The sequence below is a fragment of the Felis catus genome, chromosome X (assembly GCF_018350175.1).
Source record: "Felis catus isolate Fca126 chromosome X, F.catus_Fca126_mat1.0, whole genome shotgun sequence".
NCBI lineage: Eukaryota > Metazoa > Chordata > Mammalia > Carnivora > Felidae > Felis > Felis catus.
The window spans coordinates 18089229-18609561 of record NC_058386.1 but is presented as its reverse complement, the minus strand read 5'-3'; the positions used below and the strand labels follow the sequence as shown (position 1 = coordinate 18609561).

The 520333-nt window shown below is 40.6% G+C and overlaps 4 protein-coding genes, 2 long non-coding RNA genes, 1 other non-coding gene and 2 pseudogenes across 25 annotated transcripts; 3 read left to right on the top strand and 6 right to left on the bottom strand.

Annotated features, from left to right (window-relative positions):
- Positions 1–98920: 98920 nt before the first annotated feature.
- Positions 98921–319885, bottom strand: PHEX (phosphate regulating endopeptidase homolog X-linked). Of its 4 annotated transcripts, XM_045050690.1 has the most exons (23): positions 318831–319884; positions 316160–317980; positions 311408–311476; positions 303303–303464; positions 274926–275012; positions 273643–273869; positions 265468–265536; positions 262761–262877; positions 259409–259492; positions 258041–258186; positions 250900–250993; positions 248332–248460; positions 208261–208362; positions 170008–170085; positions 161504–161607; positions 152432–152490; positions 125422–125476; positions 120038–120105; positions 116404–116534; positions 110626–110691; positions 109521–109625; positions 104795–104871; positions 98921–102252 (listed from the first exon to the last, which is right to left on the bottom strand). In XM_045050690.1, exons 2-23 carry the CDS (start codon positions 316275–316277, stop codon positions 102150–102152), a joined length of 2250 nt encoding a protein of 749 aa, XP_044906625.1. In that variant the 5' UTR covers positions 316278–317980; positions 318831–319884; the 3' UTR covers positions 98921–102149. The 4 variants fall into 4 exon arrangements, with proteins under 4 accessions (XP_044906625.1, XP_044906626.1, XP_044906628.1 ...); XM_045050691.1 differs by lacking the exon at positions 265468–265536 and having other exon boundaries at positions 318831–319885; XM_045050693.1 differs by lacking the exons at positions 311408–311476; positions 316160–317980; positions 318831–319884 and adding an exon at positions 309908–310391.
- Positions 310711–313685, top strand: LOC111558707. The gene is made up of 3 exons (XR_006592950.1): positions 310711–311265; positions 311365–311531; positions 313419–313685. It is a non-coding gene; the product is annotated as an uncharacterized LOC111558707 (long non-coding RNA).
- A 24909-nt stretch (positions 319886–344794) lies between the features above and the next one.
- Positions 344795–399377, bottom strand: SMS (spermine synthase). 2 transcript variants are annotated; one of them, XM_023249206.1, is made up of 11 exons: positions 398981–399377; positions 375047–375167; positions 371255–371345; positions 370654–370718; positions 365277–365452; positions 364338–364492; positions 363253–363342; positions 353687–353801; positions 352378–352457; positions 347169–347284; positions 344795–345320 (listed from the first exon to the last, which is right to left on the bottom strand). In XM_023249206.1, the coding sequence occupies exons 1-11, from the start codon at positions 399360–399362 to the stop codon at positions 345281–345283; spliced, it is 1431 nt and encodes a 476-aa protein (XP_023104974.1). In that variant the 5' UTR covers positions 399363–399377; the 3' UTR covers positions 344795–345280. The 2 variants fall into 2 exon arrangements, with proteins under 2 accessions (XP_023104974.1, XP_044907069.1); XM_045051134.1 differs by lacking the exons at positions 344795–345320; positions 347169–347284 and adding an exon at positions 351969–352050.
- Positions 354074–354159, top strand: LOC111558801 (annotated as a pseudogene).
- Positions 399378–399682: 305 nt separating the features above from the next.
- MBTPS2 (membrane bound transcription factor peptidase, site 2) lies at positions 399683–501482 on the bottom strand. Of its 15 annotated transcripts, XM_045051125.1 has the most exons (21): positions 501259–501479; positions 497784–497932; positions 494769–495018; positions 487851–487954; positions 486048–486175; positions 477580–477698; positions 476494–476674; positions 467313–467407; positions 466754–466949; positions 464313–464388; positions 462802–463020; positions 446282–446431; positions 441455–441677; positions 433964–434198; positions 427862–427937; positions 409585–409676; positions 407644–407800; positions 402173–402274; positions 401526–402031; positions 400278–401163; positions 399683–399962 (listed from the first exon to the last, which is right to left on the bottom strand). In XM_045051125.1, exons 1-12 carry the CDS (start codon positions 501331–501333, stop codon positions 446395–446397), a joined length of 1629 nt encoding a protein of 542 aa, XP_044907060.1. In that variant the 5' UTR covers positions 501334–501479; the 3' UTR covers positions 399683–399962; positions 400278–401163; positions 401526–402031; positions 402173–402274; positions 407644–407800; positions 409585–409676; positions 427862–427937; positions 433964–434198; positions 441455–441677; positions 446282–446394. The 15 variants fall into 15 exon arrangements, with proteins under 15 accessions (XP_044907060.1, XP_044907056.1, XP_044907058.1 ...); XM_045051121.1 differs by having other exon boundaries at positions 400278–402031; positions 433964–434237; XM_045051123.1 differs by having other exon boundaries at positions 400181–402031.
- LOC111558796 lies at positions 439213–439320 on the bottom strand. The gene has a single exon (XR_002739936.1). It is a non-coding gene; the product is annotated as a U6 spliceosomal RNA (small nuclear RNA).
- On the bottom strand, positions 481498–484940 carry YY2 (YY2 transcription factor). The gene has a single exon (XM_019823656.3). It carries the CDS (start codon positions 483868–483870, stop codon positions 482377–482379), a length of 1494 nt encoding a protein of 497 aa, XP_019679215.2. The 5' UTR covers positions 483871–484940; the 3' UTR covers positions 481498–482376.
- On the top strand, positions 501425–519979 carry LOC109496459. The gene is made up of 3 exons (XR_002152473.2): positions 501425–501536; positions 504059–504206; positions 519856–519979. It is a non-coding gene; the product is annotated as an uncharacterized LOC109496459 (long non-coding RNA).
- LOC101084004 lies at positions 515708–517165 on the bottom strand (annotated as a pseudogene).
- Positions 519980–520333: the final 354 nt, after the last annotated feature.

Here is a 520333-nt window from a genome sequence, read left to right as displayed (position 1 = left end):
GACTACCACTGAAAGTAACCAAGTTAAACACAAGAGAAATGTATTAAAAGGAACAGTGGAGTTCCTCTCGGGAGTAAGGAAAACAATTCCAAGAGGTAGGGAATTAGTTATAAACAAGATGACCACTCAAGTTTCCTTAAGTCCTATGAATGAGATTTTATCCAACTAACCATTGTGGGAATTTGAAATATCAGACAAAAAAAATACCAATTTTCCACAGTGATACATGAGCTACAAGAGAGGTTTTGAAAGAGGTTCTGCTATGCCCATGCATCATTAAAATCTTCTGGTATAACGATCACACTTGGATAGAAGGAAGGAAGTGAGAAGGAGCCAAAAGTGAAGCCAAAAATGACTCTTCAGGAGGTCTGCTAATGATGATGCAAAGAAAGGAGTCTCAGGAACGACTGGTTGGTGTGAGCTTTACCACAGGGGTGGTTTCCCAGTGACAGTGAAAGCACGATGGCAAGGCCACCTCTAGGTCCTGGGCCTCAGAGTAGTTATAATGAACAGCACCTGCATAGCTGTAGTTTCAAGGAGGAGCAAGGGTGACTGTGTAAGGAGTTTCAAGGAGGAGAAAGGGAGAAAGGGTGATTGAGGGAAAGTAGGGGATGCATCTTGGTGAGTGAGAAGCAGAGTTTCTGGAGATACAACTACGAGGCTACCAAATGCCCCTCCTCTGCAATTAGTAACTACCCAAGCCTAGAAATGTGTTTCCCAATTTATTTTTTTTTTTAATTTTTTTTTTCAACGTTTTTATTTATTTTTGGGACAGAGAGAGACAGAGCATGAACAGGGGAGGGGCAGAGAGAGAGGGAGACACAGAATCGGAAACAGGCTCCAGGCTCTGAGCCATCAGCCCAGAGCCTGATGCGGGGCTCGAACTCACGGACCGCGAGATCGTGACCTGGCTGAAGTCGGACGCTTAACCGACTGCGCCACCCAGGCGCCCCTGTGTTTCCCAATTTATAAACAGGTGAGGTTATTCCACAAACACAAGCTGAGAGTTGAAAACTTGTCTCAAATATGTCTTTATTAATTCTAGAGGCTTCAGTGTTTACCGTGTAGACCATATCTCCAAAATTGTTCACATCTTAGCCCAAGGAACACATACCCTTATTACTTTTCCACTTCACTGTTTGGGCAGATCCCCTCCCCAAATCTTAAGAGCCATCATCATTGTCATTCATTACTAAAAAGATGGTGATGATGTGAGAGCCTAGAAATCATCATTGTCGGCCTGACCCAGGTTTTGCAGGCATGGCTACAGCCTGTCTCTATCACTTGTGAAATTACTTGTCACTACTCAGTGCAATGTGTAAATTGTGGCAGCTGCACTTGGAGCAAAGACTCTCTTGCTGCTCATCATGAAAATTGTTTGTTCTGAAGCGTGTTCTGCAAGGCAGGTCTTTTCTAAAAGTGGCCCATTATTTCTTGAATTTTAACCATTTTGTTCTAACTTGTCAAAGGAGTAATAGGCCAAGTGTGGGTGTGTACAGAGATGACAACAACCCGGCCCCCTTCCTGTGTCCTTCCGTGCCCTCTCTAGCTCATGAACTGAGCTAACAGCCCAGATGGAAGCTTCTCCTAGGTTCCGACACATACCCAGGTTTGGGATCTACTGGCCCAGACATAATAGCTGAGCTTCCGTGCTGCCACTGGGGTTTCCTTGACCACCAACCATACCTGAGATATTACATCTTTCCCACCAAGCCCGACCCAGGACAATAGGTAAGCACACCTGTAACCTGATCCACAGCTTCCCCGCCATCGCTCTAATTCTCCTAGTGATCCAGTCTGCTTCAGTTGCCTGCCTTAGGTCACCCTCGCAACATCTGCCAGTCGAGAGCAGAAGACCCAGGCCAGGAAAAATACAGCATCTGCACCTGAGAGTGAATGCCTTCTTAAATGGTGCACCCTGAGCACCTCCCTTGCTTTACCCTAGCCCTGGCCCTGAGAAAACCCATCCTGATCTACAGCCCATTTGGCAGGACCTGGACATCCTGTGTATTGTTAGTGGTTGCTGTGTAACCACCTCCCAAATTCAGTGGCTTAAAATACCAACTGTTCGTTTATGATTATGGAGATTGGCAGCTTTGGCTGGGCTCAGTTGGCCAGTTCTTCTGGTCTCAGCTGGGCTCCCTCACGGAACCTTGCTCAGCTGTAGGCGAGCCCTAGCTGTACTTAAGGGGGTGGCTGGCTATTACTAGACTGCCTGCAAATGGCTCCACTAAGTCTCTCATCCTCCAACCAAGGCTCCCATGGGAGGGAAGTAAGGCTCCTAGATAGACACAGCAGAAGTGTACAAAACATTTTGATGCCTAGGCTCAGAGATAACACACAGTTGTTTCTGCTGCATTCTACTGACCAAACAGAATTATGAGGCCAGCACAGATTAAAGTGTGAAAACTTAGGTTTACCTCTTGAAGAAAAGAGCTCCAGAGTCACGTTACAGAAGGCCTAGATACAAAAATTGCAGCCATTTTAGTCATCGCTGACCAGGCCTCTTCCCCAGGACTAGCCCCTGTTTCAAACTCTCAGCCCAATGAGTAATTGTTCCACTGCACGTGGACAGATATCTAATCAATTGGATAACATCCAACCATTTGCCAAGTTTTCAACCACCATCTGGATTCTCAACTACCGTTGAATTCATTGACATCAAAACGTTTAGAAGCCAGACTGGGATTATAACATTCCTTTGTTCTTAGACTGCTATAACCTCTACAAGAGGCCAGCCTTCACATCAATTTCAGTTCTACCCTCCCTGCCCCAACCCTGTCCTGCTTTCTCTTTTTCATGGAACATCTCCTTCCTCTGAAGGACCCTGGTACCAAGAAAACCACAAAGCCTTACACCCCAGTCTGCCTGAATGACAACAGCTGTGAACATTTCTTATTATCAAAATCAGTGGTTCTTTGACAGTAGTCTCTTCGATGAATGATGCTGGGACAACTGGGAATCTACATGCAAAAGATGAAGTTGGACTCCTATGTCATATAAAAAAAAAACCAACTCAAAAAGGATCACAGGCCTAAATGTAAGAGCTAAAACTATACAACTCTCAGAAGAAAACTTAGGGTTAAATCTTCATGACCTTTTTCCTGGGATCTAAGCCTGAGCCTCAAGATGACTCGTGTGTCTGCTTTCTCTTTTGTCTTTTTACCATCACAATGAGAATAACAAACCTAGTTTGACCCACTGATCCCAATAGGAAGATGAGAGACACATAGAGCAAAATCAAATTGCCCAAGCTAGACCCAGCCTAGGTTAGCCAGTCTGTAGTCAACCCCCACAACTGGGAGCCAAATACTCGCTTTTCCTTTGCTGATATTTTCTGGTTGGTTATTATACAGCATCACTGTGGCCATAGTTAACTGATAAACCACCCCAGACCCATCTCACCAGAGTTAACTGTTGTATGGCCAACAGTACCTTCAGATATGCCAGGCTGGGGAGAGCCCTTGCAGTCAGCTTCTTCAAGCTAAGTGTCCTGCTGATTTTCAGGTAAAGCCATATGTGAGCTCCATCCTAGAATCCATGGATGCCCAAGAAGGAAGACAAACATTCCTCCTTGCCAGCTGATTAAGTACACGATGCTGCTAACTGCATCATATTCAAAACCTCATGACTCCTAACACGTTCCACAGAAGCAGCAGATGTCATCTTGACAGGATTTCTTTGTTTTCTCAATAGATGCTACAAGAGCTGCCCATGCTCTCTAGAGCAGGCAATTTATCAAGAGATCAAGATTATTCACTGTGTTTCATTAATACATTTTATGCAGTCATACTGATTTCAAACAAAGGTGTCTTCTATCTAATTGTTTTTACCTCTGATCTGACGGGAGCATTATTTTAGAACAATTGTATCAATCCAAAAGTTATCTTGAGTATAAAATGTAAAGAGACCACACAAAGTGCTTCTACCTATAATGAAGTGTCAAAAACTTCCTAAATCTGACACTTTACTTCGAAATTGAAAATAACGTTTTACCTTCCCCCCCCGTAATATCGTTTTTCTTTTTAAACAGGAAGACATTAGATGCCACAGAATTCTCAGAAGAATTGAGTAAAATCAGCTGCAAATCAGCCCAATCTTTTTAAGCAGGCAAGTGGCATGTTCAGACGTTACCAGTATGACCATCTCTGAATTGCCTTCACCCTTCCATTTCTACCAACAAAAGCCCCTCCCTCTTTGTGAAAGCACTTTCATTTTGTGAAACTTTCACTGTGAACCACTGAATGCCACAAATAGAGGTATAGGTTGGTGGAAAGTCTCAAAGACAAGTTTGAATCATGAACATTATTGCAGTCAATAGAATGAACCTCCCAGGCTTCCATCTACTGGGGGCCTGGCCGGGAGCTGCTGCACTCTGAAAGCCATTGCTGCAGATATGTGGGGCCACATCTCTAATGGGCTGCTCCCAGCCAATGACTGAGCCTGGCAGGGGTAGCAAATGAGGTAGGCTGACTCCTAGGAGACAGGGAATACTTCAGATGGCCAATGTGGGCTGGAGGACACTCTGACATCTTTGCCAAACCTTTACTTGACTGCACCTCAGTCTAGGACATGTCTACCCAACCTCCTGCTCTCTGCTTCACTCTGGGTCACACATGCCGTGGTCTAATGGCTCTCCTAGCCCTGCTTAACGCCCTCCCCATTTTCTGTCACAGGAGTGTGTCTTCATAAAAGCCTTGTACATTTAACTCTGTCTTGACATCTTCTTCTTATAGGACTGGAGACCAACATATACATATGCCTGTCCTATCTTTCAGGCCAACTGCTCAGAGGAGAATGGTCTCTCTGCTCTGAAGAAAAACTACTCTCAAGCAAACCCAATGAATTTTCTGGCCTGCCTGTGTTTATTATAATTGTTCCTTATAATTGACTATAACAATAAAAGAACCTGTCTCCTGGTCGTTATTATAATAATCAAGATAGATACATACATACAGTCATCCCATTTACTTACCGTGTTTATTTTTTTTAATTTTTTAATTTATTTTTGAGACAGAGAGAGACAGAGAATGAGCAGGGGAGGGGCAGAGAGAGAGGGAGACACAGAATCCAAAGATGGCTCCAGGCTCTGCAGAGCCTGACATGTGGCTCGAACTCACAGACTGTGAGATCATGACCTGAACTGAAGTCGGACACTCAACCAACTGAGCCACCCAGGCACCCCTACTTACCGTGTTTAAACAAGACCTAAGACTCACTAAGTAGGATTAAATAACTTATTTACTTCAATGTCTCTTTGGTACAGACTATTTCCTGGAGGATGGGTCCTTCTGCTGGTGGAAATGAGTGGGTGAGGGCAGTTCAAGGGTAAATATCTGAATAGGTTGGTAACACTCAGTCATGCCACACCCCAAGTTCAAAACTTTATACTCTCCTCACTTCCAGACCACAAAGCCCAAATTCTGACATGAGAACCAATGTCCTTCATAACTGGTCCCAATTTACCTTCCTAGTCCCTCCCTCATCTCCTGTCACTTTCCAATGCTATCCCAAATAATTAAAATGACATTTGAGGAGTGAGAGCTCCTTCTCTGCTTGATCAAAGTAGTGACGAGATGTAGGGGGGCAGAGGGAGGATAGCATTGATTAGCTGGAAAGGATAAGGAAAGTAGAGTTAGGATCTGAATATGGCCCAACATCTCTGTATTCTCACTCTGCCTTTTTCATTAAGGCAGCTGATCATTTCAACAGTTTTTTTTTTTCCTGACAAAAATAAAAGTTTCCCTGGCTATTGGTCTCCATGTTGACAAATACCCGTTCTGCAAATCATCTTTACTTAGCAACTCACAGTGCAGCATTTTTATCACAGTCCATAGGAGAGTGACTAAAATATGCTAATACTGATTTACCTAAGCAAGTTCAGGAACACTAAATGAAAACTCTTGGTGGGGCCTTATCTGGGACCCTGTCCTAGCCCTGAAACCTTATCTGGGATGACATGTGCAAGCCTATCAGGATTTGGTCGACATAAGACTCTTACTTCTCTGTTGGAATGACATATTCCATGGCTCCCCATTTTCTGATGTCATCACTATCTCTATCCTGAATTTTCAAAGCCATGTTCTTTTTTCTTAATTTTTAAATGTTTATTTATTTTTGAGAGAGAGAGAGAGAGAGAGAGCGCATGAGCACGGGAGGGACAGAGAGAGAAGGAGACACAGAATCCGAAGCAGGCTCCAGGCTCTGAGCTGTCAGCAGGGCTGACAGCCCTGCTGTCCTAGGGCTCGAACCCAGGAACCGTGACATCATGACCTGAGCAGAAGTCTGATGCTTAACCGACTGAGCCACCCAGGTGCCCCTCAAAGCCATGTTCTATTCTGTGCCTCAGTGATAGACTCTTCCTGGCTCTTGTCCAGTTGGTCCTGATTCCTCCCTGGTTCTTGGTCTGTACTATATTTGCCACTCGATCTGTGATTGTTCACCCCTCAGTGTCTAGCACACAGGGTGCCATGGCTCCATTCCACTCACAGGGCCCCAGATCAGGGTGTGAAATAGACAAGAACTAGGCAAGACTGGAAGGAGATTGGAACAAAGGATGTGGTATTATTCCTGGGCCATTTTTCAGCACCATCTCATTCCTTCCACAGAACGTTATTTAGCAAACCAAGAGTATCTCCTGCATCTGTAAGTCTCAAACTCCAGCCAGGTCATCTGTGAATGAAGCCTCAACAGAGAGTGTGGGCCTAGAAAGATCAGAGAATAAAAACAGATTTTAGAGAAGTGTTTCTTCACTAGAGCCTTTACTCAAGAATTATATTTCCCCAGAAGGCAGTCCGTTGAAAAAAACGGTTCCATAAATCATTAAGAGGGGCTGTATAAAAGAAACTTTACTTCCATAATCAAATAAGTCTGGAAAACTATGGCTGAAACAAGGTTAATAATTTTCTTCACTACAGGACTTCTCAGGGATTTTATTGCACTTATAGGAATTATGATCAGCAAGACGTAAATACAGCATAAAGCGGTTCTCAAACTTATTTGGCCATGGAAGCCATGTTTTGTTTTGTTTTGTTTTATTTTTTCAGGGCAGACCCACTGATGTCTTGTATAGCCTAGTTTTTAGAGGACCAAGGTTTGGGAAACAATAATGAAAAATAATATCTCTCAGTCACAGATTACATAGGGGAGTAAAAATGATGAAAGATCCTTTCTGAAAAGCCTGTTCCTCCCCTACCCAAAGTGACCCATGCATTCCTTACCCCACATGGGAAATTGCTATTACTCTGGGTTTCCATGCTTTTGGCAATTCAGTTTGGCTAGACTGACCTTGAGAAAGTTACAAACCCATCTCAGGCATGGTTCCTTCATTTATGACAACTGGCCATAAAGATATATCTTCCCACTCTAGTTCCCAAAGCTATAAGAATTAATGGAGCCTTTCGTAAGGAGCTATGTGAATTCCTTGGAGAAAGTCTCTATGTAAATACAAGGTCTTGTCATCTTAAATGCTGTGGATTTATGCCCTGGACTACATAGTGACAGCCATGCAAGAGAGAGTGCTCCATTATTTTTGAAAGCCACAGTAGTCTGACCAACACATTAGCCTTTCAGCCATCTTCATTTATAAATACTACCCTCCCAAACACATGAAATTCATATTTCTTCCTCTGTAAACTGATAAGATGTGGCAGCAATGTACCCATGGAAGCCAAAACTCTTTAGTATGTGTTAGTATTTCTAAGGGATAGAAAAGGAAAGACTTGCAATGTGGGATGCATGTATATTATAACACTTTCACAATAGAGGGAAGGGCCAACAAGGATAGGATGAATTGAGTTCTTCATTATTTATGTAAATTGACCTTTGAGATCTAATGCTTAAGTGTTTAATCACAGGAAAGGAAAATTGAAGCGAGATTTCAAATTAACTTGGCATAAAGATATATTAAGTACATCAATGAGTGAAAAATGCTTTGGTGATGTGCAAGTGTGGTATTTGAAACACTGGTTCAAATCGACTCAGATAATTTTTACTGCAGACCAGTTGTGTTTTTTAAAAATAGCAGCAATAAAGACAGAAAACACATGATGTTGACTGACGAATGTAAACTTGGCCAATGTTATGTTGGTCGTAGGTGATCACAAGCTAAATAGACACGGAATGTCTGGCTCGGAGAAAACAGCTGGTTACATTTACGTTACAATTTTTCCGGGACTCTTGTGCTTTGTACCTAATTTATTCTTGTGTCTTACCCGCCCCAGGGGATTCTTTGTTAGAGCTGAGTTCCTTTTCTATTTAAATGTATCCTTCCCATCTTGATATCTGCCATCTCTATCACCACAATCTTTCCTCTCTGCCCAAAAGGCTTTTTATCTCCTAACCTATAATTTTCCTTTTGCTCCCACTATGTCTCAAGAAAAGTTTCTCAATCCTTAGGAGATAAAATGACAAGTGAGAAGTTTTCTAAAAAGCTCTCACTGTCCCTTCAATTTTTCTTAGAAACACCCACCCAGTTTAGACTCCACAGAGCTCTGGGACTCTGCCTTGTCACTTCTATAAGTACCCAAAGTATTGATCTTAATCTAAAATTCCAAATTGCCCCTTCAGAAGAAATGGCAGCTTAAAGCATTCATTCTATTGCTCTTGATTCTCTGAAATTCCCGCATTAAAGAGTTGCATAACCTACAAGAACTGTGATATGATGCAGGTGGACATGAATGGTGCTTAGGAAAATGTTAAATTTAATAAATTTCCTGCTGCCATTCACTAACCAAAATTAGCTATTTTACGTGGCAAAAAAAAATCCTCTTGTGTTGTCACTTGATTCAGTGACTGATGTAGAAACGTTCCATCTATTGCTCTAGGAAATTAAGCCTAGTCCTTTCATTATTTTAATATCAATTCCTTATGTAGACATGTAGACATAGAGATCTTCTCAATAACTGGGATGAGACAAGAGTTCCGTAAGATCTATAAAAGCCACTGGCCTTCCCAAAGTACACAGAAAGAAAAAAATCTGCTTTAATGTTTCATTAATGTTTTGGATTTCCTACCATCTTTTGTGATAGTCATTCATTCATTCATTCATTCATTCATTCAATAAATATCTATTGAACATCTACTAGGTACTGCTGCTGGCACCATGCTGACCATGGCTTGCAGTATGGACAGCCAAACCATACAGAATGAATCAGGGATTATAAGGTCCTGACTGTTGTCCCCAAATAGTGCCCTAAGCAGTTTTACTTGTTAGAATATATAGAGCCATACAAGTAGGCTGTGTATACACACACACACACACACACACACACACACACACACACACTCAGGCACATACAAATTTGAATTTGAATTACCTTAGAGCAAGGTATGCACTCCCTAGTTTAGCCACAGACCCTATTCTTTCTACTGTACCATATCTAACAAGATTAAGCTATTTATGTAATCTCTTTTCCCCATAAACATTCAAATACACAACCTGTAGTTCATTAACAATGGCAAAGTGGTGTGATACTAGCAGAGCAGATGCAGAGGCAGAGCTCTCTGGGAACATCCAGAAGGAAGCCAGTCACTTGGCACAAAAAAATCAAAGGAGACCACTGAAAGAAAGTGATGTGTTTATCCCCATTATCAATCTATACACCATGTTTCTGTGCAGTGAAACTCTATTCCAAAATAGTATAAATATATTGTTTTGACCTTACTTTCCGAGTGAAACTTATGCTATCTCTTTAAACTTTCACATCAGAGTTCTATTACTGACTCCCACTTGTCATATAGGGACTTAAAAGGAGAATTGCTCCCATGCTCATAATGAAAAAACAACCAACTTCAAACCTATGACCTTTTTTTGACCCTGTCAGAGAGGTGAAGTCACAGAACAAGCAAATGTCAGTGGTAAAAATGCAGGGCAACCAGAGCTTTCATACATGGCTGGTGGGAGTGCAAAATGGTAGAGCCACTTTGGAAGATGGCTTGACAGCTTCTGATAAAGTTACACATATACCTACCAAATGTAATAGCGGTCACACCCCTAGATATCTACCTGAGAAAGATGACAACTTCTGTTCACACAAAAACCTGTACCAGGATGTTTATAGCAGCTTTATGCACAGTCACCAAAATGTGAAATAACTCATATGAGCTTCAACTGGTGAATGGATAAACGAACTGCGGTATGTTTATACACTGGAATACTACTACAATAAAAAGGAATGAACTATTGATCCACACAGCAACATGGATTAATCTTAAATGCATTTTGCTAAGTGAAAGAAGCCAGAGCCCAAAGGCTACAAGTTGCACGATTCCACTTATATGATATTCCGGAAAAGACAAAACTATAGAAATGGAAAACAGAGTCATGGTTGCCGGGAGTTGAGGGGTGGAGGAGAGGTGACTTTAAAGGGGCAGTCAAAAGGGAATTTTTGGAGTGACAGGACTGTTTCTTAGGGGACCTTGGTGGTAGATACACGACTCTATGCATTTGTTAAAACCCATGGAACTATATGCTACAAAGAGTGAATTTTACTATATGTGAATTAAAAAAAAAAACTTCATCTAAGATGGGGGAGGTGGGGAGACACAATGCAGACAATGACAAACCAAACTGTCTCACGGATGAATCACATCATAGGTGCTAAGGGAAAAAAGAAGAGCTGACCTAAATCACTTGGGAAAACAATGTTTTGACTGGATACAGCAACAGCAAAGGCAAAAGTAGCAGAATACAAACACTATACTCTAATTGGTCAATTTGTTACTCACAGAGTTCTGAGTGAGCAGTTCTGAAGCCATGTGTATTCTGGAGTGAAGTAAAAAAAATTTAGATAATAAGAGCCCATTCTCACTGTGAGAACAAGAAATTACAAATAAACACGGAGAAGGACTAGAATCAATCCTGTGGTTTTATTGAGACTGGAGTCAGAAAGATCAATATGGACTCATGATTTTTTGAAAATATTTATATACAGATAAATAGAACTAGAAATAAACACAGATGGGTGTATATGTATGACACCCAGTAGCAATGGTTGCATCTAAGCACCTAAATCTTGGTTTCTAAATACCATTCTCCAATAAAAGGAACCAGGACTCGTTGAATAACTGACTGATTCCAGGACTTTGGCAAGGAAAATACAAGATGAACGTGGGGCATGTTTTGGTGCCAGAAAGTAAAGAAGTGCTCAAAAATAATTACAAATAAGAAAAGGATGAGAGCATGTTGAAAGTGCATAGGAGCCAACCTGAAAGAGCTCCTAATGGCCAGAGTTGGACCACTTGAGAAACAAAATAAATAGGGATAGTATTAGAATAAAAACCTAAGGATGTATAAACATCCATGAGTCCATGCTGATATAAATAACTAATTGGATAAATAAAGGGGAGATAGTAATTCAGGGGAGAAGGGACAGCTCTCCTATAGAGAAGAATTCTAATGACGTAAAACAGAAGGAATGAGGAAAATAGAAAATAACCATTAGAACACCACAGTAGTCACTGCTACAGCCAAGACCCATCAATGGATGCTAACATTTGTTTGTAAAAGTTTGAGTAGAAACAAGATATATGCTTAGTCTCAAAGGATCTCTCCGAAATATTTAGTAATTACAAAGAGGAAAATAGTAAACTCATAGTCAAAATACCATAGAAACCACTTGGCAGATTAACCAAATGTTCAAGATTAACATCACCAGTAATACCTAGGAACATCATGTACCCTCTCATATGATGTACTGTAAAGGGCACATCACTTTTGTGTTATTCTTCCCAAGAATGCATAACTCTAATGTAATCATGAGAAAACATCAGGCAAACCCAAACTGGAGGACCTCTACAAAATGACCGACCAGTACTCTTCAAAAGTATCAAGGTCATGAAAGACAACTAAGCACTGTGAAATGTCGCAGATTGGAGATGACTGAGGAGACACAACTAAACGCAGCATCGAATCATGGGTTATATCTTGGAAGAGAAAAGGGATATTAGGGGGGGAAATTGGTGAAATCCAAATTATTTCTGTAGTTTAGTTAATAATATTGTGCCAAGGCTAACTTCTTAGTTTTTATCCCTGAGTGAAGGGTATTTGGGAACTCTGCACTAATTTTACAATTTGTCTGTAAGCCTATAATTATTTCAAAACACAGTTAAAAACAACAATAGAAAAAATCAGAGGTGTGATTCTTAAGCTTCTGTGACTATCTTTTCCAACAATAGCCCCACTTGCTCTTCTAGACCTTTGCCACTCTCCTGTTATGAGGTGCAGTCTTTCCCCCCTCCCCTAAAACCTGGGCAGGACTTGTGACAACTTCAGTGAATAGAAGAGGCACTTCATGGGGCACCTGTGTGGCTCACTTGGTTAAGCATCCAACTTTGGCTCAGGTCATGATCGCGCAGTTCATGTGTTCAAACCCCATGTCGGGCTCTGTGCTGACTGCTCAGAGCCTGGAGTCTGTTTCAGATTCCGTGTCTCCCTCTCTCTCTCTCTGCCCCATGCCTGCTCGCTCTCTCTCTCTCTCTCTCTCTCTCAAAAGTAAATAAGCATTAAAAAATTATAAAAAAAAAAAAAAGACTAGGCACTTCCCGACTTCTTTATCTGAGTAATAAAAGGTGACGCAACTTCTACCTGTCTCTCTCTCCCTTGGAAATAAGGCACAATTTTGTGAGGAAGCCCGACCATATGAAGACTTCACATGGAGATGTGTCAACCAAAAGCCCCAGCTAATAGCTAACCCAACAGCCGGACCCATGAGTGCACCTCCAGATAATTCTAGCCCACAGCCTTCAAGCCGTCTCATCAGTCACTGAGTGGAGCAGTAATAGGTATCCCACTGGACACTGCCCAAACTGCAGATGCGTGAGCATAATTGTTGTTATTACTGTTTTAAGCTACTACGGCTTAGAGTGATTCCCTAGACAGCAAAAGATAACTGGAAGAGCTGCCCTAAACTGATATGAGTAATTGCTACTGGAAGATACTGGATTATATCAACTCCATCCCTTAAAACAAAGCTTGACTTACAGTGGTAAAAAGAGAACTCAAAAGTGGTATGAGTTCGATAGGTTTCTGTGGGTTTTTTTTTCCTGCCATTTTGTTTCTACAGTGATTTATTTCCCAACACAGTATTCCTTTCTGAAGGAGATCAACATGACATAGTTATTAGGGTATATCTCTTTTCTAACTTTCTACTTTAATTCCAGTTAGTTAACGCACCATGTTATATAAGTTTCAGGTGTACAATATAGTGATTCAACACTTCCATACATCACTATTGGGATATACCTTAAGGGTATATTAGGCTTGTATTTTGCTAGGCCTCATTTGAAGCACATCCATATTAATGTCTACCTGTTCACTTTTAGAACTAAGTCATCCTATTTGTCAGTGAATAAGAAGCAATGTGATTAGTGTCCCCATTTCTCCCTTCTGTGCTCTGTACTTACCCTTTAAGTATAAACCTATAATCTCCTGGTTGATATAGATTCTTGCCTTCTAAACAGAGATGGAACCACACAAATAACTATCCTTTAGTTGAAGAGGGATGTTTTAATGGTCTTTAATTGGATTTTGCTTAAATTTGTCAACTTGCACACTAAAACTCATGCTTTAAGTAGAAAAGCAAGTCACATCAACTTATCAGAATATGCTGATATCAAAGATACTAAATAACAGATCAATAATCATCTTAGGAATATTAAGAACCTCTTTTACTTATATAAACTCCTAACTCTTAATTTTCATAATCAAGCTAAATTACTACCTTGATCTTAAAGAAACTGCAAAATAAATTGTACCATCATTGAGATACTAACATAGAGAAATAAAGCAGGGAATTATCAATGCTTATTTTTCTTCTTGATATAATTAAGGAACAGACTAATATTCTAGAAATGTACATTACAAAATTATTTTGTTCTTATCTATTAGATTAAAGTAAAGCATGTTTCAACATAACCTCTTTGAAGTCACTGTTACCATCTGAGCTCATGTCAATCTCTGCTTCTTTCTACTTTGAAAGCAAGGGAAACATCATCAAAAGACACTGAGTTTTCAGTCAGAAACATCTGAGTTTGAATCCTGGTTCTCTGTCAACCTCCTGGTTATGTCAGTGGTTCTCAAACTTTTAACATGCATCAAAATCACCTGAAGGGCTTGCTAAACCACAAATTATTAGGGCCCAGCCCAAAGGTTTCTGATTGACTAGGTGCAGGACTGGACCTGAAATTTGTATTTCTTTTAAGTTTTCAAATGATGCTGAGTTGTACACGTTTGAGCAAATTACTCCTTGTTTTGAGCCTGAGATTGTATGGCTGAAGAAACTGGGAAGTTTCTACCTATACTATAAATATTCATTTCCTTTTCCCTGTATCACTCAACACCCATGAAACAGGTTTAAGAGCCCTTTCACAATTCTGAAACCCAAGCATTTGAGAACACAGAACTTCTGGGTTTTTTTCTCTTAAATTTGGTTCAAATTCATTTGACAACAAACATATTCTATTAACAATCTTCATGTCTTACATATTGTTTTATTTTCAAATATTTCATTATATATATAATTTAGTTATTGGGTGCTGTGGCCCTACGCCACTAGAGTTGTATTCTATAGGCTACGACCATAGTACCTTTCTAGAAAGAGGGACAATGTCTGAATTGTGAAGTCCTGGCTCTGAAAGTTTTGGATAAGGAAGTGGGGATCTGTGTTTAGCACTTCAACATATTTATATATTTTCCTTGACTTATTTGACTTCTCATCTTTCTCAACCTGATTATAAACCCCTCAAGAGCAGAATTTTGCCTTATGTGGCCACACCCACATCACCTAGTATAAATGAATGTGAAGTATATGCTAAATAAATAACCAGTGGTTTGAATTTCTTGACCCTAGTAAGATTCAACTAAAAGAGTGACATGATTCCATAGTGCGAGATTAGGGAAAGAAAGACAAATCAAAAACATTACAAGACTCTCAAAATTGCAATTCTGACTATAATCCCCATAATCTCAAATGACTCTAATAAGAAGAAAATGTAACAATGACATTCCTGCTCCTCTTTGTACTTGTCACACATTATATCTGAAACTGGACCTCATTTCCTCTCACTTTATTAAGATCCTGTGACCTACTTCCATATTTCTATCTGACCTCTCTTTTCTGGTGACTCCTTTCTGTAAGCTTTTATGTACGGTCAAACCTTTTTGTGTCTTAAAAAGTTAAAGAGCCTTTTTAGTAAATAATGTGGGAATAACTGGACATCCATAGAAAAAAACAAAAAACATAAACCTCTACCTAAACCTCACACCTCATACAAAAAATTAACTCAAAATGGGTCATGGATTTAATTATAAAACATAAAACTATGAAACATTTGGAAAGTTCCTAGGATAAAATCTTTGGGCCCTAAGGCCAGGTGAAGAGGTTTTAGCACTGACACCAAAAGCACGATCCATCAAAAGAAAAAGTGATAAATTGGACGTCACTGAAATTAAAATTTTTTGCTATGTGAAAACATTGTGAAAAGGATGAAAAGACAAGCTACAGACTAAGGTAAAATATTTGCAAGCCTTATTCCCGTAATTGGGGCCAGAAACTATAACACAAAAAGAACTCTCAAAACTCAACAGTAAAAAAAAAAAAAAGAAAAGAAAAAAAAATCTAACTAGAGAATGGGCAAAAGACTTAAATAAAATTTCACCAGAAAGGATATATAAATGGCAACTAATCACATGAAAAGGTCATTAGTCTTTAAGGGAATGAAAATTAAAACCACAGTGACATATTATTACATGCCTATCAGAATGGCTAAAACAAAAATTAGTGAAAGCACCAAATGCTGGTGAAGATATGGAGAAGCTGAATCATTCATACAATGCTGATGGGAATGTAAAACGGTATAGTCACTCTGGAAAACAGTTTGGCAGTTTCTTAGAAAACTGAACTTTATTTGTCAGAGGGAAAAACTGGAAACAATCTAGATTCCCTTTAGTAGGTGAATGATTAGACAAACTGTGGTACATCCACACCATGGAATATTCAGCAATAAAAAGGAAGGGACTATCAATACTCAGAATAACTTGGGTGAATCTCCAGGGAACTTTCCTGGGTGGAAATGCCAATTCCAAAGTGTTATATACTTTACAATTCCATTTATATAACATTTTTTAAATGATGAAATTATAGAAATGGGGAACAGATTAGTGGTTGCTGGGGGTCAAGTTCAGGGTGGCAGAAAGGTGAATGCAGTTATAAAACAGCAACATGAGGGATCCTTGTGATGATGGAAATGCTCTGTATTTTGACTATGGTGGTAGATACACAAACCTACATGTGCGACAAAACTGTACAGAACTAAACATAAACAAGTACAAGTAAAACTGGAAAAATTTGAATAAGCTCAGTGGATTGCGTCAGTGTCACTATCTTGGTTGTGATAATATAGTATTGCAGATGTTACCATTGAGAGGAAAATGGGCAAAAGGCAAATGTATCTCCCTGCCTTATTTCTTACAATTACATGTGAATCTACAATTATCCCAAAATAAAGTTTAATTTTTAAAAAATGAAAAAAAAGATAAAATCCCTCAACCCCACCTGATTCTGTTTCTACCAACCTATATCTCTTCCTTTTATCAGCAAAATTTCTTTAAGAATGGTTCAGACTCTGCTTTTACTTCAGGACCTTCCAATCACCACTCAACTAACCTCAGTGTGTCTTTGAACCCCAATACTCAACTGAGATGGCTAGTGCCAAGCTGATCGACCATTTCCTGGACACTAATTCTAGGGCACACTCCTCAATACTTATTCTGACTGACCTGTAGCAGCATTTGACTTGGTTAAATGCCTCTGCTCCTTCTAGGTCTCTCACCTTGCCTTCCATGATACCCTAGTCTTCTGCTTTTCCTCTTACCTCTCTCATAACTCCTTCTGAGATCCTTTTGCACATTTTTCTTCTTTCTTAAATGTTAATTACCTTCATGTTCTTTCTGCCCCAAACCCTCTTTCCTTCTCCCTTTACTCATTCTCACTGATCGTCATCTGTATGCCAATAAATCCCAAGTCTAAATCTCCAGGCCAAATCTTTGGGGCCATTATTATAACTTTGGAGCTATTATTATAACTGCCTGCTACTGTCCTTCCAGAATTCATTCAAATCAACACGTCCAAAACTGAACTGTGACCACTCTTTCACTAACCATTGATATCTGCTCCTTTTCCTATCTTCCCTTTTGAGGTTACCCAAGCCCAAATCCTAGAAGTTATCATCACCTAGTCCGGTGGTTCTCGGCTGAAGGTGATTTTTTTCCTCTGCCCCAAAGGACATTTGGCAATGTCTGGAGGCATTTTTGGTTCTCAGAACTTGGGGATGGGGAACTACATGTTATTGGCATCTCATGGGCAGAGGTCGGGGATGCTGCTAAACATCTTACAATGCACAGGACAGGTCCCCACAGTAAAAATGGCCCAGCCAAGTGTGCTATGTCAACAGTGCCAAGGTTGAAAAAGCCAGAAGTAATCCCTCCCCCTGATCACCCATGTCCAATAATTGCCCATCTCTTGAATCCTAAACATCTCTTTAATCCATCCAGTGATCTCCAGTCCTATTACCATCACTCCAGGGCTGGCCACCATCATTTCTTACCAAGATTACTAATAGTCTCCTACCTCACCCCCCTACCCATTCTCAGTCTTATCCATTCTCCTCCCTATTATCAAAATGAGCCTTTGAAAATTCTCATCTAATCTTATCTTTCCCACAGATAAAATCTTTCAGGGTCTTCCCACTGTATTGCTCTTAGAATAAAGCCCAGACATGGACAATTTTCAAAGGAAATGCAAATGGCAAGTACATATACAAAAGAGTTCAGTTTTTCTAGAAATCACCAATGTGCAAATTTGAGTAAGATTTTTTTTCCCAAACAAATCTGGGGTAAATTTGGAAAAACAAGTGACTTTTTATACTGATGATGAAAAAATAAATTGACACAAACTTTTTCTAGGAAATAGTTTGGAAATATATGTCGAGAGCTTTGACTAAGGTCATACCCTCCTACCCAGTAATACAATTTCTGCAAATTTATTCTAACAAAATAATGAGGGATATATTACAAGACGTATCTAGAACAAAGTCTACTGCTGTATCATTTATAATTTACAAACTAGTGGAAATAGGTAATTAATAATATAAGAATAAATAAACCATACATGTATATGTATACATGCACACTGACACACATACACATACATATATATATATATATATATATATATATATATACACACACACACACACACACACCATGGAATACCATGCATATATTTAAAAGCATCTTTCCAAAGAATATTCATTGATAGGAAAATGCTCTAAGATGATTTTAAGTGAGTAGATTATATTATAACATTTTATACAGTATAACCCCAATGCAATATGTATGCATTAAAACATTATAAGAACATGCACTAATAAGTAAAATAAGTCAGACAGAGAAAGACAAATACCATATGATTTCACTTATTTGTCAAATCTAAAAACAAAACAAAAACAAAAACGAATAAACAAATAAAAAGCAGAAATAGACCCATAAATATAGAGAACAAACTGATGGTTGCTGGGGGGGGGGTGGGCAAAATGGGTGAAGGAGAATGGGAGGTAGAGGCTTCCAGTTGTGGAATGACTAAGTCATAGGGATAAAAAGTACATCATAGAGAATATAGTCAATGGTATTGTAATAGTGCCGTATGGTGACAGACGGTAGCTATACTTGTGGTGAGCACAGTATAATTTGTAGACTTGTTGAATCACTGTGTTATACACCTGAACCTAATGTAGTATTGTGTGTAAACTATAGTTCAATTTTAAAAAAAATAACATGCACTAAAATGTTAATAGTGTTTATTTTGGAGTAGTAATAATTATAATTTTCTTTTCTATTCTTTCCTGTATTGTCCAAATTATGACAACAGGCCAATGTAATGTGTAAAATATAAACTGCTAACATTATTGCTGTATGAACTACGTGCAAATGCACACATATATGTGTTTAAGGGATAAAGAGAAGACGAAAGAGAGAGAAAGCATATAATTCACAGAGGAACAAAGGTGTTGTGTCTTGAGGTGTAATATCCATGCAAAGGTGACAGATTTCATTTGTGATCCAGGAAACAAAAGTGAGGTTGGCAAGCAGGATAAGGACAGTCAACAAGGTCCACTGACAGAGGTTCACAAAGATGCTGCAAGGGCCCGAGCTCTCATCTAGAAGGCAAGCTTTTAAGAAAACTGGATACCAGACACCTGGATCATCAGTGGGCCAGGACGGCAAGCTTGTCCATCCAGGTTTGCCTCATTGGTCGGTACATACGTAAGGATTTTTACACCCCATGCTAGTCAAGGTCACCCCCCCTTTTAACAATCCCTCTAATCCTGCACCCCTACACCAAGAAAAGTCCCCTTGAATCTGAGAGCCCAAATAAAGGAAAAAGCAATATTTTTCACATGCAGGAACAGTGGCACAAACTAATTAACATTCTCATCAGAGCTGGTCCATTCGGTTTCACATGCCGGTGCTTAAGCTGTTCCACAGGACCTTCCCTCCAGATATGTGAAGTGCATCAGTGGGTTTTCAAATTACCACTTATTGAAATGTGAAACTCTTCTTTTTCTTAATTTTTTCCCAGTAATATCTATTGACCTTCACAGCTGGATAATACACATGTGCTTGCCAGGACAAAAAAAAAAAAAAAAAAAAAAACTAGAGAGTGGAGCCATGAAAAGAGAGTGAGAGAGAGACATGGAGAAAAGGGGGCTGGGAGAAGAAGGACATACAGAAAAGACTAGGATTTTCTATAAGAAATTGCCAGTATTCTCATTGCTTAATGTACAAAAATGGTAATTTCATATGGTTCATGTTTTTATAAGAAAAGAAAAAAAAGAAAGAAACAAAGAGGGAAAAGAAAGGCATTATACATAAGAGTGGCCTGCATGTATATGGGTCCTACATCTCCACAATGCTAATTCTGATCATTCACTTTTGGAGATTAAAAACAAAAAATAAGCGGCCATTGTGTACCAGGTCACGATTGAGAGACCCACATGAATGGAAGGAAGGCCTTAAAAAGAACCACATCAAAATGAATGGCTAGCAGGTCAAATGCTAGACCCATGGCTTCTGGTTGCCATTCTCCTTTTAGGTTGTTGGCTTGATAGACTGTTGATTGCCTGCTTTCTTGGAGACTGCTAAAATCAGTCACTGAGACAGGGAGCATTTATTCTTAGTGCAAAAGGCCTGAGTCTCCCCTGTGGGATGAGTCAGAGTGCCCAGGTGCCCACAGACTGAGAAAAGCACACACTTCCATCTCTGTTTATTTCTTGCTTTCACGGGTGAAGCTAGACTGCTTTCTGATTTTGTCACTTGACAACGTGGCTTTTGCCAGTGTCAGGTCTCTCCCCTCAGGGAGAGGGAAAAGAGAAAGGGAAGTGACGGTAACTTCTTTTCTGCCTTCTTCCTCCAAATGCATATTTTTGGACACTCCACTTTCAGTTAGTTACAAACTGGATCCCTGCCAGGACCTCAGCATGAGGAACACAGTGTCATCACCGGGGAGAATAAACTGGCCAGTGGTTCTCACCTCCGGCTGATTATTGCACTTACCTGGAATAGAGCTAAGTTGGATGCTCATCTTTTTTCAGACTCCTATAGCTCATGACTTTTCTCCTTACATGCATGTTCACTTGGGGAAATTTTATGTAAAAAGGAGATAGTAACTGGAGCCTTATTTCTCCATCCATCCATTCATCCATCCATCCACTTACTATTTGCACATCTAGTATTGCTTGAGAGTCTACCAGGCCAGGCAGGCACTGTTGTCGATGCTGAGGCTACAGCAGTGAATGGACAATCAAGACCCCGCTCTCATAGAAGTTACACTTTGCTGGGGGTGGTGCACACAGAAAAACCAAACAGCTACTCTAGATATAACATGCCAGGTAGGGATAAGTGATACAGGGAGAGGTGAAGCAGGGAAAGGAGAAAAGGGAGCATTGTAGGCAGAAGTTAGAAAGCCATTTTTGAGCGGATTGTCAATGATGGCCTCTGTGAAGATGAGACATTTGGGTAGAGAGCTGAAGGAAGCAAGGGAACAGGGCTAGCCAAGTGGTTACCTCGGGGGAGGAGCCCACATGGCCATGGAACAGCAAGTGCAAAGGCCGCGGGGTAAAGATGCCCATGAAAATCAGAGACTAAGTACCTGTCTAGTGGACCTGACTGTCCTCAAAACTTTGACATTTGTTTTATGGGCTTCTGGGGAGTTTGTAAAGCTTACTTGGTTACTGCAATTCTATTCACTCCTTTTCTCCCTACCTGAATATAAAAAACAATCAACTAAGGTCAAATAACTATGCAGTTTGCACAAAAGAGAGGAAGTTGTGCTTTACATCTATTTCCAAAAGGAAAGCAGAATATGGCCCATGGCTGGGGAAGCACTGTGCTTCTTGGGAAATGGAGTAGCAAGCAAGATAATGTAGATTTTACTTTGGGAATGACTAAGGGTTTAGGAAAGAGGAAAAGGAGAGCTGAGTCCAAAGCTTGGTCCAAAAAACACAGGTGGATAAACAGAGACAGTAACCAGGACATGTGGCTAGTTCCACAGATGGAGGGTCAGCATCCCTGGAAGATTATTCACACTTGGGTGAGAATCAAAACCCAGTGGAGATACTATTAAAATGAGGGGGGTGCTCAAGGCCTGTGAACTGTCTTCATTAAAACATACAGACACTTGTCCAAGGTGGATCAATGAGCAGGCACCGTGGAGGTCCTTGGAGAGCTAGATAAAAAGCAGGCATCAAGAAAAGGGCTCTCATTAAGAGGTCTCCTATGAGGGGATGCCAAAAGGTGCCAGGAGAGCTGAAGAAAGCTAGTTCTAGCCCTTTGAAAACTCAAAACAGGAGCAAAGCCTGACCTCTCCCTGGTACGTTATCCATGTCTGCAGATATGGTCTTTACATCTTCAAAGCCCCAAGCAAACTCTGTCACCTTATGGCCTGGAGATGTCACCAAAAAGAGCCATGATTTTGTTTGTTTTCTTTTTTTAGTAGCAGATTCTCTCTGAGATTCACACATTGTCCAAAGGCTTCTGACTTTCTGGGACTGTTTGAGCAAAAAAGAAAAAGCCTAACTATTCAAATGTCTGGGTCAGTGGCTCTTAAGCTTACATCTACAGAAGGATGCCCTGGGAGTTTGATAAAATGTCAGCGTTGGGCCCCACCCTGCAGAGCTGGTAAGTTAGGTCTAGGAGAGGGGCCCCAGAATATGCATGTGTACACACATCCAATGCCATTCTGAGGCTAGTAGATCAAAGGACTTTGCTTGGAAAACCGTTGGCCTACCCCTTTCTCTTCTACCAAAATATCCTTTTCCTCACTGATAAAATGTGGTTGTTTGGGGAGAGGTGAGAAAGAGAAACAAGACATGGAAATTGCCCAAAGTGCCCTGAAATTGTCTCTGATTTTGACTCCTGATTGCAGAAAGTTTGTGTTTATGCTCTTCTCCATCCCCACATTCAGACACTTCTTGACCCAGTACATAGCAGGCTACATGGCATTAAGATAAGGAGACATGACCAGTCTGCCTACCCAAAGTTGCTGTTCCTAACGACCTGCCTAGGGATGCATTTCCTTCATCAAGTCATGGCACTCCCCCTAAGAGGACAGGAAGGTGCATCAGCCATACCTTGTAGCTGGCACTCTGCAGAGAGCAACAGACAGTGCAATCCAGAAAAAAAAAAAAAACAAATTGGGAAGCACATTGCTGTCCCTACTTTAATGAGATGAATAAATCTGGTTCCTGTCCTTACCTAGGCAGTTAACTTGTATTTCTTTTATTTGACCAAGGGAAGCGAGTAGAAGGAGAAGAAAGTTGGGCATTGGGACCCCTTTCACAGCCTCCTGAGTAACTGTGAGACCTCAGCGAAGTCACCTCTCTTCCTTTCCTCTGAAGAATTAGAAGGTGGTTTGAAAAACTTCTGAAGGCCCTTCCTGCTCCCAGTAGCCAAGACTCCATGAACCAAAGAGGGGTCATGGATAGTTTTCAACATGGAGATTAAAACCAAGCATGCCCTGGGGTGCCTGGGTGGCTCAGTCGGTTAAGCGTGTGCTTCGGCTCATGTCATGATCTCATGGTTCATGAGTTTGAGCCCCACATGGGGCTGTCTGCTGTCAGCATAGAGCCCACTTCAGATCCTCTGACCCCCTCTCTCTCTCTGCCCCTCCTCTCTCTCTCGCTCTCTCTCAAAAATAAATAAACATTAAAAAAAAAAAAAAACAAGAATGCCATTCTCTCCAAGCAGTGGGGAAACATGGTAATTGGGGTCATGGGACACGAATAACAAGATTAGGGTGTGAGGACCTATAGCATCAGGAGATAGGCCAGAGAAAGAAGGGAGAAGAATGAGCAGACCAAGGTTTTTCAACCTCAGCACTGTGGACATTCTGGCCCCAATAATTCTTTGTTGTGGGCTGTCCTGTGCACTTTAGGATATTTAGCAGCATCCCTGGCCTCTATCCACTAGATGCCAGTAGTATCCCTCCTCTCCCACCCCCATTGTGACAATTAAAACTGTCTCCAAGGCATTCTCGAATGTCCCCTTGACAGCAAAATTGCCCCTGGATGACAACCACTAGTTTAAATGAAACTGAACATTATGGCTTTCTCCAGCCTTATCCTCTTAATAATTATTCCACACACTCAGGATTTTCACCACTGTACCCTAAAACTATCATTGCCTGGGTATTTGTCTTGTCAACAATATAAATCTGAAAGGTAAAGACCACCCCCTCCCAGTTCCAGCCTGTAGCATATTAAGATATATATAAATAAAGGGAAATGCCAGGGCGTGAAGGGGCAAAACCCACCGAAGGAATAGAAATGGAGGATAAGAAAAGGCAGAAGACAGGGCAGAACTTGGGATTACTGAGAGTCAGTCTGAGTTGAAGGAATGATGGACCCTTGAGGGTGAAGAGAGAGACCGAGGGTGAGAGGGAAAGAAATTGGAACCTACAAAAGAATGAGGAAACTGGCAAAGCTAGAGACTGGCCATAAGGTTGTGTGTGTGTGTGCGTGCATGTGCGTGTGTGTTAAGCAGGTTTCTCAGGGAGGAGGCAGAGAAGTCTATAGGAACACAGAGTCACCATATTCTGGGGGGAAAGAGACTGGACGGAAACAAGAACTAATACCTGGACACAGGAGCGAAGAGAACCGGGGGCTGGAACCAGAGGAAAGGAAAGCATGGGCAGGGGTGAACCCAGAGCACAGAACAGCAGCAGGCAGTGCTGGCTATGGAAACGGAGACGGCACAGCCACTCAGCCACCACCATGCCCACCGACCCCTCAGGTAATGTCCACTGACCATACGCTGAGAGTCTACTAAATGCCAGGCAGCGTGTTCGCCACTGGAGGTACGAAGTAGCCTTGGCCCTGCCCTTGAGAAGGTTAAGTCTATCTGGTCAAGCTCATGAAAGGTAAAACAGTCCATGATTGCCCCTCTGGGAGGAAACGCTCTGAGACTCTCAGTTCGTGTTCCTCAGAGGATGAAACAGCATAATCGGGAAAGAAAAGCAGCTCCCAGCACACTCCTACCACCTTCAGTTGGCTTGAAAACAGCGATAGGGATAAAAGTCTCATATAAGGTTCCAGAAAACCTCCAGCCACCCCTCCCCTAGAAGAATGAAGCTCTGATTTACAGCACTGATTTTCAGGGAGACCCTCTTACTGTCAAGTCAGCTGAATTTCTGTGAATTTTAGATGCCCAAGGGTTGGGTTGCTGTTTTGAATTAGTTCCTCTTGCCAAGGGATATAAGAAAGGGCTCCCGAAGGAAGCCTGCAAAACCGGCTCATTACTGTGCAATCCATTCCCCCGCCACCTCGCAGAAGATTCAGGCGGAAAAGCTTTGTTGCCACCGTCTGATAACAGAGGTGGTGGCCTGCATACTAACCAGAAAGTCGCAGAGAAGGAAATGTTTTTTGAGAAAATGTGTCTCTTCTTCAGGTAGGAAAACAACAAGACAAAAAAACCAAACAGGTCTCCATTCACAAATCTTAAGGGGGCAAAACTGCCAGTGTCTTGGGAAGGACTGGGAAGGTTAGGTCTGGGGAATCTGGTTTTGCATGCTCACATAACAGTGCAGTCGATTTGCTCAAATGAGCGCAAACAAAGGAATAAATTTGTTTGAAAGGGCAGGCTTCATTATACCCTAATTAATGTAAATCTCGCCCACAGAGAGGAACCAAAATAAATGGCTATCACAATTAAAGTTTAGGGGTTTTGTTTTGTTTTGGGGGGGGGTGTGCATTTCGGGAGTGCCTAAAAAGGATTCAGATTTGATGAAGTTTCAAAAATGGGTTTTTGAATGATAATTTTTCAGAAGAACGAGCTACCTAAAACAGTCGGTGGTTGCCCCTAATCCAGGTGGGCAGAATCCTTAATCCCCCAGAAAGGAATATACCATGTCCCCACAAGGGGATATTGGAAAACAAAGAGACCAGTGGTAAGTACCAGAGCTCCTACAAATGTTAAAGCAAAAGGCCTAAAACAGTGAGGGGGAAGAAAATGAAGTCATTAAGGCACTGTCATTTGAAATAATCAGACCAGCAGAGCTGAAAGACCAAAGCTGAATTTAGAGCTCACCAGGCAAGGGGAAATCATATCATGCCAAAGTGAGTTCAGTGAGTCTCCCCAAGACTCCCCAAGAAGAAGGACTGGATAGGGTCTAGAGAGGGATTTTTGTCAAATAAGACAGGAGTCTGAAAGGCCTTATTTGATTGGTTAAGGGGGTGATTATAAACTCTCTTTGGGGACTGGCCATTGCCTGCTTTATGTCACAAGAGCCCAGGCAGTCTTCTCCAAGTGGTCTAAGGTGTGTCTGATTTAGGGTCATGCAGCAGTCACCCAAATAATAAAATCCCAAGCAATGGCTAGAAATTTCCAGGTTGTACTTTTCAAGTTGCCTCATGATCAAACACAGAGCGTCAGTAAGGCAAGTTCCATGAATACATACAGTTTGTTGACTGACAGAGCAATTAATGCCACGCTTGCTTCCATCTGTGACATAACCACGCTGCCTGGTGGGGGAGCCAAATGTGCACAGATCTCAGATGAGGAAGAATCAGCAAGTGCAGAAGCCCAAGAACTGAACTTGAGCCTGGTGTGTGTGTCAAACAGCAAGAAGGCCAGTGTGGCTAGACCAACATGAGGGAGGAGGAGACAGTCCAGATCAGCCCAGGACATGGTAGGTGGGGCAGAGACCTGTGCTCCAAATGTGATGGAATCCACTGAAGAATTTTGAGCAGGGAAGTGACACGACCTGATTTACAATTTTTAAAAGGTAACCCTGTCTGATGTGTGAAGAATATTCTCTAGGCGGGTAAAAGTGGAAGCAGAAAACCCAGCGTGGAGGCTTATTATGGCAGTCAAGGAAACGATGGGGGCTCAGACTAGGGGGGAATAAGGCATAGGGATCATATCTGTGGTCTGTTTGGAAGGTGGAGCTGATAAGATCTGATGAGGGATACAAGACAGAAAGAAAGAAGGAAATTAACATAATTTCTGGATTTCAAACTTGGACATGTTAAGTTGGAGGTGCTGATGAGGCATTCAAGTGTGTGTGTGTGTGGAGAGACAGAGACAGAGAGAGACAGAGACAGAGAGACAGCGACAGCTGGACACATGAATTTGGAGCATGAATGGAAGGTAGAGGTATAGCTTGAGATTATTAGTATACAGATGTTACATAAAGTCATGGGACTGGCTGAAGCCATTTAGAAGGTAAGCAGGTGAAGGGAGCAGGGAGCAGGAGAGGGGAGGAAAAGAGGAGAGGAGAGGAAAAAGCAGAGGCCTGAGCCACCACAATACGTAGAGATCACCCTGTGGTGGCTTGTTTACACGGAAAATCTTTCAGCATATTTCTAGGTTGTTGGTAGAGTGGAGAGAACGTATTACACACAAGGAAAGGGGAATAAGTGAAGGAACAAATTGCTCAGGTAGTTGAGAGGGGATGGAGGTGCACAAGGGGAAGAGGCTGACCCTAGAGAGGCGTGGGAACAGACTCTCAGTGGTGACAGGAGGGACAGAACTGTGAAGTCACAGGTGCCTACAAACACGTTGGCCGAGTTAATGGTGGTAGGATGAGGCAGTCTGTTTCTGGAGACTTCTATTTTCTCAATGAATTAAGAAACAAGGTCACTGAGAAGCACATTTGAGAGGGAGCAGTACTGCAGTTTCTGAGGACAGAGGAGTAGATCTGAGGGAGTTGTCTCAAAGACTGGGAGAGCAACGTGACCAGGGAAATACCACAGGGTGGAGTGAGGTGAGAACTACAGTCATCAATCTGAAGTGAGGTGGGTAGCAGGGCTGTGTGTGTTTTTCCCCAGGGACGTTCAGCACCTCAGAGGTAAAATGGGCAGAGATCTGAGTTTGCCCTGGGTCAGGAGGATCAAGTAACTTAGAAGACAGAGGTCTGAGTAGATCTTGGATGTCAAAGTTGCAGGAGAGTAATCACCACGGTAGTTGTGGAGGGGGGGAGGGGGGTGGGAGAGAGCTGCAGACTAAAATCCTCATCACAGGAGGAAAGGTGACTGGGAGGTCAGCAAATGCAACAAAAAATCAGCAGTGGAATTCAAAGGCCAGTAAGATGGTGGCAGGTGCTCCAAAGGGGCTTTAGTTTTGGAGGTGGGGGAGAAGCAAGAAAGCCACAATCCCAGCAGACCCAGAAATAAGATGGGTGAGGGAGGGGAGCTGCAGGCAAAGAAGTCTGATCAGTGGTTCTCAACTGGGGCCGTTTGCTCCACACCCCAACCCCTCCCTGATGGATATTGAGCCAAGTCTGGAGACATTTTTGGTTGTCACAACCAGAGGCAGGGGGAGTGCTGATGGCTTCTAGTGAGAGGTCAGAGCTCCTAAACATCCCACAGGGCACAGGACAGCCCCACGACAAAGAATGTTCTGGCCCAAAGTGTCAATAGTGCGGAGGCTGTGACACTGAGTTAGATCAAGAAAGTAAAGGGAAGGGCGTTCTGCAGCAGGCAAAGTGGAAAGGCTTGAGGAGTGAAGCAGCCTTGGGAACTTAGGTGGAAGTAGGAGATAAACAAAGACTTAAGAAGAAAAGGGCTGGGTAGTCAGAGGGACCAGGAAAGACTGGCTACTCAGTGGTGACTGGGGGGTGTCCAGAACCATGGGTTTGGTTCGGAGGAGGAGAAAGAAAAGCCGTTCTATGTACATCCTTCTTTGGAAAGTTGTGGATGGAGGTGAGAAGGGCAGGCCGGAGGTGAAGGGAGTGGGTCCTGGTGTACTGGCCAAGGGCTTCTCTTCTGTCCTGCCGGCAGTCCCCTGGCAACCCAGGAACAGGCGCTCTTAACAGGAGCTTAACCTAAATTTCAAATCTAATCCATGAAAGGAAGACAGAGATTTATTGTAGTGTATCAAGATAGATGTCTATAAATGGGCAAAAACTCAGTCATAAAATCCTGTATTAAAATGTCACATTTTGAAAATGATGGCAACTGAATATGTGTGGTGTGATGAAAAAATTTGTAAAGTGTTACTGTGCCAGATGAATGTCCTTAAATGTGTCATTTACATTTTGACAGTTTCAAATGCTCCCTTTTTATTCCCTCCTTTGTGCTAGGACACTGCAAATTCAGGGGAACTTGTGGCTCTTGATGTTGAAAGACAGCCCTTTCTATTTCCATGGAGTCACCAAGTTGAAGAACAAGCGACAGATTTCCTAGAATGTTTTTTTTCCCAAAACGGATGAATGATTTCACAGAGATTTTTTTTTAATAAAAATAATGTTAATGAAAAACCACTCTGTGCCAAGAATTGTGACCCAAAGGAATACATTACAGCATTGCCAACTATTTCATTACGGTCCATGTTTAATTCTCTCGAGACAAATCAAAAGGCCTAACAGTTTAAGATGATTATTCCAATTCAGTTGTAATGGTTTAAACTTCACAAGGATTTTACAACTTGCCCATGAAGGCCATTTCGCATTTTAAGATGCACCACTTCAAATTAAAAATCCATCCATAATTTAAACCATTGGAAAGGATTTCAATATCAGGTAGTCAAGAGTCAAAACACCATTGACAGCCCTAGATTATTTTATCTCCAGTACCAACATATTAAATCGCATATCGTAAATCCAGATTGCCCAGAGATATCTTCAAGATGAGCAAATGACCAAATGGTATTACTATAGCTGTCTGCCTGTCTGAAAACTGCATCCTGGTGATTTTTAAGCAGTCCTCTCAGCTTCCTTCTGTCCCACCTTGTCAGCACCTAGTTAGCCTTGGTCTCAAGGGGGACTGAGTTGTACCATGTGGATAGATCCACACAAATTCAGCAATACTACTGGGAAAACATCCTACCACTGATAATGAATGGAAGGGAGACAGTTGAAATCTCACTTTAAAATATCATTTAAGTGTCAATAAGGGGTTTGGCTCTGTGTGAATGACAGTGGGTCTGTAAAAAACTGTTTCTGAATAAGTCTATTATGGAGGTTGTTCATAAATTCGGTGTAAGGTAACCTCTTGCTAGGACTGCCCCCAAAAACAGTATCGGCTGTAAGTGAAGTTGTATCCAATGCCACTGCTTCCACCCAGTACGTAAATCCAGATGGAAAGAGATGGAGGTAGGCGAGTTAAAAGGAATAAAGCCATTTATTCCTTTAGAGAGGGAAAAAGGAAAGGGTGTGGGAGGGAATGAGAAAATCACTTTCTCCATCTACCACACCTCACTTAAGATTTGTTTCCTTTCCATTCTATTTTTCTACCCTGTGCAAACAGAAACAAGAAGGACTGAAGGGGCAGGGGGGTGGCAGGGAGAGGGAGACAGAGGGGAGGGGGGAGCAGAGAGAGAGGGAGATGCAGGAGAAAGGAAGGGATCCAGAGAGGAGATGCTGTGTCATTCTCTCCCCTCCCGCCCCCGCAGGGCTCTTTCCCTAGCAGCCTATGAAGACTGAGGCCGAGAGAGAGAGAGAGAGAGAGAGAGAGAGAGAGAGAGAGAGAGAGAAGCGTCCTGTTGTGAATGAAGAAGCTAAGAGGACTTTAAATCAAAGCAAAGTCACAGAGCAGTAAAGGCAGGAGGAGCTCCGTGAGTTCAGCACCACAGTAAGCAGATAAGAAAAAGGAGCCAAAGGTTTCCCTTTCTAAAGATACTGAAGTTAAGGGAGAGGAAGAAAGAGCATTATCCTAGTTATCACATGGTGAACAAAGAAAGCATTTTAACTTTGGCTGGCTAACTTCACAAGCTGCAATCAGTTTTTTAAATGTACCTTTTAAAATAGAGGTTTAATAAAGAGATGTGCATTTCATAATTATAGTGTAGAAAATGCGGTTATTCATTTGCGGGGGGCGGGGCGCAGGTTTAGCCATAAATTACTATCTGAGCTTCAGGAAAACTGTTGTCCCAGCCACATGGAAACTTGAAGGAGGCACTGACACTCACTTGGCACTCAAATGTAAATATTCGTTGAAAGGATCAATAAATGAATTACTAAAGGGTAAAGTGAGTCATATTAAAAAGCTCAAGAGTTTATTTGGACAAAAATCCATTCAAATAAGGCAGCATCTAACCTAGCAGAGATAAAGGAGCTCTGAGGAGCCATATAAAAGAAAAGGCCTTTATAGGCAGAAGGGAGCCCAAAGAAGGAAATTATACTAGGTAAAAAACCAGGCTGATTTTTGCAAAGTCACTTTCCTTTAGGGGATGGCAGGACACTATCAGGCAGATTACCTAACTAGTGCTGACCAGGCGACTTCTGATTCACTGGTTTGAGATTCCATTTCTGGGAAAGATGAAATTGTAATTAAGTTAAAATCTCAGTCGGATGATGTAGTGCTTAGCATAAGCAACCCCATTTTGGGCCTGCTGTCTTGTTTTCAACAAAATGAATGGATGCGCGCAGAAATGAATGAATGAATATGAGCAAGCTAGTCACAGAATCCCTAAATTCTCAAGGAAAGTGCATTAAGACTGAGAAAGCAAACTGGTGAAGAGAAAACAAAAGTTAAAAACTAACAGAAAATGCCTCCTCCTGTGGTCAAGAGCATCACTCAGCTTTTAATGACAGAGTATGTGCATATTTTTATTGAACTAAACACAGGCAGTTGACAGCTGAATTCGGCATGTTTTCCCCTCACCACTTTGTTTCCTCAGAAATCTGCTAAGCAAGAATTAAATGCCCAAATGTATGCAGTGTGGAATTTCCGATGTTAAACGACAATGAACAACCTCTGTGGCACAGTATGATAGACATTTCCTCCCAGGAAAGCTTTCCAGGAGGTAAAACTTGCATCCCATTTGGGGTGCTTAAGATGGAGTGATTTGCCCTCCATTAAACATGCTTTGCAGTTAATCCTCTCAAAAGTGTGTTCGTGAGCCAACCGAAGAGCTCTGCGCGTTAAGAGATTTGGTCAATGGCCGTGCTTTAATGACCATTAGATCACCAGGCAGCGCAGTTCTTTTACCTGCAGTTTCCCACCAACCCCCACCTGAAAGGCCCTGCTTTCATTACGTAGGCGCTGGAAGATGGGCTGGGGAGTCAAGCCAAGAGGAGAGAGAGTGAATCAGAAGTACATCAGAGTCTTAAAAATTGGCAAGCCCACTTTCTAAGTAGAAACGTCCCTCAGCAGAGGCCATCTGTCTCATATTCCATGTTGAGTCTTTTACCTCTTCTTTTAAGCGACAAAATATGGCACAGCAGGAACTTGCTACCCAAAGGACATGTCTTCAAGAGTAAGTTAATGGCTCTATCTAAAAAGCACTGAAAGTATTGGCTATGACTCTGGGGAGCAAGCAGGCTTGGCCTTACCATACTCTTCCAGCCTGACCTAGCACTGCCCTCACCACATGGACGCCCCCCCCCCCCACTCTGCTATAAAATATTCAGGCTCATCTTGGTCTCCTCTGACATCATTTTGTATGTTTTTTTAGTTTTGGTCAAAAAGTCAAAGATCTTGAGTCAAGTGGCTTCTGGATTTGAACCCAACCCTCTCACTTTCTGGCAATGTAATCTTGGAAGAAATAACTTGAGCCTCTCTATGGCTCAGTTTCTTCATCTGCAAAATGGGATAAGACTAGTACCTCTTTCATGGGGTTGTTGTGAGACATGGGATAATGCATGTAAAATGTTTAGCAGAGAGGAGGACACTCACTGGGTGTTCACCATTACTAACAGCAGCTATCTATTATTATAATTATAGCTGTTGTATGGGGTTGTCAAACCTTAGACGTAGTGGAGGTTATAAGAGCATTAAAAATAATGACTTCCTATTAAAATCCACTGTTATTATGGTTTGCTTTGGTTTTTAGCACTCATCCTCCAGGTCCCACCACTATAAATTGTTACTGAATTGATCTGGGTGGGACCTGGGAATTAGGATGCTTTTTAAGGGGCGCCTGGGTGACTCAGTCAGTTAAGCGTCTGACTCTTGATTTCAGCTCAGATCATGATCTCACAGTTCATGAGCTCGAGCCCTGCATTGGGCTCTGCACTGGAAGTATAGAGCCTGCTTGGGATACTCTCTCTCCTCTCTCTCTGCCCCTTCCCCACTTTCATGTGCACACACTCTCTCTCCCTCCCCCTCAAAATAAGTAAACTTAAAAAAAAAGGATGCTTTTTAAGCTTTCCCAGTGATCCCAATGTGTAGCCAGAGTTTAAAATGGCTGATGTACCATAATCCCCCTCTTGACTGAGGTTCCAAAAGCTCAACTGACCTCAAGGTCACATGGCTATTTGGTATTGTCAAAGAGAAAACAGAGCTGGACAGTAATTAAAGGAGTAAAAACAGATTTTTATTCAGGACTACTGCTGTAGGGGAAAGAGACCTCAGTAGAGAGCCAGGCTCAGCTCTGAATACAGCATGGGTCAGTGGAAATTTATAGTCAGGGAGCAGGGTGGGAGTTACTGGAGACAAAATTACTTAGAGGAAACATCAGAGGTAAGGAGGGTTTGGGCTCAACCAACCTAACAGGATTCTGTGAAGACAGGCCAGGGTGATCAGGCATCGCCTGGGGGATAGTGGGGGATGACAAACCTGATGAGATATCAAGGGGAATCAGATTATGGAAGATGGGGCACTCTTGCTAAACTGACTTAGCAGGGCTTTTGCTAATAGTGGATTTTACAAGGAAGTGCCCAGATGGGCCCAGGAGAAGATTTAGGAGCCTGCCTAAAGTTCGGCCAAGCAAAAAAATCTTTGTCAGCATGTCTAAGCCTCAACCCCAATATCGGTATTCCTGCTCCTTGTTAATAACCCTAAAGTGTTTCCTCAGTAAAGTTCTACCTGACAAGACTTTACTTGTCTTCTAAAGTGTGTATTTTTCACATACAAGGAGGCTTTAGAAAAGAAGACAAATGCCCAGTCCTTCGTTGGTAGGTAGCCCCTAAGGGGAAGCACAGTCCTTGGTCTAGAGAATCTAAGAGTTTAGGGATCTAGAACCCAAAGAGAATTTGGGGGCTCTGGCCAGTGAAGCACAGGTGCTTTGGCTGTTTCCACCAAAGGCATGTGTGACCAGGGACAGTCCTGTTGTGGGCTTCCCTACCTGTTGGTCACCGCACAGAGTTAGGGAACGGACAGGAAACAGAGCCTGTTTGATAGTCCGTGGCTATGCCTAGTTTTCTTTCTCTTCATTATGGATTACAGAGGTCTATGTAAGAAATCTACAACTTGAAACAGTAGGAATTCAGTTACACAGCAGCCTCACCCCAGCGCAGGCCCAATCTGGCCTCCAGGTCCTGACTATGCTGCCCTACTCTCCACAATGCTCTCTCTTCTCCTCCTTTCTCTCTCTGAAAAGTTCTACCCATTAACTGAGGTCTGCCTTTGTCTGAACTAGCTCCACCTTCAAACATCTCTCTTCACACAGAGTTGATATCACACAGTCAATATTGAATCTGATGTAGAAACTCAATTATGAGCTCCTAAGGCCAAGGAATTGCAGGAACATTGTTCTGTATCTAATACGACACTAGAATATAGCTGAGCATATATCAGATTCTTGATAAACAACTCTGGTTTGGTTTATTTGAGGCCTATTACTTCTTAAATGGGTGGTCATGGGTAGGACAGCGAAGGAAAAAACATTATGGATAAGCTAGGGCTAAAAAACTGAATAAGCAGATAAACATAAGAATATCCTGAGGAGGAACTAACATAACAAGGAGGAAGCAAACATGTAAAGAATCAAAACTTCTACTCCAGAGAGTGAAAGTGGGCCTCCTAGAGACAAGCATGGAATGGAAGATGATTCTTTAAAAGCCTTGTTCTCAATTCCACAGAAAATTTACAAGGAGACTAGAAAAAATGCTTTCTTTTCTTTTAAATCTGGAGGGAAAGTTTGTGCACCTTCCATAATAGTCTGGATTATTGTTCAGCAAATATTCTTTCTGCTCCTGTCCTCACTGTGGTATAAGCAAGGCCTTAAATGTGCCTGTGTAATTAGACTTGGCTCTCTCCTCCAAAATTTATTCACGAGAAAACCACGGTAGGCAGTGTTCCTTCAGTCTGGGGATCCATAAAATGATACACTGAACATACCTGAATCCAGCCTAAAACTTGGAGCCAAGTCCAGCCAACCTGAAGGTTGAGGAACAGCCACACAGCCTGAACCACTTAAACCACAATCAACTTACATATAGACCTGTGAAGAGGAGAGTACATACTTGTTATAAGCCACTGAGTTTGGGGGATGTTTGTTATGCAGCATTACTGTGGCAGCAGCTGGTTAATACAGCTTACACAGTCTGAAGGGAAACATTAGGTTGAATGTATTGAAAAGTAATAACCGGGATAAATTCATTATCTGAGTCTCACACACCTGGTTTTATAGCTTGTATGACTCATGGCCCTCTAAGTTTGATCCAGCTAGAAACAAAAGGACTATGAGAGAGAAAATATTCCCCTGCTCACACAAGCATTTTCTGTAATAGTGGCTCCAGAAATTCCACATAAAAGGACTTTTGGAGACAGAGATGCAATAAGCTGGAGAGGGTGGGAGCAGATGCAGAGTGCTTAAATCTCTATTTGCATAACACTTAATTGAGAAATGTCAACTGCTCTCCAAGTCAAAGATGGGAAGCGGCCATGGACTATTAGGAGGGAGATCTGAGAAAGTCCTTACGCTATCTTTTGGTTTCATGTTTTTCCCTCCATATAAACCCATGGAGGGAGGGAAGGTAAGCATTCAGAGGTTTGAACAAGACTCGTCTGATTCTAGAACAAGGTATTAAACAAACAATATTCTATTTGGGGGTTTGAAAAAAGCTGAGGGTGCCTGAGTGGCTCAGTCGATTAAGTGTCCGACTTCGGCTCAGGCCATAATCTCACAGTTCATGAGTTTGAGCCCTGCATCGAGCTCTGTGCTGACAGCTCAGAGCCTTCTTGGGATTCTTTCTCTCTCCGTCTCGCTCTGCCTCTTCTCTACATACGCTCTCAATCTCTCACAATAAATAAGTAAACTTAAAAAAAAAAGAAAAAAGCTAAAATTCATAGGCACAGCAAGAGGGAAAGAAAAAGAGAAGGTAAAGATAAAAAGCTCAAGAATTCAGGACCTTAACATCTCTGCTCAATAATATGCCATGGTCTCTTTCAATACACACACATAAACACACACATACACACACACATACATATGTATTTTTTCAAAAATACATTCATGTGACTGAACATTTGTATATGCACATATATTTACATATATGTTAATGTATTTGCATATATGTATAGAGTGAAAACTCTCCTTTCCCACTGTCTCACCTAAGTCTAGTTCCCTACCCCTCTAAAACCCCCAAGTAATTACTTTTGTTAATTTCTCAAGTGTATTTCTGGAATTTCTTTAGGCAAAGAGAAATACAACATTATAATTTTCACATTTTTAACACAAAAGAAAGCATACTATACCCACTGCTCTATACTTTTTTTTTTTAACTTCTTAATATATCCTGGAGACCTTTCCATTTCGGGATACAGAGAATTTCCTCACTCATTCTTTTCTTTTATAGCCACATAATATTCTATTCCTTGATTGTTACTGTTATAAGTTCTAATAAGACTGTGCTATTGCTTGAATGATTTCAAGTTTTATATTTCTTACAGATAAATGGTTTATCACTACATTTATTATAAATGGGATAATAATTATTCAAACTGAAAATGTGGTAATTGCAGGATGAGTTTTACAGTGTCTGAAAACAATCTCTGAGATGTCGGGAAAGTTAATAAAAAGTTTTTAAAGAATCTCCAAGATTTCTTGGCAGAAAATAGGAATTTGGAGTAAGAAACTTCTCTGGAAGAACCATCATTACAGAACAGAAAAGTGGACCCATGTTAACGAAATACTGACAAGTTGAACAGAAAAGTGGACCCATGTTAACGAAATACTGACAAGTTGAGAGCTAAGAGATCTTGTCCTTAGGTGTTCATGTTTTAAATCTTCACCTGGGGGCAAACTAAACTTTGCAAAATAAAGTCCTGCCTTTTGTTTTCTATTAGAATTCTGGGAATTGAACTACTGTTTCCACTTGTCTTTGGGGGCCATGTTTTCTCTTGTTTCTATTCTCTCCCAGGGCACCATATGGGTTTCAATTTAATAGCTGTTCAAACTTTCACTGTTATAAAATCAAATTCTTTGCTTTTCAAATACCTGGAGTTTTAAAAATCTTGGGGCGCCTGGGTGGCTCAGTTGGTTAAGTGTCCGACTTCAGCTCAGGTCAAGATATCACGGTTCATGGGTTCAACCCCACATCGGGCTCTGTGCAGCCTGGAGCCTGCTTTAGATTCTATGTCTCCCTTTCTCTCTGTCCCTTCCCTGCTCGCACTGTCTCTCTCTCTCAATCTCTCTCTCCCTCTCTCTCAATATCTCTCTCAAAAAAAAAAACATTAAAAAATTTAAAAAATCTTCTATAGGGGCACTTGGGTGGCTCAGTCGGTTGAGAATCTGACTTTGGCTCAGGTTACCATCTCACAATTCGTAAGTTTGAGCCCCACATCTGGCTCACTGCTGTCAGTGCAGAGCCTGCTTCAGATCCTCTGTCCCCCTCTCTCTGGCCCTCCCCAACTTGCAGTCTTGCAAAAAATAAAAATAAAAACTTATATAAAGGTCTTCTTCCTTTTGCTGACTAAATCCTAAGCTTAATTTGGTCCTAAATAAATTATATCCATCATGATAGGTGTTTTAGTTATCAACTGCTGCATAACAAACTTCCCCAAAACGTAGTGGCTCAATACAAAACTTTTATTTTCCTCATGACTTTTTAGGAATTCAGGAAAGGCTTGGGAAGGCAGTTCATCTCTGATCCACATGATATCTATAAGAGAGGAGGGCTGGAGGCTCCCTTCCAAGACCTCTTTAGTCACATGTCTGGAGCTTCATGGTATCTGTCTGTCTGTCTCTCTCTTTTCACATATGTTCCCCCAAGACTTCCCATGTGGCCTGTGCTTCTCACAGCATGGCAGTCTAGGGGTTGACCAGACTTCTTATTTGGCAGCTCAAGGCTCTAAGGATGTTCCAAGGGACAGTATGTGGAACTTGCCAGTCTCATCTACCCTAAGCCCAGAAACTACCACAGAATCATTTCCATGGTACTCTTTTGGTCAAATCAGTCACAGAGTATGTCTATATTCAAGGAGAGGGGACATAGAGCTCACCTCTTGACAGAAAAAACATCAAATAATTTGTAAACATATTTAACCTGTCATAGCTGGGTTAACTATGGCATTCCATTTCCTAAAAATTTGCCACCTTTTAAAGTTTCACTCAGGAATAAAAAATCTTCCAAATACTGTATGATCTCATTTATCTATGGAATCTAAAAATTTCCAGGTCACAGAAGCAGAGATCGGAATGGCACTTGCCAGGGGCTCAGGGATAGGGGAAACAGGGAGATGTTGCTTAAAGGCTACACACTTCTTGTTATTAGATAAGTAAGGTCTGGAGATGTAATGTACAGCATGGTGGCTATAATTAACAATATTGTATTTGATACTTGAAATTTGCCAAGAAAGTAGATCTTAAGTGTTCTCACCACACACACACACACACACACACACACACACACACACAAACTATATGAGGTGATGGATGTGTTAATTAGCTCGATTGTGGTAATTATTTCACAATGTACAGGTATATCAAATTAGCACACTGTACACCTTAATTATATGCAATTGTCGACTATAAAAAGAGAATATATTACAAATTAAATTTTTTTTTAATTTTTAAAGGAAATTAATTCTTCATCACACTCCTTTGAATTGGGAGATAATTTTGTTAATTTGTATCTCTATACACTAAAAAAAAGCACAAACCAGCATAGTCTTGCAAAGGACGAAGCAGATCTGCCCCTGTCACATGACAATGTCCTCCCCTTGGGCGTCTCAAAATAAAATCCTCATATAACATTCCAACAGTTCAGACAGGGGAAAAATTATAACCATTTGGAATATGAAGCAGTATGACATGTGAACTCATCTTAAGAAGTTATGAAACCCAAATGGTAGTTGTCTAGTTCTACTTCTACTGGGATAGTATGACAGTGTGCTTAGAAACACGGGTTCCGGAGGTGGACCACCTGAGTATGAGTCCAAGCTCTGTCATTTTCTTCATGTGTGACTTTAGGAAGGCTAGAAAGCTTCTCCATGCCCAGTGTCCTACCTATAAATGTGTGTGTGTGCATATATATATGCAATAGGGATATGATGGGAATTTAAACAGAAAGTGCGTGTAAAAAACTTAGCATGTGGCATATTTTAAGGGTTTCATTTAGTTGAAGCTAAGGTCAGGAAAAAGGGAAACCACAAGTCCCCTATCCTCCCCTTATCCCATAGAGAGACAGGCTGAGACTTGGATGTTCTGCTGGTCATGTAGCATAGGTTTGCGTCCCCCTCAAGCAATCTTCTCAACTGGGGATGAATTGCCCCTCAGGGTCATTTAGCAGAGTCTGGAGACAGTTTCGACTGTTAACACCGTCAGGGTACATTTAGTGGGTAGACACCAGAGATGCTGCCAAACATCCCACAATGGACAGGTCATCCCCCCAAAAAGAAAACATACTTGGGTCCATAATGTCATTAGTGCTGAGGCTGAGACACCCTGTGCCAGAGGGACTCTCCCAATATGGTCATCACTCTACAAGTAGGTTCAGAATTTCAACAGATCTGCTCTGCTACCCTTGCATTCTGCAGCAGGATGGGCTTTGCTTTGGGGGATAATATCAGAAGGTGACAAAATGCCCAAGATAAGGCTCTCATGCAATGGCTTGCATACGGCTGGTTTACTTTGGAATGGGGCCCCTAGGAACAGAAACAGGGGCACAGGGAAGAGTGGAATGGGAAGGATGGAAAGTCAATCTAAGGGCACATTATTAAGCTGTCACCACTGTGAACAGCTGGAGCTTCAATGTTTCTGGAGATCGCTTGGGGAGCCATGTAGAATGCATTTCAGAATTGTCTGCCCTAGGGACGAATATCTATCTATTGACTGCCATTCCCTAGCGGTCAAGGATTTCTTATGGGGGTTAACTTCTTTCAGGTTTGTACGGGCCCTCAGAACACAGAGGCTGCAGGGAAGCCTGGGGTCAGTCAGCTCGTTAGTGTAGTTAAGGTGTTATCAGGCTCCCTCTGCATATAGCTGGTTGCCACCACAGGATATATATGGGCCAAGAGAATATGAGGTTGGGCACAAGATATGTCCGCTACACTCAGTTTAGTGATTTATTTTGCTGTCGGGGGTGGGCGGGGGGGGGGACATATGTTAAACCCTCCCTACTGCCCACCCTTCAGCTTTACAGGAACAAACAATCAAGCCTCTGGCTATTTTTCTAGACAAGGGTGAGGTGCTAGCCTGGAGGGAGCCTGATTTCCTTTTCCAGTAATGTTCCATTTCTATCTATACTGATTTTTTTTCCCCCAAACTACTCCTAGGTGGTATGCTTAGAATGACCCAGCTGCCCAGAGAGCATCCTGGGGGAAGGCCTTTCTCTCCATCCTCTGTCCTCAAGGGGAAGGGCTTTCAGACTCTTGAGGGAAGAAGGTGGGCTGCTTCGACCCCCTGATATCATCCTTTGACACCCAGGATTCTGCTCTCACAGTGGATCTACCACTCTAGGATTTCCAAACGACCAGCTGCTCCCAGCCCTAGTGATCTTGAGATGAACAAAAAAGCCACTGGACCATTGGCCATTCCTAGGCTGAGTGACCTGGGCTGCCTTCTCAAGGGCTGTGGTGACTCAGGATCACCATGGTCATCCAGCAGCCTTCCGTCGTCCCAAACGACTCTGTTCCCCAGCCCTCTAGATACGTTGTCTGTACGCCCAGGGGGATACCCTCTACTTCCAGAATGGCCCACTGAATCCCTTCCTCCTGGACACCAGAAATTCTTCACCTGACGTTCCAGGTGGGTCTATTTGTGGTTATTGCCTCTGGTGTTAAAAGACTCAGAACAGAGGCACCTGGGTGGCTCAGTTGGCGAGGCACCCAGAGCAAGGGCATGGGTTTGCATTCCAGGAAAAAGACTCTGGCCCTTTCACACTCAATCTTAGGGCAAATATAAGGGAAAGTGGCCATGTCAGAAAAGCCACAAGCACACTCCTTGGCACCAAGCTGTCTAGATTTGGATCTCAGCTGTTTGCAGAAGTTGCCTAGGAACACCAACCGGCAGGAATCTAGAGGCCCTACAGGCCTATAGTCCGGGGAGCGCGGACTATAGAAGCCACAGCCACTTTTGTCCAGATATGAGAGCTACTAGTTCCACAGACAGCTAAGTCTGGGAACAGCCACTGTCTCTGGAAGGAATGAGGCAGACTGGGCTGAATCAAAAATTACATTTAAAGAGCACCTGTGTGACTCGGTCCATTGAGTGTCCTACTTCAGTTCAGATCATGATCTCGCAGTTCATGGGTTCGAGCCCCGCGTCGGGCTCTGTGCTGACAGCTCAGAGCCTAGAACCTGCTTCGGATTCTGTGTCTCCCTCTATCTCTGCCCCTCCTCTGCCCGCGCTCTGTCTCTATCTCTCAAAAATAAATACTTTTTAAAAAATTTTTAACAAAAAATTTAATAATGTCACATTCTGTCAGCAATCTGTCTCTCTCCCCCCCATTTCTGAAAAATGTAGTGGCTGATTTCATATATTATATGGCCTGTTTCCATATTTATGAAAATCATATAACTAAGAAACAGATAAGTTGGCTTTTTATTTGGTTGCCACTTAGTTACCTTCATTATTTAGGGACTGTTAAAGCCCATTTGCTTATTAATACATGAGACAACATGATCAGATCTTTTAGAAAATAATTTTACGAGCGAGGACCAAGAAAGGATTAGCAAGTAAATGTTAGGTGCCCAGATACTGCCACTGGGAGAAAGAAGAGCCCCAGCCCAGCCAGGTCACTGACCATGCCACCGAGAGCAAGCCAGCTGGGTCATTGTTGTACAATCCAGCTGCTTGCATCCCAGAACCTGTGCAAAATACAAATGCCTTAGCAATGTCCCTGTGAACTATCTCAGCTAGCAGTTCTAACTGTATTGCTAGCAATGCCCTCACATGCATGTGCACCATTAGTTTCTCCTCCTTACAACATTTTCCTTGCTCTGCATATATACACCAACTAGAAATGTCAGCTAAGCTGATTACACAAAGGAATGTGACTCTAAGTAGACAGATTGCCCAAGCAACTAGCCATGTGACCATCCAATCCCTTGAAAAATAACAAAAATCCAAAATAAATAGATTCACCATCGCTGCACTAAAATTCCAAAGCAGTAGATGTACTTGATTGCTAAAATATGACCTAGAAGAGTCGGAAGGGGCTAATGTGGACTTTTAATATCAGGCTGGGAAAGAGTGGAGTTATAGTGACAAGCAAAACATTGCCTCTGTCCAGATTGTCTCTCTAGCTACTACTGTGTCCATTAATTTTCTGCCCAGATGACAGCATGCCCCCTAATGTTGCCTTGCCACTTTCATTCTTCCCTATCAGCTGCAGCAATCTCCACCCAAAAGAAAGTAAAAATGAGTGCATGGTAAGGAAAACACAAACAAAGCTTCATCGGTCCAGACACGTGCCATCATCAGCTCTGACAGCAGCCTTAGCAAAGGAGCAGTGAATGTTTTCCTTCAGTTCTTTAAAAAAGAGAGAGAAAAAGAAAGATAAAATTAGAATGCATATTGGGGAAATTTCCTCAAATAAAGGAGGTGGTAAAAAAATATGGCCCCTGTGTTTGAACACAATTGATTTCCAGTGTGCTCATAACACAGACAAAATAAACAGGAGGAAGTGCAAGCAAACAAAACCGCAAATGTCATTTGGTCCTGAGGGGTGCAGCGCCTGAACAGCACAGGGAGAGAACCAGTAATCGCATTCTCCTCAGCCTGTGGTTAACAAATCAGACAGCAGCACAGGGCTCTCTAGGTAGAGCGGCGGTCTAAAAATAACCACCTCGCCTCCTTATGTAACCCGGAGGCAATCTCATTCAGTTCCTAAATTTAGAGCCCTCGGCAAAGGCCAGTCTGATGGGGAGGTGGCTGGTGGTGCCAGTTAGCAGAATGACTCATAGAGCTCAGCTAATAACAATTACATTTATCTCTCTCTGGAATAATATAGGAAGGGATACAGGTACGGGAAGCATGTTTAAGAGCCGCAAATAAGATAAATAAGCTCTGTTACTGCAATCAGGGAGGGAGAGGATGACTCAAATTACCTTGTAATAGAAACAAAAATCATATTATGTTTATCTGGTAGTCTTAGGAGGAGGATTTCTGAGAGCATCCACTTGAAGCCAGGGCTTGCAGACTGTTTACATGTGGGGGTCAGCAACCAGGTGTGTGGTGACAATTTCTCAAGCAAAAACAAGATTTATTGACTTTGAAGTTTTCCATTAAATAGACACATGCTCTCCTTCTCTGACCTTCTTCATTGTTCATCTCCTTTTATCAGTTCTAACAGCGAGTTTACAAAGAGAACTACACATGTGCGCACGCATACACACACACACACACACACACACACACACACACACATTACAAAAGCATTTCTCCCTCTTAATATACTAGGATGGTTAAGTAGTAAAATCAGCTTTGTTTCTCATCTCTCATCACACTTTATTATCTTCTCTGGTAAACCTTCCATTTATCTGCATGCACACCACCAGAAAATTCTAATGGCCAGAACTATCTTGCAGAGATGTTCCACAATAATAAAAGCTCACAATGGTGGCTGGATTGTTAGAATATTCTGAAGTATCTTTTGAATTATGATAGACATTTTTTTCTGGTTCGAAGGAAACATACTAAGATTCTTTGAGAAGTGTTTATCTGTAGATGAATGACAGGAATTTTCCATGGGCTTCAGGGACTCAAAATCTGGGTTTGAGTCCAGGCCCGTGGGCTATTCACTTTGGGAGAATTCATTTAAACTTTTCCAAGCCTCAAAAATCCTCACCTGTAAAATGGGGCTAATAATAATATCTTAGTAAAGTGCTGTAAGCATCAAATGCTCTCCATAAAATTATTCAGGTTTGATTCTTACGCTCTAAGGTTAGGTAGGAATATAAAATTTATCAGCATAACACTTTCAATAACTGTTCTAGAGAAATATAAATGTATTGTACTTAAGTTATGCATTTTAACAGTAACAAAATTGGAAACATATCCACAATGGAAAAAAAACAGTTATCAGATTCATAACTTACAATTTTATGTACACATCCATTCCCAAAGCTAATTATTTATTCAAATATGTGCATCTTCCCTAAGTACAGTCTGTAGGGAAATGAGATGCTGGAAAAGAAGGCAACATGATAGTAACAGCTAACACTTAGACTGTCCTTACATTACACCAAACGCTTGTTCCGTACTGTTTGAAGTACTTTTAAGTATCAACCCATTTAATCCTCCTAACAACTCTCTGAGTGGGCACTATGATTGTCTCCGTTTACAGAGCAGGAAACTGAGGCACCAAGAGGTTAACAAAGCACTTTTTCAAGGTATCTCCCCATCAGAGCAGCAGCTGAGGGACTCAAACTCAGAGGGTGCCCCCCTCAAGTCTGGGAGTTAACCACTACACCGCACTTCCTGGACCCAGAATCTTCTTCTCCCTACAGTGAGGATGCAGCTTGCTGACCCTGAGTTTGATTTGGGATCTAGCCTTCCAGGTGCTTGTGAGAATTTCCTTTTAATGGTATACTTGCACTGCCTGTGGAAGTTCTTCTGGAAGGCTCGCATTAGCCAATTATGCAACACGTGGCCACAGCACAAAATGAAGCTCTCCTAGGCCAGCAAGACGAAGCCTTGTCTGAGAATCAAAACTATCTAAAGATGCTCTGCTGCGTTCCCTGTGGCTGCTCTCCTTTCTGCACCTGCAGCCCGCTGCTTCCAGGGAGGATTCCCGTCCTTGACTACACAGGTCAGGGATTCACTGTGTGGGGTGTGGATTCGCAGTGTGGTGAGTGGAGGCCTTCCAACCATTCCAGAGCTGATGAGCTCATCGCAGCAAAGTTGGCCTGCATTCTGCAAGAGTGTTTCTGCCTCCATGACATCTAAAATTCACCAGGAAGCGACAGTGTGATGACAGTGCTAAAAACACGAGATAACAAAACCAATCTGGGGACCCAGTTCTCATCCCTGTCACTAACTAGAGGCTGGAACTTGATTCAATCATTTAATCTCAGAGTTCTTGTGTCACTGTCCGTAAACCATGCTCACTAGGGAAGATGAACTCTGAAGCCTTTTATGTAAAATTCCATCAATCTAAAGATAGATTTGACTTAAAGCAACATAAGAGTAGAAATATACACATAAGAAAAATTATCCATAGATAATTGTAATGGACTTTCTGGTTGAGTCTGAGGGGCCCGTTCACCTCTAGGACCACAGCCTCTTGGAGTTTCTTGCCCAAGAGTAACCTCAAAAAAAAGGCTTGGACCCTGCAGATGAATAGGACCCTCAAACCTAAGCAGAAAGTCCATTACGATCATTTCCTACTTTCAGGTGGGTCCACCAATGCAACAAAGAACATCAGCAAAGTGTTAGCTGGCCCCAGCATACAGTACTCTGTCAACTACCCCCTCTAAAGTTCTAGTCAGAGCCACAGAAGCCACCCATTGAGTGAGCCAGACATGGAGACTTTGGAGAGCGGTAACACTTGAGAGACAAATGCAATGGAGACATAACTTCAGAAGCACCAAAGACATTGCTCTGGTCCCTAAATTCACAAGAAATAATTTATGAGGGAAGTACAAACACACACACACACACACACCCCACAGAATATAGTCTCAATTCTCTTGTCTGTAATTACCTAACTAATTCAATCACACAGAAAATAGGAAATTACAAGGCGAAAAAAACCTCTGGGCAACTGAAATAGATGGTGCCACGTTCACGTGCAAAGCTCATATACTTGACTCATAGAGAAAAGCCTCAGCTCCTCACTCAGATTTATGTGTGCTAACTTTACATGCTGTTCCGACAAACTCAGTTACTTGATTGCCATATTTAAAAAAAAAAAAAGAAGAATTGCTCTAAGTTTGAAGAGGAGATTAGTAAAAACAAACAACTGACTAGGGTAATAGACAGGGAGGGTAAAGACACAGCAACTTAAAAAGGGAAACCCAAGTAGTATTCAGTAATGGCAGCCCATTTAAAGTAATCAAAACCCCTTGATTGCATCGGCAGGGCCTCAAGACTCAGCACAACTGTTGCTACTCATGATGATCCTAAATCATCCAAAACATTTAGGACATGTTCAGAATTTTCAAGTGAAGGAATCAGGAAAGATAGAAATACATTATTACAGGGGCGCCTGGGTGGCGCAGTCGGTTAAGCGTCCGACTTCAGCCAGGTCACTATCTAGCAGTCCGTGAGTTCGAGCCCCGCGTCAGGCTCTGGGCTGATGGCTCAGAGCCTGGAGCCTGTTTCCGATTCTATGTCTCCCTCTCTCTCTGCCCCTCCCCCGTTCATGCTCTGTCTCTCTCTGTCCCAAAAAATAAATAAACGTTGAAAAAAAAAAAAAGAAATACATTATTGCACATCTTTATCAAACAATTAAATGTTGACATACATATAAATTTCTTTAAATTATTATTTTTTTTTAATTTTTTTCAACGTTTATTTATTTTTGGGACAGAGAGAGACAGAGCATGAACGGGGGAGGGGCAGAGAGAGAGGGAGACACAGAATCAGAAACAGGCTCCAGGCTCTGAGCCATCAGCCCAGAGCCCGACGCGAGGCTCGAACTCACGGACCGCGAGATCGTGACCTGGCTGAAGTCGGACGCTTAACCAACTGCGCCACCCAGGCGCCCCCATATAAATTTCTTTAACTGGACCATATTATTTCCTTATAATGTCAGTGTATTTATTGGTGATTATTTTTTTTTAATTTGAGTGAGAGAGAGAGTGGGGGAGAGGGGCAGACAGGAAAGAGAGAGAATCCCAAGTAGGCTGCATACTCAACCTGGAGCCCAATGTGGGGCGCAATCCCATGACCCTGTGATCATGACCTTAGCTGAAGTCAAGAGCCGGACGCTTAACTGACTGAGCCACCCAGGACCCTTACTGGTGATTATCTTGAACAATCTTTGCAATACACCACACTAAGAACTCGAAGCAATGGCATGTGCATGAAGACAGTTGGAGAAAACACAGAAATAGTGTTTAGGATTTGCCCTCCAGGTGAGGTTAAAGGAAAGGCTGAATGTGATGAAGAATATCACAGACGATGAGACAAGAGAGGGAAGAGCATCTACAATAGGAGACAAATTAGCACATTAGATACAAACACCCTGAAGTAATGATAACATTATCCAGGCTCCAAAATCCTTTTTTAAAAAATGTTTTTAGAGAGAGAGCACACATGAGAGGGAGAGTGGCAGAAAGAGAGGAAGAGAGAGAGTCCCCAGCAGGTTCCACACTGTCAGCTCAAACTCCTAATAAAAATCCTTATCATATGGGAAAAAAAGCTATCTCCGAAATTTAAACCCCTGGACCTGTTTGCTTATGGAGTTTTGAGACTGAAGCACTTATACCTAGGTTTTAAAGCGATGTTCAAAGTCTCTGGAAGACAACAATCTTCCAGTTCCATGTGATTTCAGTGTGAAAAAATCCCACGTGGGGGGCTTGCTGCTGTACCAGCACCTTTAAAGGTATGTGAGCAAATGGAACAGCCCGAAGAGTTTTGGGGTGTAGAACTTGGCTGAATGAATCTTTTTACTTTACACTTCAAGCTGGATGTGAAGCACTAAGCAATATGGTGCTTGTTTTGTGCCACCAGGGCCAGGAAGCTCAACAAATCCTAATATATATACACATTTAGCTGAGTCCACAGTATAAATGCTCTTTATTTCCTCCTAGAGGCGCAGAATATTGATTTGACTGTTATCCCTGGGCAGAGAGACAGAATTAAGATTTCATCTATTTTTCTTTGTACAGAAATCCTTTCCATCCAATGGGGCATGGAGGAATGACCTATACAAACAGGAACTGGTATGTTTATCTTTCTTTCTCAGCTATTTGTATTTTCCCATGTATGTGTGTGTATATACCACAGCTTCCCCCATGACTACACTGAACTGAGAGAAGTGGGAATAAGGTGATGGCAAATCCCCTTACAGAAATCCCTACTGTCAAACAGCATCTCTTACTGAGTCATTTACTCCTCTAACTGCCTGGAAAACGGCCTCTTCCAGTGAACTAAATGGCATCTCAAGTTGCTTGAGAAATCTAATGCACCTCCTTCTACCAGGCAATCTGTTCTATTTTCATATGTAGCATTAGTCCTATTACCCTTAATTCCACACCCACACAGGCTGTTACCAAGGCAACAACATCCTCAGATCACGACTGGTCAAGCCAAAGATTCCATCCATCTTTGTGAATCAAATGGGTGGCTAATCTGATCAAATATACCAAAATTAACTTCCAAGCAGTTACAAAAGGAAATTCATAGAAATGGCTAGAATCTCAGAGGTCAAAAGGAAGGTTGATGTGTATAGGGAGGTGTTAGGCAATTGTCAAGGCATAAGGAGAAGGTTTCCACAGAACAGCTTAACCTCCCCAATGATAGTAACAACTGAGAAGATACCAGGGCTTTGGGGGATTACTTTTCTGCTCCTTAGAGGAAAATGTATGATATTGTATCAGTTCAGGATCTCCCAGAAGCAGACCCTGAGTCAAAGATTTGGGTTCGAGTCTTTTACTTGGGAGGGGATCCTAAGCGGGCAGAAAAGGGAAAAAAGCCAACAATGCATTAATGATCTGGTTATTGCTGTAGGCAGTTGGGGCTGTCAAAGAACAAAAAAAATTTACCCAAGTAAATATGAAGATCTAATTGACTTTACTAAGGGATTTATGAATTGGGAAGCATCCCATCTAGCAAGGAGAGAGATGATCTGAGGAGTGGTGCAAACTGGGAGGTTTTTCTAAGCAGGAGGATGGGACAAGGAAGTAATTAGCAAAAAGAAAAGAAAGGATTGTTTCAGGCCAGGCCATCTTCATTTTGTGGGGAAGGGAACCAGCAGGTTTTTTACAGAGCAGAAGACCTCACTGATCAGGAAATTTTAGGTTGATTGTGAAAAAGTCACATTCCTGGGAGAGGTGGAAACTAATTACACCTTGGTTTGCTACTGTGGGAGTAAATGACTCCATTTTGGGCTTGCTGTTTCTTTTTGTACAGGACACAGTCCCATTGGAGACCCTCTAGAAAGAGTCTGGAACACAACAACACAACTCAGAATTGCCTGACAGCAAGGAAGATGAGGTATTTATCCACCTGCCCGCCGGGCCTTCTTGCTTTAAGTTGCTTCTATTCACAAACTCAGTCATTTTGTTAACTTCTCTGTGCTTCATTTTCCTCCTATGTAACATGTGGATAATACGGACACCTACCCTGGGATTGCTGTAGGAGTTCAATGAGATGATCTTTATAATATGGGTATATAATGCCTACCACACCCTAAGCGCTCACTGAATGGGAGCTTGCAGGGAGAGGGAGGCTGGAGTGGGTTTGTAGACTGAGGGTATGGAAGCAGTGGAAAGTGAGATATTTAATGATAAAGTTGGGAAACAACATCCTAGAGACAGAGAGAGAGAATGGAATTGGGAATTCTGTTGGAAATTCTGATAATGATTTATACTGTTGTATTATAATTAATTGTTTACAGCTCTAGGTTACCCATTAGACCAAGTCCTCCATGAACCCATACTTGTTGAGCTCAACCTATGTGTCAGGCCTTGCTATAGGCACTAAAGTAGTGAATTAAACAAAGTGCTGCCCTCATAGGGCTTATAATAGGGTGGGGGGACATGGGCATAAAGACGTAAACAAATATATAAAAGGAAAGTACTCATGAAAGCAGAAAAAAAGAAAATGAGGATGATGCGGAAACAAAGGCAAAAGAAAAACTTAAATTTCCTTACAACTTCCAGCCCACTGACAGGCAGAGTGACCTTCCTCTAGAAACTCAACTGCCTTGATGTTGTTGATACTTTGCTAAGGGCACAAGGCAATCCTAGATTAACATTATCCCAACGTCCAGGATCCTGTAAGTCTACTTTAACATATAAAAAGAAACTTCTTTTATCTCCACCCCCCAAGATACAGGTTGATAATCATCCTCCAAGCATATGGCCCCCTGATATTCATCTGAAGGGTCTCATGACTGAGTTTTTACTGAACAGTAGTAAGTGACCTTTTCCTAACAGCAGCTAGCCCCTCAAGGTTCTAGAAACCTTGTTTCCAAAATACCTTAGAGATTTACACTCTCCCTAATCCCCTCCAGACCTGAAGGTATATAATCAGTCACTCCTCACAACTCCAGTGCAGCTCGTTTTGCCCACAGGTCCTATCCCCATGCTTTAATAAAACGTTCTTTTTGCATCAAGGATGTCTCAAGCGTTCTTGGCTGTCATCTTCGAACCCCAACACTCCAAACCACATCAAAGACACCAGGGTGGAGGGTAAGGATGATCAGTGAAAGCTTTGATGACAAACTGACATTTGAGTGATGTAGGCAGGCAAGGTCTAAGGACCGGGAGAGGGGGTATCACAGGACTAGGTAAGAGCATCCTTGGCTTCACGCAGGATGGAAATTAAACATGAGCCAACAGGAAGTGAAAGCAGAATTGACTGAAGATATATAGAGAGATACAGACAGAGCATCTGAGAGACTCAAAAAAAGAAAGAGCATGAGTCTCATTTTCACCTGGGGCCAGGGGTTTTTATTGGTGATTGTGGTCTGGTATAGTGTCCTCCTAGGCATCCAGGAACTGGTCAGAACAAGGACAGGGTCCAAGTGTCCTCCCTAAGTCACTCATCCCGATGTGAGACTGATCTGGCTGCAACATCTGTCGCCCCATTGATTGCCAGGGTTGGTTCGGTTGATCTGGCTGGTTAGGCGGGTGTCCCCTTCCTCCTTCACCACTCCATATATGTCCCTCCCAAAGCTGCATGCTCAGTCAAAGAGGATGACCTTCCCAGATAGAGGAAGACCATTCTTTGGTCAAGGGTATACAAGTACCTGTGTTCCCATGCTAGAACCTCCAAACAAACTCTCAAGGTCCATAAGTCACTCCTTCGCTGAAGTCAGGGGTCTTGACATCAAGATATTTGGAGCCCGCAGTCTTGGAGACCTCCAGTCACTCCTTAGATGTTACCTATTGTGCTGGAAGTCTCCAAAGATATCATTATCATTTTGTCCCTTACAAGGAGGACATATGTTGTTTGCATTACAAGGCATGTGTAGAGTGGGGTGGGGGTGCAGGTCCTAGTAAGAATAGAAGCCAGGAAAGGAGCAAAAGAAAGAAAAAGGCTGTTTTCTTTCATGGGGTCCCTTCAGTTTCCCTGTCTCCTGAGCAGAGCCCTAATCAAAGTGGAGGAAGGGGTCATGTGGGTATCCTGAAAGGAACATTCCAGGCAGATGGGATAGCAAAAATAAAAGCCTCAAGGCAGTGGAGCATTGCTGAAGGGTATGAGGAAGATTGTGGCAGCCAGTGGGGTGGCCACTGGGCTGGAGTGGAGAAAGCAAGGCGGGAGATGTCTGAGCTTATAAGGTCAAAGATGTAGCAGATGCATGAGGTCAGGTAAGGTAGAGGGTCTCAAACTCTAATGTACAACATAATCACATGGGATGCTTTGAAAAATTCCAAATTCCAGGCCATCAGCATAAACAAGTGTAATCAGAACTAGGGGTGGGACCCAGGCATCAGATCCCCAGGAGATGGGTGTGTAGCAAAATAGAAAAACCACTGATCTAGGTCTTTAAAGGCAGTTTTAAGAATTCTGGCTTTTACTCTGAGAAGGGAAGCTGTTGAGGGTTTTCAGCAGAGAAGGGACATGATTTGTAAATTTTAAAAGGCTCACCTTGGCTCATGCATATAGAACAGACTAGAACAGAGATAGGAGTGACAAAGCTAAACGAGTTAGGAGACAAAACACTATCGTATTGACTTTCTGTATCCTCAGTGCCTAGGACAACTGTAGACATAAAATTAATATACCAAAGACATTTCCTCTACCTGAAACCTCTTTCTCTAGATATGTGTATGCTTTATCACATAGTTCCTTCATAGAGCTGCCAAATAAAATTCAAGATGTCTGGTTAAATTTTAATTGTGGATAAACAATGAATAATTTGCAGTATATCGTGAGACACACTTATACTAAAAAAAATCAGTTGCTTATCAGATATTCAAATTTAACTAGACACCCTATATTTTTATTTGCTAAATCTGGCGGCCCTACCTTTAGGACTTACTCAATGGAGGCTTTCCCTGACTTACAAACATAAAAATGAAGCACTCTCCCTCCAGGATTCTCTAGATCTTTTGCCCGACTTTATTTATTTTCAAGCTCTGATAACTATCTGCCATCATACACATTGATTTCTTTCTCGCTTGTCTCGGCCACTAGACTGTGTGCTACGAGAGAGCAGGAATTCTGTTATCTCCACTGTGGTATCCACAGAACCTGGAACAGTGTCTGGCATATACTAGATACTCAACAGATGCTCATGGAAGGAAAGAGAAAGGTTGGGAGAAAGGAAGAGAAGGAGCAAGCATGGGAGGGAGGGGGAAATGAATACATGTGGAAGAAAGGAAGAAAAGAGCGGGTGATACTATGGATAAGTTTTCTGGAGGAGAAAAGGGAGTTTAAAAAGCTCAATTCTGGATTTTTTTTCTCCCTCAGAGCACAGAAGTTGAGGATATCTGCTAAAAGTAGGGAAGGCAGAGCTGAGCAGAAAATTCAATAAGAGAAACAAATGTTTGGAAAGTCACAGTGGGGAATCACATAAATAAGAGAAAGGATAAGAACCATAGGATCATTTCAATAGAAGAAGAAAAAGCATTTGACAAAGTACAACTTCCATTTGTGATAAAAAAAAAAAAAAAAACCTCAACAAAGGGAGTTTAGAGGGAACATACCTTAACATAAATAAAGGCCATATATGAAAAACCCACAGCTAACATCATCCTCAATGAGGAAAAACTGACAGCCTTTCCTCTAAGGTCAGGAAGAAGACAAGGATGTCCACTCACCATTTTTATTCGACATGGTACTGGAAGTCCTAGCCACAGCAATCAGAAAACAAAAAGAAATAAAAGGCATCCAAATAAGTAAGGAAGAAGCAAAATCTCCCTATTTGCAGATGACATGATACTCTACTTAGAAAACACGAAAAATTCCACCAAAAAACTGCTAAAACCGCAGAACCTGGGTGACTCAGTTGGTTAAGGATCCCACTCTTGGTTTCAGCTCAGGTCATGATCTCACGGTTCATGAGACCAAGCCCTGCATGGGGCTCTGTGCTGACACCTGTGAGCCTGCTTGGAATTCTCTCTCTCCTTCTCGCTCTCTTCCCCTCCCCCACTCACTCACATGCTCTCTCTCAAAATAAATAAATAAACGTAAAAAAACTGCTATAACTGATGAAAAAATTCAGCAAGGTCGCAGGCTACAAAATCAATGTATAGAAATCTGTTGCATTTCTATACACTAATAATGAAGCAGCAGAAAGAGAAATTAAGAAAACAATCCCATTTGCAATTGCACCAAAAATAATTGGATACTTGGAATAAACTTAACCGAAGAGGTGAAAGACCTGTACTCTAAAAACTATAAAACACTTGGCACAAGAACAGACACTCAGATCAATGGAACAGAGTAAAGAACCCAGAAATGGACCCACCAAGGTATGGCCAACTAATCTTTGACAAAGCAGGAAAGAATATCCAATGGAATAAAGACAGTCTCTTCAGCAAGTGGTGCTGGGAACACGGGACAGCAACATGCAGAAGAATGAATCTGGACCACTTTCTTACACCACACACAAAAATAAACTCGAAATGGATGAAAGACCTCAATGTACGGCAGGAAGCCATCAAAATCCCCGAGGAGAAAGCAGGCAAAAACCTCTTTGATCTTGTCCGCAGCAAGTTCTTAATCAACACGTCTCTGGAGGCAAGGGAAACGAAAGCAAAAATGAACTACTGGGACCTCATCAAAATAAAAAGCTTCTGCACAGAGAAGGAAACCATCAGCAAAACTAAAAGGCAACTGACAGAATGGGAGAAGATATTTGCAAATGACATATCAGATAAAGGGTTAGTATCCAAAATCTACAAAGAACTTCTCAAACTCAACACCCAAAAAACAAATAATCCAGTGAAGAAATGGGCGAAAGACATGAATAGACACTTCTCCAAGGAAGACATCCAGATGGCCAACCGACACATGAAAAAATGCTCAACATCACTCATCATCAGGGAAATACAAATCAAAACCACAATGAGATACCACCTCCCACCTGTCAGAATGGCTAACATGAACAACTCAGGCAACAACAGATGTTGGCAAGGATGAGGAGAAAGAGGATCTCTGTTGCACTGTTGGTGGCAATGCAAGCTGGTGCAGCCACCCTGGAAAACAGTATGGAGGTTCCTCAAAAAACTAAAAATAGAACTACCCTATGACCCAGTAATTGCACTACTAGGCATTTATCCACGGGATACAGGTGTGCTGTTTCCAAGGGACACCTGCACCCCCATGTTTACAGCAGCACTATCCACAATAGCCAAAGTATGGAAAGAGCCCAGATGTCTATCGATGGATGAATGGATAAAGAAGATGTGGTATATATATACAATGGAGTATTACTTGGCGATCAAAAAGAATGAAATCTCGCCATTTGCGACTATGTGGATGGAACTGGAGGGTATTATGGTAAGTGAAATTAGTCAGAGAAAGACAAAAATCATATGATTTCACTCATATGAGGACTTTAAGAGACAAAACAGATGAACCTAAGGGAAGGGAAACAAAAATAATATAAAAACAGTGAGGGGGACAAAACAGAAGAGACTCATAAATATGGAGAACAAACTGAGGATTACTGGAGGGGTTGTGGGAGGGGGGATGGGATAAATGGGTAAGGGGCATTAAGGAATCTACTCCTGAAATCATTGTTGCACTATATGCTAACTAGTTTGGATGTCAATTTTTAAAAAATTCAAAATAAAATTTAAAAAAATTGAAGAAACTAGAAAAAATATTATTTCTTTTTTAATAAACTAAGAAGACAAAAAATAAAAAAATAAAAATAAATAAAAACTATAAAACACTGATGAAAGAAATTGAAGGTGACAGAAATAAATGGAAAGACATTCCATGCTTGTGGATTAGAAGAACAAATATTGTTAACATGACTATACTACCCAAAGCAATCTACACATTTAATGCAATCCCTACAAAAATATCACCAGCAATTTTCACAGAGCTAGAACAAGCAATCCTAAAATTGGTATGGAACCACAAAAGACCCCAAATAAGCAAAGCAATCTTGCAAAATAAAAAGCAAAGCTGGAAGCATCAGCATTCCAGACTTCAAGCTATATTATGAAGCTGGAGTAACCAAAACAGTACGGTAGTGGCACAAAAACAGACACATAGATCAACGGAACTGAATAGAACACCCAGAAATAAATCCACAATTATAGGGTCAGTTAATCTTTGACAAAGCAGGAAAGAATACCCAATGGAAAAAGGACAGTGTCTTCAACTAATGGTGTTGGGAAACTGGACAGCAACATGCAAAATAATGAACCTGGGCCACTTTCTTACAACATACACAAAAAAACTCAAAATGGATGAAAGACCTAAATGTGTGATTTGAAACCATAAAATCCTTGAGGAGAACATAGGCAGTAACCTCTTTGACATCAGGCATACCAAGTTCTTTCTAGATATGTCTCCAGAGGCAAGGGAAACAAAAGCAAAAATAAACTATTTGGACTACACCAAGATCAAAAGCTGCTCAACACCCAAAAAACAATAATCTAGTGAAAAAATGAGCAAAAGACATGAACAGACATTTCACCAAAGACATACAAATGGCCAACAGACACATGAAAAGATGTTCAACATCACTTACCATCAGGGAAATGCAAATCAAAAGTATAATGAGACATCACCTCACACCTGTCAGAATGGCTAAAATCAACAACACAAGCAACAACAGTTGTTGTGAGGATGTGTAGAAAAATGAACACTCACACACTGTTGGTGGGAATGCAAACTGGTGCAGCCACTGTGGAAAATAGTATGGAGGCTCCTCAAAAAAGTTAAAAATAGAACTATCTTATGACCCAGCAATTACACTACTGGGTATTTACACAAAGAATACAAGAACACTATTTCAAATGTATATATGCACCCTAATGTTTATAACAGTGTTATTTACAGAAGCCAAAATATGAGGGCAGCCCAAATATCGATTGATAGTTGAATGGATAAAGAAGATGTGGTATACATATACAATGGAATATTATTCAGCCATTAAAAAAAGAACTAAATCTTGCCATTTGTAACAACACAGGTGGAGCTACAGAGTATAATGGTAAGTAAAATAAGTCAGTCTGAGAAAGACAAAATGCCATATGATGTCACTCACATATGGAATTTAAGAAACAAAACAGATGAGCAAAGAGGGAAAAAGAGAGTGAGAGACAAATCAAGAAACAGACTCTACTAACTCTCAAGAACAAACTGATGGTTACAAGAGGGGAAGTGGGGGTATGGATGGATGAAATAGGTGATGGGGATTCAGGAGTGTATTTCTCATGATGAGCACCGGGTAATATATGGAAGTGATAAATCACTAAATTGTACACCTGAAACTAATATAACAGTATATGTTAACTAACTGGAATTTAAATAAAAACTTTAGGGGCACCTGGGTGGCTCAATCAGTTGAGCGTCTGACTTTGGCTCAGGTCGTGATCTCATGGTTCATGAGTTTGGGCCCTGCATTGGGATCTGTGCTGACAGCTCAGAGCCTGGAGCCTGCTTTGAATTCTTTGTCTCCTCTCACTGTGCCTCCCCCTCCCATTCTTTCTCTTTCTCTCTTTCTCTAATAAAATAAAATAAAATAAACACTAAACATTTTTTTAAATAAAAACTTTTAAAAAAAGTTACAGTGGGGAAATGAGGAAGTGCGTACACAGCAGAAAACGTACAGAATTTATTCGAGTTAGGAGGCCCTACCAGTGGTTGACAAGCATAATTTGTAATGAGGCTCATCTAGGTAGGTTTGCAATTCTCTCCAATGGGGCTCAGAGGCTTGGGATTAGGATTAAAAACCCCATAAAGCAGTTTGGGCAAAGGGCTGAGCTTTGAGACAACCGAATGATTTAAGAATCCAGAAAATTCATTCATGACATAAAATAACCTAAGATTCAGGCCAGGTTAGGAAATGAGATAGAGGATCTTGGGGGAACTTACTAGACTTATACCTGAGGAAGGGACTGAAAACACAACCTTGGTGCAGGGATGTGTAAAGTTAGGATATTGGAGTCAGAAAGAGTTTGAGAGTGTAAATCACTGAAAGAGATAAAGTGGTACCAAAAAGATTACTTGTCCAGTAGCCTCTGAAGCTGGACTATTGGAGTTTGAATCCCAACCATGCCACTTATTAACTGTGTAATTTTGAACAAGTTATTTAATATGTCTGTGCCTCAGTTCTGTCATCTATAAAATGGGGCTGACAGTCATACTTACCTCATAAATTATGTCATGGTAATTGAATTAATACATATAAAGTACTTAGAATAGTCCATAGTAGGTAGTTAGTAAGTGTTAGCTACGATAACTATGGGTGTGGGTTTTTTACCATTTTAACAGAGATGAAAGTGATTGTAAGACAGGAGGTCCACAGTGAGACGAATAGATCAGATGTGCCAAATCAGTTTCATCTTCAAAAAACTGCAAAAATAACCCCAAGAAAAAAACTAAAGGAAAGAAAAAGTAGAAATAAAACAGACATATGGACAACAAATTTCAAAACATCATAAGAGAACTGATCAATTCAAGACTTAGTTCTTTGAATAAGAAGTATTGGTGAGGATGTGGAGAAGAGAGAATCCTTGTGCACTGTTGGTGGGGATGTAAACCGGTGCGAACACTGTGGAAAACACTGGGGAGGTTCCTCAAAAAATTAAAAATAGAACTAACATATGATCCAGCAATATCACTTTTGGGGTATATGTATTAAGGAAATGAAATGAGCATTTCACAGAATCTGTATCCCAAGTTCATTGCAGCATTATTCACAATAGCCAAGACATGGAAACAACCTAAGCATCCACTTATAGATGAACAGATTTAAAAATCACACACACACACACACACACACACACACACACACACACACACAGAGAGAGAGAGAGAGAGAGAGAGAGAGATCCAAAGAAGGAAATGTGTCTTTTGTGACAACAGGGATAAACCTTGAGGGCACTATGCTAAGTGAACTAAGTCAGACGAAGATAAAGACTACACGATTTCACTTACAGAGTCTAAAAGAGCTGAATTCATAGAAATAGAGAGTAGACTTATGGTTGCCAGGAGGTCGTGGAGGAATGGGGAGATATTGGACAAAGGGTACAAATCCAGTTACAAGATGAATAGGTTCTGGGGATCAGATGTACAGCAAGCTGATTATCATTAACAATACTGTCTTATACATATGAAAGCTACTGAGAGTAGATCTTAAATGTTCCCACCAAAATAGCCCACAAAAGAGGTAATTATGTGAGGTGATGGATGTTTTAACTAACCTTATTATGGCAAACATTTCACAATGTATGTGTATATCAAATCATGCTGTACACCCTAAACTTACACAGTGTTATATATCAACAATATCTCAAGAATGGAAAAAAGATTTGCTTCTTGGGAAAATAAGCATATCTATTTTTTAAAAGTAAAAGAAAATTAAAAGTAATGCAGGGCATAAAGACCAAGATATTCATATTTTAATCATTACAAACACAGATAAGCCATTAAAGCTGGGATTTTACCTTTTTCTTCTTTGTATCTGTTGTGTATTACACTAGTGTTTCATCAAACATTTATTGGATAAATGAGTAAATGAATGAGTAAATGGAAGGGATGTTTACATTCCTTAACCTTGCTTTTTTAGAAATTTGAATGGTCTTTCAGGTACAACAGAACAATTGACAGCAGATCAAATTTTTGTCAAGGAACACTAGAAAAAACAATTTTTTTCACAAGAGGAAGAAATGAGAGCAAAGAGAGAGAGAGAGAGATCAGAGGGAAAGAAGAAGGAAGGAGAGAAAGTCTGTTTGGAAGCATCAGGGAGCTGCTAAAGCAAACAAAAGCTAAGAGGGGGGGATTTATCCAAAGGACACAAAAATGCTGATTCGAAGGGGCACAAGTACTCCAATATCTGTAACAGTGCTATCAACAACAGCCAAGTTATCAGAAAAGCCCTAATGTCCATCAACTGACGAATGGATAAGGAAGATGTGGTATATATATACAATAGAAAATTGCTCGGCGATGAAAAAGAATGAAATCTTGCCATTTGCAACAATGTGGATGGAACTAGAGGGTATTGTACTAAGGTAAATAAGTCAGTCAGAGAAGGATATATATCATATGATTTCACCCATAGGTGGAATTTAAGAAACAAAACAGATAAACATAGGGGAAGGGAAGGAAAAATAAGAAAAACAGAGAGGGAGGCAAACCGTAGGAGACTCTTAAATACAGAGAACAAACTGAAGATTGATGGGGGATGGGTTAAATGGGTGATGGGCATTGAGGAGGGCACTTTTCGGGATGAGCACTCTTATATATGTAAGAGAATCACTGGATTCTACTTCTGAAGCCAAGGCTACATTGTACGTTAACTAACTTGAGAATAATAAATAAAATAAATATTTAAAAAGTTGGGGGAGAAGTGGCAGAGAAGTGAGCTGGTATTCTGCACATGCTTTTTCCTGAGGGCACCAAGTGATTCTAGCCATGAAGCAATAGGCTGAGAATATAGGCTTTTCCCAGAGAGATGATGCTACTAAGAGGCAGGGAAACAATCAGAGCTTTGATGGCCTAGGATTCCAGTGAAAGGAAGGAGCAGAGATCTGAGTCTTGCACTGGACCAGTTTTCCCCCCAAAACATTTGCTGAATTCTGAAGCTGCACAAGACAGGAGGCAGGATGCTAAGCAGAAGGCCTCTAAAGAGCAGACAGTTGTACTTAGCAGTTTTTCCATGCTGAGGAGACGGGGAGCTTGGGCTCAAGCTCAGTAGAGGAGCCTCCCAGAATCCCTTAGGCTCTCACTTGGAACCTTTCGAGGGCAACACCCCAGCAGCATGAAGCAAATAATTGGTAGACAGACACTTGGGAAAATTCAACTGAACCTTGAATCTGTTTCCCTGATTAAACTGAGGAAACAGCTCCCTCCATCCTTCTAGAAGAGGAGAATATGAAACCTCTCTCAAGAAAAATGGCATCATCCAGCCCCTCTAAAACTGTTTATATATGATGTCTGATATTTAATCAAATAACTACCAGAAGCAACCCAAAACCAAGAACAAAACGGATATTATTCATAGACCCCCCCAGATGATCCAGATTTTAGAAGTAGCCAGAATTTTAAAATGCCTAAGATTAATATCTTCAATAAAAAAGAGCAGAAAATAGAGAATAAATGAAAAGATGGGAAATATCAGAGAAATAGTATCTGTAAAAAAGGATCAAATAGAATTCTAGAACTGAAAAACACAACATTTGAAATTAAGAACTAAACAGTTATGTTTAGCAAGAGGTAAGACATAATAAAAAATATGACTCCTAAATCAAAAGACAAGTCAATAAAAAATATATATACAGACCGAATCACAGAGAGAAGAATGGGGGAAAAGTAAAATATCTAAAGCACAGTTGCAGAGAAAAGGAAAGGTACAATGTGGCAGAAATGATATGTGGAAAGATAGCAGTGTGAAGATTTTCTCAGGAGATGAAAAGCACCAACCCATAAATTCAAGAACTTAGTATACTCCAGGCAAGATGAACGCAAAGAAAACTAAAGCTAGGCATCGAATAGTAAAACTTGTAAACATCAAAAATTAAGAGAGAACTTTAAAAGCAGCCGTAAAAAGATACATGAAGGAAAAAGTAAAACAATAAGATCTAAGGTTGGCTTCTCTGGAGAAGTGCTAGAACCCAGAAGGCAATGGAAATGACAACTTGAAACTGCTGAAAGCAAATAACTGCCAACCTTGAATTCTATACGCGGTAAAATACTCCTCAAAAATGTTAAATGAAATAAACATGCCTTCCGGCAAAAATGGAGAGAGTTCATCACCAGCAGGCCTGTAATACAAGAAAAACTAAAAACGGTTTTTCAGGAAGGAAGAAAATAGTCTCAGAGGGAAACAGGGAAATACAGGAAGGAATGAGGAACAAAAAAATGGTAAATATAAAGTAAATCTAAATGAGTGCTGGATATATAAAATATTTTTCAAAAATGTCTTGTGTTTAAAATCTACTAGGGGCGCCTGGGTGGCACAGTTGGTTAAGCGTCCGACTTCAGCCAGGTCACGATCTCGTGGTCCGTGAGTTCGAGCCCCGCGTCGGGCTCTGGGCTGATGGCTCAGAGCCTGGTGCCTGCTTCCGATTCTGTGTCTCCCTCTCTCTCTGCCCCTCCCCCGTTCATGCTCTGTCTCTCTCTGTCTCAAAAATAAATAAACGTTAAAACAAAAATTTAAAAAAAATAAATAAAATAAAATAAAATCTACATATAATTAAATTGCAGGACAACATCACAAAGGCAGAAAGGGAAGAAATAAAGTTCAACTCTACTAAGATCTAACATTCACAGGGAAGTAAGAAAGTAAAAGCTTATATTAAAATAATAAATTAAGGAAGCATGCTATAGTCTCTAGTGTAACCATTAAATGAATAGTAAAGATATGCAACTAACAAGTTAACCGAAGGGGGACAATGACTAAAAATAAAATACTCATTATCCAAAGAAAGGTAAGAAAGGAGAGAAAAAACAACACAAAACAGGTCAATTAGAAAACACATAGTAATATGGAAGAATATAAACTCAAATATATCAGTAATTACATTAAAAGTGATTTGTCTTAGTGGATTAAAAAATCAAATCCCAAGGATATAATGCCTATAAGAGAAACATCTTGAAGGTAAAAATACAAAAATGTTGAAATAAAATTATGTGAAAAAGAGAATATTGGGATGGGTGGGAGACTCAGTCATTTAAGCATCTGACTCTTGATCTTGGCTCAGGTCATGATCTCACAGTTTGTGAATTCGAGCCCCGAGTTGGACTCTGCACTGACACTGTGGAGCCTGCTTGGGATTCTCTTTCTCTCTCTCTCTCTCTCTCTCTCTCTCTCTCTCTCTCTCTCTCTCTTCCCTCCTCTCTCCTCTCTCTTTCTCAAAATAAATAAACTACAAAAAAGATAATATCATGCAAACAGTAACCAAGAGAAAGTTTGTATGACTATGCTAATATCAGAGAAAGTCCTATAGAGAACAAACTGATGGTTACCAGAGGGGAGGTTGGTGAGGGGATGAAAAAGGTGTTGGGGGTCGAGAGTACACTCATCATGATGAACACTGAGCAATGCACAGAAGTGTTGAGCCACTATATTGTACACTTGAAACTAATATAACAGTGTATGTTAATTATACTGGAATTAAACTTTTAAATAAATTATAACCTAAAAACAAAAGAAACAAAAAGTCAATTTTAAGGCAAAAAAATAACATTTGAGATTAAGAAAGGTATTTTGTAACAATAAAGTGGTCAGTATACCAAGAAGATATTACAAGTGAATAACTATAAATTTAACAATTTTTTTCTAATGTTTATTTATTTTTGAGAGGGGGGTGGGGCAGAAAGACAGGGAGACACAGAATCTGAAGCAGGCTCCAGGCTCCGAGCTGTCAGCACAGAGCCCGACGCGGGGTTCGAACTCACAGACCATGAGATCATGACCTGAGCTGAAGTCGGACGCTTAACTGACTGAGCCACCCAGATGCCCCAAGTCAACGGCTATAAAAACCCAATAAAACAGCTTTAAAATGTGTAAAGTAAAGGGGTGCCTGGGTGGCTCAGTCGGTTAAGTGTCTGACTTTGGCTCAGGTCATGATCTCGCAGTTTGGATTCTGTGTTTCCCTCACTCTCTGCCCCTCCTCTGCTCACACTCTGTCTCACTCTGTCTCTCAAAAATAAATAAATATAATTAAAAAATTTTTTAAACAAAATGTGGAAAGTAAGAACTGACCAAACAAAAGTAGATAGACTCATAGTCACATTAAGAGGTTTAAATTTAATCAGCCATTTACGTAGTATAAAAATTAGACTTTCAAAAGTAGTATTTTACTTTATTTTTTATGTATTTTATTTTTTAATGTTTATTTCTGAGAGAGAGTGTGTGTGTGTGTGCAAGTTGGGGAGGGGCAGAGAAAGCAGGGGACAGAGGCTCCGAAGCAGGCTCTGTGCTGACAGAGCCCCACGTGGAGCTCAAACTCATGAAACGTGAGATATGACTTGAGCCAAAGTTGGACACTTAACTGACTGAGCCACTCCGGCACCCCAGTAATATTGTACTTTAAAGCATTTTCCCAATCTATTCTTTTTCTTTTACTCCACTTATGTATCACTCATACTCTGTCCTTTTTAATAGTTATATGTCAAATGCTACAATTTTAACCTGAAAAATTAAATAATATAAATATATTTAAGTGTCAGGGTAAACACAGAAAAAAAAAATGATGCAATCAAATCAAATGGTAGAGTAGGATAAGAAAGAAGGGTAGTAATTTTATCATTTCTCAAAATAAAAGACCAGTACTTACTAAAAAAAAAAAAAAAATAGAGAAAGCATTATATGGAGTTATAATTATAAGGCCCATCACCATATCAAATATATGAATACTTTTAATTATCAGATTAGACTCACAAAAAAAAAAACAAGAAACAAGACTAGCCAAACAAAAATGGGCATTTTTAAGATATAAAACCAAGCAACTATATTAAACAAACAAACAAAAGACGAGTGGACTTCTGCTTCTGCTAATGACAGATTAGGTAACTGTGATGTACTTACTCTCCCACTAAGAACCACTGGAAAAGCATGATAAAATATATATTTTTTCATGTGCCTGAAGGCCTCACAATGTTAACAGAATAGAGAAGTATGACCTGGACGAGATCCAGGGGAGAATGGATACCCTGAGATACGAATCCTCTCTTTAGAGTCTCTACTCCTCAAAGTATTGCATAATCCTGGAACAGACAGCTGAAAGGCTGAGAGATAATTCAGCCAACATGGTGGAGCTAAAGGAACAGACACTGGGGTCTGGGAGTCACCAAGAAAGCCAGGGGCGGGGAACTCTGGTCAACCTTCCTCACTTTGGATCCGCTCTCCAAAGATCTGCACCCTGAAATTACCATGAACTCAAAGTACACAGATGAACCCATGAGCTGCAGGCCATCTGCTAATCCTCCCAGTCCCTGAAACTGGACAGAGGTGATCAAGAATGCTAGTGCCTCTGGGCATCCGGCAGAAGCAAATGGGAATCCTCTCTGGAAGAAAAGAGCATCATCTGGGGCCGCAAATTATTTCTACGAACAATTTTTCAAATATAATGTCCAACGTGCAAACAAAAGCAGACAGGCTGGAGACATGATGAGCTGAATTAAGACCAGCAGGGAAAAAAAAAAAAAAAAAGGAAATAGAACAACAAGGGAGGATACTGGAGTTACCAGACAAATGCTTTAAAATAAATGTGCTCACCGAATTCAAAGAGGTAAAAAGCAATTTTGAGAATTGCAGCAGGGAAATGGAAACTATACAAAACAATCAAAGTCCTCCTAGCACCAAAAATCTACGTGTCAAGTGAAAATCTTAAAATCTACAACACAAGTGGATATTTTTTGTAGCATTAGCATGTGAAATTATAGATTTATTTATTTAACAGACACATACCGAGCTAGTTTTCTGTATAAGCCATGATTAGATACTGAGAGAGATGGGCAGATAAAGCACTGATACTCTGCTATCAAGGACTTTATAGCTGATGGCCATATTTACCTCACATATTATTCCTAAAAAAAAAAAAAAAAAAAGCACTGATTGGTGATGCCCTGAGGTTCTCTCTAGGTTGTTTTTTAAAGGCGAAGAAAAAGGAATATGTTTTGATGTTCAAATGGCCCAATCCTAAATCTGTTCTGTAGGGAATTTGCTAAAGATGAATAGATGGGAAGCCACCATTACTGTGTGATGTGTACAATGGTTGGTCACCTGAATCTAAAACGTCGAGAGAGGAGCCACAGTCATTCACACCCTGGAGCACAATGGCTCCAGTCTATGTATTACTATCACAGACAACTCCAGGTCAGCACCATTCTTCAGCTCACATAAGAAGCACAAGAAACTTGGTCCCATCTATATTTGAAACTGTATTGATTTGGGGGCTGTTGAAAGCAATATATTTCTTTTCAATTTCTTTAAAACAGAAATCTGCCGGGGCCTCCTGGAGAAAATAACCTATTCTCATTGCTGAGAGGACGCTTGAATTAAAGCATAACTTACTTAACTTCCATGATAAATATATCTCATAGCAACTATGGCCTTGAAAAGTTTCCATTTGGAGCCTAGGAGGGAACAAAGTTATTTCTTAGAAGCGTGAACTCCTCTGAGGCAGATTCGTGAAGAAAGGGGATGAAAGCTGGTCTGTTAAAAGAAAACATACTCTATGAATCCCCTTTATTAAAGGACTGTAGGAATGTGGAATATCAATGTCCTCTTATTTCCCTCTCCCAACCTATGTTCTTATATAGCAGGTGGTCCAAGGGCATGACTCAGGTAACCTTGCCCAGGTGGTCAGGCATATGTTTTGTGTGTGATTAGAGATGCGTCACACTTCCTGAGTGAACCCATAACCACAGCTCCAAAATTCGATAATTATACTCATCTGGGTGATCATTGTTCTAATAACACATGCAAAGTTAGGCCAAAAAGTTATCCAAGATGAGGACAAAACAAGGTATTCTCCTAAAATAAAAGACATATGAGGCAAAGAATTTGGGGCTCTGTGCCTAGACTGGGCCATGTGATTTTCTCTCAACTTCTCTTCCTTTAGTTAAAGAGTCACAGTTCTTGCTATCTCCAACTCACTTAAACTGAAGATCTTGTTCTGGCCAACTTCAGTGGCTAAGGATGCTGTTTGTCAGCTCTTCACATTTTCATGTAAGGTGGTGGTGACTAGAAATGTTAGGTGGCTCATACCTAGTACACACTGTCCTCCTTAACTATATCTCAGGGGAGCCTTCAATTCAGGATTTATAAAGATTTAAAAAATTAAGTATTGAAGGGTGTCTGGGTGGCTCAATTGGTTAAGCGTCTGACTCTTGATTTTGGCTCAGGTCATGATCTCAGTTTGTGGGATCAAGCCCCGTGCTGGGGTCTGAGGATACCCTGCTTGGGATTCTCTCTCTCTTTCTCTCTCTCTCCCTCTCTCTCTCTCTGTCTCTCCCTCTCCCTATTTGCCACTCCTGCTCTCTCTCTCTCCCTCTCCCTCTCTGCTACTCCTCCTGCTCACACACACACTCTCTCTCTCAAAATAAATACACTTAAAAAAATTAAGTACTGAATTCATAGTACAGGATAAACTCAGCTTGATTAATAGTTAATTTAATCATATTCTAAAAACAAAGCAACTATAGATAGAGGGCATGCATAGTCACAGAAAGGTTCAAAACAATTCTGATTTAACTACCAATCCTTTCTCACTAGGAAGTGCATAAAAGTGTTGATTAAGGATAATTAACCATAGCAAGCCTTTTCCAGTTGCAGTTCATTTTCTCTCTTATGTTACTGGTACATTGTCCACAAATACATTCCTGTACTGCCTAGCTCTGGTCCAAACTGGTCCATGTTGGACTGGGCCTGCCCTTATATCAGAGGTGATTCATACTGCATTCAAAAAGTATTCTCAGTTTCCAAATGGTAGCTTATCAAAGTTCAATATTTCAAATTCACAGCCTTCATCAAATGCATTTCTTCTGCTCCATTTCCATCATTATTTTCTAGTGCACAGATCTGTACGAATGACAGACATGAAGGTTATAACTATCCTGCAGTATAAATGGGTTCTATAATACCTTCTGCCAAATATCTACAAGGTAAAAGCCTCCTACAATGTGTCTGCTGGAGTTCCAAACACCTTTCCATCTTCAGGCAGGAAATGAAAACATTACCATTTAAAGGTTGCCTGCAAGAGTTTCCCCATTACTCAGAACACTCTTCTTTTTAAAATTTTTTTAATGTTTATTTATTTTTAAGAGAGAGAGGGAACATGAGTGGGGGAGGGGCAGAGAGAGAGGGAGACACAGAATCCGAAGCAGGCTCCAGGCTCTGAGCTGTCAGCACAGAGGCTAATGCAGGGCTCGAACCCAAGAACTGCAAAATCATGACCTGAGCTGAAGTTGGATGCTTAACCGACTGACACCTAGGTGCCCTCCCTTTTTTTTTAAGTTGATTTATTTATGTTGAGAGAGAGAGGGAGAGAGAGAGAGAGAGAATGAGAACAAGTGGGGGGGGGGCAGAGGAAGAGGGAGAGAGAGAATCACAAGCCGGCTCTGCACTGTCACACTGTCAGCGGAAAGCCTGATGTGGGGCTTGAGTGCATGAACTGTGAGATCATGAACTGAGCCGAAATCAAGAGTCGGAAGCTTAACCGACTGAGCCACCCAGGCAGCCCCAGAACACTCTTATCTGTAATGTTGTTCTTTGTTTCCCCCTCTCAGATAGCTCCCTGGAGGAAGCAGCTAAAGTTACGGGCTGTTCAGATATAGGTGTTTAAAAGTTTTGTGTCTCCTACACTTCTTTATTTAAGTAACTGAAGAGGTAAACACTTTTCTTTGGAAACTGGGGACCCAAGCTTCCCATATGGATGAGACTCTGGAAGCCAGGGTTGGGCGCAAAAGTAAGATAGGGATCACTTTCAACTGGGAAGCATGGAACTGGAGCTGACGACATATTCATGGGTGAGGTGGATCGGAGAACACACAGACAATTCAAGAGAGCCAATGGACCCATGCCAGACAGAGAAGGGAAAACTAACCCAGTGACAAGGCAGCCACTGACCACAATGCTTCAGATGTTTGGTTCAGAATACAGATAAGACACAGACGTGGACAATAACCTTGGTCTCTTGAATACAAGGAACTCTTTTAAAAACACTTCTGGTCTTTGCTGTCAATGGAAAGGGATACCAAGAATAAAAAACTTGGTAAGTTTGATGTAAAACCAGGCTCTTGAGAAAAATTTTAAAAAGCATTCACCGGCTCCTTCTCCAAAGATATATTATTTAATAACACATTACTTCTTTTTTAAATATTTAAAGCATATTTGTTCTGGTTTAATATACAGGCATACTTATTTTTATAGATCTCATGGTCTCTAGTTGCCACCTGGGACATTTTTTTGGGTAACTTTGAGTGAAGCTCAGATTTTACATTCACAACTATAAATCCTTGGGGTGGGGGTCCTTCTTTTCAATAAAATTTTCTAAATCAACACAAAAGTTTCAAACCATTTTCTTCACAAGAATTTACAATGTGAAAAGGGAATCCTAGATCTATCCAAAGAGCCCACCCATTAAGGTAAAAGGCAATATCAATTTTATTTATGTCCCTCAAAGTCAAAAATAAATGTCATGGTAAGTAGAATAATGCCTCTACACCCAAAAGGACACAGGTCCTTAAACGGAAAACAGGGAGGCAGAAGATCAGGACCAGAAAGATGGCATCGTGAGAAAGATTCAGCCAGCCATTGCTATCTTTGAAGATGGATGAAGAGATCACAAGTTGAGGAATGCAAGAAGCTTCTAGAATCTAGAAAAAGTGAGGGAATGGATTCTCCCTTACAACTTCCAGAAGGAACTCAGACCTGCCAACACTGATTTTAGCCAAGTGAGACCCACTTCAGACTTGTGACCTCCAAAGCTGTAAGATAATACATTTTCTTGTCTTAAGCCACTAAATCTGTTAATTCCTTACAGCAGCAAGTTAATACAAGTGTTGAAATGCTTTGGGGCATTTTTGACTTCCTCGCTTCTACCAGCCTCTAAAAAAAGTGGGCATGGAGGACAGTATTTGGGCAATATTCGTGCCTCGTCTTCCAAATAATTCTCATGTTTCTTAGCATGCCAATATGGCTGACCAATCTTCCCCTATCATAAAATATTAAATGATTGCCCCCAACACAATTACTGCATTCCACCTCCAGAGTTCTTGATTGGTGGTAGGGTCAGGGGGAGGCCTAAGAATGCATTTCTAACAAACTCCCAGGTGAAACTGATCCTGCTGGTTAAGGGACCACACTGTGAGAGCCACTAGTCTAGTGGAATAGAAAGGCATGTAAACAAACAATTAAAATATAGTGTGATAACTGGCATGATGTAAACATACAAATGGTACAGTGATCACAGTGCAGAGGCATCAAAATTATGCATTTGGTTGCAGCAAGTTTTGGAAAGAAGTGCTGTTTCTACTGACACTTGAAAAGTGTACTAAAAACAAAAGAAAGAGAGAAATGGGAAAAAACACAAGGAAAGGAATATCTGGCGGAGGAAAACCTGTATGAAAAGAGACACAAAGAAGGAAACAGCTATTTTTTTTAGGAGGACACTGAAAATATATGACTAAAGAAAAGGATGATCATGGGCAAGTGGTGAGAAACGAGGCCAGAGAGGGAGAGGGAGAGACAGGCCTGGTATAGGGGCCTTTCTGTGGTCAGCAAAGGAATCTGGCGTTATCCCAAATGCTAGAGCTGTGCGTCAATGTCTGTAAACAGACTCACACATTACAGGGCTTACTTGGCAGCCTTGGTGGAGGAGCAAGGCTGGTGTTGAGAGCAGAAGCCAGGGAAGAGTTAAGGGGGTCTCTCCCAGCAGTCCCCAGGGAAGCAGTGAACGCCTGCACTGCGGTGAGGGTGGAGCCTACAGAGCCTGGTTACCAATTAAATATGGGCAGTGAGGGATGAGTGTGCAGGACTAAAGAATGACCACTAGGGTTCTGGCTGGTGCATCTGGCTGCTACATGACGTTGGCTCTTGGTTTCCCCAAGAGAGGAAACGCTAGGGGAGCAATCCACCAGCTGCGAGGTGATGATGGAATGATGCATTCACGGGGGTTGAGGGGCCTGGATTGGAGCCAAGGGCAGCGGGCCACATGACGATTGTGTACAACTATGAACTGCTAGTACACCAAAGCACAAAATGAAATTTAACGTTCAAATCAAATAAAAATGTTTACTTATAGACTTTTAAAAATAACAAATGTGGTTTTATTGTCACCAGATACTTTTCATAGAACAGTGTGCCATCTCCTACTCCCTGGCTTAATGTGTGGCCAGCCTCTTTCAGAGTCAATGACACCAGCAAAGACAGAAGATAGGAAAGGATATACTAGTGATTCATTTGTGATAAAATACACTGAATGGTAATTATGCTGACTGAGGTAGGTGCTGTTTCTCAGAGCACTTGTTTTGGAGGCTACTACTTGGCTCTAATCCCCTATAAATACACACAGGCTGTGGATATGTTCTATCTTTGCCCTAAAGAAGCAACCAGGTATACTGATTGCAATGAAACATAGGCAAAGTGTGGGGTAAATTATTGTTTTCAATTTTAAGTGACCATATAGATATTGCATTAAGAACCTAAATAATTTATGTATATTGAGCCCTAAACAAAACACAGCAAATGCTCTTCTATGTTAAAAGACAAACCATGCAGTTTTAAAGATAAGAATTAAAAGTTTGATGGCTCCGTCGGTTAACCGTCTGACTCTTGATTTTGGCTCAGGTCATGATCTCATGGTCCCTGCTTGGGATTCGTTCTCTCCCTCTCCCTCTGCACTGCCCCCACTCACACTCTTTCTCTCTCTCTCAAAGAAAAAAAGGTTAAATAATTATTAATAAAAGGCAAAGATTGTAGAAAAGGTCCATACTGGAAAGTTGGAAACTTTTTTACCAAGTGTCATATATACATATAGAAATATATACAAAAAAATCACCTATAGAATTACAGATTATTTTAATTTTATTTACCTTTTCCTAATATTGCATAGTTAATAATAAGCATGTTTTGCTTTTATAAACTAAAACACAACAATTATTTTAAAGCTATTTTCCCTAATAAAAGATAAAAGTATTGTGAATTGTATTTTTAAGTATATTCTAAACTGAAAACCTAAGATTATGCAATATCTGTCCCTAAAACAGATGTTTGCCCAACTGCTCCTCACTGTTAAAATGCAGCCAAGTGGTATCCAAAGTGATGCCATTCTTGGTGACAGACATCTGGGCTTACACAGAGCTGAGGGGCTAATAGCTTACTCAGATGTAATTGAAATATTAACAGAAAGAGGTGGGAAGGCTGGAACTAAACAGAGAAAAGAAAGTTTGGAGACATCAGCTTAGAAATCTATTTCAGATTATTGAGAACCATGAAAAGATGAGATTAAAAGGAAGGTTGTCCTCCAAGGTAGCCATGCTAACTTGAGCCTCCTTAGATGCAAAGATAAAGAATATGTACCATACTGGCCATAGCTCAATATTCTCCTGAATGCAGATCTGTCAATCATAAAGCATAGATATAAATCTTTAAGGTAAGAATAGGCTTCCATAGACAGCTTGGCTATTGCACAAATGGTTCCCAGAAACTTAGGAGATCCCAAGATACCAATTCAGAAGAGAAAATCTGGAACGAGGGTTTATGCTGATAAGCTTAAGACTTTACATATAGTCGTAAGTAATTTGATCACCAAGACTCTAGGAAACACCAGGCCTATATGTAAGGTCTGCTTAAGCTAAATCCTCCACAGTTTGTTCAAGGTTATTGTGTAGTTTATTGAAGGTTAATAATCATTTGTATAACTTGGACATTAACGAGAAAACTGAAAAATGAATATGTGAAGGGGACAAAACCTGAAGAAAATATTTAGTGTATTAAACCATTCCAAAGATGAATGCTTTCCACGTCCTAATATCAAGTATTTGTAATTCATGTTTTAAAAATACCTTACATTAGGGGCAGCTGGGTGCTCAGTTGGTTAAGTGACCCACTTTGGCTCAGGTCATGATCTCATGGTTCATGAGTTTGAGCTCCGGATCAGGCTCTGTGCTGACAGTGCAGAGCCTGCTTGGAATTTCTCTTTCTCTCTCTCTCTCTCTCTCTCTCTCTCTGTCTCTCTCTCTCTCTCTCTCTCTCCCCCACCCCCCACCTCATGCTTGTGCTCTCTCTCTCTCAAAATAAATAAACTTAAATTTTTTAATTAAAAAAATAAAGACTTTACATTAGAGCAAATTTTAATTGTAAAACTGAAAAGTGTGTAGTTAATTCTCTGATGAAAGAGGGAAAGTGAGGGCAAAAATGACTCATATCAGTTAGCTATTGCTGTGTAACACACCATCCCAAAACTCAGTGACTTAAAACACTAAGCATTTCTATTATTGCTCATAAAACTACAGGTAGTCTGGGTGGTTCTTCTGGTCTCAGATGAGCTCCTGCATAGGTGTGCAGTCTGGTGTGAGCTGGGTTGGTAGCTCTGCTAATTGTGGCTGGGCACTCACATGTTTTGAGTTTGGCTGACTTTAGGCTTGTCTAAGACGGCTTTGGATGAGGAAAAAATGAGCTCTCCTCAATGTGTTCTCTCACCTACCACCAAGGTAGGCCAGATTTGTTCTAATGGTGGTAGGGCTCTGAGAGACAGTAGAAGGACACGAGGCCACCAGACTCAGAACTGGAACACTGACACTTCCACAACATTCTTTTGGCCAAAGCAAATCACGAGACTAGCCCGTGTTCAAGGGGGTGAGAAAATAGACTCTACTTCTTCGTAAGGGGAATGGTGAAGGCACACTGAAGGGGTGTAGATTTAGGAAGGAGTGAAGAATTGAAGCCAATGTGGCCATCAGTCTATCACATGCATAGACCAAATAGAATGTCCAAATCAACTATTATGGGAAAAGTTAAACCACAGTGAGTGATGGCCAATGAAGCAAGCAGTCAAAAGAGCTCTGTACGCCCACTTTGTACCAAGCAAATATGAATTTTATCTGTATCACGTTTTTACCTAGGTCTGATCTTGAAAGATGCTTAAAACATAACTGAGTTCTCCATATTGGAAATGAAATATATCTATTGACTATTTTGTCAAAGAAAAAGGGTATTATTTTATTTAGCATCACGTTATTGGAACTGTAATGAGGTATGCCAAATTCTGACACCTTGCAGAATGATTTCAGATAATAAAACTGTGCCAAGAAAATTCCAATGCCTGATACATTTTTTTTCTGAATTATCCATTTAATCACCTACTTCTTCCCCTTCCTTAGTTTTCGTACACCCAATCTAAGCAGATTGCATTTCCCATGTGGGGTTCCTGAGACACGTGAAAATCAAGAATAATTGGATCCAGAGTAATAATAAAGAGTATTTTTAACCAACACTATGTCATGGGCACTAATTGATCAGAACATAGCCCAGCACTGGATTTTGCTATGCTGTGAGTCCAACCACCACCTCCACACTTAGAAGAAGGGATGAAAGATGCCTCCCCCTTCTTCTCCCAGGAGAGGGTCACTTTGATGAGACCACTGAAAGGGCTAAATATGAGTTCTTGGAGCATTAGCGACACTCCGGACTGCTGTCTGAGAAATCTAAGTTGAAGTAGACAAGCTAATTTCTCTGACAACTGAGTAAGAGGGAGCTGGCAACTCTGGGAATGGCGGACACAGCCAGAGTTTACTGGGGGAAAAGCGAGTATGTTTCTTGTGGGCCAGATAGTGCCACTCACTAAAGGCAGCCACTATGGAGGTGATCTTGGGCCCCAGTACCAGAGAGCCACCTGGAGGGATAAACACAGCTGAAAGCTGTAGGTATTGCCAGATTCTCAGAGGCCAAAGAAGAAATAGAGAACTAACTAGAAGAGAGATAGATACATTCATCTTCCTCAGGGGAACTACCAGGAGAGGTCTGGAGCAATGGAAGCAATTCAACCACAAAATCAACCACAAAAATGCCCAGAAAAGACAGAATCAATTCTTAAAACCTGTGGTCAGGCCCAGAAAACACTAACTCAGTTTCCTATAGTATCAGTCAAGTAAGACCTTTCCTAGTCTCTCGCCTATCCTCCTCGGATCCCTTGCACTTGAACTCTGGAGGGCAAAGATGTCCACTTAAGGAAGCAGAGGAGAAAAAATTTTAAAAAAGACAAATGCAGGCAAGACAGGAAGTTGACCACAACGTTCTCCCCTAATTGCTAGTTTTCCACCAGCCTCAGCTGGAAAAGTGGAAAAGGCCTCACCCTTAAATCAATTCCAAAGTTTGACCATCACATTTGACTGGACATTTTTATTACTAATCTGAAGGCTTTCTATCATCTAAGAGTGTAGAGATAGTCTGAGATGGCCCCATCTTTCACTGGAGGCAGAATAAAATATAATTAAAAAAAAAGAAGAAGAAGAAGAAACAGCAGGAAACAAAAATTGTTCTGTAACTACTTATCAATCTTCATCGGTCTTTGATGGATGAGTACAAAGACCCCACTCTCTTAGAAATGACATTCTCACGGAACAAACAAATAAGAAAGCAATTAGTTATATAATAACAAGTAGTTCTAGTGCCTGGGAGAATAAAGTAGCGTTAGGAGATACAGAGGGATGGTGGGAGGTGGTGCTGTTTTGCACAAAGTAGCAAGGAAGGCATGTGAACCGACCTGAAGTGACTGAATTTATTAGGGAGCTGCTCTCAAGTCACCTTGAGCACTTACTAAACGAACATTACTAAACCCATCCACCCTGCGAACCTACTGAATCAGAATCTTGTGGGAATAAGGCAAAGGCCGCTATTTTCAGCTGACTCTCCAAGAGGCTCTCTCATGCTGTCAGCATCAGGAATCACCGCCCTATATTACACAGTGGCTATTTTATGAGCACCCACAAAAGAACTTTTGCTCAGCATCAGATTTATGTTCTCTGTGAAACGTGCATGTTTTTATCCTGGTTCTTTGCTTTAACCACATTTCATCCATTGTTAATGACGTGCAGGATTTTCTGGTTACAATATTTTTGGTTGCAAATTTAACTCGGGCTTAATTTTACTATGTATTCTACTTTCATTTTCTCTTTTCCTGATTTTTTAGATACTCAATTTTGCAGTATTTATGCATCCATTTTGTTCTTTTTAAGAATTAAATTGCTACCTAAGCAGTTTTCAGAATAATGTAATGCACTATACGAACACTTCATTCAAACTTATGTCCATTATAGCTTCAAAGCCTTCTCTAACATAAGGCAGAATTCACATTATTGTTTTCCTTTAAGGAAAGAAACATTGGGGTACCTGGCTGGCTCAGTCAGTGGAGCATGTGACTCTTGATCTCAGGGTCATGAGTTCAAGCCTCACGTTGGGCATACAGCCTACTTAAAAAAAAAAACAAAACTGGGGGGCGGGGGATGTGCACCTGGGTAGCTCAGTCAGTTGTGCATCTGACTCTTGATTTTAGTTCAGATGATGATCTCACATTTCGTGAGTTCGAGCCCCACATCAGGCTCTGCACTGACAGCACAGAGCCTGCTTAGGATTCTCTTGCTCTCTTGCTCTCTGCCCCTCCTCTGCTTGTGTGCGCGCGCTCTCTCTCTCTCTCTCTCTCTCTCTCTCTCTCTCAAAATAAATAAACAAACTTGAAAAAAATTATGAAAATATTATTTAAATTTGAAAATTAACAAATTAAAAAGAAACACTAACAGTAATTTTCTTATCCTTCTACCCACCACAGACATTCTAAAAATAACTGGATGAGTTCACACCTAATGCCATTTAAAAATTGTGTCTGCTCTAACACATTCATCTGATCTATTCTGCTGCATAACATGTATTTCCTAAACCTAACTGAAAATAAATCATTTTTTAAAAGTCAACCTCTTCTAGGATGTGAAATTTTATCATGATACTGATGTTTCATCCAATACATCACCTAAGTGGTTTCATATCACATTCAACCCTAGTGAATTACGATAAAAGCGGGAAAGCTCTTCACTGGTAGTTAAGAAGGATTTAAGTGAATTTGGCTATTTTCTGATTACAAGAAACAAAGAATGGGATTGTATCTGAACAGTACCGTTTTGACAGTTCCGGAACTCAGGCAAAAAAAGGGAAGCACGTCTGTAGCAGTCTAAGCACCTACAATAATAAGATAGAAGCATTTACCACCACCATTTCACACTATTACACTCTGTGCTTCTAATAACAAGGCTTTCTCACTAGAAATATTGCATTAACACTGGACTCTCAAATTGCTAGGTGTGAAACATCACTGTAGAAAAAAGTCTATTAGTTATTTTAGGCTAGTCAAGGTTAAAATGGCCATTTATATGATTTCTTACTTGGGCTCTAAGCTCAGATATGTGTTTGCAACTGATCAGCCAAAATAAGAATTTGCTTTGCCTATATCCAACAGAATAAAATGATAAATTAGCAATCAGTTTATCCTTTGCCAGAAAGAAATATGTTCTAAACCGATATAGTATAAACTATCTAATAAATTATATCCAAATACTGCACATTTCATGTTTATATTCTATACCACTTAAGGGAGGAAAACCCACAAATGTTTATTCAAATGATATATAATAATATCTTAAAAATGTCAATGCATACATATGAATTCTGTATGAAGGGTAAGTGTTTACCTTGGTAGGAACTTAACACGTCCCTGTGATGCAAAAAAAAAAATGACTTGAAAGTGAAATTCATACAACTTAGTTATGACTTTTTTCCAGTACAAAGTCAGCTGGCAGTCTTCCCTGTTTATTTCACGCTATAATGTTCCAAAGTTTAGAATCCCTTACCAAGAAAAGAAACAGGAAAGAATTAATAGGGGGGTTTTAAGCTCAAGTTAAAAGAAAACACTTATTCCATAATAAAGTCAAGCAAATATGAGTTTGTGACTCTAAGAATACCTATCAATACATTATTCAAATTCCTCCATGGCTCTTAAATTGTGAAAACCCAATAAACAAACAAACAAACAAACAAAACATACGAAAAGGCCCAAACTCTACCATGAAATAGAGAATTATAATAAAATCCATTCATTCCTAAATATTTAGTTAAGAGTAGCACACACTTCACCTAAATAACACCATTTAAATAGTGCTATAAGGGTGCCTGGATGGCTCAGTCGGTTATGTATCTGATTCTTGATTTTCGCTCAGGCCATGATCTCATGGTTTCTGAGTTTGAGCCCCGTGTTGGGCTCTGCACTGATAGCGGAGAGCCTGCTTGGGATAGTCTGTCTCCCCCTCTTTTTCTGCCCTTCCCTGGCACTCCCTCTTTCTCAAAATAAATAAATAAACATTTTTTTTTAAATAGCAAAATAAAGAGTGCCATAATATAATGTTACTTAAGAGTAATAAGTGTGATGCATCGCGTGATTCCGACCATTCTGAGAAAAAGTATTAACAAGTAACAGCATCCCCACCAGCTTGGAGCCTACAGAGTCAATTACTTTGGCCATATCTTTCCAAATGATTTAGTAATGCCTTTTAACATTGCAAACATAAATCTATCATAGTACTGCAATTCCAATGTATTTTGGTGCTTCTGGGGCTGCCTATAAATGAAAAGGCATCCATGTGAAATGCCTTATATTATACCCCAAAATTTCAGTGCCTAAAATGTGAAATAATTCTCTACCATTTAGCAGTCTATCTTATATATATTCTAAGATTTTTACTTATAGGGATTTTACTGCTCTTTGGGAAATTAGTGGTAAAACATGGTTTAAAAAAAAAAACAGTATGCAACTGTGCTTAAATTCACATAACTATAGCATTTTAAAAACTGTATTGAAATGCAATCCTTTTACACAGGTTAACAAAATATATCACAAAAAAAATCTAAACAAAAACAGTACTTTTAGAAGGAGAACAATGCAAATTTATTTCAGGAACTCTTGTTACAAAAGATCACCTCTGGGTCGATTTATAACACTAAGGGAATAAAGTTGTTAAAATACAGCTATGCTCAACTGAGTCATTTATCCATACCACAACATAGGACTTGAAATAAATCCTAAAGTCAAGGTTTAAAACCATTTTTAGAGACAAGATCCTAGGTGTCTTGTTTTGGTTTGTTTTTTGGTGAGCTCTATGCCCAGTGTGGGGCTTGAATTTAGGACCCCAAGATCAAGTCACACGCTCTACCCACTGAGCCAGCTAGGTGCCCCCTAACTGTATTTTTAAGAGGTAATTTTTCCTTCCCAAAACAAAGTTTGATTTTAAGGTTAACTGTAAGGGTTTTTTTTTTTTTTTTTTCATCACGTCTTGCGCTGAAAATACTATTATCATTGTTAATGTGATCTATGTCTTTTTGTCTGATCTGAATGATGTGATCCAGGAAATGGGGTTAGGGAAGGTGGACCTTGCATGGGTGAAGGAGGTAAAAATCCCTATGATATAGCCCATACACCAGGATTTGTCCCATCTGGTTGTGTAAATGGAGGGCTCAGAGTGTCTTGTTCTTCAGTGAACTGGGGTAAAGAGTTAGGATTATTACGGTTAAAAGGGAATTCAGTTACAGGTGGGCCACTGTTTCAGAAAGAGGAGATCCTGGAAGAGGAGAATTCATATAAGGTAGGACCTGAGCAACAATATATCCAGGGGAAGAAGTTAACGGCGATAGATCAGAAGTCATGAGTGGGGGTGGCATTTGACTACAAACCAAGTGAGGAGTACCGGAATCCTGGACAGAATAGGACACTGGCTGGCATAGTGCTGGGGATGGAGGTGGGGTGGTTGCTCTGGAGGCGTCATCTGATAAGGGTGCCATTCCACTGGTTGACTTTGATATTCAGGATGATGATAAGTAGGTGCTGAGGCTCAGTGATGGTTCTTTAGCACAAGAATTTAAGCCATCCTGAATAGGGACAATTATTAAATTGCTGTGTTCTCTTATTCAAATACTAACTTTAAAAAAAATGCTTATTTAGAGAGACAGAGTGAATGAGCATAGAGGAAAGACAGAGAAAAAGGGAGAGAGAATCCCAAGCAGGCTCTGTGCTATCAGTACAGAGCCCGATGTGGGGCTTGAATTCACGAGCCAGTGAGATCATGATCTGAGCCAAAGTCAGATGCTTAACTGACTGAGCCACCCAGGCGCCCCAGAAATACTAACATTTTCTTGGTGGACTGAAGGAAGTAGAGGTGGCTACAACTCTGTGGAAGGAGCACGAAGATTGTCCTGTGGCTGATAATCGTGCTTGTGGGGCCCAAGCTGCACAGGAGGTGGTGACATCATGGTGTGCTGTTATGATGGAATATGGCTGTATGGTCCTTGTCTGGCAGCATCTCATAGATTTCAGTGGTTGGTGAAACAATCCAACGATGAACTTTTTCAAGTGGAGCTAAGCTTTTTTTTTTCTTTCTTTCTTATTTAGCTTTCCTATGGTGGTAGTTGATAGGAGTTTGTAAGTCTTTTCAGACAAATATGTTTTCTGGCATTCTTGGCCAGTGCTACACATGAAGAAAGAACCTCGTATATGGTCCCCAACGAACAGCACAGGAATACTACAGCCTGGATGCATCTTATCTTCATTTTTCATATAAATTAGCTGTTATAGCAAAAAGCATATTTACGTGGAATCATTCACCTATAGATTTTAAGAGGCAAATCACATTTGTTACCGAAATGAACTGATGAATCCTCCTTTTCACCTATGATGTTCATCTTAGAGTCCTGCCAAAGGCATTTGGGAATTTTTTTCTTTACTCGCAACAGCTGCCCTCCTTTACAGTCACAGCATCCTTCTTTGTTATATTCAAATTCTTCACCAACAGGCAGCCCATTCTTAGTCCTTGGAATTTGAGACACAAATTTGGCTTTGCTCATGTGCTTGGAAATGAGCTTTAAAGGAATTTGTCTGTGAACATCAAGGCCACCTGCTGATCCAGAACTCTCAATGCCTGGTAACCCATTATCAGTGTCAGCAGACTCCATGTTCAGCTCAAATTGTACCTGGAAGTGGAAGTCAAGAGCCCAGGAGGTGGAAGTGAAATCACATCCCTCCTCCACACCACGCAGCTTCAACCTCCAGGGTCTTCCTTCTTCTCTCCCCTGCCCTATCTCACCACTCTGGTGAAGGATTCAGGCATAGTTTGGACAGGGGCAGAAAGAGCTTTAGTTGAGTTGTTGAAGTTGCTAAGCCTATTCTTCAGGAGCCACAAGAGAAAGTGGACTTTAACTATGGGAAAAGACTTATGGGGAGGGGGGCACAGTAGTAACCCAAAGAATATGCTTCCGGTAGACCCCATAGACTGTTGCCATCTGGACTGCCTTATTTATTTTTATCCTAATGCATTTCTGTAAACTGCCTTAAATCCCTTGATGGTGTCTATGTGTGTGTATATACATATATACATGCACACTTTCAATATTTTGTCAAGACACAATGAATTTAAAATCATCTTTGTCTGGAGGAAGGGAGCACTGTATTTATCTTATCAAGGAGGTGTTGTGTAGAAATAGTCAACACGGTCATTTCACAGGCTAGACATTTCCCGTTCTTGCCTAAAAAATGATTATGCGTGGGGTGGCTGGGTGGCTCAGTAGATTAAGCATCCAACTTTCGGCTCAGGTTGTGATCTCAAGGTTCGAGAGTTCGAGCCCCTCATGGAGCTCTGCACTGACAGCATGGAGCCTGCTTGGGATCCTATCTCTCTCCCTCTCCCTGCCTCTCCCCTGCTCACTCTCTCTCTCTCTCTCTTGAAATAAATAAATAAAAACTTCATAAAGATGATTGTGAGTATGTAGGCCAGATTTCCACAGGTCTCACCTTCCTGCAGGTATAATCTGGATGACAAAATGAATAACAAACCATTTACTTGGCTCCACCTCTACCCATAAATGTGGCTCCTCTACAGCTCAGGGAGTCTCTCCTGAATGTGCAAACATTCAGACTTTTGGCTTTGCCAGCTATCAAGTCTCCCCCCAAAAAACACCAAAAACAACCCAATAGTGATCAAAGTTTTTTTTAGACTTACTGCAGTATTGGAGAACACTACCTTAACAGAGTCTAAATAGTGTCTCCAAAGGAGGATAGCAGGGTGTGATATTAGGGACTGGGCTGGGTAGTTACAAGATGAACTGGGCAGATTTTATAATATGACAGCAATAGATTGGTAAGCACAGGGAGGTGTGAACATTGAAGCAACTACTTATAAGAACTATGCTATTCTTGTTGAGTAAACAATTTTAGTTGGCTCATAGTTTTAACTTCCAGGAGAAAGTATCTCCTGGAACAAATAGCTAAATTAGCTTATTCTCAGAATTGTTTAACATAGGAACAGAAAACTAGCCCCAGTCCCATCATTGTTTAACATAGGGACAGGTTTTTACACTGGTTTCAGTACTCAGCCACCATTTTGCTTTTCTCTGGCTCTGGCTTGCTGGGGTGTTGATTCTTGGCTACACCAATGGTGAAAACATAGCAATGCCCAGATAGCCACCAAAGGAACCAGTGCCCACCAATGCCTAAAGTCACTGCTTCCCTGGCAAAGAAACAATACTCACTGAATGCGCTGCTAAGTCCAAGAAGATAAATGGACTTCCTTGCCCTCTTTTCTTGCGCTCTATTACGTGGGCTGCAAAGCACTTCAGACCTACTCTCCCTGAAGTTTTAAAGAGATTATTCAGAAACCATCATTTTTACTTGGTCTTAATTACTGCCCCCCCACCCCCAGGCAAGGACTCAGACTGTAAAAGCAAGCTCATGGTAGCTGGTTTAAATTGGAATATACGGTGCCACTTGCCCCTCACACTTTCCCCTAAATCTTGAACTTTTTCAGTGTTCCAGCAATGATATCCTCTCTTAGGATTCATTCACTCCCGGGAGGCAATGTCATCCTTCATGCCAATAACTTCCTTATGGGCCTACCTCATGGAATCTCCAAACACATCTAACTTGCCTAAACATGAAGATGAATGCATGTTATTCTACCAAACCAGGCCTGCTGTTACCTGTTGATTTAAATTTTAGATAATTTGAGGGGTGCCTGGGTGGTTCAGTCAGTTAAGTGTCCTGCTCTTAATTTTAGCTCAGGTTATGATCTCACAGTTTGTGGGTTCCAGCCGCATGTTGGGCTCTATACTGACAGCATGGAGCCTGCTTGGGATTCTCTCTCTCTTTCTGCCCCTCCCCTGCTCATGCTCTCTCTCTCTCAAAAAAAATAAACTTGTAAAAAATGCAAAAAAATTTTTTAGATAATTTGAAATTTTTTGGTTTAAAACGATGTATTTTTTAATAAGTCAAAGTATGGATGTTCTGCCCCTATTATAAACAGTGAACCAGAATTCTGAGCAAAAACTAAAACTTACAGCATTAAGACATATGCACACACACGTTCCTGTTTTATACGTATAATTACTTGCTTGACCCCTCTTTATGAGGATTCAGGTTTTTTTTTTTTAAATTTTTTAGTGATGTGCACATAATTCAAATATCGTGGCTAGAAAAAGAAAAAATTCTGTCAAACATAAATTCCATAACTTATTTTCTCTTCTTTCTTGGAACCAATGTTTCTCTGTCTAAACGGAGACATTTCTCATATGACAGAATTTTGTCCTCACACACAACCCTGAATGAAAAAAAAAAAACCCAGCCCTCTTTCCTACTTGGCTAAATTTGCTTTTGTTGTTCATTGGGTCGACCTCAAATTATTTTAGAAATAAATTCTAACTTCAGGGACGTCTGGGTGGCTAAGTCTGTTAAGCATCCAACTTTGGCTGAGGTCTTGATCTTGCGGTTCCTAGATTTGAGCCCCGCATTGGGCTCTGTGCTGACAGCTGACAGCCTGGAACCTCCTTCTGATTCTCCCTCTCTCTCTGTCTGTCCTTTGCTTGCACTCTCTCTCCCTCCCTCTCTCTCTCAAAATAAGTAAGTAAATAAATGTTAAAAAAAAAAAAAAGGAAGAAACTCTAAGTTCAGCCCTTGAGTCATGAAAGCATGCTTTACCAGAGACAGGCCATGTTAACTTCTAGTCTAGACACTCCACACCCAGAGCTGTTCTGGTTTGGCACTTCCAACAGCTCTGCTTTGAGTGTTTGCTTGTTTATAGCCGAGAAACCTGACCTGAAAGGCCTTAATAAATATTATTTGGTGAAACTGTTGATAAGATAAAGGGTATTGAGCTTCAACTTACGCCCATCAGATTTAAGAAGCTATCTTGCTGCACTTGAAAAGGTGCCTTTACAAACTGATCCTTATTTAGTGCCTTTAAACAAAAAGTTAAATGGGCTTCCATTCAGCAGCCTCCTTTAGGGCATAGAGACTCTGTCTTCAATCTCTTAAAAGTTGCTAGACTCACATTCGATTGACAAAAGAGAAATTCAGTGTCTGTGAGCCTATAATGGTGATTGGATATAAAAAGGTTTTGGGTTTGGAGATTTAAAAGAAATTGGACCTTTTAAAATTGTCTTGAGTCATGGAGGCCTCTTAGAATTCAGCTGCCTCAAAAGAAATCTAAATGAGGTTGACAATGAAGAATTATGGACTGTGCAACGAAAGAGTATCAATGCACACAATTAATGCTAGGAAACAGGTTGAGACATCTCTGTGTAAGCCACATGCCATCTGGCCCAAAAGCCGTCATTCTACCAGAGTGACACCAAAGGTCGACAGGAGCAGGAGCCGTATGTCCCGCTGCCAGGCTCCTGGATTTTATTTTCGTTTAAGGGAATCTGATCTGTCATTCCTGTGGCTCCTGTGGGCTTTAAATTCACATAATCAACATATCACTGCCAGAGACTTAGTAACAGCTGAGGCAGTTTAAAGGTGAGTGGAGAATAATCGTGCTCCCAAGCCAGATGCCGTCAGTTCTGCAAAGAAATAAAAAGTCCATCTCAGGTTCCAAAAAGGCAAATTGCCCTATGTGCAAAAGACCTCAGCTCCCTCCCAAATGTGCTAGTAGCTATCTTTCACATGCTGGAGGGGAGAGAGGAGGTTGGCCCTCTGCAAAAGTTTAGAGCAGTGGTTCTCAAAATGTGGTCCACAGACCTCTAGGGAGGTCCAGGGTCCTTTCTGAGGGGCCATGAGGTCAAAACTATTTCCATAATACTAAGATGTTATTTGCCTCTTTTACCATTTGACATTGGTGATGACGATGCAAAAAGCAATGGTGGATAAAATTGCGGGCATCTTAGCATGAAGCAAGGCAATGCCACCAAACTGTACTAGTAATCACTGTAGTTTTTACTGTCACTCGGTAAAAAAGGAAAGGCCAGTTTCGCTTGAGCGTCCTTAAGTTCTAAAAATTATTAATTTTATTAAATCTCAATTCTTGAGCACGTCTTTTTCATATTTTGTGCAACAAAATGGAAAGCACATATGACGCACTTCTGTGTGCGCAAGTATAATGGCGCCCCAAGGAAACGTATTCAGGCCATCATATGAGTTAAAAGGTGAAATACCTGGGGTTTTTGTGGAACACTGTTTTCACCTGAAAGATCAATTGGCAAACTATGGCTATTCCAACTTGGGTATTTGGTAGATGTTCTCTCAAAAATGAACAAAGTTAGCCTATAACTTCAAGAAAAACAACTGATCATTTGTTGCCAATTATAAAATTCAATCTTTTGCAAATTTTTTAATGTTTATTTTTGAGAGAGAGAGAGAGAGAGAGCAAGCCAGAGTGGGGGAGAGGCAGAGAGACAGGGAGATAAAGAATCCAAAGCAGGCTCCAGACTCTGTGCTGTCAGCATACAGCCCGACACGGGGCTCAAACTCACGGACCGCAAGATCATGACCTGAGCAGAAGTCAGATGCTCAACCGACTGAGCCACCCAGGTGCCCCCAAATTCAACTGTTCAAATGAAAACTAGAATTTTTAAAATCCTTTAACTGCCACCATGATCCTGACAGCTTCCCAGCACTAAAGACTTACCTGATGAGATCAGTGGTGATTAATACTGAACTTAATTTTTTGAAGTTGTATAGTGAAATGTGTCAAAATTTGAAGCTCTGCATGACTCAGTGAACCAATATTTTCCAAATGACCAATGGCTGATGTTCCAAAATCATGCCTGATTAAAAAACCCATTTAAAAATCAAAACAGTAGCAGATTTCAATGTAATATAGCATGAAAATGCATTGATATATTTCAGATTCCTTATTGCAACTAACCCTTAAGAAATTAACACTTGTTCTGGAGTTTCATTTTAATTTCAAAGAATAATATCCACAATTACCTGAAAGGCTATTCTAATATTCCTCCCCTCTCCAACACTGTATCTGTATGAGCCTGGATTTTCTTCCTGTATTTCACCAAACCAAATATCACAAAAGATTGAATGCAGAAGGAGGTATGAAAATCCAGCTGTCCATTAAAGAGATTTTCAAAAATTTAAAACAATGCCACTCTCGTTGTTAACGTTTTTTCTTTGGAAAAATATATTTTTCATAAAAATGTGCTATTTATGTTTATGTGTAATGGTTTATTATTTTAAAATGAAATCATAAATGAGAATTTTAAAGTTTCTCCATAGATACAAAAGCTGTTTATGGTCCTCAGTAATATTGAAGAGAATCCTAAGAGTAAAACATTTGAGAACTGCTCTTGGCGATCTGTCATGCCTTCTCACCCACCCTTTCTGAGACATGGCCTTCCCTCCCCACATTCACTGCCCTAACTTCTGTCCCATCTGAACCAAACTGCACGAAGGCCCCCAGAATGTCTCCGTCTTCAAAATTAGCTTATAGAAACATGGGAAAAGTAAAGAAACATAGAGATCGCTTACATGCCAAGCACGCTATCATGCACCTAATATATGGCATGTACTTAACCCTCACAACAGCCCTAACAGATGACAGTAATAATGATATGTCTCAATAATGGGGCAGCAGGACACAGGGGGAGCCACCATTATTTCAAGGGTCAGCAAAATCACAAGCTCACTAAGAATGATCTGTAGACCAAGTACACAAAAACACCATCTTACAAATATCACGCTATCAACTTTCAAATACATGTAGGCATTGCATACTTAAATGAAACTTCATTGTAAAGCATTCTCAAACTCATAAAAGCTTCTGGGCGTTAAGGTGTTTTTTGTTTTTGTTTTTTTTAATTTCAATCAGTGAATCATGACACACATGCAGGAGATAAAAATTGTTGAAATGAACAGGAAAACAAAGAGGTCCTCATCTTTGAAAAATATTGACAATAACCTCACTGGAGCTTTGTAATCATACTGAATGTGCAGCAAATTCAGTACCTTCAGGACAATGCTGAACTATTTAGAGCAGTGTCCTTATCACTAAAGGCCTACTTTTTGCCATCAAAATATTTAAAACTCTAGACAAGGAATGTAATACACAGATAGTAAAGCCAACACCCCAGTACAGTATAACACAGCATTGGATGGGGGGGGGGTAAATAACAAAAATTCGACCAAATAAATTTTAAAAATCTAAATGGCTTTACCAATTGATAAATGAATCTTGCAGCATCCCATCTAGCAAGCAGGGGGAGCTCCAAAGGGCTACAGAAAAGGAAAGGTTTTTAAAGGTAGAGAGGGAGTGAGGGAAAAAAATTATTAGCAAAGCATCCATGGTTTTAGGCAAGTCTCCCTCAAGGGGAAATGAAGGGGTGTCTGTCAGTAAAGTTCCTAGTGCTGACCAGGAAATTCCCATGCTGACTGGTTAAAGGTTACATTCCTGGGGAGTTCAATCTACAGTTAGGTTAGGTATTAAGGCTGGCTTTACGGCCATGGGGCCTTAACTTAAGTAATGCCATGCGGGGCCTCTGGTTTTCTTTTTCACTAGAGTAATGGGGAAAAAAAAATTCTAGCCAATAGGATCTTGGATGGACTAAGACTGGACCTGCATCTTTAAAGATAGAATTTAAGTGGGCTGAGAGGAATGTAACTGGCCTTCCAAGTCAAGGGAACAGAATGGACAAAGACAGATGTGGAGAGTCCATGTGTTCAAGGGCAAGATGCTCAACTCAATAGAGAACTCATATAAGGAAGCAGTGGGAAAGGTAGTTTGGGAAAACTGGGAGAGGAACCAGAGAGTCTTATTAGGAAGCAAGTTACAGTTCAGGACGGAGATTGTTCAAGTCAGAGTGGGGAAACAGAAGGCAAAAAGAATGAGCACGAAGGAGACACTGAAAGGCCACAGTTTGGGGACAAATTTAATGAGAGCAGGCAATGGAGAGAAGGGAGAGAAAGGACTTGAAGTTTTCAAGTCCGAAGACTACCACATGGCCCAATTAGGGAGGAAACATTTAGCCAGAAGCACATATGCTTACTCAACATCCTTCTACGTTTGGTCCTGGTCCACCAAGGGGTCTGAGGCCTACTTTTAGTGACATGGAAGAATTCTGTCTTAGTCTGAAAAGGTAATGAGAATAGTATCCTGAATTCACTACTGATCAATTCATCAGCTATTTGGGAGATGCCTGCTCATCCCCAGGCCACGACAGTAAGAGGAATTGATTTTAAAGGCTGTAGCTGCACACTCATTACCCAGGCCCACGTCCAGGCTGCTGCTGCCTTCACTAAGCAATTCTGCTGGATTCTCCCTCGACTTCTAGACCATCAAGACCCTTGGACTTGGCTTTTTTTTTTTTTTTTTTTTGAGGATGATACCTGAGATTGGGGGCCTTGGTTTTTGTACTGACATCTTGGCTTTCTGGCCAATGACTCAATTGTATTTGGCTTTACTCCACAGCTATGCATAAGGGGCAGCTGCCTCAACTGCCTCTGCTGCTTTCCCAGACCCTGCCGAACCTTACATTTCCCCCATCGATTGGAGAGCAGGATCGGCTGGGGTTTTCACACAGCAATAGGTCCAGTTCTGAAAAGTGTCTGGCAAGAGTTAAAAGGAAGAGGATCATAGAAATGACAAGGAGAATGACAAGGAACGAGCCCAGGATGAACCTTTTCAGTCTGGAGAAGGGGAAGGAAGGTGGCATGATGAAGAGATAATCGCCTTCAGGTACAGAAAGGGCTCTGCTGGAGAGAGGAAGCCTGGCTGTCCTCCCATCTGGCCAAGGACAGACCAAGGTCTTAGTTACAGCATGAGGGATTTACAGAAGGTAAAAGAATTTCTCAGACAAACGCGGAAATGGGTTTCAGAGGGGTTTTGTGTAATCGCCTTCGCAGGAGATGGCTAAGAACAGCATAGCTCCTCTGGCAGCTGGAAGGTGGACAAGCAGAAGGTGAACTTGGGCCTTTTCTTATTGTCCCTTTCATAACCCGCCCCCCTTCTTTTACTGTCAGAATAGAAATTTCCACACTCCATTCAGGGCCCCATGGAAAAGCTCTGAAACTTTCTCAAGAGCAAAGGCTCTTGGCCAATTCCTGATGTTTTTAGAATAAAATCAGCTAGTAAAGCTGTCGCCCCAGTGGTCACCAGAGCACCACAGTGGTGCTAATTCCAAGAGCGATAGAGGCAATTTCTGACTAAACGATATCCTAGGCTCAGTAAAAATTGTTTCTTTAACTGAAGGACTGCATGGCTGGGTTTTAATTAGAATGGATTAATACAGTGTTCCCATGTATAAAAACCAAAATTGAAAGGAGGGAAGTGCAATGAGGTAATTAAAGTCAGGAAAATAGCATCCAGATCCTACCCCACCCAAACATCACCATTAAAAAGAGAGGTAAAAGTAAATTCAGATTTATGTTACTCTTTCTATACCTAGATAATCTCTGCATCTAAAATCTCAAGGGTATCACCTACTTGTATAAGTTGTTAGTGTGTGTGTATATGTGTGTATGTATGTGTATTTATATATGTGTGTATATTTATTCATACCTTTTTTGCTCCTAATCATACTAACACATGCGTGGATTGTTTTTACAATAGTACACGACAGTGTACGTAGATACCACAAGTTTTCTATTTCCAGAACAGCATTATCAGAGGGCTTCTCAGGAAAATTACCTTTTCCCCCCTGAAGTGACTCATTTGGCCAAACCAAGAAGTTTGCACGCTAGTGCAGATGACTTCCAGGATCCTCCGCTGAAAACACACAAAATGTGTCTCTGAGAGTTCATTCCAAGAAGCAATGGGAAGTAGTTGATAAGCTTTCTCTTATTTATCACAGCAGTGTCCTCTGACTTATGCAACTGTAGAGAGGGATTAAGGGGGAAAAGAAAGACAGGAAGAAGGCTAGATGTGTTTCACAATTTATCAAATTAAAGGTTCTACCATATTTTTTTACTAAAAAAATAAAGCGCCATGGCCACATGTAGGTTCCAAACCCATCTATTACCTAATCCAGTCAGAAGAATTCTGTCTCCTCAATAGCTCTCATACCTGCCCCCACCTCTCCATCCCGTGCCACCAGTGTGTCCTATCCCCTACGGGTTACTACAGTGGTCTCTTAACTGGTGCCCCAGGTTTCAGTCCTCTCCCTCTCCAACTGTTCTCCACACCATCACCAGCTTACTCTTCATTAAACAGAAATTCAGGGTGCCTGGGTGATCAGTCGGTTGAGCATCCGACTTCGGCTCAGGTCATGATCTCACAGTTCGTGAGTTTGAGCCCCGCGTCGGGCTCTGTGCAGACAGCTCAGAGCCTGGAGCCTGCTTCGGATCCTGTGTCTCCCTCTCTCTCTCTCTCTGCCCCTCCCCAGCTTGCACTCTGTCTCTCCCTCTCTCAAGGATAAATAAACGTTAAAAAAAAATTTTTTAAACAAAAACAGAACAGAAATCCAATTGTGTCACTGGTCTGATTTAAATTGTTAAGTGGCTTTGAAATGCCTATCAGATCAAGTCCCAACTCAGCAGCATAACCCTCCAAGGCCCTTCTTGATTTGGCCTCTGCCAAGCTATTTTGTTTATCACTAACCCTTCCTTGGCCACTCTTCAAGCTCCAGCTCTAGCAAGCCATTTCCAGCCCCTCCCAATGGGTTCTATTCTTCCGCACATCTTCATGCTTTCCAGCAGCCTGGCCTTTCTGCCTGGAACTCTCTGTTCTTTGCTTGCTATCTCCAATGGATGCTACAAAAAAATCAAGTACAGTTTTATCTCTTGCAAGAAGGATTCCCAGAAAGACCCCATACTTGGTCTAGTGGCTTACCTGTGTTCCTATAGCAAATGCACAGTTACCCAAGAATAACGACAAAGCAAGAGCTCAAAAACCGGGCAAAGATTTTTGAAGGAGTTTGATATTTTTGCCCTCAAAAAACATAAAAGTAGTTATCGTGGGGGAAAAACTCAGAACTTGTGTGGACTTTCCTGTATTTTATTTATGTTTTTAAATTTTATAGTGAAATATTCACATATAAAAGTACACAAATCATTAACATAAATAGCATCCAGATAAAGAAACCTAATATTACCAGTACCTCAAAAGCCTCCCTTCTGGGAACTTCTAGTCACTAACCCTCAAAGGGCAACCATTCCCTTGACTTCTAATAGCACAGACTAGTTTTACATACTTCTATGTTTCATATAAATGGAATCATGAAGTATGCTTTCTTTTGTGTTTGGTTTCTTTTGTTCAATATTATGTTTCTGATAAATACTTGATAAATACTTGTTGTTTGTTCATTCTTGTTATTGGACACTAATATTTTTTTAAGAGTTGAAAAATAACTTTATGTTCAAAAGAAAGTCAGTGTTTTGTCCATATTATCAATTTAGACTAACGGGTCATTTCAGTATTTTCTTTTCTTTTTTTTTTTTTTGATTTAACTTTATTATTTTTTAAAATTTACATCCAAATTAGTATATAGTGAAACAATGATTTCAGTAGATTCCTTAATGCCCCTTACCCATTTAGCCCATCCCCCTTCCCACAACCCCTCCAGCAACCCTCAGTTTGTTCTCCATATTTATGAGTCTCTTTTGTTTTGTCCCCCTCGCTGTTTTTATTTTTGTTTCCCTTCCCTTATGTTCATCTGTTTTGCCTCTTAAAGTCCTCATATGAGTGAAGTCATATGATTTTTGTCTTTCTCTCACTAATTTCACTCAGCATAAGACCCTCCAGTTCCATCCATGTAGTTGCAAATGGCAAGATTTCATTCTTTTTGATTGCCAAGTAACACTCCACTGTGTGTGTGTGTGTGTGTGTGTGTGTGTGTGTGTGTGTGTGTGTGTGTATATATATATATATATATATATATATATATATATATATATATATACGACATCTTCTTTATCCTTTCATCCATCGATGGACATTTGGGCTCTTTCCATACTTTGGCTATTGTTGATAATGCTGCTATAAACATGGGGGTGCATGGTTAGTGGACACTAACATTCGATTATTTACTTGCTATACTGTTGATGGGCATCTGGATAGCTTCCAGTTTGGGATTATTACAAATACTTCTATGAACATTTTTCTACATGCCTTTTGGTGAACATACTGTGTGCATTTCTATTGCATATACATTAGGTTGAGCAGTATGAAACTGCCAATATTTGACCATTTTCCACCTACTAAGATGGCAACTTAATACGTAGAGGTGGAGTGGCTGAGTCACAGGATATATGTCTATTTAGCCTTAGAAGATTTTGCCTAATAGTTTCCCAAAGTGGCCATGTCAATTTATAATCATACCAGCAGTATATGAGAGTTCTGCCTGTCTAAATCCTTGTTATTTTAGCCATCCTACAGAGAGGACTATATAAATGAATCACAATGTGGTTTTAATTTGCATTTCCTTAATGACTAGTGAAGTTAAGCACCTTTTCATATATCTGTTAGCAATTTGGATATCCTCCTTCATGAACAAGTTCACATCATCCACACAATTTCCTATTGAGTTGTCTGCCTTACTCATTTCTTATTATTATTTTGATTTCACAGCTGAGGGCATTATAATTATTTCACTGCTTAGCTCTATAAATAGTTTTATGCCGTCCGGTTCCCAAAGAACTCTGCGTTCACCTCTATTCTATGATATACTACGCTGTTGAAATTGTTATTTGCCTATCTACTTTTCCTTGTGAATTGTTAAGTAATTTTTTAAATTGTTAAATAATTGGGAGATAAAACTCTTATTCATCATTTTATTCCCAGCTCTAGAATAGTATCTAGCAATTGGTTCAATAAATATTTATTCAGCTAACTAATATGCATTTAACATTGTATTCTTCCTAAATTTGTGTTAACTTTTTTTATATTCCTTTGTATAAAGTTCATCCCAGCAAGGCAAACTGTATGAGGTAGAATATTCTGCCTGTCTCCACTACTACTTAAATAAACAACTACAAATAATAAGCAATAAAACCTCATATAATTGAAAAGAAAAAATCAAGATCTTAATAGCCTAATGGGCAAAGGGTATTGGGTAATTGACATGTGGGTAATTTACATCAAGGGAAGTAGAAACCAAGAAGCTAATTAGTAAAATTAACCATTCACACTTTTATAAATTTGATAGATGTAAAATATTAGTATAGTTGAAATTAATAATACCTAGAGCTGACCACATTTTACTAAATGAGGCACCTTCTTATATTATTCTTCTTTATGCTTGATAATAATTATAGTTGTTGGCTTACCCATCTACCTCCTCCAATATACCAGAATTTTCTTATGGGCAGGACCCATTTCTGATCCAGTTCTGTTGTAAAATGGTGTATGTACCTTCATACACACAACCTTGTTAGCAAGCAATTTGATCAAGCAAATTCACTCTTAAGTATTAGTTCTAAGGAAAAATCAAGAAGAAAGAAAAAAACTACACATTATTTATCCCTATATTATTTACAATAGTTAAAAATGAAATCAATAATACATTTCTAACAATAAAGAAATGACTGAATAAAATATGCCACAGGAACTCTAAATATTATGCTGCCATTAAAATGGAAGATTATGAAGCACCATGGATGTATGCCAATACTATTCAATGAAAAATCACGCATAATCATTATGCTCTGAGTAGAATTATACCATATAATTATGCATGGATCCAGGGAGCAACATGGAAAAAGACCCATAAAAAGAAATCATTGGAAATTTTAAGGTACCAAAATTATGAAGGAGTTTTTTTTTTTTTTTGCTTAAATTTTGTTATTAATGGTGTGGTCACTGCTTCCCCGGCAACTCTCCTGGACATGGCCACCACGCTGCCTCCCGGATGACTGTAACAGCCTCCTAACGGTCTTCCTGCTTCTTCCCTTGTTCATGGACAGTCCATTCTCGACACAGCCAGAAGCACCCTGGAAGTTACGAGTCAGATCTTGTCACTTTTCTGCTTAAAAGCCTCCATTGGCTTCCCATCTTGCACAGAGTGAAAACAAGACTTCCTACAATGGCCCACATGATCATCACCAATCTGAATGCCAGTTTTTATTCTGGCATCATCCTGTTCTACACTTTTCCTCTCCTCCCTCTGCTCCAGCCACACTAAACCTCTTTCTTCTTCCTCAACATCTAAGGGCCGCTCCTGCCTGCATAGCGGTAAGTTTTATTTTATGCAGAAGCTAATCCTACTTTCTCATATTTATTTTAATAAAACAAGCAACATGAACATTGAGTATTTTCTATTTCTCCTAAAAACGTGTAACTTAGTCTCCAGAGAATTCATTTGAGACGAAAGGAATGTATCTCTATCCACCTTCCGAAGTTGCCTAGGAATATGTCTAGGAGAAAGCTAGAGTGCGTTTGTCACAAATGCTCCAGAGAAAATTTTTACTTGTCAATAAGAGCAAGAAAGAAAGAAAGGAAAAGGAGGGGGCAGAGGTGGAGAGGGGGAGGGGGGAAAAGGAAGGGAAGGAAACTGGCAAGTGCAGTTAGATCCAGGGTGGTGTAAGCTCGGTGAGGTGATGGAAGGTAAGGTGAGGGTCCCTGATTGTGGTAAGGTCACATGAAAGACATTTCAGGAAAAGCAGTAAAGGCCCTGAAACTGAGAAGGTAGGAGAAAGCTTAGAAAAGTTGAGAAATGGAAAGAAGACCAGTGTAACTAGGGATAAAGCAACAGAGACAATGGAGAAATGGAGAGCCAGGTCATGCAGGGCCTTTAGGTCAGCACAAGTTGTTTGCATTCTATTGTAAATGCTATGCAGAGATCAATGAAGAGTTTTACAACATAGGAACAACAATGCTGTTATGATAGTATTGTTTGTGAAGTTTGTGGTTAAGGTCACCAAAGCCCTGAATTAATCACAATGCAATATGACAGCGAGGACTGTGCCTCACGTGTGGTTGGTAATACTCAAATGATAGTTTGTCTTTCTTATTCTACAGCAAATATTATTTTGTATGTACCACCAATGCACCTGGGTGACAGAGCACCTTCATTATAGCTAGTACTTGTAGAGTAGTTTTAATATGCTCAATGCTTTAAAGTGATTTTGATTCAATGCTTACAATAAAAGCGAGGCACTCAGCTTTCGGTTCCTAAAGAACCATTTATGCTTAACAAGGCTCTTGATTGATTTCTTCCCAACAAGCTATGTGCATTAACTCCAACTGGTCTGCACTGAGCCTGTATGTGTGTGCAAATGAGAGTTGAAATGTGAATCTCCAGGGACTGAGCTTGGCCCTCATTGATAAGTAAAAATTTCCTCTGGAGCATTTGTGACAACGTACTAGATGTACTCCTAGGCAACTTTGGAAGGTGGACAGAGATACATTCCTTTCATCTCAAATGAATTCTCCATAGACTAAGTCATATGTCTTTAGGAGAAATGGAAAATATCCAATGTTCATGATGCTTGTTTTATTAAAATAACTATGAGAAAATAGGATTGGCTTCCACATAAAACAAAACCTCCCAATATTTAGCAGTTCAAAGGAAGCTTTAGACTCTTTAGTTATCAATATTTCTGGGTAGAGGCAATAATTCAGCATAGAACTCCATATATAGCAACATTTCTTCCAAAATAAATTTTTGTTATATTTTCCTATTAGAAGACAAAATGTAGACTTCCAGTTACTCGGGTATCAATCTACCCTTCCTCTGACAAAAAGGACCCTAAAAATATTAAAAAGGTATAAGCCCACATGGGAAAAAAAAAAAGACCCTCTACTAAAAGCAACCTAAGGAAACCTATTGAATACCACAGGCCTCAAGCCTTGGAAACCCCAAATAACAGCAAATGTCAGTATCCATGATAGTGTTAAAAACAGGGAGAAAGTCTGTAGCTGAAGTCACACGCCCTCAACTACCCACAGGCAGGGTCACAAAGGTTTTGTTCTCTGGAGATAGCGACCAGTGGACATTCTGGTTTTGGAAGACTGAACAGACAAAGCCCAGGCAGTCACAGGACTGAACACAAGTAAATTTAGGGGAAGTCTACCAACTGAAATGAGGGGATATCTCAGCCCAGAAATCCAGGGCTTCAGGTCATCAAAGCTAGATGTCTGCCTAAGGGAGTACTTGGGGATAAAATTGGATTCAAATCTGGCCTTGCTGCTTGCTAGCTGAATACAATCATGGCTAAGTCATTAACTTCTCAGTTCCCTTACCTATAAAATGGGGATTGTAGGTATCAGAATGATTGCAATGATCAGTAAATAAAAATAAATAGGGGTGTCTGCATGGCTCAGTCAGTTAAGCGTCCGACTCTTGGTTTCAGCTCAGGGCACAATCTCACAGTTTGTGGGTTTTAGCCCCACATAGGGCTCCATACTGACAGCTCGGAGCCTGCTTGGGATTCTTTCTCTCTCCATCTCTTTCTGTCCCTCCCCCACTAGCCCTCGGTCTCTCTCAAAATAAATAAACAAAAAAATTTTTTTAAAGACAATGAAGATAAATAAAGCATTTAGTGCATGCCTGGCACATGGTACATGCTCAGTGAATGGCAGCTAGCATTATCAGTGAAGAGCAGATTGTAGAGAGCTTTCTGGAGGACTCCAGATGGAACTACCATCAAGTACAAATACCCGTAAAGTGACTCCTTCCTTCATGTTATTTTCTAACAGATGACTCTGGAACATAATCTGCATTCTTCAGTGCGTCACAAGACAAAATCATGTTTGTGAACACTGTTCCATATGCCCCGGACAGCATCAGAGAATGCGCCTGGAAGTCAGATAAAACTGACTGCATTCCTGGCTCCTCTAATTGCTAATGTGGTCCTGGTGAGTAATGCAAGTATTCCTCACCTGTGAAGTAGAAACAGTAACAAGTCTTCGCAAGAGGGTCATGAGGATTGGCTGTGATGCACCTCAGACTCTACCAGAGTGCCTAGGAGAGGGTGAGTCTCAAGAAATAGAAGCCATTTTCATCACAATCGTTATGAGGCCAAAAAAAAAAAATCACTTATAAATGTCAGTTGAAAATCTGGTCAATTTTAGGGGCACCTGGGTGGCTCAGTCGGTTAAGCATCCAACTTCAGCTCAGGTCATGATCTAACAGTTCATGGGTTCGAGCCCCACATTGGGTTGCTTGCTGACAGCTTGGAGCCTGGAACCTGTTTCGAAATCTGTGTCTCCCTCTCTCTCTGCCCCTCCGCCACTCACATTCTGTCTGTCAAAAATAAACAAACATTTAAAAAAATCTGGTCAATTGTAAAATAAATTTGCTCTGGGCTTATTTTTCATTCATCAATGTCAAAGGGGTGGGAGGGCTGTGTGACAATAACCAAGCTACTGATACCACTGACTTCTAAATCAATTTGGAAATTGACAGCATATGCCTAAATGGTAAACTACACGTGTGTTCTTGCATAGTACATCTGCAGACATTTCAGCCCAACTGCCAGCATAAATGATACTTAATATTTTAGGTAGCTTTTACACCGGGGATTTAAACTTAATCGTTTAGTTCTTCTTCCTCCATAAAATGGAGTCTCAAGCCAGAATTAATTCAGACAGTACTTCTGTGGCTTGTACCTGGACGCTCATCTTTGTTTCTTGGATGCTGAGCATCAATTTATCTTTCAAGTGGAGAAAACAAAAACAAGAATATGATGAGTAATTTCTTATCTCATAATGGAGAAGTTAAAAACAATTTTCATATCAATTCTCTAAAAATACTAAAAGATATAGCACAATATTTCATAGGATATTTTATTTACTGTCTCAATGAGACATATTTTAAAAGGTTAGAACATATTGTATATGTACGGCATAGCCACAGAAACTTACATTCAGTTATCTAATTGAGGCAATTAACAAAACAAAATACACATTCAAATGAAACATGTATCTAAACCATTTAGAAATCATTAAAATTATAGATCAGGTTCTCTTTCACCGATCACAAATTATGGTAATGCTTTTGTGGTACTCATTTCTGAGCTCACTTTGGTGTGTTTATTAAAGCCCAGTATTGTCAGATCACAGGGAGTACCTCCTTTTCATTTGGCTATCTCCAATTCTAAAGGGGATTAAATTATCCAATTAAGCTGGTAATTAAAAAGACTCCTACAGAATAAACTGCAGGCTACCAATGGCATTTTAAAATTGTCATTGTGTTTGCCCCAAAGCACTTTCCCCAAATTCAGAAGACCTCAAAGTTACTGTCCCATATTTCACTTTAGAAGATGTGGCTGGGATTGACAGCTGATAGCCAAACCCACTTCCTCTCCTTTCTGGACGCGCAGCTAGACTATATGTCCCAGACTCCCCTGCAGTTAGGTTTGCCACATGACTGAGCTCTAGCCAATGGAATATGAGCAGAAGTGACACAGATAATTTCTGAACCAGACCAAACCTTCCAGTCAGTATCTTCCATGGCCTCTTCTCCTCCACCAGCTTCTTGTAAGATCAACATGCATTCAATCATGGTGAAAATGGCTGAATCGCAACATGGAAGGAACCCAAGTCCCTAAATCACCAAATGGAAGAGAGAGGCTCAATGACCATCAACACCTATTCTGTATGAAACAAAAACAGGAAATCAACTTAAATTGGCTTAAGCTATTAAGATAATCTGTTTCAACAGCAAGTGTGATCTTAATTAGAAAAAGAACTGGGGGCACCTGGGTGGCTCAATCGGTGGAGGGTCCGACTTCGGCTCAGGTCATGATCTCGCAGTTCGTGGGTTCGAGCCCCGCATCAGGCTCCGTGCTGACTGCTTGCTCAGAGCCTGGAACCTGCTTCAGATTCTGTGTCTCCTTCTCTGTGTGCCCCTCCCCCGCTCACGCTTTGTCTCACTTTGTTTCTCAAAAATAAATAAATGTAAAAAAAAAATTTTTTTTTTTTTAAGAAAAAGAACTGAACTTGAGGGACAGGCAAATAACTTAAACCTAATTGGTAACATTTGCCTCCTTCAAGTTTTGATCAGGTCCACTTATATATCTAACAAATGAATCACACTCAATACTTGTTAGGGATCTTATAAAATCTATCATACAGACCATAGCACAAAAAATTCTAGACTTTTTGCCTCCATTCCCCTAAAGCCTCTCCTTCCTGTCCATGCTCCAGAGATAACTCATAAACTGTCACTTCTATGCATCTTTCCTTCCGCCACTACCCTATACACAAGAATTCTTATTTGGAGGGTCAGCTCAGAAACTAGTGTAAACTCTCTAAGAGGGGCACTAACAGGCCATGCTCAGCCACTTACTACCCACCAGCTCTGTATCCTGTCTGCTCTCTCCTGTACATAGTCCCTATGGCACACCTACTACAAACCAGTACTTTTCTTAGAACCTATCAGTGCCAGAAAGATGATTAAAATTATCAACAGGGGGCTCTATTTGCACTGCCAACATAACCTCAAATATGCGCCGATAGAGAAGTTAGTCTGAATTCTATGATACGCCTCTGGATTTGTCTGGACTCAGGAAAAGCAGACAGGCTTGCATTGTCCAAAGGTCGCCAGGGGCTATAAAATCCCAGGCATTGCCAGTTCTCTGGCGTGCACGGGGCGAAGAGGCTCCAGTAGCATGAGGGTAGTTATCGTGGAGAGCTACAGCCACTTAGAAAAAAAGCAGACTGAAGGTGACGTTAGGGTGCCCAGGAAAAGGGAGCTGCTGGGATTTGGGCAGAGAGAGCACTGACAGCATCCACCAGAGGAGAGTTGAGCAATTCCTTCTCTGTGCACCAAACCAGAACCTAACGTCCTTGAATATCACCACACTTGTCACAAAGCAGGGTGATTCTAACAGTGTACACACCTGTCTCCCATGTAAGACCAGACTGTTCAGCGAGGCCAGGGACAGCATATCATCTGCCCAAATACAGCTAGTTGTGTGATGTAAACAAAACCGCTGTTCACTTATGGTGTGTTGAATGAGTGACAGGTGACAGCACATACAGACTCTGGTCTGATGGCATCATCACTTTAGTAAGATCGGCCCTATCATGGTTGATCATTCCCTCAGAAGCCTCTCCTTTCCTCAATGGAAATATTATTGCATAAGCAATAAACCACACCTGCTGGCTTATACTCTAAAAGAAAATACAACGACCACCTCGTAAATCTCTCAGTGTCTACAAAGTTACTGCATTCAAATCCCACTTTCCTAGACCAAGAAACGTAGTCTACTAGAGCACTTTGCATACTTCTGGGGCAAATAGTATTGTCTAAAACACAACTGAGTATGTTAACAGATACAATAGATTATAAGTTTTTAAAAAAAAATAGAGGAAACAGAAAATCTTCAACTTTTTATTGTCCTTAAAATGATCGTTCACATTGTTTTACAAGTCAGAGAAGAAAATACAATGACCATTTAGATATAAAATGCATAATCCAAGAATACCTTCCTTCAAACCAGCGGGGGCACTGCCACTGGTGAGGAAAATGTTGCTGCATGAAACAATCATGTATTCTTCATTAGCTTAATAGGCAATTGAAACATTATGTTAGAAATATCAAGGAAGAAGCCCCATCAAATGCTAAGCGACTGCACAAATACTGAGAGAATAAATGTATTTAGAAATGGGGTCATCTAAGGGATGAAGGTTAATGCAGAGGTCAGCTGCCCAAAGAACAAAGACTCTGCCTTTCCTGATCCTGGGATACTTGACAAGCAATTTCAAACCTCTCTCCACTTCTCTGGCACGAGCATAACCTGTGCAGCAAGCCGGCATTCCTCGTTGCTTCTTAGCGATGCTCCAGGGCTAAATAAGATAAAATTTATGTGCTATGCTTTAAGCTCCATTGAGGAAAGGCACTGAATAAACTTCAGGATAATTTACGAATCCGAGCTTGCATTAGTCATGTCCAAGTGTGTCTCATAAAAGGAAAAAATGGAAATAGGAAGCCAATGCTGTATGGTTGGTGAAAAGCTCAACAAACTTTAGGCAATGGTGATAAGCTCAAATAATACCACTTTATTTATACAAAATCCTCGACTATTCCGGGAGAATTTCCCAAAACTCCTTCCAACACACAGACAATAGTTCACTGGTAGAACATCTGGTATATGAATCAGCAAAGTCTGTTATGGCAGCCCTAGTATGTGATCCAATATCTAATTTCCTTTTAATTTACCATAATTATTTTTGTAAAACTTGATGGCTCGGCTCCAATGGATATGCTTAGCAAGGATTGCCCAAATCCTGTCTTCTCTTCCTAATCACATTCTGAGGCCAACTTCTCCCTACTTTTTTTTTTTTACCTTTCTTTCCAGTTGGGTTTTCCCTTCTTCCCTCTAGCACTTAATCAGTGTCTGCTTCCTTTAGCAACCTGTATTGAAGAGAAGTAACAAGAGTATAATCGAAAATTTAAACTTGAGCATGTATGTGGAAATCCAATCCTACCAGAAAACTGTTGTAGCTTGCAGCGATGACTTGGTACTCCTGCTTTGGGTTTATCTTGTTTTAATAATGGCCCTCGTATCTACAACTTTCAGTATAACTGAGTTACAGCACATAAAGTTAATCAGGACAAAGTAGCCACATCATTTAGAAACTATAGGGCCCAAACCGATCACTAACTAGTCTTCCTCAACTGACAACTGACTGCATGATTCCCACCTCCAAAGTCATAATTCTAGTCACTTTCTCTGACCTGCAGGAATGTGTTTATTGGGAGTTTAAAAAGAGAAATCTAGAAGGAAAATGCTATTCATACCAGCATAACAAACCTCGGTGGCTTCTAAATGTCCAAGGAGGGGGATGAAACAAGGAGTATCTTGTATGTCTAAAGCAAATCAGAATGGCTCCTCCAGAGAAAACGCCTGTACACTTCCAGCACCCCTAACCCAACAGCACTTGTTTTTAAAAATAAGTCACATTAAGGTCACATTAAGCCTTGGTTAAGAGGAGGAAAAGGTAGCTGCCCTTCCAAAGTTTATTCATTTAGAGAGGAACAAATCAAGGGGAAAATCACTGTCCTCTGACTAACAACACAGGTAATTGTTTTCCTCATGGTGGTGCCCCTGCATTTTTGTCCCTTTGGAAGTTCCCATGTTTACAAAAGGACAAGGCACACACGTACATTTAAAATAAAAAAAAAAAAGAAGGAAAATAAATCACAGGGATGCAAAATGGTCTCCCACGGTTAGTCTGAGTTTGTCATTCTGCTTCTGAGATTTTTCCTTGTGGCCTACTTAACGCCAAACCACATACACAATGAATAATGTAAAGGGAGGATGGCTATTTTAAGAAACTGGAAATGCCAGGTAACCACTGTAAGGCCATTAAGATTTTCCCCTACACACGCTAAAAAGACATGGAGGGGTTCACCCGAAAGGATAAAGTTCTGAGGCTCAAAAACCCAGCACTGCTCTTCCTTACAGACTCTTTAGAAGACTTGGACAGAAAAAAAATTATCTTCCTTTGGACATGTGAGGAATTTTTAAATCAATCAATAGAGTTTAAAATGTCTCCAATCAAGAAATTTTTCAAAACGCTTTTTTCAAAGAGAGGTCATGTTAACTGAGCCAAAAGAGAAGTGGTATCTGGTCGCCTGCACTAAAGGGGGAATGGAAGCCATACATTCTTACTGGAGAATTAGAAAATCATTTTCTCAGTGCCTGCTCATTTCAGAAACAGAAGAATGCACATACATGAGGGTAACAAGATAAACAGGAATTGGACTGAAGAAGTGCCCAGCACACAGACATAATCACTGAGGTTTGGGCAGAATAGATCCAATTTTGGAGATTTCATCTCCTAGTGAGTAGGAGTTTTGACTTCTTCTGGGCCTTAAAAACACATCCATTTTTCTTTTTTCTATTTGAGAAACTGAAATCCTTTCTCAAGTAGCCTTTTCGTCAGCTCTGTTCATGCCGAGTTGAACAGGGCAATCAGCTACGTCAGACAGAAGCTGTGAGAGGCATTTGCAACCCAACAGACCTCAAAGATGAAGGCAAAAATTTCATCAAAAATTGTAAAATGAAGCTCCAACATATTTCTAACCTAACTACCATAGTTAATAATGCTATGAATGATAATACATAAAATCTAGTACTGCATTCTACAGAGCAGTAAGACCAACCAGGTATCCAGGAACATGTCCTCATCATGGGTTACAAAATGCATAGACCGAATTTCTTTTCTGGATACATTCTACTTAGGCTCTCTGCAAACCTGTAGATTAAAATAGTGTGTACCACTTAGCTGTTTACACTGAAATGGACAAAAGCAACAATTCAGCAGGTAATATTTTAACAAAAGTAGCCTAGGGATTTATTTTATTTTATTTTTTGGTTTGGTTTTCTAAAGAAACATACTTGGTTCACTTCTTCTATTCCCTTTTTTTAAGCCCTACAATTTGAATACTGTTCACATCCAAGCAACACCCAAATAATGAAGATGCATTAAAAATAGGAGTCTTCAGGGGAACAGAGGCCGAAAGCGGTGGCGATGAGTGTTCGGTGTGGCCCCTCCTGGCGCTATACGGCTCCCAGGATGGCCTACACCAGCGGCCTGGCTACCAGAGTCGGCAGGAGTCCACGCCTCTGTTCATCGTGGAATTGGATGGACAGTTAAAGGCTTTCTGGAACTCTTCAAAGTTGCTAATTGCACCATTGACCCTGGAAAAGATATGTCACACAGTCCATGTTATTCACTTCTTCCATATCAGTAGGTTCTGGATACAACTGCAGCAGCCATACTGCTCTCAGAGATGCTGCATTCATCTCAGCTGTTTATGGGAGAGACAAATGAAGCCCCAAATGGAGAAGTAAAATTCCAAAGAAATTAACAGAGCTGAGGCTAGAACCAGCACCTCCTGAATGCCAGGCACATGCTCTTACGAATCTTCCCAATACCCTCAAATTTCTATAAACTGTAGGGTTTGCAATTCCTATAAATTGTATATACATACAACTGTATAGCCCTATAAATTTATAGACTCCTAGAAATTTAAGGATATACCAGAAATACTTAGCTTTTCTATTTTTTCCCACTTTTTATGGAAGGTATAACTGATACAAAGTAAAATGTAAAGCTTATCAATTTTGTTCACGTATATATACCCATGTTACTACCACCCAGAGTATTTCCAGCACCTAGAAGGCTCCACTGTGTGCCCTACAAGTAGAACCTCCAAGGAAAACTACTAGTCTGACCTCTATCACCACAGATTCATTTTGCTTGTTTTTGAACTTCATATGAATGGAATCACACAATATGCACTCTTTTGTTCCTGACTTCTTTCACTATTATGTCTGCAAGATTCATCCATGTTCTTACTATCTATAAACTATCTTTAAAGACTTCATTCAATCTACAAAAAAATGCTTTCCTAAATTCCTATTATGTTTGAAAGTTCATATTTACCTAGAATCTGGTCGAGGTAACAAACCAATGAATGGTGTCTACCTGTTATTGATGAGTAATGTCTTACTGAAGTTAGTTCCAAAATCTGGTGTTCTTGCAAGTTCTCTGACTGCAGTAAAGACTGTGGATTCCTACTCAGCACTTTAATTTTAACTGCCTTACGGCATAGGTATTTCCATCGTGTGATTTCTGCTGTACTCAAAATCTATAGTTACCGCAGACATCACTAACAAGCCAGCAAAAACTGCCCCCTCATCTATTTCTTACTCAACTGCATGTTCAAAGGGTTGACTAGAGACTCAGCTTTCTCAGTTATTAACTATTTCTTCCCTAATGACTTTGTTACCTATGGGCATTTGAATGAATATATTGGCCTGTATCCAAACTTCTTGTTTTAACTGGGATGTATGGGTAGGAATGCATATTTCATAGTGTGATTCACCCTGGGCAAATGTTAAAAAGAGAATTTAGCTGATAATTAGTAAGTATACTCTGCAAATTATCAGCTAAAATCCAACGTTACCAGCAACTAGTTACTAAAAGGAAATTAGTTTCTACAATCTTATCTGTTAAGTAATTAATCTACTGTGTGGCTTCCTTTGTACCATTCGCCAGTGGGAGAATATTTTAGTCCATTAGAGAGTGTCAGCATTTTTGACAGTTTAGCCCAGTGGGGGAGAATTTCTAATACAGTGATTAGATTTTTATGCTACTGGGTAATTTATAGTCAATTCCTGAAACATTTCTAAAGCAAACTTTTAGGAATAAGATTTTTAAATACAGGAGAAATTTTAGGCAATTTTCCTGCACTGTGCTGATGGAGTCACTTAAACATCAAGCAAAGATATCCAGATATATGACATGTTCTAGGCAAAGACTCAATAAAAATTATTATGGTTTCTTGGATTTCCCATTATAATTCTCTGACCCCAACTACAGAAAAGCTCCCTCAAACTGTGCAAGAAACCTAGCACAGGGTAAGTATACTAACTTTAATTTTTTCTTATTATTTTTTGTACATTCTGACAAATAAGATTGTAATTCATAATCCTCTTCCCTTCACGTGAAGTAATTGTTTTCAAAAAATGATTCAAACTAAAAGCCAAAATGTAGAGCTTTGACTTTAGATATGAATTCTAATAGCTAAATACCACCATACATCCTCTTTTGTATTCAGAGCTATTAAGAAAGTGGGCATTCATTCATGTCTGCCGGTTGACTGCATGAAAGAACAAGAGGCATTAAATAGGATATCCTAGGACACAAAATAAACCAGAGCTCTACGTGGTTTAAGGCACATAAACTCTCATCCTTGCCTAAGGAGAAAGACATTTTCTGGCCCAGACAAAAAAAAGTAGGGGGCTGGATAAGTCAAATATTCCAGTTTACTGAGCACCCGTGGTGCTTTTGGCACCCGTGGATTGGTACCTTTCAAAACCTGGAAGATAACAAATGGGAATTAATACTAAAGCTATGAATTGGATTCTAAATTATCTTTGGAGTCTTGTACTATCTCACAGATCTCGATACAGCACTAGACTAGAGGTACGAGTAAATGCCTACTACAGAAATTTTTTTTGAAAGTATTCTGACTAAACTAGCTTCCTATTAATGAAAGAAAAGATGCTCGGTTCTGTTTGGCCAGATATTCCTGTCTGCAAAATGGAGATATCGCTGTTCACAATAAGGGCTTTTGTTCAGATCTCCTATGTGGTACAGCACTGGGATGGCTGAGTTGGGGAGGAGGTGGGAGACGCACAGTTAAAAATTAGGACCACCGATTTGCCCATTTACCTAAACTGAGGGGGACTGTGAGCACCAATTTGGACTTGTTCTCGGGCAGCTTCTGGTCTGTAGGAATTGCACCTCACCTAAAAGAGAAGAGAATCCCAGTAATTATGTTTCCATTCCGATTACACATTGCCTACCACCTTAACTGCTCCAAATTATACTGAAGAGTAATTTTAGACTCAGTGGATGACAGTTTTAGTAGATCAGATAAAACCTTCATCAGGAGTAACATCCATTATTCTAATCCCCAGAGTAGAAGGTTTGATTGTTGTGCATAACTCCACAACTTGAGTAAATTAGGAAGGTTTCTAGACAAATCCCTTTAATGTTTATTTATCTTTTTTTTTTGATAGAGAGAGAGAGCACAAGCAGGAGTGGGACAGAGAGAGGGGGGACAGAGGATCCGAAGCGGGCTCCATGCTGATAGCAGCAGCATGCCCGATGGGGGCTCGAACTCACGAACTGCGAGATCATGACCTGAGCCGAAATCAAGAGTCAGACACTTAACCAACTGAGCCACTCAGGCGCCCCTCTAGACAAATTTCTTAAATCAAGAGAATAGTGTATAAGCCTAGAAATCAACCAATGTATTAACTCAAATAATATAATGCTTGGAATAGCCCTTATCAAATTCTACCATACTCATTCGAACAGGAAAAAAAAAATCAATCAATCATCCCTTATTGAGTATGGTCATGAGAAGTTAGTATTTTGCACCCTAAGTGCGTTGCTTGCCTTACCCCTAGTCAGGGCCTCAGATAGGAGGAGAATTCTCCATGGACTTTGAAGTTAGGCAAAGCTAATGTGACTTGCTCTGACCAACCACATGTAAGCAGAGGTGACAGATGTCACATCCTTGTGGAAGCTTTAAAAACCCAGTGCAAGTTTTTAAGAGTCTTCAGAATAATTTAAGATGCTGCATTAAGATCCAGTGGACATTTCCTCATCTCTCTTTCCTACCCCGATGCTGAACATGTGAGCGTGTGTTGAGATAAAGATTCCAAAACCCTGGTCCTTGAGTAATAACTAGGAGCAGAGTCCCACTTTGAACCCCCACTTTCACATGGGACGTGGAGCAGGAACACAAAAGAAAGTGTCTTTGTACTGTTTGTTCCTGCACCATAACCTACTTAATCCTGACTTGAAGTTTGTCTGGAAACATGATATAGCCTTGAAGTATGAAAAGAACTAGGATACATGAAATGATGCGGGGAATTCTAAGTGTGGGAGAAAATGGAAGCAAAGACATATTTGAGAGAAAAGAAAAAGCGAGACATTGAGCAGGGATAATGTGTGGTGGATAACGGGCAGCAGTGGGAGGCCAGCAGGGAGAGAGGATGGTGCTGGATTTCTGAAGTCTTGAGCAACAGGCCAAGGGTTTAAATTGTATTTAAACACTGTTTGTGAGCAGGAAAATGACAAAATCATATTTGTAAAAGAATTATCTGGCAGGGGTGCATAGCAGGAGGAGGAAATTAGAGACTAGTTCCAAGAGTATTTATGGGCCTCAGGAAGGTTCCCAATGAGTGGCCACTAAGTAAGTAGAAACAGGAATGAAGAAAAGTAGAAAGATAAAGAGAATGTCTAAGAAAAGAATTAACAGGTCACAGAAAGTACAAGGATACAGGAAGCAGGAAAGGTGATATGATGCTATTGCTTTTGATGAAGATAAACCATCTGAACATGACTGTGAAGATGCTTTTGTAATGTGATTCCTTAATTTCCTCAGAAGTTAGTTGAGATGAAGTTGTTTCTGGCATTCTCTATTACCTCATTTTTTCTTGTTCTGTTTCTTCTTATATTCTTACATTATTATACAGCATTGTTATAGTATTGTCTTTGCTTCATAAATCATTTAAGAGGCTTCTGAAAACACATTACGGTTGTTACTCTTTTCCAAGTATCTTCTCAGGAGGGAAAATAACTTTACTCCCTATAAGCAGACTTATTCCAATGTGCAAAGGCTGAAAATCTCCTCCTTCTGTCAGTAGGAATACCTCCAAGATAGTAACATAAAGTAGTTTTCCATTTTTCCCTAAATCTCTTTAGTTTAAAATAAATCAGATATGCTTTGGAATTTTATTTGAAGACATCTCAAAATTATGAAGATAATATTGCTACCAGTTGGTTTGCCTTACATCCAAAAAGATATTGTGGACTAGGATGTAACTAAGATGGACTTTAAGTAAGTAAGAACCAATGGACACTGTACTGTGTCCTCGAGATCAAAGGTCAGCAAACTTTTTTCTGTAAAAGGGCAGACATTAAATGGTTTAGGCCTTGCAGACCATAACGTCTCTGCTTCAACTACTCAGTTTGGCCACAGTAACACAAAACCAGCCACCCACTACACATAAAGTAAAGAGCATGACTGTTTTCTAATAAAACAGTTTTTACAAAAATGGACAGCAGGCCATAATTGGCCCATGGGTCCAAGTTTGCCAAACCCTGCTCTAGAAATTTCTAACTACATTGTGTGTGCTTATTTGAGATATCTGACCCAGCACTGACCCCAAAGAAGTCTCTTTAATGGAACTGCTACTTAGTCTTACCTTTTATAAACAATTCATCTAAAAATGTCAAGCATCTTCAACATACCCAGCATCTTTTCTGGGTGCTATGGAGATACATAAGAAATATAAGGACCCAGGGGTGCCTGGGTGGCTCAGTCGCTTAAGTGTCTGACTTTGGCTCAGGTCATGATCTCCAGTTCGTGGGTTCAAGCCCTGCGTCAGGCTCTGTGCTGACAGCCTGGAGCCTGCTTTGGATTCTGTGTCTCCCTCTCTGCCCATGCCCCACTCATGCTCTGTCTCTCTCTCATGCTCTGTCTCTCTCTCAAAAAAAGGTTTTTTTCAAAGAAATATAAGGATCCAGAAGATTAGCTATGGATATAAAACTAAAAGTCTTCAACAGTTTGAGAACAATTAAGGACTCAACTGCATAGTAATGAAGGGAATGTAATGTAAAGGAGTTGGAGATTCAAAAAAGACAGAGAGAGAGTACTGGAGTCCTAGGGAAGTCTGTGGAAAATTTGGAGGAGGTGGAACTCGACGTGGATCCTGAACAATAAAGATGAGACTGAATAATCTCAGGGGGAGGAGTATGAAGAGGGTCACATCATAGAAGGAAAATCAAAAGCAAAGCCACACAGTCAGTAATTGGCATAACAGTGTGGGTTGGAAGTGAGGACACCTGCCTGGCTAAGGGTGAGTCTAGGAGAGTTGCAGGAACTCAGAACTGGTTGGGTACAGTTGAGTAAGACTGAACAGAACTATGAAAGCCAGCTGGACGTGTTTGGCTTTGATGTGGCAGGCACTTGGGAGCCACTGCAGTTCCTTCAGCAGGTCCGTAATGAAATCAAAGTAGTATTCCAGGGTCATGTAAGACAGACAGTGGTGGAAAGATGCCAAAGTTGGAAAAACATGCCATAACGCTGTTGGGATAATCCAGAGTCGAAGAGATCAAGGCTTACTCTACAGATGATGAGACAGGCTAATAGGGAAAAAGAGGTTCAATCTGAAGAGGAGTTAAAACGATGAAACATCCAGCTTTGGGGACCCATGTCATAAAAACGAGGATACACAAATCAAGTAAGACCAAAGAATCTACATTTTCTAACCAGGAAGACCCAGAGACTTGGGGTGTATTGACAACAATGGGAAAACTAAAAAGGAAAGTCATTTTAGTGACTCCAGTTTTACCAATGTCATGTCGATAAATGATTATTTAGTGTTGTCATGTCAGCTTTAAGAAATAAAAGATCCTGTGGGCACCTAGGTGGCTCAGTCAGTTGAGCATCTGACTTTGGCTCAGTTCATGATCTCACCGTTCGTGAATTCAAGCCCCACATCAGGTTTGTGGCTGTCACAGTGCAAAGCCCACTTTAGATCATCTGCCTCCCTCTCTCTCTCTGCCCCTCCCCAGCTCTCTGTCTTAAAAATAAATTAGCATTAAAAAAAGAAATAAAAGATCCCAGAAAGGTGAGAATCCTTTAGCCAGAGTCAGCCAAAGAAGCTGAGAAAATCAAAAAGGAAGAAAAGCCATAGAAGGAAAATCAAAGCAGCTGTGGAATGAATCAGCTTACTGAGGAGCCAATGCAAAGAGCGAAGAAAAGAAGGTTGTGCTGTTAACAACTTTGGTCTAGTTTTGAGCATACAGATCTACATTGCCCACTGTGAAGCCATGCATCAGAACCTTCATCAACCCATCTCTTCTTTGAAAATGAGGCCTACACACTTGTGACATAAGCTTCTATTGTTGTTTTCAGCTCTAGCAGCCTCCACGTACTCTTCTGACTCTTGCGACCAAGGGAACACAGCCTTGTGGGTCCCCCGCAGGTTGAGAGAGGTGGGATACTGTCAGCCCATGAGGCAAAGGAACAGGAGAAACAGAGCAGAGGGCAGGGCCATGAAAGCCAATCACCAGAAAAGGTTATAGGAAGTAGTGCATACTTTAAGAAGTCAGGATATATTAAAGAAATGATAAGTGGTTACCACAGGGCTGGTAACCCACTTGATAAACAATACCAAAATACCCTGACTCAATCAGTTGATTAATTATGTCCCCCAGAATATTAAGAAGATGAAATTTGTCCCGGAAATAAGCAGCAAGATAAAATTTCAGCTCAAATCAAACTTATGCCATTCGACTTTCGTTCCAAACCTTTCACCATGGGAGCAAGCCAAAGTCTCACATTTCACCTCTGATGCCCCTTCCTTGGCCTACTCACATGAGCATAACTCAGGAAGAAGAGCTGGTTGTTGGTGAATGTGATGCCTGGTAGTAGAGGCTCCTCAAGTCCCTGCCTCTTGTCATTTATCCATTTCCGGTAAGCCTGGAGAGAGAAGTAGAATGGATGATCCTCTGCAATGGTGGCTCTTCTCTTGTTTCATCCAGTGCAGAGATACTCAATATATCCTCCACCATGTGCAAAATGCATCCTGTAAAGTTTTCCTTTAACAACACCAACCTCTGGAAATGCAAATCAATGTCGTATTGCTTAACAGTGAGGCAGGTTCACCTGCTAAAAGACCTGATACTCAACAGATACAGAGAAGCTGGGCCAAAGCATTCACACGTTAAATACCTCCCCCCCCCCAAAAAAAGCTATTCTTTCTCTAACAAAATGGCAAGGACTTTGGAAATAAATGTTGGGGTCAACATATTGGGGCCAAATTTTTATTTTTCCAAGTAAAAGGGAAAACTATCATCTGCAATCACCATCACTTTATAAAATATATTTTAATTAGAATACAGGAAGGATGTAACCTCAGAATAACAGCCTGGTCTTTACATTAAATGCATTTACCTTTATGAAAATCTTTCCACATCATCCTTAATGTTTCTTATTTAAGCAAAGACCAGTGGATGATGAAAACCTTACTATGGACTGTTACTGGCCAACTATATGAGAACCACTAGCCTCTGGCCATCATTTAGAAGGTTGGTATTTTAAGAGAAAATTGCAAGATGGGCTATAGAGACCGGGTACTCAAGGAAAACTCATATGAACATAGCCCTGAGGAGATTTCTGGAACATGCTTTGATATTACTGTGAACGCATTTGCTGAAAACCATCCTTTAAATACATGATTCTTCACAACAAATATTATTCTTTAGGGTGACTCTATATCCCATAAAGAAAGAAAAAAAGAAATGCAGCTCTATCCATATAATAGAGTATGACAGAGTCAATGTGGAAATATAATTCTATTTACAGAAATTACAGAAATCTAACTCCTCAAGAATATGTCTGGAGTGTAAATTGAGGTGCACCCACATGGCGTTCCATAGTTTCATTTTAAAAATCACAGCAAATATGTTGCAGTGCATACCCTAAAAGCTTCCCGCAGACCTCCATTATCAGCAATATTTTCTCCCAGGGTCCTCTTCCCCTTCACCTAACAAAAAGAAAAAAAAAAAGAGTGTTTCACAGCCAACTATCATTCAGCAGAAGGCATAAGTACGATAGCAAGAAAAAGTGCCATATTTTCCAGAGAAAATTACATTCAATAAAGCATAGGGTAGTCATAATATATTGTGAGATGACAAACGAACTCCAGCAAGGTGCTGCTGAATACACTAATTTCTATTTATTATGCTATGCATTTCTTTCTCCCCCACCTCTGTATCTTACCAATTTAGCCAGCTCCAATAAAATGTTAACAATACTCTGAGTGACTCGGGTTTAATGGAGAAAAAGTTGAAATGTCAATACACAAATGACTTTCTCTGATTAATTCATATAATTTGAGTCTTTTCCGTGTGCTTCTGTTTCCAAAAATTTACCATCCACAAAGGAACAAAACTTCAAGGCCAACCATCACCATTTTCCCTTCAGCAACTTCCATGAAAAATTAAAAGGAGGGTAGTTCTCATGGGGGACAAAAATCAAACAGAAGTAGCACATTCCACAAGGTCAAGGTTTGCAATATGTATGATAAGCAGCCAAGCACGGGGAAGAAATTCCTCCAAACATTTGAAGATTGTTTCTTAAATCCCTAAATAGGCTAAGATAAAAAAACATTCCAAACCAATACAGCCCACAAGCCAGAATCTAATCTGCCGCTCATTTTTGTACAGACTGTGAGGTAAAACTGGATTTTACATTTCTCAGTGCATAGGGGAAAAAAAATCCAAAGAAGGGGAATATTTTGTGGCATATGAAAATTAGATGAAATTCCAATTCAGTGTCCTTCATTCAGGTTTTATGGGAACACAGCCATGCCCATCTGTGTCCATACGGTCTGGGGCACTCCCCTTGCTACAGTGGCCTAGTTAAGTAGTTGCAAAAGAGACCTATGGCCCACAAAACCTAAATCACTTACTGCCTGGCCCTCTGCAGACCAAGGTTGTCAATCCCTGCCTAAGAGGCAGAATAATGCCCCCTCTCCCCTACCAAAGACGTCTATGTCCTAAATTCCTGGAGCCTGTGAAAATGTTATCTTTTGTGGCAAAAGGAAATTGTAAAATATGATTAAGTAAAGGATCTGGAGAATTAGCCTGCATTATCCAGGTGGGTCTAATGTAACTACAAGGGTCCATATAGATACAGGAAACGGGAGGAGTGATGCAATGTGAGATGTGACCAGCTACTGCTGGTTTAGAAGAAAGGCACCATGAGTGAAGGAATGTGGCCAGCCTCTAAAAACAAGAAACGCCAAGGAAACAGACTCTCCCCCAGAGCAGCTATAAAGGAAAACAGCTCTGTGTCACCCTGATTTCAGCTGAGACCTGAGCGGGACATCGAGGACTGCAAAATAGTGTTTGTGTCGTTTCAAGCCATTAAGTTTGTGGTGATGTGTGATAGCAGCAACAGGAAATGAATACACCCTGCTCTAAACTTTAAAGCCATGGGTCCTACCCATTCTTTACTTTTCGGCTAGCCCAAGCACCCAGGTATCAAGCAATACCAATGGATAAAAACCAATCTTCGGAGAGCATTAATTTCCGTAATCACCCAGGACTCTCCTAGCTTCAGTCCTCTAAGTTCCCACTCTGGCTTCACATATATTCTTCTTTGACAACAATCTTACAAATTAAGTGCTGTTACCACCACCCTTGTTTAACAAATAAGGAAAGAACAGAGTGTGTAGCAGATGCCTACAGATGTCGTTGTTGCAGATGTCGTTGGTGTCACACTAGATCCCCTTTTCCATCAGGACTGTACACCCATTCCTACAACTGCTACCAGCTCAGAAAGATTAAGCTTAGCTTAGGGGACTCACCACACCTGAAGATTCCTGGGAGGGGATACCCCAACTCTCAGTAACTGACTGATGAGCAGTTAGAACTGCCTAGCCCTCTAGCCCCCGGCTGAACAATTCCTATGGTGCGATTCATGCTCCAGAACCTGGATCAGGCTGAGGCTAAACTCATGAAACCAACAGGTTTTCCTTACCCTCGTACAGGTCTCTCCTGAAAATACTTCCTAAATAAATCCCTTACCTAAGAAACCCCTTCTTGGGCTTTGTTTCTGGAGCACCTAAAACAGAGTGATTAAATCAACTGCCCACATTTCACGGGGATTCAAACCCAAAAAGTCTGTGTCTAGAGTTTTTGCCTCCTAACATGCTACCTTCTCAAATCTCAACTGCTCTTGACTCCAGTGCATCTGCTTATACCCACTCATGCCCATATTTAATTTCCTTCGTTGTTTCTCTAAGCTTTATCAAAATTGGAGGTTTGAGGAGTGGCCTCACCCCTCTGGCTCCTCCCCCTCACTCTAGACCACCTCCTTAGACCATATGGCCCTAGGTTTGCCTCTCACCAGCTGGGAATAGTCTGCTTCTGTGGCACTCCCCTGGAGCACTCCCCAGTTCACTGCAATGGACTCAGGCATGGAAGACCAGCATCCATAAATGGAGCCAGAAAATAAACTGTGGCCCTTTATACTCACAAAGGAAGCCGCCCCCTCTCCTCTAGGATAGAGATTGAAGCTGTTTTCTGACAGTTGAGCGGATTTTGCCAGGGCAGGCATCCCCTTTCTATCGTCCTTGTGACAAAGGTACACATTTGCCAGAATTCAGTTTCAGTGTCTGACATTTTAGCCCAAAAGGATGCTGTGGAATAGTCTCCCTCCCAACACACTAGCTAGGAATAAAATGAGCTTAGAATGTGAGAACCACAGCATGATATGGTGAAAAGAATGTGGATCTCAGACTCACTCTAATCTAGACTCTACTGTGGTTTTTCATCTCTTTGAGCCTCAGTTTTCTTATATGTAAAATAAGCTAGCAATATGTACACCTCTCAGGACCAGTATGAGGATTACATTTGTTTCGGCTGGTTGAAAAGTCTACCACCATGCCTGCATATAACAATCATCACGAAATATACATTCCCTTCCTCTAAGAAAACTGTTCTTCTATTGGTTTTTGTTGTTGTTGTTGTTGTTGTTTTCAGTCCCACAAACTTTGGCTTTGTTTTTCTGTAGGATGGGGCACCTATGAGTATGTGACAAAGTATTAGTAATAGTAACAACAATTTACTGAGCACTTACTGCACGTCAGCCATCATGCTGGTGCTTTACATAACGGCAGCCATTTAATTCTTACAACAAATGAATGAGTTCAGGAACAGTGACCCATTTCACAGATGAAGACACTGAGAATCAGGAACATTAAGCAACTTCCCCAAGTTCAAAAAACTTGTAACTGGTTGAATCAAGATTTGAACCTCTAGCTGACTCTAGAACCCCTCCCTCCCCTACACTTTTCTTGAAGCAACATATATTCTAGATGGATTTTCACAATGGGATAACTCCTGAATTGAATACTGATAAACAGAAGCACCCATTTTACATTTTCTCATGACAGAGTTGTAGATATTAAAATACACCCACACACATACACACCCACACACCCATACACCCACACACAGAAATAGCTTTCCAGAACAATGATGAAAGAGCTACAGAAACTATTCAAGAATACAGCCTCTGGTTTCTCTGCCTGGATAAAGAGCAGTGTTCCTTGTGCTGAATATGGTTGAAGAAGTAGAGGACCAAGTCAGTTCTGTGTGGTCTCTTGTTCCTGTTTAGGTGTTGTACCCTTAGCTATACGAATTAGGGGCATACAGGGTGCACATGTGTGTTTTAGAGTGAGGGCTTCCTGCAGATCCATACCCTACCAACAATTCTTCACTATTGGTCTCTTACGGTCAAATACAATGTGAGAAATCTGTTTCTTATAATTATGAAAGCAGGGGTAGAAAACGCAATAAAAAAACTACAAAGAAAAATTCATATAGGGAGCAGAAATGAAAACCTGATCAAACCAGCAAAATAAGGAAAAGGAAAAAGAATTAAAAATAATATACAGGAGATAAACTACAAAGAGAAAACTATAAAACTGTGTTTGAAAATGTAAAATAAGAACCAGACAGAAAGGCATACCATGTTCTTGAACAAGAAGACTGTATAATAAACATGTCAATTCCATACAGTAACTGTGATTTAACTTAGAATCCCAATGGGATTTTCTTTGGGGCACAGGGTAACCTGTGGGTAACATGATCTTGGACCAACTACAGAAGTATATTTGCCTGAGAATGGGCAACCACGTAAAAGAAGAACAGTGAGGGAGAGTTTATATTGACACATACCAGAACAATCCTTATAACAATGGTAATAAGGGCTTGGTAAAGAAATCAACAAATAGACCAGCAGAGTAGGACACATAATCCAAAAATTGATGTCAATATATATAAGATTCTAAAATTTGACAAATAATCAATTCAGTGAGAAAAAAAGTCTTTTAATCAGTGATGGTGGATCAATGGACTATCAGAAGAAAAGTAATCACTCATATTAAATTCCATAAAAAAATAAGTTTTACATGCATCAAGATTTAAATGTAAAATAACACAACAACAAAAATTTTCCCCAAAAGCTGGGAAACTATATATATGACATACAGTGGAAATACAGAAACTATTTTTTAAGAGAAATAGGTATCTTTGGCTATATAGAAATGTGTAATTTTTGTAGGTCAAAGATGCCATATATAAAATCCAATGGATGAGTAATATACTTGAGGGAAAACACTGTAATGTGGATGATAAAATTTTAACATCTGTAATATTTTTTAAAAGTTCTCATATATTGACAAGAAAATAACTGAATAGAGAAATGCTCTTTCATATATCACTGGTGAGAATATGAAATAATATAAGTTGTTGGTGACAGTAGGAACCTATTTTATATGGACAAAAAGAACATGAACCTAATGACAGTGTTTATTACAGCAGCATTTACTGTGGGAAAAGAATTGGAGACAAAGCATAACCTCTCTCAACCAGAAGTTAGTTGAGTACGTTAGACACACTCACAATGTGGACTTCTGGACAGTCACTGAAAACCATGAACTAAAGGGGTGCGTGTATGCATGTCTGTCTCTACATGAGCATGGGAAAAAGTGTACCAGGGTGATTAAGATGAATTACAGGTAGGCAAGCTAAGAGTGATGACAGGGAAAGGGGAAGGGGACGGACATGAAGACAAGAAAGGAGCAGAATCTGACGCACACAAGCAGCATGTATAAAGTCGCATTCTTGTCTTCACGGAAATTTATGTATGTATACCTAAGAAAAAAAGCAGCATTTTAAAAGTACGTTTCTTTTGTTCAAACGTCTGTAATTAACATCTCTTAACCAATTAAGAGTCATTTAATTCAAATCAGTGAGATTTCAACGAATTAAACTAAAGTAGTAGTTTGGAAGGAAAATTTTTTAAATGATATGGAATATAGATTTATAAGAGTTGTACTGTTTGTGTTTGCAACAAGACTTTCTATATTTGTCTGAATCTAGGAAAACAAACTAATGTTTAGGCCTGTAATTCTCAAACTCAAGCTTGAATCAGAGTCAGCAGAGGGTTTGTGAAAAGACAGCCAGCCAGACTGACTATCAGCATTCCCCTCCCTCCAGGATTCTGGGTCAATAGGTCTGTCATAAGACTCAAGAATTTGCATTTCTAACAAGTTCCAAGGAGAGGCTGAGGCTGTTGTTTTGGAAACCACACACCAAGAACCAATGGGCTAAAGGAAGCTAATGTCCAAAAGAGAAAAAATGAGATTCTCCACAAGATGCTCCTTCACCACAGTTGTACTTACATTTAAGCCAGCTTTCCGCCAATAATAGTTGCTATATTGGTTAACCATGCACTTCGTTTTTTCTTTAAACTTTTCTTCTGAGTCAGTAGACCACCAAGGATCCAGGTTTCCATTTTTATCATATTTTCTACCTAGCAGAAAGGAAAATTAAAAGATATTTGTACTACCTGTGTTCTCCTCTAGGATTTTTATGGTTTCACATCTCACATTTAGGTCTTTAATCCATTCTGACGTTATTTCTGTGTATGGTGTAAGCAAGTGGTCCAGTTTCATTTTTGTTTTCCCTGCACATAGATGCCCAGATTTCCCAAAACCATTTGTTGAAGAGATTGCCTTTTTCCCCACTGGATATTCTTAACTGCTATGTCAAAGATTAACTGACTATATAATTGTGGGTTCATTTCTGGGGTCTCTATTGTGTTCCATTGATCTATGTGTCTATTTTTGTGCCAGTACCATACTGTTTTGATGGCTACAGCTTTGTAATATAACTTCGGAAGTCTGGAATTATGATGCTTCCCGCTTAGCTTTTCTTGTTCAAAACTGCTTTGGCTATTCAGAGTCTTTTGTGATTCCATACAAGTTTTAGGATTGTTTGTTCTAGCTCTGTGAGAAAATGCTGTTGGTATTTTCACAGGGATTACATCATTTTCCCAAAGAAGACATCCAGATGGCCAAAAGACGCATGAAAAGATAACTCCACATAGTTCCACATAACTTATCATCAGTGAAATGCACACCAAAACTATAATGAGATCATCTCACACTTGTCATAATGGCTAAAATCAACAAGACAGGAGACAACAGGTATTGGCAAGGATGTAGAGAAAGGGGAACCCTCTTAGACTGTTGGTGGGAATGGAAACTGGTGCAGTCAGTGGAAAACAGTATGGAAGTTCCTCAAAAAGTTAAAAATAGAACTATCTTATGATTCAACAATTGCACTACTAGGTATCTACCCAAAGAATACAAAAATACTAATTCAAAGGGCCACATGCACCCGAATGTTTACAGCAGCATTATCTACAATAGCCAAATTATGGAAACAGCCCAATTGTCCACTGATGGATGAATGGCTGAAGACAGACAGACAGACAGATAAAGATATAGACACAATACACATACACACAGTGGAATCTTATTCGGCCATAAAAAAAAAGAATGAAATCTTGCCATTTGCAATGACATGAATAGAGCTAGAGATTATAACGCTAAGTGAAATAAGTCAGAGAAAGACAAATACTTGTCTGTGGAATTTAAGAAACAAAGCAAACGATCATAAGGAAATAAAAGAGAGAGAGAAGCAAACACCAAGACGAATCTTAACTACAGAGAACAAACTGATGGTTGCCAGAGGGGAGATAGGTGGGGCAGGGGTGAAATAGGTGATAGGGATTAAGAAGGGCACTTGTCTTGATGAGCACCTGGTGATGTACACCTGAAACTATAATATAATGTATGTTAACTAACTGGAATTTAAATAAAAAGAAAAAAAAAGATATTTGTACCATTTATGGAAACTAATTTCTCCATTTCCCCTTTCCCTCAATTCAATAAGCCTTGAGAAAGCAGTCCCAGTAGCACGGAGCACTCCTGGGAGCAGCTCCTACCTTCTCTCCAGTGTCACAGGTTAATTGTAGAAAGGGGGGAAGGAGAAAGAGGAAGTTCTTCCTAAGTAAAAAGAACATTTTAAAAATAAGATTCATCAACTTATGGTATGCACATTCTGAACCAATCTTGAATTCTTTGTTTTCATCTGATGTGACCCAAACTGTTCTCTGGATTATGAAACGAAATGGCTTCATTCAGAAAGTCCATGAAGGGAGACGGAGCACCAGGACCAGTGAAATTCCAAACAGTCCATGGGAACAGTCTAATGAGTCATTCACACTGGGAGACCGTAGCCCCTGACTCAACCCTGTAGGAATGTGTTTCCTCCAAGTTGCTAGGAGCCGAGACACACATAAAACCTCTGCTATGAATCATTCCACAGCCATCAGTGTGCATTGAAGGCCCATCTGTCCTGCTTGGACAAGGAAGGTTGCTCTAAAAAGAGAACTTGGAACAAGAATGGAAATCTCCAAAACATAATGGAAAAAAAGATCAGTTATACATGCTTTTTTGCCATAGGCTCACTCTTCATTTTCTCTACACCCTTCAAAAGAAGTCTGAGTGTATCTAGACTGTCTTCATACTCAAGATTACTATTGGTTTGAATTTAATTATGCAAAGAACTCTTCAGTGGGCTTACAAGAAAGTCCTAGAAACAAAGGTGTTAATTGGAATAATCCAAGGCTCTTCAGCAGGAGTGGATGCCATTACCACCAACCCCTGGAAGGGCACGGAGTCGTTGTCTTCCACACACTATCCAACCAATAATTAAACAGTTACAGGGCATGTAGTTAACTATGTGACTCTCTGTTCTAAGTACTGGTTACAGACTGAAATTGGCATCATTAGATTATGTCCTTGGAGAATGACTTCAGAAGGCCTCCAAAAGATTCACAGCGAGAACTGTACTTAAATTTCCCAGGAAGAAAGGCCCAGAACCAAGAGATCACTTCTGGGTTATGTTTCTTAGCTAAGACACTCCTCTTAGATAAACCAATCATGGAAAGACAGAAAGTGTAGCTCCGGAAATTGAGAGGAGCACAAGGTAGCTATATTTTAACAGGGAGGGGAGAGGCCAGGGGAACCAAAACCCTAGATGATTCAGGAAGGGTTGGTGGGAGCACAGGAAGAATTGCCCAGAAGGAGAACCAGGCTTTCCGGTCAGCATCCAGGAAAGGATGGTGGAGACACCACAGACATGGAAGAAAAAGGTCCTTTCTATACAATGTTGCCTTGTGCCAGTCGGCTCCTTGCATCTGCCTGTCACTGTGCAGATGTGGATATGATTATCATTTGCTACTAATTCATAAATTTCAGAGGTTTCATGTGGCTTTCCAATAATGCTCAAAGGTAAAGGAGAAAGGAGTGCCAATTACAAATGATGACAACCTACAAGGGGCAATAATTTCTTTAGTTTATGCATATTCTGCTCTTGTGCTTAAATCTCATCAGGATACACAGCATATTCTATATTTTGCATTATTAGGAAAGCATAGCCTTTTTAAAAAAATCTAAAGATATGCCAGCATAGAGAAAAACACAGCTTAAGCATTGCATAATCCTTGAAATCATATAAAGGAATCAGGCAGCCAAGCTCTGGAGTCCTAACTGGCTGAATCCTAACTTGGCAGCATGTATAATCATCTTCAGAGCAGAGCTCACACCTCCAGGGAGAGCATCTCAAGATGGTGAATAAAGAAGTGACAGAGGGGAGAGGCTATGAAGCAATTCCTGTAACTATCATGGCAGCTACAGCAATCCTGATCTAAATGCAAAGATAATTTCAGTGAAATTACAAGGTCTTTTTTTTCCATGCTATTCCATCACCAATGGGAACAATTATTTATTTATGGCAAGCTATCACAGCAAGGCATGGGGGAAATTTTTCAATCAGCACTCACACTGCTTTGGATAATCTTCAATCTATGGTGATGCCACTATGCAAAGATAATAGCAACAATTAACATCTGTATCATCAACATTATCATAAAAGCAGCCGCTTATACAATGAATCAGTACTTACCATTATTATCAAATCCATGTGTAAATTCATGTCCAACAATTACTCCTATAGCTCCATAACTCAGAGATCTATGGTATAAATATATAATTTGGAGAAAATTAGAAGCATGAACCTCAGAGCATAATCGTTTGATTTTTCTTAATGAAAAGCCAAGATAATCTGTTTTCTAGTAACCGCAATTTATAACCACACCCTCAAAATTGTAAAAAAAAGAAAAAATCTAAACACACCCTTCTCATTGAAATGGACAAAGAAAATCAATTGTAATACTGCCACAATGACCATGTATGAAATTAGGGATGCAAAAGAGATGGCTTCTAAAGTCCCTTCTAGCCCTAAGGTTTCTATGATTCTGTATCGGCTCTAGCCACTTTATATTTATAAACATCCAAAGCAGCAGCAGGGTTTGAGAAGACCCTGTCTGTAAACATACCATTTATTTTTTATCTGAGAACTGTTGAAAAATCACTATAGGCTTAGAAGTTAAATTGTTTCCCAAATGCAATCATAAAAAAGGAACAGAGCAGAGATTGAAAGAGATCACTGCTTTCAAAGGTAGTCACATTCCCTTGCTTCTGTGAAAGACAAGCTTATGAGTGAATGGCAAAGATCATGAAGACTTAACCAGATTTGGAAATTGCAGAATCATAAGCCAACAGTGGTTGTTTCGTGGTGCTGTTAGGTAGCAGTAGAGAACTGAAACAATATATTAATGATATATGAAGAAATCCATAAGGAGGCTTCTGGATGTTTGTGTGTGTGTGTGTGTGTATGTGTACACACACACGTGCCCTCCCCTCCCTCCAGGATTCTGGGTCAATAGGTCTGTCATAAGACTCAAAAATTTGCATTTCTAACAAGTTCTAAGGAGAGGCTGAGGTGCGTGTGCACGTGCGTGTGTGTGTGTGTGTGTGTGTGTGTGTGTGTGTGTGTCTGGGACCTCTCTCAACTCTAAGTTCCATGAAGGCCAAACCCTTATCAGTTTGATCCACTACTCAATTCTCTGTACCTAGTATACAGTAAAAAAGTAACAATCATTTAATCGGTTAATTAACTTTACCATTTCATGCAAGTGATAGGTCTACAGGTAATTTAGTTATTTACCACGTGGATGAGGATTAAAGACAACTTAAAATCCTTGTTATGAGGATTCTTTCTGAGATTTGCAATTATGCTGGAAATATTTTGCAGTTGCCTCCTGACATGCAACATCAAAGTCATCCAGCAAATGGAAAGGACCCGTAAGTGGAAAGAATGAGAATATTTGAAGCAACATGTTATTACAGGACATTATGATCCTTAACATGTTAATTGTTTGTCTCAACTATAACCAAAGAAGGGCTTTAAGATTTCATTTTTCCCCTTGGTGGCAATTCTTTCCTTTGTTATTTCTTTCCTGCAAGGTAATTTGCATTTGAACAAAAACGCTTCCTACTGTTTTTATATCATTGCAAACCTTCATTAAAGAAGTAAGAGTAAAATTATGCATTTCAATCATGGAGCTATCATGGCAGTGTGGGACAAACTTGTAATTTTACATTGTGCTAGTTTCTGCAGCAGTAGCTGTCACTATGCAGCCTGTGACATTTCGTTTTTTCATACCTCTCAGCCCTGACAACAGGACTCAGTCCTCTACCACCCTTGGTCAATGCTGTTGACCGGAGGAATTTCAGCGATGAACAATGGAAGCTTACAGGAACTGCTCTACAATAAATGTCCCTTAAGAAGGGCTGCTCCAAAGAGCTTCCTCTTTGCAAAGGGTAATAGAGAACTCAGAAAATGACTGAATTATTCCAAGTTCCAATACTCAGTCACATAATCGTGATCCTTTGGACAGGAGACAAGAAAAGGCAATTCTCTATGACTGAGCCTTACAATGATCATATTTCATAATGCTCAGTTCACATCTTCCATTTTATCAACGGCCATAATTATCAACGGCGATATGACATAATTAGCATGTCATAAAAATAAATAAGTAAACTCGCATGCTTTTTGAAATGTGACTGGCTGGCCAGAAACAAGAAGGCTGCTGCAGAGAAAACTCCAGCCTTCCAAAAATGAAATGGCAAAGATGACAATTTTTGCACCTACTCAGTTGCTCTTCTGTTCTTACTGCCCCATGGGTTTAACACATGCACTGGATTTTGCTGTCAAGAAGAGGACAGCCAGACTTCTGTCTGGAGCAACCATGATCTCATGCTGTCAACAAGGAAGGGCCACTTTGCCTGAATCAGAGGCAAGGGCCTACCTAGTCCACAGTCCCATTCCAAAAGTCACAGGACTTCTCCTTGGGCATTTCCAATAAGCAGGGGCTCATGAGGGGGACGTTCGCTCAGGAGGTTCTAAATAAAACAGCTCTCCTTAACACTGAACTGGAATCTTTCCTACAGCTGCTATCTATTGGTCTAGTAGAGTCTCTAGCTGAATACCCTCTGTCCCCCTGAGTACAGCAAGTTGTCTACCACCTTCACTCTCCTTCAGTAATGTAAAGACACTTACAAGGTTCCCCCTCCAGTGTCCTCAAGTTCTTTCAATTGCTTTTCTTTAGTCAGGGATTCTAGACCAGCATTTCCCAAAACATAGGGAAAGGGGGAGTTTAGGAACCGCTGGATTAAACACATTTCAATAGGTTTCCTTCTTGCGGAACTTCTTGGAAATTTTTATGCTGCTGAGTGTTGTAATTCTCCAAAACAAAAGGGAGGATGACCGACCTCTATTACTGCATTGTGGAACACACACTTTGGGATGTTGTCTAGGGCTACTGATAGTCCTGATTCATTCCTCTAAAAACACTTTAGCTTGTTGATATCCCCATAATTAGAGCCAACATTCAGGCAAGGACTAAGCTGACCAGGGTGAACACAAAGGATGCCCATTGGCTGAATCTGGAGGCTATCCATCCAAAACAGATGTATGGAAAGCCATCTCAGTGGACTGCGATTCCCATGTCTCCAGCATCTCGATCTTTCCAATGCCAAATACCCAAAAGACGCTTAATAATTACTCACGGAGCAGATATAGTAATACAGGGTGGAAGGCTTCAGTGAGGACATAGATTCTTTAGGATAAAAAATACAAATCTCTCTCCCACCCAAATACCAAATATGGCTCAGCATAAGGTTGAGCTAACAGACACTAATATTATTTCCCAAGTTCCTATGAGTTTGACTTTTATATCAGAAAACCATGCTTACAGACCCAATAAACAAATTCACTTAATCAGTAACTTCAAAACCTAACCAGATGATTTCCAAGTCTCCAGGTACCTAACAATAATAAGAGAAGTGCACTCAAATTGCTAATGATAAGCAGAATCAAAGAATTTGAGCACATTTTTAGTTTGAAGAGAATTTAGACAATATTTAGCCTAGATATTTATTTTTATAGAAATATCTGCAAATTTTTAATCTTAATAATAGGGAAAATTGATTCCAAATATCTAAACACCAATAAAAACTATGCAGCTGAGGACTGGGATGATATTAATGGATTTGGCTAATACAAACCAAGAATTTTCATTTATCCTAACGCAGTGCTTCCCTATAGTAGTCTTTATTGAAGCCTGCTCCTGTCTCCTCACCACTCGCCAGTTTTGAGCACACAATCCAAAAGCTTCCAACTGCCAACACCTGAAACTACTTGCCTAAGGACTTTTTCTGGCTACTAGGGCCCTCTGGGCCTAGACTGGGCAATGCCAGAGAGTTATTACAGCTGTTGGCAGCCCTCAAATCAGTGAGGGAAGGGGAGTTGATAAATGCCCCAGCTCCCTTGCCCCTGCAGTAGGACTACACTGAAGCAAGTTCTACAGGTCCTTGCCAGGGCTGAGCCCCAGCTGGTCACAGTGGTAACTGGCTTTGTAACACATGTGTGGTAGGTAGAACAATGGCCCCCAAAAGAAGTCCACAGGCTAACGCCCAGAAGTCATGAATATGTTATTATGTAGCAAAGGGGAATTAAGGTTGCTAATCACCTGAGTGAAAAATATGTAGAGTGTCCTAGATTATCTGGGAGCAGCCAATACAATCACAAGGGTCCTTCAAAGTAGAGGAGAAGGCAGAAGAGGAGAGTCAGAAGGAGATGTGAATATGAATCAACAGTCACAGAAATGCAACTCTGCTAGTTTGGAAGACAGAGGAAGGGGCCATGAGCCAAGGAATGTGGGCTGACTCTAAAAGCTAGAAAAGGCAAGAAAAAAGATTCTTCCCTAGAGCTTCCAGAAAGGAATACAGCCCTGCCAACACCTGTTGTTTAGCCCAGTGGGACCGGGGTTGGACTTCTGACCTACAGAACTATAAGCCAGTAAGTTTGGGAAAAATATGGCAGCCACAGTAAACTCCTAAAACATTCATTATTGGCTTCCTTCCCACCCTGTCTCACTTCTCCACTCTTCCGCCACTGTTTCCTGGTGTCACCTCCCATAACAACTCCTTGAACTCAAATCCTTGTCACAGGATCTGCTTTTGAGGAATCACAAATCAAAACATTCCTACCATATTTCTCTTATTTTTATAAGTATGTGATCCCCTATGTTTTTAACCTACAAATAATATTTAAATTGTCATTTATTCAAACCAAGACAGAAAACACTATATGTCTACAATCAAGAATAAATTTTCTGTGTATTAAACCACCAGAACAAAGAAAGGCACATAATAAAAGTGGTAATATTACCAACAATGAATATTATCAGACTTCTCACTATATGTAAATTGTGAATTACCATCTGTTGACCGTAATGACCTTCAATATCTCTAACTTCAGAGAGTATCAGTTTTTGGCCTATTGTATAACTACCAAGGTTTTATTTTTAAAGACAAATTTGATAATCTTTACTTGTTCAAAAACTTCAATATTTTCTATTGCTCATTAATGACGGCTCCTTACCTGGCACTTAGAGCTTTCCAATATAAAACATCAACCTTCTTTTGTAGATGCCCTTTCCACTATTTCCCTTTGTATACTAATTGGACCAACCAAACAAAATCTTTGCTTTCTATAGGTACTTTTCTTTTCTCACATCATTTCTTCCATTTCTTCCATGGTTTTAGACCCATCACCATCAACTCAAATCCCAACAATCCTTTGAGGTCCACATATTTGTCCTATAAGTCAATGCATGAGTGAATAAATGCACAAAGGTTAAAGTCCCCTGTGTGGACTCTGCCTTTGCTGTCCAGTCACACACCCTGGTAAAAAGAATCAGGAAAAAAATTCCTAAAATGAGGAAAGTACGACTGACCCACACCAGGTTCCATGCTCTCCTATTGCTGAACAACCACTGGCATTGGTTTTTGTTTTTGTGACTTTATATTCTACTCTCAGCCAAAGCAGCATGTTCCTCCTTACTTGTCAATAACTGTTTTTTTCATTAATTTACCTACCGAGGATATTCCGTTCCCCAAAAAAAAGGCTTCTGCAGCTCTCCTGCTGGAAATCCTGGGAGAAAGACAGACAAAATTTTAAGAGATATAGAAATTGATTTAACGATGAGTCCTTGGTTCAAGCTTCAGCCTGGAAGTCTCAAAGGCCCATCTGAAAGGTACTCCTCATGAAGCTGGGAGCACTCAAGAGATTCACTGTTTCTAAAATGATATGAATTCAACAGAGTTTGAAACAAGTGCATCACAATAGTTTCAAGGAAACTACTTTGCATGAATACGCTATTGGCATTGTCCACCCTGCCGTGAACTGGGTTCCTCCATAGCATGTGCAGGAAGCTTCTGGCAGTCCAGCAGCTTCCCCTGATACAGGAAGGGCCAGCTACATGGACACTCAACCTGTGGGCCCCATTTGCACACAGCATTCTTGAGGATTCCCAGGAGCACGGAACTCCAGTAGACCCACAATGTGGGGGGATTCCGTGAGACTCAAAGTGAGTACAAGGTAAGCATAATACATCCAGGACTGAGTAGATGGGAGCTCTGACAGCCCCAAGAGGGCTCTTTCTATTGGAACCAGGATTTGCTTTGATCACTAAAAAAAAGGCAGCAGCACTCTAAGAAACATGAATGACCAGGGAACTCTATCAGATCCTTTCTTACTTTTGTTACTTCCCTGTATTAACCAATCACATACACTGAAAATGACACACAAGGAAAGGGAAAGACAGGGCGACCCATAGTGTCTTTTCCTTTTTTAGTCCTTCCTTGCTCATGAATAAACTGAAGGTGGAGAGTGTTAGGAGAATCCATGTGTATTAAGAAATGACATAAAAACAGGTGGGATCAGTTTTGTGCAGCATTTCCATTGTTATGGCAAGAACAGAATACCTATGCATGTATAAGCTGCAAAATAGAAACTGCGTAATTTTAGTGATCCCACATCCAAGTTAAAAGCTCTTATATTTTCATTTAAAATGGGCATTGCACAATATAAAGGTGAACAGTAAAAATATGCTGATGACTTAAAACGTTTTTCTTACAACTTACAATAGCATTGAATAGCAAATAAACCAAGGCAAGTCTAGAGAAAAAGAAGCCACAGAATGCAGGATAAAGCTTCATACTTGAGCACCCTTAATGGCACTCTTTTCCAGCTTTCTGAACAGGGGCCCCCATATTTTCAATTTGCAGTGGGTCGTACAAGCCACGCATCTGGCTTTGTGCAGATGAGTGTGAGAAATGCCTTGCTTTGCAATTCCAACTCTCCACTAAATTTATCACCCTGGGCTGATGCTATGAGCTGCACCTGTAAGTCGTAACTATCGGAAATGCAAAGAATAGTAACAAAAGACACACACACACACACACACACACACACACACACGGAAGGAGGGGGAGAGAGGGGAGGAGAGGGAGAGGGAGAGGGAGAGGGAGAGGGAGAGGGGGAGAGAGAGAGAGAGAGAGAGAGAGAGAGAGAGAGAGAGAGAGAGAGAGAGAGAGAGAGAGAGCGCTCTGCCTTCTGCAATGTCCTTGGCTGTTGCAGAGCCACTGCTTTCGACCCCCTTTGAGACCGAAAACTCTTTTATGAGTTAAAATGTTTTCAGGGCACCTGGGTGGCTCAGCCGTTAAGCATTTATTTGAGTCTTGATTTCTGATCAGGTCATGAGCTCATGGTTCATGGGATTGAGCCCCGTGTCAGACTCTGCGCTGACAGTATGGAGCCTGCTTGGGATTCTCTTTGTCTCTCCCTCTCTTTCTGCCCCTCTCCCACACATGCTCTCTCTCAAACAAACATTAAAAAAATAAATAAATACAATGTTTTCTCTTCACTCTCTCCCTCTCAACATTCTGTCTACCTCCCCATCATGAAAGGACACTACAAAAAGTGAGGGCAAGAAAACAAGTTCTTAATTCAGAAGTGAAATGTTAACCTCATTATAATTATTATAAATGTTAACTATTGTTTCTATTTTCTTAACATCAGTTTGAGATTTCAAGGTCCAAAAACCTCACTGCCAAACAGAGGTGGATCCAGCTAGCAGTTCTCCCTCTTCCTGCAGCTTTCATATAAAGGAAAATGCATCTGACTTTGAAGGGGTGACATCATATTAATCTTCCTAATTTTTACATTTCCTTAAATTTCTTTTTGCATCTTTACATGAATATCCCACCCTCTTTTCTGATGATTACTTTCAGTAAGTCATTCTGAGTTGGAGATATATATGCAAATATATATTACATATATATGCAAATCACAGTGTTCATTTGAAAGTCTCGTCTCCCACTGTAAATCATCAAAAAGCAATGATGGGGTGCCTGGGTGGCTCAGTCTGTTGAGTGTCTGACTTTGCCTCAGGTCATGATCTCACAGCTCGTGAGTTCGAGCCCTGCGTCAGGCTCTGTGCTGACAGCTCGGAGCCTGGAGCCTGCTTGGATTCTGTGTCTTCCTCCCCGCCCCAGCTCCTTCTGGCCCTCCCCTGCTCACGCTTTCTCTCTCTTGCTCTTTCTCTCAAAAATAAATAAACATTCAAAAAAATTTTTTTAAAGCAATGATATCTCCTAATAGGAACAATGATCATAAACCAATGTGATCTAATTAGGAAATCATTATGACTTTCCTGCCTGGTACTGTGCCCAGCTGGAAGCAATTCTGTCCACTGCCAACCTCTTCACAGGAAGACATCTGACATGTGACACCTGCGTGCGCCTCCATTTCTGCGGCTTTTGCTGCGAGGGGCCCCAGACCAGCAGGCCACGGCCATCACGCTCCTCTGAGCAGATGTCCGCTCGGCTTGTCGGGGCCAGGGGACCCTATGCTGACCAACAGGAGAATCTAATGCCCTCAGGGCTGCTTCACTGAAGTGAACGGATTAACAGTGGAAGCTACAGTTTTGGAGGTGTCGACTGGCTCCAGTGAAAGATCAAAGCCGCACAGAGTGAACTGGTATCTTATCTCACGAGGTGGGAAGTTGTAGTTAGCAAAGGTAAAAGTAAAAAATAATTAAACAGAAAGAAAATGCTTTTCTCTTCTCTCCCTTTTTAATAGGCTTTTGTTTTTTGTTTCTTTTGCAAATCCATTTTATTTCCTTTTTTCCCCATCTCAGCACCACTTCACTACCTGTTTTATACTTTCAAAGCTCCTTTTTTCTATCAGTATATTTACGGGAGGCACTTCTCATAATGTCCATGTGTGTGTATGTACATATACATATGCCTACACACGTATCACGTCCCGACACATTATGCATACATACATACAAACATATATAGATATACCTATGAGAGGAGAGAGAGAGGGAGAAGAAGGAAAAAGACATATAACTAGCAGATCGGCAAAAACCAAAAAGTGTGATAACAGGTAATCCTGGCCAGGGTGTGGGATGCATGTTGGTGTGAGAGCCAACTGTTGCAAGCATTTTGATGAGCAGTTTAGTCATCTCCTAAGGCTGTAAATGCCATTTTCAAAAATATGAGTGACTACATGCTGACATTGGAAAAAGTATCTAAAAGATATTATTAAGTGAAAGAAATAGTAAGTGGAAAACCAGCATTCGGTTGTGTATGTGGCCCTTCTATGTGAAAGATATACATATATTTATATATAATTCTGCTATAACACTTACACTGAAAAGGCAAATTTGATCCAAGGTCATTGATATATTGGGACAAAACACTGGGGCGTAACTCCAATTTCACGTTTGCTTATGCACAATTTCGTGCTCAAGAAATGCTAAGTGAAAGCAGAAAAACTCATCAAATGAACCAAACCACACAGGAATACACAAAACGCACACATCTCAACCTGGACCGGTTACCGCGGTTCACCGCGTGTGTTAGAAGCCACAGCCACCCACACCTGGTGTTAAAATTTCCCTTCCAATTTCACATCACCCTCCTTCACACACTGCGAAGCCCTCCAGCACCCGCTTCCACAAGCAAACTTCAGGTCTTTTCGGGGGAAAATGCCGTATGTGCTGTAGTTTTATGTATTTGCTCAACATGTTTAAGACTGTGCTATCCTTTTTCTCTTCCAAATTTTTATTTGAATTCTAGTCTGTGCTATCATTTTTATTAGGATCCTGGCTTTTGTTTTCCTGTGTCACCGATAATGTTTTATTTTTATTTTGTAATTTAATTTTTAGAGACAGGACGCGTGCGAGCGGGTGAGAGAAGAAGAGGGAGAGAAAGAATCTTCAGCACACTGCATGCTCAGCGCAGAGCCCAACGTGAGGCTCGATCCCATAATCCTGGGATCATGACCTGAGCAGAAATCCAGGGCTGGACGCTCAACTGACTGAGCCACCCAGGTGACCCACTGACAACGTTTTTGATTGTTGTGTCCCTAACCCCACTTCTCCCATAAGCCTGTGGCTTTTATTGCACAATCTTGCATAACACAGCAATGCTTAGGAACACACAGGTCACATTATAGAACTAATGTATATGTACATGTATGCATCTATGTGTATATGGACACATATACATTCCTGCCAGTGGTTCTCAAGTTTCATCATGCATCAGGATCACCTAGATGAAATAGGTGGCTTATTGAAAGAGATGGCTGGGCCCCACCCTCAGAGTTTCAGAGTTAGTAGGCCCGGAAAGGAGGCTAAGAATTTGCATCTTTACCAAGTTCTCCTGTGATGCTGAAGCTGCTGGTCTGGGAGGCACACTTTAACAACCATTGCCCAAGCACTGGCTCATGTGCACTTTGCGGTCATGGCTAAATATGTTCACTGCTGCGTTGCTGTAACTGAGAAAAGTGTGCAACAAGCTAAATGTCCAACAGGAGAAAAACGGCTTCAATATGGCATAACCATATTATGGAATGCTTTGAAGCAAATGAAAATAAAGAGGTAGGTCTTAGTATTCTAGCATGGAAAAATCTCCAAGACATGTTGTTGGAAGAAAGCAAGGCACAGATACAAATATATAAATATAATTTCAATTTTTTAAATAAGTGCCATATTAAAATGCACAGAAAAGGTCTATGAAATATGTATCAAAGTGATCATAGTGGCTGCTTCTTGACGGTAACTAGGACTTGGGGTGGTGCGTGGTTAAGGGAGTTTTGGACATGAACGTAATGTTTTAAATATTAACTAGTCAAAGGTAATCAACTCGTGTAATGAAAATTAACTTTTAGAAATAAACGTGTGCATATTATAGAAAATTCTTCTAAAGGTTAGACAAAATCTATTTACAGTTAACTAAGCTTATGCAGTAGTAATTTGGCTCTTGCATTTGTCAACACCAGCAAATTTTATTCCTATTTCAAGCAAAAATACAAATTGTGGTTATGTAATTCAAAAGACTAAAATTCTGACAAAACTTCGCACTCTCTTTGAAAATCAATTGATCATAAATGTAAAGGTTATTTCTGGACTCTCAGTTCTATTCCTATTTTATTCTTTTTGGGACTGTTATAGATTGAATTGATTTCTTAACATCATTTCTGGTTTACTCATTGATACTGTATAGAAATATAATAGATTTTTGTATGAAGATCTTGTATCTTACCGAATTACTGAACACATTTAATAGTCCTAATTTTTTAATGTATTCCTTTGTATTTCTATTCATAAGATCATATCATCGGCACATAGAGATCATGTAATTCCTTTCTTGCAAGTATAGATAACTTTTATTTCATTTTCTTGCTCACTGTAGCCTTTTAAAAATGAAAATGTTCTTAAAATATAAAAAAATAAACTCTGACAAAAGAAAATATTCCTATCTATATGTTATAATCACCTCATTATTTGCTAGAAAAAAATTCTCTCTTTCAAACCTGTACCTAGGAAAACCACTAAATCCTGCTTTTGGTTTCTTACTTGGGTCAAACCTTTCTTTTTTGCTCGAGTGTCTCATAACTCTCACATCAGAAAATACTGACTAACCTCGAGTGCTTCTGTTTAGAACTGCACTGCCAAAGAACTCATCACTTTCAGTGGGCAATTAACCCCAGCAGGAGCAACTAATTGACCTTTAAAGTCATAAAGTTATATTTTAACTGTATTTATAGCTTTCCAAGAAAACTTAAATGCCTCGACATGTTTGGGTTTTGATGTCCATTTTATTACTGGAAAACTGCACTAATTAGGTTCTTTAGTAGAGACAAATAAAGAGAAGAAAACAAAAGAAGCCCATTATCTCATAGCTGACACCCAAGAAAACAAATACATACTTAGAGATAGCAAATTCACACTGTATGAAGAGATATGAACAAAATTAATAATCTCCCTTTCTTCCCACTTCTCTCTCCCCATCCTGAAACTTTCTTTCCACTACTATCTACATAGCTTGCTTCAGATATTTATTCAAATGGCACTTTCTCATCAAGGACTTCCCTAGTGCTTTTTAAAGGAGAGAGGTGTTATCCTATCCGCTTTCTTGCTTTACCTCTCACCGTAATACCATCAGCTGTGATACTGTACATTTTACTTACTCTGCATAAATTATGGTGTTTTTCCCGAACTACAATGCATGCTCCATAACAAAAGAGATTTTTATTTCCACTATTCTTTCACTCCAGAGCCAGAACAACACCTGCCATGTGATAAGCTCTCAGTAACTATCTATTGAGTGAATGGAATCTGCACCTTGTGGAACGTGAAGGTCTAACTGGAGTTAATTAAGCATTACCTATGATTATGAGTATATACTGTGAGCCAAAGTCTAAAACATTACATGCTAACTATTAGTACCACCAGTGTGCTACTTCTTGAAGTTTCTATACTCAATACCAGAGCAAAGGCATGTTCCATTATTCAAGTTCTGTTTTTCATTTTCCTTCTGGATTAAGGACTTTGCTGGTTCCTTCCTCTTGCATTTATGGCAGAAATAGCATAGTTGGTCAGCACTTTTCTTCCCCCAACAAACTCTCAACCAGAATGCAGATTTTAACAAGATGAAAAGCCCTGCCCAGCTCCCTGCAAGTTCCATCACCCCTGTGTACTCTTAGCCCTCCCTACTGCCAAGGAATAAAGGAAAACATTCTCCCTTTTTATGGCTGTGTCATGTGCTGAAAAGAGAAATCAGACAAAACACTGGTTTAGATCAGAGTCCTTCAGTCCTGACAATACTGAATGAATATATTCTCTTTTCCCTATATTATCTTCATGCTTTTATGTATTGCCGTGTTAAGTTCCATGTTCATAAAAGCATATGATTCAAGACAGTAACCATATAGCCAATATTTTGAAAGCATTACTTTCCAAAGTTTTCTGTTTTGTGTAAGTTTGGGGGATTTTTTTTATATCAACACTTACAAATGGTGATTATTTTAAGACAACTGTCATCAGACTCACATCTTTTCCTATTGTTTCCATGTTTGGTCAGATTTAACAAAATAGGAGGCCTCCAACTTTCTCTTGCCAGACTTCAAAGCTCAGATGCACTGCTTCTTCCTTTCCTCTTTAGCAAACTTTTGTAAATACACTTATACAATGCAAAGCAACTCAAATTCAACTAAATTTGGGAGTACATTCTTGAATTCAATCTCTCTTTTGACCCTTTTGAAGGATTAGCGAATTATTGGTGAATTTGTACAGCTAGGATCCCTCCAGCAGCCTCTGGGGCAGAAATGGCACATCCAGGGCCAAATGATGAAGTTCAGTTGAGAAAAGGGTGACTCGGGGGGCTGAATCCTAAAGGAGAATCCCGTGCGCTGGAGAACATGCAGGCCAAAGTACATACTGGCTGGTTTAACTCAATCCATTTCCATACTGGCTGTTGCTGGTTTCTCCAGCGATGTACTTGGATTTTCCATTGAGCGTGTCTGTGTCTGCTTTCTTTTCACTATGGGTGTCTGTGGTATTTTTGCTAAGGGGCTGGCTACATCAATACAATGTATTATATTATTAGTTTTGTGAAATAATAGGATATTTAGTTTTGGCATGGATTTACTGATGTATTAACATGACTTTAGTCCATGCTATGACAGTTATTTTCAAAAGTCTTAAGTGTATGCTTATATTACTGAACTAATCCTCGTATTTCCAAACTTAGTGCTGATCTATCTTAGCAACATTATACTTCTTGGTGAGATTCACTTGTAGTTACTTCTGCTCACTTGATTATTTTACTTATTCTATGCAAAAGCTCCTAGTTCTACCACTAAATGAACATATCTTGTAACCCTAATTTTAGAGGTGTTAATATATTTAAATACCATCATAAAAACTACCGGGTTATGATGATGCAATTTCTATACATAGTCATGGACCACTGACATTTACTAAGCACCTACAATGTTCAAAGCCACAAAAGTAAGCTTTGAACATACGAATGTCCTCAAAAAACCTACTACCTAGTGAAGGAAAAGGGATATAACCAAAAAAAAATTCTATTTTGCGACATCTAAAAAGGCAAACTGATACCAAACCAAAGCTCTTTGAAAGTGTATTTTTAAATGAAAATATGTTCTAAATTCAGTAAAGATGCATAGAAGTGTTTTGGGGAGAGGGGGGTAACTATACACATGTGTACATTAATGAATAAAAGATACAGCTTGTGAAATCACTTGAGGTTTGAGGTAGGAATGGTTTAGGAGAATGGCACTCAACATGTGGTCATGGTCCAGCAGCATCAGCCTCACCTGGACAGGACGCTTGTTAGAGATACAAATTATTGGGCCTGACCCCAGACCTGTCAAATCAGGAACTCCGGGAGCGGGGTCCAGAGTTTTCAGCAGGTCCCCCAGGTTATTCTGGTGCATGCTGGTTGATACGTACTTGTTTAGGTCAGGATAAGGATTCACATCTGCAACTGTACATGAGAATCCCTTGGAGAGCTTGTAAAAAATAGACCCTTGCCAAAGCTCCACCCCACAGTCATCAAGCCACAGTCTCAGATGGAGCCCTGCACATGAGTATGTTTTTAAAAGCCCCTCAGGTAATTCTAATATACCAAGAAATTCAGAACTCTCGACTTAGGAAAAATAAAGCACTGCCTGTATTTAACTTAAATGATATATATCTATAAATAAGCCCTTCTGCCTCATTCTCCTCTCTTCACTGTTTCTCAATACTGTGCATGTAACATACAACTAGATACTTTTCTCATAATTTTGTAGACTACACTTTCAAAAGTAAAACTTTACATGACTAACAAATTATCATTGCACAAAGGACAAAAATAGTTTTAATTGCAACTGCTTTGGAAATCTGGAATGAATGCCCACTCTAAGAGGGAATGAGTGTTCTATCTATCTTATTCAGGATTAGTTCTCATAATCAGATAAGCTGGACACCATTCTCCTAGAATCTAGGGGACCATCAGTTGGGACATGGAAATTACTGCAATTACAAAGCACTTCTGGTTATATTTTGTGCTGTAAAGGGATTTCATTGTCATCACTGCTAAGATTAATAGTGGCTTTTTTTTTCAATTTGGCATCTTGCAATAGTTTGGTGAATGCCAACCTTCCCCTTTCCAGAAAGTATCAAGTGCTAACAGCTGTGACTCATGTCAAGGGATTCAGCAAGATGCCTTAGCCATCTGCTGGCTTCCTACAGGTAACCTCCCGCCACCTTATCTATCAGCCTGAACGGACAAGCAGAAAGCTTCTAAAATCTGTCCTCCATCTTGAAATTTCCTCTTCTGGTGCTTCTATTCTTTATCTGCCATAATTACCTTTAGGCTGCAACAAAGAGAACCTCCTCTCTTTTAGCAGGGTGACCAACCATCCCTGTTTGCCCAGGTCTGAGGGAGCTCCTGGCATCTGGAACTTTCAGTGATAAAATTGGGACAGTCCCAGGCAAGCAGGACAAGTTAGTCCCCCTACCTTTACCCAACCAAATTGACCTCTTTTGCATTTGCTGCATTTTGTATAGCTCAGTAGATCTCAAACTGCGGCATCTAGCAGAGATTTGATGGTTAAAATCTTAAAATATAAACTGCTAGTCCCACAACCCAGAGTTTGATTCCACAGGTCAGAGGTGGGACCAGTTGATGCTCATGTATCACAAGTGATGCTGAGACTGATGATCCAGGGACAACACTTTTGGAACCACTGCTATAGTTCAGTGGGCAGAGAAAACACAAATCTCCTCCCACTATGAAGCTCACTAACTCATATTCTACTATTATTCCAACAGGTCATTTCATACACACAATTGCTGTCCTAGGTATTCAAAACTGACACTAAAGGCAGTGATGATTAGCCCAGGCCTGGAAATAACAGCAGGTTCTCAGAAAATACTTGTCTGGGTTCATTGATCCATATCTGGGTTTAAGATAATAGTCTTAAGAATGAAAATATGACTGAGGCACCTGGGTGGCTGAGTCAGTGAGGCATCTGACTTCAGCTCAGGTCATGATCTCACAGTTTGTGGGTTCAAGCCCCACATCCGGCTCTGTGCTGACAGCTCGGAGCCTGGAGCCTGCTTCAGATGCTGTGTCTTCCTCTCTCTGACCCTCCCCTACTTGTGCGTGCTCTCTTTATTTCTCTCTCTCTCTCAAAAGTAAATAAACATTAAAGAAAAGAATTAACACATGACTAACATTTTCCCTTAGGTCAATTCGACAAAAAAAAAAAAAAAAAAAAAAGTTTCTTTCATCTCCTCCAACAGCATCTTGACAATGAATAACTCAGTAAAAGAAAACCATCTCATCTACTGTTAATGGAAATATAAATTGGTACCACTTTTCTCAAGAGAAGTCAGGTAAGCTATATTTAAAAACCCTTATACTGGACATACCATTTGACTCAGTAATTCCTCCACATCTAGGAATTTACCCTAGAGAAAAAAACTCAGATTTGCACAAAAACAGAGACCCAAAACTTATCAGAGTTTTTTTTTTTAAATAGAGAAACAAACAGCCCACGTGTCTATTAGTAGATAACTAAAGAAATCAAGGTGTTTTCATTTGGTGGAATACTATGTATGATGACTTAAAATTACAAGGAGTAAATGGGGAAAAAAATCATGTTACAATGTTCAGTGAAGGAAAAGCAGTATTTGATGAGTACATATTTAGTTTCAATTTTGAAATGTGTAGATAAATGTAAGTTTGAGAGGTATTCAACAAAATCTTTAAAGGGTGAAACAAACTTTAAAACTTCTTAGCTTAAAAACATGCAAGAGAGACAAGAAAGGATCCGAGAAAATCTTCAGAAACAACCGCAAAACAATAAAATGGCAATAAATACATATCTATCAATAATTACTTTGAATGTAAATGGACTACATGCTCCAATTAAAGGACATAAGGTGATGGAATGGATAAAAAAGCAAGACCCACCTATGTGATACCTACAAAACTCATTTCAGACCTAAAGACACATGTGCATTGAAAATGAAGGGATGGAAAAGCTTTAATCATGCAAATGCAAGTGAAAAGAAAGCCAGGGTAGCAATACTTATATCAGACAGAATAGAGTTTAAAACAAAGACTGTAACAAGAGACAAAAAAAAAGGATACTATCTAATAATAAAGGGGACAATCCAATAAGAAGATGTAACTATTCTAAATATGCACCAAACGTAGGAGCACCCAAATACATAAAACAGTTACTAACATAAAGGAACTAATCGATAATAATACAATAATAGTAGGTAACTTTAACACCCCACTTACAACAATGGACAGATCATCTAAACAGAAAATCAACAAGGAAACGATGACTTTGAATGACACGCTGCACCAGATGGAATTAACAGATATGCTCAGAACATTCCATCCTGAAACAGCAGAATGCATACTCTTTTAAAGTGCACATGGTACGTTCTCCAGAAGAGATCACATGTTAGCCCACAAAACCAGCCTCACCAAATTCAAGAAGAACCAAGTCATACCATGCCTCTTTTCTGATCACAAATACATGGAGTTTAAACAATATGCTACTAAACAATGAATGGGTCAACCAGGCAATCCAGTAAGAAAATTTTAAAAATACATAGCAACAAATGAAAATGAAAACACAAAGGTCCAAAATCTTTGGGATGCAGCAAAAGAGGTTCTAAGAGGGAACTATGTAGTAATACAGGCCAACCTCAAGAAGCAAGGAAAATCTCAAATAAACAACCTAACCTTACACCTAAAATAACTCGAAAAACAACAAAAGACAAAACCTAAAACCAGCAGAAGGAGGGAAATAATATACATCAGAGCAGAAATAAATGACATAGAAACTAAAAAAAAAAAAAAAAAAAAAAAAAAAAAAAAAAAAAAGAATAGATCAATGTAACCAGGAGCTGATTCTTTGAAAAAAAAAAAAAAATCAATAAAACTGATAAATGTCTAGCCACACTTATCAAGAAAGAGAAAGGATTCAAATAAATAAAATCACAAATGAGAGAGGATAGATCATAACCAATACCACAGACATACAATCATGAGAGAATATTATGAAAAACTCTATGCCAACAAATTGGACAATCTAGAAAAAATGGATAAATTCTTAGAAACATATAAACTACCAAAACCGAACAGGAAGAAATATAAAATTTGGACAGACCAATAACCAGCAAACAAATTGAATCCGTAATAATAATAATAATAACAATAATAATAATAATAATAATAATCTCCCAACAAACAAAAGCCCAAAACCAGATGGCTTCACAGGTGAGTTTTACCAAACATTTAAAGAAGAATTAATACCTATTCTTCCCAAACTATTCCAGAAATTACAAGTGGAAGGAAAACTTCCAAATTCATTCTATAAGGCCAGCATTATCCTGATACCAAAACCAGCTGATGAGCCAATATCCCTAAATCAAAGACCTAAATGTGAGACCTGAAACCATAAAAATCCTAGAGAACACAGGCAGTAACCTCTTTGACACTGGCCATAGTAACTTCTTTCTAGATCAGTCTCCTGAGGGAAGGGAAAAAAAAGCAAAAATAGAAAACAGTGTGGAGGTTCCTCAGAAAATTAAAAATAGTTCTACCCTATGACCCAGCAATAGCACTGCTAGGAATTTACCCAAGGGATACAGGAGTACTGATGCATAGGGGCAATTGTACCCCAATGTTTATAGCAGCACTCTCAACAATAGCCAAATTATGGAAAGAGCCTAAATGTCCATCAACTGATGAATGGATAAAGAAATTGTGGTTTATATACACAATGGAGAACTACAGGGCAATGAGAAAGAACGAAATATGGCCCTTTGTAGCAACGTGGATGGAACTGGAGAGTGTTATGCTAAGTGAAATAAGCCATACAGAGAAAGACAGATACCATATGTTTTCACTCTTATGTGGATCCTGAGAAACTTAACAGGAACCCATGGGGGAGGGGAAGAAAAAAAAAAAGAGGTTAGAGTGGGAGAGAGCCAAAGCATAAGAGACTCTTAAAAACTGAGAACATGGCACAAAAACAGACACATAGACCAATGGAATAGAATAGAAACCCCAGAACGAGACCCACAAACGTATGGCCAACCCATCTTTGACAAAGCAGGAAAGAACATCCAATGGAAAAAAGACAGCCTCTTTAACAAATGGTGCTGGGAGAACTGGACAGCAACATGCAGAAGGTTGAAACTAGACCACTTTCTCACACCATTCACAAAAATAAACTCAAAATGGATAAAGGACCTAAATGTGAGATAGGAAACCATCAAAACCTTAGAGGAGAAAGCAGGAAAAGACCTCTCTGACCTCAGCCGTAGCAATCTCTTCCTCGACACATCCCCAAAGGCAAGGGAATTAAAAGCAAAAGTGAATTACTGGGACCTTATGAAGATAAAAAGCTTCTGCACAGCAAAGGAAACAACCAACAAAACTAAAAGGCAACCAACGGAATGGGAAAAGATATTTGCAAATGACCTATCGGACAAAGGGCTAGTATCCAAAATCTATAAAGAGCTCACCAAACTCCACACCCGAAAAACAAATAACCCAGTGAAGAAATGGGCAGAAAACATGAATAGACACTTCTCTAAAGAAGACATCCGGATGGCCAACAGGCACATGAAAAGATGTTCAGCATCGCTCCTCATCAGGGAAATACAAATCAAAACCACACTCAGGTATCACCTCACGCCAGTCAGAGTGGCCAAAATGAACAAATCAGGAGACTATAGATGCTGGAGAGGATGTGGAGAAACGGGAACCCTCTTGCACTGCTGGTGGGAATGCAAATTGGTGCAGCCGCTCTGGAAAGCAGTGTGGAGGTTCCTCAGAAAATTAAAAATAGTTCTACCCTATGACCCAGCAATAGCACTGCTAGGAATTTATCCAAGGGATACAGGAGTACTGATGCATAGGGCCACTTGTACCCCAATGTTCATAGCAGCACTCTCAACAATAGCCAAATTATGGAAAGAGCCTAAATGTCCATCAACTGATGAATGGATAAAGAAATTGTGGTTTATATACACAATGGAGTACTACATGGCAATGAGAAAAAATGAAATATGGCCTTTTGTAGCAACGTGGATGGAACTGGAGAGTGTGATGCTAAGTGAAATAAGCCATACAGAGAAAGACAGATACCATATGGTTTCACTCTTATGTGGATCCTGAGAAACTTAACAGGAACCCATGGGGGAGGGGAAGGAAAAAAAAAAAGAGGTTAGAGTGGGAGAGAGCCAAAGCATAAGAGACTGTTAAAAACTGAGAACAAACTGAGGGTTGATGGGGGGTGGGAGGGAGGAGAGGGTGGGTGATGGGTATTGGAGGGCACCTTTTGGGATGAGCACTGGGTGTTGTATGGAAACCAATTTGTCAGTAAATTTCATATATAAAAAAAAAAAAACTGAGAACAAACTGAGGGTTGATGGGGGGTGGGAGGGAGGGGAGGGGGGGTGATGGGTATTGAGGAGGGCACCTTTTGGGATGAGCGCTGGGTGTTGTATGGAAACCATTTTGACAATAAATTTCACATATTGAAAAAAAAAGCAAAAATAAACTATTGGGACTACATCAAAATAAAAATCTTCTGCGCAGAAAAGGAAACTAAAAGACAACCTACAGAATAGGAGAAGATATGTATAAGTGACATATCTAACAAAGGGTTAATATCCAGAATATATAAAGAACTTATACAACTCAACACCCAAAAAACAAATAATCCAATTAAAAATGGGCAGAAGGAATGTATAGACACTTCTCCAAAGAAGACATACACATGGCCAACAGACACATGAAAAGATTCTCAACATCACTCTTTATCAGGGAAATGCAAATCAAAACTACAATGAGGTATTACCTTACACCTGTCAGAATGATTAAAATCAAAAGCACCAGAAATAATATGTGTTAGGGAAGATGTGGAGAAAAACAAACACTTTTACACTGTTGGTAGGAATGCAAACTGGTACAACCACTGCAGAAAACAGTATGGAATTTCCTCAAAAAGTTAAAAATAGAAGTACCTTACAATCCAGCAATCGCACTCCTGGGTATTTACCCAAAGAACACAAGAACACTAATTCAAAGGGATACATGCATCCTGGTGTTTATAGCAGCATTATTTATAATAGCCAAGATATGGAAGGAGCTCAAGTGTCTACTGAATGATGAAGAAGACACACACACACACACACACACACACTGGAATAGAATATTATTCAGCCATAAGAAGGAATAAAATCTTATCATTTGCAATGACATGGATAGAGCTTGAGAGTATAATGCTTAGGGAAATAAGTCAGTTAGAGAAAGACAAATACCGTATGATTTCACTCATATTTGGAATTTAAAAAAACAAACAAGCAAAGGGAAAAAATAGCAGAAGAGAGAAGCAAAGCAATAAACATACTCTGAACTATAGAGAACAAACTGATGGTTTCTGGGGGCAGGGGCCTGTGGGGAGGGTGAAACAGGTGATGGGCATTAAGGAGGGCACTTGTTATGAGCACCATGTGATGTATGGAGGTGTCCAATCACTATACTGCAAATCTGAAAGGAATAGAACACTGTATTTTAACTGGAATTAAAATTAAAACTTTAAAAAAAGAATACTTTTTGTTGGAAAATTTTTTTTAGCTTAGCTAAAAATTCTCTAGATTTCCTACAATAAATGTTAACTACTTTCGTAATAAGGGTGAAAGATTTACTGACTATTTCAAGGGAGGACCAGTGAGGTTGTGACCATGTACATAAACGAGTGAGCTTTCTCCCTGACTCCCTGTCTCCCATCACCGTGGCTTTCTGCCAGCTTCCTGATGCTCACTTTGCTCTGGCTCACATCCAGGTTACTCCCAGTGAGTGTCCCACTCACACCCCACCTCTTTAATCAGACTGACTGTGATAATCATCCCATGCTTTCTGCTACCAGCCCTGCAGCGAAGCTGCACAGCCCTGTGTCTGGAAACAGCATTTGTCCTGCCCCACGAGTATGTTTTCAGAAGCTCCCTGCAGGTGCCAAATGTATGTCCCTCCAGGCATTGGTCCCCTGGGACTCACCACAGTAATGGGAAGGCCATGAGATGGCAGGGCTTCCCAGCTGAGGGCACCTCTGTCCTCCAGTGACAGTGCCCAGAATGTCATTGTTAGTTGCCTCCTTGGTCAGTCCTCAGAGTCAGGGTGCAGGGGGGATGGGGCAGAGACGGACTGTATTAGGAACTCCAGAGTCCTTGACTAGAGCAGGACAAGAGCGTCTTAAAATAATTCCAACAGGTATCCCACAACCTTGCTAAGTGCATCATCTTGAAATTTTGCAACCTATTCTAAGTTTGTTTATGACAACTTCAGCTCCTTTAACAAAACTTTTTAAATCCCTTAGTCCATCTTATGAAGTAAAACCTTTTGGACAGTACATCTAAATATTCTTTTTAAGGTAGCTTATGGCATCTCTCAAGTAACACCTGTTCCACTCTACCCAAATCCAAGGATGTGTGGAGATTATGGGCACAGCCAAAGGGCCTGCAGAGAACAGCTGTGTTCCAACTGCCAATCATAACCTGCTGGTCCATGCCTCAGCCCCTTGGGACGTGGCATCAGCAGGATCTGGGAACCATCCGACCTTCTGACCCCCAACTCCTATGGGTACCCACATCTTGTAGTGTCTTATTCCCATACCAAATGGAAACAATCTCCCCACCACATGAGTGAGGGTATGACATAACGATGATATATACTCTAACACATATTATGCTCTTCACCTTTTCAGAGTGCACTCACGTGTATCATTTCACGTAATTCTCACTTTCTGATGCAGTAACGAATAGCATAGGATGAAGATTAAAAACATGAAAGCAGAGAAGCTGGGTTATACTCCCAACTCTGCAATATTCTAGTTGTGTGGTCTCGGGGAAGTTACTTAGCCTGTCTGACCCTCAATTTCCTCTTCTATAAAATGGACCCACAATACCAAGTGTATAGAGCTACCGTGAAGATTAGAGATATGTTCAAGTATCTGTTGCAATGCTTGGCATATTAACAGCTCTTGGTGAAGAAGGGCTGCAGAGAACAGTTATCTCCATTTTATGTGCTCCATTTCAAGCCTCAGTGGAAAAGTTAGAAAACTGCCACCTGTATTACCACTGCACAGTTATTTGAAAGCAATCTTTCCGGATTTAATTTATCTGCTCCCTACTCCCTCGGATCACTGCCACTGCCTAAATTAAGACTCTCCCCCATCCCGCTCTTGAACTGTCTGCCAAAATCCTAACTGGTCTGAGCGACCTCAGTCTTCTCCCTCTCCAAGGGATGCCTTGAGCTTTAAGACTAAGAAAGCAGAACTTAAATTTCTTGCCTCCCAAAGAGAACTGTCCTAGCTCCCTGTAGCCTGCTTGTCAATATGGCTTCCAAGGCCCTCATCTACTTGTTCCACATGCCATCTTCCATCATTCCTTCTCCTCCACACGCAACCTGTGCCCCAGCACGTGTGCCCATCTCACCACTCTAGGGATTTTACTTGCCAGCCTCTGCTATCTGTCACCTTTGCACCAGCAGCTTTCCTTCCTGCATGGCCCAACCTCCTTATTTGCCTAGAAAATGTCTTTGTCCTTTCGATGCTGACCCAAACATCACTGTCACCATGAAGCGCATCTCTGCTCCCCAGATTAGTTACCCTTCCTCCATGGCTCTCACGATGCATGGCACACCTTTCTGTTGCACACTCATGATGTCATATAAATGACTGGTCACATTTCTGTCTCTCCCAACTCCTCAAAAGCAAGGACTCTTAATGGCTATGACTTATTGAATACCCACTGAAAACCAGTCTTTCATTTGCTGTATATATATTATCTCCTTTAATCTTCATGACAACTCTATAGGAAAGTCACTACTATTACCTCTACTTTGAGATAATTAAACTGAGGCATAAAGATATTAGGTAACTTACTCAAGGTTCCAAGTTATTAGTGGCCCAGCCAGGATTCAAAATCAAAGCCCACTCTCTTAACTACTACAGTATACTATAGTATACAACCTAGCACCAAACTCAGTATCTATCAAGTTGTAACATCTCTATTGGTTATCTCTTGCTCTGTAACAAAGTATTCCAAAACATAATGGCTCCAAACAGTAAACATTTAATATCTCACACTTTCTCTGACTCAAGAATTCAGAAACATCTTCTATGGGTGGTCTGTCTCAGGGTCTCTCACAAGGTTGCTCTCGAGATGCCAGCCTGGGCTGCTGTCACCAGAAAGCTTGGCTGGACTGAAGAATCTGCTTCCAAGATGGTGTGCTCACATGGTACTGGTTATGGGCAGAAAGCCTCAGGTCCTTCACACGTGGACCTCTCCACCAGCTTCTTGAGTGCCCTCATGACATCCGTGCTGACTTCCTCCCAGAGTGATCAATCCAAGAAAGCAAAGCAGAGGCCACAATGTCTTTTATGACCTAGGCTCAGAAGTCATACTCCATCATTTCCACAGTATCCCATTAGCTACAGGGGTCAGCTTTATTCATTGTTGGAGGGGACCACACAGCGGCGTGAACATTGAGAAATAATCAGAATTATTGGGGGATCCATAAATACTAAGTGACAAAGTAGAAAAAAGTATGAAGAATTACCATGAGTGTCAGAATCTCTTGTAGATAATGAGAAATTTGGATTAGGTAACCACTGCAGTTTCCTCCCTCTTACCTCCAAAACCATGAAAGACTATTCCCAAATTGTCCCCAAATAGAGTGTCAAATGGATGCAGGAATTTAATTTCATTAAATTCCACTAGAGGCCACAGGTGAGTGAGTATTTGCTAACGTGGCTTCTACTTTATGGTTTTAGGCAGAGTCAACAAAGTATGAGAAATTCTCTCAGTTTGAAACATCATCATTTTCTTAACAGCAAAACAAATCTATGTTTGATTTCAGGACTAATACTATAGTTTGATGACAGCCTAAGCCCAGCCTCTGGTCAAAGGCTTATCTTCTTTAGCAGAATATCTGTGATTAAACTCAGGTAACCAAATCTCTTGTGTATTACAACAAAGGTAATAATATCATTGATCTTAGTCCTTAGTCCTTGCTTGTTTTCAAGTCAACATTTTATTTGTTTAAACTAATTCTTTAATATGATTTAAGACATATGAAGATAAAAACTAACATTGAAATGAAGCATTTTAAAGACACACATTGATACTGAGCACACAAAATTCATTTTATTCTAAAGTTCAGTCCATGGTAGTAGAAATGGAAGCCAAATGTGACCTGTATGCCCTACCACCCTCTTGCTCCTGGTACTACCACCTGATCAGACCCAAAGCAGTTTGTAATCTGGGTCAGAACACTCTTCAAGGCCTCTTGGAGCCCATCCGTTTACCATGCTCCACACAAGGGGCTGGAAGACTATGGCCCATGTAAATAGTTTTACTAAAAACACAGCCATGATCATTTGTTTATGAATTGTCTGTGGCTGCAATGGCAAAGTTGCGAATGGACAACAGAGACCAGACGGCTTGCTAAGGCAAAAGTATTTGCTACTTGGCCCTTTACAGAACAAGTGTACCAATCCCTGATCCACATCTCTGGAGGTTGGCCTGATGTAAGTTATTACAAGCCCAAAAAGTGGATGCATGCTATATGCTGTTATAAACAATTTTACGGAGGGGGGGGGAATAGGAGTGTTATTGTTTATGTATTATACACATATAGTAAAAGCATGAATCTTAACAGAACACGATGAGATTTTATACAACTATCACCTGTGCAACCCCCTCATAAATAAAGAAAATGTGTCCTGTGCCCCCTCATAGTCAGTACCCCCAACAAAGGGAGCCATTATTTTAACTGCCATCACTTAGATTCATTCACCTAGCCCTGAACTTTCTACGACTGGAGCCATGCAGTGTTTCGCTAAGCATTAAGTCAGTGGCATGCTTACATAAGGTAGAAAGGGGTTTATTCTTCATTGTTGTATAATATTCAGTTATAGGACTGTACCACAATTTATTTACCTATCTATTCAAGGACAATAGGTTCTTTCAAGGTTTTTGTTCTTATGAACATTCAATGTTCATGTGTTTTGGTGGGCATAAGGATTGACTTACTTTATGAAGAGTGGAACTTCTGGCAATAGGAGATATCAACAAACTGCCAAACACTTTTCCAACTTGGTTGTACTTTTTTTTAATACATAAAAATACTGTCCTAATTTTTAATTCCTTGAAAGTAAAGGTCAAAAATACCCCTCCCCCCCCCCCAAATTCTCACATTCTGCTGTTCACCCTGTGAAGGACTAGCTAGCTATCCTAGGGATTACGGGCAAACTCCAACCTCGACAACGTGCTGGTACTTATCAAATCCATCTTGTTAAGTCCTCACCGAAGACTGCGAGACTAGGTAACCTCAACGTATGGCCTAAGGGGACAAGAGGGGTCAGGAAGGAAAAATGTCTTGGCCAGGGTCATACAACTAAATCAGTGGCACTCAAGGTCCTTACTGTTTTCCTATAAAAAGCAGGAAGACCAGTTTTGTCGTTATCACAAAGCTAGGAAAACATAAGCGGAGGCAACAATAACCTCAGCTCCTTGTTTTCCCCTCTAACCACCTTATCAGTTCAAATATAATTAAATTCTGCCACGGCTCCTCTGTATAACTCCTCACAGAGTAGACTTAAATCATTACTGTCACACTACACTCTGTGTCCAAAGACACTGCTACCCAGCTTGACAATGGTAGAAAAATAAGAAGTACAACCACACTGCAAAATTCTAACATTGAAATATGGCCACAAACCATAAAGTTTTGGACAAAGGCATGAATTTGCAAACAAAAAGCAAAAATAATACAAACAAAAAAACCTATAGGCTTTTGTGTTGTCTACTCAAATCTCTACTGCATGCAGAACTGGACTTAAGTGGCATAAATCAGAAAACGGTAATGGGAACTGAATGAAATTCTCATAAATCACGTTACTAAGTATAGTTACATCTTAGATGTGAAACCCAATTAAACAGATGGCCACATGCTGTCAGAATCAGCCCCTAATCAATAAAGATGTTCATTTCAGAAAATCACCTCAATTTTTCACTTCTTCACTGAAGGAACGAGAAGGCAGTTGGGGGTGAGGGGAACTCCCAGGAAACCCAGTGGGGAATGTCTAAGAAGGAACTCCACCTGTCTTAATTTGTAGTCCAAAAAGTCAGAAAGAAGAAAGAGAAAAAGTCACCCAAAGGACTCCTTGTCATCTTGCCTGGTAATGTAATTTACAATGAGAGCAAGCACTGGTCATTAGGAAAATAGAAACAGCTTGAATCTCTTAATTAAAACACTGCTTCAAATTGTTCATTTCAAACCCCTGTGTTCATAAGCTTTCCAGAAACCACTGGGTTACCCTGAAAGGGCTGCTTCTTCAGTAAACCTGTGATAGGATCACCTCTTCCCAGACAAGAAAAAGGCTGAGCAGGGGTGAATCCCAGAGGCAAAATATTATTAGGCACATTGAAATCCCCAAAGGAGCTGTTAAGCATTCACTGACACTGTTAAGCGAGTGTGGGAACACGGGTGAAGCATCCATCTCAATGCCACTATTGGTGAAAACTAAGTCTACCAATGCCAATAGGCGATGAAAATGAGAGTTGATGAAAACACATCTGTACTCTGTAACATGCTGTTTGGCACCCATTTGATGTTATCTGGTAAAGTTAAGTATTTGCATAACCTGTAGGCCAGTAATTCTACTCTTAGTATATACCCAAAACATCAGGGGACAAGCAGAGGAGTATACAGACTGGCAACACTGTCTGTAATGACAAAAACCTGGAGTGGGAGAACACGTAGGTCTGTCAACAAAGTCTGTAGTCTAGGTAAATAATCTGATGTACAGTCATGCAATGGAATATTATACAGCAAGGAAAATGAAAAACTCACTGCCACGTGCTACAAGGATGAATCCTAAAAACATGTTGATTTAGGGGTGCCTGGTTGGCTTAGTTGGCCAGGTGTCCGACTCTTGATTTTGGCTCAGGTCATGATCTCAGGGTTGTGAGATAGAGACCCGCATAGGCCTGCGCGTGGAGCCTGCTTGGGATCCCCTCTCTCTCTCTCTCTCTCTCTCTCTCTCTCTCTGCCCTCCCCTCCTCAAGCTTGCTTGCTCTCACGCTCTCTCTAAAAAAATAAAATTTTTTAAAAAACAAAGTAGCTTTAAATTGCATGCAGTATACCATTTTTATTATGCTATAAAAATAAGTATCAACAAATGGTTTAAAATTTATTTTGAGAAAAAGACAATGATAAGCACAAAAAGCAGAAAACTAGTTACCTCTATAGTGAGCAAGATGAATGGGATGGGGAGAAGCATGGACAGATGTAATGATATGGAGAATGTTCTAGTTCTTGGGGGGTGGTAGGTTCATAGGAATATAATGTATATGTTTTAATATGTTACACATATTCTTTGGCATGTACCAAATATTACATAGAACACTTTCTTTTATAATGGGTAATCTAGTCCAACTCCAGTTTCTGGATCCGGTCCAACCCCGACGGGTCAGGTTTCTACATTGGAGCCAGCCAGCCTCCCGCCAGTTTCTGGACCCCGTCCGGAAGAAGAAATGCTCAAGTCAAGTCTGAAAACTCCTAACAGAAAAGCTGGGATCCAGGCTAAGCGAGGGACTCATCCACTTGCTCTAAAAACAGAATGCAGGAGCTCAAGGAGCTCGGCAGGCATTTGTTTCAGTTAATGAAAAACAAGTTAAGGAGCACTGTGACGCCAGGATCCAGCGGCAAATCCACAGGATCGCTTCATGGCCAAAGCTAAACACTCTGAGCGATGAAACAGAAAATGATAGCATTGGATAAGAATCCACATAATAAAATAAATATCCATGAGTTCATAAGGCTATAAAAAATATGTGATTGCACAGATAGATGCCCGTGAAAGGACGGTCCCTTCTTTACAATAGAATTCACATTAATATGAATGGAAGGGATGAAATTGAAATTGAGCAATGAGAAAACAGCACAGGGATGCTTGCTGCATACAAGTTTTACTAATGAAGGCTAAAATCAGTGAACGAACAACTGGAGAGATATAGTTATATCTCTGAGATATAGATATATATATAGAGATATCTATATATATATAGATATATAGATATATATATAGATATATAGATATATATATAGATATATAGATAGATATATAGATATATAGATATAGATAGATAGATAGATAGAGATATCTCAGAGATATAGTTCCCAAGATATTTGCCAACTACACTGGCAGGGAGGATAGCAACTTTACAGTGGAACAACCCAGCAGAAATCATCTTCTCCAAGTGAACAAGGGTAGCCTCACATCACCAGCAATAAGACACATAAATAGCACAAACCCAGTGATATGAGGCACCAAGGAGGATACGGCACCACTTCTGTGACATTCATGCCCCAAATGCATTCACCTCAGTCCTAACGTGTGAAAACAGTAGACAGACACAAACTGAGGGACCTTCCACAAAATGACTGACCAGTACTCTTCAAAGGTGTCAAAGTCATGAAGGACAAAGAGAGACTAAAGAACTATCAAACTCTGTAGGAGACTAAGAAGAAATAATGACTAAACGTAACATGGGATCTTGATAGGATTCTGGATCAGAAAAAGAACTTGAGTGGCCAAACTAGTGATATTTCAGTAAGGCCTTAAGTTTAGTTAATGGTGGTATAGCAATGTTCATGTTCTGGTTCTGACTGTTGCATTATAGTTATGTAAGATGGTAACGCTGAGGGAAGTTAGCTAAAGGATACATGGAAACTCTGTGTTCTGGTTTTGTAACTTTTTAGTAATTGTAAAAGTATCTCAAAGTAAAAAGTGTGGTTTTTTTTTTCAACGTTTATTTATTTTTGGGACAGAGAGAGACAGAGCATGAACGGGGGAGGGGCAGAGAGAGAGGGAGACACAGAATCGGAAACAGGCTCCAGGCTTTGAGCCATCAGCCCAGAGCCTGACGCGGGGCTCGAACTCCCGGACCGCGAGATCGTGACCTGGCTGAAGTTGGACGCTTAACTGACTGCGCCACCCAGGCGCCCCAAAAAGTGTGTTTTTTTAAAAAAAAATGGACAATCTAAAGAATTTTCTATTGCCCAATAGGTTATTCCAACTGTTATTATAATTTATATATAATTCATATCATAAGTAGTAATCATTAATATCTCAAAAATCTTAAGTTCCCATGTAACATATGCAGCTTAATTCTCAACTTGGAGCTATATCAAAACACCAAGGTGCACATGTTAACTATATATACTTTTCGTTGATTATACCTCAATAAAGCTGGGGGACAAAAGTTAGCAATGATTTCACGATAACAATGAGTATTTCTATAGTAAGGAGTGACATTCAAAGTATTCAAAATATTTAACAACCGATTTTGTTATACAAATTAGTGCAGAAATCAAATATTACCACCATCTGCTTGTTTTACTTCTGTTCATTAAGCTCTCACACCAGTCCTTCAGAAACTGACATTCCCAAAGGTGACCACACGAGGGCGACTCTCATGAGCTGTCCTCTCTGGCTAGCGAGTCCTGCGGGTACGAGGGCGAGCAGAGAGGGCGAGCAGAGAGGATCTACAGAGGGCAGGTAGGATGCCTCACTGAGAAGTTGGCACTCAAGCAAAGATTTGAAGGAAATGGGAGCATGAACCATGCAGATCACTTGGGGAATTTTCCCAGGCCAAAAGAGTCTCTACTATAAATGCTAGGAGAGAACAGAGTCCCGCGCTCTAGGAACAGGAAGGAGGCCAGTACAGCTGGAACAGAGGGGAGATAAGGCAGCAGTAAGAGGTCTGAGGGCCATCACAACTAATTTGGCTTTTATCCTGAGTGAGATGGGAAAGCGATAAGGGGTGCTGAGCAGAGGAGGGACCTGAGATGATTGTAAAACATCTTAAAATGGCTGCAATATTCTATTTAGAAAAGGCTGAAGGGGGATAAGGACAGAAGTGGGCAGGCCAGTGAGGAAGCTACGTCTCGCGGGGAGGAGGTGGGCCCGTGGCCAAGGGTGGCAAGCATTTGTAAGTTCCATCGCCCACATTCAACAAAGCACACAGAGATGCACTTAAAAGCATGAAATTAGATGTTATCACCAAGCGAGGGAGTGAAGACAAAGACCAGAGGAGGCGCAGAAGGGATGAGAAACCAGCAAGGGCTGAAGCAGGAGCAGCCTCCCCTCCCCACAACAGGTCACTGCCGCCCTGCATTCAGATGTTTGTCATTCTCATGAATGTCTTCCTACTTTCACTACAAAAGGATGTACCTCTAGACAACACATAGGAATGTTTTTGCATGCTTTTCAACTTTTTTATATGGTATCACACTTGATAGTATTTCCCCAGTTGTTTTCCCCCCACAACCAATACTTGTGAACTTTATCCATGTGAATGCATGTTGCTCTAGATCACTCATTATTCACTGCTGTCTGGCATTCCTGTGTGTGAACAGGCCACATTGGGGTCATTTTCCCGCAGACGGACACGTAGGTTATTTCACTATTTCTGCTATGATAAACAACACCGGTACGAGTACTCTCACACAAGCCTCCTCCTGTGAGACTTCTCTAGGGCAGTGGTTCTCAAACTGTGTCAGTCACCTGGAAGCCTTAATACAACAGATTTCTGAGCCCCATGTCCAGAGTTTGCGAACGACAGGTCTAAGGTGGGGCACAAGAACTTGCATTTCTTTTTTTTTTTATCATTTTTATTTATGCATTTGTTAATTTACATGAAAGTTAGTTAGCATATAGTACAACAACGATTTTAGGAGCAGATTCCAGTGATTGATCCCCTATGTATAAAACCCAGTGCTCATCCCAACAAGTGTCTTCCTTAATGCCCCTTACACATTTAGTCCATCCCCCTCCCACAACCCCTCCAGCAACCCTCTGTTTGTTCTCTGTATTTAAGAGTCAAGAATTTGCATTTCTAACCAGTTGCTCCATGAAGCCATTGCTATCCCTCCCAAGATCACACTTGGAGAAACAAAGCACCGGGGCACATGCCAGGAGGGCAGTGATGGTCACAGACATGCATGGACATCTTCAGCCTTTCTAGGTATTGCCAAATTGTTCTGCAAAGTGGGTGAAGCAATTTACACTTCCACCAGTAATAAGTATGTGTCCCTGCTGCCAACACTTGGTACCGTCAGATTTTTTATTTAATCTGACCTTTAGTCATTTTGTAAACTTATCATGGCATTTTTACCTACACAGTATGTGTAAATAAAAGCCACTTAAGACTTTACATCCTAGGGTCAATTAGAACATTTCCAAGCATTTCTATAGACAGGCCCCTCAGGTTCTATCATCTGCCCAGCTACCTGCTTGTTTTCCCCATCAATCCTAGAAATAAACAAAAATGGTGCAAAGTCATTAAGAACATTATGAAAAATGACTACAGTTTTCTTTTCATGGCCAACTGCCCTGTAGTGTTATTTATTGTAGTTCTGTCCTCTTGGGGTTTTTGTTTGTTTTCATTTCGTTTTGTTTTTACTTAATTAGGTGAAGGGAGTGAAGCAAATCGGGCATATGGATACAGAAACTTAAACTTCCTTCACCCACATACCTGATCACTTTTGGAGGGAAATAAAGAAATCACAGTCAGGGAAAAGTTCCTTCCATTTTGTACCATATTAACAAGGAGACCAAGAAGCCAGTACTCACGAATCTGGTTGGTGGATGCACTGTAGAAGGCATTGACGGTCGTGGGATTCGTAAACCACCTGTAGAAAGAGAAGCAAATACCACCAAGAAATCATCATTATCCAGGCGGGAGGGCAACAAGAATGAACACAATGTGGCAAGATTTATTAGCAAATAACCAGCGAGCAATGGGGAAATAGGGCACATGGGGAAATTACCACCTCAGTTTAGGGTTATTGCTCTGTTCAATGAGCAGCCTCATCATAAACTGAACATGGTTCAGTGAGAATATATTAACATGCCTGCTTAGTCACTAGTACTAACTTAACAGAAAAAGTCAGCACCAGTGCTTCTGAAATAGCTTGAATGAGAAATTCTAGAATCTAAAGGGCTCTCCCCATAGATGGAAACAGCAAGAAGCTGATGTTTGGCAGGCCTAGTTCAATGGATCCATGGGACAGCTAACTTTCTATGCTGCATCACTTCTGACCTGTCCATTCGAGGTTTGGCATTGATGACAACACAGAAATCAATGTAAAGAGAGATGGATAAAGTATAACTATGCCACCCAGAGGTTCTCCCTGCTCCAGTGGACAGTTTACAGATGTAAGCACCCAAAGAGCTAATGAGTCATCCTGCCTCTTTTACTAAGTAGCCGGATTGTGTTGCAATAGTTGCCCACCTTCCTGGGGTTTGGTTTCAGCTATAAAATTAAGATACTGCATTAAGAGGCACACCTGAGTGGCTCAGTCAGTTAAGCGTCGAACTCTTGATTTCAGCTCAGGTCATGATCTCATGGCCTGTGAGTTTGAGCCCCACATCGGACTCTGCACTGACAGTGCAGAGCCTGCTTGGGAATCTTGCTCTCCCTCTCTCTCTGCCCTCTCCTGCTCTCTCTCTCAAAAAACAAATAAACTTAAAAAAAAATTTTTTTAAAGATCCTGCATTAAGCAATCAGGCGAGTACCTTCCAGCTATAAAGAGTCTACATTCCAGGGGCGCCTGGGTGGCTCAGTCAGTTAAGTATCTGACTTCTGCTCGGATCATGATCTCACGGTTGGTGAGTTCAGGACCCAGGTCAGGCTCTGGGCTGACAGCTCAGAGCCTGGAACATGCTTTGGATTCTGTGTGTCTGACTTCTGTCTGTCTCTCTCTCAAAAATAATTTTTAAAAACAAGTCTACATTCCACTTTAAATGCATGGACTACTTAGCTCAGGGCTTCGCAAAATTTTTTCTGTAAACAGTCAGATGGTAGACAATTAGGCATTTTGTAGGCAAAGAGGCAAAAATCAAAGATGTTATGTAGGTACTTCTTTCGTAAGAGAAAGGGTTCCACAAAATTTTATTGATAAAGTTAAAAATAGAAAAAGTGAGTACAATTTTTTGTAAGACAGCCTGTTAATGAGAAGAATGGAATTCTTTAGAGGCAAAATAACATTTTGCTTAATTGGGATTCAGAGTTAGTGCTTCATATCATTAGATCGACTACAAACATTTATCTCTAAAAATCACTCTTTGCTCATGGGCCCCACAAAAACAGGCATCAGGCAAGATTTAGCCCACAAGCTGCATCGTGCTGACCCCTGATTTAGAGGCCTGTGAGTTTCTGCCCTTTATGATAAAAACCAAGCAATCTGTCTTAAACTAAATTGCTCAAAATAAACTCATATAGATCCCTTTTCAAAACAATCATCTTACTGATTTATATCTAACAGAAGAATTATGGCAAGCTAATAATTTAAGTCAGACTAATATGAAACTGGTAGGAAATCCAAGGGTTGATTCTAGTTGATCGGCCCACACCTTCTCCCTATAAAGAAGTCCACAAATACATCATTCTATTATCATTAGAAGTAACAGTGGCTGTAGGAAACTTTCACTGAGCGCTCACAATGCCCTAGGCACTTCCTATTCGTAGTCTTCCCCATAGCAACTGTAGGAATCACTAGCCTATCTCACAGATGAGGACAATGAGACTTAAGAAGCATTATGTACTTGTGCACGGTCTGCTGTGACTTCAAACCGGTTCTCTTAAGTGTTACAGTATACCGGAGACGTTACTGGAAATCAAGAGAGTGCCTCCTCTAGTCAAAACTGAAACATGTACTCCTTTCCATAAAATGTGTACTCTTTTCCTTCAGAGTTAGGATTAGTATTTCAATAAGCCCCAATGTTTAGCAAACAAACTTACTGGCTGGTCTACCTTCTTGAGGAAACAAGTGGAGGGGAAAACACTTTCATCGTTCTAAGGTCACTACCTGAGGTAGGTGGAATTATGTTCAGGTCCTAATCCCTGGATCTTGTGAAGAGGTTACATTACATGCCAAAAAGGACACTGCAAATACAATTAAGGTTAAGGAGCTTAAAACATGGACGGTCTCCTGGATATCCAGGTGAGCCCAATCTAATCACTAGTCCTTAAAAGTAGAGAACCTTCTGTGTCTGGAGTCCCAGAGATGCAGGGGAGGAAGTCAGATTCCAAGAGTTAAAAGGATTCCACATGCCGTTGCTGGCTCTGAGATGTAGGGACCATGGTGCAAGGATCAGAGAGAAGCCTTTAGAAGGGAACAGTGGCTCCCAAATGACAGCCAGCAAGGAAGTAGGGATGTTAGTTCTGAAACTGGCAGGTACTGAATCTGCCAACAACTCAATAAGCTTGGAACAAAATTCTTCCCAGAGCCTCCAGCTATGAGCCCAGCCAGCTGACAACTTGATTCCAGTCTTATGAAACCTAGATCTCAGAAACCAGCCAAGGCATCCTGTACTTCTGACCTACAGAACTGTGAGATAATACATTTGTGTTATTTTGAGTTGCTAACGTTGGGTAGTTTGTTACAGCAGCAACAGAAAATTAACACATTACCATACAAAGAACCCAGCACTGGTATGTCTGAAGATTGAGTCAAGTCCTAAATGACAATGGACTGAAGCGTAATAGGTACAAAAGATGATTTATATCCCTAGAGCTCATCCCTTCTCTCCCCTGCCTTCAGCAAAGAATGAACTTGCAAAATGTGAGGATAAGGGCCATGCAGGAAAAATGATTCTAACTGCTGATGAACAAAGGTGGACAAAACAAAGAGATCAAACAATCAGACGGGGCCTGATGGGGCCTCTGAAGCTTCAGCAAGAGTACCTACAACCTCTTATTTCAGGCCCACGATTTCACCTTTCCTGAACTCCCAGAGCTGGTGCTGTCTGTAAAGTATGTTTGGAGCCTTGATTGTACCCAGAGTTGATATTTAGTGGCTGCACCAGTAGATCTTACCACTTGTGGGCGCTACTGCTGCTTCTTATTGGTCACTGCCCATGCCAAACCAGCCATTAAATATTCTGTATATCTCCCTGATTATATCCAAGTGTATTATATATTTAGTTTTACCATTCTCTAGTATAAGGCTACCTATTCTGATTTTAACATGTGTTTGCAATTTTTTTTGCGCTTCTCCCATTAAGAAGTGGAGTCTACATTCCTCTCCTCTGGATTATGGGCTGGCCTTGGTGACTTGGTTTTAAAACATAAAATGCAATGGAAATGACACCACGGGACTGCCTATGCCAGGCAATTAAGGGCAATACAACCTCCCCCTAGTGTGCACACAGGGTTCCTTCCTCCTCTCTTTCTCAGGAACCTGCTCTTTGGAGCTTCTTGCTCAATCAGCACGCTATAAAGAAGCCCAGTATGCAAAGCCAGAGGCAGCCAACAGCCATCATCGGCCACTAGACATGAAAGATGACCCCTCCCCCATGACTCCAGCTCCAGCCACTCTCTGACTGCAATTACATGAAAGCTCATAAACAACAAGCACCCCGCTGAGCCTAGTGGAGTGGTTTGTTAGACTGCAGGAGATAGATAACTGAAACACTGACAAGTGTTGTTCGTAGATGAAGTTGTAACCAATGGGTTGACTTTTCTCATGAAAATGTTTTGTCTGCCCATCACAACGGTTTTTAAAAGGACTGAACTGGAACTCTTTTAAATGAGGTGTACAATGACTAGTTCTCCACGGTCCCCACCGCCCCCCATCAGTTTACATTTGTCTACATCACCATCTGTTAACTGATTGGGCCCTGAAAGCATATGTGTTAACACAACTTGTCTCCCAACAAGATGTTAAGCTCTTTATGGGCTAAGACCATTGTCCCAGTGGCATGTGCTGATCAGAAGATCATTACATCTATTGAAATGAATTTATTGCTATATATACATCTACTTGAATAAACGAAAAGTGTCATTCAAGTGCTTTAAATTCTTCTTACCATGACTTTAGGGTGTTCCTGCTGACTGTGTTTGGGGAAGGATTTAGTGGACAAGGTGGGAAGAGGTCTCGTATAAATTTCAAAAGAAAAATATATGGGGATGAAATTATACTGGACAATGGAATACACAAAAGGAGTGTAATAATGAAATACAGTTGTTTAAAGACAAGGACATTGGTACTCTGATTTTTTGAACCATATAAAATAGATATACATCAGGCTAAAGTTTTACATTTTACCTATCAGCTCTTAAAGATAGTCAAAGAGGGGCGCCTGGGTGGCGCAGTCGGTTAAGCGTCCGACTTCAGCCAGGTCACGATCTCGCGGTCCGTGAGTTCGAGCCCCGCGTCGGGCTCTGGGCTGATGGCTCGGAGCCTGGAGCCTGTTTCCGATTCTGTGTCTCCCTCTCTCTCTGCCCCTCCCCCGTTCATGCTCTGTCTCTCTCTGTCCCAAAAATAAATAAAAAAACGTTGAAAAAAATTTATAAAGATAGTCAAAGGAATAGGGAATGGTCAAACCATAGAATATTTATTACTTTATTTCTAATATCCTGTAGATTATATCCTTCCCATTCCATGCTATAGAGAATGCTTTTACAAACAAAAATTCTGGGAAAAATCATAATTTGTATAGACATTTGATCTATTTTTACCTATTTTTTGAAAAGATAGAGAAAGAAATTCCAGACATGTCTGGTCACAGCAGAGTGAGAGTGAGTTAATAGGGAAGCTGACTTAAAGCCATTTCTGTCAAAGAAAGGGGATCCTAAGGGAAAAAATTACTTTTGACTCAAGCCAAGCAGTAGAGTAAATCCTCTATTTTTAAGTGAGCTGATGAAGTGACAATTCTGAGAACCAACCCCTCAATATGTACCTTCAGGGATGACCACCCAATTAACTCCATTCTTGTTGACATTTCCCATTGCGTTAGAAACTTCTTAATGCACATTAGTTCGGCTAAAATGGATTCCATGAGAATGAAAGAGAAAGGGTATTTATCTCCTATACCCACAAAGAAGCAAAATGTTATTTCAGGGCTTTGTGGAAATATAATCATGATGTGCTATTCAAAGTAAACTAGTGTAGTGGAGCTACTCCAGAATCACTCCCACTAGATTAACTCATCAATTTTCAAAACTAAAAGATGTCGATTAAAGCCAGTGGGTGTCATGAAGCTAAAATTCCCTGCAATGCCTGAAAAGGAGCAGCCCAAAATTTCTTCTAAAAAATGGACTATCCTATCCCTTTACCACACTAAGAGGACCTTCAATTTCTTAATGTTACTTTCCCTGAAATAGACACATAGTTTGAGGAAGCAAGAATTAGTACTATTGCATGTATTTTCATTCATGCATAACTTTTCCAGAAACATTAACCAATTTAATGTCCTTGTGAAAGAGGTATTTGTTTTTGCTGATGGAGAAGAAAACTACACAGAATCATGCGGTTTGCCTAAGCCCACAAAGTCAGCCAGCATTTTTCCAAGGCATGAATGAAATATGAAAAATAGACAAGGCCCTTCGAATCTGAAAGTCCATCAGTATTTTAGGATGATGGTAAAAGGACACATTTAGGAGGTTTTCAATTAGCAGCACAGGCCTTGTCACACACCCAAAAGCATAATGACATTTTGAAACTGAATTAACTTGACAGTATCTCTAATATGGAGAAGCACAAACGCCAAAAATTCAGGAAAATACTGGTGACAAAAATATCTTGAATTATCCACAAACTGCAAGAAGAGTCTGAACCGATCTGAAGTAGATCTGAAAGAGCAGGATGATTCACACAGATCTGTGACTACCATACTACATGGAGATGCTCATCCGGATACTGGAAAACATTTGCTGAGGTTGTCAGATTCAAGGAGCTATCTCTAGAACCCTAAATCTAAAATTTCGTTTTTCTTTTACATCTAAAATTTCAATTGACTGATTGAGGTTAGGAATGAAGCAGGAGAGACGGGCTGAGAGACACTGTGATGAGAGGAGAGAACCAAGGACACTGGAGCACATGGCTTGAAAGCAGTTGCCTGTCATTTCCAAAGAAGTCTGAAAACCTTCTAACCTATGTTCTTTTGACTGGAGTCAGGGATGGGTAGAGCAATGGTTCAGCTTTAGGCCTACTCCTTAAAGTGAGCACTTTGAACTAACTTTGTGGGTGGATGCTGTAGGAAGGCCAGAAGGGCAGAGGGCAGAGATAGGTAGATTGGGAGCCATGGGTAAGAGGGACAGCTAGTATTCACAGCTTAAGCCAAGGGCTGGTACAGAGCCTCAAGTTTCTACAGTCTAGAAAAGAGCAGGGAGTTGAAAGGGAGAGTAACAAGAGACCCAGAGAGCATAAAAAGAGCCAGTCAAATATCCAGAGACCAGAATATCAGCCAAGGTTAAAAAGTAGGCCATAAAAAAAAAAAAAAGTGGGCCATGGAAACCAGGCTTCCAGCTATGATGATATGAAATAGTCAGCAAATTCCTTCCACAAAAATCAAGTATAAAACTGGACACAATGGTCAACAAACAACCATTTTATGGCTCTGGGAATTGATCATCAAATCCAAACAACAAACTGAAAAATGTTTAATTATGAAAAAGTGCTAGAGCTTGGAAGTAAGTAGAACAGGAGTCTGTGGCCTTCTTGCCAGGGACTGCTCCTGCCCTTCCCAGCATGGTCAGTGAGAACTCTGTTCTCTCAGGACAGGTAGGGCGGCTGGCAAATCAGCAGCTTTGTTGCCACAGGGGGTGGACTCAGTTGGAGGTGGAGGTGAAAACCTGCAGCTTTGTCAGCTAAAAGTGGCAAACTTGGTAGAAAACAAATGAAAGGATGCCCACGGCTCTGCCAGCCTGAAGTTACAGTTCCCATTGGGAAGACTGACAGGCGAGCCAGGAATTTTTTTAATATTTATTTATTTATTTTGAGAGAGAGAGAGAGAGAAAGAGAGAGCGAGGGAACACTTGAGGGGGGAGGGGCACAGAGAGAGGGAGAGAGAGAATCCCAAGCAGGCTCTGCACTGTCAGCACAGAGGCCGACACAGGGCTCGATCTAACAGACCATGAGATCATGACCTGAGCCAAAATCAAGAGTCAGATGCTTAACCAACTGACCCACCCAGGCAACCCCAAGCCAGAAATTTAAAAGGGAGATCTTAGAAATAAAATAGTCATAGAAGGGTGAGGTAAGATCTCCGCACACCCCTGGCGGCCTGGGACCCTAGACACACATACAGGAAAGATTCAAGCGAGCCCAGTGGAAAGTGAACTCCAAGGCTAACTGAGAAATGTACTCCCAGCCCATACACAGATCAACTGGTAGAGGACAGAAGCCCTCCCTATTCCAGGTGTTTGAGCACAAGGTCTACCCCAATCCCTGGCAGAGCGCTAAGCTGTGCAGGCACAGGGACAACCTCTAGGAAATGAGGCTCAAAAATAAACATAAGAATTTAAAAGATGAGAAGAGACCTCCATGGCCGCCTACTATATAAGGAGATAGATTCTGCAATCTAAGGAAAGTTATCTTTTTTTAAGCCTCAGAAAAATTAATCAGAATCCATAGTTGTTACAATGTAGTATCCAAAATGTCATTTTCAACGACAAAAAAATTATGCTATACAAAGAGAGAAAAGTGTTAAAAAAAAATGCAGCCAATAAAAACTGAGCAAGGCCAGATTTTGGGTTTAGCAGACTTGAAAGCAGCCATTACAAATTAGCCTACAGAATTAAATTATATTCAAAGAATTAATGGTAAATAATAACAGTGACTGAACAAATAGAAAATCACAACAAAGAGAAACTAAAAAACAACCAAATGGCAATTCTGAAATTGCAAAGTACAATCACCAAAATGAAAAATTTGTTACATGAGTCAAAAGCAAATTTGAAAATGCAGAAGAAACAATCCATGAATTTGAAGACAGATCAACAGAAATTATGCAGTCTGCAGCACAGGGAGAAAAACAGTGGAGAAGTGGGCACCAACAGAACAGTATCTAAAGTACCAGCAGGCAGAACCAACAGTAATCTAAACCTTACAGGAAGCACTGTGTCAAGTGTATTTCAATTAAAAAAAGTAATCTAAACCTCAAGTGAAGATTTCTTAATTGTAAGCCTCTTATTTGATAAGTGGGGATAATAAATAGTACGTACACCTCACAGAAATGACAAGAGGATAAAATTAATTCTAACATGTAAAACACTTCCTGGCACATTGTCAACATAATAATGGTTAGATGCCATCATTAGCATCATACACATGTTGCTAGGGAAGGAAATCATGGCTGGCCTTGGCCCCAAAAGTTCCTAGGGAAACTGCCTACCTATAGGGAAAGTTCCTACAGGCAGCTGGGAGGAAGGGGAATAAATTATAACTGCTATTGGAGAAAAATTATACAGCCATCAGTTCTGTGACACTTACTGCTTCAACAAAATCTTCTAGTTACTTCATAAGTATACAATTACTTCTACATTTGTACCTATAGTTTGTAAGTATTTGTTCTTTTTTAAGATCTTCAAAAGTTTCTGCCTAAGTGTGAAATTCTAGAGCAATTTGTTTTCAATATACATATATTTATAAGTACATCTAGAAATGATTCACACGTTTGTACCCTAATAAGCATTCCTACAGTATGTTTTGATGCCATAATTAGAATTAAAAACTGATTCATATAATATCACAAATAAGACTTATCAACACCTAACACAGATTTTGCCAAACCAAGGTAACTGGACAGCCAGCTACTCTGACTAGAGGAAATTACAAAATTTGACCTAAAGGGACTTCACTTCCCACCACATATTTATCTCTTTCACCTTCTTTTATTTTTTAATTTTTTTTTACTCACTCTGTTTTTGGAACCGCTTTTCTCAGCCAGAAGAAATCAGACTGTGCTAAATACTTGCGGGTTTGCAGGACATTGCCAAAGTAGTCGGATTCTGAAAACTTGATCTGAATAAAACAAACCACAACCATCATTGTTCAAAGTGCAGATAAAAGAGGGCTCTGCCAACGGAGAGGCTGCACTCCTCACATCACCTCCACCAGTTAGCCCAGTATCCACAAAGCCATGAAATTTCATCTCAGTGATTTTCCTTTCAAATAAAAAGCCCCAAAATCAATACAATGGTTTCTGGATCGCAGTAAAAAACAAGAGAAGCTGCAATAATTTATGATGCGTTTCACTTGCTTTATAATTGAAAAATCTACTTTAACCTTTACAGAACCTATTATCCTAGGTTTGAAATTTCTTGGCTCACCTGAGTCCTTCATCTTTTCTAAAATGGGCACGTTATTTACTTGTAACGTAGATTCTTCTAATAATATTCAGTTTAGTCAGCTAAAAAACTTCATTTAGCTTATAGATCATGATTTAGTCAAATGTTAAAATCCAATTTACTGTAATCAGCATTTGTTCATGAAGGGAAAAAAAAATCAAAGTGATTCAGGGACTTACTTCCCATCCTGAGCACAATGGAGCCACTAGGATAATTCCATTATTAACAGATATTTGTCTATTACCACACAAAAAAATTCTCTGGTCACCAAAAACTAATGACATTATAGAGGCAAATCCTAGATTCAGCTTACATAGAAAAACAGGAAGCTGATGTCTCACAACAATTTGTACATTACAATTGGGAAACAGACATCAAGGATTCTTAAGTTCCTTATCTTTTTTTGGAAGGAGAATGGCAAACAATTTCAATTCTATAGCCACTCTCTACAAAACTAGCAGTACTTAACCTAAATATTATTAAATAATATCTGTATAACAGTAAAAGCAATGGTTTGTAGTAACATCTAATACTTTGGTTTTAAAATGTATTACTGGGGTGGGGCACCTGGGTGGCTCAGTCGTTTGAGCATCCAACTCTTGGTTTCAGCTCAGGTCACTATCTTGTGGTTCATGAGTTCAAGCCCTGCATCGGGCTCTGTGCCGACAGTGCGAAGCCAGATTAATATTCTTTCCCCTCTCTCTGCCCCTACCCTGCTTGCTCTCTCTCTCTCTCTCTCTCTCTCTCTCTCTCTCTCTCTCTAAAAATAAATAAATAAATAAACTTTTAATTAATTAATTAAATATATTACTGGGACAAATAAGAAAAATACATGTTTGAATAAGCAAATAACCAACAGTAATCAAATTCTTATCGGCTATATTTTTTGTGTATTTAAACCATATGATTTTAAAAGCAAAAATTAAAATACAGCAAACTCAAGTATATGAAACCCGCAGGCATTACATTATAAATATACACACATGCACACACAACTTGATGGTTATAGATTTGACAGTCACCTATTCGTTGGCCAATGTCTGGCTCTCTTCCCTAACATACAATAGATACTCATTATGTCTGTAGAGTATCTCTGTTAATGATTCATCTTGACCTTTCCAGGGGTCAGGCCAAAATATAAAGGAAGGAGCAAAACAACTGAAGGCACAGGGAGAAATGGAGGAATGAAAGTATCAATTCCTGGCACCTTTGCTGTTCTACTTGACCAACCAATTATAAAGATACGACTTTAAGCTGTCCCTCCATCAAGCCTCTTAGTGAAGTGGCTGATAAACCGTGGTGCAGTCACATAATGGAAAGCAACATGGCACTTTTATTAAAAAGAGTGGCATGTATGCATGAACATGAAATAATCTCAAAAGCGATGCTGAGTGAATAAGGCAAGCTGGATGTATGAGCTAATTTCAAGTTTTAAAACATGTAAACCAATACTGTATGTTGCTTATGGATACATACCTATGTAGCAAAAGCATAAAGAAATGCATGGGAGTGATAAACACTGAAATCCAGATAGAGTTTATATCTAGGGAAGAGGTAGGTAAGAAGAAAGGGCATCATTAGGTCAAGGTGGATTACAGAAAGAATTTCCATGGTATCTATTTTATTCATTTCAAATGTATATGTGCATTACAAAGCTAATGTAGCCATGTTTAATATTTATTAAAGCTGATGTGTTCAAAATTTGATTTTACATACTTTTCCAATGTTTGAGATGCTTCAAAATAAAATCTTATAATTGTTTGTATTTAAAAATAGAAGAAATTTATACTCAAAGTCTCAGAAGACACAGAGTAAGCTCCCTGTTTTAGGAGGCAACCTTAACTAACAATCCTAATGCATTCCCGAGTCATATAGTTAAAAGATGTGTCTGCTGTTCAACCCTTAGCCTTTTTTAGCTTTTGTTCCCAAGACAGCTCTGCCAGAACTTTCAGAATGTGATTGTAACTGATGAAAAATTCAGATACATTCTTGGGTTTCTCAACACTTTCTGGGAAATTCTCTCAAAGGAATTTCGTTCAAAAATAGTAACTTTTCAGTAATATCTGTGGGATCGGTTGTTACTTTTAGAAGAGTTTGCTAATCATGATACTTTCCTGTTCCACTAAAAAAAAAAGCCTTAATATTCAGGTTGTTCTATAGACATTAAACAGAAAACCATCCAAAAATTTCCTTAAAAAGAACAGGCCGAAGTCTAAAAATACTTTTAAATAAATAAGGTCCTACCACTGCCATAAAAATAATCATAGGGAACAAAACTCAGAGGCAAGTAACTACAATTTGTCCATGGCTTATGTATATTTAGAAGGACAATTTTAAAATAGTATTAATTATTAAACGTAATTTTCTGATTTCTTACCCTAGTTTAATCACTCTAGTCCATTTATTTAATGGAAAACACAGGTAACGGGACAAAATTTTACTTTTCTCTGTGACACAAGTGTTTGGGGAGACAGAAGGGCCAGCATGTTATTCCCAAATGATGGATGGGAAAAGAGCTGAAGAGATTATGGAACTTGGCAAGGCCACATGGTCCAAATCATTAGGCTCCTACTTCAATGTTACTTTCATTGGTCTCAATAAGAATGCTGGTGATTCAACAGAAACAGTACAGGGAAGGAGGAGGGGACTGTAAGAACTAAAGGTGGGAGGAGAAGCAGTGAGTAAATACATTATGACAGTTTACTTATCATACAGCTGTGAAAATAATGCTAGTTAAGGCTCTGGAAGACCAGGACAAGAGAATAAGTCATGGTAAAGGTCAGTATACAAAATTATTTGTAAGCATCAATTTCAGCAATACAAAACTAGAAAGAAAACAACACACTGAAACAGAAGTACGCATTATTATGTGCCAGTACCAATATCATGGGTGCTTTTTCATTCCTTTTCTCTATTTCCCAAATTTTCTACCATGTGATAATACTTTGATAATTTCAAATATTTCAGGAGGCCCTTCAATGAAAGGGAAAAAAAACTATGAAACCCAGCAACCACTGGGAAATTTTCACTTGCAGAGATAGCAGCAACAACAATGAATGCACATAAACATTGTAAAGCCACCTATACTCTTCAAAAATAATGTTTAAACTCTGAAAGGGACACTAATTGTTTCAAAAGCCTCCTGTCCTGTTACTGGTGAAAACATAGGTCAAGCTGATAATGATTTTCAATCAATTACATCTGACTTTTCAACTGAGTGATCTTTGGGAAACTATTTGGGGCTCTCATGTCATTTCCTAGGAACAGCCATCCAGATCCGAAAATTCAGGGGAATGTGAATTTCTCTTCTTGGAAATCCTATCCTGGATGCCAAGCATCAAGTATCACAGACTTAAGGGATAAAGAGATAAAGCTATTACCACACCTCAAGGGTGAGGAACATGTAGGAAGGGCAGAACAAGGAAATGTGATCAGCTTCCCTGTAGGATAAGTACATGTTGATAAGACACTACACAAGCCAATAGGATGTACAGATTCTACAACACTTAAGTTAAATCCATGTAAAGATACTCAGATATATCCAAGTGTCTGTAAGAAAGGTTTTATGCTAGGCATCCACAGAATTTTCTAAAACCTTAACGAAATTCAGATTTCATACTTACATTTTCCCTTAGTTATGGCACAGTAATATGCAAGATTGCTGCATTTAGATGGCTTTGTCCGTAAGTGTTATGTGTGTATACATACGTACATACATACATAGAGATAATGTTCAAAATGTTAAACTTACATATATGGAATACTGTGGATGATGGAGTTCCCAAAAGCAGCCACATATGGGTGACTCTCAGGATCGCCAGCTAGCACATCAGCCAGGAACCACATGGAACCAGATACCCTGTAGCCTCCACTGGGGGAAAGAGGAGGTCATGGCCTGCTCTTGCCAGGGGAATACTCAAGATGGAGGCCAGTGTGTGGGAGTTAAGGAAGGCTAGCTGGAAGGTTAGCAGACACCAGGGCACTGCCCTCCAGTGGCAATTCTTGGTTCTTCAGGGCCATGGTGGCCAGAGGTAACTTGCAAGAACTCAGGACAATGTTTTGTTTCTTTATCTACTGTATAGAATTATTTACACCCTGTTTTTCTGGAGCATGTCACCTAAATATCACCTCACTCTTGCATAGCAGCAGTAGCACTCTCTGTCACTGACAAACACACACACACACATGCTCCACTGGCTAGAGAAGACCAAGACCCACCCCCAGAGAATATTGTGTGGGTTCACACATCTGTATATCTCTATATGTGTGTTTATATGTTTATGTATGTGTGTGTTTATCACTCACCAGAAAACCTGATCTCCTCTGAAAAAATTACCTAGATCCAATTCTCCTAAGTAAATAGAGGCCAGCTGGGACTCTGACTTTAGCCCTTACTCTAATTCTCCATTGGCTTTCACAAGAATGAGTGAAATGCCTAGTGGGGCCGACTATTTACCTACTGTGTCTCAGCTTATTCTGTTCTATAATGCTGGGGCTGGGAATCTGAAAACTCTATTTCCCAGGCCCGAGTGCCAGTTGGCTTCCTGCCAATAGGAGGCACTGGGGGAAATCAGCAGGTGGCAGGAGGTGAAAAGCTGCTGTGTTTGTTCTCTTTCATTCTCTCTCCTGTTTCTTATGATGATGCTGGAAGAATCTTCAGCCCCTCTTCCTATTAATTCCCCTCACTCTGAAATGCCTAGTGTGGTTGTGGCTTTCCTGGCTAATAGGCTAATGCGCCAACCCTTCCACAACTGACGCCAACTTGCTCTTGAGTCTGTTTTCATCAAGGATCAATGAAAGCACACTTTGTGAGGCTAATTTGAAAATGGACCTACACCTACATGTTTAAGCTAACTAGTAGGTTTTCCCGCATGCTACTCGGGATTCACACAAAGGGCATCTCCTGCTCTTTGCAAAGACTAAATTACGAGCAGTGTCCAGAAATACTTTGCTGGGTATCTCAGTTTACCTTGTCAACTCACAGAGGGAAAAATTTTTTTCCTCTAATTCTTTACATTTGCCTCTAAGTTCTTTTCCATTTGCTCTTACCTCCACATGAGCCCAACTTCAGACTTCAACCTTTCTCCTTGACCTTCATCGGATCCATTACCTAATCTCTATGCTCTTTCCTTTTGCCTTTCTGCCTGATGAATCGTATCTTTGCTTGCGTCAAATGAAGTAAGCTGTTTTTCATTCCCAACAGCCTCTCAACACTCGGAGCTTGTATTACCAAAAATTTCTCACAGGCCCTAGAGTAGCCCTTACCTACATGTTTCCCAGACCTGAAAACACAGCCTCACTGTACGCCAGCTATTACCTCGGTGACACTATTACTATCACATCTAGCATCCTTTACCTAGTTTCAGGTTGGGGGTTATTCATTTCTTCTATCCATTTCTGAACACAGACGTATTTTTATTTCACTATCTGGATGTTTTCTCACTGCCCATTTTTTAAACTGTTAGCATCTCTTGAGTTCAACTGTGTCTACTCCGGCAATGAGTCAGACGAAAGCCATTTCTTGACAAAAGCGCTTAACATCTTGGTGTGTAATGGCTTCAGTTCAGACCCTAGAGAAACAAGGAAACATACCGAACAGTGCATCCTGTCTGGCATCTGGATTCAGTGCAAGCACTCTCTGCATTCGGTGAGTACTTACATTTTGGGCACTCACCTTAGACAACAGCAGACTGCCAACAAAAGTTGATCAACTCAATATGGACAGTGGGCCCTTGATGCTATCTTATTTGCTTAAAGCTTGAGACTGTTCCATCTGTATAGCCTTTTAAATCAATTTGAGGCACCTGGATACCGCACAAGTCAATTCATAATGAATTTTCCACACCAAAATAACCTATCATAACTACATATTAAAGATGTCCTAACTAACACTTATATTGTGCTTACTGTGTGCCAGGGTAGGTTTTAAATATTCTAAATATGTTAACTTACCTGATCTTCACAGCAGCCGTGTAAGGGAGGGATTATTACTGTCATCGCCATTTTAATATGAGCAATCTGAGGCACAGAGAGGTTATATAAGCTACCCTAGGCCACACAGCTAGTAAATGGCAGACCAGGGATTTAACTCCAGGCACTTTGATTCCAGGGCCTGCGTTCCTAACCACTACACCAAAATGCCTCTCACACCGTCTCATCTACATCTTTGACTTGGAATAGTTGCCAGTCTCACTCAGGCTCTCTTCCTAAGGAGTTTTGTGCCCTGGTGATGCTCTTCTCAGCAGTGACAGTTCTCATTCTGACCCACAAAGTAATAGCTACCCCTCACAGGGAACCTACTTATGCAGCAGAACATTATGCAAGGTGCTTTTACATTTGTATACTTGTCCTTGGAATGTGAGTTCCACTTGCCTTTCCCCGCTCCCAGAGGCGGCTCCAAGGACACGGCCTTGAGATAGTGATGAGGTGTTGAGAACACCTACACAGTATACATGACTGAACCTACTTATAGCCTCTATATAAACTTTTAAGATTTGGCGAGCAGGTGCAGGGATGCACTCGTCTTGCTGCCCTAGTATGTAAGCCCCTTGGCTTATTAAACTACCACCTACCAACCTGGAGTGGCCTGCCTCTTCCTTCACTCCCCACCCGCTGAGCATGGGGCCTGGTTTCGGATTACCCCAGGAAGCTTCTGAGAAGCTTGCAAACCCACAGCCAATAACCAAAGGGAAGCTAACCAAAGCTGCACAAGATCAAACAACTAATAAGTAGAAAAGGCAGAATCACTCCAAGGCCTGTGCTCTTAACCCCTAGACAATATGACACCCCCCCCCATATTCTTCCCCCTTCCCAACCAGCTCTGGGAAGGAGCTCCCATTGATTCTTCAAACCCACAACTCTTCCTCCAGTGCAGGTGCCTGACCAGGACCTTGCAGAGCTTTCTGGGCCCATATGTCAGTCCAGGCTCGGATTCCCCGTAGAACACTGAGGAAATCACTGAACATCTTTGAGGCTCTACGTCCTTTTCTGCAAAATGGGGATAAACACCATCTACTTCATAGGATCACTGTGGAGCTTAAAATATAATGTACAGGAATGTGTCAGGTGGAGCAATATTTTTAATTATCATAGTAATAGTGAGACCATTCAGCATCAAAACAATGTATAAGACGGGCTGAAGCATATGTATTTTCCTGCATAGCAACTGGATCAATATGCTTTGGAAGGCCACATCTTGGAGCCCAATGGGGAAACTTTATCATTAAAGCTTTCTCTCACTTCTGAATAAGCTTATAAAAGTCTGATGTTCATCTACAAAGCTAGGACTTCTTCTAGATATGTGACTTGTCAAACTACAATTTCAGGAAAGACCTGTACCTCAGAACCTTACTTATTTAACAAACTAAAAAACTACTTTTTCAAGAAAATCTAGTAAGTGGTAAAAATAGGGGGTTTTGTGAGGAAGAAAAGTTCTTTATCAGAACTATTTACAGGAAAGGAAGTAACACTGGTTGTGATTAGAAAGCCCTGTGGTGAATATATCTACTGGAAAATACATGTCCCAAAATATCAGAAAATAAAAGAATTATTACTATTCCTCCATCAATAGCTTACTGCAAATATACAGTCCAACTCACAATAAATTATGGAGTCATATGTATGTGCACTTAATCTGCCAAAACACTCATGAAGTTTAATGAAGTTAACTCCCAGCAGGCAGATTTATTACTCGTCATTTAATAGGAGTGAAGCACATAAAGAATGTTTAACAACAAACATCATGCATTTTACATTAGAACATGCTCACTAATTGTAAAATACTCAATTTGCTTAATTCTTTCCTTTATGATCAAATTAGACCGAATCCAGGTCCATTTGCTTTATGGTACCCACTCAGCTATGCATTCTTTCTGACACTTCCTTTAATTTGAATCTGCTCTAAATCTTGTGATACGCCTGGCATATTAAGGCTCATATCTAGCCAAGGAATGAATCAAAAGTTGGTGCTTTCTGGCACTACCCGGTTTAAGTGCTTGGGACTTGGGTTAGTTGAAAGGCACAAGGCCAGTAAAACTTGCCAAAAAAACAAAAACACAGTATATTTAGCACTTACTGCTTTGAGGTCTTCATTAACATAAGTATCATTCATTATAAACTCAGGATAGCCAACTTTTGCCAAAACAGCTCTTGCCTATAAAAATGAAAAAAAAAAATGATGTCAGAGTCTCAGCACTCAAATCATTAATAATCACACAACGTAGGAATGCAACTTTCATCTGAAAATCTCTTTACTGAGTATCTACTACACTATATACAACCCACTGTGAAACGCAGGAAAAAAAATCTACTTTTTTTTTAATTCAGTCCCTACCCTCAATACGTTAACAGTACACTGAATGTAACAAACAAATATATAGTAAGAATAAAATACAGGTTTTAAAACAAAGAAAATATTGTTATCAAAGTCCAGAGCAGAGACTAATTCCTCATGGGAAAAAGGTTTAATGTAGGTGACCAAACTGATCCTTAGAGAATGGTTGGGACTTCAAAATGCAGAAGTGAGATGAAGAACATTCCAGGAGAGCAAACAAAAGGGGCAAAGACAGGGCCCAGGAAAGAAGATCATGGCACAGAGAGGGGGGCGTAGCTTGCTGTAGCTGGACTAGAAAGTACTAGGAGGGGAGAGCAGTAACCAATGCAGGAAAACTGGTTTGGGCCAGTTCACAGGGATTCCTGAATGCCATGCGAAGAGTCTGTATTTTATTTTATAGACAGGAGAGGACAGGGGCGGCTAGGTGGCTCAGTTGGTGAGGTGTCCGACTTTGGCTCAGTTCACAATCTCACGGTTCGTGAGTTCAAGCCCTAAGTCAGGGAGCCTGTTTGGGATTCTCTCTCTCCCTCTCTCTCTCTGCCCCTCCCCTGCTCATGCTCTGTCTCTCTTTCTCTCTCAAAAGTAAATAAAACATTTTTTTAAAAAAGTCAATAGATAGGAGAGAACTAAATATTTTTAGCAGGAGTAAAACAAGAGGAATCACCCTTCAGCAAGATTACCATGCAACACTGAGAATGATGCTGGCCAGAATGCCAGAAAGATTGGAGGTAGAGGGTCCAAACTAACGTAAGATGCGTCACAACCATCCCTTTGATAGACATACTAGTTACTCCCTGTGTTCTGCAGCATAAAGAGAATGAATAGAGGAAAAATCACCTTGGGCCCATACAAGGAACTTGCATATTAGGGACTGGCAAACCATGGGCCAAATCTAGTGTCCCCTCTCTTCCCCACCCCACCTCCATCTGTTTTTATAAAGTTTTATTGGAACAGAACCACACCCACTCATTTACACATAATCTGTGGCTGCTTTTGCACTACGGAGGCAGAGTTGAGTAGCTGGAACAGAAACTCTGAGGCCCACAAAACCTCAAACATTTACTATCCAGCCCTTTGTAGAAAAGGTTTGCCAACTCTTGCTCTAGAGAAACTTTACAATCCCATGTGAAAATATGTCTCTCTCCTCTCCCCAGATTCTAGATTTCATAAAAACCAGAGTGGCTTACTCAAAGAGAAATTAGGGATTTACCCAGATCCCCCTGGGATCCCTTTTATTGCTTCTCCACATCCCTCCCCATATCTAATGTTCTTTTTCTTTTCGTGGCCAGCACATCAGATCTTAGAAGGCCTGCCCTAGGGCTACTGGAGCCCCTGGCCTGTACTCAAAAAGTTCTTTCCTGGGAGTTCATCTACCTTCGGATCCCATCCCCACCCCCCACCTACCCCAGCAGCCTTCAGCCAATGCCTGGCTGTAGCAGGAGTAGGAAAGCCCCGCTATTTTGCCTCAATTTGGGACAAACTGTGAGGTCTAATTTGCACTCCAGAGTTCCCCTGAACAATCAGGCTGTTTGAGACTTCCCCTAAAATCACACCCTTGGCTGTCTCTCACCCTTCTCTGGCTGGCTTCCCCTATTCCTTTGCTGGTTTCTCTTGGGAGCACTTGCAGAATAAATCCTAAATCACTTGCACCCAAATCCTCATCTCCAGCTTTGTCTCCAGAAGACCCAACACTAGACACCAGGCAACCCCAAACACACTGGTTTTATTTGAGCACAGCAAAACCAGTGACCTTTGCATACTGCTCTTGCTAATGAGTTTTTTACCTTTAGTCCCTTTCAATTTTCCTCACCCAAGAAATAAACAGAATAACATGATACATTTTCCTTATCTTCCTTGAGATAATTCAAATATTAAATATCAGTAGAAACTTGAAACTCAAAGACTCAGGAAGGATTTTACAAGTGCCATAGGACACAGTCATAATGGATTTTGTCGTTCCAGCCTCAAATATAGCACAGATCAAATTCCGCCTTCAAAAACCTGTGAGTTACACTGAAAGCCTGATGTGATCTAGAGAACAGATAACTAGAGGTTACAACTCTCCCCCAACGCCACACAATGCCTCCTATGCCTATAAATTCCCTTGTTTCAAGACTGTTGTAGTAGTGTTTCCCTCATTGCATTTAAGTCCTCGTTGCATTTTATGAGCTCGCCACTAGTCACTTGCGTAACATAGAGCAAATAAAGAGCTCCAGATAGTTTCCCCAAAAGTGAAGAGATATATAAGCTGGGTCATCCACAATCGTTTTCTGAACACTGGTCTTCCTGGAGCATGCTGATGAATTATGCATTGTTTTTCAAACCTCGCGTTCTGGGACCCCCACTGCACTATGGAGCTTCACAGAATATATTACCTTCTACACTGTACATGCAGGTCATTGAATCCTTTTTTATTATTTATTTAGCAATACCAAGACTTGAAGAGAGCCAGAAGAGAGCTACAAAGAATCTGTAATTCATCTCCCAAGGACATATAGATAGAATAAGATAATAAGACTAGTAGCAACATTGCCAACAGCTGAACAGAGTGCTCTTCTTTCCAAAATGTGCCCTTTATGTATGCCTCCATTCAAACTCCAATGGTCCCTCTGTCAGACAGTCTGTTGTCAGTTCCACATCATCCCACCCCGCCCCATTCTACATTCTTCTCCGAGAAGCTTCAGAAGTCCATCTCCAGAAATCCCATGGGGCATGGCTCCACGTTAGAATCTGTCAATGAGAACAACTTATAGGACATTGCAAAGGCAGAAGGAGACACTATTTATTCACTTCATTGGGAGCTATGGGCAGACACATAGCCATCTGCGGATGGCAGAGGGAGCGCTGTGCCAGCAGCTTCCAGGCAGTCTCCTGAGAAGACCCCTTCTGTGTGAGGGCAGCAGTTCACTGAGAGATTGTGGCCTTTGCTCTCCAGCCTTCCCAACAGTTGCAGAAGCCTCCAATTCCCTGTATTATACATCTTCTTCCTTGATACACTTTGAAGGGCATTCATGTTCCCGCATGAACTCTGATACACACTTTAAGGCAAACAGTGATTACATCACCTTTTTACTTTTCATGAATGAGATAAATGAATACCAACAGCTTGATGACTTGCTCAAGGGCAAAGTATGGTGAGACAGGCCTGAAATTAGTTACCCCATGGGTTGGTGACAAAGACAAGAAGGAAAGGCAAGTCCCAATGCAAATACTGAGAGAATGGTGGTATAAATAGGTAACAGACTGCATATTATGTTCGACAAGGAATATTTCCTAGGCTGATTGTGACTGATCAAAAACTCCAGAGTTTTCTGTAACCACTGCATGCATTTGCATTCCTTATTCAGACAAAGTTCTGGAAAGGGACTACTGCATGTGACCAGCAAACGTCCTTCCTCAATGGAGTAGGCTCAAGCCACTGCTGATCTTCACCACCTCTGTGACCTTGTGCAAAGTTCTTACTTTTCTGAAGCAAGTACTTCCTGTTGTCTACTGAATATCCATTCTACTTTCCTTCTCTTAGTATCAGACTCCAATTCTGTTCAGGATGACAAAAAAATAGCTGTATCACCTAGCTTCCTTTGCAGCTAGAATTGGCTATGGAATGAGATTCTGGCTAATGGCTGTGTTCCACTTCCAGGAGTCCATTTTTAAAAAGGACAGATTTGGCTGGTTTGTGTTTTCTTCCTTTGGTCCAGGGTTTCTAGATCTCAGCTCTATTGACATTTTTGAGCCAGATAATTGTTGTGGAAGGTGTCCAGTAGACTGTAGGATGTTTAGCAGTGTTGTCAGCTTCTTCTATGCACTAGATGCCAGTATAAACACCCAACCCCAAGTCTGGACAACCGAAATTGTCTCCGGTTATTTCCAAAAATTCCCTAGGGGAAAAACTGCCCTGAAGTGAGAACCACTGCTTTAGCTTTTCCTCTTCTTTCCTATAATGCCAACTCAATGCCAGAAGTAGAGCAGCCATCTTGTAATCACAAGGCATGAAACGTGAAGAAGATCTACATGCTGAAGATGCTGGAATGACGGGTTGATGGCATCTGGAGCCCAGCATATCAGCCCTGAACTTCCTACCTTTCTCCTCCATGACATAAGGAAAGTAAACCCCTTATTTGTTTAAGGCATGGTATACCATGTTTTCCATTAGCTACAGCTGAATGTAACCCTAATATGCTCTCCTTTTCCTCAGATGCAGTCTGAGAAAAATATAGGGCCTACTTCAGAGGGTTGTCTGCAAGGATTCAGAATGACACATCCTGTAAAGCACTTTTTTATGCCTTGGTCCTGAGTAGACGATGAATAAATGCTAACTGCAGGTTACACACAGAAAGTAGAAACGTGACTTCTTCCAGGGATTTAGAGTAATTGTTGTGTGCTTATTTAGAGGGTCCTTCAGGTAAGGCCAGACCAGATCACACTCTTAACCAAATGCCTGAACTCCCCTGAGGAAGACTGTCACTCTCTTTAATCAGAGGTCCAGTTTCAGAGGGCCATGCAAAGTGGGGAGAGAGAAAGGCTGGTGAAGCAAGCCGGTAGTCAACGCGGAGACAGATGTGCCCGTGACATTCTTGGAGCATGGTGGAAGATTTTCCAAGCAAAGCCAAACTCTATGCATGAGCCAGGAGAACCCAGACTATTCACACTTCCAAAAAAGTCTGGGGACTCCTTTGAGGGCCACTGTTCACACACCTTAGAAAATGGACACAAGCATCACTATGAAAGCTAATTCTAGAAAAGATCAAAGAAAAAGGTTGCCTTTCGTATTTGCCATACTGGTTTCTGCCTCCCTCTCCTTTCTGTCTCCTGTATCCATTCCTCCCAACATCTAGCAGGTCCTGGGGGTGTTCATACCACTTGCTCCCTGACCATACCCAAACTGGCCTCTCCTTGGCAATGCACTGGCTCCAAAGTCATCTCCCCTTCCCTCACCATCCATCAAAACTGTTATTCCCTCAAGGCAGCTAATCCATTAGCTGTCACTGAGGCCTCAAACTAATGTTTAATAAAATGTGAGTGACTAATAGCAATCTAATGTATTAACCCTGAAGAAAGATCTGTATTTAAAACAGTACTTCATTAACCAAAGGGATAAATCCAATTATAAAGGAGGCTTTTATAGCTAAGAGAATCTTCTTTCTGCTACTACTCAAATTAAGCCAATGGCCTATTCCATGTAATCACCATTGTGTTCCCCACATGCAACACAATGGCAGGCACACAACAAGTGATAGACGCACACACAATAAATGCTGATTCATATAATGAGTAATTTGGTTGATAAACCACTCTGACCAATGTCAACAACAGTATCAGAAAATATGAAAGGTTACAGTCTGCCACATGACATTTAAGGCTGCTAATATCAAGGCACATTTCCATATTAACTGATCTTACCATAGGAGGAAAAAAGTAGGGGAAAAAGAGACTTTGTCAGAACCAAGGGAACTTTCTGGAAAATGGAGCAATGTTTAAAATCCATTGGAATTGATTCCTGAGGACAACCAAAACTGTCTTAATATAAGCTATTCCAATCAATCAACAAATAACTTATTGATAAAGTACTCTAAGGCCAGGATTTTCCTTGGCTAACGAAACATAAAAATATATAAATGATCCATGGTCTCACTGTATTTGTATAATGGAACTGAGGAAAAATATTCTATGACAACTTGCCATTACTGCTACTACAAAGTAACAGCACTGACTTAATTTTCTGAACCTCTCAGTTTCTCATGTGTAAAATGTGGGTAATTTTACTTCTAATACAAATACAGTAAAACAGAGAGTTGAAAAGAAGTATTTGAATAATAAAGGAGCTGGGAAAAGAAAAGTTGAATCACCTAGATCAAGGGCGAGCAAACTTTTTCCGTAAATGATCAGATAGTAAATATTCTCAGTTTTGCCAGCCATATGGTCTTTATTGCAACTACTCCACTCTGCTATTGTACCTAGGAAAGCAGCTGTAGATGACACACAGATGAACGGCTGTGTCTGTGTTCCACTAAAATTTGAATCTCATATAACTTTTATGTATCATGATATATTCTTATTTTGATTTCTTTAAACCATTTGAAAATGTTAAATCCATTCTTAACTTGTAGACCATACAGAAATAAGCAGCATGCCAAGCACAGCTCAAGAGCCGTAGTTTGCTGGGCTGACATAGACAATTCAATAAGAGTGGAATGTTCATCGAGTCGCCTCAATTGGTGGCACGGGGCCTAGTACACAGTAAGTGCTCAACAATGCCCGCCCAAGTGATTCACACTGAACAGTGCTGCGGGCGGGGGGCGGGGGTATGTGCATCTGCATGCATTTTTAGCTACTTTTTATTTTGTTTTGCTCTTTGCTATTACTAACATGTACATACGACAAATCTTAATTGCTTAGGAGTTTATTCCTTGCCCTAAAGTCTTAGGGCTAGAGCTCTAAAAAATTACAATTAATCCTGTGGAGACAACAGAGAGTTCATAAAGTGAGGATTATTCCATTGAGAGAGAGAGAATAACTATCACAGATGAACTCAGAAAAACTATGAACATCAGAAATTTAAAACACAATGTGATTTAAACACATAAGTCACCCCTCCTTCCCAGAATTTTCCACAAGGTACGCTACAACGTGACAGTGCTGGTGGGAAAAACAGAAACGAACGTAATTCTGCTTTACTTGGCTGTGACAGTGAAACACTGTCTAATTTTGACACAGATGACCAAACTGATTTAAAACTGGTCAGGAGGGGTGCTTTACTCCTGAATTTTCAAAGCCACTTAGTATTAAGCTGATTGGCAGAAAGCAAGATGGAAAGCTCATTTGTTTCAATCCCCACCGACTTGGCTGTTTTGGAGAGTCAGGTAAATTCTCAAACATCTTGCATGTATTACATCAAAGGGATCGCTTTAATCACTTAATTAAACAGCTTTGTGTTTCTGCTTCCTAGTTAAGTCTCTTAGCACATTTTTTTTCTTTTTTATAAATTTAACCAACTTAAAAAAAAAAAAGGAACGCGATGATCAATTGCCCTTTTACAAACAATTTATAGCACGATTTTTTTAAGCTTGCAATGGCTTTGAAAGCTTCAGTCAGGGGGCACCTGGGTGGCTCAGTCGGCTGAGTGTCTGACTTCGGCCCAGGTCATGATCTCACGGTTCGTGGTTCGAGCCCCGCGTCGGGCTCTGTGCTGACACCTTGGAGCCTGGATCCTGCTTTGGATTCTGTGTCTCCCTCTCTCTCTGCCCCTAACGCACTTGCATTCTGTCTCTGTATCTCTCAAAAATAAATAAACATTAAAAAAAAAAAAAAGAAAGCTTCAGTCAGGCTTAACCACACTGAGGCCTCATTCTCTCTGATGAGTTCTGTAATAACGATTAAACATCAATCAAAATTCTGAGCTTTAAGCATCCAAAAGTTCAGGAGACCGTACATGAATTACACTATCCTTCAAAACAATGGCAGTTTTCATAATACCAAACAAATGATGGACTAGTGTAGATGCCTTGGCGGAAGATATTATCCTAAACAGAGCTGACGGTATTGATGAAAATTAGCCTGGGGAACAGGCTTTAATATCCTCTGGGGCTATCTGGATCCCACAAATAATAACAATGCATTTATCTGAAAAATCAAATTTTATCTTCTCAGTAAGAATGGCACTGATTTATTAGGAGTCTTCGAAAACTTTAATTCTGCAAATTGCTTTTGGGTGTGGTTCACAGGCTCATGCATCATGCTGGGGTGGAAGATAAGTTCAGCGCCCCCCTAAATCAGAGGGCTTTATAGGCGCAAGTCACAGTTGTGATTTTACAAGAGCTGGAAGCCAGGAAGGCTCAGATTTCGGCTCTTCCATCCTAAACCCTGCCTGAGTCATGTCCCAGTGGAGCAGACAATACCCATTTCTCGTGAAACACAGACAACATTCTAGGAAGTATTCCACATTGCAAACCAGCTCCATCCATCCCTCCTCTTGTTTTGAAAACTCCAACTCCATGTGTCTTGGAGGTGGGCAGTTTTTCCAGTCTGAAAAAGGAAAACTACACACGCACGGGTAAGCTATAGTGTAGCCAAACTGGTGCTGAACATTTCCCGGATGTCTTTGTGATGGTCCCCTCACTTGGATGAGTACTGCACCCAACAGAGTTAAAGAAACAAAAATTTGGATGTTCTTAGTAAATAAATGGAGCAGGTAACAGTGATAGAGTTAAGAACCCAAAACTATCCAAGGATTAATGCATAAAACAACATATCCCCCTGAGGGTAGATAGGGGCAATATTACCTTAAAAACAGAGGGAAGTCTCATACACTCCCTTTAAAACTGAACAGGAAGAGTGACAAGATCATACAATTTTTTAAAAAATCAGTGTCTTTTTATTACTTTCAATCACATATAGTCAATTGCTAACAAACTTTTTGCAAACACACAACAGCTGCTAAACCTTCTCAAATGAATATCCTAAGCTTCAATTAGCTAAATCCATTTGTCCAGACATAGCCAAGATGTGAAAAGCCCAAGAGCTGGAACAGTCCTATATTGTAGCCAGGCTTTTATATGGGCCAAAGTCACGAAAATTTTTTCTGTCACCCACACAGGGCTCTACATCAGGTCAGCGACTACAGCCCACAGGCCAAAACCAGTCCACCACCTGTTTTTGTAAATGGTTTTACAGGAATCTGCTGAAGGGGTGCACAATATGCCACCATGGCCTAAGAATTCTTTTGAACTGGAGGTATTTGAGAATCAATAGATGCAGGAAGAGGCTTTCTCTACACTCCCCTTATTTGCTTAAAAGCACAGCCTTCCAGAAGAATTCCACTGTCATGGAAGCTTCAAGGGAGGCTTTCTATGCCAGAGGAAATGACTCCTATAACCAGAGATGAGATTGCATAAACAGACCTCACTAAAACAAACTGTACTTTCTATTAGTTTCCCCCATATATTGCTCAATCATTTCCCACCATTTACTGCCACTTGAAATCCTAACCCATTCCCATTAAGATGGTATTTAAGCCCCAAATTTTCAATGGGGTTCTCTGAGCTACATTTGCTGTGGGCTCCCACCTACTTAAGGGAATAAACTTTGTCCTTTTTCTTGCTAATCTGTCTTTGGCAGTTTAATTCGCAGGCCCCAAACACTGGACCTCAAAGGGTAGAGGAAAACTTTTTCCTCTCCAACAATAGCCAAGCTTATTTGTCTAGTGGCCTATGTCCATTCTCAAGCTCCAGCTGCCAAGCTGAGTAACCACAAAAGAAACCACAGGGCCTATAAAATATTTACTACTTGGGTCCTTGTAGAAGTAGTTTGCCAACACCTCTTCACAATAAAAGCTTCACAGATTTTTCAAAACTAATAGTAAAGATAACAAGGGGAAGATAAGGGTCAAAGGTTAAGTTTTTGAACAGTTTCATCAAGATATAAACACGTGACTCAACATAAGGTTTCATGTTTTGTTGAGGTAACCACCTGAATTTTAAAACAGGGACAGCATAAAAATATTAACCAGAAGCAGGAATTAATACCATGGAAAAATCAATGTGCTTCTGGGGGGGGAAGAAAAACTGCATGGAAATTATTAAAAATCACTTTCAAATGTCAAAATTCAAAGGGCTTAGAAACACACAAGCAACATCCAGTCCCTAACACGCAATATTTCTCAGGTAAATTTAGTCAGCTATTTAATCCTCCTTCAATTATTAAGTTACTTATTTAAATGGAAACCAAGTTGGAGATTAACTTAAAGAAACATATCCTACTCTCTCATCAACACTGCAAATGAGTGGGTCTTGTGGTTATTCTTTTTTTTTTTTTAATGTTTGTTTACTTTTGAGAGAGAGAATGAAGGGGGAGGTGCAGAGAGAGGCAGGGACAGAGGATATGAAGCAGGCTCTGTGCTGACAGCAGAGAGCCCAATGCGGGGCTTGAATCCCCGAACTGTGAAGTGATGCCCTGAGCCAAAGTCGGATGCTTAACCGACTGAGCCACCCAGGTGCCCCTGTGGTCATTCTTTCCATTAAGGTTTACCTGTGACATAAACAATTCTTTACTAGCCTAAAAAACTTCACCTCCCTCCCTCATAATGTGGGGGCAAAGAGCATATGAGATAACCTTGCTGAATGATTAAACGAGGCCAATGTGAATTGTCACATAGTTTTTCTACAAGAGAGGGATGCCACACAACCAATGCCCATACCTACAGCTCGCAACTTTGACACCATAGCCCTCTAGTTCAGGGCTTCTCAAAGCTTTACTTTTAGACTGGCAGTGGCAGCAGCACTTGAGAGCTTGTTAAGAATGCAAAAATTCACAGACCCACCTCAGACCTACTAAGGCAGAACATCTCAGGACTCTGCTCCAGTAACCTGCATTATAACAAACCTTACTGTGAGGCAGGGTTTTTCAACCTTGGCACTAATGACATTTGGGCCAAATGATTCTCATCTGTGGGGGTCTGTCCTGCACACTGTGGGATGTTTAGCAGAATCCCTGGTCTCAAGCTACTAGATGCCAGTAACTCTCCCCTTCCCCATGTCACAGTTGTGACCAAAACTGTCTCCAGACCTTGCCAAATGTTCCCCAGGGGTACAATGTCACTCAGCGTTAAGAAGCAGTATGGTAAGGGATTCTCCTGCATGCTCAACTTTGGGCTAGATTGCTAGATGCTCTATGTTGTGATACTTGCCAAGGCTTCTAGAATCACTTCTGAGAAGCCTGCCATGGTGGTGTCCATCCATAAGACAAGGGTTCATCCCCCCTTCATTATTGCTTAGGCATCCCACTGGTCACCACCACTCTTACACCAACAGGAGTACTTTATGAAGAAAGCACCAGGCTCTCTTCCAACAATTTCTGACTGTTCACTGGGCATCTGCAGTTCAATCCAGTGGCCAGTGCCACCTAAATCCCAAGATGACAAGGGCAAAGAATTGATCAACCATTGGAAAACACTTTACAATGACAAGTCATAATACAAATGTACCCCAAGATCTCAGAGATGTTTAGATTAAAAGTTCTAGTAACTTTTCTCTCAGTAACTTGGCAAATCTATTTTAAGTACTTTGAAGCATCTAAAAAGCCATGTTAATACAATTACAGTTCACTGAAAAATTAGCATGCAATCCAGTTTGAAAGCTAAAATCAGTCATAACAGGGTAATATTCCATTTAATTATAAAGATTAATTCAACCTTCATTCATTTGTGCATGTGTTTGGTCTTTTCATTTTTCAAGTAACACCCGAGATTCAAATACCATCTGGTAAAGCTGCCACATGAGCGTCAGTAGCATCTATTAGAGTTGCAGATTTCACTTCAAAGTACGAATGATAAAAGGACAAGGGGAAGGAAAGAAAACACAGAGGTGGAAGCAAGAGACTCAATTAAAAATGAGGTGTTCCATCGACCTGATGGGACTATAGCCCTAAGTCTCCGTTGTCCCGTGCCATGCCACCTGCACAAATGGTCCCAAATCACAAGTCCTGCTATCCCTATTTTATTTTCTGCAACAGCCAGGCGAAGATGCAATCAATGTTGCAAATAACAGTACCAAATCAAACTACGACATCCTCTGTGTTTTTCAAAATGTATGCTACAATTTCCTTAAAATTTGGCCAAAGTCATATGGTGATTAAGACTGACCACTTTCTTCATAACATCCATTCAATATTCAGCCTTTTTTTGAAAGACTAATAATTGCCAAACAAGTGCTGCATATTGGAAAACGTCTTTATAAATTTTTATTAAGCTATAACATACACAAAGTACACATACATTAAGTGTACAAATCAAAAACATTTTAAATGCACACGCAGGCCCCTTAGTAGATCCAAGACAAGATTTAAAACAATTGTAAGTATCCAGAAGTCTCCTTTTGTGCCCTGCCAATCAATAATCCCTCTACACCCAAGATAACCATCATTCTCACCTCTATCTCCACAAATTAGTTTTGCTTGTTTTTTTAAATTAATTTATTTTAAGTAGGCTCCATGCCCAACGTGGGGACTGAACTCACAAACCTGAGATCAAGAATCACATCCTTGGGGCGCCTGGGTGGCGCAGTCGGTCAAGCGTCCGACTTCAGCCAGGTCATGATCTCGCGGTCCGTGAGTTCGAGCCCTGCGTCGGGCTCTGGGCTGATGGCTCAGAGCCTGGAGCCTGTTTCCGATTCTGTGTCTCCCTCTCTCTCTGCCCCTCCCCCGTTCATGCTCTGTCTCTCTCTCTGTCCCAAAAATAAATAAACGTTGAAAAAAAAAAAAAAAAGAATCACATCCTCTACTGACTGAGCCAGCCAGATGCCCCTGATTTTGCCTGTTCTTAAACTTCAAAAAAAAAAAAGTGTGTATTCTTGGTGTCTGACTTCTTTCACTCAACAGTACATCTGTGAAATTCATCCATGTTGTCGTGTATGGCAGGAGCTGAGATACAGAGTTTAATAAATTGCATTCCTGTCCTCAAGGAGCTGACAGTTGATCATATATGGAGAACAAAATGCAAAAGGAAGGAAGGAAAGGAGGGAGAGAGGGAGAAAGAGTGGGAGGGGATAAGGGAAAGGAAAGGGAAAGGAAAGGGAAAGGGGAGAGGGAAGGGAAAATACTACAAGAATATAGAAGATGGGATGGGAACAGATGGGAAGAGAAGCACCTTGTGAAAAGGTCGTCTTCAAAGAGGAGATCCCAGAGCCAAAATGAATTAGTAACAATAGAAATAACATTTTAAATAATAACAAACGCAATGCTCTTTGTTGAATCCCAACTATGAACCAGGTACTAGGCTAAATGCTTCATTTCTTCATCAGATATAAATTCTACCTCAACAGGTAGGTACAGAGCCTTCCCATGTCACAGCTCAGGGAGCTGAGACTCAGAAAGGGTATATAACTCTCCCCATGTCCTGAAGACATTTAAGGGCCAAAAGTAGCCTCTTAGCCCAGATTCATTTAGCCTTAACCTGACTTCAAAAGCTCATATTTTCACCATCTTTTGAGGATGAAAAATAATATTCTACTATGTAAATATTATTCATTTTTATGAATCCAAATGAACTAAATAATGTGTAATGTACGGACCACCTCTGCACCAGTAACCGTATTCAATATACCCAGACAAATAACTTTTTCAGCTCTAAGAACAACAAGATGCACGTAGACAGAGTTTTAAGTATACCTTTGAGAAGCTTCTGGGGCACCTGGATGGCTCAGTAGGTTAAGCACGCAACTCTTGGTTTTGGCTCAGGTCATAATCTCACAGTTCATGAGCTCGAGCCCTGTGTTAGGTTCTGCGCTGACAGCATGGATCCTGCTTGGGACTCTCTCTCTCTCTTTCTCTCTCTCTGTCTGTGTCTCTCTCTCCCCCTCTCTCTCAATAAGTAAGTAAATAAATAAATAAATATTAAAAGAAAAGAAGTCATTTCCATCCCTGGACACGTGGGTGGCCCAGTCGGTTAAGTGTCCAACTCTTGATTTCGGCTCAGATCATGATCTCACCATCATGAGATTGAGCCCAGCATCGGGCTCCATGCTGAGCATGGAGCCTGCTTGGAATTTTCTGTTCCTCCCCACCCCCGGCTTGTGTATGTGTGCACATGTGCTCTCTTTCTCTCTCAAAAACTGGAATGAATGAATGAATGAAAAGAAAAGAGAGAGAGGGGCGCCTGGGTGGCGCAGTCGGTTGGGCGTCCGACTTCAGCCAGGTCACGATCTCGCGGTCCGTGAGTTCGAGCCCCACGTCAGGCTCTGGGCTGATGGCTCAGAGCCTGGAGCCTGTTTCCGATTCTGTGTCTCCCTCTCTCTCTGCCCCTCCCCCGTTCATGCTCTGTCTCTCTTTCTCTCTCTGTCCCAAAAATAAATAAATGTTAAAAAAAAAAAAAAAAGAAAAGAGAGAGAGAGAGAGAGAGAGAGAGAAAGAAAGAAAGAAAGAAAGAAAGAAAGAAAGAAAGAAAGAAAGAAAGAAAGAAAGAGTTACCTTCCCTCCCTAAAAATCATAGCATTGAGCTTTTGGTTCTGGACACCAATGTAACTAAATTTTCACAGGCAGACCAAGAGTTTGCCAAGTGGGGAGGTCAAAACATAAAAAGAAAGGCAAGAAAGTATTTCCAGTCTAGAAATATCAGAGCATCTATTTTTCAGACCAACCAAGGTAATGAGGTAAATAAGACTCCACCAATAGAATGAAAGTTGTAGGGAGTGGGTCCCCAGGGAGAGATTATCAATCTCAAGGAGATCCACTGGCAAAAAACCACCCTGAGAAAAAGAGTCTAGCATGAGCATCCCTGGCCCAAGATTTCTGGCCCTTGTCCTCCCATTTCAAAAGACAAATAATATCTCTCCCTTAAGGATTTAAGTACAGTCATAACGACAAATGAGAACCAGTTTCTTTTTTTTTTTTTTTTAACGTTTATTTATTTTTGAGACAGAGAGAGACAGAGCATGAACGGGGGAGGGTCAGAGAGAGGGAGACACAGAATCCGAAACAGGCTCCAGGCTCTGAGCCGTCAGCACAGAGCCCGACGCGGGGCTCGAACTCACGGACCGCGAGATCACGACCTGAGCCGAAGTCGGCCGCTTAACCGACTGAGCCACCCAGGCGCCCCGAGAACCAGTTTCAATTTTGAACCAATTAAACTTAAAACTTTCCTAAAGCTCAACCCTAACTAGCTTTGGGATTAGAAATACAAAAATGTACAAGCCACAGATCAAGAACGTTTGAATCCTACCCCAGAAGACCTTGAGAAGGAACACGGGCCTTCTGAGCAAAGAGTCCTTGGTTCCAAATTTGGGTCCCCCAAAACTCACAATTAGGTCCTGCATCATCTGTTCTTGAGGATATATCATCAGCAACATGTAACTTTCTGCTGCCAGAATATCCAGACCTATGAGGGTGACATATGTCAATGTGAACTGCTTGGGCCCAGGTCCCCTGTTGCTCTCCAGAGTACCAGTGGCCATCCCTTCAAACTAAAAGCTCCAGAGGTAAGTGGTGGAAGAAAGAAAAAGGAAATGTGACCCAAATCCACCACAGTTGCTTTGCCACCACAGTTCAGCCCTGGTTATTTATTCTAAGATGCCCATGGGTCACATTTTGGAACAAGTCTTAGCTCTGTTTTGATCTACCTCTAAAAAGGCAGTCTAGGGAAGGAAATCAGAAAGGCCACCTATACTCAAGGAAAAGCAATGAGCCACAGCCAAGGGACAATGTGCATTGCTTGTAAACAGCAGCCTAAATGTCATCATCAATTATTCATCATTCAACAAAGCAAATGAGTAATCTCTTATAAAACCACTTAATTCTTACTCAAGATTTGGCCCAACAAGAGAGAAAAGCAGCAAGGTGTTGGTCAAAAACTTGAGACTATGAAAGCTCTAGATCAGGTCGGCAAGCCATGGCCTGCAGGCCAAATTCCAGCCGCTGCATGTTTTTATAAATAAAGATTTATACACACAGCCATATGCATTTGTTCACATATTGTCTGTGGCTGCATTCATGCTACAAGAGTGGACTTGACATGGCCTGCAAAGCCCAAAATATTTACTATCTGTTCTTCTACATGAAAAGTTTTCCAACTCCAACTCTATACTTTCAGTACTCAAAGTGTGGTCCATGATCCGAGCACATCGGCTTCACCTGGGAGTTTATTAGAAATGCAGAATCTCAGGCTCCACTCCAAACTTACTAAAAATCTGCATTGTAACAAGGTCCCTAGGAGACTGTTGTCAACATTCTAGTCTGAGCAGTACTACTCTAATAGGGCTCTGCTTCTCAAACTTGACTGCCTCATTATTATAATAGCCAAGATGTGGGAACAACCTAAGTGTCCAACAATGAATGAATGGATAAAGAAGTTGCGGTATGGCACAAAAACAGACACATAGACCAATGGAATAAAACAGAAACCCCAGAACTAGACCCATAAACGTATGGCCAACTCATCTTTGACAAAGCAGGAAAGAATATCCAATGGAAAAAAGACAGTCTCTTTAACAAATGGTGCTGGGAGACCTGGACAGCAACATGCAGAAGAATGAAACTAGACCACTTTCTTACACCATTCACAAAAATTAACTCAAAATGGATAAAGGACTTGAATGTGAGACAGGAAACCATCAAAACCCTAGAGGAGAAAGCAGGAAAAGACCTCTCTGACCTCAGCCGCAGCAATTTCTTACTTGACACATCCCCGAAGGCAAGGGAATTAAAAGCAAAAATGAACTACTGGGACCTCATGAAGATAAAAAGCTTCTACACAGCAAAGGAAACAATCAACACAACTAAAAGGCAACCTACAGAATGGGAAAAGATATTTGCAAATGACATGTCAGACAAAGGGCTAGTATCCAAAATCTATGAAGAGCTCACCAAACTCCACACCCAAAAAAACAAATAACCCAGTGAAGAAATGGGCAGAAAACATGAATAGACACTTCTCTAAAGAAGACATCCAGATGGCCAACAGGCACATGAAAAGATGCTCCACGTCACTCCTCATCAGGGAAATACAAATCAAAACCACACTCAGATATCACCTCACGCCAGTCAGAGTGGCCACAATGAACACATCAGGAGACTATAGATGCTGGCAAGGATGTGTAGAAACGGGAACCCTCTTGCACTGTTGCTGGGAATGCAAACTGGTGCAGCCACTCTGGAAAACAGTGTGGAGGTTCCTCAGAAAATTAAAAATAGACCTACCCTATGACCCAGCAGTAGCACTGCTAGGAATTTACCCAAGGGATACAGGAGTACTGATGCATAGGGGCACTTGTACCCCAATGTTTATAGCAGCACTCTCAACAATAGCCAAATTGTGGAAAAAACCTAAATGTCCATCAACTGATGAATGGATGAAGAAATTGTGGTTTATATACACAATGCAGTACTACGTGGCAATGAGAAAGAATGAAATATGGCCCTTTGTAGCAACGTGGACGGAACTGGAGAGTGTGATGCTAAGTGAAATAAGCCATACAGAGAAAGACAGATACCATATGGTTTCACTCTTATGTGGATCCTGAGAAACTTAACAGAAACCCATGGGGGAGGGGAAGGAAAAAAAAGAAAAAAAAGAGGTTAGAGTGGGAGAGAGCCAAAGCATAAGAGACTGTTAAAAACTGAGAACAAACTGAGGGTTGATGGGGGGTGGGAGGGAGGGGAGGGTGGGTGATGGGTATTGAGGAGGGCACCTGTTGGGATGAGCACTGGGTGTTGTATAGAAACTAATTTGACAATAAATTTCATATATTGAAAAAAAATTAAAATAGGTGAAATAAATTTGATACATAGATAACAAATATCAAAACTAATTGGTAGGTATGTGTATGTTTATTATGTTATTCTTTATACTTAACCATGCTTTGCCATTATCATAAAAAATTTAAATACTGAACAATGGGATAAAACAATAAAAAAAGACTATTGAAATTTGTAAATATTTTTAAAGTAATTTTTTAAAAACTTCATTTTCATGCTTCTCCAAATCCATTGCCAAACTACAAAATTGAAAGTGAGTTTGCATATAGAATTATTTTAGATGTCTTCTCTACACTTAGTAGTAATGCAATGTCACAGGGCATTTTAACACAATGTATTAAATGTTTGAATTTTAAAATTACAAAAAAAAAAACAACTTCTATTCACATTGTGGTGGGGTGCATGATGGAGTATACCCTGTCATAATAGTCTACCGTTGTCTCCCTGGAACAGGAGGCTTTGGCAAAAAAAATAATGATGATAGATTACTTCAGAAGAGCTAAATTATACTAGATTCTACTGATTTATTTTAATGCTTGCTTTTCTTTTTTTCTAGCTAGATACATTATGTTTATAAAATATTTCCAGATAATGGTTATTTTGAAAGGAAGAAAATTTAATTATATTAAATGCCTTTTTTAAAAAGTAGTACTCAATGTAATGTACACAAAATGGTTTCAGATAAAAGTTTATTTTTAAAACTGTATTAATATCTTAACACAGTACCTGCCAATAAATACTGATGTCAATAAATACTTCGTGCTTAAGAAAAAAAAAAAAAAGAAGTTGTGGTATACATATATACATGGGAATATTATTCAGCCATAAAAAGGAATAAATCCTGTCATTTTCAACAGCATAGATGGACCTTGAGGGCATTATGCTAAGTGATGTTAAGTCAGACAGGGAAAGACAAGTATTGTATCATCTCACTTATATATGTGGGATTGAAAAAACTAAAACAACAACCAAAAAAAAAACCCCACCCAAACCCATAGAAAAAGAGATCAGATTTATAGTTACCAGAAACAGGGGGTGGGGGATGAGGAAGTAGAGGTACAAACTTCCAGTTAGAAGATAAATGAGTACTAGATATGTCATGTAAAACATGATGACTGTAGCTAACACTATTATATGATTTACAAGAAAACTGTTAACAGAATAAATCCTAACAGCCCTCATGGCAAGCAAAAATTTGTTTCTTTTGTTTCTTTGTTTTTACTTTTACCTATGTGAGATCATTGATGCTAACTAAACTTATTGTGGTAATCACTTCCTAGTATGTGTAAGTCAAACCATGATGCTTGCTATACACCTTCAATATATGCAGTGATGTATGTTAATTATAGCTATTAAAACTGTGGGAAAAAACCTTGATGGCTGCTTGTTGCATTCACCTGGGGAGTTGCTTTCGCACTACTGATGGCCTGGGTCTGACGCAACTCCAGGCTGGGAAGTTTGCAGGAATTTCCAACTCCTCATAAGGTCACTCCACACAGCTCTCACTGCCATTAGATCCCGAAGGGGTATGCTCAAATAAGCAAGGGAGGAGGTAGAGAGGAGGAGGAGGAGAGGAAGAGACTTTCTCCTCTTCTACCCTGTCGTATTTCCCCTTTCAAAAATACTCTCTCTGCTGCACAATTTTGAATATTTTTTAATGGAAATCAGAAATTGCTTAGAACCAATTATAGGACCTCATTAGAACATGACTTATTACAGATCTATAAAAATTGCTTTGCCAAACTGTAGCTTGCATTTTCAAAAGCCCAGAAGATCTAGACAAATTTTTCTATAAACTTGTAAATTCATTTTTATAACTAAACATCACAATTAAGCAAAGGCTCTTTTCTGTGGCCCTAAAGGACGTAACTCCAGCATCATCCTCAACTCAACTCTGCTCTGGGACAGGTCCATTTGGCTCCTGAATTTAAGCCTTACAAACTCCTGGGAGGAAACTCTCATTATCCTCCTGCATGGTGACTGTGAGTGCTGAAAACACCAGAATGGACCAAAGGCAGAAGATCTGCCCCCTTTACCTTAGGTCACCAAGGACACATGATGAAGCATGGCCCTTGTCAACACTGAGTCTTTGCTTATGGAATATAGGAAGTCAGTATAGAGTGTGTCTATACTGAAAATTAACTGTATTTTCCAAGGAACTCAAATGTAAAACAGAAAAAAAAAACCTGTCTATTAGGATGGGGTTGGGTTCCTTGTGATTTATTTCAACTCTGGCCTCCAAAACCTAGTAGGAATTTCTCACAGCAGGAAGGAAGGTCTCACAGACTGAGACAGAGTCTTTTCCCTATCACAGCTCAATAATTAGATTACTCAAATAATTATTTGAGTCAATATATACTGGCCTTGAGCTAAGAAAAAGAAATCAGTCAGTAATAAGAAACAACCCAACCAAACAAACAGGAAAATAGCAAAAAATAATAATAATGACACTCAGTGGTCAGGGTGAAAGAGAGGCTAAAAACAGTTCAAAATTCTCTAATGTAAACAATGAAAAACTGAACAGAGACAAGAGAGGCAAAAGATCCTGACTGCAGGTAGGTAGTTTCCAAACATAGCTACCAACAATAGCTCTTGTCTGTGTATGCTCACGCTGCTCCTGAAGCCAAGAGGTGAAGTCTTTCTCCTGCCCTTGAATAAGGACTGGGCTTGTCCCCAGCTGTGACCAAGAGAATGTTGCAAAAGAAACCTGGGGCTTCTGAGCCCAGACCTTAGAAATACTGGCAAATTTGGCTTCCTCCTCTTGGAACCCTTACCTTTCCTTTAAGAGTATATACCATGCCACCCTGCTGGAGAAAGAAGCCATAGGAGGAACATTGTGGTACCAGACATGAGTGAAGAAGCCACCTCAGATGTCCAGCCATGTCCAACACATGAAAGCAACTGCATGAGAGACTCCAGGTGAGGCCAGTAGAAGAGCCATCCAGCTTAGCTCCAGCCAACCCACAGAATCATGAGAAATAATCATAAGGTATCTTCCACTTTGAGCTGGGAATTTTGGAGTGGGTGCTACAAAGCAATAGATAACCCAAACGCAGAGCAATGCAGTAGGTGAGGCATTCTACCTGCAAGAAGAAAATTAACACTTGTTCTCTTCCCTCTGGCAATTGACTGATCCAGACCCAAAAAGAACAGCAAATGACTCCAAAATCCTCTGAAGAATCAATCCTTCCATAAATTCCTTTTTCAGAAAAAAGGAATTGTTTTCATTTGAAACACCAAGAATGATGGGTATTAAGGAGGGCACTTGTGATGAGCACTGGTTATTATAGGTAAGTGATGAATCCCTAAATTCTACACCTGAAACCAATTTTACCACGTATGTTAACTAACTAGAATTTAAATGCAAACTTGATTGAAACTCTTTTTCCCCTTCCTGTCCCACAGGGTCTTCTGTTAAGTTTCTCAAATTCCACATACGAGTGAAAACATATGATGTCTATCTCTGACTGACTTACTTCACTTAGCATAATACCCTCCAGTTCCATCCACGTTGTTGCAAATGCCAAGATTTCATTCTTTCCCATTGCCAATTAGTATTCCATCATATATATAAACCACATCTTCTTTATTCACTTATCAGTTGATGGACATTTGGGCTCTTTCCATACTTTGGCTACTGACAGTCCTGCTGTATGTAAGTGATGCATCATGGGAAGCTACTCCCAAAACCAAGAGCACACTGTATACACTGTATGTTAGCTAACTTGACAATAAACTATATTTTTAAAAATAAATTAAAAAAATAAATTTTTTAAGTAAATTTGATTAATTAATAAATTTTAATTAATAAATTAAAAATAAATAAATTTTTGAAAAATAAATTAAAAAAATAAATTTTTGAAAAAATACAAACTTGAAAAGAAAAAAATAAAAATAAAATTTATGTGGTAAAGTCAGAATCCAAATACTATCCAAATACCATCCAAATACTTCGGTCATGCCATTTTTTCCTAGCACTGCTTCCCTGGACTTTTCCAACCCCAAATCTTTACCTTTTTTCCCAAGTATCATTCACCTTCTTTCTCTTGGTGCTGGGTTGTTTCTCTGGCTCATAAGTGAGATTCTGTCAGAAGTGGATTTGCTGTCACACCCTTAGACTGCCTCTACCTGGCCATGCTAGGGTCTAGAAAATGACAACTCAGAACACTGGGTTAAATACAATTTCTTTCTCTTCACCCATTTTCCACTATCTGCCTGTCCAGTCCTTGGGTTATTAATGGAACTGACATTCCTGTACAACTGACTGAGCAGGACCAGCAGCCAGATAAGAAGGGAGCCGCTGACAGCAGCAGACGCAACCCCAGAGATAGCAGATACACAGATGCATCGAGGCTATTAGTTTCATCTTGGGCTGGAGAGAAGCATCACAAAATGTACACAGAGAACTTGAACATTCCTAATGAACTCGTTTTCCCATTCAGTTAAAAATCAATATATCAAAACAGATTCTTTTTCACTAAGTTGTATACCTGAAGCTAATGTAATATTGTATGTCAAATAGACTTCAAAATAATAATGTAAAAAAAAAAGTTTTTAGAGTGATTCTTTTTATATCAAATCAAAATAAACATATATTTCTAAGTGAATTCCTAACATACTCAATTTGAATTTGGACCAAAAAAGAATAAATTCAGGCATTAAATTTCCCCCACTCATCCCAAGAATAAAAGTAACAAATAGTCCCCGTGATATTTAAAATGCAGCTCTAGTATGCTTTGGGCCGCTGGAATTTCATTTGGAGGCTATCATGGCATTTTCCCAAATGCTTTCAAAGTCCTACAACCAACCCATCCCTCAACCTAAAATAATACCCAATAAACTCTTAAAAACTAAACACTTTTACAGTACCATATTCAAACTATTACAGGTGGCTGACATTGTTAACATTTTTAAATACTTACTATTCCAACTTGTATCTTTTAATATAGTTCCATTGTTCCACATTGTTCAAATTAGTTCTATTCCTTGAGACTAGCATAATTTTTTTTCCACATATGTCATGGTCAAACACTAGTTATACACTTATTTATATCCTTGATGACCAACACTGGGACAACACTAAAAACATTTTCAAAAACCATACAGTAAGTATTACATGCACGTGCCCGCAGAAATGAGCTAGTGCTCCTTACAAATGAACATTTACATCCACTTCTAACTCAGATTTCTGCACACTTATTACTACAACTCTGTACTTCAAGTTGCTAAGGAGTCTCTCTTCCACCAAGACAAAAAAAAAAAAAACAATATATTGCTCATTGGTGGGAGAACTAATTAACGCACTAATTTATAATTGTTCAAAACAGTTTGTGATTAAGCAGAGCTCGAGCATTAAAGACGTTATCTTGTCACACCAGGAAATAAAGACACTGTTAGAAACAACTAGAGTCCATCAAAAATTCCCTAAAGGAAAACAATTGTTGGCCACTGGGGGAAAATTTGTGCTTAAAAAAAAAAAAAAGAAAGAAAGAAAGAAAAAGAAAGAAAAAATGATTGTAATGAATTTAAACAAATCAAGTACATAAAATTCCCTGAGCTTATGATGATACTTAAATAAAACTGCTTTGGAGTTCCCTGGAAGATGGCAGAGCAGGAGGAGCCTTAACTTACCTTATCCCATTGATAGAACTAGATAACACCCACATCAGTGTAAATAACCCAGAAAATGACCCAAAGACTAGCAGAACAGACTCTCCACAGCTAAATGTAAAGAGGCCACAATGCAAGGAGAAGAAGGATGGACACTCAGTGGGGAACTAAACAGACCCACAGGACTGTCTGTGGGGGGTAAGGAGAATGCCACACAGAGAAGGCAGAGAAACATACCTTCACACCAGAAATCTCAGGTAAGGAGAACCCACACGGGGAAGATGAATCCCCAAAATATCTGGCTTTGAAAACCAGAAAGGCATAATCTTGTGAGTTCTTACAATCAGCATGGCTTACCACCCAGAACTTTATTTTTTTAAATAATTTTTTAACGTTTATTTATTTTTGAGACAGAGAGAGACAGAGCATGAGTGGGGGGAGGGTCAGAGAGAGAGGGAGACACAGAATCGGAAGCAGGCTCCAGGCTCCGAGCTGTCAGCACAGAGCCCGACATGGGGCTCGAACTCGTGAACCATGAGATCATGACCTGAGCCGAGGTCAGACACTTAACCGACTGAGCCACCCAGGCGCCCCACCACCCAGAACTTTAAAAATTAATGGACTCAGCTCTGGGAGAGCCAGGAGGGTGAGAGGAAACTGAGCTCCCACCCTTAAAGATACAGCACAACAAACAGTCCATGAAGATACAATATAGAAGCAACAGTTTGAGGGGCGCCTAGGTGGCTCAGTCAGTTGGGGCTCTGACTTCAGCTCAGGTTATGATCTCATGGTTTATGAGTTCAAGCCCCGTGTCAGCTCTGTGCTGACACCTCAGAGCCTATAGCCTTCTTCAGATTCTGTGTCTCCCTCTCTCTCTGACTCTCTCCCACTTGTGGTCTGTCTGTCTCTCTCTCAAAAACAAACATTAAAAAAAAAGAAGCAACAATATAAAAACACATGAGGTATATGGGAAGGAGATTAGTTTACTAATCTCAGAGCAAATGCTAGGGATACAAGGATCATTGGAAGACTTTTCAGGAACAAAGAAGCTGTCAAGTGCCATTTCCCTCCTTCACTCTGCAGTCTAGACACACAGTAACCTGAGGGAACCAGCAGAGCACGAGCAAGTGCTATCTAACTTGCTAACAGTGCACCCAGCCTCCTCATTCCCCTGCAGACATGCTCCCTCCAGCCAGGTCTCAGCTACAGGTTTCCTCCCACAGCAGACCTGCTCACAAACCTTACTAACAGCATGTGTCCCATCCCCACATTCTCCTGAGGATGGACCCTATCCAACATGCCCTTAGACACAGCCCATCCAAAGAGATGTCACAAGCCTGGCACTGTGCAAACAGCTCCAACAGAGACCACTACCACTCCAAAGTGACTCCTGCCCCACGGAAAGGGGAAGATAACCACACACACCCGTCTAACTGCAGCCCCAGCAGTGGGCTGGGAGCAGACATCTGGTTTGACTGCAGGCCCCTCCCACCAATGAAAGCTTCTCAGAGGACAACACAGGCAAAGTACCCTGCAATTCAGTGCTACTGCATCCTGGCAAATGCCTGGTCTGACTCAATGCAGCCCAAGGCAGGTGGAGACTGGTCCACTAACAACACAGGGACCAAACCTGCCCACAACAGGCAAAGAGAACCATTGAGGACAATTGGACTGCAGACAAACACGGCTCAACTACAACAGTAGGGTGCATACAACACACATACGAGATACCCCAAAAAAGCCAAGCTCTGGCAAACAGGGGACATTGCACTTCAGCCACCACAGGACCTCTTCTTCATAAGGCCACTACTTTCAAGAACAGGAGACATAAGTGACTTTCCTAAAACATAGAAATAGACACAGAGAGTTAGACAAAATGAGGAGACAGAGAAGTATGTCCCAAATGAAAGAACAGGACAAAATCACAGCAAGAAAGCTAAGTTAAGCAGAGAAAAATAATACACCTGGTAGAGAATTAAAGTAATGGTCATAAAGATACTGTACTTGCAAAAAGAGTGGAGAACCTCACTGAGACTCTCAACAAAGAGACAGAAAACATAAAAAAGAACCAATGAGAGATGAAGAACTCAGTAACTGAAAATAAAAATACACTAGATGGAATAAATAGTAGACTAGAGGAAGTAGAACAACGTATCAGTGACCTGGAAGACAGAGTAACCCAAAGCAATCAAGCTGAACAGGAGAGAGAAAAAAATAAAAAATAAATTAAAAGAGACTTAGGGAACTCACCAATCCCATGAAATGTAACAATGTTCACATTAGTAGGGATCCCAGAAGAAGAGAGAGAAAAGGGGGCAAAAAATTTATTTGAAGAAATAATAGCTGAAACCTTGCCTAATCTGTGGAAGGAAACAGATATCCAGATCCAGGAGGCACAGAGAGCCACCAACAAAATCAATCCAAGGAGGTCCATACCAAGACACATAATTAAAAGGGCAAAAAGTAGTGATAAAGAGAGAATTTTAAAAGCAGCAAGAGAAAAGAAGACAGTTACATACAAGCAAAATAACATAAGGCTATCAGCAGGTCAGAAGGGAGTGGCATGATATATTCAAAGTACTGAAAGAAAAAACCTACAGTGAAAATTACTCTATCCAGCAAGACTAACATTAAAAATATAAGGAGAGATAAAAGAGCTCCCCTGATAAGCAAAAGTTAAAGGAATTCATTACCATTAAACCAGCTCTACAAGAAATGTTAAAGGGGACTCTATGAGTGGAAAGCAAAAACCTTGAGTAAGAAAAGTAGGAAACACAAAAGCAGTAAAATTAATTATACCTATAAAATCAGTCAAAATATTCATAAAACAGAAGGATGTAAGTATGACACCATATACCTAAAATGTGAGGAAGGAGTAAAAAATGGGTTTAAATTTAAGTTATCATCAACTTAATAGAGACTACTATATGCAGAAGATGCTACATACAAACCTAATGGTAACCATATATCAAAAAACCCTAATAAGCATGCAAAAAATAAAGAGAAAGGAATGCAAGTATATCACTAAAGAAAGCCTGCAAACTGATAGAAGAGACCAAGAGAAGAAAGAAACAGAGAAGAACTACAAAAACAACCATAAAACAAGTAACAAAATGGCAATAAATACATACATATCAATAATTACTTTCAATGCAAATAGACTAAATGCTCCAATCAAAAGATACAGGGTGATGCAATGGATAAAAAAGGAAGACCCATCTATATGCTGCCTACAAGAGACTCATTTCAGACCTAAGGACACATGCAGATTGGAAGTAAAGGGATGGAAAAACATTTATCATGCAAATGGAAGTGAAAAGAAAGTTGGGGTAGCAATAATATCAGACACAATAGACTTTAAAATGAAGACTGTAACAAGAGACAAAAAAGGACACTATATAATCATAAAGGGAACAATCCAACAAAAAGATATAACAATTGTAAATATGTATGCACCCAACATGAAAGAACCCAAATACATAAAACAGCTAATAACAAACATAAAGGAAGTAATTGACAGTAATACAATAATAGTAGGAAACTTTAATAGCCTATTTACATCAATGGAAAAATCATCCAAACAGAAAATCAACAAGGAAACAGTGGCTTTGAAGGACACATTGGGCCAGATGGATCTAAAAGATATATTCAGAACATCCCATCCCAAATCAGTAGAATACACATTCTTTCCAAGTGCACAAGGAACATTCTTCAGAATAGATCACATGTTAAGCCACAAAACAAGTCTCAACACATTAAAAAAGACTGAAGTCATGCCATGCGTCTTTCTCAACCACAACACTTTGAAATTAGAAATCAATCACAAGGAAAAATCTGGAAAGAACACTAATATATGGAGGTTAAATAACATGCTACTAAGAACATGTTACTAAACAATTAATGAGTAAACCAAAAATCAAAGAGGAAATAAAAAAATGCATGGAGACAAATGAAAATGAAAACACAATTGTACAAAATCTTAGGAATGCAGCAAAGGCTGTTCTAAGAGGGAAGTTTATATCAACAGGCCTATCTCAAGAAACAAAAAAAATCTCAAATCAACAACCTAACCTTACACCTAAAGTTAAGCTAGAAAAATGACAGACAAAATCCAAAACTAGTAGAAGGAAGAAAATAATAAAGATTAGAGCAGAAATGAATGAAATAGCAAAATAAAAGAATGAAAGAAATGAAATAGAAACTCAAAAATAACAGATCAACAAAACCAGGAGCTGGTTCTTTGGAAAGATCAACAAAAACCTGATATACATTTAGCCAGACTCATCAAAAGATGGAGGAGGGAAAGAGAGAGAGAGATGGAGACAGGGATGGAGGGGGGAGAGAGAACTCAAAATTAGAAAGGAAAGAGGAGAAATAACAACCAACACCACAGAAATACAAAGGATTGTAAGAGAATGTTATGAAAAATTGATGCCAATAAATTGGGCAACCTAAAAGACATGGGTAAATTCCTAGAAACCTATAACTTCCAAAAGTGAATCAGGAAGAAACAAAAATTTGAACACACAAATTACCAGCAATAAAATTAAAGCAGTAAGCAAAAATCTCCCAACAAAGAAAATTCCAGCACCAGAGAGCTTCACAAGTGAATTCTACCCAACATTTAAAGATTTCATACCCATTCTTCTCAAACTATTCCAAACAACAGAAGAGGAAGAAAAGCTTCCAAATTCATTCTATGAGGTCAGCATTATCCTGATACCAAAACCAGACAAAAACACTACAAAAAAAAGAGAACTGTATACAGGCCATTATCTCTGATGAACATAAATGCAAAAATCCTTCACAAAATATTAGCAAGCTGAACCCAACAATACATTAAAAAAAAATCATTCACCATGATCAGGTGGAATTTATTCCTGGAATGCAAGGGTGGTTCAGTATTTACAAATCAATCAACATGGCTTATCACATCAACCAGGGAAAGGATAAAAACCAGAGGTTCATTTTAAGAGATGCAGAAAAAGCATGTGACAAAGTACAACATCCATTCATCATTTAAAAAAACCCTCATCAAAGTAGGTTTAGAGGGGGCCGCCTAGGCAGCTCAGTTAGTTAAGCGTCCAACTCTTGATTTTGGCTCAGGTCATGATGTCACAGTTTGTGAGTTCAAGCCCTGGTGTCAGACTCTGTACTGACAGGGTGGAGCCTGCTTGGGATTTCCTCTCTCCTTCTCTCTCTGACCCTCCCCAACTTGAGTGCATGCATGTGCACCCTGGTGCACTGCTGGTGGGAATGCAAAGTGGTACAGTTACTGTGGAAAACAGTACATGAAATATGCAGAATAGGTGAATCCATACAGAGAAAGCAGACTGGTGGCTGCCTGGGGTTGGGAGAAGGCAAGAATGAGGAGTGACCACTAATGGATATGAAGTTTCCTTTGGGGGTAATGGAAATGTTTTGGACTGGACAGAGGTGATTGTTCTACCACATTGTGAAAGTACTAAAAGCCACTGAATTGTAACTTTAAAATGGTTAATTTCATGTCATATGAATCTTACCTCAATTTTAAAAAAATAAGGAAAAAAAGTATGAGAGGCTATGGGAGGAAAGAGCTATGAAACAGAAATGATAAAGATTTAAAAGTTGTTTGGAAGATACACTCAACAGGATTTGAGTGCTTCCAGTTGGCTGGGAGGGAAGATTTTGGGAGTCTGAACAGCTGGCTGTTGCCCATGGAATGATGTAATCTGCACTGAGGATAACATGGGACCTTAGAAAGAATGGGAGGCCAGTGAATGTTCAATATCATCAGATTTCTACCTTTTTAAAATAACAAGAGTAAATCAAGGTATATCCTAAATACAGTGTAACTGGGTTACATCAAGGCATTGCTGAATACCTCATGATCTCTGAGCAGGCAAAATGGAGAAATTGGAGGATGGCTTCATGGAGTTGTTCAAAGTAGAAAAACTGGAATAAAAATCTACTCATAAGTGAATTACTTAGCACCTAACAAAAGACCTACCACAGAGCAGATTCTCCATAAATCTGCCTAATAGATCAATCTGGAAGGAGTCTCCAAAGGATAAGCATATAGACCAATTCCAGCTCCATTTTGTAGGCATGCTCATTAATAGCCCAGAAAACCAATCAAATAAAACAGCAGATTTATCAGATTACGAATGATTTAGAGGTGGAGACAGCAGTTGAAACACTCAGTTACAGACTTGAGATTTTTAACGGTTTTTTAGAATCCCATTCTAAGGAATTAGTTCTGAATGCAGGGAAAGCTTTATTTATGCACAAAATTGTTTATTATAATATCATTAACAGCACAACCTAAGTACTCCACTAGGGAGAACTGTTTAAGTAATTTCCTGTATAACCAGTGGAAAAAAAATATGCAGTAATAGTGAAAATTCTCTTATAAAGACTGGATGATGGAACTAGCAACAATTTTTTTTCTTTCTACTTTTATACTTTACTTTCAAGATTTTCTTCAATGAGCACAGTTTTTTGTAACAAAAATAAACATACAGAAGATCCAGAAATATATATATTTTTAAAAGCTGAGCCATGAACCAAAGGTAAATGGATTTAAATAAGAATAAACGTGCAGTTCTGAGATGAGGGGCTTAAAAAAAAAAAAGCCAAGTTTAGGGCTGGAGCAACAGGGCTTAACAATAGTTCCTGGGGGATTAAAAAAAAAAAAGACCTAGATATTAACTGACCGTAAATTCGTTATGAGCCAACAGTGATATGGCTGAGGGGAAAAGAAAGCCATAATCTAAACTTTGGATTTTTTAATGTAATTTGTATGCAAAACAAATGCAGTAATAATATTCCCAATATGCTGTGTGAGTTGGACTATATCTAGAATATTGTGTTGAGCTTTGAACTGGAGCTTTAAGAAAAGATGTTGAAACCTGGACAGCAGCCAGCAGGCTGAAGCATCACAACCACAACCCAGAGCAGTGATTCCCACACTGACTGCATCAGAATCACCTGGAGGGCTTATTAAAATGCAGATTCCTGGGTCCCCTCCCAGAGTTTCGGATTCTTGAGCTCTGGAGTAGGACTACAAATCTACATTTCTAGCTCCTTTCCAGGTGATGCCAATGCTGCTGGTCTGAGTACCACACGTGAAGACCCACTGGCATGGTGGATAAAAGCCCAGAGCAGACTGCCAAGGATGGAGGCCCAGCTCTTCTGCCTACTGGCAGTACGGCCTTGGGGGACCCTGCACGCTTCAACTTCCTCATGTGGAAAACAGGAAAATTTGACCTGCCTCATACAGGAATTATGGCACTAGAGTAGTTAATATTTGTAAAGTATTTAGAACTTCCAGCCTGGCATATAATGTTTGTTAATTTATTAGGAACACTGAAGACAGTTCATGTGAAAAAGAAACACATTAAACATCTTCGAATATTAGAAGGGCTTTTACATGGAAGACTTATTCTGCATACTTCCTGGGAACAGACATGGAGTCAAGGTTAGAAGTGACAGAGAAGGAGTGTATGGATCTCGATCAAGAAGGGCTTTTCAGCAGACATAACAACAGTGCAGCAGAGAGCCTTGCTGGGTTCTGATACTCCCTTCCCTTGTGAGAAACGTGAGAAAGGATTCCTGTAAGGGGGATAACAGCCACTTAATAAATGTTAACTAGTTCTAGTAACACAGCCTTGATGCAAGAAATTTTCACCTATAATCACCAATCACCCAAGAACAACAGAATCACTGAGAACTTGTCAGAAATGCAAATTCCTGGGGCTCCAACTCAAAGCTTCCTACTCAGAAGCTCTGGGAGTGGGGCCTGACAATCTGTGTTTTAACAAACCCTCCAGATGATGCTGATGCACCTCAAGTGCGAGAACCAATCACCTACAGCATCACCCAAAATAATGCCTCCATGAGGTTCCAGAACACCAAAACTCAATTAAGCTCACATGAATAAGGTATCAGGTATATGCCTCTGATAAATATATGCATCCAACTCCTACTTACACCAAATATCTGCTTGTGTTTAAAGTATATAAACCAATGGTTACCAGAGGGGAGGTGGGGGGAGATGGGTGAAATAGGTGAAGGGGATTCAGAGTACGCTTATCCTAATGAGCACTGAGCAACACACAGAATTGCTGAAACACGATACTGTACACCTGAAACTAATATAACACTGCATGTTAACTATATGGGAACTAAAATTATAAAATGTAATAAAAATAAAATAATAATAGTAGTAGTAATAATAATAATAATATGTATCACAAAGATAATGCTGGATTTGTTCAAAACCAGAAAATCCGAGGGGCATCTGGGTGGCTCAGTTGGTTAAGCGTCCCAACTCTTGGTTTCTACTCAGGTCATGCTCTCACGGTTTGTGAGTTTGAGCCCCACATCTGGCTCTGTGCTGGCAACATGGAGCCTGCTTGGGATTCTCTCTCTGTCCCTCTGTCTCTCTGCCCCTCCCTCAAAAATAAATAAATAAAAACTTAAAAAATTTTAAACAAAGAAAAAGAAAACAGAAAATCTGAAACCCACAAAGAAAAGCAATGTACTGCCCCATCACCCTCTCAGCAGGGGCTGTTCACTATGACTTGCCCTGTGGGGGGTGCGGTAAGGAGAAGGGCAGTACTCTGACGTGGTGCATCAGGACACGTAAGGTAGGAGAGGTACCTCAGAGACTGTGGCCTCTGTCACCGACCTTCCTAACAAAGGAAAACACAATGACCCAGATACACACAAGGAACCTCACTTCCCACTGCTCTCTCCTCACCAGCCAGTGCAGCCAAAGCCTCTCCTCTCCCACGGGACAGCAGCTTAGAACAAACAGCTGAATGCAGGTGGAGAGACTTTCTCAGGCTCCAGGCCCCCTTCTAAGTACTTTAAGTACATGAGCATGTCATAAACAAATCTCTGAGGTTGATACTAATCTCCCCATTTTAGAGATGTAAAAACTGAGGGTCAGAGAGGGTAAGTAACTTCCAAAGGGCCATACAGCTAATAAGGGGCAGACACTGGCTGAGAGCCTAGGCAGTCTTTCTCCACAGTCTAGAGGCTTAACCTCTATACTGTACTTCCTGTTGAGGCCAGTGAGAAGAGATACAAGTATGAAAGCTACTACCTTGGCCAACATGTGCAATGTGAGACAAAGAAACATGGAGGCAGAGAGATGGAGTCAGAGAGAGCCAGTGAGCTCAAGATGGCAGTACATGTGAGCCAGGGATCTACAGGGAGTGGGGAGGGATGCTGAAATAGGTTTAAATGCTGTGTGTCCCCAGGGGAGCAGTAGAGTAGAGCCAAGAACCGCACATTCTCAAGCACATGCAAACAGTCTTGAATTTGGAACAGGGAAGGTCAGGAGACAGTTTGACAAAAGCACTTCCCTATCTTCTTTTCCATGGAACAATTTAAAACGAAAATGTGAAATGAAGCAAGAGTGAAGGTACCAAGGGAAAGTGAGCTGTGTGCAGAGCTGTTGAGACCTGCAAGGAAAAGCCACCAGAGACCTTACCCACAGGCTACAAGGACATAGGCAGAGATGAGAAGGGAGACAGAGAGAGGGCAGTGCCTGAGTAAAGGGCCCCCACAGGGGGTTTGGGCTCCTTAGAATCTTCCTCCCCTACAGTGATAGCCAGGAACACTTTGTTTCTCCATTGCATTAACTAAAATTTCTCCCATTTGCTCAGCACCCATGTTCCTGCTATCCTCTTCCAGAAGAGTGAAAGCCCCAAGTAAAGGAAACCACTAATCATCTTTGAACCTGCAGCTACTACTCCAGCACATGACACATCATGGGTTCTGAAACTGTTTGTGGAATTGAATTTGCTGAAGTGCTGCTCGCATGGAAATGCAGTGAAGTGCATTCAGGAAGGACGGAAAGAGCACATACCCCAGGGGCTACGCCCTAGTTGGGGGCCCCCAAGAGCAGACCCTGAGGCAAGGACTGGAGTACAAGCAGTTCATCTTGCAAGTGAAAGAAACATTAAACACCAGGAAGGGACTGGGGAAGTGAGCAGAGCAAGGCAGGCTGTCAGTAAAGGTTCTTGAGCCAGTTGTCCATGTGAGCAAGCCGAGCTTACCCCATTGGGGGAACTCTGGAAGCCCATGTTGAACACATACTTGAGGGAGGAGCGGGCTGCACCACATACACAGCAACTCCCACCAGTCATTGGGTGTGCTCCTTCCCCAGACCACTGGACCCTCTCTGTATGAGTGGCACGGCAGGTTCCAATAGTAAGAGAAAGTTCTTGGGGAAAGTGCAGGTGCCTGCAGCTGGAGGTCAGACAGACGTGCAATGAAATGGTAATGGCACAGCACTGGGCCTCCCACCACTACCCCAGGGCTCAGCAGGTGTGAGGTGACCCAGGAATTTGCATCTCTAATGACCTCTCCCCTCTCTACCAGGAAGGACAAAGGTGAATCACCAAAGACAACTATCAGCCTGGACATAACACCAGAGTAATCCAGGCAACAAACTTCACTAACTATCCTGTATTCACTAACTACCATTTGTTTCCCATATATTTACCTTCCCACAATCTGCTGCCCTTGGAAGACTAAAACCTCTTTCCTTTTTCATTTCTCTGCAAATTTAGTGTTCTTTGTTAAAGATGCTACCTATGTAAGCCAGGGCTCTAAGCCACCTCTATGAGTTATTCATTATTCTGAGTTTCTCTAAGGTATGTATGAGATACACATGTTAATAAACTTCAGTTTGATTGTCTTTTGTTAATCTATCCTTTGTTACAGGGGGCCCAGTCAAGTAGTTAGAAGGGTAGAAGGAAAGACCATTTTTCCTCCCCAAGAGAGACAAAGCCAAAGAGGTGAGATACACTTTTGTTTGGCCCTCTGTAGGAAAACTCTTCTTACTTGCTCAAAGCCTGTGCCTGGGAGTCACATGCCTGTGGCAATGGGGCCATGTAGTACACTTCCAGGAACCCTCTGCACCTACTATGGCCAAGGTTAAGGCCACTCACGGCATCCTAAGGAGACTGCCTTCCTAGGTGTTCCATCTAGGTCTTTTTCTTGATGGGTGGCCAGGCAAACACAGGTCCCAGGAGCAAAGAGCACAAACAAGTATCTCAGAAAGGACCCAGCCTTTGGATACAGAATTCAAACTAGGTGGGGACCAGCTGAAGTGAGGAAGCTGCTCCTCCTGATCTGACACAGATCTTGCCAGCAGAAGCCCTGCTCCTGCCACTAGAGCAGCCAAAGGCAGTGCTGCATCCCTTCCTGCCAGGCCTCAGAATCGCTATGTAGTGACCTTGAGATCTTCATACTCTGTTCTGAAAAGGCAAATCTTCCAGAAGACACCCCCCAACATAATTTGTATCACCTTACTTATACTCATTCCACATCTATGATAACCGAAAAAATAACAGGCTTCCGGTCCTTTGCTGCTAGTTTACAGTTAAAGCATATGCTTGCAGGAAACAGAATCCTGAAGAAAAATTGGTGCTTATTTCATGATGTTAAATTTCCAGTTGAAACCTGCATTGTCAGTTTCACAACACTAAACCACTCATGACCCCTTAAGAGATGAGAAGGGAAAGGCAGGGAGACTGAGATAACAAATTTACCTTTCACAGGGGCAGAAGCACCCTCGTTTATCTTTTACAGTGATCACCCCTAGTGAAGAACACGACAAAGTCACATCCCCACACTTCCATTTGGAAACCAGGGTCAATTCTACACAACTCAAGGTGTTAGGCCTCAACCCACTGCAGGTATCTAGGCCCTCCCCATTCAGGAGGCCAGGTACTAGGGAATGCTTAGGTCAACACCCAATATAGGAGGTGCTGCCATTTGCTGCGGTCCAGAGCTTCATGGTGAGACAAAGAAAAGCCTCTCCCACTTGCAAATCAGAACATTCTTCTAGCTTTCCCAATGGGTTGCCAAGTGACTCAGCATTGGCCCAGTGTGGGCACTATTATTGATGAGAAATCTTCCGCCTGGGTGATATACTGCATACAACACATGCCCAAAGAACAGTGCCAAGTCATACCAGGAAGAGCAGGCGAATTATTCACCTCCACTTTGAACGCAGGCGAATCCTGTCTTAATGCAGAGGCTATTCAATATCAGAAAGACAAAGCCCTAAAATCTTCAGAGATTTCCATCTAAGATTCAAGGAATTAGTAGGCAGAACCTCTCCTTTCTTGTTGACTATTAAAAGGCAATCAAATTGAGGACAGCAGAGGAAAAGGGCAAGGAAAAAAATAATTTTTCAAAAACAACCCCAGAGCAGAAAGCTGCATAAATGCCTTCAGCTTCCTAAAATGTTGTCTTTGTGAGTCTATGAGCTCCGCCCAGAGGTCATTTCCAGAACTGCATGTTCATTTAATTTAGCAAAAGAAAATCTGCATCTTCTGGGGTCCAGGGCCTGACATGTTTTGGAGAACTGCTGAAAATTCTTGGAAAACATTCCCTCTTTCTTGCCTTTTATTAAAGGAACATCCCTGAACTCTGAAATGACATACTCAGGGAGCCTGGTGAGATCCAGGAGGAAAATTCCCTTTGATATTTCTACCTGTCAAGGAACTAGTTGAGTTCCTGGCAGGTTGAACTCAGCTCAAAGAAAGCAGAGTGTTCAAAGAGTACTTTTAGAAGAAAAAATGACAGCTCTCATCGAAATAAAATAGAAGACTGGAGAGCAACTCAGGGGCAAACAAGAACATGCTAATACTAGAAGAATTGAGAATAATGTGCCTTCAAGAAGGACCCATGGGCCATTTGCCTAGAAGACCCAACTATAAGGTGCCTACTGCTTTATGCAACTCAGAAAATCTCCCCCTGAGGCAACCAGTCATACTTCCCAAAGAAGTCACTGCGGTCTCCAGAACATTCCTCTGGTATCTATCCATTCATAACACACACTCATCCCTCATAACTCCACCCTGCCCTCCATACAGGTGACCCTGGGTCCATGAGGGGTCAGGCTAGGATCAAGAGTCCCCAGTGCTCTGAGTTCTCAACTGCCCAGTGCAAGACAAATTGTGTTCCAGATATCACAAGCTGGCCCAGAAAATGAAGCCTTCAAAAAACAACAATATGCTGGTGCCAAAAGTTTCATCTACCATCTGGAAAACTTCTCATCAACAGCCCGCATGCTCCTGCCTTCATCAGCTTGTGCCTTACATGACTTAAGACAGCTTTGACAGATTCTCAAAGGGAAAAAAATCCAACCTAACCTTTGTCTTCTTCCAACACCTGCCACCCTTGGCCACCCAAGTTGTTTCTTCACTGTAAACAATGAAGAGCCTTTTCACGTCTATTGACAAAAATATCTATGGCAATGTTTATCCATTTCAGGAGTAGTAAACCTCTAGAAAACACCCTTGCTAAACCTCTGCACATTCTCATTTCAATAAGGCTAAGCATTCCACGAACGCTACCCTCTTTGGGTTTGTTTGTTTGTTTGTTTAATAGGCTTTATTTTTTTAGAGCAGGCTTAGGTTCACAGTAAAACTGAAAAGAAAACACAGAGATTTCCCAAGAAACCCAACCCCGACACATGCATAGCCTCTCCCATTAACAATATTCCCCAAAAGACTGGGACTTCTGTTACAATCAATGAACCTGCACTGATACATCATTACCACCCAGAATCCATAGGCTCTGTTAGGATTCACTCCTGGTGTTGCCCTTCCTATGGGTGTGGACAAATGTATGACAACATGTATCCACCATTATAGTATCATATGGAGTAGTTTCACTGCCCTATCTTCTCCCTCTGTTTTGTGACCATAGGGCGAAAATATCTGTTCTCGCATGACTCAGAATGTCTCTCAGCCATGTTACCCAGGCCTGCCTAGCACTAAAAATCACCAGGGAGACTGGCTAAAACCACAAATGTTCAAACTGCACCCTCAATCCACTAAATCAAACCTTTCAGGGGAGGGGCCCAGAAAGCTAGAGAGCATTTAGGCATCCCAGGGGATTACTGTCATTAGCAAAGTTTCAAAATACATCTATAAAAAAGAAGTGCTCCTAGTTCAGAGTCTCTCAGACAGAGAGAAGCATCCATTAAGAATGTAGCAAGTATTCCCTACCCACCTGAGCTCCAGCTCCATCCCAACACCTAGAATTGAAGATGAGTCCGATTATTTGTTTTTTCAGCAGCATGGCTGCTAATACATCTCTCACTTATTCCTTTCTCTTGTTGCACAAGGCCCACTGAATGTCCACTTCTATTAAACATTTTTGTATTCCGACACAATGCTCTACCAGCGGTCTGCAGTTTATAAGCATGCTATTTGGATCATCAGAGCAAAGTGATGGGTTAGGAAGTAGACCTGCTTGGTTACAGGGAAAGATTTTCCAGAGGACATTTGCACACACTGTGCACAGAGCAGAAGGACACACAGCCAGTATGGGTTTTTCTTCTCTGTGCCTTGAGGGCTCTTCTGCCAGCTGCTCCCCATGGCTCCCCATTGCTCTGCACTCTGCCACAGCCAATGATGGTGTGTGGCAAAATTCGCTAGGCAGCAGGCCATGTGGCTCTTAGAAATAGCAATTAAGAGAGAAGGCAAGGCTGCATTACAAGGTGTTTGAAACGCAGTTTGAGAAAAGAAAAAGGCAGATCTTATTTTCTCTTACCCCCTAGTGATGAAATCTATGTATTCATCCCAAAACAGACACCTAACTCTGGGGTCATTCAGAGTCAAGAGCTCAGTCAATATAAAAAATCAAGTACAGAAGAGGTGCCTACGTGGCTCAGTCAGATAAGCATCTAAGTTCAGCCCAGGTCATGATCCTGCACTCTGAGTTCGAGCCTCCCGTCGGGTTCTATGCTGACAGCTCAGAGCCTGGACCCTGCTTCGGATTCTATCTCCCTCTCTTTCTAACCTTCCCCCATTCACACCCACTTTCTCTCTCTCTCTCAAAAATAAATGAATATTTCACTGAGCAGGGCACTTGTTGGGATGAGATTGGGTGTTGTATATAAGGGATGAACCTTGAGAATCTACCCCAAAACCAAGAGCACATTGTATACACTGTATGTTAGCCAATTTGACAATAAATTATATTTAGAAAATAATTAAAAAAATAAAATTACAGTGTAAGCAAAAATAAAAATAAATGAACATTAAAAATTTTTTTAATCAAGTACACAATACTGAGCATAAAAATCCATTAAATCAAAAGTCATATTTTTTTTATCAAAAGAATCCTTACCTTTTCTTTGGCTTTCCTTTTTGTCCCTGCATCCATCCACTCATTTTCTTTCTCCAGCATGTCAATAAAGGCCCAGCGAACACCCTCAATCAATTCCTCCATCTATAAGGAAATACCCAAAGAGACAGGTCAAAACTAAGAAGTTACAAACAAGGTTTTCTTTTAATGTTTATTCATTTTTGAGAGAGAGACAGAACATGAGCAGGGGAGGGGCAGAGAGAGAGGGAGACACAGAATCCAGAGCAGGCTTCAGGCTCTGAGCTGTCAGCACACAGCCTGACGTGGGACTGGAACCCTTGAAAAGTGAGATCATGACCTAAGCCGAAGTTGGACGCTTAACCAACTGAGCCACCTAGGTGCCTACAAACAAGGTTTTCTGAGCCATGAGAAATAGTTCAGGGCCAAACATGCTGGTAAAGAGGTTCCTTTCAGCTTGACTCCAAATTCTGGCAACATTTCTTTCTCCAGGAAAATGCCTTTTTCCCCCCCAACTAGAAGATAAAGAATCATTCCTTTGCAGAGGACAATTTGATGATCCAGTTGTAAAATGATTATATGGGGAAAGGAATTCACCAAAGGTCACTAATAACTGACCTCCCTATACCTAAAATTAAGCTATCTTTATCAAGGTGGCAACTAATTTCAATAGTTAATAAGGATTTGAGAAAGACAAGCAAAGGCATGGACTGTATATTTCAGGTGGGTATTGCAGAAAAAAAGTGAGCAAACAGCTGAAAGAGATACTGTAAACAGGGAAACGGGGATGAAGAGCCAGCACCCCAAGGCACACTTCCCCAGTATAAATCAGACTTATGTCAGGACCCTAGTTCTTCCTAAATTTAGTGCCAGTGGTCAAACCAAATGCTTGGCTGTTCTCTATAATCCTCCTACTCTCTTCTCTATTCCCGTGCAGCTTAGAAAAGTCTTAGGTTATTTCAAATATAAAATGGTAGGTCTAAAAGGGGCTGCTACAGAAAAGCAGTCTTCTGAAAAACCTATTCTAAAATGTTTCAACAGTGGGACCACATACCCACACTGATGGTGTGTTTGACCTGGCTTTTCTTCCTATGTTCATGGGTCAGCAGGGAGAACTGGGGAAAGGAAAATTCTCACACTTGCCTTCAGAGGCCCGCACAGAGCGGTCTGGGGAGGCCTTGCCTGTTTATGGATACAAACCCCGCAAAATTCCATTCTCTTGCAGAGATGCTTTGAGTTTCTTGATAGGATATTCAAGAAAGGATCAATACTAGGTTTGGCACCAGAATTAAAATTTTTATTTGAGATTATGGGGTTGTAAATCCATTTTTAGCATTAATGTTAGAAGGAAAGTTTAGATGTTTCCTTGGTTCTATAATGAATTGTTGGCACAAAGCTCAAAATAATTTTTTTTTCTGTTTAATAAGTTTTCAGCTATGTTTTCAGTTCAATAACAGTTGTAGGGAACCAGAACTGTAAATCAGTAGGCTGGGTTCCATCGTATGTAAATAAGAACAAACAGCAGATGGAAGGGGGTGGGGGGGGGGGAATTTCACAGCTATTTCTTACCAACTTAGTAAAAACATTAAGGGAAATCTCAACTTGGGATTGGGGCATGACTAAAAACACGAAATAACAGGAGAGCTGAGGCCCTTTAAAATCATAAAATCAATGGTTCTCAACCTTGTCTACACATTGAGATCTCTGGGGGGAGCTTTAAACAATCCTGAGGGTGAGAAGTCAGGATGCTAATGTCACTGTTCCAGTGTGCAGCCTAGGTTGAGAGTTCCAAAAGCCCCCCAAATGATGGTAATTTACAGCCAGCATGGAGACCCACTGGTCTAGGGGAAGCCACTCATTTTATGGATAAAGAAAATAAGAGTCAAGAGAGTCCATGATCTGATCCAGCTCTTATAGCTAAGGAGGTTCAGAGCCAAGACGCAACCACAGAGCTAAATGACAGCTGTGAGCTCAGAATTCTAGGAGCAACAGAGGTGTGCCTCATAAATGAGAGGAAAATGCCAGGGAAGTAAAAGTTAACCAACAGAGAGATGCATAAGTCACTATTTTAAACAGAAAGTCCACACAAGGAGGATGTTAAAATGACAAGTAAATCTCCAGCGACTGGATTTTTCACCTGTGCAGTCACCAGCACCTGTAAGTCTTTATGACCTCATCACATAACAATGCACATCAACCTTCCCATCATCTTCACATAAAAGAAGAAATAATATCTTCCCAAATTAACTAAGGAGGGGGAAATCAGAGTGGGGACAAGTGGGTAAATTGAGAAACACTCAGTGACCAAAGTAATGGAACCGGGTGATTAACTTTATGTGGGGAGGTGAGCAAGGGGGCAGAGTCAGATTACTTCCCAGGCTTCAGGCAAGGGCAACTAGGTGAATGTTGCTGCCATTTTATAAGTCTGGGGATGCTGGAAAAGAAAGAGGGCTGGAGACAAAAGCCACACTTCAGGAGGATAAAAGGTGCATGGGAAGTAGAGACAGCAAGTCTGAACAACTCAATCAAGGAGTTTGTCTACTATCAGGGAGCAAGAATTCCTGACCCCTTCAAGGGTCCTTCTAGCTGGACTAAGAATCAAACTGACATGAGACAGCTTATAAGGAGAAAATCAAATTTAATAGTGTATGTACAGGGAATCCCCAAAGATGTGGAAATTCCAAAGACAGGCAAGATGAGGTACATACATGTCATCCTGACTCCCATCCTGTCAGGGAAAGACTCCCAATTAAGATTCTTCTGTGTGGTTAAGGGAGAGACAAAAATTTCATATTTCAAATTTCATTCATATAAAAATTATCTCTGATAATAACCCTTATTCAGGGAAAGACTCCCAATTAAGATTCTTCTGTGTGCTTAAGGGAGAGACAAAAATTTCTATGGAGCCTATAGGGTCTCAAATGCCTTCAGTTCAAAATAATTTTCATACCAAAGTAACCCACCTTGGGGCAGTCTGCCCTTGGCCTCTACACTGAGACAGACAGAAAGCAAAGATAAGGCAGAGGTGGATGTGGGGTTAAGAGAGGAGTCTGAAGGTCTGGGGCTTGGGTTGTATGCATATGTTTGTTGCTACTGCTACTGCTTCTGTTGCAGTTGCTGACCATGTGAGAGATTTAACTGTGTTTAAATGTCAATGGAAATGCAACAATAAGAACACAACCAAACTGACTTTAAAATGAGATGAAGACATTAACAGACACCTCCCTTAAGAAGATATACACATATGACACCTGGGTGGCTCCAATCAGTTGGGTGTCCAACTCTTGATTTTGGCTCAAGTTTATGGGATCAAGCCCTGCATCAGGCTCCACCCTGACAACATGGATCCTGCTTGGGATTCTCTCTCTCCCTCTACCCTTTCCCTCATTCTCAGACTCTCTCTCTCTCCCCCCCCCTTAAAATAATTAAACATTAAAAAAGGAAGATAGGGCTCCCTGGGTGGCTCAGTTGGGCACCGGACTTCAGCTCAGGTCATGATCTCCCGGTTCATGAGTTCAAGCCCCACATCGGGCTCTGTGCTGACAGCGCAGGGCCTGGAGCCTGTTTTGGATTCTGTGTCTCCTTCTCTCTGTCCCTCCCTCAAAAATAAACATTAATGGGGTCGAAAATAGACTAGAATCACTTTCCATAGAGATAAAGGAAGTTAAAGCTACTGAGAATGAAATAAAAAATGCTATAACTGAGCTGCAATCTCGAATGTATGCCAAAGTGGCAATGATGGATGAGGCAGAGCAGAGAATGAGTGCTATTGGGGACAAATTTATGGAAAAAAATGAAGCAAAAAAAAAAAAAACAGGGAGACTAAGGCAAAAGAGCATGATTTAAGAATTAGAGAAATCAGTGTCTCATTAAAAAGGAACAACATCAGAATCATAGGGGTTCCAGAAGATGAAGAGAGAGAAAAAGGGGTAGAAGGGTTATGTGAGCAAATCATAGTGGAAAACTTTCCTAACCTGGAGAAAGACAAAGACATCAAAATCCAAGAAGCACAGAGGACTCCCATTAGATTCAACAAAAATAGACCATCAACAAGGCATATATCATAGTCAAATTCACAAAATACTCAGGCAAGGAAAGAATCGTGAAAACAGCATGGGAAAAAAAAAGTCCTCAACCAACAAGTAAAGACAGATCAGGTTTGCAGCAGACCTATCCACAGAAACTTGGCAAGCCAGAAAGGAGTGGCAGAATGTATTCAATGTACTGAATTGGAAAAAAATATGCAGCCAAGAAGTCTTTATCCAACAAGGCTGTCATTCAAAATACAAGGAGAAATTTAAAGTTTCCCAAACAAAAATTAAAGGACTTTGTGACCACTACACCAGCCCTGCAAGAAATTTCAAGGGGGACTCTCTGAGAGGAGAAAGGATGAAGAAAAAAAAAAAAGACCAAAAGCAATGAAGACTAGAAAGGACAAGGGAATACCACCAGAAACTCCAACTCTACAAGCAACATAATGGCAATAAATTCCTATCTTTCAGTACTCACTCTAAACGTCAATGGACTAAATGCTCCAATCAAAAGACATAGGGTAACAGAATAGATAAGAAAACAAGATCCATCTATATGCTGTTTACGAGACACCCACTTTAGACCTAAAGACACATTCAGATTGAGAGTAAAGGGATGGAGAACCATGTGCCATTCTAATGGTCAACAAAAGAAAGCCAGAGAAGCCATACTTATATCAGACAATCTAGATTTTAAAATAAAGACTGTAACGAGATGAAGAAGGGCATTATATCATAATTAAGGGGTCTATCAACCAAGAAGACCTAACAATTGTAAACATTTATGCTCCAAATGCACCCAAATATACAAATCAATTAATCACAAACATAAAGAAACTCATTGATAATAATGCCATAATAGGAGGGGACTTCAACACCCCACTTACAACAACGGACAGATCATCTAAACAGAGAATCAACAAGGAAACAAGGGCTTTGAATGACACAATGACTGGATAGACTCAACAGATATATTCAGAATATTTCATCCTAAAGCAGTGGAATATACATTCTTCTCCAGTAAACACGGAACATTCTCCAGAATAGATCACACACTGGGACACAAATCAGCCTCAACAAGTACAAAAAGATCAAGATCATACCATGCATATTTTCAGACCAAATGCTATGAAACTTAAAATCAACCACAAGAAAAAATTTGGAAAGGTAACAAATACTTGGAGACTAAAGAACATCCTAAAAAGAATGAATGGGCTTACCAAGAAGTTAAAGAGGAAATTAAAAAGTACATGGAAGCCGATGGAAATGGTAACACCACAGCCCAAAACCTCTGGGACGCAGCAATGGCAGTCATAAGAGGAAAGGAAATAGCAATCCAGGCCTTCCTAAAAAAGGAAGAAAGGTCTCAGATACACAACCTAACCTTACACCTTAAGGAGCTGGAAAAAGAACAGCAACTAAAACCCAAAACCAGCAGAAGACAGGAAATAATAAAGATTAGAGCAGAAATCAATGCTATCAAAACCAAACCAAAACAAAACAGTAGAACAAATCAATGAAACCAGAAGCTGGTTCTCTGAAAGAGTTAACGAAATTGATAAACCACTAGCCAGTTTTGTCAAAAAGAAAAAGGAAAGGACCCAAATAAATAAAATCAAGAATGAAAGAGGAGAAGGGTGCCTGGGTGGCTCAGTCGGTTGAGTGCCCGACTTTGGCTCAGGTCATGATCTCACTGTTCGTGAGTTTGAGCCCTGCATCAGGCTATGTGCTGATGCCTTTGAGTCTGGAGCCTGCTTCAGATTCTATGTCTCCCTCCCTCTCTGCCCCTCTGCCGCTCACACTCTGACTCTCTCTCTCTCTCAAAAATAAACAAACATTAAAAAAAAGTTTAAAAAAAAGAATTAAATAGGAGAGATCACGACCAACACAGCATAAATAAAAACAATTAGAGAATATTATGAGCAATTATATGCCAATAAAATGGGCAATCTGGAAGAAATGGACAAATTCCTAGAAACATATACCCTACCAAAACTGAAACAGGAAGAAATAGAAAATTTGAACAGACCCATAACCAGTAAGGAAATCGAATTAGTAATCAAAAACCTGCCAAAAAACAAGAGTCCAGGGCCAGATGGCTTTCAGGGGAATTCTACCAAACATTTAAGGAAGAATGAACACCTATTCTTTTGAAGCTGTTCCAAAAATTAGAAAAGGAAGGAAAACTTCCAAACTCTTTCTATGAAGCCAGCATTACCTTGATTCTAAATCCAGACAAAGACCCCACTAAAAAGGAAAACTATAGACCAATTATCCTGATGAACATGGATGCAAAACTCCTCAACAAGATATTAGCCAACCAGATCCAACAATACATTAAAAAAATTATTGACCATGACCAAGTGGGATTTACACCTGAGATGCAGGGATGGTTCAATACCCACAAAACAATCAATGTGATTCATCATATCAATAAAACAAAAGACAAGAACCACATGATCCTCTCAATAGATGCAGAGAAAGCATTTGACAAAATAAAGCATCCTTTCTTGATAAAAACCCTCAAGAAAGTAGGAATAGAAGGATAATACCTCGAGATCATAAAAGCCATATATGAAAGACCCAATGCTAATACCACCTTCAAGGGGGAAAAACTAAGAGCTTTCCTCCCAATGTCGGGAACAAGACAGGTATGTCCACTCTCACCACTGTTATTCAACATAGTATTGGAAGTCTTAGCCTCAGCAATCAGACAGCAAAAAGAAATAAAAGGCATCCAAATTGGCCAGGAGGAGGTCAAACTTTCACTCTTCACAGATGACATGATACTGTATATGGAAAATGCAAAAGGTTCCACCAAAAAACTGCTAGAAGTGATCCATGAATTCAGCAAAGTTGCAGGATATAATATCAATGCACAGAAATCAGCTGCATTCCTATACACCAACAATGAAGCAACAGAGAGAAATCAAGGAATAGATTCCATTTAAAGTAGCACCAAAAATCATAAAATACCTAGGAATAAATTTAACCAAAGAGGTGAAAGATCTATACACTGAAAATTATAGAAAGATTATGAAAGAAACTGAAGAAAACACACACTAAAAAATGGAAAAAGATTCCATGCTCCTGGATAGGAAGAACAAATATTGTTAAAATGTCGATACTACCCAAAGCAATCTACATATTCAATGCAATCCCTATCAAAATAACACCAGCATTCTTCACAGAGCTAGAACAAACAATCCTAAAATTTGTATGGAACCAGAGAAGACCCAAATAGCCAAAGCAATCTTAAAAAGAAAACCAAAGCAGGAGGCATCACAATCCCGGACTTCAAGCTGTATTCCAAAGCTGTAATCATCAAGACAGGATGGTACTGGCACAAAATCAGACACTCAGATCAATGGAACAGAATAGAGAACCCAGAAATGGGCCCACAAACATATGGCCAACTAATCTTTGACAAAGCAGGAAAGAACATCCATTGGAATAAAGGCAGTCTCTTCAGCAAATGGTGCTGGGAAAACTGGACAGCGACATGCAGAAGAATGAACCTGGACCACTTTCTTACAGCATACACAAAATAAACTCAAAATGGATGAAAGACCTAAATGTAAGATAGGAAGCCATCAAAATCCTCAAGGAGACAGCATGCAAAAAACTCTGTGATCTTGGCCACAGCAACTTCTTACTCAATACATCTCCAGAGGCAAGGGAAACCAAAGCAAAAATGAACTATTGGGACCTTTTAACAATAAAAAGCTCCTGCACAGCCAAGGAAACAATCAGCAAAACTAAAAGGCTACCAAGAGAATGGGAGAAGATATTTGCAAATGACATCAATAAAGGGTTAGTATCCAAAGTCTATAAAGAACTTAGCAAACTCAACACCCAAAAAAACAAATAATCCAGTGAAGAAATGGGCAAACGTCATGAATAGACACTTCTCCAAAAGAGACATCCAGATGGCCAACTGACACATGAAAAAATGCACAACATCACTCACCATCAGGGAAATACAAATCAAAACCACACTGAGATACCACCTTACACCTGTTAGACAGGCTAACATGAACAACTTAGGCAACAACAGATGTTGGTGAGGATGCAGTGAAAGAGGATCTCTTTTGCATTGTTGGTGCCAATGCACACTGGTGCAGCCACTCTGGAAAACAGTGTGGAGGTTCCTCAAAAAATTAAAAATAGAACTACCCTACCACCCAGCAATTGCACTATTAAGTATTTATCTGATAGATACAGGTATACTGTTTTGAAGGGACACATGCATCCCCAAGTTCATAGCAGCACTATCAACAATAGCCAAAGTATGGAAAGAGCCCAAATGTCCACCGATGGATGAATGGATTAAGAAGACGTGGTATATGTATACAATGGAGTGTTACTTGGCAAACAAAAAGAATGAAATCTTGCCATTTGCAACTACGTGGATGGAACTAGAGGGAATTATGCTAAGTGAAATTGGTCAGAGAAAGACAAATATGATAGGACTTCACTTGTACGAGGACTTTAAGATACAAAACAGATGAACATAAGGGAAGGAAAGCAAAAAATAATATAAAAACAGGGAAGGGGACAAAACATAAGAGACTTAAATCTGGAGAACAAACAGAGGGTTATGGGATGGGGGATGGGCTAAGTGGGTAAGGGGCATTATTCCTAAACACACACACACTTCCCAAATTCAAACAAGAGGAAATAGAAAGCTTGAACAGACCCATAACCAGCGAAGAAATTGAATCAGTTATCAAAAATCTCCCAACAAATAAGAGTCTAGGACCAGATGGCTTCCCTGGGGAATTCTACCAGACATTTAAAGCAGAGATAATACCTATCCTTCTCAAGCTATTCCAAAAAATAGAAAGGGAAGGAAAACTTCCAGACTCATTCTATGAAGCCAGTATTACTTTGATTCCTAAACCAGACAGAGACCCAGCAAAAAAAGAGAAGTACAGGCCAATATCCCTGATGAATATGGATGCAAAAATTCTCAATAAGATACTAGCAAATCGAATTCAACGGCATATAAAAAGAATTATTCACCATGATCAAGTGGGATTCATTCCTGGGATGCAGGGCTGGTTCAACATTCGCAAATCAATCAACGTGATACATCACATTAACAAAAAAAAAGATAAGAACCATATGATCCTGTCAATCGATGCAGAAAAGGCCTTTGACAAAATTCAGCATCCTTTCTTAATAAAAACCCTCGAGAAAGTCGGGGTAGAAGGGACATACTTAAACATAATAAAAGCCATTTATGAAAAGCCCACAGCTAATATCATCCTCAATGGGGAAAAACTGAGAGCTTTCCCCCTGAGGACAGGAACACAACAGGGATGTCCACTCTCACTGCTGTTGTTTAACATAGTGTTGGAAGTGCTAGCATCAGCAATCAGACAACAAAAGGAAATCAAAGGCATCAAAATTGGCAAAGATGAAGTCAAGCTTTCGCTTTTTGCAGATGACATGATATTATACATGGAAAACCCGAGAGACTCCACCAAAAGTCTGCTAGAACTGATACATGAATTCAGCAAAGTTGCAGGATACAAAATCAATGTACAGAAATCAGTTGCATTCTTATACACTAATAATGAAGCAACAGAAAGACAAATAAAGAAACGGATCCCATTCACAATTGCACCAAGAAGCATAAAATACCTAGGAATAAACCTAACCAAGATGTAAGAGATCTGTATGCTGAAAACAATAGAAAGCTTATGAAGGAAATTGAAGAAGATATAAAGAAATGGAAAAACATTCTGTGCTCATGGGTTGGAAGAATAAATATTGCTAAAATGTCAATACTACCCAAAGCTATCTACACATTCAATGCAATCCCAATCAAAATTGCACCAGCATTCTTCTCGAAGCTAGAACAATCCTAAAATTCATATGGAACCACAAAAGGCCCCGAATAGCCAAAGTAATTTTGAAGAAGAAGACCAAAGCGGGAGGCATCACGATCCCAGACTTTAGCCTCTACTACAAAGCTGTAATCATCAAGACAGCATGGTATTGGCACAAAAACAGACACATAGACCAATGGAATAGAATAGAAACCCCAGAACTAGACCCACAAACGTATGGCCAACTCATCTTTGACAAAGCAGGAAAGAATATCCAATGGAAAAAAGACAGTCTCTTTAACAAATGGTGCTGGGAGACCTGGACAGCAACATGCAGAAGAATGAAACTAGACCACCTTCTTACACCATTCACAAAAATTAACTCAAAATGGATAAAGGACTTGAATGTGAGACAGGAAACCATCAAAACCCTAGAGGAGAAAGCAGGAAAAGACCTCTCTGACCTCAGCCGCAGCAATTTCTTACTTGACACATCCCCGAAGGCAAGGGAATTAAAAGCAAAAATGAACTACTGGGACCTCATGAAGATAAAAAGCTTCTACACAGCAAAGGAAACAATCAACACAACTAAAAGGCAACCTACAGAATGGGAAAAGATATTTGCAAATGACATGTCAGACAAAGGGCTAGTATCCAAAATCTATGAAGAGCTCACCAAACTCCACACCCAAAAAAACAAATAACCCAGTGAAGAAATGGGCAGAAAACATGAATAGACACTTCTCTAAAGAAGACATCCAGATGGCCAACAGGCACATGAAAAGATGCTCAACGTCACTCCTCATCAGGGAAATACAAATCAAAACCACACTCAGATATCACCTCACGCCAGTCAGAGTGGCCAAAATGAACAAATCAGGAGACTATAGATGCTGGAGAGGATGTGGAGAAACGGGAACCCTCTTGCACTGTTGCTGGGAATGCAAACTGGTGCAGCCACTCTGGAAAACAGTGTGGAGGTTCTTCACAAAATTAAAAATAGACCTACCCTATGACCCAGCAGTAGCACTACTAGGAATTTACCCAAGGGATACAGGAGTACTGATGCATAGGGGCACTTATACCCCAATGTTTATAGCAGCACTCTCAACAATAGCCAAATTGTGGAAAAAGAGCCTAAATGTCCATCAACTGATGAATGGATAAAGAAATTGTGGTTTATATACACAATGCAGTACTACGTGGCAATGAGAAAGAATGAAATATGGCCCTTTGTAGCAACGTGGACGGAACTGGAGAGTGTTATGCTAAGTGAAATAAGCCATACAGAGAAAGACAGATACCATATGGTTTCACTCTTATGTGGATCCTGAGAAACTTAACAGAAACCCATGGGGGAGGGGAAGGAAAAAAAAGAAAAAAAAAAGAGGTTAGAGTGGGAGAGAGCCAAAGCATAAGAGACTCTTAAAAACTGAGAACAAACTGAAGGTTGATGGGAGGTAGGAGGGAGGGGAGGGTAGGTGATGGGCATTGAAGAGGTCATCTTTTGGGATGAGCACTGGGTGTTGTATAGAAACTAATTTGACAATAAATTTCATATAAAAAAAAAAAGAAATCTACTCCTGAAATCATTGTTGCACTATATGCTAATTAACTTGGATATAAATTAAAAAATAAATGATAAAAATAATAAAAACTAAAACTGACTTAAAACAAAACAAAAATTAAATAAACATTATTTTTTTTAAATAAATAAGGAAGAGATATACATGACAAGCATATGAAAAAATGCTTCCTGTCATATGTTCTCAGAAAAATGCAAACTGAAACAACAGTGAGATACTACTACCTACCTATTAGAAGAGCCAAAATCCACAACACTAACACCACTAAATGCTGGTGAGTCTGTGGAGCAACAGGAACTCTCATTCACTGCTGGTGGGAATGCAAAATGGTAGAGCCATTTTGGAAAATTCCAAAAATGGAAAATAGATTCTTACAAAACTAAACATACTCTTACCATAGGATCCACAACCATGATCTCTAGTATTTACCCAAAAGTTAGGAACTTATACCAACAAAAAAACCTGCACAAAGATGTTTATGGAAACTTTATTCATAATTTCCAAATCTCAGACACAACCAAGATATGCTTTGGTAGGTGACTGGAAAAACAAACTGTGGTCCATCCAGACAATGGAATATTATTCAGCAATGAAAAGAAATGAGCTATCAAGCCATGAGAAGACATGAAAGAGCCTTAAGTACATATTACTATGTGAATGAAGCCAATCTGAAAAGGCTACATACTGTATTGTTTCCAACAATATTACATTGTGGAAAAGGCAAAACTATGGAGACAGAAAAAAGATCAGTGGTTGCCAGGGGTGTAGGGAGAGCAATAAACAGTGAGAGTACAGAGGATTTTTAAGGCAGTGAAAACACTCTGCGTGATATTATGATGATGGATACAGGTCATTAAAGTTTTTTCAAAACCAGAGAATGGGTAACACCAAGAGTGAACCCTGAGGTAAACTATGGACTTTAGGTGATATGATATGTCAATGTAGGTTTGCTGTTGGTTTAAAAAAAAAAAAAAGTACCATTCTGGGGAGGAGTGTTGATAATGGAGGAGATTCTGTGGGGGGGGGGGGCAGGAGGGTATATGAGAAATGTCTGTATCTTCCTCTCAATTTTGCTGTAATCCTAAACCTGCTGTAAAACAATTAAGTCTTTTTAAAAATTAAAAATATATGTACTGACAAAAAGGATCCAGTGAAGAAGAAGAGGTTGAAAATATAGGAGAGAAAAAAGACATGAATATCCCTGAGAGGGCAAAGGGGGACAGGATCCTGAGAATATATGGAAGGATTCACCTTCAACATGAGGCAGGATTGTGACAAAAGAATAAAATGATGGACAAGAATGCAGAAGAATCTTTAAAGCAGATGATGGAAGGCTGAGAGTCTTTGTATAAAGGTGTGCCTTTTCTCCATGAAGAGCAAGATCTTCTAAAAGGGAGGTTTCTCTTAGAGAGAGAGAGAGAGAGAGAGAGAGAGAGAGAGAGGAAGGAAGGAAGGAAGGAAGGAAGGAAGGAAGGAAGGAAGGAAGGAAGGAAGGAAGGAAGGAAAAGAAAGAGAAAAGAAAAAACAATTCAATTTCTTCACACAGGGCTATTTGTATCCCAGAAGTGTGAACATGTTGGTAGGAAGAGAGGTATTTAGAGATGAGAACGAAGAGGGCAATGACAGGTTTCCTCCCAGTACCCCAGCCAACAAGTGGTGATAACAGAAAGCACCTGAAGAATCCATAAAAAGCTGAACGTGCCCAAGGAAAATACTTGGAGTAAGGAATATGAAAACTTGTCTGCTTTCATTACAATTTAGAATAAGTTAATCAAATAGAACAAAGAAAGTAAGCACTATCCAAGCCAGAGAGATCTTTAGCAAATCTGTATTTTGGAATTTTTGGATGTCTATGGTGATTCTTCAGATCATTTTGCCCCTATTCTCTTCAGGGGGCATTTTATGATGTACCTACTATTAAAATAAAGCTGAGTGCATCCAGATCCTGCTCTCTAAGCACCTTGGTTTTGTAGGCTCCTCCCTTGCCATCCCTAAGCATTATAATGGCTCTCAAAGTCTCTTACGTTCTAAGCATTTCTCATAGATGCTTAAAGCTCTTGGTCTCAACCCTGTTGACTGACATTCTAAATGGAAAGCTTTTTTTTTTTTTTTTTTTTTAGTTTATTTTCCGAGAGAGACCGAGAGATCAGGGGAGGGCAGAGAGAGATGGAGAGAGAATCCAAGAAGGCTGTGTGCTGAGAGCACAGAGCCCAATGCAGAGCTTGAACCCACGAACCGTGAGATTACAGCCTGAGCGGAAACCATGAGGTAGACGCCAAACTGACTAAGCCATCCAGGTACCCTCAAAATGGAAATCTTTTAAGATGTATACGGACAGAAGGCAGGCTGCCCCAAAATGTGCCACTTTAGCATACTGATTATTTAAAATCAAAGGTATTTAAGAGACAGCCTATGCAAGAAGGACACTCAGACCCTCCACCATCCACCTGAAAGCAAGAAAGAAATCTCCCATGTCAAAGGTACCACCCTTGTATCAGGAGGTAAGGAGACATCCTTTTACCAGAGATGGGAAATTTTGAGCCAAGAAGGCTGTATAAACAACCCTGCTTACTTTTTATTAATTTACTCCCACAGCCCAAATTCTGTCTAGAACTCCTTACTAATTGAAGCTCCTAAAGTTAAGTTTTCCTTGTCCTGTCAACTCCTCACAGATTTACTGTCTCTTTGTCTAAAAAGAATAAAACTTGCCTGCTCATTTTGTTAGGTCCCAATTTCATTAGAGGGTCTTGGTGCACACGTAATAAAACTGTGCTTTGTTCTCCTATTAATCTGTCTCCTGTAAATGTAATTCTTAGTCCAGCTAGAAGACCGTGAAGGACAGATAAAGAACTTTTCCTTCCCATTCGAAACAAAAAGATTTCTGCCTATTTCCACAATGCAGATTGACAAACAGTTGACCCATGGCATTTCCTTCCTCTGCTTCCTTTCCTTTTCTCCCCTATCTCCTCCCCCTGACACTTCTGTCTTTCCTAAATCCCTACCTTGACAACTCAGTCTCTGTACTGCCCTCTCACAGATGTCAAAACCCAAGCCATCACTTCCCTCTTTGCTTTCCTAGTCTTCTCTGGTGCCAACTCCCTCCATGGTGCCACTGTAGGTTCTGTTTTTTCCTTTTTTGCAGACTTTACAGACTTATTGTGCAACATTTCCTGTGAAACAGTGCGAAGCCACCCCAGCAGACTTCACGAACAAGTGAAATCTTTTATGGTGATTAATGTCAATGGTTGTCATGTCAATGCAAATAATAGAAATAATAAGCTTAGCATGTTGGAACTAAGAAATCACTGAACACTTCTGATTTTCATCTTCAGACTGTTCTACAGCATCACATAATAACATCCCCTTCACTTAAGTTCATGTTCCCTGAGACACAAAAGTCTGCTGTAATCTCAAAAAAAGAGAAATAGTATTTCTTCACTAAACCTTGACCTCATGCCCCCCAGTGGCCAACATATAACACTAATAGAAGTCACTTAAGGTGGAAGTACTAAGTTGAAGTTTTCCATAGAAAATATTTTTTTAGAGACAAAAATAAAAAATACAACATAGAAAAATAAACTCAAGTGTTATGCTAAAATCTGCCACCTTCAGAATAAAGGCCCTCCAGGCTAAGCAGCATTTTCCTAAGCATCTATTTAGTTCAGATCTATGGATCCACACTGAAAATACAGTTCATTCAGCTGGTCTTTGGGCAGTTGTTAGTTCTTTTCCTCAACCAGTGTTATTTACAAGTGGTTCCCCTTTTCAGTCTTTGCACTCCAGGATTTTGCCCACAGTGTTCTTTCTGTATCAGACACTGGGGAGTTACATGTGCATATACATGCACCTGCTACCCTTCCGTGCAAGGTTTTTTTTTGTTTTGTTTTGTTTTTTTAACAAGAGTCTCCTACCTGGGTAAACTTTTAAGTTGTCTCATCTACTCATCTTTGAGCCTCTCCTTGCCATTTCCCCCATCACACAGACACAAGAACTTTGTTTTATATAAATGAGTCAAGACTGTTCTAGTAATGCACTTGAAGGAGCATATATGTCAATACTGCTCTGAGGAGTCAGTTCATCCCGTTGTCAGTGTAGTTTCCTTCAAAGCTGTGTCTCTAGCAATAAAGAAATCCTAGATGGCCAACTCCAATCCTACCTCGTACCCATGAATCCACAAAATTTAAACTCACACATTCACTCCCTTCTCAGAGTTCCTGTTAGGCTTATAATCACAACAATACAGGGTGTGTTATTTGCCATTTACATAGATTTGGTCTCCACAACAAAATCTGTTAAGTTTTGAAAACAGGAATTACAGTTTAGATCAAATGTGATGAAGGATATGTAAGCGCAGGGACCACTGGTAGACCCCCCCAAATGGGTCACTTTAGCATAACATTATTTTGAGTCAAAAACAATCAAAATCCAACAGATTCAGGAACAGTTCTTTACCTCCCCATCTACTGCATGCTTATACCAAGAAGACAGATATTCACAGAGACTCCTCTTTCCTAAGAAATCTGTCTGCATAATAGGGCAACCTAAGTTTTCCAAACATCTTCTCTTACCTTCATGTTAAATAAATAGTCTCTGTCCCCTTTAGGTTCTCAGATCCCTACCCCTCTCCTTAACTCATATAAACCTCATGTTGCCTCATTGTCTTTGGAATTTCCTAGCTGTGACAATTCCCCATATGTACAAAACTAAAATTGATTTTCTCTTGTTAATCTGTCTCATGTCAAGTGGATTCTTAGTCCAGCTAGAAGCACCATGAAGGGGAAAGGAAATTCTTCCTCCCCAATGGTTGGTGTAGTCAGCAGGATACCAGCTCACTGGACACTGCTCAGCCCAAGACAATGCTGTAGTTGAGAGACCTTGGGACATCTGACAAACAGCTGGAAGAAGGTAAGATTTCTTACATGTCAGTCTCCCAGAATCTCCTTCTGTGGTGTCTTATGGAATGAGAGTGGGGAGACGCCTTTTTTCTCCTTCTAAATTTAGACTAGCAGGAGAAAATAATTGTGGAACTAGTTTCTTGGGCTTAGCAACTCATTGGTTACATTTGGTAGAGTACTCTTTGGTTTCTGATCCATTTCCTCCCAGATACAGTCTTCGTTTTCCTTTGTGTCTTTTATGTCATTTTTCATACAAACTTTGTTGTGGGTCAATGTGCACATAAGGTAAAGGCTGTTGCTAAGGAACATCTTGGAAGCCAAAGCCATAAAATTGGTGGGCACTTAAAAGCTGTGCACTTAAAAGCACAAAAAACAGGTGGAGCACTTAAAAGCTGTTAGAGCACTCATCACCACTCAAAGGCTTCTGTACTAGGGTACAGAATGGGTTCGATTGACACTAGGTCACCTGTCAACCTCAAGAAAACTTCTGGGCAACAAGGTACACTGTAAAACAACACACCTCCAGAACCCCACAGCACATCCTTCACAGGTATTATTAGTGTGGCTCCAAGAAACCCAAGGCTTAGCTAAAGCTGTTAATGTGCATATAAGACGAACTCTGCTGTGGATTATGATTTTTCCTTTTGTCATATTCTGTGTCCTAAGAGTTTGGTTTTGTGACCAGTGAGAATACTCTCTTTGGTCTCCAACATTCAGAGGGTATGCTTACCAGGGTGCGGCTTGGTGGCCAAAGAGACCATAAATCTGAGTCTCTCTCTCTGTCCAGCTGTGCCAGCTCTGAAGGAAGTTTGTCATGACAGGTTCTATCCCAGAGGAATCTTTGTTGCCTTAACTTTCATTGCTTGTCAGTGCTGGAAAGTCCCATCCCAGTAGCACCTGCCTGGTGTCACAGATGAGTGGGTCTGTGACTGGAGACATCTCATGATTTCATGAGGACAGAAAACACTGTTTTTAATACACCATCCTTATGATCTGTGCAAGGCAGGCTTTTGCTTTCTTGGACTAATTTTGGAAGTAAACTTTTGGATCATAGGGACTGCCCTCTTTGGATGCCTCTTAAGTCTTCATTAAGCCATTAGAAAGCTTATTGGTTTGAGTTGCTTTTCACAGATCTTACTCACCAATGGCCAGATGATGGATCCTTTAAATTTTTATTTTATTTTATTTTTAGAGAGAAAGAGAGAGCATGTGTACAAGCAGGGGAGAGGGGCAGAGGGAGAGAAAGAGAGAGAATCCCAAGCAGGCTCTACACTCAGCAAAGAGCCTGATGCAGGGCTCAATCCTATGACCATAAGATCATGACCTGAATTGAAATCAAGAGTCAGATGTTCAACCAAGTGAGCCACCCAGGTGCCCCTTTGGCTATATTTAATAGAAAAATATGCTTTATTGAAAGCTCTCAATTCTCTTATTAGAATAACAGCTAGCCTTAGGGACTCCCTTGACAAAATGAAAGAACAGAAATCAGGAAATTTCCACATCCCTTCATCAAGATAAAAAGCTTCTGTACAGTGAGGGAAATAACCAACAAAACTAAAAGGCAGCCTATGGAATGGGAGAAGATATCTGCAAACATTATCTGATAAAGGGTTAATATCCAACATCTGTAAAGAACTTATCAAACTCAACACCCAAAAAACAAACAACCCAGTGAAGAAATGGGCAGAAGACATCAAGATGACTAACAAACATATTAAAAGATGCCCAGCATCACTCATCATCAGGGAAATGCAAATCAAAACCAGGATGAGATACCACCTTGTACCTGTCAGAACAGCTAAAATTAACAACACAGGAAAGAAGAGGTGTTGGTGAGGATGCAAAGCAAGGGGAACACTTTTGCACTGTTGGTGGAAATGCGAACTGATACAGCCACTCTGGAAAACAATATGGAGGTTCCTGAAAAAGTTAAAAATACAACTACCCTATGATCCAGCAATCATACTACTAAGGTATTTACCCAAAGGATACAAAAATACTGACTCAAAGGGACACATGCACCCCGATGTTTATATCAGCACTATCAACAATAGCCAAACTATGGAGACACCCCAGAAGTCCATCGACTGATGAAGGGATAAAGATGTGGTGTACACATACACACACACACACTGGAGTATTACTCAGCCATCAAAAAGAATGAAATCTTGGCATTTCCAGTGACATGGATGGAGCTAGAATATATTATGCTAAGCAAAATAGGTTAGTCAGAGAAAGACAAATACTGTATGATTTCACTCATATGTGCAGTTTAAGAAACACAACATAAACATAGGGGAAGGAGGTAAAAAAGAGAGATGGAGGAAAACCGTAAGAAACTCTTACCTACAGAGAACAAACTGAAGGTTGCTGGAAGGGAGGTAGGCAGAGATGGGCTAAATGGGTGATGGGTATTAAGGAGGGCAGTTGCTGTGATGAGCACTGGATGCTATATGTAAGTGATGAGTCACTAAACTCTATTCCTAAAACCAATATTGCACTATATGCTAATTGACTAGAATTTAAATAAAAGCTTAAAAAATTAATGGAAAAAAATAAGTAAATAAATAAAAATAAAAATCCACATCCATACTAAGTTCCCCTTTTTAAAATCTAGCCTCATCTGCCTGTTGTAACTTCCCTTTTCCTGCAAGATTTATAGGGCTCTAGGTTCAAAGTATACAGATTGCTCATGTAAATGCTAAAAGCCAGAAAGAGTTGAACAAAAGCACCCGAGACTGGCAATAAGGCTTCCTTTACTCCCACCTTCCAGGGCTCTGTAATCACGCTCTGCCAGCTTCAGCCATTTCTATGCAATGTCCTCTGCAGGTGTATCCTAGACCCCCCACCACTGAAGAGTTCGTGTCCCTGGATGGCAGCAGAGCTTTTAAATCATAAAGTCATTTTACCTCTACTTTCAGAAGATCCTACCAAATTTAGAGGGGAATTAGATCAAGGACTAGGGGCGCCTGGGTGGCTCAGTTGGTTAAATGTCCGACTTCAGCTCAGGTCATGACCTCACTGTTCAAGGGTTTGAGCTCTGCGTCAGACTCTGCTGACAGCTCAGAGCCTGGAGACTGCTTCAGATTATGTCTCCCTCTCTCTCTGCCCCTCTCCTGCTCATGCATGTGTTTTCTCTCTCTCTCTCTCTCTCTCTCTCTCAAAAATAAATAAATATTTTTTAAAATTTTTTAAAGAAAGATTAAGGACTATTCACAACCCCCCTTCACAGAGTAAACAGGACCAACTTTCATCCACCCCTCCTACAAATGACTTGTAAAAGGCCAATATTCATGGGCCAAGGTTGAATTGTGTACCTAGAAAAAAGGCTTTTGTTAAAATGCTTTGTAGAGATTTGACAAAGACATAAATCTTTTGATTCCCATTTTAGTTAAAAATTTCCCTGATATAAAAAAGCAAACTTAGTTTTTAAAAATGAGAAGTCCCTTGATTTTCAGACTGTGATCTAATTGTTTGAAGGATTAAAAACAACTGTGTGTCTGTCTTATGAATCTCTACGAAACCAGAAATGCAACTCTAGAAAACAGTTAAAGAAGCTCACCTGTCTTTACCACTCCCCAAACCTCACCTACTCCTCTCAAAATGTTTGTAGATATTATAAAAGATCAGGATATTGGAACAAAATTGTCCTGTACTCTTTTTTTGAAGGGCAAAAGTAGAGAGAAGTGGACAAGTGGAGAGAAAAAATTTGCATTCTTTCTTTGTCCCTTGCAATTATAAAAGTTATCATGTCTTTGAAATGTAAATGCAGCTCAGAGTTGACTGAAACCAAAGAAAAAAATAAAGAAGAGGGGATGCCTTTTTAAAATACAAACTTCTCAAAGAGTTCTTGTGCCCAGACTCCAGCAACCCTGATTACAGGCAGATATGCTCCAAATCTCCACCCTGGAGAAAACTTTCTGTGTATCTTTATGATGTAAATTTTCTACCTCCATCATCTAAACATTTGTAAGAGACATTCCCCAAAATACAAACTTTAGGGAGAAGTTTTTCATTAGAAAAAAAAAAAGAGAGAGAAGGAGATAATTGGAAACTGAGTCTTTAATGTCCTTTCCACGAATATCAGTAAAAACAAAAACTACAAGATTTTTATTTTCATCTTGTCTGTTTTTGTGTGTCCATATATGTTCTAAATGTGAGATAGTATCTCTGCCTCCAGATAGTTTTGCTAAAATTAACTTGTAAAAGAGCCCTATGTAGATGGTTTGAAGGCCAGTGCTTATAAGGTTGGGTATTGGAAACTCAGCAAGATAGAAACTAACACAAATGTTTTTCAAGTTCATTTGCTCTGGGAAAATATTTGGTATGAAAGCTAATTTAAGGTTGTTGGTTTAATTAAAATGGATATGTTTTGAGAGTTTAGAGCAGCATTAAATATAAAACTTATTCTGCCTGTGTTTAAACAAGTTCATGTTTCTCTTACAAAATTAATGGTTGACTTTGGGGCACCCAGGTGGCTCAGTCGGTTAAGTGTCTGACTCTTGGTTTTAGCTCAGGTCATGATCTCACGGTTTTATGAGTTCAAAGGAACCCCTGCATCAGGCTCCGCCCTGACAGTGGAGTGCCTGCTTGAGATTCTCTCCCTAGCTCTCTGCCCCTTCCCCACTCGTGCTGCCTCTGTCTCTCTCAAAATAAATAAACTTAAAAGAAATAATGGTTCACTTTGTCTAATGCCTCATTAGAGGGTAATCTAAAAATAACTGTTAAGAATAAGTGAATAATTGATGTAAATAAGACAAAATGGTTTGTAGGTAAACTTTTTAATAGCTTCCAAAAGCTACCAAAAGCTGAACTTTAAAGTTTTGGTAAGTTAAACGCTAAGTTAAATTCATTTAACATCTAGATCATTTTCAAATAAGATAAAATAATGAAACATTAAGTACTAAATCTAGGTTTATCTACTTTTGTCTTATGATAGGGAAACTAAAGATGAATTTGGGTCTGTCAGTAAACATGTTTTGTGCTTTATTGAAAAACTGTACTACGAAGCAGCACGTTTCTAGAAATTCTAAAATTCACTCATAAATTTGTCAATCTAAAGAATACTGGTATACCAAACAGTTCACAATTGCTTACTACTTAGTTTTCACTAGAAATTAAGGTTTCTAAGAGTGAAGAATATTTAATAAACAATGGCATCTGGGTGGCTCAATTGGTTAAGCATCCAACTCTTGATTTCAGCTCAGGTCATGATCTCACAGTTCATGGGTTCGAGCCCCACATTGGGGCTGTGCAGTGCAGAGCCTGCTTAGGATTTTCTCTCTTTGCCCCTCCCCTGTGTGCACTTGCTCTCTCTCTCTCTCTAAATAAACATTTTAAAAAAGTAAAAAAAATTTTTTTTACATTTGTTTATTTTTGAGAAACAGAGTGAGACAAAGCGTGAGTGGGGGAGGGGCAGAGAGAGGAGACACAGAATCTAAAGCAGGCAGAGCCTGATGCGGGGCTCAAACCTACAAACTGTGAGATCATGACCTGAGCCGAAGTCGGATGCTCAACCGACTGAGCCACCCAGGCGCCCCTAAAAAGTTTTTTTTTTTTAAAGAATTCTAATAAACATAATTATGACTACTAGAAATAATAAGGGAAACAACTCTGTATGCAAGGGAAGTAAGATGTGTGTTTTTGTTAAGAAGTAGTATAAGGAATAGAAATACTTTTTTGTTGAGGGAAAGAAAATAATTTTGTCCTAAAGAGAGTCTAGTTACTTACAGAGGAAAAACAGGACAAAATCTGAATGTTAGAAGAAAATTGTAAAGGTTTATGGAAAAAAATATTTGTAAAGAAATTTTATGTGTGGCTAGTATTGGCTAAGATTAGCATAAATTTAAGTAAGTAAAGGGGTTTTAATATCAAAAATAAACTGGTGCAAAATTAATATTTTGTCTTCTCTTTGTTAAAAGGACAAAAAATTCTTGAGCTACTGGTCCACTCCTAAGAAGAAACTATAAACATAACTTTTTCTTTACCTTTAAAGTTTTTTGCCTCTAGAACTAGGATTCCGTGTTTTGTCAAAATAATTACTTATGTTTATCAAGTCTTCAATTACTTCAGAAAATTGAGTCTTAATATTTAAAGAGCTAAATTTTGCTCACAACTCTGTAACATTCTGCATTTGCCTTTCTAATCTTTTTATTGTCACTTTGGTTAAATGGGTAATTATATACTGTTTCATAATAATTTGTGATCCTATTTAATTAAATGTACATATATTTTAGTATCTTTGACATGTTTTCCAAAACCAAATTCTAAAATAAAGTCTTCTGGCTGCAATGTGAGGTGTTACAAAGGGCCCAGAGAACGTTTCAAAGATTTTGTGAGACATTAAACTAATTAAGCTTATTTGGTATGTTAAATTACATGGGAAGCATTGTCAAACAAGTAGTACTAAACCCTCTTAGGTTATGTTTGTGTAAATATGTTATTAAAATAAGTGCTCGTGGCACCTCGGTGGCTCGGGCAATTAAGCGTCCGACTCTTCATTTCACGTCAGGTCATGATCTCACAGTTTGTGAGTTTGAGTCCCACACTGGGCTCCACGCTGACAGCATGGGGCCTGCTTCGGATCCTCTGTCTCCCCCTCTCTCCCTCTGGCCCTTCAGCACTCTCTTTCTCTCTCCCAAGATAAGGGGAAAAAGAAACTTTTAACAAAATAAATAAATAAAATAAGTGTTCTAAAAATTTTATGAGACTCCTAGAAATCCAATGTCCTGGTATGTTGTTATCTTAAAGTGTTGTGTGTCACAGAAATAACCAAATTTCCCTGTCAACTGCACTGTAATGAACTTTAATCAGACCTTGTCATTTACAGTTACTGTTCTATTCTGAGGCTACTGCAAATGTGCTTCATCTTCACTGAGACTCATGAAAAGAACTCTGAGGACAAGTTTCTGATAACCTTAAGATCATAAAACTCAACTACATAAAAATTTCCAGAACTAATGGACAAACTGGATTTAAGCAGAACAGGAATTAATAACATGAGACTGAATGAACTGAAGACAACTGTAATTTTTATGACTCTCTGTTTAAAACATTGCTGACTTTTAAAATAATGCTTTACTTTTCCAGATTTAAGGAAACTTTTCTCTTAAGCTAACTGACTTACAGCAGTTTAATGAAATACACCTTAGTGAACAATGGAAACGTTTATTTTTTTTTCTCCCTACCTGATCCTTCCAGATTCAGAAACTCAGTGAGTATTCCTATATTTTCATGGCAACATATTTTTTGCACAAGTTCAATAAGAATCTGTTCACCTTTTGACATAACACAATTGAAAACACTGGTTATATTACCAAGGCTTTGACTGGAACATCATATTTGAGACAGACATGTGTAAGACTCAGATATGACCAGACAGCTTTAAGGAACTAAGGTTGACTTTATGAAACCAGTAAAGCCCCTTAGAAATGTTAGCCTGATACCTTGCTTACTCGGTGAATAAAGAAGATAACTTTCTGGCAGGAACAAAAACCTCAAAATATGTGAGGGACCTGGAGAAGAGAATAGAATTAACTCAAATCCATCCGAACTGCAGGAGAAGTCTGATGGCAAATATTTGGCTTGGCTTCTGGCCTCAAAAGTCTGTTCAAAGTTCAATCTAGAGATTCCTTACAAAAAGTTTCAACAAAGCAGATTAAATAAAGAAAAAAGAAAAAAAGCCTTGGCCATCCCTGGTGTCTAATTCCCAGGGCCGAGCAAATGGACCAGATTTCCAGAGCCATGAAGACAACAGGTAACATCCCAAAATATGGACTCATTTTCTCCTCCTCCTTCACTGGCTGAGCAGCTGTCAAGAACAAAGGCTGCATCTTCTGATACCTGGCAAACAAATACAGTATTGCCTCGAGAACTGATTGCTTCTCTAAGGTGCCCACAAGTATGTTTGGGGAGAAGCTTCCAGATCAAGTCAAGGAGCAGCTTTCCTTCTATGAAACTAGAGAGACTGCACAAAACAATGCAGATGCCAGGAAGGAGGCAAAAGTTCAGGCAGAAAAAGTGCTTGCTGAGATTTCTAGGAAGCTGTACAAACAGAAGAAAAAAGGCTTGAAGAAGAAAGGAAACTGCTAGCTGCAAGCGGCCTCCTGTCTTTGGAATACAGCAGTAGACCTCCCCTGACGAGTGTGAGGAGACAAGTGAAAGGCCCAAAAGAAGGAAAAAGCAAAAGCCCCAGGAAGTTCCTCACGAGAGTGGAAGGGAAAACCCATCTGTCTCTGTTTCTTTCTCTAAACCCAAGAACAAGAATTCTTTTTCCAAGGAGGAGCTGGTTAGTGGTGACTTCAAAGAGAAGGCTGGCAGTGGAAGTCTTCCAAAGAGGAAGAAATCATTCCCCACAGAGCAACCAGTTAGAGAGGTTCCTGCAGAGGCAGGAAGCACGAGTGTCCCCAAGAAAAAGCAGAAATTTTCTTCCAAGGAGGAGCTGCCCAGCAGTGGACCCAATGAGGCTGCTGGTAGTAAGAGCAGCTGCTCCAAGAAGTTCCAGAAGCTATCCCAGGAATATCAGAATGCACATTTCCATGGTGGAAACATAATCCAGGGTGATATTTCCTAACCCAACCAATCCTTTATATCCCAGTAAAACAAATTCAGAAGAAAAAAGACTAATAAAAAAATTAAAATTAAGAAGTCTTATGGTCAACTGTTATTCTTGCTATGCTTAAGTAAATGATCAGGCCAAGGTTTTTTGAAACTAAGCTTTTCACAAACAAATGAGTATTAAGTAGGCTATCTTTGGTTAAAAAAATGAAGATGATTATAGACAAAATATGTTTCACTAAGACATTTGAATAAATATTAAAGTCTAATACTATTCATTATAAACTCAACTAGATCCAGATTCCTTCTAGTTTCCTCCAATGCCTGGCTACAACTCTCCAAATTAATGTTTTCAATTTTTCTCCCATCTTTCTGAGTTGGATTCATCTGAGAACTAAAACTACCCTTTATTCTAAAACCCTGAAAACTAAACATGAACAGCTTGATGTAAACTTCAGAGAAATCTCCAAAATAGCTTACATATAGGCTAACTTCACACCTGTTGCTCTGCAGGCCTTTCAAAAAGATCACATGAAACATTCAAACTACAAACTAGGAAAATCAGACTACCACTGCCTGTTCTCATTCTATCTAAAGATGCTTAATCTTGACATCTAGAAATCCTGAGACCCAAAGTGGTTTATAATTTGACCCAATCATTAACCATGGTCTTTCTTTTGTTTCCATACAAATGTCTCTTACTTAATACCTGATTGCCTGAACCATGGGCCTAACTCTGAGAACACACCTGTGTCACCACCTCCTAAAATGAGTTTAACTTAACTGACCTACTGTCAGGACTAAGAGACTGGTGCAACACGATGGAAGAACCTACCAACTCAACTTTTAATGTGTGAAACTTAAAGGAAGTTTCAGAGGAGGAAACTGTAGGGGTCAAGGGCAGTACACTCCAAGATGGCTCACTTTGGCAGGAACATTATTTTGAGTCAAAAGCAATCAAAACCCAGCAGATTCAGGAAAAGTTCTTGATCTCCCCCTCAACTGCCTGCTTGTACCAAGAAGACAGCTATTCACAGAGAATGTATTCTTACATTCCCCTTCATGTAAGAAACGTACCCACATAATAGGGCAAGCTTTGTTTTTCAAACATCTCTCACTTTCCTGCAAATGGTCTTTCTCCCCTTTGTATCCTCAGACCCTTAACCCACTCCTGAGCTCATAAAAGCCTTATGTTGCTTGACAGTCTTGGGAATTTCATGGCTGTGTAGATTCCCCATACTTATGAAATTAAATTTGGTTCATTATTATTACTCTGTCTCATGTCAATTTGATTCCTTATTCTGGCTGAAAGGACCTTGAAGGGCAGAGGAAATTCTTGCTCCCTGACAACTGAAACGTGTTCTGCAAATTTTATATTGTTGGTTTTATGATTTCATAGCTCATGTGGTATGATCTTTCACATAGGACTTCATATCTCCTAAAACATACAGCAGATGCTCAATAAATCCATGTTTATCTATGCTTTTCTAGCCCTCTGGTGGTGTCTAGCAAAGAAATGAAATTGAATCTGAAATGGAATCAGCTGTATTTCTTTCATATATGCTGATGAAGGGCAGTTATTGTAGCAGTTATTCCAAAAACAGGCTAAAGGAAATCAAATGACTTGGTAAGTTAGCTGGATTCATTCTGAGAGGGATGATACTAACATGGTACAGGACAGATGGCTAACAGTGGTTTAAAATATATATATTGTATATCTGGTAGAAGAAAGGTAAAGAAAGGAAGAAAAAGAAAGAAATCTTCAAGGTTGATTGTGTGCATTAATCTTAAAACAATGTAATTTTAAGAAAATTCATAAAGCACAAAGGCAAATAGGCTTTCTGCTTTGATATATTTAGAAATTTTAAGTAGCATCTTAACAAGATAGATTCAAAAGTCTCCAGTGTCCCTACTGGTACAGAGTGGGACAAGTTTCCTTAAGTTGTTATCAGTTGATGAGTGACTGTGAAAAATGGAAACCGTTATCAAAAATTTATGTGGTTAACCCTGAAGAAATAGGTTGCAGTGTGAGGGAAGCTTCTAAACCTTTTCTTTCTGGTAATTGTCACTTTACTAAAAACAGACACATTATATAAATCAATGTACTAACATGTATTAATATTCATTATTTATACTGTAACTGGGTATTAAAATGAGTTTGAATTGGCTCCTGATAAAAATATAATAATGGCATGAAAATAAGAAGGGACCCATACTGAGTTGAGACAAGTGGTCAAGCCAGAAAAACTAAGGATAGTTAGAAAATGCTGAGGTTTCTGGCTGCCAAGCAAGCTAATAAAATAAATCACACCAGTTCGTTGGGATTAACAAACTTGCGTAGCTATTAAATATGTTGCCAAAAGAAAAAAAGAATATCATGTTATTTGGGCCACAGACATGCTATAAAGCATGTTGGTCGGTGGTGCAAGAGTGTAGCATGAGCTTTTATCAAAAACCTTGAGACTGGGGTGGAGGTAATAAGGAGTAAGATCTTATTTACTAGATATGAACAGTTAGTCTGTGTTCAAATTTTCTAACTTGTCTTTTCCTGTTTCCTCCTTTCCTGCTCTAAGAGGGAATGAAGCAGAGACCAGAATAATATTTAGAAGCCAATCAGTCTCATAATGGTTTAGACTTTGGCTGTGGGTAAACTTCCCCCCCGGCAAGTAACTGCCTGGTCACCCCCAAAATTCAGCTCTGTTGGAGAGCGTAAATGTTTTTTTTTCAGTGAATGAATTTTTAGCACAGGGTCTTCTCAGTCCAAAGGTCTGATCAGATCTGCCTGACAAGACTGTGGCCGAAAACGTGTGGCCAAGGCAATAGTGTCCAACGTTACCCAGGACCAACAAAAAAGGTGGGCCAAATGTGTCATGATCGTGGCAACACACTCAAAGACAGAGGCAAGAGTAGTGTCCACACTTACTTCAAAAGAATTCCCTATCAGCTATCTAAATTACTTGTTTTGGGGCACCTGGGTGGCTCAGTCGGTTAAGCGTCCAACTTCGGCTCAGGTCATGATCTCGCGGTTCGTGAGTTTGAGCCCCGCGTTGGGCTCTGTTCTGACTGCTCAGAGCCTGGAGCCTGTTTCAGATTCTGTGTCTCCCTCTCTCTCTGCCCCTTCCCTGTTCATGCTCTGTCTCTCTCTGTCTCAAAAATAAATAAACGTTAAAAAAATAAAAAATATATATTTACAAAATAAATAAATAAATAAATAAATAAATAAATAAATAAATAAATAAATAAATAAATAAATAACTTGTTTTGCTGGATGTCATTTTGCCAAAGGTTGCTTTAAAAAGAGCTGTCAGGATGGGGGTTTGATGATGACCTTTGTTGTAACAAGATTTAGCCCACAGAGAGTTGTGAAACCTGGATCTGTTCTAGGAATTATATTTGGCTTCTTGAGTAGCTTCATGAGACTCTCCTATGAGCCAGATTTAGCATTAAATTATAGAGCAGGTTCTAGAATGTGGCCAGGTAGGTACGAATATGAAAAGGATCTTTATCCCAACTGAAAGCTACTATAGTGAGCATGTATGCAGGACCAGGAGTAGCAATAACCCCGGGTACCTCCCTCATTCCCACTCTCTCAAAGAGAAATGAGAAAGAGGAGATTTTATTGCAGGAGAGCTGCCACAGTCCAGGCCAGGACTTTGATGGCATAAACTCCTTCATTAGGATTAACCTCAAGCTTGACACATGGTAATAACAGTAGCTAACATTCACTGGGCACTTGCTATGCACCAGGCATTGTGCTACGCCTTCTATGTGGACCACCTCACTCGGTCCTCACCACAGACCTGAAGTACTATTTGTATCCCTATCTGTAATTCCCTGTAATGATGGCTTTAATTCTACACCCCTTCCTCTGTCCACGCCCTTTGCTGTATGACTCTGCACTTCCTCTCACTACAAGTGCAGGCCCGATGTCCCCACTCTGTCAATCCAGACCAGCCCCGTGGTGTGCTGTGGCCAACAGAATGCAGACCTGACCTCATGCCAGTTCTGAGCCTGGGCCTCAGGAGGCCTCATGTGTCTCTGCTTGCTCACTTGCACTTCTGCCACTGTTGTGAGAACACGCCCAGGCTAGCCAGCTGAAGGAAGTCCAACAGCTGGAGCAGAGCCGAACCATCTTGATCAGCTCTGCCAAAGCCAGCCTAGACCAGCCAAACCGCAGACATTTGAGAAGCCCAGCCAAAGTAACCAGAGCTGCCCAGGGGACCACCAACTGACTCCAGATGTATCAGCAATAACTGCCCACTGGTGAAGGCCACTGAGGTTTTGTGATTGATCATTACACAGCATTACTATAGCAGCAGAAACTGGTGTACCATTTACAAACAGGAAGATGGAGGCACAGAGACATTAATGAACTAACTTGCCCAAATGGATAGAAGTACAGCTGGCCTATGAGATGCTAATGCCACTTTGCAAAAAATGGGCAGAAAATGTAACTTCTATAGAACGTCAATATTTTGTAACTACATTAAAAGGGCTTTTAAAACTCCTATCATTTTGGGTTGCCTTACCAGACAGGTCTTTGGCAAAGAACCAAAGAAACTGATCTTGACGTTATAGCTGATACCACTGACCAGACAAAAAGAGACAGGGATATGGTAGCCAGAGAGAACAGCCTTGCTTTACATGACTTGTACGGAAGGGAACTTGATCTATACAATGGCTGCCCAGTAGCAGCAACCACAAGGAAGGAAGAACCCCTCAGGATACGGGCATCACTATAATGCAGGACACTGACTTTCATGTGACTTCTGCCACCAACATTAGAGTTACATCTCATTTACTCAACCACTGAGAGAAATGGTGAGCAGGGGAATTGGAGAACATCAGTATTAATGGCAGTACATCAATTCAATTATCTTGGCTCACTAATGAGGTGAACTCCTAGTGTATGGAAGTTGCAAGTTCAAACTCCACCACGGCAATTGGACCCATGTGAGTACTTAAGTCTTTGGCGCCAGCTGCCATAGGATGGGATGGGAGGAGAAACCTGTTTGGGGGATAAGAATTACTACCGGAATTGGTCATACAGAACAGCCCAGAAAATTGGAAGATACTGTAGGTCATCTATGGCATTACTTGGGGACATGAACGCTGTCTTTACTAGAAAGGGAAAAAGAAGTAAGCTACTAGAGCACAGGAGAAATGAGTGAATTGTTTTACACAGTAAGTAAAGTCTTAATTCTTCACTTAATAAGGTCTAAATCTGAAGTGTAATAAAAGATTTGTTCCTCTTTAACTAGATTAACCTTCTGCATACAGAATGTTTTAGGGTATAAGAAGAGACTTGTGACTTTAGCTTTGATTTGAGAATTGACCAAGGCTCTTTTCCTGACCAAACTTTAGACAGGTTCCTCTAAGCCCTCTTCTTGACTAGGTCTTGACCTTGGCCCCATCCTGTCCTTGCCAAGCCTGCACAGCCCAGTTTCAGCAAGAATTCTGGTCAATTTAGAGAGAATCCCCCACTCTTGATATCAGAGCCCCCTCCATTTCTGATCAAATTCCCCATCCTCTACCCTTGATATCTGATCACACTGGCCTGCCTTCAGCAAAAGTGCCCTTACTTCTGATGTTTCATCTTAGTAATTGTCCATTCACTGACTCCCTGGTTCAGTTTGTTGGATGTAAATCCCCATGGGTCTTTGCTCTATTTAGAGTTGAGCCTAATCTCTCCCACCTCTGTGATAGTTTTAGCATTTTTTACAATAGTACTGAATAAAATCTTCCTTACCATTTTAACAAGTATCAGAATAATTTTTTTTTCTTTAACAGTGTTCACTCTGTAACAAAAATATAGGGGTGCCTGGGTGGCTCACATCATGATTTCACAGTTCATGAGTTCAAACCCCACATCAGGCTCTCTGCTGTCATCACAGAGCCTGCTTTGGATCCTCTGTCCCCCGCTTTCTCTGCCCCTCCCTCACTTTCTCTCTCTCAAAAATAATAAACATAAAACAAAACAAAAACATATAAAATATGTGATACCAGCAAAAAAAAAAAAAACATGCCTATTGGTAGAAGTGAGATACATGAATAAAGATAAGTAGATTTTGGGGACACAGTGTCTATAATGAATAAAATGATATGGTTTATTTTTTATTTTTTTTAATATTTATTTAATTTTGAGAGAGCACAAGCAGGAGAGGGGGGACAGAGGATCCAAAGCAGGCTCTGTGCTGACAGCAGGGAGCCCGATGTGGGGCTTGAACTGATGAACTGTAAAATCATGATCTGAGCTGAAGTCAGATGCTCAACCTACTGAGTCACCCAGGTGGCCAAAATGATATGGTTTAACACAGAAGAACAACACAGCCAAAATGTTCAAATGGGAAACCAACTTCACCAAATTTTCTAGAAAATACAGTTAAAGCTGAAATATTTTTTTTTGCATTAATACTTAATAGAAAATTGTTCTTTGATGTACATGTTCACATTTCTGTCTTGGTAACTAAAGAATTATGAACATTTTTTTAAAAGCCTTTTTTGATGAGAAATCTTACAGAGCTTTGGGTCACCATTCCAGACATCAGGGATCACTCCTCAGAATGATATACATAGAAAATACTGGAGGGGCGCCTGGGTGGCTCAGTCCGTTAAACATCCGACTTCAGCTCAGGTCATGATTTCGTGGTCCGTGAGTTCGAGCCCCATGTCGAGCTCTGTGCTGACAGCTCAGAGCCTGGACCCTGTTTCAGATTCTGTGTCTCCCTCTCTCTCTGACCCTCCCCCGTTCATGCTCTGTCTCTGTCTCAAAAATAAATTAAAAAAAAAAAAAACATTAAAAAAAGAAAATACTGGAAATTGAGCTCAGTGTATAGACTGGGCCAAAGATATACCTAGAAAAGTTGCTCTGAGATGAAATCTGTGATAGCATCTGAATTAGCCTGTTTCTTATTGTTTTCCTCTTCTGAAAACTGTGTGAACATAAAAATGCAATGTCAACTGGTTGGACTTAAATTAAGCTTTCACTATATTTGTCTTTAAAATATTGAAATATTGGGAGGGGGCACCTGTGTGGTTCAGTTTGTTAAGTGTCCGACTTCAGCTCAGGTCATGATCTCATGGTTTGTGGGTTCAAGTCCCACATCATGCTCTGTGTTGACAGCTCAGAACCTGGAGCCTGCTTCAGATTCTGTGTTCTCTCTCTCTCTCTCTCTCCCCCTCCCCTGCTTGCATTATATCTCTGTCTCTCAAAAATGAATAAACATAAAAAAATTTGTTTAAATTAAAAAAAATATTGAAATAATAGGAGCAAATCTATTTCAATTGTTTCCTATCTCTAAAACACTAAGAAATAAACAGGTGCCTTTTATTTTTATAAGACCTTAATATCATAATAAGTAATTTCCTGATAAGGGTTATTAATTATTAAACAAGCCACTTAGAAGTCTCCTCATTATGACTGGTTTCCTCATTCTAGACAAGACATAAAATTGGTGCAGATTCAAGTGATTTTTCAGAGAGAAGCAGGGGAATAAAGCACTAGTTTAAAGCTACACTGTCTAGGCATGAACCCCACCTAAAACATTTGTTAGCTGTATGACACAGAGGTTAAACTCTTTGAGCCTCAGTTTCCTCATTTGGAAAATGGGGGGCAGTAATAGCGGTTATGGGACCATTATGTGGATTAAATGAGTTTATGTATTAAAAGCACTTAGAAGAGTACGAGATATCCAGTTAAACCTCAATAAAAGTTAGCTACTTTATTATTATTGCCAGTTTCTTAAAGCATAAAAACCCTCACCAGTGCAATCACAATAGGCCCATGGTGACCATTCCTTCTCTTCCTGGCTATCGTTGGAATCTATACCTAACCTTCATGGATGGGGATATCCACCTGGGGCCTTTACTGATATATTTCAGGTCTGAATCATCATTAATAATAAAAAAAAGGAAGGGGCACGTGGCTGGCTCAGTCAATAAAGAGTGTGACTCTTGATCTCAGGGTCATGAGTTTGAGCCCTACTTTCAGAGTAGAGATTATTTTAAAAATAATAGTAATAATAAAAATAATAAGGAAATGGAAAAGCAAAATATCAAGTGATACTTTAGACATACTTCACACACACACACACACACACACACACACACACACACACACACCCTTAATCTCCTGTCATTTATTTTTTTTAATGTTTTTATTTATTTTTGAGAGAGACAGAGAAAGAAAGAGAGCATAAGCAGGGGAGGGGCAGAGAGAGAGGTAACACACTCTATTTATAGTGACAATACATCATGAATTCTTTGAGGAGTCCCACTTCATATCCTGTGTATAACTTTCCATAAAAGCAACCTGTTAAATGTTTAGTTAACATGCAGTATTTTTAATTAAACATGGTCTTCCAAATAAGATTAAAGAAACAAGGTCGGTAATAGACAAGGGCCCGATATTTGGTTCTGCAGACTAAGGAGAGAGAATGCAAACATAAAAGGCACAAAATGATATCCCCAGGACATATTTCATTTTGCCTCCAAAGTACTGACAAAGATTTTAAATGTGGGAGATTTCACATAAGAATCTCTTTTTCTGGGCACCTGGGTAACTCAGGGGGTTAAGCATATGTCTCTTGATTTCAGCTCAGGTCATGATCTCACAGTTCATGAGATCGAGACCCTTATCAGGCTATGCACTGACAGCGCAGAGCATGCTTGGGATTCTCTCTCTGCTCCACCCCTAGTCACACAATCCCTCTCTCTCTCAAAATAAATAAACACTTAAAAGAATCCTTATTTCTGACTTCTCTCAAAAAACAAAAACAAAGTTTAAAAAAAAAAAAAGCCACACACACAAACCAGAAACCTAGCAAGGCAGGCATCTTTCATGAAAATAGCCTGAGCTGAATCCTGGATAGCACATTCTTTCCTATTCACCACTACTGTGTCCCAGACACCAAGGTCCAGAGGCAATTACTACTTATCATTAGACTTACCCTGGCTTTTGCTGACACCTAGCCAGCTTTACTCCTATATGTTATTTAATGTTACTCACTGCCTATGTTTAAGCTTGGAACCCCTGGCTTTCAGCCTGACCAAGTCCTTTGCAACTTCAAGGCACCGAATGCCTTTAACTTATAGACTCCACTCCACCCAGTCTATGCGCCAGTGAGAACCAAGATTCCCAGGTGCTAACCTCAGAGCAGCATCTGGAATTTATCTCCTCCTCTAAGATCATATACCAGGGAACCTGAAACATCCTCACCAAATAGCAGCTTGACTCCAACTCAAAACCCTGGTTCCCAAGCCATGAATCCTGGTATTGCTTGAGTCCATCCCCTCTGATATTAGAGGCCTGCATGAAACCCAGTTGGTCAGGGACCAATGACCCCGCCCTCCCAAACCTGGCTCTAAGCACACTCTCACCCAAGGACTAAGCCCCATCACATGGAACTCAAGGGATCCCTCTTCAATTCTTTAAATAGGCACTGTCCAATATGGTAACTACATGTCCAACACGGTAGCCACAAGTGGCCAACGAACACTTGAAATGTGGCTAGTCTGAAGTGAGATGTGCCGTAAGTATAAAATACACATGCGATTTCAAAGACTTTTAGGGGTGCCTGGGTGGCTCAGTCAGTTAAGCGTCTGACTGGCTCAGGTCATGATCTCACAGTTCATGAGCTCGAGCCCCACAGTGGGCTCTTTGCTGATAGCTCAGAGCCTGGAGTCTGCTTCAGATTCTGTGTCTCCCTCTCTCTGCCCCTCATCCACTCCCACTCTGTCTCTGTCTCTCAGTCAAAAATAAATAGACATTTAAAAATATATAACATTTATACTTATTACTTGTTGAAATGATAACATTTTGGATATACTTGGTTGAACAAAATATATTATTATAACTAATTCCATTTGTTTCCTTTTACTTTTTTAATGAGGCTGCTAGAAAATGTAAAATCACATATGTGGCTCATATTCAAGTTCTTTTGGCTGGTGCCACTTTAGGTAACAAAGACAACCACTGTCCAAAGAGTTCTGCAACTTCCTATTCTTACTCAACTGGCCTGTCCCACAGCTAGTCCCACATGAGTTAAGGCCCCATCCCACTCTCTGAAAGGCACGAGATTCTTCCAAATGCCCTCTTTGGGTACTTTTGCACTGAACAATTCTCCTTTTTGTACATGCTATTCTTCCCATTTCTAATTAAAATGGTGAAACTCCCATAGTTATGTGTGAGTGAATTAGTCTGAATGTGTATGTGTGTGCCTGTGTGAACATGCACACTTGCATATGGGAAATGGAAAAGAAATAGCAACTTGGAATTGTGTTTTCCCCAGTGAAGAGAACCTTGGTTGGTGGTGGGGGGACGGGCTTTCTCCTCTACAAAGAAAACCTCAAAGTGAACTGCTCAGGTCACTGGGCCAATCCCACCATTAAGAGGCTATAGAAACAGATACTGAGAAGTAGGAAGTCCCTTGGAGGAACCTAGGTACCAGTTTTCAAAAGAAAACTAATCAGTTAAAGGGGAAAAAACAAACAAACAAGAAGCCTGGAGGCCCCCACACAGGGTTTGACAAAGTCCATTTCAAACAACGTAAACAAGGAAATTTTCAATGATTTGAAAAACTGAAGCAGTTACTTGCATTAATGCAACAGGCTTAGGTAAACAAAGTACTGCAGTCTGAGTCACCAGCAGACCCTGCTCACATTAATCACCAGGAACGAGAGTCTGGTGGTAACTACCTAAGAAAATAAATGATACAAAGGTCTTGCTACTCCAAGTGTGGTCCCTGGACCAGCAACATCAGCACGACTTGGGAGCTTGTTATGCAAGTTCTTAGGTCCTAACCCAGACCTAAGGTAAAAAGATCCTTGGTAAAATGCCATGAGATTTTGCATTTTTACAAGATCCTCATTTGATTGGTGTACACATTATAGTCTGACAAGTACCTGAAATGTAACCTTCTGAATGTATTCATATGCTTAGCGATCTTTTTTGTAAATCAAACAATGGCAGCCTTCCTTCTGAGTTAGAGTCTCTGGAATTTGTCCCACTGGGGATCTTTCTGGGTTGTTGTTTTTTTTTCTTTTTTTCTCCTTTGGGCTGTAGTTAATAACACAGAATGTTTTTCAAGTAAATCAGTTGTTCCAGGTGGTTCTTGGATGAGAGCCCTGTAACAACGCTATAAAAAGCCAGGTATTTCTCTTATAAGTTTCCAACTTAAGTAGTCCCTGAGGCAAATCGCTCAGCTTAAGGGAGGCAAACAATTTATGTAAAATAGATGAGTATCTGCATTACTATCCCACCACTTCCCTGTCCCATGTATATCAAAATAAGGGGGAAAAGGGCCAAAATCCCCTTTATTTTAGAATATTGCACCCTGACACATGAAAAGGGGAGTGTCATACCAAAACTGAGAAAAACAAATTAATCCACATACCTTTCATATTACTTAAAACACTTCTACTGCCAAAAAAAAAAATACACAAAAACAAAAAAAACCTTCGTTATGCCTTGTTTTTATATCCTTCCCAGAGCTTATAATGTTACCTCTGTGAATATCTGATAAATTCTCAATCCATTTACTCTAAGCAAGGAGTGAAAGAAAACACACAATGGGAATATTGAGTATTTTGAAATAAGACATTAATTCTCCAGTGGAATTATTTGCAAGGAAACTTACAGGTTCAAATATAGTCTCAAACTTGGCAGAAAATTCCTCCAAAGTATCAAAAAAACAGCCATAATCCTGGTAAATATACTTAGATTTATGGTATTCCAAGGCAAACTTCAGGAAATACATAGTTATGTATCGTACGGGCCAAGGGCAAACAGCCCGAAGATGGGCCACTTTGGCAAGATTATTTTGAGTCAAAAGCAATCAAAACCTAGCAGATTCAGAAAAGCTCTTTACCTTACCCCTCAGCTGCCCACATTTACATTGGAAAGGGGAGCCTGTACCTGGAAGACAGTTAGTAACAAAGACTCCTCAGTACCTGAGTAATCTATTCGTACAGCAGGGCCACCTTTGTTTTCCAAACATGTCCCTGTCCTGAGCTCAGGAGGTCCTAGAAGCCTCATCTTGCTGGTCTTTAAAATGTCATGTCTGTGTGGATTCTCATATAAAACTAAACGTGGATTTCTCCTGTTAATATGTCTCATGTCAATTTGATTCTTGGTCCACCTAAAAGGACCTTGAAGGGCAGAGGAAATTCTTCCTCCCCAACCGTATCAACACATAATACCACAGTTGGTACTATATAGCAGCACATAATACCAACCATTTGAATTGTCATGACTTAACCGGCTTTATGCATTTGCCTTCAAAATCAGTGTTTGTGGACCTCCTGCATCCAAGTTGCTCATGTATTCGTATCTGAATGACTACAACAGATTGTTATTAGTGAAGGGGAGCAAAATATACCAACCCCAAAATACACCTCTTTGGCATACTGTTTATTTTGGTCTGATTATTTTTGAGAAGGTGCAGACACGGGAATCTCTCAAAACAGAGTAGAAGTTATTCTTTTGTGAGAGAAATTAACATTTATGAGGGAAATCTCCAATGTAAGGGCATCTTCCTCCCTATACCAGCAAGAGGAGGATGACTCTATCTCTAGAAACTTTGATCAATGGAGAAAGCATGGACTTAAATCTGCAGAATAACCTTCCCTGTGTTTACTGTGCTTTTCCAGGTAACCTACCCAAACCAGCCTGCCCACCCCTGTCCCCACATCTTCTCATCTTTTTCCTTAGCGGGGGATGGTAATTAAAGCCATGGCTTGAGCCATTTCTAGGAGTTCCTCAGTTTTCCTGGGTCTCTTCCTTGTAATTAAGAGATATGCACATTATTAAACTTGTTTGTTTTTCTCTTGTTAATCTTTTATCACAGTGGGGTCTCAAGAATCTAGAGGGGTGGAGGGAAATTCTTTTTCCTCCCCTACACCAGTTAATTGTGCCTTGGTATTTTGCTTCATGACATTTGTAAACCATAATGCATCACAAAGAAAATGCACACACACCCCCAAAAAAAACCCACCGTGGCTAAATCTAAATTTCTAATTCAAAATATACCCTCGCCTCCAGTGCAGCTGAAACAAATGAAGAAGAACACACCGCAAAGGTGAGGATTCTTTAAATTCATAACCTCCAGCTGCATCTAGACCCTTACTGCCTCTGGGCAACCATATTTCCTCAGTTTACTCACTTTCCTGCTCCCCTGGACAACTATTTCGTATCTTTTCCTCTCTCCTCCAACTATAAATCCCAACCTCTGTCCTCAAGTCAAGACTCATACCCTACTGCTTCCTTGACATCTCCAATTGGAAGTCTGATAACACCTCAAGTTCAACATGGTCACAACTAACTCCCTGATCTCTCCCAAACCCAAACCTGGTTTCCCACAGCATTCTTCTTCTCGGTTAAGAGCAACCCCATGCTTCCACTGAATAAGACTCAAAGCTCTCACTCTTGGATCCCTTAATGAATCTGTCAGCAAATTATGTTGGTTCTACTTCAGAATATATTCAGAATCTAATCTCTTTCCACAACTGCCACTGCTACCACCTGGCTCAAGCTACCATCATCTCTCACCTGGTCCCTCCAATAGTCTTCTAGCTAGTCTGCTGACTTCTGTCCTTGACTCCCTAGTCTCTTCTCAACACAGAAGGAGTCAACATAAGTCAGGTTACATTAGGCCTCTGCTCAAATGCCTGCATTGGCTCCCCACTGCACTCAGGATTAAAGTCCACAGTGGTCCACAGGCCTTACAAAATGCTACCATCCTCTTACTACTGCTCTGCCTGCGGCACCTACTCCTTACCCTCACTCACTCTGCTCCAGCCCCGTGGCTCTCCCTGCTATTCCTTGAGCCTTCCAGGCACAACCCAGCCATAGGACTTTTGTTTAATTTTTTTAATGTTTATTTATTTTTGAGAGAGACAGAGAAAGAGAGAGAGAGAGAGCACACAAGACAGAGGGAGACACAGAATCTGAAAAGCAGGCTCCAGGCTCTGAGCTATCAGCACAGAGCCCGATGTGGGGCTTAAACCCATGAACCATGAGATCATGACCTGAGCTGAAGTTGGACTCTTAACTGACCGAGCCACCTAGGCACCTCCCAGCCATTAGGAATTTTGCCTTAGCTAATCCTTCCACCTACCATACTAAAACAGATAGATACCACATCTAAGTCTCACATTCTACAAATTTTTGCCAAATGTCATCCTCACAGTGAGGCTTTTTGTGACCACCCTATTTAATCCTACAACCACCCCCCCCAACACACCCTCACCTTACAGCTCTCCCAATTCCTCTCTACTCTGATTTCCTTTTTTCTTTTTTCTAGGGTTTACCCATCTTGCAACACATTTGTCTGTCCCCCCACTGATCAGACTCAATGATGTCAGGGATCTTTGATCTGTTCTCTGCTGTATCCCAAGTCCCTTAGAACAGTGCCTGGCATATAATAGGTATTCAACAAGTATCTGTTGAGTAGGTGAATGAAACTAAATCTCATGTTTTATTAGCAGAAAGATCTGGTTGGGCCATTATGCGATTACAGCAACTACAAATCACCACAGATCACAGGTACAGGAAAGCTCATTACACTCCTCATTCCTTTTTTGTATATGCTTAGGAATTTCTGAAATAAATGGATTTCTTCTTAAGTTAATGAAAAACTAGACACAGAGTGTCATCTCTGAAGTAAATGTCAACGTTGTGAAGCTTCCAGAAAACAGCATAAGTAGAAAAAAAAACCTGCATTTTATTTCTATTTCTAAACCATTTAATAGTTGTTAAATATACTACAAATCACTTCACCTCTGGGTCTCCAGCTTCCTTATCTCTATAACAAAGAAGCCTGATTAGGAAACCTTTACCTTTTGTAATTACACTAGTCTAGTATCTAATCATAAAATTGTCTAGGCTGTCTCTGTTCCTAAGCATTGATGTTACACATTTAACTTCCCCAGGAGAAATTCAGATTCTAGGTGACATGATTTCATGCTTGTTTTCTCACTTCTAAATTTTCTTAATTTCCACGGCTATATTCTAGGTTTGAGTTTTTAGTTAATATTGTACTGTAGGAATTCCTCTTTGAAGCCAAACTATTATTATCTTTCTAGATCCATCACTTCAAGAGCTAGAAGGCTGACACCAGCCTGCTGACCACATCCATATGAGATCTGGTGGACTGCCACTGTTTTTACCAGTTGGGGGGGGGGCAGCACTTACCATTTCCTTCTTATCTTCCTTGAAGTGCACATCCACAAACATTTTTCCAACAACATAAGGGAGGGCACTTTCGATAAAGTTTACACATTTGTCCCACTGAGGCAACAAAGTCGTGGTCCCCTGAATTACCTGTGGGAAATAATTGATCCAGATTGGGGTTTGCTTGGCTAAAACCTTTTGCTCAACAAAATTCAAACAACATGAAGAAAACAGTCTACAACACAATGCACACCCCAACCCACATACGTGCATCAGATGGTAGGGCCAATGGTGAAATGACATGAAGAAATAAATTCTGCTTGTCTCTAGTTATATTTAAAAGCGAATGAAAATATTTTGACAGTGAAAATAATATATTTATCCCTTCCTTTCAATTTTCCCCTTAAATGAAGGATTAGGACAACGGTATAGCTTTTCTATCCAAGTGTCTAGATAGTCTTTAACACCTACTGATAACTGAAGTTCTGCTAGGAAAGGTCTAATATCAACCAGTGATCAAAGTTCCTGCCCAGTGAGGGCTTCCCCCGCTCTGGGCAGTACACTTACAAGTCCATTGAGAACAGGGCCCACTGTGAACAACACAAAAGGCATATTTACATTGTGTCATAGCAAACGACACACCCAGAACCAAGTGAAAAACAGATGTAAATGCTTTTTCCATCTGTCCCAATTAAGCCATTACAAGAAAACATTTACAAACAAGTAAGGAGGTTCCAAAGCAGAACTTGGAAGGTTCAAAGGTTTACTCTTGGTGATGAAAGTAAAGAAATAAATATTGTTTAAATTGTCCTTGGAGGTTCGAAGTTCAGTGCTGGAAATGCAAACTGAAGGCAAGGAGCAAGGAAGGGAGGCGCTGAGCATGGTGGGGGCGCCTTTTCTTTTTTTCTAATTTTTATTTAATTTATTTTTTAAATTTACATCCAAGTTAGTTAGTATATAGTGCAAGGAGCCTCCTAAACAATGTTCCAGCCAGACTGCTGGTGCAGAGCAGACAGGGTTAACACTAGAATTCATCTACTCCTCCCCTTCCTTCTGGCAACACAGCTCCTCTCACAGGTAAGCAATGAATCTATTTTGAAAATCTCTAGAGAAAGAGATCCTACAACTATCTTTGGCAATTCAAGGTCATATTTAGCACTTTACACTCAAGAAACATCCCTAATCATACCTAACCTCAGATTTTCACACACTACTTCTTACACCATTCTCTCTCATTCTTTTCACAGTACAGTTCCAAAGCAGCTGGGTACTATCTTCTATGTGATCCACAGGAGTTAAACACACACACACACACACACACACACACACACACACACACACACACGTTTATATATAAATATAAAATCTACTTCTTTTGTAGCTTAACCCTTTGATATGACCTCAAAATATAGTTGGTTTATGCTGTTCGGTACAAAGGTCAATAATCTAGTGACTTTCAGGGCCAAAATGTATCCAAAACAATTGTGTTATTGCTTAGTAGTAATGACCCACCAAAAATTCCTGTACTCACTTCTAATAACCAAAACGTCTGTGAAATGAAATCACTGCTTATAAAATTTGTCATTCACTTCTAATTGAGAGAACAATAAATTTAAAATACTTTTTATAAGTCACAAGCTATTTAAAATGCAAAAAAAAGACAGCCACAAAATCATTAGTCCTCTATTAATTGGAAAATTACACAAAAGCTTCTGACACAAAAACAAAGTAACACCTATGTAAGTGAAGAGGAAAACAAGAGAGGGAAAGAAGCAAAGATCAAAGAACCAGGTCAGGAGGAGAGAGGAAAAGTGTTTCAGGTAGTTGAGCCAGGTCTCTGAGGAAATTTAGGTCTCTTTGGCCTAGCAGAATTAGGATAAAATCAAAGACTGAACGAAAGTCAAGATAAAGTTAAAGACCAAAACCTATCCCTGAAGATGAAACTTCACCATCTAATATGTTTATCATGTATATTTTGAATATTCAGAATACCGAAAATGAAAAATAGTTACAAACAGATCAACAGATCACTAAGATATATTAATATTGTAATTAAAGTGACCCAGTTAAAAACATCGGGAAAAATGGGAATAAGTTGATAAGAGGGAGTGGAAACAATACGATGGTCTCTAAGAGACTCTTAAACACAGAGAACAAACTGAGGGCTGCTAGCAGGGTGTTGGGGGAAGGGATGGGCTAAATGGGCAATTAATGAGGGCTGAGATGAGCACTGGGTGTTATATGTAAGTGATGATGAGTCATTAAATTCTATTCCTGAAATTACTATTACATTATATGTTAACTAACTTGGAATTAAATTAAAAAAAAAAAACAAAACAGTAAGATTGTCCCAAATATTGCCGCAAATATCTTTACATGGCCTCATCAAAGTACAGCTTGAGTGTGCTTTACAGTAAGTACATAAAGTTTAACTTAATAAAAAGAAATAAAGCAAAAAGAGAAAAAAGTAGAACTTGGGCTGCAAAACTCCCCCTGTCCCATCCCTAAAAATGATTTTTATTGGATTAGTTAATACATGACTGTTCTGGCATGTATAAGTTATCCAATGATAATTTTCTTCAAACTTACCCGCGAGAATTCAAGCCACCTATACTGAAAGCGCCTGCTAAGGTTTGGAATTCTGGAGTAAACCATCCTCCACACCAAATAGTTGGCAATGGTCCTGTTAACAGAGAGAAATGCACATTTATTATAATTAGGCTGATATCGGATACTCTGTAGAACACCTTAGGGAAAACTGTTGGCAAAGCTCCATGGAGGTACCTCTTGCTCATACAAAACTATAGAACTTGTACTTGATAAATGACACAAGATGATACAATGTCAAAAAGCTCAATCCAAATTGGCCAGCTTTTCACCACTTAATACAGAGAGATGAAATGAAGATTTCAGCCCGAAGCCTCAGCGTGAACATTTTGCTTTCCCTCTCAGGGCACAGAATCCACTGCTGCCTAGTCCTTCAGGTCTAGAAACTGTTCATACCCCAGAATTATTAGGTGACTTGATAAAATGCAGATGAATTCTTACTTTTGGAAACAAACAGAAATACATTGGCTAAAACCACTTATCTAGACTCGCACCCTGGTTCCATACTTACATGAGCTTGAGCTTGTCACTTAACCTTGATCATTTTATCCTTTCTCGTCATACAAGGAGGGTGATCCCTATCTTATAGGGTTACTGTGAGGTTAAAATAAATAACAAAATCCTGGATAAAGAGTAAATTCCATACTGTTTGTCGTCATTCTCTTCCAAACATATAAACAATTCATGTAGTGCCTGTAACAGATATTTCTAAAAATCCATTACATTTTGTTCAGTGTCGCCTTTTTCTCTAAGCAAAAGATGCCCTGACCTCAGAAGGATACGTGATCTGAGTTAATTTCTAACTCAATAGTGATGATGAATTTTTAATGACCCATCCCCTCCTAGCTGTGCCATTACCATGGTGACTAATAACACACATTCCTGGGATGGCTCTTGGGTCACACAGCCATGTAAGAGCCATGTGACATGATGATGATATCTGGCCCATTAAAAACAACCCACACTCTCATTTGCATGGCGCTCTAACCCGGTGGATGCGCATTCTCAGCAATTAAATATATTTCACCATATATACCTAGTACATAGTTATTGTAATACGATAAAAATGGTTATTTTAAGGGTGCCCGGGTGGCTCAGTCGGTTAAGTGGCTGAATTTGACTCAGGTCATGATCTCATGGTTCGTGAGTTTGAGCCCCATATTGGTCTCTCTACTGTCAGCACAGAGCCCACTTCAGATCCTCTGTCCCCTTCTCTCTCTGCCCCTCCCCTGGTCACTCGCTCGCTCTCTCAAAAATAAACATTTAAAAAATAGTTATTTTAATTTACATAGAGATATACTAATGGAATAACATATTAAGAATGTTTTTAACAAATACAGAAATAGGAGTTTCAAAAGATAAAATGAATAGCTATTTTCAAAAGTCATTAATTAATCCTTCAAATGCTATTAGTTAATTCTTCAAGACACATTATCGACATAGATTAGGCTAATGTAACAATAACGTGGATATAAAGCCACACTTCATATGGCTGTCTTGACTATTTCAAAACATTTTGAACAAATATATGAGCTCTCTCTCCCTCTCTCTCAAAATAAATAAATAAACATTAAAAAAAGATTCAGCTTTGTGAGAGGAACAGGGATGGAGCTGTGCCTAAAGACTAGAAGGTATAGGACTGTGAGGCAGGATTATGAACTCTGGATGGGCTAAATAATTAGGAATTGCTTGTGTATTGGAGAAAATGGTGAGCAGGGTCATCACTCGCGGAGACAGGCACAAAGTCTGGCCACAGAGAAGACAAGGCAGGCAGCAGTCAGGGCCCAGTGTCTCGAGTGTCAAAGGAGGCGAGCCTGACTGACCCCAACGCCAGGTCTCCACGTTTCCCCTAGGCACAAGAGCTGTGCTGGATCCGCAGGTGAAGAGTAGAAGGAGGTCTGTGGCCAGCAGATACGCTTACATGAGTTCAGAAGGTACTCCCTTCGTGGGACAATGATGAGTGAGATTCAGTGGGGAGGTTGTTGAGATAGGCCTGACGGTGGTTGCTGAAGAAGCAGTGCGGTGCCAGTATGCTGGGGTTTGAGAAGCATGGGCACTGCCACTATAGGAGAGGTGTTCTTGAGCCTATCTTACATATAAAGAAACTTGAGGCCTAGAACCATTAAGTAACTCCTCATGACCACATAGTCAGTGCATCTCCAACTTGGTACGAACACTTGAGGGGTTCAAAAAGTCCACATAAATGCTAGGCCACTTTAGACCAATGAAGTCAGGACCTCTATATAGGGTGGGATCCACCATAAATAATGTTTTTAAGTTTCCCCCAGCTGAGTCCAATGTGCAAACAAGGTGGAGAACCAGTGTAATAAGGAATGGAGGCCAGACCATATAGAGGTGTGTCTACCTCGAAAGCCTGTGTGCTTTTCCCGTGCTACACAGTGATAAATTAATGCCTCTAATTCAACAAAGCTTTCCTGGCCAGTCAAAAGACCCCAAATGCTTTGCAGAAATCTGTGGGTGCGAAAAAGGAACAGCGTGTGAGGCCTTCATGGGCAAGGCATTACTAAGACGACAGTGTAACAAGACCTCCGTGAGCTGGAAGATGGAGTGCAGGGAAGCTCACACAGCAAGACAATGGTGCTGATGAGCTGCTCCAGTGCTTTATAAATATACCGACAGAGCGCTAGAAGCGCAGCTTTCCAGTGCTAATATTACCACGCCAGAAACAGATCTGACCGTAATGACTGAATCACTGCCACCTAATGCTCACATATATCAAAAAACAAAACAAAAATCAGATTCAGCAACAGTCCTTCAAAATAATACATAATATCTTTTTTTTTTTTCAAAAAGCATTTGCAGCAGCATGGTAATTTCCCCAAATGGCAATAAATAAAACAGAGGAAAGTAAAATATCTCGGGAGAGATCCCACCATTGAGAGCACAACATGAAATAATTTCCCAAAGCCTCTGACTGGGAAGAGATTTTTGAAGAAGCTTTTGCTGTCCTTTGTCAATTAGTGACAGCTTACATTTGTTTGCATTTAAGAGAGCATTAAGTGCCTTTTTTGATCCTCCTGACAATGCTAGGGGATGGTTATTATCCTCATTATCAAAGAAAACAGAGTTCAAGGGACTAGCAATTACGTGGCAAATCCAGAACTAACATTTGCTCTTCAGGTCCTCTAAGTCAAACTACCTGAGGTAAGCCAAACAGGTTCTTCTCAAAGCTTCTCAAAGCCAAAGAGATCTTCCCAAATCCTAGAGGCTGCTCAAAGGTACACTTAAGGCAGTGGTTCCAAAGTGTGCCCCCAGACCAGCAGCTACAGCATCACCTGAGAACTTGATAGAAAATCCCTAGGCCTCACTTCAGATCTAATCAATCAGAGCTATGGGATGGGACCTAGCAGTCTATTTTAACAAGCCCTTCAGGGAGTGCTGATGCTTGTCAGGCTTGAGAACCACTGGTCTAGGAAAACTCTATCTCCTCATCTTTCTGCAAACACAGCTAAACTAGGACTTTCTAAATCCCAGATCAGTGCTTCTTAAACTTTCATGTGTATATGAATCCCCTGGGGATCTTACTAAATTGCAGCAGGTCTGGAGTGGAGCCTGATTTCTGCATTTCTTTTTTTTTTTTTTTTTAATGTTTATTTATTTTTGAGACAGACAGAGCATGAACGGGGGAGGGGCAGAGAGAGAGGGAGACACAGAATCGGAAGCAGGCTCCAGGCTCTGAGCCATCAGCCCAGAGCCCGACGCGGGGCTCGAACTCACGGACCGTGAGATCATGACCTGAGCTGAAGTCGGATGCTTAACCGACTGAGCCACCCAGGCGCCCCTGATTTCTGCACTTCTAACAAACTCTCAGTCCAGGCCCATATTGGTCTCCATGGGTCATACTTTGAGCAACAAGGCCCTAGATCACCCTCAGCAGCGCTGAGCCCTGTAAGAGGTCCACATAACAACACATTTTCCAGGTCAGCCTCTACAACCCTATGTTCATTAAAAATCATCTCACTGTACACCGTGCTTGCTTTATATTAAACTAATACTGAAGACAGGAAAGATCACAGAGGCTTGGCAAAATCTCCAAGGGTTTGCTTTAGGCCAGCCTGCTTAAAAAAACAAAACAAAACAAAACAAAGCACTGATGCAGATGATCTCTAGGAGACCAGGTCTTGCCAGGAAGACCCCGAGAAAAATCTCTATAAACCCATCCTTCCTCGGCCTCTCCCCTCCTTCCATTTTGCTCCTCAGACCAAATTAGATGGTTGATTGTCTGAGGTAGCCGCAGGTCTGGAGTCGGGAGAGATCTGATGGGAGGACAGAAGGGGAGGGACATCTGCAGCACCTCTCAACCAGTGACATACTAGTAAATGTTTCACAACTGGCTTTCCAAGAGGGGGGAAAAAAAACACTTGCTTTGTAGAATTTGCCGATTTCCATGCTGTGAATATTCCCACCAGAGTTGATTTCAAACTGTTCACATGAGATCACTCAACAGTGAGCTAGGAAGAGACGGGCATAACTTGAGGGACCTAGCACAACACAGCGTCTTCACCCCTTCCACCTTGACCGCCAACTCCTTTTCACTACAGACAGCCTCCATCTTGGGCCTCCAAATGGCCCTGCCCTGGCCACCGACTCCCTGAACTGCAAGGGCCAATGCAGCCTCTGGCACCACCTCTGGGAGATGCCATTGCTCTAGTTTTGCACCATGCACCATCATTTGCCAGGGAGCAAGTGCCACTGCCCCCACAGCCATTGGGTCAGAAGGAAAACCCTAATACCACAAGGCTGTCAGGGGGCATGCTGTAAGAGGGGAAGCAGCAGTCGAGCAATGACCAGCCGATACCAACCCAGGATGGCCTTTAACCAGGAAATGCCAGGGGAACTATCTCCAAAACTAGTAGTGAAATGTCTGAAAAGGGTCTCTTTTCCATACAGGGACATGTATGTAAGAGACAGGACGTAGAAATGAGGGTGGCCCAGTTTAGAATCTCAGCTCTACCTCTGCATCAAGGTATGTGCTGCAGAAATCCCTTTCCCTCAGCTTCTTCATCTGTAAAGTGGGAACAAGACTTGTTTTTTTTTTTTTTTAAGATCAAAGATAACTATTTGGGTGCCTGGGTGGCTCAGTTGGTTAAGCGTCTGACTTCGGCTAAGGACATGATCTCACGGATTGTAGGTTTGAGCCCTACGTAGGGATTTGTGTTGACAACTCAGATCCTGGAGCCTGCTTCGGATTCTGTGTCTCCCTCTCTCTCTGTTCCTCCCCCACTGACTCTCTCTCTCTCTCTCTCTCTCTCTCTCTCTCTCTCTCAAAAACAAATAAAACATTAAAAAAAAAGATCAAAGGTAACTATTAATCATAATGGTGGTTAACATGAATAAGTCTTCAAAGGTAGTGACATGATGGGGAAAGATAGGGTAAAATAGCTAGAGAGGGAAAGGTTAGGACTTGAGATCTCTGAATGTAGAAAAAAATATATATATTTTAAAACAGTGCTGGGAACGTCTGACCATGAGAAAAACTCCTTCAGGACTGACCATGAGAAAAGCTCCCTCAGATCTAAAGTTTTTCTTAAAATTGTAACAAACACTACCTACTCCCCTGTCATGTTTCCCACAGAAATGAACAACTCAGCACCTACAGTTATCAGGCCAACAAAGAAAAAAAGTGGGGAGGGACGGACCAAAACCCTATAAAATAAAGCCCTTTGCCCATAGTCAGGGGTCCTCACTTTCAAATGCCCCCTCTCCGGAAAGAGAGCTTTTGTGTTATTCTTACTTTTGCTATTCTGGCTTTTTAATAAACTTTTGCCTGCTGCTAATTTTATTTGGTGTCCACCTCTTCATTCTCTGAAGCAGCTACACAGTGAACCCTGGGTACTGAGGTAAAAATCCTGCAATGGTAAGAGTCCCCCCCCCCCCAAAAAAAAAAAACAAACCACTAACTGAAAGACTCTCCTGAAATGCGGATTCTGGGGACTTGCCTCAGAACTACTGCACCAGCCCCTGTGGAGGAGGGGCCTCGGGAAAGAGGCCCAAAGAGGCCCTTTTCCCAAGGGCCCAAGTGACAAGGTGATGCTGCCAGCATTGCTGGTCTAGGGAGCACACCTTGAATAGCCAGTCTCCACCCCACACAGACACTTACCTAGCTCTAGACTCAACTTTCACTTGGAAAATTTTCATAGGATCACTGCTTATCTCTAAGTGGCAGAATTTTCAGTAGATTTATTATCTCTTCTCTCCCTTTTCTGTATACTTTCCTCAATGAACACATATTCCCTCTATCATGAGAAAATATCATCTTAAAAGGAAAAGCAGCTCTTCCAAAGTGTTGAAGTGTTCCCACAAGCAGGGATGGATGCTGAAGTTTATTTCTAGGATTTCTGCAGGCGTCTTTTCTTTTTTAACATAAGTCCCAGCAAGATAGCCTTGTCTGAGTCCAAATAAGAAAATATGATTTTTAATTATGGCCTGGCAATTAGCCTAGTAAGCTGCCTTTGAAAATGACTTGACCATTCTGTGCTTCATTTTCTGTAGTCAAATCTGAATGGCTTCATCAAGATGTACAATTCTCTTTCACGGGCGATTTCAGGATTTCCTTGTTTTGTAGTGCTGAAGTAGCAAATCAACAAACTCTAAAACACGCTTTAAAATAAGGAAAACCAGACAGTTCCTGAAGTCGTTTCATCCGTCCAATTTTTCCACGGCTGTCAGAGTACTCTTATTCAGCACAGGGGCTTCAGTAATATTGCAGCAAAGGGGCTTAAAGGCTAAACAGAAACCAGGGGGAAAAAAGGCAGCAAAGGACAAAGAATGAACTGGAAAAAAAAAGATATTCATATAGAAAGCTCAGAAAATAATATATATAACTAGTTCCCAAAACTAGGGAACAATTTAGGTTTTCAGACAGAAAATATGGAGAAAGATGAGAAATAAGGAGCAAAAACATTGTGTATTTGCTGCTATCACAGCAAGTAAATTATATCAGATGATCATTTTGGCCAATTTGTCACAAAGGGCACCACGATTTTCCCTAAGACTCTTTTGATGTAACTTTCTTTAACAACAGTTATACCAAAGATATTCGAGGAAAGGCTTTATAAAGTAAAAACAAAAGTCACAATAAAATGCAAAAGAAAGCTCTTACTTCTTCCGCTCAGAGCCTAATATCCTAAACAAATCCTTAAAGTACTGCGGGACACGGACAACCACGTTCTCTGAAGGGTCAATGTCTTTCAGACCTGGGTAGAGTCTAGAATCGATGACCTTCTTGATGTAGCCCAGCCAGTCAAACTGAGGAGAGAGAGAAAAACATCGACTGATAGAGCACCTGTTGGGCAGCAACCAAGGAGAAAGGCAAATATAGTTGGCTAAACATAGTCCATCGCTTGTAATGGATTTGTGACCAAAGTTAGAGATGTAACTGCTCGAATCTACAAAAGAAATGACTGGTCACTGCCACCCAGACCTACTGCCTGAATCATAGATTCCACACGTGCTCTGTACCATCTGCCCAGACAGCACACCCCCTCACACGGTGACAGGCACAGTCACTCACTCCCTGGCCCCTCCGGCACCCTCCCTCTCTCCTTAGCTCTCCCTCCTTCATTCTCTACCCCCACCTGGACTCCTTCCTCCCATTCCTTTCCCCACACACTCCATCCTTGTGCTTACCCTCACCCCTGCCCCCTGCCCCCATTCACTCGTGTCCACACACAGATGCCCCACATACTACTGGCCTCCCCTCTGGTGCAGCCTTTCTTACACAGGGAAAAATAGGCAGCAACAACAAGTAACATGTGTCCCCTCTTCAGAGCATCACTAACTTGGTGTTTTTAACCGGCTACCCCAAAAGTCATTTCTTGTCTTTTTCTTTTTTTCCTCCCTTTCCTGTATCCACTATTGAAATGGAAAACCAGTTAGTCACTTGTGGCCTCCCCTGTAGGCAAGGGATGGCCATGGTTCCCAATCTTAAGAAATAAAGGGAAGATATGTGCGAATATCCTGGAAAAGCTTCGTGGTTGTTTTTGGTTTTTTTTTTTTTTTTTTTCCTGCTAAAAGAGACAGCCATGGCTATCCTGGCCCTTCCCCTTTCTTCCTGACCTGATGGCAGGTGTGAAACGTGGGGCTGTGGCAGTCACCTCGCAGCCATGAGTCATCACACAGGAAGTCAAGAAGCCAACAGACTTAGGAGAGTGGAGTGGAAAGAACAAAACGTTGGTCTTTGACAACACTGTTAGCCAGCAAGAGCAATACCAACAGCCACCTACGTTTAGACTTTTGTCATGTAAGAAAATGGGCTTTAAGTTTTTAAGCCACTCCTGGGAAGGTTTTCTGTTTCCTACAAAAGAAAGCATCCTGAGGCACAAAGGATATCCTATGTGGTGAGGGACAAATAGGATGATAACCAATAAGAGTGGTAGGTTTCACAAGGCAAAAGTTTACACACACATGATGCAAAGTCACTCGTAAAATGACCAGTTAAGATAAAATTTCCTAGATCATTTTCACCAACCTGAGGAATCATAGCACTCAGCTGGGAAATGTTCATTTTGTTATACATGGCCTCACTGGTTCGGTTTTCATGTGGAATCATTATCTGTTGGAAAGAGGCTTTGGTTATTTTTTCAAACAAACCATTTCTTGATGCATGACTACTTTCTACTTGTGCCAAAACATCTGCCTAGTATCATAAAGGTTTTCAAGATTTCGGTGCAGTGCTGAACTTGGGAGATGGGGGGGGGGGACACATCACTTTAGGCAAAATTAGCATTACAATAATAAAAAGAAACTTTCCTGTCCTGTTCAGTGTGAAACACTGTCCTCACCATAAAAACAACTTCCCAAATCCTTTCCTCACTTGTAATGTGGTTGGACAAAAATCTATTACTGGCTCAGGTTTGATAGCCAAAGTGAGATTAGGCAACTAAGACACACATCCAGCTTCACCTGTGGTATCCAGATAATGATCCGAATAGCTCGTGAACCACAGACCATCCCTTCATCCCTCGGAGCCTATTTTCACTAAAGAGCACTGGACTATCAGGATACCACTGCCATCTGTGATCATTCTGTCGACAGCTCATTATCTCCCCTCTCCTCTTTCCTCTGCTTTCTCTGGCCTTGAGATTCTCCTGTCACCACTGCTCGGAGAATGAGTTCAGTTACCACTCAAATACATATTTCTAAGTCTACATGTCCGGCCTTGATTCTTCACACACTTTCTACTCCCAATACTCAGGCCCTTGGCCACTGTGCCAGTACCAAATCTAAGCTTCTGGCCTCTGCTGTGATGAATCTAAGAAGAGCAGCAATGATTATCTTCCTCAAGGGCCACCTTAATCACTTCCATGGACAGGAAGTAGCTCCCCATAGCCCTAAACCATGTCATGCTTTTGCCATAAGGCCCTCCATCATCTGACTCCCTTGCATTAAACTTGTCACCTCCTACCTCACGTCTCATGCAGGACTCTCCTGCCCTGGCACCCCCATCCACCATCACCACTCCCATAGTTTGAACTATAGATTCAAAACTTTGCCCAACATTCATTTTCTCTGTCAAACGTTCCCAATTAAACTCTACTTCACTCTAATTACAAGGGCCACTCCATCAACAAGACCTCCCTTTGTACACACTTCTTTCTAGCTGGTACTGGTTAAATGAACACTTGCATGGCTAGATTGATACGGACTTTTTGTGCTTGGCTAGTTGTCCTGTCTACCCAGATTCAGAAATTTCCCTAGTATTATGTGTCCCACTAATTTTGAATGACCTAGGCGTGTACAAGATGGGAGGTGAGAGTTACTGGCTGGCCAAAAATCCATGCACCATAGATTTTTCAAGACAAAATCACACAGGGCTGAGTGATCGACATCGGCCCCCTCTTTTCTAAATGCTTCAGTGCCCTCAGCTTCTCCCTCCTCACCCTCCACAGGAGAGACTTCATGAATCTTACAAACACCTTCCTGGATCTGTCTGAATCGTCGTTGCCTCAGAGAATGTCTCTCCTCCCTCTCTACTAGGGCTCACAGCCCCAGACTGAAGCCCTTTGGCCTCAGAGCTGTTTTCAGCTCTCTGCCAACTACTTCCCCCCACCCCGTGGACTTGTCACTTCATTTAGCCTCTCAACAATTCCCAGTCTTGCCTCAACCCAGCTGTTTTTAGTTCCCTTTTTGGTCCAAATCCCTGGCTCAGGGCAAGGCCTTCTCCCCCTATATCAGAGGTTCAGTCCAAATTAGAGCTCTGGGTCTCCTATTTGCCTGGGAAGGGAATCCAGATGGCCTCTAGACATGACTTAGAGGCCCAGTCTTTGACTCTACAACATCTGCAGCCGTCTTCACACACTCTTCAAAGGTAACTGCAGGAATGAACTTTTTGTTCTGCAAGTAGGAGTTTGGAGAGAGGTAACAAGTACATCACTTCAGCTGAAAGAAAAGAAATCCTCCTGACCCTTATCAATTATCCCTACTCCATACCTGAACACCATACCACCACTTTGCCTAACACCAAACCAAGCAGCACTTGGACTCACATGCAACTCCATATTTTTACCAACTTCTATTATAAAAGACTATACTCCATATGCAAGATCTTCTTGATAAAAATATCATTTTTTTGTCCACTACAAGGTATCCCCACAAGCAGATTTTACATTTGCTCCCTCTGGTCCTGAGAACACATAGGGATTTAATACTTTGCTTCTTCTACAAAAGAAGTTATATTCTTTTTTTTAATTCTTTTTTTTAACATTTATTTTTATTTTTGAGAGACAGAGAGAGACAGAGCATGAGTGGGGGAGGGTCAGAGAGAAAGGGAGACACAGAATCTGAAGCAGGCTCTAGACTCTGAGCTGTCAGCACACAGCCCGACATGGGGCTCGAACTCACGGACCGCGAGATCATGACCTGAGCCCAAGTCTGATGCCCAACAGACTGAGCCACCCAAGTGCCCCGAAAAGAAGTTATATTCTGAACAAAGCTAACCACTGAGGATTTCTCATTGTTCTCCCTCAAGTTTGTTCCTAGGTCTCTACCCTGAACGTGAAAGAACTTAAAGTAACTTACACAGAACATAGCATTTACATGTGGCAAGAGAAGAATAAAAAACAGGATTAGGTACAAGGTAGCACCAGGAAAGCAGCTAAAAAATGCTTAGCAGCATGCCCTATACACTTTCTACATCAAATTATGTATCAAATATCTAGTTTGGGTACACAGACTTCCCAAAGCCCCAATCTTAGGTCAGAATGATCCTGAGTGGGAATGATATAAAGAATAGACTAGATTTAAAAAGTCAGTTAAGTGTCCAACTTCGGCTCAGGTCATAATCTCGTGCTTCGCGGGTTCGAGTCCTGGGTTGGGCTCTGTGCTGACAGCTCAGAGCCTGGAGCCTGTCTCGGATTCTATGTCTCCCTCTATCTTTGCCCGTCCCCCATTCATATTCATTCATTCATTCATTCATTCATTCATTCATTCTCTCTCTCTCTCTCTCTAACATAAATAAAAAACTTTAAAAAAATAAGCTTCCCTCAAGCCAAATCCATACAGATTTATTAACCAACTATTCTTCTATAGGAACCACACAGAGTTTTTTCTAGGAAAACATAGAGGATCTCCCTGGTGCTATTCTTTGGCCACAGCTGAGCAGCATCTGGACTTTGGGCTTCAAGCAGGGAGACAGAAGGAGTGAAGAGCTCTTCTCTCTGTCATGGTTCTTCCTGTTACTTCCCAGAAGGGATGCTATTAGTTATACCTTGGACCCAAAGGACAATGCCACAGAATGCTATTTTTATATTTATTTTCACTCGTGATATACTTCTTTTAAAATAAGGGGGAAAATAAGAAAGAGATTTCACATTAAGACTTACCTCGGCTATCTTAATTTCCAGTCTAAGCACTGACTTCATGTCATGCTCCGCTCGGGAGCTATTAGCTCCCAAAAGCACAGCAGTATCCACCATGAACTTGTAAAGGGCATCCCGATACTACAAGAGATAAAGAAGCAAGTGACCATGACAAGAGCCTATTCAAAAGTATGTTTCAGGGACACGGAAAGACAGAAACAGCAGGTGGAAATAAATGTTCTTCATTTTCACTCTGTACTCAAAGTATAGTATAGGCATTCGGCAATACCAACCACCCACCTACCACTTTGAGAGAAAGAAGAGTACAGCTACTTGTGTACTGTTTCCATGAGAGACAGAGATGTCCAGCCACCAAGGGTCAAGAGAACTAGTTTTCTGGCAACCAGTGATATTATGGATACACGAAACATCTCCAAATGAGCCCAGAATAGAAAGCTAAAGGTCAGACTCCTCTTTCCAAGCAAGTGAGGCTTTAATAAAATAATGGGAAAGAACCGTTGCTAAAAGCAGGAGGCATGATCCATGAAGACTAGTGGAAATTGTGATTTATTCTCTTTTGGCTCAATTTACCCACCTTCACATTAAGAAATTAAAGACCTGTGATTGCAGCCCTGTCCTTTAAATTTTGTATGGATTTTACAAAGTTTTCCTCACTGCTCAGGGAACAAAAAAGAGAAGAGAGGAATGATAAAGAGAAACCCAGCAAACAGCATATACCCAGTTTCCTCCTTGCATGTTCATATACCCATTTTCAGGCTATTCACAGGTCATTGGAGAGGGACCCTACTCTGTGGGAACTGTGGAAGTTTGTTGAGGGTCATCTCTCCTTTCAGATATATTTGTGAGAACTCAAAACCCCACATAATAAATTATCTCATAGTTCTGTTATGGGACTAAGATTTCTTCCTAACAGACACTTATGACCTTGAGACCAATATAGTGCTTGCATATAGCAGGGCCTTAACAAATATTTGTTAATCAGTAAGCAAGTTTTGCAAATAGTCTTAATTAGAAACAATGTTTTGTAATTCCCAGTTCAACTTAAGAAATTATTTAGTCAATCAATACATGTATAAAAGGTCTTGCTAGGCATTCGGTGCTTATGGGGGGTACAGATGAAAAATTACATAATGCATGAGTCTGGGTTCTCAATGTGTGATCCAGGGAGGGAGATAAACATGTAATTATTAACTGTAACATTAGAGAGACAAAAATAAGTTCTTTAACAAAGCTGCTAAGGGTTTGCAAACTCAAGAACTGAAGAAGAATTCCAGCCTGGAAAAACCGGCACAGCGCACTTGAAGGAGACAGATTCAGGAGCAGTGAAGAGTCCTCCTGTGTGTTGAGTAAGATGCCTTTGTTGGGGGAAAAGTAAAAGTATATCAGACAGCAAAAGTGCTTTGGGATCATGTCATGAAGAGACCTTGAAATCCCTCTAAGGAACTCAGAGCCTAGCGCATGAGCAGAAGCATGCTGGGAGCTATATTTTGAGAAGGGGTCTTGTCCAGTGGTGCTAAGGAGGCAATGAAATGAATAGGAGGAGGTAACAGTTAAAAGGCTACTTATTGTAGTCAAGTCGAGAGTTAACAAGGATCTGACCTAAGGCACTAAAAATAGAAAGGAGGGACCAGAGATTAAACAGAGATTTTTAAGTGTCTGACTCTTGGTTTTGGCTCAGGTCATGATCTCGCAGTTTGTGAGTTTGAGCCCCCCATCAGGCTCTGTGCTGACAGCATGGGGCCTGCTTGGGATTCTCTCTTTCTTCCTCTCTTTCTGCCCCTTCCCCGTGAGTGCTGTCTCTCTCAAAAAACAAACAAAAACTGTAACAAAACACAACAAAAAACAACCTTCTTTGATAAGTGTCCTCACAAAGAAAGTTAGTTGCTGAAGATCTTACCTAGCTTCCTGCCCTTCATTCAGAACCTTCCGGTTACAGGATTTAGTATCAGCAAAGATGCAAGGACTTCCATTGTGAGCCAACACTTCTCAGTTCCTACATTCTTAGGCTGGCCCAGAAACCAGTGAACTCCCTAGTCAAGGGTCCCCTGGATCTGAGGGTCCTTTGGAAGTTCAACCAAGTTTCCAAAGTGAATTGAAAGTGTCAGGAGTGACGCAGCGCTACTCCAATCTCCAAGAACCTACCAGGTTTCCAAGCCAACCCAAGAAGTCTATCGGAACTGATCCCATCTAGTTCTCATTAACCTTACACTAACCTGTGGCACCTGTTAGGAAAACAGATTCCTGGGCCCCACTTCAAGTCTCCTAAATCAGACTCTCCTGGGCTGCAGCCCAGGAATCAACATTCAACAGGAAGTTCCCAGATGATTCTTAAGCCATACAATTTGAGAACCACTGGTTAACTATGTCAACACAGTTAACACCCCCCACCACCACCACCACCACTTTACTTCTGCAATGTAGAGTGAGCTCTCTACAGTTCTGACTGCAAGCTCATTTCTTGGTTACTTCATTCGGGTGTGCTGTATCCCCAGCTTGATCAACAGGACACTGAGCCTTGATGCCCAGACTTCCAAAAGACAGGGAATGCCATTTGTTTGCCTGAATAAAACACCTCTGTTTCCTGCACTGGGAATATGGTCATCCAATAGTCACATTGCTCATGGCCAGTAAAGAGTCAGGGATTTTACAACAATTTATGAACCCAACAACAGTCTGACAAGGTGCAGAGTTCAACATGGGTAAAACTTACAGACTTGGCTTCTGTGCTATTATCGAGGTAATCTTCCCTCACAGCTAGGGAGAGAGTTGCTTGGTCCAGCTGTTGACACAAAAGAGAAAGCATTCTGTTTGTAATGTAAATTCTTACAAACCCTTTTAATAAGAGTCATGAGATCTGCATTCCAGTCATAGTGTGAGTCTCTGTCACCATTACACAAATAGTTGAATGCACTCAGAGCTACATGCAAACAGGTACTTCAGCAATGACAGAAATTATAAAATGTCAGAGACCTGCCCTTGCTCCATGGTTTCTAATCCTTTTGAGGTTCTATCATACTGAATAGCATCAAGGCTTTCTGAGTTGAAATAGGTCTTGGAAATGATTTGGTTTTCCCCCTTCTTGTGGATAAACATAAGCCAGAGAAACAAGGTGACTTTCCCAAGGTAACATGGCTGGGCAGGGCTCAGAGAAGCATCAGTGTCTTCTGTCACCAGATCTAGTACTTTTCTGGTATTTTACAAAATGCCAGTCTGGAAAGGGCCGATTGACCACATTTTCTACCTCCATACCCCTGAAATACTATACTGCACTGATTTTTTTTATGTTTATTTCAGAAAGAGAGTGCACTCAAGCCAGGGAGGGACAGAGAGAGAGGGAGAGAGAAAATCCCAATCAGGCTCCCCGCTGCCAGTGCAGAACTCAATGTGGGGCTGAATCCTACCAAGAATGAGATCACAACCTGAGCCCAGATCAAGAGTTGGACGGACACTTAACTGACTGAGCCACCCAGGCACCCAGATTTTTTTTAATGTTTGTTTTTGAGAAAGAGAGAGAGACAGAGCATGAGCGGGGGAGGGCCAGAGACAGAAAGGGAGACAAAGAATTGGAAGCAGGCTCCAGGCTCCTGGCTGTCAGCACAGAGCCCGATGCGGGGCTCGAACTTACTAACCGCAAGATCATGACCTGAGCTGAAGTCAGATGCTCAACCGACTGAGCCACCTAGGCACCCCCCAGATTTTTTTTATTTTAAAGGAATCAAATGATAATTTTGTTTTGAGATATCTTTGCAAAATTTAGAACTCTCTCTGGAAAGTTTAGGATAGATGATAAAAATACAAATAATAATCAGACAACTTAACAACCAGAGTTATTATGGAAAAGTAGAGCATAATTTCTTGAATTAAACACCTTCAGCACCTTAAAGGCAATCAAAAGGGACAGACAGCGTTTTCAAAGAATGTGCTACAACAAGTGGACATCCATTTGTAAAGCAAAAAAATGAACCTTGATCCATACCTCACATCTTAAAAACTAACTCAAAATGGATCATAGACTTAAATGCAAAACCCAAAACTATAAAACTTCTAGAAGATAACATAGGGGCAAATCTTTGTGACTTAGGGTTAAACAAAGAGTTATTAGACATGACAACTAAAATCACGATCCACAGAAGAAAAAGTAAGTTGGACTGCATCAACATTAAAAAATTTTGCTCTGTTAAAGACACCGTCAGGAGAATAAAAAGATGAGCTACAGTCAGAGACAAAATATTTGAAAATCACGTATGTGAAAGAGGACTTGTATATAAAGAGCCCTCAAAATGTAACAGTAAGAAAAAAAAACAATTTAAAAGCAAGCAAAAGATCTGAACAGACAATTCATCAAAGAACGTATGAAGATGGAAAGTAATTGCATGAGAAGATGCTCAACATCACTACTAATTAGGAAAATGTAAGTAATAAACAGTAAAACATCACTATACATCATTAGAATGGCAAAAACAAAAGAGCCCACAAACAACCTGCTAACGTAAAAACTGTCCAGGATGGGGGAAAACTGGATCACTCACACAATGCTGGTGGGAATGCAAAATGCAGAGCCACTTTAGAAACCAGTTCGATAGTTTCTTATAAAGTTAAGCAGACACTTATTTATGACCCTGCAACCTCACTCCTAGGTATGTTCCCAAGAGAAATAAAAACTTCTGCTCACACAAAAACCTGCATGCAACTCTGTTCATAATTGCCCCAAACTGTAAACAACCCAAATGTTCTTCAACTGGTGAATGGATAAAGGGTGATACACAAGAAAACACTACTCAGCCATACAAGGGAATGAACTACTGACACATGCAACAACACAGGCAACTTTTAATCACATTCTGAAAAAGGCAAAACTACAGGAACAGAGAAGAGGGTGTAAGGATGGGGAAAACGGTTGACTACAGATGGGCACCATGAGGTAATTTTGTTGGGGGTGATGGAACTGTTCTGTTTTCTGACCATGGTGGTGATTACATGAATATGCGTTTGCCAAAATTTATAGACATGTGCATCACAGATAGTTAATTTCACTGTATATAAATTTAAAAATAAATATTTTTTAAGTTCCAGAACCTCCTCTCAATCTATGGCTATTCTTTCTTGAGTTTTAGCAACTACCTAAAGACTGAATAAAATAGATCCCAACAGCAGATTTTCTAATTTATATAATTCACACAGAAAAAAATTAAGCCAAATTAAGAAGATAGAAAATCTAAATAACAAACCAAAAATTAGTAGCATCTGAATAAAAACTGGATCCTACAGGCACATATCATTAATTTATATTACTGTACACTGTTTTTATCTATCGATTCTAGTTGTTCTTCATTTTTCTACAATCTCAAATATTTTCTTTTTTTAATACATAAAATCTGCAGAGGATCATAGTTTTCCATAAAAATCTCCTTCATATGCAACAAATTCTACAAAGGCCAAGTTAAGAGTTAGTGATGTTATGAAAAATTCAAGGAAAAACATTGCTCTTGTTTCAAGGGGGAAAAAAAGAGGTTTTCATAACATCCATCTTGTCTGCATGTATTACTAAAATCCTCAAATTGCTGTGTTCAATCTTCTTGTCTAATTGGCCCCAAATAACCAAGTCATAAGCCAGACTGGCTTCATCCTACTGAAATTCCCAATCTACCACCATTTCTTCCAAAAATTAAGTGAGCCAGGATCGTGAAACACAATATTATGATTAAGATGCTTTGGCTTTCAATTAGATCTGGACAAGGTGGAGCAGTCTTTTGAGCTTCAGTCACATAGGAAAGGAAACTCAGGAAATGATATCAAGAAAGCCAAAGCTTCCCTCTGATGAAATGAAGTTAAATCTGCTTATTATAAAAGTTTAGATGATTCAATTAAAGTTACTGGACATTTTTTAAACGTTCACACTGTTATAGTTTCTAGGGAACGTTTTCAATACACCAAACAGTTTAAGGTCTGTCAACTAAATCACTTTAGAAGCATATGAACTCTTGAGGCAAAAGACTTTCTCAAGAGACCAACATCAGGACACTGTGTTATTGGAGGTTTGTTAATCCTTGCATTTACAAATGATCTGAATAGCCCAAGTAGAAAATAAAATACGTGTTTTGGAAATCCGATATATTGAACTGAAGGATGAACTTTGTTTCTCCAACTGCAACAAACCTCAGTTTAGGAAAGAAAGCAGTAACACAAAAAGAAACATCTGACAGATTATGATTTAGGATAAAGAAAATACAAAGCAAATAGAAAAACTTCATTTCCAAGAGGGTCTCTCCTTGTCATCCTTACAGATTTTGCTAAAAGTCAGACAAAAGCAGGCCATTGACTAATGAGGACTTTAAGTCACTGTTTCAGTAACAAATACTGAGACAACCATGGTCTTCCAAACATTCTTTCAGGAGCATACATATTCAAGCCTTTTATTGGCCTTTAAATCCTCATTCTTATTCTCTCCTTACGTAAAATAAACCCAAACACATGTAGCAAGGTATGTTTTGGAGCTTTGACTTCTGTTGTTTCCTATATTTTTGTATTTCCTTTCTCCCATTTCAGGCTGTGATAAATCCTGTGCCATCTCGTCATGGGGGAGCTTTACAGAGGACCACTCTGGATTGGAGCACACCCAACTGTCCGTCCTTGGCATGGGGATACTTCTGCCCACTGGAAACGTGCTTTCTTTCTTCACCCAAAGATATTGCCACAGTGCTGTGCCTTCCCAAAACGAGCCCTTTTTCTTAGCCCCATGGGTTTATGGTATTAGAAAAGCTAAAAACATTGACAAATATAGTATGTGATGGTAAAAGAACTCTAAGTACATCGAGAGAGGAGACTTTGAGGTAAGAGACTTCTCCCAGAGCAAAGAGATCTCCTAGGCAGCCAGAGAAGTCCAAGCTGGTCATGAGCAGAGCGGGCAGTCACTGCCCCTAAAAAATTGTAGGATCGCAGAATGGGAGGCCCAGGGCTCTGGCAGCACAGCAGCACACTGGAAGGGCCCATGTGGGCTGAGATAATGGGTTTGTTCTCAGAACCAGGTACCTGATGAGTGGAGGATCTCCTACTGGCCCAGGAAAAGGCTAAGAAATGGGGCAACCAGAAGGTTGGAGAAATGCCCAGACTGGTTCTGTTTCCCACTACAAGGTGGCATGGGAGCTCAGTCAGAGATGAGACCAATGGAAATTGTCTATTTCTTGCATACGTGAACTCGAGATCTGAGAGGTAGGCTGGGTACCAAAAATGAAGAGAGCCAAGTGGTTCTCCAAATGGTTCTGACCAGCTGTCTCGTCATGCTGTAAGAGAAGGATACCTCTTGTCATGTGCTACTGTGTGTCAGTATCTATCTTGTAAACTCTCACATAATTCACCTCATTTAAACATCACAGTGACAGTGAAAAGTACATTCTATTTCACCTGTCAATACTCATGGGGAAAATGAGACTCAGGTGAAGCAGTGTGCACACAGATATTCACTGAGTAAATCACAAAGCCAAACCATGAACTTCAATCTCTTTAACCACAAAGCCTACACTTTTTTCCACTACCCTAGTGGTTTTCAAACTATGTTCCACAAAACGTAAAAGATGCTCCAGTGGAGGGGGTGGGCAGTGCACCTGGGTGGCTCAATTGGTTAAGCATCTGACTTTGGCTCAGGTCATGATCTCAGAGTTCATGGCTTTGAGCCCCACATCAGGCTCTGCACTGACAGTGTGGAGCCTGCTTGGGATTCTCTCTCTCTCTCTCTCTCTCTCTCTCTCTCTCTCTCTCTCTCTGCTCCTCCCCTGCTTGCACTTTCTCTCTCTCTGAAAAATAAACAAACTTTAAGGGACGCCTGAGTGGCTCAGTCAGTTAAGCATCTGACACTAGGTTTCTGCTCAGGTCATGATCTCACAGTTTCATGAGTTCGAGCCCCACACTGGGCTCTGCACTGGCAGCATGGAGGCTGCTTCGGATCCTCTCTCCCTTGCTCTCTGACCCTCCCCCACTCACACGGTCTCTGTTTCTCTCAAATAAATAAAATTTTTTAAAAAGTGCTCCAGAGGCTCCAAATATTTAATCAAATGTTTTATAGTTTTAACTATTTCTAATAAAATCAACACTTGGAAATTCTACAACACTGGCAGCTACCAATACACTAATTTTTGTTGTCAGGTTCATTGGGTTTTAGGCAGATCTCAGAAGAGAGCTTCTTCTACCATATCTAGACACAAGCTTGAACTTCTTTTAACGGTGTCACAATTACAGAGACTGCAGCTCTATTTGTTAATTCAAATGTGTGACTATTCACATAAAATGGTACAAACAGGGACACAACTAAAGCAAATGAACGCTGCGTTCAAATACCAAGCCATGGTCAAACACATCAGTTTGGAACAAGTTACCATCTTGGCAAAAGAGAGCAGTAGTGAAGTCCATGAGTGCCTACTCATATCTGGAGACTAGTCTATTCATTGACAGTCCAGTGTTTCCAAGATCCATTTAATTGAATATTAAGTATGCAAGGCAAGCTGTTAAAAATTGGTTACCATGTTCCTCTATTCTCCATGTTTCTTGTAAGCTGGTATTAAAACTAGAGGCCTGATTAGATCCAAGTTCATTTTTTTTCTTTTCCTTTGGCAAGACATCATGGGTGATGGTGTATGCTTCCCAGTGCCCAGTATCGGAAGGCATACAAAATCTGGTTGCCCCACTTTTAGCAAGGCTACTGTTGATGTTTGGGTTCATTTGATGTCAGTGTGATCTACCATGAATTCCCCCATCAACCACTGACCTAACGGTTCTAAGCTGCTATTGATGATAGCTGCCTTGATCCTTTATTCTCATTAGAAATGTTTTAAAACAGTAACTTTCTAATTTTATTCTTTCTCCTGCATTTTAAAGCTGTGATTCTCCTATAAACAATAATTTTCCCTCATCAACTATTAGTTTACCCTGAAATCGGTCAGATCTACAATGCTGATGAAAATTGACACATCAACCAAAATGCACATGAGATTCCTATTTGGAACCTGACTCAAAGACCAACTGTTTAATTTTTTTAAAGGACATGTTTGAGACATTTCAGGAAAACTGAAAATTAACTAGTTGTTAGATGTTAATTATGGAATCATGATTACTTTGTGATAATAGTCCTTCCATTCTATAAATACTGATTTACCAGTGCAATGATATTAATTTTGGATTTGCTATAAAATGCTCCAGCCTCCCCCACAAAAGAAAAGGTTAGGATAAAACAACAAGAGCCAAAAGCTGCCAGTTGTTGAAGCTGGGTTGATGAGTACATGGGGGTTTGTTATACTATTCTTTTTATTTTTGTATTATTTTCCATAGTAAAATGCTTAAGGAAATAAATTCTTAGACTAGGTCCAGAAACTGGTGAAAAATGAAATGGTTACCATTTGTAATTACTTTTATGTGTGTGAGTCAAGATCTTCTATCACCCAACAGAGTGCAGAAATTTAAGTTTGAAAGTCTCCATCTAACTTCAAAATACTTAAGGTATTTGAAAGGATATCATAACAGTTCTGCAATGAAGAATGACAGCCTTAAAACCTGGTTTGTTTGTTTTTTAAGCAAGGAATCTATTAGCATAACACAGGTCAACTGGACCATTATGTAACATCGTTTTGCCTTGAGTCTTGCATAGCACATCTTATCCAGACAGCATTAGCATGTGTGTCGGTGCCATGTTCCTGTTCCTTCACCCAGCACGGAAGTACAGACATCTCTGGAACTAAGAATTTCCTCCTGAATAGATGGGAATTCTGCCAATGACTAGAGATTTACTGAGACTTCCATTGTCTAAACTATAGCTGGGCAGACCACAGCGTGCTGGCCAGCCTGTCACACAACCACACCCATTCATGTATGTAGTGTCTATGGCTGCTTTCCCAGATGCAACAGCAGAACTGAGTAGGTGAGACAGAGACCATATGGCCCACAGAGCCTAAAATATTTACTATCTGGTCCTTCACAGGAAAAAAAAAATGCCAGCCCCTTGGTATAATAAAAACAAAACTGTAGGGCGTAGATTTTTAAAAGCTGACTTGCAACAAAAGAGGGTAATATACTCTAAAGGTTTTATACTTCTACAATTTGATCATCATTATATCACCAATATTTTCTGGTTTGACAAAGGACAGAACTGGGAGGAAAATAATCAGTGATTCAGTAAAATTTTCATAATTAGTCCAAGTAGCTGTGGAAGTAAAACATTTAACAGGATCAAAACACAAAACAATTTAAGAAATGTTATTTGAATCCTTGCCAAGCTGTTTTACTGATGAGTCTTTGTTGGTAGTTTTCAGACAGTCCCAATTTTACCAATATAATAATGTACCTCAAGGTATGTCTGCATGCCCCATTCCTTCATGGGAGAAATGCTTACTCTCCTAACAGAAAATGCAAACAAATACTTAGAACAAGTTTTTCTTCCTTTTTAAATGAAGGAAGGGAGAATCAGGATGAACTTGACAATGAAATTTTAGATGTGCCTGCAAGAATATGTTAGGGAAAGGTGAACAAAGGCTCGTGGTATGTGTTCTCCTTTGTCAAGGGAAGGATGAGGTGAGGGGAGGAGCAGAGTTCACAAAGTCTTTGCAGCCTGCTCCCCACTTGAATTTAGGGGCCCCACACATGCTCAGAGTAGAGATTTGAGGGCCAGATCAGAGATGACTTGAAACTCATCCACAAGCTTCCTGAAAGGCAGACAAAACTGATTTGTTCCTCATTTACACTCCACAAATCTGGGATGAAGGGGAATATTATAGATCCTAATGATTAACAGAATTGTTATCTGATCATTTCAGTAAGGTGCTAGGATTCTCATTCCCTGGAAACACACCCCAAAAGGCTAACCATGAACTGAACAAATGGGATGAACAAGTGCTCACTATACCTTCAAGATATGTTCGTTGGATGCCTTGTCATCAGGGGACACATAAAGTCGGATGAACACAGAATTGCTGTACTGACCACGAAATGTTGCAAGGGTATGCAAAAGACTGAACTTTCTCTCTGACCACACTCCCTCAGGACCAATATTAGACTCGAGCACAGGCCAGCGAAAAGGTGAATGCCGCAGGATGTGGAGCAATGGTTTGGCATCTGCTCTTTCGATTGCTTCTGAAAGGGAACAGATATGAAAGAAGAGTTAGAATTGCAAACAGGATCACCAAACTAAAAGGCAAGTGTATCTTCTCAAGAGAAAATTCCCGTAAGGTCCCAACTTAGCATTTCAGCTATTCGAGGGAGGTGTGGTAGACTGAGCACGGCCACAGAGACAGAACTACCTCTGATTCACACTTCAGTGTGGCTGCCTAAACTTGGGGTTCTTGCCAGGAGAGCAGACTAGGGAACCTGCTGAAATTCTTGACAATAAAAGATGGGCTCACTACAGCCCAATGAGCGATATTAGGCTGAGAATATTTTGGAAAACTACGGAACCACCCTAGGTAAAGGAAACTGCTTGGTAAAACCAACCCCTCCCCACTATGCATGAATTAATGCCTCAAGGCTACTTTGTCATCTTTTACTGCCCTCTTCTACCTCACCAAATAATAACTCAAATCCTAAACAAGTTAACACACTTCCCACTGGCACTGGTTTCTCCTTGCAGTGGTCTTGAGAAAGCACACCAGATAAAATGACAAGTGTCACCTTAACTCCAATCAGACCCAAGATGCCAACACAGGCCTAACACACCCACCAAAGATGCCTGTTAGACTGATGGAAAAGCAGAAGGGGCCCAGCCCACCTGGGAATCTGGATTTTCTTGGGCCCCTGTAAGGTTCTATGGGATATAGCAACACTCCCAAATACCCTCTCTCCCAGGCTCCTTCTCAGACCAGACCTGGCCTCTGGATTCTTATTTCTGCACCACATACAATGGGGTCTGCCCTTCTGACCCTACCCAAGTTTTTCATGGAGTACTTCATACCTAAAGAATCCAAGCCATAGAAATAAAATTATTTTCCTATTTTCTCCATCAAGCTACCAACAGAACATTAAGAACGGGAGAGTCAAAATCCAGTCTCTGAAAATTGTTCCTTTCCTCAAACAACACTTTTAAACATTAATCAAATTCTCAGTAGTTCTCTTTTTCCTTAAATAATATCTTTAAACATTAAGAGAGTCTGTGAAGAAGAGGGTGGTAAATATTTTATTGTCTTTATTACTTACTCTCATTCATGCAAGATGAATAAAGGATTTTGGCTTTCTGTATGGCTTCGGTGTCCCGCCTTCTACTGATAGATTTCTCCAAAAGTGCTAGGAAGGTGGAGAAAGGATTCGTTAGTATCCACCCACACATGGTGCCAAGTTAGAGGTCATATGATAACCACAGTCCCAGCCTCCAGAAAATTAAATGTAAAGGCAGACAGCCCTGCAAAAGACACATCTATAAAAGATACACAGATGGCAGAACCGAGTCCAAGTTGCTTGAGGTTCAAATAAAAAATAAAATTTAACATTCTCTTTTCCAAGGTTCTCCTAACTCACAGAATCCAAAAGTTCAATTTCTAACTGAAACTGGACCTGCTGCAGGGGTTAATGTTTTCTGCTACCTACACAAAAGGAAACAGAATTCATTTATTCAAGAACTAAAAATAACTGAATTCTGTTCCTTGTTTCTGCACCGAGTAATATTCTCAAAGGAGGCAATTTCATCAGAGTCCGGTTTCTTAAGATTTCTCCATAGCCCAGCCTCTCAGGGAGGTCACCTGGAAGAAATTTCCCATTAGAAGTTTTATTCAATGTTGCATAAACATGCTGTGGACATGAAAGAAGTTGTTTAGACAGGAAATGGAGAGGCGAGATTGGAAAGCCTACCCAAATTGCCTGAAAACTTGTCCATTTATACATGCAAAGTCCTGGCCATTTAAATGAGGTCATGTGTATAAAATGGTTGCCAGCATAGACCTGAGCCCACCCAAAAAATGATTTGCTATTTATAAAATCAGTGATGCTTTTTTCTGAAGGTGAAAAATGACAGCTGTCACTATTAAATAGAGGAAGAAAGCCAAGACTCAAAAAAAAAACTACCCTCTTCCCCAAAACACACCTTGGATGCATTTGAGAGTATTAATTTTCCTACATGAAGCCAAGACGAAGAATCCCCATGCAGCACCGTGTTACTGCCTACATCAAGCATCAAACTGCCGTTGTCAAGGCATTTGGAGTTTATTTCTGAAACATCTTAGCAGCCTCCAAATGATGGCACAACAGATGCTCCCAAAGTACTCTGAATAGCTTCAAGACACAATGTAGAGTGCTCATCAAATTAACAAATAATTACGTATTACCTGAAGAGGAGTCTTTACTTCTAAACTAGAAGTTCTACCTTTCTGAGGGCACCTGGGTGGCTCAGTCGGTTGAGTGTCTGACTTCAGCTCAGGTTGTGATTTGATGGTTTGTAGGTTCGAGCCCCACATTGGGCTCTGTGCTCACAGCTCAGAGCCTGGAGCCTGCTTGGGATTCGGTGTCTCCCTCTCTCTCTCTCTCTCTCTCTCTCTCTCTCTGCTCCTCCCCTACATGTTCACGTGCTCTCTCTCAAAAATAATTAAACAATAAAAAAAGAAGTTCTACCTTTATGGGGAAAAAATGCAATCCAGAGCTCCTGTCCAGTTTTTTATGAGCACCTGTATGTCAAACAAGTCCACATTAATTACATGGATTCAAATAAAATACATTGAGTTGGACGTGGGCATTTTCAATTATTTCAACTTGTGTCATGTTTCTTTCTTGTGTGTTATCATAGCAATAAAGCAGGATACCTAGCCCCAAGGATAAAGAAGAGAGATTTGTTTTTTTTTAATAAACATAAAGCTCTAAAACCATATCCACATATCTTTCTATTCAAATCAGATCATGTGCCTTTCAATGGTATTACTTCCACAGTCATTGGACTGTTAGGGAGACACATTTGAAAGTAACTAATCCAAATTCCATTTAAGGACATGATGTTATTCCGATGCTATAAACACTCCACAGATTGCAAACAAGAATGCCCTTAGGACCAAAAACAAGCCACGGGAGCAAAATAATTCACAGCATTAAACATATGCCTGAGTGTGCACCCAAGGCAGTCTGTGTATCACAAGAAGGGAGAAAGAGGACATGTAACACTAAGTAGGGCATTCCCAAAACCCTAACTAGGCACAAATATCAATAATATGTTCAGGCATATCCCAGAGATACTGTGGGTTCAGTCGCAGACTATTGCAATAAACTGAATATTGCAATAAAGCAAGTCAAATTAATTTTTTGGCTTCCCAGTGCATATAAAAGTTATGTTTATACTATACTGTAGTCTAACAAGTGTGCAATAGCATTACGGTTTTTTTTGGAGAGAGAGAGAGAACGTCAGCAGGCAAGAGAGGCTAGGGGAGAGAAGGGAAGGAAGACAGGGGAAGGGAGAGAGAGAATCTTAAGCAGTCTCCACCATCAGCACAGAGCCAATGTGGGGCTCAATCCCATGAGTCTGGGATCCTGACCTGAGCCAAAATCAAGAGTCAGACACTCAACCAACTGAGCCACCCAGGCACTTCAACAATAGCATTGTCTTTAAAAAACAATGTAATACCGGGGCGCCTGGGTGGCACAGTCGGTTAAGCGTCCGACTTCAGCCAGGTCACGATCTCGCGGTCCGTGAGTTCGAGCCCCGCGTCAGGCTTTGGGCTGATGGCTCGGAGCCTGGAGCCTGTTTCCGATTCTGTGTCTCCCTCTCTCTCTGCCCCTCCCCCGTTCATGCTCTGTCTTGCTCTGTCCCAAAAATAAATAAAAAATGTTGAAAAAAAATTAAAAAAAAATAATGTAATACCTTAATTAAAAATACTTGCTTGCTACAAAATGCTAACCATCATGTGAGCTTTTAACAAGTTATAATTTTTTTGCTGGTGGAGGCCCCTGCCTCCATGTTGAGGGCTGCTGACAAATCAGGGTGGTGGCTGCTGAAGACTAGGGTGGCTGTGGTAATTTCTTAAAATAAGACAACAATTAAGTATGCCACCTAGATTGACACTTCCTTTCAGGAATGATTTCTCTGAGGCATATGATGCTGTTTGATGGCATTTTATCCACAGCAGAACTTCTCCCAAAACTAGAGTCAATCCTCTCAAATCCTGCTGCTGCTCCATCAACTAAGTTAATGTAATATTCTAAATCCTTGTTGTCATTTCAATGATCTTCACAGTGTCTTTGCCAGGAGTAGATTCCATCACAAGAAACCACTTTCTCTGCTCATTCATAAGAAAGAACTCCCCATCTATTCAAGTTTGATCATGAGATGGCAGCAATTCAGTCACACCTTCAGGCTCCACTTTCTCTTCTACTTCTCTTGTGATTTCCACCACATTAGAAATTACTTCCTCCCCTGAAATCTTGAATCCCTTCAAAGTCACCCATGATGGTTGAAATCAGCTTCTTTTCAGACTCCTGTGAATGTCGACATTTTGACCTCTTCCCATCAATCATGAATGTTCTTAATGTCATCTAGAATGGTGAATCCTTTCCAGGAGGTTTTCTATTTACTGTTCCCAGATCCATCACAGGGATCACTTTCTACGGCGGCTATAGCCTTATGAAACTTACTTCTTAAATGATAAGACTTAAAAGTCACAATGACTCCTTGATTCATGGGCTGCAGAGTGGATGTCGTGTTAGGAGACACGAAAACAACACTAATCTCACTGTATATCTCCATCAGAGTTCTTGGGTAAACAGGTACACTGTCAATGAGCAGTCATATTTTTTCTAAGCTATAGGTCTCAACAGTGGGTTTAAAATACTCACTAAGCTATGTTGTGAACAGATGTGCTGTCATCTAGGCTTTGCTGTTCTATTTAGAGAGCACAGGCAGAGTAGATTTAGCATAATCCTTAAGGGCCTTAGGATTTCCAGAAAGGCAAATGAGCAATGGCTTCTACTTAGTCACCAGCTACATTAGCCCCTAAGAAGAGAGTCACAGCCTATCCTTTGAAGCTTTGAAGCCAGGTATTGACTTCTCCTCTCTAGCTATGCAAGTCCAGGATGGCATCTTCTTCCAAATAAGGCTATTCCATCTACATTGAAAATGTGTTTAGTGCAGTCATCTTCATGAATTATCTTAGCTACATCTTCTGGATAACTTGGATATCTGAATAACGCAGCTTCACCTTGTTTTACGGAACAATGTTTTATAGGTTCTTTCCTCAAATCTCATGAACCAACCTCTGCTAGTTTCCAACTTTTCTCCAGCAGCTTCCTCGCCTCTCAGTCTTCATAGAATTGAAGGGAGTTAGGTCCTCACTCTGCATTAGGCTTTGGCTTAGGGTGCCTATATTGTGGCTGGTTTGATTTTCTATCAAACTTTCTCCATATCAGTAATAAGGCTGTTTGGCTTTCTTATCATTTGTGTGTTCACTGGAGGAACACTTATCATTTCCTTCAGGAATGTATCCTCTGCATTCACAACTTGGCTACCTGTTTGGTGCAAGAGGCCTAGCTTTCAACACACCTTCCTCATTAAGTTTAATCATTTCTAGCTTTTGATTGGAAGTGAGAGACATAGGATTCTTCCTTTCATTTGAACACTTAACAGGCCACTGTAGAGTTATTAACTGGCCTTATTTCAATATTGCTTGTCTTGGAATAAGGAGGCCTGAGGAGACGAAACAAGATGGACGGACAGCCAATTAGTGGAGCAACCAGAACACATACAACATTTATCAATTAAGTTTGCCATCTTACATGGTTTGTGATGCCCCCAAACAATTACAATGATAACATCAAAGCTCATTGGTCACAGATCACCATAACAAATCTAAGAGTAATGAATAGGTTTGAAATATTTCAAGAATTACCAAAATGTGATGCAAAGACTCAAAGGAAGCAAATGCTGTTGGAAAAATGGCACCAAAGAGACTTGCTTGATGAAGGTTTGTGGCAACCCTGCAAGTTTTTTAAAAACGCAAGCTCTGCCCAGCCCAACAAAGGAACTGTTATAAAGTGAGGTATGCCTGTACGTGTTAAAATTCTGATTTCTGTACCGGAATATGGCTTTTAAATACTTTTTAAGTTTATTTACTTTAAGAGTGAACAAGCATGCGTGTGCATGAGGGGCAGAGAGAGAGAATCCCAAGCAGGCTCCACACTGTCCATGCAGAGCCCGATGCAGGGTTTGATCTCACAACCGTGAGATCATGACCTAAGCTGAAATCAAGAATCAGCCACTGAACTGACTGAGCCACCCAGGCGCCCCCAGAATGTGGCTTTTAAAACACATGTAGCTATCACGGGTTACCTGTCACACACCTTCCCTTCTCCTCTCCACCTCACGCCCAAGCAGGCAGGAGAGCAATGATATTAAGACAATAGCATGGCAATCAGTTGGCAGCATTCATTTCACAGCATTCAAATCTCTGTATTTGAATTAGTGGTAAGAGGAATGAAGTCTAGCCTGGAGAGTCATTAATGAGCAGAAAACAAAGCCTGCCTACCAATGGCACTTACTCAGGTTATTAAAATGTCCCTAAAGCACTGAGAAGGACTCATGGGTCACCCATACAAGGGCATTCCATCATAATTGAAGTTGTTTCTCAAATGATTTCTCAATCCTCACCCCCTTGCGTGCATCCTTAACCATGTGATGACAGAAAAGTGAAACTCCAGTTCATAAAAACCTACAGTGCAACACACCTCAGACTTTAAAGCTGGTTTCAAAGTGCTTCTGATCAAATTTGAACATAACACACATTACGTATCTTTTCCTCTCATTAATCTTAATCAAGTAAAATTGTTTTTTCAAAAAAAGACAAATAGACGTGTCAAGTGGGTGGGCTTTCAAATCACACCAAAGTGGTTTCTGGTTTCAGCTTGCTGCTTCTTTCTAGCTGGAACCGGTCAAGTTATTTAATCTAAGCCTCAGTTTCTTCAACTGCAAATTTGAAAGATAATAGTGCCTACCTCCCAGGAGTGTGGTGAAGATCAAACATTTTAATGCAAAGAAACTCCCAATATCAAAGGGCAGACACCTACGTGATCAACCAATGGTGGCTTAAACAAGATTACAGGCCAAGTCAGCCATTTACAAAACTGTAATAAAGCTTGTTTCTTGTGCTTTTCCATAAATGTTTTTTCTTCCTCCCTTCTTAGGATAATGGTAGCCAAAGGCCACATGCTATAATGCAAGACACTGCCGTTCCATGTGCAGGACTGTTTTACAAACTGTAGCAGCCCTAGCCACCTCGCAGAGCCCCACATTCCATGCTTGCTTTGCTTCCACAGTAGAGGCAATGCTCCATGATGAGGGATCTTCCACAGTCAGTGTTAACCCATAAAAATATTTTGCTCACATTCCTCTTAAACAACAAGGCATTTTTCTGTTATATACATTTCTAATGAAACTATAACATACATACAAGAAAACTACACTGATCATAATTTGAAGGATTTTCACACAGTAAACACACCCTTCTAACCAATGTAACAACCAGAGCCCCAGAAGTCCCTTGGGCTCCCTTCCAGTCACTACTTCTGATCAAGACAACAAATATCCTCTTTGGGGAAGTGCTTACTCAAGTCTATGACCCTGCTTTTATTGGGTAATCTTTTACCGATTTGTAGAATTTCTTCATATATTCTACACCAAGTCCTTTGTTGAATATTTGTATTGAAAAATCTCCCAATTAGCTTTGTTTTTCTTTATTTTTATTTTTTAGTTGAGAGAGAGAGAGAGAGAGAGAGAGAGAGCAAGTAGGGGAGAGGGGCAGAGAGAGAGAGCATCACAAGCAGGCTCCACATTCAGTGCAGACCCTGACACAGGGCTCGATCCCATGACTCTGGGATCATGACGGGAGCTGAAATCAAGAGTCGGACGCTCAACCAACTGAACCACCCAAGCGCTCCAATCAGTCTTCATTTTCTTAATGGCATCATGTAATGAAGGAAAATGCTTTCTTTTAATACAGTCCAAGTTCCCTATTTTTTCTGTGTACAGTTAGTGTATTTTGTGTCTCACTTAAGAAACCTTTGCCTGCCCCAAGATCATGACAATATTCTATGCCTTTTTAAGAATCCTTATTGTTTCATGTTTAGATCTACAGTCCATGTAGCACTGGTTTCTGCCCACGGTGTGAAGAGGCATGCCTTTGTAACACAAGCCTGGCTTCACAGGGGACAACTAAAGGGAGAATTTTAATGAGGAAGCTATTTTTGGTCATAGGGCCCCAAGTATTGTCACATACAAAGTAATATCAGTGCATAAAATTAACATTAACAGTGGCTATTCTCCATTAAATTGAGTAGTCTCTGTGGGGCAGGGGCTGTGTCACATTCATCCTGGAGCACCCAGGACCTACTGCTTGGCATGGTTGGTGCTCAGTCCACATTTGCAAAGTTGAATTTCTAAAAAGGTTAATTAAGTCTGAGAGTTGTTCATCCAACAGAAAAGGAACTGTGAGAAATTGGACTTTATTTATTATTGCTGGGTATAATCAGCAATGTCCTGATTACACGAACATCTATAATCTCCTTTTCTCACATCCCAGCGTCTGTACCATACAATGCAATCCAAGATTTCATTCATCGGTTTTCATGAACACGAGTTTTTAGGGTGCCTAAGTTTCATCATACCAATGGTCTCAGCTTAATCATACATTTCCACTTCCCTGGTCTTCCATCTGGGGGAAAATACTTGGTTGGCATTCAACTTCCTTTAAGCTAACAAGTTGACACAGGACGACCAATTCTACTCATTCAACTCACTTCTCCTGCTGAGACAAGGCCTTTATTGAGGGCTCTGGAACTGGGAAAGAGAATTCTCCACAAAGGACAAGACTCCTGAAGACCTGGTAAGTCAAGAGCTCCAAACAGTCGCATGCAGCCCAGGCCAGTCATTTGAAGTTTCTGCAATATTTAGGACCTTTCACCTAATATCATTTTCAAAAATTTCATATGCACAAAGTTTTAGGCCTATGAGCAAATACCTACGAAGAACCTCAGTGCTGAGCTGATGCCGTTTGAATGAGATGGCTCAAGAGCACTGGAACTCTGTCAAAACATGCTCCTTTGTGTTCTTTCTCCCAACCCTGCAATCCGTCTATGTGTCTAGCTACTTGGTAAAAGAGCAAAGCTGTCTGCCTGATTTGCTTAAAAGCAAACAGTAACTGCATTCTCAATCTTCATGTTACATGCCATCCATGTGAATTCTCAATCTCATGATTGATTACGCCAACATTTCTCCCTTAGAAATCAGGGGGAGTATCCTCTTAATTCTAGTTAAAGAAAAAATAGGAAAAGTCAAAACTTTGAAAGGTCAAATCCACACTTAAGGAAAGGTATGCCCTTCCACACCTAGGTAACAACCAGAATGCTCTTTAGAAACGTATGTATTTTTAAACCTATCATATCATGGCCTGGTTTCCCGTTTGGTGGTACTTAAAAACCACCTTAGGATGGTCCATAGTTGAATGTCGCCTCTAATCTTACTATTTTTAGTCCCTGTTGATTTTCCAGGCTACAGACTTCAATTTGGCTTCCAGGCTCCTCAGTTTATTGACCGTACTGAGAAATTTCATTTTTCTAACCCACACTGCATGGGCATTCAGCTCTTATGCAGGTGGACCTGGAGAGTCTAAATCGACTTGCAAAGCCCATTGTTACTGTCTTTAAAAAATAAAATTCAAGTTGACGAAGTCATGGTCTGTGGATCCCATAACCCTCACGTTTGCACACGAGCAGTGCGACACTCTACCTGGCAGTTCCTCCACCCACAGCCACTCGAGCATGGGATTACCTGAGTCTTTCTGACACACTGAAAAGACAGTAAGAACAGATATTTCTCATTCTTCGGGGAAACTCCCAACTAAACATAGGGAGAGAAGCTGTCAGAATACTTTTCTCCATTCATTTTTTATGATCATCTTATAAATTATAATTGTTGGCTGGTGTCAGCTTAAGAAGAAGAGGCAGGGATTACTTGAGGGGCACTAAAACCCTCTAAACTCATCCATCTAAATCAGGGCTTACCAAACAACATAAAAATACTCCCCATTTAATACAAAAGACCTCTTTGCCCATAATGAAATCAATTCAGACATTACAAAAGTCTAATAGAAGGTAACTCTTTTATTATGTTCACTTGTAAGTGAATTTATGAGGAGTACACTTAGCAGGGTTGTACTTCAAAATAATTTAAAATAAATTTTAACATTACTCTTTGACAGCACAGAATTACAATGTATCTGCCAATATGATATTTTAACTCATAAAAATAGCTTTCCTATTTAGATCATTTGTACCTTAGTAGATAATTCAATGTAAGGCCTGTGTGAATTTAAAGTCACTAAAATCCATCTTCAGTTTTTTTCCCATAGTAAAAACCCTAATTATATATTTTGTCCTACCTATTTCTACCATCTTAACATTAGAAGGAAAAGGCCATGTATGGTTATATAACCCCTCCAGGGGTCCTTCCCGAGCAATCCTGAGACATCCAAGGACCCAGTGGTGACAGCACTCATTTCTTAAGCACCAGCTCTGTGCTAGGTATATTGTATACAACCTCAATTAATCTCCCACCAACCCTCAGAAGCATGTATCACTGATCCCATTCTGCTTGTAACAAGACCCTAAGAACCTGTCCAAGGAAACTCAGGCAGGAAAGGTTAGAGCTTTGATCTGGGCTTAGGTCTCTAACTCCTGCTCACTCAACCATCAGGTGCCCAGTAAAACTCCACACGTTGCTTTTGTGTGTGAGAACAAGGCCTCCAAGCGTGTAATCCAGAGGCAGCAATGCTCTCATAGAATGAACAGATCTCTTGACCTTGACCGGAAGAAAGGCCTTCCCTGGTTACATCGAGACATGTTTTTGCAGTGGTAGACTGACTCTGGGCTGAGCCATCTACCCACTTTGCCCTGTGACCACATCTGTGAGCAAGGAGATGCACTCCTGAGGTACCTACCCAGGGGTGGGAGGCCTGGTGAGGTTAGGGCAGGACAAAATTAGCTGGTCCCTAAGGTGTGACTTCATATTATGCCCTAGTCTAAACCAGTAGTGTCCAAACTTGAACCTGCATCAAAATCACTGGAAGGGCTTATTAAAACACCAAGTGCTGGGTCTTCCTCCAGACTAATATAGCCTAGGTCTGGGGTATGGCCCAAAAATTTGCATTTCTAACAAATTTTCAGGTTATGCCCATGTTACAGGTTGAGGGAACACGCTTTAAAAAGCAATAGCGCTTACCAGCCCTCCTTTACTTACCCCAACTTCACTGAAGTATAGTTGACAATTATCACCAGTCCTTCTTAATGTCTGTGATCCCAGAAAACATCACCAGCCCACAGGCCCTCCTCCTCCATTCCCCATCCCACCCAAAGTCACTGCTGATTCCCTCACTCCACAACTCCATCTTAATTAAGCGTCAACATTCTTCAAGGACAGTACTACTCTGTTTTGTTCCAGAGACACTCTCCTCGTATTGGCCCATTTAGGTCCAACTTAGTTTCTCAGTTCTGCAAAGTCTAGCTTTAAAAGTTCCTTTCTAAAAGGTGAAATGCAACAGGGGTTTGAGGTGAGGGTTGATTCACTGGTTCAAGAGAAAAAAAAAAAAACAAAAAACAAACTACATGATGCCAGGAAAACTTCCAAAGTGAAAAAAATACAGGACATCTATTTTTAACTCTCACTTACACCACACCCTACGGCAAAAAAGAGTGGGATAAATACCGCGTCCCTTAAATCCCGAAAAATCTGAGCCCCAGACTTCACAACTCCTCCCTCATCTGTGAAAGTGGCATCAAAAACACTGTAAACATAGCTTTCAAAAGCCACTTCCCAACCAAGCCCTGTCTTCACTCCCACCTTCCATGAGGAGGTAAGAGTAGCAGAGGCTCTATTCCTGGCCATTCAAACTACAGTGTGTGGTCAAGAAAAACCATCCTCCTTAGATGGCATTTCTAACAGTGAGGGATTAGGAACCAGGCTCTCTTCCCCGCTCTGTCCCAAAGAAGGGAAGCAACAACACCTTGGGCACAAGACAAAGGGGCAGAAGGGCTGGCAGGAAGACAGAAAACTTCCACGCCCACCAGCTGCTGCCGCGTGGCTTCTGCAGCAGATTCTGCCAGGGGACTGGAGGTGCTTGGCAAAGTATATTTCCAAGTTCAAAGAAACCAGGGGCTACAGAGAAGAGACAAGGACCCTTCACACTGACCTGAGGAGAACACAGAGAAAATAATCCCCAATGATGCTTGGAGTTTTCTGTAACAAGGAAGACATCTCTACCTTCACCTGGATCCCAAACTAGACAAGAGGACAGCATGATGGGGCCTTCTGAACTGGTCTCCATACATCCACTCCTTCCTCCAGTATCATTCTCCACATGCAGCCAGTGTGCTCTGGCAAAACCCATCACACCCCTCAACATGACATTTACAAATGGCTCCCCGGGCCCGACAACAGAGGGGAAAATCTTTACACAGGCTAAGAGGCCCACATGCTCTGGCCCCTCCTTTCTCTCCAGTCCTGTCTTTTGTCCCTTTTTCCCTTCTAGCTCTGAGCTCCAATCACACTGGGCTTCTTGGGTTTCCTCAAAGGCACCAGCTGGACAAAGCCTCTGCTCATGCAGCCCTTTCCGCCTGGGTTAAAATTGGAGACATTTGAAATGTTAGACCCATAATCTGTGGGGGACAAATTATATGGCTGGATTGGTTTGGGCAAGTCACATAATTTCCCTGACCTTCGCTTCCTCGGATGTAGGGCAAAGACAGAAATAAACAATGATGGCCAACAGCACCAAATTAGAGTGAGGAACCAAAGACAAAACAAATGATAGGCTAACAGAATAAAATTAGTAACAAGAACAGCTTGGGCCTTGGGGAAGTGAACTTACGAATTCAGAATAGACAGCAGGTAGAAGTGGTTCCATTTGGAACTTCATCTAAGTGACCACCATAGGAAGCAAACTTGAGAGCATACTGGCACACATCCGTGTGGGTTTCTCTCAGAAATATCAGTGCCCACACCCATCTAAACTACTGATGAAAATCAAATCCCCTTCTAGTTTTCTAAATTAAAAGGTCCATACATGTTTTAAAAATACCTCTCACTGTATAAATATGAACACCAGTAAGCCTTTCCAAACAAACATTTCTTATTTGTGACAAGCTATTCTCCAACCAGCATATAATTAATTTTCCTGTTATGGGTAGTGCCTTTTTACATGGAATGTTCCCTTGACACTTTAAAGCAAATAGTCCATCATTACTAATTCATTAAGCATTCACAGAGATGCTATTAATCACAATGAACTAATGTGGTATTAACGGTTAGGTTATTAATCTGCAATTACATGCAGATTTCCTAATAAATTCAAGTTGCCCAATTTTTTTGAGGAGGAAGGCAAGGGAAAACAAAATGAACATATCTTTCAGAAAACAAACTAAGGGAAAGAAATTGCTCTCCTTGAATCATAAAACAGTACATACAAACACCCTGTATGTACAACAAATCTTTGTATTTACCCAATATAATGACATTTGTACTATATAGGTTTTCATCAAAATGATAGTATGAATGGAGGAAAAACAAAACCACCCATGCACTCTGGATATGTACTGAATTTCTTCAGTCGCGTGCTGTGTCCTTAGACACAGTAAAGCCTGGCTACTCAACACGTGGTCCCTAGACCCGCAGTGTGGCCAACACCTGAGAACTTCTCAGAAATGCAAACTCTTGGGTCCCTTCTCAGACCTACGAAATCAGAATCTTCACTTTTTAAAAAAATTCCCAGGTGATTTATGTACACATTAAAGGCTGGGAAGAATAGTGTTAAAGTCCAGCTTTGTAGCTGCACACGAGAGGGGAAGAAGGAAGTGGTGTACATGAAGACCGAGGAGTGCAGACGAGGGAACAGCATGCCAATGTCACTGAGTATTGTTAATTGTTTTTAAACCTTTTTTAGTGTTTATTTTTGAGAGAGACAGAAGGAGAGAGCGAGAGACAGAGAGAGACAGAGAGAGCATGGGGGAGAGGCAGAGAGGGAGGTAAATAGAATCGGAAGCAGACTCCAGGCTCTGAGCTGTCTGCACAGAGCCCAATGCGGGGCCCCAACCCCACAGACCACGAGATCATGACCTGAGCCGAAGTCAGGCACCTGACTGACTGAGCTACCCAGATGCTCCTCACTGAATATTGTTGAAAGTACATAAACAAGGTGGATGTGACAAGCAGTTGGGGAGCCTGGATTATCGGAAATATAATTTATATGCCATATTTCACCACTTCTCAGAAGCACACTTTTTTCACATCTTAACATGTCTGAAATGGGAATCCATCTTACAACTGTCAGCTAAGCACAGTCATGATGTAGTTGCCATCGCCCGGCCGTGTGGGAACTTGATCTCGGAGCTCTTAGGGTAGGTATCTCAAACGAATTGGTTGCATGGCCGGTAAACTGCCACTTAAAAAGCCTTCAGAAAGATTTCCATATGATTCGGGCATGAAATAAAAACTGACTGCGTATCCCAATAGGCAATCTTGGAGGAAAACAGCTGAGACAATTGGGGAGCACTTTTTTCAGAAACGCTGAATCACTGCTGCTATTAATGTAAAGAAGACAATGTTTTGTGAGAAAACAAAGCACTGAGGACTTGGAATCAAAAGGACTGTGAAGTTTTAGCACTACTCTAACCAGTCTCTTCTGCCTGCATTTTTCTTTTTAATTAACGCAAAAGAGTAATATGATAAAAATTAATGTCTAAAAGAACTCTTTCAAGCAAGTAAAAATTTCAGGTGAAAAGGAGGCATTGTGTGATGGCTTAGTCTTTGTTGGCATGAAGCAATGATGCATCTTACAATTGAAAGTATTTTTATTTACTGAAATATGATATTAATTTAGTTAAGGCTATGTAAGCCTCAGCAGTGTTTGTGTGCTGTCTTGCTAAATTTTAAGTCAAATAAATGTAAGAAAATTGCATATAACTATAGCATTACCACTACAGAATACCCAGAATTTTTTTTTTCTATTTAAACACTTATTTATTTTTGGGAGAGAGCGAGAAGCAGGGAGGGGCAGAAAGAGAGGGGAGACAGAGGCTCCCCTCTGTCAGCACAGAGCCTGATGTGGGGCTCGAACTCATGAACAATGAGATCATGACTTGAGCCAAAATCAGGAGCCAGATGCTTAACCGATTGAGCCACCCCGGTGCCCCAGACCCAGCATTTTTCATCATGAAAAATAATAAAGATGTCCAGAAATTTAGGATTGTGTGGATTTAAATAAAAAAGGGCAATATAAAAAATTTTTCCAGGGGCGCCTGGGTGGCGCAGTCAGTTAAGCGTCCGACTTCAGCCAGGTCACGATCTCGCGGTCCGTGAGTTCGAGCCCCGCGTCGGGCTCTGGGCTGATGGCTCGGAGCCTGGAGCCTGTTTCCGATTCTGTGTCTCCCTCTCTCTCTGCCCCTCCCCCGTTCATGCTCTGTCTCTCTCTGTCCCAAAAATAAATAAAAACATTGAAAAAAAAATTTAAAAAAAAATAAAAAATTTTTCCAAAAGACTCCAAAAGCATTTGAAGGACAAGTGAAGCCCTGAGCGAGTTGAGGCATTTTAATTCCTCAGTATTGGGTGTCACACGCACATCTCGGGTTTGGCCGAGCGCGCAGGCAGACACGAGGCCTCTGGCAAGAGCAGTTCCATACACGTCCTGCCACACCGTGGGCCGTGCAGCCTTCAGACCTCAGCAGGAGCCACAATTGCCTCCTTTCCTCACCCAGCACTTCCCACAGGTTCCCCACCAGACATTTTTCATTCTGGCAATGACCTGCAGCTTGCAAACCCTAACTTCCTCTGCTCCACAGTTCAGAGGTTCCAGGCCGACACCAACATGTCTGACTTCAATTAAAATAAAGGAACTTTATGTCTTAATTTATTTGCACTGGTGTGTATCCAGACCAGTGAGTACATCAAGGGAAAAAAGAAATCCCTTTTCTTTTCTCACATTATCCTAGGACTTGGCCAAAAGGTTGGGAAATGTAAATTGAGAGAAATTAATAAATTAGGGCATTGCCTGGCATCCTTTAATGTCACCTAGCAAAGCATGCTGCCAGAGCAGTAGTTTTGAATGGGTCTCAGTTCAGAAAACTCACAGAACTTTCTCCAGTGGACAGTGCCTACAGTTCTCGACTCAGTTGGTCTGGTTATCACCCTTGAGAAGGTTCTCAAACTTGGCTCCATAATAAAATCACCTGGTGGAAGGGAGTAGTTAAAAATCCAGAAGGCCAGGGGCACCTGAGTGGCTCAGCCGATTGAGCAACTGACTCTTGATTTCAGCTCAGGTCATAATCTCACAGTTCATGAGTTCAAACCCCCATGTCGGGCTCTGTGCTGACAGCAAGGAGCCTGCTGTGGAGTCTCTCTCTCCCTCTCTCTTAAAATAAACAAACAAACTTAAAAAATCCAGAAGGCCAGGCTATACCCCAGACCAATTACATCAAAACCCCTAAGGATGGGACCCAGGGATCTGTTTTTAGGCCCCCTTGCGATCTTGGTGTGCAGCAATCAGTGAGAAGCACTTCTCTAGAGCAGCACTATCCACTACAGAAGCTGGTATTAAGCACTTGAAATGTGGCTGGTCTATGTGGAGATGTGTTTCAAGTATAGGAAGCATACCAAATTCCAAAGGCTTAGGAACAAAAGAATGTCACATGACTTGTGAATAATTCTTTGGTTATGTGGGTTTAGATAGAATCATGTAATTTCACCTGTTTCCTTTCTCCTTTTTAAGGCAGCTGTTTAAAAATGTAAAATTGGGGCTGGGGGGCACCTGGGTGGTTCAGTCGGTTAAGCGTCCAACTTCGGCTCAGGTCATGATCTCACGGTTTGTGGGTTCGAACCGCACATCAGGCTCTGTGCTGATGGCTCAGAGCCTGGAGCCTGCTTCAGATTCTGTGTCTCATTCCCTCTGCCCCTCCCCACTCTGTCTCTGTCTCTCTCTCAAAAATAAATAAACATTTTTAAAAAATGTAAATTCGGGGCACCTGGGTGGCTCAGTTGGTTAAGCGCCTAACTCTTTATGTGGGCTCAGGTCATGATCTCATGGTTCATGAGATCAAACCCCGCATCAGGCTCTGCTTTGACAGTGTGGAGCCTGCTTGGGATGCTCTCTCTCCTCTCCCTCTGCCCCTCCCCTGCTTGCTCTCTCTCTTTCAAAAATAAATAACATTTAAAAATGTAAAATTACATGTGACTTGGATTTGTGATTCACATTACATTTCTTTTGGACAGTATTGACTTTATAGGTCACCAGCTATATATATATATATAACCTCTCCAAGCCTCAGCTTTCACAACTGTAAGATGGGACAATACCACCTTCTTAGTTTTCAAGCTGTTTATCAGGCACTAAGAGTCAAACCATCTGAATTCTAATCCCAGCTCCACTGCTTATCAGCTATGTGATCTTGGGCTGGTTAATGGTACTGCTCAGTGCCTTTGTTTCCTCTTTTGCAAAACGCAGGTAAATCTCTCAGCTTACAGACCTGGTGGCAGTTCAGTTTAGAGAGTTCAACTAAGGGTATTATTAAACAAAGTCATCTCTATAAAGTGCCTGGCCTACTAGGCCCTTCTCAGTGTGAGATTCCTATGAATTTTCTTTTGAATGGTTAAAGGCTCACTTTATAGCCATGCGTAGAAATTGTGCCCATTAGTAGTATACTAGGAGAGAAATGGGGATTTTGCCACATCTTAAAGATGCTCAACCCATCCACACCATCAAGCTGCATTTGAAATATTCTCAGAATTGAAGGTGAGAGTACAGCTAAAGCCATCTCATCAGGGAGACTGGAAATGAGAGGCTGAAATTTTCCACTCAGTATGGCCATGTATTTTTGTATGCAAGCAACTTTCTAATTTTTCTGGTGCGTAAGTTTTGCCACTGACCAATTAGGAGTCTAGTAAAGGTATGTGACCCATTTCTTTAACACATGGGTTTCAAGGCCCAGACTGAGTCATCTGCTTCTGCTGTGAAATCTGGATGACCCCTGGAAGTTCCTACACAATCCCATATTCTCAGCTCCATTCCCATTCCAGCTTGTGGCAACCAACAGCAAGCACACGTGGGAACTTGGAGAAGCTTCAGGAATCATTACCACCACAGCTCACGTGGCTATACCTCGGAACTGTTACCACCAAAACAGCTAGGATTTTTCTTCCCTTTCCAAACAGTCAGCGTCTTTCAGGAAGTAGCTTTTCAAAAATATGCAACCCTTCTGAACAACTGCCAAACAAAATACACTTACACCAACCATGCAAAACAGGGCCTGGGTGTGGGCAAGCTGAGAAGTGTCACTGTAGGTGTACAGAGGCCTTTCTCAGGATGCACATATCCTGTGTCATCAGTCAGGCCAAAGAACTTATACTTAGTCCAAAGAACCTAAATTTAGTCGACAATCTCAAGTAAAATGTCTCTTTCTTCCTACAACATTCAAGCTAACTAGCAGGAAACTTCATAATGTGTAAATTCATATTTACACAACACAAATGCCCCTCATCTGCTTCCCCACTACTTTTTCCAGTCGGTATTTGCAGGCACAGCATTTCCAAGCTGTAGCTCCACTTCTCATGAACCTTAGCATTTCCTGCTGCAAGTCAAAAATCTCACAAATGAATTTCAACATGTTCATCGGCCCATCTCATTCCTGTCACCTCTCCCCAAGACATGTTCGTGCCTTCCTCCCAACCAAGCCCAGTTACATGGATCCTGTCTTTTCCTAGGAACTTCATTCACAGCACCGCCCAATCTCAAGTTCCCCTCTACATCTACCTTTCCCAGTTCGACCAAGAGTAAGCGTCTTCAATATCAGCTAACAAGCAAGGTCTTTCAAACCATACGTATTGTGTACTTGGAATGAAGATTCTACTTTGTGTATTACTGTCTTCAATCATTTGCATTGCTTGTAAGTATTTTTAACTACACCACACCAAAAGCTGTACCATCTCTAGCTGGGTGCCAACCTTTAACTCTCCGCTTTTGTAATAGGCACATGACAGCTCTTAATAATCTCATCTATAAAATATTTATTCCATGGCATAGGTAACTGCATAAAGCCCAAATTGTAATCAGCTCAAGGTATGGCATTGACACAAATCTCTGGTTTCATCTAATATCCTTATAAACATATGAACTGTTGGTAATGTGCTCATTAGCTGGGGATTCAAGACAGTAGACTGTTCAGAGATTTGAGTATGAACGGACCTATGGGGTTACATTAATAGCCAACTCTGCTTTAAACACCTAGAATTAGGATGCATCAAAAGGCTGAAGTTCAGTGAAACTCTACTTTCTCGAGGCCTGCCCAGCAACGTTTACCCAGACAGGGGTTCTTAATCATTTTTGTGCCATACATCTCCTGGGCAGACTCTTAAAACCTAAAGACCATTCACAAAATAATGTTTCTGAGTGCATAAGAAACACAGGTTTCCAACAGAAACCAGTTATTCTGCAACACAGTTAACAAAACATTTGATTTACTGTTTGACATCATAATATATGTGCTACTTCATTAACTCATTTAATAGTAAGATCTAGCATTGGGTCTAAGAACCACTATGACTGTGAAGTGGTGATGTATGTAGATAATATTCCAAGATACTTGCAACATCTATATTAATACAGAAAAATAAAGATTTCCATTGGGAACAGTATCACACCCAATAACACACAGTTCATAATTAAAGAAAATGCTGAAGTTCCATTAGAGGTTAGTGAAAATAAAGCTGCATTTTTTCCCCTTCAAGTCCTTGAAAATCTTTTGACAGCCTTCTGTCATAAAGAATCCCCTAGGGAGAAGGCACCTTGGTGGCTCAGTCAGTTAAGCCTCTGACTTCCCAGCTCAGGTCACGATCTTGGAGTTTGTGGGTTCGACCGCTGTGTCACGCTCTGTGCAGACAGCTCAGACCTTGGAGTCTGCTTCAGATTCTGTCTCCCTCTCTCTCTGCCCCTCTCACACTCACACTCTGTCTCTTTCTCTCTCTCAAAAATAAGCATACATTAAAAAAAAAAAAAAAGAATCCCCTAAGGAGGGGGGAAGAAAAAAGAAAGGCAAAGTGGTGTAAACGACAAAAAGTGGCATCTGAAGAGGATCTAGAACAGCCTAACATGACACTTTTCCTCATTTTCGCCCCTTTTCTCTTTCTTTTCCTGCAAGTGGGATTTACAGCTCCCATTTCCCCAAACAATGTGTTGACGAACCAAATAGATTATCGAGACCTTCCAGGTCTGAGGTCATGACCAAGGTGTGGCAATAAAAGCTGGGAACACACACAAATGTCCTAACCTATTGTTTCCACCTCCAGGCTTGCTTCTTTTAAGATCAACTGCATTATTTACTGGCATGTTGAGACTTCCAGAAAAAATTACATCACACTATTTTACTTTAATGATGCTGGTAAAGTTTTCTTATGAAATTTATAATTTTTATTGGCTAGGAATCTAACATTTCTCAAGCACCTACTAAGTGCCAAGTGCTTTCAAAATGGTAATTTAATGCTCATGAAATTAACAACAGCAGATGTTATTTATTGAACTCTGTGTGGAAGACTGTTGATGCACTTCATTGAATTAATCCAACAGGATCACCAGATAAGAAACTAAGCCTCAGAGGAATGTGGTTTGCCAGCAGTCAGGGAGCCAGGAAGTGGCAGAATCCCAAATGCTTTCCAGAGCCCAACTGTAAATGACATCCCGGGAGTTTTCCTTTTCTTTACTGTAACTTACACAGAATCACACTACCAGGGAGTCTGGGAGCCTCAGGAAGGTCTCTAGCCTGTCTCAGGGTCCATTCCTCTGTCCTGCCTTCCTGATGCTTCGTACACGAATGAAGAGCAACTGACAATTACCCTTCCCCTCCACCAGGGGCAAGTTCTGTTTGGATCTCATGCCAGATCTTGTGGAACAACATGCTGCGTCTCAGGCACAGATGGAGGGGAAGAAACAAAAGAAAGCCACTCCTCTCCACTGAGTCAGCCAGCCACTCACAGAGGGCACAGTCTTTCTCTCCACTCTTTAACAAGTATTAGTGAAGACCAACTACATGCCAGGCACTGTGCTGGGTCACAGTGAAGCCCAAAATGGCACTCTAGTTAAGAAAAACAAGCAAACAAGTACACAAAGAAGGTAATTCAAATGGTTCTTAGTACCACAAAGAACACTAATAGGGTAACAAGATAGAAAGGGACTGGAGATGAGAGTAGAGAACTATTTTTAGTAAAGGTGTTCTCTGACCTTTCTCTACTGCTTAACTCTACCACTGACAGAAACTGGAATTCATTCCCAGATAGCTCACCTTTCTAATAGCCTATTCAGGGTTCTAGAACAGGACTGATAGAAACATTATCTGATCCAGGTGCCTGACTGGCTCAGTGGGTTGAGTGTCTGACTCCTGATTTTGGCTCAGGTCATGATTCCAGGGTTGTGGGATCAATCCCTGTGTCAAGATCTGGGCTGAGCATGGAGCCAGCTTGAGATATTCTCATTCTCATTCTCATTCTCATTCTCTCTCTCTCTCTCTCTCTCTCTCTCCCTCCCTCCCTCCCTCTGCCTCTGCCTCTGCCTCTCTCTCGCTTGCACATGCTCTCTGAAATCAAAAAATAAAGAAACATTATCTGAGCCATATATATCACTGTTAATTTCCTTGTACATTTAAAAATAAGAAAAATGAAACAAGTGAAGTCATTTAACAATATGTTTTAACCAAATAGATCTTAAAATACTATCATTTCAATATGTAATTGAGGAAATAAATCATCAATTTCTTGGTGAGATATTTTACATGTTTCTTAAATGAAGTCTTTGAAATTTGGTGTGTATTTTATATTTATACCACATCTCAATTCCAGTTAGCCATACTTCAAGTACTCAAAAGCCACATGTGGCTAGTGGCTACCGTATTGAATAGTGCAGCTCTAGACTCTTGATTACAGTACCTGTTGAAACATTTTGTGATGTGTAGATTTTTAACTTCCATAAGGGTAGTCTTGGGGACCTTATTAATCTCTGCACTTCTGTATCCTCCTATGTCTAACACAATGGCTCTTGTTGGATAGGAATGAGGAAGTATAAATTCTCATTGCTACTGGCAAGGATCTTATGAGCAAACAGACTTACAATCACGAGACGGGGTGCCTAGATGGCTCAGTTGACTGAGCATTTGAGTCTTGATTTTGGCTCAGGTCATGACCCCAGGGTCATGGGATCAAGAACTGCATTGGGCTCCATGCTGAGCCTGGAGCCTACTTACGATTATCTCTTTCTCACTCTGCTCCTCTCCCCTGCTCAAACTTTCTAAAATTTAAAAAAAATTTAAGTTAAAAAAAGAAAGAATCATGAGATGGTGAAAATAAAAGTAGAGAGAAATAAAGAAACATGACCCTTAATGTCATGGTTCACCTGCTGGATCAACCCTTACCTGAAATCCACATTATCACCAGACATTTTCGTTACATGAACCAGAAAATTTCTCTTTTTTTAAGCCAGTTGGAGTTGGGGGTTCTATTACTTGTGACTGAAGGCAAGTGGTGCCCAAAAAAAGTAAATGCCTAATCAATAGTCTTACGTTCACAGATTCATTAATACAGTCAAAATGTTGTGCATTTCAATACATTTGAAACGAGTGTATTTCCCTCAAATTAAAGAGCATAAAACTCAGGATGAATGTAATGAACCCAACTTATTTGTAATATTAATCACTATGACAGAAGAGCTACCTGAAGGCCAAAAGGGAAAAGATGAGATCTTAAAAATGAGAGCTTGGAGCAGAAAAGAGTCAAAAAGACAAGGACATGCACTGGGGGTAGAAAAGGACGCACAAGAAGAAAGCCTAAAATGCTGTCAGAACTACTGGAACACAAGCTTTTACACTTGATGGCCATTCTCATGGCCTCTGCACTTCCTTCAGCTATTTAGGAAAACATATTCTAGAGTTACATACATATTTTTCAGAGAGGCTTCAGGAAGAAATGCATTTGTATATTCAAAGTGAATGTTTACTAGCAGGAAATTGCTGAACTTTTTAAATTTGACAACTTCTTTCTCCTTCCCCACGCTATACACACCCAAGTTCAAATGGTGTACTGAGATTAGGAAAAATGCTTTACTTTTCAAGTAAAGTCATTTCATTTCACATTCTGAATGCCTTCTCTACAGGCCCAAATCTTCATACAGCACCCCTCTGTGTATGCAGGACTTATGATGACATAGGTATAATCTGGCAATTTGCTAATTCCTGTGTGGCTACATAAAAAAGAGCCACCATGGTCACAAAAATAGGAATCTTCTCTGAATGGGCACCCCCCACCCTAAATCCCATCTATAGAGTAGGTTCACTGAGATTTACTGGGGCTGAGTTTCACTGGGAATAAGCAGCCCAGCAAAAGGGCTGGTTGCTTCCTAGCACTTCCCCACCGTATCCCCATGTTTTTTTCTAGTCTGATATCATGTGTTTCAAAGAACTTAATGTCAAAGCTCAGTTTGATACATCATATTATGTTCATGGTGGGAGGAAAATGGCACAATTCATTGTCTTCAATTGTCTGAGCTTCTTAACTATCAAATGACTTTACAGGTGCTCAAGTTTTCAGCTTTCTATTATCTTCAGAAGATGATTTGGCTAGGATCATTACAGCAAAAACGTGATTGGGGGGGTATTTAATTATGAGAACCACTTGAATCTCAGGCAGCAGATATTTACAAATAAATAACCCATCTATGAATCACAATCATCTTTCTCTGCTCATTAATGCATAGACCCTACTTCATCTTATTGTTCTGCTGATGCTGTCTTGCTGGAACATAATAATATACTGCATTTCTTTACAAAATAGTGGCAAAGATTGCTATTCCATAATAGAGATGAGCTGGCTCTACCTTGAGTCATCTGTCTTCTGTTTGACACAAGTGTTCTATCTCACTTATTGCCTCATGTTTCATAAGCGCTCATTTGCAAAATTTTCATCTGCTCGTTCATAAGCAACACATTGCTGTGTCATCTTCATGGTCACATGAAGACAAATTTGGGAAGTTTTGTAGGAAGGAAATTTTGAGACATCCAAACACATGACTATATTCAGCCTTAAAAAAAAAAAAAAAAACCCTGCTTCTTGGAGAGAATACGAAATAATTTTATCTTCCAAGTAGAAATCTGAGTCTTATATGCCATTTAAAGAAAAAATTCACGGAGCCAGGTTGCTGACTTCAATAGAGGGCAATTTTTCATCAGCCAGGTCTGTCAAATCCATTTTATTTCACAAATTGGACAGCCGTATCTGTGTGTTCTCTATCAGCCGTAAGAAAATGGTATTCTTTTGATTGGTGGTATTGGGTTTTATTTTTGGATGTTCTCTCTTTTTATCAAGGGTGAGGAAAATATCTAGACAGTATTCAATATTTTTGAAAGCACATGATATTTACAAATGATAAGACCAGAATAAAGCATAAAGCATTTGGAAGACATTACTTCATGAGCCTTAGAACTAGCTGTGAGACAAAAATGGAAGCAGAGAATACAAACATTTACTGAGGACCTGCTATATGCCAGGAACTTGACTGGGATGAAGTGTAATTTATACGGGTCACCTCCTCTAGTCCTCACAAACCCTATGAAAAAGATTCTCTTATCTCCATTTGAAAGGTAAGAAAACTGAGCTAGGAGAATTAAGTAATTGGCCACAGGTGACACGGAGGAGAAATGAAAAGTAACTAGGATTCAAATCCAGCTCTGCAGCTTCAATGCTCATGCTGAGGGGCTTACAGTGAGGACAAAAATCTGGAAATAATCCAAACGGAAACACAGGAATTGACTGAATCAATTACAGTATATCCGTATAAAGCAGTCATGGCAAAGGATGGTAAAGATCTCTTTTTATGGACATGAAAAGATGTTAACATGTCCAATAAAAGGAAATTATAAAAACAATCTACGATCTCTTTTCACATATACATATAACTTTGTATGTATATTTGCATTTAAAAAGTTATCGGTGGTGGGATTTTACATAGGTTCTTCTTTTTGACTAATTTTTATTTTGTTGTTTTTATTATTCAAATATAATTGGTATACAATGTTACCTTAGTTTCAGGTGTACGACATAGTGATTCAACAATTCTGTACATTACTGGGTGCTCACCATGATAAGTGTAGTCACCATACAACGTTATTACAATATTATTGACTGTATTCCCTATGCTGTGTTTTTCAATTCTGCAACTTATTTTACAACTGGAAGTTTGTACCTTTCATCTATTCTGCCTTTCCCCTCCTGCCCCTCCGCTCTGGCAACCACCCATTTATTCTCAGTATATAGGAATCTGTTTTGGGGATTTGTTCATTTGGTCTTCAGACTCCACATGTAAGTGAAATCCTATGTTATTTGTTTCTTGTTATTCACTTATAGTTGGTATACGATGAGCTTGTATTACCTGGACAGTTGGATGGATGGGTAGACAGACTGTGAGATACATAGATACATACAGTATACAAAGGGACACAGATAGAATTTAAAGATCAGAGGTTTAAAAAAGCAAGACTTGTCAGCACATCTGACATTTGAAAAGTTCCATTTAAACACTTTAATAATATGTAATCATCTGCAACATATTTGCAAAATCACAAAAATATCTATAAATCTGTTTCTACTTTTATAGGTATAGTCTCACTATTATGTATAGGTGTACAGTTAGAGACAAAGAGATAATATACATATTGACAGAATGAAAGAATAATAATAATGCTAATGTAGCAAAATGGTAACTACCAAAGAATCTGCATAAAGGGTATATGGAAGTTCTTATGCCATGCTTTCAACTTTTATCTTAGTTTGAATTACTTCAAAATTAAAAAGTGTAAAGAAGATGTATTTTATATATAAAACACATACATCTGGTACAAGATGATACTAATTTTTAAAGAGACCCTAATTGACTATTTGCACTCCTTCTTGGCACTTAAAGCAAGAGCCCCAATGATCAATTTTTGAGTTCATCCTTTACAGTGCTTGTCACAGAGTAAGTTGGGATTTATCTGGTTGGGTCTTTAACAGAGCAGAGAAATATATGGGAAGCCTCCCATTTCGTTTCAAAAGGCCAGCACGATTTTGATAAGAGAATGTGACAAACCTAGAACACAAAAGTCGCAGACCAATCTGAATCATCAATATAGACACGAGTGTATGAAACGAAATAGCAGCCTATTCAACTTCAGCAATGTCTTAAAAGAAAAATAATAAACCATTCATAGGTAATATTTATTACAAGATTCTAAGGTTAAGTCAGTGTAAGAAAATCTAGAGAGGTTAAAGAGATACTCCATCTGATTCTCTCCATAAATAGTGAAGACACCTTTTTCTTGAACAATGCCTTCTTGCAAACTAAGAGTAACAGAACACAATAAAGAATACCTATTCAAAACAAAGAAAAATATAATTGGGGGTTGGAGGGGGGAATACTGAGGGCATTAGCCACCAAACGAGGAATAAGAAAACTATACCCATTACCACTGTTATTATTCAACTCTGTTCTGGAGGCTCTAGCCAATACAGTAAAAGGAATGGGAGAGACAGAAAGTATAATTATTTCTTAAGTTTATGATTACCTACCTAAAAAATTCCAAAGAAGCCACCAAAAAGCTATTAATTAATAAACCCATTCTAATGAGGTCCCATATGGATATATCAAAGCTTTACAACAGGCATCAGGAGTTGGCAAACTTTTTCCATAACGGTCAGAGAGTAAATATTTTAGGGCTGCAGGTCACATGGTCATATGGTCTCTGTACCAACTATTCAATTCTGCCGCTGTAGTGCAAAAACAGCCTTTGACAACACGTAAGTGAATGGAGATACTGTCTCCTAATGAAATTTTATTTATAAAAATAGGCAGTGGACTGGATTTGGCCCACAGGCCATAGTTTGCTGACCTCTACTTCATACCTCAAAAAAACAAACAAACAAACATAAAACAGTTGATGGAAAGGAGTTACCATTTAAAGCAGGAAGCAAATATATAAAGACCTAGAAATAACTTTCTAAGGGCAACCTGGCTGTATGCAAAAATTAAACTGTGAATACTCTTTCAACACAAATATCCATGTGTATTCGAAATGGAATTGTTACTATAGTGTTATGTATGTTTACTATAGTGTTAAAGCACGTGACACAGTAGTATTCATAATATTAGCTAAGTTTTTATTTATTTATTTATTTATTTTTAAATATAACTTATTGTCAACTTGGCTAATATATAGTGTATACAATGTGCTCTTGGTTTCAGGGGTAGATTCCCGAGATTCATCGCTTACATACAATACCCAGTGCTCATCCAACAAGTGCCTCCTCAATGCCCAAAATCCATTTTCCCCTCTTCCCCGCCACCACCACCCCCCATCAACCCTCAGTTTGTTCTTCATATGTAAGAGTCTTTTACAGTTTGCCTCCCTCCCTCTCTGTTTGAAACCATTCTTCCCCTTTCCCCGATGGTCTTTTGTTAAGTTTCTCAAGTTCCATATATGAGTGAAAACATATGACATCTGTCTTTCTCTGGCTTATTTCACTTATTAGCTAAGTTTTTTAAAATATGAAATTTATTGTCAAATTGGTTTCCATACAACACCCAGTGCTCCTCCCAACAGGTGCCCTCCTCAATACCCATCACCCACCCTCCCCTCCCTCCTACCCCCCATCAACCCTCAGTTTGTTCTCAGTTTTTAAGAGTCTCTTATGTTTTGGCTTCCTTCCTCTCTAACCTTTTTTTTTTTTTCCTTCCCCTCCCCCATGGTCTTCTGTTAAGTTTCTCAGGATCCATTAGCTAAGTTTTTAAATAGATGGGTGTGTACATGAGGTTTTGCATATATACCCACAAGTGGAAAAGAAAGAATCTGGAAAGATGTATACCCAATTACTTCATTAGTCATCATTTCTAGGGGTGGATTTATGAGAAACTTTCTTACTTTTTGCTTTTAATTTTTGTTTCTTTTTCTTTTCCCAGAAGAGCTTAGAAGTCAAATTCTTCATTTTTAAAAGAAGCAAGCAAACAAAAAACCCTTGTGCCGCTCTCAACAATTTAGTCTTATTTCTATGAATGCTCAAGGATCTCATATACAGTATCCTCCTAAAAAAGCATATCAGTACTGAATTTGATTTTTACATTAAGACATCCCCAGGAAGCGCTTTAAATTATTGTAACTGCTTCATGCCCTGAAGATAGAAATCTGGCTCTAATTAACATATAAGGATCATCTATGGCAAATCTTATCTTTTTCTTATCTTTCACTGTCATTTCTGCGTGCATGATTGTATGTGTGTCTATGCACACACCTGTGCACACATCTCTCTGTCTAGGAGGAAAAGCCAAAGAAAGGAAACAGGAAATAGGCAAGAATGGTAGGTGAAGGACCAACGTAAGTTAATATTATACAGGAAAGTAAGTAAATTCATTTCTCAAGGTGTCATTTATCATTCTGTACTACAGGAACCTCACCTGTTGGGTTAGGGGATAAGTGACATTCTTGAAAATTCTCTTTTATTCTAGTTTATGAAAAGATAAAGCCCGCCTTAAAAATTTAAGTGTATATGATTTATACTTAGTTGTGAAACTTAAGCACATTTTTCCTTACTACTGACAACAGGTATCTAATTATTGTACCAATAGTGACGTGTTAAAATGTATATATAAATTGATACATTTCATTTTCATGTACTTAAAATATTGGGGAAATGGAGATCAAGTAGAAAGAAAAATGATGATTCTTATAATGTCTCAGAAATTCTAGGTTTTATATGGCATAACTCACAGTTATCGAGAGGAAGAAAACATACCTATCTTTGTCTTCTCAAAACAATTACCTTATCTAGCCTTGAAATCTCCCTACTTCCATCCCAAAGTGCCTTTCTCCAATAGCTCAGAATAAAAAAAATAGATCTAACATGAAGAGAAGTATCTCTAGTAAAAGACTTTTCCAATTTTTGAAGTGTGTGTATGCATGCACACATAGCTATGTGTATGCACACATATGTGAGTATGTGTGTGTGAACCTGTTGCTGCTACAGAGGCCATGGGAGAAAAGAAAGTCCCCCCAGAGCCAACTCAGAAGTTAATAGGAACAATATGGCCAACACAAGGTCATCCAGAGTTCTCAAAAGACAATGAGGTGTTAAGTACATCTTGTAGCCATGAAAATCCAGGACGCAAATGAGCAAGTGATGAAGTTTGCTCTGAACACAAGAGACAAATAAGTATATTGATATAAAATAACTTTCATTAACCATTCCTTTGCTCCCAGTCTCCATGAAATGCTATTTACCCTTCAGCAGAACTTACTATTACCAAATGCAAATGTAATGAAGCCTGTGCCAAGGCTTGTGTATGAGGTGTGGGAGGATGAAATCCTACTATTTTCCTTTCAATATTTTGTTTTTAAAAACCTTGGAAATGAATTTAGTTAAAAAGTAAGCAGGCATGCTTCAAATCCAAAACTGTGTTTTTCTTGTCAAGTACTGCTCTCTAAAAAGTACATCACCAAACCCCAGTAGAAACTTACCCTTCAACTTGAGGTCAACGTTATGTCTCAGCCAAGGGTAAACCCCATAGCTTGGCATATCTTCAGGAATTGGATTATTCTGTATCCAGCCATCACAAGCGAACCGGAAGAAATTATCACAAGGGTCCACAGAGAGATTTACCTTACTCAAGATAGCAGCAGCTATTTAAAAAGAAAATCATAGGATTAATGACAAGCACTGAACACTATGTACTATTCTCTTCCAAATTAAACAACAATTTCACATGAACCAGCTTCGAAGCCTTGGCTTTTACTTTTCCTCTCAAATGACTCCCCAAATCAACTTCACGATATGAAATTACCATAATCAGATTGAGTAGGTAAAAGCTTGGTGGTATTTATGGTTTTTGCAGCACTGCCCCTAACATCTGTGGGCCATGGGACATGAATACAAACGGAGCCTTTGGTATACTGTCTGCAAAGATGTGTGCAACATTTCCTTCCATCCCTCTCCTCTTTTTGCAGCGTGATTTTGTGACTCATTCCATCAAGTGATAGGATCTACTTCCCTTGTCAGGAATCTAGGTTGGCCTTGTGACTTACTGTGACCACCAGAATATAGCAGAGTGACTGTTTTTGAGTTTCAAAGCTAGGCCTTAATAGGGCCTTGTACCTTCCATGTTAATTCCCTTTGAATGGAGCCCTATGACAAAGCCTCCTAAAGGAGGTGAGGCCACACAGAAACTAACCAAATCAGCAGACTGAAGCCATCAGGAACCTTCTAGGCCAGATGACCCTCCAGCTGAATACAGCTGTATGAACGAGCCTAGGCAACAGCAACAGAGAAACTCCCAATGAACCCACGGAAGCATAAGAAATAGTAAATCACTCATGTTTCAGGACGCTAAGGTTTGGGGGTAGTTTGTTCCACAATGAAGGCTAAGTGAAACAGAGGCCCACAGGTCATATCTAAATCTCTAAAAGATATATTTACAATATACCTTCATAAAGACTTGGAAAGCCAGGTATGCATTCTTGAGCCCCTGGATATACAATGTAGCTCTCAGAGGAATGAACTCCTGGAAGAGATCCCCATGGGCCCTGCAGGGAGGCTCAGGGCCGTTTAGCAGGGAATTCTGGGTTATAAAAGCATATGACTGCTGACTTGGCCCTGGATTCAGGGAGAGGTACTGCCAGAGGAAGGCAAAGTGGGGCAGTGTAAATGAGGGCAGGGCCCTTCTTGCCCAGGAAACAGGACAGAACTGAGTATTTGTGTTAACAGAAAGACACAATAGACTGATTTACCATTTCTTCCTCTTTCATAAGCCCACACACAATTACACGTGAAACATAGTCAATAAATAGGAAGTATGTGCATACTTAAATATGTATCCATGAGCTTTAAAAAAATCTTTCGTTAAAACATGAGAAGGTTCCAAAACTCCTAATACAGAACTCCAACTCTCTTCTGTCACACAGCTGCTGGCTACCACTCTAACACAAAGATATGCACTGATTTAAAACACAAAGTGGCCAGTATTTCAATGACATTGGAAAGATGACATTCTGGGTAATTTTCATACTTTAATTAATGGCAGAGTACATTTATTTGAACTAATAAAACCCAATGATTTTTCAGCTAAATAAGAAGGAATTGCCCAAAAAAAGAATAATCTGCATAAATTTATATATGCCAATTATCAGTTTGCTACATGTGTCCTCCAGGTTTAAACCTAAGGCTAGAGCAGCAATTTCTCAACACATCTCCAGAGGTAAGGGAAACAAAAACAAAAATGAACTACTGGGACCTCATCAAGATAAAAAGCTTCTGCACAGCCAAGGAAACAATCAGCAAAACTAAAAGGCCACTGACAAAATGGGAAGAGATATTTGCAAATGGCATATCAGATAAAGGGTTAGTATCCAAAATCTATAAAGAACTTAGCAAACTCCACACCCAAAAAACAAAAACTCCAGTGAAGAAATGGGCAAAAGACATGAATAGACACTTCTCCAAAGAAGACATCCAGATGACTAACAGACACATGAAAAAGCTCAACATCACTCATCAGCAGGGAAATACAAATCAAAACCACAGTGAGAATACCACCTCCCACCTGTCAGAATGGCTAACATGAACAACTCAGGCAACAACAGATGGTGGCGAGGATGCAGAGAAAGAGGATCTCTTTTGCATTGTTGGTGGGAATGCTAACTGGCGCAGCCACTCTGGAAAACAGTACGGAGGTTCCTCAAAAAATTAAAAATGGAACTACCCTACCACCCAGCAATACCACTGCTAGGAATTTACCCAAGGGATACAGGAGTACTGATACATAGGGGCACTTGTACCCCAGTGTTTATAGCAGCACTATCAACAATAGCCAAAGTATGGAAAGGGCCCAAATGTCCATCAATAGATGAATGGATAAAGAAGATGTGGTATATATATACTATGGAGTGTTACTCGGAAATCAAAAAGAATGAAATCTTGCCATTTGCAACTACGTGGATGGAACTAAAGGGTATTATGCTAAGCGAAATTAGTCACAGAAAGACAAATATCATGACTTCACTCATGAGGACTTAAAGATACAAAACAGATGAACAGAACGGAAGGGAAGGAAAACTAATATAAAAACAGGGAGGGAGAACAAACAGAGGGTTACTGGAGGGGTATGGCAGGGGGGATGGGCTAAATGGGTAAAGGGCATTAAGCAATCTACTCCTGAAATCATCACTTCCCTATATGCTAACTTGGATGTCAAATAAAAAATAATTTAAAAAATTAAACAAAAAAAACCCCTAAGGCTAGATATTTCTCTGGCCTAGACTTGCCATAATTTTCAACAGCTTTTTGTCCTCAATTAAGTGAATGATATACTAATGTCCTAGTTTCTGTAGGACTTCAAAATCCCCAGCACTTCACCCCTTCCCCCCCAAAAAAGACAAAGAAAAAAACTGGTTTAGAAGTTTGATAAATTTAAAACTGGTTTAATATTTTCATCTTCCAGAATTAATTCAGTGGTCTCCAATTACATTTTTACTTACTGCTACTACTTTATCATTAATAAATATGCAAATAAGCTAGAACATACAAGATCTTTATTTCAGTTTGTATTCATGATGATTCTGGCTGTATAGCCGCAGAATAAATCTGCTACATGACACCCCAGTGACATCGATTATACAAGTTTCAGTGCCACACAATATTTATAGTCACACACAAGAACCTTCACAAACATTTTTATTCACATAAGCACACTGCTTTCTGGCCACCTTCCCAAACCTCCCTCTGCCCCCAGCCTCAAACGTATTCTCTCCCATCTTCTCAGTATTCGTGCAGGTACCTACCAAAACTGCAGGATCCACTCTGACCTCAGCCCCTGACCTAAGGTGGGGGAATACATCACTCACACAGAATTTGGAAGTCAGCCCACTGAGTAGGAAAACTCTAGTTTCAACCTCCTAATCCATCATTCAGAATTCACAGCTGGGCACAGGGCTGTGCTTTCTGCAGGACAACTGAGACTTCAGGGGGACCACAGTTGTCAAGACACCACAACTCCTTTTCCCCTGCTCAGTTCCATGGAGAAAACCCAAGCAGTCTTGTTTTAATAAAAGAAACATGATGATCAAAGAAAGCTGTGAAAGGCCAGGCTATGTGTTCTTTAGTTATTGCATATAAGGCAAATGACTATGTGGTCTCTTACTAGTGTTTATGTAGAGGTGGAAGCATCACACCCCACATACCAGCCTGAGTTTTCAAGTTTAATCAAGGCTTAAGAGAGAAGGTGGTGGCGGTAATAATGAAATCCTTAATAATGAGCATCTCCTCTGTGCCAGGAACAGACCTTTTCAGTACAGCATCATCTGGAGCCAGACTACCTGGGATTAAATGCCAGCAACATCAGGGTCACCTGGGTGGCTCAGTTGGTTGAGCGACCGACTTTGGCTCAGGTCATGATCTCACAGTCTATGAGTTCAAGCCCCACGTAGGGCTCTGTGCTGACAGCTCAGGGCCTGGAGCCTGCTTCTGATTCTGTGTCTCCCTCTCTCTCTCTGCCCCTCCCCCACTCATGCTCTCTGTCTCAGAACTAAACATTAAAAAAAAATTTTTTAATAAATAAATAAATGCCAGCAACATCATGCACGAGCTATGTAACATGGGGTGCCTGGGTGGCTCAGTTGGTTAAGCATCTGACTCTTCATTTCCACTCAGGTTGTAATCTCACAGTTTATGGGATCAAGACCCACATTGTGCTCTGTGATCAGTGTGGAGCCTGCTTGGGACTCTTTCTCCCTCTCTATCCACCCCTCATCCACATGTGCTCGCTGCCTCCTTCTCAAAAAATAAATAAACGTTAAAAAAAAAAAAAAAGACTATGTAACCTTGGGCAGGTTACTTAACCTCTCAGTTTCTTCATCTGTAAAAAGGGATGACTGCCACAGGATCTTCATCAGAATTAAATGAGTAAATACACATTAAGTGTTTAGAGCAGTGTCAGGCATACTGCCAAATAAATACAGTTGCCAAATAAAATACAAAATGCCTAGTGAAATTTGAATTTCAGATCAATGACCGCATTTATACTTTAGGTACGTACCAAGTATCTCAGGGGACATGTACCAAAAAAATAGCAGTTGTTATCTATCTGCAATGCAAATTTAACTGAGCATCCTGATTGTACATATGTAGCTAAAGCTGGCAACCATACATATAATTTTTTGCTATTACCATTCCCTATTTATCTGAAACTATTGAGGTAAGATAGGTTTCAGAGATCATAGATTTTCAGATTTTCCAAAACTAATACAGTGCATATAACCACAGATAATTTACTACCCCCAGCAATATTCTGGAGTGGCACTCCTGAATCAAGCACATTAATAATTCCACAAGAAATACATGCATATTTTCCAAAATGGGATAAACAACACCCACAACAGCCTGACATGAATTAAGATCTACTTTTGCCATCCCAAGAACTGAGATCAGGTCCAGTCTTGCAAACTGACAGTTAAAATGTTCTCTGGGTCTGGGGTTAAGAATTACACATTGTGGACCCGGATTGCTTCTACAACTGCCGCCATTGTTTTTCTTCTATTCTCACAACTAGTATTCTAAGTAAAAACCAGTATTCCCATTTCACAGAGGGTGAACAAGAGGCTTAGGATGTTTATGTAATTAGCCCAAGATCATGTGGCTTTTAAGTGGCCACATCATGCTTCAAACTCAAGTCAGCCTGTCTGCCCTTATCCATGATTAATATGCTCTTTCCTTGACATCTTTCTCCACCTCTTAATTTGAAAGCGGGACTAGGAGAAGAGGATATGGAGAAGAGGAGGAAAAGAGAACTAAAGACAGCAGATATCTCAGAAGGAGGTGGCACCTGTTCAGAAAAGGTCCAGAAGGTGATCAGTCACTTTTGTCTTCCATCGTGCAGAGCTCACACACGTGGCACCACCCCCCACCCCCAAGACACACACCCACGCAGGCCCCCTCTCTTGCCCTTGTTCGCAGGCAGCCCCTCCTCCATCGCCCACACACGTGCAAGCACGCACCCGCGCGGGCCCCCTCCCTCACCCACGCACGCACGCACCCCCACACAGGTCCCGCCCACGCACGCACCCACTAGGGCACCTCCCCCCCCTTGCCCATGCACTTCGGCCCCAAACCTTCCTACCTTTTCTCATTTGAGAACTTCCTTGGGCCCCATTTATTCAGTGTATACCTAACAGCTGTTTTGCAGGCCCCTAAGCACAGTGAAGCTCATGTTACACTGAAAAGGATGTATCCTTGGTGAGGCTTTCGTCACAGAAACAGAAAAATCAATAATTTTTTCAATATTAGAAAGCCATTCGCCAACGTGAAAATTAAAAACAGAACAGCCAGGCAAAACACACTAGCTGGCAGGAGGCGACATTATCAAATGTCATTCTGTAAGTTTTCCTCTTGCATTATTACGATGTGTAAATAGAGATAAAACACATGCAGTAAGTGGCTGTCCATACAAAAAGTTGCCTAAACTCAAAATGAAAAGTTTTTAGTTCAAAAATTTCATTCTCACACATCTGCAAGGACTGTACCACAGCAAAAGCACAAGGTGACATGAAGGCTAAAATCTGATTTCTGACAGCCCCACCTGGTGCCCCACTCTACTCTAGGTCATCTTCTCTCCGCTGGGAAACTCTAGGTTAGCTGCTCAAGGTGGAAACAGGAAAGGGCGTGGGAATTCCCAAATCGTTCTTGCCATTCCTGGGATGAGATCAGGAAGCTGAAACAATTGTCTAGTCACCTCACACTAGTAGGTCTATAGTATCGTGAAAAAAGAGCAAGACAGGACCAAGGCCAAAGAGTTTCATGGCACGGCCTTAGGGCACCAAAGCAATGATGGAGAGCAAACAGACATGAAGCCAGCCTGCTAATTCAGGAGGTGACCTTGGGCAAGTTATTTAGCTTCTGGAAGCCTCCATATCCTCATCTCTAGTTGGGCCTGGTGATAGCACTGACATCACCAGGTTCTAATGAAGATTTTATGACATGGCACCTGTAGGTCTCTTAACACAATGCCTGGTTAAAAGATACATATCGATCGATCAAGAATAGGACAAAAAAATAACATAATTGTCTAATCCATTACCTTTGTATAAGGCCGCTGAATCTACGAGCTCTTTCACCTGAATCTTCTCCATCTCAATCACTGCCACCTCTAAAAATTTAAGCATTACCTTGATTCTCTGCCTTTTCTCACAACGCACATCAAATCCTTTCACAGCCCTCTGGCGCCTAAACCCTGTACACTGTGCCCTTCCATCTCAGAATTCAAGACAGCCTCACCTCTCCTCTGGCTTACTGATATAAGCTCCTGCCTGATGACTTTCTTCCATCTTGCTCCCCAAGGTCTCTTCACCACCCAGAGAGACTCCGCTGAGATCTTTTTAAATGCTAATAAGATCATGTCTCTTCCTCAAAACCTTCCGGAGGCTTTTGAGTACACTTAGGACAACCCCACAATCACCGGCACCTGGGTTCCCCACTGACCCTCATCACCTGCCCTCTTCCCCTTCACCCAGTAAGCTCTTCCGCTCCGGGACCTTTGCCCCAGCTGTTCCCCATACCTGGAAAGCCCTTTCCTCGATCTTCCCACAGCACGTCCCTTCTCATCCAGGGTCACTTCAGCATTACTTTCTCAGACTTTTCAGTCTAGCCATCCTGTCACTTGCTATCACAGTGTCCTACTTTAATATTTTGATTTTCTGCATAACATTACCACCAGTCGGTATTTTTCTTGCACAGTGATCACCTCGTGTGTATTGATGGTCTTTCTTCCCCTACCTGGTCATTCATCTTCACTGCTACCTCAGGGCCTGACTTGCAGTAAATATTTGGCAAATTAATTCATTAATCTCTTAAGAACAAGAGGAAGTGGAAGGGCCATGTACTTAATTCCTCCTTATAACTTTCCCCTTGGAAAATAAATTAGTGTTCCTGCCACTTAAAGAACGGGGGGGGGGAGGGTGGGAGGCTGGACTCCGGGCCCTGCAAATCTAGACCCTAACCCTCTTCCCTACAGACGGAATATAATAGCTGTGGCAAAACTGAGGCAACTTGAAACCCTCATATTCACTTTGGAGCTCCCACTGATACATGGCCCAGTCACCTCAAGAAAAGCTTGACTCGCCAGGCCCTGAAGTGATTCCGCGTGACTGCGACTGCGGAAGCACAGATTTACAGAGGGTTCCTGCTCGGAGGCTGACAGGTCAGACCCACTGACCAAATGATTCAGAGAGACTGCTTATGGTAAATAGGGACATATATCGAGCTGAGGCCCAAGGAATGCCGATGGTCTCTCTGTTCGGGTCTTAAGAAAGGCCATCGGGCCTTCTAAAGCCCTTCCCGATTTCCATACAATGACTTGGAACACCGCACAGCTGTTTTTCCGCCAAGAAAACGAAAACAGGAAACCTGCGCTCCACAACTTCACACTGAGACTCGAAAGTAAACTTTCAATTTCATCAAACTTGCATTTCGTACATGGTAAACCTCAAGCAAACAGAATACTAAAAATACCACCTGTTTTCTCTTCCTCTCCCCAAGGTACCATAATTATATCTTGACACAGGAGGGAGAACTGACTTACCAGCTTCGATGCATTCCGGCTTCAGGCAGTACTCCTGTTTGGCTTGGAGACTTAAGAAACCTTGACTCACTGAAAAAACAGACCAAAATAAAGAAATGACTGGCTGGTAGCAGAGCACCATCAGGTAACCCACAGTCAGGCACATATGCTAGACACGTGATGTTAGTTCATCCTTCTGAGCATTGACACAGAATTGAAAAATCCACTTGGCTCATTATCTCAGGGCCAGACTCTGGTCACAAGCTAAGTAACCTTGGTGAGCCTCTTGGCTGCTCTGAAATTCGGTTCTCTGGAATATAAGATGAGGGGGTACAATTAGACCAGTGCTTCTCAGAGTGGGGTGTCCAGGCATCCACTGCCCCCCCTCCCCAGCTCTTTAGAAAGGCAAATTACTGAGCCCCACCTCTGACCTGAATCAGAAACTGTGGGGGTGGGGCCCAGCCATTTGCATTTTTGCAAGCCCCCCAGGTGATTGTGATGCAGGCTCAGGTGTGAGGGCCTCTGGGCTAGCTGATCTCTAAAGTCTCCTTCATCTCCAATTATCCGTGACTTAAGTCTCAGAATTTCACTCTTTTTGTTTACAACTACATTCTCATTTTAGATGGTAAAAAAAGTGAAACTTACCAACCATACCATTGGGAGCAAATCCAGAGTGGAAGAAGAAAATTAGCATTTCAAGTTCTGAATCTTTTGTGAACTATCCATAGATCTGTGAAGGGGTTGGGGGAGTACACTGGATATTATTCAGCCATCTAGCTCAGCATAGCTATTGGACAGGGGCAGCATGTGGGCCAAGCTTCCGACTACTTCCACCAGAACAAAACAAAACCAAAACCCTGCGAGATGGAATTAGCTTTTCACCAATAGCTTAATTTCACCCATCTGGCTGGCAATATTATCTAAATGGATGTCTGCAGAAAGACAGAAGGGTGCCCTGTTTGTCAACTCCAGGCAGCACCTGGGCATTAGCAGATGTGGGTTTAGATTTCAAAAATATTCTTGGTAGCCAAGGAAGTTAAGGGGGGTTCATTACTGCTGTACCCTGTGAGCAGAAATAAGGAATCATTTGGAGATGTGACCGTGGTGAGATGGATGGTGGGGGGTGAAGGGTAGCCAAGGCTTTCTGTGGCATTGTCCACTGAGAAGCAGGATCAGAAAGCATAGCGGTACCGATATTTCTGCTAGAAATGGAAGACCTGTACATCTGTTGTCAGTGTGACGATTTGTATTCTTTATTAACCCACACTGTAAGAGGAGCCTGCTTTTTCTTTGTTCTTTGCTGCCATCCTCCAAACAGCCTTTTTACTGGTGATACAATACAGATACAAGAAAACTGCCTATGGAACATCTCGGGCCTATTTTTAAGAAGTATCTTAGCATAATGGTGTGTTTTGATTTCTTTAAAGAGCAAAGAAAAGTTAGATAAAAACATAAATGTGCAGCATAAACATTAGTATGGAATATTTTCTTAGGACTGGGTGAGGGAACCATGGGGGACGTTTTCCCTTCAGTCTACTTCTATATGTTTACCAAATGTTCTTTGATGAGCCTGTGTTATTTTTTACAATGAGAAAATAAGCCTTATTATAAGCAACATTGTTATGATTACAAACAGTACCACCTTGATACTAGCCTTATCTTATTTGTTTAAAAAAAGCTAATGAAATGCTGTACTTAAAGAGTTACCACTTTCATGGAAAAGAATTCTTGACCCAAACCCTCTAAGGAAGCAGAACTAGGTATCTTTATCTGAATATGAGTAAAAGGGAGGTTTAAATTAAATTAATTGAGATGCAGACAGACCTCACCCCTCGAGGAAGAGCATTATATCCATGCAGGGTTGAGATCCCACAAATAAATAAGGATCAACAAACCCACATAATGTGAGGGTGCAGGTGAGAGACATCAGGACAACAAGGAAAACATTTTTAATATAAAACATGATAGTGTTACTTTTTACTGGTTAGGTGCTTTAAAAAAAATTTAAGAACAGTTTGGTTTCTCATTTTAGATTTTTCTGTAACCAGTGGAAATGACCTCAGAATGCAGTGGAGTCATCCACATATCGGCAGCATGAGAAGAACCATACAGCGGGGGCTCAGCATACTATGGCCCATGGGGCCAAGTCCAGTCTCCTGCCAGTTTCTGTACAGCCTGTGAGCTAAAAATGATTTTTGTGTTTTAATGGTTGGAAAAAACCACAAGAAGAATATTTCATAAAATGATCTGAAATTCAAATTTCAATGTTCAGAAATCAAATTATATCAGAACACAGTCATGCGCATTTGTGTACACATTTGTCCGCGGTCGCTTTCTTGCCACGACAGGGTCAAGTAGCAGCAACAGAGACTGTATGGCCCAGAAAGCTGAAAACATTTATTATCTGACCCTTTCCAGAAAAAGTTTGCCCACCATTGCATTTGAGAAAGAGACTGTGGGGATGAAGAGGTGAGGGAGGAGGAAAAGAAAGGACACTTTAAAATAAACTGATTGTTGGCATATGGTTATACCTGTCGTTTTAAATTCTATTGCTGTAGCTTCTCTGAGACCACCCCAAGGCCAGTGGCAGTCGCTCTTACTGTGGAAGGACTAAGATTTAGGGAAGAGATTAGCCCAGAACCTAAAATACAAAGAGGGATGCTAGAAATTGCAGGCCTGTGCCTGAAATTGAACAGACAGAAAAAATATCAACCAGCAAGCACCTTGAGGACAAGAGGACTTAACCAGAATATTGTCACACAGAGCATTGCCTTTCAGGTCCCTAGATATTTTTAGACGAGGACTTCACTAGGTGCAGGGTGGAGGTGGCTGGCAGAGCCGGGGGGACTAGGCAGTAAAGGGTCTGGCTGAAGGAAGGCTGAAACAGTGCAGAGATGTTTGACAAAAGCTACTAAAGAATGTGCATTTATCTTAAAGCAAATATCCCCAAATGTATACATCCAAATGGACGTGGCCAGCTAAAGCAATGCTTCTCAAACTTTAATTTGCAAATGAATCGCCTGGAGATCTTATGAAAACACAGATTCTGAATTAGTGGGTCTTGGGCTGAAGCACAGGCTCCCAAATGGTGCTGATGCTGCTGGTCCATGGACCGCACTGAGTAGTGAGGGTGTCGGGAGGCCACACCTTTATTCTCTAACATCATTCAGACTGCTCTTAGAAATCTGCAGTAAGAGCCAGGTTACTGGGCACACTGCAAAGTTATTTTTTTTCTGCTTTATGCAGGCCTCCTTACCCATTATAGCATTGCCTGGCTTCATGAACTTTACTATGTTCTAAAACCTTTAGAGCTGTTTCCAAAGAATCATCTCCTCTTAAAGAACAAAGATTTGCTGCCATGGAGAATATTCCAACTAATATGGAACAGCCTCAGAATGTAATCATAATGGTGGAATTTCAAAATGCTCAAGCAATAGTAACATCGTTAAAAAGAGCACATATTTTTCAATAAGCAATCATCATTGGGATTTTTGAGTGTAGGAGTGTTCGCAAAACACAAATAGTCTAACTTTGCACTCACTTCCCACATCCTATGTAGTCCCTTGGCATGCCTGTATCATTTTTCCTCCTGTTTGTACTTCAGGGTAGGACACATCTAAATCCCAAGTGCCGAGAAATCTCAGAAAAGTGTTTGAGAGCCACAAATTCAGTTGCAGGAGTAGGAGGTTAGCTGTATATTGAAAGCAATAAACCTATCTAATTTCCTAAATCTTCAGCCACAGAAAACATGGAAAGGTGGTTGGCTGCTTTTAGCAGAGTTTTCAACCACGCAACCCTAACTCTTTTAAAGTTTAATCACTGATTTCCCTTGCCAAAACAAACATGGCCTCCTGAAACCTGTACAAGCCAAAGAAGGTTTCCAGGCTTGCTGTATTTCAGACTGCACCTAAACTCTCCTAAATATAGGGCTTGTTCCTATATACCTTTCAAGCTAATGAAATAGTATGGGCTGTATGACAAAAACACAAAGGGTAATAATCAAGGGCTCAAAATGCCTACAATTTTAGAACACCTGTGTCCCCTTTCCAAGACATTTCATTCTTATTCATAGGAATGTGCTTTTCATCACATATGCTCTCTGGGTACATCATTCTCACCAAGAGTCATTACAATAATTGAATCCCAGTACCTTTCAAATGCTGGAAGGAAAACCTCTGTTTTCCTTCATATTAATTTTTAAATCTACTAGAAAGGCAGAGTTAACATTTCATCCCACCAGAGTCACTGGATTAGAAAGGCACTGAAGAATATCATCAAGGTTCATGTTTAAAGACTGCTTTGTATTTTTTTTTTTTAGTTAAATTTCATAATTCGTTCAGGCAAACATTAACAAAAATCAAAGGGGCAAAAAATTCCAGCATAGTTTTGATCACAATGTAAAAGTCTCTCCTCACAAAATAAAGTATCTGACTATGAAATCACAAACATTCATTCTGCTAAATGTAAAATGTAACGCGTAAAGAAAATGTTTGCCCAGTACGACCGAATCCTCCAGCCGCCGGAAGCCACTTTATACCCATTTCACATTATGGACTATATGCCTCGTGCTTGGGCGTATTTATTCATTCCGCGTCCTAAAGAAAAGGCCCCTTTCGCACTTGCATATTTAATAGAAGCTAAGGCCACACCACCTACTAACACGTGCAAGCGGCCCCCCACCCCCCGCCTGCATCCTGACAAGGTTTGCCAGGATAAAGCACAAGGACACTTAACTGCACTCGCCCTGTTCCCTGGCCTCACCGCCCCACTTACCTAGAAAGAGGATCGTGCCCAGCACCAGAGTGCCACCAATGAACACAACCAGGGCGATTCGAGTACCTCTGTTGGCTGTTTTTCCAGGCTCCGTGCTGCTCCCCATTTCTGCTTCCATCAGGAGGGACGTAGAGAACACGCGAAGAGAAAGTCACTTTTTGTGGTTTGGTGGCTGGTTTCAAGAACCTGTGAGACGTTGACATCCAAGGTTCTCTTGCTCTTCTACTAAAAGACAGCTTTAAAAAATCCCGTCAGAAAATCTTCCCTCGCCACCCTTTCTCAAATATTTCTTCACAAATGAAATAAAAGAAACCCAAAATATTGGTTGCCTTGGCTTTCCCCCTGACCAGACAAAACAAACAGTGGTTGCTTTATCTTGGGGCTCTCCCCCCAGCAAAGTCCCTCTCAACCGATTGTTTGGCAGGCTCTTCTCTCAGGCGTTCTGAGTGTACATGTTTTACTATGCTGCTGAACAGATGTTTTAGCTATTTAAATGTATAGTCACTTGGGGAGGAAAAAACAATTGTCTTTATCAAAACTGGATTCTCATCAAACTCTTCCAAACCATGATAAGTTAGGTGGCAAGGATTCTCCGGACCCACTTTAAGGTCTCAATGAATCACGTAATTCTTTTGCAATAATCATTCTGCTCGCCTGAATTGTCTCCATCAAAGATATTGTTTCTGTGTGCAAGTCCCTTTTTAAAGCCCTCTAAGAGTTCCTGGGATATCCTGGAGCATTTTATTTTAGGAACTTTGTGTATGACGGCATGTGCCAAAAATCAGAGTCACAGTCCAGTGCAGTGCAAAGTAGCAATTAAGACAACCTACGGAGGCTGATGGTTTTGACTGGAATTTTTTTTAAGGAAAAGGAAAAAGCATTTTCTCTCTGTGGTGCTAGGAATTGTACAGAACGCGGGTAAGTGATCGAATTCGGCTTATTAGCAACCACAGAAGAGATGGTAAAAGATTTTTTCTTCCCTGCATGTTTTGATGGAAAGTGCCCCCAGGTATTTTGTCCTCCAGTCCCACGGAGGGAGCCATTGGTTCATAGTTTTGTGTTTACATAAAATGCCCATTTCAGCAGATTCTGCAGGATAAAATCAAAGGCAATTTGTCTCTCTGGAAAGACTGAGTTAATGACTGGGTCTTTGATTTCTTTAATTATGCTAACAATTTAAATTATGACAATCTGCTTTCTTCATGGGGAAGGGCAACTGAGATCCCAATGCTATTGAAATGATTCCGATTTTATTATCCAGTGATACAAATATCATTAATTCTCAACACAATTACTACTTATCTGCTTTTGTTTCACTATAGGTCACAGTGGGGGTGGGGGTGGAGGCTCAGTCTGAAAGCCAGTAGAGCACAGTTCTCATGCAAAACTTGTGCCCATGGCCTTGTGTGTCACACCAGAGCTAGCAGATGCTGGTGAGCCCGGTATAACATGGCCACGTGTTCATGGTCCTATCCGGCTGGTGTTGGTCAGGTCTTAGATCCTTAGCATGGGATTCTTCTGAGGTTTATTCCAAAGCACATCCTACCTTACTTTCTGCTCATTTCATGTTGCTCCAAAGCCAGAAAAGCATAAGCGTTTGTCCAAATTATGACATCACAGTATATTGTAGATATTATGTGCTCATTAGCTGTTGATGTTATTTTGTTGCTGTTACACCATACACATCTTAGCAGGCCTTTGGCTCCTAGGATGGGATTCTCAGAAGAGTTTTTGGACTTGACTCCATAGTACTTCTTAAGACTGTGAGCTCCATGAAGTCAGGAATCATGTCCATCAAGTTCAATGCTACAGCCCCAGCACCTACAGCCCATGGCCCATAGCAGTGAAGGGAGAAATAAGAACAAGGAAAATCAGGCAAGTTAGCTCCAGACATTCACTCTTAAAAAGCAGCTTCAGGAAACTCAGATGTTAGTGTCTGGGGGTCTCTCAGGCTCCCAATTCCTTCTAAATGCTCAAATGATAACGATACATCACCTAGGTGTAGCACTTTCATATCCCATTTTAACTTCATGGTAAACTTACGTGCTTGATGGCAAAGGTATTTTTTTTTTAATCTCTGGTTTGCAAATGACAACACTGAGACCCAAGGACCAGCCTCAAGCAGCATAGCAAACTCAGGAAAGGGAAAGCTGGGGAGAGAGGATCACTGCCATACACTGTTTGCCTGCTTGAGAGAGGTCCCTGTGCACGTGGGAGAGGCCATACACACAAACGTGACACCAGGACCCACCTCTTCCAGCTTTCCTTTCTTCTCTAAGTCTCCTCACACCTTCTGGGTCCAGACTAGCATGCAGTGGTGGCTGCTGGTTGCCGGCTGGGGTAGCTTCACCCACCTTGGAATGGTGATTTCCCCAGAGGTGAGGGCAATGGGGACTTACCCTGATCTACACCTATCCATCACTTAACCACATGAAATCATTCCTGAACTCTCAATTGCAAAGTGAAAAGCCATTAAACCAAAAAATACTTCCATTAATTGTAATAGGAAAACTACGATGCAGTCCATCCCAAACTAAGATATGCAAATGCAGAAAGAAAATGTATTAACTCAACAATGAAAACAAGCCTATAAAAGTAATCACTTTTGCGGTGTTGAAAATAAATACAGTTTGTTCATGTAATGCAAGAAATGAAGTTTTATTTTACTCACCAAAGGAATAAGGAAGACTTGAGAGTGGGTGAGGATTGGTAGGAGAAATGGTGCCAGTGAATCACCCATTAGAAGGTGCAGTCTTCATTCTGTGCCATTTTCTGCATTAATTTTTCTACCTTTTGGGAGAGGTCAATTATCTTTCACTCAAACTACATTGAAAAACACATTTGTAGCACAGACGGGGTGCCTGGCTGGTTCAGTCAGTGGAGCTTGCTACTCATGATCTAGGGTTGTGGGTTCAAGCCCCGCATTGGGTATAGAAATTACTTTTTAAAAAATCTTAAAGAGAAAAGAAAAAAGTTGTAGCTCAGAAAAAAATTATGGCAAAATAAAGAAGTTCAAAGTACAGAGAAATATAATGAGTGCTTACAAGAGACAAAAGCAAGGGTTTGCAATCTAGGGCACATGGACCAAATCGGGCCCATTGCCTATTTTTGTAAATAAAGTTTTATTGAAATAAAGTCACCCCCATTCAGTTACATACTGTCTACAATGGCTTTCATGCTACAAGGTCAGAGTCGAGTCGCTCTGCAACACAGATATGACCCATGAAGCTTATTTACTCTCTGGCCCTTTACGGAAACCATGGACTAAAGAGCAATAGAAGATACTACCTACGTGGCACACATACAGAAAGCAGAATGTTCACTCGCACTCAGCCGGCTTCTCAAAACCGTTCCATTTGATGTTCTCTGAATACAAGCTGTCGTGTTAGGGAAATTGGTCAATGTGTCTTTGTCTAAAACTGTATTAAAACTATGGCATATTACTTAGTGTGTTTTGGGGTAGAGTGTCATACTGGGATAAAAAAGGAGGATGTCAAAAAATTTTATAATTTCTCAAGAGCTGTGAAAATTAGTTAACTGAAAAGTCACTCTGCAGGGAAGTCCGCTTAATAATCTGGTGTGCACCCACTCAATTGTTTCAATTAAGAACCTTCAGGATCGGGGCACCTGGGTGGCTCAGTCAGTTGAACGTCTGACCCCTGATTTCAGCTCAGGTCATGATCCCAGGGTCATGGGTTCCAGCCCTGTGTTGAGTATACAGCCTGCTTAAGATTCTCTCTCTCTCCCTCTGCCCCTCTCCTCCGCTCACACAAGTTGTCTCTCTAAAATAAATACATACATACATACATAAATACATAAATCTAAAAAAATATTTTTAAAAGAACATCCAGGACTATCTGGAGCTTTAACTAGAATCGGTCAATGGAATCAGCAGAAATTTCTTGAGCATTTCTCGGGTGCCTGGCCCCATACAAGGCCCTGTGAGGGAAGACAAAGAAGCCATGCCAGAGATTCCAGACTGGCAAACTGGACTCAGTCACAAAAATATGCAAAACCCTTGGCAACTTAGTCACAGAACACTAAAGGCCAACAAGTGTCCAGGGAAGTAGAAATTCCTGAAGGCCAGATTTGTTGGGGAGACTTCCAGGGGGACCCGCAAGAACGGACAGCTTGAGGGGAAAGAAAGGCTTCCAGACAGGCCAAAGCCCGCTCCAACATGGGACTTGCCTGGGCATTTACATCTCTCCCCGCCGGACTCACAGGTAAGATCATTTATCCAGAAGTAAGTGAATCCCGCAACCTGTGCCCTGCCTCAGTGGCCGGGAGGACAACTGAAGCTGAGTCTTTATGCTAGACGAGCGCATCTGCTCGTTACTTGGCTGTGCAGGGTCTTCTGTTTCAGGCAGTAAAATCCCATGTGAGCTGCAATTTCAGTAAGGAAGAAGGAAATTCAAAACCTGAAAAATGTATTCATCCATCCCCTGGAAGGAGGAGGGAGAGAGGGAGGGAAGAAAGAGAAAGAGCTAAATGCCGAAAACTAGAAAACTCGAGAGCTGAGGGCTGTGGCGGAGCTCTGTTACTTGTTGGCAGGTCCTTCAGACTAGGGAGGGTTCCAGTCCCAGGCCTTCCACCAAAGAGACTCATTACTTACATTATCTCTGATCTTTTTCAACATCTTTCTTAGCTAGGTGTTCTGTCTCCTTTTACAGATGAGGAAACTGAAGTTCGGAGCTATTAAGTGATTTGCCCAAGGTCACACAGCAGGTATTTGTCTCAAGGCCTGAGAGGTTTCAAATTCCAACCTCTTTTCTCTCTGCCCTGTTACTTGATAAATTTGCTTATCTACCTCAAGTAATTAGTGAAGGTGGGTGTAGCATGTCAAAATGACTCTTGAGACCTAGAAAAAGCGATAAACTATGCCTCCTGTAATTCTCTTGTTGAAAAGACTAATTATCAGCTCTTATTTCCTTAACAGGAACAGCAGTCATCATTAAATGAGGAAAACCTTTGTTCAGTTGGGCAGCAAGAATAGCAATGCACAAAATATCTCCTGATTTGCTGATGCTCATAAGTGAACACTAGGACAGGTATATAAATATGAAAGGCTTTCTATCCGTGTATTGTACTGTTCACTTCTGAGCCTAAAGGGGGATTTCATTTCGTTTTCTCTTTTGATTTTATAACACTTTTTTTTAACGTTTATTCATTTTTGAGAGACAGAGCATAAGTGGGGGAGAGGCAGAGAGAGAGGAAGACACAGAATCACAAGCAGGCTCCAGGCCGTGAGCGGTCAGCACAGAGCCTGATGCGGGTCTGAAACTTGAACCGCGAGATCATGACCTGAGCCGAACTCAGATGCTTAACAAACTGAGTCACCCAGGCGCCCCTGGGGGGATTTTTATTTCTTGATTTTCTCACACCCTTGGCCATACAGCTTCTTCAGTGCACATTCACGTCATGTGTATTATCCCCAGTCCTTACAGCAGTCTTATGGTATAAGAATCTTCTCTGTTTTACACTCAAGGACAGGGAAGCTGTCAGAGGATAGGTAATATTCCCAAGGTCACATGGTGGGCAAATTGTCAGTGCCCAGTGGGAACTCAAATCTGTCGAACTCTTGTTTGGAAATGTACCCAGGATTTGTTTTTAACAGGTATAGTAAGATGACAGACACAGAGAAAGGCTTTGAAAGAACAGTTTATTACTCGCAGTTTTTGAGAGGAAGGGGCATGCCATGTCACACAGGGCCACATGGGGAAGCACTGGGGTTGGTCAGGTGGCAGAAGGAGCAAGGGGAAAGTATGCACAAAAGCCTTTTATTGTGGTTTTCAAAAAAAGAAATGGGCAGGCAGGTTAAGCAGCTGAGGCAGGCTTAGGAAGGTCAAATTTGAATAATGAATAATGTCAGCAGGTGGTGGTCTATAGGAGGGGTCTCTAGTTGTCAAGCACCTGGCCTTGGTGTGATTTAGGTTCTGGGTGGATGATGTCCTGGACTGCAGGAGCCTGAGAAAAGGAGGCAGGTGAGGGGATGGATGCAGAATTGGTTGGTTTGCATTTCTTTTTTTTTTTTCTTCCTCTCTCTCTCTCTCTTTTTCTTAAATGGGGGAGGGGCAGAGAGAGGAGAGAGAGAGAATCCCAAGCAGGCTCCTCACTGCCAGCGTGGAGCCCGATGAGGGACTCGAAACCATGAACCGCAAGATCATGACCTCAGCCAAAACCGAGCCTGCCGCTCACCTGCTCACCAGCTCACCTAAACCACCCAGGTGCCCCGGGTTGGTTTGCATTTCAAAGGCACGCTACAAGGCAAGTCATTTACTATCCCTAGGAATTAGCTAATCTGGGAGGCCCTCCCTGCGGGTCCACTAGGTCCAAAGATGTCAAAGACTCACAAAGTATAGAAAATTAAAGACATGAGTAGCACAGCTCCAAAACCCTTCAGACCTTTCCCAAAACATTCTACTGCATAGCATTCTACTGAAATGTAATAACTGTTCATCCAAGTAGTGTTTCCATGCTACATCCTCAAAGTGATCAGATCCACCCTGACCCCTTGGTTAGACTACTAGGATACAGAAGTTTGTATGCCTTTGATTAATTACAGCCAACGGTTCAAGGATGGCTTACTCGGATGTTTAATGAAAGCAAGAATCTCCTGGAAGCCTGGTTTAAACACAGATGAGTGGGCTCTATCCCTCGAGTGTGTTTCAGTAGCTCTTGGATGGTCTGAAATGTGTATTTCTTTTTTTTTTAAGTTTATTTATTTTGAGAGGAGGGGAAGGGCAGAGAGAGAGAGAGGGAGAGAGAGAATCCCAAGCAGACTCCACACTGTCAGCGCAGAGCCCAATGTGGGGCTTGAACTCACAAACCATGAGATCATGAGCTGAGCTGAAATCGAGAGTCAGACACTTAACCAACTGAGCCATCCAGGTGCCCCTGAAATATGTAGTTCCAACAAGCTTCCAGGTGATGCTAATGCCGTCGGACTTAAGACCACATTTTGAGGACCGCCGGCTTAGAAACACCATTGAATCTTTCAGTAAGGCAAACTGAAGAACTAACAAAACTAAACATTAAACTTATGTAGCGAACCCAGGGATGACATTCAAAATATTTAACAAGATTTAAATAATTAAAGAGCCAACCTGTTATGACTTGGTTAAAATAACATTTGTTAACTAGAACACAGGGTGCTAGATTGTGAGCCATGGTTCAACAAACGACTGCAGAAGAAATTGAAATGGAGAAGTTTCTTACTTGCCCAGCATGGAGGTCGTGGAGGACGTGCTCGGCAATGCCTCAGAGCAGGACATGGGGAGGTCAAGGCAGAGCACACAGAGAAAGAGGCAGGACCTGGGCACATGCCTTCATTAGGCCCTGTGGGTGGAGCGCTTTGGGGTTCCCAGGCCAAGGCCAAATTGGTCACTTCAAACTAAAAAGGGCAGAATTGCGGTAAGCCTCGAGGAGGTTTATCTAAGGGGCACCCTGAGGGGCGAGGGCGACCGTTCCTCGATAAGGGCTGCTGGGGAAATCCGATCAGGAACTTACATGTGTCTGTGATCCTGTGGGCTGTTATCCAGGGCATGTGCTTGCGTGAGGGGTGAGGGTCAACTGAAGGTCCCCACGGGCTGCTTGGCCAAACAAAATGGATGTCTAGGCAACAGCACCATGGGGTAGCTTAGCTAAACGCTCCAACAGGCACTACTTCTTAGCTGCTGGATCTGCAGGGGCCCAGGGGAGGGGCTGGGGTGGATGAGGCTGCCAGGAGGGCCTGGAGCCATTGCCAAGTAAGGACGCATTTCAACAGTTAACAACAGCTACAGCCACACCAGCGGGAGCCAACTGAATTGCGATCCTGAGTCAAATTTCAAATGAACTTATGATGGTGCTTTAAGGCCCTTCGGCAGCGGCTGTCAGCCTGTGGGAAAATGTCCAAGTGTGTCACATGGAACTCCTGCGTGACTGAACCCTCACAATCCTCCAGTCATTCTAAACCCCTTCAAGTTCCGAGACACACCCAACTTCATCCAGCCTTTGTGCTCTCAGAAAAAAGATTTTTGCCTGGAAAACCATTTCCTGAGAAACTCAGATTCGTCTTTTAAGACTTAGTTCAGACTCCTTTGGAAAGCGTCCTAAACCCCTGTTCTTATCCAGGTCATGGAGTGACCTGTCACATCACTTGGATTGTATGATGATGAGATCTCTATAGGGATCCACCCCATTAGACTACAAGCAAGCATGGGGCAGGCGTTTACCATAAGGCATCAGTTTTAAGAGGGACTTTTTTTCAAGCCTTAACATCTCTAGAAGTAGAGTGTACCTCTTATTTACACAGCATTTTTCTCTCTTAATGGTATATAGTATGGTAGTACATCTTACAATCAATTGTATCTTAGATTCAACGAAATAAGCTTTTTTTTCCTTCCCTGTACCCACGTCTCTTTGGGCAATACTGAGCATGTAGGATACGCTTTGGCTCTCAGCTTCACTCTGACCTTCTAGCATGTTCAATGTCAAGGCCACAGACAACATCTTCCGGGCTCCCTTGCCATCTGAGTTCTGGATTCTGTCAGTGGAAGGCATTCTTGGGCAGGAGGCAGGTAAAAGTCTGCTCCAGATTTTGCCAGCTGTTCCTGCTCCTACCGGTGGCTCCAGCAGTCAACAGCGGGCTCCTGCAACAGCGGGGGCAGAGGCAACAGCAGCAGAGGCATAGGGCCACCGGTGCCCACGGACTCCAGAAGCATCAGCAGGACTGTGGCTCCCGGAGCCCCAGTCAGGCAGCAGCCGCAGGGGCAAGTGTTTCTGCGGACTCCGGGTCCACACATTTCCTCCTTTGCTAGCAATAGCAGCTTTCTGAAGTTACAGAACTCTGAGTGCCATCGTCCCCTCTTTGCTCCTTCTGCCAATTGGTTCTGATACCTTTAGAACCAATTCTCTGCATTAAACACACCCTCTTTATGGGGCACCTGGGTGGCCCAATGGGTTGAGCATCTGACTTCGGCTCAGGTCATGATCTCGCAGCTCGTGAGTTTGAGCCTCACATCGGGCTCTGTGCGGACAGCTCAGAGCCTGGAGCCTGCTTCGGATTCTGTGTCTCCCTCTCTCTGCCCCTCCCCTGCTCACACTCTGTCTCTGTCTCTCTCTCTCTCTCTTTCTCTAAAATAAATAAACATTAAAAAATGCAAATACACCCTCTTTAAGATACGCAGAGTGGTTTCTGCTTTCCTGACCGAACACTGACAGCCATGGTTCCCTTCCCTGTCCTTCTGTAACTGCCAGCAGTGCCATTCAGGTTGATGCCGATCTCCATGCTCCCAGGCAGCACAGCACAGTGGTGACAGTGGTTAAGTGCATGGCATCCATGAGTGAACTTCCTGGGCTAGATTCCTAGCATTCGCTGCTACCTACTTCTATGTGACCTTGAGAAAATTGCCTAATCTCTCAGGTTCTCAGTTTTGTCATCGGACAAAAGGGGATAACAATAATCTTTGTCTTCTAGCGTTATCATAAGATGAGGTTCTTAAAAAGGTGCCTGAAGAAATGTCAGGCATCATTATTATTGTGCCTTTTAACAGTTCAGATGTTTTGTCACACGCCTAAATATACCTGTGGATGCTTCCTGGTGTTTGTTTGTTTTTAATTCTTATTCAGGGCTATCTATGCCAATGGGAAGTATTCAGTGCAGATCGACTGGAGGAGGGAAGGAGGAAGGGAGGGGGGAAGGGGAACAGAGGAGAGGACAGGAGAGAGGAAGAGAAGAAGGGAAAGGCCCTGAGGGCTCAGGGCAGCAGCTCCTTTCCAAGAGGCATAGAATTATTTCAGTATTTTAAGAAGCAGCAGAGCCATCCAGTTGCTTACCAACAGAACACCAGGCTGGCTCCCTTCCTCATCCATGATCTTAAAGTCACACCACCTCCTACTCTTCCCCAACACAAGATGCACAGATTAATTCTGCCAAAGGCAGTGCAATGGTTTTCTCTTTCCTTGGAAGGTATGTCAAAGTGGTGCCTGTCCTTCATATCTGGAATACATACAGAATGTGTACAAAGCGGTAAGAAAAGACAGATCACCCAATAGAAAAAGTGAACCAAAGATTTTGAAGAGACACTTAAAAAAGAGGTTCTCCAAGTGACCAATAAACATTAGAAAAGCAGCTCAACTTCATTAGCCCTTAAGGAAATGCAAATTAGAACCACAACAGTGTCCCCTCTTCTCTGGTTCTTTCTCTTGCTCTTCACCACAGACCCTGGTCATCCTCCAATTCTAGTTGGTTGTGTTCCTATTGGCTGTAAAAATAGCCAAGTGTGAACACACACCTGTCTGTTTTCTCCTGTCTTTGAGCCACTTGGAGGCTTCCTCATGGTCCGGACATCTTTACACCCCTGGGACTTTCCAGAGAAGGCACTTAACATTGCAGGATGAATGCAACTGGAATCTCAGAGATGACTGAAAAGCTAGCCTGAACAGGCTGGGTTCAGAATGTGACTTTGCAGCTGGGATGAAAAGAAAGGAATAGAGAGTAGCGATAATGAACCTTTTCTCTGAAGTTACTAGACATCATCAAGGACAAGAGGGAAATTATTTCTTGTTCATGTCTCATCTGCCATAATAACTCACCATTGTATTCCTTAATGTCAAGTGTTCTCTGAGTGCACTGAACCTGGTTTTTATCAAATGAAGACCTATTCCTTTTCTCTAGAACTTTCTGCCAATCGAATACTCTCAGTGGGGGGAAAAAAGGATGCATGCCCATTACATAGGGCATCTTCTACAAATGGAGGAAGGGAACTAAGATTTTCAAATATCAACTGATTATTTTCAGTTTCTTATTTATTTGTTTGTTTCTTTTAGAGAGAGAGCCTGTATGCATGAGAGCAAGGGAGGGGGCAGGGAGAGAGAGAGAGAGAGAGAGAGAGGGAGAGAGAGAGGGAGAGAGAGAGAGAGAGAGAGAGAGAGAGAGAGAGAGAGAGAGAGAGAGAATCTTAAGCAGTCTCCATGCTCAGTGCGGAGACCCATGCAGGCCTCAATCCCACCACCCTGGGATCATGACCTGAGCCAAAATCAAGTCAGATGCTCCCCCAAAAGAGCCATCCAGGCACCCCTATTTTCAGTTTCATAAAGCATGTGAAAATTTTTGACTCTACAAAGAGCTTGTTTGACACAATATAATATTTGCCATTATTCTTCCAAACATAGCTTTTATGAGTACTCACTCACTGTCCATATTTTTAAACATGTTTTATGCAGTTCCTCAGGCTCATTCCTACACTGTGGGATCTGAGATCGGGGCGCAAATGCATCCATACACCATTTAAAGCTGTAAATCAGGCTACAAACCATTAAATACATCCTCTCCTAACGTGTAAGTATCTCGCTTCTACACCTGGAAGGCCAGGTTCCAATTCAGAATTCTCAAACTCTGTGCAGTTCAATGCAAAAACATGTTGGCAGGCCAGGGCCCTCAGCCCACCACCTTTTCTCTGCTCATACCCCCAGCAGCAGCACCTGCCAGAGCCCAGGAGGAGTCTTCCATCAGAAAGATGGGATTAAAACTGAGAAAGAGACCCCCATGGGCCCTGGAAGTGTGCTCTGAGTGGTTTGGGCAGGAAATTTCAAGTCTCGGGGATACAAACTGTGTTCTAGAAGGGGACACAGGCACACCCCTTGGCACGGCAGACAGCTCACCCAGTGGTGAGGGGCACAGCTATTAGGACAGCCTCAGTGAAAGGCCTCTTGAAACCAGGACCCAGGGCAGGGGTCCTCTTGCCCAGTTCTCAGGGCAAAACTGTAGCCCTTATCACACAGCTTACACTTTACATCATTTCACATCCAACCTACTCAAATAGATTTAACCTACAAGAATTTTTTTATGTTTTATTTTTTATTTAAGTTTACTTATTTATTTTGAGAGAGAGAGAGTGAACAGGGGAGGGGCAGAGAGAGGGAGAGAGAATCCCAAGCAGGCTCTGCACTGTTGTAACAGAGACAGATGCGGGGCTTAATCCCACGAACCGTAATTGGTGACCTGAGCTGAAATCAAGACTCGGATGCTCAACCTCCCCAGGCACCCCTGCAAGAGTTTGTTTGTTTGTTTTAAGAGAAATCTAGATGTCAGGTGTTGGGAATGAGCTACCCACTGCACCCAAGGGACTGCACAGCTGAAACAAAAAGGAAAAGATCTATGAGGCATTCTTAAATAAAGTAATTTATGCAAGTTCATTTGTTGAAGGAGCAATGTTGTTCAACATGTCCAATTGCAGGAATGTTTTATTGTGCTGGTATTATATAAAATTTATCAGGTGATATATGAATTTCAAAAAAACCTAATACATTATCCAAACAGGAAAGATCATTTGTCTTCCCTTGGAGGTGATAAATACTGCATTAAACAACAGACTGCCTCACTGATATTCTTAGCCATGAATTCCATTTGGAGTTTACTGCTCATCTTAAAGGCTTAGCATTATTTAACTGTAATAACCCCCAATCATAACCACTCAGACAATCGATCCCGTTTAATCACTGAGGTTTCTGTAATGTGGAAAAGGCCGGATTATTTTTGTTTGAAGTGAGCATAGCAAGTCTCACAGTATGGTATAATTAAGAACTGTTTACTTTTTCTTAAATTCAGCACCCTCACCCCCACCTCAAAGGCTAGACATTAAAGTACTAAATATAATGATCTTGGAAAACCAAATTGCTATGTTCCTGGCAGTCCTTCCCTGGTTTCCCTTAAACATTTCTATCTGAAATGAGGATGAATAAAAAAAGAAAAAAAAAAGAAACCTGGAAAATATACAGCTATCCCTTCACTGTATCTTCCACCTAACCATCAGAGTTTCCGTTCAAGGACTGAAAAACAGTCCCTCCCTCCTTCCTCTGTCCCTTTTTGGCTATTTTAGATTGTTACCCACATTGTTTCAAATGTCCATGGGGCACACCATGCAGGATCAGGAGACCCCAGCCCGCTATTTTATGTCTGTGAGTTAGTCTCCCCAGGTAGACTGGAGGATGTCTCTGAGGGCCTTAGTCACCTTGATATGTTCAGTATCCCCACCAGGGCCTGACACGTTAGTACCCTTAGTGTTATTGAACAAACAAATGATTATCTTTTTGCCCTCACAGGCTTTATAGTGTTGAGTTATTTGGGCATAAAGAATGTCAGAATCAGTTCCCTGTGTAAGCAAATTAAGTCAGTGTGCTGCCACTACAAGGTTTAGAATCTAAGAGTGAGAAATTGTAGCTATAACATCCTGGATGATTCCATTCAAATCCCACTGGCTAGAGTACGACAGAGAACTCCCAGAACAATGACAAGACTGACAAGGCATGCCCTTGTGAAATCTTTTCTAAGATACACTTCATTTTAATTACATTTTATAATCACCAGGAGACTAGGTTTGGCTAGGCTTTGAGTAATTATACAACATTGCACTTAATACAAGGTTGTTTTTTAGAGGTGAAATTAAAGACATCAGATCCTGGAAATACTTAGAAGGGAATCGTTCTGCATGGGGTTGGAATAGGGGAGCAATACAATATGGCAGCTGATGTTGTTGTTCTTTTAAATGTGTTTTTAACACTGTGAGCTGCCTCTTATCACTTTGGGGAATAGATGAGTTATAGAGTATGAAGAAAGACAGATAACCACATGGATTTCACTGCTTAGCTAAGCACAATTTTGTGGTCTTCAAAAAACTAAGTAATGTTTCTTTTTTAAGGTGGTACATGGGCCCCGGCTTAACACATTTACTAGCACTTGAATTGTTCCCCAGATAGAGCTCTTTTTTTTTTTGGTCGATTTCACATGCTGAACTGCTTTGTCCACAAACTTAATAAACTTAGATATAACTACCACATTTGATTATTTTATGCACAGCATCTTCAGTAATTTGTTATAATGCAGTTGTATAGCCTATGATAACTGATCCCACACAACTTAGGTGTTAATTTAAATGTTTACATTTAATGTGTTTTTCAAAAGTTTATTTATTGTGAGAGAAAGCACGGAAGAGGGGACAAGAGAGAGGGAAAAAGAGAATCACAATCAGGCTTTGTGCTGACAGAACAGCTCAGGCTCAGGCTCATTAAATTTAGCCACCCTAAATTTAATGTTTAAAAATAAATTGGGGCACCTGGGTGGCTCAGTCAGTTAGGCGTCCGACTCTTAATTTCGGCTCAGGTCATGATCTCATGGTTGTGGGATCAAGCCCCATGTCCGGTTCTGCGCTAAATGTGGAGCCTGTTTAAGATTCTCTCCCTCTCTCTCCCTCTGTCCCTCTCCCCTGCTTGCGCTTGCTCTCAAAAAATAAAAATGAATTTTAAAAAATTTAAAATAAATAAATTATATAGTGGGCCATCAGAAAAAAATAATTTCATCTAGCCTGGGATCAGCATCTTTTCCTTTTTGTAATATTCTAGAATAAAATACAATCCATTGGCATTCTGTGGCCATCTGTATATCTTTTTTTAAGTACATTTTTGGCACAGCCCCGTCAAATATCACTTTCTCAAAGTCCAAAAAAGCTGCTGAGCTCAGAAACAGGCCCATGAATAAAAGAATAACTTAATGTAGGACAACAAAGGCATTTCAAACCATTGGTGAATGAATGGACAATTTAATCAAGGGTATCGGGACAAGTGGTGATCACAATGGAACAAAATACCCTCACAACTCACAGCATACCAAAAACAAAATAAAAAAAAAAACCATAAAGACCTTTCCTTGCTCCTACAAAAAAAAAAAAAAAGTTGCCAGGTAAGTGAAAGAATTAATTATAAAAAGCAAAAGTTCAAAACATGGCAGATTGTGTGTGTGTGTGTGTGTGTGTGTGTGTGTGTATGACGAGGCTAGGGAAACGTTTTTAAAACAAGACCAATAAACACAAGCCATAAGGGAAACAGACTGACAAATAGATCTTAATCTCACGGTTTGTGAGTTCGAGTGGGTTCTGCAATGACAGTGTAGAGCCTGCTTGGGATTCTCTCTTTCTCCCTCTCTCTGTCCCTCTCCTCTCTCTAATAAACAAACAAACTTAAAAAATCATTTAGAAAATAAAGAACTCATGTGCATCAAAAAATACCATGAATAAGTAAAAAGATAAAGCATGGCCAACACTAGTCTTCTGATGATTACAAAATGTAATTTTAAAAAAAGGTGCAACTTAGAAATATTTCTCAAGGGTAGACTGGGAATAGATACTCCTAACAATATAAGCAACACAGGATTAGGGCACCTGGGTGGCTCAGTCAGTTAAGCATCTGACTTCGGGTCATGATCTCATGGCTCATGAGTTCAAGTCCCATGTCAGGCTCTGTGCTGACAGCTCGGAGCCTGGAGCCTGCTTCGGATTCTGTGTCTCCCTCTCTCTCTGCCCCTCCCCCACTCACGCTCTGTCTCTGTCTCTGTCTCTCTCTCTCTGTCTCTTTCTCAAAAATAAATAAACATAAGCAACATAGGATTATTATCCTCAACATGTAAACACAATAGATCAACAAGAAAATAAAGCCCAAAGGACAGAAGATAGGCATTTTTCCAAAGAGGAACACTGGCTAGCCAATTAACTTATAAAAATGTGCTCAACCTCATTAGTCATCAGGTAAATGAAAATTTAAACCATTACCATTTCACACTTCTAGGCCAGCAAAAATTTTTAAATCTAACAATACTAGATGTTGAAAATGGAGCAACTTCAATTCTGGTGTACTGTCATAAATGTGTAAATTGGTACTTGATCTAAATTTCCACTTTGGAAAGCAATTTGGCAACATCTAATAAAGTCGAAGCCTGAAGAAGCAACCATGTGAGAAGGTACTGGAAGAGATGTTTGTTTTTAAATGAGTCTACCATGAGGTGCCATTTCTAAAAGAATTGTAAATTTAAAGGCCAGAAACCAAGGTGGGGGGGGGGAGCAGATAGTTATAGGAGACTTGTAGGTCTCCTCTGATAAATGTGGCCAAGTACCTTTCTAACTTCTGATGATTTTGTCTATTACCCCCCCACATGCAGCATTGTTTTAAAGGAGTTCTTTGGCACATAACAGAAACCCACAATAATGTATTTTCCAACCTCTCCATTGCTTTCTTCCTAGTAACATTATTGCAGCATTCTGATTCTTCCATGAGGATGTTGACATTAGTCCTCCAAATTTTGATGGCCTGTGGATTTCAGCCGGGTTAAATGCATTTGTTCCATGAAAGAGAAAGCTGGTCATCTCATTTTGGGTTGTTCATTTCTTCCTATGTCAGTGTCAAAATCAAACATAAATTAGTCACTACTCTTACTGTTAAGCTGAATCGCTTGCTAAGTCTTTTGTACATTACTGGGTGTTTCATACCCAAGCTACCAGATATGGTATCTCTTTGATGATTTACATTCCACAGACTCTTAGATCACTTATATTTTCATTCTTTTTACTGGGTACTGTGTCCTGCTAAACTGTGGGGACGTGAAGCTCTTTAGGGCATGGTCCCTACTCTCCAAAAGTTTATATAATAACACAAATATCAAATCTTAACCAATCTGAACACACAAATAGAACATCACCCAAACCTGCCTTACAGAAGTCCTTCCAGGACATATCAAAAATGCCTAACCTCTTTACTGCCTCATTTAATTATCAGTTAATATAGCCAGTTACCCTGAAGATGTCTGGAGAAATTAGAGAGAAAAAAAAAATGAGCATTTGGGAGAATTATAGTGGGTTTTAAAGATTAAGTAAAACCAAAGCTGAATAACTGTTCTTGGCAAATACAAAGACTGGCAAGGGCATGGCACTTAATATTCCTTAAGATTCCACCATGTGGTTTCTTTTAAAGGCAGCAGTGGCCCAAAATATTTGACAGTTTGGCTGCAGTGCTATACATTCTGCTTTTGCATAACTCATTTTTGAAACTTGATTCTTGCTGGTAAATAATAAAAGCTAACATTTGAGCCCTTACTCTGTGCCAGGCACCAGTCCAAGCCTCACAATGATCCAGAGGGAAGTTGCTATGGATTGAATGCTTATGTCCCTTCAAGTTCATATACCGAAATCCTAACCCCCACGGTGCCTGGGTGGCTCAGTCAGTTAAGCACCCAACTTCGGCTGAGGTCATGATCTTGCGGTTTGTGACTTCCAGCCCTGTCCATGTCAGGCTGTCTGCTGTCAGCACAGAGCCTACTTTGGATCCTCTGTCGTCCTCTCTCTCTGTACCTCCCCCTCTTTCTCTCTCTCTTTCAAATTAAAAAAATATAGATATAGATACATATGTACGTATTTATAAGAAATCCTATCCCCCAATGTGACAGTATTAGGAGAGGGGGCACGTGGGAGGTGACTAGGTCATAGAGGGCAGCCCTCATGAACAGGATTAGTACTCTTACAAAAGGGACCACAGAGAGCTCCTTGACACTCCCACTATATGGACACAGAGAGAAGAGGGCCATCTATGAACCAGGGAGCTGGCTATCACCAGACACTGAATCCGCCAAGCACCTTGATTGTGGACTTCCCCACCTTCGGTACTGTGAGAAATAAACTTCTGTTTATAAGCCACCCAGTCTATGGTATTCCGTTCTAGAAACTCGAATGGGCTAAGACAGAGTTGCCATTATTGTTCCTATTTTACAGATGCCCAAAAGAGGGCCATCATCCCAGAGGCAGGAGTCGGCAGAGGCAGGATTTGAAGCCAGCAGTCTGGGCCCAGAGCCTATGCTCTGCACCTTCCCATTCTGCATCCCACAAGTAAACAGCATTTGCAGGAGTCAGCATTCCTTGTCCTGAATGTAGTATCACTACTATGTATTAGCACTACTGACTTTTACGTCTGGAAATTCATAATGGTTTCTCAAACCAGTCTTGATGCTATTACTAAAAGCAAGGAGTGGAGTGAAGGAACAATGCTGCCTTGATTTCCATGTGCAAGAAACAATACAGTCTGGTGTTTCAGGCTCCCTAATTACCGAGAATATGTTTGCCCAACGGCACCTTTCCTAAGTTTTCTGAATGATGTCCCATCCGGGAAGTGACAGACGTTGGCATCTCATACCAAAGTAGTAGATCTTTAAATTCACAGTACTGTGTTACCTTGCGAGGCACATGTTCGTGTTTTGCTTTATTTCCTTAAAGATTTTACCAGCTGTTGGCTAACAAGAGGTCATCTGTTGACTGCTTCATTCAAAGTGCAATACAGGCTTTTAAGGTTCAGTCTTCACATATGTCAGTCAAGATGGACAGTCTGTGCTGCTCCCTCTGAAAAACACATTTTCCTATTTCCTTAAACACCATGAGTTCTGACCAGGGGCATCAAGCACCCCTTGGATTTCACATTCAATTCTGAAGTCAAATGCCGTCTGTTGAATTACAGTTCTCACTTCCTCACTCCCCAGTCGTCCACATCATGGCTATGGCTTCATGCTGCTGGATTGCACTTCCTTACCTCTCAGACTTGGGCTTGGCTACACACTGTGCTTTGACCAACCGGACAGCGAAAGACATGAAACAGAGGCTAGACAGGTACCTGCATCATCGTGCTTACCCTCCTGTCTTTCACCATAAGAACATGTCTCAGGTAACTAGTGGTGTGAGGAGGGTGAGAGCCATGTGGAGCCGACCCTGATGGAACACACACCTTTGAGCAAAGCCCAGCAGAGCCCTGTCTGGATCAGCTGAACCCCAGCCAACCCACAGGTGAGCGAAAGAGAAACCAACGCTCGTTGTTGCTCTAAGCTATTGAAATTTGAAGTTTGCTCGCAGGCAGTCTTACTGCAGTAACAGCTAATACATAAGAAGCCCTCCTCTTTTGCCATCTCATTATTTTGAAGAGCACCTGGGATCAATGTAATGGAGTACCACAAGCTGGCTGGCTTAAACAACAGAAATGTATTGTCTCACAGTTCTGGAGACTGTAACTCTGAGATCAAGGCGTCGGCAGGGTTGGCTCCTTCTGAGGGCTGAGGGAGAATCTGTTCCAGGACTTTCTCCTTAGGCATTCCTTGGCTTGTGGAATAATGTTCTCCTGCCTCCACAATGTACATGTTTCTGGGTCCAAATGTGCCCTTTTGTAAGGACACCAGTCATATCAGATGAGGGCCCACCCTAATGACCTCCTCTTAACTTGGTCATCTGCAAGGACCCTATTTACAAACAAGATCACATTCACAAATACTGGAGGTTGGGACTTGAACATCTTTTACAGGGGACACAATTACACAATTCAACCACAACACCATCCCAGATGCCTTTCTGGTGGGGGAGAATAAGACTGCAAGGGCCTGATGGGCTTTGGTTAAGGAAAATCTAAGAGTTAATCTTTTTGCATAGCTGCAGTTAGGATAAACAGTAGGTTTTGCTGTCTTCTAAACATTTGGTGTTTTGTAATCTATTTGCATAAATCACCTACATCCTACCCATCCCTTAACTAAAACTTGTGTGTTCTGTTTATAGCCTTCACCTTACTAAGCCTTACCCTCACTCCAGTGGGCTTTCACCTCCTGCAGTTCTCACAGTGTGCCCTATTGCTCTGCGCTGGTGTTTTGTGCTTATTTTTCTTTGCTGCTTAAGAGGCTGCCCACAAGTTTTCTTCCTCTGCACAATACCCTGAACAGACCCCAAACGTGGTCTTCTATGGCCTCCTACACAGTGGCCACTGTGGCCAAAGGGGCTAATAAGTGCTACTGAAAGCTGTTAGTACATCAGAACTGAATCATGTAACCTCTAATCCTCCCCCTGATCATTCTTTGCATCTTGAATAAACCTGCAAAAGACCCAGTGTCAAACTGAAATGTGTTCTGGTTGTACTCTCCACAGAAATAAACAAACTCAACCTAAACCCATCAAATCAAAGCACAATCCAGGCTTCGGTAAGTTGCAGGTTTGGCTGAATAAGAAGTATAATCCTTTATCTTTGTGTTTAGAACCTTCTAGCTGTCAGGGTGATGTCTGCACACTGAACAGGACCTCCATATCCTTTCAGAATCATGAAGAGGACTTGAAAACGGACACTATTCATTGCTTCAAAGTCTCCACTAAATGGCCTCCATCCATTGCTGACTTTTCACATGCTGGGGGTATAAATGCCTTTTGATTTGGGGAGTACTGGGAGCTTAAAAGTGAACCCCAAATAATGGTTTATCTAATTGCCTTTTTAACAAAATCCATGAGAACATTTCTAACCCTTGGAAATCAGATGAAACTCACTTTAACAATTACTATGGCGGGGCGCCTGGGTGGCGCAGTCGGTTAAGCGTCCGACTTCAGCCAGGTCACGATCTCGCGGTCCGGGAGTTCGAGCCCCGCGTCAGGCTCTGGGCTGATGGCTCAGAGCCTGGAGCCTATTTCCGAGTCTGTGTCTCCCTCTCTCTCTGCCCCTCCCCCGTTCATGCTCTGTCTCTCTCTGTCCCAAAAATAAATAAACGTTGAAAAAAAAAAAAAACAATTACTATGGCAATGTCTATTGCTTTTGGGGCTGCCTGTAACAATAAGTTGATATTCAAAACATTTTGATTCAGCAGTGGGCCATGCCAACAGCTTTGTGCATTTTTTCTACAATGTCACCCATCTGATTTTCCACTCACCAGCACTCTAGCTCAGTACTACTTAGAACACGGTCCACACACCGGTAGCACGGACTTCAGCGGGTTGGACTGTGAGAACTGCAGAGTCCTGGGCCCTGCCCCAGACCTAGGGAATCAGACTGTCTTTGAAGGAAATAAAATCAGGTAATCCTCATGCACACTCAAGTTGGGAAGCACCGCCCTCATTTTTCTCTTCCTACTTCTAAATAGCAAGGCAGCCACTGTTCCAGCTGAACCTTTTAAAGTCCTCAGCCAGTTTTCCTGTAAAACTAATTAAATAGCTTTTTAATGTTATCCTGTTTTCAAATCTAAAATATTACAATACAGGGCTCTTTGCCTTCAGTCAAGAGGAGGCTTCAGGCCGGTTTCACTCTCCATTCCTTCCTCCTGCCACATACACAGGGAAAGGAAAAAAAAAAAAACCTCTTCACATCCTGCAGCCTCTTAACAGAAACTCAGAAACAAACATCTCACAGCAAAGAAACAGTGGGGTCTTCAAAGCAAGATCTTCTTTGTCCGAGGCCTTTTGCCTCTAAGCCAGCAGGACCCCCAAGAACCTGAGTGTGGATGGACACCGAACTGCCACGACATCCTCTTCCTCCTCCTGGCATCTCTATTTACTTCCACCGCAGCCTTCACGGTCTCCTGTGGGGCCCCCGACAGGTACTGTGTAGTGACAGGCAGAAAGCCTCAAAAACAATTTCGCCATTAGAATGTCTGCCTCACGAACACTGCCTTTTATTGTCTCCTGTACTAGATCGTAAAAGCAGCAGATGCTTCTATGGATCCTTTGACCATTATTCCTCTTAGGTTTTTCATTCTTTGTCCAAAAATCTTGCTGTCATGTCCATCAGGCAGACAGGAGACCAATTGTGCCAGGAGCACCACTTGCTTAAGATTTTATTTTATTTTATTTTACTTGAAGTAATCTCTACACCAAAATTGGGACTTGCACCCAAACCCCGAGATCAAGAGCTGCACACTCCACTGACTGAGCCAGCCAGGTGCCCTATTGTTTTTTCTTAATGTTAAATATTTTACTTGGAAGGAATCTCAAACTTAGAGAAGAGTTGCAATAAGAACTTGAGTAAATTTAATACCAATACTTGTATCAAAACTACCGTTCATATTCCAGTTTGTCAACTGAAGCAATATGGGATGCACTGTAGCGCCAGGGATCACATTTCATTGCCACATTTCTTTAGCCTCCTTCAATTTGGAAACCTCTTTCACAGCCTTGTGCGTCTTTTGACATTAATGCTTTTAAAGAACTAGGGTCTTTTTAAAACAATGTTCTCCCTTTGGGTCTAATGCTTCCCTGTGATTAGATTCAGATATGCACTTAGCCAGACACAGGACTGCACAGGCGGAGAGGGGCCCTTCTCAGAGTACTGGAGGCATGTGTGTCCACCTGCTCCTTATTGGGGATTTTGATCACCTCAGCAAGGTGCCGTTCAGCTTTTCCACTATAAAGTTGTTTTCTCTAGCAATGCGTGGGAGGCTGAAGAATGCCCACTGATGGATGTCCACACCCTAATCCCAAGAACTTCGTTACCTTGTAATGCCTTTGCAGCTGTGGTAGAGATCTTGAATGGAGGAGGTGGTGGATTATTGGGTAGTATTATATAATCCCAAAGGGACCTTACCACAGGAACGCAGGAAGAGAAAGACAATGTGAAAACAGCAGCAGAGAGACTTGAAGAGGTTAATGGACTGCTGGCTTTGAGACTGGAGGAAAGGAACAGACACTAAAGCATGCAGATGGCCTCTACAAGCTAGAAAAAGCAGAAAATGGATTCTCCCCCTAAAGTTTCCAGAAGCAACCCACCCTGCCCACAAGGTGATTTGATTTGAGCCCTAGTTTCAGGGGCACCTGGGTGGCTCAGCTGGTTAAGCATCGGACTCTTGATTTTGGCTCAGGCCATGATTTCATGGCTCGTGAGATCAAGCCCCGTGTCCGGCTCTGTAGCATGGAGCCTGCTTGGGATTCTCTCTCCCTCTCTCTCTGCCCATCCCCAACTTGCACACATGCTCTCTTGCACACATTAAAAAGAAAAAGACCATAGGGGGCGCCTGGGTGGCTGAGTCAGCTAAGCGTCTGACTTCAGCTCAGGTCATGATCTCATGGTCTATGAGTTCGAACCCCGCATCAGGCTCTGTGCTGACAGCTCAGAGCCTGGAGCTTGCTTCAGATTCTGTGTCTCCCTCTCTCTCTGCCCTTCCCCCACTTGCACACTGTCTCTCTCTCTCTCAAAAATAAATAAATGTTAAAAAAAATTCAAAAAAATTCAAAACAAAAAAGAAAAAAGACTAGTTTCAGACTTTTGATCTCCAGAACTGTAAGATGATAAATGTGTCACCTTAAAAGGAACTTAGTTTGCTGTAATCTGTTGGAGCTACAATAGGAAACTTATACACAGCTCATAAGCAATCTCTGGGAGACTTTATAGCCATGTAAACAGGCTTCTTGTCAAATTTTCCCCAAGATTTTACATCAGAGGGTGATGTTCACCTGATTCTGTCTTCCATGTGAGGATCACAAAATGCTAATTTTTTTTTCAACGTTTTTATTTATTTTTGGGACAGAGAGACAGAGCATGAACGGGGGAGGGGCAGAGAGAGAGGGAGACACAGACTCGAAAACAGGCTCCAGGCTCCGAGCCATCAGCCCAGAGCCTGACGCGGGGCTCGAACTCCCGGACCGCGAGATCGTGACCTGGCTGAAGTCGGACGCTTAACCGACTGCGCCACCCAGGCGCCCCACAAAATGCTAATTTTTCAACTCCAGCACTCACAACACTTAGTTGGCACTCAGGATTCTAAGCACCTTATCTGTTTGTATATGCGTTCCCACTTATTCATGCATTTGTTTTCCATATACCTTCATGACTTCCAATGTTTTCCACTGGTTTATAATTCATCACCATACTTAACTACTTTAGTGCACAAACCCTTCCAGATTTATCCAGTGGAAGCCAAGGGCCTGGCTCAAGTCTTGTGGCCTTGCTGCCTGGTCTCCACAGACTGGCACTGAAACCCAAGCCATGGGCCCAAAGTGGAGGCCTGGTGCAAGAATTCCACCCAGTAGGTGAGGAGTCACCAAGGATGGAGTCATTGAAGAGTGATGAAATTGACAGTGGACGGCAAACAGGAAAAAAAAAAGGTGGGGGGAAAACTCACAGAAACGGCTAACACCAAAATGGCCACAGATTCTCAGTTCGTCCCAGTTTTACGGTCTGAATGCTGTACACCTTCCTGAGTTTCTGCTCTTCTTCAGCCCTTCAGGGCACCGAGAAGGAACCCAAAAGACACAAGCCCTAGAGAAATACCCCTTTCACCAACACAGCACTTTCACCCATATCGGGACTGTACTCTTGCTCCTTCGATGCACGAAGATGCAAGGATTTCTCCCTTTATCTCCACTTTTCTTCTTGAACATACCCAACTCTGTATAATTTCTTTACACTAGCCTATTTCCTCCATGCCCCACATGGAAAATGGAATTCTAAGCATTCCCTTTTATGGTGCACTTTAATCTCTTAATACCTACTACATGTGCAAAGCGTTCAATATGACCAATGGGCACCAGGTTGTGGTGGCTGGAGCTTACGTTCTAGCCATCTGTCAACCACACTTGAGCCTCAGATCTTGCTTCTCTGCCCACATACTTCAGTTAAAGACCTCCAGCTCTTCTTACACGGTAGTCAAAAACCATCCTGCAGTGTATTCCTTCTCACCAGGACACACTCTCTCTTCAGACACTAAACAGTAAACGTATGTGGACAATACATAATGAAGAATATTTAATATGATGAGAAAGAAAGAGAAACACGGAGTGTGAAGGGCCCATGCAATGAGTGCACAGGCTATGTTGACAGAAGCTCCCCCTTAGCACCGGAAGGACAGGAAGTTTCAGGTTATCAAATTTAACTCCCACAACTGAACACAGGCAAAGGCAGAGTTATCTAGAAAGTAGAGGACGCGGAACATAGCCCAAGGAGCATTTCTGTCACTCTGCAATGAACTCAGAGCTGTCAGAACCACTTAGTGAGAACCTAAATACCAACATAATCATCAACCTATCAGGACCAATACTAAGTTAACACCAGAGGCAAAGCCCTCATCTGTAAGAGACCGGCCCCTTTCCTGTCTTTACAATCCTGGGTTTTCATCTCTAGGCAATGGGGGGAGACAGCCCTCCAGGCTTCCCTCTTTGGTATCAGAGGGCATCTGTTAAAACAGACCTCTCTTGATTAGTCTGATTTCCCAGGCAGAGCCCCTGATTTATTCTGCTATACTCCTGAGCAAAGTGGCACCGACAGGGCCTGCTCCCTAATACTACATCATAAAGAAACTGCTCGCTGAAAATGACCACACGTCATTGGCTGCTGCCTGGTGGCTGGCGTCTGTATTAGTGAGCCGGCCAGGATGTCTCCAAGACCCCCAGATACCGGAGATAAGCATACCTGTCCAGTCACATTTATCATCTGATTTCCCAGGGAAATCCCATCCAAGGGTATTCAAATCGCTTTCCAAAAACACTGGGCTATTTCTTGCCCATGTTCTATTTCTTATTTTTGAAATAATGAGTAAAGCACAAATCAGTGGAATAAGTGCACTAGGTAATTGAGATTTTAAACGGTTCTGGCTGAGAAGAACTGATCTGCCAGCATTGATTTGAGGTTCTGACAGCAGGATGAGGGGACCCAGCTACCCTTCCCCACCACCTAAATACAATCAAACAATGGAAGGAAAAACTGTAAGCCAGAGAGGTTCGTAAACTGGGGCCTGTGGACAGAACTATGTGTCCCTAAATTTGAACGGGAAAACATTTCTATCTTTATTTTCACTAACCTCTAACTGAAATTTAGCACTTCCTTTAAGTACCAATGTAGGTGACAAGCCATATTAGTACTGGCAGTACCTAGGACGTTGTCAACCAGAGAAATCAGATGCATTCTTAACCACATTTCAGTTGCTGCAGATAATTATCTTCATTACTACTCCAAAATCCTGGTGTCTGATCCACCACTACATTCACCTATGTAACAAGTAATTAAGGCACAAATGTTAAGTCATAAATTTTTAAAAGACAGTATCACTTGTTTCCTTATAATCATATCTACTTTACATATTAAAAACCAGGTTTCTGAGGAAGGGTTCACAGGTTTAATCAAGCTGCCAAATGAGTCCAAGGTACAAAGAAAGGGTTAAAAACCACTGTCGCAGGCTCAGAACGCTGGAACGTAGATTCAAATTGTGACTAGCTATGGGACCCTCTGGGACACACTGAAAATTATGATTGCTGCCTACTCAGTGATACTGACACTGAATTCACAAAGTTATTTTAAAACTGAACAAGATAGGGGCGCCTGGGTGGCCGAGTTGGTTAAGCGTCTGACTCTTGGTTTCGGCTCAGGTCATGATCTCGCGGTCCATGGGTCAAGCCCCGCTAGCAAGGCAGAGCCTGCTTGGGACCCTTTCTCCTTCTCTGCCCCTCCCCCACTCGCTCTGGCACTCTCAAAAATAAAACCTAAAAAAAAAACGTGGGCAAGATAATGTAAATAAAAGTGGTGTATTAGCCCAAAGCATAGCAATACAAAAGATTATTTAGCACAAAGACACTTAGCAACAGGAAACAGAAAGAGGTTAAGTGTCTCTTCACGACCACACATAGCAGCTCCTATCAAATAGTGCAGTCCAACTAGCCTCTAGAACAGTGCCACTCAAAGTGCTATTCCAAACTAGGGAAGAAGCACAGCTACAGTGTAAATCAGCATACAGCTTCCTTCACTGAGGTCTTGCTTGGAACAAGACGTTCAGCTGAATTAAACAAAATACTCAAAAAACAAAGAACTGGTTGAAGGACCGCACTTTGAGTAGCACTGCTCTCAAGTCCCCAACACAGGCCAATGATGTGGAACATCACACACACCCTTCACCCTAACCCAGGAGCCATGGGAACAGAACAAAATCCATCAATCTGAGACCACTGGAGCTTACCATAGTTAATGCAAGCAAGGAGGTGACGATTCAACTGTGCAGCAAATGGAAGGCACGTTTTTATTTTGACATCAGTACTGCTCACACCCAGGAAAAACACTGTTAACCCAGCCTTCCTTCAGCCATTAATCAAGTGTTTTAAATTCTCAATCACATTTTTAGGAGAAAGCACCATTTTTTAAAATAAACCAGGGGCACCTGGGTGACTCAGTCGGTTAAGCCTCTGACTCTTGGTTTCACATAGTCAGAATCTCACCATTTGTGGGATCAAACCCGTGTCAGGCTCTAAACAGACAGCATGGAGCCTGCTTGGGATTGTCTCTCCCCCTCTCCTTGCCCCTCTCCCCACTCACTCTCTTTCTCATTCTCAATATAAACAGTAAAAATAAAATAAACCAATTCTTGATATCTGCTAATGTGTTGAATGGAATTTAGATTACACAGCCAATATTTGTCTTTAATTAAAAAGTGGCTGTATGATACAACAGTATTCTTTTAGATTATCTATAGATTATATAAAACACAACAGCCATTAACATAAAATAACTTAATATTGTATAGTATTTCCTTAAAATGCAGCTGAAGTACAGGTTGTTTTTGGCTATCAGAGATCAGTTTGCATGCTTCATTTTAAACAATTACAAAGATGTTAAAAAACAGGCATCATCCTTTCTCCAATACAAAGAAATGAGCAGGGTCAGAATCTACCATTATCACCCCAAGTAAAAATCTCCTTTCCTTCCTCCTCCCACCCCACACCCTTTACTCTCTCGTGAATGTATCTCTGACGTCTGCCACAGCCTGGTCCAGGTCAGTTCTAACTCTCAGCTCTCGGCGGTACATGTGTGTCATCAGGCTCATCACGGGGTTTAGCCTCTGCACAAAGCTAGCCTTCAAGTATAAAATTATGCTGACTTATTAGTAACACCACATCCAGATAGCAGATAGACTTGGTTTCTTTCCTATAATGGAAAAAAATCCAATCTGTTAAGCCAAAATGGTGTTCTAACAGTAATAATACCACCATTTTTAATCTCACACGGTATACAAGTACAAAGCCTTTGCAAAACATTACAGAAGAATTTCAGGGAGTAGGTAGGACTCTGTCTACCAATGCTTTTTATAAAAGCTCAATGCACAAGAAAAATATTTGCTGAAAGCCAGTCTAGTTCCAACATGACAAACTCTCCCTTTATTCCATTATTGTTTCTTCTCCGTGCCAATCCAATCAAAAAGAAAAGTAGGCATGCACTCATTTTTTAAAGAATATCTGTTAGAGGGGTGCCTGGCGGCGACTCTTGATCTCGGGATTGTGAGTTCAAGCCCCATGTTGGGCATAGAGATTACTTAAAAATAAAATCCTAAAAAAATAAAATCAAAACAACAAAACTATTAAAAAAAAAAAAAAAAGAGTATCTGTCAGAGAAACCTATCTTGGGAGGAAGAATGTTCTGGGTTGACACTAATTTTCTCAAAACACACACTGAATATTTCAATTTTTAATGCTTTCCTCACTGCAAATTCACCATAAATGAACGCAATGCCTTGATAAAACAAAAAGCTGTTATAAAAAGAACAGAATAACCACTGATGTCTAATAATCCAAGTCAGTGTACCTTCACCTTTGATGTGGATTCTTATCCACAAATACACTTTACAAGCTGTTAGCTGCCTGCACTTCCTTACTGAGTTTATGCCACTCTTATTGCAGGCCTCTACAAACTCTCATCTATCTGTACATCTAAAATCCTTCTTAAAAAGTTTTACAGCAGCAATCCAAAATGCTCTGTGTTTCCACATCTAATACACCAATAAGAATGGGAATAGAAACAAGCCTCTGACTTTCAACTTTCCAGTAAGACCAAATCTTTTCCTATCCTCAGGTCAATTTTATAATGAAGAACTGGTGAATGTAATAAGTTGTGTATCATTTACCACGGGGGTAAATGAAGTCATTACTACTGTTCAAAAAGGCCCTAAGGCCATCCTGTTATAAAGAGATAAATGGCACTGAGTGATAGAAAAGAACTAAAAAAGATCAGGAGACACCTTTGTTCTGTGAGATCAGCAGTGAGAAAGTGGGGACCTGGCTGAAATAAAACGACAAACACATGAAATTTCTCATTTATAATTTTAATTGAAGCATTGCTATTCATTTTTTCTTAACTCTTTCTTATAAGCACCAAATTTTAATAACTAAGTCAATTTTCTGGGAAAAAAACACCATCAAGAACTTCCCTCCAGAACAAAAACAATGATGTTCATTCCTCCAAACAACCAAATTTGAAGTCTACCAAAACAAAAATAAAAAGCCCACACACACAAAAGAAAGTAACAAAAATCACATTCTAGGGGTTCAGTGCATTTAGCAGCCTTCGCTGTGCTGTCTAATCATCCTTCAGCTGACTTTCAAAAAAAATAACACCCTAGCTCATCAAAATATACATTTTCCATTTGCTTTTTTTAAATTAAGAATAATAATTAAAAAGAAAAGAAAACTTGAAGGAATTCACAATCAATTGCCTGACTCCTTTCGATGTCATGTACAGCATATGAAGGTCAGGAAGGCTATTTGCAGCACACACGATTGGGGACAACGGTCTTCAAGGGTTAGCTTTCTTCCAAACAGTGTAAAATACCCACCTGGACAGGGAGTCAAGGAATAAGTGCAGATAATTCAAGGAAGAACAGACAGCATTTAAAATTTGTTTGCTGGCCTACAAACTGGAAGGTGGATGCAAGTTTCAAGGCTTAAAGCATTGCAGTGATGAGCATTAGGTCCTCTTAACAAGGCCACTTTAACAGCCTGCATACCTACCACCTGTGACTGGGTCGCCAGTGGGGAGGAGCGGTGGGAGGAGCGGGGAGCAAATGGGGACAAGGCTAAAGGCATACAAATACTCCCTCAGGTATGCTACTGCTTTCCGAGGTCTTTCAGACTTCTTAGGGAATTAACATGACAAGGAAGGGTGGGAAGGTGAGAGACTGGGGGGTGGGGGAGGAAGAGAGGGGTGGGAAAAAGAGAGGGAGGGAGAAAGAGAAGGAAAAACAGGTAGAAGGATGGAGTGGAGCCAGAGGGCAGAAGCCTTTTCTCCAAATGTTATCAACTGGATTTCTACCAAAAAAATGCTCCAGAAGGAAAGTGGCTGCCCAGCATACACAGAGAGCTTCTTCCAGAGGGATCTAGGGGTTTTCTAAGGCCCGTGTCTGTCAGAGGCTGCCAGGGTTTGTGGACAAGGACCTCACTGCAGGCCAGTGGCAGTCACAGGATCTCTCTAGACAGCAATGAAGACAGCTGATACAGAAAACTAGACTTGGCCACTTCAGATAAGGAAGCTTTTATCTGGAGACTAGAAGTCTGCCTTTTAGGAGGAAACGCATTTTAAATTTCCAGTGACAATGCTCCCATTCTGCCTTTTCTCTGGGTACTTTTATTTCTCTGGACTAACTTTACTAAGTGGAACTAATGAAGAACACCAACATTGGTTTCTACTGCAAATCAGAATCAAATGAAGTGTAGAAACTAATATCAAAGTAGGATGATTTTAAATTTTTTTTTTTAACGTTTATTTATTTTTGAGACAGAGAGAGACAGAGCATGAACAGGGGAGGGGCAGAGAGAGAGGGAGACACAGAATCTGAAACAGGCTCCAGGTTCTGAGCTGTCAGCACAGAGCCCGACGCAGGGCTCGAACTCACGGACCGTGAGATCATGACCTGAGCCGAAGTCGGATGCTCAACCGACTGAGCCACCCAGGCGCCCCGAAAGTAGGATGATTTTAATATAAAAAATAGAATGAGGGGCGACTGGGTGGCTCAGCTGGTTAAGCATCCGACTCCTCATTTCTTCATTTCGGCGCAGATCATGATCTCATGGTTTGTGGGCTCCCTGCTGACAAGCGTGGAGCCTGCTTGGGATTCTTTCCCCTCTCTGCTCCTCCCCACCCTGTGCATGCGCTCTTGCTCTCAAAATAAATAAACTTAAAAAAAAAAAATAGAATTAGCATGTTTACTCTTTTTGCCCACTACAGTTCAGGTGGTATTTTAGACTAGGGCTTCTGAAGCTTTATGTGCACAGCAATCTCCTGGTAGACCGGTCCAGGCAAGTAACCAGGCCTCAAGCCAGCCTCTGTCAGCCTCTGCTGGAGCAGGAGGCCAGGGTGGGGCTTGAGGATCTTCATGCTAACCGGTTCCCAGGGGATGCTGCAGTTCTGGGGACAGCCTTTGAGAACCAGTGCTGCTTAATCAGTAGAACCACCTGGGGAGTTGTGGGAGGCCACACCCCAGAATCTGAGAGTGATTCAGGAATCAGTAGTTATTTTAAAGCTTCAGGGAATTCCAATGTGCAGCCACATCTGAAGACCATGGCCTTAGATAGTATAGAGCTAATTCCATTTATTATTGGGATTTAAAATGTTGAACTGGCATGGGATTTACTTGGGTATTCTGATCTAACAACATAATGTCATGTTATGTTATGTCGAAGGATACAATTCCAAGTATGAAGGAACACAGACGATCTCCTTTGAGAATTCCACAGGACAATACAGGCGCCCAAGCTGTTCTTCATAGAGCGACAAGGCTTCTGTCAAATTGACACAGTTACCCTAAATCAAAGACAGGAAAGCAAACAATGGGATTCTTGAGTCCTACTGAAGGCCCCCCCCACTCATTTGAAGGTCTCTAATAAATGAAAACAATTTTAGCTTTAGATGAAAGTTCTCCTCTTCGAAAATGAGAGAAGGCTTCTGTGCTATGACACACTGCATTCAATTCTACTTATAGATCCATTAATTAGCTCATTATCCTTCTACCTCATTTACCAAGCCATTTCACATTCAGAGAATGAAGCTACAGAAAGCAGTGAGACCAATTTCTCATTAGTAACACAGTCACTGTATCAACACCATGCAATTAGCAAAGATTCATACACATGAGCCATTCAAAATGTTTTCCCACTGGTCACCACTATGTTGAGAATGAAACATCAGAAAGATAATGCTCTTCATTTCCAGAATGGCTTAAAACTATGACCTTCATAAGAATCTAAGACGTTGCCAAAGAACTATGTTCATACCTCTATGCTTTCCCCCAAATATGTGATTTTCAGGCCTAAGAAAACAAAACTTTACTCATAATATGTATACTAAGTAAGGATATCCCACAGTTCCACTCCTTATCAAGCATCCTCCCTTGACTTAATTGTTCTAATTTTTCTCCCTTTCTTGCCACCACCTTTTCAGTCTCCCAAGCAGTTAGGAGTGGTCAGTGAGATGTAGTTAACTCTGCTAGGGGCTACCAGGAAAGTTTATGCTTCTGGACAATCAAGGATAAACAGAGTGACCCGCCTCTTCAACTTACTTCCAGCCTATGACCTAGATGTGATATTTGAAGCTGCAGCAGCCACTCTGTGACCATGAAGAAAAAAAGGATGAATCAGATGCTGGCCAAGAACAGAGCAGAGCTACTGAAAGGATCTGCCTAGTTCTATAGCAGTGCCTTTTTTTTGTTTGTTTTTAAGTAATCTCCACACCCAATATGGGGTTTGAACTCACTCACAACTCAAGAGTTACATGCCGCCCCGCCCCGCCACCCCCCCCACCCCCCCACCCCGCTTACTCAGCCCAGGATACCCTAGAGCAGTGCTTCTTAATCTTTAATGTGCATATGAATCACACGTGATTTTCATTCATTAGGTCTGGGTTACATTTTATCATTTTAGCTCAAGTTTCCTAATTGTGGCTTTTCATAATGGGTACTTAATACCACCTATTTCCTTTTAAACTCTAAATTCTTTACAAACTAAAGACTACTGAATGCATGTGGTGATTCCATTTCTTAAGAACTTCACTATCAATTTGCCTTAGAATAGCCAAGTACAATGTAAAATGAAAATTATTCACAAGTGAAAATTATTTGTGAGCGACACTCACAAATGAAGGCATTCAGTGATGTAAGCATCACAAATGAAAGGCATTTCGAAACCAACCAACTAGCCACAGGCAAGTGGGCAAAAGAACTATTCTGAGAGACAGCCTTGGCGGTTTTCAGGTTTTCACTTAGCACGTTCGTTTAGCATGACGTCGTCCTTCAGTGTCAGCCTGTTTAGTAACCCATCATCTAGGGTCCTGAAGTGGGATTTGGCCAAAGTGCCCTTCACCAGCATATAATTTGGTTTCAACATTAAGTTCACCATGAGAGTATATAAACACCACACATGTAATTTAAGATTCACAAATAGAAAACAATGCTGGATGTTTTTAGAACATATCACACTGGGGAAGCTATAGAATGGAAATGCCACCTAGGTGCACAGTTCAATGGTTTTTCTTGCCATCTTAAAATTGACACCAGACTCTCTTTACTGAAGGCATATGGGAGGATCTCCTTACTGAGAATGTGGTAAGGAGATAGGAAAGTTTCAATTTGTTCTTCCCCAGCATTGTCAAAAAGCAGTTAAAAAAAGGAAAAAAAACCTCACCACAAATGGAGACCTACCCCAAAAAAGTAATGTGATACATTTTACTTTCCTGTGTATTTAAATGGAAATACATTTTTTTCTTGTCTTAAGAAAGACATATCGGTTTTTTCAGTGCCACCGTAACAGTGCGCATGAACATCCAGGCGGTTGCTCTCGAGAGCAGTAACAATGCCGAAGAGAGAGGCAGACAACAGGTACTTATTAGGCCATGCTCCAAAGTCATCGTTGGGTTTCTAGCTGGGAGATGAAGCATGGTTACATTGGCAAATCTGAACCATTGATGTCACAGAGCTGGGAAAATCGTTGTGACCTCACGGGCAGGTTAAACAAGTATAGAATGACCAGCCCCAGATCTGGTGTACAACGAAAAGATCTAGAAAAATGCTAGAATAATCTGCTCCCGTCCTACCAGTTCGGTTTCATAGTACTGACAACCTCAGTTGGCATCGTGGAGCAGGAGGAAACAAGATGAAAATCCACAAGAGGGAAAATCCTGGGATTCTTTTTCTAGCCATGTAATGCATACGTGCAAATCCAATGCCTCGATGAAAAAAGAAAAAAAGGAAGGCTGGATGGACAAAGGACAGACATTGGAGATGCAGAACAAAAACCCAATAGCAGAGAATTAAATACCTATTAAGGATGAGAAAGGAACTGGGGCACCTGGGTGGAACAGTTGGTTGAGCGTCTGACTTCGGCCCAGGTCATGATCCCACGCTTTGTGGGTGTGAGCCTGCATCAGGCTCTGTGCTGACAGCTCAGAGCCTGGAGCCTGCTTCGGATTCTGTGTCTCCCTCTCTTTCTGCCCCTCCCCCACTCTGTCTCCCCAGAATAAACAAACATTAAAAAAAATTTTTTTTTAAGTTTGACAAGGGAATAATTGGGGGGAGGTGGGCATCCTAAGAGGTAAATCCCTATTCAGTAGTTTGGTTCTAGGAAGTTTTCCTTGGCCCATGTTAGGTGTGAGTAGGTGACACTGTTTTTTACTCTAGATTTCTATATTGTTTTTATCTTTTAAATTTAACAGTATGTATGATTTTTGTAACGTAAAAAAAAAAAAAAAAAAAAGCAAGTCCGGAAGAATACATCCTTAATAACATCATTCTCAGCAAGTTCAAAAGCAAGCTGAACAATATAATGACAGGAAATTACACATATGTGAAACATCTATAAAGAAAAGTACAGGGGAGCACCTGGCTGGCTCAGTCAATAAAGCATGTGACTCTTGCTCTTGGGGTTGTGAGTTCAAACCCCACTTGGGCACTGAGTTTACTTAAGAAAAAAAAAGTACAAGAATAAAAAAGAATAACACTAAAGATGGGTTACCTTCTAAAAGGTGGACAGGAGTTTAGGGAGTAATGTAGACGTGTCAAGGGTACCAGTTATGTCCACTTCTCAAGGAGGGGGTAGTATTTTGCATAATAACTTACATGAATGCCACATACATAAGTTTGTATGTATCAAAGAACCTCTAGAGTTTTTTTGTTACTTTTTTTTTTTTTTTAAAGGGGAGTGGGGAAGAGAAGGGAAGGAGGTCGAGTCCCTGGTCTTGAAAGCAAATATTCCCTGGATTGAAATTCCCCTGGCCCACCAGAGCCAGCTCAGTTCCCACCCACTCCATTTCCACAGCTTTCCCCAGCTCTGTGGCACTAACTAGGCTGCCTTCATGCAGCCACGGTGATTACTAATGACATCATGAATTTGCTACTGTGACGCAATTTCAGGCAGGACATTTAGTCTGCCTGAGGTCCGCTAAGAGGTCAAACAACATTTTCATTCCATCTTTACGTTTCAGTTCTAAGCTACGTGCTGAGGTAAAGGGGGTAGGCGTGAATCAAGAGTATCTCCTGAGCATTATCACATGGCAGTTTCAAAAAAGGTACGACAGGGACGTCTGGGAGGCTCAGTCAGTTAAGCGTCCAACTCTTGATTTTGGCTCAGGTTATGATCTCCCGGTTCATGAATTCAAACCCTGTGTCTGGCTCTGCACTGACAGGTCAGAGCCTATAGCTTGCTTCGGATTCTGTGTGTCTCTCTCTCTCTCTGCCCCTCCCGATTCATGCTCTCTTTCTCTCTCAAAAGTAAAATTAACATTAAAAAAAAATTAGAGACTCAAGTCTAGAATGTGTTAAAAAAAATCATTTCTAAACATCAGGCAAAAAAATTCCATTCATATACAGTTGTCTGTTTCTTTCCCTCGAAGCTTCTCAATACTTTCACCAAGTTCAAGGCCTCTAAGATTAATCACCATGGAGGAGAGTGGGGTCTTACATGCAAGGGAAAGAAAAGGAAAACAGGATGGGCTGAAGACTAATTCAAGGTGTCCCTTAGAGTTTCCCCAAGTTGTATTCACCATTATTAATCTCAGATCCCAACAAGTGCCCAGAGCCTGCATTAAAATGCCTCTTTGGGAGAATAAAGTTAAGTCCTCTCTACTAGTTTTTGACATTTAAATATGCTATTGCTTTTTAAAGGGGTGGGGGAGGGCTCCTGAAAACACTTAAGAATTACAGGGACCAGAGTGCAATACTGCCTAGGTAAGTGCTTATTTTCTGCTTATGAATTAAGGGACTGGTGTACCAAGTAAAGAGACTCGATCAGCATTTAGCACCTTTTGTGGTCATTTTCAGAATTTTCTTCAGGACTTTAGCAGGGTGTGTATACGCACACACACACATACATACATAACAAGATATATGTATATGTATATATATATTATATATATATTACATAACAAGAGATACAAATTTTAAACTTTCTTTTAAATTTAAGAATCCCCTAGAGAATGGGAAAAAAACAATTTGCTTCCATCTGGTGGCAGGAACTCATACTACAGTCAAAGCAGTTTATTAAGCTTTATGTTGATAAACTGGCTTTCCAATGAAGAATCTCCTAGAGGATAAGGGGAGAGAAATTAAAAAACAAACAAACAAAAAACAAATAAAATCACAATCTGTATCTCCATCTGGTGGCAGGAGTTCATACTACAGCCACAGCCCAAGGTTGATAAATTAGGACAGTGGGCAATAAAAGGACATAAGAGAACTCATTAATTCTGGAGAGGACAGGTCAGCTATTTACAAACTTGTTGTCTGAAAGAACATAATACAGTTATGATGTTCTATCCTTAACAAATATAAATTTCAGTAATATGCATGCAAATTTCAAAATATAAAAATTCTTATCGAGCGTTCTGGGGAAAAAGAGTTAAGTGTATACCTGTGTAAAATACTTCCCATCCGGTTTCAGTACTTTCATCGAGAGGTCAAGAATCAGTCTGAGAAACTCCCATGTAGAATCTGGATAATAAAAAAAATTAATTATATAAATATGGGTTTACATGCATCAGAAACATCTAATGTCAAATATTCACATTAATATTCAAAAATACCAACAAAAGAAAGTAGCCAAGAGCTTGAGACTCCATATTCAAAATCTTATTTGTAAAAATGTACTGTCTTTTTGGGGTGTCTTGCACACACGTGCATATACTCAACGTCAAAAGCAAACATCCTTGGGGCGCCTGGGTGGTCAGTCGGTTGGGCCGCCGACTTCAGCTCAGGTCATGATCTCGCGGTCCGTGAGTTCGAGCCCCGCGTCGGGCTCTGTGCTGACAGCTCAGAGCCTGGAGCCTGTTTCGGATTCTGTGTCTCCCTCTCTCTGACCCTCCCCTGTTCATGCTCTGTCTCTCTCTGTCTCAAAAAAAATAAATAAACGTTAAAAATTAAAAAAAAAAAAAGCAAACGTCCTTGTGCTTAGCACTGCTCTCACAGTACCAATAAAGATTAGACAGAAAGGCAGTGGATGAAATCTAAAAGACAACAGGTTTAAGAGGGAAGTTGCAACATCCCAAGAGAGAAACAGCAAGGGTCATCAGGTGGGGACCCAGTCTGCAAATTCAGCAGGAAGACAAGGTTATAGAAAAACAGTAACACTGACATGCCAAACCAGCAGTGATTTACAGCGTGTGGTTTGAGAAGGGGAATAGTCACTGGTGTTGCCTAGAAAGGTCACCAGTTTGTCCTAGTACAGGTTAAAAATCATATAATGTAGGGGAGCCGGGGTGGCTCAGTTGGTTAAGCACCGACTTTTGATTTCGGCTCAGTTTATGATCTCACAGTTTTGTAAGAGCCATGCGTCCGGCTCTGCGCTGACAGTTCAAAGCCTACTTGGGATTCTCTCTCTCTGCCCTTCTGCTCACACTGTTTCTTTCTCAAATAATTTTTTTTTAAATCACATAATTTAAGTAAATTACCAAACAAGCTAATTTCTCAATAATGTGATTGAGTCATTTTATTTAATGTTTCTCTCAAATGACTGAGTAAATGTGCTTATTTAGTGACAGAACAGGATTTGACCAAAGCCAAATCCAGCCATCTTTCCACTGTGCGCTGCAGTTTAACTACCTTGAAAAAATGAAGGAACTTACTATGTAGACAATCTCTAAGAGCCTTTCATTCTCACAAAGTGCCAAGAAAACCATTTTCATGAACATTGTCTTGGTTAGAAAACAAAAAACAGAATCTACCTTCTTCTGGAGATGTGGAGATTGGAACAGCTGTCAAATCATTAATCACATAATCAAACTCTCTCCCTTCTTTGGCGTACCTCTTCAGTACTGGAATACAGTCTTCTATTAGAACCTTCCAAAGAGAAAAGGAATAGATGTATGTGAGCCAACTCATGTGGAAGCAGTTAAGCCCTTGTAGAGGAGGGAGGAAAATGCAAGCCGTTGCTGAGATCCACAACACCTCCATGAACAAGGAATGACTTCCATCCATGCCTATAAGAGCTACAATTCAGTGCCTACTATATGCTTTAGTATGCCTTCTCATTTAATCTAAGCAACAATCTACAGGTACTATTAATGACCCCTAGTTTATAAGTGGAAAACAAAGTTAACAGAGGTTACACAGTGCTTGCTTTGCTAGCACACATACTAAAATTGGAACGATACAGAGAAGATTAGCATGGCCCCTGTGCAAGGATGACACACAAATACTTCCGGAAGAGAGAGAGAGAAAAAAGAGATGGGTACCATATCTTGCCCAAAGGTACCCAAAATAAGAAACGGAGCCAGGGCACCTGGGTGGCTCAGTCGATTAAGCATCGGATTCGATTTTGGCTCACATCATGATCTCATGGTTCGTGAGATTGAGTCCCAAGTCAGGCTCTGTGCTAACAGTGTGGGCCCTGCTTGGGATTCTCTTTCTCCCACCTCTCTCTGCCCCTACCCTACTCATGTGTGCTCTCTCAAAATAAATAAACTTAAAAAAAATACAGTATACAATACATATAACATACAAAATGTGCTAACCTACTATTTGTTTTTTTAATGCATGCCAATGTATTTGCTATGAATAACACATTTTTTAAAAGTTTTTATTTATTTATTTATTTTTGAGAGGGAGAGAGAGAGAGAGGGAGAGGGAGGGGGGAGGGGGAGGGGGAGGGGGAGGGGGAGGGGGAGGGGGAGGGGGAGGGAGGGAGAGGGAGGGAGAGGGAGGGAGAGGGAAAGGGGGGAGGGGGAGGGGCAGGAGGGAGAGAGAGAGCGCGAGAGAGCGCATGCACACACGCACACAAGTGTGGGAGGGGCAGAGAGAGGGGGGACAGAGGATCTGAAGCGGCCTCTGTGTGCACATCAGAGAGCCCAATGTGGGGCTAGAATTCGTGAACCATGAGCCAAAGGCAGACGCTTAACCGACTGAGCCACCCAGGCACCCCCCCTACTATTTACGTTCTTGATAAGGTCTCTGGTCAAGGACATGTTATGAGTAGTTAAGTTTTGGGGGAGTCTAAAGTTAGAGGCAGATTTTTGACTATAGGGGAGGGTTGGGGGGGTCAGCACCCCTAACCCCCATGTTCCTCATGTTGTTCAAGGGTCAACTGTACAGGAAGTTTGGGGTTTGCCTTCTCTTTGAAGTACTATAGGTACATGCTGGGGATGTGTAGGCTGCGGGCAACATCTTGAACTAGCAGGAGTTACTCTCCTTGTCTTTTATTTTTCTAGTTACAAAATACACACTCATGTAAAACAAATTCATGTAAATCAGAAGTCAAGTTTGCCACAATTCCCTGAACAACCTATTCCAGAATTTTTCCTATGAATGTTCTTATACAAATCCTCAGTCACAATTTTATAGTCCTGTTGTTTTGTAACTTGCTTCACTTAATACACCATCTAAGTGCAACCATATAAAGACATAGAAAACACTAATCAATCCTATTTGATATGCTGTTTTTTCCTATGCTCATATACACTTTTACCAACACAAAAACACAAATGCTTGTCCCATTTTGTAAAACTAGGATCAGAAAGAATGCAAGCAAGCTAGGATCACACACATGCTGAACTTGAAAATTTTCATCTAACACCATTCCAGGTAATGGTATTTTTAAAAATTGTATCATTCCACTAAAAAATAGGCTACTCAACCTCCGTGCATAGATGCCTGTCTGTAGGCTAGACACTCAAACATTGGGTTGCTGAGACAAAAGGCATGTACATTTTAGTTTTTAGTTTTGATGGCCATTCACACTCCAACTAGCAATAATTGCGAGCATCTGTTTCCCTGGCATCCTCCCCAGCACTGTATATTGTCCCTCTTCTATTATGTCAGGTCCCTTCCCTTGCTCATGTTTCCACATGTACTTGCGGAGTCACTAACAGGGGTGAACATTTTGTTATAAGTTTACAGGATAGGGGTGCCTGGGTGGCTCAGTCAATTAAGCATCCGACTTCAGCTCAGGTCATGATCTCACGGTTCGTGGGTTCAGGCCCAAGCAGGGCTCCGTGCTCCCAGCTTGGAGCCTGGAGCCTACTTCTGATTCTGTGTCTCCCTCTCTCTGCCCCTCCCCTACTTGTGTGTTCACACTCTCGCTCTCTCTCAAAAATAAACATAAAAAAAATGTATAGGATATTTGATTTTCATTTCCTGAGATTGACCAGTTCATATCCTTTACATTTTTCTATTTAGTCATCCTCATTTTTAAGTTTTAAGTTGTAGGGAGGGGCTCTCTGTATTATTAAAGGGATTAAATCCCTGTCACTTTTGTTACTAGTTTTTTGGCTTTATGGTATTATGTTGTTACAGTTTCTGGGTTTCTTGTCTTTCTTTAAAAGGTTTCCCAACTTCAAGATTAAATATGCTAAATTTCCCCTAAATGTATTAAGTTTATGTATCTAGACCTTAAGCCATCTGAGATTAATTTTTCTATGGCTTCTGAGGTTATGTTAACTTTGTTCTCATGTAAATGAGAACAGCCCATCGTGCTGGCACCACTTATGAAATCAACTAAATCTCCTTTTCCCAAGCAAACTTGAAATATACCTTAGGTCATGTATTAGCTGTGTGTGTACAAATACACACTGAGACATGTTCAAAGTCTCTGTGCCATTCCTCTTATCTGTCGATTCCTGTGTCAACATCATACTTCCTATTTGATTACGCTTTAACAAACAACAGCACAAATCTCCCTTCACTAGGATTATTTAAAATTGTTTTTCTTGGCTATTCTTAGGTATGTATTGTTACAAATGAACTTGAAACCATTTGGTCTAATTCTAAAAACCTCCTTGGGATTCTGATTGGTATTAGTTGTAATAGGAAGTTACAGACACTGCTCCAGTATTCTCATTCTAGAAATATAACATGTCTCTCCATATGTTCCAACTTCAGTTAGTCTTTCAGTAAGACCTTGACCTAATTCTTATCAGTCCCACAATACCATTCTTATTTAAATATACTCCTAGGTATTTAACGATGGGTCATTATTCCTAAATGTGAAACCTGAAACCATAAAAAATCCTAGAAGAGAACACATGCAGTAACATCTCTAACACTGGCCATAGCAACATTTTTCTAAATATGTCTCCAGAAGCAACAGAAACAAAAGCAAAAATAAAAAGCTTCTGCACAACTATCAACAAAACTAAAAGACAAACTATGGAATGGGAGAAGATATTTGCAAATGACATATCTGATAAAGGGTCAGGATGAAATAAAGAACTTACACAATTCAACATCCAAAATATAAATAATCCAATTTAAAAATGAGCAGAATACATGAACATTCTTCCAAAGACAGCCAGATGGCCAACAGACACATGAAAAGATGCACATTATCAGGCAAATGCATATCAAAGCCACAATGAGGTATCACCTCACACCTGTCAGAATGGCTAAAATAAAAAACACAGGAAACAACAGGTGTTGGTGAGGATGCGGAGAAAAAGGAACACTCATGCGCTGTTGATGGGAATGCAAACTGGTGCAGTCACTATGGAAAACAGCATGGAGGTTCCCCAAAAAGTTAAAAATGGAACTACCTTATGATCCAGCAATTGCACTACCAGGTATTTACCCAAAGAATACAAGAACATTAATTCAAAGGGATACATGCACACCAATGTTTATGGCAACATTATTCACAGTAACTGAGATACAGAAGCAGCCCAAGTGTCAATCAATTAAAGAAGAGGTGGCCTGTGCACACACACAATGGAATATTACTCAGCCATAAAAAAGAATAAATCCTTGCAATTTGTAATGACATGGACAGAGCTTGAGTATAATGCTAAGCGAAATAACTCAGTATAAGATAGACAAATACCATATGATTTCACTCATAAGTGGAATTTAAGAAACAAAACAAATGAACAATTAAAAAAGAGAGAAACCAAAAAACAGACTCTTAACTATGGAGAACAAACCAATGGTTACCAGAGGGGAGGTGGATGAACTAGGTGAAGGGGATTAAGAGCACATATATCATGCTGAGCACTGAGAAGTATATAGAATTGTTGAATCACTATATGGTACACCTGAAACTAATATAACAATCTGTAAACTACACAGGTACTAAAATTAAAAGCTTAGGGGCACCTGGGTGGCTTAGTCAGTTAAGCAGCTGACTTCAGCTCAGGTCATGATCTCATGGTTCGTGGGTTCAAGCCCCACATCGGGCTCTGTGCTGGCAGCTCGGAGCCTGGATCCTGCTTCTGATTCTGTGTCTCCCTCCCTCTCTGCACCCCCCCACCCCACACACACTCTGTCTCTGTCTCTCAAAAATAAATAAAAATGTAAAAAAAAAAAGTTAAAAGCTTAAAAAAACCCTCAATTGGCCATTTTTTTGAATAGGATCTCCAACCCATTCTCCACCTCCAATTTCTATTCAAACTGTTTTGCATTTAACAAAGCTAAAAAAATTTTTTTAGACTGTCTCTGTCCAATCACTGCACCAAATTCTCATGAACTCAACTAGTTTTCTAGGTGAGTTTCCTAGATTTTCTAAGCATTCGTATCATCTGCAAATGATTCTATATTTTTACTGTTTTCATTTTTCTACCTTACTACATTAGCTAATGCCTCAAAAGTGAATAAAGGTAATAATAAGCATTTTCACCTTATTTCTAATTTTAATGGAAATGCCTTATGTATTTTGATATTTTATAGAACATTTAAGTTTCTCTTTTTCAAATTTTTAATTATTTATTTATTATTTGTGGGCGGGGGGGGAGAGAACACGCAAGCAAGGGAGAGGGCTAGAGGAAGAGAGGGAGAGGAAAAGAGGGAGAGGAAGAGAGGGAGAGAGGGAGAGGAAGAGAGGGAGAGAGGGAGAGAGGGGGAGAGGGGGAGGGGGGGGGAGGGGGAGGGGGAGGGGGAGGGGGAGGGGGAGGGGGAGGGGGAGGGGGAGGGGGAGGGGGAGGGGGAGGGGGAGGGGGAGGGGGAGGGGGAGGGGGAGGGGGAGGGGGAGGGGGAGGGGGAGGGGGAGAGGGAGAGGGAGAGGGAGAGGGAGAGGGAGAGGGAGAGGGAGAGGGAGAGGGAGAGGGAGAGGGAGAGGGAGAGGGAGAGGGAGAGGGAGAGGGAGAGGGAGAGGGAGAGGGAGAGGGAGAGGGAGAGGGAGAGGGAGAGGGAGAGGGAGAGGGAGAGGGAGAGGGAGAGGGAGAGGGAGAGGGAGAGGGAGAGGGAGAGGGAGAGGGAGAGGGAGAGGGAGAGGGAGAGGGAATAGCTCAAGCAGGCTCTGTGCTCAGTTCAGGTCATGATCTCATGGCTCTTGAGTTCAAGCCTGGCTTGTGAGTTCAAGCCTGGTGTCAAGTTCTGTGCTGACAGCTCAGAGCTGGAAGCCTGCTTCGGATTCTGTGTCTCCTCCCTCTCTCTCTCTGCCCCTCCCCTGCTGGTGCTCTGTGTCTCTCTCTCTTTCAAAACTAAATAAACATTAATAAAAAAATTAAAAGTCAGATGCTTTACTGAGCCACCCACACACCCCAAGCAAATACATTTGAACAGAATCTTGAATGTGTATCTACAGATTTATAAACAATTTAGATGAGTGCTTTAATTTGTTGATATGTAAATTACTTACCCCTCCCTACCCCATCTTCCCTAATGTGTTTGCATCCAATTTTGATTTCATGGTACATGTGTGTTAATTTTTTAAGCCGAGGCAAGAATTCTATCTATATTAAAATGTAGTTGTGATTGTTTTGTGGGCAAAGGGAGAAAAAGATACATACATATTTCACATCTACTATTTTGAGAGTTTAAAAAGGGAGAGGGGATTAGGTTCTTCAGAGCATGACAGATTTGTTTCACACAAAGCTAAAAGTTACCATTGTTGGCAAATAATGTTTGCATTGTTAGCCAGACTTGGCTAAGGTGTTTTAACCTGTAATCCTCACACCTGTGCCAAGTGGGTATTATTTCAATTTTATGGGTGGAGATTAAACTTAGAGAGTTCAAAGGACATTTATACAAGGTTATAGGGTAACTTTAGAAGGGTGATTCAGATTCTTGTCTCCCTGGCTGTTTTTTCTAACTTCCTTATATGGATTCAGAAAAACAATTTAAGCATAAACAGAACCACAAACGCAAACCTGCAGTAATGTTGAGTTGTAGATAGTTGTAATTAGAGGCTGGATATATGTGGGACAGTTTACTAATGTCCTTGGAAAACAACTCTTTTTTTTTGTTTTGTTTTTTGTTTTTTATTTATTTTTTTGGGACAGAGAGAGACAGAGCATGAACGGGGGAGGGGCAGAGAGAGAGAGGGAGACACAGAATCGGAAACAGGCTCCAGGCTCCAAGCCATCAGCCCAGAGCCCGACGCGGGGCTCGAACTCACGGACCGCGAGATCGTGATCTGGTTGAAGTCGGACGCTTAACCGACTGCGCCACCCAGGCGCCCCGGAAAACAACTCTTGACTTGCAAGTCTGTCTGAAAATAGAGCACCAAAGGCAGGTAGTGACACTGACATTTAGACATTCTAGGGAATGGTAAAAATAGTATTTTATTTTGAAATGGTTTGGCTTTTGAGGAAGGTGGGTGTCTGAATGCATCCCCCCCCTCCACTTTGCTGGATTAGAACAACCATTAAGGGGAGCCTGGAAAATTCTGAGGTTGAGAGTTTTCTAGGTGTGTTCAAGGGGTTGAGGGTTCCTGGTCTGGGGGTAGCAACAGGCAAGCCCCTTAGCCATTAAAATATTACTATTAAAAAACACCAGGTCTTTGCAAGTGTTTATCATTTGAAAAACAGATACTCTGTTGACCATTTTTAGAAATTAGAAAATGTTCCAAAGCGCTCCCCATTCCTTTTATAATTATAGAGTAACTTTAATACTAAAATCCTTACAAGTAGTACAAAAAAAATAAAGATTGATTTTGATGAGTGTACAAGATTTTCAAGTAAAAGGGGCGCCTGGGTGGCGCAATCGGTTAAGCGTCCGACTTCAGCCAGGTCACGATCTCGCGGTCCGTGAGTTCGAGCCCCGCGTCGGGCTCTGGGCTGATGGCTCAGAGCCTGGAGCCTGTTTCTGATCCTGTGTCTCCCTCTCTCTCTGCCCCTCCCCCATTCATGCTCTGTCTCCCTCTGTCCCAAAAATAAATAAAAATGTGGAAAAAAAAAATCAAGTAAAAGAGTAATTAAATCTAGCAGTTTATTTAAAGAACTGTATTAGGCCCAAGAAAGATGTAGTTGAGAAACAAAGATGGGAATCTTGAGAAATCTGTCAACATGATTCATTATATGAATTATTTAAAAAGAGACAATAATGTATTAACAGACAAAACATTTAGGGATATTCAGCAGTCATTCTTATTTCTTTTTTTATATTTTTCATTTCTTTTTAATGTTTATTTTTGAGAGAGAGAGAGTGCAAATGGGAGAGGTGCAGAGAGAGAGGCAACACAGAAACAGAAGCAGGCTCCAGGCTCTGAGCTGTCAGCACAGAGCCCAATGGCAGGGCTCGAACCCACGAACCATGAGATCGTGACCTGAGCTGAAGTTGGACACTTAACCAACTGAGCCACCCGGGCACCCCTCAGCAGTCATTCTTAATAAAAAGTCTTTTAGGGGTGCCTGGGTGGCTTAGTCGGTTAAGCGTCCGGTTAAGTGTCCGACTTCAGCTCAGGTCATGATCTCACGGTTTGTGAGTGTGGAGCCCCGTGTCAGGCTCTGTGCTAAGAGCTCAGAGCCTGGAGCTTGCTTCGGATTCTGTGTCTCCCCCTCTCTCTGACCCTCCCATGCTCATGCTCTGTCTCTGTCTCTCAATAATAAATAAACGTTAAAAAAAATTTTTTTTTTAAAGTCTTTTAGGTAAGATAAAATTGGAATGGAAGGGAAACTACCCAAGCTGCTTAACCGACTGAGCCACTAAGGAGCCCCTTGTCTGACTCTTTATCTCAGCTCAGGTCTTGTCTCAGGGTCATGAGTTCAAGCCCCATGTTGGGCTCCACACTGGGCGTGAAGCCTACTTTTAAAAAGATGTATTTGCTTGGTTATCTTGCTCAAAACAAGTACTGTAGATATGGGCACTAAACACATGCATGCTCAAAATACAATTCAAAATGTACCCGATAAACTGTAATGACTGGTTAACTTGCAAGCACAGTACAATTTAGGACAGAAACTAATTTACTTAGCAAGAAGCAAATGTTTAAATACACATATAAATCACACAAAGAGGTCTGAAGAGTAGCAGAACACATCACCTCAAAATATGGCACTTTCATATATTGATTATTTTGAGTGGTAGGCACTTGAAAAACCACAAATGCAGAGAAGCTTTCTTTAAACTCCGCCTTCATCTGCCTAAAAGATGGAGCCTCTGAAAGAAACTCAATTGTCAGAGATCCCCTCTCTGGGGGATTCAACCAGAGAAGGTTGACCCTTATCACGGAACACCAAACTTTGTCACAAACATCAAACCTGTCCCATCTGTTCTTCCAAGGGCCCTTTATCTTTACTAATGGTCACTCTAAGACACCTACGACCCCCTTCCCTATTCAGATGATATTTAAGTCTAAATCCTAAAGCTACCTCTGAATTACTCAGTTATCTCTAGGTCTCTCCCAAGCATACACGAACTATATATGTTAATGAACTTGTCCTTCTCTTGTTAAGCTGTCTTTCATTATAGGAATCTCAGCCAAGAACCAGAAGGGCAGGGGGTAAGAGCGCTGACAATACAGAGTCTGTCCACCTCTGGCCCTCCACCTTGTTCATGCTTGCTCAGTGACCTCTCACGGAGCTATGTGTTCCAGCACCTTGGAGATTAATATAAATACCTTCGAAATGCCTATCCAGGCCAGGATAGATTTGGCTTCCCATGAATCTGTTAGAGATAACATAGTCTTTCCCCCTTCCTGATGCACAGGTGGTGCCATAAAATATAATTAAAGGTTAGTTGTCAAGTAGGTGCACCCAAACCCTCTGATCTCACTACAGTGCCCCTCCTGCATATCCTCTCACTCTATAAATCTGTGGATTACAGTCTGGACTTTGCAGAGAATAACTATACAGCTGCCACGGGTCATCCTCTGCCCCATCCCACCTGTCAGCAAGTATCTCTGAATAAAACTCTGTGTAACCTGTATGGAGTGGCCTACTTTGTTTTCTGGTCACAAAGTGCCTTCTCAGTTTGGGGGGATATTTTACTCTCCTTCCTCCACATTCTAGAGAGAAAATTTTTCCTTCCCTACAAGGTGATCTATTTATTTCTTAACCAATGATACTTAAAGCTGTTTTAGGAAGGCACAATTCAAGTCAATAACGTATCAGTTGACTTAAAAATGTTATCCGGAAAATATAATTACCTGATAGCAGTCTCCTTTAAGATTGTCTAAGACGTCGCCACATGTTTTTCGCATGTATTTCTTACATCCATCAATCACCATTTGGTCAATGTTCAAACAGGTCAAGGAGAAATTCATCCTGAATTTAGATCAAAGAATTCTGAAACAGTAACACTATTGTTTTGAGAGCGAGAGGGTGCCAGTGAGCAAGGGACAGAGAAAGAATCCCACAAGAGGCGGGTGAGGGTAGAGGGGGGAGAAGCGGGGTTCACTGGATGTGGGCCTCAAACTCATGAACCATGAGATCATGACCTGAGCCGAAGTCAGATGCTTAACAACTGAGCCACCCAGGTGCCCTGAAACAGTAACACCTTAAAGAAAAGGTACAGGGCAGCTGGCTGGCTCAACCAACGGAACAAGTGACTCTTGATCACAGGGTTATAAGTTCAAACCGCAAGCTGGATGGAGATTACTTAAAAATAAAATCTTTAGGGGCACCTGGGTAGCTCAGTAGGTTGAGCGTCGGACTTAGGCTCAGGTCATGAACTTGCCATTCATGAGTTTGAGCCCTGCGTTGGGTTCTGTGCTGACAAATCAGAGCCTGGAGCCTGCTTTGGATTCTGTGTCTCCCTCTCTCTCTGTTACTTCCCCACTCACACTCTCTCTCAAAAATATTTTTTTTAAATTAAAAAAATAAAAAAAATAGAATCTTTAAAAAAATAAAGAAAAGGTAAGACAATTATTTTATAACACTAATGGGTTTCATATTTACCCCCAAAAAACCCATGAATGAGATAATGATTTCATTTTTGTACCAAGGTCATTCAAAAGGGACTGAATTTTCTTTTCTCCTCATGAAGCCCTTCCAGGAAGTGCTAAGCAGTAGATGCTGGACCAAGATTGTTTTCTCTTTATTTTGCAACTAGAGCCATCTCTGCTGCTTTGATCGTAACCACATGAAAAGGCTACTAGGACTAAATTGAAATGTTCGTTCAAGACAGTATTTATAACACATTTGCCTCATAACATTAACTGGAGCCTTAAGACAAAAAAGGAGGAAGAAAGCAAAAGAAGTCAACTGAACTTCATTTCTAAGTAAAGGATATCTCTACCATAGTGACCATCTTTGGTTTCAGTTTGACTATTTCACATAATATGCCCCCATCTCCGCCCCCTAGAATCAGCACGTCTTTGCCACTGTAGTCTTCTTTTCCACTGCCCATGATGGCCTGGGTGTACGCCAAATCACTCTCCGCCAGATCTAGGGAGGAAAAACATAGGTCCAAAATGGTGACTCTACCCAAAGCCATACCATGACCTGACTCACCATACTGGAAAGTGCTGGAATCTAGCCTAAAATACAAATGTAAAAAATTTTTGATCTTTAAAAACTGTCAACAATGTGCAGAGATACTTTTATTTTTTCTGGACTGTGGATTTTTCATCAACCCTACCCATCTGACACCTAATACATTACATACAGATTACACACACATATACCTTGAAGAAAACTCAGTCTTACAAATGTTCTGATATGCCAATTAAAAGCAATTACATATTTCATTACATGAAGTGTAACATCTAAGAGTTGTTCCAAATATGAGAGGGAGAAAGCAAACCAGGGTTTAGAGGAAACAAGATTGACCAGGAGTTGCTAATTACTGTCACTCAATGGTGAACATACATGGGTTCATCATACTATTTTGTACACTTGGGCTTGAAATTTTCCATAACAAAAAGATTTCCTAAAAAATAAACAATCATATTTTCTTTACAGAAGTATTATCCAAATACTCAACACTAAGAAAACTAAAAAAAAGGAACATCAAGACCAAGTTTTCATGGCTCTGCCATAAAACATGAAAGCCCAGACAATTCACAGGTTAATGTGACATAAACATTCCTATCAAAACAAACAAACAAACAAACAAACAAACAAACAGCACTGCCAAGGACAAAGTAGGACAAATCCACAATGGTGTATTTGTGAGGAAAACATTGTCACTTTGCTATGCAACTGGGGTAGGGATGGAATGAATACTTACTAACATCCCCACTAAGGATGAGAATGTTTCCAAATTGCTTTGAGTGTAGAATTTTAATGTTCTGATAAGGTGAATCTTCATCATACACCACTTCATCTATGTCATACTCAACCAGGCGACCATCAGCAGTGGGCCAGTATCTGTCGATGGCCCCTCCTCGAACTATGGGTGGTAATCTGGAAAAAAGGGAAAAGGAATGAGCCTTACAGGAACTGCTTACGGGCTGCTTATGGTGACACTGCCTTAAAAGAGAATCTTTTGGGGCGCCTGGGTGGCTCAGTTGGTTAAGCATCCGACTTTAGCTCAGGTCATGATCTCGCGGTGAGTGCGAGCCCCTGCTTCACATTCTGTGTCTCCCCCTCCCTGCCCCTCCCATGAGCATGCTTTGTCTTTGTCTCTCAGTAATAAACAAATGTTAAAAAAATTTTTTTTTTTTTTTAGGGTGAATCTGGAGGAGCACCTGGCTGGCTCAGTGGAGCATGCAACTCTGATCTCAGGGGTGATCCACAGGAGTATAAGCCTCACATTGTGGGTAGAGAGTACCTTAAAAATAAAAGTGGGGGCATCTGGGTAGCTCAGCCAGTTGAGCATCCAACTTCAGCTCAGGTCATGATCTCATGGTTCATGAGTTTGAGCCCCACATCAGGCTCTGGGCTGACAGTGCAGAGCCTGCCTAGGATTTTCTTTCTCCTTCTCTCTCACAAATAAACAAAAAAAAATTTTTTAAGTGAACCTGGAAGCATGAGTGTACAAAAAGCAAGCCATAATGACCTCATGGCCAATTCCTGAGTAGTATATAAATCTAAAGCTTGGTCTTTCAGCTATATACAAACATGGCCCCTACCAAATCTAAACAACTGTGGTACATTAAGAGTTTACTTTTTAAATAAACCTTTCTGGCATAATTTAATTTTCCCTTAAAAAAAAGTTGGGAGAAAATGGCAACCTCAGACATCATACTTCATACCCCAAATACTTCAGCAAAAATCAAAACTGCCTACACAACCACACTGCCATTACCAAATTCATACAAGCGCACATGGAAACAATACTATCATCTAGTACACAATCCATATTTAAATATCCCCACAATCGTCTCAATCATGTCATTGATAGCTATTCTGCTTTTGAATGAAGAATCATACACTATATTTTGTTTTCCTTTTTTGACCCTCATTTCATCTAGTATAGTTTTTCCTCTCATGTGTTTCACAACCCTGACCTCTCAGTCCAGACCAGGTGTTCTGCAGAAAATCCCTCATGAGGGTTTGCCTGAAGATCTCTTCATCAAAGTCAGGTTGGCATGTATTTACACAGGCATCACATCAGGGGCAGAAGATGTGTGCTTCCTATCGTTAGAGATGTAAGTGTGACCACTTGGTTCAAATAGATGGCACCAGGTCTCTTCATTTGCAATAGTACCTTTTTCCCTTTGAAATTACTAAGCAAGCTATGGGGTAGTCCTCTGAAATTGGGTGAAGGTCCTGATCTCCCAATAAACCTCCAGTAGTGGCTTTGGCATCTAGAAAATTCTTGGCCAAACCAGTTATTATTACTACAAGGACTGCAAACTGATGATTTTCCCATTCCATTCCATTTTGTAAAAGTTCAGTATTGTAGACAAGGTGAATGTACTAGAAACTACCAGCAGAGGACACTAAATGACAATGAAAACAAGACCCAGAAAAGGAGCTTCGCAAATCTAACAGGAACACAAAATGAAAACTGACTACACGTATAACACAACTATGTGCAAGTCATATGTTCTCAGATACAGTGGTTTCAACCATAAAACAGCTTAGCAATAAAACAGCTGTATACTGGCATCTGCTACCTCTGACTTGCTCTGATGACTCTCTTTGTTCCCCTCACTCACCTATTGCCAGGAATACAATCTGAACCTGTCTTAATGAAGCTTCCTCTGAGCAAACACTAACAACTATAAAAAACAGAGATTTACACAAAGCAAATTTCCATAAACTCTCATTTAATCCTAACAACTCCTGATTTAACCACTTGATCTTTTAAGTGAACAAATGCAGCTGTTGTAATTACTAGCAGACAAGAGGTTTGTCTTGTAAAATGTGGTGCCCCAAACAGGGTAATATTTCCCACTCCCTCTCTCCAGAACAGGCAAACAGGACTTGGAGGTAGCCTCTTCCACCGCAGCTGAGGGTTGGTGGGTGGAAGGAGGTGGGGAGGTAAACTACCTGTGACATTAGATGATGGTGACAAATATCAAGTCATGGGTTTTCAAGGGAGTAAATCCACCCCTGGTTGACCACCAGCCAGCTATCGACAATTACTGAACTATGCACAAACCTGCTGAAAATACATGTCTGTTCTCAACTGTGTCACTAGTGCCTTGGCTAAAGAGCTCTTCCCTTGATTGCCAACACAATGGTTCTGTTTTTCTTTTTTTTTAGGATTTTATTTCTGGGGCACCTTGGTGGCTCAGTCAAGTTAAGTGTCCGACTCTTGATCTCAGGTCAGTCATGATCTCGCGGTTCTTGAGTCTGAGCGCCACATCGGGCTCTGTGCTGATGGCACGGAGCCTGCTTGGAGTTCTCTAATTGTCTCTGTCCCTCCTTCATTTGTGCTCTCTCTCTCAAAATACATACACTTTTTAAAAAACCTTATTTTTAAGTAATCTCTACACCCAATGTGGGGCTCGAACTCACAACCCCGAGATCAGAAGCTGCAATGCTCCACCGACTCAGGTTATGATCTCACAATTCAGGAGATTGAGCTCCACATTGGGCTCTGTACTGACAACATGGAGCCTGCTTGGGATTCTCTCTCTCTCTGCCTCTGCCTCCCTCTCTCAAAATAAATAAATATTTTTTTAAAAGAATCCATAAAGTTTATTTATTTTGATAGAGAGAGCGCAAGCACAAGTGGGGAAGGGACAGAGAGAAAGAATCCCAAACAGGCTCTGAACCATCAATGCAGAGCCTGATTCAGGCTCGAACTCATGAACCGTGAGATCATAACCTGAGCCGAAATCAAGAGTCAGATGCTTAACCAACTGAGCTACCCGTGCACCCCAACACATTGGTTTTTAAAGCCTGGCAAAGAAACAAAAAGGATCTCTAACAGGATGGGGAAGCCATCTATCTTGATGAAGCACTCATCCCAGCATGAAGTACATCTATCTCTTTGGAACGGGCTACAGGAGATATTCCGGAGCCCCACACAACTCTGGTTTCAACTGTCACTGCTGAACATTAAAAATGGATCCTAGAGAGAAAGTCAGGTAAAGTATGTCCTGGGCCTCAGGTACACTGGGTAAACCACAATATGTCCCTCCACTTCTCAACAAAACTTAAATGATGTGAGTTTGTTTTCCTGTTCCTTTTCTTTTGAAAAACAATATGAAAATAAATTCTCTAATACATCCCATAGCTTCTTAGTTGAAAATTCAGATTTACGTCATCAGCCACAGGGGAACAATAATTTCAGATGTTACTGAGTTACCTGTTAATGACTGAATTTCTTTTTTTTTTTTTAATTTTTTTTTTTTTTTAACATTTATTGATTTTTTTGAGACAGAGAGAGACAGAGCATGAACAGGAAAGGGTCAGAGAGAGAAGGAGACACAGAATCCGAAACAGGCTCCAGGCTCTGAGCTGTCAGCACAGAGCTCGACGCGGGGCTTGAACCCACGAACCATGAGATCATGACCTGAGCCAAAGTCGGACGCTTAACCGACTGAGCCACCCAGGCGTCCCAATGACTGAATTTCTAACCATGTCATTCCCCAAAGAGAAAAGTGGCACTATCCTTGTCCTTTTGAGGCCAATAACAAAAAGCCTACCACCAAATATTCCCAATAACTTCTCGACCCCTCCACCCTGGTTTTATGAAAAGATTTAACAGCAGCAACAAGCAAAAGCAAAAGTCTGTATTGTGAATTGAAAATATGAAGCTTAACTGCACTCTCAAAACTCCTCTACCAAAAAGAATCAGACTTGTCATGAATGCCGAAAACCACAAACGCATTCCATCTCTTTACTCACTCCTAAAAACAACCCCAATAAAAGACCAATAAAAATCAGAGGCATTTTGATGTTGGCAAATTCATTATCATGGAGTTAACACATTTTACAACACAGTGGGAACCTGCTGAATGCAAGCTGGTGCAGATATGAAAATGGTGCAAGCAGGGAAAGATGGAAAATCCACAAGTGTGAGGGTGTGAACATACTTTTAAGGATAGGAAAGAGGGAAATATAGCTGCAGATGCATACACTGAACTTAGGCGGGATACACAAATCTAGGTACTCTGGCAGATTTCAACAAAGTGGGCAACTTGTGGACTGTTACACTCGTTTACTGGCAGTTCCCTGCTTTCTACCTTACCAGAGATCAAACAACTTTCTGGTTAAGCTTACATCAGCCCTGGAGCTTTCCTATAGGCTGAGGAACTCAGCATGCTGAGCAATTCAGTCCTTACACATCCTCGGTCTTGCCAAAATGAATTCCCTCTTCTAGAAAGTGCTGTCAACTAGGGAAATCTGTATTCTGGTCGCTTCCATCAGTGGTGGTGCAACCTTGGTGCAGTGTGTTTGCTGTTGTGAGTAATGGGCCAGCCTCCTACTCCTGGGGCCTGATAAGGAGCCACCCAGACAGGGAAGAGCAAACTGCTGAGAATTACCTGCTGGGCATCCATGATTCACTTCTATTCTTAATTCCCAGGACCCACCCGAGACTCTGTCCATTCCAACAAACGTCAAAACTGTTATTTCTATCAAAGCTCTTTTAACAACTGACATCACGGACAAATACCTCTACACTGTTCAAGAGAACTTTTGGTAGGGACAGAAACGTTCCTTATCTGTGCTGTGCACTATGATAGTCACTAGCCATTAGCTACTAACAGGAGACTAGTGAGAGGAGAGGAATGGAACTATTTTTATTAACTTAAGTTTAAACAGCCAAAAACTGTCTTCATTACCATTTGAAAAGAACCGACCTGTGGCTGCTCAAAGTGGGTGGCCTCTCAATTCTTCCTATCTTGCAGTTACCTTACTTGAAAGCTGTGAGACAAATTTTCTGTCACCTCATCTTGTCCTGAATCTTAGAACTGAATTCCACTTGAGAGCGCAGAGTTCTGGGCAGAGAGAGCGCGTTTTCACTTTACTGGACCAGGTTGGGAAGTTTTCTAACTCCCCTGTGACTGAGATGGAAGCCCCATCAGCTCTCTGCTTTATACAGTTCCAGCTCCTGAGACTCACTCCCTATCTCCTTTCTACCTTGTCTTGTTTGGGTGTGAGGCACCCGCTAGCTCAGGCTATCATGTTGCCAAAAGCAGCCCGTACTCGGGGACAACACGACCATTCCGATGATCTTACCCGACATTCAGGAGTGAACTTACCGCTTCACCCGCCCAGTACTGTCCCGACTCAATTCTTTCATTCTTTCTTCTACTTTGTTCAGAAGCTACAATTAAAAGAAAAGTCAATGGGCTTACAGAACAGGCTAAGAGGTACACCGAAGTTATAGACCAGGAGGCTGAGGCCGTGGTGATAGACCTGTACTTTTACTCCTGTCCTCCCCCATCCCTTCAGCAGCCTCCAGACCTGGCCCAGTTCCACACACCACACCAACCAGGCCTCAAGGTGCTGACCCAACCTCAGTCTAAGTCACCAGTGAAATAACGGGGAAGGGGAGAGCAGAAGGGTAAGGCACAGAGAACATCCTGCTTAAAGGTGTACGTTCCATCCAGTGGCAACAAGTAAAATTACTCAGTATTCAAGCAGTCAAGGGAATGATGACAAGCCAGGTTCCTAACAATAACTGAGGAACAACTATTTTTCTTCTAAAATCATTGATCTGGAGGGAGGAAAGTTTAAAGTTAACTGGGTTGTCAGCAATTAAGTAAAATAACTTTACCATTAAAATAGACATTTAATGATCCTCAAATACTTATAATTACATCGAAGTAAATAAAAAGTCAATAAAAGTGAAAAACCAACACTGTCAACTTCTTGGCCTTGTGAATCACCATCATAACTCTGAAGGTCCAATAACACCAGTCCATGTGGGTAAATTCTCAAATTGGCAAAACTACAAAGGAAAGTATAATTGTAAGGTTAGGAATTGTATCATGGCATTCCCAAGAAAAAGACACCAACCCACCCAATTAAAAGGAAAGACCATTGCTCTTTTTTCCCCTAAATTACATAGTTAACCCTTTTGGTTTCTTAGAAGAGCCTCTTCTTGGGGGTGAGGGAGCCACCTATCAGGGAAGATTTAGATGGAGTCACCACATGCTAACGTTTTCACATAACAGGTTCTTGGGCCCAGAAAGTGATTCAGTAGCAAGTTCTGGGAACCTGATGATTTTTTTTTTTCCAAAGTAAATTCTACTCCCAAAGTGGGACTCGAACACACGATCCTGAAATCAAGAGTCGCATGCTCTACCATCTGAGCCAGCCAGAAGCCCCTGTGAACCTGCTTTTTAAGAAGGTTCCCTAGCACATGATTGGGCCAGGTTTAGTAACCATGGCCTTAAGATGAAGGGAGGGTAGGAAAGGGCAAGTGGGTCCTCCCAATTAACCTTCAGAGAGTTCAAACCAGAGCCTTGTTTTTCTGACTGCAAGCAGGTGGTGGTTAAACTGACTTAGTTGTGGATTGGCACACCCCAGCCCTATACTGCAAACCAGATCCAGCCCGCAAGCTGTTTTGCAAAGCCTGCAGATTAAGAATGGTTTTTACATTTTTTAAAGAGTTGTTTAAAAAAGAGAGAGAGAATGTGACAGACACTTAAGTGGCTTCTTACAAAAAAGCTTTCTGACCCCTAATTTGGTGAATCTGCACATTTTTCTTAAAATGTCAGAGTGTATCACATCTAATAGAAGTTAATTATTTGGAAAAACTTCTGTTTCAATCATACACGTGTATCTGTACTGCATAGACACAGAGGAATATGTACAGGGTTATGACATAAAATTACTTCCTAGCATAAGTTGTGGTTAAAGAAACATTTGAAACACACTAAATTAGAAGAATTCTGTTCAGAGAATACCGGCAGTGTGCTTAGATTAAAAAAATAAACACTACTAGTTAATTTTACCTTCAGCCCCAAAATCAAGTTCAGGCCCAGGAAAGCACAAATCAATTACATCTGAATGTAGCTAATCATCTTTCCTTGCCCCTCCACCACCAGCAGCACAAAGGACAGGGGCTGGGGATGGGGGAAGGGTAGAAAAACATCACTTTTAACCACCTGATTGATTCTAGCTGAGTCCTCTGCCAGAGAACTGCAGAAACACAGGAACACAGACAATGCAGGAAGTTAAGGTCTAGTAACAAACTCAACCATTAAAAACAGAAAGAAATAGGAAAATTTGTGGGGCGGGGGCACCGCGGGGTGGAAAACATGTAAAAAGGTGGATGAGGATCAGGACCTCAGCATCACAATGTGGCCATTAGCCAGAAGTCAAGCCAGAAGCGGGTGCTGTCCCCCTGAGCCTGGTGGCCTGCCAACCACCCCCCACCACCACCACCAATCCATGCCTGGGCGGGAGAAGTGAGGTTTCAGGACAGGAACCACAGGGATGAGTCCCAGTTGACCAAGCAAAAGAAGAGGGAGACCAATGTGGAAAATAAGTTTTTAAACAAAGCCAGTTGGGGAGCCTTGGTGGCTCAGATGGTTAGGCATCTGACCAGCTCAGGTCATGATCTCAAGGTTTGTGAGTTCAAGCCCCACACAGGGCTTTCTGCTATCAGCACAGCCTGCTTCAGACCCTCTGTCTCCCTCTCTCTATGCCCCTCCCCTGCTTGCGCGCTCTCTAAGTAAAAACATTTAAAATAACCATGTTAATTTTCATTTTTTCTGCTTTCAGAAGCAAACAGCTCTTGTCACTCAAAATTCCCTTCCAGGAAGAATTCTAGACTCCCTAGACAACGGGAATTGGTGTATATGGTACAAGATTCAAGAAATGAGGTACAGAAGTAGGCAGGGCCTGGCTGCAAAGGCAGTTAGGAGACTGTTACGAGATTCAAGGCTTCACCTAGAGTGGAAAAGGGGACATGGCTCAATTTGCTGTGGTTCCCAAAGGATGGCCCATACCCAGGACAGCAAGAGACCATGGCAGGAAGGTGGAGAAAAGAGGCCAGGACAGAGAGGGACTGAATGCAAACCTGCAGGAGCTGGAAGGATCAAGGACAGCTGCAAACCTCTACTTCCAGGAAACGTGCTGTTAACTGGGTCAGAGCATGGACCAGGGGAGGCAGGAGAGTTTGGTGGTGATGTTGATTTGGGGTCAAATCAACATCTTCCTTGAGGAAAAAATTATTTTAGATACATTTGAGGTATCTGCTAAACACATACATGGAGATTCGCTACGTAGTTAAAAATACATATCTGGGCTTGGGGAGAGAGGAGCTGGGAAGTCTTTGAGAGGCATCAAGAGAGGGAAGTCCATTACCCCCATGGGGTGGACCATGTTGACTTATACAGAGAATAATGAAAGGGCGGGGCGGGGGGCATGCTAAGAAGTTTCCCTCATCTTCCAGCATTGCCTTCTGAACCTCTGTAAGAGCATGGGGGTGGTTATATTTTCTTTTAATAGAAAAACAAGTGAGAGAACATGGGACATTAATGAAACCATGTGGAATTCTAGTACTTTGTACCTTGGGGGAATGGAATTAAAGTCACTGAAAATACCCAGGAGTTCACATTTTAAAATTAACAGGGCAGGGGCACCTGGGTGGCTCAGTTGGTTAAGCGTCCGACTTTGGCTCAGATCATGATCTCACAGTTCATAGGTTCGAGCCCCGCATCAGACTCTGTGCTGACAGCTCGGAGCCTGGAGCCTACTTCAGATTCTGTGTCTCCCTCTCTCTCTGACCCTGCCCCGCTTGCGCTCTGTCTCTCTCTCTCTCAAAAATAAATAATAAACATTAAAAAAAATTTAATGTTTTAAATTAATAGTGCAAATCACTAAGAATCTTACTAGTTTTCACGCTAAACCAGACAAGATAGAATACAAACCTAGACTTAGGAGAGCACAAAGAGCTCAACACACTGGCAGCTTCTTATCGGTCACTTCTTAATTTAGGTTTCCTTTCCAACTCCCAGAACATATTGGCTTTCATCTACATACTGATTATGTAAAGTCTAGATAGTCTATAAAGTCTTAAGGAAAAAAAAACTTGAAATCTTGGATCTCCTCATCTTCCTGTCAACCTTCTTGCAGACATTCTCATCCTGCATTTGACCATGGTCTGCATTAATTGATAATAACTTATAACCGTGCTAATCGCAGTGGGATTCACAGTGGGATCAGCCGACCAGCACCACCAGCACTCCCTGGGAGCTTGCTGGAAATGCTATTTAGGGTGCTGCCCCAGAGCAGTATACTGCATCAGAAATTCTTGGAGTGGGGCCCAGGAATCTTTTAACCAAGTCTGAATCATGGCCTGCCAGTTCACAGTGCTTATGCTGCCCAGGGGGGTTCTGGGTCCTGGCCACACAGCAGAATCATCTAGGCAGGGGAGTTTGGAAAAATACTGATGCCCAGTGGCCTCAATCTCTGGGAGAATGACTGGGGTAATGGCATCTTGTGAAAGCGCTCCCAGACGAGTCTACTGTGCAGTTAGGGCTGAGAAGCACTGAATTCTAGCTCCCTCCTACAAGGTGTCACAGGAGGAAATAAAAATACCTGGACACCACCCCACCACTGCCCTTTGCCCCCACCCTCCACCCCCCGCCCCCAACTGAAGTACTCAGATCTGAAGAGCAGCACTCAAGGACACCTCACCTGCCGTTTTTGTTTATGTAGGTCGCTAAATAACCATGGTCTTGCCAGGTGTGCACCGACTCCGTCATCCCTTGCTCCTGGAAAATGGACTGGAGGCCTTTTAGAATGGTCTCACCATCAGCTAGAGAACAAGGGAGAGAAGGCAAGGTGGTCAGGATGAAGTACATTCCAGAGGAAAGCCAATGAGGCAGTTTGACAACCGAACTTTCTGAGAAAACCTGAACAAAGAGTTGCCAGTGTCACCTATCCCTTTTGTCATGAGCTGTGTAAACGTTCAACTCCATGAGGAGACACTACACAGATTACCAGGTAACACAATAAAGACACCAAAAAAACCCACAAAATAATTGTGCTGAGGATGCAGACATGTATTCAGCCAACTAGAGATGGCACAACAAAATATTTAGCCTAAACCAGAAATCAAAGATATGCAAATAAAGGAGCTTCTACTTTAGGGTAAATTAATGAGCATATACAGTGCTAGAAAGGGGATTCCATCCTCTGTTGATGGGTATTATAAATGACTTCAAAACTTTTGGTTCTATGTTCCAGATGTCTCACAGTAAGGATGGGTTGCTATTATAATTTGAAAAACATAAATCAAACAGGGCCACTCAGTAACTTATTTCTATATGGGTAGAAACTGAACAACTCCATATGGGACAACCTGCTATGCAGTGTGAACCCCTCCTTGGCCAGAAGCCACTCTTCCCCCTCCTTCCCACCCACCCACCTCCAAAATGGAGCTCAATCAAGGTTACAGAAATTGCATTAATCTCTGAAGACTCATTTGAAGCCAGAATCTTCAAGAATATCCAACATTATGAGACTGAGAGGAAAGGCAAAATGCCATTTTTTCTCTTCTAGTTCTATATGCTAAGCAGTCATTTTCTGAGAAGGGTAAGATAAAAAACCGAGATGAGACTAAAGGAATTACTCTGTACTGGCCCATGAGCCCTGCACAGGATGGTGCTTTTTCCACATAAAATAGCGGAGGCGGCAAAGCGTCAAAATGAAAAGCGGGTCTGTGACCTGAACCAAGGCAAAAGAAAAAACAGAAAGATTCACAGCTGCCACAGTGTGGTTTCACAAGAAAATTACACTAGAATTCCTTCCATAAACTAACTAGTGCCAAAACCTGGACTAGAAGTTAGTATTTTTTTCACTCTACATAGAATGTATCTCCAGTGATGTCTGGAACTATGTTCTAAAGACCTTCCAGAGCATAGTAAATGAAGACCACAAATGGGGTCAGAGGCCAAATTGGACAGCAGATATGTCTTATTCTGGCTGGCACAGACTTTTTTTAAAAATGTAAGTCAGTTGCCCCTTAAAAACCTGATTTCACCTGCCCCCCCCCACGTACAGTGGGTGGAATGGTGGCCCCCCCCAAAGGATATGTCCACATACTAACCTCCAGAACCTGAAAATGTGACCTGATTTGGAAAAAGGGTTTTGCAGATGTAATTATGGATCTAGAGAGGAGATCATCTTGGATTATCCAGGTGGGCCCTAAATCCAATGACAAGTGCCCTTATGACAGAAAAGGAGACACAGGAGTAGGTGACAGAAAGACAAAAGTAGAGACTGAATTGATAACAGCCACAGGCTGAGAACACGGAAGAGCCATGAGAAGCTGGAAGAGGTAAGCAAGGACTCTCCCCTAGAACCTTTAGAAAGGACCACAGCCTTGCCAACAATTGTTTTGGATTTCTGGCCTCCAAAACTGGGAGAGAATAGGTTTCCGTTGTTTTAAGCCATCCAATTTGTAGCACTTTGTTACGGCAGCTCCAGAGGACTAATACACCCACCAAAATTCATATTTTTAACATCACTTAACAAACAATAGTGGGGCGCCTGGGTGGCTCTGTCAGTTAAGCCTCTGACTTCCGCTCAGGTCATGATCTTGCGGTTGAGGAGTTTGAGTCCCGCGTCAGGCTCTCTGCTGTCAGCACAGAGACCACTTCGGATCCTCTGTCCACCCCTCTCTGCCCCTCTTCTGCTCATCCTCTCTCTCTCTCAAAAGAAATAAACTTTAAAAAACAGCAAATAGCATAGCAAAAATGGCAGTGAAGGCATCATTTTTTAATCTTCCAAATCCCCAGAGACAGAGATATTAGGATAGCACAACTAAAACTCACGGACAACATTTAAAATAAAACTAGATGAGTGTGCACCCCCAAGCGCCCAAACAGGAGCAGGTAGAGGCAAGCAAGTCACAACCTAGAGGCCTGTGTGGTACCAGAAATGGTGAGAGGAAGTGAGAAAGCAAAGGGACTTCAAATTGCTCATAAAAACACCAGTTGGGGTTCATGCACAAGGAAGGGCTCTCCTCCTTTGAGAAGGCAGCACCCAGAAGGGACACAGTGAGAGAGAGCAGGGTACACAGTGAGAGAGAGCAGGATAGTTTATGGAGCCAGATAATGTCAGGGTGGCCAATCCCTATGACGAGCAAATGAAGGGAGGCTGCTTCTAGGGAAAAGCCCCCCATCAGGGAAAGACTACTGGAGCAGAATGCACACCACACCCACAGCATAAGCATCAACGAACACGAGTGGTGACCTCATGTCTCATTAGTCTAGCTCATTCCCACAGAACTATGCCTTTGGGAAACTCATTTGGCAGAAAATAGCTGGCTTCGCTATTCTGAAATTGGTTTCAGGAAATTAAAAGGGGGAAGCCTGAATTTTATCTGCTGAATTATATTCGGTTTTAAGACCGAAATCCACCCCCTAAAAAAATTCTGATTTCAAACTTCATAAAAAAGAACTGACCTTGTTCAGTGTGTTTGTCACTGAAGCCTGGTGGGGTCAAGCCACCATGGAAGTGACTGAGCTGCAGGGCGGGAAAGACAAGTATGCCCAGTGTGCCCGAGTCCCACATACCCCAAGCAGTACTTGCCCTGAATAGGAAAACCACTATGTCATTATTCAATCCCTCCTCGGCTAGAACAGATGTTTTCTGTTTCGAAAGTATATAAAACAAATCATCACTCCTGGTAAATGGCCTCAAGACTGGGTCCTGCTGGCACATTAGAAAACAGAACACAAATCCCTCATGCCGGTGAAGGGGACAATCTAGACAGGGCCACCCTATCACTGGCCAGGCTGTACAGTGAATGAAGACCTCAGCTCCAAGGCTCAGCCAGGGCAAAATCTATCCCTTGGGCCAAGGAAAGGGGGATCTTTGATACACCTAAAACCCTTGTCTGCTGGCCAAACCCAGCATGGTGACCATCCCCCTTTTCTAACTGGCACTGGCAGAAAAGCACTGAGGGGGCTAATGGAGGCCCCCCATCCAGCCAGGTTTCAAACAGAAGAAAAACACATGAAAGAAACCCAATTGAGAGTGTTACTTATTTCTGTACTGTGGGCTTGCCCCTCAATTCAACACAAATATGCCAGGTCTGAATGTTCTTCCTGGCTGTCGCCACTGCCTGGTCCCTTGTGGGCAAAGAACATGCCAGCCCTGCCAAGGATACAGGGACTGTGCTTTTCTGCACTATCCTCCTGCTCTCTCCTCTCTTGTCATCCACATCACTCACAGTCCTTGGAGAAGACTGAGAAAGGGGAGCCAGAGCTGAACCAACTGCCCAGCAACTCTTTCCCAGAACCAAGGTTTTCAAATGAAAACAAAGCCATGAGGTGCCAGGGTGGCTTAGGCAGTTGGGTGTCCAACTCTTGATTTCGGCTCAGGTCATGATCCCTGGGTCATGGGTTCGAGCGCCAAGGTGGGCCCCATACTAAGCAGGGAGCCTGCTTAAGATTCTCTCTCCTTCCCTTTGCCCCTGTCCCCTGCTTGCCCTCTCTCCCTCGCACTCTAAATTTTTTTTTAATTACAAAATAAATGAATAAAATAAAATGAAGCCAAAGACCTGAGCTCTGCTAGGTTTAATGATGTGGCTAGCTTGGTCATCTTAACCTCAGGTGTTCAATAAATGTTTTGCAGGGAAATGAATTTATTTCAGTTAGCTAAATTAATCATCCATATTGCAATATCTTTGCAGAGTTTCTAGAACTTCTAAATCAGTGATTTTCAATCCTAGCAGTGCATTATCATCACCTGGAGAGTTTTAAAAACCGGTATGTCACATCCTAGACCAATCAAATAAAAGTCTGGGGGTGGCACTCAGGCATCAGTATTTTTCAAAGCTCCCTGGGAAATTCCAATGCACAGCCATGGTTGAGAACCACTGATCTAAACCACTAGATAACAAGAATGAACAAGAAATCCCCGCTATTTCCAAACTAATTACACTCGAGTCACAAAAAGGTTATAGAAAATGTTGAACAAAGTCTGACAAAAACCCAAACTCCTTACTAACTATAGCCACAGGTAGCCTAGGACATGCCCCAGAAAATGCTCTGCAGTTATTATCTAATTTCAACCTTTCATACCCATCTAGTAAGAAACATGTAACACAACCGAACGAAATATATTTGGCTATATCAGGGCTCCTCAATTGGTGATGACAACATATGGTGTGGAAGGACTGTCTTGTGCCTCACAGGACCTTGGCAATCCCAGTCATACACACGACATGTGGGTAGTACCCCCCCTTTGTTAACAAAAAAAAAATTTAAGGGGGCGCCTGGGTGGCTCAGTCAGTTGAGTGACCAACTCTTGATTTTGGCTCAGGGAGGGCACTCTCTGTGTGAATGAGCCCCGCATCAGGCTCTGTGCTGACAGTGTGGAGCCTGCTTGGGATTCTGTCTCCCTCTCTTTCTGCCCCTCCTGTGTGCATGCATGCTCTCTCTCCCTCTCTCTGTCAAAAATAAACAAATAAACAAACTTTAAAAAGTAAAAACAGGGACGCCTAGACGGCTCAGTTGGTTAAGCAACCGACTCTTGATTTTGGCTCAGGTCATAATCTCATGGTTTGTGTGATAGAGCCCCACATAGGGGTCTGTGCTGACAGCAGAGCCTGCTTGGGATTCTCTCTCCCTCTCTCTCTGCCTCTCCCCTGCTTACATGCTCGCTCATGTACTCGCGCTCTCTCAAAATAAATACTTTAAAAAATAAATAAAAAAAAATTTTTTTAAAGACTCCACACCATCATTGCCCAGGGGCAGAAGTGGAGTGGGCAATACAATCCCTTGAGAACTACTAGTAAAACTGAGCCTGGGGTCAGAGCATATCCAAATTTGGGAACACAAAGACTGCAATGTCATAAATGCCTACAAACCAGAGAATTTGAAAGTAGATTCAAATGCTAAGAGATATATTCACACAGCTTTCAAGTAGGCATGGTAATCCAAACTAGGCTAATAAAATGTCGTTTGGCAGAAGTTCTTAAAAAAAACTCTGGCCAGGCAAGAATGATGTGCAACTAGTATACCACTCAGCCTTCCAAAGTGCTCAGCAACACAAGGACCTGTCCCAGGGCAAAATATGTCATTTGTCAACTAGACAACTCAATGCCCCCGTTTCCAGACCACTGCCCACTTTGAGTTTATTCAACAATAACTTTAAAAGAAATCAACTTAAAGATCTGATCCAAATTACATACACCACTATCAAAAGAAAGGAAGGGAAGAGAGAAAGGAAGGGAAGAGGGGGGTGAGGGGAGAAGAGCAGGGAATGAAGGCCCACATTTCATCTTCCTGCCTCATTTTCTCCCAGAGATTCACTCCTGGAGAGCTCTGACTGTGACTATCAGCTCCAGATGGCTGAATCCCAAATGCATATATCCAGCTGGAAGGTACCTCCTGCCTAAATGCTAGCCACACTGTCTCAGTCAAGTCTGAAAATGGGCTTGGACTTCTCTACTCCACCCCCCACTAGATATTAATACCCTTGCCACTTAAAATCCCCCATGAAGCTCCCCTTGAAACTTTTCCCACAAATCCCCCACCACAGCCTCTCTGCCCATCCAAGCTCACTGGCCAGGCACCCCTCACATACCTCACTTCCTCAACCATAAGATGCGGACACCACTTTGCAGGTTTCCTGCAGGGAACCTGACACCAGTGTTCATTCCCTCCATCCCTCCTGGTCTAGTACTGCCATTTAATCATTGCTCCACTAGGTGGGCAGCCCCAGTCACAGAAGTTCAGATGAGCTGCACCCACCCAGCTTACAAGCCCAAAACAATGAGTAAGGGATTCATGCTGAGTAAAAACCTAAGATACCCAGCACCCTGGCATAAAGAGGGGAAAACACGCTTCAGTCATACGTATTCCCATTTCTTTCTTCCATTTTAAGTAATGGTCAAGATACTGTAACCTCCTTAACAAGATGAATTCCAGCAGAGGATGCCCTGAGGGGAGAAGCAATTGTCACACACCCAGAAAAAAAACTCTGCAGGTTCTCTCTGCACCTGCAGACCCAACTTTGCATCTTTAAGTCCTTTCAACTTCAGAAACTTAAGTAAAGAAAACTCAGGACATAGGGTGTGTGTCAGTCACCTCTTGTGCAGGGCCATCAGCCTGCCCGGCCATGGGCCAGAGCCCCAGTGGCCACCTCTGCAAAGTCAGGGGTTTGGAATGAGCGAATTCGCTCACATTCAAGCAGCATCTGGCTAGTGAAATTAGGAGACAAATTTCTATTCTTGCCAAACATATCTTTAATTATGAAGGCTGGAAATTCCACACGTCCCCATCAAGCCTCCGTCCCCCATTTCTTTGCTTCCTAGCTCTCCCTCACAATGGCTCAAGCTACTTCATAGCCAAGGGGTTGATTACTCCCATCATCGCACCATACCCAAGTGGTGGAGCCCAACGTCCGGCCTCCTTCCAGTTCGCGCCTACTGCACAGACCCTGGTACCTCCAGAGCCCCGTGCCTTACTCCACTTGACTCTCTGATCCCACTGGGTCTGTCTCCCCATCCCACTTCCCCTTTATGCTCAGGTCAGGGGCCACCCCGACCCCCCTCCTCCTTTCTGAGAGCCGTACTCCCCTAATGGGCAGTGGCAACAGAGAAGTCAGCAGCTCACAGCAAGGAGAAGCATCAACGCAGGCATCCTTCACCCAAAACCTGAGAATCTGATGTCAGAGAAGCTAAGAGCCAGTTTTGCGTTGTGCAGTTTTCCTTCACACAAAACCAGCTTTCAGGTCACCTTGATAGGCTCCTAAACCTAAAGTGGAAGAAAAGGCAAACTGCATTCTAACACACTTTGAAGTCATTCAGGTATCTGCTTTAAAAATCCACTCAGGGGCGCCTGGATGGCTCAATCGTATAAGCGTCTCTTGGTTTCAGCTCAGGTCATGATCTCACGGTTTCTGAGTTCAAGCCCCACGTCGGACCAGACAGCACTGAGCTGGCTTGGGATTCTCTCTCTCTCCCTCTCTCTCTGTCCCTCCCCAGCTCCTGCTCTATCAAAATAAATAAATAAATAAATTTTGAAAAAAATAAAAGTCATTTATTAAATAAAATAAAAATCCACTCAGATGTCCTAATCTCAACAATGGTGGTAGTTACGTGACTGTATGCATTGGTCAAAACTCAGAACTATACACAAAATTTACTCAACATGAATTATATCAAGTTTAAAAAAATCATGGGACACTTGGGTGGCTCAGGCGGTTAAACATCCGACTTCGGCTCAGGTCATGATCTTGGGGTTTGTGAGTTCAAGCCCCGCGTCAGTGTCTGTGCTGACAAGCTCAGCAGAGCCTGGAGCCGGCATGGGATTCTGTGTGTCTCCCTCTCTCTCTGCCCCTCCCCTGCTCATGCTCTGTCTCTCTCCCTTTCAAAAATAAACAAACATTAAAAAAACCTCCATTCCAGGGGCATCTGGGGTGGCTCAGTTATGCATCTGGACTCTTGCTGATCTCAGCTCAGGTCTGGATCTCAGGGTTGGGAGTTCAAGCCCTAAGTTGGGCCCCAAGCTGAGCGTGAACCTACTTTATTAAAAAAAAAAAAAAAAAAATCTATTCCAGAGTTACCACCACCATTGGCATAACCACTCTGAGAATAACAAAATAGCACAGCATTCCTCATGGGCTCCCTCTCACCCAAGTGCATGCTCACAAGTATTTAAGGGTGTGAGAATATCTTTGAACTCACTTGGGATATGCTACATGTAATCACAAACATCAGTGTTGACAGGCAGCAAGCCCAGATTACTGAAATCAAGTGATATAGAGAGAAAACCTTCACATTTCACAAGAGCTCAACACTTAATCCAAAGCAAGTTCCAGGCTCTGAGCTGTCAGCACAGAGATCGACACAGGGCTCAAACCCATGAACTACAAGGTCATGACCTGAGCTCAAGTCGGTTGCTTAACCGACTGAGTCATCCAGGCACCCCCACTTTTTTTTTATTTTTAAATTTTAACAAGGGTCTTGTGCATCAGGAGACTTCTCAGACATTCAGAAGCCTAATAAATTTCCAAGGATTAAAGTGAAGGTCAAGCATGTGGTTCCTTGGGCTATCTTACGGCTTGGTCTTCTAGTCCCACATCCAGTTCTTTTTACAACAGCTGCAAGATGATTAATCTGACACAAAACCCAAGATGACAGCAATGTTCAGAGCAGCATGTTTCATAATAATGAAAAAGTGGAAACACCCCAATTGTCCATCAAGCTATAAATGGATAAACAAAACGTGGTATATCCATACCATGAACTATTATTCAGCCATAAAAGGAATGCAATATTGATATACGCTACAACATGGATGACATGATGCTAAGTGAAAGAAATCAGTCACAAAGGACCACATATTGAAGGAGTCCATTTATATGACATAGCCAGAAAAGGTATATCCCTACACATTAAAAGCAAATGAGCGCATGCCAGAGGCTGGGAGGAACAAGAGGCTAGGAGGAAGAGGGATGATGGCTAAGGGCTACACATTTCTTTCTGGGGTGATGAAAATGTTCTAAAATGTGGTGATGGTCACACAAAACAATGTGCTGAAAACTACTGAAATGAATATTTTAAATGGGGGAACAGTATGGCAAGAGAGTCATCTCAATAAACCTGTCCCAAAAAATACAAACACACAAGCTGCACTTCCAGATTCTCAGGTACTGTGAAGTAGTCAAGGCAACAGAAAGTTCCAGAAGTCAACTGTTCCCCTACAACCAACCATAAATAAGCCAGGCCTTAGGCACAGGTTAAAGGGGCTCCAAGGGGCAGTCTCCTCTACCCATCCACCCGACCCATTAAGGAATAACAAGTATCTGAGCAGCTGGTGTGTGCAGGCACTGTCCCAGGCAGCGGACATGGCTTTCATGCCACGAACACACACCTGCGGCCAGTCTCAGTGCCTCAGTTCAATCACTCAGTGCCTCAGTTCCATGCTATGTGTGGCATGGCCACTATAGTGCATCATGTATTTGAAAGTGGCTGGGAAGAGTGGATCTTAAAAGTTCTCATCACAAGGGAAAAACCTGTAATTATATATGGTGATGGATCTTAACTAGACTTCCTGTGGTGATCTTCACAATACAAATATCAAATCATTATGTTGTACACCTAAATCTAATACTTAACATCAATTACACATCAATAAAAAAAAAATGCTTAGGGCACCTGGGTGGCTCAGGCGGTTGAGCATAGGACTTAGGCTCAGGTCACGACCTCACGAGAGGTCGAGCCCCACATCAGCCTGTCAGCGCAGATCCTCTGTCTCCCTCTCTCTGCCCCTCTCCTGATTGCGCTCTCCCAAAAATAAATTAATATTTTAAAAATTCTTTTAAATTTAAAAATCATAGCAGTGATATAGGGCCACAAAACACAGAAAGGGACAAATGACAAACAATTTGGGGGGTTATTTTCCGAGCAGTTTCTGATGTTCACAGAGAACCAAACCAAGGAAAAGTTAGCTACAGAAAGAAAGAAAAAAAGTACTGACATTAGACTGACAACCATACAACACAACACAGAAATGACACCCAAGCTCTTTTCACACAAATGTGCATTAAGAAACCCACATGAGGCTGTTTACAGTACCGGCCACAACTACTATTTCTTAAAACTCACATTACAGTACACTAGGCATACTGTAAATATGCTGCTAATTATTTCATTGCCCTGCCTTCCCTTCCCAGCTGCAAGAGAGCAAGAAAGCAAGAGAACAGTTCAAGAGGCATTTCCCGTCACCCCCAACACTTACTGGAAAGAGGCAAGAGCCTCATTCTACGTCTCTCCATGAGCCTTATGAACTAATCTCCTTATGAAATTAAAGAAGGGTTCATAAAAATATAATTTATGAGACACAATCCTAACCCCTCTTTATTCTGGAACCCAATACTGTACCCTCTTCTTCCTGGTACACCCGTTTCCCCCACAAGGAGTCTTCAAATCAGCCACAACCCACAAGCCTCAGTGAGCACAGAGAGGGAAGCACCCCCAGAGAGTGCCCACATTCTGACCTAGCCCACATGGGAGGCTAACCAAGAGTTATCAAGTAAGGCACAGAAAGGGGAGATTATGCAAAAGCCTGGCTTTCACATGGGGAGAATGGAACAATTTGTGGTCATGAGATGCTGGACATCTGGCCACCTGACCTCTCCCAGAAGGCATCATTTGAGCAACACAAGGCATGCCCCAGACTGCACAGGTCCAAGGTCCATGTTTTCAAAGAGGAAGTAGTCAACTCGGGGTAGAGCTGTGGAAGAGAGAAGACCACCAAGGCAGAGGACACAAAGAGGCCAGGACCACAAAAAGCCCTCTCTGAGGGCCACACTCAACCCAACGGTTAGAAGCCCCCAAAATGAGATGAAACCAGACCCAGCTGCAGCATAAAACGGATGAGCAAGGTGGCAAGAGGGGACTTGTAGAGTCTGAGGTTAGAGGACAGGAGAAGATTTAACCTAAGGCGCCTGGACCAAGAAAAATAACCAGCCCTCACCTTCAGTTCACAACTGCCATCCACAGTCCACTGGGAGGAGTGGAAAGGTCCCAGTGGCCACCTGCCACCACCCCTTCATCCCACAAAGCAGAGAGATGAAAATGGGTTACAAGCTGGCCCAAAGTCAGACAGCAATGCTTTCCTTCAGCTCCACCCAGAAGGAAAACCAGATTTCTTCCCCAAAGTACTAACTGTGGGATTGCCGATTCTACTATCCAGGAACACTTAGCCAGTACCAGGAATATCCAGCTCTCTTCCCGCTAACTTTAGGTGGGCAGAGTGTCTTATCAACCATTTATATTTCCTTTTAATTTTTTTAATGTTTATTTATATTTGAGACAGAGAGAGAGCACTAGGAGGGGAAGGGGCAGAGAGAGAGGGAGACACAGAATGTGAAGCAGGCTCCAGGCTCTGAGCTGTCAGCACAGAGGCTAACGCGGGGCTCAAACCCATGGACCCTCAGATCATGACCTGAGCCGAAGTCAGCCACCCAGGCTGACTGGGCCACCCAGGCTCCCCTGAATCTTAATTTTTAATAGGGGAGTAGATTCCATTATATTTATCATGATCATTAACACTTTTATTATAAATGTCATATTTTTTTGCTATTTTTAATGTTGCCTTATATTTTTAATTTGTTTTATGAATTTTAAATTTGTTTTTCCCTTTTGAGTGTTTGCTTTTATCTTCTTCATTTCTTTGGAAGCCATATATACTCCTTTTGATACTGGTAAGTGTGACTTTTCAGTTTGAGATCATGACCTGAGGCAAAGTCAGACACTCATCCGACTGAGCCACCTAGGCGCCCCCCAGTTATATTTCTACAAACAATTCTAGGGCTTATGCCCAAGCTTCCATGCCAGACTGCAAATCAACAATGAACAGTATTTCTAGAGATAAAGCAGTTTGGAGTTCATGTTATCAAAAGAATTACATTTATATCAAAGCTGCCCCTGAGGCAACCCCAAGACCGTCTCTTCCTCCGGCACCTTCTCTTCCTCCGGCTTTGGCCAGGGCACACTCAGCAAAGTCAACATTCAGGATGGCACCCTCCAGAATGAACCTCCAAGATTACTCAGCACCCAGGAGGTGCTGGAACCATAAATGCCACAGAGATAAAGACAAAGGACACAAGTCAAAAACTCCCTGGACAACGAGAGGGGTGTGTACTATGATGGATTCCAGATGACAGAAAGGCCATGGGGGGGAGGGGTGTTGCTGGGAATCAGTGCTTGAATATTTTTCCAGATGGCTCTAAAGCAAGCCACTGGACTTAGATGGTCTAAAGACATGGGCGGGCAAACTTGTTCCATAACGGGCCACACAGTAAAGATTTCAGGCTTTGCAGGCCAAATCAGGGCTGTGTCAGTCACCAGGAAGCCAAACAAAGGATGCCAGAAGAGCAAGATGTGGCCCAAGGGCCAAACTTTGTTGACCCCTAGTCTAAGGTCTTTTCCAGCTCTAAATTCCTAACCAACAGGCATAGGGACACTCAGCTGTAATTCTACAACCTGAATTTCCAGAAGTGACGTTCTTAGAATTTGAGACTAGAATAATATGAATACTTCCTCCATTCAAGTTGGCAACTTATTAAATGGGGGGGGGGGGGAATAACAGCTAATAACCTATATAACTAGGACCCCTGCTTTTTAAGGAATACATAGAAGTAACATTAGCAGCTAACAGAGAAGCTGCACTGGAGAATGACAATATTTAAGAGTACTAGTCAAAGGGGCACCTGGGTGGCTCAGTCGGTTAAGTGACTGACTTCGGCTCAGGTCATGATCTCACAGTTCCTGAGTTCGTGCCCCGAGACAGCTCAGAGCCTGGAGCCTGCTTGGGATTCTGTGACTCCCTCTCTCTCTGCCCCTCCCCCACTCACACTGTCTCTCTCTCTCTCTCTCTCTCTCAAAAATAAGTATTAAAAAATACTTTTTTAAAAAAGAGTACTAGTCAGCATTTTAAAGTCACAAATTGCTAATCTATGCTCTCACTTCAAGAACATAGAAAAAGAGAAAAATAAACCCTAAGTAAACAGAAGGAGATAAAGATAACAGCAGAAATCAATGAAATTAAAGACAGAAAAACTACAGAGAAAAAAAAATCAATGAAGCGAAAAGTCATTTCTTTATCAAGATCACTAAAAATGACAAACTCTAGGCAAGACTGACAAGAGAAAAAAAGGAGCGAAGAAAACAGATTGCCAATATTAGGAACAGAACGAGAGATATCAATACAGACCCGCAGACACCAAAAGAATAAAGGAATCCCACAAACTCTACACACATAAATTTAGCAACTTAAAAGGAAATGGGCCAATTCCTAAAAAAACAAACTACCATAACTCACCAATATGAAATAATCTGAATAGCTCTATAACTATCAAAGAAATTGAATCTGTAATTTGAAAACTCCAAAATAGAAATCTTGAGGGCCAGATGATTTCACTGGAGAGTTCCAAACATTTAAAGAGTAACACCAATTCTATACAAAATCTCTTACAGAATACGGATAAGGAATGCTTAACTTATGAAACTATGATCCTAATACCAAACCACACAAAGACAATCCACAAAGAGAAGCCTACAGACCAGACAAATATCCCTCATGAATATATAAACACGAAAATCCTTCGCAAATTATTAACAAATAAGAATTCAGCAATAAATAAAAATAATTATGTACCATGAACAAGCGGGATTTATTCCAGGTTTGCAAGGCTGGTTCAATATTAAAACAAAAATCAATGTGATCCACCATATGTAATAAGACGCTAAAGAAAAATCACATTATTAATTGATGCAAAGTATCTGACAAAATCCAACATCCATTCAAAATAAAAACACACACACAGGGGCGCCTGGGTGGCTCAGTCAGTTAAGCGTCCGACTTCGGCTCAGGTCACAATCTCACAGTTCGTGAGTTCGAGCCCCGCGTCGGGCTCTGTGCTGACAGCTTGGAGCCTGGAGCCTGCTTCCGCTTCTGTGTCTCCCTCTCTCTCTGCCCCTTCCCTGCTCATGCTGTGTCTCTCTGTGTCTCAAAAATAAATGAACATAAAAAAAAAAAGAAAATGATACATCAAAAACACACACACAAAAAGGCAGTAACAGAGTGTAAAAAACCTAAAGCTAGCATTGTACTTAATGGCAAGACTGAATGCTATTAATGCCAGCTTAGTAAGGCACAGAGAGGTCAAGAACTTGCCTGAGGTCACACAGCTAGTAAGTTATAGATCCAGGATTCAAATTCAGTGAGTTTTGAGTCCAAAATCCAGTGCTTTTAATCACAACATCGTGTTGTCTTTCCTCAATTATAGTTGTGACAAGAATAAGTAATTTGTTCCATATAGCAAATCATCAACAGTGGTTATCTACTTCTAATAGTATTATAGATCTGGGTTCCCCTCTTTATATTTCCCTACATATCTTGCACATAGGCTAAAATGAGCAAATAATTTTCAAAACAAAAAAATTATGTAAAAAGACAAACACATAAACCATTACATGAACAGCTCCTGCAGTTTCTTCAAGTAAAGCCAGATCCTTTATCAAAGAAAAAAACACAAGAGCTCTATTAACAATTTAATATTCACAAAATGCTTAAAAAGTTATGGAGATGTAATGCACAGCATGGTAACTCTAGTTAACACTGCATTATATAGTTGAAAGTTGCTGAGGGCAGATCTTGAAAGTTCTCATCACAAAAAAAATTTGTTAACTATGTATGGTAATGGATGTTACCTAGACCTATGGTCTTGATCATTTCACAATGCATAAATATAAAATCAAAACATTGTACATATGAAACTAATATCATACATCAATTATACTTCAATAATTAAAAAAAGCATTCCACCCTGTACCAAGTTTAAGATACTTATATATTCACCTCTAGAAATTAAGAATGTCCATTAGCATATCAGTCGTGCAGTTTCTTTTTTTTTTTTCTTTTTTTTTTTTTTTAAGAGAAAGAGAGCAGAAGGGGCAGAGAGACGGAAACGAGTGAGAATCCCAGAAAGTAAGAATCCCAAGTAGGCTCCATGCTGTCAGCACAGAGCCCAATGCGCGGCTGGATCCCATGAAGAGCCCAATGCACGGCTGGATCCCAAGAACCGTGAGATCATGACCTGAGCAGAAGCGTGAGCTGGTGAGCTGTGTGAGCTGACAGGTCTTAAACACAACAATGTCTTTGGCGCCTGGGTGGCTCAGTCAGTTAAGCGACAGACTTCAGCTCAGGTCATGATCTCTCAGTTTGTGGGTTCCAGCCCTGCACTGGGCTCTGTGCTGACAGCTCTGAGCCTGGAGCATGTTTCGGATTCTGTGTCTCCCTCTCTCTCTGTCCCTCCCCTACCCACACTCTGTGTCTCTCTGTCTCTCTCTCTCTCAAAAATAAATAAATATTAGATACAACAGGTCCTAGAAATTTTTCAGGATTCTCACTGGAGAAATGTCCATTCTAAGGAAATGGAGTCAGGCAACACAAACACATGTCATACCTTAAAACTCAAGAGTGTTCCTTAAAAATTCTGCTTTAACTTAAAGAGCTCCTTTAAATAAAGACCAACCTTCAAATCACATGCCAATGCTTTACTTCCTGCCTCTTCTTTTGCCAGCAGAACTTGCCTTCTCTTTCAGTAAGTTAAATTCACAGGTCTTTATAACTGAACATCTTTATCCACTGGCACAATTTCAAAGTACTCAGTATTGCAATTAGTGTTAGGTGTTTTATGTATCATTTGACACTCTTCCAAACATTTTATTGGACATCCCACCCAACAACACAGTGTGTGGGATTTTGGTATCATTAGCGCCTTCAAGCAGAGGGAGAAATTAAGGTGCATGTGAAACTAACCCAGAGGGTCTTCTGGAACATGCTACCAGTTCTTCCCAGCTCCTTTTGGGTGTACTGCTTGGCATATAAATGCAATTGATCGCAAGCATGGCCACTAGTTCAGTGGCTCCTTCCAGAGCTCAGATGACAGTATCAGTTTAATGAAATCCAGGCCCACCACAATTTAGGGCCCCCGAGTTGTTTTTCCTGGGGTCTGGAGAAGTGCCTAGTTGTAAGGGTTTCAAAGAGCATTTGTGCCATGGTTTACATACTTGGTTTAAAGATTCAATTGAGGAGGTTTCTCGACTCTTCAAAAAGAACTGAGCCTGTAAGTAAACTACCATGAAATGGTGGTTGGAGTGGCAGCACACACCAGCAGGCTTGGGTTACAAGTGCAGTGAGATGGCGGATTAAAACGCTTGGAATGTGTGGGACTCCAGATACTAAACTCAGAAACAGCTTCACTGAACACGTTTTTAAACAGATGCCCAGCCACAATCCAGGAACTTTCTAACCAATCCTTACCTGCCAAGGATTAGTATGACCGCATTGGTCTCAACTCAAACGACAAAGCCCGTAATTCCAAATCCTACCCAGGTACGGAGCCTGACACCAAAAGCTCTAACTTTTCAAAGCTATGAGACCACAGCACTTTGTTCCGTCCATCTCCCAACAAAGTACCAAAGTCCTGTGTGACCATTCAAATACAGCCCATTTCATTATATTTAGATGCAAAGATTTCCAAGCTGCTAACTCACGCACTGCAAAACCTTCCATTATGTTTAGACGAATTTCTTATGCTCATTTAATATATTTTAGAGAAAGTGAGAAGCGGGAACAGGGAAGAGCAGGGGAGAGGGGTAAAGGAAGAGAGAGATCTCAAGCAGGCTCCACACTCAGCACAGGGCCCAACACAGGGCTCGATCCCACAACCCTGTGACCATGACCTGAGCTGAATCCAGAGTCGGACATTCAACCAACTGAGCTACCCAGGTGCCCCTAAATATCAATTAACGTAAATATCAATTAATATCTTAAGTTTTTTTCAGTTTCCAATCTGGGAAGTTAAAAAGAACATTCTATTTTTATTTGCTTCTCTCCTTGTTGGGTTGAACACCATCATGTATACTTCTATGCCACTTGTATGTTTTTTTCTATATTATCCAAATATGATTTTATTTAACGGTATACTAGTGTCTAGTCATCAGACCTTTGGTTTGTTATTTGTTAAAAATATTAAGTTTTTGCCATACATGATGCATACATTTTCTATCTTAATTTTAGCCAACTTAAAATCAGCTTTCCCCCTTCAAAAAAACACAGTGTCCACTGTTGATTACTAAGTTGGAAAACGCTATCCTTAACAAATGTCACACGCAGGACTTCAGAGTACTTGAAAATGCACCTCTCATTAGGTGGAGTGGAGATTGTTCCTAATGCCTGGATTATGGAGTCAATTTCTTAAACAGGTGTTACCCCTTCCACAGCACTTAAAATTATGATAGAGAACCACCAAATAACTAGATGAGGCTTCTTGAGATAAAGCACAAAGTAATTTTACCATACACTACCTCTACAGGTTTAAAAAAAATGGGTGTAACTTTGGAACTACACTCTAAAAAGATTCATTATGGTTTATACAATTTTTTAATGGCAAGCTCACAAAACTAATTCCCAGCAATGTGCAATTACTCAGCCTGGAGTCAAATACAGCTTCATTAGTGCAATTAAGAATCTTTGCAGAGTTGGGGTAAAAAGAGTTTAAAAAAAACAAAGTAAGAGTGTGCCAAAGGAAGAGAGATTCCAGAGACCTCCCCCAAACAGTCCATAAAACATTTGCAAACAACATTCAAGTTGAAAGAATACCTAAAGGACAAAAAATACCTCACCCAGAGCTGTTCAATTCCTAGTGTGGGTGCCTCCCAGCTACTTGGAAGCACAGGGAGCATGAGACTCAAATGTGTGTTGGGGGAGGGTGAACTGAGTAGAAATGGAGAACTGAGGGATGATACGGAGTTCCGCCTTTAGCCACAAGGAGATGAGGACACACTGGAGGCTTTTTAAATGAGAAACGGGACAAGGAATCTGTTGAGTTTCTGGCGATCAAGCCCGTCCCCAAAATGGAGACAAACTGGGAGAATGTGGCCAAGAAGTGCAGCTGGGAAAATGGCTGAGCAAGGAATTGGGTGTAGCAGGTAGAATGCACAGGATTTAACTGGCTGATTGGTGCCTGAGATTGGGGGATGCCCCAGGTTCCTGATAGGAGAGTTTTTTGTTTTAATGAGGATCCTATTATAGTGGTTCGTGTACGTAATTAGCATCAGAATTAGTGGAAGGAAGCTGGCTAAAAATGCAAATTCCAGAAACTCCCCCCCAGCCCAGACCATGATTTGGCCAATCTAGAAAAGGACCCAAGCAGGCACTCCCCTCTTCCCAGTCATCAGCCCCCTCAAGGCTTCATTGTTAAAGCCTGTGCTGAGGGGGCGGGGGTGTTGTTATGGTACATAAAGTGTGATAGGATAAGAGGAATGATAATGCTGAGACAAAGGGGAAAGTTTTCTCCTCTTGAACAATAAATAGTAGCAATCAAAACTGGATTTTTGGGGGTTTCAACCACACAAAGACGATATGCTTCTACCTGAAAGCAACTTAACAAATACAAGGAAAGAGTGGGAGCTCCAAGAATGGATGGAAGGTTCAGGAAATCAAGGAGCGAAGATCACCAGAAGCCAATGGGCTCAGCTGCGTAGGAAATGCTGGCCAAGCCCTCTGCTCTGAACCAACCCCAGGGCAAACCTTGGAGGAAGGTAACACCCTCCCTCCCTCCCTCTAGAACTACTCATGTGTGTATAATGGAGACTTCCAAAAAGAACCAGATCAGTAACCCGGATTACAGCAATGACCTAGCTAAAAATTTACTTCGGGGATTCTCTACCCCAGCACCACTGATGTCTTGGGGTGTCAATGTTGGGGGCGGGAGGGATGCTGTCCAGTGCATCGTAGGGTGTTGAGCATGCGTCCCTGGCCTCCCCACTCATGATAACCAAATATGACCCCAGATACTGCCAAATGCCCCCAGGAAAGCACGGGGGTGGGGGGAGACAGGATTGGGAATCACAGCCTCAAACTAAGAGGCTTCGCAGCTGTGGAATTAACAAAGGCCTTGGAATCAAATAGACAAAGCTTTCAATCCCAGCTACCACATTTATAAGGTGAAAAACTTCAATGGGCCTATTTATTCATCTTTAAAATGGGGATAACAGGACCTACCACAGGGTTGTAGTGAGGATTACGTAAAATAACGTGTAATGTGCTTAGGGCAATGCTTAGCCCAGAAGGCAACTAATAAATACTGGCTTTTATGTTTTCAAAGGGTGTCTGTCTTGAAGAGGAGCCAGGGATATCTGCTTACAGCTCTGGCCTTGAGTGGAAACCTACTCTGCCTAAAAGAAACTACAAAGACAGTCTCCTTTCTCTCCAGCTTGTAGGGGCTCTGAATCAGGGAGCTTTTGGACTCCCCAGGGGCCAGTAGATAAAATTCAGGGGGTCTGTTAACTTAGATGAGAAAAAATATGCATCCTCATTTACACTAGTTGAAATTGAGCATTTTCTTCAATTATGCTTGTAAAACCACCTATCAACTATACTGGGCTATTGTCACCAATAAAATCATTACAGCTTTTTCTTACATCACAGTTGAAATAACCGACTTTCTCAGCTCTACCTCGAAATTATGGAAGTTATTAGGCCTGATGCCAGATACTGTTATTTAGTATGCTACTGAAGAAGCATGTATTACTATGCTACATATGTGGGATTTTTTTTATTTTGAAAATTGTATTTTAAAGTAATTAGGTTACTTTATGCATTTACAATTCTTACTGAGGGGGCGCCTGGCTGGCTCAGAAAGGCAGGAGACTCTTCATCTCAGCGTCATGAGTTCGAGCCCCACGATGGGTGTAGAGGGGGCTTAAATAAATAAACCTTAAAAAAAATATATAGCAAATTCTTACTCTGAGAAGAGCTCCACAGTCTTCCCTGATGAGGGTCAAAGGCACAAAAGAAGAACCCCTACCCTAAACCTTTTTGGCCAAGCCTATAATCCCCAAGCAGCCTTCTGTTCTTAATTTACTAAACAACATCTTTGTTATAAAACTAATTTCTGAATTGGATTAACACAAGTCACTTTTGGTCCCTATATAGAGACCAGCGGTCCAAACATGAACATAACAGCATCAGACAGGTTTCTTTACTCAGGACCCATAATGTGTACCTTGTTTTCCCCTAGGGTACTTGAACTAGCTTTCAATCTTTACCATAACATCAATCGGGTCCATTTAACACTTACTAAACATCTAGGATGTACCAGAATTGTGTCCAGGATACAGACATTGGGGCCTGCCTTCAAAGACACTCCCAGCTCAGGGGAAGAAATGAGGCATGGAACTGCTAGACCTGAGGGCTGACCAGCCAGCTAGAAGACTGTTGGCTCTAACGGGGCAGGCAGAGGCCATGTGTACCACACTCACCTCTGTGTACCAAGGTAGGGGTTCTTATTTTGTGCCTTTGACCCTCATCAGGGAAGAGGGTGGAGCTCTTCTCAGACGCTGCCTAGCATCTATGACTAGGAACAAAAACCATGTGTCCTGGGGCGCCTGGGTGGCGCAGTCGGTTAAGCGTCCAACTTCAGCCAGGTCACGATCTCACGGTCCGTGAGTTCGAGCCCCGCGTCAGGCTCTGGGCTGATGGCTCGGAGCCTGGAGCCTGTTTCCGATTCTGTGTCTCCCTCTCTCTCTGCCCCTCCCCCGTTCATGCTCTGTCTCTCTCTGTCCCAAAAATAAATAAAAACATTAAAAAAAACAAAAAAAACAAAAACCATGTGTCCTCCGCCAGCCCAGGGATGCTTAAACCATACAAACATGGGACATGTTGGTTCTTGTTCGCCTCAGCTGAGAAATCATAAAATATTTTCTGGGTTCAAGAGTCCAATACTTTACTGACAAGATGACCAAAGATGAAGTTTTGTTTTTAGCAAAAATTAAAATTTCCTGAGTTATGTCATCAGCCACAACACTAAAGAGGCACCACCAGGCCCAACCTATAATTGTCCTTAGTGGCCCAGTGGCTGCTGGATACCAGCTGGCTTGCACTCTTAAGTTATATGGAATCGCAATGTAATAACTAAGTGGTTCAAGTTTAATTCCATTAAAATCACATCATGGAACTCGAGCATTAGGAAGGATTACTGACAAATGGGAAAAAGAACATGAATCCAGGCTCCACAGGCATTTGACTCACCCCTGAGTCACATCCAGTACTCACCATGCCAAGACTAACGCCTTTTGACTCATTATCAATTAAAATAAATGTTTTTGGAGACGTCACACACAGGTGGTAGATTTCTCACCTAGTGCCCCTAAATGAAAAGTAGAACGGGGGTGCCTGGGTGCCTTAGTTGGTTAAGTGGCCAACTCTTGATTTCAGCTCAGGTCATGATCTCACCATTTGTGAGTTCGAGCCTGGCATCAGGCTCTGCACTGACAGGGTGGAACATGCTTGGGATTTTCTCTGTCTCCTTCTCTCTCTGCCCCTCCCCAGTTTGCGCTCTCTCTTTCTAGAAAATAAATAAACATAAATTATGAAAATAAGAACTTATAAGATCCTACTCTAGCCAAATCCCCTTATTTTCCATGTGTATACACCTACAGGCAGCAAGGGTGACAGGTCTCCCCCCAAATCAAGTGATGGGGGAATACAATAAGAATCAGAGTTTTCTTACTCCCAGAACACTTTTGTAGGGACTCAAGAACAAAGATGCATACATACACACCTCCCTCTTTAGTAGTATTTCTTCCTAGAATTTTCTTCAGCTTGCCATCAAAATTTTTTCATCTTTGGGGTGCCTAGGTGGCTCAGTCATTTTTAGTGTCTGACTCTTGATTTCGGCTCAGATCATGATCTCAAGAACCATGAGTTTGAGTCCTGCATCGGGCCCCGAGGCTGACAGCCAGAGCCTGCTTGAGATTCTCTCTCCCTCTCTCTGTCCCTACCCAATTCGCATGCGCACACATGAGCTCTCTCTCAAAATAAACAAATAAACTTAAAAAAAAAAACACAAAACTTTCTCAACTTTAAGACCAACAGATTGAGAATTAAGGATAATTGGCTAGGATTTTTTTTTCTTTAATTAGATGCCACTTACACACCTTGCCAGCTCAGAACCTTCCAGTTTCTCCAGCTCCCTTCTAAACTGTGATATGTGCCTATGTTCTAGGTCTATGGTTCTCTCCCTCTCTAGCCAGTATCAACCCCAAGTGTTAAAGTTCTCTTGCTTGGGGCGCCTGGCTGGCTCAGTCAGTAGAACACGTGATTCTTAATCTCAGGGTCATGAGTTCAAACCCCATGTTGGGCGTGGAGCCTACATAAAAAAAATAATAAATTTCTCTTTCATTTTCTTCATAGGGTGAAGGTTTCCCCCCACTTTCACAACGGAACACAGATGCCCACTGTAAGCCATCATTTCAACATAGAACACTTGAATGAAGCTGAAAGCTGTTTAAGGCTTCAGGCAAGGACACAGATGGAGAGAATGCCATAATCTTCCAGCCTCCTCCTGAGATTACCGTTCTTAAAGCCTAGAAAAACCATGCTCAGTAAGTACAGGTGAGTGTTCACAAATGCTTACTACCAAGGACACTTCCTAGACTCACCTCTTAGCAACTGGATGACCCTGAACCACTATTTCTTCCTCAGGCCTCAAGCTCATACATCACCTCTAAACTGAGTATGCAAGAACCTTCAGTAACCACTAATCCCTAAAATTGGCAGGTCAATCACTCAACAAAACCTTAGCTATCTCATACCCCACACTAGCTGCAGGTCCCAATCACCATTTTATCTCCTGATTCTCTCATTTGTATCCCTTCTCTATACCCTCAACTAAGAAATGCGGGAACTAAAAAATGCTTTGTTTTCTCCAAGTCACTTCCCAACCACCCGAATACACTGACATTACTTAACAACCTTGTATGTTTTGCAGCAACTGCCTTAACATTAAGCTCTATAAAGTGTGCACCGTCCTCCCCCACTTTTTTTTTTCTTAACCACCGGGAAGGGAATACTCGGAAAGGCTGAGACCTAAGGCCAAATTCACATGCAGAGTCAATCAAGAAAGATGCAAACCTAGGTCTTGCTTCTAACCCTGAAAGGTTTTTTTGTTTTTTGTTTTTTAATTAAATCTTTGCCTTTGGAAAGCCTTTAAACTTGGGGGAGAGAAACGCAAAGTGAGTATTCAAAATTTCAAGGAAAGAGAAAGTGAGAAAGTCAAGGTTTTAGGTGGGAGCCGAAAAGGTTGCTCCATCCAGTTTGAGGAAAACGGTGAAAAGGCGAGATACGGATGAGACGCTACAAATGGAATGTACGGGAAGCGCTGATTCAAGTCTGCAGCGCCTAAAGGTTTAAAAGCCACCAGAAAAAAGGCTGGCAGTCCTACCCCTCCCCCCCTCAACACACACGAGAAGCACCTAGAGAAACCATGCAAAATACCCTTCCCCTTCCTAATTCCTACACACAGCTCCAACTTTCCAGCTCTCTGTTGTGGCCGGCTCTGTGTTCCAAGCCTCCTCGATTGGGGGAGTTATAATTCCCGCGCCCAGATCTCGCCGCCCGCCCCCCCCAGCAAGAATCATCGTTTCCCCTCCCGTCCCCCCCCCCCCGCCCCGTCTGTTTCCGCGGGACCCGTCTCCTACGCAGTCTGCTAAAGAATTCTGCAAGCGCCGCGCGGCTCCCACGAGGGGACCCCGCGCCCCGGGGTGCAGGGAATTTACCCGCCTCCGAGAACAGGAAAAGGTCACGCGGGCGGCCCCGAGCGGCGCACGCCCCCCCCCGCCCCTGCACCGCCACCCCAACGGGGGCCCGCGGACGTGGGGGGTGTTCCTCCCGAGCCACGCGGCGCAAAGGGGACCCTCGCAGCGGCGACCACGCCCGCGTGGGGCGCGGGTGGGCGACCCGGGCCTCGAAGGGCGGCGGCGCCGCCGGCGGAGGGGTGCGGGGAAGGGGCCCCTCCGGGCCCCACGCTGCAGCGGGGACCGAGCGCGGTGCGACCAGGAGCGCGGCCTCCGCCGGGTCGCCGGTCCACGCGGCCCCTCAGCGCGCTCGGCGCGGCAGCGGGAGAGACGCCGGGGCCGCGCGGGCCATCCGCATTGTTCGGCCCGCGGCGCGCGCCCCGCCTGGTCCCCGCTGGCCCCGGCCCGGCGGGGGCGGCCGCGCCGGGGCCGGGCAGGTGGCGGCCGCGCGCCCTCACCTTTGGCGCCGAGCATGAAGTCGAGCGTGCTGTGCCGTGCTGCTGCCATAGTGAGGCGAGGCCCTGTGCCATGCCTGGGGGAGGCGGCCACGGGAGACTGGGGGGCCGTGCGGCGTGTCAGGCTGCGGCCGGCGGGGAGTGCGCCGCGCCCGGGAGGCCGAGGGTAGGAGGTGGGAGGGACCGCCGGGAGCGATCCGGGGCGCGGGGGCGGGGTCGGGCCCGCCTCCGGGAGGGAGGAAGCGAGGACGCCCGCAGCCCCGAACTTAGAGCGCAGGGTGTGGGGCCTCGCTAATGTAATGGTGGAAACGTGGGCGCCGTGCTCCCCGGCGTGCGTCACCAATGGCCGCTCCCGCGCCGAAGATCGGGCGGGCGCTCCCGCCATCCGTTAGGTCACCTTAGGTTTGAACAGCGCAGCACGACTTCCGGGGGGCCCACCCCCTACACTTCCCCCAGACCATCCCCCAAGCCAGGGCCCCTCTTATTTCCTGGCCAAGTCCAGAAAATCAAGCGCTAGTATCCACCCTGTAGTCTAAAAGTACTGCCGCTTTTTCCTTAACTCTTCGAATATTACAGTTAAACCCATTAGAATTATTGCCATTATTATTAGCAAAGGTCGGTTTGCATTTCAGAACCAAAGAGAAATCTCTTGGGTATTTAAGTTACCTGCGTTTGCATGAAAAATGGGAATGGTGGAGAAGCAAGTCGGAGGATAAGACTGTTAATGTTGATTTAATTACAGATTTCAGAGTTGCTCCACCATTTCGGATGCCTCTGTTCGAGGCAGTGAACCTTTCCGTTGTGGGCTTGTCTTTGAGTTGGGGCTTATGGCTGGTGTTCAACACGATGTAGCAAAGGAGAGAACATCAATTTCTGCGCACTGAAGCCCTCCTTTATTCCACTGACAGTATTACTAGGCAGATGATTCCATCATCCCATCAGTCTTCTGTGAGTCTCTGGGCGTCCGGAAGCTCCACAGGAATTGCTGTAAAAGCAGGACAAAGTTTAAATCAGTGAACTCATGTACCCCCGTAAAAGCAGGAAGAACCTAGGTATTAAACTCCCCTCTCCTGCAAGCAGTCCCTAGTGGCTATTTTCCTGAGTCCTTCACCTTTCTACAAGGAACTGGGCAGTGTCTTCATAAGTGATCTTTACAAACTATCCCATTAAGAACTAGATTTCCTTTTTACCACTTGCATTTACCTTTTCCCACCCACAGCCACCTGTTTGCTGCTCTGCGTGTTTTCCTTTCTTCTGGGATCCCAGGTTCTCAATTTCACGAGCTATTCTGTTGTCTCACCCTTCAGTCTCCACAGCTTAGTCTGCAGTTCCTGCTTTCATCCTGGGATATTCTCCAGTTCTTGCCACTCCTCTGGAGTCAGGTCAGGGGGATACAGTTGTCCCTTGTCACACTGCAGGAACAGTAGGACTCCAAAGGTCTCAAGTGGGCCACTTGCCAGTCAGTGGCAGGGTGGGCCTCTAGGGCATGTAACCTATGCGTTGGCACAGGGCCTCATGCTCAGAAGGGCCCTGCACTTGGTTTCTCTGCTCTCACTTTCTTGAAATTCTTAGTAATTTTGAACAAGGGGCCCGGTGTTTTCCTTTTGCACTGAGCCTGCAAATTATGTAGCCAGTCCTGCTCAGCAGCTTGTGTCCTGTGGTGCAGGCAGCAGTGGCCAGTGTAAGTGCCTCACCTTGCTTGTGCAAGGTGTGAAATAGAAATGAAATTCCTTGAGTTGCTTTGCCATTAGCTCATCGGATAGCTGTAACAAACGTGGAGTTTAACAACAATGCTTCGCGACGTTAGTGCAACATCAGAGATAAATGGGCCTTGAAATGGAGCCGTCTTGTTGAGGTAATTTTAGGAGTTATTGTAAAGATGCTCACAATGTAGTGTATTACCTACCAATGACAGAATCCTGGCAAGATTATTAAAGGTAGGTCATGAACAGGAACCAAAGTCTTGAGGCCTCTTTAAACGTCTCCAACTGGGCTGTGAGTACCTATTTGGATTCTGGAATGTGTTCTCATTGTCTGGGTTTTATAAGCTAGGCCCCTGGCTTGGAGGCCAGGATAAATCCTGTTACAGGATGAATAATCATTTTGTTTGTGGGAATTGTTTGTGTTACAATTGACCAGTGTATCCTGTGCAGCTTTTGTCACACCAGATAATTCAGCAACATATCCTGCAACAGAAAAGCAGGAGAAATTTACCAAACTACTGTCTGCACCCTTTTTTTTATGTTTATTTATTCATTTTTGAGGGAGAGACAGACTTCGCACATACACGAGTGGGGGAGGGGCAGAGAGATAGGGTAAGAGAGAATCCCAAGCAGGCTCCAAGCCACCAGCGCAGAGCCCCACGAATTCACAGAGCTCCAACTCGCCAACCGTGAGACCATGACCTGAGCTGAAATCAAGAGTCAGGCGCTTAACCGACTAAGCCACCCAAGCCCCCCACTGCCTACACTCTTGAAACAACCTCCTAATCAAAATCTTGGCGATGGTGAAAATGTGGATATCAGGGATTCATATCCTCTGGCCTGACCTTGTCTGTTCTTGGCTGAAAGTGAAGTCTGACACAGAAAAGCAGCCCCTGCCATATGGGAACTGGTCCGGGCCATCTTCCGATGAACATAAATAATTCCTCAGAACACCAACATCAGACAAGGCCACTCTGTGACCAGGATGGGACAAGACAAAAACAAGACCACTCTGTAATCCTGTCCGAACACGGAGAACAAGTGAACCTTGTCCAAACCACAACAGTCTCCACACATCCCCGAATCCTGGCCAATAGGAGTGACTGCTGCTCCTTTACCCATCACAGCCTTTCTCTGGTCTTCCCTGCTTCTCGGGAAGATGCATGAAGACCCCCTACCGTGGAAATCCCTCACTTCCAGCCAGCATCCAATCCAGAGATCACCTGGCTTCCTTAAACACTCCCCTAAAGCCCCTCCCACAGGCCCAGTCCTGTCCGACGCGGCTCCCGTGATGCACGCTGTCCGTCGCTGCCAGGAGAGGAGAACCGCTTGTTCCGCTCCAGGTGTGTTCCTGTGGGCGAGAGATGGCTGGAGGGTAGTAACAATAGTGACAATAACATGAATGAAGTCTGTACTTAGAGTGAAAAATGCGTAGGTGATCCTCTTAACAAAACGCTACTTGTGTTAGGTATTACTCTTACCCAAAACTCACCTTCACATGAGTCCACCTGCTTCTTCGTAGTCAGGCCAACTTGGACGTCTGCAGCAGAGCTTTTATAAACTTGGAGTCACACTGCTCAGCAACAGTAACTACCTAGAGAGAAAAAGGAAGTCAAAAATAGAAAAAGACTCTGGGTGCCTGGGTGGCTCAGTCGGTTGAGTGTCCAACTCTTGATTTCGGCTCAGGTCATGATCCCAGGGTCGTGGGATCAAGCCCCCTGTCAGGCTCCATGCTGAGCATGCTGAGCATGGGGTGGAGCCTGCCTGGGATTCCCTCCTCTCTCCCTTTGCCCCCTCCCCTACTCTTGCACACACACACTGTCTCTCTCTCTCTCTCTTTCTCTGTGGAAAAAAAAAAGTTAAAAAAGAAAATGGAAAAAGGCTCTCCAGTGAAGAGGGGAAGGTGGTGACCGCGGCAGGGAAACAGAGTGCTAACTGGAAACCTCCCAGGCTGTAAGAACCCAGAGGCCACCGAGCCTTCCTTGTGAAGGGAGGTGGGGGGCGGGGTGGGGTGGGGACCAGCAGCCCTTAGCAGCTGCACCTGCCATCAAAGCCACTAGCCTTTTAACTGTTTTATTTTTTCTGTTTTCAGCAGTTCACTTGGGACCCATGGAGACACTCTGCCTCCCTGCCCCCTGTGTGCAGCTGTGGTGAAATCACTTCCTCTCTTAAAAAAACAAAACAAAACTCTGGCCTTAGCTCTTAGGGTTGAAATGGCTGTCAGAAAGCCGTACCACTCCCCCACCATTTTTCAGATAAATGTGGGCCTGGCCCAGTAAGTTAAGCGTGATGTGAATTTCTGATTAAAAAGTATGTAACTGAGACTGGCTTGGAATCTTTGACACAGCGATTCTCAACTTTGCCTGCATACTGGCATCACCTCAGGATGAGGTTAAAACCGGCTGCTGCCCGGAACCTGACAGAGGTGCCACCCCAAACATGGGGATTGCTAAAGAAAAACTCAGCAGATTCCAACACAAAACTGAGTGTGCCACTGCAAAACCAAAAAGCAGTGTGAACCACAATACATACAGCTACACACCCACAAGGATAGTTCTGATATAAATAAATACATTATGAAAGCCAGAAAGTAACAGGCGTCAGCAAGGCCATGGAGAAATTGCAGGTGGAAATGTGAAATGGTGTGGCCACTCTGTAAAACAGTTTGGCGAGTCCTTAAAAACTTAAACGTACAGTTACCATACGATCCAGCAATTCCACTCTTGGGTACGTACCCAAACAAATAAAAGACAAGTGTTCAAACAAAAATTTGTACACAATTGTATTTACAGTTGCCAAAAGGTAGAAACAACCAAATTCCCAGTGATAAATGAGCAGAGATAAACAAAATATCATTCAGTCATAGAAAGGAATGAAGGACTGACAACAACATAGATGAACTTCAAAAACATCATGTTAAGTGCAAGATGCCAGACAAAAGGACAAATAGTGTATGATACCACTTGAAATGTCCAGGACAAGCAACTCCATAGAGATAGAAACGAGGTTAATGGTTGTGGGGGGAGGGGACAATGGGTACGGGGTTTCTTTGGGGGTGATGACAATGTCTTGTGTCTTGGAATTAGATACAGCTGGTTGTTGCCCAACATTGTACCTGCACTAAGTGCCAGTGAGTTTTTCACTGTAAAATAGCTAATTCTGTTATATAAATTTTATCTCAATTGAAAAATAGAAAAAAAGACTTGTAGCTAAACCAAGTTTGTAAAGTAAAGCTATATGGAAATTTTTTTAAGTTTTTTTTTTAATGTTTACTTATTTTTGAGAGGGAGAAAGAGCCTGCGAGTAGGGAAGGGGCAGAGAGAGAGGGGGACAGAGGATCCCAAGCAGGCTGTGTGTTGAGAGGAGACAGCCCAATGCAGGGCTCGAACTCAGGAACCATGAGATCATGACCCAAACCGAAGTCAGAAGTTTAACCGACTGAACCACCCAGGTGCCTCTAAGTTTTTGTTTTTTTTTTTTAAGTAGGTTTCATGCCCAACATGGGGCTTGAATTCATGATCCTGAGATCAAGAGTCACTAACTTTTCTGACTGAGCCAGCCAAGCATCCCTGCTATATAGAAAGTTTTAAGTGAACTTCATTACCTCAAGCAAATTTCAAGCAAATGGCAGATGGGATGGAGTTGAAGTGAGATATTCACAAAAATGAGCAAAATTGAAGGCTGCTGGGAAACTAGCCTCATGGTTGTGGTTTTCCCAGAGAAGAGCATTCTTCAGTCTCAAATGCTTTCTTAATCCTTACAATAGCCCTAAGGAGCAGGTGTAATTATCCCTATTCTACAAACAGGTTAACCGAGGTACAAGGAAGTTCGATGGCTAGAAAATGGTGAAGCCAAGACTAGAAGCCAGACAGGTGGCTCTCTAGTCCGGCTGTTCGCCCCTTCATGGTACCACCTCTGATAACCCTGCCTGTGTCTCAACATGTCTGCACTTTCTTACAGCTCCGGAAAGCCAAGATGTATGAGTCCACCTGCCTCCCACCAGCAGGTGCCCCTCCCCATCGGGGTGTGTATGAAATTGGAGAGGGTGTCCTGCCTCCCTCCTCTCTGGAGCTACTGCCTATCTCCAGCAAACAATTCCTGGGGTGAATTCCTAACCCACCTCTTACTAGCTATGTGACAGTGAACAGGTTCATCAAGTTCTCTGGGCCTGCTTCCCCACCTCTGTAAAATGTAAAATGGAGCTAATAATAGTACCCACTTCATAGAGCTGTTGTGAAAATTAACTGAGTAAATACATGACAAGCACAGAGGGTAACATCTGACATGTGACAAGCATTCAGTAAATGGTAGGGAGAGACGGTGATGAAGATGTTGATATCATTATTAAGGCACACCTTACTCTCAGCACCATGCTCCTTCAGGACACCTCTTTTCACCAGTGCTTGGCATGTTGCCTGGCACACAGTAGGCCTTCAATATCTGTGTCTTTGAAATAAACTGAGGACTAGAACATTATGCTTGACACCCCAAAGGACCCCGAGCAAAGAGCAGGTTCTCTGGGTTCAGAGGTTGGGGAGGGAGATGAGGATGACAGGCAGCCCGTGCGATTTCCCCACTCTGTTCCTCATCGTTTGACCCAAAGTCGCACCCCCCAGAGTGCCAGGCAGTCCACAGCCTATTCAGAAGCCCTGAGAAGTTTGTTGGTAGAACTCTGGATAATTATTTAAGACAAGTAAATAACAAAACAGGTTTTCCTCAAGACAGTCGTAATCCTCATTTTTGTCCCTGCTGACCCTTTTAGACCTAGCATGCAGGACACAAAGACATGGAGAGTCAGTTCCTGCTATTACCCTGCAGCCGCTGTGTTTACCCCTGCAGACTCACAGTGCCCTGAGATGTGTCTGAACACCCCCCAGAGTATTCCCCCAGCTTGACAAAGTCTGACTTAGAAGGAAAACTGACAACCTGAGTCTCTGTCACACAACCCGAGAAGATATACCAGGCCAGCCTTTTTCAAAAATGTTTACTTATTTAATTTGAGTGAGAGTGTGCATGAGCGAGGGAGGGACAGAGAGAGGAAGAGAGAGAATCCCAAGCTGGCTCCATGCTCAGCACGGAGCCCGACGTGGGGATCCCACAACCACAAGATCACAACCTGAGCAGATATCAAGAGTCAGAAGCTTAACACACTGGCACCCCGGGCCTTTTAAGAGAACTTCCACTTGACACAAAGCCCCTACATGAAATGCTGTCCAACCCACTCCATTTCCTCCTCTCCTCTCACTTCCAGCAAAGAATGACACATTAGGGGGAGGGAAGACTTATTTATTGCAATGCATTACCTAAGCGCCTATGCCCAAATGACATAATTAAAAGTGTTACCAAAGAAAATAATGGAGTGTAGTTGGGTCCAAAAGTAACGCCTGGCTTTTTGTCTGAATGCAGCATTTAAGTACAGCTGTACTTGAAGATGCGGCTAAATTCTCAACTCTCAGTGCTAGTTAAATGTGTATTTTTCTGTAAGAATGATTCCTTACTTCCTCAGTCTCTAGAGACAGTTCATAGAATGATTAGAATCAGGGGTTTTGTCAGCCAGCCTGGATCCTAATCTTGATTCTTCCATTTGCTGGCCGGTGACCTTTGGCAAATGATCTCATCTCTCCATGTCTGTTTCTTCATCTGTGAAGGGAGTATCCCTCTTTCACACAATTGTCCTGAGGATTAAGTGAATTAATGGAGGTACAGCACTTAGATCAGTGCCTAGTGTGTAAAAAGCCCCATAGAAGGATTAATTACGAATTACTAATGAGTTAAGACTAATATCTAACTGGTAGTTTCCTTTGCCCCAGTCCACATGGTGAGTACATGGGTGCTTACAGAGCAACTCCCATTTCAGTTGCCATTTCTTTACGGCAGGGCTAAAAGATTTCCAAAGACCACAAAGGGTCCATTTATCTTAAAATGTATTTGATACAGCTCAACACTCAGAGGTAGTCCCCGAAGCTGATTGCACTGGGATTGGAGTGGAGCTGCCATTTTGCCGCATGGCAACGCTTTGCCCTTTTACCTACCGGTCCCCTGGGTCTTTGTCCTTACCTGAAACACCTCCTATGACCAGTGGAAAGGCCCACACGTGATCATTCAAGGCTCAGATCAATGTCAGCCACAGCCCACTCACTTGCTCAGCTGTGTTCCCACAGTGTGGCAGTCAGCTCTTGTACTTGACCTCTGTTTCTCTCCAACCAACACTCCTTCCTTATTTGGACTAAAATCCAGTAAATTTGAATGACCAGCCATGGTCAGGTGCTTGTTAGTGAACCAGGGACCAGGGACCTGGATGCTGGTACCCCAGTTTCCAATTCAGGGCTCTTTTCTTTAAATTATATTGCTCTTATGTCCAACTTCCACTATTGAATACTGTCCACTATGGGCCAAAGTATTTGTAAAGTATGTCATTTCTAATCCTTCCAATCCAGCAAAATTTATTCCCCGTTTAACGACATAGACACTGGGGCCATGTGACCTGCTCAAGGCCACATGCCAGTCTGTGGCAGAGTGAGGTTTGGAATGTGGGTCAGTCTGACTGTAAAATAAAGAGAATTTCTTTTTCTTTTTTTTTTTTTTTTGAGTTTATTTAGTTTGACAGAGAGGCAGGGAAGGGCAGAGAGAAAGGGAGAGAGAAGGAATCCCAAGCAGCCTCTGCACTGTCAGCACAGAGCCTGATGTGGGGCTTGAACTCCTGAACTGTGAGATCATGACCTGAGCCAAAACCGAGAGTCGGACCCTTAACCGACTGAGCCACCCAGGTGCTGCAAGTCAGGAGAATTTCTAGTCTATCATGTTGCCGCTCAGTACTGGAAATGAGAGCAGATAAAAATCACTGAGTGGTTCATTTAAAATATACTCATTCTACATGCAGACAATTGTTGTTTTAAGGAAAGGGTAGAAGAAAAAGAGATCACATTTTGGCATGCAAAGGCAAAACAATAAATATTCTTTTACCGGTTCCTGAATCCCATTGCAGCTTCTTCAAAGCAAGTGAATTTATGCATGTTGACACAGCTCGGATTTTAAAATCTTCTTTGGCTCCATTTTCAGCTTCTTCCCCTTGACACAACCAGTCCCATGACCCCCCTTCTGTCAGGCTCTGAGAATCTGCCTAAAGTTGTTATATAGCAGTTACTCTTAAGATGTGCATTGTAGATGATAATTCACTCCTCCCCACTAAGTCATACGTTTCTTCTGGTTTTATATGTATTGCCTGGCATATCACCATGTTAATCATAAAAGTCTAACACTCTAAGGATATATTGATGTTACTATTTTCCAAATATGTTCATTGTGTCAGGAAGGTTTTTTTTAGTCTTAACTTGCATATTCTCAAAATTAATTACAAATATATAGTTTTCTCGTTTTTGTCTGAAATAGATTTGGTTTCAATCTAAGTATACCAGTTGACATTAAAACCCCACAAGTGAACATTAACACATTTTTTAAAAAAAATTTTAACATTTATTCACTCTTGAGAGACAGAAACAGACCATGAGCAGGGGAGGGACAGAGAGCAAGGGAGACATACAATCTGAAGCAGGCTTCAGGCTCTGAGCTGTCAGCACAGAGCCCAACGCGGGGCTCGAACTCATAGACCGTGAGAGCATGACCTGAGCCGAAGTCAGACGCTTAACCCACTGAGTCACCCAGGCGCCCCTAACACATACTATTTTAAACATGCTTCCTTTAAAAAAAAACAAAACACCAGTTTATTGCATTTTGGTTATTTGCAATTAATCAAAAATATAAACTTCACATTATTATGCCTGTGCAAAACAGAAAATCATACTGCAATGTAAGATACCTGCCAAATGAGAAGAATAAAGCTAAAAGAACGTTCTGCTGTTGTTACAAAGTAAAGGTAAGATTGTTGACTGGGTCAACCTGTCCTCACGTGCCTCCTGCTGCGGTATACGGAGAAGGACCCAACATCCTTTCTGAGGTCTTCTTGCCAAAAATGCACAACCTTCCTCTAATCATGATGAAACATCAGACCAATTCAAACTAAGGGACCTTCCACAAAATGAATTGCCCATGTTCTTCAAAAAATGTCAAGGTCAAGAAATACAAAGAAAAGCTGAGGAACTGAACTGTTCCAGATGAAAAGAAACTAAGAATATATAACAACTAAATCGCAATGTGTGATTCTGGATTGGATCCTGGAGCAGGAAAGAAAAATAACCATAGGAGACATTATTGGAACAATTGACAAAAGTGGAACGAGGACTGTGGAAATAGCTTTGTAGCAATGTTCAATTTCCTGACTTTGATCAGTGCACTGCGGTTGCGTAACAGAACGTCCTTGTTCTTAGGAATTACATCCTGAAGCCTTTTGGGTAAAGGGGCATAATGTTTCTGACTAACTCTTGGTTTGGAAAAAAAATTACATATGCATGTATAGATATGTGTATGCATATATATATATGCAGAGAAAGAGAGAGACGATAAAGCAAATGGGATAAAGTATCCATGATGGTTGAAAGTGGGTAAAGATAAACAAGAACTCCTTGTACTCTTTCTGCAACTTTTCTGTTAAAATTATTATCAAAATAAGGTTATCAAATGGTGACTGCACAGAAAACAGAATGTTAAAAAGAAGAAGGACAAAAACCTCATGCTCCTGAGGCATATATGACACAGCAGTGTCTAAGACATGCTTGAATCTCTTGGCAACAAGCAGGCTTGACTTAAGGGAAACAGTCTGCCTTTTCAAGTGCAGGGGTGAGGAAAACAGGAAGGTCTCCTTTTTGATACTTTCAGCCCATTGCTCACAGATTTAATCAAAATCCCCAATAGGTCCGTGCCCTATCCAGCCACTCTACCAGGCCTCCAGGTCCTAGCTCACCTTCACTGCCAACTTTGACACCCGTATGACCTCAGCTCAAAGCCTACCTCATCCTGGGAGGAGTTGGGCTTCTGGGTGGAAGATTTCGGCCAATGCCCTGTGTCAGTTCCTTGATCTCAGCTTCAGTAATTGTGGATACCTGGAGCAGGGCAGGAGAGGAGGCAGCGTCACATACAGGTCATGGGCCACTCAGAATATGTGTGCTGTGCCCATTCTCTGACCACATCAGGACCGTGGATGTGAGTCCCTGGACCACCCTATCTCCTCCTCACTCTCTCACTCACCTCCTTTCCATTCTCTCTCTGTGGTTGGTCCTCTCACCGTCAAGTCCTCAAGTCCTAGTCCTCTGTCCCTGCACACTCAAAACCCTGGATCAATCCAGCTTCTTTCCTCTGCCTGTCCTTCCCACCTGTTGCTCAAGATGAGGGCAGCCTCACATTGGTGATGAATGGTATACAAACACACACGTATGTGTAAGCATGTACATGCGTATGTGTGTGTATTCTTTTTCCCCCAACATGCCTGGGATTTCACTACATTCGGCAATCTTTGTTCACTTTTTCTGGTTCTTTTACTACTTCATCTTTCTTTGTTATTTACATCTTTCAAAACGTTTTCCTGTGTCTGCCAGGACATCACTGTCTTTGGGTTTCTGCTACTTCTTTGACTTCAAAACTACATCTTTCCAAGCTAAGTAAATTCATTAATTTGTGTCAACTCGGTATTAGTTTCAAAGGGGTATTGTGCTATTTGAAAACCAATGCTGAATTTATCAATATAAATGAGCATTCTTCAAAATTTTTCTTAGTTTTTATAGCCAATTTACAAAACCCTATTATAATTAAAATCTTCTGCATATTGATTCATGTTAGAATAATGTAAGAAATTATTATTATTGGCTTGAATCATGAAAAGTGTCAATTTTAACAAAAATTCTTCTATCTGTCTGGTTAAATCCCAAATAAGCTTTTCCTTTCCTTGGAGCTTCAAATTTATCTTGTTCATACGCAGTGTAATATCTATGGGAAAACATGTAAATCATATCGCCATTTTTTATTCATGAATATTTAGCAAGCATTCCTTTTGTTTCAAGAAAATCTAGACTTGCAGTCAACAGCACAGTAAAAGTTTTAAAACTCTCTGTGGCTCAACCAACGAGCACTGGTAACAAACACAAGATCATTAAAATCATTGTCTACTTCTTTCAACAGTTCCAAAACCACTGGTGATGAGTCAAAGCATTTACACGTATATGTTGAACAGTTTTAACAACTGCATCCATGATGCTTTTCATACAGTCTGTTTCAGAGAACTGAGCAATTTAAAACTGGTTTTCTTTTATGCACAAAAAATCCAAACCATTGTCAAGCTGACCAAAGTTACAAGTTCAGAACTTGTTAAAACAATTTTCACTGAATGTTCAATTTTGAATGCAGGCAACTAATTTTATTGATTCTTTCTTGACTATTCTCATCAAATTCGCTCTGTATTTGCCAAAAATGTCCCGTATTACTGTCCATTTTATTATCTTTATTCAGTTTTTACACAACAAAACAACAAACCGCTTTTCTGTTTTCTTCTCCAGCAAATTACATGACACTTAAAACATACTGTCTTCTAATTTCTTTGTGCTTTTTAAAGTTTATTTATTCTGAGAGAGAGAAAGAGAGACAGAGAACACAAGTGGGGGAAGAGCAGAGAGAGTGGGAGAGAGAGGATCGCAAGCAGGCTCCATGCCATCAGTGCAAAGCCCGACTCAGGGCTTGATCCCATGAACCGTGAGATGGTGGCCTGAGCCGAAATCAAGAATTGGATGCTTTACTGACTGAGCCACCCAGGTGCCCCTAAGCTCTTTCTTTTTTCCTTCTTCCGGCACATTACTAGTATCTACATCTCTACTCAATTCTCCCTCAGTGATATGCCTTCATTTTAAACTTAAAAATTAGTCCATACTTCTTATTTTAAAAATAGTTTAATTCCATCATAGTTTAAAGCATAAATATTTCAGTGTAGTTACCAATTATGATTCACGAATGTATCCGTGTAAGTGGTACATTCTGTATAAAAGGTTCAAGTAAACACCTTTCAATGTTATATTAGTACATAGGAAGTTACTGAATTATTGAATTTACTCAATCTTCTGATCCTAACTAGAGTGATAATGTGTTTATGTGTAATACTGGAGATGACTCACCTACTAAAGCCAGGAAGTACAGTGCAGCGATATCTATGAGTTGCAACAGTTTAAGGGAAATGTCGTCCTACTGAAAGAATAGAATTGAATGGGCTTTTGGCGACTGTGAGGTTCGCAAGATTCCTGCTGAGCCAAGAACGTAGATCACCTTCCACTCCACTTCGACTTTTCCCCGAAACCTTTGAATAAAATGGTTTGATCCCCCCCAAAAAAAGAATAGAATGGAACGGAATGGAAAAATAGTTTACACTATTTCAATTTTAAAATAAAATTTAGGGGCACCTGGGTGGCTCAGTTCGTTAAGTGTCCAACTCTTGATTTCCACTCAGGTCACGATCTCTTGGATTGTGAGATCGAGCCCCACATGGGGCTCTGCATTGACAGTGCAGAGCCTGCTTGGGATTCTGTGCCTCTCTTTCTGTCTCAAAGTAAATAAATAATTTCTAAATTTAATTAATTTAAAATTAATTAATTTAAAACTAAAATTAATCTAAAATTAATAAATTTAATTTCTAAAAAATTATAAAAAAAATAAAATAAAATTTAAAACATTTCCTGAACACATGGTAAGAAAAGCTGAAAAACAGCCTAGTTATTCTGGAGAAGACCCCAAACATTTAAGAATGGGTAATATTTCTGAAAATGGGTGTGAAGGTAAAAAAAAAAAAACAGAAGGAACAAATGAATATCCATTTAAGGAATATATAGAGCCCCAAAACCTTCCTTGTCTCAGCTAGATAGAAGGCTTCCATGTCTATTCTCACCCCAGCAGAAGTTTGGGGTTTATTCTCTGGAGAGGTCCCTGAACTATAGGATGCCAGGCATACACCCTAACCCTAGCCCTAACCCTTAACCCCTAATCCCTAACCCTAATCTTAACCCTCTGGAGAGGACTCTGTACTACAGGATACCAGGCACAGACCCTCACCCTGGCACATACCCTAACCCTAACCCTAGATCTGAGGGGGCAAAAAAGAGAGAGAGAGAGAGAAGATGTGGTATATATATTCAATGGAATATTACTCAGCCATAAAAAAGAGTGAAGGGGCACCTGGATGGCTCGGTTTAGCGTGGAACTCTTGATTGTGGCTCAGGTCATGATCTTACGGTTGTGGTGGGATCGGGCTCCGTGTCATGCTCTGTGCTGTGCGTGGAGTCTGCTTGGTTTCTCTCTGCCCCTTCCCCTCTCCCTCCCTCTCTCTCTCAATAAATAAACATTTAAAAATATCTGTAAAAAAAAAGAATGAAATCTTGCCATTTGCAACACCATGGATAGAGCTAGAGAGAGAATATAATTCTAAGTGAAATATGTCAGTCAGAGAAACATAAATACCATATGATTTCACTGATATATGGAATTTAAGAAGCAAACAAGGAAAGGGAAAAAAAAAGAGAGGCAAACCAAGAAACCGACTCTTAACTATAGAGAACAAACTGATGGTTACCAGAGGGGAGGTGGTGGGGGATGGGCAAAATAAGTGGGGAGGACTAAGGAGTGGCCTTGTCATCATGAGCACCAAGTGTTGTGTGGAAATGTTGAATCACTATATTGTACACCTAAAACTAATATTACACTGTATGTTATCTAACCAGAATTTAAATAAAAACTTAAAAATTTAATTTAATTTAATTAAAAAAATTAAAACAGTATGGAGGTTCTTCAAAAAATGAAAAATGGAGGGGCACCTGGGTGGCTCAGTTCGTTAAGCATCCGACTTCGGCTCAGGTCATGATGGCATGGTCCATGGGATTGAGCCCCATGTCAGGCTCTGTGCTGACAGCTTGGAGCTTTGAGCCTGCTTCAGATTCTGTGTCTCCCTCTCTCTCTGACCCTTCCCTACTCATGCTCTCTGTCTCAAAAATTAAAAAAAATAAAATTAAAAATTAAAAAAAATAAAAAATAGAGTTACTACATGATCCAGTAATTCCATTACTGAATATTTATCCAAAGAAACTGAAAAAACAAATTTGAAAAGATATATGCACTCTTATTTATTACAGAATTATTTATAATAGCCAAGATAGGGAAGCAACCCAAGCATCTATCAATTGATGAATGGATAAAGATGTGGCATATATACAATGAAATAGTACTCAGTCATAAAAAAGAATGATATCTTGCCGTATGTAACACCATGGATTTATCTAGAGGGTATAATTCTAAGTGAAATAAGTCAATCAGAAAAAAGCATATAATTTCACTCATATGTGAAATTTAAGAAACAAAACAAATGAACAAAGAGAAAAAGGGACTAACCAAAACCAAAACCAACAAACAAAAAAAAAAAACCCAGAGTGTTAACTCTAGAAAAGAAATTGATGGTACCAGAGGGGAGGTGAGTGGAGGGATGAATGACATAAAGGGGACTAAGATGGGACACCTGGGTGGCTCAGTCAGGTAAGTGTCCAACTTTGGCTCAGGTCATGATCTCACGGTTTGTGATACAAGCCCTGCATCAGGCTGTATGCTGACAGCTCAGAGCCTGGAGCCTGCTTCAGATTCTGTGTCTCCCTCTCTCTCTTTCCTCCTCCTCTCACACTCTGTCTCACTCTCTCTCTCAAAAATAAATAAACATTAAAAATATTAAAAACCAAAGGGGACTAAGAGTACACTTATCATGATGAGCACTGAGAATGTATAGAACTGTTGAATCATATTGTACACCTATAACTAATATAACACTGTATGTTAATTATACTTGAACAAAAATCAATCAATCATTTATGGTGAGAGGCACATGCACGATAAAAAAAAAAAAAACACAAAAAACTCAGGTTGTCAGTTGCACTAGCCCTTCAAGTGCACAGCAGCCACATACGGCTAGTGGCTACTATGTTGAATAGTGTAGATCTAGAGAAATGGAACTTTAATTTACTAATTACTATTGATAGGGCCCAGATTCCATGAAATTACATATATACATGTTAACTTGTAGAAAAGATGGATTAGACTGTGCATGATTTTTTCTGTCTAGCAGAACTGTAAATGATTTCCCCTGGTAAAAATGACAATACTAATAGTTGCATTTGTATCTAACTTTGTATCTTAGTCGGCAATTTTATTCCAACATTCTCTCTTTCCATATAGTGCTTCCCTTAACTTTGAAATCATAGGAGAATATTTGTTGATGCAAAAACATATTCACAGAGTATTGTTAAGTGAGAAAAAGCAGGTCACAAAAGAGAATATACAGATTGGTTCTATTTTTGTGTATTTTAAAATGTATATGTTCTAGAAAAATAAGCATATAAACAAAGATGTTTACCATTATGTATGGGTGGACTTATGCATGATTTGTAAATACTTTTCTTTTTTGACTTTCACTTTTGACTTTTTTGGGGGGCAGTTATTTTATTTTATTTTATTTTATTTTATTTTATTTTATTTTTTTTGGATCTCTACACTCATCATGGGGCATTAATTTATAACCCTGAGATCAAGAGTTGTATGCTCCACCGATCAAGCTAACCAGGCACCCTGTCTTAATTTTTTTTTCTGTCTTCATTTTTAAATTTTATTCTTTTTCTTTTTTATTTTGAGAGAGAGAGAGAGCATGTGTGGGGGAGAGGGGCAGAGAGAGAGAGAGAATCTTAAGCACACTCCACCTAATGTGGAGCCCGACTTATGGCTCGATCCCATGACCCTGGGATTATGACCTGAGCAGAAAACAAGAGTTGGATGTTCAACCAACTGAGCCACCCCGGTGCCCCTCCAACTGTGTTTATTTTTATTTTATTTATTTATTTATTAAATGTTTATTTATGTTTGAGAGACAAAGAGAGAGAGAGAGAGAGACAGAGCACGAGCGGGGGAGGGAAAGAGAGAGGAGGAGACACAGAATCTGAAGCGGCCTCCAGGCTCTGAGCTATCAACACAGACCCCAACACAGGGCTCGGACCCACGAACCGTGAGATCATGACCTGAGCCGAAGTCCGTCACTTAACCAACTGAGCCATCCAGGTGCTTCTCCAACTGTCTTCATTTTTAAAACTACAATTTACACTAAGAAAAATCTCATAAAAGCATTTTACAATTTTAACTCAGGTTAACTGCAGGAGGCCTTTTCTCACCCCTCTCTTCCCTGTTCCTATAAAACTGCACTACTCTGAAACAGTTTAGCAACACTGGTTACCCCAGGTACTTGTCAGCTAATTCAAGTAATCCTTTTAAAAAATGATGATGGGGGCACCTGGGTGGCTCAGTCGGTTAAGGGGCCGACTTCGGCTCAGGTCATGATCTCGTGGTCCGTGAGTTCGAGCCCCGCGGTTCGTGAGTTTGAGCCCCGCATCGGGCTCTGGGCTGACAGCTCAGAGCCTGGAGCCTGTTTCAGATTCTGTGTCTCCCTCTCTGACCCTCCCCCATTCATGCTCTGTCTCTCTCTCTGTCTCAAAAATAAATAAAATGTTAAAAAAATTAAAAAAAATAAAAATAAAAAATGATGATGGTGATGACGTTGATAAATATGTATACAAGACTGTGGTGTCTTTCACCTGTCTTTTCTAGAATTGTGATATGTTCTTTGTGCTGCTTGCTGAGATGCTGTGGTTTTTTTTTTTTTGCACTTCCCCGTGAATAATACTTCGATGCGTCTAAACTGTGAATACATGGACAATGTATTATAATAAATACATTATAAATACAACAACAAACCCAGTGCATATTTCTATCAGTGTCTGCCCCCTCCCAAGTTTTATAATTCACTGTTTAGGTTTCTTTCCGTCTAGCCTGTGAGCCCTTGAAGCAGGGGCTGTATTTTATTAACCTTTGTGATTCAACGCCTACAGTAATTCCTGGCATCTAACAGGACAGTGGGCAGGCTATAAATCTATAAGGTATGAATGAAAGAATGAGAATCCCCATGTATTCACTTATGCGTGTATGCACACACTCAACCCCTACTAAGTGCCATCCTAGGCGCCAGAGATATAGTCGTAAACATTTGTGTTTTTAAAATTTTTTAAAGTGTATTTATTTTGAAAGAAAGAGAAACAGTGCATACACAAGAAGGGGAGAGGCAGAGAAAGAGAGAGAGAGAGAGAGAGAGAGAGAGAGAGAGAGAGAATCCCAAACAGGCTCCATGCCATCAGTGCAGAGCCCAATGTAGGGCTCATAAACCGTGAGATCATGACCTGAGCCGAAATCAAGAGTCAGATGCTTAACTGACTGAGCCACCCAGGTGTCCCTAGCCATGAATGTTTGTAAGGTTGGAATATAAAAGGACTGTGATTTAATTGCTTGAATATGATCAGACAATATATTTAAAAGCAGAAATCAAAACACTTAACCAAGAAAGCAACATGAACAGACTAATTTTACATGGTGGGACCTTTGTCCTAACTAGGAAACAACTGTGTTATTCTGAAAGTGATAAGCAGTGTCCTTAATAGACTTCTTTCTCACTGGGCTTCCAATCCGAGCTCCTTATGAAAAGCCTAAAATAAAAAGACTGCTCTTTGCTTCTTTTCTTTCTCCAAATCTCATGATTTGGGATCAGAATCACAAGTTGGAAAACCTACAGTTTGTAGCATTCTGTTTCAAGCACAGACTCTGTTGAACTACAAATAGAATTAAGTGTTTTCATCACAGCTGGGTTTCCACCTTCTCTGCAAGCTGTGGAGTCCACCTGCTGGGTAATCAGTCAATAGGTGCTAGCTTTCTCTCTGTATTCCTATGGTATTAAGGAAGGCATTTCCACAGAGAAAAATGTAACTCTGAAGTAGGGTCCCTCGATTGTAGTTATGGTGGTCTTAAGTTTATGTATCAAGACTTACTAAAGAAAAAAGATAAGACACCCCACAGATTACTGAATAATTATAATGGAGTGATTTGGTACATGAGACCTTAACCAAATGATCCAACTTTTCATTAATGATAATGGGGCAAACTGACATCAAGTGTCTCATGATATGGTGCCATGGTTGCTGGTTATCCATCGCTGAATTTAGTGGCTTAAAATAACAATTTAGGGGATCTTAAAATTGAATACAACAAATAAACAGAAGCACTTTTCAAATGCATAACATAGTCACATCGGGGAAGGAGGCATTAATCAAAGTAATTTTGATACCCAGAATTTGGACCACAAGCTCTCAAGGCTAAAGGGAAAATGAACTCTTAACAAATATTGAACTCTAGTAAGAAAGCTTTTTTAGCATAGGCATGAGATCACAATTCTGAAACTACTGTCTATGCATTCTAGGATTGACTGAATAAGTCAATATATTGTGAATGATGAGATCCAGATTTTCATTGTTGGAGAAGGTAGTTACAATTATGGAACTGCTGTGTTGGATTGGAACCAGAAGTATCAGTTTTATTTTTATTATTTTTTTTTCAACGTTTATTTATTTTTGGGACAGAGAGAGACAGAGCATGAACGGGGGAGGGGCAGAGAGAGAGGGAGACACAGAATCGGAAACAGGCTCCAGGCTCTGAGCCATCAGCCCAGAGCCTGACGCGGGGCTTGAACTCACGGACCGCGAGATCGTGACCTGGCTGAAGTCAGACGCTTAACCGACTGTGCCACCCAGGCGCCCCCAGAAGTATCAGTTTTAATACGTAGAGACAGCTAGATATAGAAATGGCATAGATATGTGTGAATGTTATGTATGTATTCAATACACATGTGTTATATATGCATACATATGTATATGTACATACATGTATCTATTTCCCAGCTCTGTCTGCTGAGAGGGTCTAGAAGTAATCAAATCCCAACAAAATTAAACATACCCAGAACCCAGATCTTGGTTTCTAAATAACATTCTCCACTAAAAAGAACCTGGGATCCTTGGAGAAATGGCTGATTTTAGGACTGGAGCAAGGAAAATAACAGGATAAGCCTGGATCATCTTGTGCCAAAAAGTAAGGAAGTGCTCAAGACATGGTGGGGACATGTTAAAAGGTCACAGAAGCCAGTTTGAAAAACTCTGGAACAATTTGAGCATAAATGTAAATAACACTAAGGGTTATAATTTATTTTTTAGTGTTTTTTTTAAGTTTTATTTTTTAGAGAGAGAGAAAGATCTCTTGCGCAAGTGGGGGAGGGGCAGAGACAGAGAATCCCAGGCAGGCTCTGCACTGTCAGTGCAGAGTCTGATGCGGGGCTCAAACCCATGAACCGAGCCGTGAGACCACGAACTGAGCCATAGTTGGATGCTTAACTGACTGAGGCACCCAGGTGCCCCAAGGGTTATAATTTATTGAATAAAGTAAGAATCTATGAGTACACATTTAAATGAATGAACAACAACAAACCCAAGCAAATAAATAAGAGGAGAAAATCTTCCCTACTATAGCAAGCCAAATAATAAATGTAAAGGAATGATGGAAATATAAAAATCACAATTTGGCCATTTGGCCACTGTTATAATAATAACTGATGTAGGCAATAGTCCTGGGGTGCCTGGCTGGTTCAGTGGGTAGAGCACATGACTATTGATCTTGAGGTTGTGAGTGTGAGCCCCAGGTTGGGTGTAGAGATTACTTAAAGGTAAAATCTTAAAAAAAAAAATCCTCAGTGAGCCCTAAAACCAGCAGGAGAAAGTTTGGATAGTAACAGGATATTTACTGAGTATCAAGGTATCTCTTTAAACAAAATTTATTAATTAGAAAGGTGAAAGCAGTAACTTTATTCACTGGCAGATACCAGCCTGAACCAGCCTCACGGGCCTCACGGGCATGCCAGCCCGAAATGCATGCTCTGAATCTAACCATGAGGAACACGAGACAAACTGCAAGTGAAGGCCATCTGCAAAATAACTGTCCTGAGCTTTTCGAAAAATGTCAGGGTCATGAAATACAAAGACTCAGAAAGTGTTCCATATTTAAAAAGTCTAAAGAGGCAAGATAACTGAAGGCAACTGCATATCTTGGAATTTTAGAGGCTTTGTTTTCTGCTATAAAAGACATTATTAGGACAGTTGATGAAATCTTAATCCAGTATAGAGATTAGGCTATAGCACTGTATAAATGTTAATTGTTTTTTAAACTGTATATGGTTACATAAGAGAATTTCTTATTTTTATGAAATACAGACTGAAATATTTAAGGATAAAGGAGCATCATACTACTGCTAACTCTTAGTTCAGAAACAACTATGGGAATGCAGACTGGTGCAGCCACTCTGGAAAACAGTATGGAGGTTCCTCAAAAAATTAAAAATAGAATGACGCTACGACCCAGCAATTGCACTACTAGGCATACTCCAAGGGATACAGGTGTGCTGTTTCAAAGGGGCACATGCACCCCCATGTTTATAGCAACACTATTAACAATAGCCAAAGTATGGAAAGAGCCCAAATGTCCATCAATAGATGAATGGATAAAAAAGATGTGGTATAGGGGTGCCTGGGTGGCTCAGTTGGTTGAGCTTCTGACTTTGGCTCGGGTCATGATCTCATGGTCTGTGAGTTCGAGCCCCACATTGGGTTCTGTGCTGACAGCTCAGAGCCTGGAGCCTGCTTCACATTCTGTGTCTCCCTCTCTCTCTGACCCTCCCCCCATTCATGCTCTGTCTCTCTCTGTCTCAAAAATAAATAAACACTAAAAAAAATTAAAAATAAATACAAATAAAAAAAGAAGATGTGGTATATACACATAATGGAGTGTTACTCAGCAATCAAAAAGAATGAAATCTTGCCATTTGCAACTATGTGGAAGGAACTAGAAGGTATTAAACTAAGCGAAATTAGTCAGAGAAAGACAAATATCATATGACTTCACTCATATGAGGACTTTAAGAGACAAAATAGATGAACATAAGGGAAGGGAAGCAAAAATAATATAAAAACAGGGAGGGGGACAAAACAGAAGAGACTCTTAAATATGGAGAACAAACAGGGTTATTGGAGGGGTTGTGGGAGGGGGGATGGGCTCAATGGGTAAGAGGCATTAAGGAATCCACTCCTGAAATCATTGTTGCACTATATGCTAACTAACTTGGATGTAAATTTAAAAAATAAATAAAAATTAAAAAAAAAAAGAAACAACTAGGGGAAAAAAAAAGAAACAACAAGGGAGGGAGAGAGATACCGATAGAGTAGATCAATGATAGAGACTAAAAGAGGAATAAAGCAGATATAGCAAAGTATTAACATTTGGTGACTCTAGACTTTTTGGAATTCATTGTACTACTCCTGCAACTTTTCTGTAAGCTTAAAATTATGTCAATAAATTATATACATATATATATACATATATGTGTGTGTGTGTGTATGTGTGTGTGTGTGTGTGTATTATTTCTTGATTATATATAGAGAAAGACAGAGATATAAAACTACCTCTTGTGTGAATTGACTGGGCTCAGTTCAGGAATTCTTGTTTAGGGTCTCATATGGAAGAGTCACTACATGGTCCTTTATTGTATACTGAGTTGGGAGAAAAATAGCTATAAAGGACATTTGAAGGACAACTGGGGAAATGTGAATGTGATCTATATACTAGATAATATTGTTGCATTGTTAAGTTTCTTGGATATGATAATAATATTGTGACTTTGGAGCAAAATATCCCTACTCTCAAGAGATACAGGCTAAAATGTTATATTCCAGGGGTGGCTGGCTGGCTCAGTTGGTGGAGCATGCAACTCTTGATCTTGGAGTTGTGAGTTCGAGCCCCACATTGGATGTTAGAGATTACTTAAAAATAAAAAAATCTTAAAAAAAATATAAATGAAATCAAATATTATATTTCAGGATAAAATATAATGTTTGCCTGTGTTCCTGGTTGGCTCAGTCAGTTAAGCACCTGACTCTTGATTTGGGCTCAGGTCGTGATCTCACAGTTCATGGGTTCGAGCCCTGCATCGGGTTCTGAGCTGACAGTGTGGAGTCTGCTTGGAATTTTCTCTCTCCCTTTCTCTCTGCCCCTCTCCTGCTTGCTTTCTCTCAATCTCAAAATAAATAAATAAACTTAAAAAAATTTAAAAAATAACATCTACAAATTATTTTCAAGTAATTTAGCAAAAATAATATGAATAAACTTAAATACACACATGTGGGGGTATTGGGAAAGAGAGAATGTGGTAAAATAATTGTCAATCTTGGTGAGTGGTATAGGGCATTTATTTTACTATTTCAAATTTTTCTGTAGATAAAAAACTTCTCAAAATAAAGAGAGATACAAATAAAACAAAAGCATATCTTGAAAACATTTGCCCCATTACTGTACTTATTTATGTGATCCATACATATCTCATAGAATGTCAGAATTCATCCAGTCCAATGTTTATCAAGCTATGAGCTGCAATTTAATCTTTGGTCATAAATAGCAGGTCACTGGCCAGGATTTCTTTGAATGGAATGGAATGTCATAGAAAAAAAAGTTATCAGTGGGCCTCATCACTTACTAAGAGAAGTCAGTTTCGGGGCACCTGGGTGATTCCACTGGTTAAGAGTCCAAATCTTGATTTCAGCTCATGTCTTGATCTCGGGGTCAAGAGCTCAAGCCCCACATTGGGCTCCGTGTGGAGCATACTTAAAAAAAAGAGGAAGAAGAAGAAGGAGAAGGAGAAGGAGAAGAAGAGGTAGAAAAATTAAAAAAAGAGAGAGGTCAGTTTGGGGAAACTTTTCTTTGAATCACATATATGCGTATGCATGCATGTGTGTGCTAATGAAAAAAGGTATTTCTTACTGTTGGTGGTACTCAAAATGATTTGAAAGACACAGCTGCTCAGGATCTTGGGATAATAACAGTTCACTTCAAGGCTAGGTATTTTGTTCTTTATCAGGGCATTTTTAAATATCATTTTTAATATGTAATATTTTAAATATTTAATATTTTAAATATTATCTTTTTAAATATTATTATTATTATTTTATTGTTATTATTATTGTTGTTCAAATGTCCAAAATTTCAGAGATACAATTAAATGAGCCTATGTGTTGCACATGAATAGCACAAGAATTAAAGAATTACATATTACATACTCAAGAAGCAGATACTAGTACATTTAATAATCTAATACATGATAAAGGAGGCATTATAAATCAATGGTAGAGACATGAATTCAATAAGTTGTTTGGGCACATTTAGTCAATTCTTTGGTTTAAAAAATATTTTACAGCTTTACTCCACACCCTACAAAATGTATTTTTTAAAAATAACCAGAATACAGCTCAGGTGAATTTGCATCCCAAACCTATAGTCACATTCCTTTTTCTATATTGAGATATAATCGACATATGACATTATATTAGTTTCAGGCCTACAACATAATGATTTGATATTTGTATATATCATTTATCTACTCATTGGCATTTATTCAAAAATTAATTGTGTCATATTTCTTGTTCTTAGTATGGTGGCAGCATAATTCATTGAGATACTAAGTTGAAAATCGTTCTTATAACCCCCCTTCCCCAAGGGCCTTTGCACCAAGCAGGCCTTAGGGACCAGGAACACTGAGCAGAAAGCAGAAATGGTCTTTGTGGCAACATGGATGGACCGAGAGGGTATTATGTTAAGTGAAGTAAGTCAGACAGACAAAGACAAATACCATATGATTTAGCTTATTTGTGAAATATAAGGAACAAAATAAATGAACAAAGAAAACAAACAAACCCCATAATACTCTTAAATACAGAGAACAAACTAGTGGTTGCCAGAGGGGAGGTGGGTGGAGGGAGATGGCAAAATAGATGAAGGGGATTAAGAGGTACAAATTTGCAGTTATAAAACAAGTCACAAAGGTGAAAAGTATAGCATAGGGAATATAGTTAATAATATTGTAATAACACTGTTTGGTGATAGATGGTGACCACACTTATTATGGCAAGCACTGAATAACGTATAAAAATGTTGAATCAGGGGCACTTGGGTGGCTCAGTTAAGCGTCCAACTCTTGATTTTAGCTCAGGTCATGATCCCAGGGTCATGGGATCGAGCCCTCTGTCTGGCTCCACACTGAGTGTGGAACCTGCTTAAGATTCTCTCTCTTCCCCTCTGCCTCTCTCCCCTGCTCCCTCCCCTGCTCTCTCTCTCTCTCTCTCTCTCTCATACATACATATATATATATATACATACATGTACATATGTATGTATATACACAGAATTGTTGAATCAATATGCTGTATGCATGAGACTAATGTAACATTATATGTTAATTATACTTCAATTTTTAAAAAAGCTGAAATGGTTTAAGGGCAACTTTTCCAAGTGTTTTTTTTTTAACTCCAAGTTCCTTAAGGGAAGTGTGCTGATTTGAGAGAGGCCAACTGCATAGACTCCATCAACAGTTTTCTTTGAATTAATTTTATTTGAACTCATTTTACATATTGCAGATAAAAGTGAATCTTTAAAGATTCACTTTAAAGATTACCTTTAAAGTGAAGAGATTGGACTAACCCAGGGGTTCTCAACCTGGGGTTTAGCAGATCAGTGAATCTGAGAGAAAAACATTTCCTCTTCATTTTCAGTGATTTCTAACAAAAGTGTCTCCTTCAACTACAAATGTAAGTATCAAACCACAGTCCTGTTAGCAGGTCCTGTGACGTGTCACCAATAGAAATCACAAATACATTTATATCACATGACTGCTGCAGATACCAAAATATTGTTTATGCTCATTGCTACTTCAAAATCATGGTAGTTATCGGACTGCTGTTAGATCTTGTATTTAGTACATTAAATGAAGAAGTACATATAGCAGTATTCCTATGTCTGATGTTTTATGCATTCAAAAACATTATTATGGGGTTCCTGGCTGGCTCAGTCGGTGGAGCATGTGACTCTTGATCTCGGGTTGTAAGTTCGAGTCCCACAATGGATGTAGAGATTATTTAGAAATAAAATCTTTTTTTATTTTTTTAAAAAAGCATTATTCTAGAAGCCAGATTGAAAGGGCCCCTGGGTCAAAAAAGTAGTTAGAGCCTCTGAACTGGATACTCTGGTTTTGAATGTTCACATTGGTATGTACACATGATCTCTATCTGTCCCTCTGGGAAAATGGCCCATAACTTAGATAAATATCTCTGTGACAAGGTTACACTGACATTTTCATCATTCCATATCTCATACCAAATGCAACCTAGTCCACAAGACAAAATGCCCAAGACTTTAAACTCAACCTTCCATGCAAACCTTTCTATTCAATTATTCTCTAACACTTTCACAGCAAAGTGTAGGAAAACAGCATCAGAAACGGAACCAGAAACCTATGTCTTCTAGTTCTGCTGCCTGATCCTGGGAAAGTCATGTAACTTCTCTAAACTTCGTCTATAAACACATTAAAATAATCTGCATCCCTGCCTCCTACTCTGCTCTGGTAGCTGCTGTCGGGGCTCTGTGGACTGCCCTTGGCTTTCATTAAAGGTATTTATATTTGTAAAATAAATAAATAAAGAGGGCACCTGGGTAGCTCAGTCAGTTGAGTGTTCAACTCTTGATTTTGGCTCATGTGTTGATCCTGGGGTCCTGGGATTGAGCTTCACATCAGGCTCTGCACTGAGCATGGAGCCTGCTTGAGATTCTCTCTCTCTCTCTCTCTCTCTCTCTCTTTCAACCTCTGCCCCTCTCCCCTGTGCTCTCTCTTAAATAAATAAATAAATAAATAAATAAATGCTAAACACATTAAAATAATCTGTAAAATCTAGAAGTTCCTTTTCCAGTTGTACAATTCTGTACTTCTGAAGTTGTGTATTTTTCTGCTAGGTGTGTTCTTTGGGATTCAGTTCTTAGTATTCTAAAGTCTACTTGTTTGTTTGTTTATTTATTTATTTATTTATTTAGAGAGAGACAGAGTGAGCATATGGTGGGGGGGTTTGCAGAGACAGAAAGAGAGAAAGAGAATTGCAAGCAGGCTTTGCACTGTCAGTGAGGAGCCCAATGTGGGGCTCAAACTCATGAACTGTGAGATCATGATCTGAGCCCAAATCAAGAGTCAGACGCTTAACTGACTGAGCCATCCAGGTGCCCCCCACTTTTTTTTTTACAGTTTATTTACTTATTTTGAGAGAGTTCTTAGTATTCTATCTTTAATTAATTCATTAACTTCAGTTATTGAGATGGGAATAACTAAGTAACTAAGCCAGAGGATCCTGGAAAAATTTTCCAATGAGTCATACTTAAGCTAGGTTTTGAAGGCTGAGTATGAGTCCATTAAGTAAGGACAGGACAAGAACACTCCAGGTAGAGAGGACACTGACAAGGCCCAGTGTGCTCAGACCCAGCATATTAAGGGGCTTGATAGGGGTTTGAAAGGGGACCAGATCTGTACTGAGTCTGGGCTCCTTGGCTTATAAGAAAAGGGAGAAAGTGTACAAACAGGTTGAAGTGACATGGTCAAGTTTGTTTTGGATAAATAGCCCTAAGAGCAATGTGAAACATGAGAAAGACCAGTTAGAGGGGCACCTGTGTGGCTCAGTCGGTTAAGCATCCGATTCTTGATTTCGGCTCAGGTCATGATCCTGGGGTCACGAGATGGAGCCCTGCATTGGGCTCCAGCTGAGCCTGGAGCCTGTTTAAGACTCTCTCTCTCTCTCTCTCTCTCTCTCTCTCTCTCTCCCCCTCTGCCCCTCTCCCCGCTTATGCTCTCACTCTCTCTCTCTCAAATTAAAAAACAAAGAAACACACACACACACACACACACAAAACTGAATTAAAGATCAGTTAGGAAGGAGGATACTGCAACATTTGAAGTGAGAGATAATGGAGACCCAAATCAAAACATTGGCAATAAGAATAGCAAAATGAATAAAAAGAATGGAAGTAGATTATCTCTATAAGAAACTGTGTGTGATGATGAAGGAGGAATCAAGGGTGACCCTAGTTTCTAGTGAGGACAACTGAGTGCAGAGTGGTATTGAAGGGAGCAATTATTAACCAGAACAGGGAACACAAGAAGAAGAAAAGGCTCTCTGGGGAGGAAAGCTAAGATTTGTGATGTTGAGTTTGAGGAGCCTATTTGACCTCCAGAGAGAAAGTCTGGCCAGCCCTTGGAAATAAGGGCATGGAATTCTGGAGAAAGATATCTCTGGAGATATAGAATTATAAAAATCACAAGAGGTGGCTGAAGCCATTTAATCAGCTTCCCCACCACCACCAATAGTACCACCACCTGGTGGTCCCTCTGCAGTGCTGCACCTCACCAATCCCCTAGAGTCCTGACTCCTAAGCTTGCTATTAAGGCTCACAACAACAGCTTCCTCCTCAGCCTCACCTCTCCCACTAACCTTTGTTACTCCATAACACATCTCTGTGTTAGTTAGGACATGGGCAAGATTGCTGTAGCAAAGGAACTCCAAAGTACAATAGCTATAGATTACAGGAGTTTCTTTCTTTCTTATATAACAGTTCAGGGCCTGTAGGGCAGCTCTGTTCCATAAAGATATATAGGAACATAGACTGATAGTGAGCTCTGCCATTCTCGGCATGCCTCTTAGGACCCAAGGGATTGTTCCAATCATTGTCATTTCCCAATTGGTGTGGGAAAAATCAGGGCAAGAAGCGTCATCTTTTTTGTTTATTTATTTTTTATTTTTTAAGTAATCTCTACCCCTAACATGGGGCTCGAACTCACAACCCTGAGAGTCGCATGCTCTAATGGCTGAACCAGCCAGGCACCCCAAGAAAACTTCATCTTTTAAAAAAAATGTTGATTTATTTATTTATTTTGAGAGAGTTAGAGAGTGCACGCATGCATGGGAAGGGCAGAAGAGAGACACAGAATCCCAAGCAAGTTCGGCACTTAGCTCAGAGCCCGACTGGGGGCTGAATCTAATGACCGCAGATTTTGACCACAAGGTCATGACCTGAGCTGGTATCAAGAGTTGGAAGCTTAACCGACTGAGTCACCCAGGCACCCCAAAGCTCCATCTTTAATAAAGATAAATACACATTGGGGTGCCTGGGTGGCTCAGTTGGTTAAGCGCTCAACTTCAGCTCAGGTCATGATCTCACATTTCGTGGGTTTGAGCCCCACGTCAGGATCTGTGCTGACAGCTCAGAGCCTGGAGCCTGCTTGGGATTCTGTGTCTCCCTCTCTCTATGGCACTCCACCACTCATGCTCTGTTTCCCTTTCTCTCAAAAATAAATAAACATTAAAAAATTTAAAAAAAAAGATAAATACACATTATTTGAGCTCACTCACATCCCATTCAGCCAAACTCAGTCACATGACCACACACCTACCTTCAAGGGAGACTGAGAAATGTAGTATCTTGGTGGGCAGCCATGTGATGAGCTCACGCTCACAGGGGCTCTGTAACTAAAATGTAGAAAGGGATAATGGACACAGGGAACAATTAGCAAACTTTGACATTTCTAAAGCCCTGGCCATCTAAATAAATACCCATGCATACCTTTATTTACACACATAGAATACATTAATCTCTCCCCTCAGAAGACAACCCAAAGTGCAATCCAGGAGCACCTAGATACTTTTCCTGTCTTGTGTTCCATTTTCTTTCCTTCCTTGACTTCTTTTGGACTGATAATTTTATTCTTAATTTTTTTAATGTTTATTTATTTTTGAGAGAGAGAGAGAGCATGAGCAGGGGAGGAGCAAAGAGAAAGGGAGACACAGAATCCAAAGCGGGCTCCAGACTCTGAGTTGTCAGCACAGACCCTGACGGGGGACTCGAACTCACAGGTCATGAGATCATGACCTAAGTCAAAGTCAGACGCTTAACTGACTGAGCCACCCAGATGCCCATGGATTGGTAATTTTCATCATTCAATTTTAAAGTCTCTTTTAGTTTAGATATCCTCGACTTTTCTTCTATTCTTTTGGTGGTTATCCTAGTTATAGCATGTACCCTTCACTTATAAATATCTAATGCTAAGTGATATCTTTCCTCCCCTCTAAATGTGAGAAATTTAGAATATTTAACCCCCTCCTAAACTTTTATGCTATTATTGTCATGTATTTTAAATATCTATTTCCACAGGACATCATAATAACAGTTTCATAGTCAGTGTTCATTTAAACTTACCCATTATGTTTTGCTGTTCATTTTTCCTAGTGGTTCTTGCTCATGGTTTTTTTTATCTCTTATTAAGACTTAGTTATCTTTGACTATGTGCTAGAAAGATTATTTGTAGAAAAAACTGATGCCCAGTTTGATGTTTCTTCTAGAGAGAATGGCCATTTGCTTTTTCCAGGATCACTTTAGTTCAAGTTCAAGATTTGAGATTTTCTTAGCAAGCCACTTCCAGTTCACCCTTACTCGTAGGGGACTGTGTGCATGTGGAACAGGGTGTGGTTTATCAGGTGTCCACCTTTGTCAGGTCCTGATCTGACTTTTGTCTCCCTAATCCCATAAGGTTGCCTAACAGACAGCTCACCCTCTCAAATGTCTCTTCAGGATCAGCTAATGACCCTAAGGTAAACATGTTTGAAAATGGCTAGGCTCACCCCTCTGCATTTCCATTTTCTTCCAGATCTCATCCTAGTAATTTGTGAATGTTTTGTTATTTTTATTTTATTTTTTATTTTTAAAAGTTTACATCCAAATTAGTTAGCATATAGTGCAACAATGATTTCAGGAGTAGATTCCTTAGTGCCCCTTACCCATTTAGCCCATCCCCCCCTCCCACAACCCCTCCAGTAACTCTGTTTGTTCTCCATATTTAAGAGTCTCTTATGTTTTTGTCCTCCTCCCTGTTTTTACATTATTTTTGCTTCCCTTCCCTGTGTTCATCTTTTTGTCTCTTAAATTCCTCATATGGGTAAAGTCATATGATATTTGTCTTTCTCTGACTAATTTCACTTAGCATAATATCCTCCAGTTCCATCCATGTAGTTGCAAATGGCAAGATTTCATTCTTTTTGATTGCTGAGTAATACTCCCTTTCATATATATACCACATCTTCTTTATCCATTCATCCATCGATGGACATTTGGGCTCTTTCCATACTTTGGCTATTGTGGATAGTGCTGCTATAAACATGGGGGTGCATGTGTCCCTTGGAAACAGCACACCTGTATCCCCGTGGATAAATGCCTAGTAGTGCCATTGCTGGGTTGTAGGGTAGTTCTATTTTTAGTTTTTTGAGGAACCTCCATACTGTTTTCCAGAGTGGCTGCACCAGCTTGCATTCCCATTTTGTTAGCTTTTTGATGCTTCTAAGAAGATTTTAAGTAAATTATGTTCAGCAGGAAGGGTGATCAGAATTAGCTAGTGTGCCATTACTGAAATTGGAAGTATTACTTCTTCAGAGTTCCTAGAACATTTCTCAAGATGGGGGTCCATGGACCAGGTGCATCAAAATCACATTATGCTTCTTAAAAATTGGGATTGCAGGGCTGCCATCTCAACTTCATTCAGAACCGATGGCACCAAAACCCAGAAGTCTGCCCTTTTGGAAAGCTCTCAGGCTCTATTTATTAAGACTTAAGTTTGAGAAATCTTGCCCCAAAGCTCAGCACAACACTCTTAATAATAGGCATTCAAGGAATTTGACTTGATTTTTGTTTTAAGGTCATGTAGATCAGAAGAAAGCCAAATACATGACCCAGTCAGAATTTGGTTAACGCTTACATCTCCTATCTCCTCACCATTTGAAAAAATCCTCAAGACAGGATGATCCTAAGGAGGAACTCTCAAGAACCAAGACCCTATCTAGAGTCAAAGTCTAATCCTGTCACATTCACTTGTCTCAGGAGTAGCATTCATTTTGATCAGTCATGGATGGCAGGTACTTGAATGTGCTTGTTAGTCACTAAGGAAAGGTTTGGGAAAGAAGTTAAGGTTACCTTAAAGATATCTTGACCACCAAATCTACTGGTGAATCCATTTGTGAACTAGCCTCAAAAAAGAAACCCAAAAAACCCAACCTGTTTTTTTAAAGCTATTTTATAATTGGATATCAATTATAAATATTAAGATATCTCCCTCAATATTATTTGGCTAAATAAGAAGTTAACACCATGTTGGTCTTCAACATTATTTTGAAATTTTACTGGTCCAAAAAATCTGTAGATCTTGAAATCACTGACTTACAGCTCCTCAAGCCACTCCAGTTTCCAGTAATCAAGAAAGCCCTTGGCCTGCTTGTTAAAGTTTCTGCAAATAGCAGGCAAATCTGCATTCCAAACTGTCAGGAACATGATTAATTATCTATTTGGATTAGCCAACAAAATCCATGTTCTTGTGTTTGTGACACGCTTACTTAAATTTCTTAGCTTTGGTCATTCTTTTGAGTTACAATGTTTTTTGAAATGTTTGTCTTTGCTTTCTGCAGGACAAAAAGGAAAAAAAAAGAAAAAAAAAAAAAAAAAACCAAACCAACCAAACAAAACCCAATGCCGACCAGTTGCTGACATTTAAAGATTTCTCATTGCTGCACCAACATGTGGTCTTAGGTTTCTTCAACCTTTAAAGGAAAAGCTTTGAATGAGTTCTTGTGTTTTCCACAGCTGAATAACCTTAATATGGAAACGTGCTCATGTTACACACCATAGACATCAATAGAAAGTTTCAGAAAATTTGAGCTTTTTAATCAGATGATCTAGTGCTCTACTCTGAAAATAAAATTCCATGGGGAAACTGCTACTCAGGATAGACTTTGTTCTTTTATAATCTTCATTTTCTTTCATTGCTCTGTAATCAAGAGGATATTTCAATAACCATCTGAATAGGGAGGATGGGATTAAAAATGAGCAGTTATGAACTTTTTAAAAACCAGATCTGTTTTGGAAACTACTATCAGTTGGAGAGTGGTTTATATGTGAACTGTGCTAAAATCCTTAAAGGTAAGCCAACTCTGAATATGCATTACTGATGAAATCATGTTTGTCACTGTGGTAAACTAATAGGATAGCATATGTTAAGTGGGCTGTGGTAACTTATGTAACCTATCATTTAAAAATCATCACATGCCCTTATGGTTTCATTTAACCTGATTAATCTGCTTTGGTAATGGAATCATTTATACCCAATTAGATATATCTAGATTATGATGCTAAGGAAAGGGTAATTTGTGAGTAATAAGATATCTCTAAAATCTGTAGGTTGGGGGCAACATCACCATTTTAGGTTTTTACAGATACTTATTCATTTGTGTCTCTAAGGCCAAAAACTGGCCTTGCTTTAAGCCACATGTTTTATTTCTGTAGACTCTTTAGAAATCCATTCGTGGCTCTTTATTTCATCAGCTTCCACCATACTGAGTTTGTATCTGTTAAGGTGGGTGGAGTGTATGCAACACTTGATAATGTGAAGAAAAATTACCCAACACTTGGAACAAAAGCAAAAGGATGACTGCTTGTCCTTTGAATGTTGGACTAAAGCTTTATTTCAAGGTCTTTATCTAACAGGCCCACTCAAGGATTATTTAGTTCTTCAGAGGAATGCACTGTTGCTTGATTAAAGCTCAGACAAGTTAACTTGTAGATTTTTGTCCAGGAGAGATGCAAAAGATTTCTGTGCAGAATTTCTGGTTTTATGGTCCTATTTTGCTTCTAATTTAGCAAACTTATTTTAGCATGCTTTCCCTTTTTGAACATATAAATCTCTGTCTTTCAAATTCTCCTTTGTCCCAGATTTATCATCCTCCTTCTTTCTTCATTAATGCATAAAACCTGTGACACGTAATCATCCTATATTTTCATTACGGTCATGTTTTTCAAAGTTAAACTTTGTCTCTATGAAGAAAAAGAGATGAATCTCACCAGGTTTTCAAGAAAATGAATCTCCTTTCTTTAGTTCATGCAATTTCACTTCTCTGGGGAACATATTTTATAGGAATTATGTCAATGCATTTTGATTCCCCCCTTTAAATCCTATTTCTTGTTAGCCTTCTGATAGAGTCATCAAGCTTACTGTCCCAAGAAAGAAAGGACAGGCAGGTGCTGCTCATAACAGAGAGGCCATTCATCTGCTTTGAATTTCAAAGCTCATTTTCTTCACCTTTTTTTAGTAAGACAATGTACATAAAACCCAAGCTTTTTGGAGAAAGGGATTTCCAAATGACAAAGCCTTCCTTTTTAATACATAGGGCCTGAGTGTAGAATGGAAGGGAGACACTCCAGGCTGTAAAGAATGAAGGGAAAAGCAATTCTGGGTCAGTTATAGGGGAAAAGGAGGTAGAGTCTGGGAGGGAAGTCACAAGACACAACTGTCCCGATCTCCTCCCAGGTTAAAGTACTAGGGCAGAAAGTAGGTTAGCTAGGTTGCTGGGAAAGCAGAGGACAGAAGGGGTGAGGTCTGGATTGTGCTTTTCTTTGGGAGGATTAACATCTGCCCTTTGCCATTTTGAGGTCATGAAAGCCACACTCCCTCTCACACCTGGATGTCTTCTTGGAGAGGAGTTTAGGGAGGGGTAGAAATCTTAGAGGTTGAGTTCTTAACAGAGTTATCCAAGTAGGACTGATCACCTACAAAAACATTTTAAATTATAGTATTGAATTGAGGTTAATAAATTGGACTTGGGGGGTGCCTGGGTGGCTCAGTCAGTTAAGCATCTGACTTTGGCTCAGGTCATGAGCCATTTGTGTGAGTGAGTTCGAGCCTCACGTTGAGCTCGTGTTGAGCTTAGAGCCTGGAGCCTGCTTCAGATTCTGTGCCTCCTCTCTCTACCCCTCCTATGCTCATGCTCTCTCTCTCTCTCAAAAATAAAAGAAAACATTAAAAAATAATAAAAAATAAGTTGAACTTGATCTTGTCCCTCCTCCCAGCTTCCACCTAGAATATGGAAGCTTGTTAAGTTAGATCAGAGCAGACTTAGACAAGAAAGCTACATTTTTAGCCAAGCTAAGGATATTATGAGTAAATTTGAAAGGTTGTTTCAGGGAGGAAAAATTTCTTCTGCCCTTCAAGATCCTTCTAGCTGGACTAAGAATCAAATTGACATGAGACAGATTGATTTTTTTTTTTTTTTTTTTTTTTTTACATAAGGTCCACACCCAGTGTCAGGCTTGAACTCATGACCCCGAGATCAAGAGTCACATGCTACACTGACTGAGCCAGCCAGGTGCCCTGACATGAGACAGATTAACAGGAATAAATCAAATTTAACTCCATAGGTATGGGGGAATCCACAGAGATGGAAATTCCAAAGATAGTCAAGCAACATGAGGCTATATGAGCTCAGGAGCAGGGTAGGGGTCTGAGGATACAAAGGGGGAGAAAAACTTATTAACAGAAAGGTGAGAGGAGTTTTGTTTTGCAAAAAAAAACAAAGTTGCCTTATTATGTGGATAAGTTTCTTAGGTAGAGAGGAATCTCTGTAAATAGCTGTCTTTCTGGTATCAGCAGGCAGTTGAGGGGGGATAAAGAGTTTTTCCTTACCCTGCTGGGTTTTGATTGCTTTTGACTCGAAATAATGTTCATGCCACAGTGGGCCATCTTGGAGCGTACTGCCCTTGGCCCCTGTAGTTCCCTCCTCTGACACTTCCCTTAAGCTTCACGTATAAAAGTTGAGCAGGTAGATCATTCTGTCTTGGTGGACCAGTCCTTGCAATAAGTCAGTTCAGTTAAACCCATTTCAGGAGACAGTGATGCAGCTGTGTTCTCAAAGTTGGGCCTATGGTTTAAGCAATCAGGTTTTAAATAAGAGGCATTTCTATGGAAACAAAAGAAAAAAAATGGTTAATGATTGGATCAAATTATAAACCAGTTTGCGAGTTCTGAGGGTATCCAGTTGAGATTTCTAGATGTCAAGCTTGAATCATCTGTGGATAGACTGACAGCAGGTGGTGGCAGTCTGATAGATTTTCTCGGTTTATAGTTCAAGTGTTTGTAGTGATCTTTTTTCATTTTTCTTTTTTTTTTTTAAAGAGGAGTTTATTTGACATTCTTTCTGTTAGAATTACATACTTCTGGAAACCTAATTTCTTTCTTTCTTTCTTTCTTTCTTTCTTTCTTTCTTTCTTTCTTTCTTCCTTCCTTCCTTTCTTTCTTTCTTTTTTTTTTTTTTTTAGGTAAGCTCTATACCCAATGTGAGACTTGAACTCACCACCCTGACATCAAGACTCCTGTGTTTCACTGACTGAGCCAGCCAGGTGGCCTGTGGCGATCCTTCTGAAAGGCCCACAGAGCAACAGGCATAAAGGTTGCCTGTATGGGAGCTACTGTGGAGATTTCTCTGAAGTTTACATTAAGTCGTTCCTATTTAGTTCGCAGGGCTTCAGGAGAAAGGATAGTCTTAGTTCTCAAATGTATCCAACTCAGAAAGATGGGAAAAGACTCAGAAATGTTACTTTGGAGAACGGTAGCCAGGCATTGGAAGAAACTAGAAGAAATCAGGATCTGGTCTAGTTTATAAGAAACAGTATTAGAATCTAATATTTACTTGGTGTGTTATTGAAATATATTTTCTCTCTATAATCACCCTCATTCTACCAAAGATAGCCTAATTAATACTAATCTATTTGCTAAATAAGTCTAGTTTCAAAACACCTTGGCCTGATCATTTATATAAGTGCAGTGAGAAGATCAGTTGAAGGGCATCTTGGTGGCTCAGTCGGTTAAGCCTTTGACTCTTGATTTCGGCTCAGGTCATGATCTCATGGTTCATGGGATTGAGACCCATGTCGGGCTCTGTGCTGACTGTGCGGGGCCTGCTTGGGATTCTCTCTGCCTCTCTCTCTGCCCTTCCTCTGCACACAAGCTCACTCTCTCAAAATAAATAAATAACTTGTAAAAAAGTAAAATATAAGAACATTCAGGGTGACTGGCTGGCTCAGTCAGTGGAGCATGAGACTCTTGATCTCAGGGTTGTGAATTTGAGCCCTATGTTGGGTATAGAGATTACTTAAAAATAAAATCTTTAAATTTTTTTTTAATCTTAAAAAATACATATAAGAACACTCAACTGACAGTTTCTGAATTCTGGAGGCATCAGGTAGGAACAAAAGATAAATGTTTCAATTTGTTCACAAAGGTATATTTTATCAAATTGCTGTAAATCAGTAAGCTTAAGAGAAAAAATGTTTTTAAGTTTATTAATTTTGAGAGAGAGTGTTCACAAAAATGGGGGAGGGGCAGAGAGAGAGGGAGAGAGACAATCCCAAGCAGGCTCTGTGCTGTGAGTGCAGAACCAGAGCCATGTAAGATCATGACCTGAGCTGAGATCAAGAGCCAATCAGTCAGTTTCTCACCCTATGAGAAAAAAATTTTTTTTTTAATTGGAAATACAAAGCATTTTTTTAAAGAGTCAGCAACATTTTAAACAGAAAGTCATGGGGCCCCTGCGTGCCTCAGTTGGTTAAGCATCGACTTCGGCTCAGGTCATGATCTCACAGTTCATGAGTTCCAGGCTCACATTGGACTCTCTGCTGTCAGTGTGGAGCCTGCTTTGGAAACTCTGTCTCCCTCTCTCTGCTCCTTCTCTGGGTGCGTGTGCACGTTGGCGTGCTCTCTCTCTCTGTCTCAAAAATAAAATATTTCTTAAAAATTAAAAAAATAAACAGAAAGTCATAAAAATTACAATTACTTCCTCACTTCATTGAGTCTCATGTTATTAATTTTAATTCTGCTTAAATCCAGTTTTCCCTCTAGTTTTAGAAATTCTTAGTTCAGTTTAGGATCAGTTTAGGATCCTAAGGTTATCAGAAACCTATACTTTGAGGTTTTCTATGAATATCTTTAATATGAAACACATTTGCAACATCATCAGAGTAAAACAGTAACTGTAAATGACCAGACTTAAAAGTGGCCATGGTCAGAGATGTAATTAGAGTTCATTACAATGTAATTGACAAGAAAATTTGGTTATGGGGTCACCTGGGTGGCTCAGTTGGTTAAGCATCTGACTCTTGATCTCAGCGCAGGTCATAATCTCATGGATTGTGAGAATGAGCCCTGAGTCAGGCTTTGTGCTGACAGCGCAGAGCCTGCTTGGGATTCTCTCCTTCCCTCTCTCTCTCTGCCCCTGCCCTGCTTGCTCTCTCTCACTCTCTCAAAAATAAACATTAAAAAAAAGGAAGAAAATTTGGTTATGTCTGTGATACACAACATTTCAAGTTGATAACATACCAGGACTTCAGATTTCTAGGAGTTTCATACAGTTTCTAGAATTATCCTAATAACATTTATACACAATAGCATCTACACAAATATAATCTTAAGAGGGTTTAGTATCACTTATTTGACAAGGCTTCTGATGTAATTTAACATACTAAATAAGCCTAATTTGTTTAATGTCTCATACAATCTTTGAAATGTTCCAGGAACTCTCTGAAACACCTTGGTGAGATTGGGGTCAAAAGACTTAATTTTAGACTGTGATTTTGGGAAGTATGCCAAAAAACTATTAAAAGGTTTGAAAATGTGATTAAATAAAATCATAAAATATTATGAAACAATATTTATCCATTTAACCAAAGTGACAATAAAAGGTATTAAAGGCAAATACGGAAGGTTACATAGTAGTGAGCAAAATTTAGCTTTTTTAATATTAAGACTCAGGTTTTTTTTAAGTAATCACAGACCCAATAAAAATAGGAAATTATTTTGACAAAACACAGAATCCTTGGGTTTTTTTAGGCAGATACCTTTAACGATAAAGAAAAACTTTTGTTTATAATTTCTTATTAAGAGCAGATGAATAGGGATGCCTGGGTGGCTCATTTGCTTGGGTGTCCGACTTCGGCTGGGGTCATGATTTCACGGTTTGTGAGTTCAAGCCCCCAGTCAGACTCCATGCTGACAGTTTTGGGGCCTGGAGCCTGCTTCTGATTCTGTGTCTCCCTCTCTCTCTGCCCCTCCCCTGCTTGCACTCTCTCTCTCAAAAATAAACATTAAAAAAAACAAACAGATGAATAGTTCAAGAAAACTTTGTCCTTTTAACAAAAACACAATTTTAATATTTGATATTAAAATTCATTTACTTACTTAAATTTATGTTAATCTTAGCCAGTACTGACTGCACATAAAATTCCTCTCAAAAGATTATTTTTCAGTAAATCTTTTACAAATGTTTTTACATTCACATTTTGTCTTCAGTTTAAATAACTGGCCCCATTTTAGGACGAAATTATTTTCTTTCCCTCAACAAAAGTGTATTTCTATTTCTTATGCTACTTCTTACCAAAAACAAACATCTTATTTCCCTGCAAACAGAGTTGTTTCCCTGATTATTTCCAGAAGTCTTATTTACATTTATTAGAATTCAGAACTTTTAGAAACCTTAGTTTCTAGTGAAAATGAAGTAGTAACTGTGAACCATCAGTTATACGATTATTCTTTATATTAGCAAACTTATGAATACATTTCCTAATTTTTATACATGTGCTTTATTCATAGTACCGTAATTAAATAAAGCACAAACCAAGTTCACTAACAGACCCATATTTATCTTTAGTTTCTCTGCGATAAGACAAAAACAGATAAACTTATGTTTCATACTTGATGTTTTATTATTTTATCTTACTTCGAAGTGATTTAGGTAATCAATAAATTTAACCTAACTCATTATTTAACAGCAAAATTTTAAAGTTTCATGTTATCAAAGATTTTGAAGCTACTTAAAAGTTTACTTACCTTTTTACTTTATTTACATCTATTTAATTTACTTGTTTCTAACAATTATGTTTAGATTAGTCACAAAACTTTATGAGGCATTAGACAAAGTCAACCATGATTGTGGGTGTTTTTTGGACAAATTTTGCAATAGAAATAATGAATTTATTTGACTTTCAGTGAACATAGGCAGACTAAAAGTTCTATATTTAATGCTAGTAACTCTAAAAACATGTGTATTTTAATTTAACCAACAACCTTAAATTAGCTTTAATATTGAATATTTCCCCAGATCATGTGAACCTGAAAAACATTTGGGTTGGTTTCTGTCTTTCTGAGTTTTAAATGTCTAATCTTATAAGTGCTTACCTTCAAACCAACCACATAGAGCTTTTTTACAAGTTAATTTTGGCAAGACTATCGAGAGGTAGCGAAAATATTACACATTTACAACATATATGGACACACATACACAGACAAGATGCAATAAAAAATCTTATAGCTTGTTTTTACTAATCTTTGTGGAGAAAACATTAGGAGCTCAATTTCCAAATGCCACCATTTTTTTTTTCTGTTGAAAATTTTCTCCCCAGAAGTTGCATTTCAAAAAATGACTTACATCCTAGAAAGGATGAGAATTGAACATTTACATCACAAAGGCACAGAGTATCCAAGTTTTCTCCAAGGTTGAGATTTGGAACATATCTGCCTGTTATAAGAGCCACTAGAGTCTGGGCTTAAGAGGTCTATCAGCAGTTTGCCTTTTAAAAAGGCCTCTCCCTCCCTGATCCCACACTGACACACAGCCCTTTTTTTCCCCATTCTTGAGTAGGCACTGTTTACATTTTATTTTATTTTATTTTATTTATAATTCTTTAAAAATGTTTATTTTGGGGGGGGGAGGGGCTGACAGAGGGGGGGCAGAGAGTCCGAAGCAGGCTCTGTGCTAACAGCAGAGAGCCTGATGTGGGGCTTGAACTCAAGAACTGTGAAGTTATGACCTGAACTGAAGTCAGAAGCTTAACGGACTGAGCCATCCAGGTGCCCCTATTATTTTTTAATTTTTTAATTAAAAAAAAAATCTGAAATGCTTCATCAATTTGTGTGTCATCTTTGCTCAAGGGCCATACTAATTCTTCTCTGTATCATTACAATTTTAGTATGTGTGCTGCCAAAGTGAGCACTCTGTTTACATTTCAAAGACATAAGATTTATTTTGATTTCAAGGGACAGAGAATCTAAAAAAAATTTTTTTTCTCTTAGAATTTCAGGATAACTGTGATTTACAAATTTTCCTTTTTTCTCTTCAGTACAGGACAATTTTGTTCCAATATCCAGACCTTTTATAATATCTACAAACATTTTGAGAGGAATAGGTGAGGTTCAGGGAGTGGTAAAGATAGGTATGCTTTGACTTGTTTCTAGAGTTGCACTTCTGGTTTTGTAGAGATTTGTAAGACAGTTATTTCTAATTGTCTAAAGAACTAGATTGTATCCTGAATATCAAGGGACTGGCCTATCTTTTTAACTAAATTTCCTTCTTTATATCAGGGAGATTTAAAAAATTTTTTTTAAGTTTATTTATATTGAGAGACAGAGACAGTGCAAGTGGGGGAAGGGCAGAGAGAGAGGGAGAGAATTCCAAGCAGGCTCCTTGCTGTGAGATCATGACCTGAGCCGAAATCAAGAGTCAGACGCTTAACCGACTGAGTTACCAGGTGCCCCTATTTTTAAGTCTGATTTTTGTTATTTCATCTTATCAAGGGAGTCCTTAAGGCTTGCCACTATACTAATAAGACAGTTGAGAGCTCTCTATAAAGACTTTTTTTTAATATAGCCAATTTAAAGTATCCATCCTCCAGCCATGATGAGCAGGATCTATTAACAGGGACTCAAACCAATAAGCCTTAATGGTTTAAGCAGTGATGCAAGGCATCCAAAGAGGATATAGATTACACGGCCCCCATGATTCAAAAGTTTACTCCCAAAATTAGTCTAACAAAGCAAAGGCCTTCATTGCACAAGCGGTGAGGATGGTGTAGGGAAAATGGTGTCTCTAGTCCTCACAAAATGGTGAGATGCCTTTAGTCAAAGACTCCCTCATTTGTGACACAGGGCAGGTGCTACTGGAATGGAACTTTCCAACACTGACAAGCAACTAAGATTGATATAACAAAGGTTCCTCTGGGCTGGAACCTCTTATGACAAACTTCCCACAGTCGGTGGGGTGGAGGAGAGATATTTGGATCCCCAGTCTATTTGACTGATCCCCTGCAGAACTCTGGAAAGTACACCCTCTGAATGGTGGAGACCAAAGAGAATATTCTCACTGGTCACAAAGTCAAGCTCTTGAAAGAGGACTTTGACTACTTCCATTTTGACCTCAAACTTTCTAACTGATTAAGTTCTTCTTTCTAGCTTATCTCTTAACTCAGAAGATCCTGTGGGCAAAGCATCCCCTGATGGGAACCAAAACTAGCCCCTCTAGCAAAAAGGACTGCCCCCGCCCCAGCAAGACCCCACCCATGACTGACTCCAAGACAGTGATAGACTTGACCTTCACTGCCCACCTACAGGTACCCACCCACCTTTGCCCCACATTTTCCTTATAAAAACCCGGAAGTGTTTGCAGCACTTTGCAGACAGTCTGAGATGCTAGTCTGCTGTCTTCTGGGTGGTGGCCTCACTGAAGTACATTCCTTTCTTGTTCCACCAGCACTCATCTCTCTGCCTCTGGATCTTGTTTGGGACCCCTGAAGCCAGGTGCTCTTGCACCCCTTCACACCGGCTACATTCTTAGAACATAGAACAAGATGAAAGGACAAATCTCTTATGCGCACGTAAACAGCCTTGGCTAGGCCTTGGGTCTCTTGGAGCCACAGCCACCCTAATAACTAGGAGGGATGTGTGGGGATTTTGTGTTGTTTTACAGTATATCTCATTGCATGGAAGTTTTCTTGAGATTTAGGGGTGACCTAGTGTCAATCTAACCCATTCTGTGACCAACTTTTCCTAACATGGGAGTCTTCTTGAGGCGGTGAGCACTCTAACACCTTTTAAGTGCTCGACCGGTGCCCACCAATTTTGCAGCTTTGGCTTCCAACATGTCCGTGAGCAACAGCCTTTACTTCATGTGCGCATTAAAGACACCAAAGACACAGACAGAGGAAAACAAAGACCATCTCTGGGAGGAAATGGATCAGGAACCAAAGAGTACCTACTAAATTTAACCAAAGAGTAACCTAGTCCAAGAAACTAGTTCCACAAGGATTTTCTCCTGCTAATCTAAATTAAGAAAGAGATAAAAAGACCTCTTACCACTCTGGCTCCATTTGCCTCCACACACAGACATTCCAGGAGGCTGGAATTTCACCTGGTAAGAAATTTCACCTGCTGCCAGCTGAATGTCATTGTCCCAAGGATCTCTCAACTGCAGCAATGTCAGGTCAAGAGGTGTCCAATGAGCAGAAAGTATACCTCGAAATGTGCCAACCGTTGGGGAGAAAGAATTTCCTCTGGCCTTCAAGACCCTCTAGCTGTACTAAGAATCAAATTGACATGAGACAGATTAATAGGAGAAAATCAAATTTAATAGTGAACATATGGGGTATCCACATAGACATGACATTTGAGTTGTTTCCACTTTTTTACTAAAAAACCGTTAAGGTTGTTTATACTTTCTTGCTTAGTGATTAATTTCTTTATACCAATCATTCCCCTAGGATAATCTCTTAGAAGTGGAATTTCTGGGTAAATAGCTTTGATTACATGAGTTTACAGGATTTTGCTTGATTTCTTTCTTTCTTTCTTTCTTTCTTTCTTTCTTTCTTTCTTTCTTTCTTTCTTTCTTTCTTTTTTGGTGTCCCTGTGTGGGCTCAAATGATTTTTTTCTTATGCTATTATAATCATGCAGTGAACAATGTTTCATATCCTATTTTATTTTTTACTGAAAAAATATTGCCCCATGTTATCACATGTGTTCTGTAAAACAATTTTTAAGTTTATTTATTTTTTTAGTAATTTCTACACCCAACATGGGGCTCAAACCCATGACTGGAGATTGAGTCACATGCTCTTCTGAGCCAGCAGAGCACCCCAATTTTTCATATCTTTACGTGGACATAAAGCTGACATAAAGCTAGTCAATTTAATCTACCCATTCTACTATTCTGGTTGTGGTACAGTTAGGAGTTTCTAGTTTTTCACTGGGGTAAAACACACTTTCAGGAACATCTCGTGTAGAAAGCCTAGTGTGCATTTAGGATAATTACTTCAGGATAAATTCTCAGAAAAGGAATTACTGCCTCAAAGGCCATGGACATTTATGATGTTAGTTGATAAATATTGCTAAATTGCCTTCCAAACTAGTTATATCAGTCTACATTATAATATGTGATATCTCATACAGGTTAGATATTAGAACAACCTGATGGATGGTGGAACAACTTTCCTTAGAGATCTCTAAAAAGAAAACAAATTTCCTTCTCTGTGTTCCAGATTAAATTTTCAAAGGCATACGAAATGTATGCCAACTCTCGATTAAAAAGAAAAGACGTTTGGGGCGCCTGGGTGGCACAGTCGGTTAAGCGTCCGACTTCAGCCAGGTCAACGATCTCGTGGTCCGTGAGTTCGAGCCCCGCGTCGGGCTCTGGGCTGATGGCTCAGAGCCTGGAGCCTGTTTCCGATTCTGTGTCTCCCTCTCTCTCTGCCCATCCCCCGTTCATGCTCTGTCTCTCTCTGTCCCAAAAATAAATAAATGTTGAAAAAAAAAAAAAAGAAAAGACGTTTAAATTATGAATACCAAGAATGTTAACATGAACTAGGTGTTCTTGACATTCTCTATCATATCAGATCTTAGATTTGAATGGTCACTTTCTTTCCAAGTAAAATGTTTTCACATTGTACAAGAAAGGTAGGTTTCTAGTCTATGGACAGGGAAATACAGAAGCACAAAGAAAGTTTTCTAATTCATTTTCCTGTTGCTATATAATTTACACTAAACTGACATGTATAGATTCACGCCTTAGGAAGAACACTTTGCAATGTTAGTAAAGTTCAGGTTCACCTCCAGACAGATGAGATAAACAATTTTTTTTTCTTTTTTTTTTTTTTTAGAGAGAGAGAATCTTAAGCAGGCTCCATGCCCAGTACAGAGCCTGACGCTCAGGGCTTGATCTCATGTCCCGGAGAGCATGACCTGAGCCTTAATCAAGAGTTGGATGCTTAACCGCCTGAGCCACCCAGGCGCCCCAACAACAATTTTTATTTATTTATTTTATTTTATTACTAAAACAATTTTTTTAATGTTTATTTTTGAGAGAGCAAGAGGCAGAGTGCAAGTGGGGGAGGGGCAAAGAGAGAGGGAGACACGGAATTCGAAGCAGGCTCCAGGCTCTGAGGTGTCAACACAGAACCCTATGTGGGGCTCGAAATCCCCAAGCTCAAGATCATGACCTGAGAGGAAGTTGGACGCTTAACCAACTGAGCCACCCAGGTGCCCCCACAATTATTTTTTAAAGATGGAGTTCCAGGAAGGAAGGCTCCATCTAAGTTCTATCTACTTGAAAGAAGATATTATAACATAAAAAGAAGGAATTTCTCATATAAAACAAATGATACAGGAGAGCCTGGCTGGCTCAGTCAGTGGAGCATCTGGGTCTTGATCTTAGGGTTGTGAGTTTGAGCCCCACGTTGGGTGTAGAGATTACTTTAAAAAAACACCCAGGGGCACCTGGGTGGCTCAGTTGGTTAAGCATCTGACTTCAGCTCAGGTAATGATATCGCGGTTCATGAGTTTGAGCCCCACATTGGGCTCTGTGCTGACAGCTCAGAGCCTGGAGCCTGCTTTGGATTCTGTGTCTCCCTCTCTTTCTGCCCCTACCCTGCTTGCTCCCTGTCTCCATTTCTCTCTCAAAAATTAAATAAACATTAAAAAACTTAAAAAACACACACACAAAGAAACAAAATGCATACAAGCTTCAACCTATATTTTACAGTTTCTAAGAATCAAGGCTTCCCCTGAGAATCTCTTGAGATGACTTTAAAACAATAATAACCTATTCTTTCCTCTGCAGGGATTATGAAGAATGAGTTTGTGATACATTTTATTTAATATTTTGATTTTTACTTTTATTTATTTATTTTTAAAGTAAACTCTACCCCCAATGTGCGGCTTGAATTCAGGACCCCAAGATCAAGAGTCACATGGTCTACTGACTAAGCCAGCCAGGCACCCCTGTATTATATTTTAAACATCAAAGTGTTTGTTGTAGACCAGAGTTTTCCAACCCTATTGACATTTTGGGTCAGGATCATTCTTTCTTTTGGGGAGCTGTCCTGTGCATTGTGGGATGTTTAGCAGCATCCTTGGCCTCTACCCGCCAGATGCCAGTGGCACCCTGCTCCCTCCCCAGTTGTGACAATCAAAAGTGTCTCCAGACTTTGTGAAATGTTCCCTAGGGGATACAATCTTCCTGATTGAGAGCCACTGGTGTGGTACATAGGGTATATTTAATTCTATTTAACAAACTCTTTTATGTCCAGATGGATGACAGACAGAAAAGATGGACAGCTTGGACACTAACATCCTTTAATAGATATTTTCATATTAATTTCATTTGTTTAACTTGATCTAACACATTTTGGGAAAATTGTATGTCTTATCAAAACAAATAAATGGAGAAGTAAAATGGACAATTGCTAAGTATAAAGTTTTCCAAATCTATAAATACAATGTGTGGGTTCCACATAAATTACGTAAATCTACGTAATGTAATTATCTGTGAATGACAATATTTTATCAGCAAATGGCCTTTTCTGTTTTACTAAGTGTAATATAAGATCAGATATCTGAGTTTTCTAAGGCATTACAGAAACAATTTCAAAGCTGCTTTGTTTATAAATTCTATTTTCAATCTTGAAAATTTAAATGGCATTTCAAATAGGACAATTTAAAATTCTCATTACAGGTCTCCTGGGTGGCTCAGTCAGTTAAGCGTCCGACTTTGGCTCAGGTCGTGAGTTCGAGCTCTGCATCGGGCTCTGTGTTGACAACTCAGAGCCTAGAGCATGCTTCAAATTCTGTGTGTCCCTCTCTCACTGCACCTCCCCCATTCATGCTCTATCTCTCTCTCAAAATAAACATTAAAAATTTTTTCATAAAATTCTCATTACAATCAGAATAAATGACACGTTTGAATTAGATCCTTAAGAAAAATCTTGAATAATTAAGATTGGCAGTCATCTTTGCTCTAAAAACCTAAACCAATTATTTTTGAATGGTTTTCCAATAATTGTGTCAATAAATTTGGCTAAACCAAAAAATTTTCCTAACATACATTTTCACTGTTATAGTATGTCTTTTCTCAGACATTATGAACAACAAAACCTGAGACATCACCAGATCAACCCTCAGGGTTCTATGCTGGGAGCCTCCCTTTATTTTTATTTATTTATTTATTTATTTATTTATTTATTTATTTTAAATAAAAAAACTTTTTTTTAACATTTTTATTTATTTTTGAGACAGGGAGAGACAGAGCATGAACAGGGGAGGGTCAGAGAGGGAGACACAGAATCTGAAACAGGCTCCAGGCTCTGAGCCATCAGCACAGAGCCCGACGCGGGGCTTGAACTCACAGACTGTGAGATCATGACCTGAGCCGAAGTCGGCCGCTTAACCGACTGAGCCACCCAGGCGCCCCTAAATTTTTTTTTTAATATTTATTTTTGAGAGAGAGAGAGAGACAGAGCAGGAGCGGGGGAGGAGCAGAGAGAGAGGGAGACACAGAATCTGAAATAGGCTCCAGGCTCTGAGCTGTCAGCACAGCACCCGACACGGGGCTCGAACTCACAAACTGCAAGATCATGACCTGACCCCAAGCCGGACGCTCAATCTACTGAGCTACCCAGGCGCCCCTGGGAGCCTCCCTTTAACCCAATGTTATAAGTACTTTCTCATATGCTTATGTTCACTAACATGCCTTCTCAGTATGTGAGGGAGAATTAGTAAATATTTGGTGTAAAATAGTTTCCTCTGAACTGCATTTAAAATCTTCCTGAATCAGTTAAGATGCTTTCTTTCATCTGTGAATAACAATACCCAACTAAGAGTGGCAGATATAACAGGAAGTTTTATTGTCTTACCTAACAAGTTTAGAGGTAGATGGTCATCCTGAGCTAAACAGTGCTGTCAGTGACCCAGGCTCTTTCCATTCCCATATGTTGCCGTTCTCAGCATGTTTGCTTTTCTCTACTGCTTAATGGCTGCAATATGGTCTCCACAGCTCCAACAGCCTATGAAATGACAGAAAGGAAGAGGTGTGAAAGCAAGCTCTATTTGAATATCTTGCTTTCATCAGGATGGAAAATCTTTCTAGAAGCATCTAGAGAGAGTGCTGCTGAAAGGCTGGCTGCAATATGGTGTCCACTGCTCAAATAGCCTATGAAATGACTGGAAGGAAGAGGTGTGAAAGAAAGCTCTACTTGAATATCTTGTTTTCATCAGGATGGAAAATCTTTCCAGAAGCATCTAGAGAGAGTGCTGCTGAAAGGCTCACCGACCAAACCTCAGCCACATGGCCAGCATTACCTGCAAAGAGGGTAGGAGAGGGAGTATCTGGCATTTTTAGCCTCTATTATAGAAGGCAGTCCTTGCCGGCAGGTAAAAGAGAGGAATGACTTTTTAGTAGGCCACCAAAAGTGTGTGCCAATTGATATTTTGGGAGAATGTTCCTCAGTCTCAAAACCTGTGATGTCTCATATGTGGATCCTGAGAAACTTACCAGAAGACCAGGGGGGAAGGGAAGGGGGAAAAAAAGTTACAGAGAGGGAAGGAGGCAAACCATAAGAGACTCTTAAATACTGAGAACAAACTGAGGGTGGATGAGGGGTGGGGGAGAGGGGAAAGTGGGTGATGGGCATTGAGGATGGCACCTGTTGGGATGAGCACTGGGTGTTGTATGAAAACCAATTTGACAATAAATTATATATAAAAAAAAAAAAACCTGTGATGTTATCAAAGTTCTACGAGCATTCTAGCTTTATTTTTTTTTTTAAGTTTTATTTTTGAGAGAGAGCAAGCAAGTGTGCACGTGTGTGAGGGGCAGAGAGAGAAAGAGGGAGACGGAGAATCCCAAGCAGGCTCCATGCTGTCAGCGCAGAACCCGTTGCCAGGCTTGAACTCACGAACTGTGAGATCATGACCTGAGCTAAAATCAAGTGCTGGAGGCTGAACCAACTGAGCCACCCAGAAGCCCCTTTGAGCATTCTAAATAGCTACCTCTTCTCTACATTTCCCATTTTGATTTGAGAATGAAAAATGAAAAAAATGATATTTAATAAACCCAATCCAGTATGACAAATATCTTATACTACATAAAACAACCACAAGTAGATTAAGGTTATAAGTATGTTGCCAAAATAAAAGCCTGCTTGATTTCCCTTTAGTAAGGGAGGTCCTTTAAAATTCCGTATGTTTCCTATTCTCTTCAGAGCTTGCATATTTGAAAAATGTGCTACTGGGGCTTTTGTAGACACACAGAGGGAAGTCATTTAGTATATTCAACAACTTTACTTTTCAGGTTGCCTCCAATTATTTTATGCCACCACTGTCCAAAGTGTGCTAGAGGTCCTGGCTCAGAAACACTTGGGTGAATCCTTCAGGTTGCCTCTCTTCTGGGAGAGCCCTTTCTTCAAGTAGAGTGAGGCTGGTTGAAGCAAAGCCTTTCTTCCTTGGAGCAGCCAGCTTCTGCTTTTTGGACACACTCCTTGAACATTCTGTTTCAGGAGTGGGACTGGTGGCATGCGGTCCAGCAGCATCTCCTGTCAGATAAGATGAAGGTCTTTGAGTTTCTTGGGGCTGCTCCTGACCACATTACATTCTCTCTTGGGCTCTGAAGCCATGTTTGCCCTTGAAGTTCTGCCTTTCCACAGAGGTGGAAGCATGGGTGTGCTAGTGAGAAGGGATTGCAAAGTCTTCCCCTTCTGAAAGTCACTAGTAGGTGGCAGAGCTAAAACCTGGACTCAAAATATTTCTTATTCCATTTCTCCTCGTTTTGTCCTTTAATGTTTATAGGAACTATGTAATAATTAGCATAAGTCAAATGCGACTTCACCCTCGGATAACATCAAGGATGGATGATCAATCATCCAAAGAGTTCATTCTTACCATAATGTGATGAGTCACTTTTATTTTTCTCAGGGGAGGAAAAAACCATTACGAAACTCTCACTTACATCATAATACTAAAAGATTTCTTTCTTTTTTACTTTTATTTTTTAAATCTTTTTTTTAAACATTTTTGTTTATTTTTGAGAGATAGAAAGAGGCAGAGCGCGAGTGGAGGAGGGGCAGAGAGAGAGGGAGACACAGAATCTGAAGCAGGGTCCAGGCTCTGAGCTGGCAGCACAGAGCTTGATGCAGGGCTCAAACTCACAAACCGTGAGATCATGACCTGAGCCGAAGTTGGATGCTTAACGGACTGAGCCACCCAGGCATCCCACCCTCTTCCTCTTTGAAAGAATATTGCATATATGATTTTTACAGTGAGCAGGGAGCTAACTGTACATGACAAAAACTCATGTTTCTGCCATCCTTCCTACCCAGGGAAACTTCTGGTGTTATATCTGGCCTTCCACTGCAATAATAGAACAATTATGCTCATCCATTTCCTTGTCTCCAGCAGCTGAGAGGAGGCATGAAATTGGGATGGACAATATAAGAGGAGGATCACTTTCTACTTTAGAATGGCCGGTAGCCGTCCAGTCAAGAGAGCTCAGTGACTACTGTTATGAACTAGGCACTATGAGGGTGGCCATGCCAAGAGTAAGCAGAGTTAGAGTCCTCAAGGAGTTTATAAACTGGGAAATGAAATAGGGCACATTAAGTCACAGGTGAATGCCAGGAGCACAGATTTTTATAAAACTTGGGAAGAACATAGGCTACAATATAGATAAACCTTGAGGACATTAGCCTAAGTTAAATAAGACAGTCACAAAAGGACAAATATGATTCCACTTACATGAGGTACCTAGAATAGTCAAACTCCTAGAGACACAAAGTAAAATGATGGTTTGCAGGGGCTGGGGCACAGAGGGGAATGGGCATTACTGCTTAATGGGGATGGAGTTTCAGTTCTGCAAGATGAAGAGTTCTGGAGATGAACAGTACTGATAATGTGCATGACAATATGAATGTACTTAATGCTGTACAATTAAAATGGTTAAAATGGCAAATTTTATGTCATGTAAATTATGGTATATTTTACTATAATTAAAAACAAAACACTTGAAGAAAAATGTCAAATTACGGTAAAACAAAGAACGCAAGAGTTAGGACGAAAAGAACCTGGTTCTCATCCTTGCATTTTTACTGACTGACTGTTTGACCCTGGCCAAGTCATTTAACGCCATTAAATGTCTTTAATCTATAAGACAAAGAAAATGATTGTAAGGTTATTGGGAGAACTGAAAGATGTGATGTATGAAAAAGCCACTTAGTTAAATGTATGGTGCAATACAAAGTAAGTTTTGTCATGGAGGTGATGAGGGAAGGTTTCATAAGGGCATTGTGATTTGAATTGGTCCTGGAAAGGGAAGGAACAACATTTACTGTGTGATTGCTGTGTGATTATTTCAGTTAACATAGCATAGTTTTGAAGGTATTATTCTCAAAAAGAAATTGAGACATAGAGATATAATTTGCCTGAACCCAAAAAGCAGCTCTCTCTCTCAAGTTCCTTATTCCCATTCATAGTTAAGTTGGAAAATAAAAAGTGTTGAAATTGGAAATAGAATAAAATAGAAAAAGTAGAGATGATAATAAATGCAGAAGCTGCTTCTTTTTTAAAATATTTTTTTTTATTTCGAAACAATTTCAAGCAAGTTTCAGGAAGAGTACAAAGGAAAAAAAAGAGTACAAATTACTCCCTCATGCCCTTTATCCAGATTCAACAATTCCCAATATTTTGCCATACTGGCTTTGCTATCTCTGTGAACCATCTGAGAGGAAGTTTAAAACATCATGCCACTTTATCAGAGAGAAAAAAACCTTTTCCTTCTACCCCCTTTTAAAAAATGTTTGTGTATCTATTTTGAAAGAGAGAATGTGCAAGGGGGAGAGAAAGGGAATCCCAAGCTGGCTTCGCACTGTCAGCACAGAGCCCAGGGCGGGGCTCAAACTCAAGAACCATGATTGTGACCTGAGCAGAAACCAAGAGATTGATGCTGAACCTCAAGAGGTTGATGCTTAACTGACTGAGCCACCCAGGCACCCCTCCTCCTACCCTCTAAGGTTAATGATTTGATGCCTGCAAATGAAACTGACAAAAGACAGATGAGCAAGAGAAAAAAGAGATTTACACATGCGCACAGGAGTTCACAAAGAATTGCGATTCAAGGTAGTTAGAATGTGGGGCTTATCTGCCATCAAATAGGGGATGAGTATGGACAGAGGGTCACTTCTGGCAGAATAAATGACTTCTTAGAAGGACAAGGAAGGGCACTTAAGAAAAAACAAATGACTTTTTGGAGAGATGAATAGGCCCTCAAAAGAACTGGTGGAAGATGTGATAGTTTTGTGTCAATGTCTGCTTGAGAAGATTAGGGGTACTTCTGAGGAGGAGGCTGATGACAATTGAATTCCTTTGGGAAGCTTTGCTTTTAGGCAGGTAAGGCATTTTAGGAACTCAAATGCCTTCAGCTCAAAATCATTTTTTAGGCCACAGTGCCTTATTCTGGACCCTTTCAAATTCTATACTTCAGCCCTGTGTTTCCTGAGAACTTAGGTAAACACAGAACATTCTCAAATCAGGAAATTCAATGCTATTATCCCAGAGCTGAGCACTCTGTACCTACCTGTTCAAGTGCCTCTGCCAGTATGTCTTACCTAGAAGTGAGATTGGCTCCACTGTTCCTTGCAGCTATGTGAGGACTCCATCTTCACAAAGATTTCTGGAGTGTCTACTCTCTTCCAAGCACTGTTCTAGACACTTAGGATTCAAGATAACTGTATCTGCATCTGTGTTTCCTCTTTCCCCCTCTTAGAAAGGGCATCCCTCTTGCTGAAGACTACTTACTACTCTACTTGTGCTCTAGATGCCATCTCCTGATGGGTTCTTCCCATCAGCACCAAAAACATACCAATGGTTTTCCCACTGCTAAAACAATGACAACGATGCTTTCCTCTACATCCTTCACCGAGTCCCATGAGCTTTCTTCCCACACCTTCCAAATGAAACTTCTTGACTGCATTTTCTGCATTTGCAGTCTCTCCCTGCAGCCACTTCCCCCACCCCCCACCCCCCACTCCCACCCCCACCATTCCTCCACCCACTACAACCTGGCTCAGCTTTCCCTGATGCACTGGGGCTGCTCTCTCAAGATTGCCTATAAACTCCTGCTAAAGCCCAAGGACATTTGGCAGCCTCTCTCAGTAACATCTCATATTATTGACATGTTCTTGATATATTCTCTTCCCTTTTGTTTCTCTAATACCAAACTCTCCTTTGTGGTTTTCTTCCTAATTTTCTAAAGCTCATTTTTTCCTCTTCCTTGTACCTTTTTAAACCTAAATGCCGGTGTTCCTGAGAGCTCTATTCCAGCATACCTTCTTTTTCCTTTTCATTCTTCTATCTTCTCCCCAGACTATCCATTCCCATAGGTTGGATTACATATTTGGAGTGCATCAGCTCATACATGGTGTCTCCAACTAATTTCTACTGAGTTCCTGACAGTATCCAAGAATCCACTTGAAGTTCTCCCAGGCAGTCAAACTCAAAAGTTCCAAAGTGAACTGCTCCTTTTCTGCTGCTCCCTGGCTGTTAATGGCACTGCCATCATTTAATTGTCCAAGCCAGAAACCTGAAGTCTTCTTGACTCCTTCCTGAACCTAAACTACACGAAACCATCAAATTCAGTGGATCCTATTTTTGAGTTTGTCCTCTTCTCTTTTTCAAACCTCTACTGCCAAGATCATCAGCACTTGCCTAAATGACGAAAATAGTCTCCTAACCAATTTCATTGCCACCAGACTTGCCTCCCACCAATCTATGCTTTATCCTCAGTCAAGGTGATCCACTGAAATGCAAATCTGATTATGGCCCTCTCTTGCTTGAAACTTTCAATGACTCCCCATTTGCAATTAGGCTAAAGTCCATAACATATTTCTAAGACCTGGCTTCTGATAACTTTCTTAGCTTAATCTCTTGCTACCCCATGCCTGAAACACTTAGTAGTGATTAGCATATATTTTATATTTATTGTTTTATTGTTTTAATGTTAATTTATTTTTGAAAGAGAGAGACAGGGACAGAGTGTGAGAGGGGGAGGAACAGGGAGAGAGGGAGACACAGAATTTGAAGCAGGCTCCAAGCTGTGAGCTGTCAGCACAGAGCATGATGCGGGGCTCGAACTCACAAACTGTGAGATCATGACCTGAGCCGAAGTTGGACGCTTAACCGACTGAGCCACCCAGGCGTCCCTATATTTATTGTAAAAACAAATGGTATTTTTCCTTACAAAATACAAAAAAGAAAAATTGTCTTGTTTATTGCTGTATCCCCAGAGCCCAGAATAGTGCCAAGAACACAGTAAGTGAGCAATAAATATTTCTTAAATGAATGAAAGAATATATGTATCAGTTCTAGTGACTACAGAATGGGGATAAGCAAGAAAAATGGAAACTTTCTAATTCAATAAGCATCTCTTAGAGTAGCATATTTACAAGAGTCATATTCTAAGATCTAGCAAATTTAAAAACCAACTACAGTGATCTCAGAAGAAAAACATTTTAAATGTGGAAAAAAGCACACTTGTTTAAATTTTACAAGAAACAAAATACAAATTCATAGTATCCTCATTACCTCTTATCTTCATGATTTTAAATTATGATTAATGCAGTGTTCCAAACTTAATCATTATATAATTAAAACAGATGAAGATAAGATACTTACTTTAAAATCAGGATGTCTATTCCAAAGGTAGTTTTTTTAGCCTTTAAAGACTAATATTAAATAACCTACAGAGAGAAAATTTTAAACTTGAACATCTAAGAAGCAAAAAAGTATTTTCATTAAGAAGTTGATTAAGAAGTTGATTATCTTTAGATAATGATATATATTAAGGATAATCTCCAGATGCTAATCTATACTGCTTAGGAATGAGAAACACTATTTCAATAAAAATAAAAACACCTTAGGGGAAAAAATGTTTTAAGGACTCTTTTCAACTAAAGTATGAGATATATTCTCAATTCCCTGTATTACTAAATTGAAAAAGTAAATAATAGTTGCATCCTATACACATAAGAATGATTTATCAAGTGAGAGATAATTTCACTTATTGTATCTTTTCTCTCCAAAGGATATAAATTTATGTCTCTTCCTCTTGGCATGAAACATCTCTTAAGATTGCCTGGGGCACCTGGGTGGCTCAGTCGGTAAAGCATCTGACTTCAGCTCAGGCCATGATCTCATGGCTCTTGAGTTTGAGCACCACATCGGGCTCTGTATTGAGCTTGGAGCCTGCTTTGGATTCTCTCTCTCTCTCCCTCTGCCTGTCTCCTGCTCGTTCTATCTCTCTAAAAAAAAAAAATCTCCTAAGACTAACCATCTCCTTTGAGGGGGACCTGGGTGGCTCAGTGGGTTGAGCCTCTGATTTCGGCTCAGGTCATGATCTCATGGTTTGGTTTATGGGTTCAAGACCCACATTGGGCTTGCTGCTGTCAGCGTGGAGCCCGCTTCAGATTCTCTGTCCCTCTCTGTCTCTGCCTCCTCCCGACTCGTGCTCTCTCAAAAATAAACAAAACATTAAAAAGAAAAAAATCTCCTTTGAGATGGATGACTGGCTAAACATTTGGGGATAACAAAACACAAGGTTCTATCCCTATTCGGCACCAACATCAAGACAGAGTGCATGTAAATTAAAGATGACAATGTTTGAAAAACCAAAATCATAAAACTATCATAAAATATTTGTGAATATTTATAAAATCTTTAGAAGCATTTGAAAACATTTCACCAAAGGTGGAAAATGTAAGGCAAAGCTTGAGAGATCATGATATATAAAAACATAAAAATAAACATTAGCATTAGACTTAAATGAGGTTGTTTTTCTTTTTTTTTTAAATTTTTTAATGTTTATTTATTTTTGAGAGATAGAGACAGAGCATGAGCAGGGAAGGGGCAGAGAGAGAGGGAGACAGAATTGGAAGCAGGCTCCAGGCTCCAAGCTGTCAGCACAGAGCCTGATGTAAGGCTCGAACTCATGAACCATGAGATCATGACCTGAGCCATAGTCAGATGCTCAACTGACTAAGCTACCCAGGCACCCCTTAAATGAGGTTTTTAATCAATTAATTAATTAATTTTGAGAGAGAGAGAGAGCGAGCATGCAAGTAGTGGAGGAGCAGAGAGAGAGGGAGAGAGAGAACTTCAAGCAGGCTCCACAAGCGTGGAGCCTGACGCGGGGCTCAAACTCACAAACTGCGAGATCACGACCTGAGCCAAAGTCAGAAGCTTAACTGACTGAGCCACCCAGGCACCCCATTAAATGAGGTTTTAATTTATTCACATGTAAGAAATCAAATAGTAGAATGGAGCTTATGATGAAAAGCAGTAAGACAATAATCACTTCCATGAAAAATGGGCAAAAGATGGGGACAAACAAAAACAATACAATGACCAATAAATACATTTTAAAATGTTCAACCTTTTTTCTAATCAAAGAAATGCAAATTAAAATGAGATGCCATTTTCACATATCCAATTAAGAGGAAAAAATGTAAATGCAACAAGGCAGTATGTATATATAAAATGTTCACATTTGAAAGATAGTAATTTTTCCTTTAAGATTTTCTTAAGAGTTTCTATAATTACCCAAAAAATCTTGGATATGCCAAAAGATTTAGTTATAAGAATATTCCTCACAGCTTTGTTTATAACATTGCAACATTGGAAATAATAGGGGTCGGTTAATTATGGCACATTCAGGGGTTCCTGGCTGGCTCAGTTGGTATAGCATGTGACTCTTTATCTCAGGGTTGTGAGTTCAAGCTCCAGGTTGGGTGTAGACCTTACTTAAAAAAAAAAAAAAAAGAAAAGAGAAAATTACGGCATAGTCAATGCTGCAATATTATATATCCATTTCAATGACACTAGAATATTAATAACATTGAAAAATGCTTACATCAAGTTTAAAAAGCAGTTTGCCAGTTAATGTATAATATAATCCTATTTTTTCAATTACAATTTACTTTCATTTAACATGTTTTATATAATAAATGTGTATCTTTTTTTTTAATCTTAGAGAATGCAAGCTGGGGAGGGGCAGAGAGAGAGGGAGGGAGACAGAGAATCTGAAGCAGGCTCTGCACTGTCAGCATCAAGTCCAACATAGGGCTCAAACCCATGAACCGTGAGATCACGACCTAAGCCATAGTCAGATGCTCAAACGACTGAGCCACCCAGGTGCCCCTTTATTATTTTATTTTTTTAATTTTTATTAAAAAATTTTTTTTAACGTTTTTATTTATTTTTGAGACAGAGAGAGACAGAGCATGAGCAGGGGAGGGGCAGAGAGACGGGGAGACACAGAATCTGAAGCAGGCTCCAGGCTCTGAGCTGTCAGTACAGAGCCCAATGCAGGGCTTGAACTCACAGAGCATGAGATTATGACCTGAGCTGACGTCAGATGCTTAACCGACTGAGCCACCCAGGTGCACCCCGCCTTTCTCTTTTTAGTAAGAAAATTATTTTTCTATAAAGGCCAAGGAAATCACATTAGCTCTCTCCTGCTCCAATTCTATACTCTCCAAGCAAACTCCCGATTACCAACTTGTTTCCCCCAGGTATTTCCATAACAGAAAAGGGGGTGCCCTGGAGTGGAGACATGGACAATCTGTGAATTGCAAAGTGCTACCTCCCGTTGTAGATTTCTGGTGATACATATGGCCTAGGAAAAAAGTTAGACGCCATTAAAGGATGGAAACAAATTGAAAGGGAAGAAAACAATAAATAGGAATAAAGTATTAAAGTCAGGAACCTGGAAAAGAAGCTGAGGTATGGTCAAATATGTTTGCAAAGCCTCAGAACAAATATGAGTCTGTAGTAATGAGAAGTAATAAGAAGGTGATGATCATTGCAGGAAAATACAGACAAAGGATGTGGATAAGAAAAATCTACAAAACAACACACATTAAAAAAGAAAGTTTAGCCTCTTTTCTAACTAATTAATGCAAAACAAAATGAACATTAAAAAAACAGCTTATTCTGAAATGCAATATCCCAAACTATGCAGGGGGTAGTTTTCTATTGTCTGATGTAGTCCTCAAAGTCCATTCTACCTCAAATTCTCTCATAATGGCTTGTCATAGTGCCTCCTTCTCAGTTGAGATATTGTTTGGGTAAGATCAGATTTAAATGCCTAAGTTACTATCAATGAACATACCCACAAACGCAGGTTATTTTGGATAGTTTCAGTGAGCAAAATCTTTAGCCAACATCTTAAATATGATGAGTTTTGGTTTATTTTGATTGGAGGAAGAAACATTAAAAAGGGTCAAGTCTTGGAAGACACTCTGGACAACCAGAGCTAGCCTGAAGGCAGTGGAAGCCAAGAAGGCATACCAGAAGGAGGCAGGATCGAACACCAGTATGGATGGGGATATGAGGGCAAATTTATGTCATAATTCTGCATTCTGAAAATAAGTAATTTAAGTACGTAATATCTTGAGCATGCCAGGTACCATATTAAGAACTTCATGTAAACTTCTTTAACAATCTTACAGAAAATACTGTTAACAGCTATTTTATAAAATAGTTCATGCTGTATAGAAAAGTAAACCTGGATTTCCTACCTCACACCATATGTTCTAAATTTTTTTTTAACATTTATTTATTATTGAGAGACAGAGAGACACAGAGCGTGAGCAGGGGAGGGGTAGAGAAAGGTAGAATCCGAAGCAGGCTCCAGGCTCTGAGCAATCAGCACAGAGCCTGACGCGGGGCTCGAACTCACAAACTGCGAGATCATGGCCTGAGCCGAAGTCAGTCACCCAACCAACTGAGCCACCCAGGTACCCCACACTATATATTCTAGAAATCAAAGATCTCAATGTAAAAGTATAACTCTAAAGCAAATAGAAGAAACTGTATAGAATATTACTGTGACTTTGGGAAGGACAGCACTTTTTCAGTAATACCCACAAAACACAGATAATGAATCAAAAAATTAATGTATTTGACTACATCAAACTAAAGATACTTGTTCAACAACGAAACCTTATAAATAAAATTTACAGGTGGCTGACAGACTGGGAAAAATTATTTGCAACATCTAACATGGCCAAGAGATGATATCTAGAACATGGGTTGTTCTGTAAACAGTTAGACAGTAAATATTTTAGGATTTCTAGGTGATATGGTCTTTGTTCAACTGCTCAACTCTGCTGTTGTAGCATGAAAGCAGCCATATACAATATAAACATGAACGAATGTGGTTGTGTTCTAAGAAAACTTTATTTATAACATAGGTGGTAAGCAGGATTTGGCTTGTAGGCTGCAGTTTGTTGACCCCCTAATCTAGAATATACAAAAAATTCTTATGGATCAGCAAGAAAAATTTAGTAAACTCAATGGAAAACTAGGCAAAGGATATCAAGAAGCAATTGGCAAAATGAAAAATCTAAATGGCTAAACAAGTATATGGATGTGCAACTTTATTAATATGAGAAATGCAAATTAAAAGGAAATGCCATTTTGCACCCAACACATTTGTGAGAACACGAAAGTCAGACAATTCGGGTGGAGGAAAGGGCATGGGGAAACATGGAATCCTCATGCCCTGCTGATGAATGTCAGTTCTAGAGAGACATTCTGCAGAGCAATCTAGAAGTGCTAAGTGAACTTAAGTATGTGTTTCCATAATCTGAATAAAGGAAAGCTCTTTGATAAAGGGCAGCAGGCACTTTCTAACAACACAAGAACATTTTCCTTATTTTGTGATTAGATACAACATAATTTTTCTCCTTTCACTACAAACAGATAAAAACACCATCATAGACTGTCACTAGTCTACAGACCAGCTATTATAAACTACTTTCTACCAATGTGTTTTAGACATGAAAAAAAGTTAATATTCTTAGCATCTAATTATTTTGCAGTTTAGAGCTTCACGTCTTTAAGAGAACTGGCTTTATGATACTGATGAATGGAGTGTAAAATTTACATAAATGTAAGATAAAGCAAGACTTCAATTTTGTAGGATAGACAGACAGTAACAGGGTTCTGCTCTTAGACCTTTCTGTGTTCTCCCTCCTCTCAGGTGTCAGGAGCATGTCAGTTGAAAACTGTGAGAAATGGTCAGTTAATAAGAATGGACAACTATTGAATATCCATCAATCTTTAGCTAAATAAAACTATGATATAAGGATGTTTTTCTCTCTTTTCAATGGAAAACTAAATTAGACAATATAACCTGCTTGGTAATTAGAATTGCAACTTCCTTTAGCCATTTTTTTCCTACCTCCACCCTGAGTACAATCTATTGTGGCATTAGGTTTTGAAATAGAGGCTTTCCTTTCATTGAATTCATTTGCCATAGCCTGATAAAATATACAATGGATTATTCAAATTATTATGGCCTAAACAGCAAAAGTAGCTTGCAAAAACACTGATTAAAATGGCTTATTGTCTCAAAGAAAATATATCCACATGTTTTACCTTTTCTTCTTTTTTAAAGTTTTTATTTTTAAGTAATCTCTGCACCCAACGTGGGGCTTGACCTCATGACCCACAACCCCGAGATCAAGAGTTACATCCTCCACCGACTAAGCCAGCCAGGTACCCCTCTACATGTTTTACCTTAAAAATAATTTGTGACTCAACTTTACTTCCAGTACTGAAAACCACTTCAGAGTTCAAAAAGCTGTGAAATAAATGAAACATTTTCTTTCTTCTCAGTCTTGTATCACATGTTCATTTGCTTAAAATGTTAGATTACACTAAAGCATATGTATACTATTGTTTGAGTAGTCATTAAAAGAAAAATAGTTTACAGTGAATTGTACACATTAAACAGGTGAATTTTATGGTATTTAATTATATCTCAAGCTGCTAAAAAAAGTGGTTTAGATAATCAGTCATCTAGTCTTGTGGCTCTTAATTATAATAGAATGAAATCAGAGGCAAAAAGGAGTGGAATGAGGCTAGCCAATCAAGAGTTGGGCTAAATTTCCATCCTATTGTATTTGGCCTTTAAGTAATCTCGAAAGAGAACATGTGCATGTGTGTGAGGGGGCAGTTAGAGAGAGAGAGAGAGAGAGAGGAGGGAAAGAGGGAAAGGGGAGACAGGGAGAGAGAGAGAAAGGAGGAGGGAGAGCCTGGCTCTGTGGACAAGGGAGGAAGTACTAGAGCAAAAGGTCAAGATCAATCAAATGTCAGAGTTGAAATACTTTTCCACGAATTCCTAAGAAACATACACTAACTTAGAGAAGACTTCTGTCAGACACTATTGAAAGGAAACATGATAGTCCTCTTTCTTCACCCATAAACAGGCCATTTCCAAAACAACAGAGAGAGCACAGGAATCTCATTTAAAAAAGCCTTCTTGGGGTGCCTGAGTGGCTCAGTTGGTTGAGCGTCCAACTTCGGCTCAGGTCAAGATCTCACGGTTTGTGAGTTCAAGCCCTGTGTCGCGCTCTGTGCTGACAGCTCGGAGCCTGGAGCCTGCTTCAGATTCTGTCTCCTTCTCTCTCTGCCCCTCCCCACTTGTGCTCTGTCTCTCAAAAATAAATAAATGTAAAAAAAAAAAAAGCCTTCTTTCTGTGGCCTGCAACAACTTTCATATACAGGTTGCTTGAGTGAAAACTGAAGGCTGCTTTTAGAATCAAGAATTTAAGAACAACAAAGATCATACTGTAATGTAAAGGGAACAATTTTGACAGAAAAGAATAGAAGTTTTTGAAAAAAGACAACACATAGATGATGGTAAAACATACAATGCTGGTACACATTTATTCTTTTATTGCTAAACATCAAATGCCAGGAACCATGGTATCTTCAAGTTAAATACTAAGAATGAATTACAGCACAGTCGCAAGATCTGTAGGAAAAAATACCTGTGCACCATTAATTAGTATGTGGATGTTCAATAAATACCATAGGACAAACTGATGACTGAGAGCCATGTATCCATGAAGTGCTTGTTTGAAATTTGCTGTTAGAATAGATGACCATGACCTATAAGGGCGATTATCAAAATGTCAAGTTTAACTGCATGTCTTTTCAAACTGAGATGAAAAAATATATACCTTCTATACAGATTATAGGGGATTAAAAAAAACCTCTTGAAAATGTAAACAATGTAGAGTAGGAACACTGAAAATAAAGTTTTACTGTTGAACAACGTGACAACACAGAAAGAACATTTTCTTCAAATCCTTAAAATAATTCATTTTTCTAATTGCTCTACAGAAATGAAAATGGATTATTTTCATAAAGATGATAATATCTTTATAGGACACAAAGACCTTCCAAGTTATTTTTTATGTTAACATATATATACAGTATTCAATAATACTATTTGTAGCTTAAATAGAAACATGCTTTTCTAATCCATAAATAACACTATTCATCATCCATTCAACCACATTTATTAAGTATTTATGATGTCTCATGCACTGTCCCAGGGATGCAAAGATGAGTATGACATGGTCCTTAATCCAGAAGTGCCCACAGTCAAGCTGGACACAGATAACATTTCCTTTCTTGCATGATAAGGTCATTTCTATACAAATGCGATGGATCTGCTCAATATCCTAATAAGGGTGGTTCCCAAATCCTGACCCTAGAGAGCAACAGACCACGATGTTCAAATTCTACAAGAAAATTAGTTTTTTTTTTTCCCCAGAGAAAGAAGTTAAGGGGTAGGATTTCCTCTATTAAGATTTTTTTCTCAGTTTCAAAAAACTGACCTGCACATATACAACATGTTGATTAGTAAATTGCTTAGCTTATGTAATCAAATTAATTATACAAGTATTTCATGGCATTTCCCAGGCTCTACTACCTAAACAGGTCTGAGCTCACTCTGCTAACAGTCTTTGATCCCAAAGGACTATCTACCGAAGAACACAACAAAAGTTTTTTTTCTGGGATAAACGAATAATGTGTACGGTTTTAATAGCGGTAATAACTGATGACCTCAAGTCATTAATAACATCTTAACATACTCCATATATAATTTCTATTTAAGAAGGCAGGCAAACTTGAAATACAGTCTAAAGAGTTTCTTAAAAATGATTAAAAAGTTTTAGTGCCTGAAAAGCAACTCAATGATGGGAAAAAGGTGAACACCATGGAATATCTCACTTAGTGAAGAAGTTGGGTACATGGGTGTTAATGTTCTTGAGTGCATGAGAGAAGCACTTATTTTTCATCAAAGAATTGCATGCTCATACACTTAGAAGACCAATAGCTTCACAGTGGCCTGTTGACTTTCTGGATCTTCCAGGGCTGCATCTCCAGTGCAAAAGACCTTGAACTACTCAGGGCACTTTTGGGCTCAAGAGTCAGTTCCCAGCCTCTGGCAAGTCCACATCTGTACTCCCGTGTAGCCATTCTCACTGCACTACCAAGTCTTCTGTGGACCCATAGAGGTAGCTTAGAGGAAAGATGGAAAGCAAGGCCTGGGCATTTAATTACTTAATATAGAGAAACATGGAAGCTGCTGGTGAGGACAAAGTATGGTTGAGAGCTTAAGGTAGGTGCTTCTTGAAGACAGGAACCCAGGACCTAGGCCCCAGATAACCCCAGCAGCACAAGAGAAAATGTCTACCCTGGAAGGGTTTCAAGCTTCAAAGCTTTGTAGAGAATGGTAACCAGGACTGTAGCAGATCTGTCTTGTGATCTGTTAGAAGACCAGGCTCAGTTCTGAGGTTCAACTTTAACTTCCTCAGCTCACAGGCTGCAAGTGAAAGACACCTCTTTCAGCTCACTCTAAATGTTAAGGCTAGTGCTGCTTTATGAGGGCATGGGGACACATCAAAGAGACAATTCCTGTGGGGCAAAACATGCATCATGGTATTGTAGGCCCTACTTCCTACTTTTTTCACTTATTTGGCATCATTTGACAAAAATTTCTCCTTTCATGTCAGCAGATACTTTTATAGAATTTTATTAACTGCAATCAGACCTCAGTTGTCAGAGTACAAAATAATACACCATTAAACCTTAAAATTCTTTTCAAACAAGACAAAGGACAAGAGATACAGGCCAAGAAAATGCTCACCCTTCCACTTGGCCAGACTCTGGTCTTCTTCAAATCTGGATTCATGATGTTTTTTCAAAAAGTTTGCCCCAATTAATTCCACCTAATTCTGTTCTCCTTTACACTACTGCAACATGATCCGGAGTTGCACAAAATGGTTTAACATGAATTTTCACTTGTTTAGAAATTGTTCCACAAGCATCTGAAATTTGTTAAGTTCAATCTTTAAAATCAGAATGTAGTCAGAGACTATGCCTTTCATTTCTTCTGTTTATCCTCCATCCCAGAGTTTGGATATTCTGATACATGAGGAGCTTAAAGTTGTTAGTTAAAATGTAATTTTAAGGAAACACTTTATATTTCATACTAAGGATCATTCTGCCAGATGAATGCAAATATTACCGTGCTGTAACCATCCAGAGTCCCAGGGTCACGTTGGCAGCCAAAAGTACACTGCCACCAAGCAAGATGAAAAATCCTATCAGATCTTTGACATCATTGTCTCCAATCACTGAGGTAAGGGTGGCATCTAGGAAAGAGTTTAAAATCCACTGACCATCCAAAGCAAAGCAGGGCACTGCATTAACAATAGCCAGAGCTCCTGAGAGGGAAATCAGGTACCTGGGTAAAATCAGTTAAGGATCCGACTGTGAGGTCTGAGAAGAAACCACATTTCTGGTAGTCAGAAGAGAATGTTTTACTAGGGCTGGATTTGAGATTATAGCTGCTTTCTTTAAATCTCTGCCCACAAGTATAGGACATTCCTTCCTAGATCTCTACCATTTAAAATAAATTATTCATATTATTTCAAAGCTCAAAAATCTTGGCTAGAAAAATAAGGGCCAACCATTTGTAAACTAAGACAATCTATAACAAACTCCAAGGAAGACTGAGTCTTTGTAATACTTTAATGACACAACAAGAGAAAGGAATGTGGAAGCAATTAGCAATAAAGGAAAATTACTTTTTGATCCCTACAAAGTATTACCTTATCTTAGGGAACATAAGGATTTTGGCCCCTTCAACTCTATTTTACTATTATCTATAACTAGTGTACACTATAAGTAGTATAAATATTAACTGTAACACAAATATAACTGTATTTTACTGCCATCTAAAAGCTTATATATGTCATAAATCTCTGAGACAAAGCTGCAATCTACAAGGTACTATCTTGATTGTACATATTTTTTACTAACTGTTTATTTGTTTTCCCTTTCATGTTTTCGCAAATCATTGAGGAAGGAAATGAAAATGATTTAAAAGTGACAAAAATATGTATTGTGCACCTGAAACTGATATAATATCGTACGTTTACTATACTGGAATTAAAAAAAATCCATTTTTAGTAATAAAATCTAGAAGGTAAAAAAGAAAAAAACAATGACAAAAATAAAGAACCCTTCCAAAGTGTTCAAATTCTTCATAATAACAAATTTTAGAAAATGTCAAGTTTTATATTCCAACATAATATGCTAAAGAACACGTGAGATTTTGTCCTCTGAATTGCTATTTTAGTAGTGGAAACCAGTTTGATCTCCCTTATGCATTCTTCCACTTAGTCCAAGGTAACAGGTTCACAAGGGGCAGAGTTCATCACCTCACTGGCATTTTGAGCTTTCATTCTTTATAAACTTACTAAAAGAGGTCTTAGATCTGTAAATTCAACTCTCAAATTATATTCTGGGTTCCCTCCCTTCCATATCTTAACTTTTCTCCTTCCCTGAGCAATCTCTTTCCTCTGACTTCTTCCTTCCTATATACAATCTGATCTTTTTCAACTTTAAAGTCTCTTTTTCAGTTGTTAGCAATCAATGGACACTTGTAAGGTCTATGCATGCTCTATTCAAGGTAAGCCTAATCACGTTCCAAGTAACACCTTTTAAAAACATTCTTTACACCAGAAAGGATACTTGACAAATGTCTCCACAACCACAGGCAGATCTATGCTTAGAAAGTTGAAGCGTGGGATAAAACTGGTGATGCTCACTGAAAAAGAAAAACAAGGAATAATGAATATTGTTCATATAGAGAAGCAACAGCATTATAAATTTTTCCATGTGGTCAACAATTGGGCTAGTCTATTAAACTGGTTGAGAAAGCTCTTCCCAAACATAAGCAGGCAGCCTATATGCCCCACATATAAAAACAATTATTCTAGAACATCTAATAAATATAGCGGAATACAGAAATTCATATCTCAGTATGTACTTATATTTGGAGGTAAGAATAATATAAAACTGACTATATACCAAGCATGACTACCAAATAAAGAGACTGACTTAAAAGCTATGGCAGAATTTATGAAGAGTCCTTATCCTTCAAAGAGGCATAACCTGAAAATCACATTTACTCTAACTATTATGCCACTTAACTTCTTTCTGGTCTTGGTTTTCTCTTACTAAACATTACTAAAACAAGGATTATGACTAGGGGAAATTTTTGGTCTCTTCCACTCTGTGCATTCCGTAATCCTGTTTTTGCTCAAAACATTTACAAACTTCTCTGTAATTACGTAGAACATATAGTACATATTTCTGAATTACATAGTACATAGTTCTGAATTATTCTAAAAGGGAACTTCCTTTCCATTTGTTGAGGATATATTTAATATTTGCATTCTAGGGGTGCCTGGGTGGCTCAGTCGGTTGAGCGTCCGACTTCGGCTCAGGTCATGATCTCACGGCACATGGGTTTGAGCCCCACGTCGGGCTCTGTGCTGACAGCTCAGAGCCTGGAACCTGCTTCCAATTCTATGTCCCCTCTCTGACTGCCTCTACCCTGCTCCTACTCTGTCTCTCTCTCTCAAAAAGAAATAAAACATTAAAAAAATAATATTTGCATTCTAGAGTCATTTAGTGTCAAACTGATAAAGAAGAAGAATGACCCAGGTTACAGGCTATGACTATGAAACAATGAGACAGCCTTTTAAAGAGTAATATAAAACCCCCATGCCCATCAACTGATGAATGATATGGATATGTCCATTAAACAGAATATTATTTTGCCATAAAAAGGGATGACCTACTGAGACATGCTACAACATGGATGAACCTTGGAGACATTACGCTAAGTGAAAGAAGTCAGTCACAAAATATCCTACTTATATGAAATGTGAAGACTAGGCAAACTTATAGAAACAGAAAGTAGATTAGTGGTTGCCAAGGACTGGGGGTAGGGAGAAATGAGAAGTGACTGATAGTGAATACACTGTTTCTTTTTGGGGTGATGAAGATATTCTAGAACTAGACTGTGGTAATGGTTGCACAACTCTGAACATATTAAAAAACCTTCAATTGTATGCTTTAAAAGGCTCAAATATATGGCATGTGAATTATATTTGCACAAAACCATTATAAAAAAAGGAACTTAAAAAAAATCTTGTACAACAAAATTAGACTATATGATCTTCAGCAATATGAAGAAGCTATCTATTTAGTCCCAATAATGTAGCCTCTGTTAAAACAATTATGCCAGCCCAGTTCTAAAAATTATATTCAAGGGCACCTGGGTACCTCAGTCAGTTAAGCATATGACTTTGGCTCAGGTCATGATCTCATGGTTCATGAGTTTGAGCCCCACATTGGGCTCTGCACTGACAGCACGGAGCCTGCTTTGGATCCTCTGTCTCCTTCTCTCTCTGCCCCTCTCCAGCTTGCATGTGTACTTTCTCTCTCTCTCTCTTTCTCCCTCTCTGTCTCTCACTCTCACTCAAAAATAAATAAACATTAGGGCACCTGGGAGGCTCAGGTGGTTGGGCATCCTACTCTTTATCATGGCTACAGTCATGATCTCATGGTTTGTGAGTTTGGGCCCCATGTGGGGCTCTATGCTGACAATGGGAAGCCTGCTTGGGATTCTCTGTCTCCCTCTCTCTCTGCCCCCCCCCCCAACTCGCTCTCTCTCAAAAATAAAAAATAAACATAAAAAAACATGAAAATTATATTAATATAAAATTCATGTGTTATGCATAAATTATAGTCTTACCACTATAACTCCCGGCATTCTTTGGGGTATGTTGCTCTTGCCACTGTTTTGGGAACTTGGGTAGGTTTAACAAACTCTCAGAGAACATCTGAGAGATCATCTATGTGACTTGGACATAAATGGTAGTGAAGAAAGTAAGTCACTCTCCATAGGCAGACATGGGATTCAGTTACACCTTGTTTCATAAAATTCAGATTATTTTCCTAATGCCTAAATTTCATACAATACTGAAGAACAAGTTAAGACTTAAAAAGTAGTCAAATTTATAATAAATAAAATTAACCCAAGGATTTGTACTGAGTTTCTACCATGAAGAATATATGACATCTTAATGATTTTCTGAGGGTCTACCATAATAAGTACCCACCTGTGTAATGAAGATGCAGTGGATGGCCTACATACAACATATCAATTTGAGGAGGATGTTTCACTTTTATTAAGCGAGTATGAGTTTCCAAAGAAGGTATTATACAGAAACTGGAACTTGAACTTTTTTTACAATCTTTATTGGTTCTACAAACTTGTGTGGCTTCAACTGCTTTCCGGGCGGGTAGGCATGTATGCTATGAGTAAAATATTAATTAGTCAATACCCAAAATAATTTACTAACAAGAAAAACAGCAAGTTCCAGTGCTCAGTATCTTTCATGTTACAGAGCATATTAGGAACAAAGTTCATTTAAAAGAAATGCCATTTATGTGCACCTACTATAAATTAGATTTGAGTATTCTACTTCGGCCAAATAAGATATTATACCTATAAATTTTTAAAGATTCTCAGATGAAATGTGGCAAGTGAAATATAGAAATTTTAATAAAACGATATGAAACAAAAGGGAAAAGTGTTCATAGATTACATTTTAGTTCTATATGCTTATTTTATAAAAATTATATCAGACAAGCAAGATTGCTTCAGGGACAACTCACCAAACGCTTATTAAAGTTATTTCTGTAGGAAAAGCACACATCTGTGAGGCTGTGATTGTTACAACATTCAGTCGAACCATCTAGCCGTTTGTATGCTAAAGAGAAATAGTGAATTAGAATCTGTTATATAGAAGTACATTTGTAATGAAAATTTTGCTTTCAAGACAAAAAGAGTAAGTAAAATGCATATGAATTTGGAAACAATTGTATGATTCCTAGTTCAGTCTGACAGGCTACTCACTGCAGTGATTTTATGTTACAAAAAGAGACACGATACTACAAAAAGACTTGTCCAGTTTGAAATCCAGAAGCAGCACTTACCGTAGATTTCTGTCTTCCTATAAACTTACCTATTAATAAAGCTAGAGTTCCAGGGTCTCAGTAAGTTTTGCAGTAACTCCAGCTAGTCAAGCACAAATATTTAATGAGCCACTATTAGCTGTCCTAATGCTACTGATCCAGTATTACTTGAGTTCAGCAGAGTGGGCAAGAGGATGCCTAAAAGACTCTCATCCCTAAAGACATCCCCATTAGATCAAATATCTATCCTGCGTCCTTGCTTACCTTACGGCTTTCCTCATAAAATCAGGGCAGCCCAATCTGACCCCAGAGATGTGCACATATTTGCCTGCATACCAATAATCCAGTTACCACTTTTGGAAGACAATGCAAACAGGGTAACTGTTTATTCTCATTATTCATTTATTTTTCAAAGGTTTTTGGTGTACTCCCTCACTTGTATCTGGGGGCAGAATAAGAAAACTAAATCACTGATATAGGTGGAATAAAAATGATTCCATGTGTTTATTTTGGAAGGTTTCCTGCACTCAGCATATCAAACCTGTAAAGCATAAACTGATGTGTAGCAGGGACCAATTAAACTTAGAATCTTATATGTATGCTACCATAGATGTGCTAAGGAAGACAGATTGAAGAGCAAAGTTACCAGAGAACTACCAAAAAAAGTACGTTTTCTAGTACCACAAAAAGCTTTTCTATTACAAGTGTGTCTTCAAGAGCACTGGCAGGAAAATGTTAGTTGATATGCAATATGATTGTACAAGGATTTTGTATTTTAGTCATCAGTCGTTGTTTGGTTTTCAGTTTTTTTTTTTAAACTAGGTTATTTGAGGGAGACATCTTGTATTGGTTAGAGTGGATCCCCCCCAGCCACTGTGGCTCTCTCTCCTTGGTCTACATAAAATGAAGAACAAAACAGGTGAAACAAACTAAATGATAAATCAGTTTCTCTTCTGCATTGCTTGGCTGTGTGGGCAGTTTTGTTTTCTTTTTCCTTTCTCTGTTGTTTTCTTATAATTGAATAGGTATTTAAATTTTAAATGAGGATTTGTATTTGAAATATGAAGGCAAACTGTGAGTAGCAAATGGTACAGATAAACCTGTGCCTGTAATCAATAATCGGTCACCCTTAATAGTAAAGTATAAAGTACAAAGTTGTTTAGGATTTTTTTTTTTTTTTTTTTTTTTTTTTTTTTTTTTTTTTTTACCAATCCAGGCTACAGTTTCAGGGTTGTCTCTGATCAGTTGCCAAGTCCCACCAATTTTTACCTCCTCATTATTTTTCTCCTATATATTTGCATTTGAGTGCAGGCTCTAACTTCTCACCTGACCCATTTGAAGAATCCTAAGAAGTCTTGTTTGCTTACCACCTATTAGCATACGCAAGCCTTTCCTACACACCAAATGCTTCAGATTCATCTTCCTGAGTAAAACAATGAGAATGTAACTCCTCTGATCAAAACTTTCCAAGGACTGCACTACTCCCAAATAACGTCTAAATTCCATAGCCTAAAACTGAAAGATTGCTGTTTTTTCTCATCTTATCTCATACTATTATCTTGCTGAACCAAATTACTAGCAGTTCCCTAACTGCTTTCTAGGTTCTGGTGCCAAGGTTTATTTCCATTTTGGCCTCCTGAAATTAGACTCATTGTTGAGGCCCAACTCAAGGGGTGATGCTATGAAACCTGCTCTCATCTTCCCAGTGAAGACTGACCACCACCAACTCCCACAATTCCCACCAATTCCTGTCATTACCTACAATTAACCTTGTACTGCAATTAACCTTGTACTGTAATAATGTGGGCATGGTCTGCTTTTTTTTTTTAATTTAAATTCCAGTTAGTTAACATATAGTATAATATTACTTTTAGGTATACAATATCATGATTCAACACTTCTATGCATCACCCGGTGCTCATCACAGGTACACTCCTTAATCCCTATCAAATGCTTTGTGTCTTTGACTGGACTGTGAGCTCCTTGAGAAAAAAGTTTCTCAATCTTACATAAGGTAGATAACTCAGTATACATTGAATACATATATGACATTCTGTGCCACTTTCCTTTGTACTAGAAATCTAGAAAATTTACATCTGATACTTGATCACTAACTTTTCTTGGAGGAATATATACAATACAGAATTTAAAGTCAAGAATTTGATATCACTATTGATGCAGCATGTACGGAAACACAAATGCCAAAACAGGCCAAGCAGGTTTCAAATAAATGAAGTAGATAGTATGTGGGGAAAAAAATAGGGAGTAGAAGGACTGTGATGAATTAGAAAATGTATACCCTGCTTTATGGGATTAGCCGCCAGGCACTCAACTTGGGGGCTTGATTCCACGGACTGTTGATTTTATTCCAAGAGAAATCTGAAATCTGGACTTTCATGTGAAACCTCTTCAATTTTAAATATTGGCATCTAATTAATATAAAAAAATACCACATAAGCCAGACCAAATACATTTGCCAAGGCTGGATTTGGTCTCTGGGCTACCACCGATTTGCAACCTTTATGTTATGGCTTCTTCCTATGATGATTACTCTAACTAAAACATAAATCCATGGCTGTGGCCATCCTCACAAGTGTAAATATCTCCCGACAAACAGAATTTTCCAATAAAGAGTTACATATTTTGTGGTCATTTGAGAGGTAAATTTGATATTTCTCTGTTTATCAATTAAAAAAAAGTTCTATGTTTAAAAAAACTTTTAGAATATTTTCTACTGGGTCACATTAAAGGACAAGTTGCTAAGTCAATTTCGGTAACTCGATTCTTAACCTATAAATGGGGATGCCACAGACAATTCTCATATTAGCGTATGTACTTTTTTACTAAGCATGACAGGCCAATCCAATTCTACTTTCGAAGAAGCACTCAAGATTGCATTGAAAGGTCCCAGAGGCATTTGTAGGTTGAATTTAACTCTGAAAGATTAGACTTCTCCCTTAAATCTCAGTCTGGGAGACAATTAGGTAATTCAAGAACAGATCAGTTTCATAATTCTACCATAGGGAGAACCTGCATATTCTGAATGAACCCTAAGATGGGTCCTAAGATAGTTGTAGAAATAGTTTAGCCTCCAAAGCATAGTCTAGAACAGAGGTTAATTTTTTAAAAGTAATCTCTGCACCCAATGTGGGGTTTGAACTTACAACCCTGAGATCAAGAGTCACATGCTCCAGTTGAGCCAGCCAGGTGCCCACCAGAGGTTAATTTCATTTTTTTATTTATTTAAAAAATGTTTATTTATTTTGAGAGAGCGAGAGAGGGAGAGAGTGCGCACGTGCACATAAGCAGGGGAGGGGCAGAGAGAGAGAGAAAGACAGAGAATCCCAAGCAGGCACTGTGCTGTCAGTGCAGAGCCTGACATGGGCCTCAATCTAAGGAATCACAAGATCATGACCTGAGCTAAAATCAAGAGTCAGACGTCTAATGAGCCGCTGAGGTGCCCTGAGGTTAGTTTTAGAAAAAGACTGGAACCTTTTTCAATGTATAGTTCACAGTCCCCACTACTTTCTCTATTACTAAAATGAACTGAATAATTTTCTTATCCTAGCTTATTAAGTATATAAATGTAGTTAGAGCTCCAACACAGGGAGGCAAGCCTATTTATTTATTCTTTAAAAATTTTTTTTTTTTATATTTTTAAGAGACAGAGAGAGACAGAACACAAGTTGGGGAGGGGCAGATAGAGAGGGAGACACAGAATCAGAAGCAGGCTCCAGGCTCCAAGCTGCCAGCACAGAGCCCGACGCGGGGCTTGAACTCACTAACCACGAGATCATGACCTGAGCCAAAGTCTGATGCTAAACCAACTGAGCCACCCAGGCACCCCTCCTCTTTATTTGTTCTTAGTTCTATAGAATTTATACCAGCATCACCTAATAAGTAGTTAAAAAAATTATAAACACACACACATATACACACATTCTCTCTTCAATTTAGGATAGCAAAAAAACTTTGGATCATAACTTGATGTTCACAATGAAAAACCAGATACTTTTCCCCAAACAGTAGAGAAGATTAGGCATAAAAACAATCTGAGTACTCAAAATACATGGAAAGGATTCCTGGAAGTTTCCTTTTATTATCTTAAACTAGGTAGGGAAGGGTCTCTTCTCACTTCAGTTATAGATACATATGTATAGATACATAAGACAGGAATACAATATTCCTGTTGCCAGGCAGTTACAGGGATATACCCTTGCCTCCTCTGAATAGGAATACAGGCTGTTCAATGGGGATGGCTGAGTCTGAGCTCAAAGCTTCTTTTTAGGGAGCAGTTGCTTTTAGTTTTCAATCTCATGCTCCTGGAAACCTAGTTCAAATGCTGGACTGTTGAGTACAGTCTTTCTTATTCGAGATAATGCTTTCAGGAAAGGAAAAAGGAATTTAGCTTTATGTGTATATGAAATGAAGGATTCCTCTCAAACTAAAGAAAGAGGATGCAAGCTACTTGTTAGGAAAATAGTCCCAAATAAAGACCCAGACTAGTTCTTTTCTGTAACTTTCAATTCCACTCAAATCACAAAGTGGCATATGGACACCCAGCAATTGTAAAAGTAGAGGCTTGACTATGAATGGGGGTAAAGTTTTGTTTTCTGTTCTGACCCAGAATGAGATCAGAGATCTATTTCAGGTGCAGTGGGCTCCAAGTCCTGACCCAGTGTCCTTTTTTGGGGCTTCCTGGAAAGGCCATTCAATCTCCAAGGAGTGTATGGGACAAGCTCCTTAGGCTGGCCCCATGTACCAGGGGAAGAGGTGGAATTTAACCAGCCTTACCTCTGTTGGTGACATTTGTAGTTTAGTGAGTTAATGTTTAAAAATCAAAAAGGAAAGGATTAAGAGAAGAAAAGCAGGTCTAAACAATTTCATATCATAGATTAACCACATTTTTTTCTAATTTGACAGAAATTGCTCAGAGCCTGGAGCCTGCTTTGGATTCTGTGTCTCCCCCCTCTCTGTCCCCCCCAACTCACACTCTGTCTCTGTCTCTCAAAAAATAAAACGTTAAAAAATAATTTGACAAAAATCTACTTGTTAATATCTTAAGGAGAACATCCAGTCTGCTTAATTATATCTTAAACAACTTGATAATACACCTATGAGAGGTAAGTGGCCAGAAACAATTGGTTGGGACAGCTTACATGCACTTCCAGGGTCAGATCTTTTTTCCAAGGTGGCTTTATTGTTTTTGCAGTGGTGTAAATTTCTAGAATTTTAATTATGTATACTAAAGTCCACTCCAAAATGAACATGAATCACTTTCGGATTATTGCCCACTTTGTATTACCATATTTAATTGTATCTTTTCCCTCTCTTTATAACTAAGGATAAAAAAATGTACCTAGATACATATAAAATACTATTAATCCATAGCTTTCTTTTCTTAAAAAAGTTTATTTATTGATTTGGAGAGAGAGAGAAGAGAGAGAGAGAGGGAGGGAGGGCAGAGAGAGAGGGAGAATCTCAAATAGGCTCCATGCTTTCAGTGCAGAGCCTGATGTGGGGCTTGATCCCACAAACAGTGAGATCATGACATGAGCCGAAATGAAGAGTCAGACGCTTAACTGACTGAGCCATCCAGGCACCATAATCCATAGTTTTCTTTAAAATATCTACAGCCTCAGTGGTCAAGTCTGCCATTAAAATTAATTTAGTATATATTTTAATTTAATTTAAATTTACAGTCATTAAGATTCCTATAAACTGGCTAAAGGTATTCACTCCATCTAAAAATGGTTAAATAGAGGTATAGGTTTATCAGACATAGTCAACAGTCATCATGTAAAATCAACATGTATCCTAATACAGTCACTCCTAAGGAGATGAAATAGATATTTAAGAATTACTTTGGGATTGATTTTTTTTATTAAGTAGAAAGAGTAATATCTGCTTTATGTTTTAACACAAATACCTCCCAAATACATAACAGTGAAATACTCAAAAAGCTGACAACGAAAGAGTTTCAGAAGGGCACCGGGATGGCTCAGTTGGTTAAAGATCTGACTTCGGCTCAGGTCATGATCTCGTGCTTCGTGGGTTTGAGCCCTGTGTTGGGCTCTTTGCTGACAGCTTGGAGCCTAGAGACTAGTTTGGATTCTGTGTCTCCCTCTCTCTCTACCCCTCCCCCTGTTTGCACTCTGTCTCTCTCTCTCAAAAATAATAAGTAAATGTTAAAAAAACAAAAAGGAGGGGCGCCTGGGTGGCTCAGTCGGTTAAGCGGCTGACTTTGGCTCGGGTCATGATCTCGCGGTCCGTGAGTTCGAGCCCCACGTCGGGCTCTGTGCTGACAGCTCAGAGCCTGGAGCCTGTTTCAGATTCTGTGTCTCCCTCTCTCTGACCCTCCCCTGTTCATGCTCTGTCTCTCCCTGTCTCAAAAATAAATAAAACGTTAAAAAAAAAATTAAAAAAAAAAAAAGGAAAGAAAAGAGTTTCAGAGTATTTCCAGGAAAATTTTCATTTTCGTTTTGTATGCCAGGAAAGGGGCAAAACCTTAAATATTTGAAATGCAGATGTCCTAAATAAAACAATAAAACAATTCTACTAGAGAGAACTTTGATTACTGGGTCAGTTTGGCTTTTGTAATTCAATACATATTACACCAAATTTAGAGAAATTGGAGGAAAATGATAAAGGACCTAAGAAGTGTGAAATAATGGATCATTTCTCTCAGAGAAGAACACATTACAGGTCATATACCAACCTTCCATCATCTGAAATGTTTGGGAAGATGCTAAGTGGCTCTTGAGAATAGTAAAAAGTATAAATATTTCAACCTTAAAGAATCAGGTTAGCCCACTGAACAATGTTAACATTACCACAAGGGAGAAGACTAGACATTGGGTGCCTCTTGACATGATGCAATAGGAAGTAGTGAGTGCCACCTATGAAGTATTTTCACCCCCTCAAAAAGTGGATCCTGAATTTAATCAAGTGTCTACACCTAATGACCATCTATAGAAAATCTGGAGGCTATCTGAACATGTTAATGACATCATAAGCATAATATAGAGCCAGACAAATCCAGAATATGGGCAGTTCAACAAAACAAGTGACAGTTTCTTAAATGAGATCTCAAAAAAAAAAAAAAACCTAAAAAAGAAAAAAACACCAGGGGGAATTGTTCCAAGCTCAAAGACACTTAAAAGACATACCATCCAACTTGAAATCAACTATTAAAAAAAGCAGGTAAGGGGGCACTTCAGTGGCTCAGTCAGTTAAGGATCGAACTCTTGATTTCAGCTCAGGTCATGGTCTCATGGTTTGCGAATTTGAGCCCCACGTTGGGCTCTGTACTGATAGAGCAGAGCCTGCTTGGGATTCTTCTCTCCTCACTCTCTGCCCCTCTCCTGTCTCTCAAAGTAAATAAATAAATAAATATTTTTTAAAAATTAAAAAAAAAGTAGTTAGAGAAAAGTGAATACTGACTAGATATTAGGAATTATTGCTAATTTTGTTAGGTGTGAATAATAGTACTGTGGTCATGTTTAAAAAGTCATCATGTACTAAAGACATGCTAAAGTTCATGGATGAAATGATATGATGCCTGAGATGTGCTTAAAAATACTCCCCTCAAAAGTGGGATAATTAGATGTAAAAGCTGGAAAAATGTTGATAATTACAGAAGCTGGGAGAATGATGTATAAGGTTCCATTTATACTACTTTTCTTTTCTTTCCTAAGTTTTATTTAAGTAATCTCTACATCCAGTGTGGGCTCGAACTCACAACCCCGAGATCAAGAGTAGCATGTTCCTCCGACTGAGTCAGCCAGGCACCCCTCTACTACTTTCTTGACTTTTATGTATGTTTGAAAAGTTTTTACAGTAATAAAAGTTCTTAAAAATGGGTAATATATGAAAGATCATATTTGAAAAAAATTTTTTAAATCAATTCTTATTACTCTGCCACTGTTGTACATAGTACTTCAGTGAAGTTATTCCTGATTATTTATCATATTTCCTAACCCCAGTAGATGTGGACAAGCATTCCAGGGCATTTCTTGACCTAAAGATATAATCCGTGAATATAATTTTTGTTTTTAAACACTCAAAATAATCTGGGCCCCATGATTTTATATAAAGAGTTGGGAGGCTGATTTTTCAGAGCTGAAAGAACTCAAAATAAATTTGGGAGCATCTGAGAATAAACTTGCTTCACCTTGTCGCTTGCTACACAGAACAACAGATCTGACTTCAGAGGATATTTTCAGATACCAACATGACTTCCTCTGGATGCCTGCCACATAAAATAACTCTACCCCAAATAGCTTTGGATATGACACCATCCATATAGCATGGGAGTATTTAATTACTGGAATTTAGTTAATTGGTTACGGTTGAGCTTGAATGCTGACTTAACACAAGTTCTTCTGAATGTGGAAAGAATTAGATACTAGAGTCTTGAAAGTCAAATATGATATTATGAAATTAGACATTGAACAATATATAAATATTAGTATCCAACTTGCCAAGATACTAGTTTGTGCCTATTATTACTTTACTGATTTATTTAAAAAAATTAGAACAAAATAAATCTATAGACATGGGCTAAGAATTGGTGAATGGCCAAGTACTGCTGCTTGAAGCATGATATTATTATTACTATTAATGTTATTATTATTTAAAAATATTATTAAAATATTATTATTTATTTTGGGAGAGAGAGAGAGTGAGCGAGCAGGGCAGGGGCAGAGAGAGAGGGAGAGAGAGGATCCCAAGCGGGCTCTGTGCTGACAGCCCTATGAGGAGCTTGGACTCATAAACTGTGAGACCATAACCTGAAGTGAAACCAAGAGTTGGACACTTAACCGACTGAGCCACCCAGGCGCCCCTGAAACATGATATTATACTGAAGAAATATACACACCTCTAACTGGGAAGCTTAACTGCTGTAAAGTTGATGCACTAATACAGTAACCAATTTGGGGCTCATAGGCGATGGTATCTAGACATTCATTCCAATCTTGTACATTAGTAACAGGACAATCCTGTAGATGGGTGACAAGGTCTCCCACAAAAAGGCCTCTGGGTCCAATGGCAGGTGAGTCCTTGGGAAGAGGGTACAACCAAATCAGATAATATATGAAGACAAGCTATGATTTATCTGACCAAACAATTAAAGACTCTGATTTAATTAAATAGAATATTTTGGCTAATGCAGAAAATAATCCAGCTTTGAATCCAAGATGTACAGTCCTAGAACATTAACAAAATCAACCTAACAATTATAGTTACTTTTCCTACTTCTCTAATTGAATTTTTCACAACTGAAGAAACCCCACTTGCCAACTATGAAGATTAAAATGATAAAGTTTTTCCCAAACTGCTTATTAAAATTTTTTGTGAAAGTAGTCACCAGAATGCCTTCATTATCTTGTATATCCTCGGTGGATAAAATTGTAAGACAAGTCCTTATCTAAACACAGTCCCAAATATACAGACAATACCACAGCACAATGAATATGTGAATCAGTTGTTCACAAAGGTAATTTTCCTTTTCTGAAAGCCTGAACAGAAGACTTGATGCCATTGCAGTAATTATTGTTTAAGGGAGTGAAATACAGAGTTGAAGACATTTACTTAACTCCCATGAAATGTTCCAGCTGGCTAGCCTAGGTTTCAATCTTCTTACTTAGGAGTAAGGACATTTGTCTCAAAAGCGCAGTTATAAAAACAAACAGTAAAGGTAAATGATGCATTTTATCAACAAACTACAGGTAGAAAACCTTGATACTATCTTTGTAACTCAGAACAGAAACAAATTTAAGTATTTTTAAAAAGCCAATGTCTTCCACAAAACTTTCTGTTCAATTTAAAAGGATGACAGCAATTTCTTCAGGAAAAACTGAGCATTCTGTATATGAGAACTTGAATAAAAGTTCCTGACATCATAAAATGCTGTGTTACATCACAATCTGGTAAAAGGATGCCCCAAGTAATCCTCATTATTTACCTCAGCAACTTCAGTGATGAGCACCCCAACTCCAGTGTAGTAAAACGGCAAGAGAATTACAGGGAGGAGCACGAGAGCTAAAATACCTAGGAGTGCAAGGACGAAATTATGCCAGATACCTGAAAAGAGAAAAAAAAAAAAAGAGTCAGCTCAACCAAGGGCAGGAATGATCTAGGTATCTGGACTTCATAACACCTGGGCATTCTGATAAATTACTGAAGTAACCAGAAGAAGCCGCGAAGCAGACAGATCTACTTACTAGTACAGCAGACAGATGTTCAGTTAGAGGCCCCTTCCATTTCAGACAGTGAAATGTAAAATGAGCATGTTTATACCACATTAAGAAGACGACATACTAATATGACTTAACATTAAGAGAATCTATATTCTAATACACATATAAAACATAAATTGAATTTCTACTCACTTTATCCTCTTTTCAGAAAACATATACATTATTAATCAAAACATACTTGTGATCTTTGAAAAAAATTTCAGAGCTATTCAAATAAAAGTTAAGACTAAATAAAAAACATTCTTGCTGAGCTGGGTTATGGACGAATGGGTAAAGAAGATGTGGTTTATATATACAATGGAATACTACTTGGCAATGAGATAGAATGAAATCTGGCCATTTGCAGCAACGTGGATGGAACTGGAGAGTGTGATGCTAAGTGAAATAAGCCATACAGAGAAAGACAGATACCATATGTTTTCACACTTATGTGGATCCTGAGAAACTTAACAGAAGACCATGGGGGAGGGGAAGTGGAAAAAAAGAAAGTTACAGAGAGGGAGGGAGGCAAACCATAAGAGACTCTTAAGGACTGAGAACAAACTAAGGGTAGATGGGGGAAGGGGAAAGGGGAAAGTGGGTGATGGGAATAGAGGAGGGCACCTGTTGGGATGAGCACTGGGTGTTGTATGGAAACCAATTTGACAATAAATTATATTAATAAAATAAAATAAAATGGAAAAAATAAATTTCAACACACACACACATATATGTTTATATATATAAAGGAAATCCAAATGGTACTCAGAAAAAGAGATTGTTTTAAGAATTAAACTATTAAGGAGAGTATTATTGATGAACTAGAGTATGTATCTTACACCATGTCACAGACTATAACCATCTCTATCATATATGCAGAAATGGTTAAGGTGAACCCAGTAGTGTGCTGGAGGCTGGTCCTGCCAGCTTGCCACAGCAGACTGTGTACATCTCTTCCTAATTCCTCCTTCAGGGACTATGGGTTGGTACCTTAAAATTGGCCATGGCAGGAGTAATTATACTACAGAAACCAGCAAACGCTACATATCAGAGCTCCTCACTCTCCCTTCCAGAGCCAGGGGTTAAACAATCACTAGCATAGCACTAGATATCCTCCTCCCCCATACCGATCCTTTCCTTCTTGTACCAGTTTTTCTCATAGGGCAGAGTGGGGGCTCTACTAGCACTCTGAACCTTGCAATTCTTATTTGTGCAAGTCTGTCCCTCACACCCCAGGATATTTAGCCTTTCTGGCTCCCACCCATTGAATGCCATTAGTACTCTCCCTTCACTGAGACAACCAAGGAATGCTCTCTGCCCCCCACACATTCCAAACATCTACAGGAGGGTGACAGCACCAGTGGTTGAGAGCCAATGTTTTACAGTGATAGAAATGTAACCTAAAGACATTTCCCAGACTTGCAGGAATCTGAGTTCGGCCATATGACTGCTTTGACTAACAGGATATGAGTGGAGGTGATGGGGATATCATTGTCCTTATGGCTGGAATGTAGCTAAGATAGAGACAAGCCTGAGTCTATGACACAAAAGCTGCATGTTGGGAATAGTGAGCTAACAAGACAGAAGAGCCTGAGTCCTCTAAATAACACAATTAACATTTCAGTGCTGAACCACTTACATTTGGAATGTTGTATGAGAGTTTAAGCCATTGTTATTTTTAATTACAGCAGACACCCAAGACAAGTTTCTTGTACCTTATTCATACTGTTAAGATGTTCTTTTCTTTTTTTTTTTTTTTTTTTTGAGTGTTGTAAGTTGTTTTAATTCCAGAACTATCCAGGGCAACTCTAGTCCAGGACATTATGGGTAAACAATCTTTTCTGTTCTATACAGAGAGAGATCTTTTAAATACACCAATTGTATCAAAGTATCTACTGGAAACTGTATTTTGATTTTACATTTTTGAACTTTGGACTTTTTCCTTATTTGCATATTCTATTTATCCCATTTCTTACATCTAGTACTTTACTAATTTTCTTACATCCATTATTTTACTAGTTTATCAGAATGCCCAGTTCTTATAACCATTACAGAGTAATTCATTTTTTAAAACATATTGACTTATTTATAAGGTTCCCTACTAATGATAACATAGGCTGCTTTAACTTTTTCATACAATACTACAATAAACAGCTTTGTTCATATTGTTATATATCTAATTAAGTATGCATCTGTGAGGGTATGGAAAATTCCATAGAAATGGAATTGCTGGGTCAAAAACAATGTGCATTAAAATTGACCTTCAATGAATCTGCATTGACATTCTCATAACTGGCATGTTTCCCTACCCTGTAAATAACCCTAGATGCTAGGAATATGTTAGACTTTGTCATCCGCTAGGTGAAAAGTAAAATCTGTTGTGATTTGAGTAAGCTTGTACATCTTTCATGTTTATTAAAAGGCTATTTGTAAGAGGTTAGAGTGGGAGAGAGCCAAAGCATAAGAGACTGTTAAAAACTGAGAACAAACTGAGGGTTGATGGGGGGTGGGAGGGAGGAGAGGGTGGGTGATGGGTATTGAGGAGGGCACCTTTTGGGATGAGCACTGGGTGTTGTATGGAAACCAATTTGTCAATAAATTTCATATATAAAAAAAAAGCTATTTGTATTTCTGTTGTCTGAGAACTATTTCTATCTATCGCATTTACATTTTTTTTTTTACTAATTTGTATGTATCATTATTGAATGTATATATTGAAAAATTTAGTCCTTTGTAAGAGTATTACAATTTTTCCCCCAGTTTGTATTTTGGCTTGGTTTATAGTTCTGCCTATGCAGACATTTTACATTTTGGTATGGTCAAATTGCTCCTTTGCATTAAGCCTTTCCCAGTTCAAAATTATAGAAGATACTCACCTAGGGTTTTCTTGTATTGCTTTCATAGCTTCATTTGAAAAAAAAAACAAAATTAAAAACTTGTTTTTGCGTAGTGGAATTTACTCTCTAGTGAAACTAACTTAGGGATACAGCTATAACCGCCCTCCTCCCCACTGCCCCACCAAGTAGCTGGTCCCAACACAATTTCACAAAATTATCCATCTTCCACCCCTCCCCCCACAACCCTAGCCTATTACATTTGCCACTGTTATGTTTATGTTAAATTCAGCTTTCTCCCAGCTCTACCAGAATTGCCTAGATGCTTGCACTCTCACCATCACTCCCTTATCAGGATAATCCCACCACACAGTCATAGCACAGACCATGCTGTTTTCCCACCCAAACAACAGCGTGCTTTCTTGACTTTCTGAGCAGCCTCTTATCTCTGGTCAGGGACTTGTCAGGGACGCAGCTGGTATGAGATCACCCCTCTGGATTCCAGATTTGCCCATGATGGCTAAGTGGCAAGAAGGGTGGTACAACACGTTTCCTTTATTTAAACAACGTGTTGTCCATTAATGATTTGTTTATAAGTATACCAAAGGAATATTTGTTCTTTTACTTTTTCTAGAACAGGAGTTTTTAACAGCACTATTGGCATTTTGAGCCAAATAATTCTATGTTGTGGGGAACATGTTGTTGTGCATTGTAGGATGTTTAGCAGCATCCCTAGCTTCTATTCACCTGATGCCACTAACAACCTGCCCATTTTCTCTATTTTCTAGCTATGGTGTTTACACAGACAAGTTTTTTTTCCATCTTTGGAACAGGTTATTTTATTTTTGCTTCTTCTATTACACAAGATGTTAAAAAGTGTTATCAAGTGTTAAAAGTCAATACATACAAAATACATTCTACAACTAAGTACCACTCTCTTAACTGAACATGCAAAGAAGTTATACTAAACACCATCTGCAGTATTTTGGGGAAATAAAATGACTAAAATAGATTGAATTTGACTATTAAGTCACATCTAATATTCAATACTACATAAATCAATGCAGCTAAAAGATAGTTATGAAAAATGTTTTAACATCAAAGAATACAACCAAAATTAAGATAGCAAACAAAGCCTATATAACTTTTTTTAAACAGGAAAATACTTCATGTAGGTTACTGTTCATTGTTTTAAAGAAAATCTATTCCAAGCAAAGTTATCAACCTTCAGAAAAACCATACAAAGAATTACTAAACATATTCCTAAAGCTATAAATATGAACATTTGGAAAATACACTTTAAAAATTTGTGAGCAATAGGTGAACTTCGTATTTTAAAAAATGTGAAAAGAAGTCCCATTTTTAGAAGAGTTGTATAAAGAACCATCTTTTGATGTGAGGTTCATAAATTATCCTTGTTGGGACCAAACGTTACAAAACACCATGTTTTTCAAATAGTATTACAGAACAAGATATAGCACCCTAACAATGTTATATAAAGGTATATATATTAAATATATATATTTTACTTTTTACTTTTATTTTTACTGCTCTATCAAAACATGACCCTTATTTATACAGGAATCAATAAAAATATTATTTCCTACAAACAATACACAAAACTGGCATATTCATTTTCAATCATGCTCCTGGAAGACACTTCCCAACTTTGAGAAGGGTCTTCCCTTCTTACTGGCTATTTTTGTTTTTAGCATGCGTTAAGATATGAGATTTCAGGTTAGTTGACTGAGCAAACTTCTTATTACAACCATCAAAGGGGCACACGAAGGGCCTGTCTCCGGTATGGATTCGCACATGGGTACGCAAATTGAAATCCAGGGAAAAGCGTTTTCCGCAGCCTTCAAATGTGCACTGAAAGGGCTTCTCTCCAGTGTGCACCAGCTGATGTCGTTTTAGTTTGGAGCTCTCGACAAAAGCTTTGCCACATTCTGCACATACGTGGACTCTAGGACCGTGGATGTGCAGATGTTTTCGCAAAGCAGAGTTATCCTTGAACATCTTCTCGCAACCTTTATGAGGACAAGCTACTGTTCTTGGAGTATCTTCTTTTTTTTTTGGCTTCATTTTAGTAAATTCTGCTAGTTGTTTAGGATCTGAGAGATCAATACCAGGTAGTCCTTCAGGAGGAAGCTTCTTCCCTGTCAGGTACTCTGAATAATCAGGAGCTGATTTCTCAATCTTCCCTGTCTCCTGGTCTCTTTGGTCATCTGGGGGCCACAGGGTGATGGAGAACTCATCCTCCAGGGTTTTAATCTGCACCTGCTTCTCCTCCCACTTCTTGCTGCCAATCTCAGAGCTGCTACTTCCCCCGTGGGCCTCACTATCAGTGTGATTCTTCTTACCGCTCGCCTTCTTGCTTTGGCTGCTGCGCTTCCTGCTGTGGCTGACCGCTGACGACGACGCTGAAGCTGCCAAGGAAGCCAGGGTCTGCTGGAAATCGTCGTCTTCACCGAGCGGGATGACCACCTGGTCCTCGAAATTGCTGCTGGCCTGCAGGTCGTCTGACTCGTAGTAGCCCACCACTTCCTCCTGCGTCTGCACCATGATTATGTCCTGGTCGTGGTCTCCTTGGCTCGAGTTGCTGGTGAACAGCGGCTGCAGCGCGATCAGAGGCGGTTGGTGGTGGCCTCCGTGGACCCAACTGCCGTGGATAATCTCGTACTCTGTCATGGTTTCCATCGACATAGTCTCCAGAGGGACGGTCTCCACAGGGACGGTCTCCACAGGGACGGCCTCCACAGGCACGGCCTCCACAGGAACGGTCTCCACAGGCACGGTCTCCACAGGCACGGCCTCCACATGGATCTGGCGCAGCTCCGTAATATCTTTAAGTAACTCTGAATCTTCTGGGGGGATGTTGAGAGAGTCCTCTGAGGCCATGGCTCGGCAGCGGTTTTGGCTCCTGGAAGAGCAGGTGGCGACTGGAAGGCTGCGGATAAGGCTGCGAAAGAAAAAGCCGAGCCCCACAGAGCGACGGTTGCGGCAAAAGACGCGGAAGACGCGAAAGCCGTTGAGGACGTGCGAAAGCCGCTGAGGACGCGCGAAAGCCGCTGAGGACGTGCGAAAGCCGTTGAGGACGCGCGAAAGCCGTTGAGGACGCGAGGACGCGAGGACGCCGAGAACGCGGAAGACCGCGGGGGCTTCTGGGTGCCACTGGCGCATGCGCTTCCCAGCGCCTCAGCAAGTGCGTGCTCGCGTGCACACCCACGCACTCGTGGACGCTCCAGCCCTCACGCGCACGTTCCCCCCACCCCCAACGCCACGCTGTTGTTTGAATATTAACTCGGTAACCAGCTTCTTCCCTGAAGTTTTCTACATTTCCGTTGATTTTCATGTTTTCTTCCCCCCCCACCCACTGCAAGGCATACAACAATATCTAAAAAAAAAAAAAAAGCTTACTCCTTTATACTATTTTTGTCTTTTTCTCTTATTGTACTGACCCACATTTAGAGACCATTTAACAGTACCAGTGTTAATTGATAATGGGATTGCTTGCCTTATCCTTTAATAGGAATACTTTCAAGTGTTAACCATTAAGAAGTATCCAGCTATTTTTAACCTTTACTAAGGATTTTTGCTTTTTAGCCATTAATGGATGATGAATTTTGTTACTCAGTCCGATACCTGCTGAGGCGAGGATTTCTTTTTCCCCCAATGGTAAATAATGTTTACCACCTTAAAATAGATTTCCTAATGTTGAACCATCCTTGTATTGTTTAGATACACCATAGGTAGAGTTTCTGGTACTTTCCAAGATGTTGTTATCAGTGCTCTATTGGCTTAAAAAATTTTTTTTAAGTTTCCTTCTCCATGTGATCTGAAAAGTTTATACTAAATTGGAATTAAAAAAAAAACAACCTTTTCCTTTAAGATTGGAAAGAATTACCCCTATGAAACTTTTGGGGGCATTCTTCATCAACTTTCTTATTTTCTCCCATTGTAATTAGGCTATTGAGATTTTTTTCTTTGTTCTCTGGAGTTTACGCCATTTATATTTAATAATCACCCAAGGTTTTGAAAGTTTTTTGCAGAGATGAATAAAGAACACTTTTTAAAATAGTTGTTTTAATTTTCTCTGTATCAGTTGTCATTCCCCAATCTGACTATAAATTCTATTGATGCTTTCTCCCAATATAATCTTTTTTTCTTCAAAAAACCTCTTATATTTTTATTTTTTAATTTTCTTAATGTTTATTCATTTTTGAGAGGCAGAGAGAGAGATAGCATGAGCAGGGGAGGGACAGAGAGAGGGGGAGACACAGAATCCAAAGCAGGCTCCAGGCTCCGAGCTGTCAGCACAGAGTCAGCCCGACGCGGGGCTCGAACCCACGAACCGGGAGATCATGACCGGAGCCAAAGTCAGACACTTAACCATCCAGGCGCCCCAAACCTCTTATATTTAAATTTTTTTCTTCTTATTATTTATTTTCTACCTACATCTTTATTAATGACATCATCTCTTAACTATTTTATAGTTCTTTTCTCACTTCTTCAGTTGAATGTTTAACATTTATTTTCATTTATTTCATAGTAACTACATAAGGGAGTGACTTTTCCTTTTAGCAAAACTTTACACATTATTTCATTATCACTTTTAAATATACTACAATTATGTAGTATAAATGTATGTATGTATGTAGTATAATTGTATAAAACAATTATGTTTTGAATTAAATTGGTCAATTTTTATGTTTCATGGTCACTTGAAAAGAAACTGTCATGGTATAGGGTTTGACATATCTATTGATTTTTAATTTACTAATTAGTTTTGATGATCTGACTTCTCATCTTACTGCCATGTGTTGAGAGATGAGATTAACTTCCTTTATTAAATTTGTTGTTTTTTTTCTTGCACTTTTCCATTTTCGTTTTGATAGTTTGTTAGTTGATGCAGTAAGATTCACAATGATTACATTTTCATTGTGGATTACACTCCTTATGATTATTAAGTGACCCCCTATGTCTAACTAACTTAATGTAGTCATATTTTCTGTTCACATTTGCATGGTATATTCTGTTAATTTTACTTTCAACCTTTTTAAAATAATTTGTTGTTTTTACTGAAGAAACTGGAGTGTATAAATAATTTTGCTTTATTTTTTTCTTTTAATATTTACTTAAGTAATCTCTACATGCAATGTGGGGCTTGGACGCATGACCCTGAGCTCAAGAGTCACATGCTCCTTAGACTGAGCCAGCCAGGTGCCCCTTGCTTTATTACTTTTGACTGAGAATCTTATAAGCTGAATTTATCAACCAAAAAGTGAGATGTTTTCATTTGTGATGTGAATACTTTCCATAACAACACACAGATGAATAAAGAAATTTAAGTCTGTTACCTGCACAGAATATCCTTAGCTGCTGGACTGGTGATATAAGTTGCAAATGAGTGGTGAACAGATCAACAAATGCTCCAGGATAAATAATGAAGAGAAAAATCCCAAAGCCATTAAATCGAACTTGTTCCCTAAGAAATCAAATAAAAAAAAGGAATTTACTACTAGTATTGCATTTTTCCAATTAATAATGTATTTAATCTTAAAACTTCCCACTATAATTTAAATTCTTGGTTAAAAAACAAGTCTCTCTAGACAGTCAAGGAAAATATACCCAAATATATGATATATATTTATCTCACAATTTTACAACAGCATACCAGTTTGGTTATCTGTGAAATTGCATTTTGTAAAATAAGGGTATTCTGAAATAGACTTAAAACTTCAAAACTTTTAGAAACCAGTATGCTGAACAAATAACTTGAAATTAGTCACATATAAAAAGAAATGGTTAATATTTCCATGAGGAACTAAGTGAAAAACACTTCAACTGTTTACTCTGAATTATTTTCAGAGAAGAACACAACAGAAAATATAATTCAAGTAAGGTATCTAAATATATTTATCTTGGCTAATATAAACAAAAGTGGAGGTTTATCTAAGTGTATTCCTATTGATGTTAAAATAAGTATACCTAAATATCCATAATGTTCAGATTGTCCTTAAGAGAACCATTTGTTATCAATTCAGTCTCTAAAAATGGAATTATACTTAACAGCCTCATAAGACCAAACAGCTACTCCAAAAAAACCATCCCCTAAATATACTGTGCTGTCATTTAGTACTATATATTTAAGATGACTGTAAAATTCGCTTTTACTTGACAGTGGGTTTTTATAAAAGATTACCCATACTATTTCACAAACATACTGTGAAGTATTAAACTGTTAATAACAATGATTTTGTATGTAAAACTCTAAAAGCTACAATGCTAAAAGTATGGAAGCAAAGATGAGAGATTAAAAAAGAAAAAGTAGCTGCCCACTTAAACCACTACATGTGGCAGTATATGCTTTGTTGAGATTGAGAGTTTATTAGCAGTCAACAGAGTCTTGTTCATAAGCAACAGGAAAGTAATAAGAAGTGATTACATCTTCTCCTATAAAACCTTTTATCTGGTCCACATACCCAGAGGATAAAACACATTCCCATCAGTATGTGTGTTCATCATGGCAGTAATTACCAGTAGGAGTGAAGGGGGAATTGTGCTCCCCTATCACAAATTTATAAGTTTAGGAGCCTTTAAAATGCTCAGGCATAATTACAATATACATTTGAGTAGTCAAGACAAGAACAGGGCATGATACTTGAAGAAAGACCCAGGTCTCATCCTCTCTTGTCTTCTTTTACTTAGGTTTCTAGATAGGCTATGATATTTGTTAACAAATTCAGAGCTTTCAATGTTCCTGCTCTAGCCAGCAGAGGCTATTAGTGGAAGCAGGAAAGTATTTTGGCCAATAAGTCAAACAAAGTAATAAGAAGGCAGGTCGGTGGGCTCCAAGTGCAGTGGTTATCATTCTGACCTAATGATGAATAGAAAGATTAGGTTTCAGGGTTCGATTAAAATCTTGAAACACCATGAAGATATAACCATGCTGTCAAATGATTACAGTGTGCACATGGTTAATTGACTATATTCATCAATATATTAATCTTTATAAAAGAGTAGTTACCTCAAAATAATGTGGATTTGCACTAGGCAATATTCACAGAAAGAAAAAGTATCAAATGAAGCAGATTTTAGTAATAAACCCTACTAAGTAAAAAGCTTTTTTTTTGCATTAGTAGAAAGAAAAATATCATTACCTAATAGCTGCTATCCCATGTCCAATTTCATGTACAACACCACTAATGAGAACTGCAGCGAAGAAATAGGTCAGTTGGTTGACAGGTAAATTGATACCAGGAACCTGTTCATAGACACAATGATAAATACACAGTTGGGGACCAAGAAACCATGATGTTCACTCTGTATTAAAGCTTAAACTTCCAGGCCGAAGGTTCTGTAAACTAAAAGTGATATGAGTATCAATAGTTCACTTCTCTACTTCTTTCACAATAGAAGTAAAAAATCAGCTTTTTGAACTAGGCAGTTTTTGAACTAAGCACAGCACTAATATAAAGAGAACAGGAAACACAAGGTTAAAAACGTTGAAACTTTGACTTCCTGGAGTCTTCACCGTGGGAAAGAATTAGGGAGCCTGGCTAAGTGCCAGGGAATGCGGAGTGACAGTGACAAGGAGTCAGCAACTGTTCTACCCTCAAAGGCTAGAAGCCTGATTTGGAAATTTTTGTTACAATCTTAATCCTGCCTCTGAATTGTTAGTGCAAGGTTCCAGATACTTAAGTAATATAGGATATTCCTGCCCCTCATCAATGAGTTTTCATTTTAGTATTCTCAAGTAACATGAGTGCTGGTAATTAAGGGTACTGTAATAAAGTGCCTTATTGGTGTGGGAGCACTGTGCTGTCCATTTTTTGGATTCCAACAATTTGTGTAGTAGAGTGGTCAGAAAAAGAGTATCAAAATTATACGTATTATATTAAAACTGAAATTTAATGCAGAAAGTAAGTTGTCTGGAATAGACAGACATATTAAGGACCTATGAAGAAGTCATCTTGCAATCACATGCTCCTAAGATGATGCATTTGTATGTATCACTGCATACACAAGGGAAGTTTGCTATTGTAAGAGCTGCATGGTAAAGTCTTATAGATACCCAAGAATCTTCTCATACGATAAATGATCGCTCTTGAGTTATGTCATCTGTTAAGGACTCTATAAATTAGGTTAAGTGGGGGCACACCAGGCATCATTTATATTATTCACATACTGAGCATCTATTTCTCACAGTCCAGGAGTTGGGACCCTAAAAGTATCCTTCTAGAGGAAATTCTTGCCCTTATTACTTTAATTACAAAATGTGTTTAAAGCAGGAAAACTGGAAAACTCAAAAGAAAAACAGAAGACTATACTCCTGCTCCCCAAACACAAAACCAAAAACCATTCTCAATGTTTTAATATATGTTCTTCTAGTCTTTTCACATACATGTATTTTTAAGAATTATATTTTTATTATAAACATGGTTTTGACATCTGCCCCTCTCACTTAATAGTATCACAAACATTTTTTCCTTGAGTGTTTTCTGGTTCAACATTTTTTAATTTGTATTTAAAAAAAAAATTTTTTAATGTTTATTCTTGAGGGAGAGACAGAGTGAGTGGGGGAGGGGCAGAGAGGGAGGGAGACACAGGATCTGAAGCAGGCTCCAGGCTCTGAGCTGTCAGCACAGAACCCGATGCAACTCACGAGCCGTGAGATCATGACCTGAGCTGAAGTTGGACACTTAACTGAGCCACTCAGACGCCCCTATTTTTATTTTTTTTTTAATTTAAATCCAAGTTGGTTATCATATAGTGTAATAATGATTTCAGGAATAGAATTTAGTGATTCATCACTTACATGTAACACTCAGTGCTCATCCCAACAAGTGTCCTCCTTAATGCCCCTTGCCCATTTAGCCTATCCCCCCAGCCAACACTCCTCCAGCAACCCTCAGTTTGTTCTCCGTACTTAAGAGTCTCTTATGGTTTGTCTCCCTGTTTTTATATTATTTTTGCTTCCCTTCCCTGTGTTCATCTGTTTTGTACATTAAATTCCACACAAGTGAAATCATATATTTGTCTTTCTCTGACTTAATTTCGCTTAGCATAACACACTCTAGTTCCATCCATGTTGTTGCAAATGGAAAGATTTCATTCCTTTTGATTGCCAAGTAGTATTCCATTGTGTATATATATCACATCTTTTTTATCCAGTCATCAGTCGATGGACATTTGGGCTCTTTCCATACTTTGGCTATTGTTGATAGTGCTGCTATAAACATTGGGGTGTATGTGCCCCTTCGAATCAGCACTCCTGTGTCCTCTGGATAAATATCTAGTAGTGCCAAGTGTTGGGCCATAAGTAGTTCTGTTTTTAATTTTTTGAAGAACCTCCATACTGTTTTCCAGAGTGGCTGCACCAGTTTGCATTCCCACCAGCAGTGCGAAAGGGTTCAAAATGATTTTTAAGAACTGTACTGTATTCTATAAAATAGACTGTTGGGCATTTAATTGTTTTAAAGTTTAAAGTTTCTGCTCTTATACTGTGATAAACATATTTGGACACATATATCCAAATATTTTGGGGGTAAAAATTCTTAAGCATGGTTGGTTCAGGCTCAGGAGACAGGTCACTTCGGTTTGACATTTTGGATCCATCATTAACTAGCTAAGTGACCTCAAGGAAATTTGGATTATTCCTCCCAACAGTGCAATTTCCTCGTTATTAAAATGGAAATAACCACATTTACATTTACATAAAAAGGTAATTTTGAGGATTAAATGAAATAATCCTTGTGCCATATTTAACATTATGCTTCAGGGCTCCTGGGTGGCTCAGGTGGTTGAGCATCTGACTCTTGATTTTAGCTCAGGTCATGGTCCCAGGGTTGTGGGATTGAGCCCTGTGTTGGGCTCAGTGCTGAGTGTGGAGCCTGCTTGAGATTCTCTAATTCTCTCTCTTCCTCTGCCCCTCTCCCCCCACTTGCACTCTATCTCTCTAAAAAAAAAGAGAGTAACATATGCTTTCATTACACAAAATTTACAGGACTTTGATACATATCAAACTGTTCTCCAAAAGTAGACCCTTTGTAGCCTTGAGCAAGCTTATTTATTCAAATCTGCAATTTTAGGAAAATAAAAAGTATTTCATTGTTTAATTTATGTTTCTTTATTATTAAAGCTCAACGTTTCCCCTACTTCTGACCATTGATAGGTCTTTTGTGAGTAGCCTACTCATGACTTGTCTATTTTTTTCTCCTACAGTGTTTATTTTTTTCTTATTGTTCTGTAGGATCACTTCAAATATCAATTATCAGTCCTCTGTAATACATATCATAGATGTATTCCCAAGTTCTTTTGCCTTTTAATTTTTTCTTTTAGTTTTTTGATATATAAAAATTTTATGTAGTAAAATCTATCAATATTCATGGTTTCTGCCATTAGTTTTATGCTTATGTCTTCCTCATTCTGTGTTCATATAAGCAGAAACCTATTTTTTGTCTTTCAAGGTCTTTTATGACTTTGTTTCAATCTTAATTCAACTGGATTTATTTTTGTGCATAGAAGAATTTTACTTTTAAGACTCCTTTAGTACCTGAAGAGAAGATTCAAACTATGTTGCTTGGATTGCTGTCTAAATTCATGAATTCCAAGCGTCCTTTCCCTAGTTATGAAACTAGTTTTCATAACCTTCACCTTTAATGTATACATAGCATTTCACTGAATGACAATCCCACAACTTAAGCAGCATTCCTCAATTATACATTGTGGTTATTTCCAATTCTTCATAATAAATAATGTTAGGATAAGAATTTGATGAATACTATTTTTTCCACATTTGGAAGTGTTTACTTAAAGCTAGAGTCCTAGATGGTGGTATACAAGTAAATGGTCAAAAGATATGGACATTTTTATGATGCTCATTGTCTGAAGTTCTCTTTACTCAGACCCTACTAAGCGATTCTTTTTAAGAATATCAGGGTACCTTCTTCTACATACCTGCTCCATTTCCATGTTGTCAGGTGTCTGCCTGTTCAGATAAGTAGCTTCCTTTTCTCTGACCCCTCGCTAAATTTATGTACTTAAGATTAATTCTTAAAAAAATTTTTTTAATGCTTATTTTTGAGAGAGAGAGCGAGAGAGAGAGAGAGCAAGCATGTGCAAGCAAGGGAGGGGCAGAGGGAGAGGGAGACACAGAATCTGAAGCAGGCTCTAGACTCTGAGCTGTCAGCACAGAGCCTGACGCAGGGCTCGAACTCAGGGACTTCGAGATCATGATCTGAGCCATGCTTAACCAACTGAGCCACCCAGGAACCCCAAGGTTAATTCTTACAGATTTTCTCAATATCACAATATGTCCTGGTTATCTTAACTTTATTTCAAATAAATCAGTAGGCTTGATTCCATAGGACATTGGTTCCTTTGCTTTATTATCTTATGGATGTAATAATGAGATAAGGTAAGGATTTGAGTGAGTGATTATACTAACAGATGGTAGGTCTTATTTTCTGGCAACAGTATGTGACTGCCCATCTGTCTTGGCCATGATCACACAGGGTATTAGATGTACCAGAATTCTGATCTCTCAGTGACAGAGTGCCAGGTTTTTGGGAATTAATACTGAATAAGGCTGTAGGTAATTATGATGTAAATAGAAAATATATTCTCTGAGCTACAAGAACTCACATCAAAGCCAGGAAATAGAACATTGTTTTTTTTTCTTTTTTTAACGTTTATTATTTATTTTTGAGAGAGAAAGAACACACGTGGGATGGGACAGAGAGAGAGGGAGACACAGAATCTGAAGCAGGCTCCAGGTTCTGAGCTGTCAGTGCAGAGCCTGACACAGGGCTCGAACCCACGAACTGTGAAATCATTTCCTGAGCCGAAGTCAGACACTTAACCAAGTGAGCCACCCAGGCGCCCCAGGAGATAGAACATTCTTAGATATATACATAAACATGCACAGGGTACTACAGAGGGCAACTGACTTCTTCATGATTCCAAAGCAGGACTCCTAACAGAGTCAACATTTTTGTGAGCTCTATGAATGAACTGAGATGCAGAAAGAAGAAATAATTTCTTCTCTGAGCTACACTTTATCATTCTAATCCTAGGCAGACAGGCGAATGATCACATTTCTTCCCAACCTGCTTCTTTCTCTACTATCCTCTTCTTTGGCAAACAATAACCAATCATGTAGCCTGAGAGTCGTCCTTAACTCTTCCCTCTTGTTCCAGCTTCACATTCACTTAAACACCAAGGCCTGAGAACTCCACTCTAAAAGACCCTTTGAATCTGCCTCCTTCCTTCTTCTTACCACCAATTTAGTTTAGATCCGTATCACTTCTACAGTGAATTATTCCAAAGTGCCCTCTAATATGCTCTTCCCATCTTCAGTGTAACCCTCCTTTGGTCCATTTTATACAGACCTGTTATCTACAAGTAAAAATCAAAACTACTTAGTAATCTCCACACCCAACACTGGGGTTGAACTCAAAATCCAAGATCAAGAGTCGCATCTCTACCAACTGAGCTAGCTAGACACCCCCCAAAATCAAAACTCCTTAGGATGATCTTTCATAACCCAGGCCTTACCGGTATTTCCTATTTTATCTCCTGCATCATATACCTTCCACCATATACCTCCTAGACACAGGTCAAAGTTAGTTTATAGTTCCTTGAAGAATTAGTGGTCTTTCTTAAGGGAATAGAGCATGATGGCTCTGAGGTCAGTGGTGGGTGAGTGATGGACCCACTATTTATGAGCTGTGACCACAGGCAAGTGACTTAACATCTCTCTGCCTTGCTTTTCTTATCTGTGATGAGATACTTACCCATAGATTGTTAAAGAATAAAATAAAATGGGCACAAAAACCTCACATAGAAAGCATGTATATTACCTAGGTTTTATTATTATTCTATTATTCTCCCCAATCCCCCACCTTTCCATATTATAAGGTTCCCTCTGTTATTGGGATGCTCAATTGCCATCTTTTCTTAGAGGCTTTGAGGACTCTCCTCACCCTTCCCTTGAAGCTCTCCTCTCCTCTCTTCCCAGTGCCAGGCACATCTCAGCATGCCTTTTCTCTGTTCTCACAGCACCTTGTACTCTGTCCAACTATAGCACAATCACAGCAGCTCTCCCTCTAGACTAAAACTTCCTGAGTGCTAGGATTGGATTTTGTTCCCCATATAAGCAGGACTCAGCATATGGCCAGTAGGCAGAATATACTTAGTAATTGTTGAGGAAATTAATCATCTCTTCTAAGGCCATACCTGGCAAATCCTTTCAACCTCTAAAAAAGAGCTATTACCATAAGAGAGATTCATTATCATTCTCTACTAATGACTTCTAAATATCCCCATAGTGACCCAGCCTACTAGAAACCACAAAAAATGAGTTAAAAAATATATTATTAGCTCTTAGTCTATTCCATTAATAAGAGCATGATTAAGAACATAACATCCACGACTCATGAAAATAAAAACTACACATGTGAAAAATTTGAAATAAAAGTCAATGGTAAAGCACCCTTCTAAACCCTGGAGACATGGATCAATACGGTATAGGTTTGTTTACACATGTGCTTTGAAATGAGAATTATTATAAATGGCTTACAGTCTAAGGAGTAAAACTCAGCACATTATTCTTCACATCAGGAAATCACAGTGACCATTCAAGGTCTTATATCTTTAATTAAAAGGATATTATTGGTTAGAGTCTGAAAGACATGAAGAGGAAAGGCAACACTTTGCATAGGGTTAAAATGCAATTTATTTATACATTATAGAGATCTTAAATCAGCATGCTTATTCCTTGATAGAAACAATCATTTAACACCTCAAGAAGATACTAAGTTAATTCAAATATCTGTGTAATTGTAGACAGTTTTCATGGTCCATTTGTTCTGTTACTACTACTACCACCCCTACTACATATTCCAACAAATCTTTGCTACGTTCCTATTAATATTTTTGTTTAAGCAGGTAATTTGAGAAATCGTGAGACTTTTCATCTGTTTCCATATTTATAACATGGATAGGAGTTATGCTAGCCAGAAGAAATATCTTATATTTATGTTGCAATAAATTTAAAGCAAAAAGAAGGTACTTACCACAACTTGTAGCACTTGTTCATTGTGAAGTGAGGAGGAGGAGGAAGAAGAGGAGGAAGAGGAAGATGATGAAGAGGAAGAAGAGGAAGAAGAGGAAGAAGAGGAAGAGGAAGAAGAGGAAGAAGAGGAAGAAGAATAAGAAGAGGGTGAGTCAGCCATCATTTGTGCCAAAGTCTGCATCAGCGTTTTCCCCAGGAGAAAAAAAGAGCTGAACATAGCAATTACGCCAAACACCATTCCAAAATTGAACCTGTCGGGAGGAAGCAAAATTGCATAAACATACACTTCCTCAAAATTCACGGGTTAGCAAATTTATTGACCAGCCACATTTCATAGCTTCAAAATAATGGCTAAAAATTTCAATAACTCTGCTTCATTTTCCTACCTGAACTTGAGATACATGACTGAAACACAGGCACTGGTCTCTTTTAAGCAGTTGTAGTAATTTACAACTCTCGCATAACTGAAGAGGCTGAATATTGTTCCCAATAAAGTTTCTTTCCTCTCTTTTGTCCATTTACACAGAATTGTTTTGATCTTGTTCTCACATAATTATAAAAGCTCTTCTGACATTACAGACATCCATTTCTTTTTTATCTACAATTCTTTTGTTTGCATTTTAGCTATTATTTTGTGATGAGCTTAAATATTAACATGGTAAAATTTAACAACAGTTTCCTTCTTCTACTGTTTTAATAATTACAATAATTACAAATTACCCTTCTATAGTTGGGAATAATCTATTACATTTCTTCACTTTTTGGTAAGTTGTGTTTTTCAACAAACTTGTCCATTTTGTCTACATTGTCAAATTTATAGGCATGGAGTTGTTCACAATCGTTTCATTTTGAAAAAATGTACATGGAATCTGCAATCGTGTTCCCTTTTCTCAATTCTGATTTTTTAAAAATTGAAGTGCAATTAACATACACTGTTGCATTACTTTCAAGTGTACAACATATTGATTCTATACATTATTCAAGATTCATCACGTACAGTGTAGTCGACATACAATGTTGTTACAGTATTATTGACTATATTCCCTGTGCTGTACTTTTTCATCTCTGTGACTTATTTTGTAACTGTAAGTTTGTATGTCTTAAACCCCTTTATTTATTTCACCCATACCCCTACCTACCTCCCCTCTGGTAACTACCAATTTGTTGTCTGTATTTAAGTCTCTGCATATTTTGTTTGGCTCTTCATTGGTTTTATTTTTTATATTCCGTATATAAATGGAATCATATGGTATTTTTCTTTCTCTTAGTTTGCTTAGAATAATACCTTCTAGTTCCATCCTTGTTGTTGCAAATGGCCAGATCTCATTCTTTTTTATGGTTAATATTCCACTGTGTATATATACCACATCCTCTTTATCTATTCATCTATTGACGGACACTTGGGTTGCTTCTGTATCACAGCTATTGTAAATAATGCTGCAATAAGCATAGTGGTGTATATATCTTTTTGAATTAGTGTTTTTGTTTTCTTTGGGTAAATATCCATTAGTGGAATTACTAGATCATATGGTATTTCTTTTTTTTTTTTTAATTTTTTTTTTCATTTATTTATTTTTGGGACAGAGAGAGACAGAGCATGAACGGAGGAGGGGCAGAGAGAGAGGGACACACAGAATCGGAAACAGGCTCCAGGCTCTGAGCCATCAGCCCAGAGCCTGACGCGGGGCTCGAACTCCCGGACCGCGAGATCGTGACCTGGCTGAAGTCGGACGCTTAACCGACTGCGCCACCCAGGCGCCCCTCTTTTTTTTTTTTAATTGAAGTACAGTTGACACACAATGAAGTATAGTTGACACACTATGTTTCAGTGTACAACATAGTGATTCAACAAGTTTATACATTATGCTATGTTCACCACAAGTGTAGCTACCATCTGGTGGTATTTCAGTTGTTAATATTTTTGAGGAACCTCCATATTGTTTTCCACAGTGGTTTCACCAATTTATATTACCATCAATAGTGCACGAGGGTTCCCTTTTCTCAGCATCCTCAATAACGCTTGTTACTTATCTTTTTTATACTAACCATTCAATTCTGATTTTTGTTACTTGTGTTTTCCTCTTCAGAATTATGGAAAGGGTTTATCAGTTTTATTAATCTTTTCAAAGAACCAACATTTGGCTTTGCTGATTTTCTTTACTGTATAGTTTTTATCTCTCTGATTTCTGCTCTTTATTATTTCCTTCTATTTTGCTTGCTTTGATTTGCTATTGCATTTTCTGCTTTTTAATGACCTGTTTACATTTAGCTCTGTAACATGTGGTGCTAAAATTTTAGCAAAAAGGAATTTAGACAAAGGCCCTTTACACCCATACTAGAAATTCTGTCAACTACAAAATGTGTTGGTCCTTAGGGTGGCCCAGAGATCATTATAAACCTCCTAACAATAAACTATATGCTCCTTGATTAAAAAAAATAATAACTTAAAAGGAGTATACCTGGCATGGCCAGGGGACTCCAGAACCCTGCTGCTAAAATCTGGCTGATCATTTTGCCTAGTGGTTTGTGCATATGCTTTACTGGCTGTGAAATATTTTAAATACCATTACCCAGGAGGACTATCAGAAAAGAAGTATAGGGGAAAGCCTGAAAACTTTTGGGTATCCTATGACTCCCAGGACCCTTGTTTCTATGTGTTATGATAGGGGACAGAATTCTACAGAATTAATTTCATGATGGAAAATGTTCCAATTTTTTGGCATTTCTATTAGTGAATAACTCACACAGTAAAGTGCACAAGTGTCAAATGTACTGCTCACTGAATTTTTACGTGTGCACCCATGTACTACTATCCAGATAAGGTATAGAACCTTGATTTTTGATGTATGCAAAAGCACAATGATGTAATCCCATTTAAGTTTATAGAAAACCAGACGTTTTATACTGTCAATATTTTAAAACTCAGTAGATTGAAAATGATGGAAATAGTTCATTTGACAAGCATTTCTCATGATCACAATGATTACTTTAAACCAAAAAGAAAAATGAAGAATACCACTGGTAAAGCATCCTCGCTTTCCGCCGTCCCCAACTGTAAAAGGCACGATTGAAAACAGCAGTTTGCCACCTTATGTGAAATGGGGAGATGCTCAATCCATTGTTTTCCAACCAGTCTTCATAAGAATGCTTAAAATACACAGATGACTAGGAGAGAAAAAGTTCCACATCACTCAGTTTTGAAGAACATGTATGATGTTTAAGAAAATCAAAAAGAAGTCTTTTCTACAGGAAAGGAAGATACTGACTGCCCAAATACTTATAATTTTAAAGCTGTATGTTTCTTTTCAGGATATTAAAGATCTCAGACTAGCTGGTCTGTTGAGGTTAGAGTCTGGCAAACTATGGCCTGTAGGCCAAATGTGGTCTACAGCCTGTTTTTTTTGTTTTGTTTTGTTTTTTTGTTTTTTAGGTAATTTCTACGCCCGATGTGGGGCTCAAACTCACAGCCCCTGAAATCAAGAGTTGCATGTTCTATCAACTGAGCCAGCCAAGTGCCCCATACAGCCTGTTTCTTTGTATAGCCTATGGGCTAAGGATAGTTTTTATACTTTTAAGGGGTTAAAGACAACAAAAAAACAAGAATATGTATCAGAGAGCCTATGTGGCTCACAAAGGCTAAAATACTTATCATCTGGCCCTTTACAGAAAAAGTCTGTCAAAGTTAGAACAGCGCTGTCCAATAGACATATGTGAGCCACAAATGCAAGGCACATATGTAATTTTAAATTTTCTAGTAGCTGATTTAAAAAAGTAAACAGAAACAGATTAATTTAAACATACTTTTTAACTAAAAATATCCAAGATATTATCATTTCAGTATGTAATCTATATAAAAAACCTATTTAAATACTTTACATTTCATTTACTTATTTGTACGTAAGTCTTTGAATGCAGTGTGTTACAGCACATTTCAAATTTAGACCAGCCCCATTTCAAATGCTCCATGACCACATGTAGTTAGTGGCTCCCACACTGGACAGCAGAGGTCTAGAAGCCTTGTTATCACAGAAAGAGGTCTTGTGTTATAATCTAAAAAGACCTCCAACCAATCCAACTCAGAGGAGAGATTAGCTGCAATCAGTGCTTTCTATCCTCTTAGCAACCACTCTGAGACCTTAAGCTGCCTTTGATCATGTGGAAGTACAAAACTTTTATAAAACCAAATTGTTCTTAATAACTTACATTTTTCAGGGTTGATGGGATAGCTGCTTATACACACCCGAACAAGTTTTATCTTTAGGGAAGTTTGAAGTCCTTGAGTAATGTAGGATTTTGGATGATATAAGGTTGTTTTATATACCTTGACAATGACCCCTTTTACCCCTCAGTCACAGTAAATACAGTTAAGTATTTTATCATATTGATGCCCATCCATTTGAGGAATTTGTTTGTAAGATATTTCAGTCCTATCACAATCATAAAAAATGACCTGACTGATACAGGTATCCGTTTGTCTTTGGATCTATAATGTTCTCTGTTCTCAGTCTTCAGGTGAAGTTTTTCAACCTGCTTGTTTTCTGAGACTTAGAAAAGTAGAGTGACACGCCCCTTCAGTAGATGTCTACTGAGGAAATCCTAGAAGAACCAAACGTGGAACAGCAGATCAAGTTAGAAGCAGAGAAGCTGAAGGTACAGACTCCTAAAGCTTGAGGTCTCTCCATTGCCCAGACAGTGACTCTGAGTGAGAGTGAGGTCTTTTGCTCAAGGAATAGTACTCTGTTGGGGATCTAGGGGTTGTTACTGAAATTAAAGTAACCTCATCACCTCACACACTTGACCAGAGACTGGAGAGGTTTGAAAAGTTCTTCTTATTTTGGATTAAAATTTTTTTTAAGTTTATTTATTTTGAAAGAGAGAGAGAGAGAGAGAGAGAGAGAGAGCAAGCACAAAGGAGGGGCAGAGAGAGACGGAGAGAGAGAATCCCAAGCAGGCTCCATGCCGTCAGCACAGAGACTGATGCAGGGCTTGAACTCACGAACTGTGAGATCATGACCTGAGCTGAAACCAAGAGTCTGATGCTTAATTGACTGAGCCACCCAGATGCCCTTTATTTTGGATTTTTGTCACATATGCAACATGAGGAAATGATGTGGCTTTGTTTTTCCTAGACAATAAAATCACTGTTCAAGGAAGCAGTGGCCTGTACTGCTTATGATAGGCTAAACACTATGCCAAGTACCTGCAGAGGAAGCACCAAAGGATCTGGTAAAGATTCAGATTTTGATTCTGTAGGTCAGGGAGAGGGCTGAGATTGTACATTTCTGAAGAGCTCCCTGACGACGCAAGAGCTGCTGGTTCTTGAATTTCAGGTGAAGTAGCAAACCTTTACGAGTGTGAGCTAACGTAATCCTTTCTACTATCTCAGAAGATCCTTACTTTTTGAAAATGAAGAAACCCAGGCACAGAGAGTAATTTGGCCAAGGCACAAAGGCTAGGAAGTGGCTGAACTCAGCCGTTGTTCTAAAGACTCTATAATCTCCTCACTTTGCAAATTTAAATGCAACAAAAAAAGCACAAGTATCATTTCATTTTACTGTTACACGTAAAGCACACAATACTAAATTATAATATTCTATTTAAAACGGTATTCATAACATGAAGGTTTTATTAAACATTTGAGAACGGTATTGTGGAATAAACTCTGTATAATGACTTTACCTCCCCGCCCCACCTCCCCCATTCAATTCCAAAGGTTGCTAGAAGCATGTGGTCAGACAATTGTGCAGAATTTTTGCTACCCTTCCCAAGTAACTCGAGTGGACCGTACACCCAGGGCGTATGTGTGGGGTGGGTACAGGGTGCAGATTAGAAGTGGAGGAGTCAGAAACTAGCTATCTAAATCCTGTTACCTGATGATGCTACTTTGAAGTATGGTCCATAGACTAACAGCATTGGTAGCACATGGGAACTGGTTACAAACGCGGAATCACAGGCCCCGCCCCAAGCCTGATTAATCAGAATTCGAATTTAAACAGGAACCCTAGATGATTGTATGCACTTTAAAGTTTGAGACTACAGGTTTAAATTACAACTTGATTTAGATTCATTCCAGTACGAGAGTCTTTGGAGGGCCGTGGCCTTAAAGACAATGAGGGAAAACAATGCCTTTCCTAAGTGACTTTTTATTTTCCTCCCAGGTGCACTGCCGCGGGGTGTGGTATCGGCCCGGCCCCCCCCCCCCCCCAAACCCACTACTGGCGCCTCCCGGGCAGGAGGCCCCGAAAGCGGCGGGGCCTGCACTGCCCCGCAATGCGACTGCGGTAGCTGTGCAGACCGCCACACCCCTGCCTGGGCCCCGTGGTGTTTTATTTACTCCACGAGGCCGGGGCGCCACGCGGAAAGGCGCACGTGGGTATCGGCCGCGCGGCTTCCAGCCCGGGAGGCGCGAGGCAGGGGAAGAGAAAAGGCCTCGGGCCTTGCGCCTCAGCCCTGGACACCGCGGGCTTCGGCTTTAGGCCCGAGGCCCTCACCTTCAGCACCAAGTCGGTCAGGTAGACGGCAGTCCAGCCGCCCACCACCACTACCACCAGCGACACCGGAATCATGGCAGTGGCGGAGGCAGCGTAGGGAAGGCGAGCCCCGGCGTCTTCCTCCCTGGGAGCTGCAACCAGCTGAAAGCTCGGCGCCTACAGCCCCAGCATCCGCGCAGGAACCAAGCTGCCACCGGTTCCTTTCGCGCGGTGTCGCCGTTTCCCTCCGGACGCTTTCGAATAGCACACACAGACGGACTTGTACGCACCGGAAAAGGGTGCGGGGGCTTATTTCCATGGGACACTGGGGCGCTGAGGTCTGGGTGTTTGCTGGGCTCCTGCTGCCAGCCCTCTAGCGATTTCTTAGGCTTTGGCCCTCCCTGCTGTTGGCTATCTATACTCTCTGGTTCTGGCCTTGGGTTTGCCATTCCTTTTTTTTTTTTTCCAAATGGAATAGGATTTATGACAAAATTATTAATAGATACAAAGGACATTTTATGATGATAAAAAGGTCAATCATTCAAGAATATCTAAGAATTATAAATGTATATTTACTTAACAAGCATGTGAGGCAGAAATCAACAGAACTGAAGAAGACAATTCAAAAATAATATTTTGAGACATCAATACTTCATTTTTAATAATACAGCAATAATTAAAACCATAATTAGAAGATTAGGGAAATAGAAAACTTGAACAACACTGTAAACCAACTATATCTAATAGACATATTTAGATCACTATGTTCAACAACAGAATACACATTCTTTTTAAGTGCACATGAAACATTCTCTAAGATAGACAACATATTGTGCCATAAAATAATTCTCAATAATTTAAAGAGACTGAAGGAGTACAGAATATATTATCTGACCACAATCTAAATTTAGAAATCAATAATAGAAGAAAACTTGGGAAATCCACAAATATGTGGAAATTAAACAATACATTTTAAAATAACGGACTAAGAGAAAAATAATCACAAGGGAAAGTGGAAAATTTCTTGGGATAAAGGAAACAAATGCCATTCCTTTTAAGCTAGTGAGAGGTTGGGGTCATCTGAAGTAATAATCATCTTCACCTCTTAAACCCTGTCATAGGTATCCAGATTTAAGTTAATTGTGTTTCTTCTATTTTTAAAAATTGAAGTGTAATTTACATATAACTAAACCATAATGCAGGTCTCAACTGTCCATTTCTATTAGTTTTGATAACTGTATATGTCTGTCTATCCTAATCAACACAGAGAACGTTTTCATCTCAGAAATTTCCTTCCTGTCCCTTCCCAGTCAGTACTTGCCCCCTTACCCCCGTTCTAATTTATTTAAACTTTATGTAACTAGAGCCATACAATCAGTACACAATTTGGTGTTTGGCTTATTTAGCTCAACGTAGTATTTTTGAGATTCATCCATGTTGATTAGATTAGGTTCATTTAGCAACCCCTTCCATAATATAATTTGAGATTGGTGCTATGTTTTAAAAATTGGAGCTCTGAATATTTGCACAGATTTTTATGCCTATCTATATATGATTATATATTGACCTAGAGTAGTGGTGCTGAGCCTTTGACTGTATAAAAGGATCATCGCAGGGCTTTTAAAATTTCGGATGCCTTTTTGCAGCCTAGACTAATTGAATCAATCTCAGAGTGGGACCCAAGGGTCAGTATTTTTTTTTTTTTTTTGAAGCTCCTTAGGTCATTCCATTGTGCAGGCAAGATTGAGAATCACTGAACTGGATGACTTCTGATGGGAAGGAAAACTCATAGAGTGTTTTTCTGCATTCTCTCTTAATGTTCATGTCTTTGTAAGTTAACTTTTCTGGAAAAGCATCATTAGCAATAATAATACCAGTACTAATATCGAGAACATAATAGTATTTAATAACAAGTATCCCAAATAAAAATGGACCCTCAACAGCCCCCAAAGAAAAAAAAATGATAGTATAATACTAGAAAGCTGTATGACAGATATTGCTACTAATTTGTCTTATTTTTCTATCCTTTTCCTAAAGTTTTAATGATTTAACACCATGTCCTTCTACCTTCAAGAGATCTTATGACTCAGTTTTACATTTCTTTGCATATATGTATGGATATGTGTTGTTACAAAATATTTCAACTTATGTTGGACATAACTGGGTGTAAATTATGAAAGTTTATATTCAAGCACTCTGTGACCACACAGTTTTCCATGTACAGGTGCCCTGACAGTCCTAGTGCAGTTTTAGGTTTTGATAATTTCAGAAGTATAATTGCTGTAAACTTGTAAAAACCATCACTTGAAAGTTTATTTAAATTTCTTTTACATTTATTTCATTTTGTGAATTTTGAATAACTTTAAATTTCAAGTTCTTTAGTCTATCAACTGAAGATAACAACCATTGAAACAAAAAATTGAAATACGTTTATTCTTCAAAAATTCCCAAGACTAAAGCATGAAAGAAATTTAGGTATTTTTACTTTCAAATGATGTTTTAAGTTTGTAGAATTAGTAATTCTGAAGCTATTAATGCTTAAAACTACACAAAGACTGTAGGTAGGCTGTTGTGTTTGAACTGACCTTTGTTCATTCTTACATAATGACTGTAGTTTTTAACACTGTTCTTCCCTTGGAAGAGAATATTAACTTAAAATCTTTTTGTTAGGCTGAAGCCTTGTCTAGGCTCCTTGCTGGGACAAGTACCAGCTACTGTGTGGCCATCTGATTACCCAAAATATGTTGGAAATGAGTTGATTGTGTTTTTCTGTTCCCACCCTAAAAATTTACTTATTCAGCTGACTTGGTGTTCTCAACAGGGACCCAGCAGTCAAAACAAAACATTGAATTGAATCCTGCTGGTTTCTGGAACTTATCAGTAGTGGAAGCCAGCTGGTGGCAGCTGAAGAGACCAGCTAGAGGATGCAAGATGGAGGCTAAAAACTGCCTGAATTCCATAAGATCGAGGTATTTTTTTCCTTCAAATAAATTTGTGATGTAATTTACAGATCATTTCGGGTTTCTTTCAGTTATGTATGTATGTATGTATTTAAGGAAGCTCTACAGCTAATGTGTTGTTTGGGCTCACAACTCCAATATCGAGTCACATGCTCTACTAACTGAGCCAGCCAGAGGCCCCTGTCAGGTAACAATTTTAAATAAAGGACACAGAGACAAACTTTTATTCATACAATTTTAATTTATTGTATTATTTTTAGAGGGGGCACTAGATTTTTATTTTGGCTGAATGCAAAATAGCCTCAAATTAAAAATCAATATTTGGCTGAAGCAAAATATATAATCATATAATGAACTTCCGAGATACCAGAATCATCATGAAATATAGCATTAGATATTTATTTTAAAATATTATTATTAATTTATTATTAAAAACATTAGTATTCAGATTTTTAAATAAAGTTTGATGTTTTATGCTGGAATTAAAAAAATTTTTTTAATGCCTATTTATTTTTGAGAGAGAGAGAGAGAGAGAGCGAGCATGAGCAGGGAGGGGAAGGGAAAGGGAGACACAGAATCCGATGCAGCTCTAAGCTCTGAGCTGCCAGCACAGAGCCTGATGCGGGGCTGGAACCCATGGACCGTGAGATCATGATCTGAGTCGAAGTCGGACTCTTAACCGACTGAGCTACCCAGGCACCCCTGGAATATTTATTTATTTATTTATTAAAAATTTTTTTAATGTTTATTTATTTTTGAGACAGAGACAGAGCATGAGCGGAGCAGGGGTAGAAAGAGAGGGAGACACAGAATCCAAAGCAGACTCCAGGCTCTGAGCTGTCAGCACAGAGCCCAATGTGGGGCTCGAACTCAGGAGCTGTGAGATCATGACTTGAGCCACCCAGGCGCCCCAATGGAATATTTATTTCTTATCAGTGTGAGCTGATAGTTTGATTCTCAGGTCATTACACTGTGCATTTATGACACTAAATTATACTAGTCAGAATGAGCTAGGTTATCATGCTTGGGTAACAAATTCCAAAATCCCAGGGGCTAAAAACAACAAAGAATTATTTTTTGTTTCTACTATGTATCCATCATGGGCTGGCACGCTGGTGGATACTCCATCATTTTATCATGCTTACATCTCACAATGAGCTTCAGAGTTCACTACAACAGAGAAAGAGAAGACTAGAGTAGCTACCCCTGGCAGTGAAGTGCTACAGCCCAGAGGTGCACACATTACTTCCACTCATGTTTCATTAGCCAAAAGTAGTCAAATAGTTGTGCTTAATGCAAAGGGCAGAGGGAGTGTAATCACCTGGAAGGAGAGAAGAATACCTGGAAATAAACAGTAGCATTATCTACCACGGAAGTAGATATTCACTTTCACCTACGGAGGGTATAATCGCACATAATGTTTGCTTAGTGCTGCCATTATGGGGTACTGCTAGTATTGATGCGGCCACACAATTTATTAAGCCTTCCCTTTCTCTTTAATAGGAACCAACCAAGGCAAAGACTTCCTCATTTTAAATCTTAGTCCTGGTATGGTTCCTGAAGGTGGTGCAGTTTGGTTGAAGCAGTCCCACAAATGGAAGTTTCTAGTACCAGTTGAAGAAAATATTTTATGAATCTATTCTGAAAGTGCTGCCTTCACTTATGTTTTATTCCTAATATATGTAGATTTTTTTACCAGCAATTGCTGCTTTACATTCATGTAAATAATGTTTGTACTTATAAACCTTGGCTCTAAAAATGTGCAAATAGAGCAATATAATTGGCTTTCAAGAAACCAGTCATCTAGGTTTTTCCATCTGCATTTCATTTTCATTTCATGTACATGAATGTCTGCATCTTTCTGGAGTGAGAAGAGAATCTTTTCAGCAGCTATCATGTAAGAAGTACTTGTACTCTGAAAGCATCAGTTTGGTTACTTCTTCCTCAGGTTCCAGCAAGCAAAGTACTTTCTCTGCAGTTTTAATAAGATATAGTGTTTCCATCTAAAAAGCATATTAGTTTGGTTTTGTTTAGGATGGCTTTTAAACATGTAGTGGCTGCTATTCCATGTTGTTTCAACATCTTGTCAAATGTATGACAAGGCAATTCCAAAGTCTTTGGACATCGTGTACTTTTGTCTTTGACTGAAGTATGAGGAAGTGGCTCACTATCCTTCTGCTTATAGACAGTGATAACTGCTTTCTGATTATAGCACTAAAGTGTGATTGAACAAAACACTGTATACTTCTGATTCCTAAATCACTTTCAGCCTTTAGCATGTCTGTTCTATTATTAATAATAGTTGGCACATTGTAAAACTGATTTTCCATCCTATAAGTAGCTCTTCAGTCAGAATGTATTATGTTGATAGCTGCGTGAGGCCTCAGCAGTCTCTGAACAACCGAACAGCAGCAGAGTTTAATTCATTATTAAACTATCATTTCATCAGACTTAAATATGACCTGTAGTTGTTTCTGCATATCCAAATGTCTCATGTCCTAGATAAGGTAGCACATTTAACAGTATCATGGCCTTTTCATCTACAGCAGAATACTACTCGAGGACTTTTTTGAGAAAACATTTTTTAGAAGGAACTTAAAAACTAGCATTTATAGATTCAGCAAATGCAAAAAAATCCTTCATCTTCAACTACTGAAAATAGTTTATAGTATCTAGTAGGAGATGTCAAATTATGGCCTAAGGCTCAAATCTAGCCCACTGCCAGTTTTGTAAATAAAGTTTTATTGGAACACAGCCATCCTCCTCTGTTTGTGTATTATCCCTGGTAGTTTTGCACCACAACAGAGTTGAATAGTTGTGACAGACACCTAATGGCCTGCAAAGCCTAAAATGTTAATCTGGTCCTTAAAAGAAAAAGCATGCTGACCTATGGTCTATAGTAATATTGTCAATAAGATTTTTCTTTTACTTTTAGCTTCCCTAGGCATAGAACTATAAGGAATTCTCTTCCTAAAGCTTTCTCAAGAAGCCTATTATTTTGAAATTTAATAAGTGGCAATAAAATGTGGTTTTGAGATCTCATTTTGCTTTAATACTTTCTTTATTCTTCATAAACTTTATATTATTTTTATATATAAATTGAAGATGATTTATCAAGGATGCTGTTGAACAGGACTTTGGAATTTTTCCTACTTGTGAAATTTTGAAGTGGCAAACTGATTTCCTGCAAGATGTGAAGAATTCCTTAGTGACACTTTTTTCTTGTAAGGCTTGTAACCTAAGTGGAAGTGAAGAACAAAAAATTAAATACAGTTGTTAGAGTTTTAGAGTTCGTTGCCACAGCATAACCTAGCAAAAGCCAAGCAATGTAGATTCTTAACTGGTTTTCTACATAAGCTTAATAGTTTTAAAAATTATAATTATCACAGCATTTTACTCTTCAGTAATGGGTATACATTTGCTAATCAAGTGATGGATTTAACCTTAGAAAATACATAAAAAATCTTTTCACCTCAAGTTATTTTAGAATCTGTGTATGTTTGAAAGTGAATATTGGGGTGCCTGGGTGGCTAAGTTGGTTAAGTGTCCGGCTTTGGTTCAGGTCATGATCTCATAGTTCGTGGGTTCAAGCCCCGCATCAGGCTCTGTGCTGAGAGCTCAGAGCCCGGAGCCTACTTTGGATTCTGTGTCTCCCTCTCTCTCTGCCCCTGCCCCATTCACGCTTTGTCTCTCAAAAATAAACGTTAAAAAATTTTGTTTAAATAAATAAAAAAGAAAGTGAATATTTTCAATACATGCAAGTGACACACCTTATTCATATTATTGACATTGTTTCACAAATTATATATGATGATACCTACTCCATCATATGATCACTGGTTGTGCACATTTTTAGAGATTCCAGAAATGATGTTGAAGTAGGCATTTGGCCATATAGGGGAGGAAAAATAATTTTCCCTACCCTTCTAGGTGCTTGGCTAAGAGCCCCGCCCCCCCCCCCTAAAAGATTAACAGGAGAAAAGCAAACAGAAGTTTAATAATGTGTATACCTCCTATATACATGGGAAAGATCCAGGAAAACTGAGTAACTTCTTGAAATGGCCCAGGCTATCACTTTATTTTTATTTTTTGCTATTTTTGTTATTTATTTATGACAAACATCTCACACCCGCGATCCTCTCCAGTCAGAAGTTGTTTGAAATGATGCTGGTGGCCTTGGCTAGTGTTCAGCTGAACCAGGCTACCATTTTAAATATCATCTTCAGCTAAAGATAAAAGATGTTGGTGGGGGGAGCCAGTTATGGGAGGTTACCAGGAAAAGCACAATAAACAAGGGTAAGGTTGTTAAGCAGATTTAAGTTGTTGCCTTCTGCACTGATAAGAGTTTCTAGAGATTGAGAATCATTCTCCTCTTCCTGGTACAGAGAGGGAGACAACCCTACAAATGGAGATTTGCCTTGTAACTGTTTCTTTCAAAGGGTAACTTCTGTTGAGTTTCAGAGCTTCTCCTGTATCTGCTGCTTCTTAAAAAATAGTTTAAAATAATCAATATGCTGAAGAAGTATATTCTGGAGTGTTATCTTTTGCTGCACTTCAGCCTTTTGGACTTCTAAAGGCAAGGCCCAGGGGGAAACAACATCCCAAACCCCAAGTTTCAAAGTTTAAACAAACTTCAGTGCGTCCCTGTTATTTAACGCAGCAGGCTTTAAGAGTAATCTCTTACTGCTTGTCTGAAAATATCTTGATTTCCCTCTTATTTTAGATTATAGTTTCATAGGGCATATAATTCTAGTTTCAAACTTGTTTTCATTCAGCATTTTGAGAATGTTACTTATTTTCTGGTTTCCATTGTTGCTGTTGAGAAGTCTGGCATCAGTTTAACTGTCTCTTGTTTTAGGTAGTCTGTCTTCCTTCTAGTGTTCCACTTTGGCATGTCTAAATGTGCATTTCCTTTTTATTTAACTTGCTTGCAATTTGTTAGCATATCGGTCAGAGTCCAGGCAAGAAAACAGAAACCATCCTAGGTACTTCAAAACAGAGAGGATTTTATAAGGGAATTGGCTACACATATAGTGGAAGGTTAAAAGCGGAACAAAGGTGAAGTAGCTGGGAGATTAGAAAGCATAAAGTAGCTAGCCTATCCCTAGGGTTCAAGGCACCAAAGGGAGGAGGTTATGCTACCAGAACCTTGGGGGGTGGGGGAGGGGGCCACCATCCCATGAATGGTTGGGCTGGATGGTTGGAGGAAATATGGCTAAGGGCTTGTGGCCAGAAGGAGAAAAAGGAAGAGAGCAAGTATGAGAAAAACTTCTGCTATTACCCTCTTCCTACTTATGATTAGGTACCAGTGCCTCTTATTGGTAGAATCCAGGAGGAAGCCACCTGCTAAAGGAGCCTGGAAAAGCATTTTACAAACACCCAATCCCAGTGCTACTTTGCTAGGGATAGAAAGATGAATGTGGAGCTGAAGGCTAGGTAGGTACCCAGCACTATTCAGCTTGTTGAATTTTAGGATTTGTCATCTTTATCAAACATGGCAAATTCTTAGCCATTCTTACTTTGAATATTCTTTTTACCTTGCTTCCCCCCCCATGTTGAAAGTCCCATTAGATGTAATTGCTTTTTATCCTCCATGTCTTTTCCCCTCTCTAATATTTCCCATGTCTTTATCTTCCTGCATTCTGAGTAGTTTCTTGAAATCCATCTTGCAGTTCATTTTTTAAAAAAGTTTATTTATTTATTTTGAGAGAGAGAAAATGTACTCCAACAGGGGAGGGGCAGAGAGAGAGAGGGAGAGATTGAGAATCCCAAGCAGGCTCCATGCTGTCAGCCCAGAGCCTGACGTGGCACTAGAACCCATGAACCGTGAGATCATGACCTGAGCTGAAGTCAAGAGTTGGACGCTCAACTGACCGAGCCACCCAGATGCCCCTCAGTTCATTATTTCTTACTTCAGTTGTGTTTAATCTGTTGTTCTGACCAGTCTATTGATTTTATAATTTTAATTATTTTATTTTTAATTTCTAGAAATTATATTTGTTTTTGTTTCAAATCTGGCTTGCTTTTTTAACTTTCTCTTCCTTAGCTATATTTTCAATTCTACATATTAAACATGTTTATTATATATTGTGTATCTGATGATTCCAGTAGCTATAACATTGGCAGTTCTGATCGTTTGTGTCTGCTGATTATTGCTCATGGTAGTGGTTTTTTTTTTCTCCTTTTTTATTGCAAACTCCTATTTGTTGTAATTCTGTCTGGTGGAAGTAATTAATGCCTGAGCTTAACGTAAGTTCCTCCAGAGGGGATTGACATTTACTTTTGCCAAGTACCTAAGAGCCCCACTAACCTGATGGTTTACTTAAATCCAAATCATTAAGGTACAGCTTTTTAACGTCCCAGTTAGGTGGATTAGAAGTGTGATGTCCAGTTGTGGTAGGCTGCTTCTGAAATGGCTCCCAATGATCATTGCCTCTTGGTAATCATGCCTTGTGTAATCCTCCCTTTGTGTGTGGGCTAGGACTAGTGATATGCTTCTGATAGATAGAAGACTGCAAAAATGAGGGGTCATAAAAGACCATGACTTCCATCTTCCTTATTCTCTCTCTCTCTCTCTCTCTCTCTCTCTCTCTCTCTCAGGTTCTTCTCACTTACTTATTCTAATGAGGCAAGCTATTGTGCTACAGGCTATCCTGTTGAGAGGCAAGGAACTGGGGGCAGCTTCTGGTCAAGAGCTAGTGAGGAACTGAGGCTTTTAGACCAACAGCCTGAAGAAACTGAATATTATCCACAAGTGCATGAGTGAGTTTGGAAGCAGATTCTTCCCCTGCTGAGCCTTGAGATGACTGCCATTCACCTGATAACTTGACTGCCTTCTTGTGAGAGACCCTGAGCAAGAGGACCCAGCTAAGTTGCACCCAGATTCCTGACCCACAGAAACTGTGAGATCATAAATGTTGTTTCAGGCCACTAAATTTTAGAGTTATTTGTTATCCAGTAGTAGATAAGTATTACACCAATCACAAGCAGTAATAGTCCTACTCTACTCTGTACAGGTTGAGCCAAATCTGTGTAACTATTTCCCATCATGGCCATGATTCCTTAAGAGGATACTGGAACACACCAGAAAGTACCCAAAGGAAGACTGTTGGCAAATGTGTCTGGAAAATATGTTATATGAACAACAGGTGAATGAATTAGGGAAGTTGTACCTAAAAAATTTATCTATTATGATTTTTCACATTTTAAAAAAAGATGGTGGAAAAGAAGTCTAATCTAAGAGCAATAGGAATTATTAAGACTTATAGGCTCCAAAGCTTGGAGGCCAGTTTGTAATCAGAAAATTTCATGAGAGGGGTGCCTGGGTGGCTCAGTTGGTTAACCATCCAACTTTGGATCAGGTCATGATCTCATCATTCATGGGTTTGAGCCCCCCATCAGGCTCTGTGCTGACAGCTCAGAGCCTGGAGCCTGCTTTGGATTCTGTGTCTCCCTCTCTCTCTGCTCCTCCCCTATTCATGCTCTGTCTCTCTCTCTCAAGAATAAACATTAAAAAAATTTAAGAAAAAAAATTTCACGAGAGATTTTTTTTTCTCCTCAATCTATAGCGAAGGCCGAAGTTTCTTCTTCAAGGTAACACTCTGGGGATTATTGGTCATGTCTAGTTCACTCACTGAGGCCCAGTTTCCACATCTCTGGGCGTTATCTTCTGTCTCTACTGAAGGTCCTTTAAAATAGCTAAGGTCAGCAGATGACATCAGGGCAGCTGCCAGTTTTAGAGCTTAGCCCCCTCACTGAATTTACCTTTTATCATCCTGAATTTTTTTAAAAGATTTTATTTTGAAGTAATCTCTATGTCCAACGTGGGGCTTGAACTCAAGACCCCTAGATCAAGAGTTGCATGCTCTTCTGACTGAGCCAGCCAGGTGCCCCTCATCTTGAATTTTTTTTAAACCTCTGAGGATTTCACTTACTTTCCACTACCTCAATCATGCATTTATGAAATATTTAAAAGACTTTTCTAACCTTTCATGTATTTTTGTCCTAGGAACATTTTCAGGGTAGCTAATATGCCCTATTATCGGAATTGGAAGTCCCTACAGACCTTTTTAAAAACTGTGGCAAAATATACATAACATAAAAATTACAGTGTCAGCCATTTTAAATTCTTTTTTTAAAATTTTATTTATTTTGAGACAGACAGCATCCAAGCAGGTGCCACAATGTCAACACAGAGCCTGATGTGGGGGTCGAACTAATGAACTGTGAGACCATGACCTGAACTGAAAACAAGAGTCGGCCACTTAACCGACTGAGTCACCCAGGCATCCCTGTTTCGAGCACTTTAAAGTGTACAATTCAGTGGCATTAATTGTAGTCACAATGGTATATAACCATCATCACTATTTCTAGAACTTTTTCATCATCCCAAATAGAAACTCTGAAACCATTAAATAACAGCTTCTTATTCTCCACTCCTCTCAGCCCCTGGTAGCCTCCTATGGGCCTTTTCTAAAGGGATAAGTTACTGCAGATCTTTAAGAATATATCTGCTGAACCTCAGGTATTCTCAGATCCTACGTTGAGAAAAAAAATGGTCAGAGACTATAAATTTAACATTGGCGAGTTACACCAGGGAAGTGCTATTGATTATTTCTGTCCTCTGTGCCCATGACCAGTTCCTTTTAAAGTTGACATGTGCTGCCAATATTCATATTTTAGGAATTTGCAATTTAGCTTTTCTGCCATTCTCCAGAAGCCCTGCTGTTTCCCAATTTCAGCTTTCTAATCTTCAGCCAAAAACATGCATGGAATTCCTCGTATAGGCTAGTAGATACTGCTAAGAGCAAGGTCAAAGCTTACTGCATTTTAAGTGAAGAGTCTGTTATTTGTATGGGTATCCACTCTCATTAAAGAGTAATAATTACTCAGTGGTACCATTTCCCTAGGAAAGTTTAATTAACTTCATAACTAAGAGTGTGTGAGAAGATGAGATACATGACTGGCTGAGCATTCTCTACTTCTCTCTCCATAGCTATCTAGCAAAGAGAATTTTATCTTTGCTCTCCTGTTTGAGATCTTTCAGGATGCAGAATTGGGAGAGCAAGATAGACTTAGAAAGAGATGGACCTGAGAGGTGGTGCTGAGCAAGAAGAAAAGATTTAGTGAAAAGCCAAGTTAAACCTGGGATTAAGGTTGAAAGAAGGGAGACAGAAAGGAAAAACTATGTGCTGGATGTCAGAGAGAGTTTGGGAGTCTGGTTAGTGAACTGGAGAGCAGAGGAAAGCTGACTCTTAGAGCTGTTTCTATAGTTATGATTCAGATCCCCTTTAATATTCTTCTTTAATTTCATGTTTTTCCTTTATTTTGAGATGTTACTCATGTATAGTCAAGTGCACAAATCTTAAGGATCGAGCTTGATGACTTTTTACATATGTCTACTATCATGAAGCTCAAGATAAAAAACATCCCACATCCCACATGTCTTCCTCATCCCCTTCCCAGTCCACTCCCTAAGAAGTTATCACTCTTCTAAGTTTCTTCTATCACCACACATTAGTTTTTGTGTGTTTTCTTAACTTCATAAAAATGGAATCATATATACTCTTTCTTGTATGCTTTATTTCACTCAACATTACATCTTTAAGACATCAATATTGTTGCAAGTGACAAAAGCAGGTTATTTTTTAATTTTTATTATTTTTTAAATTTTTTAAGTCTTTATTTATTTTTGAGAGAGAGAGACAGAGTGCGAGTTGGGGAGGAACAGAGAGAGATGGAGGCACAGAATCCGAAGCAGGCTCCAGGCTCTGAGATGTCAGCCCAGAGCCCTATGCTGGGCTCTAACTCACAAACCATGAGAACATGACCTGAGCTGAAGTCGGCCGCTTAACTAACTGAGCCACCCAGGCACCCCTCATTTTTTTTTTATTAAAATCAGGTTATTTGCAGTATTCCACAAATTATTTATCTGTTGTATACTTGACAGACATTTGAGTGTTTCCAGTGTTTGTCTATTATAAATGCTATGACAATTCTTGTATATATGTATGTGCTGGTAGATATAATCACTCACTTATGTTGGGTGTATGTCCAGGTATGGAATTACTGGGTCATAGAATGGGCATACCTGTATCTTTAGTCTTTGTTGTTAAATATTTTTCCAAGGTGGATGTACCAATGTACATTCCTACCAGCAATGTGAGAGAGTTCTAGTTGCTCCATATCCTTGCCAGACTTGATATTTAAAACATCTCTTCAAGCTGTGTTGAGATATTATTGACATACAAGGAGTTGAAAGTTTTGGTCCTTTAATTGTAGTCACCTTTAATGTTCATTGAGAGGCACAAGCAGAGAATAGAAGTCCTTTTTAACTATTTTCATTGTTAAACTCTGCTTCAGTATAAAGAATTCTGTGCAGGGGCACTTGGGTGGCTCAGTCAGTTAAGCATCTCACTCTTGATTTTGGCCCAAGTCATGATCTCACAGTTTGTTAAGATCGAGCCCCATGTTGGGCTCTGTGCTGACAGCATGGAGCCTGATTCAGATTTTCTCTCTCCCTTTCTCTCTGCCCCTCCCCAACTTGTGCGCATGTGCATGCGCTCTCTCTGTTTCTGTCTCTCTCTCTAAGTAAGTAAATAAACTTAAGAAAAAAGAATTCTGTGCATAGACTGGTACATGAAGCCTTGGAAATTCTCAGGGTCACAGGAGATCTGAGGTTTTGGATTTGTGCAGATTTAGTTCAGCTGTTGAAGTAAGCACATACTTGAGAAGAACTGAAGAAGATCACTGTGGTCTTGAAGGTAAATTTTTATTCAGTAAAGACAGAAGAGTAGCTCTTAAAAGACGGATGGTTCAATAAAGACTGGCTAAAGTTGACAAAACTGTCGGAAGAACAGACTACTGCATCTTTCTGTTAGGCCAGTTGTTAAACTTGACTATGTACTAGAGGCCTCTGGAGAACTTGTTAAAACACAGCTCACCACTCCCATCCCCCAGAGTTTCTGAGTAATCAGGTCTCGGGTGGCAGAGGGGGTAGAGAATCTGCATTTCTAACCAGTTCCCAGGTGATGCTCATGCTGCTGATCCCAAGACCACACTGTGCTCTGTGAACCACTGAGGTCCCTGATTGCAGTGTCCCAGTGAGAGGCAGTGGGGGTGAGAGGTTGTTGGATTTAGGATATATTTGGAAGGGTCAAGCCAATGAAACTTGATGTTAAACATTGTGATCCTAGGTTGTTCTTTAAGTTTGTTTCCCATTTGTGTGTTTTTGATTTTTAGGTTTTTATTTTATGTCTTAATTTATTTAAAAAAATTTAGGGGGGTTGGAAGAGCCATCTGAGGCTTTATTTGGGATTGGCTTTTAGCTGGGGGCATGGGCAAGAGGGGGTACCCAGGGCAGCAGACTACCCCAAGGGTAGGCTGAGGGCCAGGGTGAGCCTTAGTGGGTCTCCTATTCCTGATGCTCCCCATGCACAGCTTCTTCCCCCAAAGGCTCTATGGCAGCCTCAGGAGTGGGGTGGGTGGGTGGGAGGGACTACAGTGACTGTTCATTTGGACAGGACATCAGATGATTTGTACATCAGCTTCCCATCATGGGTCTTGATCTTCACAACCACGGCCTTGGAGGAGCTGACTCGGATGAAGAAACTGGAGCCCTTCCACATCTGAAGCTGGACTGGAAAGAGCCCAGGCTGTAGTTGAGGCCAGGGCTTCTAAGGCCCCCACAGGCTGAGCTCAGCCTACCTGAGTAGTTATGTTCTGCATCCCACACTCCAGCTGGCTCTCCTCGCCCTCCAGCAGCTTGCAGTATATAGGTGGCGATCCCGATCTCCAGGGCCCACTTAACATTCATGGGCTTGTGGTACTCCCACAGCTGCCACACCATATCCTGCTTGCCTTGCTGCAGGGGAGCCTCCAGCTTGGCCAGCTTGGCATTAGTGTCCTTAACCACCAGCTCCCCACACTGCTCTGCATCAGCAATGGAGGCCTCCAGGGAAGCCCTCTGGCCTTTGAGGCCCCCAATCTCAGCCTGGAGTTGACTGATATTCTGGCTCATCTTGGAAATCTCCATCTTTGTATGATAGCAGTCATCCCTGTGCTTCTCAGCCAATATATGCAGCTCCTCATACTTGATCTGATATGTGGTCTAGGCCTCAGCTTGTCTGCAGTTGGCGATGTCCTCATATTGAACCCTGACCGTGGCGACAATGCTTTCCAGTTTCAAGGAACAGCTATTGTCTGTGGACAGGACCATGGACGTGTCTGAGATCTGAAACTGTAGCTCACGAATCTCCTCTTCATACAGCTGCCTTAAGAAAGTAATCTTGTTGGTGAGCCCTTCCAGGTGAGACTCCAGGTCTACCTTGTTCGTGTAAGTTTTGTCTGCATCCTTCTTGATTAGGACAAATTCATTCTCCATGTCTGCACACTCTTTGATCTCCTTGTACTTATTCTTGAAGTCCTCCACCAGTCCCTGCATGTTGCCAAGCTTTACCTCTGGCTTCAGCTTCTCCTGGCCCAATGTGTCCAGTTGCCACCCAGGGTTGTTGATGTCGCTCTTGAACATGTTGTCCGTGTTGCTCCGAGCTGTTTTCTGCTGCTGCAGGAGGCTCCACTTGGTCTCCGGAATTTTGCTCTGCTCCAAGTGCCTCACCTTGCCGATGAAGGAGGCAAACCTGTTGTTGAGGGTCTCGTTCTGCTCCTTCTCCTGGGTGCTGACAGCCTGGATGTTGGGGTCTACCTCCAGCTTAAGGAGGCTCAGTAGGCTCTGGTTCACAGAGACAAGCATGATGTGCCCCATAACCCTGGCCCTGCTGTAGCCCCTGACCATACTCATGCTGGCGCCCAGGCCACCCCAGAAGCTGCTATTGCTGCTCATATAGGAGAAGGCTGAAGAGTTGATGCAGGCGCCAAGTGCACTCATGTGTGAGTGGCTGCTGACGGCCCCGGGGGCTGGAGGTGGACACCTTGTCAGAGGTCTGGGTCGTTCTGATGGACATGGTGGAGGCTGGACTGGAGGCGATTAGGCTGTACGTGACAGAGGTTCGAGAAGGACACAAGATGCTGCTTCTATGTGGACGCTTTTTAGTTTTTTTACTTTGAGAGACAGTGCAGTTTTCTTAAACATACAAGCTCTAGGTTCAAATCAATACTCTACCACCTATCAATTGTGCAATCTTACACATTACTTCATTTCTCATTTATAAAATGTGGATAGTATGAGCAGGGGTTTTTTGCAAGAAATAAATGAGATACCTCATATAAAACTTATCAGGAGGTGCCTGCCTGGCTCAGTCAGTAGAGTGTGTGACTCTTGATTTTGGTGGTGTGAGTTTGAGCCCCACGTTGGGTATAGAGATTACTTAAAAATAAAATATTTAAAAAAAACTATCATGGTATACAGAATATGGACTTCTGATTGCTTCAAGTGGGCAAGGAGACACTTAGATATTATAATGGGGGTTGTCAAAATAATTGAGAAGAAAATTCTTTTTTTCGTTTTCAAAAAAGATTTTATGGGAATGCAAGCTGGTGCAGCCACTCTGGAAAACAGTATGGAGGTTCCTCAAAAAACTAAAAATAGAACTACCCTACGACCCAGCAATTGCACTACTAGGCATTTATCCATGGGATACAGGTGTGCTGTTTCGAAGGGACACATGCACCCCCATGTTTATAGCAGCACTATCCACAATAGCCAAAGTATGGAAAAAGCCCAAATGTCCATCGATGGATGAATGGATAAAGAACATGTGGTGTGTGTGTGTGTGTGTGTGTGTGTATATATATATATATATATATATATATATATATACACACAATGGAGTATTACACAGCAATCAAAAAGAATGAAATCTTGTCATTTGCAACTATGTGGATGGAACTGGAGGATATTATGCTAAGTGAAATTAGTCAGTTAGAGAAAGACAAAAATCATATGACTTCACTCATATGAGGACTTTAAGAGACAAAACAGATGAACATAAGGGAAGGGAAACAAAAATAATATAAAAACAGTGAGGGGGACAAAACAGAAGAGACTCATAAATATGGAGAACAAACTGAGGGTTACTGGAGGGGTTGTGGGAGGGGGATGGGATAAATGGGTAAGGGGCATTAAGGGATCTACTCCTGAAATCATTGTTTCACTATATGATAACTAATTTGGATATAAATTAAAAAAAATAAAATTAAAAAAGATTGTATTAATTTATTGATTTTTTAACGTTTATTTTTGAGAGAGAGAGAGGGAGGGAGGGAGGAAGGGCAGGAGGGACACAGAGCATGAGTGGGGCAGGGGCAGAGAGAGAGGGAGACACAGAATCTGAAGCAGGCTCCAGGCTCTGAGCTGTCAGCACAGAGCTGATGTGGGGCTCAAACCCACGAACTTTGAGATCATAACCTGATCCGAAGTTGGACGCTTAACCAACTGAGCCACCCAGGCAGCCCAAGATTTTATTTTTTTTAAAGTAATCTCTACACCTAAGGTGGAGCTCAAACTCACAACCCCAAGATCAAGAGCCATATGCTCTACCAACTGAGCCAACCAGGTGCCCCTCCATTTATTTTCTAATATTTTTTTGATAACTGAGAAATTTGCAGAAAGCTAATTTTAAAACTTTCTATTTTTATCGCCTTTACATAAAGCAAATGTTGTGTCAATAGTAATTATAATTCTGATAGGTGACTTAAAAAATTTAGCTTGTATGTTCTGGACAAATCTTGTATAATGTGTACAGTATTCACAATGGAAATTTTATCCATTTGGATTTAATGGGTTTTGGTGAGAACTGCAAACTAGATAGTTGTACTTGGCACTGAAAATTCTTCATTATTCAGTTATCTTATCAGTGACACAATTAAAAATTGCCGAATTATTATCTATTCAACTACAAAACTGCCAAAGGTCAAAATCTCTGATACTGGTTTTCAGCATATGGACAGGCCAAAGCAAATGATGCAAAAATTTTAAAATGTTTTCAGAACTCAGCAAAATTTTGGCCAAGCAAAGTTTTCATGCAGGAAACATTATGCAAGCATCTATTTTTTATTATCCCTTCAGAAAATGGAATTGTCCACTATATAATAATACATAATTCCAGCAAACTCTTCTGCATCCCATTAGTTATAAAATGAACTAACCATCAAAAGGCAGTCATCTGTAGCAAAAGCATTTTATCTTTGTAGATGCAATAAAGGTTTCATTTCCTTTGAAAAATAGGCAGAGATTATTTTCCAGCAAAATGTTAACAGTCTCCTTACATGCTATAATGATACAGGCTTATTATTTTCTGTTCCAGTGGTTTTTAAGGGGAGACACCTATCAGAATCACTTGGAGGATGGTGCATCTTCAAAATACCCCTGGTCCTGGGCCACCTGGGTGGCTCAGTCAGTTAGTGTACGACTTCGGCTCAGGTCATGATCTCACCATTCCCGAGTTTGAGCCCTGCATTGGGCTCTGTGCTGACAGCTCAGAGCCTGGAGCCTGTTTCAGATTCAGTCTCTGTTTCTGCCCCTCCCCCACTCGTGCTCTGTCTCTGTCTCTCTCTCTTTCAAAAATAAATAAACATTAAAAAAATTTAAGACCAAACAAACAAAAAACAGAATACTCCTGGTCCTGGGCCCTGGCTGGATGCAAGGCTGGGACTCTCTGAGGCTGAAGTATGGACATGTTTGTGTTTATATGTTTTTTAGCCTCCCATAGGACCTCCCTTTTGGGTCATGTGGCAGTTTGGATAATCTGAAAGCCCTTCTTCTATAGAACACCTAGAAGTGCTGGATAAAGTAAGGCAAGTATCTTTTTTTTTAAGTTTATTTATTTTTGGGGGGCACCTGGGTGGCTCAGTCGGTTAAGTGTCCAACTCTTGATTTCTGCTCAGGTCATGATCTCACAATTCATGAGATTGAGCCCTGCATCAGGCTCTGCACTGACAGCGCAGAACCTGCTTGGGATTCTCTTTCTCCCTCTCTTTCTCTCTCTCTCAAAATAAATAAGTAAACATTTTTAAAAAGTTTATTTTTTCAGTAATCTCTACTGCACCCAACGTGGGGCTCAAACTCATAACTCTGAGATCAAGAATCACATGCTCTTCTGACTAAGCCAGCCAGCCCCGCCATTTTATTTTATTTTATTTTATTTTATTTTATTTTATTTTATTTTATTTTATTTTAT

Excerpts from the sequence above, each read along its gene's own strand:
- MBTPS2 (XM_045051119.1), bottom strand. The coding sequence starts at position 501,333 with ATGATTCCGGTGTCGCTGGTGGTAGTGGTGGTGGGCGGCTGGACTGCC. Across the intron at positions 495,019-497,783 it reads GCGAGGATGCTTTACCAGTG|GTTCAATTTTGGAATGGTGT; the intron begins GTATTCTTCATT and ends TCCTCCCGACAG. Across the intron at positions 476,675-477,579 it reads TCATCACTGAAGTTGCTGAG|GACTCACCTGCCATTGGACC; the intron begins GTAAATAATGAG and ends CCTCTTCCCAAG.
- PHEX (XM_045050690.1), bottom strand. The coding sequence starts at position 316,277 with ATGGAAGCAGAAATGGGGAGCAGCACGGAGCCTGGAAAAACAGCCAAC. Across the intron at positions 259,493-262,760 it reads TGGAAATTAAGATAGCCGAG|ATAATGATTCCACATGAAAA; the intron begins GTAAGTCTTAAT and ends TCTTTCCAACAG. Across the intron at positions 152,491-161,503 it reads AAAGCGGTTCCAAAAACAGA|GTGGTTTACGAATCCCACGA; the intron begins GTGAGTAAAAAA and ends CTCTTTCTACAG.
- SMS (XM_023249206.1), bottom strand. The coding sequence starts at position 399,362 with ATGGCGGGAGCGCCCGCCCGATCTTCGGCGCGGGAGCGGCCATTGGTG. Across the intron at positions 375,168-398,980 it reads CTTCATGCTCGGCGCCAAAG|CTGATGGTGAGACCATTCTA; the intron begins GTGAGGGCGCGC and ends CTTGTTCTCTAG. Across the intron at positions 371,346-375,046 it reads TACATAAACAAAAACGGCAG|TTTTGCCAATTTGAGAATTT; the intron begins GTGAGGTGTCCT and ends TTTCCTTTGTAG.
- YY2 (XM_019823656.3), bottom strand. The coding sequence starts at position 483,870 with ATGCGCCAGTGGCACCCAGAAGCCCCCGCGGTCTTCCGCGTTCTCGGC.